We start from the raw sequence: 500447 nt of genomic DNA on the forward strand, positions 1-500447 counted from the left end.
ACCAAAGAAGCGTAAAACTACTTTGCTATGCTAGGCCTATAGCCTAGTCTAGCAGGCCTAAAGATAAAAAGTTTCATAGAATGAAGTCATCGTGATTCTGGCAGAATCCCAGTAAAATCATAGAACGCATAAAATAAAATCATAGTAAAATCATAGAATCATAGAAGTAGTAGGTTTGGTGGCCAAGTGGTCATACTACGGTATTAATCTACTGTACCATTTTTATAGCATAGCACAGTTGTGTTATTCATTATCTTGCTTTTCTATGTTTTAAGTCTTCGTGGATATAGGATGCCACTTTCTCCTCTTTATTACGTGTTTGTAAGTATGTCCTGGCATCAGAATCGTAATACTAGTATGTTTTGGTCTGGTTAGCATTAATTTGGTTAGCACGGTTAACGGCGAAAAATAAACAACAAGATATGAATAAAAAAAGACGCGGCAAAGAGTAGGACGCGCGCATATCGAAGCAAAGCAATATGCGTGGCTAAAGCATCCTTACAAGTCGGTTATACTAAGGATATAAAGAATCTTTATGCATTAACAGTTATAAAATCAATCATACGTTAACATCAGTTAAAAATATATGTAGTAACGTCACAGAAATTTAAGCAAAAACATTTTATTTGAATAACTGTGGTTTTATATAAATGTTTTGGTATTAAAGCAACAAGGACTACACTTTGCCCAATCCCTTTATAATACTATTTTTAGTACTACTTTATACAACTATAGTGTTATAAAGGCGTTACTTTGCCGTGAGCTCGTGCAGGTTGTGGATATACTAGGACTGATGGATTGTGCAACTAGGTACACCTTGCGATGACGCTAGCCCCGACGTCTTGAAACACATGCTTGCTTTTACTGCACTCAAAGTCAAAGTAGCCTAGATAGTAAACCTAAGTTGTGCAAACCCGATATCAAAATATGTAATTTTTTTGTGTTAACTTTGGGTTTTAAATGATGCTCTTTCGTTACTAAAATATTATCAGACTTGCAAATTGACATATGAATACTAGAAAGGCTACGTTGTAGGTTATAGGACTAGCCTAACATTTGCTGTAAATAAATACCTGTTAACATGCCAAAAGAAACACTAAAGCTGGGTGACGTGATTGCACTTGGTGGTGGAAAAGAGGATTATGATATGCTGAAGGATTTGGAGAAGGAGACAAGGAAAACAGAAGTAGAAGATTTTAATGTAGGTATACCTTTTATTGTTTGTATTTACAGGCCGATGCTCGACGTGAGATCTGTTACATATCATTTTCGAATGAGCGTTTGGCAGCCCTGTTATGTCATTAGGAAAAGAATTATCGCCAACTCACTGCAAGGCTGGGCATATTTCTTTTATGTTTTTGACTTGTACACCCCTAAGTTATGCATATGTACAACGTGCTTCTGTGTGCACAGGTGAAATTGGATCATGTACAGCTGCAATGCTGGATTCCAGACTGGCCGTACCCTGTTTAAGATCGAGAAAAAAGCGCGCTGCCACAGCATTGTGCTAACTGTTTTTTTCCGGCCATTGTTAGTAAGATATGATGCCCACATAGCGGTAACATTTTTGGGGACAAGAAAATATAGTGGCGTCAAAGAAAATTTACAAACATGTAGGCTACAAAGAAAAATTTTAAAAGCTATAAAACGGGAAGATTAGCGCTTCAAAATTACTTGGTATTTGTGCCAGATTAAATGAGTCTTATTTCAAAAATGCGTCTTGTGTATAATGTAGTTTGCTTTGTTATTGTTATCAAATAAGAAAATATATGCTCGGCTCAATGGTTGTGGTGTTGTGTAGGCCAGGGCTTCCCAAACTTTTTTGCTCGCGACCCCTTTCAAACTTCTGAAGTTTTCCGCGACCCTTCACGTTTAAATTGATTAGCAGTGCGAAATATACATTAGTCATTACTCATTAGTGACATTTATTGAGATGCAAAGACTGAATTCAAGCAACCAGTACTCAAAGCCTACCAGTACTTACTACTTTACACATAGCCTATGTAGGCTACTGGAAACAAAAAAGCACACACATTTATTCAGTGTGATTGGTGCGACTGCTTTCTGCTACAAAGCAAGTCCAGCCGTGGCTCAATATATGTTAATGCTGGTCTCAACTCTCAAGGCGGTTTCAATGTTGATTAGACTGGAACGATATTTTGTTTTGATTGTATTTTGTACTTCGTGTAAAATTGGTATACGCGGTGTGACCCCTGAAGTTCGTTACGCGACCCCTTGCGGGGTCGCGACCCCCAGTTTGGGAAGCCCTGGTGTAGGCTATATGATAAAAGACTAAAAGCATCCTAAACTTTGCACGATCGTAATCAGTTGCTAACAATGGCCTACAGTATCGGCAATACAATTCTGTGGCACCGTGCTTTTTTCTTGATCTCGAACAGGGTATGACCAGGCTATGACCACACAATGCCTGACACAAACTGCAGCAAAGCTTCTACATTTTTCCTGCGACTTGTATGCATTATGCATGACATCATACATTTTTAATATATGACTATTCGGCATTTTGTTGAGACAGTTTCTTTGGTTAGGTTACTGAAAGTAATACTAAATTTTGAGTTAAAAATGTAGTTCAGTTAACTAGCTTACACTGTATACTGTTGCAATGTTGCATAAATGTAAAATTTTATTGCATTAACGAATTTTTTCTTAATTCAGCAGACTCGTATCAGGAATTAGCTATTAGGCTAAATAGTTGTTGTTTATATGTTTGTTAATTTTTTTAAAGCTGATTAAAAAATTGTACAATTAAAGCATAAAAATGTTTTGCTTAACTTTATTGTATAACTATGCCCTTGTGGTCATCATCAATTTTGGCACATATATAAGTTATATGCCAAGTTTTCCATTTTCCATTCTTTTTAAGGATGGGGAGTTCAAGAACCTTATCAATGAGCTCGGATTTAAACAAATTTCCAAACCAGAACGATTAAAAGGAAAAAAGAGCAAAACCAGGACAAAGAAGAAAAGTGTATGTTAAACATTTTATAAACAGCATATATACATGGTATTCTTGTAGGCCTGTAAAATGATATGCGGGTATAAGCTTTAAAAGCTTGTTTTGCGATGACTTTGTATTGTATAAAATTCGTTTGTTGACATTAAGGTTTTTATGAATGTCTGTAAACACGCAGCATTTTTCCATGGTTCCGGTGTGTTTGTGATACTATTGCTCACGCTATAGTTTTTCCTCCGATTGTGTATGTTTAGCCAATACAAGACAATGCTATCAGCAGCACAACTGCCCTCGCTCTTAGTACAGCAACAGTGTCTTCTGGAAAAAGCCCAAATTCTACTCAAATCAGCAGCGATGTGCCATATTTCAACTCCTTACCTTCTCAACTTATGCTAAAACCAAGTTCTTTATGGCACGAAACATTTGCACATGATTCAGCCGGCCAGGTTGCCGTAAATGAGTCATATGTTGGTTCTTTGCATGCCCAAGCTAATAAGTTGTTGGAAAATGAAATAAAACTCTATCGAGACAGGCACAATGTATCATCTGGATCTAACAAAGATGAAAGAAATGCAGAATGGATGCAAACAGTAGCATCTGCCGGTATGCTATAATCTGCTAAAATTAAGGTTATGTACAGTGCTCAAGGAAAATATTTCCCTCAGCTCAGCTCATGGCAATCTTACATGTATTCCCAGGCACACTATCTGACAGAGTTGCGGCTTTGTCCCTGATGGTTCAGGAAGCACCAATTCACAAATTTCACAGTCTTGAACAACTTCTGGCCATGGCAAAGAAAAAAGGAAGGAGGGAAGCTATAATGGGTAATTTTTAGTCTTTTAAGACTGATGGTTTCCAAATACAGTGTGTACTGCTCAACTCAAAGTGGAAGTATCCCATTAAGTCACAGCTACATACTTTCTGTCCAAAGTTTAATTTAGGAAGAGTTTAGTTGACAGGGTTTCACTGTATTAATAATTTTTTAAAAACTAGCATGTTTTATCGTTTTGTATGTGCAGGAATTGAAGCAATTAGAGATTTGATGCTTGGTGACCTTCTCCCTGACAATCGAAGGCTGAAATATTTTCACCAACATCCACTTGATTTACTTCTATTATCTATAAAGGTGGTGGTAACAACATACATAATACGTATATATATTTTCTTTTGTCACATTTGATATAGTTTTAATGAGTGTTTTCGAACGAATTTTTTCCTGAATTAAGGCTAGTGATGGTAGCGGGGAATGGTCTGTTGAATCTTCCCAGCGGCGGCTAATTTTATGGGCATATGAACATCGTTTAAAAGAACTTACATTGTCGTTTGTTAATTATTTGAAAACTTTCGCACATGACTCCTTGGAAGTTTCAAAATGCAAAGGTAAATTTAGAGTTTCATTTTACACTTAGATAAGGGATTGTGGAAGAGCAAAGGACACGGATAAAAAAATGTAAAGTTAATTTTATTACCAACATATTTGCTTCAAATATTGTGAACATAAAAAATGTGTGAAAATGTTACAAACAAATAACAGCTTTTGAACTACTTAATTACCAAAGCGCTGATTAAAGCAGTTATAGTCATTGTACAATTTGCTTGTTTGTTGCACAGCAATGTCAGTTGCATTGGAACTCTTGACCAAGAAGCCGGAGCAGGAAAAGGCGCTTCTTACTCTGCTTGCTAATAAGCTTGGTGATCCAAAGTAAGAATTTGTGATGCCCTTTATCAATTTGATTTGGTCATTGTAGTAACCAAAGTTTTCAATGGCTACATTGCTTGGCAATTCGTAGCTGTTCTGTATACTCCTGGTAATATTTTGTACCTAACTTTAAGAATTATACCAAAGCTTCGGTAAGATTAGTCTGAAATTCTTTTGTATTTTTATCAGGTATAAAATTGCATCAAAAGCACTTCATATGCTGAACTGTGTCGTTGCTCAACATCCACTGATGCAAGGGATTATTGTTCAAGAAGTTCGAGATCTTTTGTTGCGACCCAACTTAGCTGCCCGAGCCCAGTATTATTGTGTCTGTTTTCTTAGCTCCCAAATACTTAGTCATGAACGGTAAATATTTTCTGTAAACATCATTCTTCCTGTGTTTGCACCAATATACAGGCTATAATATTTGTATGTTTACACTTAACAGCACTTTATCGCTATGGCTGTCTTGTTTAGGCGAGAAGTTGCCCAGAAGTTAGTGCAGATATACATGAAGTTTTTCAAGGCTTGTGTGGAAAAAAAGAAAAACGCTGACAATAAAATGCTCAGTGCTTTGCTGACAGGTATTATTCCTGTTCATAAAACTTTTGTCTTTTTTTGGAATTTAAATAGTGGCATGACATATGTATTACTTTAAACTTAACACGTCATAACATATGAAAAAGTTCACATGTCGTATGCAAAATGCCTCAAAAGAATCAGACCTAAAGCAATGCAATCTAACTACAGGCGATTGTAGTCTGCATAATGCCTGCCTTTGATTAAACAAATTTGGTTCAAAGCAAAATTTTTACCAATGGGTATTTAAATCTATTCAAGGGGATGTGATCACACAATTTGATAAGTCGAGGACAAGGAACTAAGTCACATTTTCACGTATTGAAAAGAACAAAAAGCATGTTTCACAAATTCAACAAGTTATTGAAGTGATTTAAAAACGAATATGCACAATTTAAGGCCTATTGCGAGCAAAGTAGTGGATTTAGTAAAACGGACTTGGCTTGTACTCTGTTTTACTACAACCATAAATAGCTTGGATAATTGCCTGTTTTTCTGTTTTCACTGAACGTAGGCATTTTGCCAAATAGTATGCTAGGAATTTTTGACTAAAATCATATGAATATATACCAATCGCACAACAAATATAATGACTGTTATATGGAAGTAATTTTGGAAGAAGTCACAAGGTTTTAAGTCATCATTGGCCAGCATCGGAATACTATGTGTATTTCCTTTTTAAGTTGGATTTTTTGCAAAAAAATGCACAGATATACAGGTTGGGCATGCGAAAGCATTTAATACTGTTATAAACAATTAAGCGAATTCAAAAACATCTCAAAGACAATATTGTCTACCTGACTAGATTATTAAGAATGTTATATTATTTTCAGGTGTAAACAGAGCTTTTCCATATGCCAGTGTTACAGACGATGAAATAGTTGGTGAATTAGACATTCTTTTTCGAACAATACACCTCTCAAACCTAAACACTGCTGTACAATCTCTTGTCCTTCTATTTCAGGTTGGAACCCAGCTATTTACAGTTTCTTTGTAGAATGTTAAATAAATTTAACTCGTGTAGAATTGATGAAAGATTTAAATAGAAAAACTGCTCATTTTGTACTGTCACATTTAATCAGTGTCCTCACAGGTTTTTAGTTCACGGAATGAAATATCAGACAGATTTTATAATGCGCTTTATGCTGCCTTATTTCACTCTGAACTACCCATTTGCACAAGCCGCCATCCAATGCTACTGAACGTTCTTTTTAGGTACTGACTATTGTAATAGCGGTTGCTTTGTAAATGTGGCCATTAGCCATATCCTATACTTTTATTACATTTTTAAGTTGAAATAGATCTTAAGCATCATGCAAGTAAAGTTACCATCAGTTTTGACAGATTGGGAAAAAAACCTTTTGTGTTTTTAGAGCTTTAAAGGCCGATCCATGCGACCCTCGTGTACAAGCTTTTCTGAAAAGACTCCTTCAGATCACAACCTTGCAACTGCCGCCATTCTCTGCTGCTGTGTTGACTTTGTTATCGGAGCTAATTGCTGTGAAGCCATCTCTTACTTGTTCTTTGATGGGTTCTACAAAGAAAACTGAAAACTTGAAAAATGAAGAGTCCACCCAAAATGAATTAGAGAACCCTGGCTGGTTACAAGACGAAGATGATGATGAACACTTTCTTGATGTGAAAGAAGATTCAGATGCACCAGAAAGGTTGTTTTTTTTTAATTTTTGGCTACTTTACTCACATGTCATTATAACTGAAATACCTTTAATAGACATGAACGAAAATTTTAACTTATTCATTTTTCTTTAAAGTTCACCGACAGAGGTGGAACAACAAGTGTCTTCTTGGACTCACAAACATCGTGATGCAATGCGGCATGTCAATTCAGCTTATGATCCACTGCATAGAAATCCTCAATACTGTGGAGCTGAAAAATGTGCGGTGTGGGAATTGCATTCAATGATAAGGCACTTTCATCCAACAGTTGCCCTGTATTCCAAAGACTTAATTTCACAACAATCGAACCGTGATGCAAGCTCTGGGGATCCGTTGAATGATCACACTTTAATTAAGTAAATTAGCCAGTTTTTTTAATTTAAACATAAAAGTACGAGCAAACCTCATTTTATGAAAACGTTTTGTAAACCAAATTTCTGTTTTATTGATAACTCGACAACTAGCACACCAAAATTGTACAATTGCAAGGTTTTTGGATCGTTTTGTATATCGGAACCCAAAGGACCAAACAAAGAAAAATCAACCGATTCCAGTTATGTCAATACATCGTCGAAGACGTCATGCGTCTTTTCAAAATGCAATTCCTGTCAATTCAGTCGAATTTCTCAAGAAAAGCGAACTTAGTCCAGAAGAGGTGTTTTTCCACAGGTGATTAACTGGACGTAAAATCTTTTATTCCAGTTGGAAATATTTCTAAGTTTGGTGAAGAGGATTTCTTTCGGGATTGAACTACAATTATTTCTTGTTGTTATGGTTAAAGATATTTCACAAGTCAAGCTGGAATAAGACCCAGGCATACAAAGGAAGGTGAAAATGATGAGAGTGACGTAGAAAGCATCTCTGATGATGAGTTTGAACAGTTCATGATGAGCGCAGAAGGACAGAAACAGATTGATCAACAACTAAACTTTTCTAACCACGTCTATAAAACTAAGTAAAGCAGGTTTTGTTTATACTAAAACAAGTATATGAAATGTTGTTTAATATGACTAAACCTTTCTTTATTATGTTATGTTATTGTTTAGTTGCTTCTCAAACTGTGGGTTTCGACCTCGTTATTGCAAAATGTAATTTTGGGGTCGTGAAAAAAATTTAATTTTTATAAATTGAATCGTTTTTTGATGATTTTTTTATCAGCTTTACTGTTTCCATTAAGACATTTTTTTATTACTGCAGGCTACATTTACTATACTTCAGTGGATTGTGTGCACTTGCATGATTTTGCCAGGGACAAAAATATCACTTGAGATTTGTAATTGGACGTCTATTGTTTTAACATCATTAACGTGTAGGCTAACTCTCAAGGGGTCGCATAGAAATTTCTTTTTTGTAATGGGGTCGCAGACCCAAAAAGTTTGAGAAGCCCTGGTTTAGTTCATAGTTATATGTGCACAGTTCCACATACTCAAGCCTACAAACCAAAACTACGCTACATATTGAAACCTTTGATGCATAATTTTACTGTGTTTACTTCATAAAATGTAGTGGAAGTAAAATTGCTTTGCTTAAGGGCTGAGTTTGCTCAAGTTTTCCCTACATGAAATCCCAAATTAAATTTTTAGCTTTAAAGGAAACCATACATAGAAATATGTATTAATCAGTATCACCAATCACTGCGTAAATCACAAAGGTTTATCACATGTTAAAGCTGTCAGAGTTCCTGTATGATAGTTTATTACAGTTTGCAACTATTTCTTGGAATTATGTTTTCCTAACATAACAGTGTCCACTCTCTGAACTTCTAAAGATTGGCAGCATAACTCTAGGCTTGATTGACCCTTGTAGAAACACACTACTTTGTACTAATATCTTGGAAATTCTATGTCTTTCGTTCAATTAAGCGACATTTTTATCTGGCAGGACTAAAAAAGGAAGTTTTAGTGGTGATGAGGACATAGATGAAGACGAAAGTGATCTTGGTAAATTCATCAATAATTTGTAAATTGTTAATGATTTGTACCTCATTAGTGAAGACATTTTTACAAAATAACGGAGACCTCCCTGATAAGTTTTAAATTTCCAGCTTCAGAGAATGATGATGATATTCAAGGTGGATATGGGTTTGACTTGGAAGATGGAGAAGAAGACTTTCTTGGTGATGGAGGAGTATTTCTCGACGAAAATACGGGTAAGTTGCTGACTTATACCATCATCTAATTCTAATAATAATTAGTTTCTTCAAAAAACGAAAATGAAAATTTTTGTTGAATGAATGAAATAAAGTTTTTACTTTGAAAACAAACTTTGAAAAATTAGTTTTGAGCATGCTTCTAAAAAATTGAAATCAAACCAGACACTAAAATGTATTAGATTTGGGTCGTTTTAGGATATTCAGTGGAGTCTGTGAAGTGTTATTCTTGATTTGGTCTTTTAAAATGCTTTTCGCTCACTTAGCGACTTTTTGCACAGGGTCATCAAAGAAGCGTCCTAGTGACACCAGGAAAGGCTTGTCGGATCCCAAGAAAAGAAAGAAGGAGATGGATGATTTTAGTTTGATGCTGGAAGAAAATGTCACTGATAAGTAAGCAAAAACTTAAATTTTATAAGAAAAGAAACGAGGGTCACAGACAGTGTTTCTGCGTTATTTACTTTGTTTCACTTGAATGTTTCAAGCTTCAAGCAATTTTTTATTGAAATGATGACTTGACTGAAAAGTTTTGGTGCCGAGCCACTTTGTTCTAACTCTGTCTATCGCAATTCCCAAATAAAAATTACGATTTTCACGTTGTCCATGTCAAACCATATCTACCGATTCTAATGTTTCAGGGTGGACTCCACAAGCAGTCATGCGGTGAGCAACAAAGACCGAGCAAGTGCCAAACAGTTGAAATGGGAAAATAAACGTGACCTTCGCGATATATTGGCGAAGAAGAAAAGTTGGAAACAAGGACACATTCCGAAAAGTAAATCTGGACGCATCAATAAAAAATCTTTTAAACGTAAGGAAGGAAATTCAGCGAAACATTCAAAAAAATTGAAAAAATCTGGTAGGAAACGATAGCGTGATATATACTACATGTCACAAACTCTAATCATTGGTGGCATTGAAGGCGCTAAATTAAAAAAAAGTGAATAGTGACAACTGTTGTATTGTTTGGTTGTTCAGTTTATTTAGGGAAGCCTTGATATTGGGTCAGTAATTGAAAAGAATACTAGTTTGATCAAGTTTTTGAGGAAACTGTAAACTGCGGTGTATAAATAATTAAATATATAATGGGCAACATCATCGTTAGTTGCAGCAACATGCCACAACGTTGGCAATACTTTTAATCTAATACGGTTCCCGTGAACGTTGACGCTGTTCAATTTAGAGGATTAGAATTTACTTCAAGGAAGAAATATTGTGCTACTGTTTGAGCTCTATCGTGTATCGACACTCCACAGTTATACGACATAGCAGTGTTAATGATGTATAAAGATTTAACACCATTGCATTGGGCTGTATCACTGAGGTTCAAAGCTACCTCCCGTTTGCAACATTGCACACAGCGCGTGCAAATAGGGAAATATCTAGAAAACCTTATGTGTTGTGTTCGTATGCAGCAGAGGTTCACCCATCTGCACACTTGGTGTAGGCCAAGCGCAGGGCTCATTGCCTGTAGTAAATAGTTGTCCTTACATTTACCAAATTCATGCAAGATTAACTTTATTAGAGAAACTTCATTGTGAAACGTGTATAATAATAGATAAGTCTGTTATACACCAATTCCTACTCGAGGTGACAGCTGCCGCTACAACCGGGTTTGCTTCGGTTGCACTACTGAAATGGCTCACACGATTAATTCCATCATTTAATAAAATAGAAATAACACATAACCAATACTACAGGAAAACTCAACAGCCGGATATACGGGGTTACAAATTCGCTGCATATAGCGTTTTAAAAGTGAAAGCATACATCATAAATTAGCAGCTATTTTGCGTATAAATATAAAAATACGTTTAATGTCAAAGCGGTTTTTGAAGGATAATAATAAAACTTTTTTCCGCTTCGAACATTTGGGGGGTGTGAACAAACGCGGAAATTTAAGACCCAGCTTGTCGGCATGTCCCCCAAACTTCCAAACAAGAAGAATTTTGAGGGAACCTATAAACCTGGCATTAAAGGTTTACTTAAAATGAACTTTAGAAAAGCATACCTGTATAAACCTTAAAATAATGACTTTAAAAGTATAGGGGCCGACTAAAATTTCTAGAGAAAAGTAATTCGGTACAGAGATCCGGTACTTTTTTCCAAAAGTACAGACGGAATCGCTATTGCAAAAATACAGCGGCACAGTAATTCGATACTATATGACCGCGGTACTGCCAACGTATATCACACAAAGTTTGTCCCCTCCAAAGTTTTCCAGCAGACTAGGCCCGTGACCAGGGGGCATTGGTCTAAACAGGCTACGCTTGTGGGCCGTGGAGGTTTGCTATCCAACAATTTTTGTTGCTTGGCTACAAAACTGCTGATATGAAGATATCATTCAATTAAAACTTTAGGTTGGGCGACGTGGTTTTTATTCAAATCTATCAAATGGTTTTTTGTTATAGATTGACTTAGTTACTTTTTTACTCTATTTTACAACGTTTTTAATAAAACTGTAAAAAGCAATTTATTTATTTAAAATTACAATAATACTGAAATCCTTCAGATTTTTGCCACACGTGTTTCTGGACGGTTATTTATGGCACCCGTAGTTTTGTAGAATGTGACGTCATGCAAACGTGACGTTTGTTCATCACAAAAATGCAAAGCAAGGTTTGCTGCATAACAAAAAAGGTTGAGCTCGGAAATGTTGTATAATAATTTGCTTGTTTATCGATAAATTTTGAGTTTGCCGCAGCAGAAAACGCGCTATTGTAATTTACCTTTTCTAAAGATATGAAATTTTTTATTAAAGTGCTTGGCTTGAGTCTCTGCAGCTTATATCGTCAATTGCTCCTTGCTAGAGACGTTTGTCCAGCGCACTTGTTTACAAGTACCGTAGTTATTTATTGCGTCTGGCGAGATTAAAAAAAGTAAGTATGGCAAAATAGAACATCTATATAACTAAAATTACAGTATTATATACGAGTATAGTTTTTATAAAATAGCAAGTTGCCTACATAGCTTATACACTCAGGCTAGGCTGCTTTGCAGTGCGCAAGCATTTTCAACTTTTAAGAGCACAGTTGAGTAAAGATTTTTGATTTGCTTTGCTTGGCGTTTAGTAATGAAACAGCACAGTTTAAGTTTGTCACAAAATTAGGCAGGCGCACAGTGCATACAGCAGGATTCTTCCTATGTCTGTATAGGTGCAGAATAAATGCTTATAGGTAAAGAAGATGGTATACCTTGTGCACTTTACAAAGTTAACAGCTTGGTATACACATGCAGTTCTCAATATACCCTAGTTCCTAGTTCACTAAACCAAGAATGAATTTTCGCCCCAAGTGGATTGTGTTGTTATCGCCCATCAAGGCAAAACTGCAGATAAAGGGATACCGTATACAATAGAATCCGTTTAATATGACTATTCGCTTTTAATGTCCAATTTGGTACCCTCTCAAAGTTTACCATATGACATTCTTTTGTTTACTATCAGTCCTCGGATATAATGAGCACTTTTTCTATCTTTTTCGAATTTTTTCATCAATTTTTTGTGTCAAGCACCATTTTTCCATCTTTTTCAAATTTTCTCAATTTTTTATATCAATTATGCAATGTGACAGTGACAATTGTGCCACCTGTATTCTCAAATCACCTACTGATCGACTTTTAACTTGCAGTGTTATGTTTAATTGATTTTGTAAAAGCTTCAGTTATTGTGACCATTCGGATATTATGACCAAACTGGTCTGTTCCCAAGGTGGTCATAATAAGCGGAGTCTACTGTATTAGAATTGATGCTTAAACAAGAGTTGTAGCTAAACTTGTTTCAGTTTATGTCTTTTTGCTCTTCTTGGTCCCAGATTTATGAGATAAGCAAGACCATTGGATAATCTCTGCAAGTAATAAGATTTGGTTGGAAATTTGCATTTCCAGTGTTTGTGTACTATTAAGCCTGCAATTATCAAACAAATGTCTTTAGTTAGTGCTGCACATTTCATAGTGTGTTTTCCTTGCATTCATTCATGTTTCATGAGTAGTTGTGTACTAAACGTTTCTTAAATTTTATGTTTACTGTACCTGCTTCATATGGAATGGTATCAGAATGCTTAACCTTAGACTAATGAAAGTCTTTCCCCTACTTGAACTCAATGTTGGTTTCTCGCCACTCTAGCCCTTGTTAGTAAGATAGTCAGTATGTATTTTCTGATTGTTGTGTTTTGTCTTTGAATATAATTTTTTTGGCTTTGCCCAAATTTGGAACTGTTCACCATGACCACTGGTCACTGGACACAAGCAAGCATCGTCAAATGCCTCACCCAACGGCATAACAATGATATCGCTGCTGAGACTGAAACACAGGTTCTAAATCTAGCTAGCACGTTAACTGCTCTATTACCGTATCAAATTTCTGCTTTATTGGCCTCAAGTTTTGTTGTTATTTTTCCATTGATAATTTAAATGCTTTATTGGAATTTTGTTTAAATATTGCTCGGCTTATACCTAGGCTGCCAAATCACGAATTTTGCAAACTGTTTTGTTCCTAAAATGACACATTTGCAAATCCTTTAAAGCTACTGCAAGACAATTGGTCATATGTATATAATTTTGTTTCTCCAGGTGTTATAGAAAGTTGTATAGGTATGCAATATGCATGGTAATGAGACCGTGTATTACACAAGGGCCACTATTGGCTTGCAGAATTTTTGTCAGTAAAAAACTTAGTTGTATACTTTTGTAAATGTCAACTTGCAAATGAATATATTATGGATGAATACACTTCAGAAAATATGGCAACTGTGCTCAAACACGACCAGAAAGATTTGTTGTTAACAAACAAAGATCCACATTTGTCACATCTGTATGGTAAGATCCAAAATGCATTTTATTCCAAGAAATGAACAGCATTATCATGAAATAAGTTCAAAAATCCCTGAAACATTCTATCAAAGCAATAACTTTTTAGATCTTGTTCATGCTTAATTAAATACGCTGTTGGTGTTATTGCATTTTTTGATGATTTTAGTCCATTATTGTTGATTTGGTTTTGATAATAGTTGGTTGATCGTAGTTGATTGTACAGATCTTATCTGCAGTGTATACTTAATCGTTTGATTAGCGTCAATAATGTTTCTGTTCCCTGTACATCATCACAATTTGCCTGCAACTTTGTAATTATTTAATATTAACACCTTTAGATCATAATGGACCCAACACACCAAACAGTGTTTCGGCTGAAGGGTTAACTCATTCCATGGAAGTTGAAGGCAGCTATTCTGAAGGTACCGCTGAACCAGATGATTATCAGTTGTTTGAGGAACAAGGCGGATCATATATGCCAGGTGATATGTGGTCGTCTTTTAATTAGATTATGTATTGCAGCATGTATGTTAAAATCATTATCACTAATAACTAATATAAAAATGAAGTGTACCTAGATGCAAAATATTACATCTTTTTTTAAACGCTTATATTTTAAGTTTTCATAAGCCAAAACGATTTTATTTGTGCTGTGAAATTACTGCTAAATGATTAGCATGCATTCATTTAATCACCTACCATTTGCACATGGTACACAACATTTTTTGTTTATTTCCATACAAAACATATTGCTGAAAGAATGCAACTACCAGCATATCTTTCAGTATATGTAATTATAAGTTATATGTATTTGGTTATTGGTTTAATTGTTAGTGAAAGTAGAAGAACTATGCACCTGTCATAAAATATATTTGATGTTTTGTGATTGTATTTATTTATGAATTGAAAACATATGTTCATTTTTTGCGGAAACTACAAACATATTTTCCAATTTAGCTTTCTTGGTATATAAATATTATGCAACTTATGCTGGTTTTACAAACATCTTGTTAACTGTTTTTTGTCTTTTGAGAGTGTAAACTGTCTTTTAGCTTAATAAGTTCAAGTTTTATATGCCAATTCTGTTTCATGAATGATCTCCATAAATCTGCACAAGATAGTCATTGCAGATACATATTGATTATAAAATGATTATTTTACTAAAAAGTGTTTTATGAGAATGAGTATCGACTTATATATATATATAACAGGTGTGTTTCCAGAAGTGGTTGGTAGCGACTTTTAGTGCTTTTTTAGTTCTAGTGATTGTAACAGTACTAGTGCCGTGATGCTCATTTTCTTTTATTTACAACTTGCGGGTTTTTTCAGCCAAAAACTTAGATATAGCAAGTTATGTTGAAATGCCTACGTTTATCTTAACGTTTTATGTTGTTAGTGCTAAGTTTAAAGGCCGGTTTGTACACCAAATACAAAGTTTTGTGGAAAAAGTCTTCTCGTGAATTCGTATATGATCGTAGCCATTTTGGCCTGGTTACATAGTTTTTCACTTATGCTATATGTAATATATATATATTTTTATTTAGTAGTAGTTTATTTTTGTGACAACCGCTATAACCATGAAAACTATAAAACCTGAAGATATTGAGTGTCACTAAAATTTTCTTTAAAAAATTCTGCAGTGATGAAGTTATTCATTTGAACTTCTGCAGCTAGCAAAAAGTTTTCACAACCAAGAAGTTTTGTTCATAATTTTTTGTGGTTGTTACCAACAGAGTAAAAACAATTTCAAATAGAATTTGGTACATAAGCAATTGTTAGAATATGCCCCAGCTATACTATTTGGCAGTGTCTTTCGTTAAAACCATTCAGACAAAAGTAGCGTGCTATTTCTCATTTTGAGTTAAGGTTACAGTGACTAGGTTACATCTTCACTAATTAGTGGTAACAGTCAGTGATGGCGGAACCACTTTCAAAATGGACCACAAGCATATTTTGTCTTGCGTCAAAGGGGCATAAAAGTTTGATCCCAATTTTTTACTTCTGTGGCTCTGTTCACCTAGCTCATAATGCCAAAATTTTGCACTTTGGTCCCTCACAAACGTCAAAATGTCCCGAAATGAAATGTATTTTCATATTTGTGTGTGCAGTAGTTGACTAATTATGATGTTCACTTTTTAGATTTGCGACGTTGTATAAAATGATTTTGTAACGCCTTATAACCTTTTTAGTATATTTTGCAAGGATCAGCCAAGTTTTTGATAAACTGAGGTTGTATTAAGTATCCGTATTCGTAATAATTTTTGTGGCATTCTTTCTCTCAACATTTATCTATACACAATTCGATTAAAATGGAAAACTTCGCATCAACAACGGCAATGCTCGATCTACTTGGTTGGAAGAATAGGGCGTTGAAAACCTCAATGCTTTATAGCCAGAACCTTATGTATCCGACTATGTTTGAGCTCATGATGTTCTTCATTATGGTCTTTGTTTTATAACAAAACATCTGGAATTTGCTGATAAAGAGTCGCAAACCTGAAAAATTTGTTGAATGAAACGGAATAAAAATGTAAAAGTAAAAACACCTAGGGCCCAAAAAATGTGGTTTGTAAGAAAGCATGGCCCAATGCCCTCCACTAGACTCGCTAGTGGGTGGGCCTGGTAGGTTGTTACCTGGCTTGAAGAGTCTATCTGAATATTAGTGCTCATCCTATTTTCACATATTTATATATTTAAAAGTAGAGGAGCCTAGGCCCACTCGGACCCTCTCTTCCGTGTCTATGGTAACAGTTCTTTCTTACTAGTGGCTGCCGAACTTTACTACTCTAACTATGTTATGATAGTAGTGATGCAGTTACACCGAATCATCTTATAGTTTGGACTAATAAAAAGAATTCATTTGATTTTTTCAGTCTTTTGCACAATATCTATCTTTTTGCATTATATAAACATCAATTCCATTACTGCAACCTTAAAGCAGTGTATGATATATAACAAAGCTTTATACTAAATGGTATGTAATGAAGTGTTTTTCCCAGGATTTTCTTCTGACTCTTCACACTTAGTATTGGATGCTGTTCGTACTAAAGATTTTATTGTCAAGCATCCAAGTAACAAAATTAAACACGATGAAAACAACAACAGAAAGAGTAGTGGTAGGTCACATCCATATCAACTTTTTTCCATTTTTCTTTTGATTTCATAATTTGTCAACAAACATCAAATATACTTATACACAAATGTTTGGTTTTACTTTTTCCAATCAAGTATATACAGTTGAATTTTTTTTTTAATTTAAAAAACGTGTTATACAGTAACATCTACATAGTATGCAATATTTAACGCAATACATGCAGCACTTCGCCAGAACCAGTATATGCCTAGTGCCTGCCCCATATATTTTGCAACAAAATACACTCCAATTAACAATACAAAAACAACTATAAAGCATATTATATGATTGACTAAGCAAGTCATACGTCACTTCATATATAGCTTTACCAAACAAATTTTTCAACCATTTTCACTCAGCGAATGTTGGTTGAAGCAGAAAATATATGGTCATAGTAACATAGAAATGCCTGTAGTCTATTGTTTTTCCTGCCCCCTTTCACTAGTAGAGCACACATGGACAGGTTTCTTGATTGGATGTCACATATTTTGCTCCAGTGTTAGATTTCTGCATGAATGTAAAAGTCACAATTCAAATTAATGAATATAATCTCTTCCAATGTAAATTTATATGCCAGTGTAGTTACTGTATGCTTTTTTCTGTCATGGTTCAAAACTAAAAAACATTTGTTTGACACATTGTTTTTGTATGAAATTGGTACCTTAGTGTAGTTGTGGCTTTGCTTTATGATATTTTCTTTTACGTAATTGCTGATTGAGTTTTTATTTTGTCAGGTTCAATTGAAACTTCAAAAGGTTCATTGAATATGAATTGTGGAAATGCAGGAAAGTAAGTAAAATTGTGATTGTTTTGCAGCTTGGATAAACTATTATTATATATAGATTTGTTTTTATAACTATAGAGATGAAATATGTTGTTCTACTTGTTTACAAGCACATTGCCATGCCCAATGCTTTTGTTTGTAATCAGAATGTAAAAAAGAAAAAAGACATCCTATATCTATATCCTACTTTTTGTGTAGAAGAGCCTAAATAGATAAAAATGTTCTAATTCAATGAAATCTTTGAGAATCTTGGTAAACATGTCATGGTTATAGCATTTTAAGAATCAAGATTATTGCTTTATATAGTTTGGTGCAATTTCTTCTATGTTGCCCTTCTTCTTGTAGCAATCTTAAAGTGGTAGTTACAAGTGCATGTCTTGAGGCTATTTTGGCTTGTACGGTTTAGTTATATATGTGATGAGAAAATGTTCTCCTTCTCATTGGTCCAATGCCAATGTGTGCTTTAAAATTCTTGTTTTTATTGCATATTTATTTTATAAAATATTCTGCATATTTATTTATAATGTATGAAGTAGTGGATAAAACACAGCTATCCTTCACTGTTTCATTTTCGTCTATCTTCAGTGCTTCATGTCATACAGTATATGCATTATATATGTATGTCAATTGTTTATCATTTAAGTTTTACCCGTTGGTATGTTCAGGTCTTTTTCTCGCTTGCTAAAATTAAATCAGGAAGTGATTGCTTCTTGTATTAATACAGTTGAACGCAATAAAGACAATTTGTAACTATTCTGGTGAAATATGATAAACATTCCTCTGTTGTGGTTTTGGGTTACAATCTGCCATGACAGTAAATGCAGTTTCTTCTTGTGTGGCCGAGCTGATGTGATTGTTGGTGTTGTTGTATGTTATGGTATTTGAAACCACCATTCAAATTGCGTATAACATACTCAGTTTCAGAACAAAATAGCGGCCTTATGAATAGAACAATATTGATTATGGCATGCTATTTTTGACTGGAATACATTTTGTAATAACTAAGTCAGGTGTGCAAGCAGTAATGCATAGGTACCTACAGCAGGGATATCAAAGAACGAGAGAGCCAAACTTTTCGGTCCAAAGAGCAGCAAGTCATTTTTGCACCTACACATGCACACTTATAATAAAAATTTTAACTGACTTTTTATGCGAAAAAAGTAAGACTGATATCTCTTAGGAGCAAAATGTTAGGAGTCAGTGAACGTCCTTAAACCAACAATTTGACTGTAATGGCTTTTTGGCCGCTTTTATAGGATAATGTTCCTAAATAATAAGTATTCTAGGTAAATATTTTTGCATAGTCTGTTTTTAATATGTGATTATTATCATCATAGAGAAATCAGAAAAAAACTAATTTCTTAGATGACAATTTTTATAGAGAAAGAACTTTTATATATTTAAGTTTATAATGCTAGTTTAAAAATTTATTTCTGTTTGACTATTTCCCGGTTGACAATTTACAATATTTCAATAAATGCTTATCTTGAATCGTTTGCAATCCCATGAGCTCTTTGCCAGTCAAAATATATGTTTGCAATAGTAGGCTATGTTAGGTTTGCAAAGAAAAACTATTGTCTCTGATATCTCAAAGAAAAAGTACGTGGCAGATTAATTATTTTTTGTAAAGATATCCAATTTTTGATGTTTCTGTTATGCCTTTTAAGGTGTATTTGTAGTAACTAACCACCAATATATCGAATTAGTTTATCTCTTCACTTTCCTGACACAATAGATCCAGTAAAGTAAAGACACTTTTATCTTTTATGTGCATGGGAGCAAGTTGCAGTATGCACCACTTTTTAACCAAGGCTCTAAATTGAATAAAATTGTTTTGAAAATGGACACGTTATTTCCATTGTATAGTACAGTATCACAGTGGTTTTACTAGGGGTGTGGCATGAGGTATATTCAGGTTCATAACATGAACATGATTCATGAAAATCATGCAAATCAATATTCTGGACGAGTCCAAAACTTATTCGTATTAGTAGCAAATGATATTAAAGTTTCATTATCGCGAAACAATTTGTTTTGTTTTAAACAATAAAACAGAATGTCAGCTTTGAAAAATTTATCTGGTAACAAGCGTTTATGTTATTGTTAAGGAATGCTGTCCAGACTAAAACTAAGTCAGCAGAGATTTTCCAATGTTAGTACCGGGTAGCCGGTATTTTTCTTCACATTCCAATCAAGGAATCTTCTGCGCAAGTAATATTTGGCGAATTTCTTCGGGTATAGGTTCACATCGGCCCATTCGTAATTTTTTTGACACCAGGAGAAAAGCCCAGTTTTGATAGTCTTTCTCGCTGAATCAGTGAGTGTGATGTTTCTTCAGAAGTCATTTGTAAAACTTGAATATGACTTACTCCTTTTTTTCTGCAATTAAAGTTAATGTAGGCTTAAACTTGTCCACTTAATGCTCAGTGGGTCATTCTATTCTATTGTCTTCTTTGTAGATTTAATTTAACTTTTAAACATTTTTTATGTATGTAACCATTATAATAATTATAATCAATGTATATAAATGCTTATGGCTAATAAGTTATCAGTTGCCTTAAATCCGTATTCAAACTTGCATTTGTAAACTTGTGTAATTTGTTTGTTCCGTTCAGGTTTAATTTTTCTACTGTTACATTAAATTATTTTACTGTTCTTAAACATTTCATATTCATTTAGCTCAATGGAAAATGCCTTTCAACATCTTGCACGGCCTGCTGCTTTAGTAATGAATTCTTCCCCAGTAAGCGGATTGTTTATTTCTAGGATAGGGACTTTGTTTGTAATTATTTTAAGTAGTCGTAGTATACGTCACCACCATCAGTAATTATTGTAAAATATGACTTGCTTAAGCCTGTTAAAGTTATGTGCAACACAGTTTTATGTCCAGCAGCAAAAATAGATTTTTTATGTTTATTTCCATTTAGTCGGAAAATACTAAAATTATGTTGCTGTATGCTAAATGATTATGTCTATTTTGTGCAGAGCAAAACTGTTTCAAACGCCCACAAAAATGTGCCACATCTTGCATCTCCTCCTGCTGACCACTACAACATGCAGTTGCTGGCTTACAGTGCTCAACGACAACAACAGCTCCTGCAGGAAGAGCAGCAGCGTAAACAGCAGTTGCAAATATATGGCCAAGGAAGCAGCAGTGCAACATTGCAGCATCTCGCAAAGTTGAGACAACAACAGGAGTCTGATGCAGTGGCTGAAGAAAATTCCAGGCTTAAGGAGAGGGCATCTGCGTCACCCTTCCACCAGGTTATGAAAGATGATCCCAAAGGAACTACTTATATAAAACCGGTGCAGGCTCAATTTCTTCTTCCTGGGCAGCAAAACATCCTTGCATTTTCATCCAGTCCTCTTAATCCATCTGTAAGAAAATCTCCATTTCCGAACATTTCAACAGCTTGGCATGTTTCAGATCGTGGTACACCGGACATACTTCGCTCCCATATACGTGATCTTTCGTTTGGATCGCAGGATAGTCCAATCCTTCCTCTTCAAACTGGCGAAATGTCCCGGCATTCGGTCAAGAATTTTCTTCCTCAAAGTGAGCACAAATATTCAGTTCCTCCTCAGTTTCTCCCTGCTGCGTCGTGTCCAGAACCAGAATTGAAAAGTCCACTTGATCATCCAGAGCATCAATTAGATCACCAACAAAGACGACGTTTCTTTTCAAGTGATTCAAGGCCAACTAGCAGTGAGGAACAACAAGATGATGAAGCTCCTCTCAATGAAAGGGACAAAGAAGCGGCTGCTGCTCTCAGTGTCTTGCTGGAGCAAAGTGAAAAAGCCTCAGTTGCTCTTTCAGAAGGTTTTACCTCGCGGTCCCCAAGTGTTGCTAATATGTCAGACACTGTTGGTTCGGCCTTACCTGTACGCCTGATTCACTTGCAGCAAGATATACGAAATACCCCACCCCCCGCTTACGAGCACTCACTTTCCGCAGAACAAACGTTTCAACAGTATGCAAATCCACAGCAAATGGCAGTAATGGCTGATACTCCACCGTTATTGAGCAATCTCCAGCTTGGTCATGATGCCACCAATACTAGTATTAGCAGTGGTCCAATAAAGAAAGAGCCTATTAGTCCAGCAGTCACTTTTGAAAAATACTTCATGTCAAACTCTGCTCCCCATCAAGCTAGTTTGTCGTCAAAAACTGTGGATGACAAACCAAATTTAATGTTGCATCAAGTTCCTAAAATGGAATCTCACATGAGGTATCACTGCTGCACTGCATGGAATATTTTACTTCGTTGATTAACTGTTTATATAGCGTTAAATACCATATACGTTTAATAGACCAGATATGCATGAATGAAACTGGAATGCTTCGTTTTAAATGTATTGTAGTTAAGATAAATCTTTGTGTATTATTTAAACCAGTTCTTATTTTTAGAATATCCTTAAATATAAACATTTTGCTGCAGTAGGCAATCCAACCTCACATCAGCGGACAACAAGTTTAACCATTCGACCCTGCCTATTCAGGATGATCCTTATGGTCCGTTACGAACATCTGTAAACACCAGTGTGATTGTCTGCAGGCCTTCTGTGACTTCGGCTAAGGTAGGTCATGCCAGACAGCTTCATTAGTTGTAGCTTGTCAGTTGCGTTATGTACTAGAAAATTGGTTGTATTCAAGGCATCCACAGTCCGTTCAAAAAGAACAAACAGTACTGGATCAACAACATCAAAGCGTAGGAAGTCAGATGGAAGTTTGACGTGCAGCCTGTGTGGGCATTCCTTCCGTAGCACACCTGCGTTAAATGGACACATGCGAGTCCACAGTAATTCGGACAAAAAGGTTAGGAAAAGGCTTGCATGGTTTGTTAACATAGGAATATCTTTTAAAGCATTTGCTTTTTTGTATACAGCACAATAAAGAAGAACGCCAAAAGAGTGCTTCTACAGATCACACCGTTAAAGCAATTGTTTCATCTCCTGTTTCAAGGAATACTGTTACACCTGCTCCTTTCGTTAATATTGGTCAGTCTTCATCCATTGTTCAACCTGCATTATGTGTCACTTCCGATGCAGCTGATGCATCATCTCAACCTCTCATACCGGAATCTGTAGCTCAGCACGCACAACCCCATCCACACAATGGTTTATTGACTATGGCTTCTGCAGCCTGCTTTCTAAAAACCGAGCCCGGAATTAGGCCGGAATACCTGCACCAGCCTCAAGTCTTACAACAGGCATACGTCGTTCCTCACCCCATGCTGTTTCAACAGTCTCCTATGATGAATGTGTTTGCTCCAGGGCTGAGTGAAGCATCTGTCGAGGTCAGGCATTCCACTGCACAAAGTCTTGAGTCTCAGGGCACTGGATATTCCCAGTTGTATGCCACCCAGTTTCAACAGGGTTTACCTTTTAACTTTCTTCCAAATGTTGCTCAGCCTTCAGCCCCGATGCTTACCCAGGATGGTGCATATAATCAACATGCTTCTATTGTACAGCAAGGAGATCCACATGTTCAAGAGCGTGAGAGCATAACAATTAACCCACAGGCATTTGTAAATTCACAAACATCTGTTGAAAAGCAAGTAAATGTGGCCATGCCTGAGGAAATGTATCCTACCCCGTATGACTCCCAGCAAATGGTAGACACTAATTCACTATCACAACTTGCATCCATTGCAGTCGCAACAGCGAACAGGAATATGCCTGTGCAGTCAGAATTCCAGCCTGCTTTTGTTCAAAACGACATGAATCCCACCGCAGTTCCTCCAGATCCCAGTGTTCCGTCGGATGTGGTGTGGATGCAGCACACACCTGTGCACCCAGTAGTGCCAGATGAATGCGTGGATCAGCAGAATATGTATGGGGATCCAACTATGCCTCCACAAACGTCCCCAATTCGCTCAGGGCATGATCCTTTTATTCTTCCTGTCAGTGTTCCAGTGCAGGAGAGAGCTCAAGGAAGATATGGAGAGTATAGCAATCAGACTCCAGAGCCGGTAGTTCCAATGAACAGGGAGACAACGGTAACTTGGCAAGATCATCATGACCTCCAAAACAACTCCTTGTTATCTTCCTATGATGATCAACTGATGCAGGAAGCCATAAATGTGGCTAATCCGAGCAAGATTTTGCCCAATTCGATGATGGGTGGCACACCTCCAATAGGATCAGCATTTAGTAGTGGTAGGCCATTTCGACAAAGGCATTACAGTGAAGGTGCCCACCTAATTAAACCTTCAGAAACAAGTATTTTGAAGCAAATGCTTCACAGTCCTGTGCCTACTGTCAAGTTAAGAAATGGAAATGACCGTCCTGATGATCAAGCTAGCACGTTATTGAGAAAATCGGAGAAACCTATTTCTGGAGATAAACAAAATACTCCCGCTTTGGACTTGGAAAAGCAATCACAATCAAAAAAAGTAGAGCCAAAGAAGGAAGTTTGGGCTGAACCGAAACCAGTTCAGCGTAGAATACGACGCAGAAGGCACTCAGCAGACTGCCGGTTGTTGTCTAAATATGCCCCAATTACCGGTGCATATATTAACAGGCCACCTTATGCGGCAAATCCGGTATCTAAGAAACCTGGTTCTTCAGTTCATCCGGAAGTAAGAACACGTCACAGACCACCTCCCCTTGTTATTCCATCCAGTGTTAATACATTTGCTCCTCATCCTCCGAGCCATCCTAACTTCTATCAAAGTCATCTTCATCACCGCAGAAGGTACCACATTTGCTTTTTGTTAATTTTGCACTTTGATAACTTCTGACTTTCGCTTATGAGTTGGATGTTTTCAACCAGCTATAGTGACATTTTAGTAACATGCTTCCTTCACTCATAAGCTTAAATATTTTCTCTCAAGATATTTCTATATTGTGCCGGTGATTTATGGTTGATGACCTTTGATGGTTGTTGTTTTGATTATTTATGTTTTTAACTCATGTAACAACTTGCAGGCCCAGCGGAGAAAGCAATTCCAGTTTTAATGGAATGAATGACAAAATACCTCCCTACACGCCACCACCAATGTTAAGTCCAATTCGTGCTGGATCTGGCTTGTATTGTATGACACCGGTAACCTCCAAGACTATGTTTAACAGACAAAGTATGATTCACTTTTCAATTATAAATTTCATATTCTACAATCTCTCCACTAAAAATGTGGTTAACATTAACTTAACTTTAGAAAGCCTCGAAGTTACAATTCCCACCATCGTCGAAGTAAGTGAGGAAGAATTCGATGATGATGATGATCTTGTTAGATCTTCAGAACCGTAAGTATATCTCAGTACAGTATATTGTGCCTTGCCAATCCCAGTCTTTTAATACAATTAATATATCTGCCTTCATTTTACAGTAAGATCAACATTGGCTCAAGGTTTCAAGCTGTCATACCAGATATGCGTAAGTAAATTTAAAGTATGCAACTGTTTATTTTTTTGGGTGCTATTAAAAAGTTGTTCATTTTGGACATAATACTTATATCTTGCATACTTCCTCTGATACGAACTTGTTTTTTGATGATGTCACTTTGGCATATTGCTGTTATTGGCACTCCATATCATTTGGTTCGTCGTTTTTATCAGTTCCCAAAGAAACAGTTCGTCAGTGCAAGCACAAAGCAGACAGGGTGTGGGGCCTATCATACAAAGATGCGAATAATAATGAGATTTTTAAGCACAGTAAGTTATGCCACCCTATATGTAGGGTTAATGGGTTAGTCTTCCATAAGCTAGCAGTGCATAAAATTCATCTACGGATTGTTTTACAGCACAACAATTCCTGGAACTATCTTGTTCATCTGTTGTGCCATTTGGTGGTGCTAACAAAGAATATGCTCTTGATTGTATGGCTAAGACCAACGGAAATATTTTGGTACAATTTATTATATGTTATTGTTATTGATTCTTTCTGATTAGTTATTGTTTTGGATAATAACTGAAAATCTGTAATTGCAACCTGATTTATTTCATTAAACTATAAAATTTGCTTGTGCAGGCTGCAGTTAAAAAGCTGATTGCCAAAAGGCCAACTGCTATGAATTCGGAGCCCCGAGGCACGCATCGCTGCTATATCGGTTGTGGGAAAGCCTGGACGGCCCAAGAAGCTAAACTCTTTGACTGTGCAATGCTTGATCATCGAAAGGACTTCTTTGTTATCTCTAAAATGGTATCATTTATACGAAAACGTTTTTATTGAAGTTCTATTCTGTGCACTTTGACTGAACAAACATTTTCCTGTATTTGCTGTAGGTAAAAACTCGTACGACTGCTGAATGTATTGAGCGATACTATCACATCGTTAAACGGAATCGCCGACGAATTCGAGTACCTCGTCGCTACCGAGACCAAGATCACGATATCTCGATGGTTTTGAGCAATATAAATGAGAAAATAGAAACATCCGTAACGTCTGCCTCCTCTTCAGATGAAGAAACAGACTTGAAGGTGAAGTGATAAATATATGAATGAAACAGCACCATTCATCTACCATTTTATCGATCTGTCTTGTGTAAAAGCGTTATCATTGATTTGTTACAGCCTTCATCGCGTACTATTGCTGATCGTGTTTCGTGGATGACCAACCCTCCGTACGGTTCAGACTCGTCAAACATGAGCCGCTCTCATCTCTCCCCGCCACAACACGGTAGCAACCAACATGCCATAAAAGCGGCGAAAAAAACATCAGGTATTAAATGTATGAATGCACAAGCATCCCACTATGTATTAATATTTAACCATTCAATTGCGCTTCAGTATCTCAACAGAAATTCTATCTAAATGTTTATTAAGTGTTTAAATTTGCCTTTGTTTGCAGCTCGACAGCATCACAGCAGGTTGGATATTTCACCAGCTGGTTCACCGGCTTCCAACATATCGACAGATGAACAACCCCCACAGATATTTACTTGTCCTGTATGTGGAAAATCATTTGGCAAGGTACATTGACGGCTTTCTCTAGTTTCAGTTCAATTACATTGAAACTGTGTCATATTTGCACATATCTTGAGCTGGTTGTATAATGTATATCTTACAGTGGCTTTTCCACGACGGATTATGTAGTATAGCTCAAAGTTCGCAGAACAGTTAAGCAAATATTTGCCTTTTGAGCGGGACAGTTAGTAGTCAATTGTGCATTGTAAGACCATTGGAAGGTCATGAAAACACGCAACGCTCGCCAAAAACTTAGTAAATCTCAGTCTCATAGAACCTAACAAACTTATACAGACATATCAAGTGGTAACAAGCTCAGTAATTCAACATCTGAAACATACTTATAAAGGTAAAAAGTCGTAATGCGCACATGAAGACCCACGGCAAACACGCGCAGGAAAAAAGACGGCAACGTGAGGAGGACGCCCGTCGACGCGAGGAGATGGCCAATCGAAGAGTGCAACCCGTCCCCCCCAGAGTTCAGCCTATTCACACCCAAAGATTTATTCACCCAGCTAATGTTGCTGGCGCCCAACTATATCAGCACCCGCAGCACAATACATTGCATCACCCTCACGGCGTAATCCAAAGATTTACGAGCGATACCTGAATGGGTAGCGGTTGATCGCTCTTTGGTCAAGTGTTGGACGAAGCATAATGTTGCATTTTGCAGTGCTATTAGAGATTACAATGATTTACTTTCTCCCGAATAGCAAGACTTAGCAGTGGATCTGGTCAACTAAGCGCAAGATTTCAATAAGATCATGTAGTTGTTAAAAAAAACGTGTCTGTACGGTACGAGACCGGTAACATTTTTGTACCTTTTATCAGTGACAAAGTTCAAGCTGTCTTTCCCAACTCTATGCTATGTTCCCAGGATTTAAATTTTGGGCTTATTTGTTTATTTTGTAGAAGTTCCAACGTTTAATTTTACGTTTATGATTGCGTACGATAGTTCTGTTCGTTTTCATCGATTGCATTTTCTAGTCTTCAATCTGCCGTTAATTATAAATTTGATAATCGTGCATACCATTGTTATGTAGTCTTACAGTTACTTGCTTAAGACTTACCGTTGTTTTAGTCAAGGACCAAGGTGCATGTTGATCACTTTCATTTAATTTTAACTTTTATTGCTTTAACAGCAAGTAGACGTGTTGTTACGCGAAAAGATGTATTTAATTATGAAACGATTTAGGTTCATTCTCAATACGCAAAGTGTTGTATCATGCACCAATGTGAAATGCTAATAGTTTTATAACTTAATTTCGCCCCGTAAAATCATGTTCTAATCTTCCATCTCATAAACTGTAGTGGTTTAATCTACCTGCTACGGATGGTTTCCCACACACGTAGAGGTAGAAAACCTGCCTTTGTTCTTAGTACCTATTTTTTAGTTCAAAATGCACTTCACTTTGCTTTTGTATATAATATTTGCTTTTATTGAATATTATAATTAATCTGGCTTGCTCACAACACGCGCGTGCATTTCTTTCTCCAAGTATTATGGGATTTTCTGCAACGGAACCTTGTCGGCTGTGTATCAATTCTATCAATATTATGGTAATATAAACTTGACTCCTCTTACTGGCAGTGCCTTTATTATTATAAGCTACTGTTCAAATTCCAAGTGTTCCCGAAACATGTGTCCTTCACAAATCAGTTCACAAGCAACGACATTGTTTACTTTATTAATTTAGTGTTTCAAAATTACAACGGTTCCTATTTCGAACTGCTAATAAGATGAGCAGCTGAAATTATGATTCGCAATGCTTATCACTTTGGTTCTTGGTGTCATGCAGTCGGTAATAATGTTATTAAGGAAACCAGAAGTCCTATTTTAGTATTGAATTGCAATATTATGATCCCAGAGTATTGCAACCCAGATGAATTTGAAATCAACGAGTTGCAACTTTTGCCCTTTCTTTCAGTGCCATTTTGTTTTATGTCATATAGCGTTTTTTCTGCAAAGTGCTGTCAACAAATTGTTCATTATATCTCTTGTTGTATGATAATTTGTTTAATACAAAATGTTTATATATTGACTTTGCTAGCCTGCTTAAAGAAGTTCCAGAACATTCGCCCGCCCCCTTCACAAAGGTAAAGTTACTGCACATGGGTGTTGCATTCTGAATAGCAACAAGATAACGTTGCACGCGACTCTGTATAGGAAATCGAAACCGAGTGGCACAATAAAAAATGAAGGCTTTCAGGTGGGGACAAGTCCCCACCAACTTTCGAATCAGGGGGTCTGTTCCCCAAATTTTGAACGACAGCGTACTTAAAACCCTGGCATTAAGGTTTATTTAAAATGACATTTAGAAAAAAATACCGGGTAAAACCTTGAAATAATCACTTGCAATGTACCGAGACTGACAAAAAATTTTTGAAAAAAGTAATTCGGTGCTTTTTTTCCAAAAATACGGACGGTAGGCCTATCGGTACTGAAAAAGTAAAATGGCACTGCCCACATCTAACTGTCAATGTATATCACACAAATTTTGTTGCTCTCAAAGTTTTCTAACAAACTAGGTAAATCAACTTTTGAATTACTTTTTAGTTCATTAACTGTCTGCATGTCTTACGGCGTAATAGTTTGTAACTTACTGTACATTCGTTTAGTGACTGTTAATTGACAAACAATTGTTGTTCCTAGCGGTGGCAGTCTGGGCTGCAGCCGGGGCTCCCCGTGAGTTGAAAAACATGTACTTACAGCAACAGAAATGATTTAATTCTGGTTCTGCACACATTCAAGTAGTAGCGAACCATTCTAAATACCAAAATGTAGCTACTAAATGCCAAAATTTAATTAATGTAAGTTAACTTTGCAAAATGCATGCAGAAAACCAGTTGTGTTGAAGGTATGCGCGCTGCCAGGCTTCATAAAATTGTGGTGCTCGTACTTTTGCCCTGTTTTATTGGTACCTGTGTGTAGAGCAGTAGGCTAATTGTGCGGTAGTCCTTAGTGGAAACTGGAAGTTTGGCACAAGCACGCGTGCCACAGCCTAGTGAAAAGTGCGATACTTCTACGCACGAGAAAAAAGAAACCTAAAATAACACATGTGACAATTTGTCACTGACAAAACGTTGTGTCGTTGATGTCTAGGTATGCGGTCTCTCTGCAATCTGCGTGGAGCAGAATAAGCAAATTAGCAACAACACACTATCAAACAATGTTTTGCGGAATTATGAGGAATGCCAGATTGATTAAGACTTTTACGCTCAATAATAATTCGAACAATCATATGCATCGTAGACATCCGATCATAGAAATGCGTCATGGTGGTTTGTAAAATTCCACTGAGCTGAAAATAACGAGAAGGGAAGTTTGCTGAATCCGATAATGACGATAATTGTGTGTCGAAATTTCAAAACAAAATTCCGCAACTATTTAGAAATATTTGACTATTTAGAAATATTTATTTGCTGCTAAACAAGTTTCAAAACAAATGTGATACACACATTGACTGACTGAAAACGTTTGAAAAATATATGTACATGTGTCTTTGGCGGTGCACTTCAGCCACATACACCTGTAGAGTGAAACCAAAGAGGTGAAAGTGCTAAAATATTTGCGAGCCTCAATTAGTTTGCGTTTCATGAACAATGCATGCAGGTATAAAGCAATTATTAGCCCATGTAACTTTTGCTTTGCGATCTTTATTGAAACTTTTGTTCTTCGACTTACTTTAAAGTCGAGAAACATTTAAACTTTTACACGATTTGTGACGATATTTAAAAAGTTTACTTCTAACCTTTTTTCAACTCATTTGCCTAAAAACCAATAATAGTGGAGATTTATAAGTAGAGGTATTTGACAATGTGCGTTGATGTTTGTGAGCAACCTGCAATGCCACATTAATGTCAGCGTTGTTATCAGCAAGTGGCTTTGACATTATCGACGGTTTCGTTTATCTGAAACCTGTTTTTAATGACTATAGCTCAAACAATTTGTTGGAAAACATCAAACTGAAATTTTCCATATTTTTGTCATCCACTGAAAGTGCAAAACATGTTTTTAACTTACAATAACAGGCCGACTGACGTGAAAATTGTTTGTAAAAAAGTTGGGAAAAATATAGGAGAGAGTAAAGTATAAATTGCGCTTCAGTTAGCAGGAATATGGCAATTCTTTGTATTTCCAACAAACGTAAAAATGGAAATATTGTTGGCTGTTTTGCTCACTTTAGCAAGTTACATCGATGCTGGACAATCAAATGAAGTTTGTCTTTCACTTTCGCAAGCTGGGGCTGCAAGCACATCACAACTTGAGTTACTCCACTCCTCTACTATTTATCTGACTTCGTTATTTCATTATTCTAACCCTAAACATCTCCAGAAGAATGGGGATATTCAATAACAACATTACATTTTATCCTTTTTGCTTTAACAAATCAGATCACGACACAGAATTTTATGTCACAGAAAAATATATGCCAACAAGCCCACGCGGACATTCTACTTATTGTTGGTTTAATGCTACTTACACTCCAACCATTTAGAAAGTACTTCAATACACGCTTCATTGTTAACCCCCAGAAAAACTAGCTTTAATATTTCAAGTGCTATAGCAACCACCAAACTGACCAGCTACAAGAACATGATTGCCGATATTTTATATGAAAATATTTCCTAACTGGAAGACAACATAAGGTCTTTAATTAATACGCCAATTAATTATAAATTATTACAATTCACTATACTAAAGTCGTCATAGCGCAATCCCATTTTCCGAAATCATGCAAATAGGGTTAGTATGGAATTTGATGGGGACCCGACACTTTCTAAAAAAGCTATTTTTCCTATAACAATATCTCGAATAAATTCCAACCATCAGCATTGCAGAATTTTGAAATTTTGGCGAGATTTACAGTTTTTGGGATATTGTCATTTATGCAAATTTTATTCCAGGGAAGCGTTCTATACACAATTACATGATTTTGGTGAATAGGAATGGTTCTGCAACGTTTTCTCTCAAAAAACAATTTATTTGATGAATGCTAAATTTCAATGACGTCAGCCTGTATGCGAGCATGTTCAAGATTGTCAGATCTACTAAAAATAAACTTCCCCGTTTGCACTGCACGCTCTGTTGCTTTTGGGCTCGATGTGGCGTGTTTAAAGCCGTACTTCCTTGCAAATGAAAAGAGAGCAGATAAAATCGTAATCCGTTATCCATCGCTAACTGTTTCGGGACTTTGTGAATATTGAGTATAAAGTGAACATAGTGTCCGAAAAAAGGCCAGGATGCAAGATGAATATAGTAATCTAATCTATAGATAATAATTAAGTAAATCAGACTTAAGTAAATATCATAAGATGCCAATCGTGAGGTAAACAAGTTGCAAACGAGTTTCATGGACACTGGGGTAAAAGTATGAGAATCAATAGTCTTTATCATTAAATAAAAAGAAGACGTTTTTCAGCCACACAAGAGCAGGAGTCGAGCAACCACTGGGTAGCGCTGTCACCAAAAACTCGTAATCTTGAGTTCCGTTCCGCGGCGAATACGATATAGACTACTATATGGGCAGCCAGAGCATGATTTGCGATTAATTCCTTCGCGACACAATCATAGCCCGTTGAGTTTGCCGCTCTCCGTTTGCGGGCCACTCCCCACACCGAAATCGATCATTGCGAGTATGCAGGTACTGCTCGCTAATCCCAGCAAGCCATCCTGAACAGCAATAATCCGGTGTTTGTGTAATGGTTGTTTGTAAATTTTCACCGAGCTGAAAATAGCGAGAAGTGTATTTTGTTGGATCCGCCAATGATATTATAATTGTGTTTTCGACTTCCAAAAATAAAAAAAGTCAATAACTGCTAAGAGTTATTTGAGCAAAATCCATAAGTGACGAAAAAAATCAACTTAAAAAACTTATTAACCTTATACTAATAATATTTATACTTATAAACTCAAGGGAAGATGAACAAGGACAAAAATTTAAACAAAAAATTTAAAAATCTGCCTTAATAAACCGAATGAAAAGATTTACATTATATGTCTGTAAATCAGACAGGTTTTGTTTGCCAGCAAAGAAAGTTTTGAAAAAATGCGATGCACATTATATTGCATGACATGAGTCTTGGTTTCGCAGTGAAATTATAAGAGTTGAACGTGTTTGCGAGCTTCAAGTAGTTTGCTTTATACCATATACAGGTAAAGAGGAATAGTTATAGGTTCCTTTTCTATTGTGATTTCAATTTATATTAAAATGATTGGTTACCAAATTTAGATAGAGGACATTTCATCTTCTGCACAATTTGAGACAACAGTTTTAAAAATTTAACCTTAACAGTTTTTAAATCTTTACATCAGTAATAATCAAGATGAAGCGGCAGGAAGTTGTTGACAACGCATGTGCGTTAATCTTCATCGACAGCCTGCACTGCACACAAACACTGCCACAGTTCTGTCATTGTTACTAGAAAGTGGCTTTGACATTTCGACTGTTTAGTTTATTTTCGTTTATCGGAGAAAGGCTCGGTAATGACTATAGTTCAAACAATTTCTCGGTAAACTCAAACCGGTAGTTTTCTATTTGTGTCATCATCTACATCTGCAAAACATGTTTTTGACTTAAAATGTGAGCTGATGTGAAACCGCAAAAGAAAGTTGAGAAAGATAAAGAAGAGGGTGGAGTATATATAGCAGAAAAATATATTAGGTCTTTGCGTTATCAACGAACGTAAAAATGGAAATATTGTTGGCTGTTTTTCTCACTTTAACGAGTTACTTCGATGCTGGACAATCAAATGAAGTTTGTCTTTCACTTTCGCAAGCTGGGGCTGCAAGTGCATCGCAACTTGAGTTAGCGCAAGGACCCCCTGGACGTCGCGGCCCTCAGGGACCTGTCGGCCACAAAGGTGATACCGGTGACCCTGGACAATGTGGTTGTAATCCGAGTGAGATTGAGCAACTTCGAAGACAAATAGACCTACTTCGTGCAGGTAACAACTTCTACAATTGCGTTTTGAATAACAGTTTTGCTCTTACTTTGAATGAAATATAAATTTACAGATTTAGTTTTAAACTTAGCACGTTGAAGTTACAGCGAAAAAAATCGTTGAACCTTGTTCTAGAATCTTGTATCGGTGGCTTCATATATGATGGATCCTGCATCAAGTTGCTTTATACTCGAGGTTCAGGAGGAAACTACGATCAGGCTGTGAGAGATTGCTCGATAAACAATGGAAGTCTTGTCGAAATAACATCAGACAGAAAGTACGACCTGGTGGTCAAATATGTTAATCGAACATGGGATGTGTACGACAGCGGACATGCTTTCAGCGTCAATATTTGGCTGGGAATTTCCTATACGGTGTGATGCTCATAATTTTATCGAACTTAATTGAATTCAATCTGCTATTAATATTTTGATTAATTTTTATTGAATTTCACGTTGATATTTAAGCTAAGATAGACATTTCAATTGTGAAATATTTTGAAAAGTATTTTGTTAATAATGATTTCGCTTCGGTATCGGCGTTCTTTGCCGTACGAAAACATGAAGCTCTAGTAGTATAGTGGTGCCACCTCAGGACTCCTACCGCCACCGCCACCGCCAACCCGCCAACCCGCCAACCGGCAATCTGTCAGATTAGGTCATTCAAGTAATTAGGTCATATGTAAAAAGAGAAAAGTGACGTCATAGTTTTCGTTAGCGCCACCACACGTAAAGAAAAAAGATGTTAGAAAAAGTACAAGTGTAAAAGTGACGTCATAGTTTTCGTTAGCGCCACCACACGTAAAGAAAAAAGATGTTAGAAAAAGTACAAGTGTAAAAGTGACGTCATAGTTTTCGTTAGCGCCAACGTGTGGTGTTCTAGATTTGTAGAGGAAAAAACATCTTGGGTTTGTGGATATTCGATATCAGTTACATCATAGTTTCAGTGTAAAGTATACAGAACGATGAACCGTATGCATTGCCACCTGGAATCATATGGAGAAAAGCCTAGAGTAAGAATGCGTTAATTGACACACTAACATGACCTGGTTATGAAATCCAGCTTGGGTTGAAATAAGCCAGACTTTAGAAACAAAGCATTGGAAGGTATTACAACCAATCCATTCGATTCCAGGTGTAAGAGAAGAATAAATAATAGCTGGTACCCAGATGTGATTTTTCTTGACCCGATTATAAAGGCAAGTCCAAACTTGTCTGATTGAAACAAGTGTGTTGGACAGGTCGAAAGGGTGGTATATTGCGCAATCTCACCAATCCACTCACAGCCAGTTGTGGGAAAGAATAACGGAAAGCTGGTATCCAGATGTGATTTTTCTTGACCCGGTTATAAAGGCAGTCCAAACCTGTCTGATTGAAACAAGTGTGTTGGACATTACTATTCAGCTAGAGCAGTCATCTTTGTTAAAAAACTGTACTTGCTAGCATTAGATATAATCGTTTAGAGGAGGTAAACTTGTTTCGCATTGATAATTAATGAATAATATTGGATATTACTATTCAACAAAGCTTACGGTTTTAGTAATAAATTAGTATTTTTACAGTACCAAGAAGATTAAACTTCAACAAAAAACACATCAGAAGGAATAGGAAACGCTGTAAATTTTGTGTGCGGACATTTACAAAGTGAGTACACAATAAACTTTATGGATGAAATATCATTTTCAATCTATACTGTATATTAGTTTAAGAGATTTGAAAAAACATATGAGACGCTCACACCAACCGCGTGTAGTACCAAGACCCCAGATTCCTCGCCCTAGAACGATTGTGGTGGATGGCGATACAATCGCAGAGGATATTCCTGAAGATTACAGGTAAAAATAAAACATGATTGATATCAAATAACAATTCATGAAAGGAGTTTATTTTATTTTTGAAGGGGTATCTATCAAAGCAATTGGCGAGCAATACGAACTCATTTTCATATCGGTAATACGGTTCAAGAGCGTTACACGTTTCGTATCCCTGACCAAAGCATGATCGATCAAGGTCTCGAATCATTATGGCCATACTTTCGTGAAAATATTTTCCAGAGACAACGACAACCGTTCAAAATCCGTGTCGCATTTGGATTTATTTTACGACATGAAGGAAATGAAGAAGACTTACCAGTAGTATATCGTTACTTTCATCCGGACAATCACTCCGATTATTTGTATTTAGGCCCTGAAACCATCCGCGATCGAACCGAATTCGATCAATTCCTTATCGATATTCAACGGAAGAATATCAGACAATGGTCGGATAGATTAAAATCCGAAAGCGCTTGGGTCGTGGAATCTATCTGTAATGTTGAATTTTACATCAATCCACTTCGGTATATACCGATTGGTATACCAGAAGCATTACCTGAATTTATTATTTCAAATAAAGGTCGATTTGTATGAGGTGACAATAAAGAAAAAACGTGTGATTTGGAATCTCCCCATCCAGATACATATGATGAAATACAGCCTACAGTAACGCCTACACAAAACAATTTACAGTGTTCAACCACTTCATACAGGAAAAAAAAATTTTAAAACAACTTTAAGTTGTCAACGTTTTATTCCATTATCCAACTTTTAACCTAAGAATAGAGTTTGAGATATAAATTTATACTAAACTATAGCTCGTGTAATTGGGTAATGCGAAGAAGTCTTAAGTATATAGCCCCGAAAAACATAGCTTTAGGCTATTCGCTTTTCAAAAAATACAAAATATTGGAATACATCGATCGACGGATGAAATAAAACTAAGACCGCGTTTCGTTAGGTATAGAAAAACTATAAAATTTTCTTGCTTTGGTTGAATTATTCAAACCATTTAAACTTATTCCGCTGATCATATTCATATATACTCAACTTTCTTTAGAAAAGAACGCGTTCAAACCGAAAGAAATGATTCCAACACCACAAAATTGGAAAATAAATATGCGGTTAAAAGCAAGTGTAAACTGTTTTTGATTGATTCTTCCTAAGCCAACTTAACTTATAAGTTATGATTTAACAAAATGCATTAAAATAAGCATATTTTTTCCTAAACACTGTTTGGTTTGATACACTTTAGTTTGGTAAAAGCATGACGAAACAGTATGTAAACAATATATGGTTTAATTAACCTGGTTATTTATTTTTTTTATTTTATTTTTTTATTTTTTCATATGCAAATACTTTTTGCACGTAAAACAGAAGTTCTTAAACTTTTTCATCTTACTTATTCCCACAAAATAAATGTAAATGTGAGAAGAATCAAGGAGCAACGAACTGCTTGTATACCATTGCGATTAAGTTTCATTGTTTATCGAGGTAGTAGTGATTTAAGTTATCTCTTTACAGAATGAAATGCAAACGGATCACCTTACCGCGGATTTCCCGGATCTAGAAAGTGACGGGAGGTTGTTGAGACAAGTTACAGATCCACCAGGACAACAAAGTCGTTACATTCCACCCGGTAGGTTGGAAAATCATGTTTGAGAATCACGTTCCAGAGAAACGTAGGTTTTTACGTCACGATCCTATTTCTGTTAGTACAGGTGATCCAACACGCGAGACCTATCGTCTTTCAACTTTCAAACTATTTCCCAGAGAAGTACAGGTCGATGTTCGTAAGTTGGCTGCTGCTGGTTTTTATTTCACTGGTTTTAAAGACAGGACCAAGTGCTTCAGGTAACGTCTTGTTCATTAAAATAGAGACTTGGATACATAAAATACGGGACTTAATTTCTAATCAAACAAATACGTTTAAACAAGTTGTGCGAATAGTTTTACGTTCAAAAACACTATCATAAAACAAATCTCAACTTCATTCCAGTTGTGGTCAATCTGTCCAAGAATGGGAAGTCGAAGATGACCCGAAGCTACTCCGATGGCATAGATCCAATTGTGATATCATTAACGGAAAGGATACAAGAAACATACCAATCGGTTAGTTAAGACAAAGATTTCAATTAATTTGTAAGAAAAAAAAAAAAGAGAAGCATCGAATCAATCTGATCTGTAATACCAACAAAGTGTAAAGATGGATCGATGTTTAAAACGTCTCAAAAGCGTAAATGAACCGAACCAAATCTTGATTCTTTTTTGTAGTTTCATGAAACTACACCTGAAATTGCCTTATTATACTACCGTTTACGCTGTCATAATAGAACGAGTTACGTGAGTGAGTAGTGAATTCTCCGTTCATACGACGTTACTTCCACTACCTTGTAAATATTGATTAAATCTAGATTCCATTCTTCGTCAATTCGAACTTATTCCACCCCATGGCCATGGAAACGCTACAAGTTCAGCCACACGACCGCCAACATCTGGGAATCCACAGGCTTCAGCAGATCAAAGAAAAGTCATTACAAATGGCATTGGTATCACATCAAATTCACCAATGTTTCAAACAGCTACATTTAGAAATTCTTCGTGCTCCACCCCTCCACCTAGTGTGGTTGCGTCCACCATCGCGAATTCACATAGAAATCTTGCAATTAATTTGGAGAACATGAACTTGTTTCCATGTTTGAATCCGGTAAATCCCCACATGAAGAGCAAGAAATCTCGTCTCCAAACTTTCCTTGATCACTCGTCATCGTGGCCTACTCATAGGATTCGCACAACTCCCAGACAAATTGCAAACGCAGGAATGTATTACTTGGGTGAGGCTCATACTTTCAAGCTTAGGTCTCATACCATAAAAAAAATAAAAAAATAAAAATAAAATTTGGTAAGTTGTAGAATTACAAAGTGAAATATTCTCCAGGTGTAAGAGATCGTGTAAAATGTTGGTATTGCAATGGAGGATTACAAAATTGGGAGAGAGATGACGATCCATGGCAAGAGCACACCAAGTGGTTTCCATTGTAAGTTGAATTTTCTGTCTCCATGAAAGAATTTACCAGATTTGGCTTTTTTATGATTTCTATGTTTAACAAACTTGGATCTCCTGCCCAGGTGCGAGTTTGTTCTTCAACAAAAAGGTCCAGATTATGTTCATGGGATCGCCTTTCGATTCCCCAATCTAAGAAGACCGACAATTCGGAATCCAGCAAATCCAAATCAACTCAGGAATATTCAATCAGGACAAATGTAAACCTCCTAAAGTCATGTTCTTGATCATCATCTTGGTTTTGTTCTTTGTAGTTATCTATTTCTTTGTTTAGTTTACGAAACGGACATCGAAATGGTGGCCCTGAAATCATCGATCCCAGGGAAGAGATAAGATCTCTAGAGCGGAAAGTTGACGGAGAGATGTCTTCGTCTGAACTGGTGGAGCAAGCAAAACTAATGGGATTCGACGAAAGAACGATAAAAACTGCTTTGAAAAGGTGAAATTTTGTCAAGAAAGCTATTTTTTAATTTTTATTGCATTACAATTATCAATAGCATTGAAAACCGATCTTTCTACAGGAAATATGAAACCACTGGTTATGGATTTTCTAGGCTTGAAAATCTCGTTGAGTCTATTCTTGCGATGGAGGAAGAATCTGCTTCCAATAGATCTGAAGAAGAAGGATTGGCAACAAAGAAAGCAACTCCTTCAATAGCATCTGGACTTCAAGAGATTCGTCGTTTACAGGAGGAAAGAACGTGTAAAGTTTGTGGCAACGAACAAGCGAGTGTTGTTCTTATTCCATGCGGACATATTGCTTGTTGTATTGGTTGCGCTGAAAACGCATCGACTTGTCCCCTTTGTCGTTTGCGAGTTCGAGAAAAAGTCCGATCTTTTATTGTTTAAAGCAAAAGTTTGGATTCTTTTGAAATGTAAGTCAACGCCGCGCTATGGTGATTTGATATGAAGTGTGAACCGTATTTAGAGCGCTACCTTGCGTTATCCTCACAATCGATTCAGTTACAAACATCATCGCTGGCTGGCAGTACGATAACATCCAAAACTTTTCAATTTAAATTGTTATTCAAAAAACTTGCCTTGTATAGTATTTTCTGGAATTTCCCAAAGGTTCTTTTCAAGTTTTGAACATGTATTCACGTTGCTATCATATTATAATTCGTTACATAGCCATTTATTTCATCACCGTTGCGCAATATGCGTTATGTGTTTGAAACTCCAAATAGAATGTTTGGCGCCGGACGTTTCACGATTGCCCTGATGAAAAATATGCAATATGCGTTTGAAACTCCAAATAGAATGTTTGGCGCCGGACGTTTCACGATTGCCCTGATGAAAAATACCTTTTGTAACATTTCAGCGATTCGATTCCTCCAATCGTGTGTTGATTTTAACAATGTTTCTTGCGCCGAAACCAGGAAAGTGATCCTGTGACAGACAATGATCAGTCAAGTGAGCCGAAAACTAAGTCGTTGTCTTGCGAAACTTCTGCACACTGTTACAGCGTGATTTTACGAAATTCCTTCAAGAAGCTGTATTTTAAAGCATGTCGTTTAAGCGTTGGAATTTTTGTTTTGCTGATCGAAGAATCTTGTAACCCGCTTTCAGGAATTACTGCTTTATTTTAATCCTTGAGTGTGTTGTATTATCACTGAACCTATTAAAAAAGCACAAGCATACTGGATGTGTGTGTTTACAGACCTCTTAAACGTTTCAATTTGATATATTTGTGAGTATGATTCCAATAGAAACGAATATCTATTTTAAGACTATCATCATGCTGATCGATCGTGAATATAAGTTTGCTTTTTCATACTTTTCCTTGAAAGCTTGGAGAGTAGCCAGAGGCAAATGATTTCAAGGTATGACGATCGCGAAACGCATATTGCGCAACGGTGATGAAATAAATGGCTATGTAACGAATTATAATATGATAGCAACGTGAATACATGTTCAAAACTTGAAAAGAACCTTTGGGAAATTCCAGAAAATACTATACAAGGCAAGTTTTTTGAATAACAATTTAAATTGAAAAGTTTTGGATGTTATCGTACTGCCAGCCAGCGATGATGTTTGTAACTGAATCGATTGTGAGGATAACGCAAGGTAGCGCTCTAAATACGGTTCACACTTCATATCAAATCACCATAGCGCGGCGTTGACTTACATTTCAAAAGAATCCAAACTTTTGCTTTAAACAATAAAAGATCGGACTTTTTCTCGAACTCGCAAACGACAAATGGGACAAGTCGATGCGTTTTCAGCGCAACCAATACAACAAGCAATATGTCCGCATGGAATAAGAACAACACTCGCTTGTTCGTTGCCACAAACTTTACACGTTCTTTCCTCCTGTAAACGACGAATCTCTTGAAGTCCAGATGCTATTGAAGGAGTTGCTTTCTTTGTTGCCAATCCTTCTTCTTCAGATCTATTGGAAGCAGATTCTTCCTCCATCGCAAGAATAGACTCAACGAGATTTTCAAGCCTAGAAAATCCATAACCAGTGGTTTCATATTTCCTGTAGAAAGATCGGTTTTCAATGCTATTGATAATTGTAATGCAATAAAAATTAAAAAATAGCTTTCTTGACAAAATTTCACCTTTTCAAAGCAGTTTTTATCGTTCTTTCGTCGAATCCCATTAGTTTTGCTTGCTCCACCAGTTCAGACGAAGACATCTCTCCGTCAACTTTCCGCTCTAGAGATCTTATCTCTTCCCTGGGATCGATGATTTCAGGGCCACCATTTCGATGTCCGTTTCGTAAACTAAACAAAGAAATAGATAACTACAAAGAACAAAACCAAGATGATGATCAAGAACATGACTTTAGGAGGTTTACATTTGTCCTGATTGAATATTCCTGAGTTGATTTGGATTTGCTGGATTCCGAATTGTCGGTCTTCTTAGATTGGGGAATCGAAAGGCGATCCCATGAACATAATCTGGACCTTTTTGTTGAAGAACAAACTCGCACCTGGGCAGGAGATCCAAGTTTGTTAAACATAGAAATCATAAAAAAGCCAAATCTGGTAAATTCTTTCATGGAGACAGAAAATTCAACTTACAATGGAAACCACTTGGTGTGCTCTTGCCATGGATCGTCATCTCTCTCCCAATTTTGTAATCCTCCATTGCAATACCAACATTTTACACGATCTCTTACACCTGGAGAATATTTCACTTTGTAATTCTACAACTTACCAAATTTTATTTTTATTTTTTTATTTTTTTTATGGTATGAGACCTAAGCTTGAAAGTATGAGCCTCACCCAAGTAATACATTCCTGCGTTTGCAATTTGTCTGGGAGTTGTGCGAATCCTATGAGTAGGCCACGATGACGAGTGATCAAGGAAAGTTTGGAGACGAGATTTCTTGCTCTTCATGTGGGGATTTACCGGATTCAAACATGGAAACAAGTTCATGTTCTCCAAATTAATTGCAAGATTTCTATGTGAATTCGCGATGGTGGACGCAACCACACTAGGTGGAGGGGTGGAGCACGAAGAATTTCTAAATGTAGCTGTTTGAAACATTGGTGAATTTGATGTGATACCAATGCCATTTGTAATGACTTTTCTTTGATCTGCTGAAGCCTGTGGATTCCCAGATGTTGGCGGTCGTGTGGCTGAACTTGTAGCGTTTCCATGGCCATGGGGTGGAATAAGTTCGAATTGACGAAGAATGGAATCTAGATTTAATCAATATTTACAAGGTAGTGGAAGTAACGTCGTATGAACGGAGAATTCACTACTCACTCACGTAACTCGTTCTATTATGACAGCGTAAACGGTAGTATAATAAGGCAATTTCAGGTGTAGTTTCATGAAACTACAAAAAAGAATCAAGATTTGGTTCGGTTCATTTACGCTTTTGAGACGTTTTAAACATCGATCCATCTTTACACTTTGTTGGTATTACAGATCAGATTGATTCGATGCTTCTCTTTTTTTTTTTTCTTACAAATTAATTGAAATCTTTGTCTTAACTAACCGATTGGTATGTTTCTTGTATCCTTTCCGTTAATGATATCACAATTGGATCTATGCCATCGGAGTAGCTTCGGGTCATCTTCGACTTCCCATTCTTGGACAGATTGACCACAACTGGAATGAAGTTGAGATTTGTTTTATGATAGTGTTTTTGAACGTAAAACTATTCGCACAACTTGTTTAAACGTATTTGTTTGATTAGAAATTAAGTCCCGTATTTTATGTATCCAAGTCTCTATTTTAATGAACAAGACGTTACCTGAAGCACTTGGTCCTGTCTTTAAAACCAGTGAAATAAAAACCAGCAGCAGCCAACTTACGAACATCGACCTGTACTTCTCTGGGAAATAGTTTGAAAGTTGAAAGACGATAGGTCTCGCGTGTTGGATCACCTGTACTAACAGAAATAGGATCGTGACGTAAAAACCTACGTTTCTCTGGAACGTGATTCTCAAACATGATTTTCCAACCTACCGGGTGGAATGTAACGACTTTGTTGTCCTGGTGGATCTGTAACTTGTCTCAACAACCTCCCGTCACTTTCTAGATCCGGGAAATCCGCGGTAAGGTGATCCGTTTGCATTTCATTCTGTAAAGAGATAACTTAAATCACTACTACCTCGATAAACAATGAAACTTAATCGCAATGGTATACAAGCAGTTCGTTGCTCCTTGATTCTTCTCACATTTACATTTATTTTGTGGGAATAAGTAAGATGAAAAAGTTTAAGAACTTCTGTTTTACGTGCAAAAAGTATTTGCATATGAAAAAATAAAAAAATAAAATAAAAAAAATAAATAACCAGGTTAATTAAACCATATATTGTTTACATACTGTTTCGTCATGCTTTTACCAAACTAAAGTGTATCAAACCAAACAGTGTTTAGGAAAAAATATGCTTATTTTAATGCATTTTGTTAAATCATAACTTATAAGTTAAGTTGGCTTAGGAAGAATCAATCAAAAACAGTTTACACTTGCTTTTAACCGCATATTTATTTTCCAATTTTGTGGTGTTGGAATCATTTCTTTCGGTTTGAACGCGTTCTTTTCTAAAGAAAGTTGAGTATATATGAATATGATCAGCGGAATAAGTTTAAATGGTTTGAATAATTCAACCAAAGCAAGAAAATTTTATAGTTTTTCTATACCTAACGAAACGCGGTCTTAGTTTTATTTCATCCGTCGATCGATGTATTCCAATATTTTGTATTTTTTGAAAAGCGAATAGCCTAAAGCTATGTTTTTCGGGGCTATATACTTAAGACTTCTTCGCATTACCCAATTACACGAGCTATAGTTTAGTATAAATTTATATCTCAAACTCTATTCTTAGGTTAAAAGTTGGATAATGGAATAAAACGTTGACAACTTAAAGTTGTTTTAAAATTTTTTTTTCCTGTATGAAGTGGTTGAACACTGTAAATTGTTTTGTGTAGGCGTTACTGTAGGCTGTATTTCATCATATGTATCTGGATGGGGAGATTCCAAATCACACGTTTTTTCTTTATTGTCACCTCATACAAATCGACCTTTATTTGAAATAATAAATTCAGGTAATGCTTCTGGTATACCAATCGGTATATACCGAAGTGGATTGATGTAAAATTCAACATTACAGATAGATTCCACGACCCAAGCGCTTTCGGATTTTAATCTATCCGACCATTGTCTGATATTCTTCCGTTGAATATCGATAAGGAATTGATCGAATTCGGTTCGATCGCGGATGGTTTCAGGGCCTAAATACAAATAATCGGAGTGATTGTCCGGATGAAAGTAACGATATACTACTGGTAAGTCTTCTTCATTTCCTTCATTAGTATAGTGGTGCCACCTCAGGACTCTTACCGCCACCGCCACCGCCAACCCGCCAACCCGCCAACCGGCAATCTGTCAGATTAGGTCATTCAAGTAATTAGGTCATATGTAAAAAGAGAAAAGTGACGTCATAGTTTTCGTTAGCGCCACCACACGTAAAGAAAAAAGATGTTAGAAAAAGTACAAGTGTAAAAGTGACGTCATAGTTTTCGTTAGCGCCACCACACGTAAAGAAAAAAGATGTTAGAAAAAGTACAAGTGTAAAAGTGACGTCATAGTTTTCGTTAGCGCCAACGTGTGGTGTTCTAGATTTGTAGAGGAAAAAACATCTTGGGTTTGTGGATATTCGATATCAGTTACATCATAGTTTCAGTGTAAAGTATACAGAACGATGAACCGTATGCATTGCCACCTGGAATCATATGGAGAAAAGCCTAGAGTAAGAATGCGTTAATTGACACACTAACATGACCTGGTTATGAAATCCAGCTTGGGTTGAAATAAGCCAGACTTTAGAAACAAAGCATTGGAAGGTATTACAACCAATCCATTCGATTCCAGGTGTAAGAGAAGAATAAATAATAGCTGGTACCCAGATGTGATTTTTCTTGACCCGATTATAAAGGCAAGTCCAAACTTGTCTGATTGAAACAAGTGTGTTGGACAGGTCGAAAGGGTGGTATATTGCGCAATCTCACCAATCCACTCACAGCCAGTTGTGGGAAAGAATAACGGAAAGCTGGTATCCAGATGTGATTTTTCTTGACCCGGTTATAAAGGCAGTCCAAACCTGTCTGATTGAAACAAGTGTGTTGGACATTACTATTCAGCTAGAGCAGTCATCTTTGTTAAAAAACTGTACTTGCTAGCATTAGATATAATCGTTTAGAGGAGGTAAACTTGTTTCGCATTGATAATTAATGAATAATATTGGATATTACTATTCAACAAAGCTTACGGTTTTAGTAATAAATTAGTATTTTTACAGTACCAAGAAGATTAAACTTCAACAAAAAACACATCAGAAGGAATAGGAAACGCTGTAAATTTTGTGTGCGGACATTTACAAAGTGAGTACACAATAAACTTTATGGATGAAATATCATTTTCAATCTATACTGTATATTAGTTTAAGAGATTTGAAAAAACATATGAGACGCTCACACCAACCGCGTGTAGTACCAAGACCCCAGATTCCTCGCCCTAGAACGATTGTGGTGGATGGCGATACAATCGCAGAGGATATTCCTGAAGATTACAGGTAAAAATAAAACATGATTGATATCAAATAACAATTCATGAAAGGAGTTTATTTTATTTTTGAAGGGGTATCTATCAAAGCAATTGGCGAGCAATACGAACTCATTTTCATATCGGTAATACGGTTCAAGAGCGTTACACGTTTCGTATCCCTGACCAAAGCATGATCGATCAAGGTCTCGAATCATTATGGCCATACTTTCGTGAAAATATTTTCCAGAGACAACGACAACCGTTCAAAATCCGTGTCGCATTTGGATTTATTTTACGACATGAAGGAAATGAAGAAGACTTACCAGTAGTATATCGTTACTTTCATCCGGACAATCACTCCGATTATTTGTATTTAGGCCCTGAAACCATCCGCGATCGAACCGAATTCGATCAATTCCTTATCGATATTCAACGGAAGAATATCAGACAATGGTCGGATAGATTAAAATCCGAAAGCGCTTGGGTCGTGGAATCTATCTGTAATGTTGAATTTTACATCAATCCACTTCGGTATATACCGATTGGTATACCAGAAGCATTACCTGAATTTATTATTTCAAATAAAGGTCGATTTGTATGAGGTGACAATAAAGAAAAAACGTGTGATTTGGAATCTCCCCATCCAGATACATATGATGAAATACAGCCTACAGTAACGCCTACACAAAACAATTTACAGTGTTCAACCACTTCATACAGGAAAAAAAAATTTTAAAACAACTTTAAGTTGTCAACGTTTTATTCCATTATCCAACTTTTAACCTAAGAATAGAGTTTGAGATATAAATTTATACTAAACTATAGCTCGTGTAATTGGGTAATGCGAAGAAGTCTTAAGTATATAGCCCCGAAAAACATAGCTTTAGGCTATTCGCTTTTCAAAAAATACAAAATATTGGAATACATCGATCGACGGATGAAATAAAACTAAGACCGCGTTTCGTTAGGTATAGAAAAACTATAAAATTTTCTTGCTTTGGTTGAATTATTCAAACCATTTAAACTTATTCCGCTGATCATATTCATATATACTCAACTTTCTTTAGAAAAGAACGCGTTCAAACCGAAAGAAATGATTCCAACACCACAAAATTGGAAAATAAATATGCGGTTAAAAGCAAGTGTAAACTGTTTTTGATTGATTCTTCCTAAGCCAACTTAACTTATAAGTTATGATTTAACAAAATGCATTAAAATAAGCATATTTTTTCCTAAACACTGTTTGGTTTGATACACTTTAGTTTGGTAAAAGCATGACGAAACAGTATGTAAACAATATATGGTTTAATTAACCTGGTTATTTATTTTTTTTATTTTATTTTTTTATTTTTTCATATGCAAATACTTTTTGCACGTAAAACAGAAGTTCTTAAACTTTTTCATCTTACTTATTCCCACAAAATAAATGTAAATGTGAGAAGAATCAAGGAGCAACGAACTGCTTGTATACCATTGCGATTAAGTTTCATTGTTTATCGAGGTAGTAGTGATTTAAGTTATCTCTTTACAGAATGAAATGCAAACGGATCACCTTACCGCGGATTTCCCGGATCTAGAAAGTGACGGGAGGTTGTTGAGACAAGTTACAGATCCACCAGGACAACAAAGTCGTTACATTCCACCCGGTAGGTTGGAAAATCATGTTTGAGAATCACGTTCCAGAGAAACGTAGGTTTTTACGTCACGATCCTATTTCTGTTAGTACAGGTGATCCAACACGCGAGACCTATCGTCTTTCAACTTTCAAACTATTTCCCAGAGAAGTACAGGTCGATGTTCGTAAGTTGGCTGCTGCTGGTTTTTATTTCACTGGTTTTAAAGACAGGACCAAGTGCTTCAGGTAACGTCTTGTTCATTAAAATAGAGACTTGGATACATAAAATACGGGACTTAATTTCTAATCAAACAAATACGTTTAAACAAGTTGTGCGAATAGTTTTACGTTCAAAAACACTATCATAAAACAAATCTCAACTTCATTCCAGTTGTGGTCAATCTGTCCAAGAATGGGAAGTCGAAGATGACCCGAAGCTACTCCGATGGCATAGATCCAATTGTGATATCATTAACGGAAAGGATACAAGAAACATACCAATCGGTTAGTTAAGACAAAGATTTCAATTAATTTGTAAGAAAAAAAAAAAGAGAAGCATCGAATCAATCTGATCTGTAATACCAACAAAGTGTAAAGATGGATCGATGTTTAAAACGTCTCAAAAGCGTAAATGAACCGAACCAAATCTTGATTCTTTTTTGTAGTTTCATGAAACTACACCTGAAATTGCCTTATTATACTACCGTTTACGCTGTCATAATAGAACGAGTTACGTGAGTGAGTAGTGAATTCTCCGTTCATACGACGTTACTTCCACTACCTTGTAAATATTGATTAAATCTAGATTCCATTCTTCGTCAATTCGAACTTATTCCACCCCATGGCCATGGAAACGCTACAAGTTCAGCCACACGACCGCCAACATCTGGGAATCCACAGGCTTCAGCAGATCAAAGAAAAGTCATTACAAATGGCATTGGTATCACATCAAATTCACCAATGTTTCAAACAGCTACATTTAGAAATTCTTCGTGCTCCACCCCTCCACCTAGTGTGGTTGCGTCCACCATCGCGAATTCACATAGAAATCTTGCAATTAATTTGGAGAACATGAACTTGTTTCCATGTTTGAATCCGGTAAATCCCCACATGAAGAGCAAGAAATCTCGTCTCCAAACTTTCCTTGATCACTCGTCATCGTGGCCTACTCATAGGATTCGCACAACTCCCAGACAAATTGCAAACGCAGGAATGTATTACTTGGGTGAGGCTCATACTTTCAAGCTTAGGTCTCATACCATAAAAAAAATAAAAAAATAAAAATAAAATTTGGTAAGTTGTAGAATTACAAAGTGAAATATTCTCCAGGTGTAAGAGATCGTGTAAAATGTTGGTATTGCAATGGAGGATTACAAAATTGGGAGAGAGATGACGATCCATGGCAAGAGCACACCAAGTGGTTTCCATTGTAAGTTGAATTTTCTGTCTCCATGAAAGAATTTACCAGATTTGGCTTTTTTATGATTTCTATGTTTAACAAACTTGGATCTCCTGCCCAGGTGCGAGTTTGTTCTTCAACAAAAAGGTCCAGATTATGTTCATGGGATCGCCTTTCGATTCCCCAATCTAAGAAGACCGACAATTCGGAATCCAGCAAATCCAAATCAACTCAGGAATATTCAATCAGGACAAATGTAAACCTCCTAAAGTCATGTTCTTGATCATCATCTTGGTTTTGTTCTTTGTAGTTATCTATTTCTTTGTTTAGTTTACGAAACGGACATCGAAATGGTGGCCCTGAAATCATCGATCCCAGGGAAGAGATAAGATCTCTAGAGCGGAAAGTTGACGGAGAGATGTCTTCGTCTGAACTGGTGGAGCAAGCAAAACTAATGGGATTCGACGAAAGAACGATAAAAACTGCTTTGAAAAGGTGAAATTTTGTCAAGAAAGCTATTTTTTAATTTTTATTGCATTACAATTATCAATAGCATTGAAAACCGATCTTTCTACAGGAAATATGAAACCACTGGTTATGGATTTTCTAGGCTTGAAAATCTCGTTGAGTCTATTCTTGCGATGGAGGAAGAATCTGCTTCCAATAGATCTGAAGAAGAAGGATTGGCAACAAAGAAAGCAACTCCTTCAATAGCATCTGGACTTCAAGAGATTCGTCGTTTACAGGAGGAAAGAACGTGTAAAGTTTGTGGCAACGAACAAGCGAGTGTTGTTCTTATTCCATGCGGACATATTGCTTGTTGTATTGGTTGCGCTGAAAACGCATCGACTTGTCCCATTTGTCGTTTGCGAGTTCGAGAAAAAGTCCGATCTTTTATTGTTTAAAGCAAAAGTTTGGATTCTTTTGAAATGTAAGTCAACGCCGCGCTATGGTGATTTGATATGAAGTGTGAACCGTATTTAGAGCGCTACCTTGCGTTATCCTCACAATCGATTCAGTTACAAACATCATCGCTGGCTGGCAGTACGATAACATCCAAAACTTTTCAATTTAAATTGTTATTCAAAAAACTTGCCTTGTATAGTATTTTCTGGAATTTCCCAAAGGTTCTTTTCAAGTTTTGAACATGTATTCACGTTGCTATCATATTATAATTCGTTACATAGCCATTTATTTCATCACCGTTGCGCAATATGCGTTTCGCGATCGTCATACCTTGAAATCATTTGCCTCTGGCTACTCTCCAAGCTTTCAAGGAAAAGTATGAAAAAGCAAACTTATATTCACGATCGATCAGCATGATGATAGTCTTAAAATAGATATTCGTTTCTATTGGAATCATACTCACAAATATATCAAATTGAAACGTTTAAGAGGTCTGTAAACACACACATCCAGTATGCTTGTGCTTTTTTAATAGGTTCAGTGATAATACAACACACTCAAGGATTAAAATAAAGCAGTAATTCCTGAAAGCGGGTTACAAGATTCTTCGATCAGCAAAACAAAAATTCCAACGCTTAAACGACATGCTTTAAAATACAGCTTCTTGAAGGAATTTCGTAAAATCACGCTGTAACAGTGTGCAGAAGTTTCGCAAGACAACGACTTAGTTTTCGGCTCACTTGACTGATCATTGTCTGTCACAGGATCACTTTCCTGGTTTCGGCGCAAGAAACATTGTTAAAATCAACACACGATTGGAGGAATCGAATCGCTGAAATGTTACAAAAGGTATTTTTCATCAGGGCAATCGTGAAACGTCCGGCGCCAAACATTCTATTTGGAGTTTCAAACGCATATTGCATATTTTTCATCAGGGCAATCGTGAAACGTCCGGCGCCAAACATTCTATTTGGAGTTTCAAACACATAACGCATATTGCGCAACGGTGATGAAATAAATGGCTATGTAACGAATTATAATATGATAGCAACGTGAATACATGTTCAAAACTTGAAAAGAACCTTTGGGAAATTCCAGAAAATACTATACAAGGCAAGTTTTTTGAATAACAATTTAAATTGAAAAGTTTTGGATGTTATCGTACTGCCAGCCAGCGATGATGTTTGTAACTGAATCGATTGTGAGGATAACGCAAGGTAGCGCTCTAAATACGGTTCACACTTCATATCAAATCACCATAGCGCGGCGTTGACTTACATTTCAAAAGAATCCAAACTTTTGCTTTAAACAATAAAAGATCGGACTTTTTCTCGAACTCGCAAACGACAAATGGGACAAGTCGATGCGTTTTCAGCGCAACCAATACAACAAGCAATATGTCCGCATGGAATAAGAACAACACTCGCTTGTTCGTTGCCACAAACTTTACACGTTCTTTCCTCCTGTAAACGACGAATCTCTTGAAGTCCAGATGCTATTGAAGGAGTTGCTTTCTTTGTTGCCAATCCTTCTTCTTCAGATCTATTGGAAGCAGATTCTTCCTCCATCGCAAGAATAGACTCAACGAGATTTTCAAGCCTAGAAAATCCATAACCAGTGGTTTCATATTTCCTGTAGAAAGATCGGTTTTCAATGCTATTGATAATTGTAATGCAATAAAAATTAAAAAATAGCTTTCTTGACAAAATTTCACCTTTTCAAAGCAGTTTTTATCGTTCTTTCGTCGAATCCCATTAGTTTTGCTTGCTCCACCAGTTCAGACGAAGACATCTCTCCGTCAACTTTCCGCTCTAGAGATCTTATCTCTTCCCTGGGATCGATGATTTCAGGGCCACCATTTCGATGTCCGTTTCGTAAACTAAACAAAGAAATAGATAACTACAAAGAACAAAACCAAGATGATGATCAAGAACATGACTTTAGGAGGTTTACATTTGTCCTGATTGAATATTCCTGAGTTGATTTGGATTTGCTGGATTCCGAATTGTCGGTCTTCTTAGATTGGGGAATCGAAAGGCGATCCCATGAACATAATCTGGACCTTTTTGTTGAAGAACAAACTCGCACCTGGGCAGGAGATCCAAGTTATACTATATTACTATTACATGTATTTTATATTACTATGGTAGAAAAGTCAATATTTATACATGATAAGTTGCTTAGGGAAATAACTTGTGTTACGTATCAATATAATGTTTATGATAAACAATTTATTAACCTAAATGAATATGAAATGTATCACGGTTTGTCATATTTACACCGTAAAATGTTTAAATTTTTTCAAAATTAACAAATTCTATCACCAAAATACAAAAAAATGAAATACTTTAATATGTTAAAACTCATTTACAATAAAGATATTTTTCCTAAATACTGTTTGGTTTGATACAGTTTATAATCTTTATGTTATATATTTAACATTTTAAACATTAAAACCATAAGGAAAAAGTGTAGAATCGACATAAATGAATATGAAATGTATCACGGTTTGTCGTATTATAACCATAAAGCGTTAAATTTTTTGTCAAAATTAACAAATTCTATCAATCAATTAGTTATAGTGAAGTTCTCGTGGTACTTTATTTTACTAAGAATCGTGATAAGATGAATACATTAACGAATTTTGTTTTAAACATGAAAAGGTCTTTTTCTTAAGAATTATTGAATAAGCGTGAATATGTCTACTACTGAAAAAACAGAAAAGAATGAAAACCAAATGCGAACCGATGAACACAATCATGATAACAGAAACACTGAATGTCTATCATCAAGAAACTATCGAGTCAGTAAACTTATAGAAATAGAATAAAAGCATAAGCGAATAGCATCTAATGTATTCGTCTCATTTCAGTTGGAATAAATATAATTAAGAATTGAATATGAGATAGTGATTCCGGATGTGAATTGTAGATGAATAACCAAAATCTTGTTGTCTTAGATATACTTTAGTTTGATAAAAGTATGAGGAAATAGTATGTAAACAAGATACGGTTTAATGAAGCTAGTCATTTCTTACACATAAAACAGGGTTTCTCAAGCTTTCTCATGTTTGACATTCCAAAAGAACTTGTCTTCAATTTTATACATTGATTCGTTGTATAGTATTTGTGGAGATAGGGTAGTGAGAAGAAAAGCAATGAACTGTTTTGTATATCATTGCGATTCAGTTTCCTTATTTATCGAGATAGTTATCATTTAAATTATCTCTTTACAGAATGAAATACAAAGGGATTACCTTATCACGGATTTTCCAGATCTAGAAAGTGACGGGAGGTTATTGAGACAAATTAGAGACCCACCAGGACAAAAAAGTCGCTACATTCCTCCTGGTAGGTTGGAAAATCATGTTTGAGAATCACATTCCAGAAAAACGTAGGTTTTTACATCACCTTCCTATTTCGATAAGTACAGGTGATCCAACAACTGAAACCTATCGTCTTTCAACTTTCAAACTATTTCCCAGAGAAGTACAAATCGATGTTCGTAAGTTAGCTTCTGCTGGTTTTTATTTCACTGGTTTTAAAGACAGAACCAAGTGCTTCAGGTAACTAGAGAGTTTGATATAGGGTTTGATTCTAATCGAAGCAATATGTTTAAATAAGTTAGGTGATTATAGTTTTACATGTAAAAAACACTATCCTCAACTTCTTTTCAGTTGTGGTCAATCTGTCCAAGAATGGGAATTCAAGGATGATCCAAAACTACTCCGATGGCACAGATCTGATTGTGATATCATTCACGGAACGGAAACAAGAAATATACCAATCAGTTAGTTACGATAAAGTTTTAAATTTATAAGAAAAAAGATACAGATCGAATCAATCCGAAATATATTCATGATCTGTAATACCTACAAAACATAAAGATGGAATGATATTGAATACGTCTCAAAAAGTGTGAATGAACCGAACCAAATCTTAATTCATTTCACAGTTTCACGAAACACCATATGAAATTACCTTACTATGCTACCGTTTATGCTGTGATAGTAGAATATGTTACGTAAGTAGTGTATACCCTGTTCATATGACGTTACATCCACTAGATTGTAAATATTGGTAACTATTTCTAGATTCCATTCTTCATCAATTCGAACTCACGCCAACCCATGACAATGAAAACGCTACAAGATCAGTAACACGACCTCTAACATCTGGGTATCCACAGGCTTCAGAAGATCAAAGAAGACAAATTACAACAGGAAAAATCATTACAAATGGCATTGACATCAGAACAAATTCACCAAACGCCACGATGGCAACATTATTTCAAACTGCTACATTTAGGAATAGTTTATGCACCACACCTCCACCTAATGTAGTTGCATCGACCATAGCAAACTCACATAGAAATCTTACTATGAATTTGAGTAACTTGTTTCCATGCTCAAATCCTGTGAATCCTCACATGAGGAGTGAAGAATCTCGTCTTCAAACTTTCCTGGATCACTCCTCATCATGGCCTTCTCATAGGATTCATGCCACTCCCAGACAAATTTCAAAAGCAGGAATGTATTACTTGGGTGAGTGGATCAGATAAAGTACTGGTTGATTTGTTTCAAACTTAAGATTCAGGATCAAAAGTAGAAATTTATGATTTTCTAACGTTTTTTCCTTTATTACCCAGGTGTAAGAGATCGAGTAAAATGTTGGTATTGTAATGGAGGGTTACAAAATTGGGAGAGAAATGACGATCCGTGGGAAGAGCACACCAAGTGGTTTCCAATGTAAGTTGAATTTTCCATCTCAATGAAGGGATTTCTCAGATTTTACTTTTTATGATTTCTATGTTTAACAAACTTCTATACTTTATCCGCAGGTGTGAGTTCGTTCTTCAGCAAAAAGACCTAGATTATGTTCATCGGATCGTTTCTCGATTCCCTAACCTAAGAAGACCGCTAATTCAGAATCCAGCAAATCCAAACCAACTCGGGAATATTCAATCGGGATTAATGTAAATCTCCTTAAGTCATCTTGGTTTGTTTGTTATATGTTATCATCTATTTCTTAGTTTAGTTTAGGAAACGGACATCGAAATGATGGCCTCGAAATCATCGATCCGAGGGAAGAGGTAAGATCTATAGAGACGAAAGTGGACGGAGAAATGTCTTCGTCTGAGCTGATACAACAAGCAAAACGGATGGGATTCGATGAAAGAATCATAAAAAATGCTTTGAAAAGGTGAAAAATTTGTTACTGGTTTTATTACATTAAACTTACGAATCACATTGAAAACCAATCTTTCTACAGGAAATATGAGGTCACTGGTAATGGATTTTCTAGGCTTGAAATTCTTGTTGAGTCTATTCTCGCAATGGAGGAAGAATCTGCTTCCAATAGATCTGAAGAAACCTCAACAACTCCTTCTACAGAATCCGGATCTGAAGAGATTCGTCGTTTACAAGAAGAAAGAACGTGTAAAGTTTGTCGAAACGAGGGAGCGAGTGTTGTGCTTATTCCTTGTGGACATATTGCTTGTTGTATTGGTTGCGCTGAAGACGCATCGATCTGCCCCATTTGTCGTTTGCGAATTCGAGAAAAAGTCAGATCTTTTATTGTTTAAAGCAAAAGTTTGTGGAATTTAAGTAGCACTTTCGTAAATTATTTTCAATATAAATGATTTTAGAAGATCTTCGCTTAATTTTTTAATAATTCTATAAAACTGGATGATAAATTTATTCAGATATACGTTTTCCAATATATTTTCTGTACCAGTTTCAAAATGTGCTTCGATTTTCTGTTTTCTGGGTTCTAGTTTACCGTATCATGAATCTATGGATGAATCAATCGGGTTCTTTTCAAATAAAAGTCAACACTGTTCTATGGTGAATCGATGTAAATTGTATTTAGAGCACCACCTTGCGTTACCTTCACAATCAATTCAGTTACAAAAAATCATCGCTGGCTGGCAGTGTGATAACGTCAAACTTCTGCATACTTTTATAGTGTGATTTCAAACAAATCCTTCTAAAAACTATATTTTGAAACATATCGTTTAAACCGTGGAATGGAACGGTGAAAATTTTCTGGCGCACTAACTACAAAGGAGTTTGTGTACTGTTTTCTAAGAACTTTTTTCTTACACATGTACTGAAACTTTATCAGATACCTTCCGAAGATATCAAATTGTAAAAGTATGAATGATATTTCAATTATATTGCTTCATTTTTTACGGGGGGAAATCATAATGTATCTGAGTTTCATGAAGAACTATTCACATAATGAAATGGAATAAATTAGGTGATGATTAGGCGGTGACTCAATCGTTTTTTCTTGTAAAAAAGCACTAACATAAAATACTATGGAATACAATGGCTATTAGGAATAATTTTTGACAGTAAGTAATACACACCTTTGTAATAATTGTATTGACTATTTACTCAAACACTTTCAACCAGTCAAATATTGTTACACTAGCACCACAGGCAAAATATTCGACATGCTACATATGGAACATGGGAAACAATCTGTTTGAGAAAAAGTTATGTTGTACACCATCAGGTTTTGAGAAAGCAAAAGGATGTGTTTGATTTCAAGTGTTTCCGTAGAGAAGGGTATATATCTCCCTCTTGTTTGAGAATTGAAAATTATGATGTTATCATGTAAGCAGTTGTAATCAGGTTGAGTAAACTTGTTTCACATCGATAATGAGTGATATTGAATATTACTTTATTTATATATGATAGGTTACTTAGGGAGATGCCTTCTGTTATGTATCAATGTAATGTTTGTGATAAGCAATTTAGTACAATCTATAGTTTAAAAAGACATAGAAAAACGCATGATGACCAGCGATTTCTCTGTAAGCTGTGTGATAAAATCTATAAACGAAAAGATATTTATCAAAAACATTATCGCAATAAACATGCTGGGAATCAGTTGGGGGTAGAAAAAAAAAAAAAAAAAAAACCTTTGTTATAACGTAAGTACAATACGAAGTAATCCTATTCCGTACAATATCAATATATTCAATAATTTTCTTCTTTTTGTGATAGTACCGCATCCCTTGAACAAATGAAGAGAAGAAGTAATGCTATGAGTCGTGAAAGTATTGATAAAAGGTATGAATTGTATTCATATACTCTACGTAGTTTTATTCTAATGAATACTGTTAATGATTATTCTGGTCATACACGTCTGGATAGTGATAAAAAATAAGTTTTAAAGTATTTACAATAGCATAAACGCCACATAATTTATAGGAATGAAAGATATGAAGAAACGTTTTCTATGGGAACCTATTTAGATTTTCGTATGAAATCATACATCAGTGAGAATTCGATTTTAAATGGTCAAGTATCTTTTATGCTTCCACCAACACAGCAAGAGTTAACAAGCATTGGAAAAGAAAATAGTTATGTACAAGTTTCATTGTTTGGGAAAAACTATATTTTAAATGTTCTTCAATATAGCTGTGCTCTATGTGAAAGAAAGTTCTTCGAAAACGATCAATTAAAAGTGCATATGTTGAGACATGAAGAAAACATAGTATTTTCCATATGTAACATGTCGAATATTTTGCCTGTGGTGCTAGTGTAACAATATTTGACTGGTTGAAAGTGTTTGAGTAAATAGTCAATACAATTATTACAAAGGTGTGTATTACTTACTGTCAAAAATTATTCCTAATAGCCATTGTATTCCATAGTATTTTATGTTAGTGCTTTTTTACAAGAAAAAACGATTGAGTCACCGCCTAATCATCACCTAATTTATTCCATTTCATTATGTGAATAGTTCTTCATGAAACTCAGATACATTATGATTTCCCCCCGTAAAAAATGAAGCAATATAATTGAAATATCATTCATACTTTTACAATTTGATATCTTCGGAAGGTATCTGATAAAGTTTCAGTACATGTGTAAGAAAAAAGTTCTTAGAAAACAGTACACAAACTCCTTTGTAGTTAGTGCGCCAGAAAATTTTCACCGTTCCATTCCACGGTTTAAACGATATGTTTCAAAATATAGTTTTTAGAAGGATTTGTTTGAAATCACACTATAAAAGTATGCAGAAGTTTGACGTTATCACACTGCCAGCCAGCGATGATTTTTTGTAACTGAATTGATTGTGAAGGTAACGCAAGGTGGTGCTCTAAATACAATTTACATCGATTCACCATAGAACAGTGTTGACTTTTATTTGAAAAGAACCCGATTGATTCATCCATAGATTCATGATACGGTAAACTAGAACCCAGAAAACAGAAAATCGAAGCACATTTTGAAACTGGTACAGAAAATATATTGGAAAACGTATATCTGAATAAATTTATCATCCAGTTTTATAGAATTATTAAAAAATTAAGCGAAGATCTTCTAAAATCATTTATATTGAAAATAATTTACGAAAGTGCTACTTAAATTCCACAAACTTTTGCTTTAAACAATAAAAGATCTGACTTTTTCTCGAATTCGCAAACGACAAATGGGGCAGATCGATGCGTCTTCAGCGCAACCAATACAACAAGCAATATGTCCACAAGGAATAAGCACAACACTCGCTCCCTCGTTTCGACAAACTTTACACGTTCTTTCTTCTTGTAAACGACGAATCTCTTCAGATCCGGATTCTGTAGAAGGAGTTGTTGAGGTTTCTTCAGATCTATTGGAAGCAGATTCTTCCTCCATTGCGAGAATAGACTCAACAAGAATTTCAAGCCTAGAAAATCCATTACCAGTGACCTCATATTTCCTGTAGAAAGATTGGTTTTCAATGTGATTCGTAAGTTTAATGTAATAAAACCAGTAACAAATTTTTCACCTTTTCAAAGCATTTTTTATGATTCTTTCATCGAATCCCATCCGTTTTGCTTGTTGTATCAGCTCAGACGAAGACATTTCTCCGTCCACTTTCGTCTCTATAGATCTTACCTCTTCCCTCGGATCGATGATTTCGGGGCCATCATTTCGATGTCCGTTTCCTAAACTAAACTAAGAAATAGATGATAACATATAACAAACAAACCAAGATGACTTAAGGAGATTTACATTAATCCCGATTGAATATTCCCGAGTTGGTTTGGATTTGCTGGATTCTGAATTAGCGGTCTTCTTAGGTTAGGGAATCGAGAAACGATCCGATGAACATAATCTAGGTCTTTTTGCTGAAGAACGAACTCACACCTGCGGATAAAGTATAGAAGTTTGTTAAACATAGAAATCATAAAAAGTAAAATCTGAGAAATCCCTTCATTGAGATGGAAAATTCAACTTACATTGGAAACCACTTGGTGTGCTCTTCCCACGGATCGTCATTTCTCTCCCAATTTTGTAATCCTCCATTACAATACCAACATTTTACTCGATCTCTTACACCTGGGTAATAAAGGAAAAAACGTTAGAAAATCATAAATTTCTACTTTTGATCCTGAATCTTAAGTTTGAAACAAATCAACCAGTACTTTATCTGATCCACTCACCCAAGTAATACATTCCTGCTTTTGAAATTTGTCTGGGAGTGGCATGAATCCTATGAGAAGGCCATGATGAGGAGTGATCCAGGAAAGTTTGAAGACGAGATTCTTCACTCCTCATGTGAGGATTCACAGGATTTGAGCATGGAAACAAGTTACTCAAATTCATAGTAAGATTTCTATGTGAGTTTGCTATGGTCGATGCAACTACATTAGGTGGAGGTGTGGTGCATAAACTATTCCTAAATGTAGCAGTTTGAAATAATGTTGCCATCGTGGCGTTTGGTGAATTTGTTCTGATGTCAATGCCATTTGTAATGATTTTTCCTGTTGTAATTTGTCTTCTTTGATCTTCTGAAGCCTGTGGATACCCAGATGTTAGAGGTCGTGTTACTGATCTTGTAGCGTTTTCATTGTCATGGGTTGGCGTGAGTTCGAATTGATGAAGAATGGAATCTAGAAATAGTTACCAATATTTACAATCTAGTGGATGTAACGTCATATGAACAGGGTATACACTACTTACGTAACATATTCTACTATCACAGCATAAACGGTAGCATAGTAAGGTAATTTCATATGGTGTTTCGTGAAACTGTGAAATGAATTAAGATTTGGTTCGGTTCATTCACACTTTTTGAGACGTATTCAATATCATTCCATCTTTATGTTTTGTAGGTATTACAGATCATGAATATATTTCGGATTGATTCGATCTGTATCTTTTTTCTTATAAATTTAAAACTTTATCGTAACTAACTGATTGGTATATTTCTTGTTTCCGTTCCGTGAATGATATCACAATCAGATCTGTGCCATCGGAGTAGTTTTGGATCATCCTTGAATTCCCATTCTTGGACAGATTGACCACAACTGAAAAGAAGTTGAGGATAGTGTTTTTTACATGTAAAACTATAATCACCTAACTTATTTAAACATATTGCTTCGATTAGAATCAAACCCTATATCAAACTCTCTAGTTACCTGAAGCACTTGGTTCTGTCTTTAAAACCAGTGAAATAAAAACCAGCAGAAGCTAACTTACGAACATCGATTTGTACTTCTCTGGGAAATAGTTTGAAAGTTGAAAGACGATAGGTTTCAGTTGTTGGATCACCTGTACTTATCGAAATAGGAAGGTGATGTAAAAACCTACGTTTTTCTGGAATGTGATTCTCAAACATGATTTTCCAACCTACCAGGAGGAATGTAGCGACTTTTTTGTCCTGGTGGGTCTCTAATTTGTCTCAATAACCTCCCGTCACTTTCTAGATCTGGAAAATCCGTGATAAGGTAATCCCTTTGTATTTCATTCTGTAAAGAGATAATTTAAATGATAACTATCTCGATAAATAAGGAAACTGAATCGCAATGATATACAAAACAGTTCATTGCTTTTCTTCTCACTACCCTATCTCCACAAATACTATACAACGAATCAATGTATAAAATTGAAGACAAGTTCTTTTGGAATGTCAAACATGAGAAAGCTTGAGAAACCCTGTTTTATGTGTAAGAAATGACTAGCTTCATTAAACCGTATCTTGTTTACATACTATTTCCTCATACTTTTATCAAACTAAAGTATATCTAAGACAACAAGATTTTGGTTATTCATCTACAATTCACATCCGGAATCACTATCTCATATTCAATTCTTAATTATATTTATTCCAACTGAAATGAGACGAATACATTAGATGCTATTCGCTTATGCTTTTATTCTATTTCTATAAGTTTACTGACTCGATAGTTTCTTGATGATAGACATTCAGTGTTTCTGTTATCATGATTGTGTTCATCGGTTCGCATTTGGTTTTCATTCTTTTCTGTTTTTTCAGTAGTAGACATATTCACGCTTATTCAATAATTCTTAAGAAAAAGACCTTTTCATGTTTAAAACAAAATTCGTTAATGTATTCATCTTATCACGATTCTTAGTAAAATAAAGTACCACGAGAACTTCACTATAACTAATTGATTGATAGAATTTGTTAATTTTGACAAAAAATTTAACGCTTTATGGTTATAATACGACAAACCGTGATACATTTCATATTCATTTATGTCGATTCTACACTTTTTCCTTATGGTTTTAATGTTTAAAATGTTAAATATATAACATAAAGATTATAAACTGTATCAAACCAAACAGTATTTAGGAAAAATATCTTTATTGTAAATGAGTTTTAACATATTAAAGTATTTCATTTTTTGTATTTTGGTGATAGAATTTGTTAATTTTGAAAAAATTTAAACATTTTACGGTGTAAATATGACAAACCGTGATACATTTCATATTCATTTAGGTTAATAAATTGTTTATCATAAACATTATATTGATACGTAACACAAGTTATTTCCCTAAGCAACTTATCATGTATAAATATTGACTTTTCTACCATAGTAATATAAAATACATGTAATAGTAATATAGTATAATAATATTATCCATTATTGTTGTGAAATAAGCTTACTCACCCTGATTATAACTGATTACTCCATAAGATTATAACAGCTTTTTCTCGAAACATCACAGTACTCGTGACAGTATTATATCCGGTTTATTTCGCTTTTGTAGCGCACTCGAATCACCTCATTCCACACTCGTATGACCCATTGTATTATATTTCACACCATAAGATTATAACATCATAATGTACAAACCTCTCTCTCTCTCTCTCTCTCTCTCTCTCTCTCTCTCTCCCCCTCTCTTTTGTTTTATTTAGGTTAGCATTTCGTTTATGATGTAACAATAGATATAGAACCCGAAGAGTTTGTAAACAACAAATTAACACAATTTATTACTAAAACAATAAGTTTTATATTATTAGTAAGTCCAATATTATTCATTAATTATTATCGATGTAAAACAAGTTTACCACTACCCCCCACTCTAAACATTCACGAGTCAACTGAATACACCATAAGATTAGAACATTATAATGTACAAGTCAACGCCATTTATTGCTAAAACACTAAGCTTAGCTCAGTTTAATCTACTTAAATACACTACAAAACCAAAACGATTATATCTAACGCTAACAAGTACAGTTTTTAACAAAGATGACTACGACATATCGCTTCGTTTTGTATTCGTTGATGTAATGATTTCAATTCTCAAACACCAAGTATTATATGCCACATCACGAAAACAAAACAAACAAATCACATCTGGATGCAAGCTTTCCAAGACAAATCACATCTGGATGCCAGCTTTCCGTTATTCTTTCCCACAACTGGCTGTGAGTGGATTGGTGGGATTGCGCAATATACCACCCTTTCGACCTGTCCAACACACTTGTTTCAATCAGACAGGTTTGGATTTACCTTTATAATCGGGTCAAGACAAATCACATCTGGATGCCAGCTATTATTTATTCTTTCCCACAACTGGTTGTGAGTGGATTGGTGGGATTGCGCAATATACCACCCTTTCGACCTGTCCAACACACTTGTTTCAATCAGACAGGTTTGGATTTGCCTTTATAATCGGGTCAAGACAAATCACATCTGGATGCCAGCTATTATTTATTCTTCTCTTACACCTGGAATCGAATGGATTGGTTGTAATACCTTCCAATGCTTTGTTTCTAAAGTCTGGCTTATTTCAACCCAAGCTGGATTTCATAACCAGGTCATGTTAGTGTGTCAATTAACGCATTCTTACTCTAGGCTTTTCTCCATATGATTCCAGGTGGAAATGCATACGGTTCATCGTTCTGTATACTTTACACTGAAACTATGATGTAACTGATATCGAATATCCACAAACCCAAGATGTTTTTTCCTCTAGAAATCTAGAACACCGCACGTTGGCGCTAACGAAAACTATGACGTCACTTTTACACTTGTACTTTTTCTAACATTTTCTTTACGTGTGGTGGCGCTAACGAAAACTATGACATCACTTTTACACTTGTACTTTTTCTAACATTTTCTTTACGTGTGGTGGCGCTAACGAAAACTATGACGTCACTTTTACACTTGTACTTTTTCTAACATCTTTTTTCTTTACGTGTGGTGGCGCTAACGAAAACTATGACGTCACTTTTACACTTGTACTTTTTCTAACATCTTTTTTCTTTACGTGTGGTGGCGCTAACGAAAACTATGACGTCACTTTTCTCTTTTTACATATGACCTAATTACTTGAATGACCTAATCAGATTGCCGGCGTGATGGCGCCGGTTGGCGGGTTGGCGGGTTGGCGTGATGGCGCCGGTTGGCGGTGGCGGTGGCGGTGGGAGTCCTGAGGTGGCAACACTATACTACTCATCTGTTTCTGAGAATTGCCCTCGTAGCTGGTAGCTAATAACACATCACCGCAATAACCTCCGAGTAACATAATATATTCAACATAATATAACTTATATTAACACGCACACGAATCGTTGAGGATAAATTGAATGATTGAAACACTCCGAACGCATCAGAATAAATATTGAACTCGATCCAAAGGAAGATCCAAGACTCCATTTTCTCTAATTTTTTCCGTTATATTAATTAGCTAACAATCATACAACACATTGCTAAGTTTGTTTGAAGCTTAGACCTGGATCGGTTTTACTACTTGGATCACTTGAAACACTCGGATTGAACGTTTTTTTGAGATCGTTTGGATTAATTATGGACATTTACGCGTGCAATAGCAACAGTAATAGTTACCATACATTTGCTTAACTTGTTACGCTTACTCCAGAAAGGTTTGATCAGTTAAACGCTACGACAATTAAAACATTTTAACACGGCGAAATGATCCTTTTCTCGAAATCCGTAATCACCTTTTTCTAAGGTTACAAACTATAAGAGAAGAAATTGAACATTTATAAACCTGATTTCTACTGTCAAACCAGGTTCAAAACTAAAAGAACCGTAGAAAGCAAACAATGTGACTACACCAGTGATTTTTTAACTTTTTCGAAGACGGTTCGCACTTTTTTGTGTCTCGTTAAGTCGTCACGTGATACAATCCAAGCTGTAAAACGTTGGGCAGGTTGGCGAGTCGCGCGTTCACTTTTTCTCATTATTAATTCATTGAAGTTAAACGTTGTATAAAACAATCCGTTTAACTTCTTCTTACACATCACCTAAAATATATAGAGCAAACAGCAGTTTTACTTCAGAGCTAAGTTTCTAAAAATATCAACAAAGTTTCAATTTGCAGTGAAAAACTGTCTGAAGTGACGTCATGTGTCAGCAGTTGTTCAACCGTCCGCCGCACAAAAAAAACGATCCAATAGCCTATAGACCAGGGATGTTCAACCTTTTATTATAGTGGGCCGCATTGTCACTTGAAATAATTCAATGGGCCGCAGAACCTATCAATTTTCAAGAAAAATTGATGACATTAACTACTTTAACAATATCAGTCATCAAAGTATTCGGAGTGAAAATGACTAGCGGGCCGCACAAAAATCTCAGGCGGGCCGCAGGTTGGACATCCCTGCTATAGACTATAGACTTATAGAGCATCATTGCTCAGACTGCTACCTCGTGTAATGTAATATCTATGATATACCATACCAAAAGTTCAGTGAAACCCTGTACTTAATTTTGTTTACAACTATTTTATCGTTAAAGTTTATAAAACAGTAAAACATAACCTACAACTTTAAAAACGATTTCAAGTAGTCTTTGAACATTTAAAATATTGTAATAAGTTACCCAAGTGATCCAAGTGGAGCAAGTAACTGAAATATATTGTTTGTTTGATGATACAATATAATGATAAATGATAAACATCATACTTTTCGCTTCCTACAGTCATTGTCAAAAAATAAAGGTGTTTATAATATATCTATAGATACTATTCTATACGCTCCAAGCGATTTAAGCCAGCAGTCCAAGCAAAGCTAACGTAGCGATCCCAGCGAAAGTTCGTATTTCTGAGACCCATGTCAGGGTGTCGGTAAGTCGGTAACGTTAAAGTATGTTTTTCGCTTCGCCCAGGTCATGACGAGAAATAACCGATACGATAAGTTCGTACTTATATTTACAGGAAGATATATACCCGAAATGGGTGATACCTGCATTACTACGCTGTTTTCAACTTCAACCGTTCGTTGATTGTCCATCTGTCTGTGAGTGTACTTCTTGTTTGACCATTCTAAAACGAGGTTAGCACCATATTTTCGCGCCCCACAGTCAACGGCGTAAAATAACCAATACAATAATAAAATTGTCAAAAATTTTTTTTTTAAAGGGTGCGGTAAAATTTTTAGGGTTTCTTACACTTTTGCACTCCAACTTGAAGGCCTGCTGGAAGGGAGATAATGATTTCCTAACACTAAATCTTGATATGATGTGATTGCAAAATTAATTTTTCATCCCTGTAGGACACTTAGCCTCAATTAGCCGGCCTGTATTTCAAGGCAGCAGGATCCGCCGAGATCTTGGGTGTGCAGAGTCGGTGACTCAAGTGTACAGGTGTGCAACGGCTAGCCAAGTGTGCACCTAGGTCTATTCAATCTTCTTCGGTTCAAATCCAGGCTAATACTTGTAATTGTAACTATAAATTTATCTATCCTAACATAATACCTTATCAAAAAGTACAGTTGATTTAATAAGTTTTCATCGATTCTAAATGAAATTCGGTGGCAAAGTCGTTACCAAAAGTGCGGGTACTATTGTTAAATAGCAGCCTGCTGATTTCCAATAGCACCCTGCTACTGACTCAGTAACAGACAGGCTGCTGTTCGTGACGTGGTCAGTTTTTAAAATAGTTTTTCAACAAAGTGACTGGCTGATGTGGAGTTTTTGCAAAAAAATGTAAATTGATTTTTAGAAAAGATTGTTTGTGTTTCGCATATTTAAAGATAGGTTGTATGGGTGAGGATAGCGTAATTAAATGTTCACGTCTTGATACTCTTGCACATCCTTGATATAAATCAGTGAGTCCCAACCGCGGCTCCAAGCTAGCCTTCTTGCGCCTTTCATTGACCCCTGAAAATCCCACAAAAAATTTAAAAAATCTATTTATAATAATTAGGGCGATTATTTTTGACTTGTCAGTTGGAGTTGGAGTCAAGTTGGACATTAAATTGATTAGTGTTATTTTTCTTGTTAGTGTTGCTATTCGTTGGTACATGCTTTTATGCTTCAAATTTTCGTTATAATTACTTGAGTGTTTTCATGCGGCTTCATACGTACTCTGAAGTTTGAAATTCGGCCCCGACACCAAAAATATTTGGGAACCACTGATATAAACAAACAGTGAGCTGTCCAGTTTTCAGCAGCAACCAGTAATAGCAGGGTGCTACTTGAGCAATGACAGTCTGCTGTTTATTCATGTCATTTACTGAGCAGTAAACAGTCAATGAAACGGCAAGCTGCTGTACAACAATGACAGCCGTTCTTATGATTACACCCCCTTCTCTTCAAAGTACTAATCAACAACTACATGACACCAACCAAATGCAAGGTGCTACACAAAAACAGCGTGCTGCAATTGGTGATGTCATGAGAAAATTTTAGCACGTCCTCAGTTAAAACTGCTATTCGTAATTTGGCCTATCATTGTGGCTGAATGTATGAAGTCAGCCGTGCTTATTTGTCACGCTTCGATGTTCCTAAACATTTTGCAGAATTTGCTTGGAATCTTTTTCCCCCTATGATTATGTCCTTACTTTTGTATTAGGTAAAGCATTGTGGCGTTTCGTGATACTTGGTCGTATTTTACATTTTAAGCTGTTAGACAGCCATTTATTTGTACAAAGTTAATTGTGCAAAACGTAAATGTTATAACACAGTAACCTAAATATACCTTTTAGTCCAAATCTACCTATCTAACTTCAATAAAACCTTACATAGTTAAAATCAACTTTTTGCTTACCCATTCTCCTGTCTAAACAAGTAAACAACTAGAACTGGAAACAGGTTGTAGTGGCAAGTGTGACAGTTACCTTTGCGGAAGGGTCATCAACATGCACGCTGAATTTTTTATCTTTACCCCATAATCAAACAAAGAAAAGCTGTTTTTTTATTGCCGATTTAGAATAAATAAACAAAGAATTGAGACTTTCATGCATGCCATCGCCCAACATTTTCATCTTTGCGCATACGATTTCTTGTTGAAAACTGCCGTACTTTCCATTCGGAAAAACAAGGAACACAACCAAATTTTGTAGTCTCTGTTGCCATGTGTTACCAAGGACAAAATATATATTTTTAAAGTTATTTGAGGAATAGGAGTAAAGCATCTTGTCCATAGACCATTAGTAGAAAGTGTGGCACCGCATGAGGTTCATCAATGTGCATGTGGAACTTTTTTATCTTCACGCCGATTTATAATAATAATAAGTAAAGACTTGAGGCTCCAATGCATTTCATCACCCCAAGATTCATTGGTTTGCACACAGGAGCTTTTAACACAAAACTGCTGCACTTTCTAATCGGACTCATAGACAGAACATGTGACAGAGATGTTTTGGCTGAAGTGGTATCACACACAAATGGGCTTAAACAGAGTTTCTCAGCCGGGGGCCATGGGTGCGTTCTACCAGGGCTACAAACAGATGCCTCACTAGTGAGCTAAAGTGTAGTAATGGGGGAAGATGAAGCAAACAGAGACACAAATTTTTCATGTTTTCGTGCTTTTACTTGCTGTGCAAAAGGCTACTACACATGCAGTAGTGAAGTAAAAAGCGTTTTGCAATCAACAATCTACATTTTTTTATTGACAAGCAAGAGGCCACTGATTTTGAGGGTCACTGTAAGCGGATATGAAATATGAAAGGTTGAGAACCACAACAATATGCTTTTGTTTCGGTGTGTAAAAAGCAATCTCATCAAAAAACGCTAGTAGGTATCAGGTAAAAACACTGTGCACGATAATAAATTCTGAAGACACTGTCAATTGATTCACAGATTCTCTGAAAATATACATTTTATATATGTGTCGAATAACCGTTTTGTCTTATATTACAGGTTTGTTCGTTTATGTTTGTAAGTTGACTGACTATACGTCACAGCCACAATGAGTGATTCTAGGTATTTTACCACCACCAAAAAAGGTGAGATTTTTGAGATGAAAGCAGATCTTAATAGCGACAAAAAGGAAAAGAAGAAAGAAGCCGTGAAAAAAGTCATTGCAAGTATGACAGTAGGAAAAGATGTCAGGTAACAGACATGAGATTAATGTGTATTTATTAAAATATGCTTTCGAAAATGTTAGGAAAGTTATAATATCGCGCTGTATTATTTTGTGCTCGTACAAACAGTAACAGTTACTAATGTTAGTATAATTACATCATGGTATACAGTGCCCTTTTTCCGGACGTCATAAACTGTATGCAAACTGATAACTTGGAGTTAAAGAAACTCGTTTATCTTTATTTGATGAACTATGCAAAGAGCCAACCAGATATGGCAATCATGGCTGTAAATACTTTTGTGAAGGTAATTTTTTGTTTGTTTGCTATACTTCATTATTGTAATATGCACTGAATTAAATTTATGCATTGCTGCAAAACTGCGGAAGTTGTTATTAGGTGATGATTATAAGTTGATGATTGTGTCACAAAGATAACAAACCCCTTTTTTATTTTTCCATCTTAAATTTTTTTAGGACTGCGATGATCCAAATCCGCTGATTCGAGCACTTGCTGTTCGAACAATGGGATGCATTCGTGTTGATAAAATCACCGAATACTTGTGTGAACCCTTACGCAAATGTTTAAAGGTGACAGAATTATTATATTTTAAACGCCATGTTGCTGTAAGTGTACTTATATTAGCTTACTACGCTGTAGTTATCATTTCAGTGCAACTAATCATACTGCGTACACTTTATATATTTAGGACAAACTTTGTGTTAATAACAGTATATATTTTTTCTTCTATATTTTTTATTTGTTCCCCTATGCTGTATGCATATATGAGGATGAACATTATAAAATAGCAAACCCTTAAAAACCTAATCTTGAAAGATTCGAAACTAAGTTGCTTGTTTTTGTTAATCCTAGTATGGGTTTGAGATTGTTCTAGAATGAGATTGGAAACTTTTGATGCAGAAAAAAGCTCCGTCTATTTTTAAACATGTTTTATTAGTTATACAATGATATAACATACTTTTTGTTTACTGGGTTGTTTTTGAACGCTAATTTTAACATAAATTTCTTTTGATTGATATTAGGATGAAGATCCGTATGTTAGAAAAACTGCTACAGTTTGTGTTGCCAAACTTTATGATATCAATAATGCTTTGGTTGAGGACCAAGGATTTCTTGATGCATTGAAAGATCTTCTCTCAGACTCCAACCCAATGGTATGAAAATATTTTGTTCAGAATGAAGTCATTGGTTGTACGTATGAGCTAGCAAAAAGTTTGACCCTTTAATAGCCAACTATTTATAGCAAATTTTAAAAGCCAACTGCTGCCTACTGCCTATTTCTTTACACCAGATTTTTTATACTTATTTCTCAACTGGTGATGATACACTTTCTCAATGTTTTAAACATTATCTTAAACCAGAAAACATTTAACCATATGTAAGATGCAACGTAATCATGGTGCATCAATGATGTTGTAGGTTGTTGCGAATGCTGTGGCAGCATTATCAGAAATAGGAGAATCATCCTCTCGTGCAGCTGAACAAGTCAACTTCATGAACTCACAAACCATAAACAAGCTGCTGACAGCTTTGAATGAGTGTACTGAGTGGGGACAGATATTTATTCTAGATGCATTAGCCAATTATAACCCTGAAGATAGCAGAGAAGCCCAAAGGTAATGAATCCCTTTTCTTCTATTTTGTCATGCATCATGTTTTTCTGCCAAGAATTTCGTGATTCTTTAATGAAATTCCTTTTTTGTAGTGTTGCGGAGCGTGTTACTCCAAGGTTACAACATGCAAATTCTGCTGTTGTTTTATCTGCTGTTAAGGTAACTCTACTAACTTTGTATGAACGCATCATATGCTTGTCTTATAAACTGTTGCCCTGATATGAATTGTTACATTTTTGAGATTTGATGTGTATGAATGCATAAACTTAAGTGAGGTTTTCATATTTGGATTTTTTTAATAGAAAGAGAAAGTTTTTTTGAATCTATTGTCATATTATTTTAGAAAGATATAGTTCAATTATAAGGTATCTTTAAGATGCCTTTTATTTACATTTCAATTTTAACCTGTGTATGTAATTTACAGGTTAATTTTTTATTGTACTTTACATGTTAATACAACATTTTGTACCATTCAGCAGCAGTATACTTATACATCTTTGCATAACTAAAAGCTACACTATGAAACTGTTGTTAGCTATTAATTATGAGTATTTTAATTATTTTTATCCAGGTTTGCATGAAGTTGCTTGAGATGATGGATTCTGATAAAGATTATCAAAGCAATTTGTTAAAGAAGTTAGCTCCACCACTGGTGACCCTCCTGTCTGCTGAACCAGAAATTCAATATGTCGCACTTCGTAATATTAACCTTATAGTACAGAAAAGGTTAGTTTATCTGCACTTAAACAGATTTCAATTAACAGCTTAATTAAAAAACTTTGCAGACATTGAATAGATGCTTTGAAGTAATTTGCGGCATGGTTTTTACAAAAATATTGCGGAAGTAACACGCTACCAACCTTTTACCTTTTGAAAAAACTCTTGTTCTTGCTGGATAGATTGTTCTACCAGCCTGCAAATGCCTGTTCAATAACTGCTTAGTGTTTATAATAACATGTTTTGAAGCATACATTTTCATTTAGACCAAGTGTCTTGAAGCATGAAATGAAGGTATTTTTTGTCAAATACAATGATCCAATCTATGTCAAACTTGAAAAACTTGACATTATGATTCGACTGGCATCGCAGACAAACATTGCACAGGTTAGCACCAACTGTTGTGTTAAACTACATTATCTGTAGCAAGTCAACACAGCAAAGTCTTGATTCTGTTATATTGCATGGAAGCATCCTTTTTTAAAATCTTTTTTAGCTTTCGGTTATGCAGTTGAACACTGGTAAACCTTAATGTAAATCATGTTGTATAAGTATAGAAAACCATTTGGTATGTATGTATATTTGCAATTGCTTCTGTATATCCCATGAATGTCTGGTAACATAAATAGGGATATACAAAATCAAATATGCATGTGAATTTAGTGAGCTTATTCGATTCCAGTTCTTTTTTTGCATGTTCAAAGTAAAACATTAATAAAAAAGAGTTTCACTTTCACAACTTTTCATGCTATTATAAGCGAAAAGCAAGCTGATTTGTATTATTTCAAAAGAAAGTTATAAGTTTAAGTACGATTCTGTTGCTTGTCAGGTATTTTTATTATGGTAGTAAGCACGATGAACAAAGCTAGTAGATTCAGATTTGCATAAATCTTCAAAAGTAGTTGTATATACATACTCTCATGAAGTCAAATACTTTGCCGTTGGTCATTTTCCTAATATCAAAGTAATAAAGAAACAGTAGGTCTAGTCTAAACCATTTAATAGTTAAACAATAATTAATTAATCATTTTATAAAACCAGGTCCTAGCCGAGTTGAAGGAGTATGCACAGGAGGTGGATGTCGATTTTGTTCGCAAATCAGTCCGTGCAATAGGACGATGTGCTATTAAAGTTGAGGTACAAGAATTATTGCCGTACACAAACATTTTTCAATGATTTAAACATGACACGAATGTAAATTAATTTGATTTGCTAGAAGGCAAAAATTATCATTTTGATGATGATTGTATATTTATGTTTATATCTGTTACTTAAGGTGAACGAACTAGATCAAAATCTAACCAAAGATATGTAAAAGGTTTAAAGGCTTGCCTGTAGGGTAAATTTTGACAGAATGTTTTTATTTTAAAGCAATCGTCAGAACGCTGTGTAAGCACCTTACTTGATCTCATCCAAACTAAAGTCAATTATGTTGTTCAAGAAGCTATTGTTGTAATCAAAGACATTTTTAGGAAATATCCTAACAAGTGAGTGTTGTCAGACGTATTAGCCACTGTCACAGTGTCACTATTTTTGCAGATAAACCTCACTTAAATTTAACTTTTATTTAGGTATGAAAGTATTATTGCCAATCTTTGTGAGAATTTGGATACTTTGGATGAGCCGGAAGCTCGAGCGTCCATGATCTGGATCATTGGTGAATACGCCGAGCGAATTGATAATGCTGATGAATTGCTTGAATCATTTTTGGAAGGCTTCCATGATGAGAACACGCAGGTTGAGTACAACAACCAAGATTGCGATTTTACATGTTTTACATCATCTCTAGTATAATTCCCACTAATTGTAGATTATTGCTATCTTTGACTTCACAATTATTATTTTTTATGCTTCTATTGTTGTTTGTAGCTGCAATTTTGTTGTTTTTGTTTATACTTCTCAAACTGTTCATTTTTTGCTATCAAATATCTACTTTTTTTTGCAGGTGCAGTTGCAGCTTCTTACTGCAATTGTCAAACTGTTTTTGAAGAAACCAACTGAAACCCAGGAACTCGTACAATCAGTACTCAGTCTGGCAACCCAGGTAGCTCACCTCAAATCATTTTATAACGTCCCACCAGACTGTCATGTTCAAACTGGAAAACATAACCATTTGGAGAAAATTTTAACAACAGCTTCTGTTATGAACTACCACTTAATTTTGAATGTTTTCAAGCTGCGAATGATTAAAATTTATTCTTGTAAATTTTACTTGTCATAGTATATTATGAAAGCAAGTCACAAGATACATTACCTTACAGTTTTGTAAAAAAGATATGAAAATTCTAAAATTATGAATATGTTCATTATACAGGACAGTGACAACCCTGACCTGAGAGACAGAGGTTACATTTACTGGAGGTTGCTTTCAACTGATCCGGCGGCTGCTAAGGTTGGTAGTAGCAGAAAGTATTTATGTTGCATTTGCTCTTTAAGTGATGTGCATTACTATTACAAGTGCAATTGTAGCAGCTATTGCTAAAAATCCTTTTAATGTGATGGACTAAATGATTAAGCAAGTAAACGTTATACTGCATCAAAGAAGACTTGTCAGTAAGTAATATCGAACAAATGATTTTTCAATTATGTTTAGTGATGAAGCACACACATGTACAAAAATTTATTGTAAAAATTCACCACGTCACAATGTAAAATGAACATGCATGACAGCAGCTACTTGCTTTAGATTTGAATGTGGTTTACCGGTATGCATTTTGATATCTATTATGTACCGGTACGCACTTCGGGTTCAATATTGCCGTTTCTACATAAAGTATCTTAGGTTTTTATAGATATTACTTATAAAATATTGATATTGAAACTTTCAACAATACAGGTGCTAGACTAGCACTAACCAACTAGATTAAACTTTAGCCTGGCATCTACCTTCAGCTGTGTAAAATACTCCATTTGCTAGTCAGGTTTGTGCTATGTAATCCAAGATACTTCCGTTAAAAAAAGTTTTATGATACAACTACTACTTACTCGAGACAACCTATTCAGTACCCTAACTACCCATACTTGCCCATATTTGAATCTTACACCCGCTGTCACACATGTGGATTTCGCATTTTGACGTCATAATCCATACCGTCACCATTATCATTATTTATAGATGACAAATTTGCAACATATTTTTGTGAATAATAATTTCTTTACCACTGTATGTGATTTCTTTCTTTAATTTAACTTTTATTAGCACAAGCCTTTCATTTAATTTTAATATTGTACTAACCCAGGATGTAGTCTTGGCCGAGAAGCCTTTGATCTCTGAAGAAACTGATTTAATTGAACCAACTTTGCTGGACGAATTAATTTGTCACATTGCGTCACTTGCCTCAGTTTACCACAAACCACCAAGCTCATTTATCGAAGGTGATAGAGGGGCGGCAGCGATGAGAAAATCTCTTCAAGCTAAAGCTGTTGCGGCAGCAGCAGCTGTAGCAGGGTAAGATGCAGCTTTTATTAATAAATTAAATGTAAATTAAATAAATTCTTATATAAATAAGTCAAAAAAAGTCACAAAGTGAGATTTTATATTATAGTCATTAACTAAAAGTTTTATTGCTCGCTGGTATTTCTAAGTTGCTTGCACCACTTACTTCGATTTCTTTGCTGCTGTGATTTAGCTCACCAGCGGAGGGCGCAGCTGAGGCACCAGTTGAAGCTGCCCCAGCACCACAGGTTAGTTTTGTTTGGAGATAATTTTTATGTTTGTGACAATTCTTTGTTTTAATTTTTCGAAATATGTTTGTAGTATTGTTTGATGAAATTTAAATGTTTGATAAAGACAATAAGGTTCAAAACTGCCACTTTTTGCTTGCCTTCACTTTGTTTAAAAGTTTCATCTTCCGTAAATATGATTCCATTTTTGCTTTTTATCTCAAGGTTATTCCCGCCCAAGACGCGTTGGTCAGTGATCTGCTCGGCATAGATATCGGTCCATCCATGATGCAATCTGCTCCTGTTATGCCTACAATGGGGGCAAACCCGATGATGGACCCACTTGGTGGTTTAGATTACTTGGTATGCCGGGCATATTTATATCCACTTGTTGTTTTGCGGTAGCGTAATGACTCTAGTTGGTAACTTGGTGTTTTGGTAAGGCATGTTTTTTACTAAATACAAGTTGGGTGTTTTTGGTGAACTGTATTACTTTTCTTTTTTGTAGATGGGTGGACCTACTCCTGGTGCAATGGCTCCTCCTCAAGGAGCTTTTCCAGCGTCTGATGCCAACTCCCTTCTTGGCCTCGACTTCAATCCTACATCAGGCTCTTACATGCCACCAAAGGAGGTTGGTCATCTTTCAAACCAGTAACGTTTTATTTACTGTTTGACCGCTATTATAAAATTGTTATGTTCGAAAAACTTTTGTATTGAAATGAGATTTACCTTTCAAAATGATTTAGTTTTTTATGTTGATGAACTTTCTTTGAAAGCTTACTATACTAGTTTAACCTGTTTTGAGTTGACTAAGCATGACATCAGCATCAATCGTTTCTTTTGATGACAGTGTGGTGTCTGAAATGAGGATGCCACAGTAATTAAGAGTACACTTATTATTATGCCATTGGCAATTGAGTCTTACTTATGTTGTTAATACTGAACACACCCGGTTTCACTCACTTTGTATAAAGGAAGTTCTGTTGTATATTTGTCGCTGTGTTTCTTTGATATCTCCTTGAGATATTTAAATATGATTTGAATTCTTTACACAAATGGTATTCGGCAGACCTATTATAATTAAATATGAGACAACATGAGCCAGCCACACATGTATATATCGTAATTGTTTTATTTTTGTAACTCCACATGTGCTCTCATTGCGCATTGACATAATCAGCTATTATTAATCTTCACTCAGATGTTTAAAATAGTTGACATATTTAGACATTTGACTTAAAACAGAGTGATTGTGGCCAATGAAACATTTTTCAGCTTTTGGGATGGGCAGTGATTTCCTGATAGTGAAGATTACGTACAAGGCTCAATGAAACCTCATTTTTTGATGATTATACCGAAAATTTATTTTCCTTATCTGTCCCAAACTTGTTTCTCTGGTTAAACATTTCTCAGTCATTTTTCATGATTATAGCAGCCCACGGACCGCTCCCCGTTTAGCAGAAAATTAATCCCAAACACGGAAGCAAAGTCGACGGCAAACATAAAACCGTCTTATTTTTTGAGTCATGAGACATATTTTGTAATAAATTGCAGCTGTGCTTGTCACGGCATCTCTTCCACTCTTCCTTGGCATTTGTCAAAACGTGCATATTTCCAACTAATGTTAATGGAATTATAGACATGTAAAGTGGGAGAAAGATTGAAATACGTGATGTTAGTCAGTTAATCTGTTATGCAGCCGTTCATATATTGCATGCGTATGAATCATGTTTTTAATTCTTACACCATTTTTGTAATGTAAATGGCTTTATTGTTTTGCATAAAGAAAGTTAGGCCAATGAAGAAAATTAATTTTTTGTTGGCACTATCATATTTTGGATGAAGATTTTTGTTAAAAGTGCAAAAATCTATTTGTTTTTATAAACACTTACAGAGTTATGTTTAATAGAGCTGTCACGAAGTGTCATACTTTCTTTACATGGTAAAACTTCAAATACCATGCAAATATATTTCTGTAATTTAACCACGTTTACATGCAAGATCACATATAAGTCTTATATGCATTTTTGAGCATGTACTTTTTGGCGAAACCCAATAACCACAGCTTCATGTCATTCTGATGTTAAGTGGTTTATTATTAGGTGATCATGTTAGGTCATTCTGATGCCTTGGCTTTAGTGTTTTTTCAACAAAAGTAGCCTCGGGCTAAAAATAACATTGTATCAGGAAACGTGTGATTTGTACGAAATATGTACGACTTTCAAATCGATATTTTTAATTACCGTGATGGCAAGCTGCCAAAGAGACATCCTTTGTAGCTTTGTACAATCTTACCAATAAAGAATCTGTCTGAATTAGTAAAGTTTTTACTCATTTTAATGTTGGCATTTTCTCGGTCCTTATAGTTATGAATTCACATAATGATGTATAAAACGCAAAATACTAACTTCACAATCACACCACAAACTGTCAGTAGTCAAAAGAAATGTCATGCTGGTGCCATGAGAAACTATTAAAGTACACTTAAGCAGTTTAAACATTTCCAAATGTGTTGCTCAAATCGCTGGTTTCGAGGGTAATTAAATGAAATTTTACGTTGCGCAGGAAAACCGAAAGGTAAAGCCTATTATTGACTGGAAATCTTAGTAACATGTTGTACCATTTTAATTATTATTAATTCCAATTATGCGTCACCTTTAAAGTTAGAACATTTTGTTTGATGATTTTTTGTTAACTGTTGCCAATTTTTTTGTTTGATTTTTTTTTAAAAATCTATTAGAAAAACAATTCTTATTTTTTATCAATAATACATTAAATTATGAGATAATAAGTTACATGAATTTTTAAAATGCAAAATACATACTTCACTATCATACCTTAAACTATTAGCAGTCAAATTGATATCCAAGGTTTTGTTTTCCAGCTCTGGCTTGCTGCGGTCAAAGCCAAAGGTCTTGAAATTCAGGGATCGTTTCAACGAAGGCAAAAGGAAATTTTCATGATTCTCACATTGACCAATAAAGCAATGCAACCTATGACAGGGTTTGCCATCCAGTTCAATAAAAACAGGTCAGTGTGAATTGATACTTGAAGTAACTTATATTCCCATTTTTTTTCTTGTGGTCTGTATCTCTATGTGCATATCTGTATTGCTTTTAACTATCTAAGAATTACCATTAATTTGTTGTTAATCACAACGTGTATAGTATCAACATCAGTGTACCATATGATTCCTGCTTATTGTTATTTATAAATTTGAGATACATTTTTAACTGTTACATGGCTTCTTGAGTTTGATCTGCTAAGTTATTTTATATATACGAGGATATGTGTAGTTATTAATACCACTAAGTGGGTAATAAACATGCATGACCTTGAGAACATTTGCCACAACTGGTATACAGTCACTTGTATGCTGATTTTTTGTCGAAAGTAGTTTGAAATGTGGCTGGTAAATAGCTATTACATCATATGCTAAGTACCCATGCAATACATGGCATGGCTTATTGCATTTTTCTCCAACGATTACAACACTTCGTAAGTTAGTAGGAAATGAAAAACCTATATATATACAACAATTTTTATATGTTGCTGGTTTCTATGTATTATTGGTTTTGTGATAATACAAGTATAGTTGTAATATGTTTGTATAATCAAGGTTTAATAAATTTCATGGTCTTTAGCAATTTTAACAATACCGTCTACGGAAAGAAAGATTTGATAAGCTGAATCTGGTAAACATGTTTTATCTAGAAAAGTCTTGAGATATGATCTATTTTTGATTATGGAAAAATAACTTTTTTAAGAATAAAACTTCACCCCACAGAAAATATTTATATTTTTTAAAAACACCCCATATAAAAAATTAAACAGCTGACTTTGTGAGGAGTGTTATTAGTGGGAATTAATGTACGAAAAGAAACATTGCTTACGACATTTAAAAAGATTTACATATAATTTCCAACTTCAGGCATAAATCAAGTTGGAATTGACCTTGCCTTGAAAAACAATCCAGTTTTATTTGACAAGTGTTGTTTGTTTGCTTAAAATTACACTGTCATTCTCAATAGCAATCACTATAATAATACCTGCCCTAATGCTTTTATTAGTGATGATGACTCAGTCTTATCATACAACTTAATTCATAATGTGGCAGCTTAAAATGCGTGAACAAAATTTTTTATGTGATTCATTTTCATCAGTCATTTAGAAGAAGTTAAAATTTGACTCATGAAATGACAACAAGGTTTTGACTTTTCCAGTAAATAGTCACAGTCACTTCACCTGTTATCGACTCTCATGGTGGTTTATGTTGTATATGCTGGTTATGCGTATTTCTGTCTTTTAGTATAAAAAAACATTTTTTATATGCTTGACATTGTGTAGAACAAAATTCCTGAACATATCAATTTTTTAAAAAGTGATTCTTGGGATACGATGATTTTCACAACTCTGCGATTCTCTTATTGAACAGTCATTCCACAAAGTGTTTAATAATTTATTTAAGCATGTCAGATATGTTATATTGACACATTTAACTGCAAATAGAAAATAAAAAATAAAACAATTAGCATGAAAATAAATTGTTTATGCCTGAAATTAAAGCATATTTTTCAGTTTAAGGAATTGGTTAAAATCTTCATTATTGCTCCAGTCTTATCACATGATTTTCGTCCACTGATAATTTCGTCTATTGATATGATTTCACCAAAATATACAATGCAATGATGCTCAAAACGTTAATATTATTCTTTATTACAAAGCTGTTTAATTATTTTCTTAGCAGTTAAGTCTGAGAATTTTTTGTTCAAAACTTCTGGGTTTCATAGAGAGAAAATAAACGAAAAATCAAAAGAAAGCGCAAAAGGCAGTGTAAAAATTTCATACTGACATATATCGACTTATTTATAACAAAAGGGCACTTATACTGTCACTTGGAAACATGTTCTACAGTTTTGACGTTTTTGAAGGTTAATTTATTTCTCACTAATTGTACCTGTTCAAAATCATATAAGAATTAAAGAATTAAAAAAAGAGCAAAGTCATGTAATGTTACACCTTATCGAAAAATACACATGTGTACAGAAGTAGCATGCTTAAAACAGCTTAACCACGTTTAGCAATCTCACTTTCAGGCAATGTGTGACTTTTGAGAACATACATGCAAAGGTACATCTTCCTTCTGCAAAAGAAAAAAGGTGTTTTACAACATAGAAAGAGTTGAAAGTTTATGCTATAGTATAGTGCTTGTTTCACAACATGAAAGCTCTACTCATGTCAGTCCTAAGAAAATGCCTGCATGGAGAACATAACTTAGTCTGAAGTCATGTTAAGATGGTTTGGTTAAACAGGCATATTTCTGCTTTAATCTTTTCATCTACCATGTATGTTGTTGGTGCATGTTAAAACTATGGTTGTTTGTGGCATCACAAATTGTGTGTTGCTACACGCTTACTTTTTACAGCCAGGTTTTATTAGCCAAGATCAGGGAAGCGTTAACCGGCATGCTCTTAATGCTTTATTGGCTGTTATAAGCAAGCTCTATTTTCGTTAAATGTACAAGTTTGGAAAGCAGCTGAAAGCTTACCACAGAGGTAACTCTGAGAGCTTTTTCTTTGCAAATCACAAGCACTCTGTTATCTTAGCTAGGTAGCAAATCCTTGCACAGCTGTTATCATCTCCCATTTTGCCTTGTTAACAATAATGCATATTATGAAAAAAAAACGTAATCATTTTTTGCTAAAATGGATTTGCAATGGAAAATGATTTTTATGTCATTTCAGTGGTTAGCAGCACCTTTGGTGATAAGCATTAAATTGTGGGTGCTGTAATTTCTATAAAGGGTTATACTTATGACTTTCAAACTGTAGGAATTATCAAAATAAAAAGTGAATTCAACAACTTACGTCCAATACAGCGGACATGTTTTGGACAAAACTGATAGAGGTTGGTATTTTTCGGACAGCTGCAAAGTCTGGGAGGCATTGGACATCTTCGGCGACGTGTTTTATCTTCAACTTTCGGTGTTTCTTCCAACACTATTTCCTCTTCAATTACATCTAAACCTTCATCGGACTGAGCTCCTCCAGACCTTGTTTGTGTCTGGGACTGCTGAGCAAAATTTGCAATAAGCTGACATAGTGATGTGTATTTTTTGGAAGCTTTAGCAGGAAAAAAAACTATGACTTACCTCTAGTGTGTATTCATCAATGAGCATGTTGTCAAAGGCAGAACAGGTTGTGTTGCACAGTGTATCTGGAAGAAATTGTCTTGAACTGCACATGCGCTGTATCTGTAAACGAAAAAATAACACTTTTTTAAATTGGGTATAATGTTAATCAGGTTAAGTGCAAGTCATCGCAACCTTGTGATTTAAGTTACAACATATTTGCCTTCTGGCTAATATAATCATGTAGTTGTGTTGTTATGAAATAATTTTCATGAAACTGTAAGAGTCAAACAAGTTTATTATCAAGATCTCACTCACCTCAATGCAAGCAATATCTGCTGTTGTCATCCCTAAATTAAAAACAAGAAGACTTTGATAAAGATTTACTCTAACACTTCTGTACATGTTGATATATTTGTAAAAACAAACATGTAACAGTAGTTGTGGATTTATTTAATTTCATATATTTACCGTAATATGAAATTAAGAATGTGTTTCCTTTCCGACTGCATTTATAGTCCTCGGTTGTACAAAGAAGGTCAATTAAAATTGACTGTGACTCTTTTGTCTGAGCTGCCACAAGTTGATAATCTTCTACGTCAGTTACGGTGGTCACCACTTGTGAAGTATGAAGGTCCCATATCTTAATGCAAAATGTTTTCTTAGTACAGAACATATATCTTGATGTCACCTGGCACAATCTCTGTTTTTGTGTAATAGTTGTATTTTTTATTATTACAAATACACGTCTGGGAGCCATTCGTGACTAGATTAGAGATTTCATAAGTCATTGACCTGCCCAATGGGCAAGTGGTCTCGTTTAACCTCATTAAGATTTTTTACTTCTGCTCCAAAGCAGGAAATTGTGTATGTTTAAGAAAAACGTTTACAGAAATTTTGCCAGGTCATGCCCCAAACTTGCTTGAACCCTGACCAAGTTGTCAACAGAATAAGTTGTCCTATTTTTTATAACTTACTGCAAGCTGTTGGCCGTCATTCAGGGCAACATTTCTCAGACTGAAGTAGAATCTGCTCCTATCAAAATCATCATTCACTTTGATGAACCAGCACGTTGGTTGGGAATTTTTTGAATATTCTTTCGGGTAATTTTCTCTAAAGTTAATTTGACTGTGCGTGGAAGTAAGTATTTGGCATCCAGCTGTAAAAGATACTGATGTTTTAGAACTTTTTGTTGATGTCAATTATTTGATTTGCCTGTCTATTACTCACAGTAATAATTAAGGATAAAATCTGCTGCTTTTCCTGATTCAATTGGAACATACAGCACAACTCCAATTACATTTTCCATGACTAATTCAAAATTTCCAAGTTCACCATAGAAATATTGAATGTTCTTCTCTGTGGTTGATTTGTAGGAAATTATCATAACTGGGTTTTCTTCCGTGCAAGAAAAATTCTGTGAAGTTATTTCATATATTTGTCAAAGTTGATTTTAACTTTGTTGCTGGCCACTATGGGACTCTTGCTCATTTCTAAGTTGCTCTGTTGTTATTACTTGTATAAACTTTTTGATGATAGCGTTAACATACTGGTAACTAGTCACCGGTTACTGAAGTTAAGAAAGCAGTTAAAAAGCTTTTGTATGTAAGACAAGACATTCTTAGGAATAAAAGTTACATCTTTTTCTCTATAAAGCGACTTACCTTAAATGCCAGAATGGTATTAGAGGGTTCAGGTGTCGGGTTGATATACCATGCTCTTCCTCTGTTGCTTAATCTTTCAATCGTCACAATATTAGCGTCCAACTGAGTGATAGTGTCTCTTTGCTTGTTGCATATGGTATTTGGAAAACATGCTGTTACATAAAGTGTAAATTTAAATTTAACATTGATTTTGGTCCTTTATTCCTTTCGATTAACTGTTTTCTTTTTTAATATGTGTTGATTAAACTAGTTACTTCACTAACCTTTAGAATGAGGCAAGTATCCAATAAGTACAAATGTAAGAAGTGTCAAGGCAAACTCTTTCATTCTGTTTGGTTGTTCTTAAATTTATTATCAAGTTCCTGAAATGTATATAATACTTGTATTACAATCCTTTTCAAAAAAGTTATTGTATAATATACAACGTCTTATGCTAAAGTCACTTTGTAGATTTTCAAACTGTTCTGATCGTAAGCAGTGTAAACTTTTCCAAATAAGTTTTTCTGTCTCTGCGCTCTTTGATGCAGACTGAACATAAATACTTAGTGCTAAGGCTATTTTAGTTATCACACTGCATGTTAACAAACCACAACTGATCTTCCTTAGTCTACCATAAGCTTATTACAGGTTTAAAAACATATACAGTGTGTCGGATGGGCGTAAAACTTTGCCTGCCTCAATGATGTGGTTGTTGACGTCGTATACTCAGATCCTCTACCTTACTTGGATCGATCTAATTCTTTTTTGAATCTTATTCCTGATTTTTTTTGTTGAATTGGGCTTTGCAAAGTTAAGTGCCTTAGGCCCCTATCTCATGCTATCAGCCTATAAATTCACGATCGTGCTTTGGTGTACCATCATCTTAAGTTGATGGTCTAAGATTAGCTTAGCTTGGCAATAACATTATCCTAACTCAGCAGCAGTTTCTTGCTAAGTCACCAATTAATCACACTTTTTTCTTCCTCTCACTTAATCTAAAGAGTTTCAAAAGAACAGGCTTAATTTATAGTGCTAGTTTTTTTTATAACTTTTTTGTGGTAATATAAATTTTTAAATGTCACAGAACAGTCAGTGTCACACTTTTCGTGTTTTGTGTAATACTGATTAATGGATATTGTCTAAAAACATGTTCGCAAAATGCCATTTTTACCTAATTGAATTGCGCAAGTAGTTACTATACGCTTTTCAGGAAGTCTGTAATTAAAGATTTTTATGCACACATCAGATAACGTTGCTTGCGTTAGAGCGTGAAAATCATTCCAGCATGATTAACTTGTTTGTTAACAGTTTCATGTATTGCCTTTTTCTAGGAAACAGTGCAAACAATCTTTTATTCAAATTAAGTTGTTTTTTCTTTATTCTAGAGCAAAATGCTTAAAATATATACAGTCACATGCTATACTGGTTATTGACACTCAATAAATATAGTCTGTCAATTATTATAGAAAAACACTGAAGGAAGGTCTTGCACGTTGCAGCTTGTGCATTTTGCACTGCAAGCATTGTCGTGTTGGATTTTCTTGTAATAGTAACATTGGCTTTATACAGGTAATCTAGAAAATAAACACGTAAAGCATTTTGCAAGGGAATTTTTAATATATTTAGTTAATTCGTATTCTTACCTGAATAAGAAGATAATTTAAGCGAACACTGATGGTTGAAAGTATCGACAAAGTTTGAGGTAATGCTTCACAATCAAGCACATTTTTTGGCATCCTGGAACTAAAATATAAATTTTTTTTGATTTTTGTTTGTTTTATTGCTTTGTATCTACATTGTGCAGTGCGAGTCACATGTATAAAATTTCGACATCACTTACATCCACTGCATCCGAGTGAACAGTATTTTGTGTAATCTACGCAATGCTGTGCTACAGTTGCAAGATCTTTTCCACTGACGTGACTTTCAATTACATCCAACTACAATAAAATATGTGGATCAGTTTCTATTCTAAAACCTATCATCATCATGAATGCACATCGGCTAAAGATAGTTTCTTGTAAAAAAAAATTTTTTTTCTTGTCAAGTGATGGTGCTCTTGAGCTATGTAGTTTAGCATTGGCTTTAGACTTTAGAGCAAAGCTTGTCTGTGGCCTGACTTAGCTGGTATACTTACATTAGCTGGTATACTTGCTAGGGCAGAATTAATTGCTGGGCAGTCTGAATGCGACAGATCATCCACAGTCTTTGTTACAAGTGTCAGTAATGGTGGCACAGCGGGTGGGTTGCAGTTGGTGAAGTTTTTCTTTCCTATGTTGAAGCGGCATTTCTGTTCTTTCTGCAAGGTCATATTAAATTGTTATGCTCTGTTTATTAACGTTTTGTATGCATAGAGTTTGAAAAGTTCCCACCTCAATGCAATCCAAATCGCTTTGCTGCAGAGCTGTAAAAAAGTGAAGAGCATTTTACAGTAAATATAATGCAATGCAACTAATGTGACCTTTTGTTATCTGTCTTACCAGTTGCTGTAAATTTAAAATGTGCCTGCGAACATGTTTTTTCATTTGGGCAGAACAAATCAACCAGCAGTATAGTAGAAATTTTCTGACTTGTTTTATATTTAATTGTAGAGTTGCTTTTTTCCAGGGTGGAAAAGTCTCCTACTTCTATTCCTTTTCCGGATAAAACTGTTTTTCCTGAAAAAAGTTAATTCCATACCGTTGGTTATTTTCATAAATCAGTATATTGAGTTGCTGATGTGACCATATCTCGTTTTGCAAAATGTTAACATATTTAAACAACACAGCTGCAATTGGCAGCATAAAGCTCGAAGTGTTTGTAGTGAAACAGATTGAAAGATAAAAGTTATACAATTCTTCTGCACATTGCTTTATTCTATGTACTTACCATTTATTAGGTCTGAGACCTGAACTGCCACATCTGGCAAGGCAGACACATTTTGAAGGCCTAGTATTGTCTCTTTCACGTCAAGATATCTTTTCATGTTATTGCCAGGATAAGCTATTCCCAAACTAGCATAAAGGTTCTCCAGATAGCTGCGTTGTGTTTTAATCTCTTTCACAATCGATGGCACAACAACCCAGCACTTTGATGTTGCAGCTGGGGTTGTGTAAATGAGAGGAATGTTGTAACCAGGCGCCTGTACACCCGGAGCTTGAAATTCTCCAAGTAGATTGTAATGAAGTGGTTGTTTTGGCTGGAATGGCAATTTTGTAATCGTGATGTTACTTCCTTCCTTGACCGCGCACCCAACTACAACAATGTATGAAGTTTAGCTTACGTTGTACCTTTGTCAATTTTTTGTGCTCAAGATCATGACACGATCCCTACAATATCAGTTGATTTTAATCTATTTGTATGAGTCATCAGCAAAACTATTTTCAGTGCTAACTAAATATATCTATAAATATTATTAGTTTAATAATATTTATAGATATATTTAGTAAAATAGGTTCATGTGGTTTAAGTAAGAGTTTTGAAAGCATGTGCAGTTTTTAAGAAATTTATGATTCACGTGTGTGTCTAAACCCTACTTAATAACATCGGTTAATTTGGCCACAAAGTATAGCCTGGAAAGCAATGATAAGTACCGTTATCGTATCATTCACTGATGACACCACACCGGTCTAGACATTTATATTACGGTTTTTGTATAACTGAAAGAAATGTTGGCACTAAGGCGTAGTAATGCGAGAACCTGGAAAAACTTGTTGTGCCTGTTTTTCAGTTTTACAAGTATTTTATATTTAAAAAAAATAAATTAATTTCATGTCATGTATGAAATATGACACGTAGTCAAGTAAAATAATGTTTAAATATGATATTATTGGCTAATTACCAAAATAATGAAGCTCAAACTGAAAGTAGCTGTTTCTTTGAACAGAGATTGACACTTTGTTTGTTTCTTCCCAGATAAAAAGCCTGTTTTGGATTCCGTTAATATTATGTGTGCGAGGGTATAAATAGTTAGACTGATAAATTCGAAGCCATTCTGATCTGGTATCAGCGTTCTGCAATATAATAATTTTATGAATTCAATAATCTAGAAACAAAACAAAAAAATTAGCACAAAGTAGCGCAGCATAATCAATTACTTTTATGTCGTTTAAAAAGCACCTGTATGTTTTTCAAATGCAGCACAAATGTTGTGAATTGATTATTTGGAGCTCTTATGGTCCACCTAGATCCTGATATGGATGGTAGTCCATTATACACTATGTAGCCCCTTTCGTTGGGGCAAGTTGTTGGTGTACACTGAGTCCCTTTATAAAAATGTGAACAGTAACAACAGTAACAGTCAATTGCAATTTGTTGAAAAAGTAGCTTTGAAAATAAGATAAGAAATTTATAGTTGCCCATTCCTGCCCGATGTTAATATTTTAACTTTGAGAACATTTCCATCTTTAATGTAACACACTCTTACACATGTCTTACCGTAGTCTGCGGACATCACAGAATTCACCAAAACTATCAAACAGACAATGATTTGCTCAAACATTTTAAATTTGATTGCTTTTAACACCACTGAAAATTATTAGAAAATTGAAAGGTTACTTGTATTAGTTTGAGGTACTATGCAAAACTTTATGCTATGAATCTTTAAAAAAAGTGTAGTAAATTCCTTAACACCTTTTTCTTCCTGTGTTATCTTTATCTTTTTTCATCTGGTTGTTTATCTGTTAAACACTAATTCTCCTAAGCTTGTGTAAGTTAGCCACCTCATTTTCTATATTCAAGTATGAAGCATGTTGCAATCATATGCCTGATGGTCTTTGCTGTGCTGGCCACCTATAAACTTGATTTCCAAAACATTGTCCATTTATATTTTAAAATTTCTTGTTCAATAACGCTGTGAGTAATCTCAAAATAAACTTGTGACGTTTGTATCAATCGACGTATAATCTATGTCTTTGGCGTTTTTGACGTTTTTATAAAATTATGGTTGTTGAGAAAAGATCATGAACCTTTGCCCTTAAGGCATTCAGAGAAGTTCCATTGTTCATGCAGAAATAATATGTTTTGGCACGTTTTGCTGATGAGCAGCTTTCTTGTGGTAAGAAGAAATATTTGGGTGATGCAGAAATTTAGCGCAATTGCCAGGAACACATTTTAAATTTTTTTATGTGTTAAATACATTTTTTAATAACTATTGATTAGTATGTCATTAATTTCTCCCTGTCATTGCGTTGATGTTGATTAAGATATCTTTTACATTCATTGTTTAATGTGTTTTCAGTTTTTTTACATTTTATAAAACAACTGTGCCTTTTGTGAGATCTGTTATTTATTAAAATTGTTAGCATATCAACAAATTAAACGACAACAAATACAAAAAGTCAAAAAACTTAGTGCCCTTAAAGTAAGATGCTAACAGACAATAAACACATAAAATGCCATTATTCTGCTGAGATGTGGTATCAATTGTCAGTGTCATAACTGAATATCAATCTGCTTGTTTGCAAGTTCCTGTTCTCCATTCACAACGTATCTCGTTAAGAACTGCACCACCTTCCAGTTAATCTTTACAGTATGTTCAGCTTAATTCTTAGTTGCATTTGAATACCCTTGCATACCCTTGTCATGCGAAAATGGTGTACTTGAGTATGTATTGGCAAACCATCATTTTCTTCAAAACCATGCACATTTTCATGCATGAATTTCGCTTGTCTGTAAAAAATGTTTTTACTGCAATTGCAACTTAGATCTAAGCGCTATAATTTTATTCAGAGTCATCTACTGCTTCATGTTACTTTTAACTTCGAGCACTAAACTCTTACATGGTGAGCAGTTGTCTGCGGAACAATAGGCGCTGTAATTTGTACACTTTCGAAAATATTTCCGAGTGGAGTGACCTCTGCTTGCTATAAGTGAATTGTCGTCACTTGCTGATTTTGGTTGTTCTAGCAGTGTTGGCTCTTGTGGCTGTAATGATGAAAAAATTTTATAAAGCATTTTGTTGTTACATATGTCGTAATTCATTAATACAGGAAGTAGTTCAACATGGAAATAGGTTAGCCGTGCTTACTCTTTGAAGCTCTTGGATCAAAATGCGATTGAATGCAGGGCAATTTGAAGTACCTAGATCTTCTGCTGTTATGTTATTAGACAGTAGGCCCAAGAGTGACTCGTAATTTGTTGCAGAACTTGTTTGGCAATCAACATCTGCATTTGCGTCAAGATCAAAGTGACATTTACGTTCTCTCTGCAAAGCATCAAATATTTCTGCCATTTTTGCTTTTTATTGTTATTATTATTAGTGTTGCTTTCTTTGCCCAATTGTTTTCTTACCTCAATACAATCAACATCACTTTGTCGTAGCGCTGAAAAACAACAAGAAAATCGCATGTCATTCAAATGATGCAGAAGCAATAATTGCTGCATGTTATGAGTTACTTAGAATGTTTATCACTCTTCAATCTGTCAACTTAAATTACCATTTGCAGTATATTGAAATGCAGTTTCATCGCATTTATAATCAACACAGTTGAAATCCACAAAAATAAATGATGATATTTGCTGGTTTTCTTTGTATTGTATGCTGTTTGAACTCTTATCTAGTGTAGCAGTGTCCAGAATATCTTCACTATCAGCAGACAATAGAATTGTAGCTGCAAAAAAATAAGGTCGATACCATCATGCTGGCTAGGTTGACAGTAGTGGTGGTCATTAAAACAGCATGATAAATAGTTGCAATCAATGTGAATAACTTACCACTAATGAGATCAACAACTTCCATTTTGCTTCCATTTTTCAAAGAACTGGTTTCCAGGGACATCTGTGTTTGTTGAACCTTAACCTGTGTAGTTGTTGTTGGGGGGTTGTATTGCAATCCCCATTGTGCATACCATTGCTGGAGTATTATCTGATCAGAAGTCAATGGAGTTTGTATTGTTTCTGTAATGGTTGGCACCACAAACCAACACCTAGGTTCCTGTTGTTGCTGGCCAAATGGGTTCACTGGGTAGGAAGGTGAATGATATGGTTGCGATTGGATACCCAATGACAACACTGGAACAGAATTGATTCCTTGTTTCAGCAGAATTTTTTCTTTCTTTTCGATATTAACAACATCTCCCTCCACAACTTTACAACCGGCTGCAAAATGTGACACAAATAATAAGCAATTTATGCTTAGAGAGGTGGAAATCTTTGAAAGTGTTTGCTTTCAGTATGTTGCTAGAAAGTAACAGATTTTTGTGTACCACGATGATAACTTCAAGTTTGTTGTAATTTTTGGACTTACCATAGAAGTCAAGCTTGAAGCGTATAAGTGGATTGAAGCTATGCAATGAAATCATGACTTCATTGGTTTCCTCAAAAACAAATATTCTTTCTTTGTTGTTTTTCACGAATAACGTTTTTGGATATGTGTAAAAGTTCTGCTGAATTCGTAGCCATTGTGTTTGAATATCTTCCGTCTAAAGTAATAATCATATTTGTTTTAGCTTTACATCTAGTGCATGTTTGTACAGTACATGAAGTCACTGGGCTTGGTGTTGGCAAAAGTATCTTTAAAACTCCAATTCAAGTTTCTTATTTTGTTCTTATTTTTGCCTACCATAGTAGGTTTCAAGTGCAAGACGAAAGTCGTGTATTGATGATTCTCCGCTCTAATGTTCCATCTTATGCCACTGACAGGACCATCATATTGAATATAACCTCTGTTTTGAGTACATTCACTTGAAATGCACTGTTGTCCTATAAATAAAAAATATGTTGTCAGTCAGTTCAAAGTATTAAGCTATGACCTAAATTATGTCAAATCTTCATTGCTGCCATTTGAACTTACCATTGTCTAAAGCATGTGCTTTGTTTGTTAAAAAGTAAGCCATCAGCATGCTAAACAGCATTTGTCCAGGTGTCAATATCATTGCAGACATTTTCATTAAATTTTTAAAACTTCGGTGGATAGTTATACTTGCTCTAAACAAACATAATAATCTTTTTACATGCACCTTAATCATTCTTACATATTAACAATAATTATCAAATTTTATCCTAAACAATCTGTTTTTTGTAATTACTTTTCTGCTCTTCTAGTTATCTATAAGCCAATTGCTGCAATATCTTCCTCAATTTATAGCAATATATTTTTAAAATTTAACCTTTAGGCAACGGAAAATCTAGTTATATTTATACGTGACTAAAAAGCGTGTTTTGAATTCTCTTGGCATGTTGACTAATGAAATTTGTAGTGTGTGCAATTTTTTACCTCCAGGCTTTTCCTGGAAATCTGAGCCAGATGCGTTGCTAGATTAATAACCTGTTGATGCATTGTTCTGGTTCGGCTTTGCGCAATCTTCTTTTTAACTGAAAGGTAATATTGTGAGTTTCTTATATCATTGAAGAGTATCAATCACACTTTGCAATGACCTCATTTAAAAGGCTGCCATTGTTTAACACACTGTTTAATTATTGCAATTTGTTCAAGGTTTAATTTACACACTTATTCAAAAATTCTTGTGAATTACTAACTCCATAAATTATTTCAAACGTCATATTATTATTATTATTATTGTAATATTCAAGAAATCTTTTTTTGCAGTTGTATTTTACTACTGTATTACAACTACCTAGCATTTTAACACACAAAAGTTTCTATTTTTAATTGTCCCATCGTTCTCACCTCCATTTCTAATCTGTTTGATAGTTGAAGAATGGCTTACCCTTAAATATACTCGAGATTTGCAACATTTAGTATCGATTATCTTTAAATATCAATTTATGCTTTGGGCTATTTTCCTTTATTCAAGGTGTGCCTGGTGGTGAAGGTTTAACCTATGATATCATAAACATGTCTGTGACCTTCTGTACAAGGAATCGGTTTTTTTAGAAATGTAGTCGCTTTGCAGACATAAAAATGTTTGGCCTAATTTTGTGCTAATGTATCATCAGGTTTGACAAGTTTTTTTAAATTAGTTTTAACTGTCTAATCTTAATGTTATAAGTATACAATTTATAGTATAATTTGTTGCCACAAGTCTAAAGATTTTAACCCATTCTTAAGACCTTCTGCTTGAAATTTTATTTTTATCTTAAAATACATTTATTAATTCGGTGATTCATGCGATATGTGTTGAGGTATTTCTTAGCTTGTGACTACAACTTGTGGTTTGGTGGTTCACTAAGTTTTTAATTTAAATTATGCTGATTATAGAAAAATGATGAGCGGGTTGTTTGCTACAAAATTATTGCTCCGTTATGTATAGTAAGTACGTAAGTTGCACAGGACATATAATTAAAACTTGTAGCTCATGCAAAACAATGTTTATTTCTCCCTCCATGCTTTCATTGGTTAGTTTCAATCACCATTTTGCTTCTCAAATGAAATAAAAGATGAAAATAATTTTAAATTAATTAGGGATCATCATATTTATTCAAGTATAAGTCACACCCCTAAAATCTGACTCAAAAATTTTTTCTCATACGTCCATACATGTGAGACAGAAGCACGTATTACATCATGCATTAGTCAACTTTTATGCACAAGTGCATTTAGGTCTATATGGTTTTATTCCTGGATAAGTTGCACCCTATTTAGTTGGTATTTGTGACTAAAAAATGTGAATTTTACCCAGATAAGTATATTATTGCACTTTTAGTTAAAACCCATCTCTTACCAGTAAATTTGATTTGTGCAACAACAGTATTTGGAAATGCCCGAGTGCCTTTTCAACTATCTGGTAGCGTTTTGGTTTTCAAAACAAGAAGGGTTTGCAAAAAGAACATTGCGAAAGCTACAGTATAAAAACCCTTTTAATGAAAAGTTTTGTTCGTGGTTTTAGGAGCATACACTTATTAAGCTTACAAGCAACTGCACATGTTTGGCAGGTTGTTTCATATGTGCCTGTCCTTTTTTAGAGCTTTTAATTAAACTATTCCCTTTTTCTTCAAAATACAAAACTTTTTTGATTCACTGTTGTATTGGAATCTTAAATTACAATATTTTTCAATTGGCAACATTGACAACAAAATAAGCAATAGTTGGCAAGGTTTTCACTACAATATAATATCACAGTGCGGAAACACTAACACTCAATAATTAGCACGATTCAAAATTGTCTTCAGAATGAACTGGTTTTCCAAACACTGCTTTGCAGTGTTTTCATTGTTACTGCTTGTCTATTCATCTTCTTTTGTCTTTGTTATGCAAAAATACTGTGCTTGAGTATGTATTCGCATATCATCATCTTTCTCAATACCATACACATCTTCATGCATGAATATTTCTTATCTGTAAAATATTCTGGTTACATATGGTCCGTTTTTTTAAATGTAAAGCTTTGTTTAGTGATATGGTATAACTTTTGTACGATTTAGCCATAGCTAATGCATATATTTTGTCACTTGTAAAATGAAGCGTTGCAAGAGCACCAAGTACAAGTATTCATTTCACACAGTTTTAACAATCAAAACACTTACATGGTGTGCAGTTGTCTGCAGTACAATAGTCTGTGTAGCTTGTACACTTTTGTGCGTAAGATCTAGTCGAGTGGCTTCTAGGATCAAGACCCGGCTTACTAACTTCTTCTTTTGGCTCTTCTGGCAATTTTGCTGGAGGTTCATGGAATTGCTGTAGTGATGAAAATTTTAATATAAAGGTTTTCTTGTTTTATGTTACTTGTGTTGGATTAATACTGAAATGTAGTCAATCAAAAAAAATTAGCAGTTTGCTTACTCTTTCAAGTTCCTGGGTCAAAATGAGATTGAATGCTGGGCAATTTGAAGTACCCAGATCTACTGCTGTTGTAATGTTAGTAATTATGCCAAATATTGATTGGTTTGCAGAATAATTTTCACAATCTTCATCCATATTCTCTATATCAAAGCGGCACCGACGTTCTTTCTGAAAAGTATGAAATATGTTTAACCATTTGTATTTTTTTGCTGTTGAAATGTACCAGCTCTGGTTAAATGTTTTTGGCTTACCTCAATGCACTCAACGTCGCTTTGTTGTAGAGCTGAAACAGGTTAAAAAGAAAATAAATAAATACTGAAAAATACAAAACATACATGCTTCATTCAACAGGTTGTCAAATTTTATCATGTTCTTAAGCCTGAAAGCTTAAATTACCATTTGCCGTAAAATTGAATGTAACTTCTTCACAGCTGTCATCGTAACAATTCAAGTCCACAAAAATAAGAGAGGATACTTCATGCCCTTCTTTGTATTGTATATTGCTGGAGCTTTTGTCTAGTGTAGCAGCGTCCAGAGTGTCTTCACGGTCAGCAGACATAACTGTTGTCTCTGGAAAGAAATGTGTTTTTTACATCACCGGTTGAGATCAATTAATGCCCAAAATGGTCATATAGGAATATGGTCAATGTTTGCAATGTATAAAGTTCACTTACTGCTAATAAGGTCGGTAACCTCCATTCTGTTGCCACTCTTGAAACCAGTTGTCTCCAACGACATGTACGTTTGCTGAACTTCAATATGCACTTTTGTTGGTGGTGGTGGAGTGTACACAAGTCCAAACTGTGCATACCATAGTTGGAGCTGCTTTTGTTCAGGAGTCAGCAGTGTTTCTGTTGTTTCTGTTATGGTTGGAATGACAAACCAACATTCAGGTTCTTGTGGCTTGTTGATTGAGTTGTCTGGAAAGGTTGGTGCGTCGTATGGTTGCACTCGTGATTCAAGTTCCAATGACAGGACTTGAACGGAATTGGTTTCTGATGGTGGTTCAATTTTTTGTTGTTTTTCAATGTTGACAACATCTCCCTCAACTAGGTTGCAACCAGCTGCGTAAATGTTAAGTAATATTAGTTAATATTTATGTTTCTTTAATAAACTTTTTAGCTTAAATTTAGCACTATTGACTTACCATAAAAGTCTAGCCTGAATCGTATAAATGGATTGAAGCTATGCAATGTAATCATGACTTCATTGGTTTCCTCAAAAACAAATATTCTTTCTTTGTTGTTTTTTACGAAGAGTGTCCGTGGGTATGTGTAAAGGTTCTGTTGAATTCGTAACCATTGCACTTGAATGTCTTCTGCCTGAAATAATTATAAAAACACATGAGCATGTCATGTTGTTATGACCTTACTGCAGTTTTTCTTGAGAACAGTTTCCATTTTGGGCCAGCTATTTTTGCCTACCATAGTAGGTTTCAAGTGCAAGACGAAAGTCGTGTATTGATGATTCTCCGCTCTAATGTTCCATCTTATGCCACTGACAGGACCATCATATTGAATGTAACCTCTGTTTTGAGTACATTCACTTGAAATGCACTGTTGTCCTATAGACAAAAAATGCGTGGTCAGTCAATAGTTTAAAACACTAAGTTAAAAGCTAAATTACTTCAAACTTTTAAAATTACACTTACCATTGTCTAAACCACTTGCGTTGTGTTTTAGAAGAAAAGTTAAAATCATGCTTAGCAGCACTTGTCTAATTGTCAGTTTCATTGCAGACATAGTTAATAAAGTCTTCACAGGAACTTATACGAAAAAGTTTCTGAAAATCTGCTTTTTAAGATAAAAACAAAAAATTTTAAGTGAAAATATAATCATTTTAGCAATCAGCAGTACTTTTTTGATATTCATCAAATGTGTGATAATAGCTGCATCACTGCTTCTTCTATTATCTATGACCCAGTTGCACTAATGTTCTCTCTATTTATAACTTGAATTCTTTTAGTATTTACAGTTAACTTTAATGGCAGAAAATTTAATTAATCCCAATAAGTGACCAAAAGACGTGCATCCTATCACATTTTCTTAATTTGGTAAATTGAAGTTTATCTCCTTTTACAAGTTTTTTTCACCTCAAACTTTTCTCAACATTCCGATGAAGACATTTTGTGAAATTAAACAAACTTCAGCACTTTTTTACTGATTTAGTTGGTATTTTGGAAAAATATCATCATTTATTTCTCAGTAGTTGTCAATGTTTATGTCTTTGTTAAATTAACACCAAGTCTGATGCTTTTCTCTCATTAATTTTATTTCAAATCCTAATCAATTAGCAATTAAGCTACAAAATGTCATTTTGATTTTTTTTAAAGTATAAATGTTGCGCGATCTAACACTATTAATTTAAATTGGGTTATGGTTTAAAGCCTTTCCTGACCTAGCAGACTTTTATTGGAGTTTTCTGCTTTTAACATTACAGAACATTTATCAGTTTATATCATTTTAATTCTAGTTGTTCACTGTTCTCACTTCTCACCTCTGTTGTTCTGGAAGCATGGCTAAGCTCTTAATATACTCGAGACTTGCATTGTTTATCATAACATTTCTTCAAATGCCCAGACATCTGCTTAGGGCTATTTTCTCTTCACTGGAAGTGTACCTGGTGGCGATGGAATAAAATGATGTCATGAAAAATGTCTGTAACCTTCTGTGCAGGGAATTTGTTTTTATAACAATTATTCACTGCGGTTATCTATAATTATCTGTTTCTTGTTTCTTTCCTTGATCTTCAAACTTAGATGGTAGTGCACATAACCTTGTGCAACTTATTTTTTGGATTTTCCGAATCATAATTCAAACATTTAACGTAGTTGCTGTTGAAAACGGATTTTAACCATTCGAAGTATCAGTTTTCTTATATTCTTGTTTAAGGTTTTTCCTCATTCTGAAAACACTTTAATTAATTTCATGCTGCCGATACTTTATGATATATGTGTTGAAATGTGGCTAATGCTCTTAATCTGATAACGTTTAACGAATTAGGTTTTTGATTTTCATTTAACTTAGGTGATTCATTAAGAAATTTTTCTTCTTTTGACACAACTGTTTACTCTGTTTATTAAAAATAATGGTTTTGTGTCATTTTAAGGCAATAATATTTTTCCTAATTTTTGCTGTTTATGATAAACAACTGAACATGTAGGGTACTTTTTATCTTTTACTTGAAATCTTGTTTATCCATGTTGATACACAAAAGATACGATCATTCACAATTGCAACAACATACTTCAATTTCTCTTTATTCTTTTTGCAGTTGAAAAACTTTACAATTCATTATTTTTTGTATGTATTGTTAGAAATATAGTTATATAAGCACAGTGCAAAATGTGAACACGCAACACACATTACATAGCAAAATTGAAAAGAAAAATATTGACAGTAACAACAAAAACAAATAAAAATAAAAATTACTCAACATTAACCACAAAACATGTTCAATAGAAACCCATGTATTATCTCATTTCATTAAATTCATGCAAATGGACTTGCATCATGTTGAGCGCTACACATTTGAAGGTGATGTTTGACAATGAAGCACATCGTATCGCAACCATTGTGTATAACTGAAATAAAAAAGTATCAGGTTATTTCTGTAAATAAAATTGGCCAATTGCCTTAAGCATAAAGACTCAACTAACTGCAGTTAGTTAGTGTTTTTCTAATAATAGTTTATTCATGGTTTTTCACATTTAAATGTACTTACATGCTGAGCATTGTTGTCTGCAATAGCTATTGAAATCATGACAGAGAACAACAGCATTTAAAAAGTTACTTCTGCTACCATCTCTTCTGATTTTATGTGATTGCCAATTGCTTGAAAGCTGTAAGTTTCAATTGAAAAACTTAACTTTGGTGTTGTAGCCATTATTTGTACTAAACTGGATGAAATCATCGTTATGTTTTGGCACACTGTATTTTTTGTTTACCGTGTTCATAACGCTGTCTAAAATAAGATTAAGAGCTGGGCAGCTTGAATGAAGTAGATCTTCTTCATCTGATACACTCATCAGTGAAAGTGCTATTTCATGTGAATGGCTTGGTGGAGTGCAGTTAAATTTTTTTGTGCCAAAGTTGAAGCGGCACTTCTTTTCTCTCTGTAACACACAACCTGGCTTGAAAAGTGTTTGCGTTTCTAATTTCAACTTTTAGCTTACTTTAGCTGGTTAAATACAGATTTACAGATTTCATAAACTTTAGTAGAACATACCTCGATACAATTCAAGTCACTTTGTTGCAGGGCTAAAAGGAAAAGATGTTGGTTTAGATTTCTGTGAGGATACCTGGTATTGTATTGATATTCTCTTAGCCCTTGACCAATCATTTAAACACACATAACATGTTAAGATAATAAAACTTTGTACCAGTAGATGTAAATTTGAAGCCGTTTTGTGAACAGTCCTCTCCAGTTGCACATATCAATTCAATGAAAAATGCTGTTGCAATTTTTTTACGACCATTGTAGTCAACAGGTTGTCTATTTCTGTTTATTCTTCGTGTGACCAGTTTCTTGTTGTTGGTTCCAGTAAGCAAAGGAGTTCCTAAAACAATATTTTATTGTATAGTTGTAAATTACTAATAACTTAAATACAAATTGATAACATCTTGCAGAACATCTATAACTCTTGCATAATCTTTCTATTTCTTTACCAGCCAACACATCCCGATTTGGTAAGGTTACCTGTGAGAAGATTTGCTACTTTCAAAGTAGCATCTTCTTGAAGAGAAGCATTTTGAAGAGAAATGTGTGTTTGCTTGACTTTGTTGTAATTCATTATGGTGTGCGTTTGTTTGGTCGTGGTAAATGCAACAACATTTTGAAGGTGCCGTCTTGCCCCAGTAATTTCTTTCTCTTCTTCGATGGCGGGCAGTACCAACCAACACTTTGGCTGGGCTTGCGTGGATTGTGAGCCTGTCGGATTGTATGACCCTGCTGCTGGATAATATGGGTTTGGATATGGTGACTGTGCATATCGCCGTTGCTGTAAAGACCCATAGTATTGGAAATATAAGTAGTTGTATGGGTAAATGCTTCTTTCTTGATTATGAAATTCATTTTTTTGAACAGCTGGCTTCGGCGATTCCTGCCTTATCTCTATGTTGTTTCCATCGACGACTTTGCATCCAACTATTGTGCAAAACAAGTGTTAGAACACAACATGAAATAAACATGATTATTCATGAATCATGCAAGCACCAATACTCACCATAGAAGTTTATTTTAAATGTTAGGTAGTGATATGACTGAAGTGACACAATAATCTCAGAAGCATCTTTAAAAATTAAGATTTGATCTTTTGTTCCTCTGATTCTGTAGTAATCAGGAACAGTTGCAAGAGAGAAAATTTTAAGCCATTCATCATTGCTGCGATGATTCTAAAACGATTTATCAAGTAATTTTTAAAAACTACTTATACACATGTGTTCAGAGTTATCTGCATTGCTTAATAACACAATTCAAGTTAGTTCTTGAAAGTTGCCCATCTGTTTTTTGTTGTTGTGGAGTTTCTACCTGAATTTCAGTTAAGTGCAGAATGTATGTGTTGTGTTCTCCGGGATTCTGTCTGATGCTCCATCTTGTTCGCGAATTTGAATAACCTCTGTACTTAATGAATCCTTTGTTTTCTCGGCAATCCGATTTTCTGCATTCTCTCCCTGTTGTGATAAAAAAGATTAAAGATGTCTTGTAGACATGGGCAGCGTGCGAAGTCTTTAGTATGGTTAAGTTTAGCCAATTTTGGGAGATTTTGCAGAAATTATTTCCGACCAAAATATTTTTACTTGCGCAAAACAACTCAACTTACCATGATCCATGCAAGTTGCAGTGCCTAAGGCGATGACGGCTAAAACAATTTTAAACCACATTTTTTAAGCTTCACCTTAATTCTAAGTACCTGCACAAAACCACAGTTGAGCGGATAAACAAACGAAAAAATGTGAAGTTGTGCGGTTTTATCTCGACTACGTCTGTACTCGTTTGATGCCAATTCGCCTGCTGCACCTTTCTATATATACATGTTATCACACGTAATATGAACCCATAATACCCTGATGTTTGGGTCACATCTTCTAACTACGTGTGAAATTACAAACTTCTCTTAAAAAAGGCCGATCGTTTCCTGTTAAACTCACCATACCATACTAACATGCCCAAATAAAGAGGTCTTCATTGTTTCATAAGGCATTTCTAGTAAATCCGTTACGGATAAGGCTTGTTCCCATTAACTTATTACAAAATGTCAGAACGATATACATGAGTGTCTACAACTTTTCATCATTTCCTTTTCCGTTTTCCATGCATTATGGAAATAATTATTCTTCATAAATGAAACTTTATAATGGTATTTGCTTTATTAATAGTAATTAAGTAGCTACTACACAGTCTAAGCAACCAGATATTTCATGTCGTCTCCATATCGTACAATAGTTTGCACACATTAACAAATATATGCGCGCTTTGTCTCGTTCAAACCCTCATTGTTAGTTGTGCGAAATAATGGTTTTGTCTTTGATGTCCGATTTACCTTCAGGGTTTCAGGTTCGTTTGTTTGTGGTGACATCGTTGTTGTTGTTGTTGTTCTATGAAATTAATTTACACTCTCATCATTTGATTAAGATCAATTGCTCAGTTCTGCCTACTTTAAATAAGTATAAATCGATGATTAAAATTATCAGATTATTTGCAACCCAATCAAAAGCACGGCTAGAGGCCAACCAATGTATGAGCATTCATGAGTGCACGTACCAACCACGAGCTTGCAAATTTTTACCAGGGAGTTTCTGAAGAATTTTTTTGCTCAGGGCGCACTTTTGAAACATATTTCTTTTGTTGGTTCTTGTTTAAAGCCAGTAACCGCCGTACTTGTCAGAGCGTTGTAGTATTAATTACGGTGTAGCCTGAAGTTATTTGTGGGAATGCTTCTACTTTGATTAACGCATTCCCATTCACCGATCATCACGTATCGGCATTAATTCTACAGCATATACTTTTACTCATATGTCCAACATTCTGAAACATTAATGTCATCCTGGTGGTCGATAGGTTGTTTTTCTTAGGAGCCTAGGAGTCTTTTTTTCAAAAATATTTTCATCATCTTAACTTTGGAAATTTTCTTTCCAGTTTCGGACTGGTACCAAACATCCAACTCAATGTGCCCAACCTTCACCCAAACCAGAGTTTTGACGTGTCCCTACCACTCAATGCAAATGGCCCCATACAACGAATGGAACCTTTGCACAATTTGCAGGTAACGTCTGTTGTACTTTATACTCACACATTTGTACAATTTAAAAATTCAAAAAAGATGTGCGCATCTATCGGACCAGGTTAGTTTGGTAACCGAGGCTCGAGTAATGAGAAATCGTCGTGTCGTGCAAAGACTTTCCTCAGTCCGAGGATAAAGGTTGTCATACCATACAAATGCACTTTGAGTTTTGCAAGTTTGCAATTACCAATATGCATTATCATTTTGCGATAAGACCACGTGATTATTGCTGCAAATACGGGAGACAAATATTACAACGGTAGTTAAGAAATGTTACCAGACCGTTTGTTATTTAAACGTTATAATTACTGTACAATGGTCGATCAAAGCACGTTTAACGCATTAAGATAATGATTTGGACAAATTTAATGATCACAAGAGGCGAAGTCGACCGATACCGATAAATGTCAACATGACGAACCGTTGTCTTTCAGTCGAATTCTTTAGAAACTTAAAGGAACATTCTCGCGAAAGACTTCGTTTCCTTTAGCGAATGTCTTTCATATCCGTGCTATTTCTAGCGCAGACGTGCTGATATTCTACCAACGGACATTTTTTGGGCTCTTGCCATACCACGTGTAGTTACGTCTACGTAATTAAATGTTGATCGTTTTACAAAACAAGCATATTGCGTCATGTCTTCGTCATAAAAAGCGTAACGTTTGCAAAGGCATTTTGAATATTAAATTTCTATTTTGGATAGTTATTGGAAACAGGTGACGTGTTAGTTTTACAAGCAGTAATTTTGCTCATGGCATACGTTTGTGATACATGCAAGGTGCTTTACGTTTATGATGAATCAACATGCGAAGTAACGTGCGTAATTTAATCAACATCTAACAAAATTCCCGACCGGCTTATCTCATACTTTTGAAGTCAGTAAGAAGTTTGTTTGTGACATAAATGAAACTTTCTTGGAAATTGTTCGTTTAGATTATTTTAAGTTTTTAAAGTGCGAAAAGCAGAGTAGTTTGCAAAATTGACTTTCTCCGATATTATATGCTTGTTCCCAGGAAGTAACTATTAGCTTCCTTCACGATTTTTTCATTTAACGATTCTTCATGTGCTGTTTCTGCAGCCAAGAAATTCTCAATACTAATATAAATTTTGTTCTTCATGAATTGTTCCAGTTCAATTAGAATTTTAAAGTCGTTGCCCGAATTCGGGAAATCAATCAATTTTAATTATTTTCTGAGCCGCAAGGTCCTTGACGCGCTGTCATCTCTAGTCCATGAATTTCAGAAACGATTTTTTCCGAGTTTTTTTACGGGTTCATATTGTTCGTTCACGTTTTTGGTGTTTTAATTCATACAGTGTGATTATATTTTTAAATACAAACGTAGCTAAATATGGAGTATAACCGAAAACGTAAATTGCGTTTATCGCCCTTAGCGAGTATGTATTAATATATGGGCACCGCTAAAGGTCTATAAATAAAACCGAATAGCGCAAACGACAACTATAGTCTTGAAATTACCGAACCTCAAATTGAAAACCGGCGCTATATTTGTGGTTAGCTTAAAGAAAGATTTTGCCTGTGGTATCGTTGCTTGAAAAATCGATGTATTGCACCTGCGATACGATCAACGCCTTGGGGAAGTCGATGCCATGTTCTGTCACGTTTTGATTAGTCACGATTAATCCTAACTATTTCGTCACTTGTCGTGTGCCGGAGGCTATGCGATTGCATTTCTGCCAAACCCACTGTTCATGAAGGGAGAAAATGATTGGTTTCAAACATAGTAACTTTACTGGGGAGCCAAGTGTTACACTTTTGTTATTTCTGTCTTTTACCGTTCGATGACATAATTTAAATAGAAAACGATTCTAAAAATATACAGCATATTTTAGGTGAGACCTGCGTAGGTGAATGTCTATAGTCGACGTAGTTTTCCAATTTTTTTCGACTATTTCATGACTACCTAGCAATTAGCAGAATCGATTCATCTTAGATGTATCGCGTGAAACGTAATTTGAAAACGTCATTGCACGATGACGTCACGCGGTGCGTTTTTGCTTAATTAAGTGGTCAAAGTACACACCAAAGGTCCCGCCATTTGTGAGGTTAAACCGATTATGGTATCACATGCTTATAGTGAATCCGTCTGTAATATCACTTCAAAATATAACTATTGCGTCAAAATTACTTCCCACAGAAGTATTTTTATCGGCATAGTGGCAGCCATTTACCGTTGCTTAATGGCAGTGTGTGAACTCGTTGCACACGGCTTTTGAAATACTTGAGAAAACCCAGAATGCAAATCAGTTCTCCTTAAACTATAATTCAGCACTTTTTTTCCTCGGAATATCTCGACTGACTTGTACGTTTTATATCAAGATGGGGAAGGTGAGTATGGCTCTATGTCTGCTTGACCATTTCACCGAGTTATATGGGACGTCGATAAACGTCATTCAGTTTATGCACAAAAATTGGGGAAAGTTTGCGTTTAGTTAATAACGAAACAAACACCAGCAAAAGTAGTGCAACACTTTGAGCCTTACTTTTAATTGCCAATTTTTTACGTTTTAGTATTCTTTAGATTTTGTGTTTTCATTGAGGTACAACTTTAAAATAACCTCTGAGCCCAGAAACCGAATTTACATAAACCTTTTTCTTGTTTTCCAATTGTAAAAACTTGTCAATTGGCCTTCGCTTGAAACGGCCATGCAGGTAAATCACAAAACAACAAACTCAATTGCAATTTCTTTCCTCTCATCAGGTGGCGATAAAGAACAGCATCGACATCTTGTACTTTTCGACACTGGTACCAGTTCACGTTTTGTTCCAAGAAGATGGCGAGATGGGTAAGTTAAACAACGTTACCAGGAATTCCTTGCACCAAGTTGTTGCTCAAAAAACGTTTCTTGCGTATGTTGCCTTTGTTTTTGATCAACTTCTCGCTGGCGCCAGCTGTTGGTTTTAAAGCACTTTTTTCCGGTAACAGCTTTCGATGTCCGATTGTGCGCGCTTTAACGAATTTGATTGTCTGTGAAATTGATTAGATTTCATCATAGTGAGAAATCAGTTCAAAGTTGTGAAAGCGATTCTTATCTTTTTTCATGTTTGGAGTTTAGTAAACTAAACAAACTTATACTTACTAAGAGCACAATTACGCGATAACGTCATAATTTAACTCGTGACGTAAAACAGTTTGTCACAATATTTATATGAAACTCAGTAAACAGGTGCTTGTTACCGCTTTCACGTTATTTTTCGGTGGATTTGATGTCAGTAGAACGATTTCGTTTCGTCATTCTATGACATATTGACAACATTTCTCGCCAAGTTAGACTGAAATGAAGCACAGCTACGTCACTGCAAAATGTTTTATCGCGCACAAGAATATAATTTGCGTCAGGGCACGAGGTTCCGCTTCTTTTAGAAACGTGTCTTTTGTTTGTAAACATGTTTGCCTGTCGTGCGCCATTTTCCCTATTTATATCCTGTTATAAGTTTCTTCGTTGTCGTTCCAAATTTCATCACAGTTATTGCTCGGTAATAGATGTATTAGTCACATTTTTCAGTTGCGCCGCTACACTCGCCATATCCATAAGACAAGTTTAGCACATTATTGCGATATAAACCGTTCTTTAATTGTACAGTATATTTAGAATTCGTAGGAATCTAGAAATCTCTCCTACGCAAATCACTTCTGTAGACAATGATTCACATCAGTGTTTAGTCAAATGCTGTCGACTATAACAATGTTCTGTGATCTCATGAACCGCTTTTCTTTCAGAGCGTAAAGTGTTCCTGTCAACCTGGAAAGACATTCCAGCAAGCAACGAGAAAGCGTTTCCTCTGGAAAATATCGGCGCAGTACCAAATATCAACACAGGTGAATGTAAAATGTTCACACCGGGTTCACATGATTTCGAAAAAATGTTGCAAGACTTATCGTCTATTATAGTTAACTTTATCGATCTTAATCGTCTGTCACACCCGTTTACTTTAATTTCTTTTAAAAATGAGATAAAATTTGCAGATGTAACAATTTTTTTTACCAAGCGAAGACAACAATTTTCAAGACAGTTTCTTACGTTTTGTGGCAGTTATAATAATTCAGAATTATTATATGTTATTAATGTTAAATTATTATATTAATGATTAATCAAATTTGTGTAACAAAAATAATACAAAAGTTAAAAACGTGCCTTTCGTATTGTAGATGTGGTTGTGGACAAGCTTAAAGCCAACAACGTGTTTATGATCGCAAAGCGCACTGTCGAAGGCAAAGACATGGTGTACTTGTCGCTTAAACTACCCAGAGAATTGTGGGTCCTCATGGAACTGAAAGTCACCCCTGGAGCCCCGTTCACCAATTACGCTGTAAGATGCTTTTGATCAATTTTATTCAATAGTCATGTAAGGTATTTTACACAATCCCTATCAATTATAATTATCAAAACACACTTAGCATGTGTTAGCCTGTGATAATAGCACTAGCTGTGAGCTTGAATCCGTTAATCCTTAAACCATTACGATGTCTTGCTGAACTATAATGATGTAATGGACGTGTTTTGGTTCAAACAAGTCTGTTTGACAAAACCGGTGTCGAGATGATGAATCGTAGGCAATGACCGATCCTTTGCAGTGAATCGATATCGTAACGTTGTGGCCTCCCATTTTGGCGAGTAATTCTTGCGGACTGATAATAACCTAAGCATATTAATCATTACCGACTAATCCTTCAAGATAGTATGGTAACCCCAACATCATCCTATTAACCGGTAACACCTCGTACCGCGCGCACGTTATAATCCTTATGAAAAATTTTAAGATTCCATTTTGATGACCAACAAAGATATTTCTCGATTAATGCTAAATGATTTATGAAAGAGAAGTCTATTTCACCTAAACATGGGCATTCATTGGGCATAGAACACTAGGCTGCGTGTATGTTGTAGGCTTTGTGCTTGTGGGTTAGATTAAGCTTGTTATACCCTAGTCGATTGGCACTGCGTCGTTAACCTCAAGGTGAAAGTTAACAATAATCCCTTGTTGTCCAGTTGATTTCTCGAACACTGTTAGTCAAATAGATGATTAATTATAAAACATAACGTAAAATCTACCACTTACTTCACTGTAACATAAACCTTGTTTTCAGGTTGCTTACAAATGTCGCGAAGTGACGGTGTTGCCGGTGGTCCACGCCAGTATTGATGCGGTTGTACGCAACGGTTAGTTCATAGATGCCGAAGTATTGCAATTTAAGTCTTATAATGCCTGGCGTTATTATTTCATCATAGTGTCATAAAGTTTCAATTACCAACTCCGCAGCGCAGCTTTAAACATTATAGAAAGTCATTCATATGTACTATTATTGTCGTACCTTAATAGTAGGCCTATTATCATTGAAGTCCTTGAAAAAGCTACAGTCTTTAACTACAGTCTTTAAAATGTTCGCAATATATGTTGTATCTTCTTTCTTATGCTCATCGTGCATCGTAAGAATCAAGAATGAGTATTCTACATTATACACGTCATGTGTCAATTATTTATCGAGCAATTGCTGCCAAAATATTGGACCAACGTTGTGTTTCGTCACTCATCTTGTATATATTATTATATTATGAAAATGAATAAAGTATAATCGAAAATTTTATTTGCTTGGTTTATTTACTGGCAGGTTTAGCGTGCTGGCGCTGTCTAGTGTTTCGAGATAAACGAAGATGGTTTATGATTTTTGTCCCATAGAAATAAGGCGTGTACCACATAATAAGATCGTATAAACGCATCTGCGACGATTAATTCAATGCTATTGCCCAAACCATTCAGATTATTGACGAACCTTAATGTTTAAGCAGTTATCTCAAGTTTATGGGTGTTTATTTTCGTATACGAGGTTTATTGCAAAAGTAACGAAACCGGTTACGCTGTGTGTAAACCACGGAATTGAAAAACGCTTTTTATGCTTCTTTTTGCGACGACATTTTCGTTGCTTTTTCTAGAAATTTTCTTCATCTTGTTTCAACCGTTAAGCGAATCTCACAGTTTCGGAATCACGTTGGCATGGCGTTTACAATGATAACTCATGTACAGAGCAGGCAGCAGTTCTGGAAATAAAAAAGCGCCCCTAGATCCTACATGTATGCGTGAAGTAAAGACCATCCGTTCACTTACTCATGTATATTTAACAACACATATGATTTGTCTTGTCAATAAAACAACTTAATTAATTCGTACGTTGGTCACATTAACCCCATTGTCCACGAAAATAGTGCGTTAGGATTGGTTTGTGAAAAAACTGTTGTGTTTTTTATCTTCTGATTGTCAGAACAGACGTTAGTGATCTTTTTCGATTTTTATGTTTTTGAACCATCCCAAATTTGAGCAAAAGGGTTATATCAGCAACCAGGGCTAAAAAAATTTAGAAAATGTTCTTAAGCGTTTTCTTATCGATAATTTACGGGATGTTGTATCCGTTTAGGCCAATGTAGGCAAACAGTTATAGTTCATACTGTATAGCTGTATTCTACGCAATGAACCATGGCAATTTAGTAGACCTAGCTATTCTATTGGGCTTTCAAGGAAAGTATTTACTATTTAGTATTGATATCTTTGTCTGGCTGACGAATTGAATGCATAACTTCATTAATAGAAATTTGAATATAACAATTTAAAAAAGAAGGAATCAGTTTTGTTCCGCCTTACCCTATAGTTTGTACGTGGACAACTGGACGTCCAGGATCTGAACTGACGTTTCTGTAATGTTAACAGTAGATTTCCAATGCTGTCATTTTATGTTGGTATGGATCCTGTCTGCGCTTGTTCCAAAGGAACCGATCACATTCATCGTTGATGAAGTAAAAAGTCGTATCCCCTCAACGTCCAACGGCAAACCCTGAACGCAGTGTGGAGGTGGAAACGCTGAGATTCACTCCAGTATGCTGGTTGATTAAGTTTTGCATTTAAGGCCAGTCACTCTATCGCGTATGACAAATGATTTCGACAATAAAATCACAAAGAAGAAATAAAAAAGCTGACTAGTTAGAGAAAACCAATAGACTAATGAGTTACCCCAAAAAGAAAAATTTGTTTGTGAAGGAAGAATGAGGAACGTACAGCCGAAGGACATGATGTAGTTAATTAATCTTTGCAATCAAAATATAGGGCAAATAAGTGTACAACTTCAGTTTAGGGACATAACCCATAGTTGGACACGTCAAATTAACATAACTGCAATTAACATGTTTGGAGAGATGATTCTAAACGGTTGTAAGCATTTTCTTGGAATATTTCAAACAATTAGCCTAATTTTTATACGTTTCAGTTCCAGAAAAGGCTGTATAGTTTATAGCTGTTTATGATGCTTGTTAGTCATATCTTCCTGGCGGTGGTATTTTGACGACGCCATCATACTACGTAAACTCTATCATTATGCGTCGCTTAAGAAACGAGCAATTAAAATACTTTGAGGTTTTAACGAAACCTTAACACGCAACATAAGTCAAAACGTGAGTATTAACTTTGGGCTCGGCTATGGTAAATATAAGTTGTACTAAAGGTTTGTCCAAGCTGTGTGAAGATAGTCTGACGCGCCTATTTCTAGTGACAACTAACCGCACTTACGCAAGTCGTCAATGGAAGTGTTTGTTTCGGTTGTCCTGAGTTAAATACAAAAAGATCCTAAAAATGCAAAATCAACGCTGTCAATTGAAGTTTCGTCCTTCTGTTACAGAAACGTCAATAAGTTCCTTGCCAACCTTTTATGATGCTGCTTTATTATGTGTCAGATTAAAAATTTAAGCAACTACTTTTTACACCACAGCCCTATAGCCTAGACGGTATTCAGGGAAAGGGTCTTTTCTCAATAAATGAACATATCAATTAAGCAACGGGTGTAAGCTTTTCCTTTTATTAACAAAATTCTTCAACACTTCCGTCAATATGAACAACGGTGAGAACAACCAAGTCTTGCCTTCGTTCGGTCGTGTGTTACGTGCATTAACAATTTTCTACTATGATAAAAGTACGTGAGAATAAACCTCTGTTTAATGCTGCTTTTTCCAAACTTAGTTTGTTAATTGCTATCGGGTTCAACACCGATGGTAGTAAAATATTTGAAGTTTGTTTTTGATGATGCGAAATGTCAATGACACAAATCACGGTCTTGTTGGATCAAATCGTCATGACCAGCAACAATGTAGCATCCACTTTACCTGTGGATCTTCCATAGAAAATAGGGTTTAATATTCAGCAATTGAATTCGGCTATATAGGCCTATGTTCCAATTGCTATTTTTTGTATTGTTTTATTAAATTGTTTGTGTTGCTGCAACTTACGGTAAAATCATTAGGAAATTAGAAGACAGCAATAGACAAAGACTTTGTATTTTCAATGTAAAGTTAGTGCCTGGTTATATGTTTCCAGAAAACAACACTTATGCAGCGAGTCGATGTACAGTATAAGTCATTAATTGTTGGTTTGAAAGGCAACGCCATCGTTTTGTGTTGATCACTCCTGAACCTTGATCATGACAATCACACTAAAACGTGACCAGAAATATTTAATAACTACTTTAGCCCAGCATAATAAATAGCCACCTGGACTTCCTTGAATAATGACTGTTTGCTTCTTTCTTGCTTCGTTGTAAATATTGGGTTGGGTCAATTTTTTTTAAACGTTCCTTCAAGGTCGGGGACACACTCTAACTTTGACGAAAAAATAACTTCTAATGGTTATATGCTGTCGCATCATCTATTCTTGCAGTATGGGGAGTCCAAGATCGGTGTCTAGATTTGTTTGTTAACTTGGCGTTTAATATAGCTAGTTGTAAATTATTTTAATCTGTTAAGCACTGTTATTATAAGAAATTAGTTAAAAGAAATTGTTGTTCAGAAAACTTAAAATGATGATGAAACATAAGGTGCTTGTTGGAGTATTGGTTGGAATAATTTTTACCACCTTACAAGGGTCCGAAGGTGAGGAAATTACCAAAATAACAGATAGTTTTGTTGTTATTGCAAATGTTTAACAACATAAAAGCTGCATGTGCAGCAAGACTGCTGTGTTACATCAGCGTTAACCATTAACAGTTTGTGGTCAATAACAGCAAGGAAAGTGGGAGCACTACAATATGCACATTTTTCACATTACTTTGGTTTATGCAGGTCAGACAATGGACTGCACTTCATATAAATGCAACCACACAGATCCTAACTGTGACGTAATTGGAGGGCGATGTAAACCTGATTATCGGATGTGCTGCGACCAAAAATGCCACTACAAGCAAGCTCCTTGTCGGGGTTACCTCGCAAATACCTCGAACACTAATTACTCCCAATACGTAAGAAACTTAAACGCTTCTGATTATGCCAAAGAATTGGAAGCAGCTAAGCAAAAGATATTGGCGTGGGCTAAGGACAGACCGTGTTGGCCTGAGCACCACTGTTTCAATAAAACCACTTGCCTGCCCCAGTATCACCATTGCAGTAACGGAGAGTGTAAGGAATTGCTGTCTCAATGCGGGTTTTGGTGGGAGAAGAATAGCTACTCAGCAGAGACAAATGTTACCTGCTATCCTGATGAACGTTGTTTCAGAGGGAACTGTAAAAATGGGTGGGTAAAATGTATCAAAAGATCTATGAAGAAATTCTAACATTCTTTGTATATGTAAATCTTTGATTACCGTTCCTTGCCTAAAGCTAATGCTTCAATATACACTTTCAGCAAAATATGTTGATTAGTGGTTAGTATTTTATTTAGAAGTTTTTTAAAACTGTTATGAATAAGGCAACTAACAATAATTTTTTTAGATATAAATAAATCTCCAAATTAGCACGAAATATTTTGAGAGTATCATAGACTCATATAATAATCACTTAACGACGTATTATTTCGTAATGTTCTTATGGATTAAAAGCTTTGACTAATTAAGTCGTGTTTTCTTTGAATAAATAATCCAGCTACTGGCAATGCGACGACGGCGAGTGTGTGAATGAGCAAGTAGTTTGCCGAGGAGGACCAGACTGCAGCGACGCAAGCGATGAAGCACGTTGCGATGGAAATTGTTATCCGCCGTTTAGGTATGACCTGACTGGATTTAAGTAGCCTATGCCTTATATGCAACGCAAACGTGTAAATGCTAAAAGTATTGCTAAAGTGTAAAATAAAACGTTTCTCAAGTATAACATAAAATAACTTGATGTATAACCTAATAACTTATGTTCATGTACAATCAACTTACAGTAAGTAATATAATGATATAACTTGTAATATGATAAAACATGAGCATGACTGCTTTGTGAGATTATTCATAAAAATCTCAAATCCGACTTCTCAAGCACAACTCCAGAAAATTTAACAAAGGTCCATACTTGTTACGTAAATAGATGCTTGAACGGATCATGTGCCCTTGGGTTTTTCGGATGTGGAAACGGAGAGTGCATATTGCGGGTGAGTGCTGACATGAATCACCTCTTTTTAAAACAAATGTAACGTGTCGAAGATTGTGTAAATAATTTTCTGCACTGCATTGCATCTGCAAACAACATTAAATTTGTCTATAGGAACAAGTCTGTGATACAGTGGTGGATTGTATCGACGGTTCCGACGAAGTTAATTGCTCCGGTGCCTGCTGGCCAAAAAAAGCTTGCAATCCGGATGCCAACTGCAAGCCAGGATACTTTAAGTGCGATGAAGGTAAGATTTTAAACGTAACAGACTGTAGCTTTCGTGTCAAAATGCTGTACCAGTTGCAGGGCGTTATTTCTTTATACTTGGTTGTAGCAAATAGTTTTTTGTTGACAGATAAATGCCTTGCCGACTACAGTGTGTGTGATCAGCGACCAGACTGCAAAGACGGTACTGATGAAATTCGACATGGACACGGCTTCAGATGTGTACTTGGGCAAAACTTCGACACCTGTGTCTTGCCCCAAAAGATGGTGGACAGCGACCACGCAATGTGCGTGGACTTTGCTGACAACTGCAATGCAAACGGATCTTATCATTGTTTTACTTGTCTCGATCAAAAACTAGTGATCGATAAAAAGCAGCGCTGCGATGGAGTGATTGACTGCTTCGACATGTCTGACGAATGTCTGTGTCTAAATTCAGAAGCAGAAGAATTGTGTCGGTCGGTGTGCTTAGCTGCTAATAGCAACCAAACAAACTCTAGGTATGTCATGTACACTGCTCTAAAGTGTAAAACCAAACTAAACTTAGATTAGGATATGATCAACAAACTATAATGTGTTCAGTTTACACTATAGTTGGCTATATTTGACCCTTATAACTTCTAAGTACTTATCAGGTACTTGTAAGGGAACGGAAAACTAAACTGTAAAGGAACGAAATACTCACATTAATACAGATATTAAAGCTAACAAAGCACTATGATATTTTGTTTGTAGTCAGTCAGGCGTCCTAGAGTCTGTGCACATTCCAGCAAGTTGTGGTTGCCCTCCTGGACAATTTGACTGCGGTAACGGAGTTTGCTTGGATTTAGAACAGGTGTGCAATGGATCACCCGAATGTGGAACATCAAAAGCTGATGAAGCTTATTGCGAGACTACCATGGGACAAAATGAAAAAACGATATTGTGCCCTGGTGACGTCAATAACGGTAGTCTCATAACAGCAGTGCTGTGTGATGGACGACCAGAATGTCACGACCTGTCAGACGAATGTAATGATAAGTGCAATCAAACGGCTATGTTTTGTAACATTAAGAAGTTGTTTAAATCGAAAAGTGGACCTTTCGAATTTCTTTGTGATAAAACGTAAGTCATTGTAAATAGCAATCACTAGTTTTTTAAATTCTGTTTCCAATCTTTAGCTACTAAAAAGTCACTAAAAAACAATCTAAAGCTACTAGTAAAGCTGATTTAGCTATAGTATACATTCTTTTTGTTACAGAGCACTTTACTTTGATGTCAGAAAAATCTGTGACGGGAAATGGTCGCCTTGCAGCCCGCGAATCTTCGAAGAAGAAACGGGATGCCCGTCTCGTCATTATTGCCAAAATGGCGAGGCAATCAGCATCGATAAAAACCTGGTTTGTGACGGAATACTACAATGCGATGATAAGTCTGACGAGCTTAACTGTACGGATAGATTTTACTGTGAAAACCAAGTCCCATTTTCCGTTCCAATAAAGAGCAAATTAGACGGTAAACCAGACTGCAGCGATTCCAGCGACGAATGTCCGAAAGACCTGGATGAAAACGTTTTGTCGTCCCGAAAAGAGCTCTTGGGTTCGGCTGGCTTTCGTGCCACCACATGGATAATTGCAATCTTTGCAACAGTCGGCAATCTGGTCACTTTTATCGGCACAGTCAAAGATTTGTGCGTAACGAAACAAATTAATCCGATTACCAAGACAAATTATATATTACTCCTCAATCTTTCAGTAGCTGATTGTCTAATGGGAATTTATCTTCTTTCGCTTTCTGTGAAAAGCACCAAATTTTCTGGACAATACTGCCGCTATGACAAAAGCTGGAGGACCGGCGCCACTTGTGCTGGAATCGGTGGCCTGGCACTGACATCAAGCCAGGTTTCAGTAATCATCCTTGTTTTTCTAACAACATTAAGGCTTTATTCGGTGCTAAATCCAACTAAGACAAACGATATTGGCCTAAAGATTCCGACTATTGCTCTTTGCTTTGCTTGGTTTATTTCAATTCTGATTGGCGTTTTGCCTAGAAGTCCTGTTTTAGCTGATTATTTCGTGTCTGAAGTTTGGATACCAACTAACTTTACTAATCTTGAATCCAGAAGCAAGGAGTCCATGTTTGTTTTCGTGCAGCGATTAGCTGCTCTGCATCCGATTCCAAAAGATTTTTCTTCAGACTCTTCATGGTACTCGATGGTCGATTATCTACAGCAAAATTATCCTGAGATAAAAATCAAGGGTTTTTTTGGGTATTTTAGCGACAACAGCGTTTGTTTACCCAAATTTTTTGCTTCAGTTGGGGAAACGGGATGGGGCTATTCTGCTGGTATTATAATTTTTAACTTTTTAGCATTTATTTACGTTTGCATTGCTTATTGGATAATATTTCGTACCGCCACTCGAAACCAAGTAAGCCAAACACGTACCAAACGCATGAAAGAACTACAGGGAAGAGTCGTTCGTCTGGTAATAACCGATTTCTGCTGTTGGGTGCCCATTTGCATCATGAGCTTCATCCATCTGAGCGGTACAAGCATTCCAGACACAGCCTATGCTGTAAGTGCTGTAATACTGCTGCCGATTAATAGCGCCTTGAACCCGTTCCTGTACTCTGATATAACCTCAAAGTATTTGAGACGACTTTATCGGAAGGTATTTCGCTCGGAAGAGAAAAGCGATACGGCTTCTTGTCCTACAGGGTCAACGCCTAGACAACAAAATCCGGGTCAATCGGATGACGATGTTGTACAGACGGTTAGAATAGAGGAAAATACTGTATGACTATTACTTCGAGGTCGATGATGACGAATTTCCTCTGAGATTCTTGAAAAAATTTTACCAAAATACAAGTGGAGAGCATTTTTCCTGATATGCCACAACAAATACATCTACATCAATATTCTCAATAAGACGTAGATATCTCATCGGCCCGATAATAGAGTCATGCAAACTTTGAAAGTTGTTGTTACAAGATTTTCTTGCGTAAATGCGTGTGCGTAATATTGTCTGTTCTGTAACTAAAAGTCAATGATGAAAAATAAATAATAGAAATAAATAATTATTGCTTGTTAAAGATGTATCTGCAGATTAAATTGTGGCCAATGCTGTCATAATTTGTTTTGAAAAGTACATGTATATTAGCTTCACATTAATTACTTTTTCGACTAACTTAAAATTTTAACTTGATTATGTTCCACACAAAACATAAGTCGGCCATTAGCAATTTGCCGCTGTTGACACAAACAGTTATTCAGGAATAAAAATAAGTTGAAACATAATACAGCATTAAATCTAACAACAACATTTTAAAAAGAGACTTAGACCTATACCTGTGGACAAGAAGCGCAGTTTACTAAGTTCTTTAATTGCATTAAACCATAGTTACTTCAATCTCTTTCAATTATTGGAAAAGTGACTCCTGCATTTCCAGAACAAGCAAACACAAATACAGCACTTTCTAACAAACTTTTTTGAATTCTTTCTGAAGATATGTTGCTGGGTAGTGAAATCGGATAAAGATTTTTAACTTTTATACAGTGGTTGTGTCAGCGGTAATGTATACCTTTTGTGGATAAATGAAATAGTTACTTGTGAAACCCTGTCCCAGCCATGTAGAATTCAGTTATGTTCTTTTCCTATTTCTTTCGAGAAACTTCTGGCTAAAGAACTAATATGGACAAAAAGTAAACTATAAGTTATAAGAAAAAATCCTGTGTTTTTGATAATCACGTTGTTATAGTCAAAATGGTCTACAGTTCCATTTTGTTGTCATGCCCAATATCTTGCGCTTCACTGGCTACCAAGAATCCTAAGCAAAAAACAAAACGGTTCAACCAAGAAATAAAATGCTTGGGTAAATATACACCTGTTGTGCAAACAACCTCGACCAAACAAGCCACAATTTTTACGAAGCAAATAATGAAATTGTGTATCCTGTTACTGGTTAAATGATTAACTGGTTTTAACAGTGTATTTCACTTTACACTCTACGTGTAACCAGAACGTGAAGTCACCATGGAGTAAGTTAGTTTTCCGCTTCACAATCTCAAATTTGAAAAAGCTAATAAAGCATAAAAATGAAACGCTTCTAGCAATGAAGTTGTGATAATATTATAATATACAGATCATATACAGTATAGAATTCTTATTTTCAGACATCTGCTTTACCAAACGTGACGTTAATGATAGATAACATTGCTTACCGAAAACTTCTTGTTTCCTGTTTTCTGTTTTCTGTTTGAGTCGTGACATAGATGTCGTGCCTGCCTATATTGCGTGAGTTATGCACAGCTATTCATTCATTCTTCTACTAGGAAAATAGCAGTAACATGGACGTTTTGATGATGTTACTGTGCTAATGAATTATGATAATGTAATCGTTCAAAGAATATAACCAGTATATACAGTTGTATAATCTTCAGTATAATCAGTATATACAGTTGTCATTCCTGTGTAACCATTGCTGAATTCAATTTGAAGAAGTTCAGTGTCAAGATAGAAAACTTTATTGTCATCTTCACAAGACAATAAGCCGTCAAGGTGAACAATTAAGTCTGAGGGTGAGAAAAGCAGACTATACGGCCTTATGAGACTCATATATCATCACCCGCAATAAACATTTCAAAAAGTAAACATAGTAGTGAGTGGGTCAACCTTTCAAGTTCAGGTGCCATATACCCAATGTTCCCTCTAAATTTTCACGAGTCTGAGCAAACACACTAACGCCCTGAGCGGTCCCTTGGACCACTGAGAGCAACATCAGACGTGCCACGGGCGCACTGTGGCCATTATTATGCGTTTATTCTATTTTTAATTCAGGTTGTTTTTTTTCTTGTGTGCAACACAGATTTTCTGTGCGCGGAGACCGTGTCAGCAGTACGCATTTGCGCAGCTTAGAGGGAACATTGCATATACCCACCTTACCATTACAAAGCTATCGTCACGCTTATAAACGGATAAGGCTATGTAGAAGGTGGTCCACAAGTTTTTATTTATTGTATTTAATTTATATTCTGCATCAGTTTTAGAGTTACAGAGTATGCTATTTAGGGTAGGTATAATTTCATGAACAAATGAATACATGAATATACCTGCAACGGATTAATCCTACTACGCAAGATGAAGAGCAATGAAACCTTTCTATAAATTCGATTTTGTTGATAATATTCAGAGCTTGTGTTATAGGCTAGGCACAAGCTGAAACTCAAAGGATTACGGAAATTGATTGCGCAGTCGGAGTCTGTATTACTAGTTTAGACAATTACAACTTTTGGATAAAAACAGCTGAAATGGAGACTACAGATGAAAACACTATGAGCATACTGATAGCAACGGATCTTCACCTCGGCTACAAAGAAAACGACTGTATACGCGGCGACGATTCCTTTAATACTTGCGTAGAGATATTCGAAATTGCTGAGAAGAATAACGTCGACTTTATGCTTTTAGGAGGAGATCTGTTTCACAAAAGCCAGCCGTCGATCAGCACCCTACTACGTACAATGAACATTTTTGCAAAATACTGCCTTGGAGACGGAGCTACTAAGATAGAAATTTTAGGTGAACGGAACGCTAATTTCGGTCATTCATCGTTGTCAACCATAAAAGGAGTTAATTTTAAAAATCATAACATTAAGGTTAAAATACCGGTATTTTCTATTCACGGAAATCATGATTGCCTGAGGGGTAAAGACTATTTCAGTGCCATTGACCACTTGAGTGTTGCTGGTTATCTCAATCATTTTGGGAGGTCTACAAACCTTAAAGAAGTTAAAATCGATCCAATCTGCATTCAAAAAGGAACAACGAAGCTAGCTTTATACGGATTGGGTTACGTCGCAGATACAAGGCTACATGAGCTGTTTGAAGAACAGAAAGTTAAGTTTCAACCTATTCAGCAAGGTGCTTCTGGTGAATGGTTCAAATTATTTGTACTTCACCAAAACAGGACAGATCGTGGGAGCATTGCAACAAAAGATTTCATTCCGGAAAACTTCATTGATGAGGATATAAACCTCATTGTCTGGGGACATGAGCATGCATGCGAAATCGACAGAGATTGGAAACCCGGAAAGTCACGTGTTTTGCAACCTGGCAGTTCAATTGCCACTTCTTTACGAGAATCAGAGTCCAAGGATAAACATGTAGCAATCTTGGAGATTAAGGGTGACAATTTCAATTTGATACCCATCCCTTTAGAGACCGTTCGCCCCCTGCATATTGAAACAATTACTTTGGAAAACTTCATAGACCCACATTTTAAAACAAAGATAAACAACTCGCAAAATAACGAAATGATTCAGAAAACCGTGATTGAAGTTTACAATAAAAAAATAAAATCAGCAATTTCGAAAACTAACCATGAAGCAGAAAATAAACGACGTAAACCGTTAGTGAGGATTAAAGTTGATGCCACTGGGTTCGAATCAATCTCTGCTAAAGGAATCGATGCTCAACTGCTGAAAAAGGTTGCAAATCCAAATGAAATCATCCATATTTTTCCGAGGAAGGATTTGTTGCCTGCTGATAATAGAATCGATACCTCAAATTTGTGTCAAGAAAAACTAAACGTAGAAGATCTTGTGCACACATATCTCAAGGACAATAAAGAAAAGACCAAGATGTTCAACCCAAGCCAGTTAAACGATGCCCTAATCCAATTTGTCTACCATGACGATAAAAAAGCGATTGAAGAGTGCTGCAATAAGGCCACCAGTAAAGCTATTAACGATCTGAAGGAATTAGATCTGGGTGGAAGCCGGGAGCAAATATCATCTAAAGCTTTTGCATTCTTTGAGGACAAAAACAAAACTTCTTTGCCACACAACAGAGCACAGTCTAATGATAATCATTCGATAGCAGTGACCTCACATTCCACCTACGAGGGTCCTCCAAGGAAGAAAAATCGTCTTGAATAAAAAATTCAGTGAGGCAGTGAGCATTTCGATACTTCAGAGTCGGCAATATCTGTATTGATTCTGAATCTAAGTCTGTAACTAACTTGTAAGACCTTCCAAACACATCACAGGATTTCATCCTTCTATGGAAGCATCGATATTGAAATATGCATTAACACATAGGCTATATAACCATGTTAAGTAGTTTAGCAAAGAAAAAGTATTAAACGCACCTAAGTTTATGAGCAGAGAGGAGTGCGCGCACACTATAGTAATTATGACGTCTATCGCATGTTTGTAATGTCACCCAGCGGACTTTGGACCGTGTCTTGCAAGAAATGTTTCATCAATCATCACCCTTGCTAGATTATGAAGTTTTACACGACAAATGGAACATGATTTTAAAATTCATGAATGCTTATCAAATCTTAGATTGTTTATAGACATTAACCTTTATACAGATAAATGAACAAGTGTTTACTGCTTCTTATTGGTTAACCTGACAATGCAAGATGTCACATGACCATCGTTGCCATACCAAAGCATTTATTGTTTGTTTATTTTTTCGCTCACCTGTATACAACAACCGTGAACAGACATCAGCTTCGAAGTCGTAGCGCCAGTGTCTATCGAGTTTGAACAGAATGTTTTCAGAAACATATGTAGAGTTTATAAACGAATGTCTACCGGGTATATAGTAACAAATGCCTACTACTAACTACAATTACTACATAATAACAGAATGTTCAATGAATTGAATGTATGGAGCTTATGTGTTACTTATCTTTCGCATGTTATGTGCTTATTTAGAACGTAAATTAAATCAATTACAAGAAAAAGTGAATTTATTACGAAGTACGTTTAACTAAGAAGTCTGGAGTGTTTCTGAACTGGACACACAATCCTTCTGAAAGCTTATTGGATTCGGATCAGATCAGATTAAATAGAACCCAACAGAATATAGCCTAGAATACCACTGTACTGTAAATTAAGGTAAAATTTGTGGTAATGATAGACACGCAATTACAACAAAAACCATTCTACTACAGACTTTATGCTTTGATTTTCAGGTTTAATATAAAAAATTGTTCTACACTCCGACAACTTGAAGTTTTATTTTCGCTTTTAATCAATTTTAGCCAAAGTTTTTGTCATAAATTAAACATCATCACATGCATTTTATCATAAATTAATTCACAGCATAACCACATATAGACTTTATGGTGGTCTGAATCCATTTTAGTTGTAGCCTAATTTTGTAATATTTTTTGCTTTTGTAACGTTTCTGAAAACTTTTTCAAAAGTACGGCTGTAGCCTAACTGAGTATTTACTCTTCGAAAAGCATGTTTGCTTGTTCTGTACAAAAACCCTGAGCTTTCTCATTGACAGAAACTACCAACGCATAGATCCTAGTTAGGCTATTTGTGCATCTCTATTATAAAAATGCAGCTCTGTTTTTGATTATCATCTAAAAATTTTCCAAGGTATATTGCAATTCGCTATAATACTGATGTTGAACTTTGATGAAAAATTAAACTCTTATTCTTCCCATGGATCACGTCGGTACATCAATCCGCTCTGATATCTTGACATGTGAGAAGGGAATGAAGGGCGCAGCAAGGTTTTCCGGTCAGGTGATAAGGTCTTCGTCTCCACGTAACCACGTTTTTCTCCGTGCGTCAGTCTCTCACGCTTCTCGAGAAATAGGCTCTCATCGTGCGGTCCGGGATATATTCCAGCCAGCTTTGCGTTCTGCGAGTTTAATGTCAAGACTCAAGATAACCTTGTTGAACAAAGACTTTCTAAAGTAAAACAGATAAAAGAAAGTGAAGTATACTCACTATTGACTATACTGTCTGTTTGCCTCGTAGTGATAAAAGCTTTAAAAAAGTTAGCGTTGAACGGCGATACAGTGCGCATTCTGTGACAAAACGCTGTTGCGCACAGAAGGAAAAGAGCGTTTTTTTAATGATCAGGTATTGCTATTGCATATTGCATAGACCTCGTATTAAATACGTTCATGTTGAAGTGCGAAGCAGCTATAGACAATAAAATGACTACAGTATATATATAGTGCACTGTAACTTACTTGAATAAGTCTAGTTCTGTTTTCCATGTCAGTTTTCCATTCCGGTACGTACAGTTTTGGGATGACTGGATGTAGCCTTGAAAAGCTGGGCAAGTGCTGAATGATTGAGTTGTTTTGGCCTCTATGATGTACAGTAAATAATTCCACTTATGAACATTTCGTGAAATGAGTTACGTAACGTCTGCTGAAGGGCAAAAGCTAGAAGCAACGTCATAATGACTGCAGCCTTCACATTTTTCAAACAGCTGGAAAAGGTTGATACGAGAAAGCATTTTTCGGTTATAATAACTTACTTCGTACCATTTTCGTTGTTTTCCCTCACGTTATCCATTTTACGTTATAATTAGCTCTGCTTGCTATGTCTTAGATTTAATTTTCATTTTAGTCGCTTGGTTATTCGTAACAAGTTTTGTTTTAATAATCCAAAATTTTCCAATGGTTTTACGAAAACAAAGACAAAACTTTTGTTACGTAATAAAGTTTATTTAGTTATAATAATGAACTGTATTGGAGAGGCAATCGTACTAAAAAGGGAAAATTATCACTCTTTTACCTGCTGGGCAAGACGGGTTAAGATGTTTTGAGATTAATGGAATGCAAACCTACAAGACCAAGATATCAACTGAGGTACGAATGTATCATAACATCGGCATTTTTTTATGGATTATGGACATAATTGGGGTAATTGATATTAATTTAACTAAAAATAAGGTATTGGCTCTACGGTATATGTACAGTACATCTATGACCAATTCTTTTTTTAAGAAACTTTGGGTTGGAACTTGGCCTTTTTTAAGCGTGGGCAAAAATTTCATTGTAAAATTTCTTACAGAGTTTCTTAATTTATCCAGAAATAAACTTGTTCCAAATCAAAGTTTTCTGAGTGAAGGCCGAATTAGCGAATAATAAAAACCGAATTGGAGTTTACTGCAGATTTTAAATATGTTTCTATTCAATTTTATAAATAGCGCGTTTAAAACCAGCACGACAAACAACCGGTTGTGCAAGCAACAAACGAAACACGTTTCTTAACTTTAAGTTGCCTAATGCGAGGGTGTCTTAGCTCTCTGGAAAAAAGCCATCTACGGTTTCTTTTAAATAGTATCTTGTAAATAAGTGAGCGTAATGCTGCAATATTACTAGACATTAACTTACACATCGGTCTGCGCTCCTCTTTCAAGAGTTGGTTGGGCCATCTTCTGCAAACAGTAAGCAATGTCGCCCTAATTTTATTCAAAAATAAAGCTTAAAAACAACCTTACTGTAGCAGCAAAATGTGAAAATCACATAACTTTCACATTGTTCGCGAGCTAGCGTCTACCGAGTGAAAAACTTCTCAACACCTCACATTTTGACTAACCTTTCCTCTGTAACTAAGTGTGCTCAGGCACTATTTTAAAAGCTAAGCACGGTATTTCGAGTCATTCGTTGACCTTTATTTTGGTTCATTGGCCATCGCTACCAGCATCTCTTTGCAACATTTACAATACATACTTGCCAAGCCCTCGTTCCGTACACAGCGCCTAACTCACGAATGGTTCCATGTCAGACTCAAGGCACAAACGAATCCATAACAAAAGCAGAGTGGAAAAAAAGCAGCAGTACAAATAACGTCCTTCAGTTTACACAAATTACTGTTCAAATACTAGGCAGCCTCAGCTTGCGACCTTCAAGAGTTTTGAAAGATTCTTACCCAGTAATTGTGCTGAGCACCTCTGAACCTGTAATACCAAGGGACTGTGTATCGGGTTACTAAAATACCAATTCTGGCCCGTGCAGAACCTATTGTAAACATATCATTGACGGACGAACAAAAGACGGGTTATGTCTTACGTACTAAAAACACAAAATAGGCGGAGCGTCTTTATTATCAGAAAGACATAACACGCCGGCTCAAAATTAGAACTACTTAGGAAATATTTTTCGGTTTCAAGGTTCACAAATACGTCTATACTGTATTAAATTTTAAACGTTTATGGTTAGATGTTTAATTAAATGTGCTTTCTTAAGAAAAGAAATGCCTAAAAATTTTGTCGTATTAGGAAAAATACAAACTTTTTTTGAACCGTCGTATGATCCCTTGCCAGCTGATGTGTTGTTCTTCAAATATCATAAAACGGATTATGAACAATACATGTCGAAATATGCTATTGTGTACTGGGCCATTTAAATTTGTCGAGAACCTTTAATATCACTTCAGACCGTGGTAGGATTGTAAGACATCACTCAAGATAGCGTCAATCGCAATAAATGAAAGGCAAATTACCAGCAATTATATCAGCCATTTTAAAGTAGGTTTTTTTAGGCAAGTGTGAAACAGTTTTAAAAAGCCAGGAAGTTGTGTAGCATAGCAGTTTTGCAAGCTGTAATTTTATTGTCACAGCCTACACTGATTGCGATCTTTTTAGGTGATAAGATGTTCTGTGCGTATATAGTGAAATAATACCTGCAAATATACGATGAATTCGTACCCGAACATGAACTCCATGTCGGATGTGGTAGCTCTCAAAAGATTTGACATGGAAACCATACAACGGGAGAGGCAAGTATAAGCTACTCAGGTCGTAACTTAGATGACAGTACTCTAATGATCCTGATAATTGCGAAATACGCAAAGAGTGGAATTTGAAGATTGCCTGCCAAATCGTGTTTGATTTTTACGTCATTGCTATGGAAATTACGTGTCAAATATAGTAGTCTAATGTTTGAATATTTTAGGCGAGCACTTGTTCCAATTACTCCTCGGTTGGTTACTTGGAATGTAAATAACGAAAGACCAAATGTTTATTTTCCAAACATTGTAAGTAGATTTATTGCTGCGTGAACGTTTTGTTTGACAAACTCTTATTGCACGAAAGGAACTATTCAAGCAGCGTTGACTTAATAACACTTCATGTTAGAAACTTACCTTTGTTACCTAACTTCTTTGCCTATCTTATAGACTGCTTTAAAACAGACATGCATGAACATTAGGTCCAATGCTAAACGGTGTAATTCTCTTTGTGTTAGAATCGCAGTTATATTGCTGATCTCACCTATGTACCAGGCAAATTTATCAACAGAAGATCGCATGCTAACAGTGTAAACAGGGAAGCATCGTGGTCTCCATACACCCCAGTGAAGCATCAACCACTAATTGAGAAACCAGGCCGTTAGTAGTGAGAACTGTGAGTGAATCAAATCTGTTTATCAGAACGTAATGCGATTTTTCATCAGTTCCAGAAGAAATCGAGGAGGAATTGGAAGAAAATGAGTCATCTTTGACAAATCCCATTCAACATCCGCATCTTCAGATAAACAAACCTCTTGGCTTATTGAAAAGGGAGTACAAGCATCCACTTTCCATGTATGAGGAAGCGCTTAACAACATGTACTCCAGGTTAGTGATAACCTACATACAGGGGGAAATGACAATACGCCATCGACGCCAACTATGTCCTTAGATGCATTTACGGTTGGAGTAGCAGTAAAACCTCGGCATATCACTTTCTTAGACAGGGTGTTAATGCTTTAGGTACGCACAACACAAGTACGTAACCAAAGATCACCGCACCGGTCCACGCGATCCTACTTTACCGCGGCAGTATCACAACGCAGCACCATACGGTGTTTACTGGTATATCGATCGTCCACGCAACGCTGGAAAAGAATGGGGTACGACTGATATAGTTGAGAAAATGAGGACTGCTTGCAAATTTGCGTGCAGTGTTGAATATGTTTGCTTTGTGTTTCAGTCACTAATCGATGGAGAATGTGGAGCGGTGGAAGCGCATCAAGTCTGGAGTGACAGGAGAAGCTTTTCAAGAGGAACTTCACCTAAAATATTCGTCTTCACACACCTTTCTGCACCTAGATTTAATCCGCGTTTTCTCATAACAATACTTCTTGTCCCAATGCTTTTTTTCGATGTTGTTTGTAATGCTTACGACAGTTTTGCACTTAATAAACCACCACGCTCAATTAATACATCAATACAACATTGCACAAAAAAGTTCCTTCAGACGCAAAACACTGACAGTGAAAAGTGTTGGTTGGTAATAAGAAAAAGTGTGAAGAAAGATAAAAATTACAAATCTGCTAATTAATGTGAGGCCACTTTCTAAAGGTCAGAAAATGCAAGTATGAGCAAAAACAGAGCTGGATTAATCCGATAAAGATCCTACACAAGCAAACGTTTGGTTATTTTTCAGCTGGATGAATAGAATATTTAAGATTCAAGCGCCTCACTTCTTTTCATAACAACAAAGCACTGTTGACAGAGGAGATTTTCACAATCGATAACCCTCCATTCTGCGCTAACGTCACTTTCGCCTAAAATTATGCAATGTATGCGGGATGATGTTTTGAACTTGGAACGAATATATTAGCATACAATATAACTTAACATTTATGTAATTTAGAGATTATTCACTTACAGAAGAACTACACTTCATACACATGTAGTAAGTCAAGTAGTCTATGAAATACAAACAATAGTTAGTGGAAAAATTACCAGTAGGGTGGGCAGTCGGTTGTAATTAACAAGTGTAGATTAAAAAAAGAACAGCGAACACTAAAAGTTGGCAATAACGTTTAACCAAAATGAAATTTTGAAAAACATACTTCTCAAAACCTTGAAATCATTACTTGAAAAGCACTGACTACAATTTCTTGACAAAATTCATTCAAAACAGGGTTGTGAACTATTCTCCAAAAGTACCAATGACACCAGTATGGGTACTGAAAAACTACCGCGATGCAGTAGCCTGGTACTACAGTATCGGGGTACTGCCCACCTCTGATTACCAAGTGGTTTTAGTTATGTCATACTCACACAAGAAACACTGGAATAGATTCGATGGCTGTGGGCAAGGACTAGTTTCATGAAGACTGCACTTTAATTCATCAACTGCCTATAAAATAACATGTAAAGCTGACACTGGAATATACATGATGGAATGTTTCAGAAAAAACGTGAAAAATACCTTTTCTAGGCCAAGCAAGGCAAGAAACTGGTCACAGTCAGAAGTTGGTAAAAACCTCATTAAAAATGATGAATGACTTGGTATTTGTAATGGAAAATCATTGTTTGTTGCTCGACATGATGAGCTTTTTTTATCAATCTAACAACACACAGGCAAGGAATTTATTCGTAAAACATCATTGAAAAATTTATCTCATACATAATCCACAAACATTATATACTTATCCAAAAATAAGAAAGAAGTGCCATGTTATTAAGACATACACTAGCTATAACAATAATTGATAAGCATAAGTTTGGACTTACTTCAACCTGCTGAATCGTTGGTGACAGGCTATGCAGGAATGAACTTCGATCTCCCACAGTTTTAATTTGACCATTGTCCTTACAGTCTGTAAAAACAAACACTTTTAATTAAAATGTCTGGTGTTTGCTGAAGTTTACATGTTATCACCGAAGAACTTACGTTTGTTGTATTCTCTGGAAAAGTTGCAACTGTCTTGAGACACTTTTGAACACAGCACATCTCTTATTTCATTCCCTTGAAGTGGGAAAATACACGTTTCTGTGCCGTCAGGTGTACTGGATACAGCATGAGCTTGCAAACTAATGGCGCTGGAATCCTTAATAGTTGAATCAAATTTCGAAGCTATGTTAAACAACTGATTAATATGCTGTGAGTGTGGTAATAAACTGCTTGGTGTAGTGCTCGCAGTTTTACCATTGAAGACTTTGCGTGTGTTATCTGCATTACTTTTCAAATACTTGTGTGCAAAATTGGGGGAAGGTGCGTGAGAAAAATTAGCCATCAATTGTTTTAAATAGAAATCTTTTTGTTTCAACGTTTCTCCTTCTACTGAATCAATCGGCAATAAATTTGCACAGTGTTGCTGCAGATTAGGCTCTTCTAGAGGAATATCTTCCGCAAATTTATTTCTTGACTCCAAAAAAGTTGGTTTGCACCAAGCTGCTGATGCAACGTTCATTGACAGTGAAGAAAATTCATTCTTAATATTAGCATCTGCATTTCTTGCAGATGTAGGTTTTTGATGTGTATCAACATCACTAACAGCAAGGCATTCAGTTCTTGAACTACAGTCTATTAAATCTCTTCGATTATGACTTTGAGATAGGTTAGAAAAAATAGGCTTGATAGCGAAAAATTGTCTGGCATTTTCCAATTCCAACTGCTTCAGAGCAACACCTGTTTTTCTTTCTTTGCGCTTTTTATTTTCCTCAAATAAGTGACTATCGCTTTCTTGCTCGTCTGGGGTCCTCTGTGACCTTTTTAATCGACCACGAATTCGATTCTTTTCTCTCAGTTCAGCAGCTTCCTCAGGTGTGGCCGATGCCCTCTTTTTTCTCATGTACATCTTTTGCTGAAGTTTTCTTCTTTCTGCCTGCTCTGGAGTTTCCGATTTCAGTTGGAGTCGTCGGTTCAGCCTTTGCTTCTCTTGTCTCTGCTTCTTTTCTTCCAGAGTTTCATTGGATCTTTTTTCTCTCATATATAACCGTTGCTGTCGCTTTCGTTTTTCAGCCTGCTGCGGTGTTTCCAGTAATGTACGACTGATTTGAAAAGGCTGAATATCAAAGCATGAGCACTTTATCAAATATTAAATGAAACATTTATAACAACAAAGTAGTCTTCTATGTGCAATAAATATTTGAGGTTCGAACTTCTTTCATTGGCTTATCATAAACATGTTTCTAACTTCAACAACACAATTATGTCATTATAAATCAAATTTTAATGTCATTAGTTAGTGATTACTAGTTTTCATTAGTACCAATCGGATGTGTTGTTAAAACCAAACTACATGAAATTCATTAGTCATTTGATTATAATTGCCAATTATCTTACCATAAAATCCATCTCATTCAGTTATCCGTATTCATCTGGTAACTGAATAGGGTTTTTACACATCATTCCAAGTTTCAAATACAATTCAAAATTTTCCAATGAACATTTACCCACAGAATATTCACCATCCTAAACAACCATCTACAAAAGGAAAAACAGTAGTTAAGATATAATAATGTGTTAATTGACAATGTGATTATGGTCTAACAATCTTGAACGTATAACATTATTGAATCAAATTCAGATACCGGTAATGAATACAGCCGATCTCAAATTCAAATGCAGTTTCAAAACTAGATATTCTTATAATTTTAACGAGAATTTTATTACAGGATAAAAAGCACACAGAAATTCACAAAGGAATTTGCAAAACAAATTCAAATTTAGAAATATAACAACGTGTTTAAAACAATCATGCACCAAACTAAGTACAAGCATTCCACAAAAGATACAATCCAATCATAAATTTTAAACTTTCAGCGAATGCAAATATTCAACACTGTGACAGTTGTTTTTACTTTTAAAGCATTGCCATTCTGTGAGAAAACCACAACCCGTATCCATTAGCATTTTTACAAAGTATATGCAGCTCAGATCTTGGTGTTCAGCCATCCAGGTTCTTTTTATTGATTGAACACTATTTTTAAAAGTTGTTCAATAACAAAGAAACACAAAACAATCTGTTTGTAAATTTCAGTTTCACTTCTTTCATTGGACAAAATGCTTTCATCCAGCACCTGACATAAAGAAGTTCAGGTGAAACAATGATTTACACAAATAATGGACTACAAACAAATATAACCCAAGGTGAAACTAAATCATCACCTACCGAGCATCAAGCAATGAAAGAAGCATCGAAATTCGATGCAAATTTAATCGCAGAAAATAAAAAAAGTTTTATTTATTATGGGTAAATATTTCTGAAAATGCATCGATACATGAATTAACGTTTCCTGTTTGGGATGAGAACATAACACAATCCATTTGAAAATTCATTCACCTGTTTATTGTCATAGTAAAGAAAACATGGTAAGTTGCAATCTGTTTTATTCGGGCAAACGTCAGCAACATGAAAATGCACAAGCCAGTATTTTACAAATATTTCCTAGAATAACAAAATAAAACACCTTGGTTTTGTAGATCTCTGTAAAAACAGGTGTTTCTAAACGAGGTCCACATAGTCCAAAGTATTGAAAACAAAAAACTTGAAAATAGTTAGTGTTCATGAACAAAACATGACATTAATTTTCTCTTACATCCAATAAACCATAAAATTTGTCTCAAAAAAAGTAGTAGATGAAGCCAACTTAGTCATACGTTTACTGAGAAAAAACTTCATTGTATTGAAGCAGCATGTAGGTTGCAAAAGTGAGGACAAGATAGTCTTTGTAAATAAAGATTACCTGTGGACTGAATTGTTCATTTAAAAAAGAGTACAATTTCTGGGCTTGAAATTTATAAAAGATAGACAAGGGGCATCAAAATAAACCAGTAATAAAAATATAAACTTCAAAGAACATTTGGTTTGACCATTATCAATGTACAACATAACAGCATGTTTTCTGTTGAAACTGGTGTCTTAGTAATCTCTCACTTGGTTTGGAGCTTGTATGGTTTGCAGGCAACAACAAGAGCTCATGTGTAATCATAGCAAAAACAAATATAACATCATTTAAGATGTATGGTTTTAATACAATATGGTATCTCAGATAGGTTTTGCAAAACTTTTCTTTTGTCAGATGATGTTTTTGAACATATATTTCAGGCTGACACGATAGGATCTTGACGTATAACACCATGAAATATAGCACACATTACAGACGAGTTTAAATATTTACATGTAGCACATAGTAGCAGCTACAGGTGAAAGGGCTTGGGTCTTAAAACCATCGGCTATTTAATATTAGCCTTAATTTGACTTAAGTGTCACTGAAGCGTGTTTTAAATATTTATTTCCATCCTCCTTTCATCTGAGGTTTTGAAGTTGAGCTTCTATTTGGCATCATGTCAAGTAAAAACTGACGTTCTGCTGATTTTGATGAGCCTGAAAATATTAAAGTTTTAAAATAACCTACAACATTGCCTTCAAGGTGCCAAGTTGAGCATGATAAGTTCATCTGGTAAACTGATGGTAAAAAAATTCGAATTACTGGTTGGTCCAAATGAAAACTGCACAGGCGGCATTGCGTTTCTAATCTGCTGCGGGGTTGGCCTAAAATTCGCTGCTGCAAAATTCGCTGCACGTTGTTGTTGTTGCTGTTGCTGCAATTGTCTCTAAAGTTAATAAAATAAATAAAATTTAAAAACAAGTATTACAGTATATCATAATCATAAACATTAACACAACAATAAATCTAATCAAATCAGTACTGATCCAATTCCAACCTCGCTCCAAAATAATTAGCAAAGTTTTAAAATAAACCTGTAAAAATTGTTGCTGTCTGTATTGACTTTTCTGATGCAGTTTCTTTAAATGCTGCTGTTGTTGCTGAAGCTGACTTGCAGCAGCTGCCACAGCCGCTTCCAATGTTTCATTACTTGACGACAGTTTTTCAGATGATTGCTAACAATATCAAATAATTGAATAACAGCAAACATACAGGATACAGTACATTACTAGTATTTAAGTACAGCTTTTAAATTATGAGTTTTCTTTAAATACGTACGACCTAAGTGAAGCTGACACATGACAATGTTATATAAATAATAAATATATAAACAATTTTTCCAAAACATTAGGCTTTACTTTGTTAAGCAACAGCACTATGAAACATTACGTAATCAGCAATCAGTTTGTACCTGTTTTGCAATTTTCTGTTCTATTTCCTGTTCTTGCTGCAGCGCTTTCACAAAAGCGGTTTTCAAGCGATTCGTGTGTTCTGCTTTTAGCGCTTTCTTCTGATTGGTCATTACACACTGAAGACACATCACCTGATTTCCCTCGTGATTAACTTTCCAAAGCGGGCTGAAGTCTTTGTCACCTGCATTAAAGCTTTACATATTTCATCACTGTCTTAACCCTTAGTTTTATTACTTAGTATTTGAGCATATAAGTAGGTAAGAACTTGAGCGAAATTGCAAAATCAATTACAAAAAATTAAGAAAAATGTGCACTTTAAGAAAAACACAGCACTGAATAATAAAAGTATCTAAAACTAGATTAATTAAAAGTGAAAAGTTGACATAAAAGAAACGCCCTGTGCAAAACTAATCAAATTTGCACAATCAAAGAAAATCATAGTTTACAGCAGAAAAGCATGTCGTTTGTGATACTTACACTGAACACATACAAATGGTGGCAGGACCTCATCATCGTCCTCCTTGCTTTGTTTTGCTTCTTGAATTTTACTGACAACCTACAAAAAGTAAGATTAAAATAATATAAAAACATGTTCTCTCGTAACTTCTGAACTTGTGGAGCCATCGTTCAACCTCTTCTAAACCAACAAGGCAGATGAATTCAGCGCTGGCGGCACTTGGTAGGAAATTGATCTCTGGCGGCGGTGGTTTTGGCGGAGGAATCTCAAGAAGAGTTTTCTCCAGTTGTTTGCGAAGTGCTAATTTAGCCGAAGCCTAGTTCAATAAAGGAACATGATTAAAACATAATAGTTTTAAAAGCAGATTAGTAATTAGTATACAAAAGTAAATGCTCTTTTGATTGTGGCAGTGTTGCAATACAACAGTTTTACTTGTTGCTGCTTGAATGACTGCACTGGTGTTCTATGTAACGGCTGTGGCACATTTTGTTTTAAAATTTGTTGCATCTTTGATGACAAGTCTCCAGGTTGATTAGCTCCTAAAAAAACAAAGCAAAAGGATAACGAACAAACGAAAAATCCAATAATTCCATCTCACAAAGACAAAAAACACAAACAGTATATCTAAAAACTAACTTGTAGAACACACAACTGGAGCCAGTTGAATTTTCAAAGTTAATCATATGTTAAAGTTTCCCGGTAAACTGGGCATGAGCATAAACATGAACTATACTACTACTAAGCACAAGCCACGGGCCCAATAACATTTCTTTCTTGGTTCTAACATGATACGTCAGCATATATGAACCTGACTAATGACAAACAACCTTTCAGCCGCTACCTTTCATCAGTGGGTTCATCAAATCAATGTGCTTCACAAGAATCAAGTTTTTGCGTTTTGGTTTGTGTGACGCTGTCGTAATATGCTGGAAAGTACTTTTAGATTTCCGTATCAAACCTAATTGTATGGCAAAAAACTGCTGATCTGTTTGAACCACAGTGTGATGCACCGATGTTAAGCAAGGCTTTTCTTTTATGCTTTTGCAAAACATCCTGTGGTGAACAAAACCCAGTGTTGCTACAAATGATTCCTGACAAATTTTGGTACCTTGTGCGGCAGAGCACATAGATTGAACTGATTTTGGATGTAAAAGTTTAGAGCAAATGAAGTTATTTTGGCGATTTGTGCCATCTTTAATAGCTAGTCTAGTTTTTGATTTTTCTGACAAATCTGAAAACCGGTCATGACAAAAGTCAAGTTTTTGGTTTTTTTGGAAAGACAGAGGGTTATCTGATGATTTGTGATTGCAAACATGATGAATGGATTTAGAACAAGTCACAGCCATTTTGGCAGGGTTAGAAGTAGTCTCCTGAGTGACAGCTGGTGTAATTCCCAAAGTGGTTTTGCGAGCTGCTTCTCTACTTTTTCGTTTCTGAAACTTCTCTTTTTCTCTTCTTTTCTCTCTTTGTTCAGGAGTTTCAGCAGCTCTTCTTTCTCTTTGATATAGTTTTTGCCGAAGTCGACACTTTTCCTCAAGTTTCTTCCAATGGTTGTGCTCTTTGTCCTTTTCAGGATTTGTGGCGTCATCTTGTGATGCTAAGTTGCGATGTAATTGACGTAAAAATCTTTTGTGATTTCTTTCCTTTTCTCGTCGCTGCACCGCTTCTTCTGGGGTTTCCAAGGCGCGCCTTTTTCTTTTATAAAAACGCTGCTGGATCTTTCTTCTCTCTTTTTCCTCCAAGCTTAGATGTTGGCGTTCCAGTCGCTTACGCTGGCAATTTCTTTTACGCTTCTCTTCTAAGGAGAGCGCCATCACCAAACATTTTCAAAACATTAATTGCAAAATATTGAACGTAGTAACTAAGCATAAAACGCTTAACAACTCCTAGAAATTTTAAATTAGATAATTCTCTGGATTAAATTTTACTCATATACATGATTTAATAACCTATTTTCTTATGTATCTTTTTATTTATTTATGTCAGCATGGAAATGTGTGTGGGGCATAACTGCACATAACTGCACATGAATACACATCAAATATACTGCGTTTATGGTAGAACTATACATTTATAGGGATAAATGATACATGTTTCATGGAATTATCGGTAGGTAAAACTCAGTTGACTACCTTGCAAAGAAAGCAACAGCAGCAACATGTTGTCAAGCAACTTGACTAGTCTATGAAATAAAAAGAACCTCAATCTACGTTACAATGAAGGCCAAAGACTGAAAGTTTGAGATTTTCTTTAGCCAATAACTACCTAACCACGAACTATTTATCAAAAATATTTCACCAGAATGTTCAGTGAATAGTGTTCTTTCATATAAGGTCAACTTGGTTTTGGACTTACCCCTCCTTTAAGCCTCCTTACGCAGAAACTAAACCATTGATATAACTGATAGAAAAAGTAATGACAACACTCAACACAACAACCATTTCACTGTCAACCAAACAACCACAAGGGTTGATGTTTCGTACTTGTTTCCATGCTTTTTACAACATAAACAATGTGACCTAGATTTACCCGTAGGATTTGATTTGAAAGGATAACAAAAATGTTTGATATTTGTGTGTAATATTTGGCGTGTTTAATTCGGTACATCCTTAGCTAATAATAGCCATTATCAATAACAGATGTAATTAAGTAAGTGACGTCAGAATTAAATGGAATCATTAAAACACTTGGCTGTATAACATGTTCAACAATGGCAAATGAGTAGGGACATGAGAGATGACAAAATTTTTGCAACCTTCCTACGTTGGTTATAACCTCATATAAAAATATGTAGGCTATCTATTCATACATAAATACCATGGCATTAATGCAAGTACATAATATATAAACTAGAATTTGGTTAGCATATCTATCTTAAGACCAGCTGATTTTGGATGTAATGAACAATGGTTGTAATAACCGATTTTCATGTGCACCGAGGTTTATCTGAAATCTGTAAAAAACAACTTGCCTGTATGGGGTATCACAAGTGGATGTATTATGCGGTGGATGAATGCATTAACCAGGGTTTTGCAACAAGAAGAATGCATAGAAAAACTCTATCCCAAGCAATTTGCATGTAACTAGCAGTTGGTTGTATTAATTAACCGTAATCCGTGGCTGTATTAGCCGAATTCCACTGTACTAGGATTTTGTAATATCCTGGAAGTGATAATGAATAAAACGACAATGCTAATTTTGTGCCTTTGTACGCATATTACATCAAAAAGCTACTTTGAACCAGCTAAACAGCAACTTTTAGAGTAAGTTATGACCAAAATTCAAACACAAACTTAAATCTATAACCAGTGGTGGGATTCAGCCGGTTCGCACCAGTTCATGCGAACCGGTTCTTGGAATTTTAATGACCTCTGCGAACCGGTTGTTAACAAGCGTATGTATAGGCCTACGTGAAAATCAGCCCCGGGTCAATATGGCATGCTGCTAGTGAAAGAACCGGATGTTAAAGTATTTGAATCCCACCACTGTCTATAATCCTTTTCTGCATATAATTACAATAAACTATTTTAGTTTCAGAGCAATGAAATGGCCAGTGTTTTTACAATGACTGTTTTACCTTTAGATTTACCAACCAGACCTAGCTAGACTAACCTTACTGAAAGACTTGTTCAAACCTAACCTATGGAAATCAATACTTGAATGGAGAAAATTATAGCAATGTTGACTGCATTGCAAAACTACATCAATCCAGTCTCTGAACACTGATAACACCAAGTATTAAGGAGAGGTGAAAACTACTTTTGCCCATTTAAACATATGTATTTGGAACACATTTTAATTATGGTTACAAATCAAGTCCATAACTGCAGTTTATATATAAGTTTGGCAGCTGAAAATATTGAACCATTTTATAAACTGATCCTACCAAAAGTCTTATATACTATAGTAATTATTTCTTGCACATAATACAAATGTTAGGTTTTTCAGTGTTGAGCTAAACACGCAGACACAAACAAGCCCAGGTCATAAGCTATCTACAGGCGCCGTCCGTCTGACCACCAATCACATAAGCAGAAAATGACTTCTTTCTGGTTTCCTGTCGCTGGCTGCATGTCAATGATTGTTTTATTTAGCACTGCTAGATTTAATATCACCCTAATGTTCTTTACAGCACAGTCAAAGTTACTGACCAAACAACAATATATCAGTGACTATCACACTGCCCAAATAAAAAGCATGCCATGAGCATATGACGAAAGTTTTTCTTTTTCATAGGCAGTTCAGTAAAATATGACAAATTTGATATAAAGAAAGCATTATAATAGCTTAACTTTTTTTTAAATTATTTTAAGAGTTAATATGAATAGAAAATTATACGTAACATAAAACCTGTTGACAAACTAAAAAGCTTAACAGCCATTGCATATATATATGAATCCTAACCGAAACTACAAGTACTCCTAATTGATGTTGGGTATATGTAATTAAATCACCACGAAAATGGGAGCGAGAAACAGGTAATAAATGTTACCTAGGGCCACTAAACACACCATACGTAACAAAAAAAAGGTTAGTTCACATTAAGTGATTTCAGCATACCTAACAGTTTATTCAAGATGCTTAGTTATGCCTAAGCTTGATGGTAGTGACTAGTGAGTCAGCCACCATGTCAAGTTTACTTTACTTAATCTATAAAATGATGAAATGTTGTAGTAATTTCTTGTTGCTGCAGTCAGCCAGCAATATAATATAAAAGCAATTCATATACAAATACCACATTGTTGCTATTACGATGTCCAACTAATGCAAAAGGCTCAAAATACATTCATTTGCAAGTAAAAATGCTCGAAGGAGTTTTAGACCAACATCGCCCTCCATTATTCAAACTACAGTATAGTGTTTTTTTAAATTAATGTATTTTGTGCCTTTTTGCATAAGCTGTCATATTAGAAACTGTGTGGTACTGTTAAATTCCTCTCTACTTAAACAAAATTCATATATCATACAGTACATACTATAAGTAAAATTCATAAATTGTTTAGTAAATAATAATAATTAATTGGCAATAGATCTGGTATAGGATATAATAATAATATTGTTTCTGACCCTGAAACACAGATTCAAAGTGGAAAGAGAAAATCATTTATTGTCGCAAAATTCATAAAAAGCCAAATATATATTTAGCATTTTGGAGAAGCATAAACTAGTGCTGGCATTCTCCCATATCAAACCAATGCTGCTTTGTCGATAATATAAAGTGGGAAGAGATGAACTGGTTTTCAAATACCACAAAGTAGCAATAACTACGACAACTGCAGTTAAAATATACAGTATTTTATTTACATAATGCTGACAATAATTTCGGATAGCAATCAAATTTGACCTACGCCCTGAAGAAGGATGATTTGACTGTTATCCAAAACAAAAGATGTATTTAACTACAACTGCTGTAGCTGGTACTACTTCATGGTATTTTCAATGATGTTTTATTCTAAAAATACCTTACTTTTCCAATTACGATCAGCGATTTGCAACATTTACAAACTGAGAATTAACGCAATTGATAGCAATAGCAGCTCAAGCAGTCACAAAACTTGAGACTATGAGGTGCTCTAAACTTACTGAGTATATAAATATAGAGTACTGTATATATAGAGTACTGTATATATATATATATATATAAATAATTCTATTAAGTTACTCATAGCCACAGTTATACCCAATAACAACTGAGCTGCTCCTTGAATGTTCATATTAGAATGGTTGCGTAAAAATGCGGCAGCATTCTGAGTGCCACCGGCAGCAGCAACAAGTTGGGGCATTTGCAACATGGCCGCCATGGCATTCCGATTGGCTTGAGCTTGAGCAGCAGAAGTCTTTCAAAACAATGTAAGAAAGGTAGTTAGAAGTTTTAAGTGTAAAAACAAATTTAGAAGAAAATAAAATTTAGAGTGTAAATGACTGACTTTGGATTGATAATTTTGATTGGATGACGACTTCTGGGGTGGTCTGTTTGAGAGATTTTGTGCCGATGATAATGATTGTGATGACGAAGATGATGATGAATGAGATTTTTGAAACTAATTATAAAATTACCATAATTAGAATTATACAAAATAAACAAAATAGAAAATAGGCTTGCGCTCAGTTTGTGCAGTTAATTATCAGGAAAGGTTTAGGAAACACGACACATGTTAAAAAATTATAGCTGTTCTAGTTTATGAGCAAAAAAGACAACTGAAATAACAAAAAGCAATGGCTTATTACAATCGAGGTAAGGAATGGATTGCAAAATAGCAGTGCTGCATTTCTAACAATACACCTTGAGAGTAATATGTTGCCTTGACAAGGACATGAACTCTTTGAGTGTTTTTTACTTTTGGTTTACTACACCTGCCATCATAACAACATGAAAGTTTATAGCTATAGTAAGATGCTGCACTGATTCAATGGTGAATTGTTCGATTAAAAATATTTGTTTTCTGTAAGTTACGATTTCTTTTTGGCTATGATATGACACGTAAAACAAATGTAAAACTGTTTGTTATCTAATTCATAAAATGTACAATATTTTGTTTATTATTAATGTTAACTAAATAACTATTTTAGTCATGAATGTATATATATATATACAACACAAAAAAAGTTTATTACAATTTTTGGTTTCAAATGAGGAATCGGAAAACAATTTCTCTCCTATGACTAAACCAACATTAAGGATAGCAACATTTTTCATGAAAGCAGCACTACAGCTGGGGTACAAATTTGGATAATTAAATATGTCTTAATGCAAATACAAGCATTTGTAGCAAACCAAAACTAGAAATGTTAAAGCTGCAAAACAAGGATCAAAGCAATTGTGCAAATTAATCCTATACCGCCAAATACAAGTAATCTGATATCAAATTGAGTAGCCTACAAAGAATTTTAAAATTTTAAATAATTTTTAAAATTTACTTTGGTTTTAGGTGATTAGCATTCTTTTTATAAAGAAGCGGACATTTTTCAAAAAACTTTGTGAAACATTGGATTAAACCAATCATAACACATCAAAAAGTGACATCAATTAGATTAGATATAATCAACTACGGACCTGGTTGCTAGAAGACTTCTGTTGACTTGACAAATATTGATTGGAGGCAGACTGGCTTGAAGTGACACCAGAAGTATTTTGTTGCTAGCACAAAAATGCTTGTCAAGTGAGTACAATTTGTAAACAAAAGCAATTAAATATACCAAAGTTTATAGAAAAATATGCTCAAGCAAAAAATATATCACTTGTGACATTAAAATTGCTTAACAATTTGTTCGTGTAGAAAAATTAAACAACACATACCATATACAAAACAACTAACAATATTTTATTCATATAGCAGATAGGATCGTATATTTTAGATAAACCAAAACCTTTGTATCATGAGAAACAAGCAACTATTAACAACGTTCCAAATTGCAAAATAAAATTGTCATAACAAAGTAATTGTAATATAAAGTTACTATAAGTTGTCAAATGACAGTATGTACGCTTAGTAGCTAAATACCTTGCCAACTTGGTTATAACGAAGCTTTTTTAATAAAACTAATTTCGCTTCTTCTCTTCGCAATTCATTTTGAAGTTTCTTTATCTTCTTTCTTTGTTCACTTCTCATCTAAAACATCATCATATCGCACATACTCAGTAAGAGCAAGCAATAAACATCATGCTTTTGCCACTAAGGAAACTGCTTCTGCAACTATACTTGGCAATTGAATTTACAATTAAAAAGTATCATGCTTTGAATATCATGTTGGCTAATTAGCAAATAAATCATGCATAAACTTCTGGGTTTATGTTCCAAACACATAAGATTTACTTACTTTGTATTATTAGCTAAAGAAAATAAGTCATGCCATCATTTAGTATCAGTCTACCATTGTTAAATAAGCATAACAACATAATCATATTACACATAACAGCACTAATAGTAATACCATTTTAATTTTGGCCAGTTGCTGATCTTCAGAAATTACTTCTTTCATTCCTTCATCGTCACTTAAAACTATCACCATGTTGTTTTCCTTATTTCTTGGATCACTTAGGTCCACTGGTTGGTCAAGATATTTTTCTTCATCGTCAATTTTTTCATCGGTATTTTGAGCTGGTGGAGTCAGTGGAAAGGTATCATCTTGAACCTTGCTTAACAATGACTTTGTTTTGACCACGGTTTCTGTAACAGCGTCCTCGTGGTCGCCTTGAAGCTTATCCTTATCCGGAGATTCTGAAGCTTCATTTTCATTGCTTGAACAGCTTTCTTCCTCAAATTCATGTTTTTGTTCTACTGTAACTTCGACAGGTGATGCTTTTGAGTCTTCTTGTGTTGTGCCTATTTCCAAGGCATTAAGTTCCTTCCTGCTGCTGACATATAAAAAGACAACAGTCAGAGCATGAAACAAAAGTCTATCAAAATTCTACAGTAGAAGCAGCTTAATGTAATTAGCTTAGAACCAGCCCAATTTGGTTGTAAGAAATATTACCTAATTGTCACATACACTGGACCTGTTATAGCAAGACCCGGATTGGTGTGGACGCATAATAATCAAAAAGCATGAATTGTTAATATGCAGTTCAGTTGTAAACATGTGTTATGAAAAAAATTCAAACTCAGTCACCAGATACCTCACAAGAAAGAAACAATTATGTGTTAATTACAAACTGATGTCCGGTTGTTCTTGTGGAAACTTTCATTGTAAAAACCTAGAGCTCAAACCAAAACGGTCATAAATATCAGCTGGTCATATTGTCCGTAGTTACATTAAATGGGTCTTACTGTAAATACTGCAGAGGTGATGGAGCCAGAAAGAAAAACTAAGTGGATAAAATCCATCTTAAAATATCTTGCATTAAGACACACAACAGTAGTTGACCAAACTGGTATCATCAAATTGAAATTGACATCATGATGTATGGCTGTACTATAAATTAAATCGGCCGGTTATGTAATGACACGGGACAAGTTATGTTGTGATTGTTCTACCTAACTGATTGATCAAGATATTTCATGATTTTTAAGAATGTGATAGGATGTAAATTTATTACTCCGTTTGTAAATTGAACCTTACTGTATATATACCATACAGTACAGCTAGTATAGTACAATAGTGTAAATTAGTTAATACAGTGAGTTAGTACAGTAGTCTATATATAGGCTACAAATTTGGTGTGACTGGAGCATTGGGACTAATCAATAAGGGTAGTGAGTCAGTAATGGCAGTCAGTTATATCAGTGCCCAACCAGTGAATCACAATCTACCAGTAAACCGCAGACTGCTTTCAAGTCAAAAGCAAGGGGTTTAGGACAAAAATGTAAAAATTAGTTCTTTACGCAAAGACTTAATTTTGTGATTTGGGTTAAAAAAGATGTGTCTACCAAGTAATCATTAAATTAAATGGTTTTTTCAATTTTAATCAGTTTTTGGAGATTATTGTTATTAATAATTTGAATGTAACAACAATTGATGCGTGACTGACTATATAGCCTGTGCTTTCTAACCTAACTAATTTTTTATTTATTGCACATACCAAACTACCAGTTCAGTTATTAACAATTTTATTTAATTCTACGTTGGTTAAGTTAATTGTTACTTATACCGCGATTTTGGAAAATCGCTTACAATTCAAGTTTATTTCGAATACTTAACTATTTTTGTCATTGTTACTGTAAATATCAAAAAATTAACAGTTTATTAAAAGGCGAATTCTAAATTTATTCCAATACACAAACATGTTAACGATTGACAGTCGAATGAAATAGCGATTATGATTATGATTAGCCTAATCCTTTTTGTGAGAGATGGTTTACTGAGTTTCTGTGTTTGAGAGAGAGAGAAGATATGTAACATGATGCCTAGTTTTATGATGCCTAGTATTCTCAATGGGAGCTACTTGGGTCACCAAGAATGGAATTTAAGTCTTTGGAGAAGAACATCTATCCAAGGAAGGAAATGATTTCAGTTTTATTGCTTCTGCACCCATATCATATTATTTACAGGATACAGAATTTAAGAGTATAACATATATATAAGTTAAATGTGTCTTTGTTTACTATAAAAGTTTTCATATTTTTTTAGGGTCATAAGCAAATTTTCATTTGTTTGAATACATATATTTCATCATGACACCACCATGTATTTAATGTAACGAGTTACTGCAAATTTACGTTAGGGATGATTTGCAAATGTTTGGGAAAAGTAACGAAGAAAAACATTGGGCACCACCGGTCTAGTGGTTATGTGACAACAAGAAAAAATGTCATAAAGTTTGAGGTTAGGTACCGCATGTTGGAAACAACGAGTGCGAGGTACTGGTAGACGTCATAGAGTGTCTATATATTGTAACGGTTTGCTGCTACTAGACCAGGGGTGGGCAACATACGGCCCGCGACGGGATTTTGAGCGGCCCGCAGACAGTTTCCGGTCTTACATGATAATGTGGCCTGCGGCCACATTCTGCCGCAATCCCTGTATTGCGTCACTGAATAAGTCCAAGTTTGCCAACCTGAGAAGGATGGCCATAAATCTAATTGTTCTGTTCGGGTCTACATACATTTATGAGCAAACATTTTCGACCATGAACATTAATAAGACAAAGCTGCGTTCCAATCTATTCAGGAATCCGGCCCGCCAAGTACTTCATTTTCTCATATCAGGCCCGCCGACCGAAGAAGTTGCCCGCCCCTGTACTAGACTGTTGTGTTGTTAATAAATCAGGTGAAACAGATTATCAAAAATTATTGTTACATGGCAATGTTTTGATCAATTTAGAATATCTAGCTTGCCTGGAGTAATTGTGGCTAACAGTAGAAATGTACACTTTGTTTATAAATCCTACCTGCCCTGGTAAATACATACACTTTAAGAAGTGATTGCAGTAGAAGTATTATCAATAACTTTGCAATAAACCTGTCTTCAACTTTAGGTAAACCTTCATCTTGCACTTCATCTTCTTCTTCATCTTCTTCTTTTGAATCATCTGCAAAAGATAATCAGCATTACATTCATGATGCTGCCAGTAGTTGTGTTCAGTAAACAATATAACTATTTGCAGAATACATTGTTTCACAAAACAAAATTAATTGGCAATTTCCAGTGTTATCTTATCAATTGCTTACAAACTAGATTATTTCCCAAATTAATCCAGTAAATGCTAAATATATAAAGGCAACATACTTAGATAATTGCTGATTTTATTCACTATTTAATATTTATATTTCATAAATCTGAAAAAGCATGATATTGAACTAAACCGAGTTTGCTCAATGTTAATATACATTAGGGTAAACAAGTAGGATGAGCATACTATAAAAATTTTGTATTGCATGATGCACAGTTCCAATGATAAGCAAAAATTAACACAAACTTCAGAATACATAATCTTCGTTTGCTTAATTTGAAAACAACAAGTACAATGTTTCGTGTCTATTTACCAATCTGTGTACCAATCTAAGTATATGCATTCCTCCTGCTTATCTACCTATAATATACCTGCGGATGTGTTAGATTCAGGACTATTGTTATCTTGCTCTTTTTTGATTGCTTCATCAGTTTCAAGTTTAACCTTTTTGTCAGCAGTTCTTTTTCTGTATCAAAAAGTCATTACATCTATTAGCATAACATATAACTAGCAACAGTTATAATCGTACCATAAAATCAATTATACAAAAATGTACCCAAAGTGGATATTTTAAATAAATAAAACTTTTAACCCCTTACTCTGAATCATCATCTTCCTCAAGTTTTCTTTTCAACGAATGACTTTCCACGAAATCATCAACCTTCTTGGCAGTATCTGGTAGTGACAGAACATCTGCGTTATTATTCTCTACACTTTTTTCTTCGTCCATAGTTAACAGGTCAATGTTAACTGTTACGACTAGTTACATGTTTTAAAATTAATTCCTGTAAAAGGCAAAAATCAATAAAATTATCAACACTGCTTGAATGAAAGACTAAGTAAAATGGTGACATTTTTATTCTTTTTTCAACGTACCAACACAGACAGTGTTGGTGGACTGGCAGTATGATGTTACTGCCTGCCAAAGCAACCTGAACTATTACAGTACAGTGAAAGCTTGCAACTAATAATCATCTGAAGGTGCTAACTAAATCTAGAGTAAACTAGAGTGTGAGTCATCCAAGGTTGACAAAATTGAAGATTAATAATTAATTCGTCAAAATGATGCCGGACACATCTTTGACCTTAACATATTGTTAGCATTAGCACTGTAATATTAACATAACATGAAACATGAGAACCTCATGACACAACACATGGTAGCACAGCTGTGCCCTGTGGATACTTTATTATAACATTCTGAGTGATTATTTTGACTATGGTAACTTTGAGATAACCAGCAATCTGCAAGCTATGGGGACACAAAATACTTCGAACTAACCAAAATATAAGACTAATGAGATTTTGTAATTTGGGTTAAAAAAACTGTTTACCCTACATGTTTACAAATGTATGTGTTACATACCAGTATATTCTAGTGCTATGATTGGATATTATCCATGTCTGCAGCCACACTTGGAAATTAAAAAAACAATAAATTGCATAAATCATAATAATCGGAAAACTTTTAAATCCCAAATAAGTTTCTTGTACGATGTAATTCGACATATAGGCCAACTTATAATCCTGTCCAAATCATCTTAACAACTTACAGTGGGCTTATACGCCTAGTATAAAATGTTGCCTAAAGAAAACTAGTTCTGACTGCATCAAAACACTTGGCCCAGATTTTCTTTAAATTGTCTTTGAAAGGTTTGCTTAGACTCATTCTATTCAACCTTTCACATGACAGTGTACAAAAACATCTGACGGAAACTTGACAGAAAGCAAAGTTTTTCGTTTGAAGGTTACCAGTGGCTTCAGTATGGTCCCATCAGCCATGCAACCTAAAACAACTGCATGACCCGACGTTTTTACAAAGATTGCTTTAGCCGTATGATTTTCCACAGTTTCGGTAGAAGGGATATCGAACCAAACAGATGTATCATTCATATTTCAAATTTGGCCCAGCATATAGTTGTGTTCATTACACCGACGAATAATCCATTTCTCAACATGATTTTCTAGAACTGACCACTGTGTTAACCCCAAGCATAAAGCACATTTCGATTTTGGCATTGCCCTAAGCATATGCTCTTGTTTAATCCAGTTGCGAAACCGCTTATGATCCACTGTAAACTCTTTAGATGCTGCTGAGTTACTAGCTTTCTGGCAAACAATAAAACTTGTAACTTAAAGCTTGCCTCAAATTTTCGGTTCTTTGCTGCATGAGGCATTTTTATCAAACAACAGCAATTTATAACAAGAATTTGTAACACAGTAGTAAATGTAACGTACTGTAAATATAAATTTGTTACCACGTTTTTAAAAGCGTATGTGTGGGACAAAAAAAAATAACTAAGTTGTAACAAATAGTCAGGCAAACAGGTAATTGTAACGTTGCAACTGTGATCGAATGCCTTGAGGCTTCTTGGTATGAGATGCAATTAAGTTATTGTAGTCTAAGACAAAAACGCGGCATAGGCTTATATGCTGAGTATAAGCTAAAAGCGGGATTTTGGACCTGAAAACCAGTAGTGGGTTTATACGCCGGCATGATATACATGGTATTAGCATTTAAAGCCTAATTAAACTTAGTAAACAGGAAGCCAAACATTTTAACATTGGTCTATTACATGTTTTTTAAAAATGTCCATAGTTGGAAATTTAAAAAAAATGTAATTTCCAATTTCCAAAACATTCCAAAATCTAGTTTACAAGATGTTTATGCTTGAACGTTGTAAAAGCACTTAGACTATTATGTTTCAAAAAAATGTTTAATGCAATAGTGTCTTCTGCACTAGACTGATTCAACTCACAAAAATAGTCCTGACGTCTCACGACCCAACTGCTTCATGAGTATGATTAGCATGGCTTACTGAAGAAAAACTAAAACCGATGTAAATAGTAGAATGTGATATAATAATGGAGTAAAAATTACGGTTTGTGATGCACATCAAGAGTATCTTGCATCTGAAAGGACTGCAGACAGTGAGTTAAAACAACTGCAAAGTAGTACAAGCAGATTAAAAGTTTACATTGTAACCACGCTTTCTCGACTCAATACTATTTTCCGAACCTTAGTGGCTTGATCCATTATCCTAACACAGCTATTTATTAAATTGAGGCTATGAAATCCAACAGTGTCAATCCAATTTCATTTCAGTTAGCGTACAACAAGTACATAAATGATTCAATCAAGCATCAAGGCATACAGTAGTCATTCGAAACATACAAAGCATCATATTAGTATGATCACAATATCAGTTGGTTGTTTACTTTCTGTTCGCGTTATGGCTATATGGACAGGCACTTTTTTCACCATTCAGTACAGGCCACAGCCATTTGGCAAAAAAACATACATTAAAATATAAATGGGCTGCAAATAAATGAATATAAATCTCAGTTCACTAGCCTGGTGGTTCTTAAAGTGAGGTGTGTTTGGCAGTTTGAAAAGCTACGCGTAAGAACAGTTCTCCAGCCTTCGCGTAAACGAACACAAGCGGAAAACTGAAAAAATATGAGAAAGCTTGCAAACGCAATCAGTTTTGGCAATTGAACTGTGTTCACGCAATCACTCCCAAAAAACGAGCATGCTCGTGCCCAGCTCTGGTATACACCATCACGCCAGTATGGAAAGAAAGCGGGGGGTAGGTAAAAGACAGGCTCCATACGGACCTTTACAGATTCCGTAAAATAGGTAAAGGACGGACTTACCAATTTGGTTGGCCAAATATTCAAATGGTTTTTTTCTAATAAATGAGCATTTTAGTTGAAATTATGTAACTTGAGAAATTGTGTTTATGATATAATCACAAGGCCCAAGCTTTCTTAAGTGTGTCGAAAATGATACACTGCAGACCTACACAATTTCCTGTCTTATGCAAAGATTTGGACGGTTTTCATGATACAAATACAAGCGTTCACCTGAATCGTTCCTTTCACTTTCAGTCTAATTTGGACTTCCATTTGTCTAGTACTCGAGCCTGTGTCTCGTGGTGTTTTTTGGTCTTTATCGGAATTGGAATATAATACGATGTCAATAAAAGGAACGTTAATATGGACAGAGTGTGTTGAGTTGAATGCAAGTTCAATGACATCAGAATACTGGCTGTGGTAGATTCCACGACCGACATAGATACGAGACTCTTGAATATGGCTACAAGTCCATCTCTTATTATACCAACGCAAGTGTTTACGGACTTTTTCTATACTGTGACAAGTAAGCTTGATGTAAGAAAAAGCCCGCAAACACTTGTGTTGGTATAATAAATGATGGACTTTATAGTGAACGTGATTACGGGCGGTCAACAGCTACAAAAAATGTATTTTCTATTTAGCCGACCAAATTGGTAAGTCCGTAGAAGTCCATCTTTTACCTATTTTACGGAATCCATGAAAGTCCGTAAAAATTCGTACGGAGTCCGTCTTTTACCCCCTCTCAAAAAAGCGTTGTGCAACAGACATGTATAGCTATCTGGTGCACAAAATAGGTCAAAAAGTTACCGGTTTGCTGGTACAGTACTTTGGGGCACATATCCAAACATCCATGCAAGCAGGCTAATTCCAAAACATTGACATCTGGTGCATAATTTTGTTGCCTACTGCTAGTCTTAAAAAATTAGGCTACGTTGTCAGGTGGACAAAAAACTCACATTCCATACTGTCCAAGGCCAAGTGGCTATCACGCCAAAAATTGGGTTTCTGCACGTATGACTTCTCGTTGAAAACAGCCGTACTTTTTAGTCAGGGGCACGAACGTGTATTCAGCGAGCACGTTCTGACGTTGATGTGTCCCGTGCGTGCGTGTACTAATCTCCACGATGGCAAGTATGGTACCTCAGCCTTTTGTTATGCATGAGTCAGAAAATCTTCATAGTCGGTAGCCTAGATTATTTGTAAACAAATTTTAACTTCTAAGTTTAAAACTTCCTTATTCGCAACAACAATAATCCTATATTGCAGTATTGGACTGTCAAAAATTTTTGTTGACATCAACAGGCTTTCGACCTAATGGATATTAGACTAGCCTAGCTAGTCTTTTTAGCGTACTTGCATAGTCTAGCCCACCGTACAATATTATAAGATTTTCCCTTCATTCTTTGTCCTAAGCAAACGGACGAAAAAATCCTATAAGTCTGTCGGCTATGTTAGATACCTATAGTTCTAGGCTACAATAAAAAGTCCGTGGCTGCTGTACGTCTACTTCCCCGATCGACCACAAACGGCAATTGGTTTACAGTTTGCTTTAGCTCTGTGCGGTAAATTGTAGTTACCAATAATTAACCTAAATATAAAACCCAACTGTCAAATGCACGTTGTAATTTGAAAATATTTGTAACGTTACTTATTTAGTCACTTGGAAACAAAAATATGGATGCTAATCAGTATCGTCAGTTGAATACTTTCTTCTTTATGTTATTTCATTGATGGTACGCCAGGTACTTTGTGGTACAATGTGGAATCTCCACTGCGCATGCGCTAACGTGAGAATGTTTCGCCACAGTTCACCACGGATTTCTCTGCACGGCAAGCCTTAGGTAGTGATTTGTTATCAGATATTTTGTGATGTTAGCATTTTGTGATGGGTATAACTAAATCTATACCTCAAAATATTTCCCTTAATGATGTCAAAGTTTATCTCGTTTGCGGGTTAGTACCTAAAAGAAAACAATACTCCATCAGCAAGGAGCAAGCTCAAAAGTTTAGAAAGTTTGCTTCAAATTTCGAGTTTGATGGTAAGTTTGTTAGCTTGTTACCAATTTTCAATGCGATTTACAATTATTAATAATACTAATCCCCGTAAGTTTATAAGGCTGGGTAATGTTCAGTGAATTTTATGCGGTGCAGGTGCAGGTGTAGGCCTAGGCCTAGCAACCCAATAACTGAACAATGTGCGACCAATCAAACATTGGAGGTCACATAACATAGGCCTATATAGATCTAACCTTTTAAGGACTTTTTATTTCTATTCAAATTTATTTTCAAGACAATAAATTTGTATTTTTAAATTTTTGCTTTCTGCCTGTGATTTATTACTGATACAGTGGTTCGTTAACCTAAGCAGGGATAAATAAACAAACAAATATTTAGTAAGATTTTACAAAGATCTATTGTTCTTTTCAGTGGATACATATCTTTTTTTTGGATGATTTTGTGTGTGGGCTTCATTAAAACTAATTAGAAGGTTATTTGATAATCTTCTAATACTTTAACTTCTAATCTTCTTAACTTATGGATTTAACTAATTATAGGTTTAGTAGCCGTGCTAGTGGTTACCAGCAAATATCAACGTTGTTTCTCTTGAGCACGTTTTAAGCCTTTTCGGCTTTGGATCTTTTTTCCTGTTCATTGGCGCATGTTAGTAACAACCGGCTTAATTTTTTATCCCCACTGTGCTTTTGGCGAAAAATAAAATGATTGATTAATATTTAATCTTATTAACTGTTTATTACCATATATTTAGGTATTTCTCATTTTTTTGAAGTTTACAAATTCAGATAAAGTTGCTACTTCAGTACTAAGGATGGAAATTACCATTAAACGCTATTGTATATACAGTTCATTTATTTCTATACATTACTGATTATTTTCTCAGAAAACGGTCAGTTGCAGTTTGTCAAGAGAGCAAGCGGATTTGACAGTGTTACTTTACCAGTATTGGAAAGTGATGATCAGGCTTTACCTATTTTTCAAAATGAACATGTCTGTGGCTCCAAACATCTTTCATTTAAAGACACATTTCACAAAATTTTTCAGAATTATTTCTGGCTAAGTATGTGGACTTATAACATAATAACCTTTTCCTGATTACTTTTTGGATAAAACATTAAAATTAGATATAAAAGCTTTAATATCAAGTAAATTTTAATGTCGTTATATTCAACATCATCACCATGTATCGTCATTTGTTTTCTATTTAGCTATGTTAGAAGACATCAGATCATGGGTTGATAAATGCAAAGAATGCAAGGCAGAAAAACAGTATGTTATGCCATTTTTTTGCAATTTATTATTGTTGTTTTCTTGTTTGATAATAATTACTTAAACATTGGCAAGCATATTTTTGCCTAGAAAATGGAAAGAAATAAGCACAGTTATCCTAAAAGAACATTGCTATGCTTCCAACCACTATAACTATCCTCAAGAATTTCATGACGATTCAAATTTACCTTTGGGTATTTTTGGAGATTGGTAAGCCAAATAAAGCGTTTGAAGTGCTGCTCTAGTTAAATGCTGTAAATTTGCTTTGTATTGAAAAATATTATTTTTATTTGTGTCTGTTGATATTGAAACCATTTTCCACAGCTTTTCTGACTTAAAAGCAAATAAGATTTCACCTACACCTAAACAATGCACAAAAGCATGGAAAATTGTAAACGTAAAAGGTTTTGAAGATTTTAAGTGGGATCATGATTATGTCCCAGACAAACTGGTAAAAAAGGCATTTTAATATCAATTTTTGCAAGTTTCTAGTATTAAGTTTAAATACTATTGGTATTTTATTTGCGTAAACTTGTGTTGAAGTACATCCTCAATATAAGTGTGTTGTAAGGAAATTTGAGTAATTGTTCTACTTTGAAAATATTTTTTTTCTAATATTTCTTAGACGATGAAAAGAAAGTATGTGTCACTTGTCGGTTCAAGCAGTGGTCTAATAAAACGTCGAAGGTTGGAATGGCATAATAATAAAATTAAGTTACTTGCAAAGGATGCTGGAAACTTTTCATCAGCACAACAAAGATATGAGGAGGATGTGCAACCAATGACGGTGAGTGTGACATTTCATCCTCTTCCTTTCAGTTCATTCTGCTTTGCTTTGAAACACAAATTAATCAATATAGGGGTGACTTTTTTCTCATAGTATTGCTTCGTAAACCAGTGCAGCTGGGATTTGAGTTGTGGATAATGTCTATCTGATGCTTATCTAAACTTTAATGATTAATTATAATAGCTATTGTTAATTTTATTATGCCAAGAAGTTGCCACAGCCCACAACAAACATCAAACCAGTTGTTGAAAAAGATTTTAAGATTCCTTCTCCTCCATATCGATATGATTTTATACCTGATATGGAAGATGAAACATTTCCTTTTCTTCTAGGACTGGAGCAAGTGAGTTTTGAAAATACATAACGTAGTACAAATTGTAGTTTTTATTCTATGAATGGAGGATTTTTTCTAATTATTATCATTCTAATAGTTTTGGTTTAGTATAGGCTGTGTAAGATATATTACATATTTTTTAAAACAGTTACTTTGTAGGCCGCTTATTTCTTGGAATTCGCAAGTCTCGGTCAAAATGCTCTTTTTCCTTCCCGCTGTTTCATGTGTAAGTTCTTGCACAAAAATTACATGTTTCTACAAATTTCATTATTTTAAGACTAGTTTTGATTATATGATTTAATAGCTTGTAACTTTAGTGTGTTTAAAAACCAGCTAAATTTACATAAAAGATAGAGTAGGCAATTTACTGTGAATGAAAATGGTATCTGTGTTGTTGTATTTTAGAAGAGGTAGGTATTTTCTAAGGACTGTCAGTAACAGTACTGACGCTTGGCAAAAAATGTAATGTTGGTAGTGTGTTAAAAAAGTGTCAGTACTCTAAACTGGTACGTTTTGGATAACGGTCCCTGATGCTAGTGCAAATTTTGCCCAAATTGAGGTCCAGTTTCAGGTTATTTTAGGTCAAAGCGTATATGACCTATTTTCTTGCGGGTTTGATAGATATTGTAGATTAAAAGAGAACAGCGAACACTAAAAGTTGACATTAATGTTTAATTAAACTGAGCTTTTGAAAAAGATACTTCTCAAAACCTTGAAGTAATCACTCGAAAAATAACGGGACCAGCTAAAATTTCATACAAAACGTAATTCGGCACAGGGATTCAGCATCTGTACTGAGAAAGTACTGCCCATCTCTGTATTTTAATTGTTGTTTTTAATGCAGGTAAAACTGACTTCAGTCCTACTTGGTTCAATGGAGGCAACAACAGAAAAATGTGCTTTTCTTGTTTAAAAAATCAGCAAAAGTCACAGTTGCTGAAAAAGCACAGTAGTTTAATTAAAAGCCATCAAGGCAAATGTAATCTCATACCGATGAATCACAAAAAGGCGTTGCAAAACCAAGTATGCATTCAAGCATTTGAAGAAAGCAAATTTTATACATATATATACATATATATAAAGATAGAGTATTTTGTTGAATCTTTGGTGGAATCTGAACATGTTCAAGTAACAACCATTTTCAAGCTGATAATGAAATGATATAATAATGGTTTTTAAAATGTGATTTTCTAAAAACAGTTACAAGGAAAGTTTCTCTCTCTGTCATTAATTTGTTTGCTTCTTTATTCAGATCACACGACTGGCTAAACCGGCCAAGGTTTCTCTCAAATCTTCTTCAAAAAGCATTCGCAATGCAAATACAAGGCTGCTGCAAGTGGTAAGTTTACTGGACTATGACAAAGCAATACAGAGTGCTGTGTTCTAAAACGTGTAAGCCTTGCATAGTTGTAAGCTTATTTGGACTTTTAAGGGCCCAAACACTTTCACAGTCCACGGTGGAACGCACTCAAGTAAATTGAATGACTTTCTTCTGAAGCACCAGAATAAGCAAGCGGTATGTAGCTGAAGCTGAATGTTTAGCTCTCCTGCCTATCGGTAGGATAGGAGTTGCATTAACTTGCAATCAAAAGTGTTCCAGAAAACTAAACGTCAAGATTTCTTAACCTCAGTACAAAAGACTGCTTGAGTTGCCATTAACAGATAAGATTCCATTGATTCAAATAAAATGCCAGCATTAGAAAATATAACCACTTTGTAGATAATTTCAGCTTATATGTATAATTTACAAAGTATAAGAGCTTCAATAACAATTGTTTGCTTTACAGCTGGCTCTGCGAAACTCACACAAAATTCGCACAATTTCTCAGCAACAAAATAGCACACAAGCAAATGTGAACGCTGTGGCTGGTCAGGTTGGTAAACATAAACACTTTTTCAAATTGGTATCTCCCATTTACAAAAACAATGAACAATGAATTAAATCCAATTTGCTCTTATATTTTAAACTTCCCAGGCTCAACGAAAACATTGTGCAGTTACTGGGAAGAAACCCATCCAACTTTTGGCATCAGTGAAAGTGGTATGGTTACGAGTACGATGTAGCAATATTGCCTGGTTTTTTTAATCAATTTTGTTGTAGAATTCACCAAAAACAACCGGAACCTTAAGGCCCATATCAAAACTTCGCCTTAAAACGTTGTCAAACACAAAAGGAGATCGAATAAAATTAAGACCACGCCAGGTGTTTTATGAAGTTTTTTATTTTATCCCTTTTTTAACTTCAAATTGGTGTGGAAAAAATAGTTCGAACATGTAATTTCACCGATAAAGTCACACAATAGCAACCTCCGTTCCAGGGTGTATCTAGTGCACAGTCAATCCAAACCAATAATAACTTTCCAGAAGTGAAGAAGAGAGAAAAAGTGCAAGCCTACCTTTGTTGGCTAAAGCAACAGAAGACACAGGTACATTGTTGCCAGACAACAAAGTCTATGATTGGTTTCATTGAAAAAATCCTGTAAATACACATTTCTAAATATGATGTATGTGTAATGTGTATACCAAAAAAAACTAAATGTACCTGTCTGATTGAAACACCCAATACTTTCATACATACAGTATGTTACTGTAAGTCAGGTTTTTGATTATGCACATTGCGATGCAAGGTTAATGATTTTAGATTATTAACTTTGAATTTAGATATGTATGTTGTTAATGGTGCAAACTGCAACTAATTACAATGTCACAGCCTCCACAGCAACAAATTAAGAAAGCTCAGACGTTAAAGACATTACACCATACCAGCAAAACAATGCCAGTTTCAACTGAACCATTTGCCACAAAGCAGATAGCCCACAGAAGCAAGCCTGCCTTGTCGACACAGGCACGGGTGCATGACTTCAAATCTTCCACAATGGCAAGTTTTCAAACAAACCATTTCTTCCTAACTACTGATGCCACTGATTAAGATCTGAACTTAAGAAACCAAAGCTTCAACTTTGCTATTAACAACTGGTTTATGATTAGTTAAAAGTTATCCTTGTTTGTGATTTGATTTTATTTTAGCATGTCAAAACTGCCATATCATCGCGAAATAGAGACGGTAAAGTCACTCCTGTTGGCAGCTTTGTTCTTCCAAGAAACTTGAAGGTTTCGTCGATTAACTTAAGTCGAGATGGACGAACGCATATAATGACAGTCAAGCGAAAATCTACACAGGAGTCAGAAAAAAACAATGTGCGTACCTTGTCAAATACGCCAAACAGTGGTTATGAGAATTTGCGAATGCAAGTGCTAATGATGAAGAAATGAATTTAGTATAAATAATGACGTTTTAATTTGTGATATTTCCAATCGAAACTGATTCTGTTTTTTTAGGAAGTGAAACGTTACACAATTAAGAATGAACAAATTCAACGAAACATACTGAAATGGAAACAACAGTTACAGGTAATATTTTCATTGCATTAAGCAGTTTGTTCTTTATTACAAAATTAAATGGGTTCACCTCTTAATTCACAAGATAATTTTCTAAGTGACTAAGCGGCGTTTGGGTATTTATTGTATGTTTCTTGATTAAACCTTTGCTGTGGTCCGTAATGTACTGACCATATTGAGATTTGCACTTTTTTTGTCTATGCTGTAAAAGTACAATATAGAGTAGAGTATAGTTGAAGATGGCATATTGTGCTTCGAAACTTTAACAAAATCATTAATCATGCTTTTTCGTGTTGTTAGAGAAAAAAATTGGAACAAATCAAGGATTTGGCGGAAAGGCAAAAGGCTTTATTGAGACAGAGAATGGTACAAAAACTTCTTGTTTTTAAATAAAATTTAAGAATGTGACAACCAAGTGTGTAACTCCCTCTTTATCTTTAGCAATTAAAAAAGACTTGAATCGCGCAAAGAAGATAAACAGTAAGTTCTCAACGTTACAATTTTCATAAATACGGCAAAGCACTGTATATTGTTTATCTCGGTACACCATTTCTGTTGCAGAATCTTCCCACATCTTTGGCTTTTTGGCCTTTTCTAGAGCGGGTCATCCTGAAATGTAATTCACCGCAAGTCTGCTGACGGTTTATGAGTGGTTTGTCGCGGCTTTATGTTGGAATGGGCTTGTTTTGTTGCGAAACTGGTGTACGACACATGCGCAATAAATGTGTTTTTACCTAGTAACAAACAAAACTTTTTTTCTGTTTTATTAATAGCCAACTTAGCGTACATTGTTTTACACCCATACGGCCTGCAGCTTTTAAGCTGTAACAATACCACTATTTTCATTTTTATTAAGCACTAATTAGTAAATGTTTGAATATTTAAGTAATTCTACCCATGTGTAGATTGTAAGCGTTTTTTCAGTAATGTGAAAAAATATCTTCCGTTAGTATTTTTTCCGTTGTGAACTGCCAATTTTTTTTCCAATTAAAATGGCAAATTTAAGTCGTTAGTTTATTCTGTTACTCATAAAAATCAGGAATCGTCTAAATCTGTTTTCTCAAATCGAAATAAATCTCGCAAAACCAAGACACAAAAAAACAGTAGCTCAATTTAGCTTGAATACATTCTTATAAGACAGCAACAACCAATGCATGAATAGCAAGCGAGAGTAGTACGAAGTCATATTGACCTTGCCTTCTCTCGCAACCATTTCCTGATTTCGATGTGACAACCTCAGTGACCTGCTGAAATTTTTGAGCGAGTGTTTTTTGAGATTTGGTGGATGTTGATGTAGCCGCAGTGGTGGTCGTTGTTCTTGTCATAAAGGTTGTTGGCATCGTTGTTTCAACCTGAAATGTTTTCTGGCCGACCGAAGATGGCGTTGTCGCTTGAGTATATTTGTCGCAGTTGCCTAATAAGTCCGGGTTTGCGCAATCGCATTCATCAAGCCCGTCTGTACAGTCCTTTACCCCATTGCAAACATTCTTATAGTAGATCAATGAGTCATTGTTGCATCGGAAGCAATGCGACTGTAATAAAACAAAGAATCAAATAAGGTGATGACTTGTAACACGAAACAATTGTCAGTCTGTAAACGCTAGCCTGTATCCAAACTAAGGAAATACTTCTTTTAATACAACGCTTGAATGTTGACAATATTGTCCTGCAGGTGCACTTTGGCAACTCTCTACTTTTAGCGTACGAAAGGCTTCTAAAGCAATTTGAAGTATATTTAGCAATATGGCGTTAAATACCTCGTCTAGACCACCAGGACAATCATCTTTTCCGTCGCAAAGTGAAGAGAAAGTAAGACATTCACCAGATGGACATCGAAACGGAAAATCGCATTTCTTCGGTGGCTTTATTGTCACAACTGGCATTGCAGATGACGTAACGGACGTCATGATCTCGTCGCTCTTATCCCCGCAGTCGTCGAATCCGTTTCCTCAACGGAAAGAATGAAATTATCAACAACTGTGTGAACTAGTTTACAAACAATCTGACGTAGCAGAGCTATATTTATAAAGTATGTCTTCTTTTGGAAATTTTTGTTGCTTTCACTGCAAGCTGAAGGAAAATAGCTTTCCTTAGAAGCAGACAGCGCTTTGTCGCAGTATTCAAACTATTGAACAAAGCAAGATTCGCCCGAGGCCCCAAACCTTGCCATGGGATGATATACGTTGCAATACGAGCCCAATTTCAACAAATAGTTTTAATTGAAGTTGTTGTTAGAAATCAAAGCTTCGAACGATTTTTGCAAGAAGAAATTGAAACATAAACTACTGCTGGTGAGTGGCCAAAATTATTGCTTTCCTCTAAGAACAACATTATCTCACCACATTTGCGATCTTAGTAGTCTATTTGCACCGAAGGTCGGCTGCTGAGCTTACCAACAAGAGCGTCTTCAATGCACCTTCCATTTGAACAGCGAAATGTGTTGTTGCAAAAGCATTCGTCACTTGTGTCACCGCAATCGTCTTGACCGTTGCACATGTCCCATTTGCTGATGCATCTGTAAGACAGTGAACATGCACATAACAAAGTTCATAGAGGCCGCGGTAATCTTTAGGTGTGTTTTAACAAACTTCAATGAAATGTTTATGAAAAATTAAACCGAGAACCTTCTATTAAAGCAGTTAAAAGTGTGGGTGCAATTGCATTCATCACTGGTGTCGCCACATTCGTCGATTCCATCGCACGTCTGCTTCTTCATTATGGTGTTGCCGTTGTTACAGATGAAATGCATGCAACCTAACTCGTCAGAGTTATCACCGCAGTCGTCGTCTCCGTTGCAAACTCTGTTCTTATTGATGCATCTGTGCAAGCAAGATAGACGATTTGCAATTTTTAAATGACATTTGGTATGGCTAAGGTGGCCCAAACAGCCCTTTCTGTGCCAAATTTTGCAGAAATTTATTCAAAAACATGATAAACATTAAACTACATGTGTACTTGTTATTGGCGCAAAGAAAAGTGAAGGAACAATTGCATTCGTCAGTATTAAAAAAATCCTCACAGTCAGCCACGCCGTCGCACAATTTTTCACTTTTAACCTGAAGGCATAAAGAAATGACCTTAGAAACCTTGTTTTTTACATATCCGAAAATTTACTTTCCGAAATATTTGCATCTCATAAATTTACTGACCTGCAATACATTTCCTTGCGAATTTGGAGCGCAAGTGACAGCAGAGCAGTTGGCATGGATGGGATCTTCATCAAAGTCATTTTGGCAGTCATTAAATCCGTCGCACAAATAGCTGTACGGATATAAAAACAAACATGGGTTTAGCACCAAAAACAACCGAATTTGCTATAGATCTAAATGCATGGCTTCTCTTGACAAAATAAATCTTTGAAATATCTGAACGGCGTAGAATGGTATGGAAATGTTTTTCTCCAAAAGCCTAGATAGGTTGAATGATTCTGAATTCTGATTAAAAAGACACGAAATAAATAAAAAAAATTCATATATTTTGTTTGGTGTATTTACCATCGAACACCACCAAAAAGTAAAGCACAGTTTTCATCCAGTTTGTCAGGCTACAATGTAGGCTACCAGTCAAAAAGTTAAACAGGTGCATTGCTTTTTGTAGCTTTTGACTCACTCGGCGTTGATAAAACTTCCATCACCACAGTCAAAATAAAGACAAGATGAATGTTCGTCGCTTCCATCGGCACAGTCCGCGTATTTATCACATTCGAATCCGGGATCGACGCATTCTAAGTTGTCAGCGCATTGGAAATAGTAATCGTATTCACACGTCACATTTTCCTGAAAGAGAAAGTTGTATTCTTCATATGCAACTGTTATGCCATAAGTTTTGACGTCAAGACTGATTAGTAATGACGTAGATAAAGCAATTCATGGTAAGCGGATTGTTGTAAAAGATGGTGCAACACGCATGAAAGGTATTTGGCAATGTAGTCGTCGGCTCACCAGCCGAGTTGTTCAAGCGCCGGCCTCGCAATAAATACGGCTCCTATTCCAATGGTCCATACCCAGTGAAACTACATCGTTGTAATGCCTTTGGGCGAGGAATTAACGACACTTGTTCCAGTTTAGTGGGCCTAGTGAACAGTCGTAAATTTAGGCAGTACGATATCAAAAATAAAAAAATGTGCGACAATCGAAACTTCCATGAAGTTTGGCTTGGTGACCGGAGAGGCATCGTCGTCAGACTGTAGTCGTGCAAAGACGAGGATAAAGATGATATATCATATTATTTGTCATATAAGTTACAATAGGATATTTTTATACGATATATTACGATATGATATATGAGGATGTTTGTCATATACCGTACCAACATAGGCCTACTGTACATCGGTTGTTTTCTGTCTAAATAAATAAACAAACATAATAATCTAAATACACCTTAAAATAAGTTATAAGTTTCAAGTATGAGTTGCTTATGGCGCCGTAGATGAGGAGTGAACGCACAAAATGTTGAAATGTTGCCATACGACAAAAACGACTGGGTAAAAACTAAAGAAGATCTCCTTGACCATAAAGATAAAATATGAAACTATAATTGGTCAAATTTTGGTTGAAGCAGTATGTGTCCATTTACAGCCACGGTACCATCTATTAATTACAATGGCAGTTTACTGTTGATTGATGTTTATTCCAAAGTATAGCGAAATTTTCATCTAATTAGAATTATACTGACAAACCGTTTCCCCATAAATGGATTCTCCTCCCGAAGGTGTTGTTGTATTTGGCTCTGTCACTAAACCAAGTTCCGACGATCTTCGCTCTATAAAAGTAAAAAAATCTTATGCGTATAACCCAATTTCCCATAGAAGAAGCTTACAGTGTACATCGGTATACTATAGATAGGCAAAGATGAAAGGCTCTCTGACTTAATCATAGATAGGCTGATGTGCTATAAGCCTCTGGATACTTGTTACCTCTTATATTTCCTTGCACACAGTAAGTTGTGAGTATCATGCCGAACACAATCAACTTCATTCTTGTTGTCTAAGGTTTTGAAACACTATCTCAACTAAGCGCCTGCGAGTAATATGTTATTGAAACCCAACGACTCACTTAACCAAAGCTAATAGCTATATGCTACATTAAATTTCCTATACAAATGAAACTACTAGCTTTCGTGGTATCCTGTTTGTAGTGAAAGAGAGACGTCAATACAATAAATGAAAGCTGAATGAATGATTTGGGAATGAACGGAAAATGCGCATTAATCGTTTATTTTTGTCAATTTCCTCTATTCTATGCGTCCTGAAGTTTGGCAGCTAACGCAGCAGTCTGACATTTAAATTATTCCAATGAACGCATTTTTTTGCTTTACTGTTTCCATTACGCGGTTCTTTTATTACTGCACAGTTACTTTCGTGAATTGTGTGCAATTTTATGATTTTGCAATGTAAAAAAATACCAATTGAGATTTGTGATGGGACATTTATTGTATCAATATCATTAACGTTTATAGGCTACCCATCAAGGGGTCGCATAGAAATTTCTTTTCTAAAATGGAGTCGCGGAGCAAAAAAGTTTGAGAAGCCCTGCTGTAAATGATGACCTTACCAATAATTCGCCTAATTTTCTTCTTCAAATAAATTTTGACACTTGACATAACTTATATGTCCTAAGTAAGTTAAATTAAAATATTAATTAATTTCCTTAGATAAAAAGTCGTATCGTGTATCAGACAAGTTAACATAACAATGAAAGCTTGTTAATTCGAACCTGAGAGCGTACTCATCAAATAACTTTGAGTTATCAAAAGTTTGATTTAACCGAGGTTTGAGTGGTCGTCAAGTGCTTTTACAATTCAAGTCGAACAAACAGATTTTCTAAAAAGTGGTTAGAGCGTCGAACTCGTAATTTAGGCCTATGGAACCTGGTTTCGACATAATAGACTAGCGCTATAGGCTACTGTCGTCTTAATGCCTTTTGGAAAAAGCAAGGTATTAACGATACTTTTCTTGTTGGCGGTTCGTATGAGCAATTCTAAAAAATGATTCATTTAAAATGCCCGCGGAAAAGCTGAGTAATTGGGGTTTGAGCGGTGAAGAATCATCAGTTCATCACTGAGTTGAAGTCATACAAAGATTTTCCTCAGTACAAGGACAGACATCAAAGCTATCAAAGCTACATAGAAAGGCTAATTAACATTTCACGCATTTCTTCTTAGCGAGAGCGAGCGATAGCTTCTCGAAATGTATATTGTATTCTTTGTATTGTGTTGTTTATTTTTCGCCATTAACTGTGCGCCACCAATGTTACCGTTGTTGTTATACCACAATGAAACATACGATCACGAACAATTAACGAGCAAGGAAAAAGTTACGATGCTCAATGACTCTGCCACTTTAGCTCTCGCTAGCTAAAGGCACAAAAATAATTGGGGTATTTCCATCAAAATGGTTCTTCTTGACTTGTTTTGCATTATAAAAGCAAAACTGCCTATGACGGTCGACCATGAGCCTTAAACATGTAAATGTTGGCGTCAACGAAATGGTTTCGGGAACTTTTTCTTGAGTATTGCTTACTGTTCTTGGTGGTACAATGCAATGCAAATTGTAATCTACAAAAATTAATCTGAAGAAAAAATCTGGAGATACCGGGGATCGAACCCGGGGCCTCACACATGCAAAGCGTGCGCTCTACCACTGAGCTATATCCCCTCTGCGACGAGGATGGGATTCGAACCCACGCGTGCAGAGCACAATGGATTAGCAGTCCATCGCCTTAACCACTCGGCCACCTCGTCTTGGCATATGCAGTTTCCATTCTGCGGCCATCACAAGTGCGACAAGATTTTCTACCGCCATAATATTTTATGAATAAGCTATAAAATACTTTGAATAAAGTTTTGAAACTCAGGCAGCAGCCCATGGTATACAGGAAGTGGTATAGAATGCTTTGTGGGTATTTATTTTCGGTCTATGGAAGATCTTGGCACTACGTGAACGTGACCGAGACCGACTGATTACGCAAAATGTTTTGTCGTCGCTTGAGCCATGGCTACTGGGCTGTCTGCGTTGTCCGATAGATACAAGATTATTTCGCTTTTTCTTATTTATTTGTAGTGAAATTTATTTATTAATTAAAATATTTACCCTGTCCACGTTCGGCACTAATCACAGAAACCGTCTAACAAGCGACGTGGTTTATACCTATAATAGCCCAAGGTCACTTCAAGTACATTTGATTACATAATTGCCAGGCAAACGATCTACCTACGCATGAAACAGGTAGTAGTTAGCAATCAAAGATGTTCGTCTGCAAACTGAGTCAGTGTATTTAAACCGTTACTTACGTTACACGAAAGCCTGTAAATGAAGGCAGCAAAATAATGGAGCATAACTACGATTTATGTTTAAAACTTCAAATTCAGTGGCAGAAGTCGAGAAACAGTTCACCACTGCTGCTGAGTGCTGCTCTATGACACCGATCGATCAGACGTGTTGAAATCACATTCTGTTTATTAACATTATTTCAAAGCTGATCAAACTCCAACAGCAAAATAATGCAAAACATAAAAACTTCACAGTATTTTTTCACGAACATCTGTCAATGAGACAAAATTTTGATTCAGTATCAGTCAAGAAGTTAATTAGTTAGCAACAATAATAGTGATAATTATATCTATTTAGTATTATGGTGTTAGGTAAGAAAGCAGCCAGTTTTTGGGCCCAAAATGTGTCATTGCTTGTTAGTTTGGCAGTAAATTTATATACAGGAAGCAATAAGTTACTAGACGTATGGAAATTATTTGGTACAATTCGATTAGAGAAACTTTGACCAAAAGATTAAGGGGCAAACATAATACGACTTAATAGCAGTTTGCAGGATATAAACAGTTACCAATTAACTTTATGCGAGACATACGTGCTAACTGAAAACGTTGGGTCCAGCAGTTAAAATTTTAATCAATAGACTTTGTCCAAAATTACTGTAATTTAATACTTTTTTAAAATGAATGTTTATGTTATTGCACGTGTCTTGTTATAGACTATATTGCTTGCAGCAGTAATTGGCCAAAAAACAGAAATCATTGCAAACTATAACGGAAATATTATACTGTTAACCGAAGAAAACAACAGATATCAAGCATGCACATAAAAAGCAAAATCATTTACAAATATATACCATATAGGACGTAAAAATTGCATTACATGGCTTTTATAAGCAGGAAGAAAAGGCAGCATGAAGAGCTTGTATAAAATTTTGAAACGGGAAAAGTCAACAAATCGACCCAAAATTATCCTGGATACATGATATGAATTAATCAGATGAAGAAGTCATGGCACGAAAAGACATGCCATGATAAACGGAAAGCATGAAGTTAATTACTAACCTATGGGTTATAAATGCATTACCTGCAGCCATATAAGCAATGTATGGCACTTTGCATGCATGTATGATATTAAAATCACACAGTTTATTATTCCCCCACGTACCAATGTCTAACACCAACATATTTTAAATATGGTCATGGTAATTTTAAAATACTGGTTGTAAAACATAAAACATTCTCTGATAAACGAAGAAACAAAAACAGAAAAATAGTTTTTTATCAAACAATGGAAATTTGAGCACCTTCAAAACTGAAAATATTAGAATGTACACCACTTTGCACAGTATCGCTACTCTAGTCATTCCAATACAGACACTACACGTTACCATCAGACTTGCAAAAAACTGCACAAAGTGGCATGTGCTGAAATATTCAATTTCATTCCTCTTTATCTTTCGTCTTCTTCACGCTCGGAAGAGGGACTGAGGGTAAGCGTGATGTCACAGCCGACACACCACCCGATACAGCATCATAACTTTTTGTAGCAACTGCCTTCGTTGCATTAACTCCCACTTCTGTAGTCTGGTAGGCAATTGATTAAAAATGTTTTAAGTAGTATATATTTTTATTGCTAAATAGTAAAAAATCTTTATTGCAGTGGAAGCTCACAGTCCCATCAAGTTAATTTGAGTATTCAAAATTCGTGCAACTAATATTACAATACAACATATTCTTTCGTGCACTAATACAACAATAGGCATTTGGCCAGGACATGTCAAGTGACTTCGAACTATCCAACGTTTTGAGTTAAGTTGAGTCAAAAAAGCTTTCAAAATGTCATAGAAATTTACATAAATTATGTCTTGAACAAAAAAAGTAGAATATTCAAATAATCTGTAATACTGTGTATTGTGTAAGCATACTGTATAAACAGTGAACTACTCAGTACTAGGGATGTGCCGCGAGGAAGATTATTCATCATAAAGGTCGACACGAACGAATCTCGAATCTATTTGTATTAGAACCAAACAATAAAATTTCCTCCAAAAGTTGTCAAGTCTTGCTTCTAAAATGACGTATTCGATAAACAAATCGCTTTCTTTCGAAAAATAGTTCTTAAAAAACGATTGAAAAAGCAAAATCGTTAGGAAAACGACCTTCATTGTAAGTACTGCTGACTCTAGTTTAGCTTTGTCGGGAAACTAGATCATCATTTTTAACAAAAGTCAGCAAATTTATAAGGAATATTGTACTCGGGTTCGCCATTGTTGGTATTCGTGTTCGCCCGAATCTTCCATAAAGGCGATATTCGGCGAATCTATTCGAGTTCGGGTTCGTATCGGCCCATCCCTACTCAGTACTACTACTGAGCTAGAAAGCTCAGTAACTCGGCTCTGCTTCATTTCAAAAATTTGGTATATTTCAAAGCAACTTCCCCATGAATAACCTCTTAAAATGCACATACACACTTAGCGATAACTTAAATTTCTATAACAAGGAAAAAAGTCTTTCATTGCATAAACAGTATGGTGATCTGATAGTTTAATAAGCAAGACACGTAAAACATTAATTTTGCATTGTACAGTATAAGGTCTCGTGATCTTAAAATTCACATATTGACTCCAGTGCACAACACAAAAAACCAATTCAAGGTTGTCACAACCTTGTGGTACAAAAGAAATGTGGAAAAAACAGGTGGAACATGAACAATTGAAGCAATTAAATTAAGTGATATTAAAGCAGATTAATCAGAAGGACGACTCCTCAAGGAACCTGGTAGTTTACGCCAACTTCCTAGGCTACTCTAGATGAGACCATAGACCTTAAATGGCAATCACAGTTGAACAGGACTATTGCTACTTTCATGTCATTATCACATTATTATGTATAGTACTGCTTCTAGATCAAACAAAATTTTACCTTTTTCTGAAAAAGAAACTACATAGAACATGCACAAATGAATTTCTAAAATGTAATTATTATCATCAGTTACATTTTCATGGTTATTTTCTGCCGATTTCACAAACTTTGAACGATTTAAAGTAATTTAATCGGCCCCTTCAACTTCTAGTTAATGAGCTTCCATTGCACAAATTTAAAAGACGCAACTACTTAACCAAAAGTAAGAAAATGATCGTAGTAAGTAGTATAATATGCTTTGAATTAATAATGACTTGTAAAAAAATATTTAAAAACAGTTACTTTTGACACTGCAGCATAAGAGGTGTTAGCTACCAACTTTACAGCACCAACACCCAGCCCAACTGTGCCTCCAACGGCACCTTTCGTAATATTATACATCCCACTTCCCATTCTCCACAATAAACCTCCTGATGCAGGTTGTGAGCCATTTTCTAGAAAAATAAGAAACAATCATAGAAATATACAGTAGATCAAATGTTTAGTTACAAGCATGTATATACTTGCAAATAAGCCATTGACCAACACATCTCATAAATATTTACCTATTATTTTAAAATAATTACCGATAGCTAGATACGTTTAATTACAGAAGTAAAAAACATGGAGACTTTCAGTTTGTTGGGTTTGTCTTAACATGCACAACAAACTGCTTTTTAATTCACTGGTCAACAATTTTTCAAAAATTTTTTGCTTCCGATAAGAAAACAATTGATTCTTATGCATGTTTGGACGCTGAATCCAAAAATGTCGGTTAAAATTGCTGATTAGCTCTAGTTTAAAAGATAAAAACTTTTTTCATTTTTGTATGTTGATCTACATATGGCAAGCCTTGGTGCACTTTATTGAACAGAACAGTAAAAATCTACAAATAGTGTAATAATTGCATGCGTTTATATTTCAGCATAACATATGCAACAAATAACTGCCACTTTTCAAATATAAATTTCTAATCTATTTTATCTGTTCTTCTCCTTTTGGCCTGTCGCTTGAATACGGTTAATGGAGCATCCCTAGATATCATCCAGCAAAAGTCAGCAAGCATTGATTGATTCTGTTTTCCCTGGTACCTCTTTTCCATAATTGTAGATATGCATTGGTGAAATCGCTCACCATGCTGATCACTAACGTCTACACAGTTTGGTGGAAAAAATCCAGGTGCGAGTCCAAAAAGTGTATCTTCAGTGACATATTGCACTCCATGCATCTGTATGGTTTAATGAGATTGGACACCAATTCTGTGTAGTTGTCAGCTCTTTTGTTCCGCAAAAAGTTTGTGGCCAGCAACTTAAACGCTTCCCATGCAGTTTTATCTTTGCCAAATGACACTTGATAAAATTCACCGTCTTCGAAGATGATGATTCTGCTAGAAAATTCCATTGCTGAAGTCTAGAGCCCAAAAGTTCTGATTTAACTTTAGGTAGTTCCAAATCCCGGATAAGATCGTGCAATTTATTTTGAGTTATAAGGTGTGGTTCTTTGGAAGATAATGTTTCAACGTAACGTGAATTCTTTAGGTGCCTCAGGAACAGGAAGTAATTCTCCATGCGGTACGGGATGAATTGTTGATGGAATATTTGTGTATTGAATACTCTGCTTCTTCTTTCTCGACAAACCTTTACAAATCGGGGGAATCATGCAAAAGTAGCAATCGCTAATGTGGTCAGTAGGTTCTCTCCAAACCATTGGAACAGCAAAGGGCATACATTTTCTTTTTCCGTTTAACCATTGCCGAAGATTTGTACCACAGGAGTTACATCATATGTGAGGGGCCCAACTCTTGTCCTGATCACCAACTTTGCATCCAAATTACAAGTTGAATACAAGGTTTGCTTTCCTGACCACAGCCGTTATACTTCGCTTTAGTGAAGAAAAAGTTATTTCACCACAAATGTAGCAGAAATTGTCTGCATTTTTTATGCATTTACGAGGCATCTGCAGAAAGAGCAGTTAAGACTAAACACATGAAGTTTTTACAAAAGAAGCAAGCAAACAACCCAACTCAAACCAATGTCAAAATAAAAATAATATGAATAGAAACGTCATCTACTTTCCAACAAATATGTTAAGTGCCAAACTCTATCTGGCAAATGCAAGCTACAACAGATAAACGCACACTTCTTTCCGCGTCAGCAAGTACATTTTGGCATGGTGCCATATCTCAAAAACTAGAGCTAATCAACAAATTTAAAGTTGATATTCGTGATCAGCGACCCCAAATTAGCCAAGATTGACCTCTTTCGTTTCAGAAGCAAATTGGCTGTTGACCAGTGTTACATGTCAACATGTTAAATGCATATTAATAAGCAGACTGTTGAAACACTGTTAAAATTTTAAAAACTCAACTATACAAATGTTGAATGTCTTTTTGTGACAATTAGTATTGAAAAATTAAAAAAGAATGAATTGGTTGGTGTAAAAATATTTTTCTAGTAAAAAAAATTTCTTACGTTGGTTTTCGTTGGAGTTTTGAAAATCTTCATAAGACAGTGAAGTCATTTCCTTCTCAACTTTTGACGTATCCTAAACAAAGTTCAACTGTGAAATGAATTATCTGATCAGGTAAAAAATTGTAGCCATATTAAAATTTGAATTAAGAAGACGTTTTGGCATAATTATTCCTCATAATTCTATCCAGAAACAAAAGTTAACCAGACTCAGATTTTTTTGTTATAAAATCTATTTTACTACTTATCAGGTATGCAATAGCTTGTCAGGAATGGGGTGGAAATAGTAAAAGACTTACCTTCATTATTCCCTTTTGGTCAATCCACACAACGTAAAAAAATATTCATATACTTAAACATGTGAAAATTATATTTGTTTGCTAAGGCCAAAATGTAACAGGTTTTGAAAAAATTATCAATACTTTTTCTGTAGAAAATTTGGGTCTAGTATACAAGTGCACAACCAGATAACGTCACAATTTGAGTAGCTGGGGTCTAGTATACAAAGGCATCCTGTGGTTGTGCACTTGTATATTAAAGACGAAAATTTAATCTGCGATTGATGAATCTAACAGTCTAAGAAAACACCTAACAAATTTGGAGGTAATCTGTCTGAAACCTGGGGCCTATTGCCTTACAAAAGTATATTACTTTATCAGCAAATAGGCTTACTGAGAAAACGAACAGTAGCAGTATGCAAAGGGTGCCTAACTCAACCATCAACACCAGTAACAACTGCCTAGCTGCATAGCATACTATACACTAGGGCAAATGATTTGGCTATACCACCGTTGAACCACTCTGTTCCATACTTCCACTCAAGTAAAAGTCATTATTTGCCACTTTGACAGAGATTAAAAGTTGTTTATTTAACTTTCATGCGCACAACAATGCTTTCTACTGCTCTATTTTTTCAAACGTTTTCTTCCAAAATATGCATTTTTAAGAATTTTATGTTTCAATACGTGGCAAAAGGTCTAGTACTCTAGTCCAACACTTGCACGTGCAAAAACGAAAACGTGCAGACACGCAGCCGCAAGTAAATCCTATAACCAAGCCATGAAACCAACGCATTTTCAACCAAGCTGAACCAAGACTTCTAAGAATCCAAGAGATAACACGTCGAAGGTATGTTGACTACTGAACCGTGACGTGTTTACTTTCTTGGGATGCAAATCATTTACATAGTGCATTGTGCAATGGTTCGACATAATCAGTTCGAATAAGTCAGGTGGGTTTGTCAATTTTTATGTATTTTCGGCTGTTGCTGATCAATAAAACGATCTTCAACGGAACGTTGGTCCGGGTCTATGTAATCCAAAAATAAGCGTCAGGCTAAACGGAATAACTGTGCTAAATAATGTAACAAATTCATCTAAAAGTGTGATGTCGATGTAAGGTTGCCAAACATGTCAAGCTGCAACAAAAGGCTTAAGCATTTCACAAGTCGTACTGTAAAACGTTTTGTTAAGTGTGTAGCTGTTCTTTGCGCCCTTGATCACATTGCTTTTACTCAGCTAAGTGACATGCAGTGTACTGCCACGGTTAAGCAACAACAAAGTCAAAAACATCACTGAAACATTTTGCTACGGAGTACTCAATCAGGGACGACGCGTTTCGAGGTGTTATGGCATCATCTGCGGTGTAACACCTTATAGCTACTTGACACTTGTCTAATGCAGTACTTATTAATTCTGAAATCAATAATTGGAACATCACCAATCATAGTATTCAACCAGACCAAGACCTTATGGTCAAAATCAGCAACAGTTTTCTGGCAGACACCCAAACCTGAACGTTTTATGTTTGAATATGTTTATATGCAGTAATTCTGACGTAATTGAAATGCGCCTTCATTATGTGCGTCGCGCATTCTCTGTAGATCAGATACATTACACTGATTGCTCTTGTGGTAGCAGTATAGGCTACAGCAGCTTTTTTCTTGATTAACACAGGAAGACATATCACAAAGAAATTAAGACAAGAGCGACACGAAACGCAGCTGTAAACGTTTGATAGGAAATTGTTTGCAGGTTGTTTCAGAGAAGCGAGATATTGTACTAACTGAGTGCATTGTTGGGGTTGTGAACTGTTAGCACATTATTACCATATGTTATGGGCAAATTATATCATGCGAGTAATAGAAACATAGTTACTAAAGTAACATAATTTTACTTGATATTTGTTTCACTGTTGATTTGCAATTCTTCATACCTCTATACGTTATACAACAAATAAACAACTGAATAAATTGACAAACTGTGAACGGAATATAAAGCAAAGTAGCCAACGTTGATAGAATGTACAGTATATTCTATAGAACTCGCTAAAACAAAAAAATTAAACGGAAATTTTCCATGGTGCGAGTGACTTTGTGCCAACCTCACAGATCTATTAATTATTTTGTAAATTCCAAATTTAAAACCGATGCTTAATTGCAAATTGTAACAAATAATGCGCACAACACAATAAAATAAACTTACACAAAGATATACATCCTCATGTTTCTAAAATATGGAGTGATGAAGACAAACTACTCTATTTTCGAAGTAGACGAAATTGGATCTCTTGTCCTTGCTTGGGGGAAATAACCGTATGCAAACCACTCCTTTGCCGCTCCAGTTTGGATATGTGATGTTTTTCAATGAATAAAAAACGGAAAGGAATCAGGGCGCAGTATCAACAAGATTAATCAAGTCATTTCGGTAATTTAGTAATAAACTTTTACCAACTAAGATACAAGGTTGAAAGTCTGTTTTCATCAAACTTTATTCCCAAGTATGATGCTTTTTAACTATATACTGTACATTACCTCACTTAATGCAAAACCGCGCTATGTATGTTACATGAATGAATGAAAATAAACCACTGGCATTGATAAACAATAAATGTTGGTTGTTTTAATAAACAATGGTGTATTCCAAACAAAATACGACCACTTATAACCTCTGTTGTTTTTTCTCTTTCTCACTTACCACAGACACACACTGCAACTCTATTTTGTATGTTACATGAAGTTTGTGTTAAGTTCTATGAAATCTTATTTTTGGGTAGGGTTTATTTGAAGACAACCAGATAGTGTTATGCAGTAATTTGTTTTACTGTACTCAAAAGTTTGTGTTACAAAACAAGGTAACAAAAATTTAGCATTTGATCATTGATAGTGATTTTACAAAAATTAAAAGTGTACATAAATTTTGAAGTACTCCATTTATTATTAATGATAGGCAAGGGATAGAGAGAAAGCTTTGTGCCCTTGCTTTAACTTGGCGGTTAGCTATTGACAAAGTTTTGATAAGCACGCAATCCCTGCATAACTAGGAAATATCTTCAATATAACTTCTCAGTTACTAGCCTAAGAATGATTTTCAAAGAAACTGATGCGACGACTACCGACATACATGTAGTCTGATATGTGCTCAAGTTTTAAAGATTACATAAATGCATTATAAGTAGGGCGATTATTTTTTGACCTAAAAAACGGAAGTTTTTGACCTAAAAATTGAAAAATTTTGACATTAAAAAACGTTTTTTTGACGTATGAAGAACTCAAGTAGTTAAATTACGCATTATTGTACAAAAAGTTAAAATTTATTGTAGTAAAGAAGGGCAAAAAATCTGAACACAGACCTTGCCTATTCTGAAAAGAGAAATGAGCTAATTACAAATCACTGCCAAAAAAACTGCAACTAAAACACAACAAAAACTGTTCAATACATTTGTCTAAACACTCTAAACTAAAGATACATGATGTATCTAAAGCAAAACCGAAGCAAGAGCTGATTCACAATAAGTAGACAATGGGCCATTTACAACAGTATAAAGTAGGCTACAAGGTGTACAATGTAAAATGACAAGTTCACCTACAGTGCAACCTCTATGACACCACGACAATGCAGTTTGTAAACAATTTTGACTTGGTAAAAAAAATTTGACTTTTTAAACAATTTTGACAATTTTTGACCTAACGCTGCAAATTTGACAAATTTTTGGCCAGTCAAAAAATAATCGCCCTAATTATAAGCGATGTGGCTATGGGGTGAATGTTTTAACCCCACGAATACAACTGTAAATGTTACTCGCGTAATCTTACCCCGACTAGCTTCCAGTAGAATAAATTTTCCATTCACATTAAAACTGTTTATTCGATCTTGGTAAAGATTTTTTGAACTGCTGCTTTGTGAGAACAAAAGATTAGGTGTTTCAAACATTGAAGAAAGATTTACTAAGCTTCTATAATTTTTAGAATCAATTTGTATGAGACAGTACAATGCCACCCCTGAGTTATATCAATGCGATTGGCCTACATATGTTACTTCTTTAAAAACTGTACAAGTTTTTAAAGTTAATGTGTGTAAAATTAATTGTGTGTTGAGTTAATGTTTTGTTCCTCGTGTTAAAAGGGTACTAATTATGGTAAAACGAGTTATTGCTATTGCTCCAGGGAAGATAATATTACATGGTGAACATGCTGTTGTTTATGGAAAGAAGGCAATAGCATGTGCTATTGATGCCACCATTACGGTATGCCAAATCACAACCATATTTAAGCTCTATTTTGTCTTTTTAAAGCAACCTGTTAATGTTATTGACTTTATTATACTTGATTTTTTATTAATTTGTGCTTTGGCTTGTTTTTTTATGCTCAATAGTACAAGTGGTATGAATATGCCAGTAACCACGATATTGCACCCACAAGTAATTGCACCTATGGGCTTAATTTGTTGTGTGGTAACCTTTTTCGTTCAGTCCAGCTGTAATTATCTTACAACTCGGACATAAATAAAACTCTTATTTAAACAAAAGGTTTTTTAATTTATTATATATGTAAGTAACATATTTATGGGTGGAATTTCAAGGAAACCAAATATGCCATATCATTACCGCCAGAAGCTTTTGTCTATTGACTTTTTTATCCATCATGTTTTGTTTATTTATATTTTTTTATTCATTCTTGAATTTATAATTGTAGTGTAAAATTAAACGGAAAATTTACTGTATCATTGCAGATTGAACTTTGTGCAACAGATGATAATTGTGTTTCTTTTCACTTGCCGAATGTCTTGTGTCAGAAAGATGCCTTGAAGATTAAAATTGAATCTCTGAAAGAATTACTTGTCCGATGCCAAAGTATTGGTCGAATTGAAAGCAACATTTTAGATTGGCATGAAAAGATAAAAGAGTTTGTTGCTTCCACACTGATTTTTAATGGAAATGAGAATAAGTTATTGAATCTTGCATTATCTTCTTGCCTGTTTGCTTATATGAAGGTGAGCATATTGAATTTTGCAACTTGGTTGCAGAAGTTGATGGCTTTTTGTTTGTCTGTAAATTTCCGTTAAGTGAAGATGAAACATATATGCAATATAATTAATAACCATCTTGATTCATGATTATTATTAAAACCTATTCAGCAACTGTCCACCATTTTAAAATACAGGCTCAATTGTCTCTCCTGCTCACCTTTAACAATACAGAGCTGACAATGTTTAATTCAGTGTGAAGAATGGGGACATTTTGCATTCATTTGAAAAGAATTAGTTAGTTACTCTATCTTTTTCAAGGTTGCTTAGAACTTAACAAAACATTGTACTTTGCTTCATTTGTGATACAATGAAAAGATTGAAAGTTCACTGAAAGCTAGAAACAAACATTAATAACAAAACATGATAAATTCGGATGTGTTTCAATAAGTTTTTGGTAAGTTCTGTAAGCAAGAGAAAGTCGTATTCCCTTTCGAATATGACAGGCAGTTGTTGAAAAGTCTATTGCTTATACAAAAACTGTTCTTATATTAAACTACTAAAATTGTTTTGTTAAAAAAATGTTGTCTTTAGATCCTTGTATTGGATGGACAGTGTAATTTTCCATCAGTTTTTGTGAAGATAGAAAGTAATAATCTACCACTTGGTGCTGGCCTTGGTTCATCTGCTGCATGCAGTGTTTGCCTTGCTACTACAATGCTTGTGCATGCTGGCATCATACATCCCAAAGAAAATGACCAAGGTAAAATAGATATTTTTAATGTATTATATATTGGAAGTTAGTGTTTTAATTGTTAATGAATCACAAAAGATGAATGCCCACATTATAGTTGCTGTTTTTACAAATTGGTTGATATTCAATTTAGTTAGAATTTTGTGAGCAGGAATTACGTTAGATGATAATGCTCTGGAGAAGATAAATGAAACTGCTTTAATGTTGGAGAAATTACTACATGGCAATCCATCAGGAATCGATAATGCAATTTCCACTTACGGTGGTGCTGTTGTTTATCACAACGGCAAAATTTCTCATATCTCAAGGTAAAACATTCAGGCAATTTGATCATATGCTGCTGTTGATTTACTTAAATTGAAACGTTTTTTATTGATATAAATATTACTTTTTTAGCTTGCCTTCATTGCAGTTTCTGGTTGTTAACACTGGCATTGCAAGGAATACAAAATCGCTTGTGTCATCTGTGAAAAGCAAAATGACTGATGTATGATATAAAACAAAACATGTTATAAAGTCAAATTAGCTGAGCGCAAAGTGTAATAGTACAGTTTTACAGTGCACTCTACTTCAGTAACTAACTTTTTTCTTTTTACACATTAAGCTAGATTACTGGAAACTAGATTTTGACACATCTTCATTTACAAATTTACTTGCATATCCAATTACAATCAAATGTTTCTTAGTTCCCAGAAGTTGTATGCAACATTATGCAAGCAATCCATGAAATATCTGTCCAAGCAGAAGGCATTTTAAGAGATGTTGAAAAATCTCATAGTCAAAATCATGAAATGGACCTTAAAAAATTAAAGGTAGCATTTCCTGTAACATATTTCCGTGTCCTCTGTAACCACTGTGTATAAGCATTCTATCTTTTCTTCCAGGAGCTTTTGAAAATGAACCAGCATTTGCTGCAGTCCATTGGTGTAAGTCACCCGAAAATTGACGAAATATGTAAGATTGCAAAAGAAAATAACTTTTCTTGTAAACTGACTGGGGCTGGAGGGGGTGGTTGTGCGATTGTGATGTTTGATGAAGCAACCGAACAAATTAATTCACTGATCAACGAACTAAATAAAAGAGGATTTAAAAATTGGAAGGTTAAACTTGGATGCAAGGGTGTTCAATTAAAACAAATTGACAAGTGACATCCATAAAAGTGTTACAATTAGAAACATCGTCCTTTCTTTACTGTAGACAGTAACTGTATCAGCTGCCTGTTGTTGAATTGCAGTGTAAAAATATGAAGATTTGTGTTGACGATGAACTTACGTACAAAGTTGAAGTACACATAGGCTTTATAACAAATACATAATTGAATTTTGTCTCAAGTTTGTGAAGATTTGAATAGAAAGGTTTATTAAACGCACAATCATGAAACTAAAATAATAGGATCCTTTACAATTGAACGTTTATCACGAAATCTTTCCAGTAAAACCAAATCCTCGAGAGCACCCTCGATGTAATCTTCGCGGAGGTAGAAGTTGGGGTTTTCTCTTTCCACTTTTCGATCCTACGTTAAGATTGGAATTATTTATCAAGCATTAAAAGTAACACAAATGTCGCCTAAACCTGGTAATGGGATTCCTTCGTTTGGCACCAGTTTACATAAACCGTTTATTGAAATGTTCCAACTGATTCTTAAGAGATACCTTCAAATAAAATTTCTATTGTTCGATGCCTAGTGCTGCTTGTCAAAAACTTTCAGCAAACTGGTCACTAAACGTATAGAATCCCACCACACCGAAAACCTTACTCGTGCCAAGTCCCAGAAGCCCAAGTTCTCAACAGCCTGGTCATGTGCTTCCTTTTCGATTCTGATTTCTCTGGAAAGTGCTTCACGTTTCTCTTTATACTCGCTGAGAACTTCCTTTTCAATTTCTTCAAACGTTGTCCTGTCTTCTAGCCACGTCCATAACTGTTTATCAGATACTTCACGATCCTCAGCCTCATATTTAGGAAGGTTATTTAGCAGAGATTTAGCAATGCCTTTTAAGGTAAAGAGGTCTTCATCCTAGGATGAAAAAAACTTTATTACACAAGGTTTTAATGGAACGTTTAACAACATTACTTTGTTACCATTATTACACCCTTATTGTGTTTATAATCACAGAGCCATGTCTATTTCCTTTTCAAGAAATAAGATAAACCATAAAGTAATAAATCTTTTCCATATTAAACACAAAAAAGGATAAACCAGCAAATAACTAACACAAAGTAAATTATTACACATCCAACAAGCTTACTGATATCAAGCCTTTTTCTTGGGCAGTGTGGCAAGTCTTTGCAGCCCTTTCATGTAATTCGTTATTGTTTATGGTAAGTGAAAGAAGAATATCAACCTGCGTGATTTAATTGATTAATTGATTTGATTTACAACAACACAATCAAAAAATGCCCAGGACATTAAGGAACTTTGTTGAACTAAGAATAAGGTTGGCAGAGAAGCAAATATGCTACGTATCATTTCAATTGCAGCCATACGGAGAAACGATGCTGCTCAATGGTAGATTTATACTTTTTGTATTATTTCTTTTTTGCCATTAACTGTGCGGAGCGAAAGTTAGGATGCTAACCGTAGTAGTTATAGCACAATAAGACACATGCTCACGAACAATTAACAAACAGGAAAAAGTGGCAAAGCCCAAGGGCTTCAAACATGCAAGATAGCAATAATAGAATTGAGCTATAAGATGGTAGGTACATGGCAGTAATGTACTTAAACTTAATCTTTTTGGCATATATATATATTGAAAAAAAATTTAAAAACCAATGGATGTTTTACATACATATCTCTGACAATTCATTATAACTAAAATAAAACTTACAATCAAACCAAAATTGTATCAAAAATGTTTCATAAGCATTATAAAATAAATTGCAACAAAAAATAAAATTTGCTTACGCTTTGCTTAGATATAGGTTCATTCAAGTTTTCAACTGATGACACAGCATTTTCAAGATATCCAGGCTTCCACCACAAGGGACCTTTGTAACAAATGAAAGATTTGCTGTTTGTAACTACAGCAACACTTTATTCAAAAGTTTATATTGTTGAAGCCATATTGTTTCTGACATGAGAGTGTATAAACCAGGGGTGGGCAAACTTGTTCAATGAAAGAGTCACTTGCGGAAAACTATAAACACCAGCAAGCCGCAAAATCAGTAATGATTGTCAATTTGGTTACTATATTATTATTAGTCATTTTGGGATATTACTTTTCAGCTAGAAGACCCATAAAAAACATGTCGGCGAGGCACACTTTGACCACCTTTGCCATAGAGTATAGAATCTATACCTGAAAACAATGTCGGATTCTAAGTCTTGTGTTACGTCATAAACGAAATGCTGGCCTAAAAAAAGAAAAAAGTGGACAGAAACGTTCATAAACGGTACTCTTGGTAGCCTTTACAATTCTTTTGGAATTTTACGATTCGACTAGAGAGCCACAAAAGCCACAGAGCCACAAAAAACATGCCGGCGAGCCGCAGTTTGCCCACCCCTGGTATAAACAATGTTAATAAGCATATGGCATTTGCTTTTTTATACCCCATGGCTCCTGATAGGTTGCTCTAATCCCGTGTTCTGCTTCAATGCTTCCCAACAACGACTGACCAAGCAAAGTGAGTGATGGATTTGATAAATACATTCCTATGTGTAAAAATATTAATATTACATGACATCAAAATCAGCAAGATATGAGGCGATTGTAAAAACTAAATACTTCTTTTACCTTGTTGTTGTGTATTATAGCAGTACCGCATTTGGTAATGTTTCTACGTTACACTGCAAAATGTCATCACAAACCTAGATTACAATGGCAACTGATTTCATCCTTGAGCTTAAGAAAGCATTTGCATAATTTGCAACTGATAATTGGTTCTACATAACCAGCTTATCTGCAAGTTTTTTTCCATTGAAGATATTTTTATATGATTTCAAACTTTATATGGCTAAGTTTGACTTTTCACTAGAATTCATCAAAAATACAACAGTTATCGATGACCTCCACAAATTTATAACAAAAATCCAGATTTACCAAGAATAAGATTGATGACATTAACAACTAAACACGATACTCATATTTGTGATGCTCTGCCTAACTAAGTTGTCGTCAAAACAGCAATAAAGAAAAACTTTGAGCAAAACCTACCAATGCAATACAAAATTCCAGCTACGTTTCTTTTTATTGTCACGTCTTCAAATGTTGGAATAATTTCTGTCGTGTTTTCTTCCCAGTATCGAGACACAGCTTCAATAGCAAGAGCTTGGGAAGTTTTATTATCCAATACCTCCAACAAAAACATCTGACATGCCAGATCCAGAGCTCCTACATTTTTACAGTCAGAAGCAAATTGTAGTAAAATATCCGCGTGTGTGTATGATATAAAGATGTGGGCAAAATATTGTTTTTTTTATACAAGAACATAGTAAATTACTGAAAACTATAAAAATGAAAAGTTACTCAGCCAGTATTTGGTAGCATACAGTAATAAACTATTACCTTTAATACGTAAAACGTATTCATAAACTTTGCGTCTAGCTAAAGTTTGCATGACACATTTAAAAAAATTGGGCATTATATTATGATGTTACAATTCACTTGTTTTGCTCCATCTATTAACTGCATGGGCCTCCAAATTTTTTTATAACAAGCCAAAAAAGCTATGCAAATGACAAGTATGGGCCATATAACCATTTTGTTTAATACCAATGTAGAAAAACAAAAGGAATGACAAAATGACACTTTTTGAACAAAATTTGACTGAAACAAGGTCAGTTTATAGTTTATAAGTACAGTAATTCAATATATATCTACTCATTGAAGTAATGGTCAGTCAATTTATTGGTTTATTAATGATATTATTTTTATCAGTGAGGCAGTAATAATTTCGTATTAACAAGGTAGTGTTACCATTCTTCAAACTTCTTCGTATCATTATCAACATCACTGAACAAATAAATAAGAAAGAAGATTGAGAGTAAGATATTAGCAGTTACAAGTTTATGTGACAGCACAAAAAAGTCCATTCCAATTCGAGAGAACAGTTAGTGTATAACCGTTTTCATTTTTTCTGACATTGTAACCACATCACTGTGTAAAACAGCTAGTTGCATAAGCTTTGAAATAATGTGAATTAATAGGTAACCATCACAGACAATTATCTTCTTTAAACAGATTGTATTTCCACTGAACACGCATAATTTTTTGTTCAGTGCATTTTTGAAAATCCTAGAAGTCTGATCTTAAATTAAATGTTAAAATATAAACTAACCTCAAAGTCAACGTAACACAGCACAATTGTTTAATTATGTTTGATTATTATCTGCAACATTTAACCTTGGCATGTTAAACTAATTTTAGCATTTTAATCTAAAATTGATGCTTGTCATATTCAAGAAATGATTCAGTCGATGATTGTTCATCTTGTTGTTTGCTTTTGTTTTCAATTTCGGGTCTCCTCATATTCTATGCTCTACACTTGCTTACTCATGGCAATTAAATCTTGTCTACAGTTCTAAAGGTATTCTAAAATTTGTAACTCTCCTCTTGACGTTAAATCCATCAACAACAAAAGCAACCAATTGGAATTATTATAATGGATATAATTAAAAGAGAGGAGAGAAAAATGATACAGATTAATAGCCATGAGCCACACGAGCCAAATGACAGGTGACATCATAACTTTTTTACATCACAAAGCCTACTTAGTAAGTTCTTTTTGTCAACGAAATTTGAATGATGGCAAGCCAAATAAATTGATTCACAGCTTGGAGAACTCGGTTATATTGCATCGTTATTGATCATGTAAATATATACATAATGGGAAATTTGTTGTGCAAAATATTGCAGGCAGAATCACAAAAGCAGAGATATTTATGCAGAATATGCTAAAATATCCATACGGTAGGCATGAAACATCTATTGATTTACGGGTGTAGCTTATATAGGAAAAATTTAATAATTCATGTACTTCATTCAACCTTTATATCTAATTCCATACCTTTCAAATCTTGCTTTTCCAGCAAAACATCTAAAACTTTGTTAAGAGAAAAAACATCAGGAAATATTCCGTAATGTGTTTTTAGAGTTAAAATATCCACAAGAGTTTTAGGATTCACTTCTAAACACTTCTTCACAAATGTGAATGCTGTCCATGGACGAATGTAATACGAATTTTCTGTGTGTCGAAAGCTGGATGTAACAATAAATGGATTAGCTAATAACATTGCATTTAAGCATTTAAATAAGCACTGAGTATTTTATCTAAATTTCAAAACATTATATCATAACATAAAGTCATGTAATTCCTACAATCCCCATATAATTAATCAAAAACTAAAAGATTATTGGATTCTTATGCTTTTTTACTTCTCTGATTTAAAGTATATATAATGCCTTGCAATGATTTATAGCAGGGTTTTCCCAACTTTTTTTCTCACAAGCAACTTGGGGATGTCAAAAATTTCCACAAACCTTCAGTTTTTCGAAACAAAATTTTGAATTGAATTAAAATCAGAATTATGCTACATAATAACACTTACTTTCAGTGCTTCGTAAATGAACCAAATTGTGATAACAATAAAAAATGCAGTTCTTAATGCCAGTTTCCATGTTTAATGTAAGGCAAACTGTATCATATTTGAAGTATCTTATTCATTTGTATATACTCGTGTAATTGAGGGCCCCAATAATATTGTACTTTGACCTCAACTATGAAAATGGGGTTCCTGCTTTGGTATTGTTTTTATTTTAACCTTCATGAGCAAGAATGGACTAATGTAGCATGCCCATTATGTTAGTTAAACATGCTGGATGCTTTTAAACAAGCCATGAATAAAAACACTGGCAGTTAATGGCGTATTAATTTGAAATGTCGTATATAAACAACAATTCCGTTGTGCTGTATAACTTATTGTATATTTTCGGGGATTAGTCAAATTTTCTGATAAACAAAGCTAGCATTAGATAGAGGCTCGTAAAATACTCATGACACCATGAGTTTTGTCACATATTTCCTTTCAATATCTATGATTGGAAGATATGGATAATCTAAGTTTACCTTTACAATGAGATTAAACAATAAACAACTCCACCTCAATAACTGCAATGCACAATTTATTTGTTGAAAGTAAGCCATTGACGTTTTTCTCTTAAAGCTGTTTTCTCTCATACAAGTGACAAGCAACCTACTGTGTTTGAAAACAAGCCCACTGTGTTCTCGATTATGGTAATTGTTTTATAACAATCTTGCTATTAGCTCCATAGCATTTAATATTGCATCAGTTATAGTTGTGATAAGGATCTTCAAAAAAGAAAATGCGATAAAAGAAAATGAATGAAGACGTTTAAAAGTAATCTATTTTTCAATTCTCAGAAATGCCTCATAAACCCCCTGAGATTAACTCATGCACCCCAGTTCGAAAGCCCTGGTTCATAGATAATATTGTTAGATGAAACATAAGCATATCAATATGGCACTATGGCATAATGGTGACATCGTACTGTTGTAAGGACAAATTGACAACAGAAACACTGTAAAACTCTCTATTTTATGCTGGAGTGCAAAAGTGAAAAAAAAAAATTATATATATGGGTTCATTGCAAAAGCATGATCTCAACCGTGATCCGACACCTAATCGAAAGACACTTTATCGAACGACACTTAATCGAACGACAGTTTATCGAACGACACTTAATCGAACGACAGCTGATCGAAACGACAGATGATCGAACCGACAGTTGATCGAACGACACTTTATCGAACCGACAGTTGATCGAACGACACTTTATCGAACCGACAGTTGATCAAAGCGACAGTTGATCGAATCGACTGTTGCTTCTCCCGCACACAGTTATAGCAAAACGTGGCGTACAGTTGCATTGTTTGCTGTAGAAAATTGAAATTTGGTGACTTTTCATAAAAAATGTTCAGCTATCTGTCCATGTTTGTTTGGTAAAGTTGGATTTTGTAATTTTTGAGATATTGTGATAGACTGAATTGACTGCTCGATCTCGCATGCTGGCTTTTGCTCTCGCAACTATAACACGTGCAGGGTTTGGTGGATGACTGTGCTCACATGGTGCTCTCATGAGGCTGTCGTCCTCGGCTGTGGATAGACGGCTTTTACATTTGAGGTAGTCCTCACATCTCCAGTAAGTTACGGCATTAAAGCATTGAGTTACAGCATTAAAGTGACACTTGATGCTGCTTGCTTTGTGAAAGTTTTTCAACATCTGGTGACAAGTCAGATGAAGCAAGAACCAGAACATTTTCTAAATAGGCGTCGGAAATGCGTGATCTTAGCTTGCTCTTCGTGAATTTCATTGTTGAAAACATTTGTTCACATGTGTACGTGCTACCAAGCATCGAAGCCATTTCTTTTGCGCTGTCGGTCAAGCTGGGATAAAGACCACTTTCAAGAAGCTACTTTGTGTAAAAGTCAGGCAGCGATATGCCCCTTGCTATGAAATTTTGCCTTCAATTCCTTACTCTTTGTATCTATAATGACTAGTCTAGTCTACTGTACAGACAATCTCGTACTTAGTGATTCTCGTGCGTATTCTTGTGATATCTTATTAATATGTGGGCGGGCCGGCCGCCATGCGAAATCGTACACTTTATGATACAAATATAAAATATAGATATAAAATATAAATCGTCAACTTTACGATGGAAATATAAAATATAGATATAAAATATAAATCGTCAACTTTATGATATATACATCACAATTCATTAATGTACAGTTGTACACCATTACAAAGACCGCACATCACAATGGCTTATTGTCTCAATGTTTGAGAAACACGCAAAAATCTTGCTTGAACTGTCGGTTCGATAAAGTGTCGTTCGATCAACTGTCGGTTCGATAAAGTGTCGTTCGATCGGCTGTCGGTTCGATAAAGTGTCGTTCGATTAACTGTCGGTTCGATTAACTGTCGTTCGATAAAGAGTCGTTCGATCATCTGTCGCTTCGATTAACTGTCGTTCGATAAAATGTCGTTCGATAAAGTGTCTTTCGATAAAGTGTCATAGTACCGATCTCAACAAAAGGGTTCAACATAGTAAACATTTTACTCACTGGTGCAAATAAAAAAGTGACCCAGAAAGATGTTCATCTGTCTGCACACATCTAATCATACGATCAATCATCATTGAACTGACAGGCATATTCCGTTCGTGGCATCTATTTAAGGACATGCACACCTCTGCCATGTCACCAGATCCTGAAGCGGGACTGGTGATTTGTTTGGAAAGTTCCGGAGATAAATAGGCATTGGATAAAAAGTTTCGAAAAGCTACAACAACAACATGCAGAGCTAAAATCTTTAAATGTTAGCATGTTTAAAAGTTGTGCAATAATAATTAATCTAAACAAGATTACAACTCTAGGCTAGAAAGTATGGCAGTTTTCAACGTGAATTCGTGCAAGTAGAAACTTAAAGTATGACATGGTGGTGCGCATTACAGACATAATTCTTTGTTTTTTGTATTGTTTGGAATTTTCGCCTTTATCTTTGTTTATTTATTTTAAACCGAGATTCAAACAACTAAGGTCGCCTTGCTTGCTTATTATAAATTAGCGTTAAGATGAAAAATTTCCACGTGTACGTGTTGAATCTCGTGTGTGTATGTGCCACACTTTCCACATTTTGTATAGGCCTACGCTATGCAGTCTTTTACTGATTTATATAATGTTTTAATGTTTAAGCAAACTTTAACTTACCATAAAAAGCACAATTTTTAACTGTTTGTTTGACACGTGAACTTTTGAAGCAAACTAATTTTCTGAAACACAAAGCCATGATTGTACAAATCGCTTCAGCCTAAGTGCCCCTTCCGTTCATGAAAGCTAACGCTATCCAGGTCGGTATTCGACCTGGCACTGAACATATGTCAAATAAAGTATCTACATAGGGGAAGTTCTGGCGAGCAACATGATTTCATAAAAATCTTAAAACAAGTAAAACGCTTAGTTTATTACTTCTATTATAATATGTGTACTATATTTTGCCTTTACAGTATATATTTTTAGTTATCTGTGTTATTTTCAAACCATTTTGCTTCTCTTTCTCTCGGTTTGTTTGAAAATGAAATGCGGTACGCACTTCAAAAAGTGATTTGAAAAGGTTTGTGCAACAAGCAACATATCTCATAGGCTACTAACTAACAACCAGTGGTGGTCAATGGTGAAGTAGTTTTAATTCGTCAGAGCATTGTTACGTGAAATATGTGAAAATCAAGTTGTATACGGTATATAAACGCTTGGTGCAGTAGTGATTACAAACGAGTTGTCTAATTTGAACGTTCATCAGTCTAGTACTCAAGCCAGCGTTTCATGATGTTGTTTTAGTCTTTATTGGAATTGTAATATATTGCGATGTCAATAAACATGTACATTTATATGGACAAACTTTGTCGAGTTGAATGCAAGTTTTATAATATCAGAATTCTGGCTGCGGAAGATTTCATGATCGATAGATACGAGACTCATTGAATATAGCCAGAACAACTCAAGCTATAACCAAGTAACCATAAACTCTAAGTCTAACTCAATACCCATCGAAGAGCTCCAAAAGATTCCAACATTTAGTTACAACTAAAAACATTTGGTTATATAGGCCTACTAAAACACTGACTACTTCCTACTTCAGCATTTGGTAAACTTGCTCAAGTATGCTACTTTAGTCTAAAAACTACTTAAGTAAAACTAGAAGTACCCATGAACAAAATTACTTCAGTAAGTAGCTAAAGTAGAAGAAATCTACTTAAGTACAGTAGACTACTTAAGTAAAATTACTTAAGTTCTGACCACTACTGGCTGAAACTATTTAGCTTCATAAAATTATGCATAACCCTGCGGTTGCAGTACTTTAGCAAGCTCCTGGTTATTCGTGTTTTCACAACTTTATACTTTAGACCGATAGCTACTTCTTGAGTAGTTTAAAATGATCCACTTCCTACATGAGTAGTTTTTTGAATGGTAATACATCTACTTGTAGTGGAGTAGATTTTTTTCGGTAATAACAATACTTCTACCTAAGTAACTTGTGTGGTTACTTTGACCACCACTGCTAATAACCATGCTAGTAAATTGAAGTTGGACATGTTGCACTAGTTACTATTATTTTGATATGGTGTTGTATTAAATGGCTTTCTTTTCAATTGCTTCATTAACTTGCAGCTTGGTTAATGTTCAGATCGATGCTACGCCCTTGACTTGACCTTTCGTTTTTCGTACAGACTAGTTCCAATTAGTTAAAATTACTTTAACTTTTACTTCGATGCCAAACCAAATCTAACCTTATGAGAATGTTTAGCGGGTTGCGTGACTTTGTGTAAAGAAACATCCGCAGAGATGTCAACGAAGGAAAATTTTATTTTGAAAGATAGAAAGTTATTCGCATTTCTGAGAAATAACGAGGTAAAAAAACAAACGTCAAATAGAATACCAAACAAGAATCAACAGAATAAGCTTGCAATTGCCCACAATTCGATCCGGTGCAACCGCCAAACAAATATAATTTCAACGCAATTACGTAGTGTATGCTATTAGTCTGATACCGTAGCAGCAACATTAACATGTCGTTATATCAAAAAAATGTTTGTAAAATCTTTTCATTCTTTAAATAGCTATTTCACAGTGTCTTCTACAAATAGATTTATCCTACCTTGTAAAAACGAATTCAAAGCGTCGATACAGATGTTTTTTAATGAGAAAAAAGCGCCATTTGAGAAAATCTAGAAGACATCAATATGCGACGACATTTCTGCGGCCGCAATACTGCTTTCATACTTTCATGAACATTGCGCTTCTTGACGTATAAACATAAAATACTTTCGCGCGAGAATAAATCTATACGCCATATAATTGTGATGAAATATTTTCATACCGACAACGTAAAAACTCGCACCTTCAAATAAGTTTCACGAAAAAAGCATAAAAAAGCAAGATTGACAAAAAAGTGCGAATAGGCAAATGTTGACATGATTTTTGAAAGCAATTTAAAAAAATATAAATCCGTGCAACACTTTACACATTATCCCAGTTAGGCTGGCGCTGAAAAGTGAAAACAAAAGTCAAAAACTCAACTGCTCCCACAACTGACAATTATTGCAAACCGGTCTCAAGAGGCTTTGAAGAGGATATGACGTCACCAATCGTCTTGTCAACCTTCGTCGGGATCTTCCGTTAAAATGTCACTCGTTTCTGTGGTTACGATAGCTTTTGTTTTCACTGCATCACCCGGTGCATCCCCGGAACCGATAATTGACTGTAGCTTTCGCGTAATTTGCCGAATGTCTGGCCTTTCTTCGGGGTCCGGGTGACAGCATTTGTTGATCAGTGATGTGATACGTTTTGAACCGTCCAAAGACGGGAGTTTTGGTGGATCTTCTTTACGGAAAGCTGAGCAGAAAGGTGAATACAGAATTTGGGAATCAGTTAAGATTTCATTAGATGTGAAGGTATATTAGTGATATCTTTCACTGCAAAATCAATGCAGCACAAAAACAAAGAAAAATTTTAACGGCCTGATAACAGGCTTCCTTTGATTCAGAATATACCAAGAAACAAACTCTTAGTCCGAATTTCTACCATTAACACAGAACCTACTTACCATTTAAATAATCTTCATTAGAAAGATTTTCATAAGGTGCTTCCCCCAGTGTAAAAATTTCCCAACAAGAAATTGCGAATGACCAAACATCGGATTTTGAAGAATATCGCCCCTCAAAGAGCGCCTCTGGTGGCATCCATCGTATGGGAAGCCTCCTTCCCTTATATAAATGATATTCCCTATTGAAGCAAAAATTTTAACACTAATTATTATTATTTGTTACGATATCCAATATATTAAAATACCGATATTATTATGCATCTGGTCATCTACTATATTAACTATAATCTTAAAATAGTGTCTTGTGACTTGCCACAGCTAGAACACTAAACCTTTTACTAGTTTCTAAACAGTTTTACATTCAGAAGTTGGAATTTAAAAGCGATACCAACGTTAGTAAGGTAAAAAACTCTTTACGTTTCAAATCCTTCCTTTGATAATCCAAGCAATGATATCTTTACAAGTAAATGAGAGCTGACCACACAGTTTCTAGTCGCCACGTCTTTGTGAACTAACCCTAATTTATTCAAGTGTTCAAGTCCACAGGCCAGCTGACAGCACATGTTCATCTGGTAAAAAGAAGAACTCAATTGCAATTAACTGACGAACTCTGATTAGGATTCTTACACGTTGGTCAACAGAGAAGAAAAGTTAAAGCGGGGACAATAGCTGGTATATGCACATTGCACACCTTATGGGTTTTGTTGAACTTTGCCATCTTCTTTTCTTTCGATGCTTCAAGACACAACTTCAAAATTCCCTGCAACAACAAATGTCATTGCACAACCACTGTCAGGGTACTGTTTGTAACAACACAACGTGCATGGAAATTAAGAACATTTGCTTTTATTAAGGTTACGTATCATTGGTTTTTAAATAATTAACAATACTTGTCAATTTACTTACCCATTCAAGGTATTCTGTGACGAGATGGTCGGGTTTAAGCTGTTTAGAGCAAACTGCAAGTAACTTGACCACGTTTTCATGACTGGCTTCATGAAGAAGATTGATTTCACGATTAAACTCTGACCTTAAATCGGAAACCACCGAAACATGACCGTTGTCCAAGCTATAGAAATGAAATATACTTGGGTCTAAATGTTTGACAGGAAAGACAGAAATATTTTCTTTTTATAGCGTTAAAAAAACCTGACAAATGTCAGATTCTGAGAGCATGGCAAACCTGGAGTCATCCGTTTCTATTTCAGGATGAAAAGCCTTGACCATGACCAGGATATCTTCTTCAAGATTAGGAAACAAACCAGGAGCTTTCGAGAGGAAAACATCACCAAAATCCCCCTTTCCTGAAAAACAAAAGACATATTTTTCTGCCACGCGGACACTTGGCAAATTATTTGAGAGATCAACTTCAACGTACCGACAACCGTCACTGGTTCAATGTTTGTGACCGGATACAGCAAATTGTCGATTACTGGATTTAAATGGGAAAGATCTTTCATCGGAACTCCATTTGCCACCTCTACAAGCTCGTCGTCATGGTTACCGCGTGCATGTCCATTGCAAGAAGAGCCTGAAATAAAGCATTTTAGTTTGAAGTCACCCTCAGAAAACGAACAAACTGATTGTAAAAAATGCTTTCATCAGCGCAACCATTCCTTATCTCTTTCCATATTAAAGTTATATAATCTTATACAAGTGGAAAGTGGATGGATACCATTTAGCATCCTCTCTTCCTCATCCTGACTGGTTCTATCCTTCTTGCTGCTTTTGTGCTTTCCCCTGAAGACGATATGGGAAATTTGAGAAAAAAGAAAAATCACAAAATTTTCCATTAACTTAAAACAATTTCATCAAAAAACAATATTTCTAACACACTAGGATCCGGAATATCCTTTGAATATAACAGAAGTGTGATGAAAGGTTCACCTGCAGTAAATGATAAGGGCGACAGTGAAGAGAATGTATGCGATTCCTCCACTCACAGATAACGCAATGGTCTGAATTAACTGCGTCGGATTTACGTCAGTTGGAGTTTCCATGGATGCTGACGGAGGTTCTTTGAAGAATTAACATCACCAAGAGGAAAAAGAGCGGTTTGAGGATAAGAGGAAATACCCATAATCAATAATATTAATAACCAACAGTAATTAGTGACATAAATTAACAAACAAACCAACCAGCTGCCACGTTAAGCTCGGCTACGGCCTTTGTAGCAAACCCGCAGTTGGTATAAGAACACTCGTATATTCCGCTATTATCGAAATCAGTGTCGAATATGACAAGGGAGCCATTTGCAAATACTGCGTAATTCTGATCTAGCGTAGCGTTCAACAACTTTCCTTTGAAACGCCAAACCACCTGCAAGGCAAAAGATTGGTTAGATCGGTTTAAGTTTAAGCAGTGGCTCTTGATAGAAAACAGTCAACGGATAGATAGCAATCATGCACAGGAATCAAATTTGTTAATATTAAAAGTACGGAAAGCTACTGAGGAAAAGTAACAAAGAGCAGAAATTTTGCAATTATCAATGAAAACCAGTGAAACTTAAGCACGAACGTAACAATCGACCGCTTTTGAATATACTCTGTTGATCTTGGCATATTTCAGTAGTGATATTAGATATTTTTGCTTATATGAAACAAGACCGTTGCTTGTGAGATAAAATTCTGACCTTAGCTTTCTCTTCCGGAGTTGTAGCACAGTGAAGAGTGACTTGTCTGCGTTCAAACACGGTTTTGTTTTCCGGCGGAATTCTGATGACCGGACGAGGTACAACATCAATGCGGATCATTGCGGAAATATTGTCGGACGGAGACGCGACGGCGGAACACCGGTACCTTCCGCTATCTCTAATATCAGCATTCGGTAAAGTAAGAGATTGCATCATGTAGGAAGATTTCTGTTCCAAGTCTGTGGACAAGAACCATGATAGAATGTCTGAAAGCCGACAGACAAATCCTTGCTGAATGATAGGACGGCTTTGGTCTCAGACATGGCTGTTTATTAATGGTATTGTAAGTATCGTAAATATCAGGGTAAAGCTGGACATAACCGAAAACGTTGGGCAAATGAACAATGGTTTATAGTTATCTATTTACCATTTAAACGACGAAGGAAATACCTCGAGAAGAGTTTACTTTTGTCCATCTAATTTGAGGCGACTTGAGGCTTCCCCGCACCCTGCACATGACAGTCGCCTCTTTACCGGCTTCAAAGCACATGTCGTGTAAGGTCGGTGAAAATTTCAGGGTTTCTTTAAAAATACAGTTGATAGACAACTGGTTACACTAGGCACAAAAGCGCAGAAATAAAACTTATTTCGTGAATGACACTTCGAAAAAAAAAACACAAAGAAAGTGTTACTTTTTGCTCGCCGGCATGTACTTACCCCTTATCCAGAGTTCTGCCTTATTCGATTGTCCGCTCTGCCCGACACGGCTTTCCACAGCGCAGTAATAGACGCCCTTGCCTTGTACACCAACGTTCATTATCCGCATCGTCAGTTCATGCATCGTCTATCAAAGTAAACGTACGCTGCACAGGTTATAATGGATTTTTATTATGATTAATACACAACAAATCGTGGCACAGAAAACACATAGTTATGCGACATCATACCGTTTGTAAATATGCGAAAAGGACATTGGCATCGCATATTTACAACGCATCGGCATCGCATCACACATCGACATATGTATCAGTACAAGTAGAAGAACCTCGCTAATGAAAACTTACCACCTTTCCCGGAATGTCGCTCATTTTATTATCATCCTTGTACCACGTGACTTTGGGAATACGGAGTCCCTGGACCGGGCAGGTCCAAGTCACATTCGTGCCTTCATTCACTGTCTGGGGCGACAGCAAGGAAAATATAGGTTCAGCTGGAATAAAATAAAAACTATTTGTCCCAATACTTCAAATATTAATTCAATATTTCTCGCTATACATAGACATCTTAGCAGTGATTTTTCGAACCGGAATATTTCAGCAAGATTCAGCAAGTTTTTAAGTAACTAACGTTAACTTAATTAGGGTTTGATGGTTAGGAGCTGGGTATGTAACTGAGTCAGCTAGTAATGCTTATTGTAACTTAATGTAGCTAGTAATGCTTATTGTAAGTAAATTGGTAACTTTTTTACAACTTTTTAACTCAACATTTTTCTCTTAATTCTTATTCTAGCAAAGATTAAAAAATGTAACCATCGGACAAGGCACACAAACAAACTCGGGAACCGACGCTCCGGTGACATCATCGCCGAGTTTAAGTCAAACTACTTTAAGACATTTCACTTTCCTCTGAGCGAGGATAAAAATTACGATTTCGAACACAACATTCGGCGCATGTTTATTGAACAGGAAACGCAACGGGCTATTGTTACAGCTAAACTGGATGGGATAAATGAGAAGAAAGCTTACATGCGAGAACGATTGTGAGGTTCTTCTTAACAGTCCCTGCGATATTTTCAGCGACGCAGGTATATACTCCGCCGTCGTCCGCTTGTACGATGTTTATGACAAGCGATTGCCCAACTCGTGAAATGTGTAGTACACCGTCTCCTGCAAAAAATATAGAACGTCTTTTTACCAAGCCTCTAGCGACCATTTGGCAAAAAGTGCGATCAATACCAACTTCAAATGAGGTTAATTTCTAATATAATAGTTGCCGTGATACGTGATAAGCTTGTAAACTTTTCATAATTTTTTCGGTGTTTGGTATCATGCACTTACGTATCTCTTGTCCATCTCTATACCAAGTAATACTGGCCTCTGGTAGAGCTTTTGGCTTGACACAAGTATATTCAAAATTGGCACCTTTTGTCGATTCTCTTTCCACAGACGATTCGTCGAATGGCTCGATGTCTGTGATATAATCGGCTTCCAAATTACCAAAGACTTAAAGTATAACAATTGATGATACAGAATTCAAGAATGCAACGTAGTTACTGCGCATTGATTTATAAATGTTCAAGTCACTTCAAGAGTAACTCGAGTCCACCTTAAACTACATGTGGTTATGTTGTGTACTGGACCGGTAAGTACTGTATATTCCATTGGGTGAGACGGTGAAAAACTTCCACGTAATTTCAAAAACAGTGTCATTTGCTTAGTGCAATTTCTAGCAAGGTTTCTATAACGTATCTTGTCACGACATAATTACAGAAAAAAAGGATTCACCTCAAACGGAGAAGATGGCCTTACTGATGTCAAGGATACTTACTTGCCATTTGTATGTTGGCCGATACAGATGGAACAGGGTTGTTACTACCGGCTTGCTCAGCCTTGCATGTATAGCTGCCTTCTAAGCTTTTTCGGAAGTTTCGAAGCACTAAGGTGCCATTAGGATAGATGCATCTTCGCTGGCAAACGCCGCTCCTGTTGTGAAAAGAACATTTATTACGTCTTAGGCGGGATCAATAAAGAGGTCTTACATAAAAAGCGGATTTTACGTCGGCTTTGCTTTACCGAGCGACAAGACGAAAAACCCGCTCGTAAAAAATCTGTGTGGTTGCGGGATTCCGCTTTACACTGGAATTGACTTTCGCAACGTATATGATACACGGTCTGGTTGCTATAAGGCTTTCTCGTCGTAGTCTTGTTCATAACAACATCACATATGATTATTATGGGACGTGGTTTTAATAATTGCCAAGTCAATTGACTCCAAAATCTAATATATTTTCTGAGTGACGGTGACTGCCTGATCCGTAGTACACTTCGTGTTAAAAGAACGCTTATAATGTGCAAAGAAAGGAATGGTTTCTGGCGTAGTTAGCATTCCAATGGACATCTCTATTAGCATTAGTGTAGCAAATGACATTTCTATTAGCATATAGTCGAGCATTAGTGTTTCTAAGGTAGTTAGGAACAGAAATACTGTAAAACAGTGATCGGATATTAGCCGTTGACATGCCGGCTTATTGGCCGGAGTAAGACAAGCCATGTAATCAAAAATAATTCGTGCAAAAAAGCCGGACATGGCAAGAAGATTTAAAAAACAAAACGTCGAGGTAGTATAATGCTAAGCTTGGGAAATGGCAAATAAGAAACAAAATTTTAAAGATATTGTTCATAGTAAAAATACATTAATTACCTGTATACCCAACAACTATAAGATAAGTAAACAGTAAATTTAAACTTTTGAGTTTTGATTTCATCAAACGAACTATACTGCAACAGTGAAACAGGACACTTAAAAATGGCGGCACCGTAAATTGAGAGAATCTCTCTGTGATGAGACTGCGGGCTGTAATTTGTCATAAGGGTAATACGACACCGTAAAAAGACTTAACGAGGGTCACATTTGTCAAGAGAGGGTCATACCTATCAAGTCGCATTTGTGAAAAGATTTTCACCCCCAAAGGGCATCAAAAACGCGTGACAAAACAATTACATCTCCCGTAAACAGAACGACATGTAAAAAGTGCAAAAGGCGTTTTTCACTTTAGCAAGTATTGACATCAAAGACGGCAAAAGTAGTGCGAACAATGAAGTCCCAATACAAACATTTTCAATGTTCAGCATCAACTATGGTAGCGCTAATACAAGTTACCGTAAATTAATTTTTGTTAATGCCCACTTTTAACATCAGGTATAACATTCTACAAAAAAACTTTAATTGAAACCATTAAAATAACACTTCAATTATACAGTATTTCAATTTGTTGTGATGTTGATATTAACTTAATTACTTTACTACACAACGTTTGGCCTAAACATTACAACAATGTACATAGGTCTGACAATATTACTTGGAGTTGTTGGTTAAACGTTTGTTAGAATTTTCATCCTTGGTCCACCAGATCCTTGGAGGAGGATCAGCATCATAAACACAATGAAGTTGCACGTTGGATCCTCTCGCCACGATCTGGCTCTGTGGAGCGTGAACAAGAACAGGAATCCGACGATCTGCATAATTATGACAAGTTAAAAGGAAGCTTAAAGCGACAGTTCATCAATGACAGGGGGGAGGTTCGACCGCACGGGAAAAAGACCCATTCCCACGTCGCCATGTTCAAAGGTTGGGGAGGTAATTTCGTTACTGTGATAAGGCCTCAGACAACAAGACTTTTACAGTTTCTTATCAACTCCATATTGAAGCAAAATGAACGCAGCTCTTGTGCCTCTACTAACGCGGCCTGGGTGGTAGACAGGCGACAGATTCACATGGGGGTCTTGTTACTGAAATCTTGCGTAAGGTTTTGCGAGGGAGACGGCCACAAGAGCCACAACGAATGTCTTTCATCGGATTGAATTGCAAAAAAACACACTTGCGGAAAACGCTGGAGTCCATTTGTTGATCGACGTGCGTGTTTTAGTTAATGAAATTCCAAACTGCTTTCACTTTTCATGCCCTGCTTGATTTGAATCGCGACCTTGCATTGGTTCGAGCAAGTTAGTTTGCTCTTGTTTAAACTGGTTTGGTTTGAAACCTTGCGCAATTGACTTCCTGCCAAGCGTCGCTTTATAAAAGCAAAAGCCTGACATATTTTCTCGTAATACATTTGGGAGATAGTCGACATCCGTTTATTAATGGACCTGACATACTTGGAGGTTTGTTTTGTTTTGTTGGTAAATCGTTCGTTGAAAAAATTTCCGGAAAAACCTATCGTGCATTTTTATAGAGTAAACAGAAACTATGGTGTAGGTAGATCAAGCCGACCGATGGGTGGCATCTTAAAAATGAAGGAGCATTTACCACCTTCGAATTTACTCATAAGAAAATCCTTAGCGGGAACGTGATGCAAAAACAACGTCGGAGTGAAGTAGCTCAAAAACCTTTTCATGTGTGACTAAGTGGGTCGAAAGCTTTCCCTAATTTAACTTTACTCAATAAAAATCGAAGCCCTTAAACTCAGTAGAGATAACCAATGATAATAATGACACTGGTGACAGGCAACATGCGGCCAAATGTCTATAATTATAATCGATGTATTATACTACAGTGTACAGCTAGCTAAACACTAAACATAATGAAAACAAAACTTAAGTTAAAATCATTCAAGAAAAAACAATGCTTGTGTTTCATATCTCAACATAGTTTTGGCCTTTGGGGTTATGTAACAAGGACGGTTTGTAATGAATTTTTTTACCCCATATGATATTGCCGATATTACAATGTTGTTAAAAAAGTGAAGTACATCGTGAGTCCACAGTAATTAGGAACTTACAAAAAATAACACTTAAAAATAAACCAACTCTTTAGTTAGCGCAAATAAACAATCGTTCAATAATGAAGTAATCCGATTTTTGATGACACAAACTTTTACTGCTTTTTTGCTGTTGGATCGAGTTCGCCTTTGTTAAAATACTAGATGTATATTTTATGTTAATTCTGATTCAAATACTAAAAAAATGAATGTAATTCTTAGCATCGAAAACCAAACTTTATTCGGTTGTTTTGGTGCAGTACGAAAGAAATGAATCCAAACCTTCAAACCAATTTTCCAGAGGAACGAAATTGTTAATTTAGGCGCCAACTCAAGTGTGCGAATGTATTGAAGTAAGTGTCATCCAAGATCTAAAAGACTTAGCAAAAAACTAAATTCCTTTCAGCTGTCAAATATTACGCGGTTTTACCGGGGTAGACTTATACCAACTGGCATTTTTCACAATCCGCAAAATAACATCAACAATAAAACATACTTAAGTCGGCAAAAAGACTACAAATGGTGCCACAGATCGCTGTATTGGGACCAATACTTTGGATTTCACGAGGTAAGCAAACACAAAAGTAAATACGGAGAATTATTGAAACCACTACAAAACTAACACAGAGTGGTTATTGAGAAAATACCCAGCACTGACGGCGGCGTTTAAAATGGGAAACTGCAATGAAACGCGTCGCAACGGCGCATACATTTGATTGGCAGGCCAAACAGACAGCTAACCGTAGAGTTAATTGCGACTTCATAGTTAGTATTTCTAATCTGATATTATACCCCAAGGATTGTGAGAAAATACGCCACGTGTTAGCATCTGTTATGTCCACTGGGTGTTTTGAAAAACCACTTTCCAGTTGGTCGCCACAAGACTGATGAACTGATAACAACATACCGTGACCTTCCGTATAAACAAAGACATCCACATCAACGATGGGTAAAATTATCCATTTGAAACGGGTCCGCCTTGCACTGATTAATAGTTATGCATTGTACGCTGAGTAATTCAACCTGACCGGGAGCTCGAAAGCGAAATGTACAATTAAGTTAAGACCCGGTTAAAGCCAAATGTACACTTAAGATAGACTTATGATTATTTGTGGAGAAGTACAACGGCGGCTGGTTTGGTTTACCGCGTGTTTTTTGTTTAAAATGCTAAGTTCATTCTTCTTTTTACCTCACAGACCAACTCTAACCGAAATGTTGTAATGTCGATCAATAAATAAGTGGAGTACAGTATATCCCAGTTGTAACGTAGAATGTTAATTAGGAGCGGCAAGATTTTTAGCGGTAAATGACCGTAAATATGTCAGTCAGATACAATCTAACCTGATTACATCAGCGCGCTATAAGCCAATTAGAAACGGATATCGCCCTGCTAAACACGATGCTGTATTTACATACAAACTACGGATAAAATCAGACGTGCAACTGCTACAGGGGATTGAAAACTTCGAGGTCAAGCAAGCATTTCACGCAATGCCTGAATTATGTCGTCACAATGAAAACAAGATAAATCGAGATCCCAATAACTGATAAAAACTGCCAACTGAACGGTTGCTCAATTTTTTAACTTTTAGGTATTATGCACTAGCGTCAACTACTACCAGGTTGTGCATACTGTGTTATAATAGCCAAGCCTTACTACGCAAACAACAAAACGGATGTATGGTTTGATTAGAAGATTTTGCACGATTACTGAATTCTAGGTACCGGTAACTGTTTGTGTGTGTACTGTGCAGTCAGGAGTCAAGAATATCATCCAGGGGTGGTTTAAGTGACGCATGCTTAGTGTGCAACAACAACAACGAAAAACGTACGTCATGCAACGTTTATGTAACTTTTGACGTTGAAACAAGCTGATGGCTTCCTATCAGTTAGTAATAGACCAACGAAATCAGACTGTACAAGACGTTTACTTGTAACAGGAAACACAACAAGGACAATACGGTACTGCTATCCTATTTCTGTTAGGTTAACTTTTTTCATATTTCGGAAACAACATATGTTGACAACCTAGCCCGCAAACAATTAGCGGCACTTTTAATTAAAACTGACGCATGACAACTAAAAATATACAAAGAACTTGCCTGCAAGCGATATACTGTAACCAACGGATTATTATGATGGGTTTTGAAAGCGCCATTGATTTTTTGCTACGAAATAATAACAAATTGAAATATCGGCACCTCAAACTCGCAGATTTGAAAACTTGCAAGATGGTATACAACGCTATTGAAACTTAGAAAATAAGTAGAGTGTGCAACCCAGCGCAAAGCAACATGATATGTTCGATAACAAATATACCACAATTGCACTCAGGTACAGAGTTTAATACGCAATCTTTCAAAATCATACACACGCTTGTTGCTTTAGTAAAGGTTTGTAAACGTGACCATCAAAACGTAGGCCTACAACGCAAGTTTGGGTAACCGAGAACTCGTAAACGGTCGATATAATAATAAATAATCCAATAACTGTGAAAGCAAAATTGACCAATACAAAATAGGTTTGAGGTTTAAATCATACTTATTACTTAATTTACGTTAGAAAATATAATTTAATTATGAAGACATCCTTCGTGTTTGAGTGTAAACATACACAGTATATAATCTATATTGTGGTGTTGTCGTATCAGTTTTTGCATTCGGTAGTACGCACACTCGTAAAGTACGGATAGAACTAGAAACGATTCAATACAAAGGAAAACATTTTTAGCTTACCGCAGTTGTTGTTTTATAGGTGCCAGCTTTAACATAGCAATAGAAACACATGTTTGGTGCCAGATTCAAACCGAAACCTTGTCTTGAAACTACTAACACTTTTATTCCTTCTATTTGAAGAATTTGTTAGGGAATGTTTTTGTTAAACAAAGGGAAGTCTACAGAACCAACCCCAATGGCTTAAAGCGAGGCGAGGGTTGGGTTCCTACAACCAGACACCGGCTGCCACCAATAACAATCCCACCAACAGTCGAATCTGAATCTAACGAACTCCCGAGGTGATTGAATGAACGTACGTGCTAGATAACACCTGATGACCATCCAAACGCAAACGGCCCACCTAGATTTCCCAGAGAGGTGGTTTTGAATGTATCAAGTGAAATATTGAGTTACAACAGGAAAATCCTAATCGCGCTACAAAACTGTTTCAAACTTGAACATTTTTACCACCTAGCTTAGTTAAAATTTGGCGTGTATAACCCATTAAATCTAATGCCGTGTGTAATTAAGTAAAAAGGGGTCAAGTGATGAACATAGGAAACCTCTTTAAAATACATTACACGTGCCATAAGGAATGTCATATTTCAACGCAATGCATCAAAAGCACTCAAAAACTTCCTCTTGTTTGCGCATATACCGAATATTTCACGTAGGGTAAGGCAAGGCTTTGGTAACATGATACATACCTATAACCCGAAGGTTGAATTCGCCGCCCATGGGTGTACACCTTTTTCCTAAAGGCTGATGCCTGGCGCAGCAGTTGTACGCACCGTCCAACGTCGCCAACTGCACTGACTTTATCACGAGACGCCGGTTCTTGATTTGTATCGAGTCGCTGTTGCTCAAGTTTTTCCCGTTGAAATACCACCGTATGTCTCTTGGCCTGAAATGGCAAAGTAGAATTATATATTGGTGTTTTGCAGTAAAATATCAAGTTGTGTCTGTGTCGTGCCAGTTGCGTTATGGCTCTGCGGTTTAACGCCCACTGCAGTATTTGCTAGAAATATTTGCGCGAAAGAATGTCAACTTCTGTCAATCGCTACAGACGTGCAAAATTTCCTATTTTAATCCAGGGGCAACAAAACAGTAGTTCACGAAAAACACGTCTTTGAAGCAAACACGCCAAAAAAACGTAGCTGTTAACGCAAGATACATAATCTGTAACACAGATTAAAATCAATTAACTAAAGACATTTTGTGATACTTTCGACAGGTGCATGTGGCTGCATTTCAACAAATTTTCACAGCATAGTACACACCACGTGTTATTGAAGAACCTGTATAAACTGTTAACAGGTGTCAATAACAACAGGGGCCAGAGCACGCGCCAAAAATCAACTCGGCCATCAACCTTAATCCTACAGATTATTGGGCGCAGACGCTTTGATGTTTTGCCAATATAAACCAAATCCAACGGTATTATCCCTTTCATCTGTTGCCAGCTGGCATTAACTTTCAACCACTTCATCCTGGATAGAAATTTTGCCAGCAATACCATTTTTAAAAAAATAAGTAAAATATGGCCCTAATAAGATTGGTCTTGTAACAAATGGAAGTTTAAAACGTAATGGATTTTGTTGTGCCTATTTGTGCAGAGTAATTCGGAAACATATGATAAAAATTTTATCATAAAATATGATAAAAAAAGAAAACCGAAATTCGTATTTTGGCAATCAATCGTAAAAGTTACCTTGGATCTCATCTAGCGTGTTGGCAAGTGAAGTTGGAAAGTTTTTTATTGTATTAACAGACATTAATTTAATCAGAAAACAAAAGCATGCGGCATATTTTCACACAGGCATCCCACAATATTGATATGAAGTAAGATTACAATGTCTGTGCAGCACTACACATAAGGACACACATAACTGAGCAGGTCATAGCTAACACGAAATACCAGAGCCATGGCTACGAAGTACTATGACGAAAAACAATTTGCTTAAGTGTTTTGACGAGGTGTGTGATTATGAACATAACGAACGCTGTTGGAAGCAGGCGGCTATACACAAACCACTCACCTAGGATTTCCAGTGATGTTGCAGTTCAAAACAACCTGAACCCCGGGTATGATCTGTGATGTTTCCGCAGGTGATTTTAACTCCACTCCGCCAGCATGCACCCCTGAGATAAAAAGTAAAAATAGTGACGATAAAGGTCGAAAACAACACTAATTTCTGCTGTAAATACGTGACTCATACAACACTAAACATTACCAATACAAACAAGTACGTAAAAATTCAAGACTGCCAAAATAACGTTACTGTTTTCGTAAGTGAGCTACTACAGTGGGCATGTGCATGGTATTATATCAGGTTCATGTTTGCCAATGTAGTTAGGACAAACTTGTCCACAAAAAATAAGGTTATATACTCATCATAAAATCAAAGCAAATGTACACAGTCCTAGATCTAGAGTCTAGACATATTACTACGAATTGCGATTATAATTCACAATGAAATCTATGCGGTTGACACATATCATCCAGGTTAGAAGCTGTTGATTGTATACGTATCTACACAGAACAGTTTTTCGATACTTCGCTTTGCGCTTGGAAGCTAGACGTATACTGAGTTAAACATATTTTCAACGGACAAAAAATCAATCAGTTGAAGGTGGCTGGCTATTGGCCAGGTAGACCACATTAAACCTATGTAATGGGAGCCTGGTGTGAACAAACTACATTTTCAACATTGCGTGGAAATTGTTTTCCAAGATTTTCCACAAAAAATGTAAAATTTAACTGAGAGTCAGCATTAACGCACAGCAAGCATTCGCGTGCTGTGGTGACGTCATGGGTCAATGACAAAGAGATAATGTAAGGCGCTGTGGTCGGCGCCTGAAACTTTGTAATCGGTCAACCCTTCTTAAATGTTTACTTAGAAGCTATTTGTTGGTCCATTCATAAGTGACGGCTCTCGTAACGTTTTTTCAAAGGAAACTTTTGTCACGTACCAGAAGTGTACAACAAAAGTTTTAAGCAATCATATCGAACTAAATTTCGCGTAAAAATTTACGCTACGCTTGTTTTGAATGCGAAAGAGAAATAAATTGTTGTTTAATAAGCGAGAAAAGTGTCGATTGTTATACTGGCGATATAAACATGCTGATTTTTGGGTACACGGGTAATAAGGCTATCTGGCATACAAAGCCTGGGTTGACTTTGCTTAGGTGGATACTTCACGGTACTAAACTTTTTTCAACCGAAACTTGATTACTAGCCCTTAAAATAGGCCATTAATAAAGCTACGCCAGTCACATACACTGGTCATAAGCAAATACGCAAAACAATTAATCACTAAACATCTTAAAAGCTTTCAGATGCTTGAACATCGCCATTCATTTGCAGTGTCATTAACTTGGACAAAGGGTGAAGCGAAAAGCCATATTGGCAACGATAAATTAATTTCGACCCAAAAAATGCGAGGTAATATGTTGGTAAATAAATTGAAATAAAGTTCCACGAACACGTTCGCATCAGTCAAATTCTTTGAACTCTTTTCACCAACTCTTCGTGTATTTTTACCACGGACAAAACAATCAAAAATCTCAAAGGCGTGAAGTGGACACAAATAAGCTTTGTGTTCATATCGATAACCGCAGTCAAATAAACAGTTTTCGATATTTTCTCGAAGCAACTGATGAAAATGCGGTCGTAAGTGGAACAAACAAAGCGGTAGAAACATTACGTAAAACCGCTAATGGCAGTAAAACCAAAGCTTTGCAGACAAATGCAACAGCAACAAACACGCGCAAAACACGATAGCTTCTTTCCACGGACCAATAAGACATCAAAGATGCGAATGTTTGGAAAAAGCAATGAAATCTCCTCCTATTTACCACAAAGAAGTGCCCCGCAAAAGTTAGTCATAATCCCACTTAAGTGGACAAATGTGGAAATTTCGGATGGTTAAGTTCTGATCGTCATTAGTCTTTAGGCCTTAAACAGTGCGCTAATTCCTGTCAAACGTTATGGATTTGCAAAATGAAAACGTTCGGACAGCGGGACTTAAACCTTTGGCGTCACATGGATAATCCTATCTCTAATATTTATTTGTATTCGGTTGGTTTCATAATTAATGAGCAACGTATAAAACCGCTGTGCGACGTAAAGTTAACAAAAAATAAAAGCGAAACACAAATGGAAAGAACTACGACACTGTAACCTTGAACGGCGTCGAACTCATCACGGAACGCGACATTTTCGTAAACAAAACTATATAAGACCTAAAGGTTAAAACAGTTCTGTCTTTGATGCTCAATGACTCGGTTTCCGACAGCATGCCTACCGATACTGGGGTGCAAGGCTTTGAATCCCACGATGAGGTTGTAAATCATGAGCGCGCAAACTTCATCAACAAACATTAGGGCGGCGAAACCAAAACGATGAATATTTGTTCGTTTAAATCTGTCTCTAATGGTCCGTACAAAGTTTGGTGTAGTGCAAGGGGCTTGTAATGGATTACTGATTGCCCGAGTTTGATTTGTTTAAACCTATCAGAAAAATTACTGCTAAACCATACCTTGAGTTAACGACAGTATGAATTAAGGCAAGTATAAATGTATGATAAAAAATACATCCTGTAAACTTGTTGAAACTAATTTCAACACTACGGTAATCAACAGTGTGGGTAAGCAATGGTAAGCAAGTCAACTACTTCCTAAACATGCAAATTAAAACAAGACAACTTCCTGCAAATAGTCATAAATGCTCATTTCTTCGTAGTTGGAAAAGCTATATAGTTTTAGAAAACACTTACCATAATACAACACTGAATTTTAAACAAAATATTAAGCTATTTGAACACTTGCATTTTGTGTGTCTATGAATGATAAGTCTACAGTACAGTACTAGTAGCATTTTAAAGCAAACATGCAACTAACATTTGATGTTAAATTCCACTTCTGACGTAATGTTCTCTATTAAGTCCGATGATGTTTCAATGGGACTTGCTAAGCACTGAAATTTGCCTTCATCAAGATCTTTATCAACAGGATTGAAGTGCAAATCATTTTCTTTCTGATATCTGTAAAGAGACAGTGCAATTTTCAATCAACTCAAACTATATACCTGAGGTATGAAAGAAGACACGTATCACATGTTTCTTTAACGACTCATAGTATGTTTAAGATGCCAAGTGGATATATAAGGGGTCAGTTGAAATCAATAATTATATACAATTAACAAAAACTGCTACCTTCTTTTAGTGTTGGGCACATTCTTTCCATTTAACATCCATGAAATTTTGTAATATTTTGCTAGCGTGCCGATGACACCACACTTGAGTACTGCACGTCTGCCATCCTGGATATCTTGAGACTTTGGTGTGGGACTGAAGTCAAACTTTAGCGGAAACACAGGAGAAAAAACTAGAAGGGCAACAAAAATGACTTTTAAAAATAATAACCAATTGATGAAGTTTTGAAGAATATATACGAATGATGAAATATAATTATTTAGTAGTACTGTGGTCTCGCTAAGAAAGATGATATTAGTGGCTACAAGTTTAACATCAAAGAAAGATTTACAGCAGTTTAAAAAGAAATCTTTAAATGCATTTTATCACAGACAACGCACACAAAGTCAGACAATGAATAAAATTAATTGAACTGAAGTAAAGCAATATTAGTTTAAATAATTAAATAGTGATACGCCCATCACTTTACTCACCAGTTACAAAATAAGCAAAACAAAAAATCAAACTAAATCCCATGTTCTTGTTTGATGAAGATGAGCAGAAAATATACAACACTTCACCATAAGAGTTGCATTTTGATATCAACCACTTTGATATAAATATATTTATGCAGAGAGTTTATTGATGTCTAAAATAAAATATTACTTAGTGTAGTAAGGTAATTTATTTGTGATATTTTAGCAGTTTAATTTTTTCAAGCACAGTTAGAAAGGCAGTCAAAAACAAAATTAAATAAGATACACTAAACCATTATTGCATGACAAATTTAAAAACCATAAATTAACAAACTTTCAAAATATACAGTCCAAATTGGAATGCACAAGTGCAATTTTGATGAGAAGTTTGGACTATTTGGGATAAATGGGCTCTGCTGTTGGACAAAACGATATTGGAGTGCACAAATTTCCACTATGATCCGTAGCACAATCTATCTGAACACACTTTTGTAACCTGGACAAAATTTTTTTGGTAAAATGCTTGTACGTTGTAACGTACACATATCAGCAGTTTTCGCATGTCTGGATATAGAGATCACTTGTGTCGACGATAGGAAGACGCATAAAATTCAAAGACAGCCAAAACCAGTCATTTTGTGTTGCAAGTGAGAATAATAAGTTTCAAACATAACAAAATTGCAGCCCAGACCCATAGTGGAAAGCGTAGTTTATGCACGCATGAGACCACCATTTACCATGAAAGCTAACCAACAATTTGGTCATTCGAACAACAGTTTATACAGTACTGGTAATCCAGACTGGAAACTATGGTTTTTTCATCTTTTTGTGGAAAACTAGAACGCCATTTTCACCAGGAAGATTTTGACATATGTAAATTTTTGTCATACATACGTATTTTTTAAGTCGGCAAGTTTTTTAAAACTACTATCACTTTAGTGTAATATTGATATTGGCATAACTTATTTTGACTGATGGCATAATTCTTTCGCGGACGAAGTTCTCCGATTCCGCTATGGCTGTTAGTAATTATAATAAATATAGAACATGTACTGGCTTCAATGCACGCCATTACCCAGAGTGCAGAGTTAGTCACATGCACACCGGAGTTTTATGGTGCAAAACAGCTTGCACATTAACACACCAATTTGTTTAAAATCATCATGCAAAATATGGTTTCTGGTAGCTATAATCCTTAGGCTACGTCAAGTCAAAAATTTGTGACACATCAAAGTTCTCACAGAAAAATGATGTAATCTGCAGAACAGGCGGTCACAGCAAAATTATGTTATCTACACACACAATTTTTAGTCAAAAACTGCTATTCTTTCCAGATTACTTTAACTGCCCTATTTCCAGACTTCACGTTTCAATTGCGTCGTTCAGTCAGCAGGCTTCAGCAATACATTAGTAGAATAAAACCGCTTATAACACTGACAGTAGCTAGCAAACCTAGCTTAGGTACTAGGCTAGTCGTACTACAGACTGTTAAAAGGTGTTTTGTATGGTTTCAACACGGTTCCTCTTTTAGCATGCAGAGAGGGGGCAATTGATGGTCTAAGCGCAGGCTAAATAGGTGACATGTTGGACGTGTTAGAGCAGTGGTTCTCAACCGGGGGTCCGCGGACCCCCAGGGGTCCGCGAAACGTTTTCAGGGGGTCCTTGAGAACTTCGAAATTTGCAACATAAAGTACGAGTTTTTAAAATTTTTTTGCTGTTTATCATTGCTTTTTGAAATAGGCTGGAACATTTGCTTAATTGCCTATTGTGATGGGACAATACGAAAGCTTATTGAGATTTATCACCCGCAGGGAAGGCCTATTGTGATGCACTAGATTGCGGATTATACTAGAAGACAGCTGGATACAGTGATTTTAAGTTGCTGGAGATTGCACATAATCGCTTTCTCAGTTTTAGCTTGTAACTAGCAGCTTGTTGTGAGCAAGGTATAGATAACGCTTTGAAATAAACAAAAATATCCGCATAGTTTGATGTTATTGTGAATGAATAGCGCAGTTGTGCACCAAGACTATTAAGTAAAACTAAGCAAAGCAACATTTAAGTGCAGTCTCAGAACCCTTAGTTTGCTTAAACTTCAGGGGTCCGCCAACTGCTTTGACAGCACCAAAAGGGGTCCGCCAAGATCAGAAGGTTGAGAACCACTGTGTTAGAGTTATCCTCACCTTAACCATGCAAGAAAATTTGGGTCTAGTATACAAGTTCATAACAACAGGAAGCCTTTGTACACTAGACTCCAGCTACTCAAATTGTATCGTCATTTGACTGTGCATATTAGCCTAGACTCGAAAATTCCTTTGATGTCTGATGGAAAATTCGAAACTTTAAAAGATTTCACAGTTTTACAGGCATCATAAGCTGGTGATTTGTGCGACTAACTAGCATGCCGCTAATCACCTTCCTACCTTACAGCACACAAGTCACAGCTCAAGTAACAATAACATCTATCAGCGAACACGACCTAACCCATTCGTCCACAAAGTGCAAATTGGATTACCTAAGAATCTGTTTATATATGAACGTTTGTTACATGATAGACATCTTTTATACTTCTGTACAACGCCACTTTCCAACTGGTTTCAGTTTTTCCTAGGATGTTGTGGTCGGAAAAATAAAAACATTTACATTAACATAATAGTTTAAAGTATTATGTATATGATCAAGAATTGTGGGCTCAATTTTATCAATTTCGAACAAAGAAACAATAAACCGAACAAGGGGACCTGTAAAATGCTGGATAGTTTGCTGAAACATATTGAACCAAAGTCTCCCAATTTAACTGCTATGATCTTTGTTAGGCCTACGCGTATCGCTTTAAAACACAGGTAATATCAAACTAACGAAAAAATTCAAATTAATAGTTTTTGAGAAAAACGGTGCTACAGCTGCAGTTCTTAAACCGAAAAGCTCTTTACACTTCGAAAATGTAAGTTTCATTTGATTTGACCAACTTATAGGTTACGCTCTAAGTGAGTGATTTCATTTTTATCTGAACGTACTCAGTAGCCTATTATGTAGCTGTAAATAAAATATGTTTCAACTGAAATTGCCGTAGCCATTGCTACTTCGTGACATTAATTCTTGAGAAATGGAAAATGGTAGGCCGTGAGTTTGACAACACGCTGTGAGCGTTGTTGTCAAACGAATTAAAACCTGAACAGAACTGAACGGAAATTTCAGTACTGTATTCTACAATTAAAAGTAGCAAATTCATGTGAACATTAGCCTAAATCTTGAACTATGCACTTCAAATATGCTTGACTGTCAAGTAATCCTGTACGAAAGCTAACGATATTAATATGCTTAGTCACTGCAATGCTCATTTCTGCTGGTATGATGCTTATTGCTTTTATCAAATCAAGTTTAACTTCAGCATAATAGTCAAGTGTCAACCTGCAAATAACTAAAGCGTTTTATGAAAATCAATGTCTAATATATTTCAAGAATTCAACCATGTATAGGTTGGATAACTATGGTTAACCATATGTGTCAAAATTCGCTTTTTTCAACGCGTTCAAAAATTGTATATGCGTTCACAACTTACAAGAATGTCCGTGCTTTGTATAGCCTACGTATGATATTTTGCCTGGCCGAAAGGTTCAAAATAACGCGTCCAACGACTTGGCGTCCAACGAGTAAGTAAGTTATGCCAATGCCTTGACAAATTGTTAACGTGTTCACAATTTACGAGATCGTATAGTAATGAAACGTTTCGCCACCACAGCCATGTATCTTACACGATAATTCGTCGTGCATGCAATTTATGAACTCGTTATTTTGCACCTTTCGGCCAGCTAAATTATCATACATAGGCATTCGCGAATTACAAACATGCATGCAATTTGTGAAGGCGTTTGCAATCTAGGAAGGCGCTGAAAAAAAACGAATTTTGACACATACGGTTAACCATATAGTCTACAGCTTTAGGCTTTCCTCTATATGTTTTGTCAGATAATATTTTTCCTACATATTTATCAAATTAAACAATGGTTATCGTCGCAATAGCAGTTGTTGTTAGCTAGCTGTCTGGGTATGAGTCGAACAGCCATTAGGTGGTGCTGTCATCCAAACTTGCAGATGATTCAGACTCGGAGACACGATGGAACAACCGGTTATGATATGTACTGCGGTTGCTTCTCCGCACCACACTCACAAGTTGCAAAGTTTGCGTCTTGTAATTTCTGGAAATTTGACTTAATTAAGAATTAAGTCGGGCTTGCTTATTTGCTGGAGCAAACAGTTTTGATAGGAGCAGATGGAATAGATCCGCTATCTGATAGACGATAGAAAAACCAGCTCTATTACGGCGAAGCATTGTAGGTTTAATAACACATATCTTTTAAACCTAATGGTGTAGACTACGTGAAGTAAGCATATAAATTGCTAGGTTTTGTTTTACGTAATGATGCACCGCAAAATGAAATACCGGTAGATTTAACAATGAGAAGAAAATCTACTTTCATTATACAACTTCACAATTGGAACGTTCAATTGATCTCTCTTTTGAAAACAAAATTGTAGATTTAAATACATAGCAAAAGTGCCAGCATCACCGACAACGAAATAAAATAATAAAACATTAAAGAATTTATAAAAGGTTCCAAGTGATAAGACAGTAATTTAAAAGATGACACAGCTGTAATGACAACTTGAGGGATATAGCTTTCTCTCACATCAGTGGTAGATGGCAACGCCGTGGAATACTCGAACACAAAATGGCTGGGAAACACTGTTTCAACTTACGACTAAAAATTTTACATTCAGTCAGCGAGTCAAAAGTTCCCATAATCTTCTAGCTCGCCTATATATTTTAAGGTCAAAATATACGACAATTGCAGGAACGAAGTATAGTTGGGGTAAAGTGCTAATACCATTTACAATTACCATTGTTATTATAAGTAGGCCTAAGGTTTTTTTTGATAACAATATTTCCCGTTGTTGCTGTATAAGTTATTCTCTGTATGTATTTTGTTCTTGTAATTCCATTGCTGCTAATATTCGTAAGCATATAAGGAAACCGCAATATTGTTGATATTTGCCGATGTGACACTATTCCCTGATTTCAAAACCGTCTAATATAATTAATATTTAAGACCTTTTTTTTCGGTAACTTAATACTTTTCATAGATATGACGAGGCCTTACTATAGAATATAGATCGTCTATATCAGGCCTGGCCAGCCCGCGGCTCTTTGCACGGAATTATGCGGCTCTTTCGTTCATATTGAACCTCCGAAAGAGAGCACATTTTACCCATTTTAGGCAGATAAATAATACAGAAAAGTAATCTCTACTGGCTAATTTTCAATTGATATTTGCTAAATAATGACTGATTGCATCAGATTTCGACCCAGAATAAAGATGATCAAACTGAAACAATATCTGATGCAGTATTATGACGTAATAAGAAAAAGCGTCATAAATCATAATGTGTATCATGTGGCTCTTTGCGGTTAACACAGTAAGAAGTGAGGCTATTAGTCTCTGACTGGTTGGCCACCCCTGGTCTATATTATCACATCACACACGTTCTAGCAAAGTCACAATCCACGTTATAGTTTTAGAAAAGGCGTTTAGCTTGGTGAGACGGAAGTATCACACCGCCTTATTGATGACTGTTTCGCCCTTCACATTTCATGAAGAAGTCCTTCAATCTCAGATTTAGGTTTATCATTTTCAGCATGATTTCCTCACAACCGTTATACGTCTTGTTCTGCGCACCAAAAACTTAATTAATTGCCACCCATAAATAATATCAATCTTCATTTTCCGTTGAAAACCGTCCTCCAATCACCACCGACTTAATAAAAGTTTAAGAACATCTGCATTTTTTAACACATTTTTTTTGACGTTATGTGAAATTGTTTAAGAAAATCTAACATTGCTTACTTTGCCTTTATTATTCTTTGTATCCCATACACCTAATGTTTACTTAAATTGTATTAACATCCACTTTAATTCCAGTAATTTACAATATTACAATGTGTGTTTCTAATAAACACTTTGAATAGCAATTAATTAATGAAGCAAACAAATTTGCTTTAGTCTTTTTGCCACATGGTTAATGTAATCATTCCGTTCACTTGTTTGTCATGTCCTTCGCTGCAAAACCAATGCAATTGATGACTTTTGTTGAGGTCATGCTGTCTATTTAGTCGATTATCCGGTGTAGGTCACTTGTCTAGCACAGTTATGGGGCACTGTTCGTAAAAAAAGAATTAACAAAAAACCTGCGATTTTCGGACAAATTTTTTCGGCGCTTCAGTTAATTTGTAAAAAACTACTTAATAGAAGTCATTAGTTAAGTTGTCCAATCTAATTGTCGGGTAAAAATTTGTCCCTAAGTGGTGGGTTTTTTTGTTAAATCATCTTTTATAAACAGCACCCGATATCCAGTGCGCAAGTACGAAAACGCTGTAGCAATTTAACGAATTATGCTAGAATTCAGCAAATTGACTCCTACTTGCAGATATTAAGTGTATAGGCTATTAGGCACAAGTATTAATTTAATTTATAAGTGTTTTTAGCTATTTGAAAGGATGGTTAAAACAAGTAGTTGCTGTATGGATTTTCTCAAAAAAGCCAGGCAGTCCAAGGTAATTGCAGTTGTAATAGTCTCGACAACGCTGCTGATCGATTACATGCTCCTGCTAGCGATTGGTGAGCATATGACAAGAATATTTACTTAAAAAAACTTGCTTATGGAAATAATTAGACATTTGATTGTGTATGAATACTAAATAGTTGCAATATAATCTGTAGTAAATTTCGCAGTGGTGTCCTTTTACAGGTTGATTTACTCATCGCTAAATATAAAATTTCGTTTGTGTTTTTTTTCAGTTCCGGTTGTACCACCATTTTTATGGAAAATACATTTGAAGGAGCACCCGGAAATCAGTCAGAATCACGTAGATCAGGTCCACGACATAAGTACAGCTACCTCATACACACCAGCCTTTTCAAATTCCACTTTCATGGTTGAAGCGACGGCTCAACCACCAATGAAAGAGCTAGAAAGTGCCTATCTTGCTACACAGAGCGTCAAAATTGCCGCGGTTATTGCCGCCAAACCAGCTGTTCAGATTATTGCCAACATTTTTGTAGGCCCACTAATTGACAGAATTGGTTACCATATACCTCTCTTTGTCGGACTTGTAGTCATATGCTTTACAGCAATTAGTAAGTGGCCTTATTGTATAGTAATATATAGTTAATATATGTAGACCGTATAAGTTCTTGATTTGATGAAAGACTAATGAGTATGCGTTAGTTATACTGCGCAACTTAGAACCGTTATATAGCAGTGTTGTAAATGATGGCCTACAATGTAGAATGCGTTCTGTTCAGGCGTTATCAGTGGTTTTGCTATATGTATCCACTATCCAATTCACGGAAGGAATGTATGTGGCGCAATAGTATAAGAAATCTTTTATTTTTGCTCAGCTTTTGGTTTGGGTCAAACTTACGCTGTCTTGCTGATTTCGGTAGCTATACAGGGTATTGGTTCATCATGTGCTATGTCTAGTGGTATGACCATGCTAGCAAGCGTTTATATTGATCCGCAGAAACGCGGGCAAGTGATTGGGATATGCCTAAGCGCTATTGGGATTGGTTTGGTTGGTAAGTCAGGTTTTGAAGACTCTAAACTAAACACTAAATTCTAAACCGAAACATGTGAACGAAAAGCACTATTCTTACTCAATGATTATATGGTACACCTACGGTATTATTTACAAATGGCTGTGTTTACGACTAATAAGCCGGCCCGCCATATGGAAGTGTAATGAACGCGTTTGTTGGAAAACCTGCCACATTTCTATTGCTAGCCGGCATAACAATCCTAACAGGAATATGCCAAGTGTGTTACAGTTCTTTGAAGATTGAAAAAATACATGCGGTAAGCATAACGTTTACCCATGTATAGAAGAGGCTTTACTCCTTGTAAATACATTAAAAAACTTTCTTGTAGAATAACGAAGCTCCTTCGATGTGGATTCTGCTTAAAGATCCATACATTCTTTTGGCTGCATCGTCAATTTCGCTCGTCAACATAGTTTTTGGAGTTCTAAACTCTGGGTTACCGGCCTGGTTGATAAAAACGTTTAAATCTCCCAAATGGTTGATTGGTATGCGTGAAATATTAATTGAAAGATCGTCACATTGTTATATCGTATCGCCAGCTGTCATTTAAAACGTTGTGCTTAATAAAGTACACTTAAACCTACAAATATTTAGGTCTGGCTTACTTGCCATTGTGCATTGCTTACGCCGTTACCACCAACGTAATGTCATTTATTCCCGCCAAAACTTATCGATGGGCATTCGCGCTTGGCGGTGTTGTATCCTCTTCTCTTGGATGTCTATGTCTACCCTTTGCAACGAGGTCGGAAAAGAAGTCACAAAAAGGAAAAAAGTTGCCTTTCTGTAAAATAAATTGAGCTTATTTTCAGCTTTGCTGGTACCATTGGACCGGTTCTTTTGGTTGGAATTGGAAACGGCTTTTTAGAAGCAAACATATTCCCAATCTTAGCTGATCTCGTAGATTCCAGGCACAAATCAACATATGGAAGCGTTTACGCTATTGCTGATATAGCAATTTGTTTCGGATTTGCCATAGGTGAGCGTTAATGTAGAGTCTTGTAGACTACATAACTGATTTTCTCAAACGTAGAAGAAAACATGTTGCGGATGCTATGTAGATCGCTCATTTTCTACTACTGCAATACAGGATGGGGCTGTACCTTTAAATGTTATTGTTCCCAAAAAGTCCAGTCAATGGCGCACACAAACGGACAAGTTAATGTTTAAAACGTCAACAACTATAATTACGTATATTAAACGGCATCATACATTTATTTTGCGTATCTGTGCTGCGGAGTTGTCACTCTAACATCACACGCACCATAAATCGAGATTTTGTAATTTGTAGAGGAGAGCAGTTGGTACTTAGAAAGCAGGATCAGTAACGGTACCGGTACTTGGCAAAAAGTGTACCGACGATTACTGGTATTCGGTACTGTTTTACAAAAACAATTCGGTACTTTGTCGGTACTCTGTGTCGGTAGTTTTTGTTGTATAACTGTACAGCGCCTGTTGCAAGTGCATAATTTTTGCCCTAATTCAGGCCCAGCTACAGGTTACTCTAGGTCAACACATGTGTGACCTCACTCCTTGCGGCTTTCACAGACAAAAGAACAGCAAACGCCAAAAGTTGCGTTAATGTTTAATTAAAACAAAGTTTTGAAAATCATATTTCTCAAAACCTTGAAATGATCACTTGAAAAGTACCGAGTATCGGAACCGACTAAAATGTCTTGAAAAAGGTAATTCGGTAAAGGGATTTGGTACTTTTTTCCAAAAGTACCTACCGTATCGATATAGGTATAGGCTACTGCATGCCGACCTCTGGTGATTTGTACATTCCAAATTATTCACCGCAGCTACTGTTTTCATGTCATTTTTGGACAGAAAAATGGAGCAAGTGCTAATGAACTGTATAAGATTAGGCTGCCGACAGGGCCCAAACGTGTGTTGACACCCTGAACTATCCGTTTATCTTACAGGTCCTTTACTTTTGGGTGGTTTAATTCAAGTTCTTAATTTTCCATGGATCCTGAGAATAGTCTTCATACTGCTGCTTCTTTACGCTCCTTTGTTGGCATTGTTAAAGAATGCAATTAAACATCCTCAAAGCGAAAGACAGGTAATTTTGTTTTATGACATAGAAATAAATGTTTGAATTTTTCGCCAATATTCTAGCGACTCATTTCATTTCAAGCTATACGTATATATTTTAAAAGTATGATTTGTTTTAGTAAAATACTGTTTTTTCAAGCCCCTCATTGATGAACTCGATTGAACTTGGACGCCATGGCATGCCAAAACTTGAATTGACAACCTTCATGACAAGAAAATGTTAGCGATTGACATTTTAGAGTTAGACTCCATATGATAGTTTGCTTCTAGACAAGTGTCTAAAAATTTGTATATTACTGTAAGCTAAATACAAAAAATCGGTGTTTATTTTTAAGTATCTTTTAGTCCTTTCACTAAGCGCAAATTAAAATTTTTAGATTAAGCCTGTAGCTGTCCATTTTTCATTATTCTACACTCTGTGTCTTGTATCGTAGCCTATCGTCGTATAGCATTGCACTGACCTCAAATTTGGAAAAATACGCCAAGTATGACATTCCGTTTTCATAAAACGATGCAGAAAGCAGATATGATGTCACCGAATCCTATACCTCTGTATATGTGTATGTAGCTTCGGCCATAAAGTCAGGACAATATTTTAATACAATGTAAGCAGAGCAAATGAATGTGGATTAGTATTACAGTGTACGAAAATGTGTCTCCGCTGTCTTATTCTTTGTTGCTTCTTATTTGAATAACGTTTTGTATAGATATAGGGAGTATAGACATATAAGTTATAAGATATATATAAGTATAGACACTAGGGCAGGGGTTCTTAAAGTATGGGTCGCGACCCAAACATGGGTCGCGGAGGGTCAGAAAATGGGTCGCGACATAGTGACATAGGTGGGTCGCGACATAGGTTAATATAATATAATATAGGTCTATAGGACATTAAAATGGGTCGCGACATAGGTTTGGGTCGTGAGGTGATCATGAAACTCAGATTTGGGTCGCGCTCAAAAAAGTTTAAGAACCGCTGCACTAGGGTGATTAGCAGGCTTGTCCATGGGAATGGGATTCCCACGGGAATCCCATGGGAAATGTCCCATGGGATGGGATGGGATGGGACAGCACGAATTGCAATTCCCATGGCATTGAAAATTTGCTAAATGAGCACAGTGACTCGGAATATAAGTACCAATGATAATAAATTGTCATAGATAGACAACTTTTCTGAACTTTAAAGTTAACAAAGTCAATAAATTTTGTCGTTTTGTATCTCTCTTTGTACATGTAGTCAATTCTAATAGACATTAGACTTAAATTTCTATAAATTTAATAACATTTATTGAATTGTATTTTGATGGGATGGCATGGGATGGGATGGGATGGAACAGAAAAAAATGTCCCATGGACAAGCCTGGTGATTAGGCAGTTAGCCTACGTACATCCCAGAAAAGAAAAGACAGCCAAACAAGAAAACAATAATCTTACATTGTCTGATATTAGGCATGAAATAAGCTAAAAGTATTGGTTATGAGTAGATTAACAAGAGTTTCTCTATAACTTTTTTCCAAATGAATCTCCTGATGAAAATCAAAGATCCTCACAGATATTTTTTTTAGTTTAGCTAAAGCATTTCTAGTTAATATCTGAGACCAAACTGATTATATAGGATGAAACGATCGATTACATACAGTGCTTCGTGAAGAGTCAACCTGATAGAGATAAGAGAAAATTATTCAAATACATTACATTATTATGACAGCACTACAGAGGAATAGGCTATCTATTTTCAACTTCACGTACTAACAGCCATTGCAGTATCTTCGTCTTTCCAACCTCGATCTCTCCTCATTTTGGTCGTCTGGCGGCGCATCCATTAAGTCACCGTGAACTGAAATATCAGCCTTGGAGTTCGTGCCAAAATCGAAAGAGGAGCAACCGGAGTCCAAGAAGAAAAGAGAAAGTTAATTGTCTCTTTTCACCATTGACGCAATTTTATCGAAGGACTCCAAGAATTGCAGCAAAGATCATCCTGAATTCAGACTCAAGCACTTGGTAGTGTTAAGACGCGAGCGTCAAGCCCAAATAAGTCGTTGGAATCTTACATGTCACCAGTTTGTGATGATTTTATACAATTGTTTGCAAATCAAATGCCGCATAGAATACGGAAATCGGCAAAGCAAAGCATTGCGTTACGTGTCGTCTATGCATGACTTCCTGTGTCGTTATAAATCGTGACGTGAATTATTCTTTCGTTTATAGCTATTTGTTGCGACACAGTCTACGAAGTTAACCATAGAAAGTGGTCGACTTTATTATGTAGCTGTCACAATGTCTTATTTAATGTAATCGTTTAAACAACAAACAATATAACCAGTTTATACAGTTGTCATGGTATACAATTGATTCTAAGATTAAGAGAAGCGAAACAACGACCTGAGACTCATTTCATTTCGAGGACATTAAGCAATTCTACAGACAAACATTGTAATTGAAGTGGTCGTCCCTACAGGCTAAGGAACGATAAACATTCATTTCATTACAAGTTTATGGTAACGTCGTCAGCGCAGCTTCACCTAGGAAATTTCTTTGGCAATCCAGTAATACAGCCGGTTCTCCCAGGAATTGACAGTACATACACATTCCAATCGACATTCTACAAAACCTACATGGAACGTTACAATCTAGATCAGATGGCCAATCCATATCTTGCTAGCAATGGTTTTGCGATCTTCTCGATGACAACCATCGTAAGCTGGCCGTTCCCTACTTTTCCTTTGCTTTGGACCGGGCTCACAACAGAAATCGCCGGTAGACCGGAGAGCAAGTCACAGTGGGAGCTAGTTTTATACTTGAAGTTGCGTTTAGTATGTGGTCAATACTTATAAATAATAAAATAGCCTGTAGTTTTTAACCTTTGTCCTACTGCATGGGTACAATTGTATCCTTTCCAATTTTAAATTAAGGCAGTCTTTTTTCTAGAAACCTGAGGGACCTGAGATTTCCTGACATCTCTACATCTTTGTGTTAGATTATGCAGAGTAAATTTCGGCAAAAAATCTTTACACGTTACCGAGATAGAGGATCGAGTTGTTTTTACACCCTTAAGAGGCGGCATGGGTACAATTGTACCCTTACACATTTTGTATCGAAATGACGCCGGAATACATAACACAAAGACAATTTTTCGAATGTTGAGTGAAACAGATGACAGAAATGATTTATTTGGTACAGAAATATGAAAGAAAACTTAATCGAGGTGGTTTTAGTCCGTTTCACAAGTAATGCACTTTGTTTTTGTTACTGAGTGTTCGTCGCAAACAGGCTGAACGCAAACCACGCAGCTTTTCCTGGTGTTTCGTCGTTTTTGTTTCTGGTGTCTGCCACATAGCAATTTCCAACAATCGGTGTAGCTCCATTACTTCCATGGGGTTCTTTGGAGTTAGTTCGCCTTCTGGCGGTGTCGCAGTGTGCCGTCCTAGAACCATTTCCACTGCAGCTCGAAGGAAACGGTTTCTCATCACCATCCGGTTGGCAGAGCGAGCTTCCGAGCCTTGATTATCTAGGGTTTGCTTGATTGCGTCGCTTCGACTTCTCCAGTCATGTGCATGGATGATAGAAGAGCACGACCGATTTTTTTACTTTGGCACATATCAACAGACTCTTGCATCTTGATGGTAGACGAAATTGGTCGAGTAAACAGCCCTTTTCTTGGCAGGCTGCATGTTGCTAGGCAAAAACCTTTTGTTTTTTCTAACTGTTCCAACTAAAGTCATGTCCCATGTGTTCATTACATAGCTAGCTGTGCCTGTAAAGAAAGTATCGGTGGTGACATTTCTTCCAGAGCCTTTATACAAACAAGCCAGGTTCGGAACTGCTCGCTCACCAATATTTACTTGTCCGGGACCATCTGCTGGTTTACCAGCATAAATCTGACCATGTAGCGGGTGGGAGTTTGATGCATCCTGAGCCCAGAAATCCTTGATGCCACATTTAGCCGTTTTTTATAATTATATACTGTGTAAATTTAGTATGTCCTCGATATGGAAACAATTGTTCATCTATGGTGATACATTCATGTGGTTTGTAGGCTCTCTCCAAATTTTTATTCAGCATGAGCCAAATATCTCGTATTGGTGCAGCTTTATCTTTCTACACATGCTCTGCACAGGTATTTTCGTTGTCAAATGTAATAAATCTGAGCATCATCTTGAAGCGATCTCGAAACATAGCTGCACGTACAAGAGGCAAAGCATCTAATTTCCACATATCTTCCAGATTATCTTTGTTATTTCTGCGTACACCAGCAACAATAAGGATGCCAATAAATGCTAAAGAATCTATGCTAAATTTCGAATCGGTGAAATGCCATGCAATATCAGCGGAAATTTATGGGAGTTGAGGACAGGGGCATAATGAGCTGTTTTTCTGAGTATAATCGACGTCACAAAGATAACATATCATATAACGTTGTTCAATGTCTACGTGGCCTAACAACACGTGTGATACTTATGTAGAGCACAGTATTTAAACATTCGGACCATTAAATACGGCACACCGTACAAAAAGTATAACTAATTTGGGAATTTCAATATAAAATGTATATGGGTACAATTGTACCCATACCGCCTTTTAGCGGTGTAAAATTATGCAGTAGGACAAAGGTTAAACACGTTATTTTCGTTTCCTTTGCGGATTTTTTTGTACAGATCCTTTTTTACACTAAGTTAGGCTTTCGGATCACCGATCGAACAACGCTTAACGCAAAGCAATGTTGATAGTTTTTGTCGGTCTCCCAAATCCGATAAAAGCAAACAAATACTTACGATCTTCACGTCGGAACAACTAAACTGCCTAGAGCAGGGGTGGGCAACATACGGCCCGCGGGCCGGGTCCGGCCCGCAGACAGTTCAGTTTTGATTTCAGCAGCTATTGAAGTACATTATTCATTAATAAATTCATTAAATACTGTTTTTGGTCTCTATGCTTAAAACTTAAAGTTTACATTAAATACGATTTATTCCTTGTATAGGTGGATAAATACACGATTAATGTATCGATTCAGGAATCCGGCCCGCCAAGTACTTTATTTTCTCATATCAGGCCCGACGACCAAAAAAGTTTCCCGCCCCTGGCCTAGAGCGTGAATTCGAGAAGCAACATTACATGGTCGAAAACGAAAGATACTTTCTGGCAAGACAATTGAACCTGAAGGTGGCTCAGACACGGAGAAGTTCCATTTTATTGCTACTTTTGCAATGGTAATTATAGTTAATAAAACTTTTCACTAATGTGGTGCTTTGTCTTTTGGTAAACATTTAGTAAAGATTTAGGTAAAGATTGGCTCCAAAATCGACGCATCAAATGGCGGAAAGAGCGACAGCAAGCTGGAAATTTTAACAACATGATGCAACCTGCTCCATCGAAATCAAATTTCAGTCATTTGTGCGAACAAGCAGCAGCCTCTTCAGATTACAGATAGGAGACCGGGGGAGAGGAGGAGACCGGGGCTAGTTGGAAGTGATTTGAACACGGGGTTAGTTGAAACATCGCTGTTTTTGTACTCCCCGAACATCTTTGTAAATCTTTACTGCCTCTTAGTGATTGACAGCGATGTTATCTATTCGCCATGTTAATTTTATTGGTCTCAGAGCAGAAGCACAAGAGTTGTACACGTTTTTCTGTTTTTTACACTTTGAACTAAAATTCAAGCTTGTTGGTAAATATAGTGTAACATAGTGCTCTAGAGAGATAAGTGAAAGTTGATTAGTCTATATTGACCGTAGGTGCCATGGTACCAGAAAAGGCAGAGGCAATTAAATTACCTGGTTTAGTGGCTACATAAAAAGTAAGTTTTCTCAACCATATGCACACGGGGTTAGTTGGAAAAATTTTAACGGGGTTAGTTGGAACATGTTCTATGATAGGTCTTCACCATCAACAATTGATCATCCTATGAATGTCACACCTGAAAGCATAAGGCCATTTACAAAAGCTGCTCCCAGAAAGAGGAAATCCAACATAAATCGCGGAAGAACCAGGATTTTAACTGACACCCCTGAAAAACAGGAACTTATGGCACAGGTTGAAAAAAGAAAAAGACAAGTAAGAAAATTTGTAAACGCTTGATAAATGCTTCAAAGTCTGACCCTGACGAAGCACCGCCACCACTCTTATCAGATGAAGAGGACTGCTCAGACGGGAGTACAACAAACGATGAAGAAATGATAGAGGTTAATCAACCAAGTGACATTAAAGAAGGTGAATTTGTACTGGTCAAATTTTCTGCAAAAAAAAGTGTGCAGTACTACGTTGGACAAGTAAGTGATGTTTTTGAAGATGGGACGTTACCTTCAAATTTTTGAAGCGCTCCACTCACTCTAAATTAGCGAGTGAACGCCCCTCGTTTATTTTTCCTATGAAAACTGACGAATCAGAATTCACCCAAAATTTAAAAGACATTGTATTCAAATTGCCTGTTCCTTTGAACAGAAGAGGAACGAAAGGCAGTCAGCAGAAATTTATCTTCCCTGTTGACTTGTCAGGCTACAATCCACAATAGATTGAATGATTTCAAAGAACAGACACTTTTCAATACTGTATATAACAAATCGATGTATGTTCTAACTAACCCCGTGTGGTGTTCCAACAAGCCCCGGCTCCGGGGTTAGTTGGAACACGTGACTGATGTCTGAAAAATTGAAGTTTCTGCGTAAACGTGTAACAATTTCTGGTCAGTCTTTTGTAATAAGTTGTACATCATCGTAGTCATTATGCTAGACTAGACAAAGGTTTCAAAGATCATTCTGAATTTTGGTGGTTTAAATTTTCCTAAAATCTCTTCCAACTAACCCCGGTCTCCCCTAAACTGTTTATTTGTTGTTCCTTATCCGTGTTAAGTTCGCGCCAATTAGGACGAAACTTGAATTGTGGTTTTTAACATTCGCAGTGTTTATGTTTTCTCCCCTGCCTGTAATTTAGACTTGTTTATGCCATAGTGTAGGCCTACCGTTGTTGTTTGTGCAAGAAAGAATGAAATATTGAAAACCCTATGAATAATATTGGTTCATGCATCAGCAGGAAGTTCTGTAAATTTGCTCGTAAAAATGTTTGCAAGGATTACTCTCCTATTTGTCTAATAGCTTAATAGACATTTCCGAAACTAATAAACAAATAGAAGGTTCAACTTACAGCGGAGTTGAAATTACACAACTTTCCCCTGTATTGCTGATGTTGCATACGTCTTTAGCAGTGCTCTTTAACCGGTGTGCACCAAAATATGCATGGGGTGCACCAGTACGAAAAGGTATACAAGGGTAGGCCTACATCAGAAACTTATCACACTAAAGAGATACTAAATTTTTACAAAAACTTTCTGTGAGCAAAAATGAACCATTAATATTTGACTTTGAATGCTGTTTTATGACATGCAGTGTGATAGCAGCAGCCTGCAGCCATAATCCAACTCTCACCGACAGTATGCAAAACTTCGGCAGCTCCGCTCGGTTTAATTGACATGATGATATGCATAATGATTTATCATATCGCTTTTTACCTCAATTTACCGTTTAAGTAAACAGGGTTCAGGAGTTCGTCACAACAACTTTAAGGATTTACCAAGGCAATTGCGTCAGAACCATGTCTATCCTAGGCTATATCACTAAATCTCATGATAAATATCAAACCCTACAATAAAAGAAAACATACATCGTGGCCTACATAACAATTACAAACGATAACGATAAGTAGATTAGCTATATTTGCGTATCATGTGCACAAACTACTGGACAAGAACTAATATTTGGGACAAGATTTAACGGTAAATCGCATTGTTCGTACAGCTGGTTCTACACAGAGATTTCACTCGAGCGTATTTAACGTTTATTTGGCATCACCGATCGAAGGAGTGAGCTGGTTAAGTTAGATAAACATTCGACCTTGACAAATCTTTGGGCAGATGCAGACCTATTTATTACAGCTTTAGATAATTCACTACAGTCAGGTAAACCGCTTCACGCTGGTTAATTATAATATAAAGATTAATTAAGTTTAAAAATAACGGTATATGTTTTACAACAAAATTTGAGAATATCAATGAACGTTAGCCAGAGCATGCAGAAGATTCGCAATTTAACCGTTTTCAGCGTTACCAAAACAAATTTGATCACAATTGATTCGAAGTTGCATAACTTATATCGCTTTCGTTAGTAGTGGTGATGAATAATTACATCTTGAAAATTAAAATAAATTCGGCGTTCTAATTACAAGTTCAAAAATAACTTGAGAAATCAAAAAAACAAATTTAATTTGGTAAAAAGAGCTGAAACGGCAAAAATAACAGCCTCTTTTTATCAAGTAGTTTGAGCGGTTGCCCAAGTCTGATATTTTGTGCTGCTTAAATACAGCATTTGAAGGTGGCTTGCAATTACCTTTAATAACTGCTTTGTAGCCTAAACTTAACACAATAACTTTGGACCTTAGCAATCCCATTCTCTGCTGTCTATTCAAATTTTAGTTTTCTTCCAACGAGCTTAATTTTTTAATTTCAATAACACCGGCTTAATGTCTTATTTTCTTAGTAGTACTTTTCCAGCCTGGTTTCCTACTACTGGTTTTGTAACTGTTCCTTGTCCAATACAATATTTGGTGCTGTCGTGGTTTATAATAAAGGTCATTTTGTATTTCTTTCTCTTAGTTTAATTTTTTGTGTGTGACATATTTAAGAATACGAATAGGAATACCCCACCACGCTTGTGACGAAAAAAAAATGATTGACACCAGCTTAAAACAGGTGGTATTTCTCAAAAGAGGGTATTTCCAGAAACAAGATCTCGTGCTCTTGTTGGGGATTCGTGCCAACATGGTGGCGGGAAATGAAACGTTGGTGGAAAAAATGGAAATAAAAGAAATTGAGATGTTAAAGTTTGTTAATTTGTCTTCTACTGATTGGATTCGACGTTGATTCATAATGATTGATTTAAATAGCCAGCTCGGTAACCGAGTGGTTCGAGCGCTGACCTCGCCATGCGACTCAGGTTCCATGTTATACCCAGTGGACCAATACCGTTGTAATGTCCTCTTGGGCAAGGCATTAACGACATTTGATCCTGTTTAGTGAACCTGATGGGATAGTTATAAGTTTGACCAATGCTATAAAAAAATCAAAAACCAAAAAACTAAAATAAAAAATGTGTGACAAACGGAACTTGCGCAAGACTAGCTCGGTAACTGGGGGTCAAGCGATGAGGAATCATCGGGCGACGGGTGTAAGTCGTGCACAGACTTTCATCAGTTCGAGGATAAACATTATTATATCTATCGCATTTACAAAACGGCTCCATCAATTTATAGCGACCTGGGTGGTATGTTTTAATACCATTACATCATTTCTTGCAAAAGTGTTTTCTAGTTATTATTTGAAGTTTATGAACTTTTTTTTGGCAAACACTTCAACTGTCGTTTGATATTTGGAAACTTGCTCTGAATAACTTCGTTTCAACACTCCTTTTGGTTTTTCCCAGGTTGTTTTCCACTATCTGTGCTGATAAGTCTTTATTGTAATTGCCCGCTTGTTAACTTTAACACGGATTATTTATCTATGTCTTAATGTGTCAACTTTAGCTATTTGTATCTCACATTGTCAAAATATTGTTTTGCTTATTGCACCTGTTACAACTCACAGCTTTTTTCATGTCGAACATTTTAACTCCCTTCGCTTTCACTTTATATTAGCTCGCACTTCTACCAGCGAGCTGATTTAGTCAAGTGAAACATCGAGATAGAAAACGTTAATTGCGTGAATCATCGAAATCAACAGACGAGCTATCTGAGCTAGTCATGGTGATTGCAACTCATATATTAGACATCTTATAAGCAGTAGTATTATTATATTCTTGGTTATTTGTAATATCGAGAAAGTGAAACCTACAATAAAAACCTTTTCTTGTAAACTATTTCTGTTGTAATATTAAAACCTTTTGGCTGACAAAAGGTTAGAGTATTCTAACCGCACGCAACAATAGAGTCAGATAATTCAACAGGTAAATTTAGTTAAGACACCCTCATAAGTTAGGATACTCATAAGACAAAGTGCTCTTCACATTAATCTGATGTTCTTACCGACCCGTGGTAAACAGGGCTTCATCACTTTGCTCTCAACCCAGGCTACCTAAAAATCAGCTTAACTTTGTCTTTAAGTTAATGCGTTTAAATAGTGTATTATTTGTATCTATTTGGGTTTGGTGGCCACGTTGATGCTTTAAATTTGTTTTAAACTTATTTATTATGACGCACATTTTGTACTCGAGGCCTTGCCACATTTTCCTGCCTTAGTTGTGGTGTATTATTGTTATCATTTCTAATATGTTCGGCCATCACGCAGCGTCAGCACAAATATTTGTCCCTCACAATTATAATGGGAAAAAATAAAATGGATAAATGAAAGCAGAAAGTGTTTATACTTGAGTTGCCTACTTTCCTTGTAATTCTAAAAATTTTTTACCATTTCTTCTGTTAGCCTATGTATTTTGCAATTATTTGAGTTTTAAAAACGTAGGTTGATAGCAATGGAGCTGTATTCGATACCTCATGTAGAACAGGAAGTGGTGCTTAACTATGATGGAGATGGTGACTCGTCAAACAGTTCTGCAAATGATGATTATTTTGGATTCCTTAACGGTGTCATTGTTGGAATCAGATACTATTCTGGGATGGTATGAATTTTGTGAGATAATTTGAGAGTGGTTTTAAAAGTCTTAATAGATTATAATAATTTTTAATGAGTAATCTTGCATGCATAAACAAAAAGTTTTGCACTTCTGCTTGAGAGCATTCAAATGTTGTTTTGCTTACAGACCCTTTCCAAGTTACCGCCACCATTTTTTGGTTGGCAAGATTTTTTCAATCGCCAATACTTAACAATGGAAATTGTCGACCAACTTTGATTTATGTAAAATACGTTAGTGTTGGTCATTGGTTCCCAACTGGTGGTCCATAGAATACTTTTAAGGGTGCATAGTACCCATATTTTCTTAAGAGTGTATAGACTCATACATAAACTGACATAATGAAACTAAACATTATTTTGATTTATGTGAATGCAGGCGTCCATACAACAAGTAGATTGTATTATTGAACCCCAAATTATGCTCACTATTAACTGAACGTTTTAAATATGACAAAATAATAGCTTTTTGGAATAAATGCAGTGGTAAACTATTCAGTTCTGATACATCATCATGCATTACGGCAGAACTGTTATGTCATGATGCACAGTGCACACATAAGCCTAACTTGGAAGTAAGGTGATTTTCAACAAGAAATTGTGTGTGCAAAAACTCAAATTTTGGCGTGATGGCGTGCACTAAAGGCTTACTTTGTTTATTTTTTTAAAATTGACTGTTAAAGAACCAGCTTTTCTTTTTTTATTTTGTTATATATTAGCATGAATAAAAGTTGGTTGTACACGTTGATAAATCTCGTTCGTGCAGGTACCATATTTTCCACTATTGTGCATTAGCCTACGTCTGGACTGGAAGTAAGTTAATACAATGATCAGGTACAAACATTAAAGATAATTTACCATTTATTGTTTTCTTTAATTACCGGTTTAGAATTTCAGTGAAAAGTGTGTTGATATAATCTATCCTGTACGTTAGTGCAAGGTTGTCAATAAGTTTTAAAATTTCAAGTTTGAAATGTAGTTTAAAAAACTATATAGTCAAGTGGGGCAAAAAAATGCAAAATTGACAAACTTTTGATTTTCTCGCTAAAAAATGGGCCAAAAAGTCAAGTTTTACCCTCTATTGATCAATATTAATACTCCATTGATGTATCCAAAAAATTGGAGCATTATGTTTATTCTTTTAATTTTTATTGAATATTTTGTGTTGTTTTTTTTCCCCAGTGTTTGGGGCAATAAAAACCATGTACGGGGTAAAAAAAAACAATCAATTTCGACAGCAAATTTTGTTTATTAAAAGCAACACAAAGCAGAAGAAATAGCAATATATACAGATGAGGATGAAACTGTAACATCTTGTTCAAACAAACAAAGAAGTTTATGCATTATGAAGTCAATATTTGTTTAGGAACACAAATTTTTCTTTCACTTCCTCTTCCTCGGCAAAACCAAAATATGATTTTGCACGTCCGACAGAAGTTAACACGGCGGTTGAAGGACCCCAAAAACAATTTTCAACGTTGACTATATCTATGTCCTCCTTTTTTGGCCAGTCCCAATACACTGCACCTTCTGAAGTTGATTTCTTGTGCAAAAACTTAAATTCAGCTAGCTCAATTTTTCCATCAACCTCGTCTCTGAAGACCTTCAGAAGTTTTCCCCAATAATATGTTTTTGGCTTCTCCCAAAACACTGCAAAGTACTTTCCAAATTGCTTTTTGTTTATTTCCAATTTAATTGTTCTCTTTTCTTTCCTCTGTTCATTTATACTTTCTTCAGTTACATCTCTTCTCTCTTCCTCTACATCTTCCATTCCAACAACTGTGTCTTCTCTTGTTTCATCATTCATTTCTTCAGATTCATCGTCAGACTCTTGTACCATCTCATCCTCTGTATCTACTCGTTGGAAGTATCGTCACCATGCTCGTATCTACTCGTACTACATGCATTGGAAACACTGTCTTCCTTCCTCGCTTCTTAACCTGATCTTTCAAACGGTTCTTTAAAAGCGTCCTGGATACACCATACTTTATAGCAACACTATTCAAGCTTTGGCCTTGCTGTACTTCGGCCACTGCTTTTTCAATTCCTGCCTTGGTATAATGCTTAACTTTCACTTCATAATTCCTCACCATGTTTTAGTTTATCATTCACTCAGTACTCTAATTTAAAGATATATATATATCACCTGAAACATACGAGTACATTAGGATCAATATCTAATCAGAAATTAGTCTGAAGCGACGCTTCAGTGCTCAATGACACGAACTCAGAGCTAATCATATTGATGAAGGGCAAGTCAAGTTAAAGCATTTTATTTGCCTCAACGAAATTGCCTATTTGCCTATATACGAAACACAATGCTACCAGGACTGGTTAAACTAACACTGAACAGAGACTTCTGAAACTGGTAAATGCTTACAAGAAGGTTAAGCTTTTGAATAGCTACTTGGCAGGAGTTCAACAAAGTGGAATGGTACATAAATCAATTAACTACAAAGAACAACACAAAATGATTGGAGAGTGAAACTTCACACTTAACTTCACTCGCTTAACTTAATTTCAAATGAATCATCAGTACATTAGGTTTAATGTATTTACTAGAGATCAGGAAACTGAGACAATGCAAGTAAAACATTAAAATGTTAGTTTAATTCCTTTTAGCAACCAAAATCGTTTTAAAATGAAAGTTATTAAAGATGGGGTAAAAAAAAACAAGCACAGGGAAAATAAAAACAGCTGTCTTTTTTTGCCCCAACACATTGTGTAGTTTTGGGGCAAAAAAAGACAACATAGAATAGAATGAAAGGTTAACAGAAATCAAAATTGAAGTACTGGAGTACAATCATACTAAAATATCATGTAGATACACATAAAAAGATTGTGATTGTCAACCATCGTTTTCAATCCACAAAAAGTTTAGTAAAGAGCAAAAAAAGTTTTTTTGGACCGTTTTTGGGTCAATTTAGTGATTTGCATAGTTCCTGAAGAGTACTTACCTCTAGAACTGTATTGTATGTTAAAAAACTATGCAAATAAACGATGTTTCTAACCATGCAAAGCTTTTTCAAAAAAATCATTCTTAGGGGGAGTTGGGGGGGTTGTCCTTTTTTACCCCAAGTACCCCTATGTTTTTTTTTGCCCCAACTGACTATAATCAAGCAGTACGGACCCAATACTGCTCCAGACATCGGACTGATTGTGAGCAAAAAATGAGCTCAAAAGGTGGGGAGAAAAGAGACTTGAACATAACTACATAGTTACTGAACATAACCTTTGTTTTTTTTTATATGTATGAGAGTTTCTTTAAACAGTTCACACCTTCATGTGCCTCAGACGGCAACAAACATTCTTCACTGGTCTCTATCTTCAGAAATCCTTGAAACTGATTATATCAGACACAGTCATCTTTTCTTCAAATATCTCTCTACCATCTTGGGCCATGTTTGCTTTGGTCTGCCTTTTTCCCATTTTCCATAGGTTTCCATTATAGTGCAATTTATTCGGTGAAATAGGGGGTATACATGCCCTGCATACTTTACTTCAGTTTCATTGTTGTGTATGACAGGACATCAGATATTTTCGTTATAAAGATTTAATGAAATTCACAAGTCTTTTGGGAAAACGATAGTGATGTAAAATTTTCCACAGTGAAGCATGTTGCACATTGTCAAAAGCCTTAAAATTATATGTAGAAGGGAGAATTTCACTCATGTGACTGTTTAAGCATCAGTTGGAGGACGAAAGTTTGGTCAGCACAAGATCTTCCTTTTCTGAACCTGGCTTGTTGTTGTCACAAAACTTTATCAACTGTCCAAGTAATGTTTGCCTGTAAGATGTAGCTGTATACACCAGTGCATTACTTGGATGGGCAGGGTGAATATTTTTGCTTTGAAATTTTTGTTCTTTCCCAATGATTGTAATGATAATAATTATGCTGCATTCATTGCTGTTGCACTAGAAGAGGTAAATTTTTATTTTGCATGATACCATGTAAAAGCAGTTTAATTGAAGTACTTATCAATAGATAGCGCCTACTTCCTACTGCAATAAATGCTTCTAAGTTTTGGCCATCATTCAACGTGTCACATGTGCTACCGCGTAATTAAAACACTGGTATTGACCCAATGGCACTACTCGCACGATGCATTAATGTGGTGAGAACAGTAACCCAGATTAGATCGTGTCCTTATTCTGTTTTTGCAACTTTTTTTTTTCACACAACATCAGTTTATGAAAAAGTTTTGCTGCATAACTATGTGATGATAAGTTCTTTGCACTAAATGTCTGGTTACCCTTTAAACTTCACTCTACAAGTTTGTTACATTTCTTTATTTCAATTACCACATTCCTATGCAAGTCAGTACTTAGTGGTAGGCGAGTTCAATTGTTACAGATAGCGACCCTCTGTTGAACTTATCTTGCAACTTTTCACTCCTGGTGCTCATATAATGCACTCTACTCTCAATGCAGTCAGCTAGGAATTTCAGCAGTTGACCATTGGTAACGTTGCTTTTCACAAGGGGTAAATTAGAAAGGCGACTGGCCTACCGATTACAACTTTAATGTATACCAGAAGCGCAAAGTTTTATGCAGTTTAACCGTATATGAATTAACAGTACGCAAAGTTAATTATGAGATTTGAGTCGGCTTTTTGCATGCATTCCATTATTTGTATTTGCATGCTACAGTAGCTGGTGGGCCCAATTACTACCAACTATACATCCTATGCTAATGTTATATGCATGCTATGCTATTGGATTATGAATATGTAGTGTGGTGTTTATAGCCTGAATATATAACTACAAAACAGGTAAGCAACAGAGAAATGGTTGGACTGCAGCGTGAACCCAGTAATCCTTATGATTGCAATGCTGTTCGCGTAAATAACATCCGAGGAGAACAAGTGGGTCATATTAAAAGGGAACTGGCACGGGCTCTTGCAGCTGTTGTAGATAGAGGACTTGCCAGGGTAGAAGGGTATGATGTGTTCCTTCTCTTTGGTAGTGATTATGATCAACTTGATGCTCTGGCATTGTGTTTCTTGCATTTAATATACTGGCAGTGTGTTTTGCTTTTGATATTTTATCTACGTCTGCGGATCTGCACTGTTGGTCAACAGCGTTAAACTGTCCATGTTGTTTTAGCCTAGTTCCCAGAGGATCAGAGAATAAGTTTTCGATTCCAGTAGTGCTTTCGTTCTGGGGAGATTTGTCAAAACGTGACTTGACAGTAAAAGAACTAAAAAAATATGGTTACAGCTTGCAAACAAAACAACCTTTTAACTCCAATCAAGGTATACCAGTTTAACATTCTTAAAAGCTAGTTAAGTTAAGTGCTTTATATTAAATTTACTGATTGCGTAATTAAACAGCTTTAGCAGCATAGTGGAGTAATCATTGAAATGATCCTTTAGTTGTTTTTATTGTGGGTCGGTGACGCATCTTTAGGTAAAATTCCCTTTTATTATGTATATTTGTTTCTTTGTTTCAGATATATGACATAATAATATTTTTTTAGGCAGTGGATCCCATTCCACTTCTTACCACAAGCCAAAATTGAACACGCAATTCTTGACCCAAACACAGGTTGAAATTGTTTGTTAAAATAAAGTAAAATCAAATTACGTATTGAATTTGTAGTATAAATTGTTCAAGAAAAGCATTTACGTAATGATGTGATTTTGAAGTTTACGTAAATGATAATTAGGCAAAATTTATATTACTAACCTGACTGTATTCTCAATTGATTAAGTGCAACAAAGCAATTTTTCCTTCCTTGTATTGTTATAATTAGTTTTACTGGACAATGATAATGTTACTGTGCTTTTTTTTACATAGTATTTTTGTTAGCCAAGATATTATTACACAACTATAATTCAACTACTGACTAATTGAATACATCCATGTTTACGTTGTGTTTTTAAATCATAAAAATTGTTTGTAATTATAGAAAGACCTCTATCAGCAACTATATTAACCTGAAAATGCAAGCTTTTTTATTTTCGCTGGCAGATTTCCTCCCAGTTGGACACTTTATTTGAAAACTTAAGTGAGGCTGACCAAACTGCTGAGTTAGAAGAGTGTGAGGTAAGAAAAAACATTAAAATGGAACAAACCATGTTTATGTGTGAGATTATATCTTTTGAGGCTTAAAAATCCAGATTCTTTGTTTGCAATTTTCATTAGCAAAAAAATTTTGAATGTTAAGAAATAATTTCCACTTGTAGATAGACAATGATGTCCAACCCATGATTGAGAATAAAGTTGACTAACTAATCCTATTTTTTATGCATGTGACATGTCTCTGTAGTATTTTGTCCAAATAGAATTTTCCTTCGGCCGTAAGTAAGTCAGGTAGATTCAATAAAAAAAAACACATCGCTATGTTTTTTGTCTTGCATAAAGTGCAAAATGCATAGTTGTCTGCACTAGGAGAAGTTATTTTCATATTCTCAGTAACTGCAATAGTTAGTTTGTTGCACAAATACTGACAAAAATTCTCAGAAAATTAGACAGATTTGCGCCAAAGTTCACAATTTTTTGAAAATGAATTTGTCAATCTTGACCAATAGTAATATTTCGGCTTTTCATTGTCACAACAAGCTTTACTTGTTGCCTAACCTAGTGAATGAAGAAGCTATATCTGACGATATTTTATAAATTTTTGTTTAGGTTAAAACTCAAATAATTCAAATAATTGGATTCAGATAGATAACTTTTAATAATTAAAAAATAAATACGCATGTTTTTTGAGTCAAAAGGTTAGGTTTAGGCTATAAAGCAGATATTAAAATTAATCAAGCATCACCCTCTGTGGCTTCTACTCAAGGCCATACACCAACAACAATGAGAAGTAATTTATGTGTTTATGATTTAAATTGGACATGTCACCTGCATCGATAAATGATGTCCCATATGTGCTGGCAAGTATGAGTCAGTGAATGGTGATGTAAAAAAGTATTTTTGGCGAATTAAGTGACGGAATCATTTACGGTGATATTTCTGAAGTTAACGGTAATAAATGTAAGTAAATCAATGATAATAATCGACCAATCGAACAATCGACCATGTTTGGGAAAAGCTAAAGAATTTTTTAAAAACTGCTCAGTAATTTAAGTTACTTATATCATCTAGTCTTTATATCACAAAAATGAAGAAACCAAATGTTCGGATATATTTGTTACTTGGACAGTTAGTTTTACAAATATGCGAGTTCAACTGTTTTAACTTGGTCAAAAGATCCTTTTTTGTATTAATTACTTGTAATTAATTTTTGTATTAATTATTGTAATTTTTTTGTATTAATTACTATATATACAAAGTTTTTTTTTTACTCACGATTCAAAATATCAAAGAGGGGTTGAATATCAATATTTTTTGGTTGTTATTATATATATTATATGTTTATTCATTGAAGAATTTTGATTTCTGTGGTGAATGGTGATCATTTACAGGCAATAAAGACAAAGCTATTTAAACATCAAAGGCAAGCTTTATGTTGGATGACAAGAAAGGAAACAGGTTTGGATTTGCCACCATTTTGGGAAAAAGTAGAAACTGGAGGTAAGGATTTTCATTTAATAGTAGCAGTAGTAGCAGTGGTTGTTAGCAGTAGTTGAAATAATAGCTTAAAATATACCATAAATTATATAATAATTATCACTAATTTTCTTTGGAATACAAGGTGGGAACAAGTTGTTCAAAAACAACGTGACAAACTTTCACACCAAAATTGAACCAACAAAAGTTTGTGGAGGAATTTTAGCAGATGATATGGGATTGGTAATATCATAGAAGTTTCTTTGTCATATTATATAATTATTATCGTTAATCTGTATGTATAATATATTTTCATTTTCAACTAAAATCAGTAGGATATATTGAAGTAAGCTTTCCCAATGATATTTGCAGGTAATAAAATATGTTTTGGCACTCTATGCATTTCTTGCGCAAAAGTTAAATTTTTATTGTTTTTTTTATCAGGGAAAAACTCTTGTTGTTATTTCTCTTATTCTGGGCCATTCATGCAATAGCACTCCTTTATTTACCGTTAGTAAAAAGAAAAATACTAAGATCAGCAAACACGTCAGGTAATAATTAAAAAGTAATTACAGTATTTATATATTTAGCTTATAATATTTATTTTAGCATTCCAAACTTGACGGATTGTTAGAGTGGTAGGGATCTAATTATTATTGATTGCTTTAAAAGTAAAGCTTCGATTTGAATTTATAGCCCTCCCAGTACTTCACATGTCATTCCAGATGTCAAGCTGACAGAAGTGGTGGAAGTCGTTTCTCAGAATGATGGTAAAACATTTTCCTGAATATAATCAGTGTGGCGTGTTATTGTAAGATCTTGAATATAAGTTACACCCCTTTTTAGTGTGAAAAGTTGATAAAAAGTTAGTTCCTTTAAATACAAATATGCCAGCTGAGCAAAAGTATTTATGCATTAACTGGGTTTGAATGTATCTAGTTGTCAAGTGCACAAATCATTTACTGCGAATTTATCTCGATACATAAAGACATAGCTCTTTGATTAACAGTGCACATAACTTTGAGTACAACAGTGGTTATAGCAAGCAAACGCCACCTAGAATTGGCTTTAGTATTGCTTTCATCGGCTATTTCATCTTTCTTTTGCTTGTTTCATTGTATGTGGAGAACTGTTTCTGTTGTACTTTTATAAAATGTTTGAGTTGGTGTTGTTTTATAAATGTTTGTTTGGGTTTCTATTGGGTCTGAACAATTAATTTGTTCACAAAGACATGTTTGTTATCTTCACACCATGCCACTACTGATTTTTAAACGCCGCATGAAAATAATGATAATTGCATTACAACATTGGAACGGCAGCATTGTGTCTGTGACATGTTAAGTTATCACTAAGATGCGAGATTGAGGAACATTTTTCTGTTCTGTTTCTAACTGATCTAGCTGGTAGATTTGCTTGCTGGTCGCTACACATTTTGTTTAATAGAAAAGAAAAAGTCGTTATTTCACTATCATTACCATTCACAACTTCTTCTAAATTCACGCCGTTTAAAAGCTTTCACCACTAATTGTTCTGTGCCTGTGTTTTTCAGCCTTTTTTGTTTCACACCTCAGTTGATTTTCAAACAATCACTTTACCCAAGAAGATCCACTCAGGAAATGGTTAAGTGATTGAAAGACTCTAGTCTATCACTTTTGTGAGATCCTCTGTGATAAACAACATGCTTGCAAATTCTTAAAATTACTTTGTTATCTCTTTCAAGGAGGTTTTGCTATAATAATCTTAGTTTGGCCAAAATTAAGATTTATGTTTTACATTTTGGCAGTTTGTTCGATGAAAAAAGTTATGAAGTGTTGTGGAGTATGTCTTGTATTATTTTCGTATCCTGGGTTTTTAATTCATAATGAAAAAAATTAGGCCAATTAATTAGTATTATTTTCCTTCAGTAATAATGAATTAGGATATATTTTGTAATAGTTGCTGATACTTCCCATATAAAACATGATACCATTGTCAAGCAAACATCCGATTCAGTTTCTTCAAGCAGGTTACGTCAAAAACGGTTAGTCTCATCCAAAATATTTAGTTGTCGGCTTTGTGTAATGTTCAAGTTTCTAGGTATGTTTAACATGTTGACTGCCAATATTGACTTTTCTCATGAAAAGTGGATGCCAGATGGTTTCAGCTGCCAACCAAGATTAAACTTGTTAATTGCTGTTTTGTCACCAAGGTCTTTGCCACGATTTTACACAATGCTTTACATGCAAACTATCGAACCCTGGCACATGAAAGTTATGTCAGAGATCTCGATAGTAATCTGGATAAGTTTGGAACTTAAGTTAGATTTCCAGAACATGATTACAAAATACTTTTTCCCTTTTTGATGTTTTAAAGTTGGTACCTTCATTGCCCTGTCATATTGCCATTTGATTTTGTGGTAATCAACATGTTAAACCGCTTGTTTAAAAATACTAGTATCGTTAATTAACGAGTGATATGACTTTGGTAAATTGCGTCGCAGAAAAACAAAAAAGCCAGCAAGATATCTAGAAGTAAATACAGATGATGATGATAATGATGATGAAGCCGGTGTTGCCAAAAGTTAGTATAATAATTGTTGCGAAGAGCAGATGTTGACTTTGTGTTTTAACATTTCTTTACTGAGTTATTTGAGTTGCGATGTCTTATTCAATCTAATCGATACAAATAGGTGCACAATGTTGTGTATAGCGAATATGAATGTTTTTACAAAAAGCTTTGCAAACTAAGATCTACTAAAAAGATGTATTAGATAAACTAACTGGTAGTCAAAAGAACAGATGAGTGTTAGATTTTAAGCGACACGTTCTTAAAACAAGCAGTCTACTGCCTTGCATTTGGTTACATACTGTTTTCGTGGCATAAATTGTGCAGTTGTAAATGAATTATTTTGCATTTGTAGAAAATAAGGATGCTAGAAGAAAAAGAAAAAGAAGAAAACAAGTCAATGGAGACGATGAGTATATTCCTGAATGCAGCACTGAGAGCATTAAAACTCCGTTATACCAGCATGCAGGTACATTTTGCCTTGGAAATTTTTTACAAATTACATGGTAATCTGTAGCAAGAAATGTGTTGTGTGAAAAGTCTGTAATATTTTTCCCAAATTTGACAGATCCTCTAGCTAAGTCATCTGCAGAAAGTGGCCCTACATTTAAAAAAGGTGAAAATTAATTAAATTTAATATAACGTTGGTTAATTTTATTTGAAATCTTGTCCCCACCTTTTACCAGTAATTTTATATAGTAATTTCATTTTTCTGTTTAAATTTACTAAATGAACCGAAATCGGATTCTTTAACTTGTGTTATCTTTGAAATTTACTATTCTGAAATTGGCAATGAATCAAAATTAAAGTTTACATTGAAGTTTTTCTTTGCTTACATTCAGGCAAATCAATGCCAACCCTGATTGTCTGCCCACTTTCTGTAATTTCCAATTGGGAAGTAAGTGTTTAGCACATAGCATTGCCTCAGATGAGGACTACCTTTAGAATATTGTGGTTATCACATGTGGCTTTTGTTTCTTACTTGTTAAACAACACAAGTTGGTAATTTTTTGTAAATAATTTTAATCTTTCTTTTAGCATTTCAGAATAGTCTGCTAGAAAGTTCTCTTTACATTTAGTTATGACTGATAGTTCCCAGCATTCATATGCTGTGTTGGTTTTACTGAATATAATACTTTCTATTATATAATACCACCAATAGAATCAAATATACGAGCATGTGCATGACACAGCTGATGTAAAAGTTGCAACATACCATGGTACATCCAAGATTGCTCTTGAGAGGCAAATACTCATGGAGAAAGATATTGTCATTACCACTTACCAAACTCTGGCTATGGAGTATAAGGTTAGCATGAATCTTTACTTGAACCATCCTCTGGCATTTAGGTTTAAGGCAGGCATGTGCAACCTTTTTCACTGGAGGGCCAAATACAAAATTTTGAATGACAACGCGGGCCACATGATTTTTTTCAGAAAAAATTAGTATCGTAAAACGACTTTCCTATGCAGTTTATGTAGTTAAGAAATAGATTTAATGCAGTCCACGACACACTTGTGCGACAATTTATTGAAAAACTGTGAATAATTGTCGATGGAAGATAAGGAAACTAAATTCAGTCAAGCGTATTGCGAAATTATGCAACGCAACATTGTTGCATCACAAAGGGCATCGCATTGCGAAATGCATCTCGCATTGCGAAATTATGCAACGCAGCATTGTTGCATCACAAAGGGCAATATTTCTATACAAAGCGTGCGAAAATTTCCATTGCTTTGATGTAAACTGCATGAAATAGTGATGGCTAGTATGAAGTTCTAACATTTTGCTGAGCACCACGCGGGCCGCACGGAACAACCTGGCGGGCCGCAGTGCGGCCCGCGGGCCACTGGTTGCACATGTCTGGTTTAAGGGGTCATGTTTAATTGATCTGTTAAGAAAAATAAGAAGTCTGGGTGTCTACTTGGAATAGACTGGCTTCGTGTAATACTTGATGAAGGACACATTGTGAGAAATCCCTCAGCTTTGCAAACTCAAGCTTGCTTTGCCATTAAAGCCAAAAGAAAATGGGTCGTCACAGGTAGGTTACGTTGATTAGTTTGACTGGAAGTTAGTAACAATTAAGAAATTATGTAAACATATGTTTTATATTTAATGTGCATTCTATTTTTTTGTTGTTTTTATCAGAAAAATATTTTCTACACTTTGTTTTGTCATTTCGGGCAACATGGTTACTAGATGCATTTTTAATGTATGTATTGCATTATTCAGCAAATCCTAGCTTTGTTGCTTTAAAATATTTTGTCTACTTATGTTCACATGATGAAGTAAGCTAAAGCTTGTGAAAGCTCTTGTTAACGGTACTAGCAAAGCGTACCAAGTTACCTTGAAGGTGCTATCTATTAGCTTTGTTCTTTTGAGAGGTTAACACAGTTCTACCATCATCCATATTTCTTGGTCTATACACAGACTATACAGTAACCTTTTGTTTAATTGTTTTTTATTATGCTATTGTTTTTGTTGTAGGAACTCCTATCCAGAACTCCATGAAGGATTTATGGACAATTGTATCATTCTTGGGATTGGAACCATTTACAGACCGGGGCTGGTGGAGAAGGACAATTGAAAGACCACTTAGAAATGGAGAAGAGGCGGCAATAAAGTAATACGTGTTTTGTTTTATGTTTATGTGTTGGCTTGTGTCTGCTTAACAAAATCTGATAAAAAATTTGTCAAAAAATATTTTAAATTAATTAATATACATTTTCCTTGAAAGCAAGATCTGGTCAAAAAACCTATAAAGTAGCTCAATTGCTATGTTGGTGTCATGGTATCTTTTTAGAATTCTGTTAAACAAAGCGTGATTTTCAAATAAGTTTTGCAAGGTGGTATTCATGATTTTTATATTTGAAAAGGAGAGTTCAATGCATGATGGGCTGCATTTGCATGCGTCGCACAAAAACGCAGCAAGTTAATGGACAACCGCTTGTAAACCTCCCTCCACGAAATGTTATGTTGCAAACATTTGAAATGCTGCCAAACGATAAACTCAATTACAAAAAGCTGGAAGCTGCTGGAAAACGCACCATATCTAAGTATATTAATAGGTTTTTACATGGTAAAAATGGTTTTAATATTAACCTGTTTAATTTGGTACTGTTTTACTTAATATCCTTCACTTTTATATTTATGCTAATATTGTCAGACATAATATTGCTTTTTAACATGTTTTGTATTATTTTATACTGAATTCATTGTTTTAAGATATTTGTGCGCTTTAGTTTGATTGATTCTGGGTCAGCCATGAGCCGATATGCTGACATTCTTGTGATATTGATGAGACTCAGGCAGCTGAGCTGTCACTCGTTTCTTGCCAAAGAAGCACTCGCTGATTTTTCCATTGATGGTAACTATCATTTATACACTATGTCAGGATGTATACTGTATGGTTTACATTTAAGTAAAATTCAATTTAAACTTTCTTGTTTTAGTCGGCAGATCTCTTCCCGAAGCTGAAGTAAAACAGTTGGTCTTAAAAATGATCATCCTTTTGAACTCTGGCTCAGTTGAAGATTGTTGTGTTTGTCTTGATTCTTTGAAGTGTCCTGTCATAACCAGATGTGCACATATTTTCTGCAAACCTTGCATTTCAGAAGTTATTGCGAGTGCTCTAGTTAGTTAATATTGTTATAGTTAGCATTGTTAATAGTTATAGTTATCAGCTTGTGTTGTCAAGTCAAGTTGACAAGTTTTTGACAAATTTTGTCAATATTTCTTTTTTATCGGTTTTATTATTACATTTAAAATAATGATGTAGGTACTGTTGGCTCTTGGTTCTATGAATAAAAAATTGATGTGGTTTGATATATTCCAGATACTATAACTGATATAGTGCCAGTGATATGTGTTTTGTGAGTTTTTCAGCGCAAACAGGCATTAACCGTAAAACCTTTAAGTTATTAGCATAGAAATATGAGTATTTATCTGAAATGTATTTTACATGTTTGTTTAGGGACATTCAATGTGTCCATTTTGTCGAAGTCCTGTTAAGCAGGAGGAGCTAACAGAAATGCCTCCTGATGGAAAAACTGAAGATGAAGAGGTAGATAATGATGAAGCGATGAAACCAAGTGCTAAGGTCAGTGCAAAAATTTGCTTCCTTGGTAAAAAGTAATGTTGTTGGTTTTGCAAGAAGTAGAACAGTGGGTGGAATATGATTTACAAGCAGACATCAATGTCATCTCTTTTCTAATTAAAAATTTAAGATGACACTCTATTTATTTATGATCACTTTTTATTTTACAGATCAACGCATTGATTTCTCAACTCCTTGAAGTGAAAAGATCAAATGCCAATACAAAAAGTCTTGTAGTTTCTCAATTCACATCATTTTTGAAAATAATAGAAAAGCATTTGCAGTTAAGTGATAAGTCTCATCATTAAATAATGGCATGCTTGTTACTTACTTTGTATTTAAATGTAATTTATTCAATATATAACATTGCAGTCACTGTATTCTGAATTTTTAATGTTACTGTATGTGTAGTTGTGTACTGTGTAGGGAATTGTAGGTATATTTTTTGAAGCATTTCATATCTGTGTTTGTGGTTATTTTGCAGAAAAATGCAGATACAGACTATAATGTTTCATGGAGGTATGTCATCAGCTGCAAGAAAGCAGGCCATTAATGATTTCCAGCATGGCACTGCCACTATTATGCTCTTGTCTTTGAAGGTACTGTCTAAACACTAAAATGTAACCAGGGTGATAATGGGTGATTAAAGTTTTGTAAAGCACTTTTCTTTCACAACAACTAACAGTGTTCAATAGGTACAGAGTTAAAAATCTGTCTATTTTTGTGTTGTATGCTTGAAATGGTTGCAGTGTAATGAAATCGTTGTACTCACTTGTACTTCTGCTATATTTCTGTTCTGTATAGTCTGGTGGTGTGGGCTTGAACCTTACAGCTGCCTCCAATGTATTTTTGATGGAACCTGCGTGGAATCCATCCGCTGAAGAGCAGTGCTTTGATCGTGTTCATAGACTTGGACAAACTAAACCGGTATTTTCTGTTTGTGTAATATGTCATGATGTTAATTACGAAAAAAGTGGTTAATTTTTAATATTAAAGGGTAATTATTGAATACTTTTTCTAAATAGTTTCATATATTTTTTGAGATTTTGCTGGTTTGTTTGTTATATCAAAACAATGTTGAAGCATAAAATTATCTGTGTTTTGATGGATGACGTTTCTCTTGTGCAGGTAACAATCTACAAGTTTGTTTGTTCAAATACCATTGAAGAAAAGGTTCTAGAGATACAAGACATGAAGCGTAAGCTTGCGTTGGAATCTCTTAAACAACGAAGCTCTGAAGATCGAAAACATCAAACCCTCTCTGAGCTTAAAATGCTTATGGACATGCAGTAGTTCTGCATAATGCATATATAAATGGATGCTGTGTTTGATATTGTTTGTAGCCTGACATAGGGGTATGTCTTTACATTTACATTACTGCATGCACACATTTTAGCACATCTCAACTGACTTGCCCTCATTATTTGCTGAAGAAAGGAAATACTTTAACTGATGTGCCGTCACATTCCACTTTGTTGTATTCTGCATTTTCATATTTGTTTTTTCACAATTTTCATCGTGTTTTTTCGCATTGTGTGGTTTTTTAATCCACTGCCATATTATACAAATGCATGAATACCGATGAATACAATTTTAAGCATCTGTTATATTCACCAATCATTCTGTGTCAAATCCATTTCATACTTAGACTGTTTTGGCCTTTTTTTCTTAGCTGTATTTTATTGCTTTATTTCTTTGTATGATAATACGCATGTTTACTAAGCAATACAATTTTGTTTCAAACATGCGATTGGGTTTGCCTGCCACTGGCTAGTTACAACTGATGTGACCAAGTCAGGTTACACTTCATTCACAAAGTCAGACTTCAGTTGCTGCAAGGAGCAACTTTGATTTTTGTCAAAAACGCAACGTCTATGCTTGTGTAGGAAGTAAACCTTATTATACTGTAATTATATGCATATTGTGCATGTTATTTTGTTCATACAAGAGTTTTATATATCAATCTTTTTTATATGAAACACATCCATTCACGGTTAAACATCACGGGATGAAGATTAGTGTTTTTCCATATTAAACCCCGCTAGTGTGTGATTGAAAGTTTGTTTGAAGGCGGTTGTGCCATGGGGACTTCACCTAAAACAACATTTCTATTCCAAAAAGAATTCCTAAACTATTTATATAATAATCCTTAAAAATGTAAAAAAAAGAACACCTTAATGACTTAAAGCTAGTAATGCAAACTAATTTACTCTAGACTTTAATTCTAGGGTTTTAGTATTCGATGATGAAAGAGCAAAGATTGCACCACCTAGTGCTATGTAACTCATAGCAACTGTAGCTTCCAGAATGGACTTGGTTATTAGTGATTGTCGTTTTGGTTGTACTGGCCTGTTGGAATTAAAAAGACTTTTACTGAAAATAAATTAAAACTTGAAGATATGAATTTAGAAGAATTAGGGAATTCCCGAGAATCATGGTGCACGGTGGAGTTAAATAAATCTCAAGACTGGTGCAGGACAGAAAGAAAACATTACAAAGTAGGTTATTTATACTCGCTACCGCAGGTTTTAAGACCGTATAAGCTAGCCTACTCGATTCGACATTTAGTATCACGTCCCACGTGTAGGCTAGTTCGTTTAATTTAATCAACTTCGTTGATAAAATGTCTACGAAAACAGGAAAATTTCCATAAAACTGAGCCCACATTAGCTGTTATTTCTTACTGTTGTTGCATAACTACTGAACTAACCAAATCTATAGTTTATCATGTTAGCATGTAACGTAGGCCTTTACAGCAATTTAGTCAACTTTCCCAGGGATTGTAGACTTACTACAATGCTTGCGACTTAAGTTTGATATTAAGTAACGTGCATGTTCAGGACTGTGTGTAGGTCTAGTATGGTATTATATGGGGTGGGTTACTGGGTGCACATTTAAGTCATGCTTCTACATTAGATTCTGAGAATTTTAATTACTTCAGAAATTTCTTTATTGACTTGTAAACAGAGTAACCTTTGACATGACGCATAAAAATCTTTGAAATCTATTTATTTTAGAACACAACAAATGTTTCATGTTTGATGCCAATAGCAAGGTTCTCATAAGCAACTTGTCACTTAGCCTACTCTTCACAATCTCAAACATAATAAACAGCTTACCTCATATAACCACTGTTAAAGGTTACCAATATTTCGCCATGTTTAAATGTTGAGAAAGTAGGGCTACTGTGTTTGGGAAGATATAGCCTACTGTATTTTTAACTGATTTTAAATAAGTTCGAATTAATATATATACTATCTGAACTTGTAGGAAAACTTCAATAGCACAGCATTTGACCCAACTCGAAACATGCAACTGGAGCAAAGGTGTCAGTGGAAGGTGGATGCACCAACACACAGGGAACGAAGACATTTTTCATTAAGTCGTGAGTGTAGAGTTATGTCTAGCAGCAACATTTATCAGTGTGCTATGATCACAACACAATGCACATTATGTTATAAAAGAAATTGACCATGGCCATACGTACTGTAAAACCTGGTTTCATTACAGTTATACGCATACACAATTACAGCATAGCAGCTGCATGCAAGCGGGATTGAACCAAGGTTGTGCCTTTTTGCAAAGAAGAAAGTGTAATACAACAATGCGTCTTTGGCAGAATATATTTTTTATTTGCACGAAACGTAAAGTAAAAAATGTAGGGGAGGATATATTTACTGTGTTCGAGATACAATTTTTCGCAGTCCATGCAATAGCAACTTACATTTTAAAGCTACGTCCAGAAGGAAAACCGGATATCGGAATGTGCCAAATCGAACACAAATCCAAATATTACGTTTAAAAACGATCTTTTTTGTTATTCTTATGAATCTGGTGAACAGATTCACTTGTAATCCTATATTTAACAGAAATAAAACGTTGAAGTTCTAATTTTTTTGGTTGACATTAATGACGGTGAAAGGATTGTGAGTGCTGTTGTAATTTTATAAACAAAAAACAAGTCGATTGCAATCATTTATCTGTAAAGTACTTGTAAATACTATTTTTTCAACTGTCAAGAATTTTGATCATGCACAATATCGAAATTTGGCAGGTTCGGTTTGCTCTAATTTAAAAATCTATTATTCATATTCTCAGTTATTCAAATATTTTTCGATTTGGCACATCCCTAGCCGGATGACAGCTTTGAGAGGTAAATGCAAAACCAAAGGTATAACATGGAATCAATCTTCATGGGTAATGCATAGAAAGAACATTTAATAATGATTTAAGTAAGATATATGATTAACAAAAGAGTACTTTGAGTTGCATTGTTAAGCATGTAGCCATAGATGGGCAGTACTGCGGTACTATAGTACCGAATCTCTATAGCGAATTAATTTTTTTCAAGAAATTTCAGTCGGTCTCGGTACTTTTTGCATTATAATTTCAAAATTGTAACAAGTATGTTTTCAAAAATACAAGTTAATTAATCCTTAGTAATAATTTTAGCACATGTTGATCTTTTTTAATCCAGAAATGTCAAATAACACAAGAGATCGAAAAATACAAGAGATTGCTGTCACATATGTTTTGACCTGGAGTAACCATTACCAGGAGAATAAAAGCAGCAAATATTGCATTTGCAGCAGCATCTTTTACACAAAAAGTACCAGTACCAAACTACTCTTTTAGAATAGTACCGAATACCAGAACCATCGGTGCATTTTTTACTAAGTACCGGTACTGACAGTACTTTCAAAGTACCGGTGGCCCACCTCTACATGAAGTTAATTTTATAACAAAACTAAACACCAATCAACTAACAATTTTACCTCAAAACTAGTTTTGGGCTTGCATGTTTTGCCGTTGGATGTTGCAAAGAAAACATTACAGCATTTCATTCACCCTAAAATATGTGACATTTCAAAACGGTAGACTGGTTATACCCTCAACTCCAATCAATATTGAGATTGTTTTGTAATAATCGATGTATGATGGGTTATAAAATTATTAACTCGATAGCTGTAACAAGCCATTTCAGGATTTAAACAAATTGTATGAATAATTTACGTGAATTATACAGTTTTCTAATTTAAGTTAAACACTATTTTGTCTCATTTGTTAATAGTGTATAGGCAATACTAAAATACGATTTCAACGAAGGTAAAAGGCTTTGAAGGAAATTGACTTATTTTGTTTTGCAGATTCTTGCCAACTGAATTTTTAATATTTCTTAAGTGATACCTTGATGCTGCCAGAAATAAAAACAGAAAAAAGCCACATAACTAGCAATGAGATTCTTCACCTTGTAAAATTTCTATAATACAGTATATGTTTTTGTAAGATGCATGTAATTATTGAGATTGATGAATACCGTGCCATTTAAATTACAGGACCACAAATAAAATGAAGTGGTCATTTACTTTTGTATAAAACTCTTCATTGCTCATATACTGTGAAGAGTTTAAATGCTTAAAAAAGTTTATCTCACCGGTCACTACCCTGTATATTCTTGTTCAATTCACATTTATATGCATGCTCGAGTTATATACTCTATAGTTTGAGTATTTGCTAAGCAATAATTTATTGCCTTTCATCTCAGCAAACACTGTAAAACAAAGTTGTATTAAAGTCAAAAGAGAAATGTGGTGGGAACATTATGTAATCTGTTCATGGTTGAATCGAATCGGTATAGATCTGAACAGATAGATGTTTTACTTTTGCAACTCTTAGAATCACATTCATTAACCTTACAAATTTACAACACGACTTAAGATGATTTTCTACCAATTTTCAGCAGTGCATACATCATATTTAGCAATTATGTATTGTTAAATGATAAGATGAAAAATTGGTAGCATAAACTTCACTAAAAATATGAGTATGCATGTATGTAACATAAGCAGTGAAGCATTGTGTGAGTATTCAATAATACAGTACTGTTAGTACGATGGATAATTAACTAAATAGTAGAAATAAGGCAAGTCGGCCATCCAGGAAAAAGCAATGATCTTGTTATGTAAGTGAGGTGTTTGCAGTTGAGCGGTTTCTAATTCACAGATCTCTGGGGGTACAAACTGTTTTGCCAGATTGTTTAAAATTTGAAACATTGACCTGAGCACGACATCAAATTTGTTCCATACACAAGACAATTATTAATACAGTTTATGTATTCATGATTTTGTTGTGTTGAGAAACAGGACGATTTAATCAACACAATGACCATAAGATAGTCGGCTGAAAGTTTCAGAGATTTAGCGGTTTTTTGAAACCATTGTTGAGTGGATGCAACCACTTACATTTGAAATTTGGTAAATCGTTAACGTTTTTATATACATTCTCTTGCATGATGCCGTGTCTGAGACTACAGCATATGATGTTAAGAAAATACGTTACCAAAATGTTACAGAACGTTCACTTTGAGTACACTATCTGATAACATTTGCGTGCACACACCTACACAAACCAATTTTAATAAAACAACCAAATAGCAAGCTTGCAATGTAGCTGCATTTGGGAGAATTTTGCAGTTCCTGTAAATATCAATTGTAAATTTTTGACGGTAATTATATAGATAGACCGTTGACTATATTAAGCGAGCTACATTTAACTGTTTTGATAGCTATAGCTGTTTGTGGTGATACATTCAATAATGTATGTTAACAACTTGTCTATTAACATAAAGTCTATTCTGAAACATGAAAATTTCAAGGCACCTGTACACCAATTCTTCACTTTAATGAACATTTTAAAACACACAAATCAGAAAATCAAGCACAAAGCAATATGGAGTTTCATTTTCAAATATATACTCTGAGCAGCAAAGACAAAATTTAAATAGTACAGAGGGGCAGTGATAAAATTGACTTCCAACATTTTACTCTTATCAAAACATTTGAAGAATATGTATTTGATGGGGTAAATATAGCAAGAAATTTGGCAAGCAGCTAACATATTACAGACTAATGCATAAAAATCTTTTAGGTGATAATGGTCATCAGATTTTACTTGGGTAATAGATCTATTGTCTTATACCTATTTCCATAAACAATACTGACATTTCTATCACGTGTGAGCACAATGTGAAGGCTTTTCAGTGATATGTGTATGGAAATTCTGAAGTTGTTTGAAAATTTATAGATAAATACTGGACGATTCCTCAATGATAGCCTTAAACAACTGGTTGATCAAAATAGTTTGTACAGTAATAGTAAGACCAGAGTAAAAGAATCAAGAAAACAATCCCAACCTGAGACAAAATCATTACATACATCATAATCATTCCCAGTAGTTAACAACAGGTTTGTGAGTTATAAACTCATTTGAGAAATATGAAAATGCATGTCTTCATAACAACCAAATTACACATGTTTGCATGCAGTTAAAACATTATATTGAAAAGTAGGTTATAAAAGAAAGTATCCGTTGGTAAAATAGGGAGTGCTACTTAAATAGGACTCCAACAACAATATATTTTGCTCACAAGAACGCTTCACACCATTGTTTCAGACATGAGTATGCATCACCACCTTGCTTCTTATTTGCTCCCACCTCTTCTTTCATCCAATCCAAAAAAAGCTCTTCATTTTTCTTTAAGATTAGAAATTGACCGAGCACCACATAAGCCTAAACAAATCATGCAAATATAGTATCATAAGGCAACAGTGGGGTGGTTCATCTCTTTTTATTGCTTTTAACCCAAGTACAAACACGAAACTCAAAACCACTAATGGTGTAAAATAAATCAAACCATGAGCAAACAATACAACTCCACATCATACAAATATAGCTTGTTTTGTACAATACACATGGTTATATACCTCAACATTGCAAATATGAACAAGCAATTTCTTCGAAAAAAAAAACTACTTTACAAAACCAATTATTATCACTAAACTTAAAAGCAATTCTCTTACTTTGTCATAACCCTTGTCAGTTAACCTTTTTCCAAGGACCTCTCCTATGCCAGCAATTTCTCTCACCCCTTTTTCACCCATGGGCTCACCGACAAATTCTTTATGCTTTTGTGATGTTGAAGACATATTGCTTGTCAAAAAATTTAACTATATCTTACAATACTGAAATAAAAACAAGATATGAATTGGCTGGGTTAGGGTTAGGATTTATCGTTCGATAAAGTCGTTCGATCAACTGTCGGTTCGATTAGAGTTAGGGTTATGATTTATCGTTCGATCAACTGTCGGTTCGATTAATTGTCGTTCGATAAATTGTCGTTCGATTAACTGTCGGTTCGATTAATTGTCGTTCGATAAACTGTCGTAGTACCACTAAATAAACCTTTCCGAGTTACTGTCAGGGTGGTAAGATTTTTTCGACCGCCTTTACGTTACAATGGAAAATGTCAATCCACTTTGATTCTTTTTTAAAACTACAACCGTTTTGGGCATCGAGTTGTATTGATTTCACTCAGGTAAGTAGGAATTATATGAATTCATATGAGTTCAATTCATATTCATACACATAAAATGAATTAAAGTGGGTTGACAATTTCAATTGCTAAGTATAGGAGATCGTAAAAATGTTGCCACCCAAACAATATGGCCCCTGTAACTCGGAAAGGGTCTATTAAAACACACGTTATTGCTTCTAACTCTGCAGAAGACTTAAAAATGTTTTATCTGTGATCGAAGACAAAGACCCTTTATTAGTAAATGACATAAAAACTTTTTCGAAATTACCAAGTTTGGAGCATGCCACAACAAAGTTCACACAGCCAATGCGAAACATGTTATCGGACTAAAATCGATAGCATGACAAAATACATATAAGATAATACAAAATAAGATAAGAAGATCAGAAAGCATGCAGTGAGTTTATCTTTAACATGTGGTTATATGAAAGATATAGGTCAACCAAAGGCGATAATTTTTTTTGTTTGTTTTTTATAATGACTGGTGCACATTTTTTTGGGGGCAAATCTGTGTACAATCGATTTAGGACGTTTGACCATATTGTACATAGACACTTGAAATTTAGTCTACAATTAAAAAAGCAATCTTGCTTACTATACCTGCAAAAAAAATATTAAATTGGACTAAAAATTTATAATAAAATAGCAAATTTTTGGTAAAATTTGGATACTGGGTACTTTCGTAGACTGGCTAGCCTACCTCATCCTATGGCCTACTTAGCATGAAGGAACATAACAAAGATAACTCTCGGGCGGATAAAACATCTTAAAGCAGACAATGAAGACCTAACAATACAAGAATATGCTGTTCGCTAGTAAGTAAAACAGCTCACCTATTTCACTTATGCGTATACGTATATGGTTTAGTATACAAGTGCACAACAACAGGATGCTTTTGTATAGTAGACCCCAACTACTCAAATTGTGACGTCATCTGATTGCGTACTTCCATTCTCCTGTAGACCCACTTAGGCGTGGTAGTGTAGGCCTACAACAGTGGTCAGCAAACTTTTATTACAATGGCCCAAATTTTCACTTCATTAGCAAATGAAGACCTAGCATCACGTGTGAAATATACTTAATGCAGTAAATATTACTTGCTAACTAATAATTTTAATATGCTTTTCTCTTTTTCGCAGCAGACATTATTTGTTGAAGCTATTAGGATAACTTCAATGAGCTTTTAATCTAGTTACATGCTTTCCACAGGTTTTTGTAATATACGGTAACCTGCAATTAACTGCATCACTTATGTTAAGTCATATTACGGCCTTAAAACTAAAACATGCATTGGTTTGCGCAAGCGTGGCTTAAAATCCCACTAGCTGACTGTAGCAGTAAGTTCTCACTACTTTAAATTTAGAAAATTAATTATGAGATATGAAATTCAGATTCAGCTTTCCCATTTTGTTAGAAAATACCGTTTCATCGTAACTAATAAAATAAAGCTTGAACATTTGTATATAGGCCTAACTGTTCGCTGACGGAAGTGTGGCTCAAATATCCTTCGAACACTCACTGTGAATTATTTAACTATTGTCCAAGTCACAATTGCTAATGGTAAGTGGTAGGCTAGTTGAGGATTAACGTTATAAATAAAAATAGGCTTGCATTTTCAATATAACGTAAGAATTAACGCTATGTGAGTGGGAGGTTACCGGTACTGGTTGTGTTTACCAGATGTTTGCCGTTATAGCTGTAGTTAAGATGGAAAAAAACATCAAGAAGTGGACTGCTACCGCTCCAAGTTAGGCAGGTTAATAGAATAAAAACTACTACCACTCAGCCCACATTTACTTGATTACAGGATACACTACGCGGCCCATTATATTTTGCTTCAAGGTCCACATTTAGTAACCATTTGGTAAGCTTTATAGTTTTTTTCTGTGGTCGTGGTACCAAGTTTGGCGCGGACTTGGAATGGTCATTGACATCTTATTTGATTTTGAAGATAAAAAATTTATCATCAGCTTTTTAACTGTGTGCTAACTGCTAATTTATCAAATCTTTGAAAGGATGTCCAGTATAAAGTAATATTAACGCAGTCTGTGTTCAAGCGAAAGTACTTGCAACATTTTGGTGGAACGATGAAAACAAATGTTATCGTTTACATTATGTGTAGATTTGTTGGTCAATTATGTCTACATAAGAAACAGTAGCGGAGGTAGTCCTCGCCGCAAGCTAGTTTGTGCCCAACCCAAAGGTAGTTTTTCATGCGCTAAAAACGAAAACCACGAGCTAAGTTTGATTTAACAAAAACAAGTGATGTTTAAGAATTAAAATACGTATAAAGTTTCTTTGGCAGAACAAAGATGATGTTTGGTAAATAAAAAAAAAACGTATATACACTATATAGTTTTCCTAAAATGCCATTCATCATTTTATTTAGTTTCTCGCTACTCATGATTTTGTATTGTATCTAAGTACCGACTGCCCACCTCCGCTTATATCTATTAAATGCAGGCACGACAGAAAGCAGCAATAAGGTGAAACCATACCAATTCATAGTTTGCTTGCTTTTTGTAGCATTTTTGACTCGAATTTCAAAAAAAATCAACAAAAATACTAAATCAACCGGAAAATTCACGTTCTGTAGCAAGGATCCAAATCATAACACGGCTCGCTACGTTGCGAATTATCAGTGATTTATCTCCAGATTTAAGTCGTGCAAAATTTTTAGGTACAAAAATAATAAAAATAGACATAAATTATATAATGTAGACATAAATAAGCCACAGACATTTTTTTTCGATGATAGCGATACAACAGTAACAATATATCAAGAGTAGGCCTATATGCTAAGTTTGAAAGCATCTTGGCAGCTTTTCACTCCTCACTCAAAGTGACCGAATTAAAAAAAAAATACTTTAAGACAAACTAAGCATACAACTTAAAAATAAGAATTCCTTGAAATAAAATGGTAATTCTGCCTATAGCACACATACTATAACATGCAGACAACGTACCGAAGAACAGCTGTGCGATAAGACACTATGATACTGTTGTACACATTGGCTAGTGCACACAGCATACATTCAGAGATGGACACGAGTGTGCTCTTTATTTTTTGGAGCGTGAGCGAGCGACCGGTAAAAATTCAAAATACTATGTTCACGGACCGGCCACAGAAGATCGTATTGAATAGAACATATATTTCTAATCTTTTTGTTAACCAAAGTTGTCGTTGCGTGACATAATGCAAGGCTTTGGCATACTTTGTGTATTTAACACGAATAGACATAAATTGTATAACAGACACATAAATAAACCACAGACATTCCAACACTTCTTTTGCAAACGATTGACTGAACGTGGGTTATTTTCCGCCACTTAGCGGGCAGTAGTCTAGCTCCTAGCTGACATCATTGCGATCATCGATTGCATTTGACCATTGTAATTTTGGCTGACGTGAAGCGTTGGAAGAACTGAAGAAGTAGAAAAATTGCAACGTGGCTCAGAAAAATGTGTAAAGAGTGCAATAAAAACAACAATGCATCGGGTTTTTGTAAACACTTGTCGTAGTTCTCAGAAATAAAATTCGTAAAAATAAAGAAATAGCCTATTGGGTCTACTGCTGAAATGCACTACCAGATGACGTCACAACTTAAGTAACCGCAGCATGTGGTATACTATGCAAAGACATCCTGTGGTTGTGCGCTTCTGCACTAGACCGGGAATTTCAGTTTTTCTAGCAATAAAAGCAGTATTTAGAAACTATAAATGAAATGTCTGTACGTCATGTTTTATGTTGAAACTGCTGTAGAGTCCTTGTTATGTTGATTATATAATTAATAACACACATCTGATACATGTATTTTAATTTGATATGACATTTACTATGTAGCTTGTTAGTTTTGTTTTCATAAAATTTTTTATTAAAAATGTTTTGTAACATCTTTTCCACGGAATTATCTGCAATGTCACTTGAATTTATCTTCTTCTAAGAATCATTCCCTTCATCATTATGGCTGCATAAGCAAGTAGTCTGAAATTTTTGGTCAGAGCGAGCCTGAAGGCTGTGCTGTGATCATCAGAGACCACTACGAGTTCTGTTCTAAAACTGAGAAAAACTGTTATACAGTACCAAAAAGAATTTGATACATCTTGAAAGATTTGTTGCAGAAATGTCAGCAGCTACAAAACGCAAGCATGTTGTTCGAGAAATGCTTGAAAACTTTGATTTACCTGAACCACAGCAAACTATTGTTAAGGTATATGTGGGTAAACACTATAAAACCAAGTTTACAATAAAGCCAATGGAATTAGACCTAATACTATGGAAAAAAATGCAACCAAATTTATTGATGTTTAAAGTTAATCGGTAACAGATTTAAAACAAATTTTTGTAATACATGTTTTATTCTTTCATTGGAACGTTGCTTTTTTAGGATGGCATAGTCTTCATGCTGCTATATTATTAGCTTCGGTACATTACATATAGAACGTTATATTATTCATTTCAAATTAAAGGTTAATTCCTATGATAATGTCCTGATGCATTATAACTCAGAAGTCAAACTCATACTGAAGCAAGTTATTTTGATCCAATTATGTATGTCATATATAGCAATAATTTGTATGTTACAGGTTCTTGGTACAGCTGGATGTAATCTCCATCAAGTAGTAACTCCATCTGGTGAAGCATTTCTAGCAAGTCTTCCAACGAAATTCAGAAAAAATATCTGGATTAAACGAGGTAGGTAAAATGCATTCGTCAATTTTAAGCGTCCCTTAACTCAAACCTTTTAATTGGTTTGAGCGAATCTTTTGGAAAACTGAATCTAAACCCATGAAGGAAAAAACCTGACCAGGGTTGAACCTTTTTCGACCATAACCACTTTTAAGTGCTGTAACTTTATCGAAAAGTTATTGAAAACTTGTTTTTGATTCCAACTTACTTTGCAGTAAATAACAATTCTTAAAACTGATGTAAAAAGTCCTAAACCAAGAAATACCGAATCCTGTTAAATATCTTGAGCAACAAAGTGCTACTTATGCTGTGTATCATAATTCATAAGATATTCAAAAGGCAATTAGCTGGGTAACGTTATTTGAATTTGAGAGGCTGGGGTAGTATCAATTTTGCTGAACTCGGAACAGAGTAAATGAGTTTTGTAAAAGGACCGAGTTAACCACTTTTAACACCTTTGTTTTAAGTAGGCCTATATACTGTACATTTGTAAAATTGTAATATTGATGTTTCAAAAGTACATATCACTGGCCAGTAGTAATAATACCAGCAATACTAATTAAAATTGTTTAGCTTGCGTGTCAGTTGGTATATCCATAATGGACAATTAGTTGAACGAAACAGTATTTCAAACTGACTATTTCACTGGCATCTGTTTACCGAAGATGCCAAATCATAATACGATGACTGGCAGATTTTCACTGATGGGTTAATCACTCTCGTTTTAGACGAAAGGTTGAAAGAAACACTGTGGCGCAATGGTTAGCATTGGGGCTCGTATGCTGGACGTCTCGGGTTTGAATCTTAATAATGTTTGACTTCATTTCTTTGTCCAGATTCATTTTTAATCTAATTTAGCCATGAGAAGTGAGAGTCGGAGGGGATTACTTTCAAATTATTTTAGATTTTGTAAAAAAATATGATTTTAAGTTGAAAAATATTCTTTATTTCAATTCGCAGACTAGCTTTGTATTTTGATTATGACATGTGAGAGTTTGGGTCAGAAGGGATTAGTTTTAGATCAATTTACACTTTGGAAAATTAGTACGTCGTTTTAGGTTGAAAATTAGCATACATTTCGATTGGCTGACTAGTGTAATTCCCGTTTACCATATTTTTCTACTTCGGTAAACGGTAACCAGTAAAATAAGTTTTTATTTCATCGACCACCATTACCGTTCAAGTAAGAAAATACCAATTGCGTAACCAGCTAGCTGTTTACCGAAGTAGCTTTTTTCAAATTTGGTAACCATCAGCCAGTGAAATAGACGCTGCTATATTATTATTTATGGTATTTTAGGTGATTATGTGGTCACTGAAGCTATCCATGAAGGAGATAAAGTGAAGGGTGAAATTGTTCGAATATTATATCCTCAACATATAAAAGCCATCAAGAAAGAAAATATGTGGTTAGTAATCATCTATTCAATAATTAAATTTAGTTCTGTTCCTACGGTGGTATCAATTTTTGCATATTATTTCTGCAATTGCTTCAGCTTAATCCAGCTATTCTGAGCTTTAGGTGATCTCTTTTGTGATCAATCACAGCTGGTCTGAAAATAGTGTGAAAATAATAATCTTTTTTGTGTTTGTAAGTATTTAACAATCTGTGTTACTGTATATCAACCGATGATGAACTTTCGTTAAAGGCCGCAGGAATTTGACAAAACTTTAAAGACTTCAACAATGAATACTTATCAAGAAGCTCAATTCTCCACATCTCCATCAGCCGACAATGACATGGATAGTATTGGAGAAGACAGTGAGGAAGATGATTTTTCTGACATTCCACCCAATACAAATAGACCTCCAGAGATTAGCTTATCAGAAACTGATGAAGAAACATCAAGCGATGATGAATGAGTTTCGTGTTGTTGGACACTCGTTCCACACTGTGTGGTGGAACCATTTGGGTTCTTCTCTATCATGTCTTTCAATTATATATGCATATGGACAATACTGAGTGCAGTAGAATCAATGATTGAAATGACCAATCAGATATTCACTGCCAGTTGCATTTGGTGCAAGGTCTTGTTTAGGTTTAATTTTAACGATAATCTGTTTTACCGAACAAAGTAGAGGTGTTGTACCGATTCTTTCATTACTAAATCAATTTATCTTAGGTGGTTTTATGTGTTCGTGATTCATAAATATCCTTGTCGTACGTTGACCAAATCAATAAACTGACGGTAGTCACTAAGTAAGAAGGTTGTGTTTTTTGCATATTCATTACTTTGCTGAAATAAAAATTTGAACAAGGCCAACAAATACAACACTTTATCACTGATTTGATTTAATAGATCGAAAACAATAACTTTAGTATCATGTCACAATTTTCTGATTTTAAACCGTTAGCAAATTTGATAAAATATAGAATTTACTCAGGAAGGTGAATTGTTCTTTTATGTTTCTTTTTCTTCTTGGTTGGTTGGTCCACAACAAGATCTTCGTTTGTTGGTGTGTTGCTGTCCTGCTTTTTTAATTTGCGCTTCTTTTTCTTCTGTTTCATATTTTTATTGGTGCCCATCACGCCATTGTTAAGGTTCATATTAGGTGACAATGCTTCAGGGGGTTTTGAACCAAAAAGAGTAAGTCTATGTTTAAGTCCACCCGGCATCGAGGGTGGGGCAGGTCTTTTTATGCAATTATTTGCATCCGGAATTCCTGGTGTATTCAGCTCCGTGACTTTAATAAAACCAAACGGGACAAATACTTCCACATTTTTGCTGTACGAACCAGTTTGTTGACGAAGAACATGCAATGATGATTTTTGCTGTGGTAAGAGATTTTGTTTGCAGTCAATAGCATAACTAGTCTGTTTCTGGCCACTATTGGAAGGTGAAACTTTAATGTTATTTATGGCATCCAAGGAGATATTAACATTATTCAGCTGCTCAAGGTTGAAGTTTGGTGGTACTGCCATAACGTATGTTTTGATATAATCGGCATGAGCTTCATCAGATGTCTCTTTAGCCTGTGGTACTGGTTCATACTCCTTTAATTTCCCACTAATTATTGAATGAACATTTATGTCTTCGTGTTCTCCTGACGCATTCATTCTGCAAATTAGGAATTAAAGATAAACGGCTTCCTGTTTGATTTATTTTCAAATAAAATTTACTAGCATCATATATCAGATCTGAAAGAAAATAATTGGTAGAAATGTATATAATATGTATATCATTCTTCTTGAGCACAACCAATTTTTTAATAAAACACTACTGGACAAGTCTTATCAGTTTGCATTAGTCTACTATTCGAATGCAAGAAATCACACGCATTGTTTTGCATCCATGATCGCCAAATTTCTAAAACCATACGTTTTAATGTAAACCTCCCGACCCGCTTTACATTAAAACTTGGCCTGCAATGTTATTTTATACATTGAACTATTTCCGGCCTGCGAGATCATTGTACAGTATAACTTACTTTTTTCAAGCAAGAAACAAGATTATAACAAATCGCAAAATACAGCAGTTGCCCCACCATACAACAAAATAAATCGATTTATTCTAACGCTTGTAATCTGGGCTGCTTTTTTCTTCATTGTTTGTTAATTCTTTAATGCTTTTGCAAGGAGAAAAATGAAACAGTGATGTAAGAGAAGAATAATCAAAAATAGCCAAGTCAAAAACATCAAAAATTTGGTGTTGTTTTGCTGCCTGTTCCAACTCATGTTTCGTGTCACGAAACGTTCAATCAAGTTTTATCCTTACGCCCGCAGCGTTTCGGCCCCTGGTGCGATTGAGTTTGACACCCCTGGTCTAAACCAAAGAACAATCACACTACCGTGCGATGACGCTGTAGTTTACCATTCACAAATCTTTACAGCTTGCAAGGGTCCTGCTTAGCATCAAGAAAAGTAGTTACTTTCCCAGCAAGTAGAAAAAGTAAATTAACAATAAAGAGAGATTTTTAAATATTAATTTATGGAGTCAAAATAAAGCCCCAATCATTAATATTATTCACCACTAACTATGTAGCTTCAAGACGAGGGTTTACTTGACTACAACCCGAAGCTATAGTAGGGCACTGTGCGAAAAGTACAGGTAATACTTGGAGACTATGTCATTGATTGATATAAACAATCACTCTCATTGTTATTTATATGACAGAACGCATTGTTTCATAACCTGGTGAAAGATCTCGATTTATTTATGCCATCCAATGTAACACTTATGCAACCAAATATGCTAAGTTTAAAAGCATCTTAGTAACTTTTCACTCCTCACTCAAAGTGACCAAATTCATGAAAAATACTTTAAGACAAACTGAGCATACAACTGAAAAATAAGAATTCCTTGAAATAGAATGGTAATTCTGCCTATAGCACACATACTATAACATGCAGACAACGTACCGAAGAACAGCTGTGCGATAAGACACTATGATACTGTTGCACACGTTGGCTAGTGCACACAGCATACATTCAGAGATGGACACGAGTGTGCTCTTTATTTTTTGGAACGTGAACGACACTATTTTTTCAAATTAGGAGTGTGAGCAAATTCCTGTTTTAGGGCTATCTGCTCATCGCTTTTGTTTTGCAAAAACACACTATGAAAGCACAAAATAGAAAAAAGGTTTAGAATATCTCTAGAATATCACAGCATACAAATGTGCTATAGGCCTATACCTTTGAATTGCCAAAAATAGCGAGAGCACAAAAAGAGGGCGCTCTTTTTCTCAGGTAGGAGCAGGAATGTCAGCGACGTTATTTTAAAAAGAACGGTTGCCTAGCTATGCGTACAATATATTGGTATAAGGTATAATATAATTTCATAACGACAAACTTTTCAAACGCACATAGTTCACACATCCCAGCAGTGCACAAGCATGTTTCACAAGTACCAGTAGTCTACATACCAAGCTGACTTATGGATTGGTATCTAATGGATAATGGTATGTTGGTCCAGTTGCATCAATTCCAAATTTGGGGTATCCTATACAAGCGCACAACCAGATTATGTTACAGCTTGAGAAGCTAGGGTTTAGCATACAATGGCATCCTGTGATTGTGCACTTGTACACTAGATCCCAAATTTGGAGAATACAGGTACAAAAAAAATAAAAATAAATGTCTGTATCATTTGGAGTGTGTGCAATGAATAATTCAGTAACTAGGGCTGAGGCGATGAGGAATTTGGCCTATTGCCGAGTTGAAGTCGTGCAAAGACCAGAGCTGCATTATTTGAGCTTTTAGTTGTACAGTAAGTAGGCCGACTTAAGTAGGCTACCATTTTGGTGACTCAGGGTACTTATTTTGCAAGACGGCGTACTTAATTATTTTTTAAAATATTTAAATTGGTACCTGTTCGTTAATTTTATACTTAGTTTGTTAGCCTATTAGTTATTAATCTTTTTTGATTAGTCTTATCTTACACGTCGGGCAAAGACGTACAGTCCTACTGGTCCAAGGATTAACTTTGAAGTAGCAGCCAGTACGGGCAATCCCCTAACACAGTTTTAAATCTTCCAGGATTTCCTTTATCTGTTAGCATACACATGGTATAGCCTACCATGATTTCACGCTTTCACAACATTTGACTTTACCGCGTCTTTCGTAGTAAAAACCGTATCTTCATACGCAAACCATTTCCATGCACAACCCAGAACCCTTAAATTACATGGCGTCGTCCACAATTATAAATCACTGCAAAGAATGTTCACCTGCAGATGCTCTCACAAGCTTGCTAAAAAGCACCGGACGTTACTTTATAGCCTGGAAAAGGAAACTTTAAGATTATACTATTTGATTAATTATTGGGAAATGGTTGCATTAGCGTTCTCTTGAGTTTGTTGGGTAGTGATTATGTAGAAAAATCTCCGTCCTAGCTTACCATATTTTTTCGATTGTAAGTAGTGGTTTATAAAATTTTTGTAACATTATTTTTACGGCTTTCGTTCTTTTTATCAAACCGAAGTTTTATCAAGCACTTTTTAGGTTGACCGCAATCTATTGACAAAAATAGTTTTCTCCCTTTTTCTTTTGTATATCTGTGATATATCTGTGTATCTGTCGTATTCGTAGAGAACAGTGAGTTACATATAGTATTTATATAGTATGTAGAGTTACAAATTGTTACATATACAATATTCCAGAAACATAAATTATGTTCCTGTACATCTAACAATTACAGGTGGCTTACAAACATTGGCTGCTTACAATGTTACAATGAACTAAATACGGTACAGTAATTTGATTTTTTATTGAAGTACTTTTATGTTTTTTTCTATGAATCTATACTTTATTTTGGGAAAGTTTTGGGAACTCCCTTCAGCTTACACTTCTTTAATCAAGATGGTGAAACAAATCAATTACAGAATTGATGTAGAATAGTAGGTCTAAGTGATAGCTAGAGCTAGGTAACTAGACCTGGATAGCGTCTTGACCAGAAAGTACGGCAGGTTTTGAGGAGAAATCGCACGTGCAAAGATGCAAATCTTGATGTGATGGTGTGTACTGAAGGCTCAACTTTTGGTTTATTTTTTATAAATTGACGTTCAAACAACCAGGTTTTCTTTATTTATTTATTATAAACCAGGTTTAAGATAAAAAACGTTTGGCTTGCATGTTTATAAACCTCGTGTACGCAGGTGCCACCTTTTCCACTATGGCATAGCCAAAGCCGTAAGCTCTAGGTTTATATAAGTTCCATGACGTATGTACGTACGCATGACGTCAACAGAGTATTTGATTTAATTAATTTATCACTTGGGGAGAGTTGAAATTGCTTTATTACACCAAATTGTTGCAAGCATTACAAAAACTGCAAAGAACTTCATACTTTATTAAGTATTGACACATTGCGGACCTTACAATTGTAATTCTTGAGAGTATAAAGTTACTGTATGCACAAATTACAGTATACAAATGACAAGGTGTGATAAACAAGAAAATGTGTCATCTACGGGGATCAAATCCAAGTAAATTATTTCGTTAGTTGACATGTAGCGCCTGTAGGTTGTTGCGTTGCTGTCACGATGCTGCGTTGTTGACTCCTTGTCACAGAAGGTTGCTATCGCTGTTCTCTGTCTACTTCGCTCATATATTAAAGGAAAAACAAGCACGTCCTTCTTACTTCAAGTCTTTAATCGAACTGATGTCCTGCGCGCAGGCAGTGCAAAAACGAAAGAGGCAGTAAAACGAACTAACAGTGCTTAAATAAACATGTGCTGGGAGCACCGCGAGGGCGCCAGCCAGCGACAAAACAAACAAAACACCCAACGGCCGCTACATACATCCCACCTTTTCATTTTTGTTGTTAGACCCCAGTGTTTGTTAGCGTGTTGCGCTACCTGTGGTACAATCTATCTCTTGTGTCGGTCATTGGTATGCAAAAAGTCGGTTTAAGCTGTTTAGGGTTAAGTTGAAGTTAAATTTAGATTAGAAGGTCGATTTAGGTTAGGTTTAGTTTACTATGCTAGAATATTTAAGTTAAGTTAACAAGAAACCATGAAAAAATATCTTTAAACATGATCTTTTCCGGTAAAATAGTGACAGCCTTGAATAAAATATGTAGCTCATTTCAGTTGTTGTCATTCTTGCAACAATTCAGTGTAACTAGTTAATTTATGTGTTAACTGTTTTTGGTCATTTAACCAAGCAATATGACAATAATAGTAATCTGGTAAAACATATAGGCTGATATCCTAGACCAGTACAGCTAAAATCCTAGATCATGCATATTTATTTTCAAGAAATTTGGGCTTTATAGTAATCTTGGTTGACAAACTTTAAAACATTTTTAAACTTGACATATGTTTAAATTTTAATTTAGTACTACTGTAATTATGGCTTTCAATTACGTGGATAAAATTTTCGAAATATAACATAGGTTATAATATCCTAGATTGGATGTTTACCAAGCATCCAAGGGAATAAAATTAATTTCACATATAATGGTTACTGTTTCATCTTGTTGTGCGCGGGATTTCTCACCCAAAAACAGATAACTTTCCAGTCTGGGTTATATCACGCTGTTTAAACTAAAAATATTAATTTTTTACTATAAATAAGCATACTTTTTGTAGAAAAGTTTACTGTTGCTGAATAAGTACACCAATAAAGCTAATATTAAAAATTGCATGACATACACATAATATATAGACATGTTATATTGCAAATATATAGCATAAAGGCTGTTTCGCACTTACAGATTAGTAGATCCACATCAGTCACACTTTCCAGTAGGGAGCAGGCCTTCAATTTTTCAGTAATATAAGCTTGGCCTAATACATATTTTTGAAGATTTAGCCTGCAGGTTATATTAAAATTTTATACGCAATACGTGGTAACCCCATGGATCCATGGAATGGAAGCTGTAGAAGTAATGGCCATGTGGAGAGTAGTGAGCTAACTAATAACAATGAACTGGGTTTTGCCGATTCATTTTTAGCTGGCAATGGCAATCATTCAGCAGTGAATGAAAATATAGTAATCTCTGCACCATTACCACCACGTGAAGAAAGGGCTGATGCTTATTTACATCGTTTGGGTAGGTTCAAACTTGATAATGTAAATTTGAAAATATATGTCAGTTAGATTATTGGTTTAGCAATAACTATAAGTAACAAGCATTAATTATTTTTGAAGATATCATTTTATATTGGATACATATGTCTTATGCTTTTTCTTCTAAACTATAGAATTTTTCTTTAAAAAGCTTTATTGTTCTTACACATGTTTAGTATATTTATACAACAATACTTTCATGAATGAATTGATCAAAAACGGTAAATATAAACTTTTTGAACAATGTAGAAGGCAAATTGCTTGCAATGCAACACACAAGTCAATCAAAACTTTCAGCAAATGGAATGATCAAGTCACTACAATTGCGAAAAGAAATTTTTTTTGAAAATGTCTTGGATAGCACAATATCTGATAGTACTTGGTCAGGTAGGTTAATTTTGTGTTTAATGTTATTAATTTTGTCAATATCAAGCAATCTTCTTAAGTGAAATGGTCTGCATATATACTGTTATGTATTTAGATCATAAGTAGAAATCAATGATCTTTGCTTCAGCATAGGTTTTTTTCTATTTTTCTATACAGAGGAGAACATAGATTATATTGGATCTACAGAAGAATCATTCCCGAAAGATATTCATAGAAAACTTTATCCTGAACATCATGCTGTAAATAAGGTTGAACTGCTAGCACTATTGCAGCATGATACATTGTCCAAGATAGTGGAGTCACCGTTGAATCAAAATGATGATTTGAAAAACACAAGTGTGTTGAAATGATTCAAATTATACCTTGCTGTGCCATTAGTTGTGTTGGTGAAGTCAAAGTATTTTTGTAGGAATTTATAAATCTGTTCGAGTAATGGTGTGCGATTTTGTAATGTACTTCATATGCATTACTTATACTTGGTGATGAGAATCATTGCTAGAGCCCCAGTAATAGAGCTTATCTTTGCGCAAGCTTCGATCAACTCAAACATATTAATCGGTATACATGTGTTGCTTTTATTACTGTTTTTATTTTTTGTGTTACCAAGGGTATCCTGATTTGCACCAAAATGTTTAAAACACTAAACCCAATATGTTTAAAGTTGCAAGCACCTATTTTTTATGATATGTCTCCATTTTAAAAATTTTGCTTCTTTTACAACGATTATTATTAACATTTAATGTGACTAAGTTGTACCTTGATCTACAAAGCTGCAGTTAAACTTTTATTTTAGCTTTTAGTGACTTGAGTAATGTAACCAAAACACGTGATTAATGGGAATGCTGTAAAACAATATTTTTTATTGTCTGCACTCATTCATATCTATGTACATTATACAACCAGAGATATAGATAACTTCTCACATGATAATTAGCAGTTGATTTCTTAATTTTTGTGCTTGCTTTGAGTTGTAAGCATCATTTTTTCCTGGAATTTTCATGTTTTTATCTTAAATTTATTGGCAGATTAATTTTGCTTGCTAGATACCAATACCGAGTCTTGACACTTTTTGCTTAACTTAGTTTATGTTTAAAAATTAAACATTTCAGTGAAACTGCCTGATAATTTTTGGAATGAAATTACAAAAATAGAAACAGCCTTGAAAAAACAGTTCGATGACGTACATTCAAATTTCTGCATTTTGAATTGCCTTGTACTTTGTCTCCCCAATTACGCTAAACTTGTAAAGTTTCCCTCATTTTGTGACGTTTAATTGATTGACTGTTTGTTTTTTCTATAGCATTAATGTTGTGTTATTTTGGAGTTTAGAGAAATAGTGCAATTCGTAAAATGTTTGTTTTATCCGTTAAAAAAGTTCCTACAATTTATTCTGGCGATATTTTGTATGTAATGACAAAGTTAATATATTGCCATTTGTTATCAGTCAAGTGAACGCCACTAATTGTGGCGGTTAATGAATCACCATTTAACACAGGGAGAATGTCATCAAAATAAAATGAAAATTTTAGAAACAATAATGGGCGACGTTACATGGTTTTCACCGTTTAAACAACTACAAATAAAATGTTCACAAAGATCCCGTATATGTTTGATGCCAAGAGTGTGCTAGTTAGGGCTAATCTTGTAGCAATAACTGGCTATACAGCGTATACTAATCCCGTCATCCGAAAGATCACTTAAACTATTAAGAGGGTCAAAAAATCATTTTTAGCAACCCCAATTGCTACCATCACAACCAAAACATAAGGGAAAAAAGGGAAGTCTAAGATTTATTGATCACCTTTTGTACTAAACAACAGTGTCATTAGGATTGTTACGGGAGGCGAAAGAAACCACATAATGGAATTGGAATTAGATTAACGCAAAAATTTACTCTTATAGCAAACGATTTAAACTTTTGCAGAAGACTAATTATGTCTTGTATATCTTCCTCTGTTGTAATTAATCCCAACTTTTAAAATTAAAAACTCCGTACACTGTTTCTATTTTTGTTTTACTTGTTTCGACTATTTGCGTGAAACGATGAAGATTTCGGATATTCTCGGGGTGACACAACAACAAAAACTTGCGGCACCGAAAACCTGGCTATGAAAATAATACGTGTGACTTCATATTATTTGAAAATATAGCGGCTTTACTAGATACAAAAGTAACGAGGAAATACCTTCAAATTGTTCGCAATTTTCAAAAAAAAATTTAGTTTAAATTGTATTGGCAAAAGGGAATCCCGCTAGCGTATGATGGTTCGTGATTGAATACTCCACTCGGACTTCCAGTTAACAATCCCACTTGGATCATGACACGTGTCTTGGATGTACCTGAAAGCGGATAGCCTGGATACCATCTACTGGACGTGACCTTTCTACCGGACGAATTCAATGTTACTTGCCGTGTTGGATGTTCGGATGGCTGAAACAGAGTTGCAACAAAAATATAACCAAAGTGATTCACAATACCTGTGACATGAACTTTTCAAACGAAAACAAGCACAACCATATTGTATCAATTTTCCTAGTAGAAAGAGCTAGTAGTATAGTGGTGCCACCTCAGGACTCTTACCGCCACCGCCACCGCCAACCCGCCAACCCGCCAACCGGCAATCTGTCAGATTAGGTCATTCAAGTAATTAGGTCATATGTAAAAAGAGAAAAGTGACGTCATAGTTTTCGTTAGCGCCACCACACGTAAAGAAAAAAGATGTTAGAAAAAGTACAAGTGTAAAAGTGACGTCATAGTTTTCGTTAGCGCCACCACACGTAAAGAAAAAAGATGTTAGAAAAAGTACAAGTGTAAAAGTGACGTCATAGTTTTCGTTAGCGCCAACGTGTGGTGTTCTAGATTTGTAGAGGAAAAAACATCTTGGGTTTGTGGATATTCGATATCAGTTACATCATAGTTTCAGTGTAAAGTATACAGAACGATGAACCGTATGCATTGCCACCTGGAATCATATGGAGAAAAGCCTAGAGTAAGAATGCGTTAATTGACACACTAACATGACCTGGTTATGAAATCCAGCTTGGGTTGAAATAAGCCAGACTTTAGAAACAAAGCATTGGAAGGTATTACAACCAATCCATTCGATTCCAGGTGTAAGAGAAGAATAAATAATAGCTGGTACCCAGATGTGATTTTTCTTGACCCGATTATAAAGGCAAGTCCAAACTTGTCTGATTGAAACAAGTGTGTTGGACAGGTCGAAAGGGTGGTATATTGCGCAATCTCACCAATCCACTCACAGCCAGTTGTGGGAAAGAATAACGGAAAGCTGGTATCCAGATGTGATTTTTCTTGACCCGGTTATAAAGGCAGTCCAAACCTGTCTGATTGAAACAAGTGTGTTGGACATTACTATTCAGCTAGAGCAGTCATCTTTGTTAAAAAACTGTACTTGCTAGCATTAGATATAATCGTTTAGAGGAGGTAAACTTGTTTCGCATTGATAATTAATGAATAATATTGGATATTACTATTCAACAAAGCTTACGGTTTTAGTAATAAATTAGTATTTTTACAGTACCAAGAAGATTAAACTTCAACAAAAAACACATCAGAAGGAATAGGAAACGCTGTAAATTTTGTGTGCGGACATTTACAAAGTGAGTACACAATAAACTTTATGGATGAAATATCATTTTCAATCTATACTGTATATTAGTTTAAGAGATTTGAAAAAACATATGAGACGCTCACACCAACCGCGTGTAGTACCAAGACCCCAGATTCCTCGCCCTAGAACGATTGTGGTGGATGGCGATACAATCGCAGAGGATATTCCTGAAGATTACAGGTAAAAATAAAACATGATTGATATCAAATAACAATTCATGAAAGGAGTTTATTTTATTTTTGAAGGGGTATCTATCAAAGCAATTGGCGAGCAATACGAACTCATTTTCATATCGGTAATACGGTTCAAGAGCGTTACACGTTTCGTATCCCTGACCAAAGCATGATCGATCAAGGTCTCGAATCATTATGGCCATACTTTCGTGAAAATATTTTCCAGAGACAACGACAACCGTTCAAAATCCGTGTCGCATTTGGATTTATTTTACGACATGAAGGAAATGAAGAAGACTTACCAGTAGTATATCGTTACTTTCATCCGGACAATCACTCCGATTATTTGTATTTAGGCCCTGAAACCATCCGCGATCGAACCGAATTCGATCAATTCCTTATCGATATTCAACGGAAGAATATCAGACAATGGTCGGATAGATTAAAATCCGAAAGCGCTTGGGTCGTGGAATCTATCTGTAATGTTGAATTTTACATCAATCCACTTCGGTATATACCGATTGGTATACCAGAAGCATTACCTGAATTTATTATTTCAAATAAAGGTCGATTTGTATGAGGTGACAATAAAGAAAAAACGTGTGATTTGGAATCTCCCCATCCAGATACATATGATGAAATACAGCCTACAGTAACGCCTACACAAAACAATTTACAGTGTTCAACCACTTCATACAGGAAAAAAAAATTTTAAAACAACTTTAAGTTGTCAACGTTTTATTCCATTATCCAACTTTTAACCTAAGAATAGAGTTTGAGATATAAATTTATACTAAACTATAGCTCGTGTAATTGGGTAATGCGAAGAAGTCTTAAGTATATAGCCCCGAAAAACATAGCTTTAGGCTATTCGCTTTTCAAAAAATACAAAATATTGGAATACATCGATCGACGGATGAAATAAAACTAAGACCGCGTTTCGTTAGGTATAGAAAAACTATAAAATTTTCTTGCTTTGGTTGAATTATTCAAACCATTTAAACTTATTCCGCTGATCATATTCATATATACTCAACTTTCTTTAGAAAAGAACGCGTTCAAACCGAAAGAAATGATTCCAACACCACAAAATTGGAAAATAAATATGCGGTTAAAAGCAAGTGTAAACTGTTTTTGATTGATTCTTCCTAAGCCAACTTAACTTATAAGTTATGATTTAACAAAATGCATTAAAATAAGCATATTTTTTCCTAAACACTGTTTGGTTTGATACACTTTAGTTTGGTAAAAGCATGACGAAACAGTATGTAAACAATATATGGTTTAATTAACCTGGTTATTTATTTTTTTTATTTTATTTTTTTATTTTTTCATATGCAAATACTTTTTGCACGTAAAACAGAAGTTCTTAAACTTTTTCATCTTACTTATTCCCACAAAATAAATGTAAATGTGAGAAGAATCAAGGAGCAACGAACTGCTTGTATACCATTGCGATTAAGTTTCATTGTTTATCGAGGTAGTAGTGATTTAAGTTATCTCTTTACAGAATGAAATGCAAACGGATCACCTTACCGCGGATTTCCCGGATCTAGAAAGTGACGGGAGGTTGTTGAGACAAGTTACAGATCCACCAGGACAACAAAGTCGTTACATTCCACCCGGTAGGTTGGAAAATCATGTTTGAGAATCACGTTCCAGAGAAACGTAGGTTTTTACGTCACGATCCTATTTCTGTTAGTACAGGTGATCCAACACGCGAGACCTATCGTCTTTCAACTTTCAAACTATTTCCCAGAGAAGTACAGGTCGATGTTCGTAAGTTGGCTGCTGCTGGTTTTTATTTCACTGGTTTTAAAGACAGGACCAAGTGCTTCAGGTAACGTCTTGTTCATTAAAATAGAGACTTGGATACATAAAATACGGGACTTAATTTCTAATCAAACAAATACGTTTAAACAAGTTGTGCGAATAGTTTTACGTTCAAAAACACTATCATAAAACAAATCTCAACTTCATTCCAGTTGTGGTCAATCTGTCCAAGAATGGGAAGTCGAAGATGACCCGAAGCTACTCCGATGGCATAGATCCAATTGTGATATCATTAACGGAAAGGATACAAGAAACATACCAATCGGTTAGTTAAGACAAAGATTTCAATTAATTTGTAAGAAAAAAAAAAAGAGAAGCATCGAATCAATCTGATCTGTAATACCAACAAAGTGTAAAGATGGATCGATGTTTAAAACGTCTCAAAAGCGTAAATGAACCGAACCAAATCTTGATTCTTTTTTGTAGTTTCATGAAACTACACCTGAAATTGCCTTATTATACTACCGTTTACGCTGTCATAATAGAACGAGTTACGTGAGTGAGTAGTGAATTCTCCGTTCATACGACGTTACTTCCACTACCTTGTAAATATTGATTAAATCTAGATTCCATTCTTCGTCAATTCGAACTTATTCCACCCCATGGCCATGGAAACGCTACAAGTTCAGCCACACGACCGCCAACATCTGGGAATCCACAGGCTTCAGCAGATCAAAGAAAAGTCATTACAAATGGCATTGGTATCACATCAAATTCACCAATGTTTCAAACAGCTACATTTAGAAATTCTTCGTGCTCCACCCCTCCACCTAGTGTGGTTGCGTCCACCATCGCGAATTCACATAGAAATCTTGCAATTAATTTGGAGAACATGAACTTGTTTCCATGTTTGAATCCGGTAAATCCCCACATGAAGAGCAAGAAATCTCGTCTCCAAACTTTCCTTGATCACTCGTCATCGTGGCCTACTCATAGGATTCGCACAACTCCCAGACAAATTGCAAACGCAGGAATGTATTACTTGGGTGAGGCTCATACTTTCAAGCTTAGGTCTCATACCATAAAAAAAATAAAAAAATAAAAATAAAATTTGGTAAGTTGTAGAATTACAAAGTGAAATATTCTCCAGGTGTAAGAGATCGTGTAAAATGTTGGTATTGCAATGGAGGATTACAAAATTGGGAGAGAGATGACGATCCATGGCAAGAGCACACCAAGTGGTTTCCATTGTAAGTTGAATTTTCTGTCTCCATGAAAGAATTTACCAGATTTGGCTTTTTTATGATTTCTATGTTTAACAAACTTGGATCTCCTGCCCAGGTGCGAGTTTGTTCTTCAACAAAAAGGTCCAGATTATGTTCATGGGATCGCCTTTCGATTCCCCAATCTAAGAAGACCGACAATTCGGAATCCAGCAAATCCAAATCAACTCAGGAATATTCAATCAGGACAAATGTAAACCTCCTAAAGTCATGTTCTTGATCATCATCTTGGTTTTGTTCTTTGTAGTTATCTATTTCTTTGTTTAGTTTACGAAACGGACATCGAAATGGTGGCCCTGAAATCATCGATCCCAGGGAAGAGATAAGATCTCTAGAGCGGAAAGTTGACGGAGAGATGTCTTCGTCTGAACTGGTGGAGCAAGCAAAACTAATGGGATTCGACGAAAGAACGATAAAAACTGCTTTGAAAAGGTGAAATTTTGTCAAGAAAGCTATTTTTTAATTTTTATTGCATTACAATTATCAATAGCATTGAAAACCGATCTTTCTACAGGAAATATGAAACCACTGGTTATGGATTTTCTAGGCTTGAAAATCTCGTTGAGTCTATTCTTGCGATGGAGGAAGAATCTGCTTCCAATAGATCTGAAGAAGAAGGATTGGCAACAAAGAAAGCAACTCCTTCAATAGCATCTGGACTTCAAGAGATTCGTCGTTTACAGGAGGAAAGAACGTGTAAAGTTTGTGGCAACGAACAAGCGAGTGTTGTTCTTATTCCATGCGGACATATTGCTTGTTGTATTGGTTGCGCTGAAAACGCATCGACTTGTCCCATTTGTCGTTTGCGAGTTCGAGAAAAAGTCCGATCTTTTATTGTTTAAAGCAAAAGTTTGGATTCTTTTGAAATGTAAGTCAACGCCGCGCTATGGTGATTTGATATGAAGTGTGAACCGTATTTAGAGCGCTACCTTGCGTTATCCTCACAATCGATTCAGTTACAAACATCATCGCTGGCTGGCAGTACGATAACATCCAAAACTTTTCAATTTAAATTGTTATTCAAAAAACTTGCCTTGTATAGTATTTTCTGGAATTTCCCAAAGGTTCTTTTCAAGTTTTGAACATGTATTCACGTTGCTATCATATTATAATTCGTTACATAGCCATTTATTTCATCACCGTTGCGCAATATGCGTTTCGCGATCGTCATACCTTGAAATCATTTGCCTCTGGCTACTCTCCAAGCTTTCAAGGAAAAGTATGAAAAAGCAAACTTATATTCACGATCGATCAGCATGATGATAGTCTTAAAATAGATATTCGTTTCTATTGGAATCATACTCACAAATATATCAAATTGAAACGTTTAAGAGGTCTGTAAACACACACATCCAGTATGCTTGTGCTTTTTTAATAGGTTCAGTGATAATACAACACACTCAAGGATTAAAATAAAGCAGTAATTCCTGAAAGCGGGTTACAAGATTCTTCGATCAGCAAAACAAAAATTCCAACGCTTAAACGACATGCTTTAAAATACAGCTTCTTGAAGGAATTTCGTAAAATCACGCTGTAACAGTGTGCAGAAGTTTCGCAAGACAACGACTTAGTTTTCGGCTCACTTGACTGATCATTGTCTGTCACAGGATCACTTTCCTGGTTTCGGCGCAAGAAACATTGTTAAAATCAACACACGATTGGAGGAATCGAATCGCTGAAATGTTACAAAAGGTATTTTTCATCAGGGCAATCGTGAAACGTCCGGCGCCAAACATTCTATTTGGAGTTTCAAACGCATATTGCATATTTTTCATCAGGGCAATCGTGAAACGTCCGGCGCCAAACATTCTATTTGGAGTTTCAAACACATAACGCATATTGCGCAACGGTGATGAAATAAATGGCTATGTAACGAATTATAATATGATAGCAACGTGAATACATGTTCAAAACTTGAAAAGAACCTTTGGGAAATTCCAGAAAATACTATACAAGGCAAGTTTTTTGAATAACAATTTAAATTGAAAAGTTTTGGATGTTATCGTACTGCCAGCCAGCGATGATGTTTGTAACTGAATCGATTGTGAGGATAACGCAAGGTAGCGCTCTAAATACGGTTCACACTTCATATCAAATCACCATAGCGCGGCGTTGACTTACATTTCAAAAGAATCCAAACTTTTGCTTTAAACAATAAAAGATCGGACTTTTTCTCGAACTCGCAAACGACAAATGGGACAAGTCGATGCGTTTTCAGCGCAACCAATACAACAAGCAATATGTCCGCATGGAATAAGAACAACACTCGCTTGTTCGTTGCCACAAACTTTACACGTTCTTTCCTCCTGTAAACGACGAATCTCTTGAAGTCCAGATGCTATTGAAGGAGTTGCTTTCTTTGTTGCCAATCCTTCTTCTTCAGATCTATTGGAAGCAGATTCTTCCTCCATCGCAAGAATAGACTCAACGAGATTTTCAAGCCTAGAAAATCCATAACCAGTGGTTTCATATTTCCTGTAGAAAGATCGGTTTTCAATGCTATTGATAATTGTAATGCAATAAAAATTAAAAAATAGCTTTCTTGACAAAATTTCACCTTTTCAAAGCAGTTTTTATCGTTCTTTCGTCGAATCCCATTAGTTTTGCTTGCTCCACCAGTTCAGACGAAGACATCTCTCCGTCAACTTTCCGCTCTAGAGATCTTATCTCTTCCCTGGGATCGATGATTTCAGGGCCACCATTTCGATGTCCGTTTCGTAAACTAAACAAAGAAATAGATAACTACAAAGAACAAAACCAAGATGATGATCAAGAACATGACTTTAGGAGGTTTACATTTGTCCTGATTGAATATTCCTGAGTTGATTTGGATTTGCTGGATTCCGAATTGTCGGTCTTCTTAGATTGGGGAATCGAAAGGCGATCCCATGAACATAATCTGGACCTTTTTGTTGAAGAACAAACTCGCACCTGGGCAGGAGATCCAAGTTTGTTAAACATAGAAATCATAAAAAAGCCAAATCTGGTAAATTCTTTCATGGAGACAGAAAATTCAACTTACAATGGAAACCACTTGGTGTGCTCTTGCCATGGATCGTCATCTCTCTCCCAATTTTGTAATCCTCCATTGCAATACCAACATTTTACACGATCTCTTACACCTGGAGAATATTTCACTTTGTAATTCTACAACTTACCAAATTTTATTTTTATTTTTTTATTTTTTTTATGGTATGAGACCTAAGCTTGAAAGTATGAGCCTCACCCAAGTAATACATTCCTGCGTTTGCAATTTGTCTGGGAGTTGTGCGAATCCTATGAGTAGGCCACGATGACGAGTGATCAAGGAAAGTTTGGAGACGAGATTTCTTGCTCTTCATGTGGGGATTTACCGGATTCAAACATGGAAACAAGTTCATGTTCTCCAAATTAATTGCAAGATTTCTATGTGAATTCGCGATGGTGGACGCAACCACACTAGGTGGAGGGGTGGAGCACGAAGAATTTCTAAATGTAGCTGTTTGAAACATTGGTGAATTTGATGTGATACCAATGCCATTTGTAATGACTTTTCTTTGATCTGCTGAAGCCTGTGGATTCCCAGATGTTGGCGGTCGTGTGGCTGAACTTGTAGCGTTTCCATGGCCATGGGGTGGAATAAGTTCGAATTGACGAAGAATGGAATCTAGATTTAATCAATATTTACAAGGTAGTGGAAGTAACGTCGTATGAACGGAGAATTCACTACTCACTCACGTAACTCGTTCTATTATGACAGCGTAAACGGTAGTATAATAAGGCAATTTCAGGTGTAGTTTCATGAAACTACAAAAAAGAATCAAGATTTGGTTCGGTTCATTTACGCTTTTGAGACGTTTTAAACATCGATCCATCTTTACACTTTGTTGGTATTACAGATCAGATTGATTCGATGCTTCTCTTTTTTTTTTTCTTACAAATTAATTGAAATCTTTGTCTTAACTAACCGATTGGTATGTTTCTTGTATCCTTTCCGTTAATGATATCACAATTGGATCTATGCCATCGGAGTAGCTTCGGGTCATCTTCGACTTCCCATTCTTGGACAGATTGACCACAACTGGAATGAAGTTGAGATTTGTTTTATGATAGTGTTTTTGAACGTAAAACTATTCGCACAACTTGTTTAAACGTATTTGTTTGATTAGAAATTAAGTCCCGTATTTTATGTATCCAAGTCTCTATTTTAATGAACAAGACGTTACCTGAAGCACTTGGTCCTGTCTTTAAAACCAGTGAAATAAAAACCAGCAGCAGCCAACTTACGAACATCGACCTGTACTTCTCTGGGAAATAGTTTGAAAGTTGAAAGACGATAGGTCTCGCGTGTTGGATCACCTGTACTAACAGAAATAGGATCGTGACGTAAAAACCTACGTTTCTCTGGAACGTGATTCTCAAACATGATTTTCCAACCTACCGGGTGGAATGTAACGACTTTGTTGTCCTGGTGGATCTGTAACTTGTCTCAACAACCTCCCGTCACTTTCTAGATCCGGGAAATCCGCGGTAAGGTGATCCGTTTGCATTTCATTCTGTAAAGAGATAACTTAAATCACTACTACCTCGATAAACAATGAAACTTAATCGCAATGGTATACAAGCAGTTCGTTGCTCCTTGATTCTTCTCACATTTACATTTATTTTGTGGGAATAAGTAAGATGAAAAAGTTTAAGAACTTCTGTTTTACGTGCAAAAAGTATTTGCATATGAAAAAATAAAAAAATAAAATAAAAAAAATAAATAACCAGGTTAATTAAACCATATATTGTTTACATACTGTTTCGTCATGCTTTTACCAAACTAAAGTGTATCAAACCAAACAGTGTTTAGGAAAAAATATGCTTATTTTAATGCATTTTGTTAAATCATAACTTATAAGTTAAGTTGGCTTAGGAAGAATCAATCAAAAACAGTTTACACTTGCTTTTAACCGCATATTTATTTTCCAATTTTGTGGTGTTGGAATCATTTCTTTCGGTTTGAACGCGTTCTTTTCTAAAGAAAGTTGAGTATATATGAATATGATCAGCGGAATAAGTTTAAATGGTTTGAATAATTCAACCAAAGCAAGAAAATTTTATAGTTTTTCTATACCTAACGAAACGCGGTCTTAGTTTTATTTCATCCGTCGATCGATGTATTCCAATATTTTGTATTTTTTGAAAAGCGAATAGCCTAAAGCTATGTTTTTCGGGGCTATATACTTAAGACTTCTTCGCATTACCCAATTACACGAGCTATAGTTTAGTATAAATTTATATCTCAAACTCTATTCTTAGGTTAAAAGTTGGATAATGGAATAAAACGTTGACAACTTAAAGTTGTTTTAAAATTTTTTTTTCCTGTATGAAGTGGTTGAACACTGTAAATTGTTTTGTGTAGGCGTTACTGTAGGCTGTATTTCATCATATGTATCTGGATGGGGAGATTCCAAATCACACGTTTTTTCTTTATTGTCACCTCATACAAATCGACCTTTATTTGAAATAATAAATTCAGGTAATGCTTCTGGTATACCAATCGGTATATACCGAAGTGGATTGATGTAAAATTCAACATTACAGATAGATTCCACGACCCAAGCGCTTTCGGATTTTAATCTATCCGACCATTGTCTGATATTCTTCCGTTGAATATCGATAAGGAATTGATCGAATTCGGTTCGATCGCGGATGGTTTCAGGGCCTAAATACAAATAATCGGAGTGATTGTCCGGATGAAAGTAACGATATACTACTGGTAAGTCTTCTTCATTTCCTTCATGTCGTAAAATAAATCCAAATGCGACACGGATTTTGAACGGTTGTCGTTGTCTCTGGAAAATATTTTCACGAAAGTATGGCCATAATGATTCGAGACCTTGATCGATCATGCTTTGGTCAGGGATACGAAACGTGTAACGCTCTTGAACCGTATTACCGATATGAAAATGAGTTCGTATTGCTCGCCAATTGCTTTGATAGATACCCCTTCAAAAATAAAATAAACTCCTTTCATGAATTGTTATTTGATATCAATCATGTTTTATTTTTACCTGTAATCTTCAGGAATATCCTCTGCGATTGTATCGCCATCCACCACAATCGTTCTAGGGCGAGGAATCTGGGGTCTTGGTACTACACGCGGTTGGTGTGAGCGTCTCATATGTTTTTTCAAATCTCTTAAACTAATATACAGTATAGATTGAAAATGATATTTCATCCATAAAGTTTATTGTGTACTCACTTTGTAAATGTCCGCACACAAAATTTACAGCGTTTCCTATTCCTTCTGATGTGTTTTTTGTTGAAGTTTAATCTTCTTGGTACTGTAAAAATACTAATTTATTACTAAAACCGTAAGCTTTGTTGAATAGTAATATCCAATATTATTCATTAATTATCAATGCGAAACAAGTTTACCTCCTCTAAACGATTATATCTAATGCTAGCAAGTACAGTTTTTTAACAAAGATGACTGCTCTAGCTGAATAGTAATGTCCAACACACTTGTTTCAATCAGACAGGTTTGGACTGCCTTTATAACCGGGTCAAGAAAAATCACATCTGGATACCAGCTTTCCGTTATTCTTTCCCACAACTGGCTGTGAGTGGATTGGTGAGATTGCGCAATATACCACCCTTTCGACCTGTCCAACACACTTGTTTCAATCAGACAAGTTTGGACTTGCCTTTATAATCGGGTCAAGAAAAATCACATCTGGGTACCAGCTATTATTTATTCTTCTCTTACACCTGGAATCGAATGGATTGGTTGTAATACCTTCCAATGCTTTGTTTCTAAAGTCTGGCTTATTTCAACCCAAGCTGGATTTCATAACCAGGTCATGTTAGTGTGTCAATTAACGCATTCTTACTCTAGGCTTTTCTCCATATGATTCCAGGTGGCAATGCATACGGTTCATCGTTCTGTATACTTTACACTGAAACTATGATGTAACTGATATCGAATATCCACAAACCCAAGATGTTTTTTCCTCTACAAATCTAGAACACCACACGTTGGCGCTAACGAAAACTATGACGTCACTTTTACACTTGTACTTTTTCTAACATCTTTTTTCTTTACGTGTGGTGGCGCTAACGAAAACTATGACGTCACTTTTACACTTGTACTTTTTCTAACATCTTTTTTCTTTACGTGTGGTGGCGCTAACGAAAACTATGACGTCACTTTTCTCTTTTTACATATGACCTAATTACTTGAATGACCTAATCTGACAGATTGCCGGTTGGCGGGTTGGCGGGTTGGCGGTGGCGGTGGCGGTAGGAGTCCTGAGGTGGCACCACTAAGCCACCCTTTAGGTCAACAGACTAATTTAAACCGTTATACATCGTATTTCTCGGTTTGTTAACCGTTCCTATCTCTTTGCTTTTATATTTACGTGTTCAGATTTTTTTCCTAGCCTAGGAATTCCCAACTCTTTTTATTCCTCACACCTCTGGAAAACATTCGATATAGATTGTCGTATCCTTTGCTTCCATGAAATGTAGCTTTCAACCAACAAAATAACAGCCGGGGATCCAAAAATTGCCTTTCTCTGCAGGTTTCGCACCCCTTAAAAAGTTAACTCGTAACCTCAAGAGCAGTTCCCAAACTAGGGTCCATACAGTAGTTTCAGAGGGTCCGCAATGAGAATTAGTCTTTAAAGCAGTTTCAGAGGGTCCGCAATGTACAGCAATGATTGTGATTCCATAATAAAGCTAATTGTCATTATTATTAGTCTTTATATAGTGACATCATGCATCCATTATGCTGTACTACCTGCTATCAGCGAATTGTTCGCATTAGTTAGAAAGTTGTTACATTATTGAAAGAATCGTGACTGCACTAGTGTACTTGTACAAGAAACATGGGTCAACTGACCCTTGAACAGAGGAGTGACTGTCGCGATGTAGATGTGGTAGCAGACTGAGTTGGTAGCACTTAGTAGATAAGAGAGTTCCTGTCAAGTAGCCCTAGACTTCGTCGTCGGAACCATTCATACTAGGAAACCACGACTTGTAGAAAGCAAAGCTTGGCTCCTTTGGAAAAATGAGGTCCTTCACATTTTCAGCTATTAAATTTAGTCCTATTTATCAGTTTTTATTAATGTTTTTCAGTAAATTATATTATCAGCATTGTAAGATTATTATTATTATAAATGACTCCTATGAAATTCAGATATGACGATTCATTTTTCCAATTTGGGTTTATCGTGATAAACTCTGCTGGAGAAGAAAAACCACAGTGCGTTTTGTGCCATAATGTTTTGGCAAGCTCTTCACTAAAGCCGTGCAAGTTGAAGAGACACTTGGAAACGAACCATTCCAGTTTGCAATACAAAGGTGTAGATTTCTTCAAACGTCATTAACAAAGTTTCTAAAATTCCAGGTTTGATGGCACTGGAATGTTTTTTCAAGGAAAATGTAGCTGGTTTGAAAGCTTCTAATGTGGTTTCAAGAGAAATAGCCTGTAATGAAAAGTGGTATATGGTACCTTAACCTGTAAGGTTTACCCACTTCACTACAATGGTTACGTAGCCTACTTGAAAAACATTTGGAAGGCGAATTCTTGTTCTGCGAACCTCTTGACACAACTACAAAGGCAAAAGATATATTCAACAAAGTTGACAGATTTTTTCGGAATCATGATCTACGATGAGAGCACGTAGGCCTAATTGGTGTTTGCACTAATGGTGCTCCCGCAATGTACGAGGATCGCAGCTGTGGACTGAGGACTTCATTATGTTGCTCTCAGGCTGGCCAAAAACGTGATCATGATTCCGGGGATGGTGTTTCTTTTTAAAGAAGAGTTTAAAATTTTAAAGAGCTCTTGATAACAAGGGAATTTTATAGTACTGTATACAGATCGAATATAGTGTAGAATTCTTGTTTTCAAACATCTGCTTTGCAAAGCATTGCATTGCGTACCGATGACTTCCTGTTTTCTGTTTTAAGTCATAACATAAATGTCGTGCCTGCCTATCCCGCGGGTATTATTCACAGCTGTTCAATGCGTTCAGTCTACTAAGATAAGCGCTGTAACATGGACGTCTTTATTCCGTTGCTGTGCCAATGTTTTGTCTAAATGTATTTGTTCAAAGAAACTTCAATGTAATCAGTAGGCTATATACAGTTGTTATTCCTGTCTAACCATTGTTGAATTCAATTTGAAGAAGTTCAGTGTCAAGATAGACAAATTTATTGTCATCTTCACAAGACAATAAGCCGTCAAGGTGAGCAATTAAATCTGTGGGTGAGAAAAATAGACAACGACTTCATGAAACTCGTAGCCTACATCATCACCCGCAATAAACATTTCAACAAGTAATTATTGTAGTGGAGTGGGTCAACCTCTTAAGTTCAGGTGCCATATACCCACTTTTCGTTACAAGTTTATTTTTAAAATCTTAGGTGCACTGTGGCGTTTGGATATAATCAAATTAAACAAGTTCTATAATTGGCATTTGTTAAGCAATTTTTGTGTCTCCAGTTAGAGGAAATTGAATGTTTAAACAGATGTATTATTCGTGGTTAGTAGTTATTCAAACAAAAGAGTTTGAAGTGTTTCAAGTACTATATTGTATTTTTACCGTGTAACGTTTTGATGGTACTTTGGTCAAGAGCTTCGGTGACAATAGAATAATATTAGATGTGACATAGCTTGTACGTAGCAATGCAAAAATAACATATGGCACTCGCCCATTGGTCAAAATATGGGAGTATAAAACCTAATGTTTGGTCTAAATCTCTCTCTTCTCTCTGATCTTTTGTCGCTCTTAGCTATACTTCTGTTCTGCTGAATTGAAGTTATTGCTGAATTATTCGGAATTAGAATCATTACTGAATTTGAGTTATAGCTTGGTTTAAATGTGGAAAGATGGTGTAAATGTTTCTAATTTGATACAACCTATTCGGACAATATAACATTTAGACTTTATGAAGTTGGTGTTGATTTGAAGAAACATTATAGAGACAGCAAACGCAACGGAGTCAAAGACAATTATCTATAGGAGTCTAGCAGTAAGACTAATAGTCTTGGCTTTAGGCCTACCTAAAAGCAATCCACACCACCATCCCCACAGCACGATAACAAATCCTAAACATGCCCTCGAAATTTCCCTTAATTTGGTGTAAATATTCATAACTTGTGTGTTTTTTGTTTAGTTTAAATGCATTCTGTGTCTGGTGGCGATGTTAACCTTCCATCGTTGTAGCACCACTGTAATTCACATATTGAACATAGCCCTCAGGGCTTTGCCGCTTGCTCCCGTTCGTTGATTGTCTGTGAAGGTACTGTAATGAAATGATTGTTTATCGTTCCTTAGTCTGTAAGGGCGACCACTTCAATTACAAAGTTTGTCTCTTGAATTGTTGTCCTCGAAGTAAATGAGTCTCAGGTCGTTGTTTCGCTTTTCTTAATCTTAGAATTAATTGTACACCATGACAACTGTATAAACTGATTATATTGTTTCTTGTTTAAACGATTACATTAAATAAGACATTGGGACAGCTACATAATAAAGTCGACCACTTTCTAGGGTTAACTTAGTAGACTGTGACGCAATGAATAGCTATATATGAAAGAATAACTCACGTCACGATTTATAACGATACACAGGAAGTCATGCATAGGCGACACGTAACGCAATGCTTTGCTTTGCTTTGCTTTGCCGATTTCCGTATTCTATGCGGCATTCGATTTGCAAGCAATTTTATATTATCATCACAGTACTTTTTTTTGTCCATTCTGCTACAAGGTTTGCTTCATGCATTTCGCTCCCTGCGGTCAACTCCGAAAAATAAACAATATATTACAGTCACGTTTGTGCAAACAAGCGATCTAAAGAACTGCCAAAAAGTCAAACGACTTGCACAATGTCGATTCGCGAAGCAATGAAGCGTGTCATTTGGTGGGAGAAAATACAACCAGCTAGCATGGATCGAAAATGTGTTGATTGATGCGCGCCAATAGATTTGCAGAGGCTGATGTTTGTAGCGAGGAGTTGTGAAAACGTGATGCACATTAGTAGAGCTGATTGTCAAGTGGTTAGCAAATAAATTTGTTATAACTGGAAAACGCCAGTTGCTATACGGAAATGGAAAAATCAACATTTGAGTTAAGATAACCAGATATATACTAAAACACTTGAATGATTAGGAAGTGTTGTTAGGTTAGTTTTTTTCCAAAAAGACTAAATCTAATCGGCTCAAGTCTTTTAGTATCCTTTGTATTTTCTATATCGTGTCAGTATTGGCTTGTTATTTCTTCTTACAAAACAGCAAGCACATTTTACATTCCAATGTTGCATCATACAACATAAAGTTTTCCAGACAGCCAGTGCAAACTCCGTGGCGAATGAAGTACAGTATTTGCTCTGGTTTCAAGTATGCCACGGGAAGTGGTACATTGCAAAGGATTAAAAAAGCAATACTCTGCTGTGCTGAAGCAGGAAACGTTACTAACTGCTGGCTTATCATATTACGTTAGAGTTGCGTCGTAAATTGATGCTGTTAAACTGGTTAGCTGCTTTGATATCTTTGTGCTGCCATGAAGACTGTCAGTCTGTCAATATTAAAAGGATAAAAAATCGTACGTTCGAAACTATTTTCTCAGTTTCTTGTGATAACATATAGCAAACTAAGCCTAAATTAAATATTCTTTATAATCTTAGTCTAACAGGACATAGACCATAAATGGCTAAAATCTACTTTACCCATTCTCCAAACCTTGTCGTCTATTATCTTTAACAATTCAGCTACGTGACCTACTTAAGGTGAAATAATTACTCTCATCAATCAACAGTTGCGAAAAACGCTTCGTGTATTTTAAAAAATTAGCATGGCTAAACAAATGGGTTTATGCAAAAAATCAAGCTTTTTTATGACGTTTCGGTAGTAGTACTTTTATAGTAGCTTACGTAGAAGATAAGCGTAACTTATTAAACTATGTAGCCTAGCTGTAAGTATGACGGTCCATAGCTATAATGGTTGATAAGAATTAGAAAACGTGTGATAAATTATGTTCAAAGATGGTCATAAGGGAATTACGTAAGAGTTACTATTGCACTAAAATGTTTTTCTCGGTATGTTTAGAAATAGTAGAAAAACTTGCTATATAGTATATAGGCTCGATAGCAGTGGCCCGTGACTAAGGAGATTTTACAGTGGTGTAATAAATACAATGAATTGCCGCCAGATATTAGTTATATGGAGGTATTGTTTGTCGGTAAATTAAAATTCACACCAACAAATTATAGCCAGAAATGCGTATAGTCAGCTGTACTGTGTCTGGTGCTGCAAGCGTGACAACTTGCACTGTAAGTGTATTTTGTAGGACAAAGTCAATGTATTGCTGTTACCACAGCTTATGTTGTTTTACAGTCCACTCTACTCCTACTGCCAATTAACCTGTCACTAAAACACAGTAACGTGTTGTTGCCGTGACATTTACCGAATCGGGTGTGTGCGGTTTGTTTGGAAGTTGCTGAAGGGCGTTGAGTTTCAATGTATAGGTTTACATCAGGGGTGTCCAACCCGAGGCCCGCGGGCCACATTTGGCAGCACAATACATCGGAGCCGGAGCTATTTTTCAAACAACTGGCTCCAGGCCTCCAGCTCCATTTGAATTTCTTGTAGAGCTCCAGCTCCGTTGAAAATGCACGACTCCTTGCTCCGGTTCCCGTTCCAAAGCCCTGCAAATATCAACACATTTGTATTTATTCCTTCATTGTTTGGTGAAGTTTGTAGTTGATTTTCTTACAAGCTTAATTTTTCGGTATTTGCCCATAATGATTTTACCTGTGCCTAGAATGTTACGTCTTTGTCGGCATTAGTTTATTTATCTATTTGCTTGTTTATGAACAGTTTAATTTAAAAAAGTTCAGGATACGCTTAGGGTTGTGCAAAAGAAATTATTTGATATTTTAAAATATTTTTCCAATCCCATACAAGAATAGTTTTGAGCCAGCAATAACTACACTGATTTTTCATAAACAATCTGGTTTAAGAGATTATCCGAATTTTTTGGAAAATTATTGCAATTGTTTATTTAATGAATGGAAATGGTTGGTTGGCCATTAGTGGTGAAATATTTGTACATTGATTAGAATTTAAGTAAACTTATAACTTATGCTGAATACACGCATATTTTTGTTGGTTTAAGTTATAAGCCAACACATTCCCTGTAAGGTATAAAAAATAGTAAGGTATATAAAGGTAAAATCCGCTCGAGCGAAGTCACTGTGTGGATCCAGTCGAACCAAGTCGATTGATTGATTTTCATTTTCCATTTGAAAGTCAAGCAATTCGATAGTTTAAAAGTCTTTAACGTAGCGCTATGAATAAAAAATTTTGTATTACTGTGCAGAGAATAGATTTGATGTAACAAAAATTTCATGAAAGCGGAGTATAAATGAAAACTAACTTAAACTTATTGTGGCATTGCCTACAAGCAATATGTTTCGTAACAAGTCGTGAAGTGGTTTCAAGTCTCCTCAACTGTCGTTTTTACGATGATAGCTGACGAAATACTTAGCACTGCACTTAAACCAAAATTTTTCAAAATCAAGTGCCATCGCACGTATACACTCGCCTCATATTAGTTGTCGTCACGGTTATACGCTTATAATTTCACAGCAGTTGATACGTTTGTGCGGAAAAGTAACGAAGGTATTAATGAAACTGCGTATGTTAAATGTCTGTGAAAAGTTTTTATGAATCATATCAAGAACCTTGGAAGCAAGAGTTGAAATCAGAGTAATATCGGTACGAAAATTAAGAAACGACTAATTTTAGGTTCGGTTGTTAGAGTTTCGATATTCTAAAATGCCCATTCCTTACGCTAGAAATATGGTAGAGAATCAAGGAACAATCGTTTAGCTTTTGGAAAGGATCCAGATCATCCACGAAATTATGTTTAATTGCGAGCTAATAGGGCTGTTTTGAGAAATTTGATTTTGATTTTTGAGATTTTTGTTTGAATTGCATCAGTGCTTTGCTTTGCAATTAGAAATATACAATAGTGATGCTGCTGCCACAGCTATACAACGCATTTAATGGCTTTTTTCTTACTTCATCTGCAGGTACGAAATAAATATGTTTATAAACGTGTCAGTTTTGTATTATCGTGATCATATTCGTTGAACATATGCTGGGAAGAAAAATGCCTTGCACATTTCCGATATACTCAAAATCTTCTGTTGTGCATGTTAAACCTGCGACAAGAAAAATCAATGAACCTGTGGTTGATCCGAAGCCACAGACAAACTCAAATGGACCAAACCTTTCAAGTCAAAGAAAAGTCGAAATCAAAAATGCCTCGGATAAAGTGAACATCAACGACTTTGTACAACGCTTTGGCACCACGTACACCCAGAGATATTCTTTGGATAATAGCAAACTGTGGGATTTCCCGAAAGACAGTTTTATCTACGACAACCCAGATGACTATTCCAAAAGTACAGAAACTCGAGAAACCTTACCACACTGTGCCATAAGTACCCCTTCGGTACAGCCTGTTGCACAAGTGCCCAGAGGTTCCCGCTCCGTTCATCCAAGATTGCTGTCTCCCGCAGCTATTACTTTAGTAGTACCCCGAGGATTGGCACAACCAGTTGCTAGAACGTCGCTAAATAGTGGTCAGATATATACCTCTCAGTCTTTTTCCTTTCCCATTGTTCAACGACCTTCTTTTACGACTCTTGGTAGGACACGCTGCGTGTACCCATCTCCTCGACCATATTATCCGCCCAGTTATCCCACTAACTGTTCGAGCACTTACGACATGACGCGTGTCACCTATTCAGGATGTGGGTGCTGTTCTTTAAATCGTTATCATTCGCCAGCTGCCCGTAGTTCTACGCCCCAACTGTCATATTCCAACTTGCAAAGGATTTCGTTCAACCCAAACTGCCGTCCCGTTTATCCTCCTGTTACAGTACAAAAATCCGCTTTCCAGCAACCTCAGTTGAGCCCGATTTTAACTTATAACCAAAACGTTGAAGGAGTAATTAGGAAAAAGCCTGCACGCCTGTGTTACGAAAAACCAGCCTTGGCCAAATCGCTGCAGTTGATTGCTAAAGAACATTCCTATTCTACAAAGCCGCCTTGGCAAGAAGAAGAGACCACTGTGGATTACGTGGTGGAACAGATAGAGCTGTGTTCAGAGCACAAACCGTCAAGAGAGGAATTATTAGTTTACTTGGACTACAATGAGGAGAAGAGTAATGGGAAGGTGCCGAGTTTATCGCAAGATGATCAAGGCTACTCCACATCACTGACCATGGATGGAAGATCGGATGAGGAAGTAGCTCGTCGAATTCAAGTCTATCAGAATCCATCATCAAATCAACACAATAGCTACAGGAAGGAGGAAATTCCTTTTTATAATACCGGATCAAAAGCGATCAGACAATTTGCTCGGCGAGCAAAACCCAAGGGAGCTGATGAAGAAATGGGTATTGATAATGACCTTGTGTGGAATCGACCCTTCACAGAAAATGAAAATGTAAATAACGCGTCATCGACTTTAGAACTCAGTAACAGCCTTGTGGGTAATACGAATACAAAAAAAGGTTGTTCTGGCAAAAAAATTGATTTTGCTGACTCATTGTACGGTGCATCAGTGATGGATTGTAACGATAAAGCCTCTGATCGCCTTCCGAAATTAACTTGCATGCCCGAGATGAACGCAGTTGTTGAAGAGTGCGACCAAGCAGAAAATGGGAATGACTGTATGATTGTTGACCACCTGCCTCCTGCATTTACCCATGTAAAAGACCTGAGTGAAAACGAATTAGCAAGTGCCGACGAGTGCAGTTCTCACTCTTCAACAATTAGCCTCGACATAAATCAGCCGTTCAGTGAATCTGATGCTGACCCTGCTACAAATGGTTACGTTGCGTCCAATGATACGTCAAACGATACCTCGTCGTTATACGACACAGAAACGGCAGAAAGAACAGAACGCTGCCTACCTCAAGGTCTTGATGCTGGTAGGAGCAGTACGGTATCAAACACTAACATGCTGCGTAATGATTCTTCGGACACCGACCGACTATTTCAGTGCATTATCGCAACCCCTCAAGCCACTTTTGACGGTCGTATGTTATCAGCAAAAAGAAAAACAGCGCGTCAGTCATTTCGAAGCGTCAAACGCAAGAAGGTTTGTGAGAGTTGCTTGAACAACAACACGTCGACGTGTGAGTCAGAAGCTTGGAAATCGAGTTGTTCGGAGGACACTTCATCGGTCACTTCATCGGTCACTTCATCGCCCACCTTGTCGTTGACCCCCCTGACAATTTCTACTGTTCGCAAAACTGTAAAGTTACCGGGGAAATCCCGAGAAGTTTGTCGCTCAACAAAAATTCAAAGAAGAATGGCAAGAATGATGAAGTCAAAAAGGTCGCCGAATGAAGTAGAAGCAAATAGTTTAACAAGTGACAGAAATCCTGTCTGGCTTCATCCTTTGGACGACTCATTCTCATGTGCCAGCAGTGACTTAAAACTAGACAGCATCCGGAGCTTGAGGGGTAAGGAGCGGGAGGAGCATCTGAGTGATGTAATTCGGTTTGATGAGGATGTTTCCGTGGATACCACTTCATCCAGAACGGATACGATCCCTTCTCCGAGCATCCTAAAAATGAAAACAGCCTCGACTAAATTCTTTCCGAGATTCAGATCCCTGAAAAAAACAACACATGATCCTTACACGGACTCACTGCTAAAATTTATCGAGGACTCCATTGATGTGGACTTCCCGAGGTGCAAAGAGAACATCCTCGTAAGTAAGACTTTAAGTCCGAAAACGAATAAAACTGCCCGAATGTCCACTGCCTCATCAAGCAAACGTCCAAGCCTGGAACAAATTTACCGGTCCAACTTAAACCGATTCCTGAGTAATTGCTCCTTGAAATCCTGTTGTGCTCAGAAGGATAAAAACTGGCCAGACGCCATCGAGCTGAATCCATGCACCGTTAGGTTGCCCAGTTGCGCACGAACTAAAGTTGCTGATGGGCCCTTTGCAATGATCCGCTCGTGTCAGGTAATACTAAACGATTTTCTGCATTGATAAGTACCATTTCGTAACAATGTGATATGCGTCCTTGGAAAAGTTGAACTGTTGTGTGGTTACTTTTTTATCTGTTTTTTTTTTGGCAACTTCATTCCACTATTTTACAGCGTTGTGTTCATTGGCCATATTGTGCTTCATTCAGCGAAATAGCAAAAAGCCGACGATAAATTGATAAACGATAAACTGTTTTTGTAGCTTTTTTCGCATGCGATTTGTCTTTCTTTGTCATGATTGAAACGTTTGGCGTTTCCCAGAATCCAAAAATTGCCACAAATATTTACGGAATTTCAACACAATCTTGTGATTTTCATCCTTGCAACATTTTTATGCTGACACCATGTAAAAAGTTTATTAATATTTTGTTGTTGTTGCGATGCGTTTTTCTCTGTTTCGTTTGGTTGGTCTTCAAATTAAGTTCCACGCCATATTTAGTGGGAAAAGATCACCAATGAGTCGTTTTGTTTCCTCTTCTTTGCAATTTACACTGTGGATAGTGCCTAAAAGTGTGGTCTTTACCGGGCCAAACCGTATCTCATCTTGCCAAAGTAGACTCCTATTGAAGTTAATGCGTGCAAAGTCGATTTCTGTCGATTCCACACAGTTATTCCTGTTTCAAATTGCAATCTTTTTCTACCTACACGCTTCTGTTATGCTTACATTTGCGTTGCCGTTGTTCGATTCTTCCCAGTAAACGTTGGCCATACGATATGCGGGTCCTGAGTCTTTATATAGGGAAACAGCACGATAGATTACAGTAAATGTTAATTTTCCTTGGTAAATAATAATTAATTGATTATTCTTTGCAGTATTCAATATTGAATCAAAATGCAATTATCGCACTGCGACCTGTATAGTATAAAACAATGGTGGGGTGGCCTCCCATGTGTTGGCGGTTAAAATTTTTAAAATAGTTCAATGGACTAACGGGCTACAACAACAACGGCTACGACTTCGCATTATAAACGCATTTATTCAGTGTAGGAAGTACGACAGTGTCATGTCACCAATCGCAGTCTTGTGAAAAATAGCATTACGTCAATGTTTGACGTGACATTCATTGCTTTAGGCACAAATGTATTGCTGTAATCTATAAAAATGACAGTTTTCTTTCTGAAAGCGACAATGAATGGAAGATTTCATATTCAGTGGGATGAAACTGTACTTCATCAACAAATCGCAATACCACAGTGGAACGGTAAACTGGGTTTGTGCCAATTTAGGTTGAATACCGCATTGAGTCCGCTGAAAGGAATGACTGCCACTATTTCACCCGAAAAATCGTGCATTCAAAGCTATTTTTCACAGTGTTTTGTTAACCTAAGTTACAACTTATAACATATTAACCTAACCTAAATCTACCTTCTAATCTAAATTTAACTTTAATTAAACCCAAAATAACTAAAATTAAGTTTTTCATGCATGTCCTTCTAACCTAAACACCTTTCGTTAACTATACGTGCCTGAGCTGTATTTCTATTTTTGGATGATTTTGCACAGATCGGGTTGTGATAATAAGGGGATATTATAGTATTCAGATCGAATATAGTGTAGTCTTCCTGTTTCCAGAAATCTACTTTGTGAAGCTTTGCATTGTGTTGCAATGACTGTTTACCGTTTTAAGTATAAATATGGTGCTTGTGTATCCTGTGTGCATCATTAGCATTATTATTCACAGCTGTTCAATGCAGCAAGTCTACTGAGATGAGCGTTGCAACATGGAAATCTTTATGCTGTTGCTGTGCCAATGTTTTGTCTAAATGTTTCTGTTCAAAGAAACTTCAATATAATCAGTATATACAGTTGTTATTCCTGTGTAACCATTGTTGAATTTAATTTGAAGAAGTTCAGTGTCAAGACAGACAACGACCTCATGAGACTTATATATCATCACCCGCAATAAACATTTTAACAAGTAATTATTGTAGTGGAGTGGGTCAACCTCACAAGCTTGGTGCCATATACCCACTTTCCATTACAAGGTTTACAAAAATATTATACTGGACAAGTTTTTCCAGGTCCATCTTGTAGCTTAATAAACTTTTGCAGTACAGTATAGCTGCGTAAGATTGCTATAGCCGCCTAAAATTAATTAAACGTAAGATATGCGGGCCCTGAGCATAGATATCTTATATATAATAATATATTGCTCTATAGTATAGATCAGTGTTTCTCAACCCCGAGTCCGCGTAAGGTTTTTGTGAGTCCGCAAGCCCATCAATTACCGTATACTGTATAACACTGGGGAACAATTTTGAACAAAAAATTTGTTGACTTTCATTTTGCACTTGATTTAGGCTAATTCCGGTGTGCTGAATTCAAAAATGCCGCCAGTTTTCTTCTATCACGTCAAGTTTTTGCTCTACAGCATACATCCAAAATATGCAACTTTTCACGACTTCAGCTGTATTGTTTTTCCATTTGTAATAGGAATGCACAGGCTAATCATATTGTAAGTTATATACAAGAAGAATCAACTGAATTATTAAGCAAAAAAGGCACAGGCATCGATTTAGGTCGATGCTTTTCCCCCATTTTTGGTTGGAGGATGCAATCATCCAACGAAACTAGATAAGAATGGTAAAATTGAAGTTAGTTGCTTTCCACTTTCAACCCTGTATGTACTCGTACTTTCCAGGAAAACAGACAAGCAATAAAATAATATCTGTTCCTATCCTTGCAGAGTGATGAGTGGTGGTTCCAGGTTCATAAAATTTCACACTATTGTGCAATTTTGCATCAGTAACTGTCAAATGCCTTTAAAAAAATGACGACTCGGTTACACCACACGTTTAAAAAGCTTGTCAACTGCGCTCAAAACACGTGTTGCCTCGCTTTGAAGTTGTAGTTTCATAAAAGCGTGGAATGTTTTTTGGAAAAGGAGCGAAGGTATCGTACTTTCGTTCGAGAGAAAGTGCGTTTTTACCATACTTTCGGAGTGACAGTAGCTTTGTGTATTGCCATAAAATACAGGGTTTACTGGAGGAGTTGGGAATTCCGATCTACAACTCAATTGAATGGCGAATGTTCATTGACAGCTCAAAGAGGATCTTAAAGTGCGTCCTTCTCTATAATAGCAATTTATATGGTGCAGTACCAATTGCACATTCAGTTAGTCTTTGTGAAGAATACGGAAACATAAAAAGAGTCATTGAATTGTTGCAATATCACAAGCACAATTGGATCATATGTGTTGACCTTAAAATGTTATGTTTTCTTCTTGGTCAGCAACACGGATACACAAAGTACCCCTGCTATTTGTGTATGTGGGACAGCAGAGCTGGAGATCAGCACTGGGTGGAGAGGAACTGGCCTCCGAGATCTGACCTTAAACCTGGTGATCCCAATATTCTACGTGAAACACTTGTTGACAGAGAGAAAATTATTTTCCCACATCTGCATATAAAGCTCGGCCTAATGAGGCAATTCTTTAAAGCATTGACAACTGAAAGCAACTGTTTTAATTACCTCGTTTGGGCTTTTCTTGGCCTGTCAATACAAAAAATTAAAGCTGGTGTATTTGATGGTCCACAAATTCGGCAACTCAACAAAGATGAACGTTTCAGTGGTTCAATGTCAGAATTGGAAGAAAATGCGTGGTTATCATATAAAAACCTTGTCAAGGGATTTCTCGGGAATGCACGGGCAGAGAATTATATCGAAATCGTTCTGAAGCTATTGGAAAGCTACAGAGAACTCGGCTGCAACATGAGCATCAAGATGCAGTTTTTGCATAGCCATTTTGCTAATTCCCCAGAAAACCTTGCTGCGGTTAGCGATAAGCAAGGAGAAAGATTCCACCAAGATCTGAAGGTGATGGAGGAAAGATATCAGGGAAGATGGGACTTACAAATGCTGGCTGACTATTGCTGGAGTATTAAGCGAGAATGCCCACAGCTTGAACATGCCAGGAAAAGCTACAAGCGTAAATTTTTGCCCTAAAACTCGCACTTTATTTGTCCTGCAGAAGCAATATGCGTTTTAAGGAACAGAATAGAGCTATACAAATGTTTATTTGAAAACCATTGAGTTACTTTCAGTTGCTTGTAGTTCTTAAAAAGATTTATACAATGAACGCAAATGTCTTAAATGTTGTACTTTTTTGTGGGTTATGAGACAAAGCGGTGGGTGGCTAGCTCAAAAACTTGACGTGATAGAGAAAAACTGATGTCATTTTTGGAATCAGCGCCCAAAAGTTAGTCAAAAACAATCGTTAGATCGAAGTCAACAAAAATTGTGTTCCCTTGTGTAATTAAGCATAGGTCATAATTTTCGCGACGGCTTTTCGCCTCAAAACGTAGGGGTCGCAAGAGATACCTTGGTGTGTTGGATAATTTAGAATAGTCTGACAAAGAGCATTGCTTATTTCTCTTGTTACGCTGGTGGCAATCCAAATCCTTAATTCTTTTGTTCTCTTCTCCTTCCAACTCCTGTCGCGCGAATCACCTTCTTTTTTCTCTTTTTTGAAAGGAGTTTCTTTCCAGGTATTGGGAATGATGCACAGCTCATGGTGTTTGTGCGATATGTTGACACAAATGACTATGAGGAGCAATTTTTGTTTTGCCGTGCACTTGCCAAAAACACCACTGGAGAGCAAATATTTAAGAAAGTGGATTCGTTCTTTAAAGAACATCAGCTTGAGTTGTCTGACCGTGTGTCTGTTTGCGCTGATGGCGCTCCTCCGTCCATTATGGGAAGTAAAAAGGGTTTTATGAGTTTCGTGAAAAAGGAAAACAAAAACATTTCAGTTGTTCATTGTCTTCTCCACCGAGAAAATCTGGCAGCAAAAGAGAAACAAGAAGACCTTGCCATAGTTTTCAAAGAAGTTGTTTCTGTGGTCAATTTTATTAAATCTCGTCTCTTGCACACTCGTTTATTTCGTGTATTATTTGATGAAATGGGGGCAGAACACAATGGGCTTCTGTTCCATTCAAACATTCGTTGGTTATCGCGAGGAAAGGTGCTGGAGAGAGTGGCCAACTTACGAGATGAAATCAGCACCTTTTTGAAAGAACAGAAGCATGAATTTGTTGATCGCTTTAACGATGACAAATGGATTGCCAAATTGCTTTTCTTAGCTGAATTTTCAGCCATATGAACCAATCGAATGGCTCTATGCAGGGAAAAGACAAAAATATTTTAGATGTAACAGAAAGCATTGATGCGTTCAAAAGTAAGTGGAAAGATGGCTGCTTTTCCAGCGTTGTCTTATTTGTTGAGGAGAAAAAATTGATTTGCGCGGTATTCGTCGAATCTTTCTTGAGCACCTCAATACATTTGCTTCTGAGCTGGATCGATATATTCCTTTCCACAATTATAACAAGATATTTAACTGGGTACGAAGTCCTGTTAAGGTGTCAGCGTTAGAGGTTCATTCAGAAATAGACTGCATTGCTGAACAGTTGATTGAACTGCAAAGTCGACAGATGTGGAGAGACAAGTTCAAAATTGTTTCTCTGACTCAATTTTGGGCGAATGTTCTATCGGAGGAACCTAATCTTTCTGACCTCTGCAAACAAGCAACAATATAGCTCTTTTGCCTTTTCCGACTACATACTTGTGTGAAGCTGGATTTTCAACATTGGCTATGGTTAAAACCAAGTACCGGAACCAACTTCAACCGGAAGATGATATCAGATGTGCATTGACGACCATAATTCCTGATTTCGACAAACTTGTGAAACAAGTTTAACTTCAAGAACAAGATTTATAGTGCATATGTGCCCAATAAACAAACCGCTTCTGCTTTTTTATCTTACTGTTTTAGTGTTGAACTAACTTATTTTTGTTCCTATTACCTGAGTCCGCGAATACTTATGCTAATGGGAAAATAGTCCGTGGGCTAAAAAGGTTGAGAAACACTGGTATAGATCAACAGACAAAGAAAGCAAACAATAAATACCAATTTCTCGGAATGTAAGTTCGCCATAAATTACGTAGGCGGTTCAGTCGATAATATAAGTCATCTCGAAAAATAGAACCTTCCCGTTGGACACCCCTGCATTACGTTATTTGCTCTCCTGGAGGGACAACATACAGCAGTTGGTATACATCGCAAGTTTCATTTATTTTCTATAACTTAAATCTAGTTTTCTGTGCCCTACATTCCCATTGCAAAAGTGAAGAATTCAGCAAATTAACAAACACATTGCTCCAAAATGTTGCTAATATATAATTTAAATGAAGTATTGCCTACGTACATAGCGACAATGCAATTCCCAGACTGATTTGCTGGTGGTAGAGGGACAGCGGTGTGGACTGTTGAGACAATACCGTTAAGTTTAAATTTTGACACATAGCCTAACCCTTACGTTCGTGTGATGTAAATGGGAAAAAGTAAATATAGTTGCAGTTAGTTAAACATGAGCAAACCCACAAATGAAAAGATTGAAGCGCGAAAATTAAAACTTGTCAACAATTTCGACATTTTCAGAGAATTTGAGTTTGGGCAGTTAGTAGGAACGTAAATAAATTTGTGGAAATCGCCAAAATGTTTAGTTATAATTCTTTTGTTGATATTCAAAATATTTTTCTTGCGTTATCCAGTATATTGAATTGAGACAAGAACTAGAAACCCGCGGGCCATGGCAAATGACTTGCTATAGAGCTAGGAAGTACGCGATTGTTGATCTTTGCTGTCGCACCATGATGTGTCGAGCATCAACACCCAGGGTCGGATTAACCAACCGCTGGGCCCGTGGAAAGTTTAGCGGATCCTTCGAAAATATTTATTTATAACAATTAGTCATTTTAAGCTTTTTTAAAGTTAGTTTTCAAAAAACTGCTTTATATGTATATTATATACCTATACAAGAAAATTAATGTCATATTATGCAAAAGTTTCTCAGCTGAATAAAACATATAATTATTGACTTGAGATGGCCATGTGGCAGCCGCCACTACGTTAATGCAATCCTTGTAGTACCTACAGTGCTTCATAAAAACTAGATGATAAGTCCGAGAATGCTATTAGCCAGAAGGGGTAAGCAACGCTTTTGAGAAATAAAAAAAAAGTTGTTTGTTGTAATCAACGTGTCACCAATACTGCGAGCACCTATCGACAGAGGCCTTTTGGTGCGTGCGTTGAACATCGACTATCTTAATTGTTGTGTCTGTTTAAGGACAGCGCTAATATTTTCATTCATTTTATTTTTCGCTTTCAATATGAGGGACGAAAAGTTGTGCCGACAGGTGGTTGCAAACATATTAGCAGTTACGATGACAATTTCCAGAAGTTAGACAGGCGAATGTGACAAGGCCTCCAGGTAATGTTCCCTCTAAGCTGCGCGCGTGCGCAAATGCGCACTGTTGACACGGTCTCCGCGCAAAGAAAATCTGTGCTGCGCACAAGAAAAAAAATCCAACCTGAATTGAAAATAAACGCATCATAATGGCCACAGTGCGCACGTCTGATGTGGCTCACAGTGGTCCAAGTGACCGCTCAGGGAGTTAGTGTGTTTGCTCAGACTCGTGAAAAATTAGAGGGAACATTGCCTCCAGGGCAAAAACGTGCATTACGGGCTGATATGAGAATGTAAAAAGTTACTAACGTGTTAGCATGGCCACCAATCCCAAATTACAAAAAACATAAATTAAACACATTTAATACTGTATAAAACAGAAGTTAAGCTGATAGTTTGGCAGAACATAAGCTTTGTCTTGAAATAGCGTTGCAGAAAATAAGATTTTCGTTAACTGTGGTCGCATTTGCAAGCTTTGTAGTCGACAGTTTAGCGAATAAACGTTAATTATAGTGGACACGAAAAAAATACGCCCCTTCCCGCATCCTCTATTTATTTGCAGTAGACGTCAAGACTTACTGTACACACTACAATGGTTTCGAACTAAATTGCTACAACTGCTTAAGCTTTGTGGACAAGAACAGGCGACAGAGAGGTATGCATATATATTATGTATCGTTTATCAAGTCCTTGCTTTCGGTCAAGATAAAAATGAAGAAAAATGAAAAAAGCCAGAAAAGGCGAAAATAATCTGGGTCAAAAGCAAGCATAAATAGTAAATACAGTAGTGTGAATTAGCGCAATAAAAATGTTTACATGTAAAAACAACACGTGGGAAATGCGAGCAAGCAATAGTTACAAACACAATGAAACTGTGCAGTGGTTGCTTCCGGTTAGTGTATGTTATTCGGCTAACAGCTGGAAGTTCAGTAGTTACAGAAAACATCTTGTGCCAATATAGCAGCTCTTTCTTTATATACATCATTTACAATAAAAAAAAAAACAGTAAAAAATAATTAATAAATTCACTGTTAAGCTTATGGCAAACACACAACACAGATAATTTCCATATCGTACCTAACCCACAACCGCAGGTACTTCGTAGAAAAAAAATAGCAAAAAACGTTCAAATATAAAAGGTAGGTCTGCAGATGGTGGAAGTCGGTTTCACTGGTACTTGGGCTGATTAGTCACATGCAATCATTACAACAATGCAGCATTGTCTTTCTCGAAAGCTATTCGTTTATGAAGCTTGTATGAAAATGCACGTGAGACAAAAGTAAATTTTTAGCATTTACGACAATGTGTGTTGTAAAGTTATCGAGTTAAATTCTTTTTTTAATTAAGTAACGACCACTCGGTTTTGAGATAAAAATTGAAGAAACAGCAGATCGTTGTTCAAGTTTTGACAAAAGAAGTCTTTCCAGAAAAACAATAAATACATTTGCTTGTGCCACAATAACGCAACAACAAAGTGCTAAAAAATGAAAATCGGGAGAAGCACTTTGGAGTCTGATAACTACGAAGTTTCTGTGGATCTGTTGTGTAAGAGCAAATGTTTTCATAATTTAATACTCTTGTTACCTGACACAGCAAACCAATCATGACAACGGATGTTTAAGTGCAGTGCATTTTCAAAACAGTGTGAACATACATTGTACAATAAACAAAAACGTGCCATACAAAAACGCCATATATGAGATTTATCACTTAAATTAAAACTAGATATCGTGGGCACTTTTATAGATTACTGGAGAAACGTCTGCTACATATAGAACGAGACGTCTGAAAGTAAAAAATGTCATCTCATGACAGATAAAGACATTAAAAGGAGATAAAACTTTGTTAATTGCGTCAATAAAAGTCCTTAAATCCGATGATATCATCATATGCAGTCTGGTCTTAATCAAGATCCGTTCATCAATTCTTCAAGTGATTTTGTTTGATCTTGATTGTGAAGTAATAATGCCTGCTTTACTTTCTTGCTCGGAAAACCCATCGCTAAAAACTGCTGTTGCAAAGTTAGGAAAGGTTTGGCCTGTAAATAGCAAAGTATCATACGTAAGGCAAAATAACATGAAAAATTCAGTATGGCCGAATTAATAGATTAAGCGACACATCCAAAAACAAACATTCTAATAAACAAAACCACCTAGTGATTGCATTAATAATTAAAATTTACATTAAACGTAGAAACTTATGGAGCGATGCACAAATAACTTAATTATAGACTGTGAGAATATTTTGTTATGTGCAGGTAAATATTTTACTTAGTAAATTTTATTGTATGTGAGGTGAACAACAGTTGCCAGAATCCTAAAAAATTATCCGTTTTGCAGAAGCCTGGCAATGCCTCAATAGTCAATACGAACAGATGGGCCTAACTCTGCTGCCAGCCACGTGTTGCATTCAACACAGCATTTCCACACAACAGACACTAGACATTTGATATTTCCTATCTGGCGGTTTGGCGCGCTTATTTAACTTCAAATACATCCTCTAAATAACTTATCACCTCTTCTTCTTTTCCATTGAAAACTTCCAGGGCGTCCTCAATGTCATCAGTCGAAAAACCTTCTTCCGACAACCTCTGAAGTATGCAGAGATGATCAATGACCTGAAAAATATTCTTGCTCTGTGTTATAGTGAATACACTAGTGGTTGGCAACATGCAACTCAAATACCTTTACACAGCTTGCCTTTAAAGCTTATGCTAATTCAAATGCAAACTAGTGGACATGTAATAGTTGAATACTCCGAACTTTGGAAACTAATAAATGCAGACAACACTACAGGATGTACGGCACCATACTCAAACAATTAATGGAAACTAACATATATACACAATTCAAAAGCACCACAGTCCATCAATGGGACAAGTATGAATTGCAACAACAGAGTTATATCATTACCACCAAACGCCATTCATCACCGCACCCAGTTCAAAACAGCTTGAAATTTCTTATGAAAGGAGTAAATAAGAAATGAAAATAAAACATAAAGCATTTCATTGATATTCACTTCTTTGTGGTCTTTGCCATATTTCTGCATTGTACGAATCACATCCTCCTCTTTAAATCCCATCGAGATGAAGGCTTGAGCAAATTCTCTTTCATCCGGCGCTAAGCCACAAATAATACCAGGACTCAGCGGGACAGCCTTATAAGATAAGTGAAATAATGAACAGGCAAAGTCATTAAATGCATTACGACTTCAAACAGTAAAATGAAATTAAAATTTTTGACAAGGCAGAAATGTAGAAACTAACTACAGTATAACTGTAATGACAACATGAATTGTATAGATGTACTAAATTACCATAACTATTAATTACACAAATGAAATATTAAATTCAAATAATCAAAAGCGTTAGGAAATATTATAAATATTTGTTACAGAAGCAGTGTTACTTCCTCAAGATATCTCACAAACAGTAAACTTTGTAAACAGATACCTGATAATTAGTTGGTACATGGGAAGATGAATTACCAGGCGCTAGAGGCTGAAAAATATGTAAAAATCATTTTGCAGTTTGAACCCAAATAGATTAGCCAAATATACACCATTCTAGAGGACTAACCCAAATAAATGATATAATCTTAAAAGTCTTCAGAGGGAAAATTATTTGACAAACGATTTCACATGACTTTAAATTACACTTGTTGAAGACAAATCAATGGATGATTACATTCCATGGTGATTGTGGTTTGTGAGGCAAATAAAATATTCTTAATATTGCATCTTGCAGTAATATAAACCCGTACATATTTAGTACTTTTTGGTATCAAATTTTATGGTATTTGTGTGCTTACAAACCCAAACATTTTTTCTCATGGTGTATTTTAAACAAGCTACATAATCTTAGCAGTCAAAACATGTTAACTAAGATAGGTCTTAAAATCTGCTCTAGCTACTACTGGCATGAAACATTCAACATGGAGCTGTTATTATAATTATTTACATAAAACTAATCAAGAACTCAAAACTAAGTGATTCAACAAATTATGATTAACTGATTACAGTTTCATTTTATTCGACCATGCTCAGGAGAACTTCTCTTACATAGCATTCATTGACCACAATGCATGAAATAATTAACCACACAAAAATTAAACATCAGTTTTCAAGCTCTTGCATACATTATGCATTTAGTTACACAGCACAGTAAATTGCAAAGTTACACATAAACATATCTAACATAATAAACAATCTCATAAACTGATCACTCAATCAGCAAAAAAACTAACTCACACAAATACCAGTAAATTAATTATATATCATAATATCATAGTACCGTATTTATTAAAACTTAGTACATAAAAAATTGATTACTTTAAGCTCACCAGTGTAAACAAAGAATTGATATTTTAAAACGATGAGTGGATCAACTCACCTGTTTGATAACATTACTTGGAAGCTGGGGCAGGCTTGAAAGAGCCTTGTTTATAGTTTCTTCAAACCTGGCTCGCTCCTCAGCGGACTTATTAGCCAAAACTTTACTTCTAACGGCCTCGTAAGAAGTTGTGCTAGGCAGTTTTTCCTTATCTTTTGAGTCTGTATTATTGAGTTTTGCTTTGGAAGCAATTGTGCGCGGTTTTACTTTCGGTTTTTCCAACTGTGGAATTTTGACGTTTACGTAAGTGTTTTCTGTATGAATGCCTTTGCTGGAATGAATCACAGTTTGCGAATTTGACTGTTCAACTTGTAGAAAACTAGGAGACGATGTTTTTCTCGAGGATACATTGGCCCCATTTAACACAGTGGGAGAGGGTGATGACCTTGCAGTTGGCATTTCACTGTCTGGAGCATTACTCGTAAAATATTGAGGAAGCACGTTTGCACTGGCAGACGATAAATTTTCAGTGGAAACAGTGTCCTCCTCCATAGTGTACTGAACATCATCTGTTAAAAGATCAGTGAGTTCATTTACAAGCGAGCTCTTTGCTAAAGCCGGGTCATTTTTGCTTCTTTTTGTGATTTTAACAGACACTTCCTCTGTGACGGTCGGTGAATGCTGTCTGATACGTGGAACAGGATGAGTAACAGTTGCAGGAGTGGGTTCCACAATAGCACTACCTAACGGTCAAAACAAGTATAAACACATCAAGACACTGGGAAATTTTTTCACCACTTTTAAGTTAACTTCTAATCTTCTTACAAATGATACTTGAAAAGCTATGAAAAGATATCAGGCTATGGGTTATTGTGCGTAGAAACTGAAGGTATAACCAGAAATATCTCTTTTAATGACATCTAACAAACTAGCAATCTCTGCATAAACAAAAATGCGACATACTTTTGGTAACATGCTGTAGAACATCCTTCAGTTCTTTTAAATCATCTATTGATTTTAATTCCATATTTGAGAAAGGGTCTTGATCATTGTTCTCAAATTCATGAACATCAAGCTGACCAAGTGCTGGTGGATCATCAGAATCTGTTGATTATAGAATCATATTTTAAACATTGTGATAAATTCAACAGTGGTATCAAACTAAAGCAAAAACAATGTAGGAAGAGTCAAGTCAATTTTGAAAACCATACAGTTGCAATCAAAGCGAAAAATGCAGGAATCATATTCATTAATGAAACAAAGTTGTTTTAACAACGGAATAAATGACAACAATGCTTACTTAAAGTGAGTGGCAAGTGCTAAAACAAATTGGGCTTAAATCATGGAATAGCTGTCAGTAACTACGCATGCTGTAAAAAAACTCATCAATAAATTGTGGTGATAAAGGATTTATTGCCAAAATTGTCTCACAAATTTGCTGCTGAAACGAAGGCGACAGCAATTGTAATGTGACAATGAGAAACCAACATATTTGATAGCTGGTGTTTGAAACAAGTATGGAAGAAGTAATAGATTTTCCAACACATTTCGGATGGAATACAACTTTGCAAGTAAGCAATTAGTTGCAATTGATGTTTTTTTTCTTGATAGAAATGTGACAAGTAAACAATGCACATATGTACAAAGAAAGCATTCATGTCCTTAGAGCAATTACAGGTACCAGACTATGTTAAGGACCAAGGACCAGGATTGAGTTCAGTGAGCTGTCGTTCAAGATCTACCTTCAACAGTATAAATCTACCTTCACCAGATTGGGCTTAAATAACACAAAATATTCCTGTTGTGCACTGAAGTACTTTAAATGTAACTATTTCTTATCGCTTACAAAAATTTGTTCTATTCACAAATGATTCCTTTCAAACACAAGCCCCATGCAAACGAATTTCACATTATAACATCATATAATAATTGCCAGCAATAATTCTTCGGCAGTTATTGCATTACACTCAACATTTCTTTCGCTATGCTTACTGAGGACTCTTCTTTGGTTTTAGGTTAGATAATTATTCAAAGTAACTACTATAAAATGAGCATAAGCGAAACACTACTAACACACTTTGTAGCTTATTAGGAGGAAGTTGCATTCAACAGTTATAAATTATGGAAAAAAAGATACAATCAGTTTGTTCTCTCTGATGACCAAACTTTTAATGGGAGCACCTTACATATATAGTTAAGTCAAGCTGCATTAATTGTCGGCTCGGTAACAGAGTGGTCAGAATAGAATGCTCAGCTTGCACTAATGTGGCTCAGGTTTCATACCCTGTGGCACTACCGCACAACCATTGTCCATTGTAATGCCCTTCGGTAAAGCATCAATGATGCTTGCTTTTGCCAAGTGCTGCAGCTGAATTTTCCAAATTCGAGCAATACAATATGAAAAAACAATCAATGTGTGTATTTAATAAAACTTGGAGAAAGAGAATAATATAGCTCCGTAGCCAGGATCAAAGAATCATTGCTGAGATTAAGTCGTGTGGAGCTTTTCCTATTCAACGATATGGATTCAGTACCAAAAATAATACTTACTGTCCAAATTTTGATGAACAGGTTGAGGAGTCAGAATGTTGGAGCTAGTCATATTGTTATAAAAAGGATTCTTTGGGTTAGGATTTTCGAATTGTTTCTTGCGCTCCTTTTCTTGCAGAAATTTTCTGTGCTTTTCTGCGAGTTCTTCCTTTTGTCTCTGCTTTCTTTTAAGCTCGCGTTGCTTTTCTTCTTCTAAACGTTGCTCCTTTGCTTGATGTCTCGCAATGACATTTTTTTCCAGAGAGAAATCATACTGGAAAAATAAGGAGATATTATTTCTAAGAACTTATACTAGCTGTTTCCAAAGAAGTTGCCTACGAGTCACTGCTTAAAATACCTACTGTACATAAAAATGAGCTAAAAGTAATAGACTAGTGCAAACACAAATCGTTGTGCTTATAAATATCAAAAACACTTTGCCATTGCCAAATACTCCATAAGTAAACTGAAATAAAAATTTCTTTTTAACCCACTGCACCCAAAAATATGTCACAAATTGTCATTTGTTATGATGTATATATGTGGCAATGATTATAACATTGCTAAACAAAACCCAGTGTAATGGAATGACAGCAGAGCTGAATACCTTTTTTAAGAATGATCTCGCGAGCGATGGTCATTTTTAAAGGTGGGAACAGAACGACAAGTGGACTTTTTATTAAGGGTTATTCGTTCGTCGCTCTTTTTCTTTGTACAAATAATGCTGCAAACGCACAAAGAATGGATAAAACGATTGAATTAAAAAAAAATTTGGTTCAAAAAAGTTTGTTTTTGGACGATTCTAAGACTACATTTTTGCAGTGAATAAAATTGATCACCATGAGATTAATTTCACACAACACTACGCAAATCAGACCCATGTGATGGCAGTTCAATATACCATATTTTACGGACCATAAAGCGCACTCGATTATAAGGCGCACTGTCAATAAATTGCTTTGATTAGTTTTTTGTTCATACATAAGGCGCACCGGGCTATAAGGCGCATCGGCAAGTTTACTTGTTACGTAATAAATGTAAGCAAGTCACAATAGTACAATGAGCAAAAGAAAAAATGAGCCTAGTGAATATCACAGTTGCTTTTACCGTAGTTTATTGTGTAAGACGGTGGTTTATTTATATAATAATACATTATTATAGACGTTAGGCGCACACACATACATTAGGCGCACCGGCTTATAAGGCGCACAATCAATTTATGAGGAAAAAAAAAGGATTTAAATTGCACCTTATGGTCCGTAAAATACGGTAACTACTTGGCATTTTAAGCTAACAAAAATGGTCAATGATAGAGAGACTAACATAAATGAGCCGAGTAGTTATCACATATTACTTCACGTCGCCTTTATTTAATAACTTAACTGATACGATATGTGCTGTTAAAGTGAAGAACACTGAATTAATGAACGATGGCAGCTACAATTCTAGAAGGCTGTTCATAGTCTACTCCTATAATCATTTGTGGCAGGAGTGACCAAAACAAAACTATTTATAATTGGATTCTCCAAAATTTCCTAACATTTACAACAAATAATGATAAGCAATGATTAAGCTACAGTTAGACACACTTTTACAATGCAAATACGGAACAAATGAATCGAATTTGTTCTCGAAAATGCAACAGAGTGAAAATTGCTAAAAGAACTGAAGTGAGCACAAAACGAGCATGCTCAGTTTTTTATCAAAGAACGAAAGCAAGAACGGCACTCTTTCTTTCATTGACGAGTGAGAGCATGAGCGACGCTCGTTTGAAGAGTGCTTGCCCAGCTCTGAGTGACATGAGAAGTTAGATTAAGTATGATTACTGAAAACAAGTCTTATGTAGGTGATAAGTAGCAAGTGTGGTTATTTATGTATTTTACTGTCAGAATAAGATTACCTTATAGATAACTAAGGCCTTCGGCACCAAACTTTCAGCTAGTACATGTATACTGGTAAACACAATAAACCTACTAAACTACAACTCAGTCTAAGTGGCATTCGATATAAAAATGTGATAGCTTTACCATAACCTGTAGGCTATAAACTAACCTAACATAATAAAATGCTGATAAAAAACTGTAATTAAGCATATACTCGTAAGGTAAATTTTTTCCACTCCAATTAAACCCAGGCTACTTAATTCTTGCTTGAATTAAACACTAGTTGTTACAAATCTCATATTGATTTCACAATGTGACATCATAGCAGTACCAGTGCGTCACTCAGGCCACACTAAACAAACATTTTGCAAAGTTTTGAATTACAATTTTGGCAGCTATATTCTTTACTCATCAAACAACAAACACTTAAAAAAATTTAATTTTTGAGTATACTAACAAAATTTTGTCTTCTTCGGTATACATAAATGGTTTATTCGTTTTAACACAAATCCCTCATTTCATGGACATAAAAACTATTTCCGTAATTCAGCGAAAATCGGTATTTTATTGTGTGTAAGGCCTACCCACCTCACAGTCGTCTAAGATTACTTCTGGATCTTTCAAATCAAAATCGTATGGAAGCTCAATCTTTCGATGAACCAAAATTGCATCAGCTAGCTTGAAGATAACTCCATCCAAACTCAGAACATTTGAAGATGACATGATTTTCACTAAGGCGTTACTTATTTGCAAAACAGCATATATGATAAAGATTTGTTAAGTTACAGATTAAAGAACAACAAACTTATCCAAAAAAACAATTAAGCACCTGTCAGTAACGACAAAAGAAAAAATCATTCGTAATTTAATACTTTGCCAGTTGTAAAATGTTATACTGGAATATGTTAACATTTGTTTTATTTTTGTGCAACTTGAGATAGTCTCTGTATCAAGAAGTTATAACAACTTTTATTAAATCTAAAGTACACATAAACACTGTCAACATTCCGTGGGTATATATAAGAAATCTATTCGGACGAAGTGGGAGAGTGCACACGTGGGTGCTAAGCGTTATGGACAACTGCAGGAGATGGGTAAGTTACTCAACTTGTTTAACGCTCGATTTTAAATCAGGTGGCATCTGATCCAAACAAGGCCTATAGATACCAACGTACTAAATTACTGAGCTTGGACAGTTTCAGGGTCTGACAACTTAAGAGTCTGATATGGGAAAAGACATGTCAGTGACACAAAATTTGTATTTTGTGCTAACAAATGATATTTTGGAAACAACTTTTGTCGCATTTTTAATGAAAAAATACTAAATTACGAAAATAAGAGGTAGTTGTGGTTCATTGGAGGATTGTTTATAATTTGTATCCAATTTTGCATCCCAAATTCGCAAAGCAAAGTTTATCAAAATCAACCTGTTTAATGGTAAACCTACAGAGCATGGTTCTGTCCCTAAAAAGTTGTAGGTCTAAATCTATCTATAGCAAAGCCTGTGGTATATCACGCACAATATGTAAAGCATGCTTAAAAAACAAACAGGCTAAAAATTTTACTGCAGGTTCAGTCCTTTTCCCGGAAATAAAGTCAATGCCAGCAATTTGGCAAAAAGTTTTTTTTCTTCAATCCTTCAATTTTACTAAACTTGCTTAGCCATTGAATACAGCAGGGGTAGATACAGCAGAGCACTTGACTCAATTACATAAGTTAAAGTAAAGCAAAGGACATATTAGAACTGTTTATCAAATCTGAAAAATGCCAATTTACTGATAAGTGATAATATATACTGGTACTTACAGAAGATATAAGTGAATCAACCCACCAGAAATAGTTCATGTGAAAAGGGGGAGTTATTTATGTTTAAGTAATCTAAAGGCTTATACTAGCAATTTGGAGGTTTTAATGATAAAACTGAAATTGATTATCGTTACCTTAAAAAGGATTTTATAAAAAAATGGAATTTATTAGAAAGATCATGGATGCCTTATGATTATATACTGTATTTCCCCACAATGCAATGAAAAGAAGGTTGACTAACAACATAACCTACATGAGCAAAGAGAGGCTAAGTGGTTTATCTCTGTTTCATCAACACAGAGATAACATTAATTTGAATAGAAGTCATTAATAATATTAACCGATTCATTAAAAGCGGTCACCATAAACTCGATTTTGTGCTGCGACAACGCACTATGTTACTCCTTGTTTCTATTCATGAATTTACAAAGTTTTTCATGTTATCCGACTATTTTTTAGTTATGGCATATACACGACATTATTGAATCAACAGAAATAATGATTTTTGCTGGAGTGTTTTCGCCCAGAAATAGGTCTCTTATACTTATGCACTCCAACTTGAAGGTGTTATGAAGTAATAAAAAATTAAATTATGAGTTTATGACATAAGAATTCTTCAATATCCTGATATTGGTGTGCAAATAACATATCCTTTCACAGCATAAAGTAGAGTCAGCATAAAGTAGAGGCCATTACGAAATAGAAGTTTTTTGTGCACCGGAGAGTGTTTCAAAAACTGGTATGCACTAGATGTCATTGTTTGGTAATTACTTGCAACAATGTGAGCGCAAAAGTGGCTTTTTTGACCTACTTCGTACACGAGAAAGCTACGTTGTGCATCAGTATGTGTTTGTTCTTTCTTTCGTACCAAACATACAATGCTTTTTTTCCATACCACACAGGAGTAGAAGTAGCAATACACATTTAAACAATGTTCTCACTCAACTGCCTATATTCTTCAGTGACAGTGTCATAAACTTAACAGAATGACCATTTCATTGTGAATAGATCACGCAGTCCATAGTAAAAAGATACGCGTTTAGGTTAGGAAAATGGGTAGCCTAGCCTATTCAAATAGTCGATTTAAGCTATTTAGGGTTCAGCTATAGTTAGAAATACGTTAGGCTAATACGTTGTAACACTTACGTTAGGTTAACAAAAAAAGATGATAAATTGCTTTCAACGTATGATTTTTTTGGTGAATTAATGACAACCTGAACTTAACACATCTCTGCCGTTCTTGGTTCCTGCTATTGTAATTTGTAACAGCTTTACAGCTACACTGTACCAAATATCACAAGGTTTGTTGATGTCTTGGTCATCTGCCCTACGCATAGACATCGTACATAATGTTTTTATTTTTAGCTGCTGAGAGCGAAAGAGTGCAGGGTTAAGAGTGAGTTCATGTCCTTCGTTACATAGCGCTATAAAAAAAGATGTGTTGCAACCAAACAATTTACGAAGAAAAGTTGCCAAGCTCCAAGGACTTAAAACTTGCAAAATGGTAATGCTTGTAAATCTAGATCGCCAAAAAGGAACAGTTAATAAAATCTCTAAAACTGCAATCGAGATTTGGATCAGCGTAGCGTTTGCAGTGAAAGTAATAGATTGTCAACGGATGGCTTTTATTGGTAACCAAACTTTGTTTGAATAAATATATGCTTCTTCCCAAGTAATCGGTTAGTCATTCATTCGTTCAAGTGCCAACTACCAACCATTCAAATAATCGATTTTTTCGTAGGCCCTACTAAGTTTACCATAATAATCCACTTCCTTGTCGTGCCAGACGGAGAGAAGGATAAAAGGAATTTAATCATACCATATCAGTTTAATAGTAAATTTGTATGGCCAGTAATAAAATGTCCTGTTAAAATCATAACACCTTAATCGTCTCGCCAAAGCAGGATTGATTGGTATATCCAGCCAAATAAGCTACGTTTTTTACTGTAGTCTTGGCCAAGCTATATTTAACTGTAGTCTAAACCGTGACTATTTTGTTATCTAATTAAGTTAGAAAGCGGTCCAACACTGTATATACCTGGAACGGTGGCGTCTATATAGTCCTGTTCCTGTAGGCTACTTAATAAACTGCAAATGGTAATATTGGACCTGTTTCTTTTCTGTGTCCACTCTGTTTATCTGTTAGCGTTATTTGCAAGCAATTATTTTACTAATCGAATAACTTAGCCTACATGATGGACCATGACGGACATTTTTGATTCTGTTACCGAGTTACCATTTGCGTTCGAAGTGAGGGAAGTTTAAGATTAAAGTACCGGTAATTCTCTTTCTTTTGCACTTTCGTGCAAAAAGTAAACTCCTGCCATTATACGTATAGGCTACGGTGCTGTAACCGATTAATTTTTTTAAGACTCCAGTCAAATCAAGTTATTTGGGAAGTTGACTTAAGTCGAGTTAAATTAGTAACTGGATCAAGTCAAGTGATACCATTGGCTATAGGCTACCTATAACCGATCGTTCACAACGAAATTAAATGTCTGTAATTCGGTTGATCAATAAATTAACAACTAAGATTTAATGACTTGCATCAAATTAATCCCCAAGACTCGAATCAAGTCCAGTCATTTCAAACATTGACTCGAATCAAGTCAAGTAATTTAAAAACGTGACTCGAGTCATTAAAACACTGATAGGCTACTATGTGACCTTGCTAAACCTTCTCCATGAAAATTTTCTTAGTACACCATTGTTAATAAACTGTTTCATTACGCTACAAAACAGAAAAATACAACAAAACATCTTGCACCGCTGCCCAAACAGCCCTTAAATTAAGTAATAACTTAATTACTGCAACGTGTCTGTTGCCTAGTAGGCTACTATTTTTCAGAACATCGTAGGAAGTCTCTGACATACGATATTTATCTGGCGGCCTGGTATCGTAACGCGTTTCCTCAGTCAGGAGATTAGATAGCTCAGCTAATTTCCGTTTCTTTGAAACTCTTTTGGCAGTATCCTCTCTAAGGAAAATAGAGGACCGAATGATATCCTGTAACCTAGGCTACAATGCGAACATAAGGCAGTTCTTTCGGTAAATATGCGAGTGAACAATAACGCTGTTCTGCATTATGTCGAAGAATACTTGCGTATGAACACAAAAAGACACAAAGTCTGCCACACAATAACAGTTATGGGCTATAATTAATTACAAAGTCCAAGTGCAAACACAATAAGACCTGTTAACACCAGCAATACGCAAATCCACATTGGGACGTACAGCAGCATGCATCGCGACTCTAAAATTAGTTCGGTCCACAACCAATCGTCTGGGCTTACTGATTGTCGCATTAAAGCTGTCCAAGGCAATTTTAGTATTGTTTTTATTTTCTCGTATTCAACGTGGGGGACGAAAAAATTGTGCTGACGCAGGTGGTCGCAAACATAGTCGCATAAGTAGTTATGGACAATAATTTCCACAAATTCGACTGGCAAATGTGGCAGGGCCTCCAGGGCAAATACGGGCATTAAGGACCAATAAGACAATGTAAAAATGTTATTATTAGCGTCAGCTCGGCAACCAAACCCAAATTACAAACACATTATTTAAAGTTTTAAACAATTTTACAGAAAACACGCAATTTAAACACATTTAATATGAAAAAAAAGTTATGCTGATAGTTTGGCAGGACATAAGCGTTGTGTCATCTTCAAGATGGAATCAACTTGCGTGTCTGGATGCAAGAAGAAAAAACCACTAAAATGAGCTCCTTCCCAGGGATCAGAGTCCCGTTCAGGTGGACATCAGTGGACGCGGTAAGACTCTTTGACGCAGGTCGGTTGTGAGCGGAAGTAGGTCAGGTACATCACTCATCTCCAGCCAGATGATTATTTGATCACTTGTTTTGAATATGCATACATCGACAGTGATTTAAGTGACAGGAAGAGTTAAATATATCGGATGCCCGGTTGGATCTTGGAACAAGCGATCTTGAAATTCCATTTTTATAGTTTGGTCTGCTTTTGCGGTGTGTAGAGAAGTTACTTTTTACATTCCAAAGTCTTTCGGTTTATGTTCGGAAAAACAATATTTACAACGCAGGAGAGAGTACTGGACTTTGATTTTACAGCAAACGTTTTTTAGAGAATAATGGACATACAGTAAAAATAGATGTAGAGTGGCATACGATGCAAGAGAGAGAGAGCAATACGGTCATACTATCTTTGATACAAAGTACAATCGAGGTAATGTGGGTGTGTAAAGTAGGCCAGGCTTTTTCCAAAAGCGATTTCTGTCATAGATATGCAAGGTAGGCCTACAATAGACAGCAAAAACATTTTTGCATAAGCGCACATTAGCAGCAATGTGGAAAATGGGAGGAAAGAGTGCAAGTTAATAAACATTCTGGAAACGTGAACGTAAATAAGTGTTTATGAGTAAGATCTGATCACAGTGATTAAAGAAAGCCGTAAAATTAAAAAGGTGTATAACTGCTCATAAGTACAATTTGATTCCAGTGATTCAAAAGTAAGAGTAAATTTAGAAGTGCCTAAACATGAAGATAAAGGTGAGCTGGTCGAGTAACTGCCAGCCGGAGTACATGTTCTTAAACTGTCTTTCTAGTAAATATGTTTTTAATTTTTTACTGAAAATAATAGTTGATGTAAGCTCCCTTAAAAAGCCTGGTAAATTATTGAATTGTTTTGGTGTACACTATTTTAAAAACTGTTGAGTGCACTGCTTGCTGTATAGAGGTAAAGTGTAAAATTTAGAACTATTTCTAATATTTATGTATTGTTTTTTATTAAAAAAATCGTTATAGCAAGCGGGTATTTTTGTTGCCTGAATTTATGGATCGAAATACACGTGTTTAGGCTAAGTAAACTCTCAATTGAAAACAGCGTACTGATATTCTTGCTTCCTGTTATCATTTCTTCAAATTTATTACAAATTTTTTGTAACTTGTTTATTAAAGATTTTATTTATTGGTTGTTATAGGTATTTAGGTTGTTTTTGTTTAAATAGAGTTTCATTTTTCTGACTATGCTGAAATTTATTCGTAGTTTTTGCAGCAAGGTTGTCATGTGGATCTTCCAAGAAAGGTTTTCTTGAAGATGCAGACCTAAAATTTTATTGCTTTTCACACGCCGCTTAATAGATTTCCCTTCCAAGTGAAGCTTTATAATGTTATATTTATGGCTAGGTTTGGTTTCAAAGATCATAAAATTGGTTTTGGCCGAATTCAGAGTTAGCCTATTGCTAATAAACCATTTTTGGGCAGTAATTCCTCTTTGATTTCTTTTTCTAACTCGTTGATATTTTTGCCCTGTTTAACCAGATTAGTGTCATCAGCAAACATAATTGCATCCATTTTTGTTAGACAACTTTTAAAGTCATTGACATAAATGAGGAAAAGTAAAGGTCCAAGAATCGATAATTGTGGAACTCAGTGTTGCATTTTGAAAGTTGAGCTAGATAAGGTTCCACTAAAACAACAAAAAGTTTGTTTGTTTTTGAAACCAACAAGGTTTCAAAAAAAGTTTTTTTTCTGTGTACCAGTGTATCAGTTCTATTAAGTTTACTTTGTGTATTTCTGTCAATAAAATTTTATCGTTGAACATTATGCTAAGTAAATGAAATGCCGAGATGTACGCGCAACCTTCAACATCATGTGGAGTCAGATATACGTCACTTCAGCTATAATCATCTTGCCACCATCGCAGACAGCCACAGGACCAAGTTCAACTGAGTAAATCCAAAGAATATGGAAAAGGTGGGATTTAGTGAGAGGGAATTTGCAATTACCATTCATTATATATGTAATGTATAAGTTTGGCAACATTAAACAAAATTCTGCAACCTAACTATCCCAATGGTTATATATTAAACATGTGATAAATATGTCTATATTTAATTTGCTGATTAATCGGTGGCAGGGCCGGCTTAAGCAAGCGCGGAACTCAATGCAAGAACTGATGTTGAAACTCCTTTTTTAAGTAAGTTTTTAAGTAGCTTGATGTAACAACTGCATTTTTAGACATATACAGTATCCTACAGATATATTGCGTTTATTATAATGTAGGCTACCTCATTGTACAGAAAAACTTAGCTTTCATGCTGTCTATGGAAAATTTTCCCGAACTCCGGGTGGGGTAATCCGTCCCTGGCCCAATTCGTCTCGTTCGATGTCGTTTAAGATTCTATTCAGTTTCATTCGGTTTTATTCGCTTTCATTTGGTATACAATCGTTCCCAATTGGTGCCACTCGGTCTCCTATGGGGATGATGGTGGTGGATTGCTTTAGTTGGCCTACAGCCAAGACTAATAGTCTTACTGTTAGACTCCGAGATAATTGTCTTTGACTCCGTTGCGTTTTACTGTCTCTATAATGTTTCTTCAAATCAACACCAATTTCATAAAGTCTAATTGTTATATTGTCCGAATAGGTTGTATCGAATTAGAAACATTTACACCATCTTCCACATTTAAACATCGCTATAACTCGAATTCAGTAATGATTCCAATTCCGAATAATTCAGTAATAACTTCAATTCAGCAGAACAGAAGAAATAACTCAGAGAGAAGAGAAGTTTTAGAAGAGAGCGATTTAAAACGAAACATTAGCTTTTATATTCGCCGTCTTGACCAATGGGCGCGTGCCATATATTCTTTTTTACATTGCCACGTATAAGCATGTTACATCTAATATTATTCTATTATCACCGAAACACTTGACCAAAGTACCATCGAAACGTTACACGGTAAAAAATACAATGCTACTTGAAACATTTCAAACTCCTTTGTTTGAATAACTGCTTAACCATGTAATACATCTGTTTAAACCATAGACACCTTAAATAGATTGTCTATTTAAGGTGTCTATGGTTTAAACATTCAATTTCATCCCAGCTGGAGAAACACACACAAACCGCTTTTAAAGTGCCAATTTACCTAATTGTTATAATTTGTTTTCACGGTCGCCACACTCCATTTGATCTTATTCGATCCTTATTTGATTTCATTCTGTCCAAATCTGTCTTCATTCGGTATTCTGTGCTATCCTTTAAAACCAAAAAGTTTCATCAGTGATCGCATTTGAGTTTACTATTTAATAGGCATACCATATTTTTGTGATTGAAAACCGGGACGCTTCAGAACAACGAGCATCAGATAAATGTGGTTCATATTTTACTATTTTCCTACTAGCCTACTATTACTGAACTAGCCAATGCGCTAACAATCTACCCAACCACTGGGCCATTTATTGCCCACTAGAATGACGTAACAATTACTTTCACATTTAACACAACGAAACAAAAACTCGCATCAGGCATCATTCTTCAGCAAGTTGGCTAAACCAAGGCAATGCTGGCTGGCCAAATGCCAAAGCGGGACTTTTTGGTAGACGGACCCGGACGCCGGGACAAACCAGTAAAACGGGACGTATGGTAAGCCTACTATTTAAGCTTATCCAAAAACTGTTCATGGACGCTTTCTTCCTATCCACTATTTAAGCCTAATCCCAAAACAGTCCATGGACGCTTTCCTCATATCCGCTATTTAAGCTTATCCTAAAATCGTCCGTTTTTAAGTGTCCATGGTCGATCTCGAAACCACTGCTTTGAGGGCCGAAGTACCATTTTGAGCAGTTTTGAAACGGCGACACGGCGATTGTGACGAAGGTCTTATGCAAGACGTCACTATATAAAAAATACAAATGGTTCCGGTCTAGTGCGCATGTGACCTTAATTTGTGATAGTTTGTTGTTGTTAACTTGTTATGGCGTTTTTCTGAGTGTAGGTTCAGGCAAGGCTGCCACTCGTAGGGATTTTACCCTACGGTAGGGTTTTTTGGCCCCTTGTAGGGTGTAGGGTGACCCTACGGGTTTTTCACCTTTATTCATAGATTTCCTTTTGTTTAAAGTAAAATAAAAATAAATTCAAATAATAAATTTGCTGAATAATGACAAAAACATAGTCTAAGCCAGGGGTGGCCAAACTGCGGCTCTTTAATGAATTAGCATTGTTGAATTAGACATGCATTTTCCCGGTCTAGACGAGTTGTTTGATCAGATTATGAAACAATGCGTTGTATCTCATGTAGTAACAATGGACTCATTGTTGTAACAATGGACACTTTAGTTAAGTAAATTGTCAGATTGAAGCTGTACGTCAGGGATGACCTAGTTTTAAGTCTTGGTTATGGTTATACTAATACTGTAATTGTAAATTGCAAAAAGAGTTGGAGAAGCCCAGCAGGTGGAGACTGGAGAGTGAGACTGTGAGACAGCAGATGAGCAGAATCAGCAGATTGAACAGACAGGATTACAGGAATCAAGTGATCTTGTTTTGATCAAGTCAAGTGATCTTGAATACGATACTTTTATCATTAAATTACAATAATTCTGGTTGTTGACAAGTTGACAACGGTAATGCCCAAAGAGGTGAGATCCAAAAATTCTAGGTTTCGATCGCAAAGCTACAGAAAAGAATGGGAAAAGGAAAACTGGGCACAAGGATGGTTAAAAGTTTCGTCTCAGGGAGCATCAAAAGCATTTTGTCAATTTTGTGACAAGAACATTCTTGCTGGGAAATCAGAACTAATGAGGCATGCAAAAACTGCTCAACATTGTCAAAATGCTGCACAAGTTCTTGGAAGCACATCGATGGAGCAATATGTCACAAGTAGTCAAGGCTGCATCAAAGCTGAATTAAATACTGTGGCCTTAATTGCAAGACGCAATATTTCTTTCAATTTCATGTCATACATGGTACCAACCCTGAAGCATATTGCTAGTGATTCCAAAGCAATAAAAGATATGACCTCTGGTCGGACAAAAACAACATATCTACTAACAGAATGTCTAGCTGTTGATGCTCATGAAAGGTTAATTCAAGAGCTACAAGAAGCTAAAGGCTTTTCAATTCTCTGTGATAAAGCATCAGATATATCAATGAATAAAATCTTTTGTATAAAACTATAAACGTCCGCTACTTATACAATGGATCACCAAGAACACAGTTATACCAACTCATTAGGCTAAAAAGGGAAACACAATTAGTGGAAACACAAACGTCAGTAAATGTTGAACTACTTTAGTTCTGGTGCTTTTGAACTGAAACTAAAGTAGTTATAAAGTGCCATAAAACTGCCAAAATTTCTTTTTTTTTTGTTCAAACTGCGTAGGGAGATGTAGGGTTTTTTTAGGTGTGCTGGTAGGGTTAATTTCTTTTTTTGAGTGGCAACACTGGGTTCAGGCAAAGTTGACATTTTGTGTTGGTTCAAAATTAAGGCTTCTTGGCTGATTTTTTGGAAAAATGTAAGGAAAAAAGTTGTTTAAAAGTTGAAGCATATGAGAATTCCAGATACAAGAATTTGCTCAAAATACTGCATTAAGTCCTTTTATCCTACATGTCGGCGGATACAAAAACTCAGCTAGGTGACCGGGCTTGTTTAGTAGCAAATTCAAATTGAAAAATGTTACTTTACATTGTTTAAGATAGGGCTTCGGATGAGCCTACAGCCCCTTAAACTTATCCTGAAACCCAACGAAATTAAGCGAAAACGTCGGTATTGCGTAAAAGCGTGTCCGATCGCGGATTGCGTCGTGTCCAGCTTTTACCCGGTGCCGGTGTGTTTACTGCATATTAGTTTCGGGTTTTACTGTAAAACTAGGCTATGCCTCGAAACACCTCTTGTCAGCAAGTTCACACTTAAGTAGAGTAGGCCTAGCCAGTATTCGTCATGGTTGACATGTTAGCGTATTACAATAGACACAGTTAATACATCCATCTCGAACCAGCTGATTTTGGATGTAATAAGCGGTGGTATTAATAACCGAATAAACAAACAATGTCACTAAACAACCCTCTGGAGGTAAAAATGCAATAATAGAATTTACTGTATTTATTCAGCACAAAAAAAACTTGTGCAAAGAGACTTTGTTGCATTAGCTCATTTAAAAAAATCTGATAAAAATAGAATGATAAAAAGTAATTTTTTGTTTGAGAGGAGAAAAATAAACATGCTGTCCACTAATGTACAGCATTGAAGCAATTTTCAATTATCCGTTTCTTAAACACATCAACTCATGCACCTGCTCATCTGCTTTATTTTTCGCTTTTTCAATTTATGTTTTATGGATTTAACTAATTATATAGGTTTAGTGGCCATGCTAGTTGTTACCAGCAATTATTAACGTTATTGTTCTTCAGCACGTTTTAAGCCTTTTTGGCTTTGTCACTTTTTCCTGTTCATTGGCGCTTGTTAGTAACAACTGGCTTGATTTCTCATCCCCAATGCGCTTTTGACGAATAATAAATTAATGAAATGTAATCATATGTAAAGACATGCTGAGTTCGGTGTCGAAAAGATCATGCCAAAGTGAGTGTATGCCGAGATTGGTGGTTTCCATTTCCATCCCTTAGATTGCTGTAAGGTAAGGCTGTAACCAAATCACCAGAATGAAGACAGCTTACCAGTAGCCTATTGGGCTGTAATGAAGGCTGACATGGCACATGCAGTAAATTACGTACGCTTGTCTTTTTCTGACAATGCCAATGAAAATAGGCCTAGCTTAGCTTATTTGTGAAAATATTGATTACATTCCTGTGCTGTAAAAAATGGCAAACATGTTTGGAAAACAGAAGATCGAAAAAGTATGCTTGCTTATGCTTAGTAGTGCAACATTTTCTGGTTGTTCAAGATGATGTTTAAATTTTATAACAGTTTTGTGATTGTAAATGACATTATCATATTCATAACGAGTCAATTTTTTGCTTCCATATATATGGCTGCTGCCTATAATTTTTAGCTTTTTTATGGTCACTATAAATTGGTGTCTAAGCAGACAAACTTGCCTTACAAATTTATTTATCCTAGGTTGGCATGAATATGGTAAAATTTGACAGGCCCATGAAGACAAGTCTCATGTCATATTTTCCGTTGCTGCTTAGACTGGCATTTCTCGATCCAATTTTTTTCTGACTCAATAATTCTTGGTAAAACGATTATAAGACACAATATCTTTGAATCCAAAAATAATAAACTCCATTGTTCTACATGATTACAGATTACATTGCAGTATTACTGTTTGACTAATATAATTGTTTCGTGGCTATATATGAGCAAAACATAAAGATAATTACGATCTACTTGCTTCTTGATAGGTTAATGCCTTAACTGTTGCCAGCCAGTCCAATGTGCATGAATTATTTGCAATTAGGCTGTCCAACACGCATAGAAAAAATAATGCTTTACAAATTTTGCATACAGAAATATATATGTACATTACTTGTTGATGTTTATTACTGTGATCTTTATTTCCATGCTTAACAACACAGTTATATGTGCCGTGTTTACTGAAAGTTACTAGTTGAATGTTTTTTACTAAATCATGTCGTATTTGGGTTTGAAAACTGTTTTTATTTACTCTACACACTTTTTTTTGTTTTGTGCAGGAATCACCTATGTTCTATGCAAAGAGGGTGATTATATGGAATTTTTATGTTAGAAATTCTATAAAAACATACAATAGTACTTAAGTGGTGACTGAATAATATGTTAAGCATCATGTCCCGTTATCGAAAAGGAAGGTGTCTACTTGCACAAGAATGTAACAACAAAGTGGAACCATCTCCTACTCAAAAGCGTTTTTCAATTTCTATATATCTGGCCACAGGTAAACATGACTGATTTAGCCTTACCCTACAATATAATATACATATTATTTTCTGTTATTTTGAAGCGCCGTGTTGAACCTTACGTTACTGTTTTGGCATTATGATATTAACGAGACAGCTTTAGTTCATGGCCTCCCAAACAGGGATTTGTGACTTGCATAAACTTATATGAGTTTGGGCGTATTACTTCTAATGAAGTAGAAATTAAGGTCTAGAACCTAAGTGGTTACAAAACACTTGTCTATGGCATGTGTGATAGTAACCACCCACAGTAGGTTTACAAGAATTAATCGCAACATGTTGTTCAATTTGTTTAAATTACCTGCATGAACTGAGAACTTACTCAGTGGCTGGCAAATGATGTCCCTTTGCAGGATTATAGTGGTTAACTACCTGGGTATGTACCCATCTACATATTCTGGCAGGTTTTAATACAAAAGAGCAGGTTCTGTTTTGTTTTTCATGACTTAAAAACGTTTCATAAAAATAAGAAAGCATGAAATATACAAAAAGATAATATAATGTGAAATGAAATTATAATCATAAATGTTTACGGTTTGTTTATATATATACTTATTGATTGTTGGCTATTTTGTCACATTGGTTTTGTTTTAATTTCTTATTTAACTTCGGTGTTTGTTTTTAAATTTCATGGCATTTTATCTAGGTTTCTGCTTTTTTATTCTTAATTTTTTGTTTAACTTGCCATGTATGTACAATTAGCTTATTTCAGTGACTTTCCATCGTAGAACTTAGCAATATCTTGGTGGGGCATGCAAATTCGTTTGATCATGCAAATTCGTTTGATCATTTTCATAGCTCTGCACTTCTAAATTGCTGAAAGGTACCATGCACAAATATGGAAAGTTATTCACAAAATATTAAGTTGTCATTTTTAACGAACTTGAAAATATGGAAATGTTTAACGAACTTGAATTTATTGGTCTGGCAGCTGTTCTGCATTGGGAATATTTTGTTGGTGGTATAGTCAAACGTTTCCAGTTTGATGCTAGGTGTAATTTAAGAAGGGTAAACATTGAAAGTGACATGAACGTTTCCAAATAATTTTTTAGTTGGAAGGCAAACAGCAAATATTTATTCGAAAATATTCTAGTTAAAATGCTAATTTTCGAATCTCTAAAAATATCTTGCTTTTAAAATCGAACCTTTACCTGTCTATTTTTCTTGAGTAAATAATCCGTTTTTGTTTTAATTGTAAATCAATGGAATTTTTTTTCCAAAACAGGTTTGATAGCAACTGCACTGATGTTCATATTTTTTTTCAACAAAAGTGAAACAACAGACTTGTTCGTAAATGATATAGACATCAGGACAAAGCGTGATAGTAATGAATTCTCAAAGAAAGTAGATGATGATTGGTATTCGAAAAGGGTATGTATTGACAGCTCATTTAAGTTAAAGCTGCAAATAGGGTTTTATTGCCTTTAAATATATGCATATAGTGTATAAATACATACATATACTATATGCTATATATATGTGTGTATATATATATATATATATATATATATATACATATACTATATAATTATGTATGCATTGTAAGTGAGCTTTTGAACCTGTTAAAAGCTGAAAGTGAAGAATATTTTGTTGACCAGTTTATTAGCTCATATTGTGGTCACATTATGTGAAAGCAAGTTCCACTACTGCATACATATATAAACGATCAGAATAAGTTTAGATGTTTGTAACATATTTTTCAGTCCCTGCACTCAGTGAGGAGAACGTTAAATTCTGCTAAATCCAAGTCACTACTTAAGAAAATCAATATAGAACATTTGAAGGAAGAATATCTTTGGCCCATACTGAGAGTAAGAACACCAGGGTCTGATGCAATTGTGCAAGTTGCTCTGGTATGTATGCGCATAGAAACACTCATATTGTTATTGTACTTCTTATTCGAACTTCTACATAATATATTGGGGTTGACAACTCGACACGCTGTTACTCATAGCATACGTTTATTTTTGTACCACTGTTTGCTAGCTGTAAGGCAGCAAAAATGACTGGTTAACATTTTTAGTTGAAAATAGTATATCTTCATTATATGTATATACAGTATATGTAGAGGAGTAGAGCTATTAAAGACAAGTACTTAGAACTGCGAGTTCAATATTATTGTGTTTGTATGCCGTACTTGTTAGATCTGGCCATGGCAGTTTCTTATAAGTTTGTTCACGTATATAAACACATTTCTACGAATACCAGGGAGGTATGGTTAGCCATATGTGTCAGAATTCGCATCTTTCAATGCATTTGTAAATTACAAACACGTTCGTAAATTGCGTACGTGTTTACAAATTGCATACACCTTCACAATTTACAAACTCGTAAGTAAGACATTTGCCTCGCCGAAAGGTTCACAATAACTCTTTGTTAAATTACGTACGCATTCACGAATTGCATGCACGCTGAATTACCGGGCAAAAAATTAGCTGTGTTATCCAAACCGGTCACTATTGGCTCACCTATACACGCTTGTAAATTACAATCGTGTTGACAATTTAGGAACGCTTATTGTTGTCATTGCGTACACAAATTATGAACACGATCACAAATTACGAACATGTTCGTAAATTACAATTTCGTAGTATAACGACCGGTTCAGTTAACATAGCTATGTTTTTTGAACGATAATTCTGCGTGCATGCAGTTTATCAAGGCAAGATATCATTTACGCATTCATAAATTGTGAACTCTTATGCTATTTGTGAACGTGTTTGCATTTTAATTACATGCTGAATAAGTGTGTTTTTACACATATGGCTAACCATAGGGATGTGGTGTGAACTGATGACACAAACCCAAAAACTGAATACATCTACTGAGTTGTCAGCTCAATAGCGGCGTTGTTAAACGCGATATGGTTTCGAAAGCAGTTTCAACTTCATGTTAATCTGCAAAATAACTAAAGCTAAATAAAAGATATACAGCGATGTGAAAATGCACATAGTTAAGGTCAAATGATAATTGGGACTGAGTATTGGGGAATTATCGCCTTGTGTTACAAGTCGTGTGAAGACTTCCTTTAGTTTGAAGATAACAATTTCTTAGTTGCAAGAATTAGGTTTACCTGAAAGTCAACTCGACCAGTTTGAATGCAATATTGTATGGTTTGCCTATAAAATTATTGACTTTGTCCTAAATCTTTATTAATTGATCAATTATTATTTACCAAATGAAGTCATTTTTTAAAAAGTCCATCCATTTTCATTTCAGTAAAGTGAAGAAATATAGCAATTAGATAAATTACAACTTGCAAACCAAAAAAGTATGTTCTTAATATTTTTATTTCATTTCTTTCAAGATTCATAAATAAGTTGGGGGTTTGTTTGTTGTGTTTGATATTGCGATTTATCCTAACTAAAATACTGTTGGTATTATGGATTTCATATCTTTTTTGTATTCTTGCATTTAGCACATAGTTTATAGTTTACGTAAACTTGGTGGTTGGAGTTTGGAATTTGACATTTTTGAAGATAAACCGCCTGCCCCATATCCTATGACAAGATTCATAAATATCATTGCAAACACTAACCCACATGCTGCACGAAAGCTGGTTTTAGCTTGTCATTACGATTCAAAGGTAAGTGTTGGTTGGTAAGTCGTCAGTTTTATCAATTTATAGGTGTCTGATGGTGCTTTGTTTTTGTAGATTTTCCCAAGAGGAAAGTTTGTTGGCGCAACTGATTCAGCAGTTCCATGTTCAATGATGCTGGAAATGGCTAATGTCTTAAATGAATTGTTACTACAACATACACAGCGGGTAAATATGAAAGTTGCTTGTAGATCTGAAGTTGTAAATATTTTCTTTATTCTAGTGTACATGGTACATTTCTATGTGATATAAAAAGTTTTAGTGAAAAGGAGTATTTTTCAAAGAGAGAGTTCCAGATGTGCCGCGAAATTTTTAAAAAATATTTCTAACTAAAAATAGTCATGCAGACATGCATGCAAGGCTGAAATGCGCATCAGCACATACATCTGAACCTTCACAGAATTGCTTTAATAGAAACTAATATTTCATTCTATTTGCCTTATCGTTATAGTAAGGCTGATTGTCACATTATCATTGTATGTTATGTTAGGCTATCCGCTATGGTGTACTTTCAATGTTTTTAAGAAGTCCACCTTCCACCATGTTAACTTGCACAATTAGGCTAACAGAAAAGTTGCTATATTTAGTGTGATTAAATAATAATGATAGGCTTTTTAGAATTGCTTATTTACTAAAACGCATCAAACTCTCTGTTTATTTAGTCAGGACAAATTTGAATGCAGTAGTGACAAATTGAAATTACCTAAAATTTAACCATGACAAAAAAGTTAAGATGGTATGTTGAAAGAGACAGCTCAGCAAAAGTGCAAGAGTAATGGCATTTTAGAGCATTTTTTTTCAGGCATAAAAATCCAATTTTTGTGCTTTGCACAATTTTGGCGGGAGAACATTCGCAGGAACTTTAGAATCAGCTTTAAAAAAATTTTCCTCCACACCCTCAACGCAATCCTAAATACACCACTGCTGGCATTGCTATAAACTTGATTTAACCTTGTTTGTTCTAAAAAACAGTTACACCCGTCGCATTAAAATTATGTACAAAGTCAGATATTTAAGCAACTTTTAACATTAAGTACCAAGTGCGTAATAAATTTATTTAAATTTTTTCAGTGTGGTGCAAGCTTAAAAATTTGAGAACCATTGGCTAAAAGCAATACTTTCAATCTAACCACATTGCCAGTAGCCAAGAAATGATTAGGCAAATAGTTTTAATTCCAGTTGATTTTATAACATAACATAACATTGATGGCTATAGCTATAAGTTATAGCCTAATTAGTTTTGGTACTTGGAAAAAGTTAACACTTTAAACATGGTCCAAAATTTAGAAAAAATCTTGATGAAGTTGCACTTTTTTTTATTCTGCCCGAGGAAATATACGATTCCTTATGTATCCTGTTGTGGCAACTAGAACTCTGTATCATAATGCAGTTGTGATATTATTTTTACACCAACATTTTATGATTTATATCACAGCAAAAAAGTGGCGATGCTAATACCTTAGACGTTGGCTTGGAATTGATATTTTTTGATGGTGAAGAAGCGTTTAAACACTGGACAGAAACTGATTCATTATACGGATCTAGGCATTTGGCGTCACTTTGGAAGAATGAAACCTGGCATGGAAGAACAAGATTGGATTCTATTGTAAGCTTCCTTTCTTAGCAATTAAGCTTTCTTCATTTTTCACCATTGTAAATTGAAAAACTGGATTGGGTCTTGAGGCCAGAAACTGTTTCCAGGCTATAGTAGCTTGTGGAGTATCCCAGTAAAGTAGAATATAGGAAAGGCTTTAACGATTAATTTGAGCTGCTTATTACTGATATTGGTGTCAGTTTCATTGCAAATTGTGATGTTTTGACAATAATTAGATTTAATTTTAGATTTACGATTTTATGTCACTGAATTATTTATAAAATTTTTGTAATCACCCTTGTAAGGGAAAAACATCTTCCGACATCGTACATTTATTTCGACAGGATCTTCTTGTCTTGCTGGATTTAATTGGCCACTCTACAGCCGGATTTGCAAATTTTTTATCAACTCAATCTCGATGGTTTGCCCATTGCCGCAGTATTGGTAAGACTTTTTTTAACCTAATTGTTGCATGATACGAACAATAACCATAGATTTCCATAAAAAAGACTATTTTTTAACTTAAGTTGCGTCAAAGTAGTTTAAACTAGGCTGATCAATGGCAGAGGTTCAGCGCATGTGCGACTGTGCGTATGTCCATTTCCCAAACACAAGCGTTTAAGCTTGACCTAACGTCGAAACCATTTATCTAATTTCCCTTGGTTCATCTTTCCACGTTGTTAAGCGTTCATTTAAAGACAATGATCACTAATTTATAAGAAACCTTATCCGTAGAACAAAGACTGCGTGATGCCGGTTGGATCGGAACCACAAACGACGCCTCCGGTAGGCCTATGGAAATATTTCCTGAAAGACACAGATATCAAAACTCCGCGGTAGAGGATGATCATATACCGTTTCTTCGCCAAGGTGAGTGGACAGCAAATAAGTCTGTCACTTTTGTTTCGCTATTTCGATCCTGTGTACTTGTCGAATGCACCAAACCAGTAAAATTGATAGCAATCGTGAGATTATCACAGATAAACGTTAAAGGTTAAATAAAGGCTGTAATCTGAATGCTGAATTTTCTCTATTCTCTTATTTTGAGTTTCGACAACAATGCTGTATATTGTGGTGATCTATCATTGCTATCCCTAATTCAATTACAGGCGTACCGATAATGCATTTAATATCGGTTCCATTTCCGAACGTTTGGCATAAATTAAGCGACGATGCAAGGGCGGTGGACGATGAACGAACACTTGTCATCACACGAATTCTGACCATATTTGTCGCAGAGTATCTCGGTTTATAGTTACCTGTGTCGCTGTTTTGCGGTTAGTATCACCGGCGGGTAGTTTTTTTTGGTTCCACGACAATTGACCGCGAACAAACTCACCGGGGACAACTGACCGTGACGTAAACTTACCTAAACTGACCTTAAATCATATTATCACTTAAATCATATAATTTGAATAAACAACAATGCTAATTTGCGTAAAAAATAAAAATAAAATGCGTAGCGGTTGATTTGTGTCGCCGGCCAATTTGTTGTCGGTCAGTTGACCACGACCAATTGTCGCCGGTGAATTTGTTCACGGTCAATTGACGTGATCCCGTTTTTTTCTTGGTGAATAAATAGTTTTACAGCTTAGCCATATTTTTCTGCACTTATTCTTAATACATTATCAATTTGACTGTTGCATACATTGCATGAGCAGATAGATGTTCATATCAATACACGAACACCACGCGTTTATGTCAGCAGACAAATTATATCGATACTCAATAGTAGATTAGATTTGGTCTCATTTCAAGTAGTTATTATATGTGTATTGCACAGTTTAACTTAATACTTCATTATGTAGTATGATGTACTCGTTTACCTTCATTTGGTGTTATTGTGCTCATCGCTTGGTGCCAGAAATTTCGATTTTTATTCACAAAAGCAAACTTAGTAACTATCCGCTAGATGGCAAATTTGAGTAAAGTCAGGTGGTTGGTTCTGCCGTAGTGTATAGCTGCATACTATGGAGTGCAATAATCATGCAAGTTTAGCGCATAACAGCTGGCGTATTTTTAAACGGTTTTGAATTGTTTATATTTTGCCTATAGCATGGTACGATTTCACTACTTTCAACAGAGAGTTTGTTACATTGGACTAATGTACTATGTATACTGCATAAATGTTTTTCAAATTGTTGTAATCTGTGTGTATTGTACAGTGTAAGGCCGCTCATGGTGTTGTTGATAGCGCGTAAAACGGGTTAAATGTTAGTAGCGCTACAGAATTGAAGTTAAAATTTGTCCTGAATGCAGTATGTGTAAAATACAACTTTTCATATACCTTCGTTGGCTTCATATCATTTTATTACTATAAGGTAGGACACTAGATAAGGTAAGCGCTTAAAATAAATTATACTTTTTCCACTGATTTTGTATTTTAGTTCATTTGCTGAGTGATGTTATTTTGGTTTTTGAAGTTTCGTGAACAATTTCGGAAATCCTTTCGTGACCTGACTTTTTACGTAGCAAAGTTTTGGTAAACATCCATTTTTATAAGAAATGCTTTGCAGGAAAACAATTACAAAGATCACGCATGTTGTTATTGGGTTGTTGACTGCGCATTTGTACAGCCTAACGGGATCATAAAGAATATAACGATGAATAAAATCATGTTATCTCATTGGCTCACCTTCATTGGCTTCATATCATTTTATTACTATGAGGTAGGTAGGACACTAGATAAGTGTCAGCCTATCAGGTCTTTTTAAATTGGATTCTTGCTAAATGAACGAAGGGTTTTCTTCTGGTCTTACTAGCTGTGTGTCCAGTACGACCAACTGACAAAATCTGTTCAGGTCAATGTCATTTATTGCGCTTGGGCAGAAAGCAAGTTTTTTCCCAATTGACTTCTTTTGGTGTCTGTTTTTGAAGCTTTCGAATTTCAAATGGTTTTACTCTTTATCTTAATCTGCCCAAGTAATACTTGATATTTTATGTTTATGTGTGGTTTTATTCTAAATGAATTTGAGTTTGTTTAATTTTGAGTAGTATATATCCTCGAAAATAAACGAAACTTAAGAAACCAAAGTTTGATTGCAAACCGACATGCAGTTAATTGGTTACATGTTAACTACAAGTCCAATGCTTTTACATAACGTCGTGCAAACCAAAATAGATTTACCTCACGACTACTTCCACTTTGCAACGTGACTTTCTGCGGGTATTTTGTAGATGACGTTGCTACACCTTGCATTGAAATTACTTTTGTGAAAATAATTTAATTACAATTGGTTAAAAATATACTTATGGTTGCGCTTAGCTAATGTTGAATACATAATCTTTGAACAAAATAACATATGCTTTTAACGTACGGACGAGCGGTCAAACTTACAGCATGGAATTGAACGCCAAACTTCACTTCCACTTGACAAGCGACAAACATGTACAGCCATAACTACGTTGGGAAAATTGCAATAACAATTGAAAACTATAGCAATGCCTAATTACAAGAGATGCTTTTGTTATATTTGGTAATCCCTCTGTCGAGGTTTAACAACCAATTAATTTAAAACTTGATTCAAAGTCCTTCTAGCTTCTTGTAGTAGCCTGCAAACACGAATTGTGTGTGGACTATACGGACACGAATTGTGTGTGACTGTGGGCTATACGGCGGCATGCCCTAATCCTAATACATTAAACGTTCCTTTTCTCACAACATGCCGTGTAAAAGCGAAAGTTTTTGCTGTCTTATTACGACATAAGTGAAATAAATTTTGTTCAATCTTGTCTTGCTTATTCACACACAGTTTTTTTCGAAATTTGATATAAGTAGGTTATGATTGCGTTGCATTTGAAACCGGAATTTTAAAATTAAGCGCTTAAAATAAATCATACTTTTTCCACTGATTTCGTATTTTAGTTCATTTGCTGAGTGATGTTGTTTTGGTTTTTGAAGTTTCATGAACAATTTCGGAAATCCTTTCGTGACCTGACTTTTTACGTAGCAAAGTTTTGGTAAACATCCATTTTTATAAGAAATGGTTTGGAGGAAAACGATTACAAAGATCACGCATGTTGTTATAGCCTAACGGGATCATAAAAGAATATTACGATATAGCTAAGCATGTGTCCATTTGGGCCAGATGGGGTCCCTCAAGCTGTGTCCTGGTTTAGCATACATACAAACTCTCATCGCAGTGTATGAAGAACACAGGCTTTAACAGTTGATTGCATGCGAAAGTTTGGCTATGTGACGTGTATGATTTTACATTTATGCAAAGTCAAAAGCCTATAGTGTCCAAATTAAACTAAAAACTAACACTTATATTAAATCGAATTTGTATTTACTCCACGTTATTAATGTCAAATGTTATAGGCCTAAACACGTTCTTAAAACAAACTTTTTGAAACGTTTACAGTGAATTGAAATCTATGAAACATATAGCCAAAGAAGTTTAGTCTTCAATGAAGAAGGTTGCCTATGACCTTTAGACTTTTCGTTTGATTTTACCCTGTGCCGGAATATGTGCGTTGTGATTAAAATCTACAGCCTATAGTGAGTAAGTTTACAATGGTGGCAACTGGCAACCGGCCGTTTATGAATCACAAAATTTGGGATTTACGTTACGATTACCTAATTTTTGTAGGGGCCCAAATGTACTTTCTGACCCGGGCCCACAATGCGCTTGACACGGCACTGAGCAGCAGCCACACTGACGGACTGACCACACCGTCAGTGACGGTACAGTATGTTGAAGGAGGGCTCAGCGAACTGCGAAAACAGACAGAAGAGTTTGTACTGACGTAATTGATCGAGAAGAATGACTAATGCAAAAAGAATGAACCTGTTTTTGGTAAACATGTTTTGAGCCGAGGCTATGTAACCACATTGCTCTGTGCGCATGCGATTGAACTTGTTTACGCCAAATTACTGGAGGAATGCCAGGTTTTGATAGGTGAGCGTATGTACTGTTTAGGAAATTTAAAACGTAATGTTTTTCTTGTGTTGCGATCATATAAGCCTGTTGTTTTGCCAATTACAGCACAACTGATTGATTGTTGGCAAGCGATTCGGTAAGCAACATGCCACGATTACCGTCTTAAGCAGCTACTTGATTGCCATCTAATTGGATCAAAGACAAAAAGATGCCGATTGTCAACGGCCAAACCCGACATTAATTTTTTGAATTCCGATTTATGCTCGAAAAAGCCAGAAAGTTAAATTAGTTTCCCGAATGAATCAAAGATGTCGATTGTGGAGTTTTTGCGCAGCACAATAAACAGGACTAACTTATTAACAATTGATAGTATTAATATATTTGTTTTGTAATACAGTACTTTATTGTATTGCATTAAATGGTTAATAGTGTAAATTGTAAAACATGTTTTTCTAGAAGACCGAACACGGCCCGACTTCCATTCTGGATTGCGTCACAGCTGCCTCAGGGTAGCGACTCGGGATGTGTCAAATTGAAAAAATTCTAATTTGTGAGAATGCGAATAATATAATTAATACATTTTGACATTCATCCCGATCTGCTAACTTTACTCATTTCGCATAATCAAAGTGTATGACCAGTATGTGCCAGTGGTTGTTGTATTAACTTGTCACCTTTTTGGTAAATATCAGAACTAAGAAATTTATCCGTGTTTTGGAAATACGAGTATTATTTTCGAAACTGTTTTGCTGTTGGCCAAACAAAGAAAAACAAACGTTTTGGTCTCGTTTTTTCGTTTTCTACCCAACAAAGAATGCGATTTGAATCTCCTCGTGAGATTTACAAAGATAGTCGATATTCGTTCGTAATATTGGGATTCACGTTGGACTCGACACAACCTGGAAGGCATGTCAGCACATTGTGACCATAATAAACCGTTTTGAGTACAATGATTGATAAACTTTAGCTCGACAAATTTATCTGCCACCCGTATTGCGCAAAAAGGGTGATAAATATTTATTGACTTTGATTGTTGACAACGTACTGTTCTTTTTTAGAAGAGCATTGGAAAGTTTAATTTAATGAAATCGTAGGCTACTGAACGCATGTAAAACCTCAAATGGAGAGCACGTTTTTTTTGTTTTGTAAACTGTATAACTGTTACAAGAACATATACAGGCAACAGAATCAAACGATTCAGTTTAAACCAGTCAGTCCGTATCAAACCAGTTTAATATGTCACAATCATTTACCTGCTTGGTTAGTTTCGAAGTGTGAACGATTTAACTGTTCCGCCACATTCATGTTTAAAGGCATATTCGACAGGAAATTGTTTGAAATTGCGACATGTTCTGAGGAATTTTATATCTTGTGAATAATGCAAACATAGTTACTATGGTCACATAATTTTACTTAATGTTTATTTCAATGAATATTTGCAATTTGTCATACTTGAGTATATACGTCATACATTATGAACTTTGCTGACTAGACAACGATTCAACAAGATGTGTTTTAATAACTTCTGTATTTGAAATGTGTTTATGACCTGATTAAAAATCAATCATAGACATTGCTCGAAACTCATTGTCAATCACGCACTGTAACCTATGACGATGTGGAAGTCAATTCGAGTTGCCCTTTCCAGGTTCCCCAAGTCTACGCCAAGTTCCACTAGCTGCTTGTCCCTAACACAAGGTTATAATTACAAGGTTCATTGTTAGAATGTGTAAGCCTGGTGATAGTATTAGTGGGGTTAATTTTTCTTCTACATAGACACTTAAGAAAAAAATTATAAAAAATGTAAAAAAATTTTTATCGCTATTCTTCCCACCTTCGAGACCTATGAGGCACATCTAAAAACTGTTACATATCATGTTTGTAAACGATATTTTCACACCAAAAGGCGTGAATATAAGCAAATATAAATTGAATAACAAAAGTACAGTTAAGGTCCACTGGTCATTTCCTATCACAGAAGCCATGTCTTTTACTTCAGGGAAGATGGATCCATTTTAATGAATAGTCCAGTTTTGTTTTTAATTTTCCGTCAATTGTGCTGTAAACAATCCATATGAAGTACCAAATTTTGTAATTTTGACAAAATTAAGGCATGATAAAGCTTAGTCAACTGTTTTCCATATATTCCTGGATTTAAGTAAAAATCTCAGTACTGTATTTGCAGATAAGAAACTAGACAACAGCTTTTACCACAACGGACTAAAACATCGTCATATCCGCACTCGCCACCGAAACGATCTTAAACATCTGTGTTCAGTGAAGTAATGGTGTCTCTAGTTGCATATTTCCAGTTCGTTTCTGTATACTGCGATCTAGTTGAAGCATAAAAAACTAAAACACGTTGAAACATAATATGTATTGCTTGGCTTTTAATGAAGAATATAGAAACGCAAAGTGAAGGAATATGAGCGAAATATGGAATGCAAAAAAAAGATGAAAGCGATGACATGAAGTAGAGATAGTGATTAAAACCGGCCGCTGCTAAAACAAAACGTGAAGCAAGTCACATAGTTCAACAAAACAAGGCCTCATTAAAATTTCTTTTTTTAAATTGTTTTCGAAAATTTTAGCCGCAGCTTCATTTTGGTGCTTCGACAAATCGAATCTGGAATATGCTGCTTTTTCCACCTTGACGGAGGGTCCAGATCTAACCATTTTCAGAGAATTCTGGAACTGTTTACCCAGGTTAGGTTCCTTGGAAGACGCCATGCTTATCCGAGCTCGTCGTTTTTTAAGAACAGAAGGGTTCGGGGCGTCCGGGATTTTGAAATCTTCACTCTTGGGCACCGTAAAGGGGACTGAAGGGATTCCAACTGAACGTCTGTTGTCAAAAGCAGACGACGGTCGCTTAACCGGGAACGATGTAACATCGTACCCAAAAGCACGTTTTGACGCAGAAATGGAATCATCCAGAGTGGTGTAGCGTTTACGCGTTTTGGTGATTAGCCTTTGTCTCTTTTCATACGATGGTGTAGTAAAAAATTTGTAACGACTGTTGAAGCAAGGCTGGCCATGATCCCTCTTTATATTTCGTTTTAAAATCACAGGACAGCCTAGAGTGCTCATTGCACTAGTTTTGTTGAGTGAATTGGCACAATGCCCACTGTCGTCTAATTCTGTTTTTATGATGAAAGGAGTGACATGTTTGGTATCATCTGTAAAGAGATTACGTTTTCTGGCGCGTTTCGCTTTTAATTTTAAAACTGCGCCTTCAAGTGACTTCATTTTAACCAATTTCTCACTTTGCATCGAGTCTGACGCTTCCTTAACAAACGGAACGTGGGTATTTCGATCAAGTGAACAACAATTCACTTTTTTGAGACAACCTCTGTCACCTTTTTCTTCCGGAGGGCTGGGGGGAAGTTCGATCATCTTGGCCATGTTCACATTTTTTTCTGGAATAAGGTTTATTGGGGGATTTATGGAGTTGCAAGGCTTGCTTCTTTTTCCATTCTCTGAAGGCAATTTGTGCACATCCAGTTTTCTTTTAGGGGATTTAATTCCGGGCAAAGGTAAACAATTTACGCCTTCCTTTTTTGTGCCAGGTGAACTGCAAGACTTTTGAGCTTCAGGTGGCTTTACGTCTGTTAGCTTGGGGTGATCGAGTTCATGTTGTGCCTTTTTAATTGTTGCATCCACAATTGACTGATCCATCATCGAACGTTGTCTTTTCGCTGGGCGATTGCTTGGGCACGCGTTGTTACCAGCGCTGCCACATTGTCCGGGTAATGCACTGACTGCTACTTCCAAGTGTCCTGTATGAGTGGTAGGTTGATATTCGTTAGCTGGCGAAGGAACCATGTTACCAGGGGTTCTAACAACAGGAAATGACAACTGACAATTAGATTTTATGTGGTCCTTGCATGACAGAGCGTTAACTAGCATCGAATTGTGGCAAGGGCTTTCTGTGAGCAAAAGAGTAAGTTCTGGACACTGTCTCTCTTTAGCAGATTGTTTGACTGCTTTAAGCGGCAAAGACGGCACAGTATTTTGGGTTGCCATTTTTTCACAAGTGACATTCACATTTTCTTTGCCCGAAATAGTTTGCTTCTGTTGACCGGTATGTTGAAGAGTTTTGACATTATACACTGGTTCTGCCAATCGCTGTGAATTGTTTCCTTCAGTGGAGCCGGAAAGGTCATGGAACTGTCCACTGACACTGTGTGTGTATCCGGGAAGATGGTGCACACCATTTTCCATTTCTTGAGTGTAAGTTTGGCAATTTTGGCTTAGCACACTCTCGGGTGGAGTGAGAATACCAGTGGGCTCATAACAGGAAGGAGGCACCGGGTTGAAAGCTTTGGTATTTTCTGCAAACTGGCAGTTTATGTATTTTTGGTTCATTTGCGCTGGGTGTGCTGTTTGTTGATTCCAGTCGGAAGATTGACGGATATCCGACACTGATCCAGTTCCTTGTAAAAATGGAGGATTACACTGAAGCTGATTGTAACGGACAGGAGCCACCCTAGGTGAAGTTTGCATTGGTTGTTGCTGCGGGGACAAATACTGTCGCTGCCTTGAGCACGCTTGATCTTGAACACCATGTTGAGCTTCTGGATAGGACTGTAATTGTTTCGGCTGCACATTCTGTCGCTGCTGCTGCTGCAAACAGGTCTGTTGTTGCTGAATATATGAGGGGTGCTGCCGTTGTATGGCTGTATGTTGCTGCATATACTGTTGCGGTACAGCCATAGTTGGCATATTCTTTTGTTGATTCTCCTGCAATTGCCAGTGCATGTACTGATTCAACAATTGTTTCTGTTGGTTTTTTTCTTTAATCTGTTGTTGAAGATTGTATTGTCCGTTCTGGTTGTATTGTGCCGAAACTGCATTACAGTTAACCATTGGATTACCACGGCCAACAGCATATGCAGTACTATGGTCCTCTGACTGATACTGGAAGATTTCGCAGTAACTGTTACGATCACTCAGTCGTCGCTGATTCTGTCCACTCGTCATGAGATTATTCCAATTTCCAGAATTATCACATGTAGCAGGAATTGTATGTTGCGTGGGAACCACGGGAACGTTAAACATACCCGCAGCTGAGTGACGTTGAAACGAAGCGGTGGTCATTTTTCTCCCAAGTTCAATAAAAGGAATTAGTTCCTGAAATAGTCAAAACATCAAGCTTACTTATGTAATACATCAAGTGATGATACACATTCTGCAAACACAGAAATAAAATGACAATAAAATAAATTAAGTATATGGGTTTGACTTGTTTATGCCCTTATAAAATCCTTTAAACTGTGGTCAAAAATCATATAAATACAACACGGCAAGCAAGCTAACTTCAAAAACCTGCACAACAAACCTTGTTTACCAGGTTTGTACAAGCAAACCACCAAAACCCAGTAGACGAAGAAGAACACAACGCAAAACTGGCGAACAACATACAACCATGCAGCCCACCACCCAACCACGCTAACTGAAGTAATCGAGCAGGAATCGTGCTATTTATAAGGCCAGGGGGGAAAAAGTCTTTTTTTCCGCTTTGGCCCGAACGATGATAAATTTAATTACGGTCGGAAAATGTGGAACCGTCCACTCAATTGACACTGGAATTGCTTTTTTCTTGCACAACTCTCTTTTATCACTTCTGCCAGTGAAAAAGTTCCTTGGTGACGCGATAGTTACACAAACCCCGCAAATGACGCAACTTTTGCTGACATGTCGCAATCCAAACACCCTTTTACAAATATCGATTGAATTTGACACCATAAAAAACTGGTAAAATTTAAGCTGTTAGATCTGCACGCCACCCATACATTCAAGTGAATATATAGTGGGTTTAATTGTAACCTTGCCTTACCCACGCCCGCAACAAGTATCAGTAAACTCTCCATTTAAAACTGAACTGCCTGAAAAAAACTCACGTAATTAAGAAGTAAGTTTCGCTGATTTCTAAACACAGTTTTCAGTTACACTTCCAAGCCCGTGGAAACCGAGGCTGCCTTCCAGCACACCGGGTTCGTGCGACTGTTGGACAAAAGCAAGTCGCTTGCCTAGATATATGTAGAAAAAAGATCCAACGCCCCTCGCCAGTAGCGTATGGCCACGTCAGGGAAAAGAGTTACCATCGCTGCACGAATTTTCTCGCGAACGAACCTAACTGCGCTTGCGCTTTTCAGAGCTGTGACGATGTAGCTCTTTACATTTATACTCTCGATATTCAAAGAATGTATCGGTACATATATAAACAGAAAGAAAGAATTAAAGTTACCGAGCACGAACTTACGGCGCTTGTCAAAACAGGAAATATTTTGGATCATAAGATTCATAGGTTAGGACTAGGTGTAAGTTCTATCAAGAGGATTTTCAATAAAAGGAAATAAGCGTCAATCAACACTGCCTATTTTTGGAATGACAATCACACGATATGGCAACGATAAATACTCGCGCATTTTTGAGCTCGGCCAAAGGTCAAAGTATTTAAAGCAAAGACGATATATAAAATACATAAAGCAACCGCAAATCACCTGATTGGTTACAAAACACCCGGCGTTTCTAGCGAGCGTTCTGTACGACTAAGAGAGCTTGTTTTGCGTCATACTTACGTTGTTTACTTGCTATCAGCGACAGCATAGCGTTACATTTTGGAACGGGGTTAAAACATGCGATCAAAAGCAGACCAATGAAAGCTATTAACAAGTGCCAGAAGGTCATCTTGTGCGTCAATTGTACGTCAGATAATATAAAACGTAAAACAACGTGCTTTGATAAGCTATAAATAACTATATGGGCGGTGTGTTTCATACTTTTTCCCTGTTTGCACTTGTTTTCTGGTACACGGCCGCGCCGCAGAAAGAAAAAAAACCATCATTGTAAAAATGTGGTACACGTTACACTTACGACAGTCAACACCGCATAAACTGATTACAGGGTAAGGCTTTTAAGCAGACAAGCAACCAGAAATTTGAAATTTTAGGACTACCGAACTTAGCAGATAGTTTATTTGGTAACATCCTGAATGAACCACTTTCTACTATTCGCAATGCGCCAAGCGACCACGGAATTCATGAACCATTATAAAAACAGGAAACAGATCTTCGTTTGTATTATTGCTTATAAACAAAAACGTTTTCCACTGCTTAATTCACTGTTATTTAAAACTAACTCAAACTAAAACAGCTGCATAGGTTACATAGAAAATATCCAATGCATAAAGTGCAATCCAATGCAATCTAAATAGCTACTTTCAGAAAAAAATCTAAGGGAAAAAGCAGTCTGATTTATTCGGAAAATAACGAAGTGAAAACATAGCAACCATAGTTCTAGAATCTGTAGAGAACAGCGTTCTATCATCCTGAACCTAAATCTCCGCACGTAGATAGCATGTTGTGTACATTTTTCTAATTTTTCCGAGAAGTAAACAAAGTCAAAATCCAATGCCGTCTTTAACTCAACCAGCAGGATAAAGGGAGAAAGAATGTTAAAAATGTCTTGCGAAATTTTCTCCAAGCAAAGCGGCATTGTGCAAAGTGTCGGCAAAAGCGCGATGTAATTAATCTGATTAAAGGCGCGATCACGTAACTGTAGTCGCGGTCGCGTCACATGACGAGGTTATAAAGAAGTCATCTTGAAATAGAAAAAGAGTCGCATTCCACAAGGTTATCCGCAAAAACTTTACGTCAAACACAACACAACACTTCACGTCAAACACACCTTTTATTGTTAACTTGTGGAGGTTATCACAGCAGATGCAGAGCTTATCTGTCTTAACTTATGTTATTTTGACTTAATTTACCTTCTGAATTAATTGTCTGACTCTATTGTTGCGTGCGGTTAGAATTCTCTAACCTCTTGTCAGCCGAAAGCTTTTATGTTACAACAGATACAGTTTACCAGAAAAGGTTTTTTTATTGTAGGTACTGTACACGTTCCGAATATTACGCATAATCAAAAACCTATAAAATCACTGCTTAAAACAGGTCTATTGAATTGCAATCACCATGACTAACGTAGTACGATCGTACAACTCTCTGTATCTCTCCGTCTGTCGTTTTCTCGCGTAGAAGTTCGAGCTTATAAAACGTGGAGCGATGTGAGCGGAAATATCCGACAAAAAAACACGAACATTTCAGAACGTGTGAACGAGAAAAACAATGCGTTGGCAATGGGGATCACATTTAGTTAAAACTGGCGCGTTTTGAAACAACCTGGTAACGTACTAAAAGGAGTTTTCACACGAAGTTATTTAGAGCAAGTTTACAAATATCAAACGACAATGGAAGTGTTATCAAAAAAACAAACTTCAATCAATAACTGGAAAACACTTTTCCAAGACTGATGTGATGGTATTAAAAATGCCACCCAGGCCGCTACAAACCTATAGCGCCTGTACTGACTGAACTTTGCGATGAACATGTACATTGTACATGTACCTCTCAATCAGTAATATTTGAATTTAGGGAGGGTAAATACAATATGGCGCGGCCGACAATGCACCAGCTGCAGCGGAAACTTTGTAACGGAAAGTCTTATCAATAATAAACCTTGATAGCAAGTCAAAAAAGAAAAACCTCGAAAGGGAGTTTCCACATACCGTCTAACATAAAACTATTGCTGATGGTCTGTCAAAAAGCGTGTTTTCGTAGTGGGTGCTGAGAACAACCCCAACAAACTGGTGGTAAAATATACAGCACAAACCACAATGGAAATGATTTTCATTCATTCTTCTCAACAAAGGAGGAATTTAAATTTTTGGGAGAGGTAATGGGGAGGAATTGCAAAAACTAGACCAGATTTCAAGTTTAATGCTTCTCTATCGATACGACTACCTGTGCTCATAAATGTTACTTACCAGTTAAAACACTTACACAAAGCAAGTGATTACATTCTTATCATCTTATGCAAACGATGGTAAAATAACCTTACGAAACAATTAAGGTGTCATTTTCATGATAGCAAGAAAGCAATGCATCAAAGTTTGCTTGCAAGAAAAAGTTATAGCCGGTGCAATAGGCTCAGATACCTACGTTAAATGTTATTTTTATAGCTGGGAGAAAGCATTAAAACAAAAAAGAGATTAGAGATAGCGCAATAGAATCAAATATTCGAGTTTGACGTCACTTTTATGGTAGACACGAAACAGTTCCTATTAACAATTTCAAATGCAATACTGTACTCTTTATGCTAGATTTATAAAAGACTTAATACCAAAACAGAGGTTAATCATTTTGTGCTTATTTTTTGGATTTGTATAGTTAGGTACATCAATATAAAGCAGGCAAATGCTATCATTGTCAATAGTCGGTTATAGGAAAAGAAATAAGAGAAAAACCCAACTTTTTGGTTCTAGATTCAAACATTCATGATGCCAATCTTAATACAAAACGGCGTATTTATGTTTACTTTCTTGAATAGGAACTTATGCTGATTACGCTATCACTATAACATAGTCGAAATTAATGTGACAATCTGCAGATCGCTCGCTACCCAAACATATTCCTGGATTCGTTCTTAACTTGCAGCAAGTGAAAAATCAATAAAACACATATCAGCTAATCCGGCAGCAAAAACTTGCTGGTAAAAATCAAGCAAAACCAACAAAAAACAAAGCAATTAATTAACCAGAATTACGCTCAGTGAATAGTTTGCGATGTTGTACAACGTTCATAGTCTTCTATAAGTGCCGTTTTGAAGAAAGCCTTCACCTGGATATCCTAGTTGTATCACAAACATGCTAACAAATATGAGTAACAATGTAACTGCTAATAACAATGACAAGCGACGCTAAAAATATTTAAAGAAATGTTTACTGCACTACGCCCGTGCTTGTAACTTTGGACGGCGCAAACACAAGTAGTTTATTTTACTACAAATACAGTACTGTACAACAAATTCCACCCCAATGTTGTTCCAAAAAGACTGAAAATTGCAATTGGCCGCGCGGTCATCTTCACGCAACGGCCACAATGAGAACAACTTGAGGTTACGGAACCTAACTGCATAAGCACCCAACACGAGCTCAAACATCAAAGACACGACGCTATCAAAAATTCGAAATTTACCTTATCTTTCTGGGAGAAAAAAAATTGCTATTGGTTCGAAAACTTTGCTGAATTTTCGCTATAGGGATCGTCAGATCCAGAAAAACTATATAATTGCGTTTAATTGAAATATATTTTGTATAGTTGTTAGCAACTTCAAATTTCCGACAAAATTTGAATCGATATTGAATTGAGTTTAGCGCCTTTACAGCAAAAGCTTTGAAAGTTAAATTTCTTCGCCCTATCTTCTACCGATCATCCCACAAACATAAACAATACTGGATACATCAACGGCACCTAACGATAGCTTTTGCTTTAATATGATAGTCATTAAAAACGTACTCAACCTTTTCGCTTTTGAGTTTATACCTCGTATTACGCAGTCTGCCAGTGATGTAGTCAATACCAAACCAATTTAACAATATAAGCATGTGATTAACATGGCTATAAAAGCGTAAAATAACTTTATGTGGTGTCGGTTTTGTCCCAACGCATTAACGAGGCAAGTAAGTAAGGTGGCCGTAAAAAGGAAACGATATGACGGAAATGAAATACATTATGTTACGAACTCATTCATAAAACTGATAGTTCACTTCAGTGTTCCTCAAACTCAAACACTTTTTGTTTCAGTTTTGAAAAATATCGGGTGGTTGCAAAATGGTTTTCGAAAATGACGTAACAAACAAAAACATGGTTTTGCAATCAGGGTAAAAATTTGGGCAGTCACTATTTCACCAGAAAAGCCGTACATTCGAAGCTTTTTTATGACAAATATTTAGTGTTGCATTAAATCATTTAGGATATAACACGTTATAATGTTGCATTACAATTAATCTACTTCCACGTAGGACGTTTTAGCTGTGCAATGCACGAAGTACGAAAAGCACGAGTGTTCCGTCTGGGAAGCTTTTTGATTTGTCTCTTTTTGTACCACAGTGTAGTTTTCCTGTTATAATTCTTTGACATGGGTTGTACTACAAGTGGGGTAAGCAGCGCAAAGAAAAGACCGCAATGACTTGTTTGATGAAATTAATCGACGCTAATCAGCCTGTACTTCATGCTCAGAGGAACTATGAAGAGCTGCACAAATTTCAAAGACTCAATGCACTAGCGCACCGTTAAACAAGCCAAGCACTTTCTAGAGTTCTATTGAACCTTACCTTGTATTGAACCTTACCTTATTGAACCTTAACAAGAATAGGAACATTTCCATTCAATTTTATACTTTCAGGATATAATGCTGACGTAATTAACTTATTCTAAACAAACGGATTCCCAAACTACGTAAGAAGTGCACCGCTACTACATCGACTAGGCCTTGCTGTAGCTGCAAAATGTAATGTATTCCGCTCAGTTGAAGCAAAAAAGGTAAGAGACAAAACTAACCAAAACAAGGCAATATGCACGAAATCGACTTCATCGGAGTGCATGCAATACCTTAGTCCTTATTTCAGCAAACGTTTAATCATAAACCACCGATAAAAGTTTTTGGTAAATTCTTCGATTTTATCCAATATCAATGACCAAACTAAGAAAAATATCAAGATTGTGTCAAAACTTTGGAGTTGGGAATAATACGCTTGTAGTGTCGCTTGAAAATTTTGCCGCTGTATATTTGATGCTCTGTGGGCGTTGAAGGTTTCCAGATTTAAGTTTTGCATGCAAGTGATTTCTACAGTTCGCTTTCGTACGTCAATCAACAGCAAATCATTATCCCATTAATTAGGCTTAGTTTATGTCATTGTTTAGGATGAATTACAGCCTTATGTGTTAGTCACATGCTATATTGTGGTGTTGCGGCAAGATTGTGACAGATAAGGCACTTTACTGCACCTGGTAGCATATTTCTAAGGTTATCACAGCTTATTCTTAAGTAATGATTTCCAATGAACTTGTACCAATTTACTTGTTATTTTCCGCTGTTATTTTTAGCGCTTTTTATGTCCTATGTTCAGTTATGTGCGATAATAATTGTTTACCACTTACTGCTGTCGTTTAGGTAAACATATCTGTTCATATTCATGGCGTCTTCACTCAACTTCTTACTGAGGAATTGGTAAAAACTAAGATATCAGTTGCTGTTGAATAAAGGCGTAATAGCTATTTTGTCTGATTGCCATTTGATATAAGCTCTGTCATACATTAACTCTGAAGTCTGAACCAGATTCTGTTCGCAGACTGTAAAATACAAAGGGTCGTCGAAAATAGAACCTGCAATTCCCAACGTAGTGAGCAATTCTATCGCGTCAACGCTTGTCAGATCTAAATCTTGCATCGGTTCCGATCACCATTAACAAAGACTCTTCGAGCGTCTCAAAGAACAATTGTGTCTAACAGTTGTCTCTTCTGGCTGTGAAAAGACTATCACGACCAGAACTCATACGTCTAGCCGGATCAACAACAAGCCATCTGGTTTCAGCGTTTGTGACACAGGGATTAACATTTAACAGATCATTTTTATCTGCCGGGTCTCTTGTTACAAAGTCAGTAGCAATGAAAAAGCTACGATTAACCTGCATTATAAGTAGTCACAAACAAACGATTTTCGAATCAACAGCTCCATAGATGGTCCCTACTTTAATCCCAACGTCGGGCTAATCCAAACCTTGTAAAAATTCGAATTACCGGATAACTTTTTGGCAAATTCTTCAGTTTATCTAATATCAATGCCTAAACTAACAAAAACTTTGAAGTTGTAGACAAGTTTCTATTATTAATTCTCTCTTGGTGGTGGGATCATTCTGGCCTGGGTATATCGCTGGGTTCCTGTTGTAGCTTAAGTGGAATGCACAAAAAGTACAATACCGCTGTAAATCTTACCACCTTCTCACATCAATCATTTATCTTTACAAATAAATTTGCTATGGAGCGCGCAAATGGCTGAAATACTGATAGTCTACAAGTCTTATCTTAAAGTTTGCCTAACCAAAAAGTTATCTCGGCATATTATCAAAAACTCTTGACCGCAAGACCAACTGAAAAGCACGTGTTGTTCCAAACTGCGCACGTAGCGTGCCGGCATCAATTGCCTTCACTCATTGTTTAATAACAAGCGACCCATATAAGTCAATATGAGAGGTTCCAGATAATTAACACTCGACCAAGAATAACGTGCAGTACAGCAGTTCAGCAGTACTAAAACTTACTACAGCATTTTCGTCCAACACTAAATGACTTCTCGAAGTTCTGTAAATTGATGAAACAATTTTTCGAAATAAATAACTCAACGTTTACACATAGTCGCTAAAATGTTCATGAACAAACTTGTTTTAAAAATAAGGAACTCTGGGTTAAAGAAACCGGTAAATTGGCCATTGCAGTTTCTTAAAAACTTTTGTTTGGGTACAATTAATATGGTGAAGTTTCTTATCTTATTAAAACATAAAGTTCCTTAAAACCGAAGTCTACTAAAAAAGCGGCACTGGCGGTTTACGGAAGAGAAGTAAGAAAACAGAAACGAAAATCTTGTTCTCTGTAATTTTGTTCTTATTTTACTAATATAACTATCAAAGTATAAAACACAATGAACCAATTATAAAAAGATTGCAACCTACTAAAACACACAAACTGAAGAGCAGACGAAGATCATACTTTACACAATTCCACGGTTTTATAAACAAAAAATAAAGAACATCTTTTGTTTGGTTCTCTGTGAACTCAAAGCAAACGAATGATTTTATACTTTCAAAACTCGAACGGCATTTGATTTTTAATTAAAAGTAATTGCGTTGCCAGTCTTGTCAACGTTTGATTTTAACCGTAGAATGGTTTCCTAATCTATTTCAAGCAAGTTTACAATCGTGTGAATGACCCCATGCACTTCATATCCATGCTTCCTGACATCCAACAACCGGCACCACATACGTCACACCCAACAAAACTATGATTCATGCCTCTGATGTGACGTTATGGTTGACGCTTGCTATTATGACGTTCATGGTTGACGCTTGCTCGCTCGCTCTCTCACTCAAGCAACAGCGACGAATCGAACTGGAAATTCAACAACTTGGAATTGAACAACTGAAGAAGCAATAGTAAAACCGGTATTTGTTTCTATCGGGGGTTTAAAACGGTTTTATGATGTCTATTTTATGAGCTGTCCATTCATTCCCATAATCGTGACACCCATCTACGTCTGATTCTCAAAAGGTGCTTCAGTTTAATCGCAAGTCGGTTTTATACAAACACCCGACAGTCGTCAAACTGTCAAAAATAATTTCTATTATAAAAATACAGTTACAAACAATAATGTCTTATTTGTTACATCCGAAACGAGATTTAACATCGTCTTAGACAACTAAGTTAGCAAACTTACCGGAGAGTGAATACATGCAGAGTTCAGCAGTTTCTTCTAACTTGCTAAAATGCATCAATTTTTTGTAGATAAAGGACAATTAAATGAATGAAATTTATGAAAAAAATGATAAAATATTTCTTGCAAAACAAACTCCAAGATTTGCGTAGTTATCATTGGATAGTTATGCTTGACGTCATTTTTACGATAGGGAAAAACCCTGACAATCAAAAGGATTCAGTAATTTCAGAAAAGCGTCCCCCTTGACCTCTAATTTTTATTCATTTGTTTCCGTTTTAATTAACTTTAGCCGCAACAATTAAATGCTTGCCAGGTCTAATGACAGAACTTACGAGAATGTTTCACTTGTTATCGCATCAATAAAAAACCATCAGTGTGCTTGCTGCATACTGGTGAATATCGTTAGTGTGCTTGCTGTAGAAAGCCCACTGAAAGAAGCGAAACTAAAATAATGTTTAGACTGCCGCAATTTCACCATAAAAATATTTCGCTTGAAGCTATTTTTTACTGTTTCTTATTAACTTAACTTAAATTTTATAGTTTAATATTCTAATCTAAACCTGACATAATTCTATCTTTTAACTCAAATCAAACTTCAATTAAACCCAATTAGTAAAATTAAATATTTTGCATTCTCAAATCTCAACCACAACCCATTCTCCCAACCTAACAGCCTGCATTGAAACGCGGATTGTGTGAAGTACTTGCGGTGGAGTAGTCTTTTTTATTTATTAATGTTTTAATTATGTCGCCAATTGGATGCCAATCGCACATACACTTAATACGTCATTTATGGTGGAACCTGGTGAAACACGAGCAATTATCGTGTTACATTTCAAGGCTATTTTCAGGCAAAAATTTTTGTGTAGCACATCGGATATATTTGATAAAAGGACAATAATATATCGTTTCCAGTTATGCATGGATGGACTGGATGGCATTCTGCAATAATTTATTACCATACAGTCTACACTAATACCATACTCGTCTGTTCTAACTCGTAAAAACGATCCGAAATTTTCAGCTATTCCCTTCTCGAAGTCGTGCAAAACGATCACCCCAAAAGAGCAAAGCAACCTTTGAACCTTGCCGCACGTGATGCTCGATGACATGATCAGGCAAATGTCAGAAGGGGTTATTTGCACAACACGATAGTGTGAACCAGAGGTGTTCAAACTTTTTGGGCTCGCGATCTACTTTTGCCACAGCCAAGACAAAATGATCGATTAATAAAAAAGTTCTTATATCAAACGCTAAATATGCGAAATTATTTATGCGTTGAATTTATGTTACGCATAAAATATCACATATTTTTGAAAATAAGGAAATGTCTAAACAGTTTTTAAATGACATGCGATTGAATCTAAGTGCTTTTGTGATCGACGAATGTGGCGGTTACTATTTGTTGACCGTAACTACCAAATTATGGAAAATTAATATACTGCAATCTGACTCTTACGACGATTAGAAAGTTGCGAATTCTGTCTAGGAACTCCTAAACTTCAGTTGAATAGTTTATATAATTTTTAAACACTGAGAATCTGATTAATATCGATTTTAGTATTCTTCATTATTACTTCAAACAGACACTAAAAATTACAACAATGTTATTATTATATAAGGAGGATTTTAAGAATTAATTAGCAATCAAAGCGCATCAGTCTACATTTCCGATTGATTAATAAGGTATTGTTTACTGAGTTATTACGATCGATATCTATCATTCATTAAACTTTAAAATTCTAAGCTGAACACTGAAGAACTAATTCTAAACAAAACAAAATCAATCTAATCTAATACTAATAAAAACATAGCATGCAACGATACATTTATACCCTGAAGGAGATAATAAAGAAACAGAATTCCAACTTGAGGCGCAATGCGTTTATCAATAACAGGAAATGATTTGGACTTTTAGACTTGAAGTATTACAGGTCAAAAGTTTTCAATAAAGGAAACAATATGTCAATCAGCATTGTCTATTTCTATCTTAACAATGCTGTTAATACAAGGTCAATCGTGCAAATAACTATTTTTACCAATTAAGTTGTCAATCACATAGGTGTTATTTCGAATTCGGCAAGCTCATAATGCAATGTAATCAACATGTTTACAAAATAGGATGACAAGTATGGGGTTGGCAAAGTACAATAAGTTCAAAAGTGCATGGCAGAAGACATGTTTACAGAACTGATTGTCAATCAACTATCCTTCGATAAGTCTGCAATTATACCGTAAACTGAGATTGAACTTATGGTAAGTATGACGTTATGTAATAGCGCGGTAAATAGCAGAATATAATTATAACCACACAACTTGGAAGACAATGAAAACAGTGTCTTCCAAATGGAACGTCACCGGTGCATACAGAGCTGCAATGATCATGCATATAAAATGTCCATTAGCAAGTATGAAAATAAAAGCAAAGTTGTATGGTAGGCACGCTTCTTGCAAAGCTACTACCAATGGGAACACGTATTACTGTGCTGCAACGAAATTGCGTTTTACCGCTACAATTAACTTATTTGCGTCTTGCTGTAGAAAGAGTTTAACTTGGAATTGTTGGTTTCGAAAAAGCTACGACACGCGCCTGCATCGCCACAAAGATAACGCCGACCCAAAACATCAAAGTACCACAAAAATTGGCTATATACGTTCAATAACAAAAATTCAAACGTGACTGCCATTAGCATTTTCAGTGCGACAAGAACAAAAGTATGTTGTGGTTTGTTTATGGTTAAAATAAATACTAGGTTTAAAACAACACAAATATTCAAAACGACAATTTGATACAATCGTATATCGCCAAGGACCAAAATATTTCCAGTTACACGTAGCAAGCATAACTGATCTAAAAGATCTTAAAAAATTATCTGACAGAAGACTTTAAAATTAGCAAATATCTTTATAATTTCATCACACCCAAACTCGAACGTTTCTTTCGCTGAAAGGAACCATATTTTTGATTTTCTAACTTAACTTTAAAAACATGTTTTACCAAACTCTCGCTGCAATTAAGGAGATGTATGAGTTTCAAAAAAGGGTAAATTTCTTTCAATTTCTCACCAAGTTTTCCGCGCAACCTTGAACTTCGAAACGCGTCAACTGCTAGGGGAATTCCCAGGCTAGAAAGAAACACCAACCATGTTGCCTTCTGATTGGTCTAAACAGGCTTTTTAAAACCCTGCGTAAGAGTCTAACGACATCAGAGAAATCTAATTTTTTTGACCCATACGTCTCCTTTAATGTCACATTATTACAACAACAACTGAAAACTGGACAAAACAACCTACTCTATTTCAGCAATTTGCAATATGAAATCACAAGATATCCCTTTAAACTGCAACTTGAAAGCCAAAAAGCGTACACTACGTAAGCCTACGCCAGTAAGGAAACATAACAAGACCAGACAACCATACAAAGTATACCAAAATATAACTTACCAATGTCACTGAGTCGTTCGAATTTATTGTGTATCTTCTGATGTAGTGTTGTAATTTGCAGAGAAAAAAAACGAATGGCTATGTAGTTCTAACGTCTGCGTAAATTAAAAAAACAACCCTTAGCGTTTTTATACGGTCACGCACAACTCTCAAGACAGCTAATACGTTTAACAGTCTCTCAGCTTAAATAGTATGTCTACGGGCAATTGGTAAATGGTGGCTTTACATTGAAAGCGCTCCTGCAGCCACATCGTATTTCCGGGGACTTTACAGCATCCGCTAACGATGACAGCTGACGAACGCTTCCGACAACCGAACCATAATCACGCCGCTCTATGCTACGTCAAAAACCTACGTTTGAAAACCATCTGCATCGGAAACGATCATGCGAAGACCTCGTGATCAAAAACAAAGAAAAAACCTTACCTCGATTGAACTGGTACAACAATTTGGAAAACACATACGTCAGAACTGAGAGGTCAAAATTAACCAAGATGGTGCAACTTTTGGAAGTCAACAACGGAATGAACAGAAGATTTATGCATTACAAAGAAGTTATGTAACCAGGTTTTTTTTTTTAAGGTTTGGTTTGGGTGACCGCGAAGTAGTATTAAGAGACCGCAAGTGTTTCATTTATATACCAAAAAATAGCCTTATTTGCGTAAACGAATTATTTCCCAAATTTTGGGAAACCGCTGGAGAAATTTGGGGGACCGTTTCGGTCCCCCAAAACACCTTAAAAAAACACTGTATGTAACCATATAAATAAGCGATGCATTTAAAAAAAAAGGAACAACATATACAGTATAGAGAACTGAAAAGAAACGTGAAAACTAATTTAAGCAACAGAGACGATTTATACTGGAAGGAATCAATTATTTTGCAAGTCTGCAACATTAATTTTTATACAGTGAACCAAGTGCATTCAAGGCAAACGTGAATACTGTACCACGATTATATTATTGGGCGACTGGAAACTGTAAATAAAAGTGGTGTTCTGTTTGCTGCTGTGGTGTTCATTTCTTTGCAGGCAATCTAATCGATAAGTAAGTGTGTGTTAAATTGCATTTACATATTGATATAAACGGAGCAATCAATTCTTCAGTCAGAAAAGAGAGATTCATCAGCCGACAAAGATGATAGCCAAATTAAGGACAGCTATCCAACGTGATGACTTGTGGACACTGCTGAAGTCTTAATAAATCATAGTGACATCATAATTACGTCAAACACGACTAAGCAACATAAAACGTCATAATTTATACGCACAAATATTTTGGTTGTCACAGCGCCAGTGGCGAAAAAATAAAATGATCGAACAGAAAAAGAAGTTTATCTAACCTGTGCGTTCCAGCCGGCTGCAGTTGGTGACACGCTAGTTAGTAGCACGAAGATGGAAGGTGGTTAGTTGTTTTGCAGGATAATAGGACCGAAACAACCAACCCTTAAATGCTTGCAAATATAGATGGAGATAATTCAATTGCTCGCCAGGATTATGATTAACTGTAACGGATTAGAGTTATGCGTGCTGGCGGAAGCCTTTGTCAGCCAGCGTTAAACGTGAAAAAGAATTCCGACGACTGCAATCTATCAGGGTGAAAGCAATGTGCACAAACATACTCTATGCCTATGCCTGCAGGCACTATATCAGGCCTGATAATTTAAAAACAATATGCTCTTATGGAAATCTCACTCGCTTAATATTAGACCGATAACTCATTGTATGCTGAAAATATCACCGGTAAACGCAACTAATGAACATAAAGGCAACTGAATCATGCAACTTCTATTCATGTAATTCTACTACGTCCGGTAAAAAATGGCAAATCACAATAGCTTGTTTATCTTTTCTGGCATTTTGTGAATATTCATTGACAGGAAATACTGAATACGTGGAAACCGACATTCGAACCGCGATTAACGTGGGACAAAATGAATGGGCATCAGACAAGTTGCTGCAGTAAGCAGAAATAAAATGCAAGCTAATGGTATATTACGTATTCCTTATTTTCCAGCTTTTGTATATATATTGCATTTGAAATGGATCGTCCAAGGTTCAAATACATCGTTTCCTGCAACACTACTCCAAGCTTGCATGATAAATGTACATTCTGCAGTTGATGTATGGCCATTTCGAATTGATCCATCGCTTTTCAGTCGCTCTCAGAAGAATCGTTTGCGCGAGCTTTTCGTTTTCGTTTCTTTTTGAAATCATCTTCATCCTAAAAAAAATCAGTTTGATAAATCTCAATTGTTGATATCTGTTGGAAATTTAGCATCCACGCACTTTATTAAAAGAAAACAAGTCTAAGTAACAAAAGCAATCAAAGAGCGTAAGCCGCCGCCAACCAGGCTGCTTTTTTCGGGTCCAGCTTCAACCGGTTGTTACTTGTATCATTGCCAAAGTAATTTCTGACCTTGTTTAAAAACATTTGAAAGCTGTGAAGGTTTGCTGCTCATAAGCTGTATACTGTCTTTTTTTTGTTCATTAAGTCGCAAAAATATTAGCGAATTAACGAGTAATCTACAATTGGCAAAAAATAACTCACATAGAAGATACTCAGGTAATCCCCACGCAAAACAAAATTGGCTTAATATTGAGCACTCTGAAGATGCTACGGTTGCCCAAAATTTGAATGGTCTTGTTTTGAATCTTACTTCGAAAGAAAATATGGCATTAATCATTCCGTAATTCCACTGCTAAACAGACTATTTGTTTTGAGACTTCAATGAATTGATGTTTCTCGGAAAAAGTTTGAAAAAAATCGCACTCCTTCTTCCTTGATATTTACGGTAATAAAAAGACATGTAACAGCAGTTTCAAAGAAAAAACACATGTTGAAACATTCCGACAAGATTTCAACTGAAAGCTGAGAACATGGCAGCTGCAAAACGTGGGTTACCAAGTCATATAGGGTAATGCTACAAACATCAAAGCGCAACACTGTATGGCGTGTAACGACTGCAAAAAAAATGACGTGCACGACAATGACAACACAACGTGCAAGCAAAATACCAGTGATTCTGTGACGTTCCGCTGACAAAACCAAAAAGTTGTTTAAAAGAGCTGCCTTACCTACTTTAGGTGAGACAGTCACTCTCTTGATCGTATTAGCAATAACCCAAAGAGTGAAACATTGGACATTCATTACTGTGTTATACAAGTTGAGTATTACCAGCTAAACTGGATTAAAATGCCCCTAATTCAGAAGTGTAACGGACCTTACAATTTTCCCATGTTGATTAGACTAACTAATCAGGCAAGGTTTAACAACCTTTCAAAATACATTTTGTTTACTGCATTACTTCAACGGCAAAAAGACCTCAAGTTTTGTGCGCGCTGTCCTCTATGAAACCACATAGCTATCTGGGATAAGGAAAACGATTGGACAACCACTTTTAAATCCCACCAATCGTCTTTTAGCCGCAAAAAATAACAAAATACGTATGTCTAGAAGCCACAAAATACAAACAAGTAATTCAACAAAGAATGTAATATAACTCATTAAATTATGTACGTCATTTCATATCTGGACCAAAACAGGATGTGATTAATCCCAATACGATAAAGCCAAAATAACTGCTTTGACAAGAAATGTTGGGGGCAAATGATTCACAGGAAAGAGATCGTTTTCGTTTGTGTTCGCAGTCAAGTCAGCTTGGGCTAGTGACGATATAACAAGGGAGTTGATTTGACATAATTTTGTAGAGATTAATGGTAGCTGTTTTCCACAAACATGATCGACGATAAGGACAGGAAAGGGAGCTCAACGATTTTCCAGGAAACACCTGTCAGCCAAAATTGCAAGATTTGCTTCTAACTGCAACACGATAACTGAATAATTTCACACGAGAATGGTTACTATACAATTACCAAAGTATGCAAGCACTGTAGGAAGCATTGCTAATTCAGTATGGATTACTACTGCATTATTTGGTACCCAAACCTTACTTGACACAACGCCTCTCATTTAAAATAACGATCATAGGCGTTATAACGAGAATAAATGTAACAATTCAGTTGGCACGTCGTAATTTGAAGGAGGTGTTACGATGCAATAAAGCTACTGCTCAAACACGGGTTTTGCAAAAATAGCACAAACCATTGCGATTTGTCGATCTAATTAATACGATCTCTTGCTTGTCTCGCTGCAAGCTTGGCAGATGACGCTACTAGCTAGTAACAGATTACCATTTGTTATTTTTTGCCGAAATCTGAAACACATAACTTTTTGAAATTTGTCGTCGCAAGGGCTCTTGACCCGATAAAATGTCCTTCGTAAATTTAGGTCGCAACGCTGCCTGAAAACCACTGGTTTAGAAATATAAAGGTGAAGAGGCTTACAAGCGCTTACAGGTGTTCGAATCGTACACGAGTCAAAGTATTCCCTGTATATGTTTTCTCAGCGAAACAAAGTCGTTTACAAGTCGCCGCAGAGTTTTCAAATGGTGGAGCCAACAACCAACAGCTGAATAAACTCATCTCAGCAGTGAACAAGTTCCTACCAATTGCCCTCAAAAATTTTGCCCGATAAACCTTTTTTGCCAAACACTTATGTTCGGTTTGAAGAGTTACAGATCCAATTTTAAACCAAATTATTTTACATCGTTTCAATGCGAGTACATATCGAAGTTAATTCAAATGAATATGCAATCAATCAAACTGTAATTCTATACTGTTTGTGAAACATTGTTAACGCACATTTGTTATAATGTTTAAGAAAATAAGACATTTACAGAAGCAATTAAGAGTTTGACAAATATTTATCTTGTGGCTTGCAATTGTTCACCGATAGTCACAAGCCACAGAACGCGGTAATAAAAAAGTTCGGCTCCTGTGCGTCAAAATCGCCATCTAAGTTCATGAAAGTGTCGCTAAGCAAACAAGGTCAACGCATTGGCACTCCATCATAGCTCGCCATCAAGCGATCGAGATAAATTAAAAATTAGAATGATGGACATTGAACACATACATTTATACACTTCAAAAAGGATTGATATCTGGTTCATGTCTAAACACACGATAGCCATAACAACGCGTGCGACACATGTGGTGTTGGAATTTGTAACATGCAGTGCGAACATTCGTGCTGTTTTCACAGCTGGCAAAACAAAACCGTGCAGCAAGGCTGAGCTTGCACACAGGCGAAAATTTGATTGGTATTCACCAAACGGTTCTGGCTGTTTTCTGCTTTATCTGTTCACAGGCGAGGTCTACATATCAACCCGGACCTAAAAAGTCAAAGCTGAGAAGATTTACAAGAAACTACTTGCCTATCAGCCAATAGCGACCTAAAAGGCCTTTTTCATAACTCCCTTTCTAGGACAGGGGTAGTAAAATGAATTTGTTTGATCCATTTCACGATTTTGTGTAAACATAAAAGTCGAAGCCAATATTGGTTGGGTGACTATTGGCAATGCTGGATTGGTCATAACTCATAAGTTATACGCATCCACTTGAGAAAATCTAAACTTAGTAATGACGAACAAAAAACATGAAATAGGATTGACGCGAAAGGCTTGGAATCCCAACATGATGAATTGATGACCATGCTGTGTTCAAATACGTATTTCGAGCATGCCACGTTGATAGCTATGATGTCGTGACAGGAAAAAAGTTTATTGTTTGTGCTTTTACAGTATGGTACAGCGTGACCCTTCTAATCGATATCAAAGACCCAAATAGGAAATATTTTTTGGTTGGCTGCCCACTTCAAATAGCTGGACATCCGAGTTGTACACTAATGGAGAACATTGCAGAGTTGTTTCATGTAAGGGCATTTGCTTGTCAGGTGTTTTGGCCCATCCAAGAATGATCACTAACAAAGATCAATTAACAAAAAGAAATGATGCACTTCAGAAAGCGCAACCAGTTTTACTACAGCCATACAAGTCGTTAAATAATTATTCTTTAATATGACTCGGGAAGAGTGGGACAAATTTTACCGTACCAAACTGTTGGGATTAACACAACAAATGCAGAGATATTGATAGTGTATTGACAAAAATAACAAGCTTTAAGCATTGAAAAAATTTCTTCATTTGAGTATACACAAGTCAAAAAATATTGTATATTTATATTGTTCTCATCTAAAACACCCTTTTATAGTTACACCAATACATTATCGTTTACATACTGTGAAATTTTGACTTGTGTGTACTCTGATGAAGGACTGTTTCAATGTCTAAACTCTGAAGTATGTTAATTTCGTCGATACACTTTGATTGCAGTCATCATCAATCATTTTGCTAAGTATTCAATAATTTTAACGTTCTTGACTTGTCAAAAACGCTTGAGAAAAAGCTGATTACATATTTTATCGAAGAGAGAACAACATTGCAAAATGCGTTTTGTCTGGTCAGTGTAAAGCATGACCCTGAAATACATGGCTGGATGGTCATTGTTAAAATCACGTAGTGAGTAATAACCACTACTTCAAATCATGATCAGTTGAGCACTGAGTAAAAATATTTTACAAAATATGGGAATGTTCGTTACAGCATTTCACAGACCATAGAAACGTATACACTGGGGGCATACACAGCAGGAAACTATAATATCACTTACAGATGAGCTATCACTGGCCGAATCTTCAGAATCGTGTTTCCCGCCATGCAATTTTGAACGCGCTTGAGTCGTCGAACCGTGACGACCTGAGGTTTTGCTTCGCTTCCGAGTATATCTGAAGATAAATAATAAAAACAATGTTTTTTTTAATTTGATTCGTTGAGTTTACTTACAATTAGCTGTCATGGCAGACAGCACAATGCTACATGAAATACATTTCGCACGAGCATGACGTGATATGAGGATTGCATGTAGCGTTGTGTTGTCTGCCATGACAGCTAATTGTAAGTAAACTCAACGAATGAACTTGAAAAAGTCTGATGAAAATCTGATCTTTGATTTTTCAGAAGAAAAGAAACGATGCAACATTGTTGAGCGAAGTCTTGCTGGCATTAAAGAAAACCATTGCTCCACAGCACCATCGCTCTACAAGCAGGCTGAAGCTTTATAAAAGTAAGCGGCCCTTATCTGTATCCCGTTAAACCGATTATCTTTAGACTCCTACTAAGTATCTGTTTATTAACCTTAAGTTATAGTTAGTGTTATAAACAGTACACATCGTATCATAGCAATACATGGAACAATCGGCCAGCCCAGAGTCGCATGTAGTGGGAATTTTTATTTTTTTCAATTTTGAGCGTTTTTCACTACTCCTCAGTGATAAATCATGTACAAGAGATTTTTTAACTTACTTCATCAGAACTTCGTCATCGGAATCTTCAGCTATGGCGAAGAGATCACTAAACCGTGACTTGCATGTTTCGTCACAGTGCTGCTGGACGTGAAACAAACATGCAACGATGGAGTCTTGAGAAAATACTGGACAAAAATTGAAATGAGATTTCTTGAGTAACGACACGAATATAAATTCCAGGCTGAATTGATTAACTAAAAAAAATGTCACTAAAATGTGTCCAGTGCTTCACGCTAAGCTTGCCTGGTCTCATTCAAATAAGCAAAGGACCCTAAGCAGGTCTAAATTATAATAGGAAAGGATAAAAACGCTGACATGGGATATTTACCTGCACGTTCTTGCCGGCTTTACGCCAAGCATGGTACGCACAATTGATAAAATCTAAAAAGTCAACCTTGAACGCTAAACCCTGTTTTACAAATGCATGAGAGAATTGCCGTATATAAAACTAAGTAATATGTTTGAATTCATAGAGTTTATGAGGTACTGAACTTCAAGTTAAATGCATTCATTCACCGAACCCTTTGTTAAAATCCCAGCACACACGGCGTAGGCCTATGTGTCCCGAACTTCGCCAAAGCGTAGATGTTTTATCGAACCCAAATTACAAACCATTATGAGAAAATGTCGACCAACAGCTCGTTAATGCCCACTAGCGAACATACAACGAAACATATAAACAAAATTGTTTGGGAGTTGTTGCCCTGTTATTTCGTCCAAGAAGTTGCAACCTTTTTTGACTGTTTTGGTTGGCATTGAGGCTGATATCTTTTAAACGATCATTAATTATTGTTATCTTATATGGTTGAGAATTGTGTGACATCGCAATATTATCGTTTTATTTAATTCAGTGTGGATGTAAATTCGCTTCAGTGCCAGTCTAAAGCAAATGTCTCTAGGCAATGTCTAACTGAGCAAGTTATAACATTTACAGCCTGTACGCCATACGGCATTTCTCACCGGGCTAAGAATGTTCAACATTTCCGTCTTTGGAAAATCCCCAAATTTAGCGATTTTAAGTGAAAATTTTGAGGCTTATTTCTCAGCAAGGTCAGAACGTTGAAATTTTCAGAAATTTTTTTTTACAAACTTACTTTTGTTTTATACAGAATCGGATTAGTCTATTTAACTTAAAATTTTTATACATGACCAAAAAATGAACATCTCTAGGCATACGTCCTGGTCAAGATCGTGCAACAAAATGCTCAGAGCGCTTTACTGAGGTTTTTTCGTAGCCACTAAGCTAACTAACAAATTCAAAATGAGATTGACAGAAAGCTGTGGGAAGATTAGGACGTTCGATGTTGTTATAAAAATCTGTTTACAGACTTCCAAAATATTTGGCTAGCTGGCAAAAACTAATCAGAATGCTCATTAAATGTAATTCCTGAAATGCAAAAATCGCTAACAATACTTACTTACTGGACGCTAACTACAGGCTACATATGACGATAGGTCAATACGCGTCTGAAGATGATACGACTAAACGTCAAGAATGCAGGTGTAAAAGATAATAACATACATTTAATACTATTAAACATGTTTTTACACAAGATGTCAACCAACCCAGCGCAGACTAAGATATCGACTTACAGTTGCATGATTTTGGAAGAGAAGCTTTTCGAAGATTGTCCACGTGACTTAACATCAGTTTGGTGTCGGGATGGGAGCCAGATGGAAGAGTTGAGTGTATAGATCTCACGCTGAAAGATATAATTAACATCATGAATTAACTAAATCGGAAGATCTTATTTGTAATTCGCATCGGAGTCATTCCCCCGTTTATAATATAGCAAAGTATTTTCGGGTTTCATTCTAATCTTTGCAAATAAATTTCAAAGGCTATATAAATTATGCATGGAAACAGAATGCCAGTATAAGCTCATCCAAAATCGAACTGTGTTTGAAATGTTTTAGCAAGGAATTTTTGGCAATTGGTACCAACCAGACAAACACGCTTTAGTATTCACGCTCCAATCACTTTGGAATGCATGCGCATGCATTCCAACCTGTCCGAAAATTGCTTTTAACACCGACTCTTCATCAATGCAGTGTCTGCTATTCACACCACTAATTACCATAACCTAAAAATAACGCTACGCATATGAAAACCTACAGTACCATACACAGAACGGTTAAGTATTGAAAGTTTAACGAGCCATATACTAGTGTACGTACAATTAGTATTTGTGAGGACTAGATTAGATGAAACCTGAAAATACTTTTATGCCCGAATGGACTTCACGCGGCGGTACGTCACACTTTACGGTCTAGTGAGCGACTTATTCATCCCAAACATTGTAAATAAACGGAATTATGCGAAAAGCAGTGAAAAGTTGTATAACGCGCAAGTATCGTTTGACATAACTATACTGCCCCCTGAGCAGAAGAGCGGAATATTTCAGTTAATTTGAGAAACTGTACTTGTTTATAGTCTATGTATGTGATCGTTGGTTCCATATTGAGAGCGTAAGAAATTTGAGCAGCTTGTATTGTTCGATTACAAAATTAGGCTTTTGACAACAGATTCGAAAAGACATACTACAGATTCAACAAACTGGTTAAGGAGCAACACAGCTGAGTATTAAGATGATACGCGCGTGAGTGGTAAAAACAGGCTTCGGCGAAAGTACATAACTGTCATCCAAACTATAGCGGCGTGATTCAGAAGCACGCTGTATGGTGTGCCGACTGCGTGGGTTTAAATCGATACACCGGACCATAATGTTGTTAGATAGTATATTAAACTACCTATACATATACTGCACGTGTGTTATTTTCACTACTTTTCTGTTTAATAAATAATTCATTGATGCGCAAAGTAACTCACAGGAAATCTGGCAAGACCGAGCATATGCCAAAGTTCAAAATGGAATTCTGGAAAACTGGTGCTAGATGCGTTTGTATTAGGTGTTTTCCTGCTGTGTGTTTTACCGAAAACTCTGGCAGGGCGGTTTATGGACGTGTTTTATTGCTGTTTTTACGAATATCCGCCCCCTGTGAGGTTACAATAAGTAATACTGGTGTTTATGTGGATGGCTACTTAAGTGGCATCATTAAAAAAACGATGGTGTTGCAAAGTAGGCTACTGAACATTGGAAGTAGTGTTATTTGGCAAGACTGAGACTGAGTTAATGTTCAGAAATTAGGTTAAACACGTTCAGCGGATAGTTTTCTTCAGGGAAGGAAGGTCGTTATACATCTAAATTGTACAGCAGCTCACTTCTAAGCAGAAATAATCTCCAACAAGGAACTTTAAGCCAGGTTTTGTTAAACAGGTAGACCTACTACGAACAATGGCGCATCGCAACTAAAAACAATTGAAAAGCAATGGCTAAAACACTTCCTTGCAAATCGCGAACATAAAAACGACCATGCGTATCATATTTCCGGGGATGACAAACTTGAGTAACGACAAAGAACACACGGAAGAAAGTCACTCGGTTGTCCAAGACTTGTGGTTGCTTTAAAACTCGTTAGACTGTAACTAATCCAGTAAAATGACAACCAATCAACAGTTGCTACAATCAACAAGGTAAAGTCAAAGCTGACTCTGGACTGAGTAAAAGTTCACAACTACGTTGACAGCCTTTTCGTTGCCAAAATCTTCGAGTAAGCCTGAGGCGATGAACGCTCATATGCACCCAGGCAAAATCGTAGAAAGACTGTATTCGCAAATAGCTATTTGCTTAGTTGAAGTCAGATGATATTTACAAAAAGTTTCTGGTACAGAAAAATAAGTTAACATATACAGTACAACGGTCAAAGCTGAACAAATCGTAGTAAGCCTCATAGTACCATATCAATATGCCAGGACAGTAAACAAAAATTCCGGGCGTGTTAGTACATAAAACCGACCTCAGCTATTTCAAACCACGTTTATCTAGTAAATGCTAAAATATTTATGACAGAAAATGGCGACTGTTGCAAAAAACTTTTCGGCCGTCGTGTTAAACGTGAGCAAGACGCTGAAAACTAGTTCAGGCTCGGTGGTAAATATAGGAATCTGCCTCATAACTGCTGGATCCGAACAACTGTTTTCCTTTACAGTTTTCACTTGCCCTTGCATTAAAGATGACTTGATGAGTGAAAATGCTACAACAATGGGTAAGACACTATCCAAAATTTGCAGTTTATAAACACATATCCCGTTCTCCCGCGGTTTTCGGTCAGTTTGACAACATTTTCATGCTTGATTTGTGATATCATAGGCAATACATGTGCACCCTACATAAACAATAGATCCTTTTTTGTCAGAAGTATAGGTTACGCGGGACTGTAGGCTTACTCGAATTCAAACAATATACGCTAAGTACGTTGGTAACATAGTGAAGTATGAATAATAATTTAAACTTATACTTTAGATCCAGTTCGAACCACATATATTTGTAAGTGTATATACACTATCGGCCCTATTTGTTCGAATTTCTACTGCCGATTCAAAAGCAACTACTACTTCAAGGAGGAGTTTTGCCAATTCTAAGCTATATTAACGCAAAAACAATATTCTATTGTCCCAAATTTTTAGGTGTGCGCACGGGCCTGGTGTACGGTACGGTTTTCATCGCGGTCCCAGCCATCATTCTCTTTGTGCTAGGATGCGCGATGAACATTAAAACCTGGAAAATGATGACTGGGTGCAGGACAAGAAATTACGAAGCGGCAAGAGGGTGCAAAGCAGGATGTGCAACGTTGATGGAAGTGATGTTGCAGGTGAGCTGGAGGACGTTTTTGTGAAAAATTTTTAACGTTTTTTTTAACCTCGCTGTAGAGTTTTTATTGCAACGTTAAGGTTCATTTTTCGTGTTTTCAAATTTTTACACTGACTATATTCACCTTTCATTAGTAAAAATTTGCGCAGACGAATCGATCGTTTTCATTAAGTTTATGGCCATACTCGCGACTGGACCGCTAAATACATTTTGACCAGGATATAAAACATTATACAGGCGATGGTTGCACCGAGCGCTTGGGTATCAATAGCGTTTTTGGACGGAAAATACTTTGCATGTGCAGCAAGTATCAAGCCTTATGATATGGAATGTGAAAAGGTATATAGAGCGTCACCAAGCAAAGGTATAATATTCAGCTTTAGGATTTCTCATTTAAACATGCAGTGGCTATGTGCTAAGTTCACTATGTTGCCTGTAGTACAATATACTGTTGAGTATGAGAGTAAAAAGCAACTATCTCAGATCATTGGATGGGTTTTCATTGCAGTTATTCTATTTTTTGGGACATTGGTGTATTTGATTTACAGGTAATTTGGTATGTCCGGTTTGTATGCTGTAGAGTGTAGACTTTCAGCAAAGTTTTATCAAGATCGGACTATTATACAGTAATTGCGTCCTTTTCAATTTAGATGGTGCTCCAAACTGACATATCACCAGCGCCACTATATGAAGTGGTACCGAGAAATCGAGCACGAACTGTTTGAGGAAGTGGCAAAGGAGCAGGTAAATAATAATTAATGGCTAAAACCCGTTCAAGACGAGTCATGCAGTGTTCAAATTGAACGATCCATTGTAACCATCCAAGTCCGGTTCCTTAGGGCGTTATTTTTTTGGTACAGTTGAAAGAGCAGGCAAAGGAGAACATAGAGAACTTTCTGGAGGAGAAAAGAAAGAAGTTTGACTGGGATAAGATTGCGACCGTGTTCACTTTCAAATACGATAAGAACAAATATGCGTTGTACAGGTATGGTTCGAAAAGTTAAGACAGGTTCACTATTGTGACCTTTATGTAGGCGCCTTCCGAGAGGCCTAATTTATCTGTCGCCGGGTTTAAATTTTGTGATGACCATTATTAACTCATCGAATTGATTTTCTGTTAACCCAGTCGTCTCGATGAATGGAATGAGGAGTACTATGAATCAGATTCTTCTTCGGAAAAGGAACTAACGAAAAAAGATGTAGAAGTTGATACGAAATTGTCCACCTGCAATGACAATTCCATCACCAGACCTCGTTCGGAAGATAAAGGTTTCGTGTCTTCCGATGCTGTCCAAATGAAACCAATATCCACTTCTGCTCCTCCTCCTGCAACAACTGACATTGCAAGCCAAATTTCTCCGAAGAGCAAGGCAGGTCCACATCGGAGTAACAGCGAAACATCAATGACAAAATTCGCAACTTGCCGAGCAAAAACCAGGACACCAAGAAAACTAGTGAAGCAGGATAAAAACCTACCAGAGGATAATCGACGACCATTCTCCACTCAAACTGCGGGGAGTAACTTCGAAAGGTCATCAGTAAATGACAGGTTACTAGACAGCACGAACTGCTAATAGATAAGCACATCTATCTGGTATGTTCTTTGTTTGCCGTTACGCAAGTTTCTTCAAACAATTAATTTTGTTTTTTTCTTTATTGGAAAAGTTGCTGCTGTTTTCTGTGATTTGTACTTGGGCAAGGCCAACGCATTGCTACGTCCGCTTTGGCCTGCACACAGCTATTTTTAAGTGCACAGCACATATGCGCTGCTATAGGAGTATACAGGATTGTTCTGTTAAAACTTACTCAAAATTAAATCATTTACTCTTTAAAGCCGTATCTCTGTCAATTGTAAAAGAGGCTGAAAGTTTTCTGAATAACTGAATTGTTTATATCCAGAGGTGGGCAGTCGGTACTTTAAAAGGACCGTCGGTAATGGTACCGGTACCTTTTGTGTAAAAGATGCTGCTGCAAATGCCATGTTTGCCGGTAAAGGTAAAAGGCCTTCGGTAAAGGTTACTTCAGATCAAAGACATATGTAATGTTAATCGCTTGCAGTTTTACTTGTAATTTTTAGATTAAAAAAGATCAACATATTCTAAAATTTGTATTAAGGATCAATTAACAGCTATTTTTGAAAACATGCTTGTTAAAATCTTGAAATTATCACGTGAAAAGTACCGAGTACCGACTGAAATTTCTTGAAAAAAGTAATTCGGTACGGAGATTCGGTACTTTTTTTCAATAGTACCGACGGTACCAGTATCGAGAATGTACCGCGGTACTGCCGACCTATGTTTATATGGTATTGGCAGGGACGTGCAGAACACCATTTGGGCCGGGTCCAGTCGGTAGCTTTAAGCCCCTGCAAAAATTTTATAAATTCACCATTGCTAAGCTCCTACCGATTCATACGAAAATTGGGTCGGTTGCAAAATGTTTGTATGAAATAATCACAAAGAGCATTTGTTCATCTGGGTCGTATCGAAACAGATTTTAATCTGAGCATTTTGTTCATTGTATCATATCTTTTATTTTTCGCCATATAAGTGAGTCATATAAAGTTCACCTGACGGAAATGCCATGTATGTTGCAAAGCAGAGCAGTAGACAGATGCAGCACCAAACTCAAAAAGAAAGGTTTATGGGGTGCAGCAAATGTGAAAAAACTTTCACTGTATTAATTTTCTCAAATACTACTGCGGAGTTTTGTCACATGAAAGTAGTACTGTAACCTATTGTATACTGGATATGCAGAACTTTATTTGTATTAATTTACAGTTACAGTGCATTAACGTTTGCCCGATACAGTTTCTTTTACACACTGCAGAACGAGCGATTAAGTATGGTCCAAAATAAACAGCAATTTAAAAAGGTCCACACTGGAATGCATTCAAAAGGTCAGAAAATTAGTATTTTTGAACAACATCTCCCAGTTTTCGTTATTATCGTTTTGTTATCACTTGGTGTTTCATTTATAGATGCGAGAAAACGAATGTGGTTTAGAAATAACTCACATCCCCAATTGTAGACCAGGGCCATTGACCTATTCTCTGCCCAGGCCTGCGTACTGCCAAAGACAGAGACAAACGTACGTAATACAGGTCACGTGATCCGACGCGTAAAACGAGCGCTGAGACTGGTCGAATAGTCGTTCTACACAAAGTTTTGTTTAAAACATTCTAACTGTCATTAAATACTTCTGCATGCTGTTCAGAATCACATGTTCTAAATCTGTAGTCTTTTCATAAATGCCTTCACCTTTATCAATTACTGGTAGCCTAAAAGAAGTAACCATTACACTCCAAAATGGTCCAGCATCTTGGGTTATTTTCTGAATTAAAAAATAGGCTAACGGTGATAGGCTAAGCATACAATACCACTGCTCGTAGCAACGTCTGATAGCAAATTGCGAGAAACTCAACTGTTCGACAAAGATAAAATCGCACCGTCAGAATCAGTTACCTGCAAAAAGTACAATTCACAAGCATCAGACACAGTGTATACGAATTATATACCTTGTCCGCGTCAATCGGTGTGAAGCAAGAGTACGATATAAAGCTGGGAAGCAGAAAACAAAAAGCGCCTGAAGCAGCAACAAAGCCACAATTCGGTCAAAGTTTCTGTAATGAAGAAAACATGTGTAAATCAGTGAATTGATATACTTGCTACAAAACGTCCTACGCCAATTGAAAGAACACTAAGCAATTGACAAAGCACATTTTAAAATAACGTTTGGTAGAATTTCCACAAAAAGCTGCTGATGCGTCGAGCTAAATACTAAAGCATAGTAGCGAACCTAAACGAGAATATTACGGGAATCTCTCTATTTAAAGGGATGCTAAATATTCATATTTAAAGAGTACACTGGAATATGTATGGACATGTGCAGGGAAACGCGCCACCGAACTTCTGGGCAATCGCGGTAAATGTTTACATTGCAGCTTTACATTTGCATAATAACATAAGTCTATTTTGTTTAAGAACTGCATAGTTAAACAGGCCGACCTAAGTCAAATTAAAGATTGGGCTAAAGTTAAGCAAAATATCTTGAACAAAAAGCGTGACGATAGTTAACATAAACAGTAGTTTAAGTGTGACATGACATTATCTGGGTTATCTGGGAAAACTATTTCATGACCGTATATGTGTGGTCATAGACACTCTCTCGATCCTTGTTAAAAGTGGACATAGCCTTTCTGCCTGAAAATGACCTCGTATGAACCCAAGCATAATGGGAAACGTCCACGCGGTCATCGTTGATGGCCCATATGCTGCTGTTGTTGTTGGATTTGTTGAGGTCGTAGACGTCGGTCTCGTTTATGTTTTTACTATCGCCCTAACATTTAAATATTAGTTAACTATAAGTTAAGTTAAAGTTGTATTACCGAGAGGACTATTACCACAGTATACCAATGACTAACAGTACTGTACTAACTAGATCAGAATACAACATATACTTAAAATTTGTCTTTTCATAAAACAGTAATAATACCGCAAAACCTTGAATTGAAACTAATTATCAACAATAATCATCATTATTCAACATTAAATCTTACAATCATCTGTCTAGCCCATTTGGTCAATTCAGCCAACCCAACACCGCTCTGCTGGGGATTTCCCTGTAGTGGTCCGCTTGTGTAAGGCGCAGATGTCTGTGGCGCGTCAGTGGTGTAGGGTGCAGAGGTGTTGAACGGGTCGGTACTATCAGTAGGAATATCATCGGCCTAGACAATAATTTACCGTTAAATTGAAACTAAAACTAAAACTAAAGATAAAAAATTAATGATAAAAGTCGAAAGTTTTCGCTCTTATTTTTAATATTATGGCGATAACTGATACTATACATGTAGTGTATTTGGCAATTAAGTTTATACTTACTGGAGTATCCAGAGCCTCACGAGATTCACCAGGAGTCTTCCGACCAAAGATACGGACCATCGGCACAACATCGCCGTCTATCGCAAATAAATAAAAGTTAACATTTTCAGGAAGCGATTTAATTTTCAAAAAAAAAAATTAAATATAGATGATTACTGTAACAAAATAACACTGTGCTCGCAAGCTGCCTTACATTCTGGTTCGTTGTTATCACCACCACAACAGGCAAGTAAGTTTCTACGTCGATTTTTCATCTTTAGTTTGGTCTTGCCGCGCCACTGTTAAATCACGAAGTAAAGTTGTCATAAAAACATCAGTAAATAAACGATGTTGGTGTCGCACGAAAACAATAAAGGATGTGAAAAAGCACTTTGCAGTTAAAAAAACAAGATGTGGTTGACCATGGATCATTACCTGAATCATTCCCAGGGTTCCAGCTTGAATGGCGTAGATTGCAAAAGCGGATGTCGCGGTTACTCTTTTCTTTTCGTCACCGGCAGCTGCCAATCCAAGACAAGCTGTGACAGTCATGTAAGCAGCTGCTGATATTGCAAGAGCACCGACGATGGATGCGATCGAGATGAGGAGAGGGATGTTTCCTCCTGCTCCTGCGATCGCTGCAGGACAATCATCTGTGTTGCAGGAGATCGTGCGGTTTTCCTGAAACACAAACAAAAGCTAAAATAAATGGACAATGAAAAAAGCCAAATCTATTGTTGATTCAATTCTTAATAGCAACTTTCACTGAATTGAGTAAATTAGGTTGCTGGTATGAGTTGATAATATATTCACAACTACAATACTTTGGTGAAAAATTTTACAACTCTAATCTGTCCAATACTACGACATTGCCAATATGGCCCAAGTTAACATAGAGTAGTTTTAATGTTTAACTAACTAGTACAGTTTTCCGAAAATCAATCCCACTTACTGTTAATGTACATCCAGGAACGTTGCAAAGGCGCTCCTGATCCAACGTACCCCCACCGCATGTAACCGAACAAACCCCAGCATCAGTCCAGTTACCAAAGGTGCAATCCTGTTAAAAAATTCATCAATTTCCATGATAGTATCACTAAAATAAAAACAATGTTGATTAATAACTTACCTGGAGGTTACAAATCTCTGTCCTGGTTTCCTAAAAATATAAACAAACTTGTTGGCCGGTAACATAAATATTGAGCAATGACAACTATTGCGTTTTAGATACTGTGCTCGTAGTTGAATCATTAAAAACAACTTTAAAACAACTTACAGTTTTTGAGCAGCCCACTGTAACACAATTTCGTTCTTCGGTCCAAGTTCCGTTACCACATGGCTCGCTGCATTCTGTGATATTGCTCCAAGAACCGTATTCACAAGCCTGGAAAACAGTATTTGGTACCGGTGTTATGAAAAAATCTGCTTTTTACTAATATATTAACGACGATTTCAAATTTTATTTTATTTTAGAAATCAAGGCGTTAACTCACGTTAGTATTGCACTCGCGTTGTTCGGTCAATGTATCTGGACCTGTACAATTTCCCGATATTAAACAATACCTTTCCCAATTCTGAAAAATTTTAAAAACGCTCTTAGTTAAATATAGCAAACAGCAACATTCTTACATAAAAATTTACCATATAAGATTTTATAATTTTTAAAACTTCGGAAAAATAAATAAACAAACAAAGGCAACATGTACATATACCTGATATCCGCCGTCACAAGTGGCATTACAAGCGTCGATAGCAGTCCAATTCCCGTACCCCAAACATTCAAAAGTGTTGCATGGAACAGAGTCGGTCTGTGTACCATTACAATCCGTCGCCGGCTAAAGCAGACACTTTCTTTGAAACAACTTGTTGCATTCATTTTGGTAGCTTCGTTTTACAAGCAAGGTTAGAAATATGATAAATATCTACTTACTGCGCCGTTGTTTACGCAATCTCTTGTGCGAGAGATCATGCCACCATCACATGGCTCAGAACAATTGCCAACTTCAGTCCAATCCGTCCAGTAAGAACAGTTTTGTGTGTTGCACGTGACTATCACTGACTAACATAATGTAATAAAATGTGTTTTATTTCGCTGGAGTGGTAAAATTATCTTTAAATAAACTTTGAGATGACTATTCTGTACATATGATTTTATATACTCTATAAATGTAACTTTGGGTTTAATTCAGCTTATGCAAAAACTATAAAGCTACAAACTTGTAATTATCAACAAAATTTGTTTCAAAAGTATGCTGATTTCGATCTCACCATTTCACCAGTAGCAGAAGCACCAGGGCATAGAGACGAGGGGCTGCCTTCATAAGTGCAAGTACGGGTTCGAGTGAGGTTGCCTCCGCCACATGTCACTGAGCAAGTACCGTTAACGTATGCCCCGTAAGCAGGACATGCTTGCGTCATGCACGGCTGGCTCTCGCTGTATGAGGTCTGGCCACCTGGGCAGCCTATTCCCTACAAATAACGAATAAAATAGATCAAATATAAGCTATAGCAGAAAGAATGTCAAATTTTTCACTAAACATAGGAAAAAGAACAAACGGTAATTGTAGATACAATCCGTCATACATCTAAGCTGGGCGCCGTAGCTTCGAGGCAAAATCTGGTACGGGTTTGATTTCCTCCATCACAAGAATGGGAACAAGTTGTGAAATCCGACCATTCACCCAAGACTGGACAAGCTTCCGTATTACAAACTTGAGTACCGGTTTCAATATTAGAACCTCCAGCGCCTGATAAAAATATTTGCAAAACGTTGACAAATGATATGCTTGTAACCTTCATTGAAACTTAAAACCACTTACCCTGGCAGTTTGTACTGGCCGATCCGTCAGGGTTTTGGCAAAATCTTTGCCTTGTGTATGTGCCGCCATCACAGTTTCTGTTGCACTCAGATGTTTGTTCCCATTCATTCCAGGTGCCGGAACACGAGGCCAAGCAGTAATGATTTCGCAGGTACCTGTTTTCAAAAAATTACACTAAAGCTCATTTGAGTATTAAATCTCTTTAGATGTGCCGTTATATTTAAATTAATCAAACTACTTCGCTTTCAAAACTGAGGATTGCAAAGCTTACATGCACAATGTACCATCATCGCATGGGAATGTAGTCGTTTGAAATCCAATATCACAATCGCCCATACAACCTGAAACTGTTGGGAGTCCGAAGGATGCGCAAGTTACAAAACAATTTTGGTATTCTTCCATGTAATAGTTAGATGTGCAAATCACGTCGGCTGAAAAAAAACATACTTTAGAAATTCGTAATAGTAAATTCCAAGTTTGTGCAAGACAAACGAGGAGTCCGGTACTGACTGACTGAGAATACAAAATTGTTCTTACTTGTGTTACAAGTTCTTGACCTTATTCTGTTGGCTGCCGAGTTACTTGGAACAAACTCAGACCACTCAGACCAGTACTCATCTACAGCAGACACCGGTTCAACCCCTGCGGCACCCACCAGGCACCAGGAGCCAAGCACCAGGACAATAAGTGAAAAACGGTCCATTAGAAATTTGCCAAATCAAGGGCAAATAATTGAACTTTGAAATTTCTCAACTGATTGCTGCATATGATTCAATGATAAAGTTATTGTGTGTCAACACGAGAAAACACAGTGGTTACTGCAAACGCCAATTTCTGAACTGTAGCAGAATAACCTGACCACAATAGCCTAGATGCTGTTTCCAGCCTCAACTGCCACGCCCGGCCGGTTTTGCTGTTAACTCGACAACAAAATTTTGTTCCTGCGTCTCAGACAATTTCAATAAACCTGCTCCGTATCCTGAGGAAATAAAATTTGATCGCATCGCATCACGTGACCGGTACCGTTTGCTTGTGACGTTTCAAACAAAAAATTATTTCCTTCTGCATTGATGAAATACGCGCTGAATATTGAAATTTTGCATACAGCCTGGTTTTATGTGCAAAGAAAGATGAAGATCGCCCGCGTTTAATCATGTTCCTTTTCAAAATTAAAAAAATTCTCTCGTCAAACACCACAGTTTATTCACGCTTGTTTCTATACAACTACAAGCCAGTGGCGTAAAAAAAACATTTCCAAACACTTTTCTATCTGATGCGAAAAACAAAAGCAGTTAAATATCAGTCGTCATTAGAGCCCTGATGCTTTGTCTTTAGATTTTGTTGCTTCCAGAGTAGGTAGGCGGTTGTACATCCAGACCAGAGCTTCGAAGCAAGAAAATTGGCTCTCGGTTCCAAATTCCTCTTTCATAAGATCCATTAGTTCGAATACTTTGTCGGATGGCTTTGCAATATCGACCGTAATGTTTGTGTACAAGAGTCCTTCGGTTTTGTTTAACAGCCGATATCTGGGTACAATTAAACAAAAAAATGTAACAGCACCCAATGTAACTATCGTTTCTATAAATACTGCACGCTCCATGGCAACACATTTTGCTAAACTTCTAATGAAAATTAAGGCATTGTTTCTCTGTTATATTTTCCAGAAGAACTTTAGTGTTAAAAATAAGTCTGGGAAACTTTGGAATATAGGTTGTTACATAAGCAAGTAGGCTAGTTGAATATATTGGTGGGAAATCTCGTTGAGACATATTCAATTAACAAATTAATTCACAAAATGTATACTGGCCCTAATGCAAAACATTTTCGATATTTGTGCAAAGTATCGCAATATCAGTAAGAGGAAATTACAAAACGTCGTTAATTAGGCGTGAGCGTAATATTAGAAACAGCTAAATGAAACGTAAACACACTATAACACTGACGCAACCCACCACATTAAATGCCACATTATTTAGACTCTTATACATACAGTATATTTCCACTTTCAGGTGAAATAGAATCTAAAGTAAACGTTTTGAGTGAAACATGCGCGGCATTACATTTATTGTTGTATGAATAGAGCTGTGCGAATTATTCCGCTCGCATATGTCCTTAAATATCGCACGTGGAGGCCCATACTAAAATTGTGTTGTGTTGAATCAAAAACGACAGCCATTTCCATTTGGACAAACAAGTAAAACCTGGCACAAAACCCATATATCACAATCAAAATTACCGTAACTAGCTGATGCGCTTCCTGGACAACTAAACCTGCGGCATGAATGTCTAAACGATGAGATAAGGTCTTAAGAATTTGCAATTTGCTTAACTACCAACAGACAATGAAGAATTTTTTCAACGAAAGCTGGTCTATAAATGATAATATAAAACACTGTTAAATTGTACCTTTCGGAATGTTACTATACAGTATCATATTACAGCAGTATTGCCTACCAATGTGACGCAAAAACTTGGGAATTGTTTGCACCTGCTACGGTAGTGAATGGATAACATGAACTACGTCACATTTTTTGAGATCTTCCTGCGCACAGTACACAGTACGCACGTCGTGCTGCCAGTAGTGTATTTAGGATTGCGTGAGGTGACTGAACGTTTTCAAAAGCTCGATCTAAAAACTTTACGTCTATAAACTCCACGTAAAATAAGCAGGGCGCAAAAATTTGTGGGTTTTGCGCTACAAAAACGCTTTAAGTGACCCGAAATAAAATGTGGGAATTTACGGTGTACAATGTTGAATTACTGTATACAACGATTTTGAAACGCCGTATACCCGTTCATTCTATGTTTTCCTAGGACTTAACTAATAGTCGATAAATAGTCGCATGGTCACCCCTCAAACACCCTGGTACATGCTGAAAGTTCTAGAGCCTATGTATCGAATTTACTCCTCACTTGAGACTGTTTAATCCATCAGTGTTCTGCCGTAAAAGAGACTGCTTGAGTAGTACGTATCTCATCGGACTCTTTGGGTTTTTTGTTTCTTGATCGTGAGGCAGCATGTGAAATGAACACTCGTTCATATGACTCCGATCAATCTTGTAACCTGTATTGGTAAAATAAAAACAGAGGATACAAAACTGTTGTTTCAATATTAACAGATTTATGTCACAAAGCGCTCGGGCGTAGCAACTGCTGTTTAAAATTAATCCCGGAAAAATAGCAAATTACGACATGTATAGGTGAATGACACGTTGATCTGTATGAATTGGGTCAGTGCACGACTTACCTTTTCGCCAGGTTCTCAAGAATAGATCGTCATCTTCTGCCCCCCAACCCCAGTACGAGTTGGAAAAACCATTAACACTGATAAACTGATCTTCTGTGAAAATGGCAACCCCGCCAAATACCTGCATCTCGCTCGCTTGATCTGTAACAAATATATGTATTCTTCAAACTTAAATTATTCTAATATCACCTGGTAATTTAGAAGATAAAGTTATATTTCATTATTGTTATTGATGTACTTTTATTAATGAATTTATTTATGCTAGAGTGTTTCACTTACAAGGCACTGGTGAACACAGACCAAGTTCGTAGTGTAGTGCTTCATACTTGAATTTGTCAACGGACACAGAAAGATGTTTTGGGTTGCTGCGCGCTTCCTCAGCAAACTCCGGGCAGTGATACAAGCACATGTCATTCTCCGCTAAAAGATCAACATCGTGGAACACGTAACAATCATATCTGTCGCGTTTCGAAGCTTCGGCAAAACCTACGTTCATCAGCTTGCCGCGGTTAAACAAAGCGCCAGGCGCTTGGTTGACGACGTAGATCGCGTATTCCAACATTTGCCGCTGTAATATTGGATGGATGTGTGACAGAAACCAAAAAAGTTGCTTTTCCCTATCCCGATATGGGACTATTATAGCCAACTTGTAACGTGGACTGCATTGCGGAGGCTTATAGCGACCCCCAAAGGAAAGATGTTTGTTCGCCTTTGCGATGACGTCATAGGCAGGTGGAAACTCGGGGTCAAATTGAACGAACAATTCGCCCTGCAATTCGGGCGGCAAAAGCGGGCAGAAGTCTTTTGGAGATATGTCGACTTCCGGTAATGGCGAAACTGGTTCAAAACCAGATACAGCATCACTATCCGTCCAATCGCTGAGGTCTTCTGTGAGTGTTGATATGTCAAAACGCGACCATAAAAAAGCGTCCACGTTGGTCACCAATCTCTGCAAGGCTGGATAAGGTGTGTCTTCTTTCGGTTTAAAAAATACGACGTAATAGGTGACTTGAAACGTCAAGAGTCCCAACATGAACAGCAGTACGATCAGCACACGATGTACAGCCAACCTAATTCTTAGCCTAGGTTTCATTTTTAAGTTTTAAAAACTTGTAACTTGCCTACACAACAGTCAAACTGCTAAATCTGTATTGCTATAGACTATAGAGTCTATAGACTGAACAAAACTAAGAATAGCGCGCGATGGACGTATTCCATGCGTTTTACAAAATTACACACCACAGTACTTTCCTTGAACGTAACATGGTGTCAATGACTTGAAATCTCGAATCTGCTGGTGAGGTTACAAATAACCTACAGACTAATAATTCTTTTTAGATTTTTCGACAGAACTAAAGGCTATCACTATTTCCTTGAAAACAAATTATTTATTTGAAGCTATGTTTCTTAGTCAACTTAAAAGTCTATTTCCAAACTATTCCATCCATTATTTTCTAAACTAAATCTAAGTTCATTTAAAAGCCTCACACAATTAAAATCAACTTTTTTAGAAATCCTTCCTCGTAAGTCAACCAAACCATCTCTTGTTCACAATGTGCTGCGCACCTCACAAACATCAGGAAAGTCACTCCCAAACTAAATTAAACGCACGGTCAAAACTACCAAAGCTATAGGTCTAAAAAATACAACTTTAAGGTGTAAGTCACAGTAGTATCGGCGTACCGGTACAAAAACATGCAGCCTAAACATTATTTTAAAAACTAGTAACAAATCTTCTCATACCAATTACCACTGACTGATGCCCGATAAGAAGCAGCATGCCTATGGTAAGAACAATCACACCAGCTGAAACTAGGCCTAAGTGTTCGAATGCATGCAACAAGCTGCAAACAAGTACAACTTATGAAGAGCACAATGCTTGAGCAATGACAGTACGCAGCTTTAGCCATTATGATGTAAGAATACAATAATAAAAAGAAAAAGTTTGAAGTCGTCCAAAAATGACGCTTTGGGCTTAGCAATGTATATACTGTACTAAGAATCTAAGCAAAGCAGTTTGATTTTACTCAGACTTTCTTATAATAGTTATAACAAAAATGACTGAATAAACCGATGGGACGCTGATATTCGATTTTGTTTCGCTAATGATAACTAGTGGCGAAAGCAAACGGCTCAATGCAAACTTTTGTAAAACAGCCACTGCTGAGAAGGCAATGCAAAATTTTAAATCTGTGCTAGCAATATGAAAGCAACTTCAGAGTACTACGTATATACCTAAGCATCATAAATTTATCAGCTTTTTCATATGTTAAAACTCAATGAACTTACAAATAAGCAAAATCAAAGTGGTACCTTTGTCGTAAGCCCTTTCTCGGAGGAGTGTTTCTTGGTTTGGTATTGGCTAATAAAGCCGTCAAGTGATCTGATAATTCTTTCATGTGTTCAATCGCCCAATGACGTAAGAGTGACGTAGCGAATCGGTCGATGTCACTGCATTGCCGCGAAATAACGTGTTTAACCATTTCTTGGGTAGGCCTGGAAGTAATTTTTAAAAAGTTTAACAAATAACAACGGCAGTTCCCACTACAAACCACAGAATTGTATGACTGCACTTAGCCCAAGTCAAAATCTCTAATTTGAAGGTGTAGTAATGTTTTCGAAAAACGTGGGAACTATCACAAAGGGTCAAGTAAAACTTGAAGGTCTACGTATTACATTTGTTTCTCCTGTGCAGTGCTTTTAAGGTGTTTTGAGGGACCGTAACCGTCTGCTTAATTTCCGCAACGGTCCCCTAAAACTTATACTTTTGCAATTACAGAAGAAAATTAGCAATTTATTGCGGTTTCTTGAAATTTCTTAGCGATCGCCAAAACCAAAACTCAAAATTCTAAACGCTAAACGAGCAGCATCATATGCAAGATGCTGCAGTAATTTCATCAAGCTTAAGAAAGTACAAGCAAAGCTGATACTGATCTTGCATCAAAGTGATATTGTCGTATAATAAATGTGTAAATCAATAACGTTGATAATTACTTTTATCGGTATAGGCATACAGCATGTCACGTTATAGGTTACATGGGTACATAGAATAGCCTATAACGTGACATTCCACATTAGACTTGCTATACGGAAATCTATGGTTTGTTTCATTTAAAAAGCAAGCAAGATTTCATTGAATTATAACTAAAATTCTCTTTACACCTCAAAGATGTGGGTCCTTGCCAAATTGCTGTCCCACTTAACCACAAGAGAGAGTCATAAAATACTTCAGTCACAAAACACCCCATCAGAGGTGAAATAACCATATACATAGATGGCTAATTTATACTTGGTGTGTCGAAATGCAAGTAGAAGCATTGAGAGAGCTTCTGCGTGCTGCTTCGAGTCTAGTTTTTGAACAAGTGGCAAAGCGATCTCTGGTGATATGTCATGGACAGCAAGTAGTTGCCAAACACAATATTGCTCAAAGCTCTCCCACTTCAAGCTGTCATCTAGTTAAAAATCATAAGCAATCATAAGGAATTTTTAAAGGTGTTATTGTTGATGTAGTTATTGTTAACATAACCTTACGGATAGTAGTATGGGACATGCACGAAATAAACTGATTGTGGATTTTCCATGCGAAGTAAAGTAAGCCAAATAATATTGATCAGTACAAATATAGAACGAGTTTCTCAAGTTAATTGGCTTACTTAAGATTCTAAGCAAACTTTCTTTTTTCATCATTATCAACTCTCCGCTCATGATCAAACACAGGAGACCTTCTAGCTGTTGAGGGTCCAACACAGCAACAATGATGTTGAGCAACTCGCCATTGCCAATGCAATGCTCAGCAAACTGAGAACATAAATAAAAATCATCATATTCAAAAGTATAAATTATATTGACTTAGAAACTCCTTCGTCGTTAACTTAACATTGACGATTCTGTGGAAGTTATAATAAAAAGAAAACCAATGTGAACAGTAACCACCACGAATACTGAACAGTGCAAATATGTCTCAAATAGGTTGAGTATAAGCAGTAAGTATAAATTGTGAAAAACACTGAATTTGACTTGTATCAGTTTGACAATACTGCACGGATATTGTCGAACTGATCCAAGAACAGGTCGCTAGAAAATACCAAAATGAAATATACCAAAATGGAAGATACCATTAATAGTAAATTATAAGGGAAATAAATGAAATGGTGAGGATTAGCATAAGTGCAGTTGTCTCCAGCAAGTTAATAGCTTATCATCACCATATTCAAGTTTTTCGGCTTTGACACTTTTTCATGTGAATTAACGCAAGCTATTATCGACCGCCATTGTTTTTCCGATGCCACCTCACCAATGATGAAAAATAAAATGAATAATTAATTAGCTTTTCGTATTTTCTGATTTAGCATATTCCGTTTCGGTATTCTCCAAATTATTATTTTGTTTTCTGGAATTTTTAGCGTCTCTTCTAGAACTAGACAGATGAACAATGAAAGCCTTTGTGTAAAGAATTCATCATAATTAATCAGATTAACCACAGCAAGCCACAAAATTTGCTTGGTTCAGTTAAAAAATTATAAAACTACAAAATCTTGGGTACCACATAGACATGGTACTTCTAATGAAATAGTCAGTTTCAACAAGTCGTCCATTACCAAGCGCACCAAGTCATTATAATTCAACAATGCATCAAACTGATATTTTCCACATCATCATTACTGAGTACTTTGCAAATAGATAATACCAAACTTTTCTGTGACGGTGCCCTGCAGTCATTCTGATTGTGGCACAATAGCATAGTTTCAAGCTTGTTTTTCCCAATCTTATGACCTTAGACATTGATCAATTCTAATTCAGAAACTCGAAATTCGTTTACATCTTTATAGACATGCGGCACCAAGAAGACAAGAACGTTAATGTCATCCTCCTGACAGGACTTCATGTCCATCATTAGGCAGTTGTACATATCGCCGAGCTGTGTTGTTTGGGCAAATGATTCATAGACGTGAAGGTTATCTTCTGAGACAGTTTGTTTCCTGTAAGTGATTAGAATAATTGAAATATTTTAATAAGTAATGTATATACAGAAAAAAGTTTTTGGCAAAAAGCAAACGTTAATTATAAGGACATCTTCAATAACAAAATGACATAAAAGTGTTATGCAGCAAAATATTATAAAACATTTAGGATATGAACTTTAGTTAATTTTAATTTGTTGCGCAGTCTTACTTTACAGCCAAATAGAAGAGTAGGTGGTAGCCCAGCTTTGATTGCACGCTGTACATTTCTGAAAGAAGCGAAAGAAGAACACTGAACGAATCCTCATCTTTCTTGTTTTGGCAGAGGTTCCGGAATATAACATACAAAGGTTTTTCGATGCAATTTTCGAGGTATCTATGAAAAGTTAAAAGCAGAAAGTTGATAAATATAAAGCTAAACAGCAGTTAATATTTGACTTTTGTCTTTTTAAGTCTAATGTATTGCCAAGTCACTTGTTCTGATGTAATGCCATAAATCATGTTACAAAAACTTAAGAAATTTTTATGAAATTATTGTAATTAACCGAGTTACCAATTAGTTGCAAGTTCTTATTATCATTATTCATATTATTTATAAAGCGGTTATTGAAGTTTTTATGATCGATGGTTAGCTCACTCATCATTAAGATCAATTGATCCTGGCTTTAAAATTTGTTGCTGGAAATGGCTGGTTAATAACTCAGTAAGGCAAGATGATAACGGTACAGAAACATCTTTGTCAAATTCATCCTGAAAGAAGAAATACCGTAAGCAACACAAAGAAAAATGAATTTTCGGTATGGTAACTTCCACTGTAGTACTAGCAAATAAGAACACTGAAGTAATTCGGTAAATTCAATTTTAAAGCATTGCAATTTACCATTGACAAAACATGATCCACAATGTCTTGCATTCTCTCACATCTTTCATCTAAATCACTGATATCAGTATCTTGCAATTGACTGATTAGATCACGAAGCGTGTCGTCTAACCTACAAAAGTGTGATTAACAAGTTATTTGTGATCAAACAACTGCCGAATTATTTTCTTAGCACGTCCCATGATTACTAATTTATAATTTTTTTCCTTAAGTGTCTTAAATTTTCGAATAAGGCTTTATAGTTAGGAGTTCATAATGAAAAAAAATGAAGAAAATACTTGGTGCCATAACCTGAAAGTTATAAGACAAACAAATTGTTTCGTGTAAAATACCTTTCCAGATCTGCAGATATATCTCTTGGTTCTGCACTAGACGATTCCCTCCATGTGTTTAACTGGGCTTTGGGTTTCTTTGCTATAAAGTGAAAATAAATTACTACATGGTAAATTTGAAACACAAAAATTTCAAAATCTATGGCATTTTTAGCAAAATCGTTGATATGTATTGCATCATTTTTATGGAAAACTTTTTAACCCCACCATCAATGAAAAATATTAGTTGCATATGTAACTTATAATGATTAATTATTATTCACATTGTTCGTCGTCATCATCACTGAACATAGCACTGCTTTCTTGGCTAACATCAGCGTCAGACTGAGATTGCTTTTTGTCACTGTTTTCATTGTCTGAATCATCTGTAAAGTAAATTCACAGTCAGAGGCAACAACTTCTCTTGGGCTTGGAATGTTGAGTAATTAATTTATGGATAGTATTCATTTTAATGACTCAGCTTAATACCGTACTTTTCAAAAATAAGGTACTACAAAATGTATTAAAGCTAAGAAGGTCCAAATTTTTTGTTTGTAAACGCGCAATTAGGAAATATCGTAATGTTTTATTTGCTGCAGGTATTTCAGTACCACTGAGACTTTGATAAATATTGTTAATACAAGATACACATAAGATTACCATCATCAATGATCATTGGTTCCTCCTCCATTATTTCACTTCCTTGTTTCCCTGGCAATGGAGGCTGTTCAAGGGAAGGTTCTGGAGGCAGAGCTGGACTGATAGGAGTTTTACCTTAATCATAAAAAATAAGAATCCAAAAATGTAAAGTAGGATAATCCAATTTTTTTTGCAGATTATGCAAATTCGAGTTTTACTGTTTGCAAAAGAATCAAAGAAATATTTTGATAATTACCATCTGATAGGGCAGGAGCGCAAAACTCCTGTAAGTTTGTCCGGATTAAACCTGTTAATTCTTGATCAAGTTTTGGGTTGTCGAGTATAGGTGAGAGAGATTGCACAACACGTTTTTCAAGAATTGTTCGAAAAGCAAGATGTACTCCTTGTTTAATCTGAAAATGAAAGTACATTATCACTTAAACTAAATATTTTAATATGGTGGTGTATATGTTACAATCTGACTGAGCAAATAAGCTTAAGTATTAGGTAGCAGTAGTACCATTATTATCATAAAGGAATTAAGACTACAAATGCATCCATGGCAATGTCAGAATGAAGTCTTATCAATGTCAAAATGATAAGATATATCATTTTTGTGTTACAAAATTAGTCCATTGTCTGATAATAACTGCTGATAACACCAGCAGTACAGCAAAATATTTTATCTGTGTAGTACTATTTTGGTAATAAATATCTATTATAATAGGTATAATACGAAGCAAGAGTTATTATGACACAGGGTTGAGTATCACAGCAGATACCGCTTAATACAATCAGCCACTTATTACATCCAAATTGCTTGGAACAGAATTTTCCTATAAATTTCCGATTACAAAAACCTCGATTAATACATCCAGCCACCACTTAATATATCCACTTTCGATTCCCCATGCAGACCAATTGTTCTTTACAGTGTATAAATAATTAATGGGTTATTTTGAACGTCAATGCATTAAATGGCATATTGCGATATAAAACTACAGCCAATCCTGGACTGTATCTATTCAAGCTGAGTGCATTATGCTTAGGGCTATGAAAGCAGTAGATGGTCATTTGAGAAAAACATTCCCAGCTAGACAAACCTCGTTGCACAAGTTTTTCTGTGCTGAATAAATACAGTAAATTCTATAAGTGCATTTTTATCTCAGAGGGGTGTTTAGTGGCATTGTTTGTTTACTCAGTTATTACAACCACCGCTTAGTACATCCAAAATCAGCTGGCCCAAGGTGGATGTATTAACCGGTGTCTACTATACTATGTTTGAAGTAATGAATTCAACACATATCAATATTTTGAACATTGGGGAGTGGAAATAACTTTAAGGTTTATCTTTCATGAGCAAAAGTTATTCATAGTTTAAGGACCGGGTAAATCCAATTCAAACCTAAATAATTTCTTGGCAACCAACTAAATTTCCCCAATATTTTCCACAAATTATCAAGCTTGGCAAATATTTCCAAAGTTTCACAATTAATATCAGTACAAACAATATATCATGTGGTTAATCTAATAAATTCATTTCCCAAATAAATTCATGCTCTCAAAAGCTAATTAAACGTAAATTCTTTCAAGAAACAAATCTATCATTGCAGTTTTTATTATATCGCACAAAGTAATAACACAAACAGACGTATGTATTGAAAACACACTCCAGTGTCCTGCTATTACAAATAGACCGAGGATTCATTAGCTTTCGTATATATATATAATTAGGACTGATGTTCAGATAAACCAAACTGTTACTTTTTGGCACATCTCATTTGTTGTTTTATTTCTAATGCCTATGCAAATTACAATATACAAACTATTTACCTGAGCTATTATGGGTGGGTGAAATTCAACCATGGTTCTGCATAAAAAGTCCAGTAAACTGGTTGTGATGGCAGGATGACTTCGTATGCTCTGATACATGACCAATATCCCAGGTTCTATGTCCATGATACTATTTTTTTCACGAGAATAAAACAGCCAGTCCCAAAAAAGTGCAAGATTGCTGTATGATGTCGCGACACGTGACGTGCATGTTGACAGAAGCCAGCCAATTACTGCCCATCTTAAATAGAGAAACAAATTGGTCAATGATACAATGAAGCAAAAGCACAAAAACGTATTCAGGGCCTGCATTTATATAATAGATGGAGACTTTGCTTAAAAGTTGACTGAACATAAAATAAACCCAGAATGCATTTACTGTATGTGTAGCATCAGACTAAAATTATCATCTATGCTCAAGCAAGGAAGGTTTGTTAGTTCAGATGGATGTGCGTACTGTCCTAGTGGAGGCTGATGCCCAATAACATGGTGCGATTTTGGGGCATGTTACCTCAAAACATTTAAAATATACAACATAAAAAATGATATCAAATGAGGTAAATATTATCTTTTGCACAAAACATGCGTAACATCAAGTTCAGTTTTTTTGTACACCCTCTTACAGCAATATACAAGGCTTAATGAATATATCTGGTATGATACAATACACATGGGTGCTGCACACTTACAGTACGCCCAGTTGAATAAAATTATATTGTATCATCTGTGGATAATGATACAGAGCTCAGATAACAGTCTGACCAGAGCTTAAAGTTAGGAGCAAAAAATTGAGGTACCTGCCTTTATTTCAATTTTAATCAATTCATAATAACAATGGATCTCACCTTGGAATAACGTCAGAGGCAAGGATTTCATTGGATGGATGGATGCATCCACAAATAAATCTTATCAGGTCACTACGTAACGTCTGACTGTCTGGGGTAGCAAGATACTGCCGTTGAAACCATTCCTGATAACGCTTATGGTGACCAAAACGAACCTGTATATGATATCAAAAAATCTTAGAAACTTTGCTGTGTTTGTAAAAGTTGTTGTTGTGTTACTAAAATTCAGCTTTAGGATAGTTAAAGTGTTGGTATAAATGGTAATTTGAAGTAGGGATAAATATGAAAATATGGAATGCAAATATGCAATGCATGGCCTAAAGAAGTAACAGTTCAAAAAAAGTTACACTTTGAACACTCTGAATCACAATAGTGGGCTTTCATTTTACCTTGTGAAGCAGAAAACTGACTTTGTTTTCCATATCAGGAGTAATTCGACAAGTCAGAAACTTTCGTGACGTTCTGCTTTGCAGCAACGATAATAATCCAGTAAATGAGGGTGACAGAACCTAGAGTAAAAGTGGAAAACCTAACGCGTAATACGTGCATTTTGAGTACATCTAGACGGATACTTTAGTTTCAATCACAACACAATTGTTACTACTGGTGTAGTATCTTAGCAGATACAACTGTAACAAACTGGACATGCCTGTGGTCTGTGGATGATGTCAGACCATAATTTTTCCATTTCTGGAACCCGAGCAACTGCTGACAGAAGGCGGACCAGGTCACGACCAATGCCACAGCATTCCATCCACTAAAAATAAAATTTGTAAGCATCAATCAGGATTTTATTGAACTGCAGATTTCAAAAAAATAATTGTGTTTCAACTGCCTGGTGCAAAGTTTACAATATGTAGGACTTTTGGCTTTGGAAAAGTAATAAAGCATTTAAAAAAATTAACAATCGATTTCTAACCAATACCTTCTCTCTCATTAATCGAACAAGAAGAGTAACTTCTTTCTGGCGAAGAGAAGCAAAACTTGAATGATAATGATCCTGCAAAGAAAAACGTACAAAATTTACTTAATACTCTTAGTTCATCAACTTCAACTTTTTAGCATCTGTTGTATTTTAATCAACATCTACCTGAAGCAACCTCAAATAAGTATAGACTGTAGTTTGCAAAAGATGAACAGATTTTTCCAACCAAGTTTGATTGGCGATTAAAATGTCCAGAACACCTTCCATGAAGCGAACGTTTCTTGGGGATGTATCACCACCTGCATGAAAAAAATGAGTTGACATAATAAAAAAACATTAATAATATAATACGTAAAACAAACCATCTTTAATCTAACAGCATATAGATCAGTTTCTTTGTAAAAATAACCGTTATAAATGATTGAGTGTGCTGGCAACTCAGAGATCTTGCAAAATAAATAAATTTCTTGCTCATACCTACTATTTGCTTCATTAAAGACATACACAGTCCTTCACTGCCATTTGCTGAAGCTTTTACTAATTCATGAACAATCCAAAGAAGCTACAACAAATGAAAAAAATTAATATCGCACAAAAATTAGTGCCAGGCAATCAAGTTGTGAACGTTTTCACAAATAAATATTCAATGAATATCCCTGTGAGTTAGAAAATTACCTGCATTCTGGTGGCATCAGTCAACTTTCGAAACCTGTCCAATATTATCATATTGATGTGGCAAAGAATACAATTTAAACTATCACGATTCACCATCATGAGGTTTTGAAATGACTGAAAGCAGAAAGATATATCATCGTGATTAACATTCTGTAATTAAATCTATGTACCAGTAATTTTAAATGGTCTAACATTACATAATTTGAAATTTCTACAAGCTACAAATACAAGCATTTTCTGCTATTTCATAAAGACACGCATTAGACACACAGAAGAAATATACACCAAAGGTATGCTTAAGAAACTTAGAAGAGTTCAAGACTTTCAGTTTCAGACACATCACACAGAAAAGTGATTATGACAGTAAAAATATGTTTAAATTTTGGCGTGATACTTGAATGCTGATATAAGTTATACGGTGTCAAAGTATTCTTCATAACAGAAAAACACATTGGACTATATATACCTTTGGGGCTGTTTGCCTGTCAGACAAGATCTTACACAAAAGCCCGATACACACTTCTTCATGCTCATTGTTTCCAAGGGAAACCTAAACATGAAATATAGTTTATATCTACAAATACATGCAGTTTGAGACAGGTACCATGATTGTTAATAATCTTAAAACTAGTTGGTTTTCTTAGACCAGACAGACATAGCATACATCCTTGGAACTACAAATTGAAACACAAATTTTGGAAATTTATTTGCAATAAATATACATAATCATCAGAGTTTAGAGATATACTAAAATTGTCAGAGAAATATACCACACAAAAACGTTAGTTGTTGTATGATTTATTTACTAAAATTTGGACTAAGAATTTAATTAAAAATTTTTAAATAATAACCCTACATGTTGCAAAAACAGTGCATGAAAGACTTACAAAAGTCTCTAAGCTTAAGTATCTTTTGAGCTTTATTCCCCCTCAAAATCATAAACTAACCTTTTTAGTAAGAACATCATTAATTTCTCTTTCAGAAGTGATATTTTCCAGAAGTTCCGTCACTGACCAATAATATCGATCCAATTTCTACAGCACCATTATAAAAAAATGTTATAAAATACAGCAAAATTAAACTATTGGCATTTCCTATGCTGCTCGTTGCCAAAACTAGATACAAAAAATTAACAGATAGATATTTTACACACAAATAAGTTGTATCAGATTACCAACCTCTTCAAATTCATCCTTTACTTCAAGCGGTGAAAGATTGAAAAGTTTTAATCCTGGAGTACTGCTAACATGAGCCATTGTTGGATTAGTACAATATTACCAAAACCCCTATTCTTTAAAAGGAAGCAAATGTTGATGCTGCAATGTTGTTTCAAATCCATGCTTTCATGAACGACATTGTGATAAATGTTATCACATAGGCTATCCATGTATTATCATAGTATTTCATTTGAATACAAATGCCAAATATTCACAAAAAAATGAATTACAGGTATGAAGTAAGCTAACCCAAGCGCTGGATTAACTTTTTAAATTAATCTTTACAATTTTAGTAGGCCTATTAATTTTTGGATTTAGTTTGTGAACAATACAAGTGACATAAATACAAAATGGAACACCACCCAATGCGAATAAATCTACTCAGTTTTGTTCATGAAGTAAAAAAAACATAACTTCCATTGTTTTTTCAAATGCTAGTATTGTTCTGTACATCAAATTCGAAGTCAGACTCTTCCTTAATGGTGCGTAAAGGTTCTGTGCATGCCTGAATTGCACATTTGATTATATACCAGTACAACCTTCAGAAAAAAACACCACAAACTTGGTTTAATGTTGACAGTGATGCTACAGTAACAACACCATTATTACAGTCATTCTTTTTGAAAAGCTGGTGAAAAAAATGTTCTTCATGAAATGTTGGGCCTCGTAAGAACAGATGCATCTGCGAAAGCTAACTCATTGTTTACAAGAACTATAACCTAAACTTTTACTTGTGACTATGCAAGCAAACGGGCGATGAGAAAACTTGAGTTAGGACTTCACAAAGTTTACTTTCCTCTAAGTCTGCAATCCTTCTTTTTTGACGTGAAAACAAACTAAACTAAAGTCAAACTTGAGCTTTCATATAATTTGGAAGTCTTCTTTTAGTTTCACATCCTTTGGCCCATACAAAGAGCAAGCAACTTTGGTTTTGCAAAATTCACAAAATGAAAAACCTTTCCTTGTGACACTGCGCCACGTTGCATGAAACTTACCATATCAAAATCTCAAGGGGCAAAGTGTGAAGCTAAGTATACAGCACGATTTTAAATACTGTTTGGTCAAATTTCGACATAATGTGGCCGTCTACATTGTACAAGATGTGAGGTATCTGTGACTCCAAGTGTGTTCATCTCATCGAGCACTTTATTTGAAGAACGGTCAAACGGATAGAAAACTTTATTGAACACAGGTAAAACCACTCAAGTGAAAACGTAAGCATAACAATATAATTAATCATACTGAACACAGGTTGAAAACACAAGAGTTTCTAAAGAAAGGTTTAATCAACAAAAGAATGGAAACCAAAAACTAAAAACCTTAAAGTAAGGTGTTTAACTGGCATAACTCTTGCCGATACATTACTTTCCCTCCCCATAAATAAGGCTTAGAACTAAAATAAAACAAGCTGAAATAGAAAAAAATGTTGTCATTTTTGCAACAATTTGGTGTAATAAAGTAATTTCAACTCTTCCCAAATTATAATCAAAAATAAACATTGAAGTTGAATCCGGTAGAATGAAGGTGGTGCATGGTGAAGAAAGATAATTAATCATATCATACTGAATGTAGAATGAAAACGCAAGACTTTATAAAGGTTATCAACAAGAAAATGTAATTCACACGACTATACACAAATAAACTATTAACTTGCCGCCACAGAACTACAAGCTGTTAATGTGTGGTGTTAAATATTGAAAGCATAGTAGTAATCCAAAACGATAACATTATAGGTTTCTCTCTAATTAAAGCGATACTCAATCAAATGGTAAGCTAGACATTTATATGTAAAGAGTACACTTGAATATGTATGGATTTGTACAGGATAAATGTGCCACCATACTTTTCGGCAATCGCGATAAAGTGTTTGCACTGCAGCTTAACTTTTGTATCATTTAGTAAAATTCACATACTTTGTTGCTGTTTAGCTAAAGCCAAGTCAAATGCAATATCAGGTTAAATTTGAGCAAGAACAAAAGGTCACCAAATTATGACGGTTGTTTACCTAAACTGTAGTTTAAGTGTGATATTACATTATCAGTAATCTAAACAAGCTATTTCATGATTGCCTTTGTGTGAACATTGACGTTCTCACTGTCATTCTCAAAAGTGGACTCTAACTTTCTGCCAGAAAATGACCTCGTGTGAGTCCAAGCGTAGTGGGAAACATCCACGCGGCCATCATTGCTGACACATATGCTGCTGTTGTTGTTGTTTGACTTGTTTATGTTTTTATTGTCGGCCTAATATTAAAAAATTAATAATAAAGTTAATAGTTACTTAAGTTAAATAAGTTGTATTGTAAATTGAAGACAAACCATACTGCATTTATAAAATTAGAATAAGCCGTAAAGTTATATTTTTCTCATCAAACCGTAAGAAAATTGCAAAATCTTAACTTGCAACTAAACTAAAAGTTTAAATAATAGCCTAGTAACCACAAACAAACATTAAATCATAGGCTGCAACTATTTCACCGGAAAAAATCGTGTGTTCAAAGCTCTTTTTTACAGTTTCTTGTTAACCTAACTGAACTATAATAACTTAAGCCTAACCTAAATCTATCTTCTAAACTAATTAAACCATAAGTAACTAAACTAAAGTTTTTGCATACCAATTCTCCTAACTGCCTATCTTAAACTATGGGCTGCGTGACCTATTTTCGGTGAAATAATCACTCTCTAAATCTTACAACCATCTGTCCAGCCCATCTGGTCAATTCAGCCACTTCAACACCGCTCTGTTGGGGATTTCCCTGTAGTGGTCCGTTTGTATCAGGCGCAGATGTCTGTGGCGCATCAGTGGTGTAGGGTGTAGAGGTGCTGAGTGAAGTGATACTACTTGTTGGAATACCATCGGCCTAAACAATAATTCATTGGTAAATTTCAACTAAAACTAAAAGCAAGAGCTTAACAGTATTAAATGTCTAATAATAAAACCATGTGTATTTCTGCTACAAGTACAGTAGTAGGCCTACTAGTATCGTGATGGCCGATATGATAGGCCCATACACTATAAAGTTATAAGTTATTTAACACATAGTAATTGACAATCGAGTTTATACTTACAGGAGTATCCAGAAACTCACGAGATTCACCAGGAGTCTTTTTACCAAAGATACGGACCATTGGGAAACCATCACCGTCTATAGCAACAACAAAAGGTTAACATGGATATGATCCAAATTTTGAAAAATATTTCTTAACTTTAAATGTGAATTGTTATATAACAACACTAAATATAACGCATGAATCATTTAAGTAAAATTTAAGCTTTTGTTTGCAAGCTGACTTACAGTCGGGTTTGTGATTATCACCAACACAGCAGGCAAGGTTTGTACGTCGATTTTTGATCTTGAGTTTGGTCTTGCCACGCCACTGTTAATTTATAAAGGAAAGTTTTCACTAAAAACGATAATAAATAAACGATTGCCAATGATAAACAAACCAAATAATAAAACAAAATTCAGTTATCGTCCATTTATCAATTAGTCTAAATTTCAAAAGGCGAAAACGGTTGACATCAAAGTTTCACCAAGATGCGGATGACCATAGCCCATCACCTGAATCATTCCCAAGGTTCCAGCATGGATTGCGTTGATGACAAAGGCAGATATCGCGGTTGCACTTCTGTTTTTGGTACCAGCAGCAACAAAACCTAGACAAGCGGTGACAGCTATAAAGACAGCCGTTGAGATTGCAAGAGCACCCACGATGGATAGGAGTGTCGCGAGAAGAGGAACGTTTATCATTGACCCTGCAAACGGGAGACAATCTTCTGTGTTGCATGAGGTCGTACGGTTTTCCTGAAATACAAACAATAGCTGAATATCTTCGTGCTGTAAGCTGAATATCTTCGTGCGATGCTTGATTTCAAATCATTAACAATTCTGAAAAATATACATAAAAGAGCTTACCGTTTTTGAGCAGCCAGTTGTAATACAGATACGTTGTTCGGTCCAAGTTCCACCATCGCATGGCTCGCTGCATTCTGTGATATTGCTCCAAGGTCCGTATTCACAAGCCTAAAAAAAAACTTAATATCATCTAAAAAATTAATCAAAAAATTGTTTTTATTAGGCTAATACAATTGGCGAAGGTAGAAAGACATCGCTTTCCAATGCAATACTGCCAAAGAGCTCAGAACATCGTTTGTAAAGTATTGTGGACAACTGTAGAAAATTTTTTATGAGATTATATTATAAATTTAGTACTAACTTCAGTGTTGCACTCGCGTTGTTCCGTCAACGTATCTGGACCCGAGCAAGATCCTGGGATTATACAATTCCTTTCCCAAGTCTGAACGGTTAAAAGTGGTTACAAGTTTAATATTATAAACAACAATACCTTAGTATTTTTTATATATTTCTAATTAAAAAAACAAAATATTCCATAATAAACTTCACAAAAATAAATAAAGGCAACATGTTATACTTATACCTGATATCCGCCATCACAAGTGGCATTACAAGCGTCAATAGCAGTCCAATTACTATAACCCAAACATTCAAAAGTGTTGCATGGAACAGAGTCAGTCTGTGTGCTGTTCCCGCCAGATCCATCACAATCTGTTGCGGTCTAAAGCATAAAGTATGAGTAAAAATGAATCCTGAACCAGTGAGTATAATTTTATTGCTGAAACAAAAAAAAACATGCTTAGCCAGAAAACGGCATCATCAGTTTCTGTTAAAAACAAGAAAAACGCATATCGGCGATGAATACCAAAAACTTGTAAAGCGTAAAACTAAAGTACAAATATATACCAAAACATTTAGCGCAAAAATTAAAGACATAATCTATCTATGGAGTCTCCATAACATAGTGTATGATAGGCAAGGCAAATCACACTTGCCACAATTTTAAGTTTTTGTTTCAAGTCTACAGTTGGCCATGATGTTGGTGTGTTTATAACGTTAAAGAAATGTAAAAGCTTGCTGTAAAGCCTTTTGACTAGGTTTCCGTTGATATTCTGGTACAGAATGCATATATATGTCGGCTACCGTACGGCATCTCAGTCTTTCTGTTTCAATCCGCTGTGAGTTCAGTGCTGGCTGCTAGACATACAAGCTTGTTCTGAATTTGCCAGGCATGGAGATTTTGCCGGTAGTATTCACTGTCTTAATAGCAATATTCGTTCACTGATATGCTTCTAGCTATGATTGGTTGTAATATGTACTCTAGGAAGACTGTAATTCTGGATGTGGTGATGTAACCTGTTGACTGTATTAACTTCATTTATCTTATCATTTTGTTCACTTTAGCAAGGGAGGTCTTGTGGGTTGAATAGCAGATATGCGTACGCGAAAGTGGTGATATGGAAACCTTTCGCTGTATGCGATGGTAAAATTGTTGCGCTCCATGTCAATATAGTGAGAAACCACAAACTGTTGTCAACAATTTTCAATCGATGAAGTTATTATAGGTGGATTTCACATTGTTTTGTATGACGGTCATCATGTTTTTTTCGATGTCAATAACATTCAGCTTTTCTTAAAATCTAGTTCTGTTTCCAAGATGTTTAGGTAGTGAGAGTGCTTTACCACAATTGCTCTGCCATTTTGTGTGCTTCAGAATTGACATTTACATTGTTATTCACCAATAGTATGAGCTTTATCATTGGAGTAGAAGGGGAGATAGTTCGGATGGCGAAATAAGCGGCATTAACTTTAAAACCAAAATTGCGCGTTTTGGAACAAAACGTTCAGAGAACGATGTGGTTTCATCATCAAAATGTTTTCTTTATGGTCTGTATGTTTTGGGCATTCTTGGTATATTTGAAATCGCCACGTAAAATTAATCTTCGTCTTTCTTTCGGAAAACCTTTGCCTATTTTATTTTTCTTACTTGAGACTGGCCATTAATCTACTCATTGCTAGCAACATTTCCTTCACTTTATGGCGTTGATATCTATTAAAAACTTTTCACCAGTTACAGTATATTACAATTCAGCAAACTAAAAAAGACATTTCCCTTGAAACAACTTGTTGCATGCTTTATGGTGGCTTAGTTTTACAAGAAAGGTTGGAAAATACGACAAATATCATCTACTTACTGCGCCGTTGTTTACGCAATCTCTTGTGCGAGAGATCATGCCACCATCACATGGCTCAGAACAATTGCCAACTTCAGTCCAATCCGTCCAGTAAGAACAGTTTTGTGTGTTGCACGTGACTATCACTGACTACAGTGCAAAAAAAACAGAGTTTTTAAACTTTCTCAAGGATATAATAACCACTTAACAGCCATGATTAAATTACTATATATATTACAGACCATCAAAGTACGGGTACCAAATTTCGTTTTGTCTGGCACAAACAATTTGCCTAAATGGTAAACGGAGCTTTCTTGAATTAATTTTTTTTGTTAAGAGCTTTAGTGCAAAAAATAGTGATGAAATGTAAACTACGTTGGTAAATCTACTCTATGTATTTCTGATTTAACGTTGAATGCTTTTAAACGCTCTTGTCAAAATTGTCATCTCAAGATTGCAGCGTCTACCGTTTACGTTTAGGCAGACGCATTGTTTGTGCCGAAGATATCAAAATAACGCATCTGCACTTCTGCGATCTATTATTCCCCTTATACAGTAGCCCACTCCATCTTTATAAAGACATAACTATAACTTTAAAGATAATTTAACTTAGGTTACACATAAAATTATAGACATTAAAGATACCGTTTAAAAATTTTGCCGGTTTTAGTCTCACCATTTCACCAGTAGCAGATGCACCAGGGCATAGAGACGAGGTGCTGCCTTCATAAGAGCAATTACGGGTTCGAGTGAGGTTACCTCCGCCACATGTCACTGAGCAAGTGCTGTTAACGTATGCCCCGTAAGCAGGACAGGCTTGCGTCATGCACAGCTGGCTGTCATTGTAGGAGAGCTGACCACCTGGGCAGCCTATTCCCTACAAATAACGAATAAAATAGATCAAATATAAGCTATATAAAAAGTAACATCAAATTTAAGGAAGAACAAACGGTAATTCCAGATACAAACCAACATACATTTGGGCTGGGACCCGAAGCTTCGAGGCAATATCTGGTACGGGTTTGGCTTCCTCCCTCACAAGATTGAGAACAAGTTGTGAAATCTGACCATTCACCCAAGACTGGACACACTTCCATATTACAAACTTGAGTGCCGGTTTCAATATTAGAACCTCCGGCGCCTGATAAAAATATTTGCAGAACGTTGACAAATGATATGCTTGTAACGTTCGTTGAAACTTACAACCACTTACCCTCGCAGTTTGTACTGGCCGATCCGTCAGGGTTTTGGCAAAATCTTTGCCTTGTGTATGTGCCGCCATTACAGTTTCTGTTGCACTCAGATGTTTGTTTCCATTCACTCCAGGTGCCAGAACACGAGGCTAAGCACTGATAATGTCGTATGTACCTGCAGGATAAGAATATCATTTACCGAAAAGCGCAGCGAAGCAAGTTATATTAACATCTTTTAAGATGTGCTTATTATAAATTATTCAAACTATTTTGTTTCGATTTTTGCATCTGAAGATTGTACAGCTTACATGCACGACGTAACATCCCCACATGTAAACGAAACTGTTTGAAATCCCATATCACAATCGCCCACACAACCTGAAACCGTTTGACCTCCGAAGGATGCGCATGTTACAAAACAGTTTTTGTATTCTTCCATGAAACTGTTTGATGTGCAAATCACGTTAACTGAAATAAAAGTATTTTAGAAATTTATCAAAAAATAACGTTTTAAAAAGTAGATTCCAACTTTGTTTAAAACAAACGAGGAGTCAGGTACTGACTGATTGAGAGCAAAAAAATGATTTTACTTGAGTCACAAGTTCTTGATCTTGTTCTGTTGGCTGCAGAATCGCTAGGAACAAACGCACCCCACTCAGACCAGATCTCCACAGCAGCAGCAGCAGCTGAAATCGCAGCGGCAAACACCAGGGCAATAAGTAGTAAACGGCTCATAACAAATTTGCGTATAACAAGGATAGCAGGCGAACATATATCTTTCTCCACTGATTTCTGCATATAATTTCAACGATTAAATTATAGTTTGTCAATGCCAGGATAGACTGCTCCTGCAACGCCCAATCTTGGAGTGCATAGTAATAGCCTGACCACAATAAGTTAGATGCTGTTTCCAGTCTCAACTGCCACGCCCGGCCGGTTTTGCTGTTAACTCGACAGCAAAATTTTGTTCCTGCGTCTCAGATAATTTCAATAAACCTGCTCCGTATCCTGAGGAAATAAAATTTGATCGCGTAGCGTCACGTGAACGGTACCGTTTGCTAATGATGTCAAACACAGAGAATCGTGTCCTTGTGTATTCAATAAATACGCGATAAAATATTGAAATCGAGCATACAGCCTTGTTTTACATGCAAGGAAAGATGAAGTTTGTTGCCGTTTAATCATGTTCCTTTTTAAAATTAAAAAACTGTTTCGTCAAACACCACAGTGTATTGACGCACATTTCTATACTATATTACATATTAGTTCGAATACTTTGTCAGATGGCTTTACAGTATCAACGATGATGTTTGTCTACAAGAGTCCTTCAGTTTTGTTTTACAGCCGATATCTGGGTGTAACAAGACGAAAATAAAAACTACATCAAACTATAAACAACTTTAAACCACATTTTGTTAAATTCCGAAGGCAATTAATTCTTTATATTTCTGAAATAATTTGTCTTGATAATAAAGCGTGGAAAGCGTGAAAAAGTCGTGGAAAACGCTGGTTTTTGCCCAGTCACAAATTATTCGAACATTATCGCATTTTGACATTTGCTCAATTTAGTTCACAAATAGCATAATGGCCCTAATGCAAAACAAGTTCGGCATTTGTGCAAAATATCACAATATTAGTAGAGGAAATTACGAAACGTCCTTAATTGGGCTTGAAACGTGAGCGTAATACGTAGAAACAGTAAAATGAAACATAAACATACTACAACACGAACACAATACATCGACCACATAATTCTCTGTCTTATACAGTATATACATTTAGGTGAAGTATGTAGGTAAAATCAAAATTAAACGTCTTTTGTGATACGCATTTCATTCATCGGTTTGTGGATAGCGCTTTATGAATTATTCCGCTTGCATATGCGCATACTTTACTTAACAAGCGCATGTGTAAAAGCCCATTTTAGAATTACGTTTTGTTGATGTAAAGACTACAGCCATCCATTTTCAGACGAACATCTAGAGCAGGAAAAAACGACCAACTATGAAAATCTTTTTAACAATTCTAATAACTATAATTGTTGCAGTTTCTGAATAACTGAACCTGCACGAATTTCTAAATGTTGAGATATTAGTGGAAACATAAAGTCTTAATAAATTTGCATTTTACCTAACTCCAGTTTCAACTGACAAAAAATAGGTTTTTGAATGAAAGCTGACCTATATCCGATTATCAAAACATTGGTAATGCTACTCCGTTTGGTATATGTTACAACGCTATACATATCCTAAGTTTCAAACTAAAATTTCGTGTTTTAGTAGTGCAACAGTATTGCCCACCAATACGACGTTATATTCTGGAAGTTGCTCATGCACGGATAAGATGACCTACGTCGCATGCTTTCAGGTCTACCCGCACACAATACATGAAGTGAGCTCATGTTCCAAATCCTGTATGCGTCGGAATTACATGTCACTTGAGACTGTTGTACTAAAATCTACTTCTTACTCTCCAAAAGGTCGTGGCTTTGAGAGCTCCCTTAACAGTCTGTGATCTTTCGCCATATCTACGAGTTCGGCTGAAGGGATAGCTAATCGAGACCAGGCCAACCTTAATGATGTAATCGACCAGTTGGTCTTTTAACAGTTGAAGTGGCGAACATAACTTGATTTGCAAGTCTTCATGAACGCAGTTTGGTGACATGACCAAACCATCGTAGTTAGAGTTAGATGGATTTCAGTGCTACGCATTTGATCTAGTAACGTTACACCATGATTCCTTCATAAAAATTGCATTTCTGACGCCTGCACCTGTGAGTCGTTAGCGCACTCTTTCGGTCATGATTCTAGGTGAGAACTCGAAGAAAAATTGACATAAAAATTGAGAGCTGTGCGGTCTTAGACAGCTCGCTCTTTGTGACAACCGAACGTTGTGCATACGATTGACTAAACTTGCTTTTCCAATTTAGCTGTCCACTTGAATGTCTTGCCTTCCATCACTCGTGATTTGCACTCCCAGATAATTAAACTTCTCTACCTATTTCATTGATCCTCTATACACTTGCAATGAGCACTAATCAAGATTTCTTGAGAGGCAGTGAAAAGGCTACCTCAGTTTTTATGCTTATTTTCTTTCCAGAATCATTGCAAACATTTGCAAACGATCGAGTGCATGTTGAAGATCCAGTTCAGAATAAGCAAGAAGAACTAGATCATCTGCAAACAGCAAACGACTGATCCTATTTCTTCCAACCATGACATACTTTTCACCCAAACTGTGAGCTTAATTGTGTCTGTCTATCCAGTTCATGTAAACAAATGGCGACAATAAACTTCCCATAGTGAAGTCTAACATCTCGATCATATTTCGAGATTAACGAAACGTACACAACTTTTGAGCATTCCAACAACTTTTCAAAACTTTGCAGAAGAGTGAAATTTTGATCCATTGTGCACCGACCGGAACAAAAGCCACACTGCTTGTCCTCAAGATGTCCTCATTCATTTATTTATCACGGCATCATTTTCATGGAATTTAGCATAGGCCTAACTGGGTGAACTAAGCGGAGAGACGTTCCGGTAATTAAAGCACTCCTCCTTATGTATTTGGATGATAAAACCCTTTTCCAAATACATTGGTTTTAACTGAACTCCATATGCCACTTGACACGCACAAGTTAGCCAGAAGATTCCCCTCGGACTATGACTTTCAACATTTCGGGTAGAATTTCATTTTAACCAGCTGCCTTACCAGCCCTCAGAAGTCTTACAGCTTGGGGAACTTTGGCCAAAGTGAAATTCCTTTTTATCCCAAAATGTATCGTCTGTGTGTCATTTGATGTTTCGGCGATAGGGTTTATTAGGTCTTTAAAGTATTCTCTTTATCTGCCTAGGATATATTTCTCGCCGGTTAGGACTGAGGAGATCACCCTGTTATTTTTGAACTGAGTTTGCATCAGATGATCTTTTACTTCGCATTCTGCAGATGGTTTGCCAGAATACTGTATCAGCTGTTCTTTGGACTGTTTCACAACCTGTGCTGCTGCTTTTCGCCTCAGTGCATCGAACTCACAATGCAGCTGACGATCTGTCGTGGAGCCAGGTTTTGTGGGCTGTCTTCGTTGCTCGGATAGTTTCGTTAACTTTTGATACCACTATGGGATTCTTTGTTCACTATTCCCCGACATACCGTGCCGTTTCTGCCAGCAATAACTGGTAGCAGATGCTAGAAGTGCGACTTCAAACAGCATACATTCCACCTCAATGTCCTCAGTGCATTTTGAAAGTTACTTGAACTTGGTTGACGTGTTGCCCACAAAGGTCTTTCTAACATTCTAGTCTACTAAGGCTTGCCGCTTGATTTTATAAGACCAGTTGGTTTTATGATATCTTGCGGTTTTCTGAGGTTCTAAGATACGCAGGTTTCAGACAACCAGGTCGTGATCCGTGCATCCGTCCGCTCCTCTTTTAAATCGATCTCCCACCACAGAAAAAAAAGGCAGGATGGAACGTACAATATTCGATCAGCAACCTCTGCTGAGAGCTATCACTGTACCAGCATTCCGGCAGTTATACTTGTGCACATCTCTGTGTTGCAAATGAAATATTAAAACTAAAGTTAAGATGTTGATGGAGCTGTTTCGTGCCTACCATAAAAAGTGACGTCAGATATAACCGTATCATTTTAATGGGCGAGTTTTAGACCTGGTTTTGTTAGCATCTCTTGGTGCGTGGCTTTTTCCTTACTATAAAAAGACGTCAAACTAAAATGATTTCAAAGCTTTGTTACGCTAGTTTTGCAGCATTTGACCACTGATTGCATAAGACATCCGGTACAAAGAAATAGTATCTTAGATTTAACAACTAATGAACAAGTTTAAAACGACAAGTAGACTTGTTTAACTACTTGTCACTGGCTACTAACAAGATGTCGCAATCTAATCACATCAATATTACATCATTTGTACAATTTATAATAGTTATATTCAGCAAAACAGTTATTTGTTTCCTAATACCCTCACAACTGTATAGATAGAACAATGCAGACCTCAACTTCAGAGACGGAGTGTGAGTGTCTAGGTGTCTCTAACTCAATGTCTATACCGTGTTTGCATAGAAACTTTTGGAAAACATATATGGAGTTTATTTCTGAGTCTTTATACTGTCTATGGTTTGTTAACAAAATCTCTACATTCATATACGTTTCATATAGGGATTCATATATGTTTCATGAAGATAGTCATTGAGTTTATATGTGATATAAATCTTCTCGTGTGATGTCTTTACTTGGATCACGAAGTAAATTAGACCTAATTTTACAGAGAAGTTGATGTAATGCAATAATGTTTAACCGCTTGAAGTGTTTCTGAAGTGAAAAGGCAACCTTTTCTGAAAGCTATAATGGGCCTGTTGGAGTCAGATTAGATTAGATAAGGACCAAAAGAATATATATTACCAATTGGTAAGTTATGTAAAAATATTTTAAAATAATGGTAGATCCGAAAACGGTCTTGATCTTGATTACAAAGGCTGAAATTATGACGGTGATTAAACTAAACAGTAGTTAAAGTGTGATGTTACGTTGGTGCTTAATAGTAGCATACGGCCAATGGTTAACAATAGAGCACACAATTCTTAACATTACAGTAACTTATGCGCCTTGGGTGGCGCTTACATTGTCAGGGCAAACTATTTCATGACCGTGTATGTGTGGTCATAAACGCTCTCCCTGTCTTTCTTAAAAATGGACTTGGATCTTCTGCTTGAAAATGACCTCGTATGAACCCAATAGTAGTGGGAAGCGTCCATCCGGTCATCGTTGCTGTTGTTGTTGGTGGACTTATTGAGGTCGTAGACTTCGGTCTTGTTTATATTTTTACTATCGGCCTAATAATTAAATATTCATATGTAACAAAGCTATTTGTTAAGTGAGTTAAAGTTATATTATGAGAATATTGCTAATAGCCTACAGTATATTAATAGACAACCGTATTGTGGCCTGCTTATGAAATCAGAATAAATCATAAATTTAAAAACGTAAATCGCATTAAAATTGTAAACCTTTAATTGCAATTAATTTAAAATTACCAGAATTATCAATAAACCTTAAATCTTACAATCATCTGTCCAGCCCATTTGGTCAATTCAGCCACTCCAACACCGCTCTGCTGGGGATTTCCCTGTAGTGGTCCGCTTGTGTAAGGCGCAGATGTCTGTGGCGTATCAGTGGTGTAGGGTGTAGAGGTGTTGAACGGGGCGGTACTATCAGTTGGAACGTCATCGGCCTAAACAATAATGTACCTTTAAATTTGAAGTGAAAATAAAAGTAAGGGCTTAACAGTAACAAGTAATTAACAACAAAGTTGATATGGTTCTGATTATTGTTCTAATCTTTAATGTTATAGCAATAACCGATACGATACATATAGTATTTGGCAATTAAGTTTATACTTACTGGAGCATCCAGAGCCTCACGAGATTCACCAGGAGTCTTCCGACCAAAGATACGGACCATCGGTACAACATCGCCATCTATCGCAACAACATCAAGTTTGCAATAAAACCTGATCTTTGCTCTTGTTTGCAAGTTTTTAGAATTTAGGCTTTTATTTGCAAGCTGACTTACATTCTGGTTCGTTGTTATCACCACCACAACAAGAAAATAAGTTTCTACGTCGATTTTTGATCTTGAGTTTGGTCTTGCCACGCCACTGTTAATTCATACAGTAAAGTCTTCAAAAACTAAATTAGTATAGTTGAACGATATTCAACTAGTAGCCAATTAGCTAGTTATCGTCAACTGATCGATAGACTTTTTGAATGCGACGAGAAAGAAACGTTTGACGTCGGAGTTTGACGAAAACAAAACAAAAAATTGTGGAAAAGCTTGCAATTTGCAATTAAGAAAAAGAGGGTGCAAATGACCATGGCTCATCACCAGAATTATTCCCAAGGTTCCAACTTGGATGGCGTTGATGACCAAGGCGTAAGTTGCGGTTGCGTTTCTTTTTTCTGCACCAACAGCCACCAATCCAAGGCAAGCTGTGACAGTCATGTAGACAGCAGCTGATATTGCAAGAGCACCGACGATGGATGCGATCGATATGAGGAGAGGGATGTTTCCTCCTGCTCCTGCGATCGTTGCAGGACAATCATCTGTGTTGCAGGAGATCGTGCGGTTTTCCTGAAACAAAAACAACAGCTTAAATAAACTTAGTTTGACAGTTTTGCACAGTGAAAAAAGTCAAGTCTACAGTTAACTGGGACAGGTTTTGATAAAATGGTATTGCCTACTGAATAGAATAAATTTGGTAGCTGGTATAAGTTGAACATATTTTCACAATTCTGCAAAAATATTATACGTCACTCATCTGTCAAACACTATGGTATTTGCAATATGGCCCAAGTCAACATGGATCAGCTTTTAAGTTTGATGAACAATTTTCCAGAAATCAGTCCCACTTACTGTTAATGAACATCCAGGAAAAGTGCAAAGGCGCTCCTGATCCAACGTACCCCCACCGCATATAACTGAACACGACCCAACGTCAGTCCAGTTACCGAACGTACAATCCTGGTAAATAAATTTATTAGTTTCAATAATGCAAAAAGGCTTGATTAAGAAAAGAGAGTAGATTATTGCTTTATAATATACCTGAAGGTTAATACAAGTTTCTGTCCTGGTTTCCTTAAAACACAAAAAAGTTATTTGTTGGTAACATAAATATGAAATAGTGGCAATAATTGCGTATATGATGCTGAGTTTGGGGTCAAACCTGCGACATTTGGCGAAAAATAACTTTATAACAACTTACAGTTTTTGAGCAGCCCACTGTAATACAGCTTTGTTGTTCGGTCCAAGTTCCGTTACCACATGACTCACTGCATTCTGTAATATTGCTCCAAGCACCATACTCACAATCCTGGAAAAAATAGAACCTAATATTATGAGGAATTATGTTTCTTGTAATGCATTATAAAGGAAGAAAAATGTCACTTTAAGATGTTCGAAAACGATTCGGAAGAGCGTAAGCACAGCCGAAAAAATCTAACTCCAAAACAGGTAACGGTGCAAACAATTTAACAATAATTTTAATATTTTTGAACTATGATTGTGAGGAGCATTGAGATATTGAGATAATATTAGCAACAGTATGCTTACCCAATAAGATTAAATAAATTTCTTAAATTAAGTATAGTTATGATTGATTTTATACCATTCGAATTATTCCGACCTTGGGATTAATAGAGAGATATTATACAGGATTCGTAGACTTATTAAATTAAAACGGAGTAAGCATTGCTTTATTATTTACCTGGTGATTACAAGTTTCTGTTCTGGTTTCCTAAAAACACAAAATAATTTGTTGGTCTGTTACATAAATAACAGACAACGGCAATATTTGTGTTGAAAGTCACATGCTTTTGGTCAAATCACTAAAATTGTTTAGGAAAATAACTTTAAAACAACTTACAGTTTTTGAGCAGCCCGTTGTAATGCAGTTACGTTGTTCGGTCCAAGTTCCATTACCACATGGCTCATTGCATTCTGTAATATTGCTCCAAGCACCGTATTCACAAGCCTGAAAAACAGAATTTATTATTATAGAAAGTTTTGTTTCCTATAAATTAAAAGAATGAAAAATATCGCGCTTTAGGGTCAGTAGCATCGTTTTGTTATTACATAAAAAATATCACATCTACACTGTTTCCATGTTTATAATACTGTCACCAAAAAAAAAAACACTTTTTGATTAATAAAGTATCGCTTTAAATGTAGAAAAAGGATTTGGTATCGGATAAATATGTTTACATCGGGATATTATCACCATAAATCAGATAGTAGCGCAGCAGAATAACTATTTCTTAATAATTTTGATATTATGGAAGTATAATTTTGGGTTAGATTTGGCAACGGTATACTAATAAATTAGAGTGAAGAAATTGCTTAAATGAACTTAAACTAAGTAGTCTGGAATGTTTTGATTGTTGGTTTATTCCAAGATCCGACGTAATTGGAATTAATAGAGAAAACCAAGGATTCTTGAAATCATTTCCTTATAACTTACCTGGAGATTACAAGTTTCTGTTCTGGTTTCCTAAAAATACAAACAAACTTGTTGGTTGGTAACATAAATGTAAGACAACTGCAGTAAATGCGTTTAACGCTTTTTAACTTAAGATCAAGCCACTAACAATTTCGAGAAAGATATCTTTAAAACAACTCACAGTTTTTGAGCAGCCCGATATAATACAGTTGCGTTGTTCGGTCCAAGTTCCACCATCGCATGGCTCGCTGCATTCTGTGATATTGCTCCAAGCACCGTATTCACAAACCTAATTAAAACGAATTGTTGTATTCTGGAAAATCTGATTGTTATAAATGCATTGAAAGATAAGAAATTATCACTTTAAAATGTTGGAAAAAGATTTAGGAACGCGTAAATACACATCTACATGGAAATAATATTACCACAAAATAGATAACAACAAAACAGCTTGTCAATAATTTGAAAAATTTAGATTTACGATTTTGAAAATTTGGATTAGTTGGGCAGCAGCACTGAATAACATTAAAGAAATTGCTTAAATTACAGTAAGTTAGGTATGTTTGTATGCGGGTTGAACTTTTTACAATTTTGTCGTTTTTGCAGAGAGACCTTAAGATTTGCGAACTTACAATAAAACGAAGAAAGTGTTAATTGCCTTATTATTTACCTGGAGGTTACAAGTTTCTGTCCTGGTTTCCTAAAAACACAAACAAAGTTGTTGGTCGGTAACATAAATACAAGACACTACCAATAATTGCGTTTAATGTTTTATACTTATGGTGGAATTACTAACAATTATAAGAAAAACATCTTTAAAGAGCTCACAGTTTTTGAGCAGTCCGCTGTAATACAGATACGTTGTTCGGTCCAAGTTCCACCATCGCATGACTCGCTGCATTCTGTGATATTGCTCCAAGGTCCGTATTCACAAGCCTGGAAAAACAGAACTTGGTATTAGAGAAAAGTTGTTTTAGCGCACGGCTTTTATGGTAACCGCCTGAAGTTTTTATTTAGTTTTGCCAGAAAGAAATAGAGCATCAGCTGGGTCGAAAATAAAATAAAAAATAAATGTCTTCAACATCTGGGAGCGTTGGCTTCCTAAATAACTATTCGCAAAATTTACGTAACAGTCAATGGTTTCCAAACACGGAAGTCGCTCAATTTGCAATTTGCGTACGGCTTGGCAGTCAAAGTGTTAAGATGTGCGTAAAGCATTTGGGAACGCGTAAATCCATCTATCGTATAATAATCACACCGCATAGTATTTAGCAGCACTAAAATAACACGTTGTCAAAAATTTTGTGAAATTTAGAATTATGATTTTAAGAATTTGGGCGAATTGGTGCAACAACAGTGAATAACAACATTGAAGAAACTGCTCAAATTAACTTAGTTATGTTTTAATGTAGTTTTCGATTTTTAAGAGATCCGTCGTTGCCATACATAAAATAAAGAGACCCATGGATTTGTGGACTCATTAAAACGTGAAAAAGTATTCCTTTATTACTTACCTGCAGATTGCAAGTTTCTGTCCTGGTTTCCTAAAAACGCAAACAAAGCGGTTGGTCGGTAACATAAATATAAAAAACTAACAAAATGTGCGCTTATGATTTGAAGTTTTATGGTTATGGGCAAATCACTAACAACTTGAAGAAAAATATCTTTTAAACAGCTCACAGTTTTTGAGCAGCCCGCTATAATACAGTTGCGTTGTTCGGTCCAAGTTCCACCATCGCATGGCTCGCTGCATTCTGTGATATTGCTCCAAGCTCCGTATTCACAAGCCTGGAAAAAAGAGAAAATTTGATTACTATTAATGTATGAAAAAGTTAGGAAAACACCGCTTTCAAATACACAAAAAGGATTTAGGAACGCGTGAATACATCCACAACGGAATATTATAATCATAGCAGCATCAAAAAGCTAACACTTGATCAATTATTTGGATATCATAGATTTTAAAGTTACGATTTTGAAACATTTAAGTTAGTTGGAGCAAAAGCACTGAATAATATTGAAAAAACTAATTAAGTTAGGAAGGTTTTAATGTGGGTTGAACTTTCAACAATTCTTTCGTTGTTGCAGAGAGATCGTAGGATTTCAGGGACTCATTATTAAATAAAAACGAACAAAATATTGCAATTTAACTTACCTGGGGGTTACAAGTTTCTGTCCTGGTTTCCTAAAAGCACAAACAAAGTTATTGGTCGGCAACACATAAACATAAGACACTACCAATAATTGCGTTTATCATTTTGTTCTTATGGTGGAATACTGTAATTGACAGTTTGGAGAAAAATAACTTTAAAACAACTTACAGTTTTTGAGCAGTCCGCTGTAATACAGTTGCGTTGTTCGGTCCAAGTTCCACCATCGCATGGCTCGCTGCATTCTGTGATATTGCTCCAAGCACCGTATTCACAAGCCTGGAAAAGACAAAATTTTGCATTATAGAAAAATATCTGCTTGTTTTACAAACGCATTGTAGAAAATTGGAAAATCACGTTTTAAGATAAGTGAAAAGGATTCGGGAACGCGCAAATATATATCTACATCAAAGTAATGTTATCGCAACAGCCGTTAGAAGCGCAAAAACAACAGTTTCTAACAACTTTTATGCAGTAAAATGTACAATTTTGATTTTAAAGGGTTGTTTTAGGACAACAGTACTGAACACAACCAAAGCAATTGTTTAAACCCACCACAATTAAGCTAGATAAATTTTTTGCGGTTTGAAATATATTCCAAGCTCCGATTTTGTGTTTAAGTAAAGGGACCGAAATATTTGTGAGCTTATTATAACAAAGAAATTATTGCTTGTTTAGTTACCTGGAGATTACAAGCTTCTGTCCTGGTTTCCTAAAAACGCAAACGATGTTGTTGGTTGATAACATAAATATTGAATACCGGCAATAATTTTAAATGTGTTTATAGTTCTGCGTTGGTAGTCAAGTCGTTTGACCAAATCGTTTATGGTGAAATGAAAACAACTCACAGTTTTTGAGCAGTCCGCTGTAATACAGTTGCGTTGTTCGGTCCAAGATCCACCATCGCATGGCGCACTGCATTCTGTGATATTGCTCCAAGCACCGTATTCACAAGCCTGGAAAAAAGGGAAAATTTGATTTTTATTAATGCATGTATGAAAACTTTAGGAAAACACCGATTTAAATTACACAAAAAGGATTTAGGAACGCGTGAATAAATCCACAGCGGAATATTATAATCACAGCAGCATCAAAAAGCTAACACTTGATCAATTATTTGTATACCATAAATTTTAAAGTTACGATTTTGAAAAATTTAAGTTAATTGAGGCAACAGCACTGAATAATATTGAACAAACTAATTAAGTTAGGAAGGTTTTAATGTGGGTTGAACTTTCAACAATTTTTTTATTGTTGTAGAGAGATGGTAGGATTTCAAGGACTCATTATAAAATAAAAACGAACAAAATATTGCAATTTAACTTACCTGGGGGTTACAAGTTTCTGTCCTGGTTTCCTAAAAGCACAAACAAAGTTATTGGTCGGCAACATATAAACATAAGACACTACCAATAATTGCGTTTATCATTTCGTTCTTATGGTGAAATACTGTAATTGACAGTTTGGAGAAAAATAACTTTAAAACAACTTACAGTTTTTGAGCAGTCCGCTGTAATACAGTTGCGTTGTTCGGTCCAAGTTCCACCATCGCATGCCTCGCTGCATTCTGTGATATTGCTCCAAGCACCGTATTCACAAGCCTGGAAAAGACAAAATTTTGCATTATAGAAAAATATCTGCTTGTTTTACAAACGCATTGTAGAAAATTGGAAAATCACGTTTTAAGATAAGTGAAAAGGATTCGGGAACGCGCAAATATATATCTACATCAAAGTAATGTTATCGCAACAGCCGTTAGAAGCGCAAAAACAACAGTTTCTAACAACTTTTATGCAGTAAAATGTACAATTTTGATTTTAAAGGGTTGTTTTAGGACAACAGTACTGAACACAACCAAAGCAATTGTTTAAACCCACCACAATTAAGCTAGATAAATTTTTTGCGGTTTGAAATATATTCCAAGCTCCGATTTTGTGTTTAAGTAAAGGGACCGAAATATTTGTGAGCTTATTATAACAAAGAAATTATTGCTTGTTTAGTTACCTGGAGATTACAAGCTTCTGTCCTGGTTTCCTAAAAACGCAAACGATGTTGTTGGTTGATAACATAAATATTGAATACCGGCAATAATTTTAAATGTGTTTATAGTTCTGCGTTGGTAGTCAAGTCGTTTGACTAAATCGTTTATGGTGAAATGAAAACAACTCACAGATTTTGAGCAGTCCGCTGTAATACAGTTACGTTGTTCGGTCCAAGTTCCACCATCGCATGGTGCACTGCATTCTGTGATATTGCTCCAAGCACCGTATTCACAAGCCTGGAAAAAAGGGAAAATTTGATTTTTATTAATGCATGTATGAAAACTTTAGGAAAACACCGATTTAAATTACACAAAAAGGATTTAGGAACGCGTGAATAAATCCACAGCGGAATATTATAATCACAGCAGCATCAAAAAACGGTGAAAAACTTGATCAATTATTTGTATACCATAGATTTTAAAGTTACGATTTTGAAAAATTTAAGTTAATTGAGGCAACAGCACTGAATAATATTGAACAAACTAATTAAGTTAGGAAGGTTTTAATGTGGGTTGAACTTTCAACAATTTTTTTATTGTTGTAGAGAGATGGTAGGATTTCAAGGACTCATTATAAAATAAAAACGAACAAAATATTGCAATTTAACTTACCTGGGGGTTACAAGTTTCTGTCCTGGTTTCCTAAAAGCACAAACAAAGTTATTGGTCGGTAACATAAACATAAGACACTACCAATAATTGCGTTTATCATTTTGTTCTTATGGTGAAATACTGTACTTGACAGATTGGAGAAAAATAACTTTAAAACAACTTACAGTTTTTGAGCAGCCCGCTGTAATACAGTTGCGTTGTTCGGTCCAAGTTCCACCATCGCATGCCTCGCTGCATTCTGTGATATTGCTCCAAGCACCGTATTCACAAGCCTGGAAAAACAAAATGTTGCGGTGTGAGAAAGAATGTTTCTTACTATAATATATTAAACAAAGTATGAAAACATCGCTTTAGTTTAAAGGAAGTTAAAAACGCACAGGACATCGTTTCTAAAGCATCGCTGACGTCTTTAAAAATTTAAGTTGTATAGCGTTAACTTACGTCAGTATTGCACTCGCGTTGTTCAGTGACTGTGTCTAGACCCGTGCAAGATCCTGGGATTATACAATTCCTTTCCCAAGTCTTGAAGATCAAATAAAAAGACAAATAAGCATAAACTTGAGTGAAACAAACGACGACGTCTTAGTATTATTTATATATACCATATTTAGTTTAAAAAAAACACAACACAATATATTTCACATACTGCAAATAAACAAACAAAGGCAACATGTACATATACCTGATATCCGCCATCACAAGTGGCATTACAAGCGTCAATAGCTGTCCAATTACTATAACCTAAACATTCAAAAGTGTTGCATGGAACAGAGTCGGTCTGAGTGCTGTTCCCGCCAGATTCATCACAATCTGTTGCAGTCTAAAGCAGACACTTCTTTGAAACAACTTGTTGCATGCTTTTTGGTGGCTTCGTTTTACAAGAAAGGTTGGAAATACGACAAATATCTACTTACTGCGCCGTTGTTTACGCAATCTCTTGTGCGAGAGATCATGCCACCATCACATGGCTCAGAACAATTGCCAACTTCAGTCCAATCCGTCCAGTAAGAACAGTTTTGTGTGTTGCACGTGACTATCACTGACTAACATAATGTTATAAATAGGTTTTTTAACCTTTTTTAGTGATAATATTGCCACCTACTCTTACATGACTATTCGGTATTCCATTGATACTCTATAAATATGCATTTCAAGTTATTTCAATTTAGGTTATATAATATAGTTACACGCATACAATTATGGTTATCAACAAATTTTTTTGAAAATTTTGCCGGTTTTGGTCTCACCATTTCACCAGTAGCAGAAGCACCAGGGCATAGAGACGAGGGGCTGCCCTCATAAGAGCAATTACGGGTTCGAGTGAGGTTACCTCCGCCACATGTCACTGAGCAAGTGCTGTTAACGTATGCCCCGTAAGCAGGACATGCTTGCGTCATGCACGGCTGGCTCTCATTATATGAGAGCTGACCACTTGGGCAGCCTATTCCCTACAAATAAAGAATAAAATAGATCAAATATAAGCTATAGCAGAAAGAATGTCAAATTTTCACTAAACATAGGAAAAAGAACAAACGGTAATTGTAGATACAATCCGTCATACATCTGGGCTTGGTCCCGTAGCTTCGAGGCAATATCTGGTACGTGTTTGATTTCCTCCATCACAAGAATGGGAGCAAGTTGTAAAGTTCGACCATTCACCCAAGACTGGACAAGCTTCCGTATTACAAACTTGAGTACCGGTTTCAATATTAGAACCTCCGGCGCCTGATAAAAATATTTGCAATAGGTTGACAAATGATATGCTTGTAACGTTCATTGCAACTTAAAACCACTTACCCTCGCAGTTTGTACTGGCCGATCCGTCAGGGCTTTCACAAAATCTTTGCCTTGTGTATGTGCCGCCATTACAGTTTCTGTTGCACTCAGATGTTTGTTCCCATTCACTCCAGGTGCCAGAACACGAGGCTAAGCACTGATAATGTCGTATGTACCTGCAGGATAAGAATATCATTTACCGAAAAGCGCAGCGAAGCAAGTTATATTGCACTCTTTTCACGCGTGAGGGTTCTAAATTGATGAAACTACTTTTGTTTCGAATTATAAACCTGATAATTTCAAAGCTTACATGCACAATGTACCATCATCGCATGGGAAGGTAGTCGTTTGAAATCCAATATCACAATCGCCCATACAACCTGAAACTGTTGGGAGTCCGAAGGATGCGCAAGTTACAAAACAATTTTTGTATTCTTCCATAAAATAGTTGGAAGTGCAAATCACGTCGGCTGTGAACAAAAAACATCAGAAATTGTTGAGGAATGTTGCGATGGAAAGTTAAGGTTCCCATGGTACTGGACCCAACAATAACACCTTGGGTCGAACTGGAGAGCGAAATAAAAACTAACCAAACTGCATGGGTTCGATATCAGAGCACTAGAATGCTCATAAATGCGTTATCGTCACCCGAACAACTCGATCATCGCGCTCTTGCAAAAACAATTAAAAAATAGTTTGCAATAGATTCTAAAACAAATGAAGAACTGGGTATCGAGTAAAAGTACAAACTTCTGTTTACTTGTGTTACAAGTTCTTGATCTATTTCTGTTGGCTGCTGAGTCGCTAGGAACAAACTCTCCCCACTCAGACCAGGTCTCCACAGCAGATACAGCTGAAATCGCTGCGGCAAGCGCCAGGGCAATAAGTATAAACCGTTCCATTACAAATTTGCCAGATCAACGACAAATAATAATAAAACTTTGTTCTTTTTCGACTTTTTTCTGCATATAATTTAACTATAAAATTTAGTTTGTTAATACGAGTCCATGAAATTTTTACTGCAACGCTCATTCCTAGATTGCATCGTAATGACCTGACCACAGTATAGGTTGATGCTGTTTCAAGCTTAAACTGCCTCGCCGGCTGGTTTTGTTGCTAAGTCGATTGCAAAATTTGTCCCTGCGTTTCACATAATTTCAATAAACCTGCTCCGTATCCTGAGGAAATAAAATTTGATCGCGTCGCATCACGTGACCGGTACCGTTTACTTGTGACGATTCACCCATAATTATGTTGTTCTTCTATATTCTTGGAAAGTGCGCTAAAATATTGAAATTGTGCAAACAGCCTTATAAAACTAAAACAAATTGTGCAAGTAGAAATTAAGTTTGCAAGCAAATAAAATGTAATAGCGTTGCATAACGTCCCCGGCACCGTTTGCTTGTGACGTTTCAGATAGGATTATTGTGTTGGCCTACTTTATATTTACGAAATATCAGTAAGCATTAAAATCGTGCGTACAACCTTGTTTTATGTCCGAAGGAAGAGAAGTTAGTTCTGTTGCTGTCTAAACGTGTTCCTTTTTATAATTAAAAAAATCTTTCGGCAAACGTCATACTTTATTCACGCTTCTTTTTACGCAACAACTGCAAGCCAATGAAACAAAACAAATCTCAAAACATTTTTCTATCTGATGCGAAGACACAAACAGTTAACTGCCAGCCGTCATTACAGCCCTGATGATTGTCTTTCGATTTTGTTGCTTCCAGAGTAGGCAGGCGGTTGTACATCCAGACCAGAGCTTCGAAGCAACAAAATTGGCTCTCGGTTCCAAATTCCTCTTTCATAAGATCTATTAGTTCGAATACTTGTCGGATGGCTTTGCAATATCGACCGTGATGTTTGTGTACAAGATTCTTTCAGTTTTGTTTAACAGCCGATATATGGTTACAATAAACTGAAAAGTTTAATTGCAATTTAACAATGACTATGGGGTAATATACAGTAATTAAAACTGCAAACACAATTTGCCTAACATCTGTTGACATTGAAAATTAATGGTGGTCGGACGATTCAACCCACGGACGATTCAACCCCGGACGATTCAACCCACGGACGATTCAACCCGCGGACGATTCAACCCGCGGACCATTCAACCCGCGGACGATTCAACCCACGGACGATTCAACCCGCGGACGATTCAACCCACGGACCTTTCAACCCACGGACGATTCAACCCAGGACGATTCAACCCAGGACGATTCAACCCACGGACCTTTCAACCCACGGACGATTCAACCCACGGACGATTCAACCCAGGACAATTCAACCCCGGACGATTCAACCCACGGACCTTTCAACCCACGGACGATTCAACCCAGGACGATTCAACCCAGGACGATTCAACCCACGGACCTTTCAACCCACGGACGATTCAACCCAGGACGATTCAACCCCGGACTATTCAACCCACGGACAATTCAACCCAGGACAATTCAACCCCGGACGATTCAACCCACGGACCTTTCAACCCACGGACGATTCAACCCAGGACGATTCAACCCCGGACTATTCAACCCGCGGACGATTCAACCCACGGACCATTCAACCTCGGACGATTCAACTCCGGACGATTCAACCCACGGACCTTTCAACCCACGGACGATTCAACCCCGGACGATTCAACCCACGGACCTTTCAACCCACAGACGATTCAACCCACGGACGATTCAACCCCGGACTATTCAACCCCGGACGATTCAACCCCGGACGATTCAACCTCGGACGTTTCAACCCCGGACTATTCAACCCACCGACGATTCAACCCACGGACGATTCAACCCGTTTATAAAAACGTCTACGCAGTCAATGTGTCAATTTGGTCCATCAATATGGTCAATTTTTTTTAACCTGCTCAGAATGCTATCACAAAACAAATTTCAGTCTTGTGCGACATGTAGTACAGAAGTTATTAGGCTAATATAAAGTCAATTGTTTCGTTAGGTCAAGATACGGTCAATTGTGTCTTTTAGGTCAAAATCTATTAAACTTGTAATTTTGTAATATTATTCTTCCGTTTTTCTCTTTGCTTGTACCGCAAACAATTCCAGTGCCCCAAATTAGAGGCCTACTTAGAACCAAAGCCACCAAGAGAGGGAAGGCCTTTCAGCGCGTCTGGTGTTAATAACGAACAAGGAATATTTTAGGAGTGCATCTTGTAAACGTCGACGAAAATGTACTTGCAAGGATGCCTAAACGTTCTACTTTAGAAAGAAATATTAGAAGAAGACGGCAAAATGGTACTGCAGCACATCCTGTACCAGGAGAGATTAACTTTCAAATTCCACCAGAGTACCTAGAGATAGTGCTATATGATTCGGGGGAAGGAGACAGGCAACGGATCATTGCCTTGGGCTGCGTGGAACTTCTTCATTACCTGAACCAAGGTCTCTTTCTCGCAGACGGAACTTTCGACGTCGTTCCTGGCATCTTCTTCCAGCTGTACACCATTCACTGCAAGGTTGGACACAGTTATCCACCTATAGTTTACTTTCTCTTGCCCAATAAGTCTCAAGAAACGTATACAAAGATGGGATCACGTGAAGTGACCGTGAACAAATTCACCGGCGACAACCGGTAGTGGTCAACTGACCGGCAACAAATTGGCCGCCGACCAATTAACCGTGACGTAAATTGGCCGACGATAAAATTAACCGTCGATAAATTGGCCGGCGATCAAATTAACCGGCGACAAATTGGCCGTCGAAAGGTCAAAATTCTAATTCACTATCTAGTCGCGCATCAGCTTTAATCCTAGCCAATTAAGTATGTGTATTGCAGTCAAGGTTGACTGATTTGTCAAATAACAGTTTGTGTAAATTTTAGTGCCCTTATTATGTAGTGTCATATGTGTTTTGCAGTGAACTTCTTTTAATGTTGTTACTCGTATTTCTCGTATTTCTCGTATTTCCGGAAATATTTCTGTTTATTTCAATAAATGTTTCAATGTGTATTGAAATAAAAAAAAAATTTTGTTAAAAACAAAGGAAATAGTTACAAACAAATATTTACTTTACATATCATATACTACCATCAACTTAAACACAACAATTCAGCACTTGCACGGTCAATTTACCTCCCGGTCAATTTTCATTCCGGTAAGTTTGTTCGCGGTCAATTTACGTCACGTTCAGTTGTCCCCGGTGAGTTTGTTCGCGGTCATTTTCCCGCGGTCATATGTCATGGAACCTACAAAGATGTTGCAAGCCCTCAGAATTATACGCCCAATGGCACAGCCCGATAAAATTCTTTTGGATTTTGAAATCGCTGCTATAAATGCATTTAGGTCTGAATATCCTTCAGCAACCATTTCCGGTTGCTATTTTCATTTGGCTCAGTCCGTTTTAAGAAAAGTAAACGAACTCGGTCTGAAAACCAGGTATGAAACCGACAGCATCTTCCAAATGTTAGTGAAGTCGCTGTCTGCAACTCTGCATTATCTTTTGTTGCAGTCGCTGACCTGGAGAGTATTTTTGAACAACTTGCCAGCACATTTCCAGACGAGGTAGCCTGCAACGATCTTTTAGTTTATTTTGAAAGCAATTATATCCGTGGTTCAAGAACCGGACGCCATCAACGACAGGCTAGATTTCCCCCTTCGTTGTGGAATCATTACGACGACGCGATACTTTGCGAGCCCAAAACAACAAATTCCACAGAAGGGTTTCACAATGCCCTCAAATCACTATTTCTGTGTTCTCATCCGAACATTTGGTCATTTCTGGACGGTATAAAACGCGATATCGCGATACAACGGCTCGGTGCTCAAAACGCAGCAGTTGTTAATTTGGACCAACCACGAAGCAAATACACGCACCTGGCTCACAGACTTTCGGCAAAGGTTTCGAATTATGCAAATGAGCCAGATAAATTGATGTATCGGCGTGCAATCGCTCATATGAGCTAATTAATTACCGTTTGTAGTACCCTTTTCAGCTTTGTGTTTTATACGTGCTGTGTTTGTGTTCAGGTTCATGTTCTTAAGCTTGCCTGTAAATAAAACAACTTTCTTTCTAATTAATCGATGTATAAACAGGTATCTATAAAAATATCTGTAATTTGTGTACATGCAAAAAAATAAATACACACATTTACGTACGTGGGTCGAAAGCATTTTGTCTTTTCAAAAACTTCAAAAATGTTAACTTAATGCTAAAAGGAGAACATTTTATATAATAACCGATCTACACGGGTAAATACAAAAAATAATAGCAGGCGTAGACAGAAATGTACGCAAAGTACTGTATAGGGCAAAATAACAATATTCAAGGTTTTACTGGAAAGCAGAAAACAATAAGTGTTTTGATGTACAACCAATGCTAACAAGAAGTGGTAAAAGAAAAAAAAGGAAACACAAAAAGCTTTATATTAGCTTAGGCCTATATATTAGCTTTATTTAGCTTACATAATATTGGCTACAAAGTAACTTGGTGATAACCTAAGCCAATCGTCCGTGGGTTGAATCGTCCGCGGGTTGAATCGTCCTGGGTTGAATCGTCCGTGGGTTGAAAGGTCCGTGGGTTGAATCGTCCTGGGTTGAAAAGTCCTGGGTTGAATCGTCCGTGGGTTGAAAGGTCCGTGGGTTGAATCGTCCTGGGTTGAATCGTCCGGGGTTGAATCGTCCGTGGGTTGAATCGTCCGCGGGTTGAATAGTCCGGGGTTGAATCGTCCTGGGTTGAATCGTCCGTGGGTTGAAAGGTCCGTGGGTTGAATCGTCCGCGGGTTGAATCGTCCGTGGGTTGAATCGTCCGCGCGGTTGAATCGTCCGCGGGTTGAATCGTCCGGGGTTGAATCGTCCTGGGTTGAATCGTCCGGGGTTGAATCGTCCGTGGGTTGAATCGACCTGGAACCAAAATTAATGCATTATTCTTTTGTAAGCCTATATTTTCCAGCATAACTTAACTGTACAAAACTGTCTGATAAGCGTTACTTACCCTACATATAGGTTTTTATACACAGTTACTGTTTAATTTAAACATTGTGGAATGAATGTTTTCTTCAGATATATTTAATTTGTTTCACAAATATCGCATTTGTCCTAATGATAAACAAGGTAGTTGTTTCTGCGAAAATATCACAATGTCGGTAGGAGGAAATTACAAAACGTTCTTAATTGGATAATGAACGTAATTCCAGAAACTGCGAATTGAAACGTAAACATACAAGTGTGGTTCCCAACCTTTTTTTGGTTGATGGCACTCTTTTTGAATAAGAAAAATCGCTGCACCTTAAACTGCTTGATAGCAGTTTTTGCTGTAACTAGACATATCACGCATAGCTTAAGTGTTGTAGTACCAGTCAGGTGAAATTCGATAATTTTCTAGGGCACACATCCCAGAACGTTTAATTGGTTATCCAAAGAAGTGGATTTCTTTGTGGAGTTAAACAAAACCTCATCCTTAATTTTCTAATTTCTTTCATTATTGCAAAACAGATTCAGAAACATTGAATAAGCAATAGCCTACTGTTTTCTCAGCCACACAATATTTTCAATCTGATATGATCGAGTTTGCTCGCTTTTGCATTGATGGAAAAACCGTTTTTAAATTATTATTTCATACTGTTAGCCTACACAGTACAGTTTGCAAAGGCAAAATTCAACCAAATGTTGTGTGTTCAGTTTTTTGCAATCTAAGCTAACAAACCCAGGGCAACAAATTACTATCCTGAAGGTTATGTGTTAAGATAAAGCATTCGAGTAGAGCATAGATATAGTATACCTGCTGCATAGCAGAACATACAAGTTTTTATCAAACGTTGTCGCTATGTATTTCCATCAATAGATAGGTTATGTCTCAACTTTACAAGGGTAGCACAATTGGCTGATCCATTGTGGTCATACCGCATAAATGTTGTGAGCTGCTTTTTGATAAATTGTTGGTAAAACGATGAAAGGGTTTCCAAGATGGCGGTGATGGAGTGGTGGTATTTCATCAACTATGCCAAAGGGAAAATTGCTCAAAGTTTTTCCATCTTCAGCTCTCATGTGGTCCTGATACACTTCTTCGTGTTCATTGTTTCCAAGTGAAACCTAGAAATGATTTCTTTCATGCTATCCTGATTGTTGCTAATACTACATACAAATTTGATGCCTAAATTAAAAAAAATTACACACTAGTGACACTAACCACAAAAATTAACAGAAACTGAAAAGTTAATCCTGGAGTACTGCTAACATGAGCCATTGTTGGATTAGTACAATATTACCAAAACCCCTATTTTTAAAAAGGAAGCAAGATGTCTTAACGCTGCAGTTTTGTTTCATAAATCTCACTTTCTAAAAAAACGTTGTGATACATGTCATTGCATATCTATGCATCAGTTCATAGTATCATAGTTCATCATTTGAACAAACAATGAAAAATATTGGCAAAAATGAATTTCAGTTTTAAGTAATCTAATCCAAACCATATATTAACATCTCAAATGTATTTTTACAACTTTAGCGTTAGTTTTTGGATTTAGTTAGCCAACAATACAAGTGACATAAATACCAAGTGAAACATCATGTGCATAAATGTATTAAGTTTTGCTCATATCATAGAATAACAATTCGATTGTCATTAAAAATGCCAGCATTGTCTGGTTTATACATTGATATCACCCAGATTCGAAGTCAGACACTTTCTTAAAGGTGCGTAAAGATTCTGTGCTTCCTCTGTGCATGTTTGAATTGCCTCCTGAAGCACACTTGATTCCATACAACCTTCTGACAAAACGCCACAAACTTGGTTTAATGTTGGCATTAATGCTACAGTAACCACGCCGTTGTTGAAATCATTCTTTTTGGAAAGCTGGTGAGGGAAATATTCTTCATGAAATGTGGGGTCTCGTAAGAAATTTTCTTTTCCAAATACACGAACTGATGCTGCTGCTACAATGTCGTATTGTTCAATACATGCATCGGCAAGAGCAAGTGATGCAGCAGTGATTGCAGCAGCGAGGGCCGAACCATTGTTTTCAAGAACTATCACGTAGACTTCTATTTGTGACTTTGGATATCGGTGCAAGCAAACAGATGATGATAAAGCCTGAGTTAGGACCTCACAAAGTTCACTTTCCTCCAAATCAGCAATGTGTCCTCTCCTTTTGTGACATGAGAAAGGAGCAAACTTAAAGTCGCACTTGAGCTTCCCTATCATTTGGAAGTCTTCTTTTTGTTCCACATCCTTGGGCCCATAAACTGAGCAAATAACTTTAGTTTTGTGTAATTCACAAAATGAAGAACCCTTCGCCTGTGACACTGTGCCACATTGCATGAAAATACCCGCTATTTCCTCTGGGTTTCGACCATCTTTTCTCAAACTGTCATCATTAATCAGTGATGTTGGATCACTGGAGCAAAAAAGCTCAGGTGAATGGCTAACTTCAGGCACTGGTAATCTTCTTGAATCTGTAGGCATGATTTTTCAAGGGTGTTGAGATACTTTTACTAAAGTTATGCCTAGTCTGTAACATAGCAAAATAACATCAGAATCAGATAAAATAAAAGATTTAGCACAAATGCACATGCAAAACACAAGTCATTTAATATAATACCTGAATACAGAATTAGCGTACTTCTAATTCTGATGTACACACTGAGTATATTCTACGTTCCTTTATCCTGTGCTTATGTTCTGTACAAAAAATAGATTAACTTGGCCCAAGTACAAAAAAGTTTGGCTAAAAAATTTTTGTTAGACAGTTGACTTAGATTAGAAGCATGCTAGCATGTTTTTAACAAGTCTTGGATGTGCAATACATTAGTATGATGCAGTAAGGAAAGCTTGAGTGTATATTTGCAATCTTTTTCAACGTCGCGTTTAACAATATGTTGCTCAAATTTTGTCATTTTAATACTTGACTATACCCCTACAACTATTTCTTCATGCAGTAAACCAGCATACCATTCTGTACTAATAATACAACAAAGTTAACCTTGTTTCATTAATAACAACAAATCCTGTTCTTGCTAGCAATTAGCAGTATAACATGTAACATGTAACTTTGCAGTTAGGACTATTGGCTCTACTGCATACATAACAATATTGTAAGCAACTAAGTAAAACCTTAAGTTTAAAAAAGATATATAATAAAATTTAGTTTGTTTTATTGACCTAATCTAACTTTCCTTGGGATCTGTTGCACAATTTTTTTGGTTCCTACTACATAATATGTAACTTTAATTATTAACTAATGAATGCATGATAGTAGCCATGGTTTTGAAACAACTCCTAAATTGGGGACCAAGTTTCAAGTGTTCTTTGTTCCACTTCTCCCAATTTCTATTGTGACAAATTTAGAGAAAAGCAGTTTAAAACGGTAAATATATAAAGGTTTTTAAAAATTTGGAAAGCATAACAGTTTGACGAGATCTCGGGAATGCAGAACGGCCAAAATCAGGGTGCAAAATGGTGCACTTTGCAGTCTAGCAGCCTTTATGCAAAGCCCGTGGGACTCTGTTTTGGGCAGTATATGTGCAATCTCAAAACAACTGGAGACATCATTGTGCTCTTTATTGTTAATGTCTGGGACAGCTGACTTAGATGACTGTGAGGTATTTTTGCTGCCCTACATCAATCAATGATGTTAAAATTATATTATGGTACATTTTAGTTTTACTTTAAATGGTAAAAACAAACTCTCTCTCTCTCTAAGACAGAGAAAAGTGCGCTAAAGTGAATGTCTCCTTTTCACACCTTTTCCTAAACTTTTTAATCAGGTGCAGCAAGCAAAGTCTTCAATCTCAAGGGTGCAGTTGCCATACTTTTCACTATGGGTTTTGAGTTGTCGTACAAAGAGTTAATTGTTATTAAAATGCATTTATGGGCATCCAAGGGCATTTTCCAGAAGCATCCATTTTTACTTCTAGGATATCCACTCAAAAGGGTTAAAGATATTCCCAGAAAGGTGTCTATAAATTTTAATATTTGAATACCTCACGCAACCAAAATGAAATATATTGATAGTGTAAGGCTACTGAGTTATAACTCAAATCTCTCCACCTACCCGAGAATACTTTTCGCCAAATAACTTTAACTGAAGTTTTTATTTTTGTAATGGCCACAAACAAAGCAAATGAAAAAATCATATTGTCATCATATCATATTATCATTTTTTAAATAACACAATTTTGGGGTAAATCCATTGTTTAACAGTGATAACGCACAAAGGCACTACATAACATTACTGCTATATAGGAAACGTTTTGTTAAACTAAAATCACGTCGGCTGTCATGGAAAAAAGGAAATACTCCGCAAGTGAGATGAAAGAATTAAAAGAGAACCAAATGTACCAAAACCACTGTTGAAAAAGCTTACTGTATATGTACCGAAATGACATGTAACGCAAATGCATTACCTAGTATGATGTTAACTGTTATAGTTATAGGCCAGCACTATAAAGAACACGTTCGCAAAAAATTGGCCTAATAAATACTTGTGCTGATGCTTTCTGCATTATACCAGATTAAAGATTTAAAAATATTTAACCGATGTCAGTTTACTGAAGTTGCTGAATCACGATATGATGACCGGCAGATTTTTGTTGATGGGCTTACCACTCTCGTTTTAGACGAGGAAAAAAAAGCAATGCGTTGGCGTAGTGGTTAACAATGGGGCTCGTATGATGGAGATCTCGGGTTCGAATCTTACTATTTTTTGATTTCTTTATGTCTACATTTATTTTTGATCGAATTTAGTCATGAGAGGTGAGAATATGGGTCGGAGGGAATTAGTTTTAGGTTAATTTACACTTTGGAAAAATTAGTACGTCGTTTTAGTTTGAAAAATAAAATAGGAATACATTTCAATTCACTGACTAGCGTAATTGCCGTTTACCGTATTCGTGTTTTCCTACATCGGTAAACGGCGCCCGGTAAAATAAGTGTCTACTTTTTACCGGCCGCCGTTTACCAAAGTAAGAAAATAACAATTGCGTAACCAGCTAGCTGTTTACCAAAGCAGCTTTTTGCAAATTCGGTAATCGGCAGCCGGTAAAATAGATGATGCCTAAAGATTTTGATACCATTATACGAAATCATGTCCTATTTACCAAGGCTGTGCAACATTAGACATCGGATGCGTTAGCAGCATTAATTCATTACAAAAGACCAGTTGGTAGGCCCGTCCAGTAGAATTCCGCTTCCAGTCTGTTCATCTGCTAGCCTAGCCTATATCCAAAGTTAAACTCCACATTTCTCTGTTCTGTCTTGTATGCGTTCAGGTTTTTCTGAGGGAATTTCCCGTATTAACAACACGTGTAAAAAACACAAAAGGGAATTTTTTTATAGAATCCTGAGGGCATGCTTACTTTTATGGCATCACCACAATAACGACAAAAGATAAATTGCTAGGCAAAAAAAAACTAGGTTGATCCATTTTTGCTGTCTCAATACAATTTTTACCGAACAAGCATTAGCGACGCTTGCTCTTATTCAGTTGTGGAAGACACTGTATGACAAATAAATGTTGTTGTCGTATTACTCGTATGCATATTACACAACAAACATATCTGTCATAAAGACCGCGTATGCTGGCGGTAATTGTTAGAATATGAGCGAGGACGATTGATGGTTGATAACTTGTTTTACTTCTGTTTCGATGATATGAGTTCTCATTTCTCAAATTGCGTGACTATGCTGTTAGTTGCTTAAGTTCTGTCTATGCATATTACTAGGGCAACCAAAAGTCAATATGGTCAATTTTTTTTTACCTGCTCAGAATGCTATGAAACAAGCACAACACAAGTTTCAGCTTTGTACGACGTGTGGTATAGAAGTTATTAGGTCAGATAAAGTCAAAATGTTACGTTAGGTCAAAATACGGTCAAATTGTTTCGTTAGGTCTTTTTTTTAGGTCAAAATCTATTAAACTTGTAATTTTGTAACCATTTTGTAATATTATTCTTCCGTTTTTCTCTTTTCTTGTACCGCAAACAATTCCAGTCCCGCAAATTTTACTTAGAACCAAAGCCACAAAGAGAGGGAAGGCTTTTCAGCGCGTTTGGTGACGTCACGATATGACGGCATTGCGTTTGAAACTGCAAGTTGTCAATCTTAATGCGCAAAAACGAAAAAAAAAGTCAACACTACAAAAGCATTTTGTCATTTTTAAATGCAGCTTTAGATTAGAAGTTGCTGTAGACAGTGTAGAGACTATCAGTATAGCGTTTTTCAAAATGAGGTCAAAATTTAAACGCTTTAGGGCAAAATAAGGTCAAAATGTAAACTTTTTAGGTCAAAATAAGGTCAAAATGTAACCTTTTTAGGTCAAAATGAGGTCAAAATTTGCAAATTTTAAGGTCAAAATTTAAAATTTTTAGGTCAAAAAACTGGTTGCCCTACATATTACTAAATGATAAAGTTCCCATTTTATTTATTATCAGACACGAAGGCTTTCACCTTCGGGCAAAGCTTACTGAATGTTACATCGCGCTCAGTAACAAGTGAAATCGATCACATAAAAAGGAAAGATTGTAAACATTACATCGGTATTTATATGTGGCAAATCAGTTCAAGCGAGGTAATTTATCTGACGTCATTAAGGAGAACTCAAATCTGGTCAACAACTGAATTACAAGATCCCAAATTAAATTTCAAACATCTCGAAAACAACTCGTCACTCGTGACGTAATCGTCACAACTGTTTCCATTGTCTTCCAAGTTGTGGCGTTATAATTATATTTCTGCGATTTACAGCGCTATTACATAACGTCATACTTGCCATAAGTTCATTTTCAATTCACGACATAATTTTTATCCAATCGAAGAATAGTTGAATGACGTGTTGTGTTCCGTAAACATGTTATTTACCTTGCACTTTTGAACTCATTCTACTAAGATATTCCCATTACTGTCATCTTATTTTGTAAATATGTTTTATTCATTGCATTATGAACTCACCGAATTCAAATCAACCCCTGTATGATTAATGACTTAATTGGTAAACATGTTTATCTGTATGATTGACCGCAATAAACGCATTGTCATTTTAAAACAGGCAGTGTTGATTTACACTTAGGCTTAATTGCTTTCATAAAAAATCCCATTGTTATAATTAACACTTAACCTGTAAACCTTGGAGTCTAAAAGTCCAAATCATTTCCTTTTATTGATAAACGCATTGCACCTCAAGTTGGAATTCTATTTCTTTAATTTTTCCCCTTCAGTGTATATATGTAGCCTACCGTTGCATGCTATGATTTCAGAACCGAACTACTTTTTTAAAATAGTACCAAATACTCGAATTGTGGATACATATTATGCCCAGTATCGGTATCGGTACCAAGAATACATTTTTTGCCAAGTAACGGTACCGTTACCGACGGTACTTTCAAAGTACTGACTGCCCACCTCTGACGATACTGTACCATACCATAGACAGCATAAACCTTGGTTCGTATTCACTAAATTAATACTGATTAAAATTTAACATAAATTACCTGTGAACAATTTTGATCAAAGTGATCAGATATGGTTGATACCTATTTGCTAGTAATAAACAAAAGTCACTTGCCTTCATGATAAATTAAAAATTGAAATCAAATATTTACTGCATCAAAAAAAATATCAGTGTTGCCAGTAAATAACTTTTGAAATCAAAGATAAAATGACTAGTTATTTTAAGCTAAACCAGCAAAATATTTTGCAAATTTACCATGAATTTACAAAACTTGGAAAAAAGTGGACCTTTCTGTAACAAATGTATTGAAAATTTCAAAAACCCTTACAAAAAACTCGAGTTGCTCTCTGACCTTGGAGTTTATTGTCTTTTTGTAGGCAACATAACTAGCACGTGCGCTAGGTGTTTTATAATCGATTGATGGTAACTGGTGCTGTTGTTTGCTGTTGGCACAATTGAAATTTTATGCGTTATTAACAGTGTTAGGCATTGTTTCCTACTGTTTTTTAGCTTGCACTTCTAGCCTAAAAAGAATACAATAGCAATGACAACTTCAATCGCAAGAACTTTTCAGCGATGTTTAATGTCGGGAAGTTTTCAAAAATCAGCTTCATACGGGAAGAGGTATAAGTGTGTGACTGTATAAGCTGATGTATGTCATCAAAAAACAGGAGAACCTACAGTTAGCCTACACGAAGTTATGGGTTTGGTAAATTTAATTGTATTGTTTAAGCTATTGTCAGTGTAACAGTTTTAGGCTGCAACAATGAACATTTCATAGCGGAAAGTATGGAATCTACCAGGGTGCATTCGATGTGAGCTACGCCGAAGATCTTCGGCGTGAGCGGCAGGCAAGTGGCGTAAAGTCGGCTTTACACAGCCAATTCACATGTTGGCACAATCATGGCAAATTCACTTTGCTATATGAAAAAGAGCACTGTGTCTCCTTTATCTTAAGAATCACGGTTAGCATAACGTCTTTGGCGTATTCGTAATGTACCCTGAAGCACTTGTATGCATGAAATTCATGTTGGTGCACACCAAAATTTTTTATCTTCACGCCAACTTATAATAAACAAATCAAGAAAAGCTGGTTGTTTGAACATCAATTTACAATTGATAAACAAATAATTGATGTTACGGTCCAGGGTGCATGCTGTACGATGCGTATGCTGATTGCCAGTTTGGCGCATTACAAATGTGCCGAAGACATTATACCAACTGCAATCTCTAAAAGAAGAAAATGCTGTGCTCTTTCATTTAAACAAGAAAAAAGCAGCAGAGTAAAATTAATTTATAGTTGCCATGGTTGCACCAAGACTTGAATTGGCTCCTTGTCGAATCGAGTTTATTCCGCTTGAACGTAGCTCACGCTGAAGATCTTTGACGTAATTCATGTGAAATGTACCCTGGGCTTCAGTGCGCGCCATCACGCCCAAATTTATGTCCGTTCAACAAGTAATGAGTTGACAAACATGTGAAACAGCATATTTTTTGTCCTCGTTGATTCAAAACATCCTTGTTATCACTGGTTGCACTTTTCACAGGGTAACTCGTCTTTCTTGCAACTTACACAATATTCTCTAGCAGCTGAAGTTATTGTTTCAAGTAAATATAAGAAAAAACGTACCTCACAAGTATTCAGTTTCAATCAAATGAAAATGCATTTAAAACATAAATGAAATAAATTCTTAATATATCTTTTCTTAATCTGTAATACCTGTTAAAACTACCTATTTAAATTAAGCGCTTGCACTGAAACACTACAAGTTTATTAAACTACAAACGAGGGAAATTACAGACCAACTACACTCTAATTTATTTAGAATTTTAAAAAAAGTACACACAAGCTCGGTAACTGGGGCTCAATCAATGGTGAAGGAACTTTTGATCGTAAGTTGAGCAAAGACCTGATCTTCAGTCTGTAGATAAAGTTAGTAATATTATACCATACATAAGCACTCTAAGATGTTTTACTGTTTGTGGATATGTACAAAGTTAGTTCTAACCAACAATAAAAGTTTATTGATTCTCTAATTGTTTTCAGAAAACAGTTACATAAATGCTTTAAAAGTTATTATTTCATGCGAAAAGTTTGGTAAGCCACACACCTGGCTGTGGATAATAAGTAAAGTTGGAAATACAAAATTAACAGCTGAATTAAATTCTGGCCGGAAATTGTGCATTTTTTTCATTCGTAGCTATATATGTAAAATTTTAAGCAAAAAGCCTGCCATTTGCAGAATTTTTCCAAATTCCATTCAAATACAATTGCAAGTTAATAACATACCTGTAAGCATTCCTTTAGACCAGACATGTGCAACCAGTGGGCCGCAGTGCGGCCCGCCAGGTTGTTCCAAGCGGCCCGCGTGGTTCTCAGCAAAATGTTAGAAGTTCATACTAGCCATCACTATTTGATGCAGTTTACATCAAAGCAATGGAAATTTTCGCATTTTCGTGTCGTGGACTACATTAAATCTATTTCTTAACTATATAAACTGCATAGGAAAGTCGTTTTATGATACTAATTTTTTCTGAAAAAATCATGTGGCCCGCGTTGTCATTCAAAATTTTGTATTTGGCCCTCCAGTGAAAAAGGTTGCACATGCCTGCTTTAGACATACCCACCGTTTTTAACAATGTATACTTGGCCAAATTCAATTCACAAACATAACAAATCAATCAACAAAAGTAGCTGTAATAGGAAATAAGATGAAACTACTTTTTTCAGCGCTGAATACTGTTGTTTTTTGCAGTAATTTGCAAAACTGTTACGTTTAATCAACTAAAACTAAAGTAACTAAATAATATGATACAGTATTCTCATTTTTAGAATCGATTACAACGCTGCTAATCTATCACGGTTAGCTGTTGCACAAAATCAGTCAGCTTCATTAATGAGAAGTTATGGAAGATCTATTTGGTACATGGCAAGTAGTGCTCGGAATTACAAATCTACAAACTTGTGGCCATCTGTAAGCTGTACTTGTGGCAGCTTTCACAGCGAAAGTAAGCTCTTATCAAGGATTTTTTAATTTATATTAACAAACAATAAATATTTTAAGTTTTATTTTAACTGTTACCATTACCAAATAAAATACCAAAAAGTAATACTAAACACTTAAGAGATAGTAAGATGTATTAATTATCATGAAAAAAGTGCACATGGTTTAAGTCAGGAAAAAAGGCTTAATTGTTAAGTGATAATGATTTATCGATGAGTTTTAGTAATGAAAATTTTTCTCTGTCTGACAACAATATTTCATCATCATATTAACCCGAACCAATCTACTTCTTAATTTTAGGTGACAAAGAATTTTCTCATTTGCTAATGGACGAAATAAAAGGAGAAAAAGAAAGAATGACAGGAGTGCCTACTCCGTCCAGCAGTTGGTCTTTGAAATGCAATGGACCCGATTGTAAAATGACCAAGAAGCTACAGGGTGATATGTAAGTCATTGTAGCTACAACGTCTACTGGAAGATCATGTTTGAAACTCTTTTCTCCTTTTTTGTTTTTTTTTAACTGTAACACTCAAACTGTTTTTTTTTTTGAAACGAAAGATATTGTTTTGATTCATGTTTTGTTCATTTTTGACTTAAATTTTATTACTGTTATATATTTTTTGCATTCCCTTAATAACAAACTTATGTGTACAGCATTGAAGTTTCATTTAATGTGAATGGATCAGTACCACCTGCTCGTGAGGACGCAGTGGAAGATGTTAGTACAACGTCAATGGTTTTCATAATACCAACACAAATTATTCAGACGGTTTAGTTGTGATCATAGAACGTTTTAATTATTTGTCTTGAATCTGCAGCCTCATTCTTATGATACATTCTATGTATAGGAGCCGATCATTGCTCAACCAGACTTCATGGTTGACATTAAAAAGCCTTCTTCAAGCGATACTTTATCGTTTGAATGTTACTTCCCTGATGAAGAACCAGGCGAGGCGGAAGGTAATAAGAGGCCACGTCTTTGACTCGCCTCCATTTCGACAGTCACTGCAGTTTATGCCTGTTTTATGTCATATTGTAGGAGATCACCCAAACGTCTTCAGCATTCGTTCTATTGTACTTAACAAGGGTGAAGTCACTGATGCCACCTACATTATCGATACAGAAAATATTGATCCGGTGAGTTTTCTTTTACATCTTACGTCTGGTGACAAGTGTTAGCTTATACATTACTGTTTATAACGTCTGTGCGATGGGATCACAATGGTCTTGTTGAGTTAACTCATTTTCGATACCTTGTAGTATTGTGCTTATCATTACACTGATATTTTTACCAAACCCTATGACAAATAACCTTAATCCCGTATACCTTACAGAACGTCTATGACCATTTGCTCACATACCTAGAAGAACGTGGAATCAACAATGATTTCGCTGATGAACTGGTTGACATTGCAAGTGGTGTTGAAAATCACGAATATATCAAATCTCTTGAAAAATTACAAAATTTTGTATCCTGTGATTAAGTCTACCACAGTGGACCGTACCAAAAGTTTTGCTGTCGTGATATGACCGAGATGTTTTTCAACATCATTCACGGTTTAGCTGGGGCGTCTGCGACATGTTTTCATCTTTATCAAGTTATGTGTATTTAAACTGTTTCCTTAAAGAAACGTTACGGTTGTCTAGAAAGCTTGAATAAAATTCATTTGTATATGCCAATTTTTCTTTGTCTTTGAGATGTTTCAGTGTCAACGAAAAGCAGGCATGGTTTATTAAAATCTTGTGTCATTGATGTAAGCTACAAATGTGCATGTAATATATAATGCTATAAATGTAAATATCTATATAATGCTAGTTTTCTGCTTTAGTTGAAAATTTTGAAAAACCGTTGCTTTTGCCCACAACTTGACGAATTTGTAATCACTGACTAGTAATAATCGGATACGTGTTGCATAATTGTTGTTATAATTAATTATTATGTAGCAGCAGGTGCAACCTTCGTTATGAAATTCGTTCTAGTTTTAACTTCAAGTCAACGTCGGTTGACATTGTCACTTCACTCCAAATACTCAGGAAGAATTACTTCTGCTCTAAGATAGCGAGAGTCTTCCACTAGGTGCTCAATCCTGCAAGCTCCCCTTTGTTTTTTGCACAGAAGGACGCTTTTTCCTTCTCGTTCGAGCAAGCTTGCCATCTGGTGGCTCTTGTTCTTTTCCCGATTTCATGGCCGACAAAAGTGACATCAAGTTTTGTTTTTTACGAGGATCAGGTCGAAACATCTTGGGTGGCGAGTTACCGTTTTTCCAATAACTTGGATCAACTCTGTAGCTGCAAACAAAAATGATGTCCTGTTAGAATTTCTACTATATAGGCTATTCATCTTCTGAAAGAAATCTATAGTAGCGCTTAACTGGCTGATTTCATAGGTTTGGACAAAATAAAAGAAAGTGATTGTAAAACTTGTTAACGGATTCACTATATTTTACAAAACACAAACTAACTGTAGACTAAAATATCAAAGTTCACTGAGAAAAAGCAAATCAGCCACGAGACCAACCTAAATGAAACTAATAGTGATGAACTGATGATATATTGAGCGAAACCACGCCATTTTTACTTGCATCAATAGTCGGTCGCATTTAGTAATAGAGTTGAAAACAGAATGGGCAAGCAGCAAGATGAAAAATTTTACTAACATTTTCATTACCAGATGAGAAATGCCGTGTTTATACGAAAAGGTTTGTGCTCGGCTGCTGATATAAAAACAGTACAGAAATAAACAATGTAAAACAATAAAAACTAAAGTAATAGGGTACACTTATTACTTGAACTCTCCACGCAACGCTTGGCTGATCAAATCAGCACATTCTAGATTGCCATAAAGCAGAGCATGGTCCATTGCTGTGTCTCCATATCTGTAAGTGACAGGATGCTTTTAATTTCTATTAAAAAGCACTTTGAGTTTGAACCGGACGACTACTGAACTGCAAACTAAGAATTTCCGTAAAACAATAGATGATTTACTTGTCAGTTGCAGTGATATCACATCCATACTCTATCACTGCTTTTAGAATATCACACCTGCCACTTTCGGCAGCATAGTGAGCAACCGTTTTCTCGTTGTGATTACGCAGCGTGGGGTTCGCGCCAGCCTAAATCACCAAACATATCAATTCTCTTTTATAACGAATACAATAATAAAGATTAAAGTTTTTTCTTATTGTACTGCTCTATACTTTTCAGGGCCGGCTTAAGCAAGCACGGGCCCAACACAAGAACTGATGGCGGTGGCTCTTGCCGATTAGAAAGAAATTATTGTAACTTTATGATAATAATAACGTAAACCAAATATCAACTCTTTGCAAATCAATAAAGCTTTGTTTTATAGTATGTTTTCACCAAAAAAATTTCTTTTGAGCACAAATTGCGAAATAACATTGTGATTTGCAGCAAAATAGAAGTTGCATTGTCATTTTGTTGTGATGCTAAGCAGCGCGGGTTTCCAAAAAGCGCATCACTCGCATTGGTTTAAGGGCGGCCTTGGCGTTTTAATCAAACCTTATTCAAAATCTACAACACTGTTTGCTATCATTATCATTACTATCGTTTGTTAATAGTGATTGCAAACATTAAAACAAAGGAGAGAAATAGCACCAAAGTTCAAGGTAAAACACGTGATTCTTCGTCCAAGATTGTATTATAGTATTTCTTTCCTACAAGTCAACAAAACCTTTTTCAGCGGAACTGTTGCAAAAAGAGTTTTACCAAATTGCCGAATCGATCAGTTTCAGAATTGAGAATTTGTTGAACACGCAGGTTTCTGCTAACTGAGCGTATTAAAGCAAATAAAAAGTTTGAGTCTTACAAAGATTTTTATCAGGTTTTGCAGATATAGTCTACTTTGAAATACATCTATGTAAACATAGAAATGTACAAAAAGGTTTAAGTTACGGAATAGCAGCTTAAATGAAACAAAATGGAAAACTAGCTGTAGCCTGGTAGGTCATTAATGATGTGAAGATGCTTGACAAGCAGTAGCTTACTTTATAAAGTGAGATTTATTTTCAAAACAAACTTGTACCCACCTGCAGCAATTTTTTAACGCAAAGATAATGTCCTTCGATGGCAGACCAAAATAGAGGTGTCCTCCCGTCCCAATCCTCATCTTTTTCATCCCTGTCTATCCTATGTTGTTCCAGTAAGTCATTCAGCCGCTCCACATCCCCACATGCTGCCACCTCATGAAGAATCGACATGGCATAAGCGGCACTATACCATTACCATATTTGAAATGTGGGCCAACGTTAAGCCAGAAAAGTTTGTTCTATGCGATTCAGTTTGTTTGCTATAGACCTCTGTTTAGATATGCTGATAAAACAGAGGCTAAGTTGAAGATTATAAATAACAACTATTAAATCGTATTCTTCGCAAAAAGTCAGATTTTACATGTAATTTGTATCGAGAAATATTTGCTTTAACAGAGCAGGCAAACGATATGTGCACTCCATCACATTATGGTTTGCTTAAAAAGCACGCGTCGGGTCGATGCCATTAGGCCATATTTAAAGGCGAGACATGTTTATTTTCATTAGCATAATGCTTATGAGCATCCCAAGCCTGATTTTTCGTGAAAACATAGCCTACGCGTATACTTAGCATAATATCCAGCCAGGTTTATTCACTTATAGCTGTCTCTATCTGGGTTACCTATACAAAGTCTGCCAATCATTTTCAAATCCAATTTGGTATTGATTTTATTATTACTGCTATAGGCTACTGTACGTGTGCAAGATTGAGCTGTAGAATAAAAACAATTAATGTAAACCTGAAAAGACAATTCGATGTTATTTCTTTGTTTGTCTTTGACAATGATTGTTATATATATTTTATAGTTCCTTACATATCTTTACTTTCTTAACAATACATTTGATAAAAATTTATGCGTTTTTGTTAATCATGCAGTAAGCTTAACCTGAGCCTCAAAGCTGCTTATAAAACTTAGCCTGATCCCAACATTTCACACGCTTATACAAAAATTATGTACGGACATTGGACAAGGAACAAGCCAGAAACGTTTCTTAAAGTTCAAATCTGTATAGTACGTACAGTCATATACACTGAAACATTTCTGGCAAAAAACGAGTGCAACGTGCTTCCTGACAGCTTTGCATATTTACGCAATTTAACTTTTACCTTTGCGTTCCAGTTTTGAATGCTAAACAAGTACTTCCTTACTTACTTCAGTGTTGAACAGATGACTGCAAGTGACAACCAAGAGCAAATTGCCCGCAACTCTCTGATCCATTCTTTTTTCTCCCAACATTAGTACAACATGTTATCTTGCTGTTTACCTTACGGTAATCATTGATGGCAATTCGCGAAATAATCTAACTATAATCCAATAAATCATTTAGCTATTGTAATCATCGTTTTAGACCCTATCAAGTGCTAGCAACGATTCAGCACAAAAAAAACAGTTGCTAAGTCGTTACAAAGGGTTTTGTATGTTCTGTTGTTACCGCAGACTCTGATTGAATTACAAAATACTGGGCATCGAATTACGTTTATAACCTTCGAAATATTTTCTTTTTGTTGAAGGAAATAAAATTGATAGTTGGATCTATTCCTGCCTGGAAGTTGGTATTTTGATTGGTGCGCCATGACCAGAAAAGTTAATTTGATTGATACAGACTGAAAGGAACTCTTCTATGACTACATTTATATTGCAGGTTAATAGCGTTTGAACTGCATGAATTATTATTTATTGTACAAAATACTACAAACATAGCTATAGCCGATATGCAATGATGTTCACAATAGCAAACGCTTTCATTTCAGAACAGGTACTCTATGTTTGTGGAACACATATAAAGCTACGCTGGGAATATTTGAGTAGTAAGTTAAATGCTTTTACTTCAGCCAGCAAGCAAATGCACGATACTGCAGTAACATGTTCACTTAATTTTACCACGCGTGCTTTCCTTTCTTGCAATTCGGGGACCTAGTCGGCTTACGGTTAGTATATTATTTTTGCTTGCAATACTGCTTTAGAAGTGTTGGAGGTTGTATAAGTTTGCTTGTATTTTGGCTTAAACCTTCAGGCTATGTTTGATTTACGTTGACCATAAGCATTTTGTTAGGCTATTGCAGTACCGTGTACCTATAATGCTATTGAATATTTGTTAGTTGTTTCAGAGTTATGTTACAAAAAATGTACTGCTTGTTGATAATAATATTCCAGTTTCACAAAATTTCAATTTATTTCCTTCAACATTTTTTACATTTTGCCAAAGGATACTTTTTATTAAGCTGTGCAGGCTACTTTAGTGTTACAGGTTAAATTTCATTTAAGCTGATAAATTAAATTTTTGATAAAACGTTATGGTTATAGCATAGTGTAATCAAGAGTGCAGTCCTGCTGGAGCTTGCCGCTACTCCGCCCAAAATGCGCGAAGTACGAAAATTTGGGTCGTTTACGCCTAAAAATGAAATGTATTCGCATATTTATATCTACAGTAACTGCCAATTTACTGTGTATACTGGTAAAACGCCGTGCACAACCATTTTATAAGGTCGCCTACAACAGTGTTGAAACGCCTTATAGCCAATGATTATATGTTTTCCTAAAGCCTAGTTTCCTATAGCCTCCTGTAGCCTAGTTATAACCTATAAGTTACAGGTTATAACTGATAAGTATAAGTAGTCGTAAACAAGGAAATGCAGTGAACCAAACAGAAAAAGGCGGAAACAGGTTTATGGTCCAAAATGTTGAATTCGTGAAGGAGTCAATGGCCCACGTTTTTAGCGCCACCACGCTGTGACTTTTTCCAATATTTGGACTTCTCACTTTAAGGATTTAATTGTAAATTAATTATTGTGTTGATTGCTGTGTGTTTGGTATGCGCTCTTTTCTTGAATATGGCAAATTGTTGTTTCGAGTACTCGTAGTAATGCAGCACGAAATTATAAGCTGTTCTGGTTTAGTCCGAATTGTTTGGACGCTTGTGACAACTCGTACTCACTGGGAAGCCCACACCACCTTCGTGGGTCTGTAGGAGTCGTGCGCCACACTGGTTAGTGGTCACCCCAGTTAAAGCTCAGTTCTGTACCAGCTTCTTTGTCGACAAACCTGTCTCGCACTGCTCAACCACTTCTACAAGATGGCACCACAAAGCTTTTTTTGTCTTCCACGTCTCAAATGATCCACTAAACCAGAACTTTTTGACTACGGAAGAAATGCGAACAACTACACTACAGATGATCGTAAGCTTGCAATCGGCCAAACTTTGAAAATTGAAAAGCGAGAACAAGCATTTGGAGCTGACCCAACACTATCAAGCCACCGAGATAAAAAAAAAGTAAGTCATTGTCGAAGAACTTTCACTGCAACAGCATGACAGCGTCACGCCTCACCCAAAATCATCGCAAAATACTAGCAACAACCATTTATACCAAGTTGATTTGCTTACACGCTTAACTTTAAAACGATTATAAAATATTACGCCGCTCTAAATAAACTATTACGTTATTAATTAAAATTACACACTGGGTTATGACAGAGAGTCTAAACTTCAAGCATTCAGTTGTTGGATACTTGAATCCCTGCTTAGATTGTCAAATTGTTTGACGTGGCACAAGCTTTTATTACCAGTGGAAAATTTAAGATATAAGTTTTTCAATGTGAGTAAATAAAAAACTTTAAAAACGAATGAATATTTGTTTTTAAACTAAACCGGCTTAGAAAATCTTGAAATTAAATAATAGATACTTCAATTTGGAAGAAATCATGTTACAAAATTTTCACATGCGTTCACCTTCTCATGAGATGTTACGCTTACGCATGACTGCGCAGTGCGCACGCACTATAGTAACCTCTATCCATTCATTGATGAGGGACATGGCCCAGCTCAAATCCTGTTGAAAGTGGGAAAGAATCTTTTTTTAACATCCTAAACGTGTTTTCTGTTTTATAAATCTGTAAGATATGTGTTCGTGAATTGTTCGTTTTAGCTTCTTAGAGATTATTGCAGGAGAAACCCCATGGAGCCAGTTTCAAGCTCTGTTAGTTCATTGATGAAACAGTCACAGTAGGTTTATTCTAACTATATAGGCCTAACCTAACAGATGGAGATGAAGAGGGGCTAAGGGTAAGCTGTAACCTATCAAAAAATCTAAGATAAGTTAGTTGATCTATGGCAGAACAGGCTTACTACAGTGTATGGTGAAGTGTTGCAACTGTTACGCTTAGCCTAGTGTAATAGCCTAGGCTACACCTGTAACACAAAATCGAAAATGGAACCATACCATAACCCAGGACTAGCTATTGGTCATGGTTGTGGAACAAGTTAGACTTTTATGAATTAAAGTTGTTTTTAACTTTTTGTTTGCTTTACTGTTTTCTTTATGCGTTTCTTTTATTACTATACAATTACTTTCGTGGATTGTGGGGCATTTGTATGATTTCACCATAAAAAATACCACTTTAGATGACTTGTGATGGGAAATTTATTGTATTATCATTATTGGGATAAAAATGTCATTATGATGATATTTTTATCATAATATGAAAATAATATCAGTAACCTGTAAGCTACGAATCAAGAGTTAGCTTAGAGATTTCTTTCCTAAATTGGAGTCGCAGAATGAAGAAGTTTAAGAAGCCCTGCAATAGGCTACCATTATGTTGCTCAATTGTCAAAAATATCATTTGAAACCGGCCTAATCATGAGTTTTGTTTTCAAACATCTAATTATGTTGTATCAGTGTATTACTCAATCTACTAAAAATTTCTTGGTAAGTTTGTGAGCAAAGTTCCTCCGATTAAACATGCTCAGGCAGGATTCGTTATATGCTAAAATGTGACAAAATAGAAGATAAGTTTGTGAAAGTAAGTAGATTATGTTGAAGCATTTTAAACCATGTTGGCATAGTTTTTAATCCTTTTGCTTGGTGTTGCTAAAGTTACAGTTTTCATCAAGCATTTGTATGACATAGACAGAGTCACATCAATGGACAAAAATAACACACTGTGTTGGCACCAAAATTACACAATTTCATAAACTGGAAAAATTGTTACGTCGTGGTACTGTTGCCCACAGCCAGTTTGCTAAACAAACATTTGTTTTGTGTCATAAATGTTAATGTTGTCAAAGTTTCAGCTTTTACCATACATTAAGCAGTTTGTTTTAGTGGGAATCAATGTTGTTAATTTTTTATATTGTTGTTGTGGGCACTGCGCTTTGAAAGTCACAAACGCATTGTGCTTTGTGAAAACTTGACACAGTGGTTAGTATTTTTTAAGAGTATACTTAGTAGCTATGTATTCAACATATTTTGGTAACTCTGTCAGCTTTCAGCATCTTTACTATCTGTTAGGTTGCAGGCAAAGACTTAATAGTAAAAGAATAAAGCTAAATAAGAATTAGCTTTAAGGATAGGTTTGACTGAGGTTTATACAATTTGTAGTGACTGTATTTGTTTTAAACAATTTATATATTAGTCCTTCATCAAGTATCATGGTTTGTGTGCCAAAACATACAACGAAATTTCCATTAAAAAAATTTCTTTAGCAATTCATGTCATACACGAATAATTTTCTTACTTAGGAAAACTGCAATTGTAGATCAATCTTCTAGTCTAAACATTTGAAAGCTGCAAATAAAAAAGCAAAAAAGGAAGTAAAAACATTATGGCCAATGGTGAGATTCCAGAAACTTTGCCTCCCCACCCTAACACTGACGATAGCAACAGTGATGAGGGGAATGGCTTTGAAAGTCATGAAGGTAATGTCCTAATACAATAAATTGTTTTATAAGAAACTGTTGGAGACATTTTTTCAAATGATTTGAAAAATGTAATGTTACCCACCTATTTGAAATTACATTACGTGTAATTTTTCCATGATTGAAAGACAACGACAAGTATCATAGATATATATGCTGCACAGAGCACAAAGTAAAACTGTCAAGGGTTTTAAATATATAATTGTGAACACTGTATAATCCTTAAGTTTTATAATGGTTTGTATCTGGCAGTAGTTAACTGTCGTGATAATAGTGAAATATCATTGTAGTAAACGCAGTGTAAACAAATATATAATTAATAGAGCTACTAATTTTGCTCATAACTGAAATAGAGTTTTGCTCATATCTTAACTGATAATTAATTAAAAGTCATTTTTCTGTGCTACTTCGTACCACTCACTAAAAAATACCGCGTTTTTGTTTGCCGTATACTTTCACTGTATGCTTTTATCATAAGATCAGTTTTATTGGAACCAACTTTACCCTTAGTGTACTTCAGCATATGAAAGTGTTGTACTGACATCATTCAAATACAACCTTACATATTTGCTCATTATAATATGAGTGTTTTTATTTTTTATAAAAACCCTTTGTAAAAAAATGTAGTGGTTTCTTTCTAGAAAACTAAAAAACCCAGTTATTGGGCCAACTCAAAATTCAGAAGCTTTTATTATTTGTTACGGCCATCGGTTGTTTGTTGTGCTAGTTTAAAATGGGACATGTTTAAAATTGATGGTGGCTGAATTGTATTAACCTCATTATATGATAAAAATGCCAAATTAGATAGCAGCCGAAAGGTTAACTTCTAATTGATCAACACAGGTTTTTACAGTCTTAAAATTGCCTCATCGGATGTAATGTGTAATTATACGATACAGTTGAAAATATGGTATGATAAGTATATAAGACGTAATCTTATTACACCTGATGAAACTTAACCTTGTGAAATGTTGAATTTTTTAATTAAACTTGACCTTTAGTGTGCAATGTTTCCTGCCTTTTTATATGTATGAAATTGCGTGACTATATTTAAAACTTTGCAGCAAATTCCAACATTGTTGCTTTCTCAACTAACAATCTGTAGCTCAATTTTGAAATTTGATCCAGAACTTAAGAAACTAATGGCCAGTTTACTAAAAACCCCAACCCAAAGTTTCTTATAAAACATGTGCATATATGGTCATGCAGTGATTTTGATGCGGTTTTGTTGAAACTTTGTGAACAGATAAACAGTTTTTCACCGCAAACGATGTAATGGTTAAAGTCCAATTTCTTACTGTGAAAGCCTTTAGGTCATCTATGGACCTAAGACACTAAGCACCGGTGTAGCAATAATGCACACTCTGTATGAAATACCTCTTGTTTGTAGACATTAAAATTAAAGTGTGGCTCAAAAGTTGAGTTGGGTTGTCATCTAATTGCTTGTTGGCTGATTTTCGTGGAAGATTACTTGACAAGGCTGCCATGCTACAATCACTTTCTTTCAAAGTACCATCCATAATTATACCAAGTTAATAAGCACAAACAACATAAAGACTGGTTATACTTGGTCTTTTTGGCATGTTTCACACAACAAGTTTTGCTTTATATTGGTTATTTTGGTGGAGAGAATTTGGAAATACAAACATGCAATTTCGAAAAATATGAAGAAATCATACTGGGTTTTGAAGACTTAATCTGTTCCTTTTAAGTATATACGTACGTCTTTTTCTCACCGAAACAATTGTTACGCTCTATTTGGGTTCTATCTGTAATCAACGTATTAGTCATTTCAATGCGTTTGATGTTACACAAACAGTCGGCTGATTCATTTTCTGGGAATATTAAAACGAAAGTGACAATGACTTAGCGATGGCTTATATAAAACAAACATTTCACTCTTAAAAAACCGGTACATCAGTATACTATACTTGATAAAAAAAACAAAGCGCATTAGTTTGCAATGTTTGGCCTGATACTTTGAGCATCGCAACGTTGTTAATTTAATACGCTTCGCTTTAACATTAGCAGTCGAATATATTCAGGAGCATGACAAATTTAAATGGTTTTGAAGTTGGCAATGTTTAAAATAACATCTTGTCCTGTAGAAAGCAACCTTTTCTGGGTTTCAGGAAATCTCAAAATATTTACTCGCTTTTTGAAATCGTCCTTCCTTTTGAGGTCATTGGTCTTGTGACGTCCCTACGTCAATGCCACCTTGAACGCCAATATTACGGACAATACTGTAACATGTTCGACTGTTCGAAAGTTTCCAACAAAAAGTAGCCTTGTGTTAGTTTAGTTCAGCGAATGAATACTTTGCATCAGTTCAGTTCGTGCTGTCAACATTGAGGATATTTTAACTCATACCTTATCTGCAATTGTGCTTTTATGCTTCTATGCTTTGTCTAACACCATCAGACGGATTTGGCCGTTTTTAGGGTTGTATAATGTATATACAGGGTTGCCATCAGTCTCAACTCAAAAATAAGGACGACTAGAAAATGAAAGACGAATACCACCTTAAACAGTGTACAACAGGAGAAAGCAACCAATGTTCCTAAAAAAAACAAAAAAAACAAGACACTATCTGCATGTTCATAATTTTGGTATCTCTTTGGTACAAAATGGTATCGTAAAGGTGACAAAATGCCCAAAATACGAACCTCTGCCCGAAAAATAAGGACGAAAGTGAAAATAAGGACATTTCTTAGAAAAAAAGGACAAACATATTTTCTAAGACACGGACCTTTAAAATAAGGACAAATCTTAGAAATAAGGACGGTATGGCAACCCTGTGTATATAGGCTTGGTTTGCCAAAGCGCTGTGTTGGTTAGTGTAATGCGAAATAGTACTCACGGCCAAATTACGACAAAGTTCTGTTCAGTTAGCAAAAAGTGAATTTTGTGCAACTTTCACCAAGTTATCAAATTACAATAACATTCACTTAACCGTGGAGACGGTTATCCAAAACGTATTTTACCAACAGCCCGAATATTCTTGTCCTCCGCTAATAGCAAGTAAAGGTGGAATACTCTTCACAGGTCATTGCTAAAAGACGTGGCATTGATGAGCTAATTTTACGCTTTCGATAATACCGATTCTTGGAAAAAAGTAACGCCGTGTTTGCTGGAAGCGTGATGGTTTGTGAAAACATGTCATTATATCTCATAATAATTTAATTAATGAATTTTCGTTGACTGATGAAATCGCCTTCCAGAAAGCGGTTTCTGCTTCGGTACAATACTAATTCTTATAGAACATATCAATATGCAGCATTGAAAGTTTATGCAGAAAATCGTCAGTGTAAGAATTATTGCGCACCGTTTGAATATCACAAAATCAGCAGTCGGGGATAGTTTGCAACTTAGCAATCTCACATTCAGACAAAGACTTTTGAGGTCAGCGGTTTGTTTTTGTCGCCCCTTAGTTCAATCCCGCGAACGAACGATTTGTTGTTGTTGTCGTCTGTCGATATAGGCAACATTAGCAATGTTTCGTACTAACCGTTTCTATTACTATCTCTTCCGCTTTTTTCAAATTTAACACAGGTAACAGACATTAGCGATTATGGGAATTATGATTTTTAGATATTTTTCAATTTCGTTCATCTTTTATTTAGTAAGTTTTGTTTGGATTGAGTTAATTGTTTCTAAATTTTGCTGTTGCTTTATTGTAATTCTGCTCGAGATTACATTGAAACCGAAACGTGCGGCGGTGGAGTTAGAGTTAGACGTTTAGTCTCCTTTAGACATGTCATTACAAGGTCATTCGAGACGATTTTGACGTAAGAAGGTTGTTGACGTGTTCATGGTCATCCAGCCGTGACGGCAACAAAAGCGATCAAATTAAAATGCGACGCTGTTGGTTGTGTTTAATTGTTTGCATAAAAGTTGACTTTTTTATTGTTAACACGCAGTTACAGTTTTTAAATGTGTGTTATTGATATGTCCCGTACTAGTTGTTGAATGGTAATTTTATCAGTCACAAATGGTTTCTGTCCAATGTTATATTGTAGCTGTCAACCGAATGTTGTGGCTTGAAGGACTGATTATGCTGTTGTTACACAATAAGGCCAGACACTGATGGAAGCCGTTTGTTGTCTTTCAAGCTTAACCTTTATATAGGTTGCTAGCGCGGAACAAAACCGCCACGCAGTTTGATACAAGCGGCAATGTATCTCTGATAACAGGAAACTGAAATCTTTTGATGACTGCACAAAATACAGTACTTATAGCATGCTATTGAAAGTTGTTTCTTATCTGGAACCTGTTACAGCCATCGTTTAACGATCCTGCGGTTTAAGCTTTTTGTTTTGCTTGTTTGCTTGCTGGCTGTCATTATCGAAATGCTACATGCGCATTGCAGCCTGACAGAACATGATATCATGCAAACAATTAAACAGCTTCTTGATCTCCCTAAATAAGTAAAAAAATGTGTTACACAATTTTGGTCGGTATTCATCACAAATATGACAAAGTCCTAATCGGAGTACGATCGGCGATTGGACTTTGACATTATCACGGCAGCCTCTGAGTAGATAAACGATTAATTTACGGATTGCTTTTAACGTGATTATTCATTTGAGTTGTGACGATTGCGATTATTGTGAATTACTTTCGTGGGTTTTAGGTACATGCAATTTTTACCTTTCCGTTAAACGGCTGTTTAATAATTTGCGAAAGGTCTTTCTTTTATATGGAAAAGTGTACTGATAACATTGGAAAGTATTGTAACTTGCGATTGCACATTGCTGTAGCGAATGTATCAAGAAGTCACATATTTTCACAAACGCCATATTTCACGCCGTATACTCACACCACTGATTTGAACAGTTTGATCGCGAGTAAACTCTTGACGGGCAAAGGTATAACCGCTAGTTACCCCCCGCGGACAAATTCTACGGACATCACGTCACTGAATCGTTGCGGGTTGTTCCCCAGGAACTGTTTATATTTCCCGCCGTTTCACACGAGCGCATATTGTACAGGTCTAACCGGCGGTTTGGAGATCTGCCATTTTCGGTATTTTTACGGATCGTGTGATGAACAACTACACGTTTTGTCTTACGCGCATTATAAAAATGAACTGCTAGTCCGATTTGAACTATACAGTGTTATTGAAATCATACTTTTCTTGCTGTTTAACGAGTATTTTCACACAACGCTGCCTAGCAGGTAAAAGAATAGGAAAAATTTATTGTTTCAAAATAAACCAAAATGTGCTACTGTACTTTCGGAAGTTATCCATCACAGAAAAATTAGTACAGTCAGATGAAGCAAGATGATGCTTACGAAAGCATGTGTTTAGAAATTAAAAATAAAAGTTGGCCCTAGAATACCATCGAATATCCTGCTTTTTTATTTTACTATATGCAGCAAAACGAGTTTAAAAAACGAACAAAATATGAATAGAAATTTTGTAACATTTCGAAAAAAACTGACACGTTCTCTTTCGATTCTTACCAAACGAATGTAAATCTATTTGTAATTCCAGCATTACTGCCTAGGAAGAATCGAAAACGAGAACCATCAGGTGGCTCTCATATTGTACGCCCTCGTCATCACAGCGGGGAAAACGGGCAACCGCTCATAATCAATCAAGTGGAGGATCCGGAATTAGATTCGAAGATGTCGAGATCGGTCGCCATTGCAGATGAAATCAGCACAAGGAGAAAGTATCTCGCCGTTTTTGTACTTTTCCTCATCAATCTTTTAAACTACATGGACCGCTTTACTATTGCAGGTAAGCGTACTGGTACCGTATTGAAGTTTAGATGCACTTTTATGGTTCGTTAAGACAGAGCATGCATGTCTAATCTAATCTTGAAAAGGTTTTAGCTTTTCTTCTTTAAGTCAGCGCCTGGTTTTCGTTACGGATATGACTCACAGGAACGTTTCCCATAATGCAAGTTAAGTGATTGACACTGGGTAATATGTAAAAGAGTTGATCCCTGAAAGACCTTTAACTCCCGATTTTAACGCATTTTGTTGCTATCACAAGATATTTTCGCCTATGATGGTTACGGATGCATAATTCTCCAAACGTTTTTAGAGAAAAATGCTGCGTTTTGTTCGCACTTTTTGCAAAAACATAAACTTTAACAACTGTTGATATCCTGAGGGTTGTATAGGTTCGTGGCTTGTGCGGTGATACGAATGCTTTTTTTCTTATAGTTTTTATTTTTATTAAATTCAGATCAAACATTTACTTTCTTTTCCAAAGGCGAATTTGGATATATGGTTGGTTGCAAACATGGTGTTGTCAATGTAACTAGCAGTTAAAACCCTTCTGCTGTTACGAAATACCCTTTATCCAACACATTTTTTACTTGTTCATCTGTTATAAACATTTGAGAAACAGCATATGGCGAAGGCGCCTTCAGTGTTGATATGGTTTGACCTGTCGTGACGTTATTGATCGGCGGATCTCTCGTATTTTTGTTTCTTTTCAACCAATACGTTGGTTCTGATATATGATCTGGAGTAACCCCGCTGTGTGGCGCTTATCTCCTTCCGGGTTTTTGTTTGAACTGCGTTTTATTGCTCTATTTATGTCCCGGTTCCCACTAGACGCTCTGCACGATTTGTCAGACCCAAAAGGATCTTAAAGCAAATTTTCACCTTGAGAATAAAGTTTTGAGTTTTATTCAGTCTTGTTTTTTGGCTGAAATTAAAATATCTTTTGAAAAAGAAAAATATTACTGTGCGGATTGATTTGTCAAAAAGTGTCTTGATATTGTAACCATATATTGCATTCTCGTATTCTGGGTGTTTTTAGATTCGCGATATATTTCACAAATAATCTTCGAGTCGACGACTGGCTGCTTGCTATGTAAAGTGTGGTTGTCGACGTTGTCGTTATGATACTTTTTTTTGCCGGGAACTAACGTTTAGGGACACTTCTTAAAAAAGGTCGTTTGTGTTGACGTTGAATTTCAGCGCCACGTTGTACTACTATTGACATCTGAACAAGAAACGTTAATTCATCTTTTAACGTTTCAAGTACTCTTTTACCACTTGATGTAATGTAGTAAAAAGTAAATGCTTGCATGCACTTAACGGTCGTTTTACTTCCCTCAAGAGATTGTGCTAATAGGAGACGAAATCGGTATTTTAATTTGCTTTTTTTTAAATCACGGGAGTTTTTCTTTTCAGGCTCTAACTTTTTTATGCTCTAACTCGTTAGCATAAGCTAGCGGATTGTTTTCTGTATATTTTACCGCTAGGTGACGTGCATGCTTCGTTAGGTTTTAAGTTACTTCGCCCCTCTGCTCTAAAGAGGCAATGCGTAAAAGCCGAGATAGCGCCATAGTGAATGTAGAAATAAAACTATATACCGTGCCCCGTAGAAATAATGTCAAATTTGGATCAGACTAGTGAAGAGTGTAGCTCGGCCTCGGTTTGTTGCATTTTTTTTTCCAGTCAACCTTTTAGTAATAATTCAGAAACGTGCATGTAATGCCATGTTTTTCGCAATTATTTTCCTGATTCAAGTTACAACGTTTTTTGTATCTCGGAAGTGGTATAAATGTCGGAAACCGTATGAAGTGACACTGATTGTGCGTACATCATAGAAACAGCTTCATTTTACGTCACAATCCTATGTAGTACTGTTGTATACACTCGTGTGATAAAATACATCTTCCTTTTCCCAGAGTCAGTATAACCGCCATTACAAGTTCAATTTAAGGTCTAATACATGAAACGGGATTATTACCAGATATTGACGATTTTAGTGGGTTTCGTAACATTTTTATTTGCAAATTTCCAGCAAATCTAAAAAGAAGAATATAAATGTGATGTCCCTTGGTGGAGTTGCCATTTTAGTACGTTTAACTTTAGCTCAAACCTATTGTTTCGTGTTTTTGGCGCGTTGTAATAATTAGTAGTAGATTAGTAATGTTTCAGATATAGTGTTTGCGCGTTTCAAAAAAAGAACTCAGCACTTGTTAAAATTTTATACGGCAACACTGTCAACCAACAATCATTCAAACGGAGCCAAAATTAACGTGTAGTGTTGCTTGCGCTGGATGCCTCGGCACTCAACAAGCTACCGCACTTGTACGATGTGTTTGACGTAAGCTTAGGGTCATTTGACACGATACTGCCAGTTATTTATGGCCTATTTGTTAATAGGAAGCGGATAGGTTGGAAATGCCTTATTAACCACTGGAGCTACAACGTTTTGACACGTAACTAGCAAAGTATGTACTGGAGTTCTTGTGAAAATGCACGTACGCTTTCTAAGAAAGACTGTTAGTTTATAACCGCATTACAAAACTTAATACCACGAATGCATTTTTTGTGCACGTGTTTCGCTTTTTGCTTCATCTACCTCAGTCCAGTGAAAAAGGCTAATTTAGCCATTTTCGGTTGCGGGGATAGCAAAGATGAACCTAATTGCAAACTTTTGAAAAACAACTTGCAATAATTTTTAGAACCATTGAAAAAACAACATATTTAGGTTAAACGAGTTCAATTGACCTGTGTTCCCTTCTGGTAGAACTTCTTAACGTACGTGGTTGAACTGATATGGAATCGTAATTGATTCGTGGTCTTGAAAAAGGGTCAAATAGACACTTTCAGTCATACGCAAGATGGCGTTGCTGGTTACTGCAGAACTTGTCTGCAGTCGTTGCCACTATGTTGACATTCGGTTTGCTGTTATGTTTCATAAAGCCAGTATTGACTATGGAAGCTACACTGAATAATTCCATTTTTGCAAGTAAAAATTTTCTTGTAATAGGAGTTATCAAATACGACATAGTCCTGTGTCTTGTCAGTGTTGGAGACGGTGTGATGGTGTCATGCAGTAGTATAAAATTCAAAATTGATTTTTGATAATGCAAAACTGAAGACCAATTACAACTGGCGCCTGTGTGACTTTTCCCCCCATTACAGTTTCAGTGTTGTGTGCTAACATTTTCTGACACGAAGTATTAGTTCTCTTGCTGCAGTTTGTTTTTGAAAACTTTTCGTAGCCTGATTACATAAAATCCGAGTTAAAGTACACGTACACTGCTTGCTTTTGATAGACTAATTGCCAAGCGCTGCACACAGCCGACGTTAGTGATATCGCAGTTACGATTGGTTGTTCCGAAAATTGGTAATTGTGTAACTAAAATCATTCAACCAATGTTTAACTTTGCACGTCGTGGTACCGGTTTGACTTGGATTGTTTGATAGTTACCCTGCGTCCGTAAACAGTGCGCTCGCGCAATAATTCCTGTGTTTGTTGGCTTTGTGAACGATATCGCTGCCTGACACAATCGCCTTTTAATAATGTTTTGCGCCAGGCGGGCTACCGTTGCGGCCGCGGAACTTTAGAATGGGATTAATTATTCAAAACAAAATCTGCCACGTATTCGACATGGTTAAATTTCGTTGTTTTGTTAACGCTCCACAACATTTCGTATTGCTACTAGTTTTAAAAACGCAAACGTTGCAGGTGTTACATTGTTCCAAGTTTGTCATCTTCATAAATTATGCCTCTCGAAGTCGGTATTTTGTAAAATACGAGCAAATTAACTTTTATCTATTACGTCATACATGAGCAAGAGCGGACAAAATCTTTCATAACCAGTCTAGTCCAACATCCGTTTTCAGTCTCCTAGGAACAATCCATTCACGCTTACTCAAGCTGACGTTTTGGCAACACGCGGCGTTCGTTTTTACTCTCCCTGGAATGGAATTCCAACATATTTGTTAGTTTTAAATCTTGTTGTTACCGAAACCGAGTTTGTTTAAAACGCGATAATTCAAGATGGAACGTTCGTCAGTTCTACCGTTGACTGATCGACTAAAATTGGTGGGAGGTGGAACAAACAACGTTGGTCATTTTAAAAAGGTGTTTTGACGCTCTAACTCTAAACCGAACTTACGAAATGTGTAAACTTTAAACCTTTTACGTCAATAATATAAGCCAAGGAAGTTGAGCAACCTAGTGAGGGTAGAAACCCAACTAAACGTGTTGATTCAATTCACTTCTGCAACAAATCTCAACGTCTACAAAACACGCACTTATCAGTTGCCAGTTCTCACTACTCCCACTTCCCACGCCAGATGCAGGTGCTGGACGCTCAGTTTTATCTTAAAGCAGGAGGGTATTCGACCTCAACATGGTTTCGTTTGTGCTATTGTACACATGTTCGGGTATTTAATCCTGGATAGGTGACGCAATTTTTCGTTTACTGTAATAGGTACCCTGAGGTATGACGTACTCTAAACAATAACAGTGCTGTCCCAAACGTTTGCTGGATTTGCTATATTGGCAAATGGTTCAAGACACGAAACATGCATTATATTGTCACCGATTCCGGCATAATACAATGGTCCTTCATTGAGAAATACATGTAAAATCAATGCATGTCTTCAGACAATTGGCAACATCAGATATTTTGTAAAAAGAACGAGAAAAGCAGAAAATAAAAATATTTTCTTGTATTCAAATGGTCGTACCCTAGTACCAAACACTAGAGTTACGTTTGGTTCGAGATGTCTTAAATGGCTTTACTTGGCAACCTAAGAGGTTGTTAGTTGTTACCAAGATGAAACCCCATGGGACAATTGACAAGTTAGACGGCTGAAGGAAAAAAGAGATCGCCTCGCCTTAAATTCATATAATGTACATAAAATTTCAAGGATAAAGCGGTGAGATATAAGGTACCACAGGGATACCTTATTGTGGTTAACATCGAATGACTGCCTTTGTTAAACATGCCAACTTGTGACATTGTAGGCTAAATGTCGTTTAGTGGAGTATCATGCGGCAATTGACGCACGACAGTTTTTTGCATATCGAAGTGTAATTTTGCTTGTATACAGTTGATATGTAACGGTTAAAACTTGTAATCACTTTCAGTTTATGTATGATTTAATTGGCCGCACAAAAGCAACATAGTCCGACTTAATGACGTTAACAAAAACTAGGCGGATAGACATTCCAATCACGCCGCGAAACACGCACACTACATGATGCTCAAGTGTGTAATTGTTAGACTTAGCTTGGGGCGAATTTGCAAGGCAATTGGTGGGTTTGTTGTCTGAGTTGGACCTTAGATATGTGCTGAAATTCGGTGCTATCTAATTTGCAAAAGACGTTTCGCGTTTTTGGAAATTCTTTTGTTGAAAAGATTTGACTGCGTTGTGGTTTCTCATTATTCTAATCGGAGGCTACTTCCTATTTAAATTACGCGCCATTTTTCGACGATCTATTGCTGGCCATAGCGTGATTCCTACCACCGGCTTTGTCGCACACTCTTCGTCATTGCTTTATGTATTTCTGTCTCGAACAACACTTTGAGCTGATATACTTATATCCTGTTTGACCATTCTACAACGAGGTTAACATCATACTGTTCGTTCTGCACAGCTATTTGCGAAAAATAAACTATACAATAATATGAATACTATAAGTGCTACAATATAGCAAGACTACTGAATGTAACATGCTATCGTAGTGAGTTGTATTTTTCATTTCAGGTGTTTTACTCAACATCATGAATTACTTCGGTATCAACAATGCCATGGGCGGCTTATTGCAGACTGTCTTCATCATAAGCTACATGGCCGTGGCGCCTATTTTCGGCTATCTCGGTGACCGCTACAACAGAAAACTGGTCATGCTAGTTGGAATGACGGTTTGGTCCGGTTGCACCTTACTGGCATCGTTTATTACCAGCAAAGATGTGAGTGTTGTTGTTTTATTCTTCGGTCAATGAAAACGTTTCAAGTGTGCCCATATTAACTTCATCCAGGACTAACTCCATCGTTAGAGTAAAATCATAAATATTGCCATTGTACTATTAAAGTACAGTAAGTACACGTCCTCTTTTAGATGTGTCATTTACAACAGTGCAAATGAAATGGTGGTGTTTAGTGCCATGTATTCGCACAACCACGGTCAGGATAGTTAGTTGGAATTAGTCACCGGATTGTTTATCCACCTTTTACAAGCGTTTGTAAGTTGCATTCGCCAACTAACTGTGGTTACCCGTATAACGTAGAAATGGCCAGAAATTGCGAAACAATTGGGATTAGTTTTGCAAAATTTGCAGAATGTTACAGTTATTATCACAAGCGTAACGCCTAAATGGTAAGCTACTGAACATTTTTTTCTAAACTAACTAACCAAATTTTTATAGCTTCAATACTGAGTTGCAAAAGTCATTGTGATGTGCCTCGCAATAAGAATTTAGATCTTAGTACTTTTGGCGATTATAAGCTAATTTCAAGATCACTTAATGGATACAAAGTGTTAGTATTGATGTAGAGATATATGAGAAATGGTATTGGTATGAAAGATGACAGTTGACGATAATCAAGTTTTTGTATGTAAATGTTGGTGGTTATTCTTTCACCTGAAAGAGTCGTATTTTCCAAGCTATTCAATTTTTTAACTAACTGAAATGTTACAACATGTTGCCTAAATATGCGTGCAGTTAAACCTTGAACCACTAAAATCAATATTTGCATGTACCAAATCATCTAAATTAACCACCTATTTTAAACAACGGGCTGCGTGACCTACTTACGGCGAAATAGTGACTTCCTAAATTTTTATGTATCCTAAACGTTTCAATGTTAAGCCGCTGGTGTAGTGTGATTAAGTCGATAAAAAGGAAATATGCCAATGCTTATTTTAACTGGACCAACCTAGCCTTCCCACACGTTATTAAGAATCAATCTGCAAACATGGAAACCAAACTAGTGGATGTTTTGGGTTTGTGCTAAGTTTTCGATTAGTATTAAATGTTTTGTCGTGCATTCAAAGTCTTTTGCTGACAGTAGTGTTAGTGGTTAAAAACTGACGAGTATGGAATAAGGTTTCGTTTCCTAAATATAACTCTTACTTTAGGATAATGTAATACATTGAATGAGCTGCATGCGCTATGTTATTTGAAGACGGATGTCGTGGCATTCTAAAAGCGATACAGTATTATTTTAATACTGTTTCAAATAGAATTGTTTTATGATTGAATGAAAGTATTTTCGTTTCTTTTCAAAACCCTTTTTTCAGCTTGTCTTTTGCCGCAGCGCTGGTATGTCGAGATTTGACCGCAATTTATCATTCCGCGTTCAGGGTTTTTTATCTAGACTTGAAAGCAATTACCTTCTTTCTTGCTTTAGCTTCGTCGGCATACCGAACATTAATGCGCTATGACGTAATTGTTGTGGCTGGACTACAGTGCTTTGCCCATCATTAGGCTACAGCTACACTGAGTGTTGTGATGGAGTTTTAATACTTCGAAAATTCGTCTGGTGCAATCTGAAACACTAGTTAAAATTAACTTTTTGAGGCACTTTTTTGCGTTTCAACCGATCTTTGAACTTTTTGGTTCCATTGGATTCAGAATGCTTCGTCCAACGCCAACATTACGTTTCCGTTTGTTCGCCAATTTATCTTCGTTTTTTTGTCATCAACAGCTTACAGTAGTTGTTATTCACCTTTTAGTCTTTTCCGATGTATAGAGTTTGATGGAAGATTTGAAGAGTCCCTTTAGTTAATTATATATATTCCCTAGTTTGTATAGGTTTGCTCTGTTTTGACTGCAACATGAAATTAGGGTGTGGTTTATTTATAGGTCACTTCAGAATCATATTAATACAAAAATAAGTTTCTAGTCGGTTGGTTAATCGTTTGTTAGTCAGCGGCTTATTCCAGGCTTAGCATACAATGAAACCGGCTAACTCGATATCCCACGTACCGTACACTTTTCGCAGGTCTCGCGTAACCCGAGTGTTTCCTTATTTGTGCTGAAATTTACCGCAGCGGAAGCCAGAACTTGTAATCTCAAACAGGCGGCTTTTACGCTTCATCGGTCACACGTTTTCACTCTGGGCCAAAACGTAGAAATAAATTACTACACGTCTTTGCTACACTTCGTCTTAGCCTTATTGCCTTGCATTTTGATAACCTGTAAACCACAACACTGCGTTAGGGTTGGTTGCACAACAAAGATCCCGAATGAGCGAAATAACTGAAATAACTGAACAGTACCTCATATCTTCAAACGGTTGGGAAAGTTTTGTGTTTTTTTCTTCGTACGGCTTGGCACAATGCACGTACCCAATACAATGTACGTACGTATCCAACAAGTCGGTCAAGGTGGAGGCTAAGTTGACTTATCGCATTACTAGCATACCTGTTTGCGTAAACCGTCTTGTTTTGAAAACTTACGCTGTTTAGGTTTTAATTTTTGCGCTTTCAGTTGTTTGTTCATGTTAGTGATGCAGTTATGTAAGCAAACAGCATGCAGAAACGCTTCCTTCGGTTTTGCCTTTAACTTAACTTTTTGAGGTAACCTAGATTTCCTTTTCATCAAACAACGGTCAAGTGATAGCAATCAGGTCACAGATTAGGGTCTAGTGAAATCCTAAAGATTGTTAATTCTTCGATTAAACAGTTGTAACTGTGGTTTGCTACAACTTGTACCTTGCCTGTCTGTTATCTTCGTTTTGTGACGTAATATTTTGCCACCGATACGCCATTAGCCATTAAATGCTTCACAAATGGGTGCGAAGATTTGACGGTTTTAAGTTAGACTTGGAAATTAACTAGGCTAGCAACGTGTGGCTTTCACATAACAGATTTTGACAGTTTAAAATTTAAAAGTAATACAATGCCAAACAATAGAAATATGTAGATCTAGTTGCTGTGTACCGAACATAGTGTTTTTTTTTAAATTGTTGTTTCAAATCGCCCTCAGCGATGGAATTTCTTTTTATTTCCACTTGAAACGGTGAAATTGTGTCATACGTTTTGTCTTCGTAAACCGTGGCGACTACTGTTATAATTTGAATGGTTTCATGGTAATTGCATTTTACTGAAAAAAGTGCGCTTCAAACATTTACTGCATTAGATCGTATAGTTTCAAAGCTTGTTTCCAGCAATAACCGCAGAAAACTAGATCAAAAAATTAGCTGTAATTTGCAGATTATACAGAATACTGCAAATGATTTCTAATTTATATATAATATTTATGATTTATATATATATAATGTATATTTATATATTCGCATTATAAGTGCCATGCACGCGTATATTGCTGTATTTGCAAAGGTTATTAAGCTTAACCTTAATACGTCTAAAACTAAGCGACATTTCTCCTCAAGTTTATCTCTCAAACATTCATAATATTTCAGCTTAAAACATTAACTGACCGTACGTTTCTCTTTAGCTGTTTCACCGAATACTGGATTTTTCAACTTTGCTCATAAGTGCATGATTTAACAACATAAGGTTTTGCAATAACAGGTTTAATCGAGTTTGTAATGTCGTCTATGCAGAGACCCGCCAAAGCACGTGTTTTTTTCTTTGGACGACAATTTTCCTGGTAGCTTTGTGGTTTCTTTTAAAGGGAAAGGTTTAGGTGCGGTTGCTTGGGCAGCACAAGACTCGCCACGTATAAACCTTGGCACGACTTTTAAATAGCAAGCTTTTAATACGCAGATGACGTTGACTGTTATCCTTTCAATCATTTGGAATTGCAGTTTGTTGATAATAAGGATCTAGAAATGCAATTATGTTAGTGTAGAATAGGCAGTGAATTTTTCTTGCAGGAGTATAAGATATTTATTGTGTGATGGTTTCAAAAGTTTTCCTCTGTAGCTTTTGCGTGAATATCTTGTCGGTATTTTTGTCACAAAATTTCGTCCTTGTCCGCCCACCCGCTGGTGAGATCAGTGGACCTTCGCATGATGTCATAGTTTACGCTTGAATGTTTCTGAAACATGTCCCTATTGAACGTGCCTGCTGTGTTGGTGTATAAGACTCCGGTTAAAGCACCATGCGACAGGCAAGTATTTCATCTAATCCATTTCTACCGCATAATTATTATCTGGAACGTTTCACGGCACATCTCAACACTTGAAATTATTTCATCTACTCACGGTTTAACATGCCTGGCAATTAAAGTTATGTGGAATAGCACGATCCTGTTGTGCACTGTCGCAACGATTAATTATAAACTCACGAGACTCGTAGTAGCCTTACTGTGGTGTGACCAAAGGAGTGCGTTAGTGTGCACATTAGTTCCTGTGATTTGAAGTAAGGTTTCGTATTATATTTTGGACAGTAGGGCGGATGTTTTAATAATCACGTTCTCATTTGACGGAATGCTTCCTTGTCAGATATTACTGTCACGCGCTTTATTGAACTGTGGAATCCCGCAGCGTCAGGTTATTGCATTCTACTTTTGTTCCTGGTTTCATAAACGAAGTTGGGACGAACAGCAGGAAATTAAATCTTGCGAAATCTTCGTACACTCCTTGCTGGTTTCTGCAACGCTTCCCCATAACACTTTTTTTGAAACATTAGAACATATTGTTACATCAGATACGTCACCTTACATAGAGAGGCAGATAATTGCACAGTCCAACTCGTAGGAAAGTAATCTTAACAGAATTCATTTTTTTTCTTGCAGCATTTCGTCTGGTTTCTGATCCTCCGTGGCTTGGTCGGTATCGGAGAGGCATCCTACTCCACTATTGCTCCCACCATCATCGCTGACCTTTTTTTCAAAGCTCAGAGGACGAGGATGCTTTCTGTATTTTTCTTCGCCATCCCTGTCGGAAGGTGAGAGTCCGGCTAAACGTAGGCTAGGAAGAACTAGGACCATCGAGATGTCAGATTTGCCGTTCTTTTAACGTGGCAATATGTAATTTCTTCACGTCTACTGGCACCATTGGTTCACATCACTCCCAAAGGACTGGCATGTTGCTTTGAGCTTGCGAAATTTGACATAGTCTTTGTAATGATTAATGAAAGTTTCGAAAGACTGCTTATTATTGCCTCACTCTTTGTACAGTGCGATTAAGCGATGGGAGATGCAATATACTTAAGGTTTAGTTTAAGATTATGGACTTTGCGCTTCGTTTTCTATAATGTTGGAGTGGACAATGGACAGTTGATCATAGTTCTTGGGTGTGTTATTGGTTTTAATTGATTACTTCAGTTCAGCAACAACTTTCGAAATCCGTTAGCTTTGCGTAACTCTTGCCATAAGCACACAAGATATAAAAATTATAACTAGTAGACTTCCGTGTCTGTTGCTGTATTAATGAAGTCTCGGTTGCCTTAGTCATAAATACGAGAGATTAAGGACGGTTTTATCGCATTCCCTGCGTGCTATAGCGTTGAGCTGGACCTTGCAGGGCTGTAGGCCTTGTGCAATTCCACCGACATAGATAGTTATGCTTTAACAGTAACAATTGCGGTAGCTCAGAGGATTAAATTAGTATGTGTTTGCTATTATTCAGCATTGGTTATGGACATGCAGTTATGTGCTATCTCTATCGGTTATTTGATTGTGCGTGTTATTTACGGACTTTGTAGGGGATGGCATCTATGACGTGATCGCTTTTGCGTGATTTACAGCGCAAATTCTTTTATTACTTGTGTTAAATGGTCGAGTTCAGCGTTTTCATTTTCAGCTTCAACCAGGCTTAGCATTGCCCAAGATACCAACATGTCACTTTATTTTACCAATGTTGCTAATGAAATAAGTGAAACCAAGTTTTCCAATATTTGAAGTTTTTTCGTGAAAGTCGTCGTTTCACTGATAACGAAATCGTTTGCCCTTTTTCTCCACGCTTGCAATTTTGACGAGCCGGCAAACGGAACCAAAGTTCTGCTGCGTGTCCTTCATCACGAGTTACCATTGTTATGCAGAATGCTTCCAAACAAAGCAAGATAATATGCAACAAGATTCGAACAAAGTCCGGCGTAGCGTAAATGTTTGATCATCACCGGTCAGCTTTATTCTTTAACCCAGCTAAGATAGATTAGTTGCAAAATCAGCAGCATACGCTTATATTCAGCAATATTTTCGGCTGACGTGTGGAGCCGGTATGCAAGGTTTTATAAAACTTGCACGAACTCGTATAACCCAGTAACTCTCCCATTTAAAAGTGTGGGTTCAGACAGACGAATACCTTTATTTTCTTTTGGGTTATTTTGGTGTGGTCAGGCGTCCAGCATGACATTCTGAGACCAAGCTGCACAAAAGCAGCACTAACTTCTCACTCATTCAGTAGCGAAAATATTTTAGATAACAGGTCTGAGTTGTATAATAATCAGGAGAAATAGACCGATTTTAAAGTTGCCAATGAAATAACGACCTTGCTGTCGCCGATAACCAAGAGCGTTTTGATTTACAGACCAATCGAATCTTTCTGGTAAGTTTTGAGGATGTAAGAATGATAAGGGTTTGTGCTATGCTAATAAATGAGGTCGGAAAATGCGGCTATTTGTTTGCATTAGGCTCTTGGCATGCGTGAACTGCGACGAAACCACGGTACTAGTGCCATTGGCAAACAAAATGTACCTTACTTAACATAGGACGAAGGAACGGCAAATATTTGGCGGTGACATGCTGCTACAGCCAATTGGCAAGAATACGCTAATTATTAAACAAGTTTTCGTGCATACTCGCTATGAACGCTGCGTTTTTACCGAGATACTTTACATTGTCTTCGGTTAGGGTTACGGTTAGGCTGCAGCCTGTTGGTAACAAATATGAAAACGGTGCCGGTATGTATTCTTGATCTGCGTATGTAAGCATTGATGATTTCACCGTTAATTGGTTACTGTCACCATAGTGGTACTTGTCTACGTTAACAGTCGCCAAGATTTTTACAACCGGGAATTTTTAGCCTCTAGTCGAGTGCGTAAATTTCCAATCATGCAGATTTCTCCTAGTGATGCTGATCTTACAAATTGATTATTAATACCGCCTACGTTTGTCAGTTAACAAGAATCCAGTCCCTACTGGCTTAAAATGTGCGTCAAAGCTTCAGTGACTAATGCATTCAGCATTGTAAACATTTTGTATAAGAACCGTAAGCTGCCACCGTTCCTGCCAGATCGATGACTTCTGTATCCAGAAGCAAGACGTGCAATTGTGTTACTTGATGTAAGTTGATTGTTCTCACGGACTTGGACAGGATTGAATAGTTTATGCCAAAATGTGTAATTACCATGCATGATTTATCACTAATCTCAATATAAATGTAAATTCGAAAGCTTTGGGCCGTTATCAAGAGACTTTATTTAAATTAAATATCATTTGTTTTCTTTTTCTGGTCAATATAACTTAATTGCGTAATATCAAATAATGATTGAATCATGTCACACGCAGAGCATTCGCGGGGGCAAAATTTTCCCTTTTAAAACAAGACTGTTTATTATTTTGCACGGAGTGTTATGCGGATACTCTGGTAAGATTAGCAAGAGCACATTAAATCAAGAAATCGTTAAAACGAAGTGGTGTTGTAAATCCCGGTACAGAAAGGGTCAGTTCGGAATATCGGCGGTGTGCAAGCAAAAGTCGTTTTATTATTCGCCATTTTTTTCGTCTTCTGTATCCTTCTTTGGTAATTCTCTCATTGCGCTTCAAAGTTTCAGGTCTCATTATTATCGCTGACTAGTTACATAGTGGACCGCTGCTATGCGAGGAAGGCGAAGCACGTGGTGTTGAAACGTTCTGCATCGGCGCGTAGGGTGTGTCCCCAGCTAGTCGCCTTGTCCAGGAGGGCAGAGTTAAGTCATAGCCAGAGTTTGCTTCAAAGGGATATGAAGGCGTTTCTTTTGAATGCATGTGTTCTCCTACAGTCGTTTTATCTTTGTAAGACAGAATTGTTAACTACTTAACGTTGCTCTGTCGGTATATTATGTGGTTGTGATATTTAACTTGATTGATTGAATGATAATTCGGCATTCAGGCATTGAAGTGCAATCATGGTACAGTTTTGACACCGGCCTCGGATGTTCTAACATTATCTCATAGTTTTGAGTATACCGAGTATAACCAAACTAGAGCAGTACACCTGCACTGCTTTGTAGCAATTTACATGGTGTAATTAACCGTTAGTGCCGATAAGTAGTGCAGACGTTTTTCAATGTTTCTCGAATCGTGTGAATAGCCTCTGGCTTGCAGATTATTCCACGCTTCTATTATTCCTGACCCGTATGAGATAGCCATTTATTATCCGCTTTCAAAGTAAACTGTGAAGTTATTTCAAGTAACCTGAAGTTCTAGCAATGCACTTTCAGCATAGGTTTGTGTTACGTATTGACGCAAATTAATTAATGTATTATAACTATAACATTATGATTAAATTTCATGCTAAACGTTAAGGATTTTAAATGCATGTGTTTTAATGGTTCGTATGTGTGCTTTTAGGTGTTAATACATGAAGTAGCGTTGACAGTGTTTGGGAAACTTAGTACGACTTATTCAGCCTAAAATACATAGTCATTGTTTCCGCTCCGTTTCACGATTTTAACGGCGAAATACAAATTAATTATCGTTGCATTAACAAGGCGTATATTACTCTTAACTCGTGACAACAATTTTTAGAATAGCGATTTAAAGAAGTCGTGCCAAGCGTGTATTTTCCTTATAGGAAGACATTTTCATAATTATGACGACATTAATGTTTGACACTTGATAAATTGTTTGCTACTAAAGAATCACGTCTTTAATTGCGTAATACGCGCAGTAGGAAGTATTTGTTGTGGTGTAAAACGCAATTTTAAGGCTGGTTTTTCATAAGAAAAAGCAGTGCGGCAGCATTTTTGTTGAAATATTTACAAAAATTTAGTTTTAAGTGTGTTACAGGAATTACTTGGTGATCACACCTGGAAAGCTATGCTAAATGTTTTGCGTTATGTATTTTATTGCCTCAGTGCTTTTTACGTTGTTTTTTACCCGGCAGTTTCAAGTCATCAAATAACTGTCAGCGCTTAGACTTTTCAGATTAACTTAATGTTTTGATGTCAAAGTCGTTTGCATACAAACCCCAGAAGTCAGTGGTATGTAATCGTTGGTATAGACTTGATACTTACGACGCATTCGTCGCATAACGCCGGCACAGCAGTCGGCTGTTTCCTCTGCTGAATTTTTACCACTCGTAGTTATCATTCAACTGGCGTTCTGCATGTAATGCACTTTTTATTGAAAGGAAGTAGTGTGACTCTGCCGAAAATTTCTTTGTGAAACCTGAAACTTGTCTAATGGTGTAGTTAGTCTGCAGTTACCGCCTTCAGAGGCGGGAAACATAATCGCATTTTATTGAGTCTAACTCTAATCTAATCGTACAGTCCTGGTTACGGTTGACCTTGTTTATCGTTCTAGAGACGGATTACAATTTTTATGTTGGACTTAAACTTTAATTTTTACACAACTTGGTTAATTATTATGGTGTTGAAGCTACAGGTATGAGACTGTTGCACGAGACTAGAAAGATTTTTGTAACGCAGACAATGTGGAAATTCCGCACCAAAACCTGTAGTTTCTACCAGTGCTCAGCTTTTAGGTCACACTCCAGGTTCTTATGACGTAACAATTTCCGGCCTCCTGCCAATTCGAGCAACCCGGCGCCTTGTTTAATGACGCTGTCAAAAACTGTTGGCAGGACAAATTACCATTGTACATCCGGTGGTGACCCTTTTATTACTCTTTTGATTACTTTTTGGTTCAAAGTACAAGTATTTTCTTACCCGGGTTATCTCTTCTAATTTGGGCGTATCAAGGTTTCGTATCGATGGCTTTCTACTAGGCCTGGCACCGAATGTTGTTTCAAGCAATAGGAAAATGTCATTATAACGCGCTTTCGTTTTGACAGTTCGCCCTCATTTATTCTTTGCTTTGACCACTTTTCTTTGAGCCGCTAATGCTTCAGAAACTGCCGTTTCCAGGCTGTGAAAGAAAATAAACTATTTCAGTCTGTCTTTGTGTGCAAAGCCCAATCATGTCTACGCCAAGGCGTGCTGGCGCCACCTAACGGGCCATCGAGTTAGACAGATTGGTCTTGCACACAATGGCATCGTGAATGGCCGGCGTGTGGGCATAGCTCAGACCGTCAGCTGTTCGCGCCCGGACTGACTATCTACATCAGCTTAAGGTCACAAAAAACTAGAAAAACCTACAAGAAAGTGAGTCAGAACGCAAGTACAACCTGTAGAAGTAGTTAATAGCAGTAAAATTCACATTTAAGTACTGCCAGATCCACGACGTTTCCTACCGTCATTGCCTCGACAAGGGGTCAAATTTCTTTTCCCTTTCGCATGGAAGGCGCGCAATGTTTTGTGCCTACTACACTGCTTTTTCAATACTGCAGTTGTCGATGCAAGTCATTAGTCATTAGTCAATTTTCAGATGCATTTACCCATTCAAAGCCTTCCGCGTTGCTTCAAATAACACGGTTATTGAAAATGAAGTCGTTTAATCTTAACAATTATTTCTGTTTAACAGCATTGTGGTGTTGGTATTAATTAGTCTTAACATATCACAGTGGCCTTGGATACATTGTTGGGTCTGGAGCAGCAAAAGCATCTGGATCATGGCACTGGGCACTCAGGGTAAGAGAGGATCTTTCGATGCCTAAATTATCAACGATTGCAGTTTTTTTACAATTATTCTATGACGGTATAACGAATTAATCCTTTATTCAGTGTCTCTTTCGACAAAAACAGAAAAAAATGAAATGAAAACACGAAACGAACATCCGGTTTATTTCACCATGCGTTCGTTTTCTGCTCGCAGGTAACCCCAGGACTTGGTGTGATCACTATGATACTAATGATGATAATTATTCCAAACGTCAAGAGGGGGGCCTCGGAAACGGCCACCGACATCGCTACTATCAAAAATCTGCAAGGGAATCGCGCCTCTTACCTGGACGACCTCAAGTATATTTTAAAAAAGTAAGTCGGTAAAACGCCAAGATAGCTGTTGTAACACTGCATCATCGGTTTTGTTGGTTTGCTTTTTGCTGATTCCCCTTATCTACAATAATTAACCAGTACTACGCACCCATTTTTTAAATGCTCACAGCCATTTTATTTCTTTACTTCTAACTCTATTTTTGCAGTAAAAGTTTTGTGTTCATCACCATCGCGTTCACTTTTATGGCTTTTGTCGTTGGATCGTTGACAATCTGGGGTCCAGTGTACGTCGCTTACTCCCAAATCGTCGCTGGTACTTTGGCTCCATGCACTGTAGAACCTTGTGAATATGGAGAGTAAGTGGAATATTGGTACTGTGTTAACATTTAATCTCTTTTATATGGTTTAACTTTGGCAGGGTTGCAATATAGTTATTGCAGTATTTAAATCAGTTTTTTTTATCACACTCAAGTCGAATGCCAACGTGTAAAATCTTTTATTTACTCGACATTTTATTGTGTTAGACGTTGAAACTACATTTTATGATCTTATTACATTAATTCAGCGTTTCATTCATATTCGGGCTGATCACGTGTCTGGCTGGTTTTCTTGGTGTGTGGATCGGTGCAGAAAGCGCCAAGAAGTGGAAAGATAAGGGAAGAAAAAACGCTGACGCCCTCGTCTGTGCAATTGGTTGGTGCACTCTTAATGTTGAGATTTACAGTGTTGCTGTTCAACTTTTTATGCGATAGGCCTGTGATTAACCCCAGTACATTCCCTGTTTTTTATTTTTCTAAAGGTTTGATAGTCGCTGCTCCATTCATGTTGGCTGGTTTTCAGTTGGTAGTTGTTAACTTGCCGGCCGCATGGGTAGGTTTACTTCGCCTCAATGCATTATTGCGGTATTTTAAAGCAAACAGTATTTTAACCACCAGTGCTTAAGTTTTTTCTTATGAACACTCATTTTTAGACAATGATTTTCTTTGCCGATCTTTCTCTCTGTCTGACCTGGACTTTGGTTGGAGATATGACCTTGGTAGGTAAAAATCTGCTGGGAACAAATCTACGTTTGTTTTGCGTTGATTTCTGAAGAGTTTTGTAACAACACTAAACGTATCATTTACTTCAGTATGTCACCATGCCTAGCAGGAGGTCTACGGCTAATGCGATGCAGATCTTACTCATGCATTTGCTTGGAGACGCTGGAAGCCCATACCTGCTTGGAGTGGTATGTTGACGTCGATTTCACAAAAATTTCTTGCATTTCCTAGTTCATGAATTTATTCAGTTATAAACTACTGTATTACTCTATACTCACTATAAACGTCATTGAACAATTTTTTTACTAGTTGTTCGGGTTTTTAAATTGCTTGTTAGCTAGTTAGTATAGCTTTGTAAAAAGATTAGTTAGTAATTTGTTGTTCAAGTCTTTAACTTTTTTTGAAGATGTCTGATGCATTGACCGATGCTATGCCCGACACATATTACTCCAAGTACCTCGGACTGCAGAGAGCTATGTACGTCACTTTATTCGCCGCAGTCCTTGGAGGTTTTTCGTTTCTGCTCGCCTCGCTCTTCCTTGAAATCGATAAGAAAAAAGTCGACGATGCCTTGGCAGGTTAGTATCAGACTGGGGAATTCCCCAGTTATCACCACTTGCAATAAAGTGTTATTAACTTATTATATAATGGGGTGCTTCTTAGGTATTACAAAAAGGAATCCTAAGTCGTCCTTTGACCGTCGTGATGTTGACTATGTCATCGTTAAAGAGTCTGTCATGTAATTCTGTTCCTTTCTCTATTCTGTTCTTTCTACTTTTTTGTTTGTATTAATTTTTCCAAGCAGATGACTTAAAATTGCAGTAGCTTAGCTGTTGTTCACTATCCGTGTTTGCAGAAGTTAAAATTGCCGTTTCATTGACAATTAAATCTGCGTCTTGATTGGTAAAGACATTTTTCCCTCGTTCTGGTATCCATGCGTTTAAGTGACCTTGGCACTACCTCCGGTTTTGGTTTAGCATTGCCAGTCTGAGACGTGTAGGTTAACTTGCCTGTTTTAACTCCTTCCACTTTTCGTTTTCGATTTCTTCACCGCAAAAATCGGAATTTGGAGTGCATTCGCGAAGGTATCTGGTTTGTTAGATTTTGACTTGCAGTGCTGTGTTAGGTTCGCTTGACTAATTTTAGCTGTTGTGTGAGGTTGACTGATGACGAAACTTGCGTTTTGGCATCTGAAAACGAATGGTTGGATGTTTCTGCTATTTTTCCATTACCAGCTTCGATAAGTAATTGCTGCTGGAGAGATGCTTTTTTCTTTGACTTATCTGAAATGGAAGTGTTCCGCTGTTCTTAACCTGTTTTGACTTGACTGCTTTGTGGTCGTTTTGAGTCGCGTAGACAAGTTGTGTGTAAAACTTTTCCGATAACTCTGGTGAATTTACTTTTAAAAACGAGATGTAAAATTTGTACGCAGTACTCAGTTTATTATTAATACTTGCAGGTCTACAAACTTCCTCAATGAGCTCAACACCGCCATCTACAGACAGCAATGAATCTGTTGAGTTGAATATTGTTTCCTCTAGTAGTGAATCCGAAGACGTGCTATGTACGAATAATGCAACAGCTTTTTCGTCCAATCAGACGTACTTGCGGCCCGCAGAGCATCCTGGTTTTTCTGCTGACGGTGACACTGCCGATCTGTTACAAAAGTTGCCGGTACAAGACAGCCGTTTTGAGGAAATTCAATCATATTCTGTTTCACCGGATTATATATCCATACTGCCCGGACGTAGCAGTCCGGGTCCTGCCGAACAGTATTTGGCGAAAGTTCGGGTTCGGTCGACAGATTTGCGAACGATGTTGCCTCAGAATGGAGAAAGAAGATCAATAAGCGACAATGACGAAAGCGATCACTCAACGAGTTCGAGTGTATTATTGTTGCCAGATGCGAGAGAAAGCAATATTTAATATTTTAAACTTATTGTTGTTGTTGTTGACTTTACACAAACAGTAACCACATCACCATTAGATTTTCTGTTTGTGCGTCTTGTAATCACTTAAGTTAAGTTCGCGTTTGATTTTTATTATCCACTGGCTTAAAATTCTTGGGTTATTTCTACAAATTGTTGCAGCATCCTCGGTCTTTCAATATGTTAATGTAGACAACGTGCTCAGTGCTTGTTTAGCGTTGCAACGTGGACTTGAGTAAGAAACGCTCTTCTATTTGTGGAACCTTTTTGTGAGTAGCTTGTACTAAACGTGTTTAGGATATATTGCGGCTTGGTTATTTAGCACTGTGTTATGTTGTGGGTAATAATTTTGAAAAATCAAAAACTTGTTGTATATGCAGAGCTGTTAAGTTGTCTGCCCCGTAAAAAGCTGTGTGCATTCTTTTATCCGACATTTTACTTCGTGCTTTGCCTTTGCCATTTTTTTAATTGGCAAGCTGTGCCGCGAAGGACCTTTGTTGAGCTTGCATAAGATTTAGTTGTGCCATATGGTTTAAGTTAACCAGCTCTATATGTACCCATGTTTTGACGCTTTCAATCAGATACATTGCTTACTTTGTACGATGATAAACGGATCATAATATAATGTATGAGAATAACTAAACATTTCGTATTCGGCGTGCAGACCAGTACCATTGTGCATGAACAGTAGACTGCCCACTCAAAATTTTTAACGTGCCGTAGTTGAGTAAAGTAAGCGCGAAAAGCCTTCTTGCGTTCATGAGACGTTACTGCATTTTACCTTTGAACGAAGTGATCAATCTGTGGCGTCAATATACTGATGATATAGTAATCGTCTGTTTTGAACAACGCAATGCCAGCGCGTATATCTTTAGCATTCGTTGCTACTTTGGCCGCTTAGCATGAAGACAGAAAATATGTTTGCTCAATAAAAGTTGGTGTAATAAACGCTGTTTATCTTAAGGTTATCAGTGAGGTATAATGGTCTTCTTTGAATTTGCTAATGCGTTTTTTTTGTTTGTTGCCTGTTTTTGCTTAGTGCGAGTTTAATTGTTGTACTTATTAAAACAAAGGGACTAATACATAAATGTTAGTACTTTTCTGCGAGTGACGTTTGATTTTTTTTCTGTTAATATAAATGACAAATACAAAATCGTTTTATGCAATATATAATACATACATTAATGTTTTGCATACATTAACACGACTATGTTGTACATTTAGCCCATGTCCAATTAGAAATAAGTAATCCAGATCTGTTTAAAGAAGTTCCTCAATTCAATATAGTCACTAGCAGCAGAGAGAATAGTTGGACTTCATTATGATGCTTTTACAGTACAAAGATTTCAAACGAATCGTTTGCTCTGATCAGCAGTAAAATTCCATGAGATACGCATGGAAAAAAGTTTGATCTGACAATAATAGTTACAGTTTCCAAGTAAATAGAGAGCGAAATAATGTCTCAAGTCAATTGCTCAATCATACGGAGTTTGCTGTTGGCAATGCGGCATTATCAGCAATTGAAACAAAAGTGAGATCGAAAGTCATTTTTTAATAGGTGAGCCCCAACCACCTTGGTTGAAAGCATATAATGCTTTGAATTGCACCTAAACTTAAGCAAAAATGATAAGAATGGAAAACGTAGAAAATAATACAATTTTTATCTACTTTATATTTAGTTACCAAAAAGCTTTTTGCCTTGTCATTATTGAAAGAATTCTTTGCAAACAGTCACCTAATGCTCAATTTCCGAACTGGCTGGGATATGAACGTGATGCCATTTCCTGAAACGTTGATCGGTTTTAATTTTATAAGCTATTCCCTTTTCTATAATGCTGTTTGCGTCTTTACTTATAAACAATGTTGCTTCTTAATGCTTGACATTAAAATACATTTAGGTTTGTCAGATGGTATACTATAGAGAACCTGCTCAAAACTAAACTACCCCAGAGTATTTATGGGAAACTTATTTGAAAAAATCAACTTTTAGGAGCTTAATGGTTCAGATTCGATGCTGCTGGGACTACAGAATATTTTAATTGTGTTCATCTTCGGAAGATTTGTCCAAATCAAAACGCAGGAAGTATTTTTGCCTTGGAGTACTTGGGCACCTTCGGGTACAAGCGCCACAAGGGAAAGGTCCAGAGAATGTATTCCAGGTCTACGTTAGTTTCAAATTTTTGCAAATTAGTTTCGAGTGAGGTTTCAATTGATTTCCTAATTCGACTAAATTTGGTTCATCGCATTAGATAATGACATTATATGCACGAGTAACTACTTCAAGGAAGTCTACACCAATTGTACCATAAGCGAGTGCAACGGTGCGTCTGCTTTTATAAATCGTAAATCCTCGGCATGCAGTGGTATATGTGACGGTGGTACGGCAGTTGTCTCTTTTCAATGTCAACATGAACTTTCCTGCAGGTAAGAAAATTGGGAATTCACAAGAGTCCATATAATTTGAATGATGTCTGTAATCTCTCTGTCTGCAATCATAATTTGCAACATGAATTGCATTGCAGGTATGAACTGATATATCAATGCATCAACCATCGAACATGCACTGATACTTGGTCACAATGGACGGAAGTTGGTTGTTCACAGTATTGTGATGGGGGCTTGTCCAATTTTGTTCGATTTTGTACGGGCCAAGATGGTAATTCCAGCATTGCGTGCTTAGGTAAACTTTAACGTTCTTTGGACATTAATTCAGTTTGTTTTAAAAGTTAATTAACAATAATGTATAGTTTCTGCTACAGGTTCCCTTGCGTCTTCTGTTGAAATATTCCAAAACGAGAGTTGTAACACTGAACCTTGCCCTGCCTTTGGACCATGGACAACAACAAGTCCGTGTTCAGCAATTTGCAACAGAGGGCTGCAAACTCGAGTTAGGGACTGTTTTGTAGAAAATTCTAAAAGCAATGCAACGGTAAATTTGGTCCATAAGGCATACACAGTTTTTTAAACATAAATATAGTTAATGGCAGATGAGAATACTTAAACTAATTTAGTCATTTTCATTGAATTTAATTAACTTCAGAATTGACATGTTTACCGCACGTTGGCGCTTTAGAACGAAAACTATGACGTCACTTTAGTTGCAAGGCAAGTGCTAGATAAGCTCTTTATCAAACTCTCTACAAACCACTCAGGCAACTAATTAAGCGATTACTACTACCAGACAGTCTCACGCAGCAGATTCAACAAGAGGGTAAAAAACAAAAAGTCCTTTTTAGGACTATACCCCTCCCCCCCTCCCTAACGGGAAAGAAAGATATGGCTCTGACATATGCAGACAGAGTAAAAAGAAGAGAGGAATGGAAATTTAAAATTCCAGCAGATTACAATAAAGATAGAGAAGTCTCAATTAAACTGACGGACCACGCAACAAGGAAAGAAATATATCTGTTGCTAACTTCAGCTAAAGTTCAACTATCCGACATAGAAGGCATAGTACAACGCCCAGGAAAGATAGTTGAACTCACATGCCAGTCAAAGGAGAGAGCCTTAAGAGTGGCTGAAAAACTCAAGCATAGAGACAACATATCAAACGTAATTGCACACGGCGACGAATATGCAAAACTAACAGTAGGATGGGTCCCCATTGACTTTCCTCAAAGAGCGATTGACGAAGCATTTAGCAGAATGGGCTACGTAAAACCAGCAATCCATGCAAAAGACACAATATGCAGAAAGCAAGACGGACGGAGAATCCTGACGTACAAAAAAGAAAATCTGGAAAAAGTAAGACCACCTTCGTATATCCACTTTGGACACTATCGCTTTTGGATAGAATACGAAGGACAGGAAAAAACATGCAGTTACTGCTCGGAACCAGGACATCTCGTGCGAGATTGCCGATACAGAATCCAAAACCAAGCAAAAACCTCACACACTTCGGAAGACCAGCAAAACCACACAACGACGGAAGGAATCACCTTCACACAAAACAACCCCGATGCCACAGACGAACCCGACCCAACTCCAGCCGAATCTGTACAGCCGAGATACAACAAAGTACAGCACTCCACACCAGCAAACAAGCAACAAACGAAAGGTAACGCAATCGAAAAACAATTGTTTGACCTATTCGATGGTTCTCCTCTAGCCACTAGCATAACCGAAGAAACAACGCCACAACGACAAAGAGACATAGCAGCCGCCTACTCGAACCGGGAAAACCAACAAAGGCAGAAAAGCACCAAGCGAAGGGAAAGAACACCTAACAATTCGAGCGACGAAAAACCTCCCCCACGAAAACACAAAGAACACAAAGACTCGGAAACTGACAGCACAGGATCAGACGACACAAGCACCGTCTTTAATAGTTCAATTGATGAAGGTACGTTAAAAATTACATGCAAATGTGGGGCCGAAGTGATGAGGCCAACAGCAAATGAAAAAATAGAATGCCCTAGTTGTTTAAACACATGGTTCTTATGTCATTGTGATGATAACAACTTACAATATACAAATAGATACAGACAGTTTCAATGTGATGTATGCACCTATAGCCATGTTCCAGATGAGATGCAAACGAACCACACTTTATAATATTATTTTAGAACTTATTTGTTTTTTGTGATGTCAAAACCTTTACCCGTGTTTTTTACAGAAGTAGAACGTACATTGTTACCCACCAAATCTCTTATCTTAATTACCCTCATGGCCGCTTATCTCAAACTAAACACTTTAAATTGCCAAGGGCTTAATTGCAAATCGAAACGCACAGAACTCTTCGAATTCCTAAAAAGGCAAGACGCGCACGTGCACCTGCTGCAAGAAACCAGATGTGCTCCGCACAACGAATTAAAATGGCGCTCGGAATGGGGCAAAGATAAAGCAATATTTAACTCGTGTTCTAGAAAATCAATGCCCAACAAAGGAGTAGCAATCTTAATTAACCACCCAGCCATAGAATTTAAGAAATGGGACCTGGACGAAGAGGGCCGACTGATCGCTGCGACCCTAACAATTTACCACGAAGTAATAAAACTCATAAATGTTTACGCCCCAAATGTAAAAGGCCACTCGACAAACGAAAACAACCTATTTTTTGAACGCGCCCACCAGTATTTCACAGACAACGTCCCGACATTACTCGCAGGCGATTTTAACATCGTCGACGACCCCCAACTCGATAAAGACCCCCCGAAGCGAATCAACGCAAGGAAAAGCGAACTGAAAGTCCTATGCGAAACCCATGACCTAAAAGACCACTCTCGAACTTTAAAGGGCAACGAAAAACAGTTCTCTTGGCAAGACGGCAACAGTAAATCGCGCCTAGACAGATTCTACCTGTCAAATAACATAACGGCTACGGAAATAGAATACGAGCACACGCACCTGTCAGACCATAAAATCGTAAAAATCCACATCAATGTTACAGCCCCCCCACCAAGGGGAAAACGCCGATGGATAAACAACACGCAGATATACAAATTTGAACCTTTTTTAAACGCGATAAAAGAAAAATGGCCGCTTTGGGCAACGCTCAAGCCATTGTACTTCGACAATCCAAGCGACTGGTGGACCGAAATTAAAAAAAGACTAAAAACGCTGATACGCCGATCTACCAAAGAAATGAACGCGGCAAACAACGAGAAAAGTGCAGAAACGAAAAAAGCCTACGAAGATGCAATCGCAGCCTTAGGCAACAATGAAATAACATACAGCGAATACCTCGACGCAAAACGCAACCTACGAAACCAAAGAAAAAAAGAAACCATAGAAAAAACGGCCAAAAACAGAAAATTCGAAGGAAAACTAGGCAGCAAAGCGTTTTTTCAAAAATATAAAAACAAACAGAAACAAACGTTTATATCCGAACTCTACGATGAAAACTTCCTCCCAACTCAAAACCCAAAAGAAATGACAAAACTCGCTCAGTCATTCTACGAACAATTGTACAAAAAAACGGAAACGAACGAAAACGCGCAGTATGCTTTCTTAAACGAAACCACCCGAAAATTAAATACGGAAGATAACAAAAATCTAGAAAAACCAATAACCATAGAAGAAATTGAAAACGCAGTAAAATCTATGAAAAACGGAAAATCACCCGGCCCTGACGGCTTATCCGCAGAACTCTATAAAGAATGTTGGCCACTAATAAGAAACGAAATACGAGAGCTCATACAATACTGGTTTGACCAAAAAGTAATCCCCAGGGAAATAAAAAAAGGTATCATAACTCTCATCCACAAAAAAGGAGATGACGCAGACCTAAAAAATTATAGGCCCATAACGCTGCTAAACGTAGAATACAAAATATATACCAAAATATTAACAAACAGATTAAAAGAAATTATGCCAAATTTGATAGGAGACTCCCAGTTCGCAACGGTGGGAAAAACAATAAGCGAAGGCACCACCCTTCTAAGAGACCTCTTCGAACAGAGCTCAAAAAGAGGGCTCGAGGCGTTTCTTGTCTCACTAGACTTTGAAAAAGCTTTCGATTCTATAGAAAAAGACTGGCTAAAAAAAACTCTGTGCGCGATAAATCTATCCACTAAAATACGGCACATTATCGAAAACCTATACGAAGACAGCACCGCCGAAATTATGATAAACGGTCACCGATCAGCGGAAATAACGCTAGACAGAGGAGTAAGACAAGGCGACCCACTAAGCTTTTTTTTATTTCTAATCGCAACCGAACCCTTGACTGAAAAACTGAGCAAAACCCAAGACATAAAAGGAATCCAATTAAGCGGTCGAAGAGAAATTAAGAATGTCAGCTATGCAGACGATGTGACTCTAACACTGAAAAATATCGCTTCAGTTGAAAAAGCCCTAGACCTCGTCGAAAAATTTAAACCCGCCTCGGGACTTAAATTAAACATCAAAAAAACCCAAGGCCTGATAATAAACGGCGACCCCCCAACACTCCTACTACCAGATATAAAATGGAACAAAACAACCCTAAATCTACTCGGCACAACAATCGGAATAATAAATTTGAACCACCTCTGGCAAGAAACCCAAAAACAAGTCGAAAACAAAATAGAAGAAATTAAAAAAACGTACGCCACGCTCGACGCTAAAGAAATTCTAATCAAATCGAAGCTTTTAGCAATCACCAACAACGCGGCGCAAACGTATCCTCCCCCAGTAAACAGAATGCGATCAATAAACGAAAAAGTAAAAAATTACGCAGTAGGAAAATTCCCCCACGTAAATATAGACACCCTTCAACTCCCGAAACTCGAGGGCGGCCTAAACCTCCCAAACTTCGAAATATACGCGGACTTAACGTACCTAAAATCCATCAGAAAATACTGCCTTGCCAGAGTTCTAAACGAGCCCCTTAGCGCCCACAACAGCTATATCGAATACCAGATTGGCCACGTAATTCCCCGAACTTTAGAAGTTGTACACCTAAACAATCTCCCCCACACCGACATCCGATCCCCATATTATGAAAAAGTAATCGAAATTATTAAAAAATACGATCTGAAAAAAATTGACCTCATCTGCGGAAGTCTAAAAAAAACGTACAACAGAATAATAAGCAAACCAAGAACACAATCCAGAAATACCCAAACAGAACGCAAAAGATGGGAGAGAATACACTGCCCTGAACTCCCAAGCTATCTACGGACCTTTAACTTTAAACTCGAAAGCAACCTGCTACCTTTTAACACAGATATAAACCAATACGCACCAACAACAAAAAACAGCTGCCGTTTTTGTAGAATCGGACCAGATACCGCCTACCACTTATTTCACAAATGCCCCCAGACCAAGATACAATGGAAAAAAACAATAACGATCGCCGAAAAAACATTAAACCTAAAAATTAATAAAGAAAATGTCGAGAAGCTGTGCGCCCTCAGGCACGACATGGGACTCGAACTAAACACCGACAAAGTTCTCACCGTACTAATTACAACGATGAACCACCAAATATGGAAAACGAGACTTAAATGCGTAATCGAGAACCAACAGTTCTCCTCAGAAAAACTGTCGAACGATATTTACAGAAGTTTTAAATACAGAATCTCCACCCTACGCAAAAATAACCCAGACATTGTAAGAAACCTTACCACCCCCCTCTGAACATGTAACGTCTATACCATTTGTGTGTTTATATGCGTTCTGGAATGTACGCCTTTACCTACTTTTGTCTTCGCACTGTTTATGCTTCAGTCTCATAATACGTATTGTGAAATATAAAATGACAATCTATCACAAATATATATGTAATCATTCCTCATCAATTGCATCTGTCTGAATATAATTATTTACATGACATGTATATGCCTCCAAAACGGAGAAATATTGTACCAAGAACACTCATTATAGTACTCTCATCATGTATTCACATTGTCTATGCTTCATTCTCATAATGTGTATTGTGAAACATAAAATGACATCCTATCACAACTATATATGTTATCATTCCTAATCAATTGCATCTGTCTGAATATAAAGATTTATATAACATGTATACGCCTCCAAAACGGAGAAATATTGTACCAACACTTGCTGTAATTTAAACGAAATGAATTTTGATCTCGTTCTTTTTTTTAAATCCTTTATTCGCGTGCAAAAATCCTTTTAATCGTGAATAAACAAAAACGAAAACTTCAGAATAGACCTTTAACTTAATGTAATTATAACTGACCCATAATGGTAACAATTCTAATATATCCGCAACATTTGAGTGTTAGTGGGTTTCAAGATTTCGTAAATGGAATCAATTTTATAATGAGTAGGAAGATGGCTGTGGATCTGCAAATACGACGCAGTTATATTCGTGCCAGGCCCAGTCGTGCTTTGAATATTCTTCTCCAATAAATGGATCCTGTTCCAAAACTTGTGGCGGTGGCACTTTTGTAAGCACCAGAACTTGCCACGACAATGGAACCGTTTCAACGCTATGTCCAGGAGCCAATGCTGACGGCCAACTGGTTTGTAGCAAGTCAACGTAGCCAGTTAGCTACAAAATGTTAAGCTAGTCAAACAGACATATGTTTGTTGCTGTTCATGCTATAGGTAGAAGTATTGCCTTGTAACACACATGCTTGCCCGGAATACGTGCAGTTAACGCAGTCATCATGTTCTGTTTCTTGTGGCGGTGGCGAAATTTTGATCACCCGACAATGTATGTATAATGGCAATCCATCAGCGCTTTGTTCAGATTCTGACGCCCAAGGACAAATGGTAAAATCAGAAAGAAATAAAGTTAATTTGTTTCATATATTTTTGCCATTTCACTCATTTATTTTATAAAAAATGGGCATTTAACTCCTAAAACATATTTTAATAGCTGAAAACATTACTGGTAACCTCTTTGTGACATTGATTTTTCAAGTAGGTTGAAGCATATTGCTACCACTTCACTATCTTTTCGTATGATTGTAATGAAACGCAGTGTAGGCTACGTAAATACTAATGCAATAACAATTTGCACATGTTATGAGACCATGTCTGAGATGGCATAAAATTGCTTTTATTTTGAAAAAGGAAACGTCACTAGCTTGCAATACCGATCCTTGCCCTAACATGTTTGGACCCTGGTCGTCTTTCACCCCATGCCCAGTATCTTGTGGTGGAGGAATTCAATCACGTTCACGGCGGTGTCTGAATGGCAGTTTACTGAGCGGCACGGTGTGATTTATAACCATATAATACTTATCTTAGCTGCACTGCGCTGCACAATACAGTTAATTTACAAACATTGCTTGATCTTACAGTTTAAGGTAATCTTTCTGACAAAGATGATGGTTTTAATATGTTAGTTCGACCTGCATATGAAGAACCTAAGTTACTGACATATGGGCCTGTATTCGTTTTACCTCGAAGAATGTTCCTTTTCGTTAGAATGTACTATGTGGTTCTATGACCGAGGCAATACAACATGAGATGCGAGCATGCGAGACACAAGCATGTCCCATTTATATCCATTTATACGATGGAGCGTGTTCCGTAACTTGTGGTAGCGGTCATCTATTGCGCACACGTTTGTGCATGTATCGAAAGAGCGCGTCAGTTTTGTGTCCCGGAGCCGACATGAATGGAATGGTATAAACAAAAAATAACAGCGTTATTTTGGCTAAGATTTTCAGATGTGTTACTGTTGTTTACATTTTACAGAATAATACCATCGAATCTTGCTTTCTGAAAGCCTGTCCACTCGCACCTTTTACAGCTTCAATTGGCTCATTTGTCGGCCCAATAGTCGCCAATCTTTCCATTTTTGGTGCGCTTGTAGGTGTAGTTTTTAAACTTCGGCCACACTTTAAATCTACAAAGAAAGGTTAGTTTTTATTCACTCAAACGTGTAACGCATTCCGACTGAGTTACAGTCGTTTGATCTTAATAATTTGTGGATACAGGAGATGACACCGAAGAATGCCTCATAGATGAAGATCCTGACCCTGATGACAACGAAGACGGCAATGTTATGTCAGGGTCAGAATTCTGGGTTGCTGGTGCCTATTCTGGAGTAGGTTTTGAGCCCTTTTCAGCTCCCACCACAAACGGTAAAGAAATAGCAACAGCACAAAATGTCAAAGAAGGAGAATGCTCAAAGCAAGAAAAGAAAAACGTGAACGAGGATTCTCAGAAACAGAAAGTAGAAGACAAAGAAGATAAGTTGAATAAAGTCGTCGTCAAAGAGCAAATTTTGAAGTCAGCAGAGAAAGCTATGATGAAAATTGAAAAATCAGCGCAAGAAGCACTGGCAGCCATTGGTGCTTTGTCTACATTACCCGAGAGTTTAATTCCCATGAGAGGATTGGGTCATTTGGCTTCAAGAGGAAAATCCAGAAATGAGACAGGTGGCTGCAAAAAGCAAGAACCAGTTAAAAGCAAAGAGCGTCAAAATACAGAAGAAGACAGAAACATGGCGGCGCTAAACGAATACTTGAGTATGATGGAAAATTCTGAATTTTTTGAAAACTAATTCACTCTTCTAAACAATTGCAAAATAGTTATAAGTCAATCAGGTTGACTGATGGTAAAAGCGTACTAACCGTATCAAATCAAATGTTTTATATCAAACCCAAACAACCCTCGCAACAAGGAAAAATGAACAACAAAAGCGTATCTGACATTTATGTATTAGACTACGCACATTGACATTGAAGCAAGGGGAGGGGTAATTGATGGATGATTTTAATGCTTTGCGATTAATGTAAAATTAGTAGGCAGTGTAATGTGAAATTAGTAGCAAATGTAGTAAATAGTAGTGATTAATATAAAAACATATTTATACAGAATCTATATATATATATCGGAAAAAATTTATATGCATGAATGTAAAAAGTTAAATCTTCTCAATCTGCTGGATAAGCTTCCGGTAATTTTTGGAAGACAAGTCTTTCTAGTAATTAAAGGAAACATTTGTCAATGGCACAGAACCTTATTGACATGTTGCCAGGAAGGCTAGTGGTAGCCTACTCGATAGAAATTTAAAAAGTTAACGTGACCACCGCATGCAAATTTTTAAAACGCATTGTTTACAAACTAAGTTTTTTCTAAAACGTCTGCAAAGTTAAGAAGTTGCATTGACGACACATTTGAACATGATCTGGAGTAACCTAAAGTTGACGCGTACGAAAAGAGTTTCAGCCAAAGGTGGGGAATATGAAGTTTTGCTATATTTGGACAGTTTTTCTCTAGCTAACTATCTTTTCCATCCGTTTTTCGTCATAATTATTTTCTTTTCTTGAATTTGTTACTGCTTTGGTTTTTCTCCTTTTTTATTGGGTTGGAACAAATCTTTCTATGACGCGTTGCATTCGTGTTGATTTGTAATTGGTTATGACACATACTGTATAAAGTATGTACGTTTTATCGACCGAACATAACAAAGTGCTTTTGGTTTATGGGAGTTAGTTGTAATTTGCTGTTTGTTTGGAAAACGCCTATAAATAATTTGAAAAGAAACTCTTTTAATACGTAATTGAAGTATGGCTTCGTGTGAAATATAAGAATTTGGACATTTATGAATGTTGTGCTGGTTGGAAGAAACAATAAGCGATAGCATAAACAACGGATTCAAGAGGTGAATAGACAAAAGTAATTCTGCAGGACAAATAAATCCTTTGGCTTTAGATAATGCCAAATATCAATATAGCCCCATCATATGCTATAGTATAGTGCAGGTGGTCCAAGACAGCGAGCATGAAGGGCCACGTTAAGATTAGAGAAAAACATTGCGGACCGCATATGGGGAAACTCTAATGTCAGCAAAGGACTGCGATTACTATTCTAATCGACCAAATGCTTTGCTGCATGACCAATAACGCACTCTGTGACACTGTCTATAGTTATTTATGACCGTGCTTGCAACAAATATATAAAATCATCGCATGCCTATTTATCGTCACACAATACTGTGCCGTAAAAAGGCATTATCACCCCATAATAATCACATAAAGACTTGCACTTTAATGATATGCGACTTATCTCAGGCTGTGGTTATATAAAATAAAACGCAGGTGTATTTTAACAACTGCGCATTTTGCACTGGAAAATACAGTGTACCATAACTCTGAAAGTATTAGCGGCCGCACAAAATCTGTCCACGGGCCACATGCAGCCCGCGTGCCAAGGTTTGGACTACCCTGGTATAGGGTAACCATCACCAGTCAGTTTTTTAAGTTAAGCAATTTTCACTACCCCGTGTAATAATTTCAAAAATCTTTGACATTACCCCTAAAAAGATTATCACGGTAAAAGTTGTATTATTCAAACATAGAGTTGTTAAATTTCCAGATTTTATTTTATTAAGAATACTTGGTGAAATTGGTCACTGTCTGGTTGATCGTAACGGTGCCATGATTGTAGCTTATTTTACCTTGTTCGTTGAAGTTGGATATAGTGACTACTGACTATAGGTTATGCTATAGTTACGTTAGTTCAACTATCAAGTTTCCTCACTTATATAAGCTTCCGTGTTTAGGCACTATTTTGTTCACTTTTACGACACAAACTAGATTGCATGATTTCGGTTTTTTTTTTCCAGAAAATCGGTTCCCAGCCGAATCCAAAAAACGCAATTTTGTACACTCGTAACACTTGCAACGTTCAGCATTAACAAGCTTCAGAAGGTGCAGTTTACAAGACCAAGTGTTTGCACAATACAGCACATTTAAGTGAAATTATCGGGCGGGAAGCATCACCAGATTGCAAACCATTATCACATTTGAAGCAAAATTGTACACAACATATTTCTTAAATCTTAACTGGAAACTGAGAATCAATTGCCACAATCAAATTTTTAATGTTTTTTTAAAGCCATTCACGTATGACATAACTCAGTTTAACCACAGGTTCTGACAGAATAATTGCAGTAAGAAAAACCCAGGACAGAAAATCGGCACTAAATTGCAAACGAGCATTCACATAGCTCAATGTGTTATGACTGGGTCATGAAAGATGCAGCCCACAGTCAGCCCCACTCTGCTAAATCATCACAAGAATATTCCCAACCACCAGTTGGGGGAGGAAGCAATGATGCTGGTAACGATATACTTGATTGCAGCTCTGGGGGCAGTGCAAAAACAACTGGATCGTCCAAAATTGACTCTTCACTCAATTCTTCATCTTTATTTTCACCCTGTGAGTGAAAATGTTTCCTGTGCCATTTTTTCAGTAAGTCCTGAGTTGGTGGCAATTCAGGAACAGTTGTTTCTAATAAAACACATACACAATAAATAAATGGCTAGTGCTGAAAATGGCTAATGTTTAATGTGAAAAAAATGTCATTAGTCACTGCAAATGAATAACAGTTGCAAAGCTAATAATAAATTTTGTTATAAATAGAAAAAAAAACTTGAATTACCAAAATAGTATTAGTCCAATATTATAAACTCAACATTCCCAAACAACCCAATAAATCAAAGCTCTATGTATTTTAAGTTTTTCTAAAAGTTACTTGTTATTTCGCACAAATGAAATTGTTGATAACAAAAAATGTCATGGCAATTCGTATTCGTTTAATAATTTCTTCACTATGGTAACTGAAACAGCAAATTTTGACGCTTTAGGAAACATATCGCGTTCTTCAAAACTTTAAGATTATACACAAGTGACACAAATACGTAATTGATAGGAATACAGCACACAGATAAAGATAATTGAAACAAAAAAGGTTTATTTACTATAATCTGAACTAATTAAAGATAGATAATCATGCTTGAGATTTTCCCAAGTGAAGCGATGGAGAGAAAAGTTAAGAGCATTGAAATGTTGCTGTACCAGAGTTTTGTTTTTACAGTATGACTTGAGCCTTTTGTATAACTGCCGTGGAGTGTTATATAAACATGACTCTGGGAAGATTTCTGGATACGACAATCGGTTAGGACACAACGGAAAGCACTTTAAGAAGGCAGCTTCCAACATAGACACACCAAAAAATTCATGAATAGCAGTGGATACTGCTACATCAGCTGAAGCAAGTATTTCATAAAATGCCTGCTTTTCTTCTATGTATCCCCAATGTTTAATGTATTTAGGCCCAAGCTTTACTCTAGCTTGTTCAAAAATAGGGGGATTCTTGGAGAACTGTTCTCCCAAAACTGAGACTTGAAATTGAAAACCATTTTCTTTAAGTTCCAATATTGTATCGAAAAATGTTTTGGGGTCTTTGTCATGTTCCCACCTGTGTGCCCAAACTAGTTGCAAAACATCGGCGGTGAACTCTGGTTTAACTGAGTTAACAAATGAGGGAACATTTGCCAGTGGAAAATAAACATTCTTGCATTTTGGTCGAATAATGTCTTCTAACGATTTTGGTCTGTGATCTGGTATGAGTTTTAAAAATGAAGAAATATTAGACAAGAAAGATTCCATATTAAAGCGGGAATTAAAAACCACAACATCAGCTGCCAGGGCAGTCAGAATTTGATTGTAGCCATACTGGAAATCACCATCTTGTCTGGATCGGACTGGATACACAAGTTGATTTTCATGAAAATAAACCACTTTCTTGCATGACATAAGGGATGGGCAAAGGCCCAACAATTCACACAAGTTAAGCACACCATCACACAGAAGAGTTCTGTACTTTACATCAGCATTGATAGCCATAGCGAAATACAATGCTCCAGTACGAGCCTTCCACTGCCATTTTTTGGCTGGCATAGTCAAAAGATCATATTTGAATGCAGGGTTTGCTTCTTTGTCTATAGTCGTAGTAATCGTATCCATGAGCTGCTTGTGCGAACCACCATAAAAAGGTTCCAGAATTATTAGGTCTCGCTCTATTTCACACATTTTTTACAGGTAAAAGTTTTTTACAGAAAAATTTTAAGTTTTTCAACCTACTGATAGTTACACGACAATCTGGTAATCAAGCAATCATTTATAAATATGTTGCCATAGAATACACATAGGGCAAGGCAAAATTTTTCTGTAAAATACCACCAGATGAAAAAAACAAAAAAAGATAACACAAGATCAATTTCATGCATCCCAATATGTTATGCATGTTTCTATGCAAATACATTTGTACTGACACTGAAATAAAATTTAAATAATTCTTTTCGTGTACATTTTATTACAAGTCAATTATGATTGTCGAATAAGGTAATGTATCATACTGTAAACATAGCGTGTGCCACAGTTAGAATAGGTTTACAACAAAGATTACATTCCTGCAAAATGCATATGACCCTGATGGGGATCTACTTTTAAGTTCAACTAATTCATAACATTTAATCAAGTTGTATTCATAAAAAACGAGAGTAATAACTTCACAGGAAAAGAGTAATTTGTAAAACGAAACTTGCATTTGCATAAACATTTTTTAGCTATAAACATACAATATTATACATACAAAAACTGTTCACCTATTAAATGCCTTCAAATTTCATATTTCAATTAGACAAATGAAAGTAGATTAAATAATGAAGAAATATGATTACTGATTAGACTGAAGTTTTGAAAATATGCTTTGAAAAGAACAACTAATTGAGCCTTGGCCACCATTGAAATTCACAAACAGCTTACTTAATTTTTAACTAAAGAAATAAAAATAAACACAAAATTAAGAAAACTGCTTGTGGTATGACGTCATATTGCCGGGTGTTCTTTTGCAGACTTACATGTTGTTGCTTGACCTGTGTATGTATACCAGTGCCCTATGTTCTTGTCTCTTTGTAAACAAAATACATTCCCAGTGCATTGTTTAGTATAAATTAGTGACAACATTTATAAGTTATAACCAAGTTGAATTCAATGAAGTAATAAAGTAACACTTTAAAATAGTCAGATTTGATAATTTCAAGTAATCTTATTTCCAGAAAATCCCTATCTTAAACAAATTCTGGTGAAACAGTGAGAGTCTTAAGAAAAACCTAGATGCTGTAAAGCAGATAACCAATCTTTAGAAATTTAAAAACTGTATAAATAATGACAAGATTACCAGCTTCAGTTTTCATTCTTTCTATATCTTCATTTCTAATGTGTCTATATTTGCATTGGTCTCCAAAAGGACAAGTGCCAGTTGACAGAAAGCGATTGCAAGGTCTCTTAGCTAAATTCTCTTCCAAAATTTGTTTTTTCCCTACAAATTGAAATATATACAACACCTTTATCTGCTAAGAGCAATTTATTCACAAAACATACATTTCACAAACTATGCTGGCATTTAACAATATCATGAAAATGACTTAAATATAAAGTAATGTATGGTAGAAGATAGCTATAGGCCTCAGACAGGAAAGGATGGTACTTTTTGACGAGATCTCGAGGTTGTAGGATGGCCTAAATTGGAGTTCACCGTGTGCATCGCTATCAGGCGTATTTTGCAGTGTGCAACGAAGGTTAAACGCAAGAGTCTGTGGGGCTCTTTTTAGCGGTCAGTGTGCAATGTCTAAAAAGGGAAACATTGTATTTTGATCTTTTTTTGGTTTTAAAAAGAAATTTAACGAGAGTATCTTGTGTTTTCAGAGATCACATCTTTCTCTAAAGTTGACCTTAAGGTATAGTAGGCACAGTCTACTGGAAACATGCCCCGGGGCCTCGAAAACTCTGAGACAGGATGCTACATTTCTTGCATTTTCAATTTACTACAATAAATTTCACATAGCAGTTATTGATGAGGACAAGCTTCTCTGTAGCTAATATATCGAATCAAATTAAATAATATGCAACTTATCGAAAGTGTCATTTTGGCAGTCAGGTTGTTCACCCAATGCAGTTGCCATACATGCCGTCCAGTTTCTTCTACAGTATATTAATATAGGCCTAGGCAGGTTTGCAAGTTATTTTTCTTGTTCATGAATACGACAGATTTTGACTAAAAATCGTGCGTGTCAAAACACAAATTGCATCGAATCCACAATTCTTTGTTTATTTTTTATAAGTTGGCGTTTAAGTAACAACTTTTCTTTGTTGTTTATAAATCGGTGTAATAAATGAAGAAGTTTGGCATTCAGGTTGGTAAATCTGGTGCATGCAGGTGCCACGCTTTCCACTATGATGGTTACATCATGATAAGCTATACCGTATAAGTTACATTAGAGATCTATATAAAATTTAAATATACTAAACATCCATGAAACTATACGCTAAACAACCTTTGAATTTTGAATACCATTCCTCCTTGTTTCTGATATGCAATGAACTGTGCAAATGTTTCTTTCTTGCATTTAGGTTGTCTTGAAAGGCTCGATTACAATAATCACAAAAGTAACGCTTGCCCATTAATAAATAATGTCAATAAAAATTGAAGTGCTTAGTGCAGAATTACCGAAACGCAAATGCGTTCGCGTTTCAACATCAAAAGAAACGACATCACAAAAAGTATCCTTCTACTTGCTTCGATGTCATTAACTTCCGGAAATCCCCATAAAGCAATGTCAAAAACAGGCTTTTCAAAAATTTGTTACTTCACAATTTTTTTTAGTAAACCCAAAACTTTTTGAAGGTAAAATTACATAACCACCCTAAACTTCAATCTGCCAGAAAAATGAACACCACCTTTTCCCCTAAACCGGGTTTCAAGTTGAACCATTTTAGGAACTAGCAAAGTCGTAATAAAAAAAACACCAATAGATGCTTTTCGAGTTAGGCCTACTACCTAGATGGCAAGATTAAAATGGAAAAAAAGAATCAAAGTGGGACGAAAATTTTCATTGTTAAGTATAGGCAATCGAAAAAATTACGCCACCCATAAAATTGGGGCGCTAACTCGGAAAAGGTCAATATAGACGCCACATAGAAGTAGAAGAACCAAAATACCAATTTCCTTTAATATATAAAATGATGGACTGAACAGCCACCATGGAGCGGCACTGTACAGCTGTCGCTACCGCTCTTCCATAAAAAAAGATAGTGCTATTTTCCCGTTTCTTTCCCGCTCTTTGGTTAAACCAAAGCTGTTGTCTTTACGGTGTATTTTCGAAAACAGATATTGCAGTTATATTTTGTAATGCAAAACTCGTTATACTAAACTTTTTATTATTAATTAATTATTATCATAACGGCTTACAAAAGTTTTTTAGCTGGAGATTTCTACTAATGTTAAAAAAAATCGTTACCGTCAAACTAGTGTTGGACGTATTTTAACCAGTTAGGCTATGTAACTGCAAATTACGAAAATACGGTTATAAGGTACCTGTACCGAATAAGGCCCACCTAACACTTTTTTGAAAATAACTCAAGAACCATAAATGAGAATAGACTGAAAAATCATATTGTATTAGTGAGGGTATATGACTACAACATATTCAAACCACAATAACTGACAACCCCTCAAAAAAATTTTATATAGAAATTAAAAATTCCAAAAAATGGGCCTTATTAGGAGCATAGGCTCCTAATAAGGCCCACCAATTTTGTGAGTATTTTGATTCAAAACATAGTAATAGACAACATATAACATTATTAGAAATTTCACATTTTAAGTTGTACAAACATTTAAAAAGATTCCACTAGGCGCATCAAAGTAATTGCAACAATTTGCCAACTGATGACTGGAACCACTCTTGAAGTCTGGACATCAATTAGCCAAGCATTTTGTATGGGCCTTATTAGGCGCATGTGGCATCCACGAAAAAAACGTCACATTTTTATCATCAGAAAAGTTTTAGCAAAAAAAAGTGCATTATCCTTTTCAATACTAAGTTGGTTGTTACATGAAAACTTCAGCCGGCAGACAACAGTTCATTTAACCGGCCAAATTCTCACTTACTTTTTTTCTAAATTAACAAAACCACCTTAACTGCAAGTATCAAATTTTTGTTGTGCTCTAGCGAATCGGTTGATCACGTGACAAGGATGAAATCTGGTAAACCATCATGAATTTATATTAGTTTTTATGTAGGGACAAAATCTTTTATTTATTTGCACGGGTTTGCGAAATATGAGCAATGGGCCTTATTAGGGACCGGGCCTTATTCGGTACAGGTACCTTACTACTATTGGTCAATATTATATTTTTTAATTACGTAAATAGGCTTAAGTTAATGTATTTTTCAGGCTTTTTTAAGTACGGTCAATTGGATATAATGTAGCGTTCGCCACCCAGTCCGCTAGATGACGACAGGACACCAAGTCAATTTCCCGAAAGATATACTGTATGGTGTTTTTTCTTCATTCGTTGTTCGTATTTGGAGTTGATTGACTTTAACACAAGGAGGCACACAGATGCTCTTTTGAGACGTCTCTCCGCATCAATTTATGCCTGTGCTTTGGCACATGTTATTATTTGCCAATAAAATAATATCAAGTTATCTGTATAGTCGTGGATCAGGAACAGCTCAACAACAAATATACTGTAATGTCTTTCGTTGTGCTATAGTAATAAGTTACAGCAAAGACATCACTTTATTGCGGAACAAATCTAAAAGATTTTGCTAGGCTTGATAGGCTATGATTGAATCATAACCTATAAGCCGGGTTGCCGTCGGTCAGTACTAAAAATAAGGACGACTAGGAAACGAAAAAAGAATATTATCTTAAACGGCGCACAAAAGAAGGCAATCAATGTCTCTAAAAAAACGAAACACTATTTCTAGTTCTTAATTAATCTCTATAACAAGACAAAAGCGATAGCAAGTTGTTGTTCAAACCTTCAGATCAAACCTTCCAAATTCAACCTTCAAACCTTCCTCTGTCAGAATAGGTGTTTGTACTAGGTACTGAAAGAACTGCAAACACTTACACGTGCATGTGTTATTATATAAATAATGTTATGTCATAAGTGCATCCGTGCACGGGTTGGAACGGATATTAAGTGGTATTCGGCCGGGTACACACAAGATTTTTTGGCAATTGAGGTTGGCGTTCTTATGATATAGCCTAGGATGAAAGCTGGCGTGCTGGTCAAGTAGAATAAAGGTAAAAACAAAAATAGTAAACAAATTAGGCTAGATTAACGAGAAATCTGTTTGTGGGCGCAACATTGTACTTCACACTTATCGAGATCATGCAGTTGATATCATGCGAAAAAGAAATACTGTTTAACATTCTATATATCAGATAAACTCTATGACTATACCAGATAAGAATAGAACCACTGAGACGTCATCTGGCTGACTTGTGTTTCAAGTGGCATGGAGTTGAAACAAAACAGCAATAGATTAGGAATAGGGTTAATTCAATCATTCCAAAACACAAGATGTTTTGACTAACGAAGTGTCTCTCTGCTTAGTCTACATGGTATAAGGTGTATGCCTCTTGTCTTGAAAAGTAATGTCGTGAAATACAGTACAATAGTTGAGTCACAGCTTCAGAACAACGAACAGTGACGCTTTCGTTCTGAACGTGGCACAACTGATTCATTATTAACTCTTAGACAAGTTTTTGAGTCTTTATTAGCCTATATATGCAAAAAATGTCCTCACCTGCTTTGTTGACCTGAAAAAAAGAGTATCATCGAGTCCTTCGAGATAAACTCTGGAGAAAGTAATGCAAGAGTACGGTATTGTTGGTGGCTTTCCAGTAGCCATTAGATCACTGTACAATTACCATAAAATTTGAGTCCGTTTGTATGGCGCGTGCCTAAATGATAGCCTTTTAGTTGCTGTGAATGTTGGACTCCGCCAAGGGTGTGTATGCTGTCACTTCTCCTTTTCATGATAACAAACATCGTTTTGTAACTGTTTGTAATACCTCTAGGATGAGAGTAAGCATTTAGAAAACTATGGTAATCTGTCTATCAAAAAACCTTACGCAGTGCTCATTGCAAGTTTACGAAGTAACACTCAAGCAGCGGGAGAACTTCCAGTAGCCTACCTGGAAGTTATTCACGAGTGACGGAAGACAGGACATTGCATTGGCCACCCGAACTGGAAAAGTGCAGTCATGTTTGAGCTTAGACCACTAATGTCCTAATTTTTGAATCAGTTTCCTTTCCAAGTTTTACGTAAATGGTCATAAATCTTGGATACTGTAGGTTTAAATAATCGGATTTAAAATAAAGGTTTGTGGTGTAACCCTAGTAGATCAACTATGTTGCCTTCAAATCTGTAAATGTCCAAACGTTGAGCTCCTATTTTCTTCTACAGTAATTTAGAAGTCTAAATCACGATGATATATCACTTAACAAAAACTTGCAATACCGGTCATACATATTTACCACACAGACTGGCAAAGGACAGACTGGTCTACCGAGAACCAAGTGGAACAGTTTACATCGATGACCTGGCCTATTCACGTTTGGGTAACCCTTTAACTTAGCCGAACCAGCAGACGTGGCAAAACGCGTGAATTCTTTACGGAACTCTTAGAGCTGCTGCCACCACAACCTGTTTTAAAAGACGAAATGGGTTCGTCTAAAAGAGAGTGAAACAGAAAAAAGAAAGAGAGAAACCTATAATAAAACAAATTCATAATATTATAATAGCGGAAATGATATTCAGCTTTTATTAGTTATATCAGCGTGGTCCAACTTCTTTTCATCGCGGGCCAAAATCTGAAAATTTTTTATCTTGCGGGCCAATGTTTTTAAATTAGAACTGAAGAACAATGTGACATTGAAATTAGAACTGAAAAAACTTCTCTTTTTTATTAAAACTGAAATTAGAATAGTTCAAAATTTAGCTGATAAAATTTAAATGCTGATCAATGTGACATCTGCGGTCGAGGTTCTTCCTCGACAATAGCGACTATCAAAGCTGACTATCAGTTCGCGGGCCAAAAAATCGGTGCTCGCGGGCCAACTTTGGCCCGCGGGCCTGTAGTTGGACCACGCTGGGTTATATAGTCAAAGCATTTCAGTTCTGCTTTCAACCAAGTTTCCATAGCACCATAACAGGTTTCTTGTAACAAGTTTGATAAACTTAAATTCATAATTGACTTACGGTTCATCTGCAAAGAAAACAAAATGTATGTGAAAGTGTTATTGTTTTTCTTCTCTGTGTTCAATGCCGCGGTGTTAGCTGACGAAGAAGTTCTCAATATGTGCTTGGATGCAAAATACCACAAATCAGAGCCTGGACCGGAGAATGGCTTGTTTGCAGAAGTAGGAACTTTTATTGATGCTTACGTAGTCTATAGAAAAGCACGAGTTTCGTGTATTGTGATAATAATTGATTAAAACAATTGGTAGAGGTAGGTTGTTAACTGGCAACTAATGATATTATGTTTTTATAGTGTTCGCCTTGGAAAGATAGATCGTGTTGCACCAATGAAACTGCTTATTGGTCTCACCAAAGTGGTCCAGGAGCTTTGTATGATTTCAATTATAACCATTGCGGAACGTTGTCAGAAAAATGTAGAAGACATTTTAACCACAATAATTGTTTTTATGAATGTTCCCCAAACGTTGGCGCATGGATTGTGGAAGTAAGAAAATTCATACATATAGCATCATACATTTATTCATCATACATATATAGCAAACCATAGGCTAGTAAATATTTATATTTATATTTTTAGAAAATTGTTTTCAAATGTGAAATAGAACAAATAAATAGTTATATGAATTATAACCACATAATCGCTTGCATTTGTAGGAACCCATTTCACATCGAAACGAACGTTTCAAGAATGTTCCTATTTGCGAGTCATCGTGCACTGCGTGGTACGACGACTGTCAAAATGATCTCACCTGCAAAGACAACTGGGCGGTCGGATGGGATTGGACGTCGGGTATAAAAGTTTGGCTGCCTTGATAACGGCAGAAATTGCTGATGTTATACCGTGATTAGTACATATTCATAGCCAGAGTTTTTTAAGGTTTGTCTTTGGCGATCGGTAAGAAATTTTAAGAAACTGTTTTGTTATCTCCCAAAACATCTTAAACACTGTTTGCAACTTCGTTTGATCATTCCTTATTATCGGCAGAAACTAACGAATGTCCCCAAGGAGCTGAATGTAAGTCTTTCACAAACTTTTTTCACAATGCCACTCATCTTTGTGAAAGCATTTTCCCAGAAGATTACCAGGTGGTTTCTGATGACAGCGAAGACCCATGCATGGTTTTGTGGTTCGACACTGACAACAATCCTAATGATGATGTAAACTTCTTTGAATGTTCCTTCGTTTGAATGACGTAAACTTACGATTTAAAATTGTTTATGAGTTTTACCAAGAAATTTTTTTCAGGTTGCACGATATTACGCCAAGAAAATGGGGTTATGTTGCGGGGCGAGTCACAACCAATTTGTGGCAACTTTTGCATTTTTAACTTTGTTTGCGTGGATGTACAATGTCTTTTAACGTTGCTACGAGGAGTTAACAGAAAATATGCAAGTTCTCTAATTGACATTAGCGCCAATCTTAGCAGATTATACTGGTAATTACTAATTTAAGTTCATTAAATTCTTTTCATTCCGGAAAAATCGTTTGTGAGGGTAGCAATATTTCTTGTTTTTCCACTGTTTATTACGTCACTATTGTCAGCAACATTTGCTTGATTATTATAGGAAAACTGTTTGTCTTCAATGAAATAAAATCCAGTTAACTTTTAAGGTGTAACTTCCACTGGTTTACTGCTTTTATGGTTAAAGGAGTTTAAACTGTAAGATTTTTTGGGTTGAAATTTCAAGTAACTTGATTTTTTATATACCTTCAACACTTGCAGAAAAGTTTTCCACAAACTTTCTTTTTTCATCAAGACATTGAATTTGTCCTCTACCAAAGTTCGCTGTAGAAAATTCAAATTAGCGTGTCTTTTAAACAACAGAAACAGAGTTTTCTGATAAGAATGGACATACAGTCACACAATTTTATGCACATGTCATTTAAAGCCGCATAATAAACAAACGATTGTGTAACTAAAATAGAGAGAGTTTTCTTAGTTTTATGTTGGCCCGATGCTACAGTTTTTAGCTCTCCAGGAAGAGGTATACCGATACATTATACAGCCTCTTATGAAGTTTTTCTTATAAAAACGAGTGTCATTAACAAATTGGAAAAGAATTTTTACTGATCTTATATTGATTTTATTAATATTTAGTGATTGATTAGACACCTGGAGAGACTTACATTCAACAAGAGGCAGCAGGTCAAAGCAAACATTTGAAATTGTGTAAAATGCAACAATCGGCATTTGACAGAGAATACGAAGATATTTGTTATTAGCAAATTCCTGGTTTATGACTCACAACCGGAACAAATAAACGAGCAAAACGACAAGCGACCCGAAAGAATTATGTTTCTTTTTGTTTTGACTCTTAATTAGATCGTTCTGCAATCTACTTCAATAAAAACTTGCCATCTGTATTCGACAACCTTCTTGAAATTAACAACATAAGTTCGGATAATGATTTCGAACATGTTGAAGTTGATTCATCAACTACTAGCTAAAATAGTTTTCGCGAATTCTATTTGCAAATGTAATATACACAATTGTTCCATTTTATGCTACTATTAATATAGACACTGGTTACTTTGCTGCTGTTTAGACTAGCGTGTACTGTATATAGCTACAGTACACTATACAGTACATATATAGCAGCGCATACAAATTCAAGGCTGGGTTATGCTTTGCAGTCTGCAATTTTGACACTCAAGTTATGCTTAATCGGCCGCGTACTGTAGTTTGGCCGTAAAGCGGGTATCTTGGGTCTACATCTTGATCTTGACGTGTTATTTCTCATTAGCTGGCACCGCTTTTTCGTTTGTTGGGAGGAACAATTCCATTCAAAAGGCGGAGGAATTTGGAATAGGTAATGTTTCCGATGGTAGCGAAAACCACTGCTTGGTTTTCTCGTCCGATACTAACAACAATCTTACAATGATGCCAAAAGTTGTGTTCCTAAATCACACAAATAGCTTTCAGCGAGCAAATGTTTGTGCACATGTTACCCGACCCTACATGCCAAGAAAATGAGGTTGTGTTGCGCGCCGGACCGCAACCAATTTGTGACAATTTTTCATTCCATGCTTTGCTTGCATAAATGTTCAATGTCTTCTAAGTAGCTACGACAAGTTAAACGAAACAATAACCATCAAAACATCACAAATCGCCATATTATTGATATAATTAGTAAATTAAATCACACATTAAGCTAGTAAGATTTTTCATTGTTTTAAAATTTTATACCCGTTCACACGTTTCTCATTTCATAAACATACCTAGTCTTGTTGTTGATTAACTAGAAACATGGCTGCTAACTTGGCGTTGTTACCTTTGGCCAGGTGTGACACCTGTTACCGGATCTCACCACGGAGAAGTATACCCAGCCTGACTTGTTTTACAAAACTATAAGACTATGCTAAACATAATAGTCAGCTTTGTTTAATCAGACAGGTACCTCTTTTTAAGCAAATATAATGTGACCAACTTCAATTCACAGAACTGTATGACAATTGTTACGTTTTTACTGTCCTCAGTCTTAGATACACAGTAGGCACATCTTTTATTAAAAGCAGCTCAGTTAAATTGTCATTTTCAGCAGCTCATTCCAGGAGCTTAAATCAGGACTGACCCTACGAATACTTGGCTGGAATACGTCAATGAAAAGACACGTGTGCTTAATCAAACACGGAAAACGCAGTAGGCCTCAAGAGAGAACGCGGCAGGGCAGACACAACGCAAAACAAATGCAACACTCTCCCCCCACCCACAAAATTGCAAACACTAAACAAATGCTTGCCCAGAAATACAACGCATGTCCTACAAAAACAAACGAAGTGAAAACCAGGAAGTGAACAATACAAAAATGACGTGCAAAAAAACGATCACCCAAATAGACACCCAAACAACTAATACATAAATCGCCTGTAAAATCGTAGTATAAACAAAATAATGTAACAATATAAAAATATATAATCTCAATATAAAACACGTATAAAAGCACGAAAACAAAACACAAAAATTTACTATTCATAACTCTATGTAAACGTGCGTGAGTGATGAGAAAAGATGCGTCGATTATCATATTCTACCTTCGACATCTGGGAAAAACAAGGTCTCCGTTTAATGCGTTGTGGACGGGTTGGAGAATGTAAAACATCATCGGTTACTAAACTGTTATTCTGAACTGCGTTCTGAATATTTTCCGGCACTATGTACACCCCTGGTCGCAGCTGGTTATAATTAGTAGACGTTATTTCTGGTTCCGGGCTGCAGCATGCTCGAAAGTGATGGCTGTTGTTTGTCGGATATGTTGAGCGAGAATTTTGCCCTTCACTCTCGCTCACACCTTCTGAAACAGGATTGTCCACCGATCTGTAAAAATTGCCAAAACTTCTTTTCAGTCGATTAAAATGTACCGTACAGGTTTTACCTTCGCGATTTTCTATCATATAGTTTACAGGAGGAATAACTTTTTTAACCACGTAAGGGCCTTTATAAGGAAAGTGAAACTTTCTTGTTTCATGTTTTTGAAGAGCCTCGTCTCGCAACAGGACCGCATCACCCTCTTCATACCGATCGTCAGACGCCTTTTCGTCGTATCGTTTCTTCATTTGCAACCTACGTTTTCCCAACCTTGATTGAACTGTTTGGTGAACCAATTTCATTCTGTCTTGCAGATGAAGGATGTCTTCACACTTTGGGGTAAAAATTGGTGCTTTACTAATAAGATCTGCAGGCAACCTCAGATTCCTTCCGGTGAGTAAGTAATGAGGAGAAACTCCAGTTTCCTCGTGAACACTTGCATTGTAAGTAGCGCTAACCGATGAGAGCGCATCATCCCAAGAAGTTGGGTCAACCTGAACGTAATTTTTTAAAATCGCAATTATGGTCTGATTGTTTCTTTCCACACCACCGTTTCCCATTGCGTGATACGGGCTGGTTCTTGTCTTGTTGCAGATCATTAAGCGTGAGAGCTCTTGAAAAAGAATACTTTCGAAATTCCGGCCCTGGTCGGAGTGAATTGTTTCTGGGACGCCATGTATCGTCACCCAACGGTGGTAAAGCAAATAAGCAGTATCTTTGGCATTTTGAAATTTCATTGGCCAACACTGCATGTATTTCGTGTAGGTGTCACAAACGACAAGAATATAACGGTTGCCGTTTCGTGTTTCGGGTAGACCGCTTAATACGTCGATTTCAACTTTCTGCATAGGTGTATTCTCTTCTGACGGAACTAATGGGGCACGAACAATTCGCCTTGGTACTTTTCTTAAATCGCACAAGCAACACTCTTTGCAGTATGTTTCAACATCTTTGTGGCAAAATGGCCAGAAAAAACGCTCCTTTAACCTGGCAAACGTCCTTTTGACGCCCATGTGTCCACCTCCGTGAATCAAATCGTGAACAGACTTCAACACATCATTCTTCATTGTTGAGGGCACCAGCAACTGAGCATAATTTTCTTCCACAGAATTCTCGATTCTTCGATATAGCATACCATTATGTAAAAAAATCTCACCAAATATATTCCAATAGTGACGCAGGGCTTTGCTGTCATTTTTCACTTTTTTGAATGATGGTCGGCTTTCCTGGCTCATCCACTGAAACAGTCTTTTCAACACTGGATCTTTTTGCTGCGCCTTAATAGTGTTTTCGGTTGACCATCCAGATGCTTCTGAAAAATCCATCAAACACACTTGGTATTCTTTGGCGGAAATTGAACTTTCATAGCTGCTGTCAGTTTGAAACGGAAACAAGGGGTCTAATTGCTCTGCCCTTATAGTATCATCTGAACAAGGACGACGGCTAAGCGAGTCGGCATTCGTGTGTTTTCTTCCTGCGCGGTGAATTAATTTAAAGTTAAAATTGCACAAGAAATCGAACCAGCGAGCGCATTGTCCATATGTGTCTCGTGATTCCCACAGCCAACGAAGAGATGCGTGATCTGTTCTAAGCAGGAACTCTTCGGTTAAATAGCATCGAAAAACCTTTAACGCGTGAATGACCGCTAGCAGCTCTTTCCTGGTTGTTGAGTAATTTCGCTCGGTTTTGGTGAGCGATCTACTACTGTACGAGACGGGATGTTCTTCGCCATTCACTAGTTGCGAAAGAGCGCAACCAACAGCTGTGTTACATGCGTCTGTGTCAACAATAAAAGGTTTGGATAGGTCGGGGTATCGGAGAACTGGGGATTTTGTCAGCAATTCTTTAAGCAGCCCGAACGCCTTTTTACATTCTTCTGTCCACAAAAAAACCTTTTTAGTTGAGTGCGCTAAATTGTTCAGTGGTGATGCAATCTGAGAATAACTTGGAATAAACTTCCGATAGTAGGATGACAAGCCCAAAAATTGGCGAACTTCTTTCAATGTTTTCGGTGTTGGCCAATTAGAAACGTCTTCTACTTTTTGTGGGTCGCACGATATCCCTTCATGTGATACAACGTGGCCAAGAAATTTTACTTTTTCCTTAAGTAAATTACATTTGGAAGGTCCGAGCTTCAGGCCAGCTTGTCGAAGTCGAGAGAAAACGTTTTCCAAACGTTCCATATGTTCGTTGAATGTGCGACCGTACACGATAATATCGTCTAAATAAGCAATCGCACCATTCCACTCAACGCCGTTTAACACCACTCTCATCAAGTGCTGGAAGGTTGACGGCGCATTACAAAGTCCAAAAGGCATAACATTAAATTCGTAGAGTCCTTTATAACACGTAAAAGCAGTTTTTGGTTTATCGGAGGGTTTCATTTTAATTTGCCAGTAGCCCGAACGAAGGTCTAAAGTTGAAAAGTAACGACATCCAGACAATTGGTCTAAGCTCTCATCAATTCGAGGTAATGGATAACTAGACTTTTTTGTACAGTCATTCAGCTTACGGTAATCGATGCAAAACCGCACATCACCGTCTTTTTTGCGAACTAATACAATTGGACTAGCCCAAGGTGATTGAGAAGGTTGAATAATTTCTTTGTCACACATATCCTCAATTAGTTCATTTACCTTTTGCTTTTGGGGTTCAGACAAGCGTCTTGGGTGCTGTCGTATAGGGAGCGAGTCTCCTGTTTCGATTGAGTGTTCGACCAGTTCTGTTTGTCCAATATCGTACGGGTGCAGCGAAAATACATCACGATAGGAAGAGATTACGGAAAACAGCTTTTGACGTTCAACTTCTGACAGTTCCAATTTGTCCAAACATAACTCATCGTGCAGTGCAGGCAACTCAACGTCGGCAAACTTATTCTCTGTAATAGGAAGAATTGAGTAAGCGTTTGTATATTGAATATTGCCTTCACCTGCAATTGGAACAACTCTTGCCACGGAAGATCCGCTTGGAATTACTATTTCGACGTCTGATGGATTTGCCAAGCGTAACTGGACTAAATTGGCTTGAGTAGAGGTAACATACTCTGCGACTGCAACATTCCATTTCTCTTGAACGTTGTTAAGGCGTTCGATCAAAACTTCCACATCTGGCATGTCTGGTTGGCCGTCAAATGTCCCAGGGAGTAACAGTTCGGTGAAAGGAGGAATACGTGCAAAATCTAACAACTTAACAACATGACTATTTGCTAGGCCTGGGAATTTTAGTATGGGAATGGTGCCACCTCCCGCTTTTAAAAACATTTTTTCATAATTCACAACACACCGGTTATGTTGTAAATAATCAATTCCCAAGATACAATGATCAGCGATAGAGTCGCAGACATAAACATTGCAAAATTCTATACAACCGGCGACTGAGATTTTAACCTTACATCTGCCCAACATATTTATAGGCTTCCCTCCAGCACCCACAAAACCAATTCCGGTAGGGCATTTTGTTAATGTTGTCTGTAGCGTATCATACAAACTCTTACTTATAACTGTAACGGTAGCCCCAGTGTCAATCAAAGCAAACACTGAACTCTCATTAATGTTTATGTTGGCATACCTATGCAAGTCCTGATCCATAGTTTGAACCTGGTAGATTTCCCGTGGTGGATTGCTGTTAGTTCCATGTACATCAAAAACACGTCGAAGGTTTCTTGCACGCTGCCTATGACAGCGTCGAGCAATGTGACCATATTCTCCACAGTTAAAACACTGAAGTCTTCTTCTCTCTTCCCGAGGTTCTCTTGTTGTCTTCATTTCGTTTCGCAGTTGGGAAATTTCGTCCCGAAGTTTTTCGACAGTTAGTTTTAATTGGGATACGTCCTGGTGATCTCTTGTCACCGCTGCTACTTCTGACGTCATTATACGTGGTTCATGATGCGTCCGTTCTGCGTTTTCAATAATGCTCTTTGCTGTGGCATAAAAATCCGGTTGTGCATTTTTAGAGTTGTCGCGTAAGATTTGAGAGGCTTGTTGACGGTCTCTCAGTCCTTGAACGAGTAGGTTGTACAGCACACTGCTGCGCATTTCATGCTGTTCGTCGTTTGGATAAGCCATTTTTCCTAATTGGGCTATAGCTTCAAGAAAGCTTCTTACGGATTCGTCAAAACCTTGAGTGCGCTGAAAGAGTTGTTGCATGGCGTGCTTTTGTGAAGATAGACCTGAAGCCGTGTCTTTTGCTTGTTGAATGAGTTCGTCATAACTGAGATCGTAGAGTTCTTTACGACCATCGGTCATGGAGAATTTCATATCTTCCGGCAAGCTTTGTAGAAATGCATGTTTCTTTGCCGCATCCGATGCTTTGACGCTGTCGCAGAAGGATTCAAATTCTTGTAGGAAAGATAAAAAACTATTGCCACGTTGGTAACGAGGCGGAGAATAAAAAAAAATTCATGCTTCTTCAGTAAAACTTGATAAAATCTTCTGTGTATCTAAGAGTCCTGCCGTGCTCGCCAGTGTTACGTTTTTACTGTCCTCAGTCTTAGATACACAGTAGGCACATCTTTTATTAAAAGCAGCTCAGTTAAATTGTCATTTTCAGCAGCTCATTCCAGGAGCTTAAATCAGGACTGACCCTACGAATACTTGGCTGGAATACGTCAATGAAAAGACACGTGTGCTTAATCAAACACGGAAAACGCAGTAGGCCTCAAGAGAGAACGCGGCAGGGCAGACACAACGCAAAACAAATGCAACACAATTATGAAAAGTTGCATATTATTCAGAATTAATGGAATACTTCTGCAGAAAAGACTTTATTGTGATTTGTGAATACTTATAGTTGTGTAAACATTATATTGCAGTCAATTGAAAGTGCGGGAGACGTAGTAATCTATCCTAGGGGTAGGAAGCATGCTTCTCCGGAAAATTTTGAGTTTGCAAGGTCTAAAATAGCATAGAGTGCACAAAATTTGCTTTCCTTTCCAAAAAAAAAAACAGATTGCCTGGGGATTAATTTACCGAAATTTGTATTATTTCTTGCAAAATTGGCTAATGCGTATCGTAGAATAAACGACATTTTATGCCAGTTTATGAAGTATTGTGTTTTGTTTAATACCTTCAATTAAGCATATGATATTCATTTGAAATATATGGCGGTTGGTCACCCTATTGTTGCATTGCGTTCTTTGCTTTTATACAGTATCATTAAATACATGAAGAGTGATTATTAGTTCTAAATTAAGCAGCTTAAAAGACATTGGCAAATCACTTAGTGCTATTAATCTACCGAACGACTTCACCAAAGTAGCCCTGAATCAATTTTAGCCATTGGCCCCGCTCGGCCATAACCCGCCCCTGGATACTAGCTATGAAATCAAATCGAAAACGAAGTACATAACAAATGCAAAACTAATCACAAGAAGGGAAACAGTAATCATGGTCTGAGTTTTCATTGTTTTGAAAAGTGGATCATGGTCAATAAAATCTTGCACTTCAGAGCCTCCGACGTTCTTATGTGGGAACGCATTTGTGGGGATTTCTACTCCGAGAAAATCGCACAAAGGTTTCCAGCCTTGTTTGACATTGAACACCAGGAGTTTGTCACTTGGCACCGACTGTAATACATAAATTTATATTTTATGACAAAAAATTACTACGGTAATGACGTTACAAACTAAGTTACTGTAATATAGTAACAGAAAGGGTTGGTATAAATCAATCGATGCAATTTGAATAACCGTTTTAAAGATGTTACAGTATTAATTAATATACTTACAACCCGTAAACACAATCATTTTTTATAGAAATAACAGTAAAACACTTAAGAATATCCGAAGAGTTAGTACTCTATGATAAAACATTACAAACCGCAATCACGTGAGAATTATGACTTCTATATGAGATCTTGTAATTCAAGGAGTTCAATATTTTCGAGCGTCGCAAAATGCAATCCAGCCAACGCTGTTTATGTTGTGCAAACACGGCGAAATCTAAAATGTGTATTACTTTCAAGTTAAGTACATTGTAAAATATAACATCCACTTGGTCTATACTGCATGACACTTATGACATGCTCTATAGTATATGCATTTGAAGTAAGAACTGAACTTTTTCGTGCTGTAACTTACATCCGAACAGTCAGGACCCTGAGGGAAAGTTCTTGTTGTATTTTTGGATCCGGTATATATCTTATGGTCAAAGTTATATTAAGATAAGTAGATAACGTTTTTATATTTATGAAAATAAAAATGCACTTGCCAGTACAATCTGTGAATCTCCGAAAATCTCTCGCTGCTTGAGAAGTTAGCCTTAAAAACGATACAATTGATGTCTCCCACTTGTCACTCTGTCGCAAATAACTTCGAAACCATGATTCTTCGTCGTCCCTGAGAGTCAAAATAACCTACAACCAAAAATTACAGAACAACGAACAAAGAACAAAGAACAACAGGAAATAGGTTTCAGTGAAAAGAAAAATAAAGCAAGGTACATGTACAACAGATGGTGTAGGGAATGCTAATAGCCTATATATCGCCTTGCTTTAACTTGCCTTATTTTACGACACCGAATATATATCACATTTCATTAACTTGCGATCTTCGCACATTCAAGTTAATCTAACTTATTGGCGTATTTCAAATATTTCAAAATTGCAATTTCGACTGAATCGGCTCTTTAGCTAACCAACCGTGAAAAAGGTGATTTTATTTATTTATTTATTTATTTATTTATTTATTCATCCTTTATACATGTTGGTGTTTAGGGGTCAAAAAATTTTGTTTCTTGTGCAACTATGGACCATACCTTATTGCAAGGCTGTATACAAGTATAAGCTGTTAATTTTACAACTCGACTAACTTACAAGTATACTTAGTTTAAAAAACTTTCGTCCTCGAGAACTTTATTGTAGTATATAGAACTTGCGGAATATTTTTTTAGTTCCTTTGTTATCATATCCCGCAGCCGATCAATACCATCATAACACTAACATTATTACACATATTAGTTATGATGAAAGAAGTAATAGTGTAAGAAAGCATTGCACAGATGACCAATCATACATTCAGCGACCTCAGCTTGAGCTTATCTTTTGATAAACCTATTTAAGAAAGATTAATATACAAAAATAAATCAACTACAAAAAATGATAAACCAGTTTCAATTCAAGTCCCTAAAACAATCAAGTACACACGCGTACTGGAAAATTAGTTAAAGTACTCGATTACTTTCGGGTACAACAAAATTGGTACTCGAATAGTACTTGAGTCGATTCCTTCAGTCGAGTAAAACAGCTCTGACTTAATGTCTCTTGAACAATCTTTGGACGATATTTCCTATTCATATAAATTTGTGAGTGCTTTTTTGTATTGTTTTATTTGTCGGTGCTTGCGATAAACTTAAACATTGTTGAGTTTCTTCCAGATGGTCAAAACAAAAGCTATAAGAAGGTTTTAAATTGTTATTGTATGCATGCTGTACTTATTACAACTACGTTAGTTTTTTGTGCACTTTTGGCATGATATAATCTTATTCTAAAAAGACGTCGGATATTCCAGTCAGGCTAATAACATGCTGGTTTACAATAAGTTTTATCTAGCCGACGAAGAGTTAGTTTAAACACCTAACTTTGGGTAATTCAACATAAAACACATATCCATTCTGATTCGAAGTCTTAAAGCGACGAGAACGTTATAATGGCAAGGGACGCATGGTACGAGAGTCAAACTGGCAAATCTTAAAGATAGGAATCTCATTGAATCGGAATCCGATTTTACTATTTTTCGATTTCTGAGAACAGTTTTATGTTCCAGAAAACACTGTTACGCTGGGTAACTTGCACACATAGGCTATTGTTTGTGTGAAACAAAACATGCATTAATATTAAATACTCGTTCATGAAGCAACATTGTAAAACAAGCGCTTTACGCAGTAATGGATATGAACTTTGACGTGTCTTGTCAATTTTACTGATGCTGTAATTTTGCTTAATGTAAAATTAAGTTCTTATAGTTCCAGCAGCGTAGCTATCAAAACAAACACTTCATCTCAACAGTTTTATAACGCAGAAGTCCATTTATTTGGGACTTAAATATTTCAGCTTAAAAAGTATTGTAGAATAGTAGGTTATTCTGTAACGTGCGTTCTTATAAATATTACCAAAATTATCAACTTTCTCAACATGGACTGCTTTAGAATTAGATTTCTTTCCAATAACAGCATCTTTTTTGTTGTAGCCGTGAGATTTTTTACCAGTTCAATGCAAAACATTTGAAAGTTCGTTTCGTACAAGCAGATCTAAAAAATTTCCATTTCCAGACTCCTGCTGCACGTTTCTGCCCAGCTGTAAAGGGGGCTATGGCGCAAATATTAAAATGTAGCGCTACATTTACTGTCAAAAGATGTAATAAAGCTACCAAAAGTTATCTATAATAACAGGTATAATTTCCTAATGTGCAGATGCAGTATATTTGTTTCATTTAGGCTTTTAAACGGATTGTGGAGACCTGTGTGGTAATTTTAACTCTAACAACCAAACTAACAAAAATGCCAATAAGACAAGCTACTTCACATCTTTTTAAGCAACTAATTATTACATGGGTGACTTCATTCAGTTTTAAAACAACTCATACACTCACAAGAAAGCAATAGTCTAACCTTGCTGTCAGGAAAAGCCTTGTATATTTCCTCCCAGTAATAACATGGTGGGACATCGGCAACAGCATCAACATCTTCATACATGGAGCGGAAATCTTCAGTGCTTGCGCCTTCATTGAACACCTTCATCCATTGATCACGGTGAACGTGATAATGTTCGAAATAGTCGTAAACTTTAAAGCCCAACTGGTTAAGAGCAGCGGACAATGAGGTTGTGCCAGTTTTTGGCAATCCAGCCACAATTATTTTCATTTTTTGTTACCAACGGGCAACAACGATTACCTGTAAAGAAGATAATGAAAGTCCAGCTGATACGTTTATATCCAAGTAGAACTATTATTTTTAATGCTCACATCTCTAAAGTATAGGCTTGAAACAAATACCGAGTGGGTACGTAGTGACGTAACAAGATTTTATTGTAATGGAACAGTAGTGAATATATTTATTCTATACACAGTATACAGCACATGTATAACGGCTCAAACGTTCCCTAAATCAAGCCAGGTTCTGTGCCACAATGAAGGTGAATCGCTACAACAACTAAACTTACAGCCAAAGTTTCGCATGCTTATATTCTTTTCACAATAGCACAAAGGCGGAAGCTGATTAAAAATGAACTTCCTGGACAAATGACATAGTGCTTTATATGGCAAGGTGCAAACAAGCCTAGATGAAGCTTAACAGATAAAACCGAAGATGTGAAATACGTAAGACGGTGAAATAAAAATGATAAAAAGGTAATACATCAAACAGTTTCGGTGGTGGACAGTAGCGGATTAAAGTGGAAGTTGATCGGGCTGCAGCCCTAGGCCCACCAGAATACGTACGCCAGCTTTATAAAAAATAAGCAAGTTTACCAAAAAGTCTGTACGTACGTGCTAGTTTGTTTGTCAAATCTGTACTTGAATGGCATGCTCTCAGTCACGTCCTGCATAGCAAAATGCAAAACTGCATATCGAAATGCAAGCTTAATCTTGCTTTTCCTGGTGTAATTACAGTGTATATGAAATATGTAACTGTGAGAAATTTTCGCATCCCTTAATCATAGTTTGGTGTTGAACGAGGTGAATGTTTTTTCCGACATTATAGGACATATATAAGTTTTTCAATTGGGTTTCTATGGCTGGTAATACAACTAGTACAACTAAAACTTTTGAAAATGACTATTGCAATAAAATTCTAAGCGGCGTCTTGATATATCCAAGTGATTTTGCAAAAACTTTTTCCCAAAGAAGAATGCATAAGTAGCTGCTGAATTTTTTGATTCCTCATATGCTGTAGCGAACTTTGACTTGACTCACTTTTTCTATCATAGGTCTAGGTCTGCACCGGTTACACTAATCTAGTTGTAAAACATTTTCTTGCGTGTAAAGAAACCACAATTTTGTGGCTATAGAGAAATTTCGTAACCAACATGAAGATGGCAGTAATTAAAAAGACTTTTGAAATATTATTATGATAAATTTTGTACTGTTGTTGGAATGTCTGTAGTTTATTTATTACTGTCTGCTTACTTTTGTCATCATTGGACTAAAAACAATTTTTGCATGACTTAGTCGGCGATAATTCACTGACCGCTACGAAGCGAACCGTCTTACCGTTATCGAGTTCTTGCGGCAGAGCGTGTGTTTCCTGATCGATTTGAGATTTTTGTTTTTACTTTGTGGTTTTCCTCTAAAATTGTCATCGAAAATGGTACAAAGAAGATACTTAAGAATCGTTATTGCGCAAACCTAGCACATCGTGCACAACATTGCATAAGACCGGAAATTGTGCGTAGACCTGCCTGTACTGTTACTCAGGTTACTTCATTTCAACTAAATGCTCACCAACTATACTTCTACTAGTTACTTGATGACCCTTGGTTTAGTAGTCAGCAGTTTGCTGGGTTAGGCAAACACTCCCAACCCAAAGCGAATTAAAAACAAAACACAAAGACTAAATAAAGAAAGTTTTTGTCGTGCTTGCATTGCCGCTTTAACTTTAATATGGGATACACTGCTTAGTGTATACCATAACTATCTTTTTATATCGCAATCTGACTCTTAAGAAAAATTAGAAGAATTAAAATTAGGGAATCTTGTCTAGAAATGTTCTAAACTTCCGTTGAATGGGTTATATAATATTAAACACAGAGAATCTGATTAATTTCACAATGGTTTTCATTATTACTTCTGACAAACATGAGAAATTATGACAATATCACTGTTCATAGAAAACGATCTTAAGAACCCAATTGCAGTCAAAACGCATCTCTCTACATTACAACATCACTTGAGGAGATTTTTCTCGGTGCTGTTACGATCTATCTCTTTTTCATTCAGTCATTTTAAAATTTTAGCATGCAACGGTCCATATATACATTGAAAGGAAAAACTAAAGAAACAGAAACGAGCTTGAGGCGCAATGCGCTTGTCAATAACAGGAAATGATTTGGACATTTAGACTCGAAGGTTTACATGTTAGGTGTTAGTTCTATTCTAACAAAAAGATTTTCTATAAAAGAAATAACTGTCAATCAACACGGTATATCGGTTATTACGGGGCCAATCGTGCAGATAAACATGTTTAGCAATTACGTTGCCAATGACATAGAGGTTATTTCGAATTCGGCGAGTTCACAATGCTATATAGATAACTTGTTTATAAAATATGTTGACAATTATGGGGTTATCTTAGTGCAATGAGTTGAAAAGTGCAAGATGGATAACATGTTTACAGAACAGGTTGTCAGTCAACTGTTCTTCGATTGGTTAACAATTATGTCATGAACTGAGAAGGGCTTAAGCCGCAGGGGTTCCCAACCTTTTTATGTTCTCGTACCACTTAGCCACCACGGATTGTCAACAGGTACCACTATTTTCAAAACAACTAATTTGATCCAATATTAAATTATTTGCAAGATCTGGATGTAAAGTCAACGAAAGTAGCAAAATTACCAACAAAACATCACAGAGTCCATTAAACCACACAGCACAGAACGCATCAGAACTATACTACTACTATACTACGCATACTACTATATATCGCATGCAACGGAGAGCTGCTCGCGTACCACCTGAAAAGCTCCCGCGCACCACTAGTGGTACGCGTACCACCGGTTGGGAACCCCTGGCTTAAGGCAACTATGACGTTATATAATAATAGCACATACATAATTATAACGTCACAACTCGGAAAACAATGGAAACAGTGTCTTCCAGCTAAGTCAAGCGGTTAGTACTTAAAATTGAAGTAGCCTATATAACACAATGACAAATCATTTAAAACTACGGATATATCAACTGATTTAACCAAAGGAGCTCTGGATTAATCAATCAATCATTTCAATCATTTTATTTTTATGAAAAACGCGGTGAGGACGAAAATCACATCAATTGCTACTAGCACGCGCCAACGAACGGGAAAAAGTGACAAAGCCGAAAAGGCTTAAAACATGCTCAAAAATATTTAAGGAAAGAATTGCTGTTAACAATTAGCATAACCACGACATCCACAATTTAATTCTTTTTTTCCACATTTCAGAAGAAGAAGCCCTCTCTTATTCAAGCCGGTGATCAAAAGGTTCTACCAAGCAAACTAAAGCAGAATAAACGCTAAGGATTAGGTAGTGTATATATTTCAAGCAAAGCCAATACAACTGCTAAATTTTAACAACGCAACGATACTAAATAATGTGTCCACAAGCAATAAAACCCGATTCCTATAAAACGTTGTTTCAATGACCTAGGTGTATTTCACCGACATTTTGACACGCAATTCGTGTAAAGGATGCGCAATTGGGTCAAGATGAAGAATTATTATTTACGTGGGTCAGTACCCAAAGAGCATGTAATAATGGTCAGCAATCACTTTGTTATAGGCTACACAGCTCATTTGGCTCATGTAAAGGGCGTTGCAAACATGACAAACACTTTGCTTGTTTGCACTTAATGTTTACTTTGAGAAGCTCACGAGCATGTTTTGAACAAACTGTCATGTGCTTTAGGTGTCATTTGCAAAAGCAAAGCATTAGCCAATACACATACAGGCTATATACACTGGCCAATAATGAACAAAGCAAAAGTTTTCATATCGTTTTCTTTGTCGTAAACTGTGGAGTGCGAGAATAGTTGTGCTCACGTTTTCAGCACAATGAAAACCCATGCTCACGCGCAATTTACAAATCGGAAAAATGTGACGAATCGGCTGAACATCCAGTCTATGTTGCAATATGCGGTGCCTAATCAGAACAAGATACTCAACAGAGCTTAAATCCGCAGAGCAGTGCAGAGTTTTAGTTTAAACGGCGCTTAATTAAAAAGGTGTTCTCAACTTTCCACCGCATCCGAATAACCGCTCCTCATATAAATATTTCAAGCATTGCACAACAGATATGAAGAATGAAATTGTTTCAATGATAAATGTTCTATTGCAATATGAGCGCTTAATTGGGTTCAGAGTTGTAAACGAGCCTTATATTGTTAACCCGGCCCGAGCACGAAAATTTATTTGAAGCCCGAATTAGACCCGAAAGGCAAATTTACTGAATGAATGAAAGTCATCTTTTGATGCCATTCTTTGACTGCTATCCTTTTCTAAGTTGAGTTTTGCGCTCTCGTGGAGGTTTTTAGCAATCTGGCCGCATGCAAATTGGTGTAAAAAGTGAAATTACGACGCAAACATAGCAGATTGCGAGTATAAATTCGACCCCAAATTTTTTTCAAACTTGAGGCCGAAACCAACTCAAAAGCCCGGCTTGCAACTCTGCTTGAGTTAGTTGTGCACTAAAATGAAATCCAGTGTCAAACAACTGTAGACCGGAATAAAACAATAAGACTGGAATAATAATTGCAAGATCAGAACAAACGTGTAATCTATGTCTAGGTCTGTGATTTGTAATTCTGTGTATGAAGTGTCAACTGATTTTTAGGATTTGTTCACCTAGATTCTAGAAGAAGTAATTTTACACGTGACTACATGAATGTTATTTTTGTACTGTGACTTGAGTCAGTTGAGACAATTTATTGTTGCATGATTACGTATTCACTTGATATTTGTTTCAAACATACATGTTACAGCATCAAAAATAATATTTTTATTTGCATATAAACGTATCAACTGGACTTTCATTAGCCTGTGTGCAGGCGATCGCCATTGGTAACAAAAAATGAAAATGATTGTTGCTGGATTGCCAAAAACTGGCACAACCTCATTGTCCGCTGCTCTTAACCAGTTGGGCTTTAAAGTTTACGACTTTTTCGAACATTATCACGTTCACCGTGATCAATGGATGAAGGTGTTCAATGAAGGAGCAAGCACTGAAGATTTCCGCTCCATGTATGAAGATGTTGATGCCGTTGCCGATGTCCAACCGTGCTATTACTGGGAGGAAATATACAAGGCTTTTCCTGATAGCAAGGTTAGGTTATTGGTGTCCTGTAATTGCAAGTTTAGTTTGGAAACAAAACAAGATCACCCAGACACCCATGTGTTAATTGGCTGCGTGCAAAAAATGAAGTTCCTCGTCCTAATTGGCGGGTTTTGTGATAATTTTTTTCCTGGGTTAAAAATACCAGTCAGATCTGTACAATATGTTTGAAAGCCTAAATGACACAAATATACCCTATCTTCACATTAGGGAATTCACATTGACATCGTTTAGCAAGCAATTTAGCGCTGTCTTATAAAAACTGCCCCGTAGTACCCTTCACGTAGCGGGTCAGAAACCAGCAACGGGAGTCAGGGAATAAAATTCGTTTAAATAGGTATGTACGGAGCGAATTTTAAAACTTTTGCATTGAACTGGTACGAAATGTCATGGCTACAACAAAAAAGTGCATAGGTATTGGAAGGAAATCATCCAATGCACTATGCTTGCCTATTTTGGGAAAGTTGACAATTTTCGTCCTATAGAGAATGTAGCCACGTTAATTTCGCTAAAACTTCCATACTTTGCAGTTCGGCTCCTGCTGACATAAGATTCATTAACGTGCAATCCAATCTTTCTCATTTTTAAGTCGATTGATTATGGGCTTTGGGAGGTGTCATACTGAAGAGTGTGGCACCAATACGCGCACTCGGGCTTCGTCAACGTGCGCGCCAAATATTTTTTCTTTTCACGACGACTCAATATAAACAAAGATTGAAGAACTTGGTTCTTGAACGTTCATTTGCAATAGATAAACCTCAGCTAACACAGCGAAAACAAATATACAAAGCAGTATCCCTTTCAAATACATTTCGCTCTTTTGTTCGGCTCAACTACGGGAACAAAATTTCATGTAAAGTTTTAACAAATTTTCAGGAAACTGGTATTTGCAGACGAGCGCAAAATATGAAAATACTTATTTACGCTGTTCATAACATTTGAAAAAAGTTTAAAAATAAAAATTACGTTTCGCGATTATAACTTTGCAGTCTCTGTGGGAATTAAGTAAACAAAATTTCCAATTCAAATTCTTGAACTTCATCTTCTTCATATCATTCAAGCACTTTTCCTTTCAAGAAACAATGACATTAAATTTAAATTTTCTTACATACCAAAATCAATGCATCACCAAACAGCTCGTGTGTTTTGGAAAACAAAACAAGATCACCCAGACACCTTCGTGTGGATTGGCTGCTTACAATTAGGCATGAAGTTCCTCGTCGTAATTGGCAGGTTTTTTGATAATTTATTTCCTGGGTTAAAGATACCAGTCAGATCTCTACAATCCGTTTGAAAGCCTAAATGACACAAATATACCCTATCTTTCCGAAAAAAGATCTTTCTTTCCTTTCCAAAAAAGCCGAATGCTTGGGGATTAATTTACCGAAATTTGTATTATTTCTTGCAAAATTGGCTAATTCGCTTTGCGTATCGTAGAATATACGACATTTTATGCCAATTTATGTTGTATTGTTTTTTGTTTAATACCTTCAAGAATATTTTCCAGAATTTATTCATTTGAAATACAGTATATGGTGGTTGGTCAACCTATTGTTGCATTGCGCTTAATTTTATTCATCGGCCTCGCTCGGCTATAATCCGCCCCTGGATACTAGCTATGAAATCAAATCGAAAACGAAGTACATAACAAATGCAAAACTAATCACAAGAAGGGAAACAGTAATCATGGTCTGAGTTTTTATTGTCTTGAAAAGTGGATCATGGTCAATAAAATCTTGCACTTCAGAGCCTCCGACGTTCTTATGTGGGAACGCATTTGTGGGGATTTCTACTCCGAGAAAATCGCACAAAGGTTTCCAGCCTTGTTTGACCTTGAACACCAGGAGTTTGTCACTTGGCACCGACTATAATATATAAATTTATATTTTATGACAAAAAATTACTACGGTAATGACGTTACAAACTAAGTTACTGTAATATAGTAACAGAAAGGGTTGGTATAAATCAATCGATGCAATTTGAATAACCGTTTTAAAGATGTTACAGTATTAATTAATATACTTACAACCCGTAAACACAATCATTTTTTATAGAAATAACAGTAAAACACTTAAGAATATCCGAAGAGTTAGTACTCTATAAAAAAACATTACAAACCGCAATCACGTGAGAATTATGACTTCTATATGAGATCTTGTAATTCAAGGAGTTCAATATTTTCGAGCGTCGCAAAATGCAATCCAGCCAACGCTGTTTATATTGTGCAAACACGGCGAAATCTAAAATGTGTATTACTTTCAAGTTTAGTACATTGTAAAATGTAACATCTACTTGGTCTATACTGTATGACACTTACGACATGCTCTATTGCTCTATATGCATTTGAAGTAAGAACTGAATTTTTTTGTGCTGTAATCTACATCCGAACAGTCAGGACCCTGAGGGAAATTTCTTGTTGCATTTTTGATCCGATATATATGTTATGGTCAAAGTTATATTAAGAAAGTTAGATAACATTTTTATATTTATGAAAATAAAAATGCACTTGCCAGTGCAATCTGTGAAACTTCGAAAATCTCTCGCGGCTTGAGAAGTTAGCCTTAAAAACGATACAATTGATGTCTCCCACTTGTCACTCTGTCGCAAATAACTTCGAAACCATGATTCTTCGTCGTCTCTGAGAGTCAAAATAACCTGCAACCAAAAATTAAAATAAAAAAACAACAAACTAGTTTTTAGTGAACAGGAAAATAATAGTGAAAACAGTGCTTTTTTGTATTGTGTTATTTGTCGGTGTTTGCTATAAACTCACACATTGTTGAGTTTCTCTGAGATGGTGCAAAACAAAATCTAAGAAGGTATGCATTGTTATTGTTACATACATGCTACTTATTCCATTTGAGTTAATATTTGTGTGTCAATTTTATGATTCTATTTTCAGGGACATGCAGTATGCAATCAAAAAGGTATTATGAAAAAAGTTTGAAAAAGGTATCAAAAAAAGGTATCAATAAAAGGTATCAAAAAGGTTGAAAGGTATTGCGCAAAAATGCGAATTTTTGTGCTTATATCGATTATAGTCTTACAACGCCATAGCTAAGCATCTGTTTGTGCCCTCGTGGGCACTGGGCAAGATGAAGCACCTCAAATTGTGTTCGTGTTTACATGTAAACTCTCAGTCTGCAGTAAGCATATAAATTTTGTTAATATAATGACACACGTTATTACAACGTTCTTCCAACCAAATCTTGTGAAACCTTTACAGTATTAACATATGGCCAAACAGGTTTAGTTTTCAATGAAAAAACGTTCGGATTTTTGATTTTTCATACAATTAACTTACGTCAGAGAATAAATGCGTTGTGCATGGAAAATATTTGCATAGTTTGAAAATTTAGCAACTGGCTGTTTATGAAGCAGTATTTCGGAATTACAAGCAAACATAATTTTTGCAGGGGCCTAAGTTTACCTTCTGTCCCGAGCCCTTATTGCGCTCTATACGGCCCCGACTATGTGTCTTCGCGTAGGTATTCACTGAATCAACTATGACGACAGCCTGTGAGTCTTCACCTTGATTAAATAGGCTGCTGGTCTTGAGCCAACTAAGCCAGTATTCCTCTAATTGACACGAGAACATGCATTAATATTAAATACTCGTTCATGAAGCAACATTGAAAACAAGCACTTTACGCAGTAATGATTAGGAATATTTGACACGTGTTGTCAACTTGGATGCTGGTTATTTTTCTTGAAATAAAACTTAGTTCGTGGTCCTTGCGTAGCTTTAAGCTACGTATTCGTATTTGAACATATCATTTCATAGGCCTTGAATTTTTCAGCTTAAAAAGTATTGTAGAATTTTCAGTAAATCTTTAACGTAGCCTACATTTTCAATATGACGAAAATTGTCAACTTTCCCAAAATAGGCAAGCATACTGCAATGGATGATTTCCTTCCAATACCCATACATTTTTGTTGTAGCCATGACATTTCGTACCAGTTCAATGCAAAAGTTTTAAAATTCGTTCCGTACACACCGATTTAAACGAATTTTATTCTCTGACTCCTGTTGCTGGTTTCTGACCCGCTACGTGAAGGGTACTACGGGGCAGTTTTTATAAGACAGCGCTAAATTGGTTGCTAAACGATGTGAACGTGAATTCCCTAATGTGAAGATAGGGTATATTTAATGTGTCATTTAGGCTTTCAAACGTATTGTACAGCTCTGACTGGTATTTTTACTCCAGGAAATAAATTATCACAAAACCCGCCAATTAGGACGAGGAACTTCATGTTTTGCACGCAGCCAATCCATTCATGGATGTTTGGGTGATCTTGTTTTGTTTCCAAACTAAACTTGCAATTACAGGACACCAATAACCTAACCTTGCTATCAGGAAAAGCCTTGTATATTTCCTCCCAGTAATAACATGGTGGGACATCGGCAACGGCATCAACATCTTCATACATGGAGCGGAAATCTTCATTGCTTGCTCCTTCATTGAACACCTTCATCCATTGATCACGGTGAACGTGATAATGTTCGAAAAAGTCGTAAACTTTAAAGCCCAACTGGTTAAGAGCAGTGGACAATGAGGTTGTGCCAGTTTTTGGTAATCCAGCCACAATTATTTTCATTTTTTGTTACCAATGGCGATCGCCTGCATACAGGATAATGGAAGTCCAGTTGATACGTTTATATTCAAATAAAAATATTATTTTTGATGCTGTAACATATATGTTTGAAACAGATATCAAGTGAATACGTAATCATGCAACAATTGTCTCAACTGACTCGAGTCACAGTACAAAAATGACAGTCACGTGTAAAATTACTTCTTCTACGTGAACAAATCCTAAAAATCAGTTGACACTTCATACACAGAATTACAAATCACAGACCTAGACATAGTTTACACATTGATCTTGCAATTATTATTCCAGTCTTATTGTTTTATTCCAGTCTACAGTTGTTTGACACTGGATTTCATTTTAGTGCAAAACTAACTCAAGCAGAGTTGCAAGCCGGGCTTTTGAGTTGGTTTCGGCCTCAAGTTTGAAAAAAATTGGGGTCGAATTTATACGCGCACTCTGCTATATTTGCGTCGTAATTTCACTTTTTACACGACTGTGCATGAGCCCAGATTGCTGAAAACCTCCACGAGAGCGCAAAACTCAACTTAAAAAAGGATAGCAGTCAAAGAATGGCATCAAAAGATGATTTTCATTCATTCAGTAAATTTGCCTTTCGGGTCTAATTCGGGCTTCAAATAAATTTTCGTGCTCGGGCCGGGTTAACAATATAAGGCTCGTTTACAACTCTGAACCCAATTAAGCGCTCATATTGCAATAGTACATTTATCATCGAAACAATTGAATTCTTTATATCTGTTGTGCAATACTTGAAATGAACATGTGGAGCGGTTATTCGGATGCGGTGGAAAGTTGGGAACACCTTTTTAATTAAGCGCCCTTTAAACTAGAACTCTACACTGCTCTGTGGATTTAAGCTCTGTTTAGTATCTTGTTCTGATTAGGCACCGCATATTGCAACATAGACTGGATGTTCAGCCGATTCGTCGCATTTTCCGATTTGTAAATTGCGCGTGAGCATGGACTTTCATTGTGCTGAAAACATGAGCACAACTATTCTCGCACTCCACAGTTTACGACAAAGAAAACGATATGACATCTTTTGCTTTGTTCATTATTGGCCAGTGTATATAGGCTGTATGTGTATAGGCTATTGCTTAGCTTTTGCAAATGACACCTGAAGCACATGACAGTTTGTTCAAAACATGCTCGTGAGCTTCTCAGAAAAACCACCATGCACTATTCTGTTGTTAGAAATGATACGAGCACTTGTAGATTGGCTACTACTTCTGAATCGACAACATGTTACATCATAAGCTGCCTTGTCTCTGTCTTCAGTTTGCTGAGTTAGGCAAAGATTTCCGTCGCTAAGCGTAAGTAAACATTAAGTGCAAACAAGCAAAGTGTTTGTCATGCTTGCAACGCCCTTTACATGAGCCAAATGAGCTGTGTAGCCTATAACAAAGTGATTGCTGACCATTATTACATGCTCTTTAGGTACTGACCCACGTAAATAATAATTCTTCATCTTGACCCATTTTTGCATCCTTCACGCAGGACGAATTGCATGTCAAAATGTCGGTGAAATACAGCTAGGCCACTGAGACAACGTTTTATAGGCATCATGTTTTATTGCTTGTGGACACATTATTTAGTATCGTTGCGTTGTTAAAATTTAGCAGTTGTATTGGCTTTGCTTGAATTATATACACTACCTGATCCTTAACGTTTATTCTTATAATTATCATTTTACCTAAGGCATTTGTTTCCTTTATTTCTTTTTAGGACTTGTGTTACTGTTTTTTTCTTTGTACAACCTTCCACACACAGTGTGCATGTTTCCTTACATTTTTTAAGTATTTTCATTGCCCCTGCAGACAATGTTCCCTCTAAGCTGCGCGCGTGCGCAAATGCGCACTGCTGACACGATCTCCGCGCACAGAAAATCTGTGTTGCGCACAAGAAAATAAGCCAATCTGAATTAAAAATAGAATAAACGCATAATAATGGCCACAGTGCGCACGTGGCACGTCTGATGTTGCTCACAGTGGTCCAAGGGACCGCTCAGAGAGTTAGTGTGTTTGCTCAGACTCGTGAAAAATTAGAGGGAACATTGCCTGCAGATGTAATCTTTGAAAGTCTTGCATTCCATCGTTATAATATTGTAAAGGAACAAGGCTGGTCTAAGAATGTGCGAGACCCGAATGGATTTCTGTACAACAGTGGTTCTCTACCTTGTTTGGTTCACGGAAATCTTTTTCTTTGTTAAATGCAGCGTAGCGCTGGACCCAACTAGATGCAATCGACCCTGTAAAGAAGGCTACATATTTGGGGGCGGGGTGACATTTTTTAACTTAGATATGGCCTAGTTGCGTTGTGGTTTGTCAAGATAAGGTGGGCTCCTTCCCCCTCTATATTTCCCATAGTGCATTTGTTAATCTGATTGCTACCGCATATCAAATCGTGTTGCCGAATTGCTTAATTGCTGAAGATTTGAACACGTTTACCCTGGTTTGCTTGATGGAGCCTTTTTATCACCGGCTAGAATAAAAGAGAAAGAGAGCTTAAGAGACGAGAGACAAAGAGTTTAAATGGTATATTGACTATGTAGCAGCACTTGGCACCACACAGACATGTCAGTTTGAGTATGACGTGATTTAATCACTTTTACGTCATTATTTACGCTTGCGTTATGATGGGTTATTTTGTAAGTTATTGGCATTATTCTGATCAAAGTTCACTGTGCAGCGATTCTATCAATAACGACAGGCCAAGTAATTTGTAACTGCTATTCACGATTTTATAGTGCTGACCGCATGGAGCTGACAAAGAATAAATTAAATTTCTTTTAACGCATAATCCTCAGCTCTATCGCCTATAGGTATGTCGGTCTACATCATATTCCACACAATTTGGGCACTTGGTCTTTCGCATTTGCGCACCTAGTAACACTCCTTTTTAAAAGTATCTCTAGTATCTTAAGTATCTTAAAAGAACCAAACAGAACTACCGCAGTAGCCAATGTATCTGCACCGCTAGCCTGGTCTTTTATAGACAAGGGTAAAACTCCTTTCCATGGCATCTTGAGATTTCTTGTAGTTTCCTGTGTAGGTCCAACAAATTCCTACCTAACATGGTGAGTATTGTATATGTTTCATTGGTTTCTTTTTTAACAAATCAGTTTTTTTTGCAGTGTCGCCGGAAGTAGGTCTACGAGGCAGCAGGAACACTGATAACTTTTCACCGCATGCATACATAACTTTACAAATCCAAGATTAAACTTTTCATGTCTTTATAAATGGTATTTTCGCTCTGCCACCGGCGCCTCTTAAAGAAAGATAAAATATAAAAAAAACTTGGTCATACAGTACAAAAGCTTCATCAAGTGCAATCATGCTATCCTGGGATGATTGTATTCTTACCAAAAAACTACTTTAACAGGAAGGATTCACTGAGACTTCACACAGTTTTATATACTGAGCCACATCGCTTAGAATCGCGATCGACCAACGCCAAAATAGCACAATCTAAAATCTTAGGTTGAGTGATTTGGATGTATCAAAGTCACTGCTACGTGGTAATACTACTTTTATGCACTATGCACTGTTTAGATATGATAAATAAGAAGCGAAAAATATTATCAACTTTTTGCGTGTGATATAAATTTGGTTCCTAATCGTATAACAGTGTTATTGTATTATACTGATCTGCCAGTACAACTATCAATTCCGATACAGTTGCAAATGTGCAAGCAAAAAACACGCTTGCGAAAGAAGTGGAAAATATTACCTATATACAGATGTCAAAACAACATCATTGCTATTGCTAAACGTGTTATAACAACCTTATGCCTACAATCAGCTGCATTTGTGTATGGATAACGCACATTGGGATAACCGTCCCATGTATACTTTACTACACAAACACCAAAATAAATTATTGAAAATTTTATTTTGCCTATACACCGTTTGGTATTTTTCGTTTGACTTTAAGAGCTGAGTTCACAGACAAAATCACTTATACAATTAACTCTATAGGTTTATTTTAATGAGGCAGAACACGAATCCTGGTTGAAATTGGTAAAAAGCGTAGATAGCCCTGTAGCAATAGATTACCACAAGGTCATTATCTAATTGATTTGTTGCCTTGAGCGACAAAGATAATCGGAAATTTGCTGTACAGTGACCATTTCTAAAGAGATAAATAGCCACATTCCAGAAAACACGAGCTGTTTGTAAGATTTGCCGTAACGTTGGACTTGTACTATAGCGTGGCATGATGAATAGCACTGTAATTTGGACGTTTCTTGCTCAAGTGTACAACCACATGTGTGTAAAACTTATTTGTCAAGCAAACCTTGTCGGATTTTTAAAGCTTTGGTGAGGCATTGATTTCGGTATGTAAGAAAATTTAAATTTAATGTCATTGTTTCTTGAAAAGAAAAGTGCTTGAATGATATGAAGAAGATGAGGATCAAGAATTTAGAGTGGAAATTTTTAGGCTTAATTCCCACAGAGACTGCAAAGTTATAAACGCGAAAAGGAATTGTTATTTTTAAACTTTTTTAAATGTTATAAGTTGAACAGCGTAAGTAAGTATTTTCATATTTTGTGCTCGTCTGCAAATACCAGTTTCCTGAAAATTTGTTAAAACTTTATATGAAATTTTGTTCCAGTAGTTGAGCCGAACAAATAAGCAAAATGTATTTGAAAGGGATACTGCTTTGTATCTTTGTTGTCACTGTGTTAGCTGATGAAGATGTTCTCAATACGTGCTTGGACGCAAAATACCACAAATCCAAGCCTAGTATCGAAGACGCATTGTTTTCCGAGGTGGGAAGCGGTAACGTATAAATATTAACACTAACTCTATACACTAAGATTGCAAACATCTGTGTTTCTTAGTGCTCGTCTTGGAAAGATAGATCGTGCTGTACAAATAAAACCGCTTATTGGTCTCACCAAAGCGGTCCTGAAAATTCGTATAACTTCAGTTATGATCACTGCGGCAGCATGTCTGATAAATGCAGAAGACGATTTTTCCAAGACAATTGCTTCTACGAATGTTCTCCTAACGTTGGTCCATGGATTGTGACGGTAACAAGTGCATTTGTAATGCCTTGTAAATAGACTTACTCAATACAATCTTTAAGGAAACGATTAGGACGTAAATTGATTTGTAAAAAAGTAGTTCCATAAAAACCAGCAATTCTTTTTTTTAAGGAGAAAATATCCTATCGAAACCAGCGTTTCAAGAATGTTCCTATTTGCGAGTCATCGTGCACTGCGTGGTACGACGACTGTAAAAATGATCTCACCTGCAAAGACGACTGGGGGGACGGATGGAACTGGACGTCAGGCACGGACATTCGCGCTGTTTTAGAATAAGTTTTTGCCACTGCATTGATATTTTTGATTTTTATGTTCAGGATTCAACACTTGTCCTGAAAATGCTAAATGCAAATCCTTCTCAGAGATCTTTCAAAATGCAACAAACTTCTGCCAACGTGTCTTTGTAGGCGATTTTGCCGTGGTTCCCAAAGACAGTAAAGAACCATGTCTGGTTTTATGGTTTGATAGTAAGGTCAACCCTAATGATGAAGTAAGTGGCTCATTTGACTCGCATTAACGGTACATAAATTGATTAGCCCGATAATATATTAGATTACTTAAATCATAACTTTTTGTATCTAGGTAGCTCGATATTACGCCAAGAAGAAAGGGCTATGCTGCGGGGCAAGACGCAATCAATATGCGGCAGCTTTTTTGCTGTTTGCTTTGTTTTTGTGGATGTATTTAGCTTTATAAATTGGTGCTCCATGTGCTATGGATAAGTATAGCGATAGACACACGTGTGTTTGAAATATTTCGTGGTTCTCTGTTTAAATATTGCTAAGCCAACTTTATAAAGTACTGCAATTGCATCAAGAAATATAATGCTTTATAAATGCGCGACTCTACGAAATATAGAGCTTCAGTATGACACCTGTTAACGCATGTCGATATCAATAAACTAGAAAACAACTAATTTCAGTGATTTATTTCTTAAATGATAACTTATTGCTTGAAGATATTTAGCACAATGTAAATGTTGACATTTTTATAAAAGAATGTTTTAAAAATAACACTAATAATGCCATAAATGAAATATCAGTCGTAAATATTTCTTTTCGTTACCACTTTAATTTCTGCTCTTATCACACTTAAAGCAAACACTTCTTTACAAAGCAGACAGGCGTCCTATAACATAATTAATTTTTACGTTGTCTCTTTAGTAGCGATTACAATAGTAACCATACATTTCTTCATGTTTCTGAAGAGTCGGCCCAGTAGCATATATGGCGGCTAGAAAGCCGGACTTGGCAATTACAATAATACCTTACAATAATGGCATTGTCGGCCATTATTGTAAGGTAGGCTATATAAAATCAGCAAAGAATAAATCAATTTTTTTGACTTTTTTTCTTTTTTTCCATTGTTTACTTTCACAAAAACAAAGACATAAATTGAACAATATAGAAATAAAAGCAGCATATTGTGCGAAATAACTATTTGAGCTCTGATGCGTAAAAATGCCGTAAATCAAAGAGTGAAAAACTACACCACAAGCAATTATGGACAAATGAAGCCGTCCGGCAAATGAAGCTACAAAACTATCGAAAACAACGCTGATAAAGAGCAGAGTTGTAGTTGAAGTCCATCATGTTTTGCAAACTTTGTTGTAAAATCCTCTGAAAATGTTTGGAAAAATTATGATAAACAACATATATTATTATTATATACTATACAGCTTAAATTTTTTTCCTTGCGATATATAGCAAAGAGATATATAACAATGAATTTGAAAATTACTACATGCACTTCCTGCAATCTTGCTTGCAAAATGGAATTCCCGCAAATAATTAATAAATATGTTATTGTAAAGGAAACCTTCAATATAACTTCAATCTACTGTCGGAATATTCCGAGACATGTAAAAAAAAACTAATTATACAGTGTAATTGTGGCAAATAATTGAATTTTAATTAATACCAGCTTCAAAAACTAATCAAAGTCTCAAAATAATTCAAGTTAATAAAAAATTGTGGGAAAAATGTCATTTTCGCGATATTAAATCATTTTGAATTACCACCACCTTCACTAAAAAACGTTAATTTTATGGAGTAATTTTTGTTTGAAAAAGCTGACGTTTTTTTTACTTTTCTTATCCAATTATGCAATTTTGAAAAGAGGTAGTCGTGTATTTTACAAAAAAATGATAGGCCTACATGTATTTCAAAGTTGCTTACAAAAATCACTACTTAAAATAGTCGCTCATTAAAAATTGGGTCAAGCGTTCACGATGTTTAGATAACCAAAAACAAACCTAAATGTACCCAAAAACATACACTCTAATCCAGCAGGTGTATGAAAAGATTAATAATTAATCAGAAACGATGGGACAAGAATAATTGGTTGTGTCACAAATATTTTAGTAATTTGTTTTTGTTTATAGTATTGTAGCTTTGGCTTGTTATTAATGTGTACTATGAAGTCACCATGTCACCTTTCACGTATAGGTAATACCTTTTATACTTTTACTTTCAATCTATTGTAAGTAGATTCCACAGCTTATCATTTTGTTCACTTATTGTAAGAAAATCTCAATATATTTATCATCACAATGTTTGGCGGTAGAAATGCGTTTGAATTGCGTGTCTGGTTTGTATGGTATTTCTTTGTATCCTCTAAAGCACCACAATTCCTTTCAAGCGTCAGACTTACGCTGATTGCTATTAAGTAATGATAACTATTGGATACATAGCCGGGCAGAGATGGTACGAGAATACGAAGGTCGGTTACGTTCTGAGTAGGGCTGTTTTGAACTTTTGCCTAACACCTATTGCGGAACTTACATGAGCACCGTCTTCAAATACAAGTCTTTGACAGCAACCGGTCCAGTTTTCATCTGGCTGTAGCGACCAGCCGTTATACAGCCAAAGCGTGGTAGTACGGAATGACGAAATTTCGTTACAATTGTAGAGCAAACAAAATGTGGTTCCATCACCCAACTATTTATAAGGTATAATTTAATAAAGCTCCTTATCATAATTATGTACGAA

General features: G+C 36.1%; 60 protein-coding genes, 3 long non-coding RNA genes and 2 other non-coding genes across 92 annotated transcripts; 29 read left to right on the plus strand and 36 right to left on the minus strand.

Annotated features, from left to right (window-relative positions):
* Positions 1-988: 988 nt before the first annotated feature.
* Positions 989-10032, plus strand: LOC143462732 (CCAAT/enhancer-binding protein zeta-like). Its single transcript, XM_076960987.1, has 19 exons — positions 989-1201; positions 2885-2989; positions 3229-3577; positions 3673-3798; positions 3994-4100; positions 4201-4354; positions 4586-4676; positions 4863-5039; positions 5151-5257; positions 6086-6216; positions 6346-6467; positions 6626-6919; positions 7025-7285; positions 7419-7598; positions 7711-7884; positions 8811-8869; positions 8974-9078; positions 9360-9471; positions 9717-10032. The coding sequence occupies exons 1-19, from the start codon at positions 1082-1084 to the stop codon at positions 9949-9951; spliced, it is 3009 nt and encodes a 1002-aa protein (XP_076817102.1). The 5' UTR covers positions 989-1081; the 3' UTR covers positions 9952-10032.
* A 1663-nt stretch (positions 10033-11695) lies between these two features.
* Positions 11696-28753, plus strand: LOC143461567 (uncharacterized). 3 transcript variants are annotated; one of them, XM_076959330.1, is made up of 19 exons: positions 11696-13893; positions 14226-14369; positions 16887-17003; positions 17755-17809; positions 20484-20547; positions 20790-22033; positions 22244-22382; positions 22459-22620; positions 22691-24501; positions 24735-24883; positions 24965-25052; positions 25136-25182; positions 25365-25460; positions 25550-25653; positions 25777-25947; positions 26031-26225; positions 26319-26466; positions 26596-26717; positions 27061-28753. In XM_076959330.1, the coding sequence occupies exons 1-19, from the start codon at positions 13794-13796 to the stop codon at positions 27319-27321; spliced, it is 5217 nt and encodes a 1738-aa protein (XP_076815445.1). In that variant the 5' UTR covers positions 11696-13793; the 3' UTR covers positions 27322-28753. The 3 variants fall into 3 exon arrangements, with proteins under 3 accessions (XP_076815445.1, XP_076815446.1, XP_076815447.1); XM_076959331.1 differs by having other exon boundaries at positions 22247-22382; XM_076959332.1 differs by lacking the exon at positions 16887-17003.
* Positions 28754-33370: 4617 nt separating this feature from the next.
* On the plus strand, positions 33371-34102 carry LOC143463443 (uncharacterized). The gene is made up of 2 exons (XM_076961910.1): positions 33371-33659; positions 33792-34102. The coding sequence occupies exons 1-2, from the start codon at positions 33404-33406 to the stop codon at positions 34034-34036; spliced, it is 501 nt and encodes a 166-aa protein (XP_076818025.1). The 5' UTR covers positions 33371-33403; the 3' UTR covers positions 34037-34102.
* A 135-nt stretch (positions 34103-34237) lies between these two features.
* On the plus strand, positions 34238-36082 carry LOC143463442 (uncharacterized). Its single transcript, XM_076961909.1, has 4 exons — positions 34238-34790; positions 34946-35299; positions 35359-35490; positions 35556-36082. The coding sequence occupies exons 3-4, from the start codon at positions 35381-35383 to the stop codon at positions 36061-36063; spliced, it is 618 nt and encodes a 205-aa protein (XP_076818024.1). The 5' UTR covers positions 34238-34790; positions 34946-35299; positions 35359-35380; the 3' UTR covers positions 36064-36082.
* Positions 36083-36918: 836 nt separating this feature from the next.
* LOC143462372 (baculoviral IAP repeat-containing protein 7-like) lies at positions 36919-40173 on the plus strand. Its single transcript, XM_076960505.1, has 8 exons — positions 36919-37108; positions 37191-37323; positions 37469-37581; positions 37884-38303; positions 38408-38507; positions 38599-38733; positions 38808-38972; positions 39055-40173. The coding sequence occupies exons 1-8, from the start codon at positions 37000-37002 to the stop codon at positions 39380-39382; spliced, it is 1503 nt and encodes a 500-aa protein (XP_076816620.1). The 5' UTR covers positions 36919-36999; the 3' UTR covers positions 39383-40173.
* An 18-nt stretch (positions 40174-40191) lies between these two features.
* LOC143462373 (baculoviral IAP repeat-containing protein 7-like) lies at positions 40192-43151 on the minus strand. The gene is made up of 8 exons (XM_076960507.1): positions 42962-43151; positions 42747-42879; positions 42489-42601; positions 41767-42186; positions 41563-41662; positions 41337-41471; positions 41098-41262; positions 40192-41015 (listed from the first exon to the last, which is right to left on the minus strand). The coding sequence occupies exons 1-8, from the start codon at positions 43068-43070 to the stop codon at positions 40688-40690; spliced, it is 1503 nt and encodes a 500-aa protein (XP_076816622.1). The 5' UTR covers positions 43071-43151; the 3' UTR covers positions 40192-40687.
* Positions 43152-44459: 1308 nt separating this feature from the next.
* LOC143462635 (uncharacterized) lies at positions 44460-46162 on the plus strand. Its single transcript, XM_076960866.1, has 3 exons — positions 44460-45379; positions 45439-45570; positions 45636-46162. Exons 2-3 carry the CDS (start codon positions 45461-45463, stop codon positions 46141-46143), a joined length of 618 nt encoding a protein of 205 aa, XP_076816981.1. The 5' UTR covers positions 44460-45379; positions 45439-45460; the 3' UTR covers positions 46144-46162.
* An 836-nt stretch (positions 46163-46998) lies between these two features.
* Positions 46999-49957, plus strand: LOC143461992 (baculoviral IAP repeat-containing protein 7-like). Its single transcript, XM_076959969.1, has 8 exons — positions 46999-47188; positions 47271-47403; positions 47549-47661; positions 47963-48382; positions 48487-48586; positions 48678-48812; positions 48887-49051; positions 49134-49957. Exons 1-8 carry the CDS (start codon positions 47080-47082, stop codon positions 49459-49461), a joined length of 1503 nt encoding a protein of 500 aa, XP_076816084.1. The 5' UTR covers positions 46999-47079; the 3' UTR covers positions 49462-49957.
* An 18-nt stretch (positions 49958-49975) lies between these two features.
* LOC143463373 (baculoviral IAP repeat-containing protein 8-like) lies at positions 49976-51829 on the minus strand. The gene is made up of 4 exons (XM_076961841.1): positions 51810-51829; positions 51416-51550; positions 51177-51341; positions 49976-51094 (listed from the first exon to the last, which is right to left on the minus strand). The coding sequence occupies exons 1-4, from the start codon at positions 51827-51829 to the stop codon at positions 50767-50769; spliced, it is 648 nt and encodes a 215-aa protein (XP_076817956.1). The 3' UTR covers positions 49976-50766.
* A 279-nt stretch (positions 51830-52108) lies between these two features.
* LOC143461988 (baculoviral IAP repeat-containing protein 7-A-like) lies at positions 52109-55072 on the plus strand. Its single transcript, XM_076959962.1, has 9 exons — positions 52109-52265; positions 52698-52812; positions 52895-53027; positions 53139-53251; positions 53556-54005; positions 54110-54209; positions 54302-54436; positions 54499-54663; positions 54733-55072. The coding sequence occupies exons 1-9, from the start codon at positions 52161-52163 to the stop codon at positions 55043-55045; spliced, it is 1629 nt and encodes a 542-aa protein (XP_076816077.1). The 5' UTR covers positions 52109-52160; the 3' UTR covers positions 55046-55072.
* Positions 55073-57843: 2771 nt separating this feature from the next.
* Positions 57844-62784, minus strand: LOC143463374 (baculoviral IAP repeat-containing protein 7-A-like). The gene is made up of 11 exons (XM_076961842.1): positions 62449-62784; positions 61382-62293; positions 60647-60772; positions 60100-60214; positions 59885-60017; positions 59661-59773; positions 58907-59356; positions 58703-58802; positions 58476-58610; positions 58249-58413; positions 57844-58179 (listed from the first exon to the last, which is right to left on the minus strand). Exons 3-11 carry the CDS (start codon positions 60749-60751, stop codon positions 57867-57869), a joined length of 1629 nt encoding a protein of 542 aa, XP_076817957.1. The 5' UTR covers positions 60752-60772; positions 61382-62293; positions 62449-62784; the 3' UTR covers positions 57844-57866.
* A 1974-nt stretch (positions 62785-64758) lies between these two features.
* On the plus strand, positions 64759-105325 carry LOC143461984 (AP-1 complex subunit beta-1-like). 2 transcript variants are annotated; one of them, XM_076959954.1, is made up of 25 exons: positions 64759-64811; positions 64902-65019; positions 67829-68020; positions 68164-68299; positions 68469-68582; positions 69036-69167; positions 69433-69629; positions 69719-69785; positions 70198-70352; positions 70610-70730; positions 71385-71480; positions 71715-71830; positions 71915-72080; positions 72289-72387; positions 72658-72735; positions 73583-73791; positions 73973-74027; positions 74232-74369; positions 74515-74637; positions 76891-77036; positions 99577-99703; positions 102442-102526; positions 103462-103560; positions 103891-104051; positions 104830-105325. In XM_076959954.1, exons 3-25 carry the CDS (start codon positions 67878-67880, stop codon positions 104905-104907), a joined length of 2841 nt encoding a protein of 946 aa, XP_076816069.1. In that variant the 5' UTR covers positions 64759-64811; positions 64902-65019; positions 67829-67877; the 3' UTR covers positions 104908-105325. The 2 variants fall into 2 exon arrangements, with proteins under 2 accessions (XP_076816069.1, XP_076816070.1); XM_076959955.1 differs by lacking the exon at positions 64759-64811 and having other exon boundaries at positions 64965-64983.
* LOC143462001 (uncharacterized) lies at positions 78450-82738 on the minus strand. 3 transcript variants are annotated; one of them, XM_076959980.1, is made up of 10 exons: positions 82064-82216; positions 81801-81952; positions 81367-81553; positions 81114-81295; positions 80608-80779; positions 80455-80486; positions 80158-80259; positions 79874-80078; positions 79555-79657; positions 78450-79149 (listed from the first exon to the last, which is right to left on the minus strand). In XM_076959980.1, exons 1-9 carry the CDS (start codon positions 82125-82127, stop codon positions 79590-79592), a joined length of 1164 nt encoding a protein of 387 aa, XP_076816095.1. In that variant the 5' UTR covers positions 82128-82216; the 3' UTR covers positions 78450-79149; positions 79555-79589. The 3 variants fall into 3 exon arrangements, with proteins under 3 accessions (XP_076816095.1, XP_076816093.1, XP_076816094.1); XM_076959978.1 differs by lacking the exon at positions 79555-79657 and having other exon boundaries at positions 82064-82738; XM_076959979.1 differs by lacking the exon at positions 79555-79657 and having other exon boundaries at positions 79874-80075; positions 82064-82223.
* Positions 83140-86350, minus strand: LOC143462000 (uncharacterized). Its single transcript, XM_076959977.1, has 10 exons — positions 86196-86350; positions 85878-86023; positions 85600-85771; positions 84648-85013; positions 84260-84436; positions 84152-84183; positions 83917-84078; positions 83620-83719; positions 83423-83522; positions 83140-83353 (listed from the first exon to the last, which is right to left on the minus strand). The coding sequence occupies exons 1-9, from the start codon at positions 86257-86259 to the stop codon at positions 83440-83442; spliced, it is 1302 nt and encodes a 433-aa protein (XP_076816092.1). The 5' UTR covers positions 86260-86350; the 3' UTR covers positions 83140-83353; positions 83423-83439.
* On the minus strand, positions 87028-89684 carry LOC143461994 (uncharacterized). The gene is made up of 9 exons (XM_076959971.1): positions 89551-89684; positions 89320-89459; positions 89005-89179; positions 88473-88856; positions 88196-88369; positions 88050-88081; positions 87787-87963; positions 87539-87683; positions 87028-87428 (listed from the first exon to the last, which is right to left on the minus strand). The coding sequence occupies exons 1-9, from the start codon at positions 89645-89647 to the stop codon at positions 87340-87342; spliced, it is 1413 nt and encodes a 470-aa protein (XP_076816086.1). The 5' UTR covers positions 89648-89684; the 3' UTR covers positions 87028-87339.
* On the minus strand, positions 91655-94251 carry LOC143461995 (uncharacterized). The gene is made up of 9 exons (XM_076959972.1): positions 94091-94251; positions 93864-94003; positions 93587-93761; positions 93114-93503; positions 92836-93009; positions 92691-92722; positions 92440-92607; positions 92184-92334; positions 91655-91995 (listed from the first exon to the last, which is right to left on the minus strand). The coding sequence occupies exons 1-9, from the start codon at positions 94179-94181 to the stop codon at positions 91907-91909; spliced, it is 1410 nt and encodes a 469-aa protein (XP_076816087.1). The 5' UTR covers positions 94182-94251; the 3' UTR covers positions 91655-91906.
* LOC143461998 (uncharacterized) lies at positions 95638-98424 on the minus strand. The gene is made up of 9 exons (XM_076959974.1): positions 98261-98424; positions 97969-98111; positions 97664-97832; positions 97138-97584; positions 96821-96997; positions 96667-96698; positions 96386-96553; positions 96163-96280; positions 95638-96022 (listed from the first exon to the last, which is right to left on the minus strand). The coding sequence occupies exons 1-9, from the start codon at positions 98319-98321 to the stop codon at positions 95931-95933; spliced, it is 1407 nt and encodes a 468-aa protein (XP_076816089.1). The 5' UTR covers positions 98322-98424; the 3' UTR covers positions 95638-95930.
* Positions 105326-108454: 3129 nt separating the features above from the next.
* LOC143461982 (uncharacterized) lies at positions 108455-113404 on the plus strand. The gene is made up of 8 exons (XM_076959952.1): positions 108455-108646; positions 108836-109283; positions 109631-109750; positions 110057-110120; positions 110234-110366; positions 110475-110844; positions 111080-111448; positions 111585-113404. The coding sequence occupies exons 1-8, from the start codon at positions 108574-108576 to the stop codon at positions 113122-113124; spliced, it is 3117 nt and encodes a 1038-aa protein (XP_076816067.1). The 5' UTR covers positions 108455-108573; the 3' UTR covers positions 113125-113404.
* Positions 113405-115631: 2227 nt separating this feature from the next.
* LOC143463375 (double-strand break repair protein MRE11-like) lies at positions 115632-117682 on the plus strand. Its single transcript, XM_076961843.1, has 3 exons — positions 115632-117249; positions 117371-117435; positions 117551-117682. The coding sequence occupies exons 1-3, from the start codon at positions 115632-115634 to the stop codon at positions 117680-117682; spliced, it is 1815 nt and encodes a 604-aa protein (XP_076817958.1).
* A 1029-nt stretch (positions 117683-118711) lies between these two features.
* Positions 118712-120836, minus strand: LOC143462009 (sperm-associated microtubule inner protein 10-like). 2 transcript variants are annotated; one of them, XM_076959994.1, is made up of 3 exons: positions 120485-120836; positions 119330-119450; positions 118712-118992 (listed from the first exon to the last, which is right to left on the minus strand). In XM_076959994.1, the coding sequence occupies exons 1-3, from the start codon at positions 120523-120525 to the stop codon at positions 118780-118782; spliced, it is 375 nt and encodes a 124-aa protein (XP_076816109.1). In that variant the 5' UTR covers positions 120526-120836; the 3' UTR covers positions 118712-118779. The 2 variants fall into 2 exon arrangements, with proteins under 2 accessions (XP_076816109.1, XP_076816110.1); XM_076959995.1 differs by lacking the exon at positions 120485-120836 and adding an exon at positions 119623-119748.
* Positions 119810-123293, plus strand: LOC143462004 (uncharacterized). Of its 2 annotated transcripts, none has more exons than XM_076959987.1 (7): positions 119810-119956; positions 121738-121871; positions 122048-122129; positions 122339-122480; positions 122546-122708; positions 122844-122983; positions 123064-123293. In XM_076959987.1, exons 2-7 carry the CDS (start codon positions 121789-121791, stop codon positions 123114-123116), a joined length of 663 nt encoding a protein of 220 aa, XP_076816102.1. In that variant the 5' UTR covers positions 119810-119956; positions 121738-121788; the 3' UTR covers positions 123117-123293. The 2 variants fall into 2 exon arrangements, with proteins under 2 accessions (XP_076816102.1, XP_076816103.1); XM_076959988.1 differs by having other exon boundaries at positions 119877-120010.
* Positions 123294-123330: 37 nt separating this feature from the next.
* Positions 123331-127033, minus strand: LOC143461989 (uncharacterized). 2 transcript variants are annotated; one of them, XM_076959965.1, is made up of 7 exons: positions 126154-127033; positions 124759-125872; positions 124599-124684; positions 124294-124431; positions 124143-124221; positions 123557-123640; positions 123331-123488 (listed from the first exon to the last, which is right to left on the minus strand). In XM_076959965.1, exons 1-7 carry the CDS (start codon positions 126163-126165, stop codon positions 123472-123474), a joined length of 1530 nt encoding a protein of 509 aa, XP_076816080.1. In that variant the 5' UTR covers positions 126166-127033; the 3' UTR covers positions 123331-123471. The 2 variants fall into 2 exon arrangements, with proteins under 2 accessions (XP_076816080.1, XP_076816078.1); XM_076959963.1 differs by having other exon boundaries at positions 123331-123640.
* Positions 127034-127183: 150 nt separating this feature from the next.
* On the minus strand, positions 127184-141301 carry LOC143461986 (uncharacterized). 3 transcript variants are annotated; one of them, XM_076959960.1, is made up of 15 exons: positions 141120-141301; positions 140892-140986; positions 140310-140379; positions 137343-137763; positions 136913-137020; positions 136465-136548; positions 135338-135451; positions 135091-135247; positions 129843-129949; positions 129586-129726; positions 129431-129509; positions 128953-129134; positions 128576-128716; positions 128304-128427; positions 127184-128197 (listed from the first exon to the last, which is right to left on the minus strand). In XM_076959960.1, exons 1-15 carry the CDS (start codon positions 141248-141250, stop codon positions 128103-128105), a joined length of 2049 nt encoding a protein of 682 aa, XP_076816075.1. In that variant the 5' UTR covers positions 141251-141301; the 3' UTR covers positions 127184-128102. The 3 variants fall into 3 exon arrangements, with proteins under 3 accessions (XP_076816075.1, XP_076816074.1, XP_076816076.1); XM_076959959.1 differs by having other exon boundaries at positions 137343-137766; XM_076959961.1 differs by lacking the exons at positions 135091-135247; positions 135338-135451; positions 136465-136548; ... (3 more) ...; positions 140892-140986; positions 141120-141301 and adding an exon at positions 130252-134971.
* A 4677-nt stretch (positions 141302-145978) lies between these two features.
* Positions 145979-152969, plus strand: LOC143461985 (uncharacterized). 3 transcript variants are annotated; one of them, XM_076959958.1, is made up of 21 exons: positions 145979-146198; positions 147059-147235; positions 147384-147444; positions 147535-147654; positions 147769-147895; positions 148070-148231; positions 148440-148574; positions 148725-148791; positions 149410-149588; positions 149818-149904; positions 149998-150081; positions 150353-150439; positions 150541-150606; positions 150667-150770; positions 150895-150991; positions 151276-151443; positions 151593-151763; positions 151905-151976; positions 152265-152330; positions 152406-152444; positions 152526-152969. In XM_076959958.1, exons 1-20 carry the CDS (start codon positions 146045-146047, stop codon positions 152421-152423), a joined length of 2202 nt encoding a protein of 733 aa, XP_076816073.1. In that variant the 5' UTR covers positions 145979-146044; the 3' UTR covers positions 152424-152444; positions 152526-152969. The 3 variants fall into 3 exon arrangements, with proteins under 3 accessions (XP_076816073.1, XP_076816071.1, XP_076816072.1); XM_076959956.1 differs by having other exon boundaries at positions 145980-146198; positions 150667-150768; positions 150884-150991; XM_076959957.1 differs by having other exon boundaries at positions 145980-146198; positions 148443-148574; positions 150667-150768; positions 150884-150991.
* Positions 152965-157537, minus strand: LOC143461993 (uncharacterized). Its single transcript, XM_076959970.1, has 9 exons — positions 156880-157537; positions 156643-156725; positions 155574-155740; positions 155114-155225; positions 154920-155020; positions 154589-154783; positions 154358-154479; positions 153722-153912; positions 152965-153496 (listed from the first exon to the last, which is right to left on the minus strand). The coding sequence occupies exons 1-9, from the start codon at positions 156938-156940 to the stop codon at positions 153095-153097; spliced, it is 1434 nt and encodes a 477-aa protein (XP_076816085.1). The 5' UTR covers positions 156941-157537; the 3' UTR covers positions 152965-153094.
* Positions 157538-158547: 1010 nt separating this feature from the next.
* On the minus strand, positions 158548-158619 carry Trnaa-ugc (transfer RNA alanine (anticodon UGC)). The gene has a single exon. It is a non-coding gene; the product is annotated as a tRNA-Ala (tRNA).
* A 4-nt stretch (positions 158620-158623) lies between these two features.
* Trnas-gcu (transfer RNA serine (anticodon GCU)) lies at positions 158624-158705 on the minus strand. Its single transcript has one exon. It is a non-coding gene; the product is annotated as a tRNA-Ser (tRNA).
* A 697-nt stretch (positions 158706-159402) lies between these two features.
* On the minus strand, positions 159403-165674 carry LOC143462008 (uncharacterized). The gene is made up of 4 exons (XM_076959992.1): positions 164902-165674; positions 164606-164678; positions 162438-162589; positions 159403-160817 (listed from the first exon to the last, which is right to left on the minus strand). The coding sequence occupies exons 1-4, from the start codon at positions 164905-164907 to the stop codon at positions 160674-160676; spliced, it is 375 nt and encodes a 124-aa protein (XP_076816107.1). The 5' UTR covers positions 164908-165674; the 3' UTR covers positions 159403-160673.
* Positions 165675-168071: 2397 nt separating this feature from the next.
* On the plus strand, positions 168072-171930 carry LOC143462002 (mevalonate kinase-like). The gene is made up of 7 exons (XM_076959981.1): positions 168072-169126; positions 169612-169872; positions 170440-170608; positions 170751-170907; positions 170996-171086; positions 171286-171411; positions 171484-171930. The coding sequence occupies exons 1-7, from the start codon at positions 169016-169018 to the stop codon at positions 171745-171747; spliced, it is 1179 nt and encodes a 392-aa protein (XP_076816096.1). The 5' UTR covers positions 168072-169015; the 3' UTR covers positions 171748-171930.
* Position 171931: 1 nt separating this feature from the next.
* On the minus strand, positions 171932-180487 carry LOC143461999 (small ribosomal subunit protein mS27-like). Its single transcript, XM_076959975.1, has 9 exons — positions 180333-180487; positions 179688-179904; positions 176606-176796; positions 174754-174930; positions 174150-174251; positions 173505-173587; positions 172846-172941; positions 172356-172613; positions 171932-172112 (listed from the first exon to the last, which is right to left on the minus strand). The coding sequence occupies exons 1-9, from the start codon at positions 180409-180411 to the stop codon at positions 171972-171974; spliced, it is 1344 nt and encodes a 447-aa protein (XP_076816090.1). The 5' UTR covers positions 180412-180487; the 3' UTR covers positions 171932-171971.
* A 1480-nt stretch (positions 180488-181967) lies between these two features.
* LOC143461981 (inactive tyrosine-protein kinase 7-like) lies at positions 181968-199887 on the minus strand. Its single transcript, XM_076959950.1, has 23 exons — positions 199737-199887; positions 199264-199435; positions 198950-199092; positions 196087-196189; positions 194755-194951; positions 189936-190092; positions 188405-188559; positions 187915-188046; positions 187603-187743; positions 186922-187067; positions 186575-186701; positions 186308-186439; positions 185858-186096; positions 185364-185544; positions 185113-185242; positions 184901-184965; positions 184604-184756; positions 184409-184529; positions 184132-184294; positions 183917-183985; positions 183643-183794; positions 183226-183404; positions 181968-183014 (listed from the first exon to the last, which is right to left on the minus strand). The coding sequence occupies exons 1-23, from the start codon at positions 199777-199779 to the stop codon at positions 182776-182778; spliced, it is 3339 nt and encodes a 1112-aa protein (XP_076816065.1). The 5' UTR covers positions 199780-199887; the 3' UTR covers positions 181968-182775.
* Positions 199888-206224: 6337 nt separating this feature from the next.
* Positions 206225-210001, plus strand: LOC143461997 (chromaffin granule amine transporter-like). The gene is made up of 9 exons (XM_076959973.1): positions 206225-206395; positions 206576-206914; positions 207179-207355; positions 207496-207632; positions 207705-207861; positions 207971-208118; positions 208186-208352; positions 209299-209438; positions 209571-210001. Exons 1-9 carry the CDS (start codon positions 206275-206277, stop codon positions 209592-209594), a joined length of 1410 nt encoding a protein of 469 aa, XP_076816088.1. The 5' UTR covers positions 206225-206274; the 3' UTR covers positions 209595-210001.
* Positions 210002-219873: 9872 nt separating this feature from the next.
* On the plus strand, positions 219874-236605 carry LOC143461983 (helicase-like transcription factor). Of its 2 annotated transcripts, XR_013118113.1 has the most exons (26): positions 219874-220089; positions 224872-225038; positions 225206-225354; positions 225579-225646; positions 226073-226147; positions 227515-227623; positions 227745-227842; positions 228044-228150; positions 228296-228369; positions 229535-229619; positions 230079-230158; positions 230499-230612; positions 230712-230759; positions 230986-231041; positions 231306-231452; positions 232044-232185; positions 232632-232767; positions 233021-233200; positions 233387-233511; positions 233597-233778; positions 234118-234243; positions 234411-234523; positions 234725-234839; positions 235045-235167; positions 235369-235595; positions 236469-236605. XR_013118113.1 is itself a non-coding variant. In XM_076959953.1 (25 exons), exons 1-25 carry the CDS (start codon positions 219943-219945, stop codon positions 235531-235533), a joined length of 2931 nt encoding a protein of 976 aa, XP_076816068.1. In that variant the 5' UTR covers positions 219874-219942; the 3' UTR covers positions 235534-235987. The 2 variants fall into 2 exon arrangements, 1 of the variants encoding a protein (XP_076816068.1); XM_076959953.1 differs by lacking the exon at positions 236469-236605 and having other exon boundaries at positions 235369-235987.
* LOC143462011 (protein SPATA45 homolog) lies at positions 236604-239827 on the plus strand. Its single transcript, XM_076959997.1, has 3 exons — positions 236604-236738; positions 237511-237625; positions 239388-239827. The coding sequence occupies exons 1-3, from the start codon at positions 236640-236642 to the stop codon at positions 239408-239410; spliced, it is 237 nt and encodes a 78-aa protein (XP_076816112.1). The 5' UTR covers positions 236604-236639; the 3' UTR covers positions 239411-239827.
* A 1075-nt stretch (positions 239828-240902) lies between these two features.
* LOC143462010 (barrier-to-autointegration factor-like) lies at positions 240903-242280 on the minus strand. The gene is made up of 2 exons (XM_076959996.1): positions 242100-242280; positions 240903-241809 (listed from the first exon to the last, which is right to left on the minus strand). Exons 1-2 carry the CDS (start codon positions 242223-242225, stop codon positions 241663-241665), a joined length of 273 nt encoding a protein of 90 aa, XP_076816111.1. The 5' UTR covers positions 242226-242280; the 3' UTR covers positions 240903-241662.
* Positions 242281-246251: 3971 nt separating this feature from the next.
* Positions 246252-249511, plus strand: LOC143462007 (putative RNA-binding protein EIF1AD). The gene is made up of 4 exons (XM_076959991.1): positions 246252-246825; positions 247202-247310; positions 248605-248713; positions 248954-249511. The coding sequence occupies exons 1-4, from the start codon at positions 246739-246741 to the stop codon at positions 249165-249167; spliced, it is 519 nt and encodes a 172-aa protein (XP_076816106.1). The 5' UTR covers positions 246252-246738; the 3' UTR covers positions 249168-249511.
* A 69-nt stretch (positions 249512-249580) lies between these two features.
* LOC143462003 (uncharacterized) lies at positions 249581-252200 on the minus strand. Of its 4 annotated transcripts, none has more exons than XM_076959986.1 (2): positions 252171-252200; positions 249581-250363 (listed from the first exon to the last, which is right to left on the minus strand). In XM_076959986.1, the coding sequence occupies exon 2, from the start codon at positions 250360-250362 to the stop codon at positions 249682-249684; it is 681 nt and encodes a 226-aa protein (XP_076816101.1). In that variant the 5' UTR covers position 250363; positions 252171-252200; the 3' UTR covers positions 249581-249681. The 4 variants fall into 4 exon arrangements, with proteins under 4 accessions (XP_076816101.1, XP_076816099.1, XP_076816098.1 ...); XM_076959984.1 differs by lacking the exon at positions 252171-252200 and adding an exon at positions 252111-252128; XM_076959983.1 differs by lacking the exon at positions 252171-252200 and adding an exon at positions 251941-252040.
* A 1469-nt stretch (positions 252201-253669) lies between these two features.
* LOC143462006 (uncharacterized) lies at positions 253670-257806 on the plus strand. Its single transcript, XM_076959990.1, has 3 exons — positions 253670-255802; positions 256069-256206; positions 256363-257806. The coding sequence occupies exons 1-3, from the start codon at positions 255607-255609 to the stop codon at positions 256554-256556; spliced, it is 528 nt and encodes a 175-aa protein (XP_076816105.1). The 5' UTR covers positions 253670-255606; the 3' UTR covers positions 256557-257806.
* Positions 257807-257970: 164 nt separating this feature from the next.
* LOC143462012 (uncharacterized) lies at positions 257971-258747 on the minus strand. The gene is made up of 2 exons (XR_013118114.1): positions 258392-258747; positions 257971-258312 (listed from the first exon to the last, which is right to left on the minus strand). It is a non-coding gene; the product is annotated as an uncharacterized LOC143462012 (long non-coding RNA).
* Positions 258748-258906: 159 nt separating this feature from the next.
* LOC143462005 (uncharacterized) lies at positions 258907-260609 on the plus strand. Its single transcript, XM_076959989.1, has 3 exons — positions 258907-259826; positions 259886-260017; positions 260083-260609. Exons 2-3 carry the CDS (start codon positions 259908-259910, stop codon positions 260588-260590), a joined length of 618 nt encoding a protein of 205 aa, XP_076816104.1. The 5' UTR covers positions 258907-259826; positions 259886-259907; the 3' UTR covers positions 260591-260609.
* An 836-nt stretch (positions 260610-261445) lies between these two features.
* Positions 261446-264404, plus strand: LOC143461991 (baculoviral IAP repeat-containing protein 7-like). Its single transcript, XM_076959967.1, has 8 exons — positions 261446-261635; positions 261718-261850; positions 261996-262108; positions 262410-262829; positions 262934-263033; positions 263125-263259; positions 263334-263498; positions 263581-264404. Exons 1-8 carry the CDS (start codon positions 261527-261529, stop codon positions 263906-263908), a joined length of 1503 nt encoding a protein of 500 aa, XP_076816082.1. The 5' UTR covers positions 261446-261526; the 3' UTR covers positions 263909-264404.
* Positions 264405-264422: 18 nt separating this feature from the next.
* On the minus strand, positions 264423-267676 carry LOC143461990 (baculoviral IAP repeat-containing protein 7-like). Its single transcript, XM_076959966.1, has 8 exons — positions 267487-267676; positions 267272-267404; positions 267014-267126; positions 266293-266712; positions 266089-266188; positions 265863-265997; positions 265624-265788; positions 264423-265541 (listed from the first exon to the last, which is right to left on the minus strand). The coding sequence occupies exons 1-8, from the start codon at positions 267593-267595 to the stop codon at positions 265214-265216; spliced, it is 1503 nt and encodes a 500-aa protein (XP_076816081.1). The 5' UTR covers positions 267596-267676; the 3' UTR covers positions 264423-265213.
* Positions 267677-268512: 836 nt separating this feature from the next.
* Positions 268513-270215, minus strand: LOC143462013 (uncharacterized). 2 transcript variants are annotated; one of them, XR_013118116.1, is made up of 4 exons: positions 269805-270215; positions 269296-269649; positions 269105-269236; positions 268513-269039 (listed from the first exon to the last, which is right to left on the minus strand). It is a non-coding gene; the product is annotated as an uncharacterized LOC143462013 (long non-coding RNA). The 2 variants fall into 2 exon arrangements; XR_013118115.1 differs by having other exon boundaries at positions 269296-270215.
* A 17798-nt stretch (positions 270216-288013) lies between these two features.
* Positions 288014-296955, minus strand: LOC143462403 (ubiquitin-associated protein 1-like). The gene is made up of 8 exons (XM_076960558.1): positions 296697-296955; positions 294247-294499; positions 292660-292800; positions 291757-292439; positions 290818-290865; positions 290385-290522; positions 289879-289980; positions 288014-289401 (listed from the first exon to the last, which is right to left on the minus strand). Exons 1-8 carry the CDS (start codon positions 296829-296831, stop codon positions 289270-289272), a joined length of 1632 nt encoding a protein of 543 aa, XP_076816673.1. The 5' UTR covers positions 296832-296955; the 3' UTR covers positions 288014-289269.
* Positions 296956-309308: 12353 nt separating this feature from the next.
* LOC143462508 (glutaminyl-peptide cyclotransferase-like) lies at positions 309309-317390 on the plus strand. 2 transcript variants are annotated; one of them, XM_076960702.1, is made up of 9 exons: positions 309309-309550; positions 310795-310943; positions 311276-311425; positions 312991-313158; positions 313228-313338; positions 314606-314776; positions 315109-315208; positions 315500-315634; positions 315874-317390. In XM_076960702.1, exons 1-9 carry the CDS (start codon positions 309430-309432, stop codon positions 316017-316019), a joined length of 1251 nt encoding a protein of 416 aa, XP_076816817.1. In that variant the 5' UTR covers positions 309309-309429; the 3' UTR covers positions 316020-317390. The 2 variants fall into 2 exon arrangements, with proteins under 2 accessions (XP_076816817.1, XP_076816818.1); XM_076960703.1 differs by having other exon boundaries at positions 310798-310943.
* A 1714-nt stretch (positions 317391-319104) lies between these two features.
* LOC143462517 (uncharacterized) lies at positions 319105-320709 on the plus strand. The gene is made up of 3 exons (XR_013118174.1): positions 319105-319269; positions 319357-319665; positions 319753-320709. It is a non-coding gene; the product is annotated as an uncharacterized LOC143462517 (long non-coding RNA).
* Positions 320710-322017: 1308 nt separating this feature from the next.
* On the minus strand, positions 322018-339050 carry LOC143462511 (uncharacterized). 5 transcript variants are annotated; one of them, XM_076960710.1, is made up of 2 exons: positions 338763-339050; positions 322018-324777 (listed from the first exon to the last, which is right to left on the minus strand). In XM_076960710.1, the coding sequence occupies exon 2, from the start codon at positions 324742-324744 to the stop codon at positions 322150-322152; it is 2595 nt and encodes an 864-aa protein (XP_076816825.1). In that variant the 5' UTR covers positions 324745-324777; positions 338763-339050; the 3' UTR covers positions 322018-322149. The 5 variants fall into 5 exon arrangements, with proteins under 5 accessions (XP_076816825.1, XP_076816823.1, XP_076816824.1 ...); XM_076960708.1 differs by having other exon boundaries at positions 337422-339050; XM_076960709.1 differs by lacking the exon at positions 338763-339050 and adding an exon at positions 333979-335277.
* Positions 339051-339192: 142 nt separating this feature from the next.
* LOC143462509 (integrator complex subunit 3-like) lies at positions 339193-372723 on the minus strand. The gene is made up of 26 exons (XM_076960704.1): positions 372568-372723; positions 372337-372423; positions 371856-371939; positions 371390-371503; positions 371192-371276; positions 370880-371013; positions 370715-370789; positions 370439-370546; positions 370179-370298; positions 369790-369944; positions 368945-369185; positions 367368-367524; positions 367133-367246; positions 366757-366858; positions 366494-366575; positions 366162-366273; positions 365919-366031; positions 365493-365657; positions 365140-365299; positions 363974-364118; positions 363610-363772; positions 362634-362816; positions 346277-346386; positions 344682-344808; positions 343990-344104; positions 339193-339643 (listed from the first exon to the last, which is right to left on the minus strand). The coding sequence occupies exons 1-26, from the start codon at positions 372643-372645 to the stop codon at positions 339575-339577; spliced, it is 3198 nt and encodes a 1065-aa protein (XP_076816819.1). The 5' UTR covers positions 372646-372723; the 3' UTR covers positions 339193-339574.
* Positions 346999-352266, plus strand: LOC143462514 (calcium homeostasis modulator protein 6-like). Of its 2 annotated transcripts, XM_076960714.1 has the most exons (7): positions 346999-348790; positions 349212-349396; positions 349633-349759; positions 349835-349943; positions 350046-350139; positions 350256-350380; positions 350522-352266. In XM_076960714.1, exons 1-7 carry the CDS (start codon positions 348598-348600, stop codon positions 350967-350969), a joined length of 1281 nt encoding a protein of 426 aa, XP_076816829.1. In that variant the 5' UTR covers positions 346999-348597; the 3' UTR covers positions 350970-352266. The 2 variants fall into 2 exon arrangements, with proteins under 2 accessions (XP_076816829.1, XP_076816828.1); XM_076960713.1 differs by having other exon boundaries at positions 349633-349943.
* Positions 352917-357856, minus strand: LOC143462512 (uncharacterized). Its single transcript, XM_076960711.1, has 16 exons — positions 357611-357856; positions 357345-357504; positions 357074-357228; positions 356838-357001; positions 356523-356723; positions 356185-356313; positions 355967-356089; positions 355748-355828; positions 355531-355638; positions 355384-355413; positions 355207-355314; positions 354690-354935; positions 354469-354553; positions 354276-354352; positions 353954-354121; positions 352917-353733 (listed from the first exon to the last, which is right to left on the minus strand). The coding sequence occupies exons 1-16, from the start codon at positions 357774-357776 to the stop codon at positions 353524-353526; spliced, it is 2211 nt and encodes a 736-aa protein (XP_076816826.1). The 5' UTR covers positions 357777-357856; the 3' UTR covers positions 352917-353523.
* LOC143462516 (beta-1,4-galactosyltransferase 4-like) lies at positions 358265-361448 on the minus strand. The gene is made up of 4 exons (XM_076960715.1): positions 360600-361448; positions 360321-360461; positions 359987-360137; positions 358265-358599 (listed from the first exon to the last, which is right to left on the minus strand). Exons 1-4 carry the CDS (start codon positions 361411-361413, stop codon positions 358383-358385), a joined length of 1323 nt encoding a protein of 440 aa, XP_076816830.1. The 5' UTR covers positions 361414-361448; the 3' UTR covers positions 358265-358382.
* A 1009-nt stretch (positions 372724-373732) lies between the features above and the next one.
* LOC143462513 (uncharacterized) lies at positions 373733-380802 on the minus strand. Its single transcript, XM_076960712.1, has 14 exons — positions 380420-380802; positions 380138-380297; positions 379850-380004; positions 379614-379777; positions 379313-379513; positions 378658-378786; positions 377046-377183; positions 376824-376904; positions 376523-376630; positions 376169-376411; positions 375902-375983; positions 375675-375751; positions 375299-375466; positions 373733-374849 (listed from the first exon to the last, which is right to left on the minus strand). The coding sequence occupies exons 1-14, from the start codon at positions 380625-380627 to the stop codon at positions 374661-374663; spliced, it is 2103 nt and encodes a 700-aa protein (XP_076816827.1). The 5' UTR covers positions 380628-380802; the 3' UTR covers positions 373733-374660.
* A 3885-nt stretch (positions 380803-384687) lies between these two features.
* On the minus strand, positions 384688-395876 carry LOC143462518 (uncharacterized). Of its 3 annotated transcripts, XM_076960716.1 has the most exons (33): positions 395726-395876; positions 395437-395591; positions 395201-395364; positions 394887-395087; positions 394554-394682; positions 394322-394459; positions 394081-394161; positions 393804-393911; positions 393640-393669; positions 393157-393264; positions 392991-393020; positions 392480-392587; positions 392314-392343; positions 391835-391942; positions 391669-391698; positions 391158-391265; positions 390992-391021; positions 390517-390624; positions 390351-390380; positions 389665-389772; positions 389507-389536; positions 389018-389125; positions 388858-388887; positions 388264-388371; positions 388105-388134; positions 387604-387711; positions 387444-387476; positions 387255-387362; positions 386727-386972; positions 386415-386499; positions 386244-386320; positions 385906-386073; positions 384688-385675 (listed from the first exon to the last, which is right to left on the minus strand). In XM_076960716.1, exons 1-33 carry the CDS (start codon positions 395854-395856, stop codon positions 385478-385480), a joined length of 3264 nt encoding a protein of 1087 aa, XP_076816831.1. In that variant the 5' UTR covers positions 395857-395876; the 3' UTR covers positions 384688-385477. The 3 variants fall into 3 exon arrangements, with proteins under 3 accessions (XP_076816831.1, XP_076816832.1, XP_076816833.1); XM_076960717.1 differs by lacking the exons at positions 390351-390380; positions 390517-390624; XM_076960718.1 differs by lacking the exons at positions 391669-391698; positions 391835-391942; positions 392314-392343; ... (3 more) ...; positions 393640-393669; positions 393804-393911.
* A 4598-nt stretch (positions 395877-400474) lies between these two features.
* Positions 400475-402700, minus strand: LOC143462520 (uncharacterized). The gene is made up of 3 exons (XM_076960720.1): positions 402564-402700; positions 402278-402466; positions 400475-401278 (listed from the first exon to the last, which is right to left on the minus strand). Exons 1-3 carry the CDS (start codon positions 402618-402620, stop codon positions 400874-400876), a joined length of 651 nt encoding a protein of 216 aa, XP_076816835.1. The 5' UTR covers positions 402621-402700; the 3' UTR covers positions 400475-400873.
* Positions 402674-403905, minus strand: LOC143462519 (exosome complex component MTR3-like). The gene has a single exon (XM_076960719.1). The coding sequence runs from the start codon at positions 403836-403838 to the stop codon at positions 403023-403025; it is 816 nt and encodes a 271-aa protein (XP_076816834.1). The 5' UTR covers positions 403839-403905; the 3' UTR covers positions 402674-403022.
* Positions 403906-409222: 5317 nt separating this feature from the next.
* On the plus strand, positions 409223-413504 carry LOC143462522 (complement component 1 Q subcomponent-binding protein, mitochondrial-like). Its single transcript, XM_076960723.1, has 7 exons — positions 409223-409443; positions 411653-411828; positions 412125-412269; positions 412479-412542; positions 412673-412784; positions 412864-412961; positions 413159-413504. The coding sequence occupies exons 1-7, from the start codon at positions 409364-409366 to the stop codon at positions 413306-413308; spliced, it is 825 nt and encodes a 274-aa protein (XP_076816838.1). The 5' UTR covers positions 409223-409363; the 3' UTR covers positions 413309-413504.
* A 35-nt stretch (positions 413505-413539) lies between these two features.
* On the minus strand, positions 413540-417227 carry LOC143462523 (ankyrin repeat domain-containing protein 66-like). 2 transcript variants are annotated; one of them, XM_076960725.1, is made up of 5 exons: positions 417025-417227; positions 415871-416023; positions 414867-414937; positions 414611-414700; positions 413540-414113 (listed from the first exon to the last, which is right to left on the minus strand). In XM_076960725.1, exons 1-5 carry the CDS (start codon positions 417106-417108, stop codon positions 413906-413908), a joined length of 606 nt encoding a protein of 201 aa, XP_076816840.1. In that variant the 5' UTR covers positions 417109-417227; the 3' UTR covers positions 413540-413905. The 2 variants fall into 2 exon arrangements, with proteins under 2 accessions (XP_076816840.1, XP_076816839.1); XM_076960724.1 differs by having other exon boundaries at positions 414810-414937; positions 417025-417218.
* Positions 417228-418768: 1541 nt separating this feature from the next.
* LOC143462521 (protein spinster homolog 1-like) lies at positions 418769-448307 on the plus strand. Of its 2 annotated transcripts, none has more exons than XM_076960722.1 (13): positions 418769-419143; positions 427065-427313; positions 433052-433257; positions 437995-438146; positions 443867-443933; positions 444118-444278; positions 444446-444595; positions 444805-444932; positions 445039-445109; positions 445210-445275; positions 445369-445467; positions 445686-445857; positions 446739-448307. In XM_076960722.1, exons 2-13 carry the CDS (start codon positions 427199-427201, stop codon positions 447203-447205), a joined length of 1854 nt encoding a protein of 617 aa, XP_076816837.1. In that variant the 5' UTR covers positions 418769-419143; positions 427065-427198; the 3' UTR covers positions 447206-448307. The 2 variants fall into 2 exon arrangements, with proteins under 2 accessions (XP_076816837.1, XP_076816836.1); XM_076960721.1 differs by lacking the exon at positions 418769-419143 and adding an exon at positions 421391-421567.
* A 751-nt stretch (positions 448308-449058) lies between these two features.
* On the plus strand, positions 449059-459158 carry LOC143463450 (A disintegrin and metalloproteinase with thrombospondin motifs 9-like). Its single transcript, XM_076961923.1, has 10 exons — positions 449059-449366; positions 449457-449631; positions 449730-449887; positions 449967-450136; positions 455928-456122; positions 456208-456375; positions 456679-456822; positions 457036-457236; positions 457309-457471; positions 457551-459158. Exons 1-10 carry the CDS (start codon positions 449219-449221, stop codon positions 458117-458119), a joined length of 2091 nt encoding a protein of 696 aa, XP_076818038.1. The 5' UTR covers positions 449059-449218; the 3' UTR covers positions 458120-459158.
* Positions 459159-460158: 1000 nt separating this feature from the next.
* LOC143462752 (zinc finger matrin-type protein 5-like) lies at positions 460159-465267 on the minus strand. Its single transcript, XM_076961011.1, has 3 exons — positions 464745-465267; positions 463589-463729; positions 460159-460854 (listed from the first exon to the last, which is right to left on the minus strand). Exons 1-3 carry the CDS (start codon positions 464869-464871, stop codon positions 460613-460615), a joined length of 510 nt encoding a protein of 169 aa, XP_076817126.1. The 5' UTR covers positions 464872-465267; the 3' UTR covers positions 460159-460612.
* On the minus strand, positions 460865-463582 carry LOC143462751 (tRNA-queuosine alpha-mannosyltransferase-like). Its single transcript, XM_076961010.1, has one exon. It carries the CDS (start codon positions 462436-462438, stop codon positions 461317-461319), a length of 1122 nt encoding a protein of 373 aa, XP_076817125.1. The 5' UTR covers positions 462439-463582; the 3' UTR covers positions 460865-461316.
* A 2567-nt stretch (positions 465268-467834) lies between the features above and the next one.
* Positions 467835-471090, plus strand: LOC143462356 (folate receptor alpha-like). The gene is made up of 5 exons (XM_076960489.1): positions 467835-469633; positions 469765-469956; positions 470127-470262; positions 470458-470630; positions 470719-471090. Exons 1-5 carry the CDS (start codon positions 469496-469498, stop codon positions 470830-470832), a joined length of 753 nt encoding a protein of 250 aa, XP_076816604.1. The 5' UTR covers positions 467835-469495; the 3' UTR covers positions 470833-471090.
* A 7184-nt stretch (positions 471091-478274) lies between these two features.
* LOC143463088 (uncharacterized) lies at positions 478275-482658 on the minus strand. The gene is made up of 4 exons (XM_076961458.1): positions 482383-482658; positions 479986-480130; positions 479596-479717; positions 478275-479342 (listed from the first exon to the last, which is right to left on the minus strand). Exons 1-4 carry the CDS (start codon positions 482632-482634, stop codon positions 479094-479096), a joined length of 768 nt encoding a protein of 255 aa, XP_076817573.1. The 5' UTR covers positions 482635-482658; the 3' UTR covers positions 478275-479093.
* A 6661-nt stretch (positions 482659-489319) lies between these two features.
* LOC143463087 (uncharacterized) lies at positions 489320-492471 on the minus strand. The gene is made up of 4 exons (XM_076961456.1): positions 492140-492471; positions 490303-490447; positions 489911-490032; positions 489320-489657 (listed from the first exon to the last, which is right to left on the minus strand). The coding sequence occupies exons 1-4, from the start codon at positions 492389-492391 to the stop codon at positions 489409-489411; spliced, it is 768 nt and encodes a 255-aa protein (XP_076817571.1). The 5' UTR covers positions 492392-492471; the 3' UTR covers positions 489320-489408.
* A 4159-nt stretch (positions 492472-496630) lies between these two features.
* On the plus strand, positions 496631-498373 carry LOC143462116 (folate receptor beta-like). Its single transcript, XM_076960159.1, has 5 exons — positions 496631-497178; positions 497251-497442; positions 497569-497704; positions 497775-497947; positions 498040-498373. The coding sequence occupies exons 1-5, from the start codon at positions 497047-497049 to the stop codon at positions 498151-498153; spliced, it is 747 nt and encodes a 248-aa protein (XP_076816274.1). The 5' UTR covers positions 496631-497046; the 3' UTR covers positions 498154-498373.
* Positions 498374-500447: the final 2074 nt, after the last annotated feature.

This window comes from Clavelina lepadiformis, chromosome 6, assembly GCF_947623445.1.
Source record: "Clavelina lepadiformis chromosome 6, kaClaLepa1.1, whole genome shotgun sequence".
Lineage (NCBI taxonomy): Eukaryota > Metazoa > Chordata > Ascidiacea > Aplousobranchia > Clavelinidae > Clavelina > Clavelina lepadiformis.

What these genes read in the sequence shown, in the direction of transcription:
- LOC143463088 (XM_076961458.1), bottom strand. Translation starts at nt 482,634, where the DNA reads ATGAAAATAATTGTGGCTGGATTGCCAAAAACTGGCACAACCTCATTG. An exon ending in AGGCTTTTCCTGACAGCAAG is followed by an intron (nt 480,131 to 482,382) that starts GTTAGACTATTG and finishes TTTTGGTTGTAG; the next exon opens with GTTATTTTGACTCTCAGGGA. An exon ending in GAGATTCACAGATTGTACTG is followed by an intron (nt 479,718 to 479,985) that starts GCAAGTGCATTT and finishes TACACATTTTAG; the next exon opens with ATTTCGCCGTGTTTGCACAA.
- LOC143461982 (XM_076959952.1), top strand. Translation starts at nt 108,574, where the DNA reads ATGATGATGAAACATAAGGTGCTTGTTGGAGTATTGGTTGGAATAATT. An exon ending in AGAGGGAACTGTAAAAATGG is followed by an intron (nt 109,284 to 109,630) that starts GTGGGTAAAATG and finishes TAAATAATCCAG; the next exon opens with CTACTGGCAATGCGACGACG. An exon ending in ATACTTTAAGTGCGATGAAG is followed by an intron (nt 110,367 to 110,474) that starts GTAAGATTTTAA and finishes TTTTGTTGACAG; the next exon opens with ATAAATGCCTTGCCGACTAC.
- LOC143461986 (XM_076959959.1), bottom strand. Translation starts at nt 141,250, where the DNA reads ATGGACGAAGAAAAAAGTGTAGAGAATAATAACGCAGATGTTCTGTCA. An exon ending in GCCTTGTTGGTTTAGAAGAG is followed by an intron (nt 129,510 to 129,585) that starts GTTGAACGATGG and finishes TACTTTTTGTAG; the next exon opens with GTTGTCAGTAAAATTCAAGA. An exon ending in GACAGCAACAATTTTTACAG is followed by an intron (nt 128,428 to 128,575) that starts GTTTATTTTAAA and finishes TATTAACTTTAG; the next exon opens with AGACAATTGCAGCAACAGCA.
- LOC143461998 (XM_076959974.1), bottom strand. Translation starts at nt 98,321, where the DNA reads ATGTGGTTTAAAATTGTTTTAGCCGTCATCGCCTTAGGCACTGCAACT. An exon ending in AGTAGCAAATCTTCTCACAG is followed by an intron (nt 96,998 to 97,137) that starts GTAACCTTACCA and finishes ATATTGTTTTAG; the next exon opens with GAACTCCTTTGCTTACTGGA. An exon ending in CAGACAACAATGCTCAGCAT is followed by an intron (nt 96,023 to 96,162) that starts GTAAGTACATTT and finishes TTTTTATTTCAG; the next exon opens with TTATACACAATGGTTGCGAT.
- LOC143462001 (XM_076959978.1), bottom strand. Translation starts at nt 82,127, where the DNA reads ATGAAAGAGTTTGCCTTGACACTTCTTACATTTGTACTTATTGGATAC. An exon ending in ATTCTTAATTTCATATTACG is followed by an intron (nt 80,487 to 80,607) that starts GTAAATATATGA and finishes TTTTTAATTTAG; the next exon opens with GGATGACAACAGCAGATATT. An exon ending in CAGATATTGCTTGCATTGAG is followed by an intron (nt 80,260 to 80,454) that starts GTGAGTGAGATC and finishes TTTCGTTTACAG; the next exon opens with ATACAGCGCATGTGCAGTTC.
- LOC143463087 (XM_076961456.1), bottom strand. Translation starts at nt 492,391, where the DNA reads ATGAAAATAATTGTGGCTGGATTACCAAAAACTGGCACAACCTCATTG. An exon ending in AGGCTTTTCCTGATAGCAAG is followed by an intron (nt 490,448 to 492,139) that starts GTTAGGTTATTG and finishes TTTTGGTTGCAG; the next exon opens with GTTATTTTGACTCTCAGAGA. An exon ending in AAGTTTCACAGATTGCACTG is followed by an intron (nt 490,033 to 490,302) that starts GCAAGTGCATTT and finishes TACACATTTTAG; the next exon opens with ATTTCGCCGTGTTTGCACAA.
- LOC143462002 (XM_076959981.1), top strand. Translation starts at nt 169,016, where the DNA reads ATGGTAAAACGAGTTATTGCTATTGCTCCAGGGAAGATAATATTACAT. An exon ending in CTATTGATGCCACCATTACG is followed by an intron (nt 169,127 to 169,611) that starts GTATGCCAAATC and finishes GTATCATTGCAG; the next exon opens with ATTGAACTTTGTGCAACAGA. An exon ending in TCCCAAAGAAAATGACCAAG is followed by an intron (nt 170,609 to 170,750) that starts GTAAAATAGATA and finishes TTTTGTGAGCAG; the next exon opens with GAATTACGTTAGATGATAAT.
- LOC143461981 (XM_076959950.1), bottom strand. Translation starts at nt 199,779, where the DNA reads ATGGGATTTAGTTTGATTTTTTGTTTTGCTTATTTTGTAACTG. An exon ending in GGCCAACATACAAATGGCAA is followed by an intron (nt 188,047 to 188,404) that starts GTAAGTATCCTT and finishes ATTATATCACAG; the next exon opens with ACATCGAGCCATTCGACGAA. An exon ending in GGAAGAGAGGATGCTAAATG is followed by an intron (nt 184,757 to 184,900) that starts GTATCCATCCAC and finishes GCTTTATTTCAG; the next exon opens with GCTCTTCTTGCAATGGACAT.
- LOC143462511 (XM_076960706.1), bottom strand. Translation starts at nt 325,066, where the DNA reads ATGTTGTTCGCCAGTTTTGCGTTGTGTTCTTCTTCGTCTACTGGGTTT. An exon ending in GTACAAACCTGGTAAACAAG is followed by an intron (nt 324,778 to 324,985) that starts GTTTGTTGTGCA and finishes TGACTATTTCAG; the next exon opens with GAACTAATTCCTTTTATTGA.
- LOC143462005 (XM_076959989.1), top strand. Translation starts at nt 259,908, where the DNA reads ATGAGACGCTCACACCAACCGCGTGTAGTACCAAGACCCCAGATTCCT. An exon ending in GATATTCCTGAAGATTACAG is followed by an intron (nt 260,018 to 260,082) that starts GTAAAAATAAAA and finishes TTATTTTTGAAG; the next exon opens with GGGTATCTATCAAAGCAATT.
- LOC143462009 (XM_076959994.1), bottom strand. Translation starts at nt 120,525, where the DNA reads ATGGCCCAACCAACTCTTGAAAGAGGAGCGCAGACCGATGT. An exon ending in AGAGGAGCGCAGACCGATGT is followed by an intron (nt 119,451 to 120,484) that starts GTAAGTTAATGT and finishes TGTACATCATAG; the next exon opens with AGGCCAAAACAACTCAATCA. An exon ending in ACAGAACTAGACTTATTCAA is followed by an intron (nt 118,993 to 119,329) that starts GTAAGTTACAGT and finishes TTAAACTCGCAG; the next exon opens with AACGCAAAGCTGGCTGGAAT.
- LOC143462403 (XM_076960558.1), bottom strand. Translation starts at nt 296,831, where the DNA reads ATGTCATCTTCAAATGTTCTGAGTTTGGATGGAGTTATCTTCAAGCTA. An exon ending in ATGTACCAACTAATTATCAG is followed by an intron (nt 290,523 to 290,817) that starts GTATCTGTTTAC and finishes TTATCTTATAAG; the next exon opens with GCTGTCCCGCTGAGTCCTGG. An exon ending in ATGGCAAAGACCACAAAGAA is followed by an intron (nt 289,981 to 290,384) that starts GTGAATATCAAT and finishes AATATTTTTCAG; the next exon opens with GTCATTGATCATCTCTGCAT.
- LOC143462635 (XM_076960866.1), top strand. Translation starts at nt 45,461, where the DNA reads ATGAGACGCTCACACCAACCGCGTGTAGTACCAAGACCCCAGATTCCT. An exon ending in GATATTCCTGAAGATTACAG is followed by an intron (nt 45,571 to 45,635) that starts GTAAAAATAAAA and finishes TTATTTTTGAAG; the next exon opens with GGGTATCTATCAAAGCAATT.
- LOC143462514 (XM_076960713.1), top strand. Translation starts at nt 348,598, where the DNA reads ATGGCGACTGTTGCAAAAAACTTTTCGGCCGTCGTGTTAAACGTGAGC. An exon ending in AGGAAGTGGCAAAGGAGCAG is followed by an intron (nt 350,140 to 350,255) that starts GTAAATAATAAT and finishes TTTTTGGTACAG; the next exon opens with TTGAAAGAGCAGGCAAAGGA. An exon ending in AACAAATATGCGTTGTACAG is followed by an intron (nt 350,381 to 350,521) that starts GTATGGTTCGAA and finishes CTGTTAACCCAG; the next exon opens with TCGTCTCGATGAATGGAATG.
- LOC143462523 (XM_076960724.1), bottom strand. Translation starts at nt 417,108, where the DNA reads ATGTTGGGAGAAAAAAGAATGGATCAGAGAGTTGCGGGCAATTTGCTC. An exon ending in GTCATCTGTTCAACACTGAA is followed by an intron (nt 416,024 to 417,024) that starts GTAAGTAAGGAA and finishes ATTCTTCATGAG; the next exon opens with GTGGCAGCATGTGGGGATGT. An exon ending in GATATCACTGCAACTGACAA is followed by an intron (nt 414,701 to 414,809) that starts GTAAATCATCTA and finishes TGTCACTTACAG; the next exon opens with ATATGGAGACACAGCAATGG.
- LOC143461988 (XM_076959962.1), top strand. Translation starts at nt 52,161, where the DNA reads ATGTCTACTACTGAAAAAACAGAAAAGAATGAAAACCAAATGCGAACC. An exon ending in AAGTCGCTACATTCCTCCTG is followed by an intron (nt 52,813 to 52,894) that starts GTAGGTTGGAAA and finishes CGATAAGTACAG; the next exon opens with GTGATCCAACAACTGAAACC. An exon ending in ATAAAAAATGCTTTGAAAAG is followed by an intron (nt 54,664 to 54,732) that starts GTGAAAAATTTG and finishes ATCTTTCTACAG; the next exon opens with GAAATATGAGGTCACTGGTA.
- LOC143461983 (XM_076959953.1), top strand. Translation starts at nt 219,943, where the DNA reads ATGGAGCTGTATTCGATACCTCATGTAGAACAGGAAGTGGTGCTTAAC. An exon ending in AGTCGTTTCTCAGAATGATG is followed by an intron (nt 228,370 to 229,534) that starts GTAAAACATTTT and finishes ATTTTGTAATAG; the next exon opens with TTGCTGATACTTCCCATATA. An exon ending in CGATGAAACCAAGTGCTAAG is followed by an intron (nt 234,244 to 234,410) that starts GTCAGTGCAAAA and finishes TTTATTTTACAG; the next exon opens with ATCAACGCATTGATTTCTCA.
- LOC143462520 (XM_076960720.1), bottom strand. Translation starts at nt 402,620, where the DNA reads ATGGCTCATGTTAGCAGTACTCCAGGATTAACTTTTCAGTTTCTGTTA. An exon ending in AGTTTCTGTTAATTTTTGTG is followed by an intron (nt 402,467 to 402,563) that starts GTTAGTGTCACT and finishes AATCATTTCTAG; the next exon opens with GTTTCACTTGGAAACAATGA. An exon ending in CAGCTCACAACATTTATGCG is followed by an intron (nt 401,279 to 402,277) that starts GTATGACCACAA and finishes TTTTGGTTCCAG; the next exon opens with GTCGATTCAACCCACGGACG.
- LOC143462006 (XM_076959990.1), top strand. Translation starts at nt 255,607, where the DNA reads ATGGATCCATGGAATGGAAGCTGTAGAAGTAATGGCCATGTGGAGAGT. An exon ending in TGCTTATTTACATCGTTTGG is followed by an intron (nt 255,803 to 256,068) that starts GTAGGTTCAAAC and finishes TGAACAATGTAG; the next exon opens with AAGGCAAATTGCTTGCAATG. An exon ending in ATCTGATAGTACTTGGTCAG is followed by an intron (nt 256,207 to 256,362) that starts GTAGGTTAATTT and finishes TTTTCTATACAG; the next exon opens with AGGAGAACATAGATTATATT.
- LOC143462010 (XM_076959996.1), bottom strand. Translation starts at nt 242,225, where the DNA reads ATGTCTTCAACATCACAAAAGCATAAAGAATTTGTCGGTGAGCCCATG. An exon ending in CTGACAAGGGTTATGACAAA is followed by an intron (nt 241,810 to 242,099) that starts GTAAGAGAATTG and finishes TGATTTGTTTAG; the next exon opens with GCTTATGTGGTGCTCGGTCA.
- LOC143462372 (XM_076960505.1), top strand. Translation starts at nt 37,000, where the DNA reads ATGCAAACGGATCACCTTACCGCGGATTTCCCGGATCTAGAAAGTGAC. An exon ending in CACACCAAGTGGTTTCCATT is followed by an intron (nt 38,508 to 38,598) that starts GTAAGTTGAATT and finishes TCTCCTGCCCAG; the next exon opens with GTGCGAGTTTGTTCTTCAAC. An exon ending in ATAAAAACTGCTTTGAAAAG is followed by an intron (nt 38,973 to 39,054) that starts GTGAAATTTTGT and finishes ATCTTTCTACAG; the next exon opens with GAAATATGAAACCACTGGTT.
- LOC143461985 (XM_076959956.1), top strand. Translation starts at nt 146,045, where the DNA reads ATGGGTATAACTAAATCTATACCTCAAAATATTTCCCTTAATGATGTC. An exon ending in AAAAGGCGTTGCAAAACCAA is followed by an intron (nt 149,589 to 149,817) that starts GTATGCATTCAA and finishes TTCTTTATTCAG; the next exon opens with ATCACACGACTGGCTAAACC. An exon ending in TTTTGGCATCAGTGAAAGTG is followed by an intron (nt 150,607 to 150,666) that starts GTATGGTTACGA and finishes ATTTTGTTGTAG; the next exon opens with AATTCACCAAAAACAACCGG.
- LOC143462000 (XM_076959977.1), bottom strand. Translation starts at nt 86,259, where the DNA reads ATGTTTGAGCAAATCATTGTCTGTTTGATAGTTTTGGTGAATTCTGTG. An exon ending in TTTTAAATTTACAGCAACTG is followed by an intron (nt 84,184 to 84,259) that starts GTAAGACAGATA and finishes ACTTTTTTACAG; the next exon opens with CTCTGCAGCAAAGCGATTTG. An exon ending in TAGCAAGTATACCAGCTAAT is followed by an intron (nt 83,720 to 83,916) that starts GTAAGTATACCA and finishes ATTTTATTGTAG; the next exon opens with TTGGATGTAATTGAAAGTCA.
- LOC143461993 (XM_076959970.1), bottom strand. Translation starts at nt 156,940, where the DNA reads ATGAAGTTGATTGTGTTCGGCATGATACTCACAACTTACTGTGTGCAA. An exon ending in CGCAAGGAAATGTATTGCAG is followed by an intron (nt 155,021 to 155,113) that starts GTCAGTAAATTT and finishes TTATGCCTTCAG; the next exon opens with GTTAAAAGTGAAAAATTGTG. An exon ending in TTTCTTTGCGCCAATAACAA is followed by an intron (nt 154,784 to 154,919) that starts GTACACATGTAG and finishes TTGCTTGCACAG; the next exon opens with ATGCATCAATAAGAACAGAG.
- LOC143462513 (XM_076960712.1), bottom strand. Translation starts at nt 380,627, where the DNA reads ATGCAGAAATCAGTGGAGAAAGATATATGTTCGCCTGCTATCCTTGTT. An exon ending in ATCAAGAACTTGTGACTCAA is followed by an intron (nt 380,298 to 380,419) that starts GTAAAATCATTT and finishes CTTTTATTTCAG; the next exon opens with TTAACGTGATTTGCACATCA. An exon ending in GAACCTTGGGAATGATTCAG is followed by an intron (nt 375,984 to 376,168) that starts GTGATGGGCTAT and finishes ATAAATTAACAG; the next exon opens with TGGCGTGGCAAGACCAAACT.
- LOC143462519 (XM_076960719.1), bottom strand. Translation starts at nt 403,838, where the DNA reads ATGCCTACAGATTCAAGAAGATTACCAGTGCCTGAAGTTAGCCATTCA.
- LOC143463443 (XM_076961910.1), top strand. Translation starts at nt 33,404, where the DNA reads ATGGAAATATTGTTGGCTGTTTTTCTCACTTTAACGAGTTACTTCGAT. An exon ending in AATAGACCTACTTCGTGCAG is followed by an intron (nt 33,660 to 33,791) that starts GTAACAACTTCT and finishes ACCTTGTTCTAG; the next exon opens with AATCTTGTATCGGTGGCTTC.
- LOC143462509 (XM_076960704.1), bottom strand. Translation starts at nt 372,645, where the DNA reads ATGGCTCATGTTAGCAGTACTCCAGGATTAAAACTTTTCAATCTTTCA. An exon ending in ATGATGTTCTTACTAAAAAG is followed by an intron (nt 371,940 to 372,336) that starts GTTAGTTTATGA and finishes TTTCATGTTTAG; the next exon opens with GTTTCCCTTGGAAACAATGA. An exon ending in GATGACGAAGTTCTGATGAA is followed by an intron (nt 344,105 to 344,681) that starts GTAAGTTAAAAA and finishes ATTTATCTTCAG; the next exon opens with ATATACTCGGAAGCGAAGCA.
- LOC143461999 (XM_076959975.1), bottom strand. Translation starts at nt 180,411, where the DNA reads ATGGCTTTGTGTTTCAGAAAATTAGTTTGCTTCAAAAGTTCACGTGTC. An exon ending in TCACTTTTTTATTTGCACCA is followed by an intron (nt 176,797 to 179,687) that starts GTGAGTAAAATG and finishes TGTTACATCCAG; the next exon opens with CTTTCGACACACAGAAAATT. An exon ending in GCTTCTGGGACTTGGCACGA is followed by an intron (nt 172,113 to 172,355) that starts GTAAGGTTTTCG and finishes ATCTTAACGTAG; the next exon opens with GATCGAAAAGTGGAAAGAGA.
- LOC143462116 (XM_076960159.1), top strand. Translation starts at nt 497,047, where the DNA reads ATGTATTTGAAAGGGATACTGCTTTGTATCTTTGTTGTCACTGTGTTA. An exon ending in AAGACGCATTGTTTTCCGAG is followed by an intron (nt 497,179 to 497,250) that starts GTGGGAAGCGGT and finishes TGTGTTTCTTAG; the next exon opens with TGCTCGTCTTGGAAAGATAG. An exon ending in TTGGTCCATGGATTGTGACG is followed by an intron (nt 497,443 to 497,568) that starts GTAACAAGTGCA and finishes CTTTTTTTTAAG; the next exon opens with GAGAAAATATCCTATCGAAA.
- LOC143462011 (XM_076959997.1), top strand. Translation starts at nt 236,640, where the DNA reads ATGAATTTAGAAGAATTAGGGAATTCCCGAGAATCATGGTGCACGGTG. An exon ending in CAGAAAGAAAACATTACAAA is followed by an intron (nt 236,739 to 237,510) that starts GTAGGTTATTTA and finishes CTGAACTTGTAG; the next exon opens with GAAAACTTCAATAGCACAGC. An exon ending in AAGACATTTTTCATTAAGTC is followed by an intron (nt 237,626 to 239,387) that starts GTGAGTGTAGAG and finishes TTTGTTTTGCAG; the next exon opens with ATTCTTGCCAACTGAATTTT.
- LOC143462007 (XM_076959991.1), top strand. Translation starts at nt 246,739, where the DNA reads ATGTCAGCAGCTACAAAACGCAAGCATGTTGTTCGAGAAATGCTTGAA. An exon ending in CACAGCAAACTATTGTTAAG is followed by an intron (nt 246,826 to 247,201) that starts GTATATGTGGGT and finishes TGTATGTTACAG; the next exon opens with GTTCTTGGTACAGCTGGATG. An exon ending in AAATATCTGGATTAAACGAG is followed by an intron (nt 247,311 to 248,604) that starts GTAGGTAAAATG and finishes ATGGTATTTTAG; the next exon opens with GTGATTATGTGGTCACTGAA.
- LOC143462508 (XM_076960702.1), top strand. Translation starts at nt 309,430, where the DNA reads ATGTTAAGCATCATGTCCCGTTATCGAAAAGGAAGGTGTCTACTTGCA. An exon ending in CAATTGTGCAAGTTGCTCTG is followed by an intron (nt 311,426 to 312,990) that starts GTATGTATGCGC and finishes TCTTGCATTTAG; the next exon opens with CACATAGTTTATAGTTTACG. An exon ending in TGCCCATTGCCGCAGTATTG is followed by an intron (nt 315,209 to 315,499) that starts GTAAGACTTTTT and finishes CCTTATCCGTAG; the next exon opens with AACAAAGACTGCGTGATGCC.
- LOC143461992 (XM_076959969.1), top strand. Translation starts at nt 47,080, where the DNA reads ATGCAAACGGATCACCTTACCGCGGATTTCCCGGATCTAGAAAGTGAC. An exon ending in AAGTCGTTACATTCCACCCG is followed by an intron (nt 47,189 to 47,270) that starts GTAGGTTGGAAA and finishes CTGTTAGTACAG; the next exon opens with GTGATCCAACACGCGAGACC. An exon ending in CGCAGGAATGTATTACTTGG is followed by an intron (nt 48,383 to 48,486) that starts GTGAGGCTCATA and finishes AATATTCTCCAG; the next exon opens with GTGTAAGAGATCGTGTAAAA.
- LOC143462732 (XM_076960987.1), top strand. Translation starts at nt 1,082, where the DNA reads ATGCCAAAAGAAACACTAAAGCTGGGTGACGTGATTGCACTTGGTGGT. An exon ending in CAGAAGTAGAAGATTTTAAT is followed by an intron (nt 1,202 to 2,884) that starts GTAGGTATACCT and finishes ATTCTTTTTAAG; the next exon opens with GATGGGGAGTTCAAGAACCT. An exon ending in ATTTCTCGACGAAAATACGG is followed by an intron (nt 9,079 to 9,359) that starts GTAAGTTGCTGA and finishes CTTTTTGCACAG; the next exon opens with GGTCATCAAAGAAGCGTCCT.
- LOC143463450 (XM_076961923.1), top strand. Translation starts at nt 449,219, where the DNA reads ATGCTGCTGGGACTACAGAATATTTTAATTGTGTTCATCTTCGGAAGA. An exon ending in ATTCTAAAAGCAATGCAACG is followed by an intron (nt 450,137 to 455,927) that starts GTAAATTTGGTC and finishes TATAATGAGTAG; the next exon opens with GAAGATGGCTGTGGATCTGC. An exon ending in GAGCCGACATGAATGGAATG is followed by an intron (nt 457,237 to 457,308) that starts GTATAAACAAAA and finishes TACATTTTACAG; the next exon opens with AATAATACCATCGAATCTTG.
- LOC143462521 (XM_076960721.1), top strand. Translation starts at nt 421,474, where the DNA reads ATGGCCAATGGTGAGATTCCAGAAACTTTGCCTCCCCACCCTAACACT. An exon ending in TTCGCCATCCCTGTCGGAAG is followed by an intron (nt 438,147 to 443,866) that starts GTGAGAGTCCGG and finishes AACATATCACAG; the next exon opens with TGGCCTTGGATACATTGTTG. An exon ending in CTCAAGTATATTTTAAAAAA is followed by an intron (nt 444,279 to 444,445) that starts GTAAGTCGGTAA and finishes CTATTTTTGCAG; the next exon opens with TAAAAGTTTTGTGTTCATCA.
- LOC143461994 (XM_076959971.1), bottom strand. Translation starts at nt 89,647, where the DNA reads ATGAAAATGTCTGCAATGATATTGACACCTGGACAAATGCTGTTTAGC. An exon ending in TGCACTTGAAACCTACTATG is followed by an intron (nt 89,180 to 89,319) that starts GTAGGCAAAAAT and finishes TTATTACTTTAG; the next exon opens with ACGGAAGATATTCAAACACA. An exon ending in ATTTCAATATACTGCAAATG is followed by an intron (nt 88,082 to 88,195) that starts GTAATTTAAGTT and finishes GTTGTTTTTCAG; the next exon opens with CGCTACGACAAAGTGATGTT.
- LOC143462004 (XM_076959987.1), top strand. Translation starts at nt 121,789, where the DNA reads ATGAATTCGTACCCGAACATGAACTCCATGTCGGATGTGGTAGCTCTC. An exon ending in GAAACCATACAACGGGAGAG is followed by an intron (nt 121,872 to 122,047) that starts GCAAGTATAAGC and finishes TGAATATTTTAG; the next exon opens with GCGAGCACTTGTTCCAATTA. An exon ending in ACTAATTGAGAAACCAGGCC is followed by an intron (nt 122,481 to 122,545) that starts GTTAGTAGTGAG and finishes ATTTTTCATCAG; the next exon opens with TTCCAGAAGAAATCGAGGAG.
- LOC143462516 (XM_076960715.1), bottom strand. Translation starts at nt 361,413, where the DNA reads ATGAAACCTAGGCTAAGAATTAGGTTGGCTGTACATCGTGTGCTGATC. An exon ending in TCTGTGTTCACCAGTGCCTT is followed by an intron (nt 360,462 to 360,599) that starts GTAAGTGAAACA and finishes TATTTGTTACAG; the next exon opens with ATCAAGCGAGCGAGATGCAG. An exon ending in GATGGATTAAACAGTCTCAA is followed by an intron (nt 358,600 to 359,986) that starts GTGAGGAGTAAA and finishes AATTGTACCCAG; the next exon opens with ATATCGGCTGTTAAACAAAA.
- LOC143462356 (XM_076960489.1), top strand. Translation starts at nt 469,496, where the DNA reads ATGTATGTGAAAGTGTTATTGTTTTTCTTCTCTGTGTTCAATGCCGCG. An exon ending in AGAATGGCTTGTTTGCAGAA is followed by an intron (nt 469,634 to 469,764) that starts GTAGGAACTTTT and finishes ATGTTTTTATAG; the next exon opens with TGTTCGCCTTGGAAAGATAG. An exon ending in TTGGCGCATGGATTGTGGAA is followed by an intron (nt 469,957 to 470,126) that starts GTAAGAAAATTC and finishes TTGCATTTGTAG; the next exon opens with GAACCCATTTCACATCGAAA.
- LOC143462518 (XM_076960716.1), bottom strand. Translation starts at nt 395,856, where the DNA reads ATGGAAGAATACAAAAATTGTTTTGTAACTTGCGCATCCTTCGGACTC. An exon ending in GTGAGGCTCTGGATGCTCCA is followed by an intron (nt 386,074 to 386,243) that starts GTAAGTATAAAC and finishes ATTATTGTTTAG; the next exon opens with GCCGATGACGTTCCAACTGA. An exon ending in AATGGGCTGGACAGATGATT is followed by an intron (nt 385,676 to 385,905) that starts GTAAGATTTAAG and finishes TTTAATTATTAG; the next exon opens with GCCGATAGTAAAAATATAAA.
- LOC143461995 (XM_076959972.1), bottom strand. Translation starts at nt 94,181, where the DNA reads ATGTCTGCAATGAAACTGACAATTAGACAAGTGCTGCTAAGCATGATT. An exon ending in TGCACTTGAAACCTACTATG is followed by an intron (nt 93,762 to 93,863) that starts GTAGGCAAAAAT and finishes TAATTATTTCAG; the next exon opens with GCAGAAGACATTCAAGTGCA. An exon ending in GCGACGTTGAGTGCATTGAG is followed by an intron (nt 92,608 to 92,690) that starts GTAAGCCAAAAA and finishes CATACTTTTCAG; the next exon opens with AAAGAACGTCGGTGCCGCTT.
- LOC143462752 (XM_076961011.1), bottom strand. Translation starts at nt 464,871, where the DNA reads ATGGGCAAGCGTTACTTTTGTGATTATTGTAATCGAGCCTTTCAAGAC. An exon ending in ATGGTATTCAAAATTCAAAG is followed by an intron (nt 463,730 to 464,744) that starts GTTGTTTAGCGT and finishes TTCAATTTGTAG; the next exon opens with GGAAAAAACAAATTTTGGAA. An exon ending in AAGAATGAAAACTGAAGCTG is followed by an intron (nt 460,855 to 463,588) that starts GTAATCTTGTCA and finishes GTGTTTTATTAG; the next exon opens with AAACAACTGTTCCTGAATTG.
- LOC143463374 (XM_076961842.1), bottom strand. Translation starts at nt 60,751, where the DNA reads ATGTCTACTACTGAAAAAACAGAAAAGAATGAAAACCAAATGCGAACC. An exon ending in CACACCAAGTGGTTTCCAAT is followed by an intron (nt 58,611 to 58,702) that starts GTAAGTTGAATT and finishes CTTTATCCGCAG; the next exon opens with GTGTGAGTTCGTTCTTCAGC. An exon ending in ATAAAAAATGCTTTGAAAAG is followed by an intron (nt 58,180 to 58,248) that starts GTGAAAAATTTG and finishes ATCTTTCTACAG; the next exon opens with GAAATATGAGGTCACTGGTA.
- LOC143462522 (XM_076960723.1), top strand. Translation starts at nt 409,364, where the DNA reads ATGACAACTTCAATCGCAAGAACTTTTCAGCGATGTTTAATGTCGGGA. An exon ending in TGGCAGCTTTCACAGCGAAA is followed by an intron (nt 411,829 to 412,124) that starts GTAAGCTCTTAT and finishes TCTTAATTTTAG; the next exon opens with GTGACAAAGAATTTTCTCAT. An exon ending in AGAACCAGGCGAGGCGGAAG is followed by an intron (nt 412,785 to 412,863) that starts GTAATAAGAGGC and finishes GTCATATTGTAG; the next exon opens with GAGATCACCCAAACGTCTTC.
- LOC143461984 (XM_076959954.1), top strand. Translation starts at nt 67,878, where the DNA reads ATGAGTGATTCTAGGTATTTTACCACCACCAAAAAAGGTGAGATTTTT. An exon ending in CCTTACGCAAATGTTTAAAG is followed by an intron (nt 68,583 to 69,035) that starts GTGACAGAATTA and finishes GATTGATATTAG; the next exon opens with GATGAAGATCCGTATGTTAG. An exon ending in CGCAGACAAACATTGCACAG is followed by an intron (nt 70,731 to 71,384) that starts GTTAGCACCAAC and finishes TTATAAAACCAG; the next exon opens with GTCCTAGCCGAGTTGAAGGA.
- LOC143463442 (XM_076961909.1), top strand. Translation starts at nt 35,381, where the DNA reads ATGAGACGCTCACACCAACCGCGTGTAGTACCAAGACCCCAGATTCCT. An exon ending in GATATTCCTGAAGATTACAG is followed by an intron (nt 35,491 to 35,555) that starts GTAAAAATAAAA and finishes TTATTTTTGAAG; the next exon opens with GGGTATCTATCAAAGCAATT.
- LOC143462373 (XM_076960507.1), bottom strand. Translation starts at nt 43,070, where the DNA reads ATGCAAACGGATCACCTTACCGCGGATTTCCCGGATCTAGAAAGTGAC. An exon ending in AAGTCGTTACATTCCACCCG is followed by an intron (nt 42,880 to 42,961) that starts GTAGGTTGGAAA and finishes CTGTTAGTACAG; the next exon opens with GTGATCCAACACGCGAGACC. An exon ending in TACAAGAAACATACCAATCG is followed by an intron (nt 42,187 to 42,488) that starts GTTAGTTAAGAC and finishes GATTAAATCTAG; the next exon opens with ATTCCATTCTTCGTCAATTC.
- LOC143463373 (XM_076961841.1), bottom strand. Translation starts at nt 51,829, where the DNA reads ATGAGTTTTAACATATTAAA. An exon ending in ATGAGTTTTAACATATTAAA is followed by an intron (nt 51,551 to 51,809) that starts GTATTTCATTTT and finishes TCTCCTGCCCAG; the next exon opens with GTGCGAGTTTGTTCTTCAAC. An exon ending in AATATTCAATCAGGACAAAT is followed by an intron (nt 51,342 to 51,415) that starts GTAAACCTCCTA and finishes TTCTTTGTTTAG; the next exon opens with TTTACGAAACGGACATCGAA.
- LOC143461997 (XM_076959973.1), top strand. Translation starts at nt 206,275, where the DNA reads ATGGTTAAAACAAGTAGTTGCTGTATGGATTTTCTCAAAAAAGCCAGG. An exon ending in AGATTGAAAAAATACATGCG is followed by an intron (nt 207,633 to 207,704) that starts GTAAGCATAACG and finishes ACTTTCTTGTAG; the next exon opens with AATAACGAAGCTCCTTCGAT. An exon ending in TTGTTTCGGATTTGCCATAG is followed by an intron (nt 208,353 to 209,298) that starts GTGAGCGTTAAT and finishes TTTATCTTACAG; the next exon opens with GTCCTTTACTTTTGGGTGGT.
- LOC143461989 (XM_076959963.1), bottom strand. An exon ending in TTCCAGAGAATACAACAAAC is followed by an intron (nt 124,685 to 124,758) that starts GTAAGTTCTTCG and finishes TTGTTTTTACAG; the next exon opens with ACTGTAAGGACAATGGTCAA. An exon ending in TCTATTCCAGTGTTTCTTGT is followed by an intron (nt 123,641 to 124,142) that starts GTGAGTATGACA and finishes GCATAATTTTAG; the next exon opens with GCGAAAGTGACGTTAGCGCA.
- LOC143462512 (XM_076960711.1), bottom strand. Translation starts at nt 357,776, where the DNA reads ATGGACCGTTTTTCACTTATTGTCCTGGTGCTTGGCTCCTGGTGCCTG. An exon ending in CAGAGATTTGTAACCTCCAG is followed by an intron (nt 355,315 to 355,383) that starts GTAAGTTATTAA and finishes ATTTTTTAACAG; the next exon opens with GATTGCACCTTTGGTAACTG. An exon ending in TGATAACAACGAACCAGAAT is followed by an intron (nt 354,353 to 354,468) that starts GTAAGGCAGCTT and finishes TATTTGCGATAG; the next exon opens with ACGGCGATGTTGTGCCGATG.
- LOC143461567 (XM_076959330.1), top strand. Translation starts at nt 13,794, where the DNA reads ATGGATGAATACACTTCAGAAAATATGGCAACTGTGCTCAAACACGAC. An exon ending in AGACCAACGGAAATATTTTG is followed by an intron (nt 25,654 to 25,776) that starts GTACAATTTATT and finishes TTGCTTGTGCAG; the next exon opens with GCTGCAGTTAAAAAGCTGAT. An exon ending in ATGAAGAAACAGACTTGAAG is followed by an intron (nt 26,226 to 26,318) that starts GTGAAGTGATAA and finishes GATTTGTTACAG; the next exon opens with CCTTCATCGCGTACTATTGC.
- LOC143463375 (XM_076961843.1), top strand. Translation starts at nt 115,632, where the DNA reads ATGGAGACTACAGATGAAAACACTATGAGCATACTGATAGCAACGGAT. An exon ending in TCCTCCAAGGAAGAAAAATC is followed by an intron (nt 117,250 to 117,370) that starts GTCTTGAATAAA and finishes AACACATCACAG; the next exon opens with GATTTCATCCTTCTATGGAA. An exon ending in CACATAGGCTATATAACCAT is followed by an intron (nt 117,436 to 117,550) that starts GTTAAGTAGTTT and finishes AATGTCACCCAG; the next exon opens with CGGACTTTGGACCGTGTCTT.
- LOC143462008 (XM_076959992.1), bottom strand. An exon ending in AAACTCCAACGAAAACCAAC is followed by an intron (nt 162,590 to 164,605) that starts GTAAGAAATTTT and finishes TTATTTTTCTAG; the next exon opens with AAAATGGCTCACAACCTGCA. An exon ending in CTTATGCTGCAGTGTCAAAA is followed by an intron (nt 160,818 to 162,437) that starts GTAACTGTTTTT and finishes ATTGCCTACCAG; the next exon opens with ACTACAGAAGTGGGAGTTAA.
- LOC143462003 (XM_076959982.1), bottom strand. Translation starts at nt 251,729, where the DNA reads ATGCTGTGTGCACTAGCCAACGTGTGCAACAGTATCATAGTGTCTTAT. An exon ending in TATCGCACAGCTGTTCTTCG is followed by an intron (nt 250,364 to 251,664) that starts GTACGTTGTCTG and finishes CCTAATTTGCAG; the next exon opens with AATGAATGCGTCAGGAGAAC.
- LOC143462751 (XM_076961010.1), bottom strand. Translation starts at nt 462,438, where the DNA reads ATGTGTGAAATAGAGCGAGACCTAATAATTCTGGAACCTTTTTATGGT.
- LOC143461991 (XM_076959967.1), top strand. Translation starts at nt 261,527, where the DNA reads ATGCAAACGGATCACCTTACCGCGGATTTCCCGGATCTAGAAAGTGAC. An exon ending in TACAAGAAACATACCAATCG is followed by an intron (nt 262,109 to 262,409) that starts GTTAGTTAAGAC and finishes GATTAAATCTAG; the next exon opens with ATTCCATTCTTCGTCAATTC. An exon ending in AATATTCAATCAGGACAAAT is followed by an intron (nt 263,260 to 263,333) that starts GTAAACCTCCTA and finishes TTCTTTGTTTAG; the next exon opens with TTTACGAAACGGACATCGAA.
- LOC143461990 (XM_076959966.1), bottom strand. Translation starts at nt 267,595, where the DNA reads ATGCAAACGGATCACCTTACCGCGGATTTCCCGGATCTAGAAAGTGAC. An exon ending in CGCAGGAATGTATTACTTGG is followed by an intron (nt 266,189 to 266,292) that starts GTGAGGCTCATA and finishes AATATTCTCCAG; the next exon opens with GTGTAAGAGATCGTGTAAAA. An exon ending in ATAAAAACTGCTTTGAAAAG is followed by an intron (nt 265,542 to 265,623) that starts GTGAAATTTTGT and finishes ATCTTTCTACAG; the next exon opens with GAAATATGAAACCACTGGTT.